This window comes from Halichoerus grypus, chromosome 4 (assembly GCF_964656455.1).
Source record: "Halichoerus grypus chromosome 4, mHalGry1.hap1.1, whole genome shotgun sequence".
Classification (NCBI taxonomy): domain Eukaryota; kingdom Metazoa; phylum Chordata; class Mammalia; order Carnivora; family Phocidae; genus Halichoerus; species Halichoerus grypus.
Genome location: NC_135715.1, coordinates 186,089,203 through 186,664,523, shown reverse-complemented (window position 1 = coordinate 186,664,523; position 575,321 = coordinate 186,089,203). Strand labels below are relative to the sequence as shown.

The 575,321-nt window shown below is 47.0% G+C and overlaps 9 protein-coding genes, 1 long non-coding RNA gene and 2 other non-coding genes across 22 annotated transcripts; 4 read left to right on the top strand and 8 right to left on the bottom strand.

Annotated features, from left to right (window-relative positions):
• Positions 1 to 40,356: 40,356 nt before the first annotated feature.
• On the bottom strand, positions 40,357 to 71,962 carry EIF4E2 (eukaryotic translation initiation factor 4E family member 2). Of its 5 annotated transcripts, none has more exons than XM_036069262.2 (8): positions 71,846 to 71,962; positions 65,158 to 65,272; positions 63,556 to 63,690; positions 57,403 to 57,507; positions 56,029 to 56,181; positions 55,795 to 55,931; positions 48,986 to 49,063; positions 40,357 to 42,984 (listed from the first exon to the last, which is right to left on the bottom strand). In XM_036069262.2, exons 1-7 carry the CDS (start codon positions 71,863 to 71,865, stop codon positions 49,018 to 49,020), a joined length of 711 nt encoding a protein of 236 aa, XP_035925155.1. In that variant the 5' UTR covers positions 71,866 to 71,962; the 3' UTR covers positions 40,357 to 42,984; positions 48,986 to 49,017. The 5 variants fall into 5 exon arrangements, with proteins under 5 accessions (XP_035925155.1, XP_035925153.1, XP_035925154.1 ...); XM_036069260.2 differs by lacking the exon at positions 71,846 to 71,962 and adding an exon at positions 66,943 to 67,085; XM_036069261.2 differs by lacking the exons at positions 48,986 to 49,063; positions 71,846 to 71,962 and adding an exon at positions 66,943 to 67,085.
• A 2,109-nt stretch (positions 71,963 to 74,071) lies between these two features.
• Positions 74,072 to 79,430, bottom strand: CHRNG (cholinergic receptor nicotinic gamma subunit). The gene is made up of 12 exons (XM_036069253.2): positions 79,382 to 79,430; positions 79,048 to 79,187; positions 78,742 to 78,786; positions 78,451 to 78,560; positions 77,789 to 77,944; positions 76,928 to 77,025; positions 76,436 to 76,636; positions 76,123 to 76,237; positions 75,796 to 75,910; positions 74,875 to 75,091; positions 74,521 to 74,654; positions 74,072 to 74,245 (listed from the first exon to the last, which is right to left on the bottom strand). Exons 1-12 carry the CDS (start codon positions 79,428 to 79,430, stop codon positions 74,072 to 74,074), a joined length of 1,554 nt encoding a protein of 517 aa, XP_035925146.1.
• A 5,985-nt stretch (positions 79,431 to 85,415) lies between these two features.
• Positions 85,416 to 91,757, bottom strand: CHRND (cholinergic receptor nicotinic delta subunit). Of its 2 annotated transcripts, XM_036069247.2 has the most exons (10): positions 91,695 to 91,757; positions 91,078 to 91,187; positions 90,812 to 90,967; positions 90,481 to 90,590; positions 89,172 to 89,372; positions 87,835 to 87,946; positions 87,616 to 87,730; positions 86,603 to 86,807; positions 86,393 to 86,511; positions 85,416 to 85,673 (listed from the first exon to the last, which is right to left on the bottom strand). In XM_036069247.2, exons 2-10 carry the CDS (start codon positions 91,110 to 91,112, stop codon positions 85,491 to 85,493), a joined length of 1,236 nt encoding a protein of 411 aa, XP_035925140.2. In that variant the 5' UTR covers positions 91,113 to 91,187; positions 91,695 to 91,757; the 3' UTR covers positions 85,416 to 85,490. The 2 variants fall into 2 exon arrangements, with proteins under 2 accessions (XP_035925140.2, XP_035925142.2); XM_036069249.2 differs by lacking the exon at positions 91,695 to 91,757 and having other exon boundaries at positions 91,092 to 91,159.
• A 1,383-nt stretch (positions 91,758 to 93,140) lies between these two features.
• Positions 93,141 to 98,494, bottom strand: PRSS56 (serine protease 56). The gene is made up of 13 exons (XM_078070009.1): positions 98,395 to 98,494; positions 97,683 to 97,790; positions 97,230 to 97,283; positions 96,923 to 97,112; positions 96,442 to 96,541; positions 96,190 to 96,349; positions 95,808 to 95,950; positions 95,137 to 95,299; positions 94,779 to 94,949; positions 94,530 to 94,694; positions 94,380 to 94,442; positions 93,922 to 94,028; positions 93,141 to 93,602 (listed from the first exon to the last, which is right to left on the bottom strand). The coding sequence occupies exons 1-13, from the start codon at positions 98,492 to 98,494 to the stop codon at positions 93,318 to 93,320; spliced, it is 1,809 nt and encodes a 602-aa protein (XP_077926135.1). The 3' UTR covers positions 93,141 to 93,317.
• Positions 98,495 to 130,729: 32,235 nt separating this feature from the next.
• On the top strand, positions 130,730 to 138,009 carry ECEL1 (endothelin converting enzyme like 1). Of its 2 annotated transcripts, none has more exons than XM_078070008.1 (17): positions 130,730 to 131,515; positions 132,117 to 132,185; positions 132,292 to 132,402; positions 132,483 to 132,575; positions 132,751 to 132,875; positions 133,552 to 133,774; positions 134,256 to 134,354; positions 134,591 to 134,665; positions 134,865 to 134,962; positions 135,228 to 135,286; positions 135,360 to 135,411; positions 136,156 to 136,223; positions 136,405 to 136,529; positions 136,823 to 136,888; positions 137,251 to 137,346; positions 137,571 to 137,647; positions 137,781 to 138,009. In XM_078070008.1, the coding sequence occupies exons 1-17, from the start codon at positions 130,730 to 130,732 to the stop codon at positions 137,878 to 137,880; spliced, it is 2,322 nt and encodes a 773-aa protein (XP_077926134.1). In that variant the 3' UTR covers positions 137,881 to 138,009. The 2 variants fall into 2 exon arrangements, with proteins under 2 accessions (XP_077926134.1, XP_035925160.1); XM_036069267.2 differs by having other exon boundaries at positions 134,865 to 134,968.
• A 10,039-nt stretch (positions 138,010 to 148,048) lies between these two features.
• ALPI (alkaline phosphatase, intestinal) lies at positions 148,049 to 151,040 on the bottom strand. The gene is made up of 11 exons (XM_036069265.1): positions 150,971 to 151,040; positions 150,772 to 150,888; positions 150,541 to 150,656; positions 150,169 to 150,343; positions 149,918 to 150,090; positions 149,527 to 149,661; positions 149,369 to 149,441; positions 149,101 to 149,235; positions 148,823 to 149,014; positions 148,480 to 148,602; positions 148,049 to 148,350 (listed from the first exon to the last, which is right to left on the bottom strand). Exons 1-11 carry the CDS (start codon positions 151,038 to 151,040, stop codon positions 148,049 to 148,051), a joined length of 1,611 nt encoding a protein of 536 aa, XP_035925158.1.
• Positions 151,041 to 158,719: 7,679 nt separating this feature from the next.
• On the bottom strand, positions 158,720 to 510,297 carry DIS3L2 (DIS3 like 3'-5' exoribonuclease 2). Of its 3 annotated transcripts, XM_078071457.1 has the most exons (23): positions 510,162 to 510,225; positions 493,982 to 494,079; positions 456,309 to 456,458; positions 455,621 to 455,778; positions 455,285 to 455,350; positions 446,177 to 446,230; positions 437,370 to 437,471; positions 389,645 to 389,879; positions 358,280 to 358,380; positions 352,967 to 353,214; positions 332,063 to 332,236; positions 294,451 to 294,530; positions 265,880 to 265,992; positions 253,306 to 253,413; positions 235,245 to 235,478; positions 202,321 to 202,400; positions 169,715 to 169,898; positions 169,025 to 169,111; positions 165,953 to 166,100; positions 165,402 to 165,532; positions 165,127 to 165,231; positions 163,743 to 163,844; positions 158,720 to 163,039 (listed from the first exon to the last, which is right to left on the bottom strand). In XM_078071457.1, exons 3-23 carry the CDS (start codon positions 456,358 to 456,360, stop codon positions 162,890 to 162,892), a joined length of 2,712 nt encoding a protein of 903 aa, XP_077927583.1. In that variant the 5' UTR covers positions 456,361 to 456,458; positions 493,982 to 494,079; positions 510,162 to 510,225; the 3' UTR covers positions 158,720 to 162,889. The 3 variants fall into 3 exon arrangements, with proteins under 3 accessions (XP_077927583.1, XP_077927582.1, XP_035925134.1); XM_078071456.1 differs by lacking the exon at positions 493,982 to 494,079 and having other exon boundaries at positions 510,162 to 510,297; XM_036069241.2 differs by lacking the exons at positions 455,285 to 455,350; positions 493,982 to 494,079 and having other exon boundaries at positions 510,162 to 510,297.
• LOC118520975 (small nucleolar RNA U3) lies at positions 419,053 to 419,265 on the bottom strand. The gene has a single exon (XR_004909904.1). It is a non-coding gene; the product is annotated as a small nucleolar RNA U3 (small nucleolar RNA).
• On the bottom strand, positions 449,161 to 449,421 carry LOC144381532 (small integral membrane protein 30-like). The gene has a single exon (XM_078070007.1). It carries the CDS (start codon positions 449,419 to 449,421, stop codon positions 449,242 to 449,244), a length of 180 nt encoding a protein of 59 aa, XP_077926133.1. The 3' UTR covers positions 449,161 to 449,241.
• On the top strand, positions 510,296 to 525,200 carry LOC118520963 (uncharacterized). 2 transcript variants are annotated; one of them, XR_004909898.2, is made up of 4 exons: positions 510,296 to 510,790; positions 512,012 to 512,114; positions 517,175 to 517,307; positions 525,185 to 525,200. It is a non-coding gene; the product is annotated as an uncharacterized LOC118520963 (long non-coding RNA). The 2 variants fall into 2 exon arrangements; XR_004909900.2 differs by lacking the exon at positions 525,185 to 525,200 and having other exon boundaries at positions 517,175 to 517,867.
• Positions 514,739 to 514,845, top strand: LOC118520976 (U6 spliceosomal RNA). The gene has a single exon (XR_004909905.1). It is a non-coding gene; the product is annotated as a U6 spliceosomal RNA (small nuclear RNA).
• A 16,796-nt stretch (positions 525,201 to 541,996) lies between the features above and the next one.
• On the top strand, positions 541,997 to 546,725 carry NPPC (natriuretic peptide C). 2 transcript variants are annotated; one of them, XM_036069238.2, is made up of 3 exons: positions 541,997 to 542,228; positions 542,688 to 542,998; positions 546,242 to 546,725. In XM_036069238.2, the coding sequence occupies exons 1-2, from the start codon at positions 542,139 to 542,141 to the stop codon at positions 542,976 to 542,978; spliced, it is 381 nt and encodes a 126-aa protein (XP_035925131.1). In that variant the 5' UTR covers positions 541,997 to 542,138; the 3' UTR covers positions 542,979 to 542,998; positions 546,242 to 546,725. The 2 variants fall into 2 exon arrangements, with proteins under 2 accessions (XP_035925131.1, XP_035925132.1); XM_036069239.2 differs by lacking the exon at positions 546,242 to 546,725 and adding an exon at positions 544,590 to 546,235.
• The last annotated feature ends 28,596 nt before the right edge of the window (positions 546,726 to 575,321 follow it).

The following is a 575,321-nucleotide window of genomic DNA, read 5'->3' as shown; positions in this document are numbered from 1 at the left end:
TCTGTGAAACACACAAGAAAAAAAAAAGGAAGCTCAAGAATAAATAAATAAATCAGCATTTTTAACAAGCGGGTAAAACAAGTATAGTCGTCATTCTCCCCAAGGAAGGCTGATGCAGATGGCTATTACATCAGCCAAGCGTTGTAAACACCGGTCTGCCCCAGCCTGGACTCTCTCTGCTCTGGCCACCTGGTGGGCTGCTGACCCCAGCTTGTGTGTGACCCCAGCTGAGCTGCGGCCTGCGTGGGGGGCGGGGGGCATCTATAGAAGCCTCATGAGAAGAAAAAAGTTATTTAGGGGCACCTGGCTGGCTCAGTGGGAAGAGCCTCCACTCTTGATCTTGGGGTTGTGAGTTCCAACCCCATGTTGGGTGTAGAGATTACTTAAAATAAAATCTTAAAAAAAAAAAAAACCTAATAGCTTTGCCTTTTCTTTCACTTGTGAATAGAACATAATATTGATTGAAGATTCTCATGTTACTGAGAGTGGATTTTGTTTTTTTTATTTTTAAAAGATTTTATTTATTTATTTGACAGGGAGAGACACAGTGAGAGAGGGAACACAAGCAGGGGGAGTGGGAGAGGGAGAAGCAGGCTTCCCGCCAAGCAGGGAGCCTGATGCGGGGCTCCATATGGGGCTCCATGTGGGGCTCGATATGGCGCTCGATCCCAGGACCCCGGGATCATAACCTGAGCTGAAGGCAGACGCTTAACAACTGAGCCACCCAGGCACCCCTGAGAGTGGATTTTGAATGCAATTCAACCTTGTCATTTAAGTGTTTCTAAAGGAGGAAGCACTCTTTTTTACAGCTTTATTTCATGTTTGGACATGGGCAAATACCTGTGATACCATCACTGTGATCGAGGTCATAAACATATCCATCACCTCCAAAAGTTTCCTTGTGTCCCTTTGGTTTTTGTTTTGGGGGGGGTTTGGTAAGAACACTGAATATGAGATTTACCCTCTGAGATTTTAAAGGCCATTTGTTACTACATGCTCTATGTTGGACAGTGGATCTCTAAGGAAGTACTTTTTGCTTGGTGTGCATATGCAATATGAGCTGTCATCTGGGTGCCATTTAAAAGGCTTATCACCTGCAAGGGACAGAGTTTGGTGGCTGTGCCCACCAGGCATCCCCCAAGCTTCCTTGCCACTGAGGTAGTAGAGGAGGATGGAACACCTCCTAGGCCATGCCCACCCCTGGCAGCAAAGCCACAGTTACCCATGATGCTCCCCAGGAAACACCTAGCCACCCCTAAGAATGAAGTCTCAATATCTCACTAGTGACCCAAGGTGAGTCACCGTCACTGCCATGGCTTGGAAAAGCCCTACTCCCCATCTCCCCTTTTCCAGTGTCCAGCTGGGTACCTGACACACTCAAAACATGATTGCTGAATGATGGGTTAACATCAGTATTTACTGTGCAAATATGACCTACGTTTTGTAAAATAAATTTTTTTAAGATTTTATTTATTTATTTGACACACTCAGAGAGAGAGAGAGAGCACAAGCAGGGGGACCTGAGGCAGAGGGAGAGGGAGAAGCAGACTCCCCACTGAGCAGAGAGCCCGTTGTGGGGCTCGATCCCAGGACCCTGAGATCATGACCTGAGCTGAAGGCAGACACTTAACTGACTGAGCCACCCAGACAGACACCCCTGTAAAATAAATTTCTATATAAAAAAGAGTAAAGGGAAAGGGACCAAATTGTGAACATTGTAAATGCTGGAAGTCAGATCATTTCCATTCTCTTTTTTAATTCTCATTTTTCTGAATTTTTTATAGTGAGTGTATAAACTGTTATAATCAGAAAACAAATGTTATTGTTTAAAATGACAAGGTGCCGGGTGCCTGGGTGGCTCAGTTGGTTAAGCGACTGCCTTCGGCTCAGGTCATGATCCTGGAGTTCCTGGATCGGTCCCGCATCGGGCTCCCTGCTCGGCAGGGAGTCTGCTTCTCCCTCTGACCCTCCCCCCTCTCATCTGCTCTCTCTCATTCTCTCTCTCTCAAATAAATAAATAAAATCTTTAAAAATAAATAAATAAATAAAATAAAATGACAAGGTGCCAGAGGGTGGATATTTGCTATAGAGCAGCTGGAAAGTGCCTTACCCTATGTCATCCCATGAGCTTGTTAACCTTCCTCCCGGGAGGCCAAAGGATGATCTGCATTTCATAGGGAGACCAAATGTGTTTTAACTCTTTTGCACAGACTTCTTTTTCAATGATTGCTGTGTAACAAACCATCCCTAAACCTGGTGGCTCTAAACATTTACTTTGCTCACAAATCTGCAATTTGGGCAGAGCTTCATGGGAAAAATGTCTTTTCTGATCCATTTGACGTAAGGAAGAGCAGCTCCAAGGCAGGGGGCAGGAATGAATCTGAAGACTCATTCCCGGGGCGCCAGGGTGGCTCAGTCGTTAAGTGTCTGCCTTAGGCTCGGGTCATGATCCCAGGGTTCTGGGATCGAGCCCCGCATCGGGCTCCCTGCTCAGCGGGAGGCCTGCTTCTCCCTCTCCCACTCTCCCTGCTTGTGTTCCTTCTCTCGCTGTGTCTCTCTCTGTCAAATAAATAAATAAAATATTAAAAAAAAAAAAGACTCATTCCCTCACAGATACAGAATTGATGGGGGCTAATGCTTGGTTCTTCCTTAGGGCTGTTGCCTGGAGCACCTACACATGGCCTCTTCATATGGCCTAGGCCTCCTTATAACATGTTGGCTGGGTTCCCAGGGCAGGCTTGTAAAGAGGGAATTGTCTTTTCTCTTTTTTAAAGATTTTATTCATTTATGGGGGGAGAGGGGATGAGGATCCGAGGGAGAGGGACAAGCAGACTCCTTGCTAAGCACGGAGGCCGAAGCAGGGTTCAATCCCAGGACCCTGAAATCGTGACCTGAGCCGAAATCAAGAGTCAGATGCTTAACCAACTGAGCCACCCAGGAGCCCCAAGGGAGTTGCCTTTTATGATGTAGGCTCAGGAATCACACCGCTGAACTCTGTTGGTCAAGGCAGTCACAAGGAGAGGGAATATAAATCTCCACCTCTCAGTGGACAAGTGACAACATCACATCTAAGAATAGCCAGTGAGATGGAATACATACTATTGCGGCCATCTTTAGAAAATACAATTTGCCTGTTCTTGCTCTGCAGATCCCTGCGGGATTGAGTCCTATCCCAGTTCTGTGGCATCTGGACAAGAACAGATATGTTTTTCAGGCCGGATGGGTTGGCACAGGTCTCCAGGCCCTCTGGGAAGGGCTGCCCTGCGAGTCACAAAGAAGATGGAATGAACTGACTTCCAGAAAGGGAAAAACCTTTCCAAGAGAGCAGAAAGCTGGGGACACTTCCATCCCTGGAGGCATTCTGCCTCCTGCTTGTGCTTGCATTACCAACTTCTTTAACAAGTCAAAATCTCAGGGCTCTGATTTGTTTTAGAGGAAAATGTTTGGGGGTACCTGGGTGGCTCAATCAGGTAAGCATCTGACTTTTGATCTCAGCTCAGGGCTTGATCTCAGGGTCATTAGATCGAGCCCTGCATTGGGCTCCACGTGGGGCTGAGCCTACTTAAAAAAAAAAATGTTTATCTTTTAAAAATTAAATCATTGTTGGGACGCCTGGGTTGCTCAGTTGGTTAAGCCTCTGTCTTCAGCTCAGGTCATGATCCCAGGGTCCTGGGATCGAGTCCCACATCGGGCTCCTTGCTCATCAGGGAGCCTGCTTGTCCCTCTGCCTGCTGTCCCCCCTGCTTGTGCTCACTCTCTCAGGCAAATAAATAAATAAAATATTAAAAAAAAAAGAAGAAGTTAAAAAAAATTTAAGTCATGGGCGCCTGGGTGGCTCAGTTGGTTAAGCGACTGCCTTCGGCTCAGGTCATGATCCTGGAGTCCCGGGATCGAGTCCCGCATCGGGCTCCCTGCTCGGTGGGAAGTCTGCTTCTCCCTCTGACCCTCCCCCTCTCACGCTCTCTCTCTCTCATTCTCTCTCTCTCAAATAAATAAATAAAATCTTTAAAAAAAAAAATTTAAGTCATTGTTGATGCCATGTCCTCTTTCCAAGTTTCTTCATGCCCTCCCTCATGTGGGCTTGTGGGGTGTCGTCTTCCAGGCATTTCCATTGCTATCAGGGCTTTCTGGCCTGGCCCTTAGAATGTTCCAGTCATTGTCAAAGCCTCAAGAAAGTGTGATGAGAAATAACTGTTGGGGTCCATCGTTGAGCAAGCGGGGCTCACTGACAATGGGGAAAAGACAGTCTACAGCAAGTGGTGTTGGGAAAACTGGACAGCTACATGTAAAATAATGAAACTGGACCACTTTCTTACACCATACGCAAAAATAAGCTCAAAATGGATTAAAGACCTAAATGTGAGACCTGAAACCACACAATCCCTAAAAGAACACATAGGCAGTAATTTCTTTGACAGCAGTCATAAAAACATTTTTCTAGGGGCGCCTGGTCGGCTCAGTCGGTTAAGCATCCGACTCTTGGTTCCAGCTCAGACCATGATCTCAGGGTCCTGAGATTAAGGCCCCGAACAGCTCTAGGTTCATCAGAGTCTGCTTGAAATTCTTTCCTTCTTCCTCTCCCTCCCCTTTTGCCCCTCCCCTCAGCTCACATGCACTACTCTCTCTCTAAAATAAATAAATAGAATCTTAAAAAAAGAAACGTTTTTCTAGATGTGTCTCCTCAGACAAGGGAAACATAAGCAAAATTAAACTATTGGAACTACACCAAAATAAAAACCTTCTACACAGGGAAGGAAACCATCAGCAAAACAAAAAGGCAACCTACTGAATGGGAGAAGACATTTGGAAATGATATATCTGAAAAGGGGTTAGTATCTAAAATATATAAAGAATTTATACAACTCAACACTAAAAAAACCCCCAAATAATCCAATTAAAAATGGGCAAAGGACATAAATAGACATTTCTCCAAAGAAGACATACAGAAGGTCAACAGACACATGAAAAGATGCTCCATATTTATCAGCAGGGAAATGGAAATCAAAACCACGATGACATATCACCTTACACCTGTCAGAATAAAAAACATAAGAAATAACAAATGTTGGGGCGCCTGGGTGGCTCAGTCGTTAGGCGTCTGCCTTCGGCTCAGGTCATGATCCCAGCGTCCTGGGATCGAGCCCCGCATCGGGCTCCCTGTTCTGCGGGAAGCCTGCTTCTCCCTCTCCCACTCCCCCTGCTTGTGTTCCTTCTCTCGCTGTGTCTCTCTCTGTCAAATAAATAAATAAAATCTTTAAAAAAAAAAAAAAGAAATAACAAATGTTAACAAGGTAGTGGAGGAAAAGGAACCCTTGTGCACTGTTGGTGGGGGGTAAATTGGTGCAGACACTATGGAAAACAATATGGAGGTTCCTCAAAAAATTAAAAATGCCTGGCTCAGTTGGTAGAACATGCGACTCTTGATCTCAGGGTTATAGGTTTGAGCCCCACATTGGGGTAGAGACTACTTAAAGAATAAAAAATTTTTAAAAAATATTTTTTTTATTTATTTAGTTAGTTGACAGAGAGAGAGCTCAAGCAGGGGGAGCGCCATCCAGGCGCCCCTAAAAAATAGAATCTTAAAAAAAATTAAAAATAGATGGGGCGCCTGGGTGCTCAGATGGTTAAGCGTCTGCCTTCGGCTCAAGTCATGATCCCAGGGTCCTGGGATCGAGCGCCACATCAGGCCCCTGGCTCAACGGGGAGCCTGCTTCTCCCTCTCCCTCTGCCTTTCTCCCTGCTCATGCTCTCTTTCCCTCTCTCTATCTCTGTGTCTCAAGTGAATAAATAAAATCTTTAAAAAAAAAAAATTAAAAATAGAAATACCATATGGTTCAGTAATTTCACTACTGAGTATTTACCCAAAGAAAATGAAAACACTAATTCAAAAAGATATAAGCACCCCTATGTTTTTTGTTTGGTTGATTTTGTTTTTGTTGTAAAGATTTTATTTTTTTAAAAAAGATTTTATTTATTTATTTGACAGAGAGAGAGAGCGAGCAAGAGCAGGAACACAAACAGGGGGAATGGGAGAGGGAGAAGCAGGCTTCTTGCCGAGCAGGGAGCCCGATGTGGGACTCGATCCCAGGACCCTGGGATCATGACCTGAGCCGAAGGCAGACACTTAACGACTGAGCCACCCAGGCGCCCAAGATTTTATTTTTAAATAATTTCTACACTCCACCTGGGGCTTGAACTCACAACCCCAAGATCAAGAGTTGCATGCTCCACTGACTGAGCCAGCCAGGTGCCCCTGCACCCCTATGTTTATTGCAGCATCGTATGCAATAGCCAAAATATGGAAGCAATCCAAGTGTCCATCAATAGATGAATGGATAAATAAATGTGGTGTGTACACACACACACACACACACACTGGAATATTACTCAGCTATAAAAAAGAATGAAAATTTGCCATTTGCAATAACACGGATGGATCTAGAAGGTACAATGCTAAGTGAAATAAGGTAGCCAGAAGAAAGTGATTTCACTCATATGTGGAATTTAAGAAACAAAAGGGCAAACAAGGAAAAAAAAGAGACAAAAAATCGGGCTCTTAACTACAGAGAAAAACTGGTGGTTGCCAGAGAAGAGGTGGGTGGAGGGGATGGGTGAAACAGATAAAGCAGATTAAGACTACACTTATCTTACAGCCATTTTAAAAAATTAATTAATTGGGGTGCCTGGGTGACTCATTCAGTTGAGTGGCCGCTGTCGGCTCAGGTCAAGATCCTGGGGTCCTGGGAACAAGCCCCAGGTCCCTGCTCAGCAGGGAGGTCTGCTTCTCCCTCTCCCTCTTCTCCCCCCGCCCCCTGCTCATGCACGCTCTTGCATGCTCATGCTCTCTCTAAAATAAATAAAATCTGTTTAAAAAATTTAAGTAATCTCTACATCCAATATGGGGCTTGAACGCACGACCCTGAGATCAAGAGTCTCATGTTCCCCTGACTGAACCAGCCAGGAACCCCAAGAATACACTTACCTTGATGAGTACCGAGAAATGTATACAACTGTTTTGGGTTTTTTTGTTTTTTTTTTAATATTTTATTTATTTATTTAATTGACAGAGAGAGAGAGAGACAGCGTGAGGGGGAACACAAGCAGGGGGAGTGGGAGAGGGAGAAGCAGGCTTCCGGCCGAGCAGGGAGCCCGATGCGGGGCTCGATCCCAGGACCCCAGGATCATGACCTGAGCTGAATGCAGACGCTTAACATCTGAGCCACCCAGGCGCCCGAGAAATGTATACAACTGTTGAATCATTATATTGTACACCTAAAACTAACACTGTATGCTAATTCTACTTCCATTAAAAAAAAAGAGAGAGACATGTACTGAAGGATCAGAATCTAATTAAGATTAAAAATTCTCTTTCGTCAAAAACAGTGTCATGTGGAAAGTGAGGCTGACATGCAGGGGTGCAGGAGGGCCTGGCTCCGGGGGTCCCAAGCAGACCAGTTCTGACCACTCACCACTGACAAAATCCAAAGGCAGAGGGTCAGGGCGTGGTGAAGCAAGAAAGGAATTATTTCAGTGAGACCCTTTGCCCGCAGGGTCTTTTGCCTGAGTTACGAGAGAAGCTGGAAAGAAGGATTCTCAATTAGAAAGTTTGAGGTCAAAATGGAGGTAGTTCAAATCCTCTTTGAAAACGACATTAACAAAACAAAAGAACGGAAAACAAAACTAGAAGCAGGAGTGCCTGAAGGTGAAGAATCCGAGGATTCTCGGTAGGGTTTAGTGCCACTGCTTTGATGTAGGCTAAGGGGACATCAGCTTTACCCAAACCTGCTTTTACGCCATTGGTGCAAATGTCAACACGCTGGAAAAGGTAAATAATGTCTTAGTATCACAAAATAGTTCTCGGAGGTCTGTGGACCACATTTTAAGAGGTATGAATCTACCTTATTTCTTTTAATGGCGGCCAAGTTTTCTATTGTGTGTGTGTAAGCCGAAAGCATCCAACTCATCCCGTCAGTGGGCGCTGGGGCTGATTCTGCCCTCTGCTGTCCACACAGAACCTCAGTGAGTGGAGCGTGGACACCCCTCCTTTGCAGCATTTGGGTTAAAAATCAAAACACCTCATTCATTCAACTAATCTGAACTCAGGGCCAGGTCCCGTTCTAGGTGTTTTGGGCTGTTCTCCATGCTGAAGGATAGTTGGGAGAAAGGCAGGCAGGGACAAGGGCCCCCGCCCTAGAAGGAAACCACCCTTAAAAGGATTTTACACCATCCTGGAAGGAGCCCTCCACCCTTTCCCATGTGATAGGTAGATGACAAAAACCTGATTGGGTGGCAGGTACACGGAGGGTTAATCAGATTAAAACAGCCCACCAACAAGCCCATAAAAACCCCTAGACTTAGGGCGCCTGGGTGGCTCAGTTGGTTAAGCGACTGCCTTCGGCTGAGGTCGTGATCCTGGAGTCCCGGGATCGAGTCCCGCATCAGGCTCCCTGCTCGGCAGGGAGTCTGCTTCTCCCTCTGACCCTCCTTCCTCTCATGCTCTCTGTCTCTCATTCTCTCTCTCTCTCAAATAAATAAATAAAATCTTAAAAAAAAACCCTAGACTTAGAAACTCCAGGTGCAACCCACTCTTGGGTCCCCTCCTTCTTCAGTTGCTTTGTTCTATCACTCAGTAAACCTTACTAAACTCTCAATAAACCTTGCTTTGCTGCCCACCACTCTTCATCTGGTCTACCTCTTCATTCTTCCAAGAGGCGTGACCAAGAACCGGGGGCACTAAAGGAAAAGAAATCCTGTAACACCCGAAACATAACAAGGTCCCTGCTCTCAGGGCCTACGTTGTAGGTCAGGCGGTGGGGGCGGGGGGGAGGGGGGAGGACAGTCAACAAAAATAAATGAAAACAAATGGTATATTAGGTGATGATAAGGACCGAGGCAGAAATAAAGCAGAGCCAAGTATAAGATGTGGGTGGAAAATAGGTTGCAACTTTAGGTAAAGTTGAAAGAGGACTTGAACTACCTCCATTTTGACCTCAAACTTTCTTAATTGAGAATCCTTCTTTCCAGCTTCTCTCTGGACTCAGGCAAAAGACCCTGCGGGCAAAGAGTCCCCTGATGGGCACCAAAACTACCCCCTCAGGCCATAAGGACTGCCCTGAGCCAGGAAGACCCTGCAGGACTGACCCCAAGACGATGATGGATTTGCCCTTCACTGCCCGCCTGCACGTACCCACCGACCTCTGGCCCACATTTTCCTCATATAAACCTGGAAGTATTTTCAGCACTTCGGAGACAGTCTTTGAGCCGCTAGCCTGCTGTCTTGCTGGTGCTGGTCTCACTGAAATAATTCCTTTCTTGCTTCACCACCGCCTGTCCCCCTGTCTTTGGATTTTGTCAGAGGCAAGTAGCCGAACCTGGTCTGCTTGGGACCCCCGGAGCCAGGGGCTCTTGCACCCCTGCGCTCAGCTACAAAATGGCCAGGAGGAGTCTCCTCTAGGAGGTACATTGAAATAGTGTGAGCAGAGTGCTCAGAATGTCAACAACCCAGGCTGGAGGAATTCCTCCCTGGACGTCAGCATCCCATCTACTTTCTTCTAACTCTTCCCTTAGAGAGGTTTCCCAAAGACTCTCAATTACTTCTGCCTTTTCTCCAGGGATGTCACCCCAAGAGCAAGTTTTGGGTCTTTGTTTTTGTTTGGGAAACCCTGAAAGTGACTCCTATCTGTCCCCAGGCTGGCTGCATAGTCCCCAGTGGCAGAAGAAATTCCTAGCAGAGAACTAGGGAGCAAAAGCTCGGGAGCTTTTTAAATCTGACTCCAAGCCCCAGGTCAGACCCAGAGGCTCCAACCCCACATGATGCCTGGTCCCCAGGCCCCTTAGGCTCTAGGCATCCACGTCTGTGGCCTTGGGGACTCATCAGGGAGACCCCCCCAGGGGGCAATGAGCTCAGACTCGGGTTCCCTGGGTGGCCTCAGCATTCTGTTCAGAGGACAAAGAGACTCCAGATGGTGAAAGCTGCTAACAGAGAAAATATTCGCCTCCCTATTTCTCACCTGATAGAAGCGACAAAGAACTGGGAGTGGGTGAAAATGAATCCTACAAGGTTGGACCCTCCCACTGGCCTAGGGATTCCTGGCAGGGGCTGTCGGAAGATAGTCCCCCCCTGCCCCATCTTCTCCCCACCCAAGCCCTTCAGAGTTGGTGCCACCCTGGGGAGTCTTTTCCTCCCAAAGCTCCCCCAGTCAACTGTTGGTCCCCCCCCCCCGAGACCTCACAATTCTCTTCCCTCCCCCCCCCACCTCAGGCCAACCCAGGGCAGCCCAGGGCAATAGGTGGCAGGGCCTCCCCTTATGGGGCCTTGCCCAGGCCAGAGGGATTGGTCCAAATCAGTGCTGCCCAAGAGAAACAGTACATACTTTTTATTTTAGAATGTGTGTTTTGTATTTTAAATTTTCTAGTAACAGCATTTTAAACACAGTCTAAGAAAACAGGTGAAATTAATTTTCACAATGTTTTATTTAACCCAATACATGCCACATATTATCTTCTTAACGTGTAGTCAATATAAAAAATATTAATGAGACATTTTACGTTCTTTTATTTTGTAGCATGGCTTCAGAATTTGGGGTGTATTTTATAATCCGTCCAGCCACGTTTCCAACACTCAGTAACCTCTGTGGCTGCTGGCTACCATCTGGGGTAACTCCGGACTAAGAGACAGGTCAGAGCCGCCTGCTCCCTGGCTCTGACCCTCAACTGGGGAAATGTTCTGCTGCTGAGACATTTCTCTCTGGCCTTGTCTCTGGCCTCCAAGCCCTCTGGTCTGAACCCCTGCCATTTGACTGTTCCCCAAAACACAAGGTACCCGGATCCACCCAAATCTGACCCAGTGCTCCATGGATGCTGGACCTTCTCTGGGATAAGATCCGAAAATAAAGACCAAAGTGTGCCACCAGTCCCAGTTCCCCGGGTGTCCTTACTGGTCTCAGTCTGGGGCCCCAGCAGCGACTGCAGGAAGCTCGTGCTCCCCTATGAAGAGGAGACACTCCTGAGCTTCAAAGGTTTGCCTCGTTGCCAGGAACCTGCTGATGGGGCCATTTCTTAAGAAGTTTGAAGATATTGGGGCACCTGGGTGGCTCAGTTGGTTGGGCATCTGACTCTTCGTTTCAGTTCAGGTCATGATTTCAGGGTCATGGGATCGAGCCCCATGACGGGTTCCATGCTTGGCTTGGAGTCTGCTGGAGATTCTCTCCCTCTCCCTCTGCCCCCCCCCCACATGCTTGCTCTCTCTCTCTAAAAATAAATAAATAAATCTTAAAAAAAAATGATTCTCTCTCCCTCTCCCTATGACCCTCCCCCTCCCCAAATAAATAAATAAATCTTAAGAAGTTTGAGGACATTATACTTCATTAATACCCCGATATACTTCATTAATCCCCCAAGTTCTCGGACATTCTTTACATGTAGCACAGGATAAGATGGCCTAAACTATTTTTGGTTCTTCCCTTTAGACACAGAACCAGGAGCCCTCAGTCATGGGGACAGAGGTGGGAGGAGGAGGGCAGTGGTGTAAACCCTGGCTCTGTCACTCAGAGGCTGTGTGACTTTGAGTAAGTTACTTAACCTCTCTGAGATTCTGTTTTCTCATACACAGCAGAGGTAATACTACCCACCAGACATACGAGGATGTTGTGACGACTGATTGCATGTAAAGCACTTAGCAGGTAATGAATTAATGTCACCCTGCCGATAGAGGTTGTTGCTAAGTCAAGCTTTGGTTATTGATCACGATACGGGTAACAGAAAGACTTGTATTAGCCGCATCTGGACAGAGACCCTTTCGATATCATATTGGCTGCTACCTCTGAACTGTGTGGTTTTTTAAAAATTAAGGCAAAATTTAGGAACACCTTGTACCCACTCCCCATACCCTCCTCCTCCCAGCCCCTGGTAACCACTAATCTGCTTTCTGTCTCCATGGATTTGCCTATTCTGAATATTTCACATAAAAACAAGCATACACTATTAAGACCCTTTGTGTCCGGCTTCTTTCACTTTTCGTCATGTTTTCCAGGCTCATCCAATTTGTAACACGTGTCAGCGCTTCATTCCATTTTATGGCCGAGTAATATTCCTTTGTGTGGATGGACCACTGTTTGCATCTCTGTCCATTTATTGCTGGACATTTGAGTTGTTTCCCTTTCCTAGTTATCATGGCTAATGCTACTGTGAACACACACGTACACGCCCCTCAGGATTGGAACTGCTGGGCCATATGATAATACTGTGTAAAGTTTTTGAGGAGCTGCTTGAGTATTTTCCATAGTGGTGGAAACCTTCCTCCCAGCAACGTAGGGGGGTTCCAATTGCTTCACATCCTTGCACTGAGCATTCTTTTTTTAATATATTTTATTTTTTTTTAAGATTTTATTTATTTTTTTATGTTTTTTTATTATGTTATGTTAATCACCATACATTACATCATTAGTTTTTGACGTAGTGTTCCATGATTCATTGTTTGCGTATAACACCCAGTGCTCCATTCAGTACGTGCCCTATTTAATACCCATCACCAGGAAGATTTTATTTATTTATTTGACAGAAAGAGACAAAGCGAGAGCAGGAACACAAGCAGGGGGGTGGGGGAAGGGAGAAGCAGGCTTCCCGCTGAGCAGGGAGCCCGATGCGGGGCTCGATCCCAGGGCCCTGAGATCATGACTTGAGCCAAGGGCAGACGCTTAACGACTGAGACACCCAGGGGCCCCGCACCGAGCCCTCATAATACCGAGTAAAGGAGGCCTTCAGGAACTGGCACGCACATAGCATTCCATCTCCTGGGCTAACATTTGTTAACGTACAGTACAGACATTGGGATGAACAGGCAGTTCACCGAAGAGGCAGCCTGAATGGTCAATAAACGGGGACCGATGCTCTGCCTCACTGCTAATCGGGGAAACGAGATGCAAACTCCAACCACAATGCAGGAACATTTCCTGCTCATTGGATTAGTAAACATTAAAAGATCAGATGAGGGGCGTCTGGGTGGCTCAGGCGGTGGAGCATGAGACTCTTGATCTCAGAGTCGTGAGTTCAAGCCTCATGTTGGGTATGGAGCCTACTTTAACAACAAAAAAAGATCGGCCAAAACTTAGCTTGGCTGGATGTGGACAATAAGTACCCTCATACACCACTGGCCGAGAGTGTAAATTCACACAACCATTTGAAGATTTGCACAGTTTACTACTAGTAGGTATATATCTTAGAGGAATTCACACAAATTCAGAGATAAGAATCCAAGGAGACATGTTTAAAATATTTATAGCTATTGGGGCGCCTGGGTGGCTCAGTCGGTTAAGTATCCGACTCTTGATTTCTGCTCAGGTCATAGTCTCAGGATCATGAGATTGAGCCCCACATCTGCTCCGCGCTCAGCAGGGAGTCTTCTTCTCTCCCTCCCACCGCCTCCCCAGCTCGTGCTCTCTCTCTCTCTCTCTTTAAAGTAAATAAATAAATCTTTAAAATTATTTATAGCTATTGGGGCACCTGGGTGGCTCAGTCATTAAACGTCTGCCTTCGGCTCGGGTCATGATCCCACGGTCCTGGGATCGAGCCCCACATCAGTGTCCCTGCTCAGCGGGAGGTCTGCTTCTCCCTCTCCCACTCCCCCTGCTTGTGTTGCCTCTCTTGCTGTGTCTCTCTCTCGTCAAATAAATAAATAAAATCTTAAAAAAAAAAAAAAAAAGAAACACTACCCCAAAATATGGCAACTGGGCATATTGAATATGTTTTAAAGATTTATTCTTTTTTTATTTGAAAGAGAGAGAACGCGTGGGGAGGGGAGACGCAAAGGGAGAGGGAGAGAGGCTCTCAAGCAGACTCCCCACTGAGTGCAGAACCCTGTGTGGGACTCGATCTCACAACCCCAAGACCATGACCTGAGCCGAAATCAAGAGTCGGTCGCTTAACAGACTGAGCCAACCAGGGACCCCTTGAATATTTTAAACTGAAGGAATTCAAGCGGGGAAAGGTGCAGGAGGAACTTTTTGACCTTCCCCTGAAGCAAGTCATAGACCCCAGGTAAGAGTCGCCCTCCCGATACCCAGAGGAAGGAGTGTCCTTACCGCCAGGACACCAAGAAGAATCTGAACAAACCAGCCTTGTTTTCCCCAATTCACTACCCTGAATTCACACCCCTTAGTCTTATCCCGTTTTTCCATGATTTTTCACTCTTCATCATCATCAGATCCAGCATCAAAACGTTCAAGTGTAGCTTTGGGTCTTCATTGTCTTGTGAAGGCTCTCATGTCACATGGGTTAGCCCGGTGATGGGTATTAAGGAGGGCACGTTCTGCATGGAGCACTGGGTGTTATACACAAACAATGAATCATGGAACACTACATCAAAAACTAATGATGTAGGGGCGCCTGGGTGGCTCAGTCGGTTAAGCGTCTGCCTTCGGCTCAGGTCATAATCCCAGGGTCCTGGGATCGAGCCCTGCATCAGGCTCCCTGCTCCGCGGGAAGCCTGCTTCTCCCTCCCCCACTCCCCTGCTTGTGTTCCCTCTCTCGCTGTCTCTCTCTCTGTCAAATAAATAAATAAAATCTTTAAAAAAAAAAACAAAACTAATGATGTAATGTATGGTGACTAACATACATAATAAAAAAAAAAACTTACAGTATATACATGCATATGCTTTTCTTCTGTTAATCTGTCTTTTGTTACAGAAACCCAGCCAAGAACCTAGAAGATATTTTCTCCCCTACACCACATTGTGGTAGGAGGCGAAAAATAGAAACAACCTAATGAATAAACCACAGGTATATCCATCAGTTTGAATGACTCACAAAAATATGTTGCATAAAAAAGTTGCTAAAGATGAGATATATTCTTATGGATATACCAAAGAGAAATGCACACGTGTGCACTGAAAGACACATATCATAATGTTCACGGCAGTTTTTTAAAAATATTTTATTTTTTAAATTAAATTTTCTAATTTTTTAAAAAGATTCTATTTCTAAGTAATATCTACACCCAACGTGGGGCTTGAACTCACAACCCCGAGATCAAGAGTCACATGCTCTATGGACGGAGCCAGCCAGGCACCCAATGGCAGCTTTATTAATAAAAGTCCCAAACTGCAAACAACCCAAACGTCCATTCATGGTAAAATGGATAAATAAATTGTAGCAAATTCATGCAATACAATTCTATACACCAGTGAAAACGAACTGCTTGAACACATAACACAGGGGACTCTCATAAACATAAGGTCAGGAGAAAGAAGCTGACATAGGAATATATCCTGAACATTTATATAAAGTTTGAATTAAGCAAAAGTAACATTTACTGTTAGAAGTCAGGGATGAGGGTTGGGGGAGCAACTGGGAGGGGGCACAAGAGGGTGCCTGGGTTCCTGGTAGTGTTCTGTTTCTTGATCTGCTTGGTCACTAGAAGTGGTTTGCTCTGCAAAATATCATCAAGCAGTATGTTCATGATCCGTGTACTTTATTTTTTTAGAGATTTTATTTATTTATTTGTCAGAGAGAGCAAGAGAGAGCGAGGAAGCGGGGGTGGGGATGGAAAGAAGCAGAGGGACAAACAGACTCCCCGCTGAGCAGGGAGCCCGATGCGATGCGGGACTTGGTCCCAGGACCCTGGGATCGTGACCTGAGCCGAAGGCAGACGCTTCACCGAATGAGCCACCCAGGCGTCCCTCTGTGTACTTTTTTGTATTTATGTTTGTGGTGGTTTTAAAACAGGACCACAAATGACTGGACATTCCTCCCATTGAGAGGTGGTCCAGGTCCCCACCCCTTGAACTTGGGTGTGCTCTTCTGATGGGTGGATCTAAAGAAGATGATGGAAGTAATGTGACATCACTTCTGAGAGGAGGTCATGAAAGGCCAAGCTGCTCCCTCCTTGCCTGCTGGGAACACTCCTTCTTGCCACCCCGAGTCACCCTGCAAGACAGCTGGCTACTCTGAGCTGCCGGACTAGAGGTGCCACCCACAGGGCTGTAGTTGCCGGGCCCAGCGGAGGCCGTCCAGCCCAGGAGCCACACGAGTCAAGAAATCCTGTCAGATGGGTACTCTCTGGCCAACCCCCGCTCTTCCAGCCCCTGCCAGTGAGGTGGCCCCAGCTCAGGTCCCAGACATTCTGGAGCAGAGAAGAGCCACCTTCCCTGAGCCCAAACTCCTGACCGGAGAGCCCACGAACATAATAAAATGGTGGCAGCTGTTTTACATCACCAAGCTTTATTAAAATTGTGGTAAAAAACACATAACATAAAATTTATCATCTTAATCGTTGTTAAATGTACGTCCCAGTTGTGTTAATTAAGTATATTCACATAGGGAGCACCTGGGTGGCTCAGTCAGTTAAGTGTCTGCCTTCAGCTCAGGTCATGATCCCAGGGTCCTGGGATTGAGTCCCCGCTCAGCAGGGAGCCTGCTTCTCCCTCTGCCCCTCCCCCTGCTCATGCTCTCTCTCTCTCTGAAATAAATAAATAACATCTTTGAAAAAAAGTATATTCACATAGTTATGCAACAGATTCCAAAACTTTCTCACCTTGAAAAACGGAAACGTTATACCTATCAAGAACAATGCCCCTTTTCCCCTTCCTGCTACCCGAGGCAGCCCCCGTACTTTCTGTGTCTATGAATCTGACTGCTCTAGGAACCTCATGTAAGAAGGATCATACATATTTGTCCTTTCTTTGCGACTGGCTTACTTCCCTTAGCATCCTGTCCTCAAGTTTTATCCCGGCGGTAGCGTGTGCCAGATTTCTCTTCCTTACCAAGACTGGATAATACTCTGTTACACACATATACCACGTTCTGTTGATCCATTCTTCCCGCTGATGGACACTTGGGTTGCCCCCACCTTTTGGCTGTTGAGAAAAAGGCTGCTGTGAACAGAACACCTCACTAGTTTCCAGGTGGTTCCTTACATCACAGCGAACACCTGCAACAACGTTGCAAAAAAAAAAAGGGACTACACTTTAAAAAAAGAGTGTTAACCCAGCAAAGCATTCCTACAAAGATCAGGCAAAAGACAGACGCTCAGGGAATGCAGCACCATGATCTCTTCTTGAAAAAACAAGCCTTTTCTGTGCCAGACGGCACCAGCCAGGGATAAATCCAAATAAACAAGACCGGGTGCAGAGAAGCTATAGCAGAAGGCCTGGGGGGCGAGTACCAGATCTACTTAAATACAAAGATTAAAGAAAAGAGGGAATCACGGTGCCTTGGGTGGGTATATATGATATAAACTTTGACCTTGTAAGAAACAGATGTGAAAATATATACCATCACTGGGTGTAACCTCAGATGTAGGACTATATGTAGCCATCCACCTAACTCTACCTTTATGAGGATGATGGGGCGAAGTCGGGTGGATTGTGACAGAGTAATGTCTTCTTCTAAATATCAGAAAAGCAGGGACACCTATGTGGCTCAGTCAGTTAAGCATCTGCCTTCGGCTCAGGTCATGATCCCGGGGTCCTGCGCTCGAGTCCTGCATTGGGCTCCTTGCTCAGCAGGGAGCCTGCTTCTCCCTCTCCCTGCCTCTCCCCTTGCTTATGCTTGCTTGCTCTCTCTCTCTGACAAATAAATAAAGAAAAATCTTAAAAGAAAGAAAAGCAATCAACTGTATCTACTATCGAACTTTGCAGGGGGTTTTGTTTGTTTGATTGTGAATAATTGCAAAAACAGCAACAAAGAATGAGTGATTGGTTCCTCTGCCCTGACCCTTGGAAAGGGCTCAGCGCTGTCCTTCATGCTCTTCCTCAAACCCCCCGCCGCCCTGAGGTCTGTGAGGTATTTGCTCCCTTCACCGAGGTTCACAGAAGGCAAGTGCCTGACCCAGAGGCACCCAGCTGGTAGTGGGGGGAGGGGGAGGCTAACCTAGAGTGTCTGCCGTCTGATCCTGACCCCAGCCCTGAGCCCATCCCTGCAGGCCTGCTCACCCCCCACCCTCCCCCAGCCTCGAAAAGCCCTCCTCTCCGGTAAAGAGAGTGTCCAGGACCAGGTGCTAGGGGGCCAAGTCAGCTGCTAATTTGGGTGAACTTGGGAAAATGGTCTACTCTCAGTTTCCACATCTCTAGAACGGATCTTCTGTTTTTCATTCACTCATTCAATAACAACATCTGAGGGACCCTTCGTGTCAGGCCCTGGGGTCACAATGGGGCAGAGTGCTGTGATGCAGGGAGCCCTGGGAACCTCTGGACAGCGAGGGGTCAGGGAAAGCCCCTGGAGGGAGGAAGGACACTGGAGCTGGCAGCTTGGCCAGGCCAGGAGGATGTGCCCACCAAGGGGAGCGGGCACAAGGCAGAGAAGGGAGCCCTCATGGGGGGTGGGAGGGTACCCCAGACCCCTGGTAATCTGGATCTTTTTTCTGCTACTTTCCATTCATTTTGCCTATTCTAGAATTTGATATAAACGGAGGCATATAGTATATGCTTTTTTTAAGTCTGGCTTTTGCCATTCAAAATGATTTTGAGATTCATTCATGTTATTATGTGCATCAGTCTGGCAGTCTCGGTTCGTCTTTACGGCTGAATAGTTGTCCATTGTGTGGATACACCCATTTATCTACTCATCATTCATGAGGGGTGCTCTCGGCCAAATGCTTTTGTCCCCCCCAAATTCACACGTGAAGGCATTCGGAGGTGATTAGGTCATGAAGATAAAGCCCTCCTGAATGGGCTTAATGCCTTCTAAAAGAGACCCCAGAGAGATCTCCTCCCACCTCTGCCAAGTGAGGACACAGCAAAGAGATGTCCATCCATGAACCAGGAAGCAGGCTCTCACCAGACATCAAGCCTGCCAGCACCTTGACCATGGACCTCCCAGCCTCCAGGACTGTGAGTTCTAAAACTGTTGTTTATAAGTCTCCCAGTCTCTGGCATTTTGTTACAGCAACCCAAATGGAATAAAACAATGAGTATTGGGGTTGTTTTCAATCTGTGGCTATTACTGGTAAAGCTGCTGTGGAAATTGGCATATGAGTCTTCGTGTGGACATATGCTCTCATTTCTTCTAATTACCTAGGAATGGGATGGCATAAGTTAAATGTTGTGTTTCAATATTTAAGAAACTGCCAATCTGTTTTCCAAAATGGTGTAGTATTTATATTCCTAGAGAGAGTTGTATGAGAGTTTCGTTTGCTCCATATACTCGATACTTGGCACGATTGGTCTTTCAAATGGTAGCCATTCTAATGGGTGAGTAATGGTGTCTCATTGTGGTTTCAAGTAGTATTTCCCTAGTGACTAATGATAGTGGCCAGTTTTTCTTGTCTTTATTGGCCATCCCTGTATCTTTTTTGGTGACGTGTTCAAACCTTTTGCCCATTTCTTTTGGGTTGTTTGTCTTATTATGGAGTTGTAAAAGCTCTTTATATTTTCTGGTTACATGTGCTTAGCCAGATACACATATTGTGAATATTTTTCTCCCATTCTGTGGCTTAACCTTTTAATTTTCTTACTGGTGTGTTTTGAAGTTCATGCTTGTTTTGGTGTCAATAAAATATCCAAAAGAGGGAGCAATTCAGTGCAGGGGTGACGCTCCAAGCCCAGCGGATTGGGCGTCGCTCAGAGATGAGGATGAAGTGAAGCTCTGACATCATGACTCCCGTCTGGTGCTCAGGTTTCCACACTTTGGGTCCGGCCGGTAAAGGGCCAGGCCGGCCGGGTCCATGCCGGACACTGCCCCCTGCTGGCCGCCTGCTCCTTTGCCCCCCCGGGCGCTGGCTGGCCTGAAGACGCCTCCACCGAGCTGGGAGAGCGTGGCCCCCGGAGGTCTCAGGAGGCTGCCCCCTGCTGGAAGTCACCGGGAGCCACCTGGCGGGTGGGTCTCCCAGTCAGCTGGCCCCAGGGAGGTTGCTGGGACCCCCAGGGCGTGGGGGCCTCCTACCTGCCCTCTCCCCGGGATGTGGGAAAGGCTTCCTGTTGGCAGCACATCGCCGGGACAGTTCTTGCCTCGGGGGTTCCAGATTTAGTTCTTGGGCTCCCTGACGCGTGGGAGGACAGGCCGCCCTGCTCTGCCCACGGGAGGGAGGCCGGACGCCGCCGCGGCCCCCCCGCCGGTGCGCAGCTGGGAGCAGCGCTGGACCGCCTGCGTTCTCCGCCCTTAGCCCGACCCCCTGCCGCACAGCGCCCAGTCCTGGGCTGGGCCTCCTCAAGGCTTTCCTCATTCCCAGGCGGCTGGAGCCCTTGAGCTCTGGAAGGTCTTATCCCAAAGGTAGTGTGTGGGGCTTTGGGGGGGGACAGCCCCCTCCCAGGACACCACTGTGGACAAGGGTGCAGAGCTGGCGTCCTCTCTCGGGTTTGGGGCTTTGGACGGGCTCACCAAGGCTGACATCTTCTCAGGAAGGATCCCCCTCCCAGCGTGCTTGTGGGGTCAAGGGACCCTGGAGACCCAGTGGGCAAGGGTGGGAGCCCCGGGGGGGGCAGGTCATCGTTCTAGTTCTCTCACCCCTACAGATGGGGTCTGGAGCCTCCTCCCTCTGGGTCTGACTGAGACTTGTCAGCTGGGTCCTGTAAGCTGCAGGTGGATTCTCAGGGACATAGAAACAACAAAAGAAGATGGAAATTGGGGGCACTTGATCTTCCTCTTGCCCTGACCCTGCTGGCATGTTCACCTATGGACTCTTCTAGAATATTTTTGTTATTATTATTTTTTAAAGTAGGCTCTGCGCCCAATGTGGGGCTCAAACTCACGACCCTGAGATCAAGACCTGAGCCGAGACCAAGAGTTGTCTTAGAAGTCCCCCGGCAGGGCACAGACCTCAGGGTCCATGGATCAAGGCAGGCCAGATTGACAAGAGGCCAGCTTCCCTCACTTCCTGCCTTCCCATAAACAGTACCCCATGTGAGCAGAGTCCAAAACAGATGACCTTCCCCAATGTCAGTGAAGGCGCCCTCCTCCCTGACCTATCTACCCTCATCCTGTGGATCCAGAGACCCCTGGTCCTCCTTCTGCTGATCTCCTCAGGGCAGCCTCAGAGGCCTTCGGATTTTGGCTGCATCCATTTGCAGCACCCTGCGTTTCTAGGTCCAGCTCTTCGGGTGAGGTAGGGCATCCTCCTCCTGCTAGCAGCCCCCTCCCCCCCCAGACGCACACTTCTGCACTTACCCACCACCCAGAGCTGATGGGCTGCAGGCAGCCTCCCCTGGAGCCTCAGTCCTGTGGCCATAAATGAGCAGTGGCAGACAGAAGCAAGCTTCTGTCTGAATTGCCCCCATTTCCCTGACCCAGGGCCTTTGGAGAAGTATTCCACAGGACGGAATATCCCCTCTTGACATGTGATGGGGCCACTCTGCCCTGAGCCCTTGCCCCCCACCTTCAGGGATGTAAGGGTCTGGAGAGGTAAGTCATCTTGGGCCCTTCCCCTCAGCATTCTAGAGGGAGTTGAGTGGATGACAACCTTGGTGTTTATTCTCTTCTCAGATAAAGTGGACCCGGAGAGCCCTCGCCCACCCCTCACCTGGCCAGGTACCTGTAGACACTTCTTCGGTGCTCACCTGGAGAATCTTTGTGTTGTTTGCTTTCTAGCTAAAGGGAAATAGCAAAAAAGGAAAAGATTTGTCGTGTGTTACACTCAGCCGCTGTCAGAAATGGCCAGGGGCTGGGGCCCACAGCCACAGGTAGAGATAGATTGTTTCCATCTCAGGAGGGACAGGTGAATCTCACATCAAGGGAGGTGAAGGAGCAGGAGGCCCCAGGGGACATGGGAGAGGCTGGGCATGACCCAAATGAGGAGCACTGAGCCTCCCTCCTCAGCTGCCCACAGGTTTAACACCCATCCAGGTGGATGTAACCCCTGTGGTAATGATTACATCTGGGGGGTCTTGGGGGGCCTTAGTCAATTCATCTCTGGATCCCTGGTCCCCAAAACAGTGCCCGAGACACTTGGCATTAAAAAAAATAATAGTGATGATGAAGGAAAGAAGGAATTAATGAATAATTGGACTGGAGTTTTATATGTCACTCAACCTTGCCTTCCTTAATCAGAATATGTTTAACTATGATACATTTAACTTCGTTTCATTTTAAGAGACTCTATGCTTCTCATGCTTTAAAAAAAAATCTTTGGGGCGCCTGGGTGGCTCAGTCGGTTAAGCGTCTCCCTTTGGCTCAGGTCATGATCCCAGGGTCCTGGGATCAAGCCCCACATCAGGCTCCCTGCTCAGCAGGGAGTCAGCTTCTCCCTCTCCCACTCCCCCTGCTTGTGCTTACTCTGTCAAATAAATAAATAAAATCCTTAAAAAAAAATCTTTGTCTGTAACAGAGGTTAAACCTATCCAAATGCATTATGATAATGAATATATTTGAAGTTACTTTGTCATTGTACTTTATGTTTTTTCCCCCGGTCTTTCCTTTCCTCTCTTCCTCTCTTTTGTTATGAAACTCAAGTGGTGTGTACATACAATGTATTTAACAATCGTTGGTCTTTATCTCAAATGTTGAATGGTTAATATACCTCCAGATATATTAACAACTACCATATTGTTTTTTGAAATCATCCTTTATCAAAAAGTAATGAAATGTTACGCCTGACAGCTGCTAAACCAGTCAGCTGAATTACCATATTCCTTCATTTGGAGCATGCCTGAATAAACATTTTACTATTTCTTAAAAAAAAAAGTCAAGTTTTTTGTTGTTTTTTCTTTTTCCCTAGCAACTGCAATGTTATTCCATTGGTGGTTGCCTTAAAAATTTTTTTTGCCTTAAATTTTTAAAAAGAAAGAAAAAATATCTGAATATATATGTATATACATATATATATACACGCACACATATATATATATATGACACGCTCTACGGACTGAGCCAGCCAGGCGCCCTTGAACTTGTATCTTGATTGACAACGTGCAGAATAAAACACATTCCTTGCCTGCCCACCTGGATAACTGAGATCTGGCACGCTGCGGTTCTCTGCATATTTGCTCGAAGAACTTGCGGGCTCCCCCGCCGTGGACTGGCTGGCTGCGCTGCGCAGACACAGTCCCAGGCGCTTGGACCGCCAGCTGCCACCGGGAACGTAATGAAAGCTCCCATTCAGTGAACCCCCAGTGGGCGCTGCACGCGGTGCGGGGAGCTTTACACGGACGGCCTGGCTTCAGTTCCCCAGACTCCCGCGGGCGAGGATCCGTCTTATTTCGTCTTCCCGGTAACCTCACTCTAGCTGGAATCGGAATCTCGGTTTTAGAAATAAACCGTTCCGGGGCGTCCCCAGCCTGCGGGGGACCGCGGAGGTGGGCCCCGTGCACTCCCCGAGGGGGCAGTGCGGTGCGGCACCTGCCCAGAGATAAGGAGCGGGGGCAGCGAGGTGCCCCCTCCCACCGCTTTTCCAGGTGAGAACGACTGTGGACTTCGACACTCCGGCCCCCGACTGCAGAAGGCTGCGGGGTCTGACAGCCTTCAGTTAGCGACTCTCTCTTCTACCAGGATAAACCCCAGCGCGGGTTTAAACCGGAGATTTCAAACCTCACGCCCCGCCGGGAATTTAAAACTGGCAGTGCCACCTAGTGGCATCTCTGAGGAATGACCGCGTCCAGGCACCCAGCCAGACCAGAAATCGGATGGTTAAATACTGTAATTGAAATTCGCTGAGAATAGAACTTAAATGTTCTCACACACAAAGTAAGTAATGCTTATGTGAGGTGATGGATGTGTTAATTAACTAGATGGGGGAGTTCTTTCACAATGTATATGTACATCAAATCATCATGATGTACCCTTGAAATATTTTCCAATGTTAAAGATTTTATTTATTTTATTTTACTTTATGTCTTTTGACATTAAAAAAAAGATTAAAAAGATTTAAAAAGATTAAGAGATTTTATTTATTTATTTGAAAGAGAGAAAGAGAGAGCACAAGTGGGGGTAGGGGCAGAGGGAGAGGGAGAGGGAGAAGCAGATTCCCTGCTCACCGTGGAGCCAGCCTGGGGCTCCATCCCAGGACTCTGAGATCATGACCTGATCCAAAATCAGGAGTCTGACGTTTAACCGACCGAGCCCCCTGGACACCCCTATTTATCTATTTGAGAGAGAGAGAGAGAGCAGCAGTGTGAGCCAGTGGAAGGGCAGAGGTGGAAGGAGAGAATCCCAAGCCAACTCTGTGCTGAGCAAGGAGCCCAATGTGGGACTCGATCCCAGGCCTGGGATCATGACCTGAGCCGAAGGCAGATGCCTAGCCGACTGAGCCACCCAGGCGTCCCTTGAAATGGGCTTTAAAGAGCACCTATGGTAACCCTCCCATCTTACGTCTGGGGACAGTCTCTCCCACCTATAAGGATGATGCTCTCAGTATTACAGGTCATGACTTGAAGAGATTACGTAGTGACACTTTAGAGAAATGCCTCTGTTAAGAACAAATCATGAAAAGGGGCACCTGGGTGGCTCAGTTGGTTGAGCCTCTGACTCTTGATTTTTGGCTCAGGTCATGATCTCAGGGTCTTGGGATCGAGCCCCATGTCTGGCTCCAGGCTTAGCATGGAGTCGGCTTGTCCCTCTCCCTCTGCTCCTCCCCCGGCTCCTGCTCTCTCTCTCTCAAACACATAAGTAAAATCTTTTTTAAAAAAAGAATAAATCATGAAAAGGGAGAAAGACAGGAGCCTGAATATTTACCTGCACCTAGTATGGCTTCTGAAAGCACACCTGGACTTGAACCCGGCCAGTCCCAAAGAGCATGTTGAGGTGTGGTCTGTCTGGGATCTCTACTGAACATCCTATGCATTAATGCAGTCTCCTACCTACTTTGGTGGGTAGGAGCTCAAACAATTCCTAGTTCTTACCAGTTTGGGGGGATTGTTCAGCTTATGACTCTACAGTAACTGTTCTTTTCCTGGAAGGCATTTTTAAAAAAGATTTTATTTATTTATTTGACAGAGAGAGAGAGAAGCAAGAGAGGGAACACAAGCAGGGGGAGTGGGAGAGGGAGAAGCAGGCTTCCCGTGGAGCAGGGAGCCCGACATGGGACTCCCTCCCAGGACCCTGGGATCATGACCTGAGCCGAAGGCAGACGCTTAACAACTGAGCCACCCCGGCGCCCCTCCTGGAAGGCATTTTTGTCAGGCCCTGTGGAGTTTCTCCATGTGCAGGTACAAATTGGTATTCGGCCAAAGACTCAAGAGACCCTATGCAGAGTTCCAGAGCTCTGTATCTGCTTCTGTCTCTTCCTCCCAGCTCAGACCTGCCCATTCTTGGCCTCTCCAAACTTCAGTCTGTGTCTCTTCAACTCAGCGAGATTGCGTTTCCCTTTTGTGCTTAGTCTGGATTTTACTTGCAGGTGGAAAGCCTGGGAGGTGGTACTTCTTTGGTCTTGACTCTCATTCTACGGTTTCCCTGGAGTGGGCTTTAATGTAGCAAAGCGGAATGACCGCCAGATGGCGCTGCCGCGCCCATTACATTCCGCCCAAAGGCTCCCAAACGCGCAAACATCAACTCCCTTGGTACCGAGTATTGGTAATCAGGCGCTTCATTGATCCCCACCACGTGCCAGGTACTGCGCCGGGTTCTTCGGGACTTTAGTTCACTTGATCCCAATAGAGCTTCAAGGGGTGGAGTAGCATTACGTTCCCAGATGAGGAGCTGAAGTTCAGAGCGGTCCAGTGTGACCTGCCTGAGGCCACGTAGCTAGCAAGCCCGGAAAGCCGGCTGACCCCAAAGCCTGTCGGCTCCACCTGCCCTGCACCGCTCCCCCCAGCCCCCCAGGGATTGCACTTCCGTGTTGAAATTGTTTTTCTAGATAATGGGGAGTCACGGAGAAGTCATGGGGAAGGGAGGCTGAGACTTCGGGGGCCATATTTTGATGACTTGGTCCTTAATTTGCTAACAACCCTCCAAGATTGGGGGGCTGTGGCTTAGTGTTTGGGGGTCTGACTTCATCACCAGCTGAGGAGACAGACGGGACACTGAGACATCCAGGGAGCTGGGACAGACCCTGGAGGGGGGGGTCTGCTGAGGAAGGGGAGCCTGGGGCATCCCCACCTCTTCCTAGGCTCCACAATTACTGGATGCCCAATCTGCTAAATTGTTTCCTTTCTTGGAGCCTCAGCTTCCTTATCTGTAAAATGGGATCACAATTATCTGGCTCTCAGGTTTTGGAAGGACAGAATGAGAGTATGTATCAAAGACACAACTCCAAAGTGGTGTCAGTGCTCGTAAGAGAGCGTTCCATGCACGAACCCGAAAGGGCAGCTAGGAGAAGCATGCCCAAGAACACCAAGAGGACTTGCAGGAGCGACAGAGGGGTGCCAAGGTTTCCAGTCCAAGCCACATGGGGTGAGAGGGACTCTTGCAGACCTGCAGAATCTGGGGTGACAGTGACATGTTGTGCTGAGTGGGCAGGCGGGGAGAGGAAGCGAGAGCTGGGCACTAATCTGAGATCCTCTTGGTGGTGGGAGAAGCCGGGAGAAAGAGGAGCAGGAAGGGGAGGATTTGACTTCTGGCCCTGGGAGGAACGGAGACACCGGGGCAGGGAGCAGGGGGCAGAGAGGCCCACCCAGAAAGCCGAGTGAGATGAGCCACCCGAGGCCCGGGAGAATGCAGAGGGTGCAGGGGTGGGTTCTGGGGTCCAGGAGAGAGTGGGTGCCTGCTGGCTCAGAGCATTCATTTCAAAGGCTGGGAAGGGAGGAGAAGAGAGACAAAGGGTGGGGTCATGGGAAGTTGTTGTTTTTAGCTGGGAAGAGAGAGACCAGCACAGAAGAAGCTAAATTAATGCTGAAGATGAGGGAAAACGCTCATAGCAGTCCTGCCACGGGTGCAAAAAGTGTGTAGATGTTCCTAAATCAAATGCTACATTGTACACACACACACACACACACACGCACACATGCACGCACACATCCTACAAAGCCAAAAAACAGAATAAGCTGGTTTGCAGTAAAATGTGGTTATAAGAAAAATATACAAACACAATATCTATTCTCTCTACCACAATTCCATTAAAATATAATGAAAAAATATATTTGCAATAACAACAAAAATATGAAGTACCTTGGAATGAATTTAACAAAAATGTTGTAGGACCTAGATTTAAAAAAAATTTTTTTAAAGATTTATTTATTTATTTGAGAAAGAGAGAACGAGCAGGAGGGGCAGAGGGAGAGGGAGAGAGAATCTGAAGCAGACTCCCCACTGAGCACAGAGCCCAATGTGGGGCTCGATCCTGAGACCCAGGAGATCATGACCTGAGCCGAAATCAAGGACATGGATTTTAAAATGAACAAAGTTAGGGGCGCCTGCGTGGCTCAGTCGGTTAAGCATCTGACTTCGGCTCAGGTCATGATCTCGGGGTCCTCAGCGAGGAGTCTGTTTCCTCTCCCTCTGCCCCTCTGCTTCTCCCCCCACTCGTGCTCTCTCTCTCTCAAATAAATAAATAAATAAAATCATAAAAAAAAAAAAAGTGATTCCAGCCAACACCAGGAGGAGGGTGTGGAAGTGAGGCAGGGAAGGGAAGTGTTTCCACTGGGGGCAACTGGAGCTCCATCCCACCAGGGAACTCCGGGATACCGCGTAACACAGGCTCCCAAGGTATCCCATCAAGAGGCCAAGAAGCAGGGACTTACAGGGCCGCTCCCTATCCACCACTAGGTGGAGGCTGCCTCCAGGCGCATTTACCAGCTGGGGCTTCCAGTTTGCCCGCGTGCTGGCCAATGTGCTTGCACAGCCAGGAGAAAAAAGTCCTGAGGCAGAGACTCCTGCTCACAGCGGGCAAGAGCAGCCTGCTGTCTGGGGAATGAGTGCCTAGGGGCTCCAGGCAGGGCACCAACGCGGCTGCCACAGCGGCGTAGGCTGGTCATGGTGCTGTCTGAAGCAGACACAAGGTGCACATCCTCCGACCCTGCACTTCTGATGGCAGCTTATCCCAAGGAAGCAGCGGATGGTGTTTCTCAGCGCAGAGTGCCTCTGTGGGGAAAAGAGCCCAGGGTGTGGGGCCACCCCGGGGCAAGTATTTCCTGTCTCTGTGCTCCACGGGGCTCCTCTGTCAAGGGGGCGTCAATCAGTGCCTGCCTCGAGGGCTGGTTGGGAATATATGCAAAGGGCTTCTACCAGGGATGCCCAGGTAAAAACACTTAGATGTTAATTGTTATTGAAAGTAATGCCCTTGGTAACAAAAAGTTAGAAATTAACATCCGTCCATAAAGACTATTGAGTATATTACAGCCGTTCACAGGGTAAATTCTAACATGGCCATCGAAAAGCCCACAGCACTACGGACTATAACCACGGGTCTAGATGTTCATGATACATTGTTAAATAAACCAAGCCCTTTATAAGACAGAATGTACACTTGTGCCCCGGTCGGTCCCCCGGTCGGCCGGCTCCCTGGCTTTGATACTGTACTCTGATTGGGTGGACTGTTACCAGGGGTAGAAGCTGGTGGGGGGACACAGAACCTCTGGGGACACTTCTGCAGCTCCTGGTGAGTTGATGATTATTTCAACATAAAACACGAAAACAGGGGCGCCTGGGTGGCTCAGTCGGTGAAGTGTCTGCCTTTGACTCAGGTCATGATCCCAGGGTCCTGGGATGGAGCCCCGCATCGGGCTCCCTGCTCAGCGGGGAGGCTGCTTCTCCCTCTGCCTGTCGCTCCCTGTTCTTGGGATCTCTCTCTCTCTGAAAAATAAATAAAATCTTAAAAAAATTAAAAAATAAAACACGAAAACGAGAAAAACCTAAAGAATAATCCCATCTATGAGAGATCTCTAGTGTGTATGTGCTACAAGTTTACACACTTTGGTAGTAAAAATATTGTTTCTGGGGGCGCCTGGCTGGGTCAGTCAGCAGAGCATGTGACTCTTGATCTCGGGGTCATGAGTTTGAGCCCAACTTTGGTTGTAGAGTTTACTTAAAAATAAAATCTTAAAAAAAAAAAGAAGGTGGTTCGAGAGCCTTTTTTTTTTCCCTATCTCTACTTTCTGTAATGGACCAGTTTTAGGTGTGCAGGAAAAATTGAGCAAAAAGGCTCAATTGGCTCTCCCCAATTTCTCCTATTTTTAACATTTTAACATTCTATTTAGTGTGGTTATATTTGTTGCAATTGACAAGCCAATATTGATACATTACTATTAACTAACATCCATAGTTCACACTAGGGTTCACACTTGTACTGTGCATTCCATGGGCTGTGATAACTGTCTAGCGGATGACCAGCAGGAAAAGGGCATGCAGAGAGGCACCTAACAATGGTGCTGTCCTCGGGTGAGGAGGGAAGCTGAGCCCAGCAGGGCACTCCAAGGGGAGAGGCATTGGGTTGCCTGAAGGGGAGAGGGCTGTGGAAGGGAGGGCACCAGCAGGAGGTACTTAGTGAGCCCTGGGCCTCTGGGTCTTGGGAGAGAAGACAGAGGCATGACAGGTGCAGGAACGGTTGATATCTTATGTCATGTTGACCTGTGTCTTGAGGAATTTCCTGTGTAGCTCGTGGTGGGTTTCAAAGCACCCCTGTCTACCCCTTCCTGGCAGCTGCATTCTGGAAAAAGTTACCACCAAGCCATCATTTTATAAATAAGCTATGAGCGTGTCCCAGGAGGCCAGGGCCTCAGGGCCTGGACATTTAGCACCTCTGAGGCCAAACTGGCAGGCTGACTGTTACCACTGGTGCCAGGGCATAACTCACCAGCCAGCAACAGCCTGTCTGACCCACTGCTAGGGCAGCTACAGGGGGCAGCAGATTCCACCCCCTCCTCCCCCCACCTCACCCCTTCAGTTCTTTTTTTTTTTTTAAATATTTTATTTATTTATTTGACAGAGAGAGCCACAGCGAGAGAGGGAACACAAGCAGGGGGAGTGGGGGAGGGAGAAGCAGGCTTCCCGCGGAGCAGGGAGCCTGATGCAGGGCTCGATCCCAGGACCCCGGGGATCATGACCTGAGCCGAAGGCAGACGCTTAATGACTGGGCCACCCAGGCGCCCATCGCCCCTCCAGTTCTGACTCCCAGATTCTAGGACTGAGCGGGGCCTAAACAGCCATCTGGTCTACCCTTGGGATGACCCATTTGTTCTTCTCTTAATTTCACACCAATTGCCCCCTCTGTTCCTTATATGCTCTGATCATCAATTAAAAGGCTTTTATATTGCCTGTGGTGGTTTTTGCAAGCCTCAGCTCATTTTGGACTTATATCTTACCAATAGTTGTTTCAGAGATCCAGCTTAGTCTTGGTATGGTGCCCTTTCCCTGACTTTCTACCATGATTTTTGTTGATCTGTGATCACCTTAGCATGTCTTAACCTGGGAGGGGACAGTCCGACCACTGGCCCATCAGTGGCCCACAGCTGGTGGTAGTGCCTCCTACATTTTAGACTCCAGCCCCCTGACTTGTGCAGCCGACCCAGAGCGCACCCAGGGTGGGGAATCAGGAGGGGCTCCTTGATGGGCAAAGTGGGCTATGCTTCCTATTCTTGGAGCTGCCCACCCTGTCCCCTTTCTGCTGGTCCTTCAAGAGCCACACCTCCTCTCTGGGGCTCTTTACCACCTGCCACTTGGGGTCCCAGCACTTTTCCTCCTGCTGTGGTCAGGGTGGGATGGGGAGGGGCCATTTGACCTCATAGCATGGTCTTTATTGACCTGAGCTCACAAAAATGTTTCCCTTGTACCAACTGGGGCTCACATTCATTTCTTGTCAGGCTTAGGAACTTGCTCTGGAGAGTAGGAACCCAGGCCCCGCATTGGAACAAGATCCAAGAATTTATTTATTTATTTATTTTATTATTATTATTTTTTAAAGATTTTATTTATTTATTTGAGAGAGAGAGAATGAGAGACAGAGAGCACGAGAGGGAAGAGGGTCAGAGGGAGAAGCAGACCCCCCGTTGAGCAGGGAGCCCGATGTGGGACTCGATCCCGGGACTCCAGGATCATGACCTGAGCCAAAGGCAGTCGCTTAACCAACTGAGCCACCCAGGCGCCCAAGATCCAGGAATTTAAATCAAGCATCACCCCTCATGCAAAGCTTTGGAATTTTATTTTCAAATTATTTTGTTTTATTTTTAAAGATTTTATTTATTTATTTGAGAGAGAGAGAGAAAGTGGGGCAAGGACCAGAGGGAGAGGGACAAGCAGACTCTGAGCTGAACCCAGAGCCCCATGCAGGGCTTGATCCTATGACCTTGAGATCATGACCCAAGGTGAAATCAAGAGCCAGAAGGTTAATGACTGAGCCACCCAGGTGCCCCTGAAATAATTTTAGATTTGTACGATAGTTGCAAAGATAGTACACAAAGTTCCTCTATACCTTGCACCTAGTTTCTCCTAATATTACTATCTTCCCTAACCACAGCACACTGATCAAAACCAAGAAATTAGCATTGCTACACTACCACTAGCTAAACTTCAGACTTCACTCAGATTCCCCAGGTTTTCCACTGACGTCCTTTTTCTGGTCCAGGATCCCACATTACATTCAGTCATCATGTCTCCTTAGTTTCTCCTAATCTATTACAGTTTCTAGGTCTTTCCTGGTCTTTCATGATGCTGACACTTTTTTTTTTTTTTTTAAGATTTTATTATTTGTTTATTTGACAGAGAGAGACACAGCGAGAGGGAACACAAGCAGGGGGAGGGGGAGAGGGAGAAGCAGGCTTCCCACCAAGCAGGGAGCCCGATGCGGGGCTCGATCCCAGGACCCTGGGATCACGACCTGAGCCGAAGGCAGACGCTTAACGACTGAGCCACCCAGGCGCCCCAGATGCTGACACTTTTGAATAGTCCTGGTCAGGTATATTGGTATTTTGTAGAATATCCCTCATTGTGGGCTTTTCTGATCTTTTCTCATGAGTAGACAGACAGGTTATGGATTTGGGTGAAGAAGACGTCAGAAGAGAAGTGTTCTCATCACATCCTATCAGGGTACATGGTACCAATAAGACCCACCGATGCTGCATATGCACGTATCTATATTTACGGTGGTATCTCTCTCTCTGTATAGGTATGTGTGTGTATTAAAGTAAACATATGGGGCGCCTGGGTGGCTCAGTCAGTTGAGCATCTGACTCTTGATTTCGGCTCAGGTCATGATCTTGGAGTCGTGGGATCGAGCCCCGCATCAGGCTCCTCACTCAGCAGGGAGTCTGCTTCTCCCTATGCCCCTCTTCCCCCTTGTACTCTCCCTATCTCTCAAATAAATAAAATCTTTAAATAATAAATAAAAATAAAGTAAATGTAATCTCATATCGATGTCTTCTCCTCTAACCTGGCACTACAGGGCTCATTCCAGCATCTCATATCATTTTTTTTTAAGGTTCTATTTATTTATTTGAGAGAGAGAGAGAGAGAGCATGAACGGGGGGGGGGAGCAGAGGCAGAGGGACAAGCAGACTCCCTTCTGAGCAGGGAGCCCGATACGGGGCTTGATCCCAGGACCCCGAGATCCTGACCTGAGTCGAAGTCAGATGCTTCCCCGACTGAGCCCCGTAGGCGCCCCTCATAGGATTTTCACGGGCTCTTTGACGGCAGTAATGGATGCTGCAAGCTGGAGGAAGGCTATAGCGAACTGCAGTTCTTCCTGGAGACCTTGGCATTCATCTACACATGCCCTTTACCTGGCGGACACTTTGCTAGCAGACATTGGACTCATCCACGTGAGTTGGCACGTTGCCGATGACACTTCTGAGCCCAGGCTTGGGCCTAGGTCCACCCTGAGGCTGCAAGCGGTCTAAGTTGATAACTGTCCTGGGGCCACTAGCTGAGGCTCCAGGCAAAGGTTGGGAGGTCTGTGAGTGTAGGCTCAGATGAACCACACGGGCTCTCGGTCTTCTCGGTCTTAATTCATGCCCCTGCCTCCCCATTCAGGGTAGAGTAAATGAACAGGGACTTCAGCTAGGACAATGATTTGTTAGGATCCCTGATGCCTGGGCCCAGACACTGGTGAGTATCATGCAGGGCTGAGGTGGGTCCAGGGAAGGGATGGTGTGGTCCAGCTTTACCCTGACTTTGGTGTCCCTTTGAGCTTCCACTGTGTCGGCGGCCGGGAACACATCACTGCCCACACACCTCTCCCCTCCTTCCTGGTTCCCCGGCCTCCCCTCTGCTGCCCGCCTCTCCCTGCCCACTCCGAGCCCACCCTCTGGTCTTCGCCATCTCCTGGAGCCACTTTTCCTGGATCCTGTGCCTGTGGCCCTTTCCTTCTAGTCTTCTGAGACTCCTCCTCTGTCTGCTGTTTGGCCTCCTTTGCCCCCCACCCCCACCCCGTTCTCCGCCATGAGCCCTTCTTCCTGCCTGCTGTGTGTCTCTCGGCCAGTCATGAAGTCCCCAGTTGCCATCACCCTTCTCCGGTCTGTGCTCTTCATTTTCAACCTCACCGGCTCGGCTGGTTCCTGAGCTTGGAGACCCTGACGGGACCCGCTCCTTCCTGGTTTGGAGCAGCGAGCCGGGCCCTCCTTGAACACCCTTCCATGCTGGTGCAGTTGGTTTCCATCTCCCCACCAAGGCTCTGTGACGCTTCCATCCTTTGCCTTTCTCTGTGAGTAGATCCAGAGAAGTCCTTTCAGGTATGATTCCAACTCCAGAAGTCATACAAGGGAAGGCCGGCCAGTCCGAAGAGATAGCAGCAAGACTCTGGGTGTGGCAACGTCGGGCACCGACAGCCTCTGCTGGTCGGTGATTTTACGGGGAGCAGAGGGAAGCACTCAGCGGCCCAGCAGATCAGAGCAGAGCACTGGCCAGAGGACACAGTGATTCCTGGACGGAGAAAGGAACTGAACATGTCAACAAATCGTGGCCAGAATCCTTGCTCACACGGTCCAGAGGGACGGGAGACCGTGGAGCTGGACCTTCCATCAGCCACGGCAAGCAGGACACGTGGTAGCTCCTCCCACTGGGAGAGGGAAAAAGTGTTCACATTGCCCTCATGGCATCTTGTCTTCTTAAACCCTAGAGATTCCATAAGAAGTTATAGAGGCAGCCACTTAGAGCCAAACTTACCTGCATACAACAGATTTGCTGGTTAAGAAGATACAGCTCATCCTGGACTCTCTTGCCCATCCTTGGCCACCAACAGAATAGTAGCTTCATCCCACCACATCGGTTAAGCCACCCTGGCCTCCTTGCTATCTTGTGTTGCTTCTTGCACTGGTCAAGCTCATGTCCAAAGGGATAGTCTCCTTCGTACACAAAGAACTCCTAGAAGTCATTAAGAAAAGGACTATCAGGGGCGCCTGGGAAAAAAAAAAAAAAAAAAAAGGACTATCAAGTCAATAGAAAAAATGGTCAATATGTGATCAGAAGAGCAAATACAAATTGTTCTTAAATATACGAAAGAAACTCAACCTCACTTATAAGAACGACACTGAGATATTTTTTTTACCTATCAGAATTAGCATAAATCAAAAAGTTTTATAAGATACACTTTTGGTAGGTATTTGCTTTCTTCTCCCAATTCCAGTGCGCGCGTGTGTGTGTGGGGGGGGCGCCCCACACCAGCAAGCAATGCTCAGACACCAGCTGGGCATCCTATAATTCAGCTCAGTTCTCACACTGTCTACCTGGGGATGGAATCAGGTCCCACAGGTAAAGGGTTCAGTCCTGAAGACCGCCCTCCACTTCAAACACCAATTGTCAGCCCAGCATATCACCTGTGCTTCTGAGCGGCTGGCTGTTAATCAGAGGTCCCTACCTAACCCTTCCTTGAGTTCTATGGATTTGCTAGAATGGCTTGCAGAACTCAGAAAACCTATTAACTCACTACATTATCAGTATATAACAAGGGAATTAAAGGAGATGAAGAGATACAGTCCCTACCAAAGGAGCTTCTGTCCTTGGGGAGTCTGGGGCCCGACATAGTGGCACTTGGAAGCATGCTGGTTTCCAAACCCCCTCCTTTTTGAGTGTTTATGGAGGCTTCACTACACAGGTATTCATTGAATCATTAGTCATTGGTGCTCAACCTCCAGCCTCTTTCCCTCCCTGGAAATCATCTATTCACCGCTGGTTTCCCTGGCGACCACCCCAGCCTTAGGTGCTTTACAAAAGCCACTCATTAACATAACCCAGAGGTGGCTGAAAAGGGATTATTGTGAATAACAAGACACCCATTCACCTTTGTGGTTCTGAATAGATTTCAGGAACTGAGGACAGGAGACCAAATATTATAATAAAAGATGCCCCCCCCCAACTCCCGACCCCCCCCCCCCCCCGCGCGCTCCTGTTGCTCAGCAAATTCCAAGGGTTTGGGGAGCTGTGAGCGAAGAACAAAAACTATCAAATATATATGCAAAATATATTTTGGTTAGCTGAATGACCAAATACATATATTTCTTTCTTTCTTTCTTTCTTTCTTTGTTTTTAGAGAGACAGAGAGTGCTAGCCAGGCGCAGGGGGAGAGGGAGAGAGAGAATCTCAAGCACGCTCCATGCCCACAGGGAGCCCAATCCTGAGATCAGGATCTGAGCCAAAACCAAGAGTTGGACGCTTACCGCTTACCAACTGAGCCACCCAGGCGCCACTCTATTTTTCTTACAAGTCACAATATCACGGTGGGGCCATGAGGAAGCAGGCATGGCTGGGGAGTGTGTAAGCTGGTGAGAAATTTGGCCCTAATTATCAAATCCATTTACTCTGGGACCTAGCCTAGAGATTCCATTTCTAGGAATTCATCCTACAGAAATGCTTATACGTGTGCAAAATAATGGGGATCTATACAAGTTAGTTATTGCAGGTTTCTTCCAATTAGCAAAAGATTGGAAGTAATCCAAATGTGCATTATATTAAGGGGACTGGCTAAAAAAAATCGTACATCCATACACCCTGCCCTACAACATTTATGCCTTTCCTTGTCTTCTTTAACAGGGTTAATATATCTTGGCTCCAAATTCGGCACGGCGTTTAATGGAGACCATTAGAAGCATTCCCACTAAGTCAGGAGCAAGAGTGATGGCTCACTATTAGCAGCATGATTTAAGAATGTACTAGAAGTGCCAACCAATGCAAGCTGGGAAGACAAGCCAGAGGTATACAAATCTGAAAGGAGAAAGTAACACTTTCACTATTAGAATATAAGATTATCCACATACCTGGAAAATCCAAGCGAATCATTGGAAACAACCACTACAAACAGCAAGAATCTGTGAATTCCCAGTGAACAAAATTCAAACACAGAAATCAACAGTCTCACATCGCTTGCTGTTCCGGGATGAGGGGCCACCGGTAAGACCAGGGAACCCTGCGAGCCCGAGCCCAGAGCGGCACTTCATTTGCTGTAAAATGAGGTCTTTGAGCAGAAGCCGTGCTGTGCAGAACACCACGGTGATGACTTTGGCATTTTGTAAGTCAGCTTTTGGCAGAGGTGTTCTGGGCAGCTGGTGTCTGTGGGTGCCCGCTCCAATCCAGCCCTGTTCAGAGACAAGGGAGTGGCCCCGTCATCATGAACACAGCCCCATCAGGAGGAACAGACAAGGGCACCCGCATGCGCCCAGTGCTATCTGGGCCTGCCCGTAATTCAGGCAGGAGGGGACCAGGAGGGCTCCCTGGAGGAAGCAATTATCTGAAGGGTGATAGAGGTAGGCAAAGGGTGGAGAGGGCATTTCGCACAGCAGGAGATGAGCTGTGTGGAAGCAGGAAGGAAAAGGGTGGATCTGGGGCACCCCAGGAATTCAGTCTGGCTAAAATATGACCTGGGAGGGCATTCACTGAAGAAATACAGGCAGTCCTTCAGTTACGAGGGCCAGGCTCAGTCCAGTTGATGTGAAATGTTGGGGTTTGTGAGTCAACAGTTGAAAGAATTTTTGAGATGTTTTCAGTGCAAGAAAGGTGGTTTTATTAAAGCACAGGGAGAGGACCCGTGGGTTGAAAGAGCTGCATAGGGTCGTGAGGAGTGACTGATTATATACTTTCAAGTTGGGAGGGGTTAGGGACAGCGTGAGTCTCTAAGGAATTTGGAAGCGAGGTTCCAGGACCTTGAGGGGCTGGCTGCTGTAAGGGTAAGTTCATTCAGTACCATCTGGTAAAACCTTAGTCAGGAGACCATTCAGATGGACATCAGGGGGCCCATAAGCTTGGAGGATGATTGCTAACATATATCTTGGGGGGGTGGGGGCGGTAGAGATAAAGGACGTTCGTTTCCGGACGAGATTTTTACATGTTAAAGAAGACTTACAGGATCCTGGAGGTCAGGTTAATGTCAAGCTAGGTTGTCTTTTGCCTCCAGCCAAGTATTCACTTTGAGGCCGTTGAGTTCCTGGCGGAAGGTCACTCTGCTTTTCTCAAGTGTTGTCAATGGGCTGTGAAGGAAATTTAATTATGTTTTCTTCTACATTTCTTTTACCTTTTGTTCTCCATATCCAGGGTGAGTTACTACCTGGGGTGGGGCTGTGGAGGCTGTGGTAGGGGGAGGTGGGAACACTTGGATTACAGGAGGGGAAGTTGCTGGGGGGTGCAGGGAGACGTCAGGTTGTCCTTACGGGACATGTGACTTTCTGCAAGGTGCTAACCTGTTTCTTCATCTGTTAAAAGGGGACCATAATAATGTACATACAGGGCATGCTGAGTGAAGCGTGCATGGGAAATGATCACAGTGCCTAGCACAACGGACTGCTGGGAACTGGTACCATTTACCGCCAGCCTCACCCACAGGGACACCTCCAGCACGGAGCCCAGGTCTGTACTTGCAGAGTCCGAGTGAGTGAAGGTTACCCGTCCACTGGCCTGAGCCCCCACTGATTACATTTGAACCTCCAGTCCTCCAGGAGGTCTTGCTTCCTCCCCGGCCTTCCTGGGATGCTACAGCCCCCCCCCCCCCCCGAGCGCTCCCGCTACCCTCTGCACACCTGCCTTCACACCTCCCTTGCTGTGTCCTGGCCCTTGCCCCCTTCAGACTGTGAGTTCTGGGAGGGCACCGCCTTGGGCTTCCCGCTCACCTCTACAAGGCAGGGGGCCAGTGTTGGACGAACATTCTGAGCACTGCAGAAACCAGCTGTGGACTCTGTTCTTTTGCAGCTGACACATTGGAGAGCTGTACTTTTATGAGCTGTTGGGATGGAGATGGATTATTTGTCCAGGACATTTGAGCTTGAGTCAGAACGATCTTAGAGGGGAGTTCAGTGTCCAGGGTCATGTGGAACTAGGCCTGGGTAAGTGTCAGGGCTGACACTTTCAACTGGCACCAAATAGGACTGTAGCCAAGGGAAAGCAGACCCAAGGCCCAGGGGCAGGAACAAGGGAAAATGAGAAACACCAGAACACAGACTACCCAGGTCTCTGCCAGGGGACAGAGCTCAAAGAAGAGAAAAAGGGCTGGACTAGTCCCATTGCCCTCTGGCAAACTGTGTGAGTAGATGTGTCTTCTGGATGTGGACTTGCACTCCCTGTCCATAATGCTTTTCCCAGCACAACCATCCGTGGCCTGATGGAATGCCCTATTTACCAGCATGGCATTCTACATAGAACTTGTACTTAAAAAAACTCCTTTCACAGCAAATGCAGTGAAGCCATGGACTTGTGATCACGTACCTCACAGGTTTTGCCACATCTCTCACCACGCAGAAGCAGCTGGATAGAGTGAAATGGCCTCTGGAAGACTCAGCCGTGATGCTGCGGGGAGACAGTATCCTGCAAGGGCCGAGTTCTGCCTTAAAGGCTTCGGTATATGCTAGGCGTGAATCTACTCTGCTGTAACCAGAATCAAGGGAGAGGAGTGGGAGTGGTTCCTCTCACCACTCAAAGTGGCTCTGCTGGCTTGGAGGTCTTGGTTTTCCAAGGAGGAATGCTTCCACCAGGGAACACAGCCATGGCTCCGCTGGGTTACACTGAGGCTCACCTGGCTATTTGGGGCTCATCAGGACACTGAACCAACAAGCTAGTCAGGGGATTATTCTACTGGCTGGGGAATATTCTTGAGGGGAAACGTGTGCTGCTACATGACAGGGGTGGGGAGGACTGTGGCTGGAGCCCACAGTCCTCCCCTCTAGGTCCCTCTTAGAAATTACAACGATGAATGAAAAACTAAACAAATAAAGGCAGGACAATTAATTCAGACCCTTTAGGAATAAAAGTTTGATCAACCATGCCAAAAAAGAACCCAGCTGAGATCCTGGCTGAGGGCAAAGGAGATGTAGACCAGGTAGTGGAAAAGGCAGTTATAAATATCAACTCCAGAAGCGTGCGCGCGCACGCACACACACACACACACACACACACACACACACCACACACACACACACACGACTTCCTTCTCAGTATCTCATGCAATTTCTGTTGGAAGCTAACTTTACCGTTTAGTGTTTAGGTAGCATTCTGTGATTCTATATTCTATTCAGACGAGACTGTGACTAGATGGGAGCAATCAGCATGGCCCAGAGATCCACACAATTGCTGGGCTTTACGTTTCCTCAGTTTGGGAGAGAGTAAGTCCATCTTCTTACAATGAGTTGCATCTTGGACAGAAACGGAGTAGCTTTTGTGATAATATTAAAGTTCAAATACATGTAGAAGGCTGTGTATAGATGCTGTGCAGCTAAGGGGCAGGGCTGTACCAACTACAAGACTTTGTCTCTCAGCTTCACACCCAGCATTTTTAACTCTTTTTGTGCAACTGGCCACAGCACTCTGCAAACATTTCTGCTTTGCTCGCCGGTATCCTGTGGGATTTCTCCAGCAGGATGCCCGGGAGAGAAGCCTCAGTGCTGGAGGAGGAAAAGGGACTCCGATCCTTCCCGTTCCTACAGCATGACCCCTTTGCAGCTGCGGCAAGCGTGTCCCCGTAGCTGCAGCTCGATCCAGGGGCTCTCCATCTTCAACACACTCAGAAGCAGCTCCGTCATGCCCATCATGCCCGTCATGCCCGCAGACACCCCAGCACCAGGGGAGTGGCCTCCATCCTGAGGCATCTGGTCCTGGGGCTGCTGTCTTCTTGATTCTTCCTTTCTTTTTGCCTTTTTACTTACTGTGTCAAAAATTCTAAACTATTGTTAACATGACTTTCATGTGTTGTGTCTTCTATTTGGACCATGACTGACAGACACAGGAAGTTTCTACATATTGAAATGGGAAAGAATGGTGTCAAGTCTGCATTGTTTTAAATCCTTCATCAGCTGAGGCTCTGCAATGTTTCTCTCTCCCTTGGTATTTCACACGGGCACTTGGTGATTTCTTCAAATTCTAATCCTTCGAATTTCCTTCCGGTCCAATAGTCCTCAGCCCATGTTGAGAATAGAAATGAACAGTATTTTGATATTAAAACTTTATATCAAAAACACTTCAATGGAGTTTTGGCAATGATTAATAACCAATGAGAGAGTATCTTTAGAACACATTTATGTCAATGACCCCGCACTGTCTGAACTATCCCACAGGTTTTGTTCTGGAATGGATTTAAAAGCCCTGCGCACTGGAGGGCAGACTGAGCAGCCACAACTACCAGCTTCCCCACTTCCCCGGATGAAAGAGTCCACAGCCTGGTTGTTGCGGATATTTTCCATTTATTACCGCAGTAGACAACTGCTCTGAAAGTGCAACACCAAATCACTTTGTCACAGCGTCTGCCCCTCCACTGGCAAATTCTGGGAAGTTCATTCTTGGAGCATCGTGGACCACAAGCTTCTCTCGAGGTGGAAAATTATTGCCACTGCCAACGTCACAGGAAAAAACCCCACACACATGAAAAGAAGGACAAAATGAGAAGAGCACTGGAGAGGAGGAGGGGCCAATTTCAAATGGAAAACCCAGCAGAGGGGTCATGGGGAGACAGCCCGCCTGTGCAAAGTGGAAGGTGACTCCCCGTCTCCTGGAAGCAACCTACATGTCTGTGAGGTTGGCCCGGGTGCACCTCTTACCCCTCTGTCCCCAGAACAGGTGAGACCATCACCACTGCCACGCCACAGCTCGGTGTAGCAGAGGCCCATGGAGTCAAAAAGAAATGAAAGGACCTCTCAAGCTAGTTTGGAAAATGGGTGGTTTGGCTAAACTGACTCTTCGACCTCCCACTTAAAGCTGCTGGGCGGAATATCTGGGAGAGCTCTGGGGGGGAAGACACTGCCTAAGAGAAATAACTCTTGTTCTAACCAGCACAAGGGTCAGCATCTTTTGATGGTAAAAAATAACTTTCAAATACTGCAATGACAAGGAGGAAGGGAAACATGAGCAGCTATAGAAAACACAAGAGATTAAAAAATCTGAATGAGACCAAAAAAAGCACAAAAATATGAATACGGACAATACACCGAAGCACTCAGCCTGACAGAACCCTCCCTCATGAACACATTATACACATACACACCCGCTCGCACACACATAATAGTCAGGCAGATGCCCCAAGGAGGGCAAATCCAAACGTCTGCTCTCTTTGGGATTCTCATGGCAAATCTGAGTGTAGGCAAAAGTGAAGCCCTTCCTGGGGTCTAGACAAATACTCAGGAAGCAGCCTTTGCTCCCCATTTTAGCCAATGTTGCTCCTATATTTGCCTGAGCCCTTCACAACTGTCTGGGCACTACAATTCATTCTTCATACTCCTGGAGTTTAAATCACTGCTAGATCTTCTTCTCCGTAGATCTAACTTCACCTATAATGGAAGCACCTCCCTTTTGGCTCCTGTACTCCCGTTCTTTTGGGGGAAAAAGCATCCCAAGACAGTGGTAATTAGAAGGTGTTCGGGAGTTGGAAAGTAGGAAGAGAGTAATATAAATACAATAAGGAAATGCCTGTTACTCTCATATGATTTCTCTGAGACCAGGTGGCTAAGGGCCTGGCCTTCAAGGATAGGTTTTAGGAGAGGCCTTAATTTAAGGTACTGCGATCTCTGCTCACAAGAGCCAAGTAAGACAGTGCTCCTTGGAGGTTGCTGTAGGAATTGTACTCAGTACTTATTTCAATCCTAGGTGCTCTTCTGACCTCTCTGACTTCAGTCCTTCTGGAGTGAGGTCACCTGGCTTCTCTGATGCATGACCGGTCATTTTTAAAGCATGTTTGGCAGTGGCCTACGAGAGGTTTCTGTCTGGGTATCGTGGATCAGCACACACTGACTAGCGTATCTACCAGGTGATATGGACGGAAAGCAGGTTTCCTCAACCACTGCAGACAGGCACAGCCATGCAAAGAAAGCCACCCATCACGGTCACCTTTTCGTCAGATGCCCCAGTTTCAGGATCATAGAATTTACCACATGAAGTGTTAATACTGGGTGACAACCAAGCTTTTGCTTCCCTTCCTCAATGAGGGTCACGCAAGAACCCACAGGAACAGGCTGGACACACAGGCCCTGCTCATCTGGTTTCAGACATTGCCCTCAGCTCCAAATCCTGCACTTGGAACCGCTATTATAACTTAGCTCCTAATCACACTGGATTCTGCTCCAGTTTAATTTACCAAGGCATACCTTCTGAGCCGCCTCAGTGAAACCAGTGTGGCCCACTGGCTTAAAATTCTAAGTGCAGCAGTGCCTAAGAAGAAAGAGTCCCACAGGAGGGAGGACTGGAGGGCATAAGGCAGGAGACTATACACAATCAGTAACACATTTTCAGAAAATGGTGGGCTTGGGGGAAGAGGGGAGAGAAATAAACAAAATGTCCCAATAATTTAATGGCAGAGCTAGAAGAGAGCATTTATAGCTATTCCGGGACTCTCCAACAAAAAGCTTTTCCTGGATGCACAGACATTCATAATACTGATAACTCTCAGTCGACAGCTCTGGCTTGTACACGTGGTCACGATGCCCTTTGTACAGCAGCGAAGAGCATTAACAGGACGCCCGACAGGCATCTGGACAGCACACAGCAAAACGAAAGGCTGAACTCCCCCCACCCCGACAGAATCCCATTTAAAAAAAAGTTTGTCTATTACAAAGTCACGTTTTCTGTTTTTCCGCTTTATAAAGTCAGCGATGCTGGAGGGTGTCTAGCGGAATCCGTCCTCCAGGAATGAGTGCAAAAGGGGAGCGCACGGCTCAGGGACGTCCCTTCAGTGAGCAGATGGAAGGACCAGCTGGAGACCTCCCATCCATTTTGGACAAACACACACATACAGAAAAGGATTATTGCCAGCTTGAGTACTTTCACAATGTGATTTTTGTATTTCGAAAGCTTGAATTGTCCCTGAAAGAAAAAAATGGGAGAAAACAGAGCATTCAATACACAGATCTTCTACAGGCAACAACACACATACGGGGCAGGGGCAGGGGCGGAGACCTGAACTCAGCAGCTCCAGGGCCCTCATGACACACCCCAGAAATTTCCTGCCTTGCTAATCTAATGCCAACATAGCAAACCACCTCCCAAGTCCCTTCGAACACTTCAACTCGACTATTTTCAAGAACCAAAGATTAGAAACAACCCACATACTTAGCAAAAAAGGGCACTGGTTGAATATGACTATTATGGCACATTCATTCACTGGGACACTTGTGCAGCTTAAAAAAAACAAGCCAAGGAAGCTCACTACTAATATGGAAAACTCTCCAAGAGAAACTGAGAAGGTATGGAATAGTGTATGTACATAGTACACCACCTTTTGTGTAAGTGGGGGTGGGGGAAATAAGGTCATAGTTCATATCGCTTGTAGGGACATAAAGTCTATAAGGCCACACAAGAAACCAACAACAATGGTTACATGGGGCAGTGGAGGAGGGAAAGGGGGGCACAGCAGAAACTGAGCAGATGCAGTTAGAGTGGGGAGGAAACCCCCTTTTTTCTCACACACACCCATATGCACACATACTTAAAAAAAAAAAAATCAAACGATGTGATTATATCATGTATTCAAAAAAATCAACCTACCAATCAACCAAAAAACTCTCTGTTCAAAACGTATAGCTACTTATAAAAGGATATTCCACGAGGTGAAATACTCATAGCCTTTAGACACTTAGCTATAATTCTTAAAAGAGAAGCATGTGTGTATGTAACACATGGTAAGTCATGTCCTCTTAGTCGCCTTCTCCTGGATGTAGATAGGCTTGGCCACCCACCAGAAACCTTTCCTGTTCCACACTAGAAATCCAACATCTCAGCATTTCACATTGCCATTTGAATCCCACAATCTTAGGGCTGGAAAGGGCTTTAAAGGTCACCTCATCTGCTGCTATAGCTCAGAGCTTCAGACTTTAAAGTATCTGAAATTCTAGAACAGAAATTTGATTTTTGAGTCATTACTTCCCTTTAGTTTTAGTGGGATATTCTAGAAGCCTTAGCTTTAACTGACCCATCTTAAAATTGCTACAACTTATTGGGCGTATGGCTATTGGTGCAGAGTACATATGAAAGAATACGCTCAGCCCAGACAAAGAGCAGTCTCCAGTTAGCAATAACAGATTCTCCCCATGATGGCAGCAGGCTGACAGGAAAGAACAGCCCTCAATACACGAGGAGAATGACTGTGGACAAGTACACTGAGAGAGGAAACCAGAGCTGGTGTAGGTGAACTCTGGCTGGGAAGAAACTGATGTTATCTCAACAGACCACTAGTATTTTTATAACTGACATGCATGACCATGTAGCTCATTTATCCATGGCTACTGAGCATTTTGAAGATTTCCACCTAAGGAGGTAAAGACTGAACACAAAGAAAAACGTAATGGGGTGATCATCTTTCTAAAAGGCCTTTCAAAAGGACAGACCCCACTGAGGTGCCACAAGCAGCTGGCAAAGGATGAATAAGGTTGTATCTGATTATAAAACAGACAAGCAGGCGTAACTGATGTGTGCGTGTGACTTCTGAGTCCCCTTGGGGATGATGTACTACTGAGACCGTGTCAGAGAAGCCCTCTACTAACAAAAGAAGTGATCAGGAAGGAATGGTTTGCTCTGTTCCCTTTCTTCCCTTTTGATGCCCCCTCTATCCCCACAGAGCAACTGGATCACAAAAGTCAATCAGCAGGGAGAAATAAAATGAGTAAATAGAAAGGCGGGGTGTGGGACGGCAGCATCACAGGATTTTCTGACTGGGAAAATGATTTATCTTGGAGTAAGAGAGATGGCAGGCAAGCGTCTCGACCCGCCTTTCATCTGTTTAGTGACGAAGAGGAAAGAACTTTCTGGACAAGTCATCACTGTAAGCAGGTCACCTTTATCTTTTGGAAGAGTCCCTGTACTGTGCTGGGCTTGGGCCACAGACAAATTTTCTCTCTGTGGCAGGTAAACTGAAGAGCTCTATAATACTTTCCTATCCAGATATTTACTATTTATTCTAAGTACTTCTATTATCACAGATCTCTTCAGGGTCAGAAAATCTAAGAAATCACAATTATTCTAAGGTTTATTTGTAATGTGGAAAAGGGGAGAAGAGTAAGGAGCCAGAAAAATCTAGCTGAGCTTGTCCCTTTGATATAAAGGAAAACAAAGAGCAATGAGAACGGGTGACAGGCTCCTGACAATGACAGGCTGGTGGCAGCTGGTGGCTCTGGTCCAGCTTTTCTAAAAAAAAAAAATGGGCTGAGAACAGCTGCCAGATTTAGTCTGAGGAATGCGTTCACCTCAGACCAGCTGAGAACTAATCCACCGTTCCATCCCTCACCCCGGGGCTGCAGTGCCAGAGAGATTAGGAGACACAGAAAGGAAGGAGGAAGACAGGAAGTGGCAGAGGTCACAGGCAACTTTTAATTTTTTTTAAAAAGATGGGCTTCTGTTCTTTTAAAAGAAAACTATAATTTAGAAAATCCAGAGTGAGCTCCTAAAAGCTAGCCCCTCTAGCCACCCAACAATGTTGTGATGGTGCATGGGTGACCAGGAAGGGTTTTCTGTTGTTTTTGTACAACAGATCTTTTAGAAGGAAATAAGAACATTTTTATTTTTACATCCTCATCTGTGAATTTATGTAAAATAGGCAACTGGGACTGGGCCTAGTGTACTGATTTAAAGGGGCTTTTCAGATATCAGTTTTTCCACTGTATCTTAATTTATTCCCAAGGATTTTTACACATCAGGGCACAGAAGCCAAAAGACCCACAAGGCTAGAGAAGTCAGAAAGATGTGCTCTACCGGATGACTCTTTGTCCTGATAGTGGGGCCTCAGAAATACCAGAGCCCTAACCAAATTGGCTTCCAACTTCACGTTCCCAGGCATCTTAGGCAAATCTATTGCCCAAATACTCTGAAATAGCTTTCTAATCTGCTTTGCCTCCCCATAATCACCTTTTTCATCCTTCTAGAGAAAAGGACAAGTTCCAACTCTGGGAAGAGTAAGCTGAGGTAGAGGCTGGCTCGTGAGGGTGGACAACAGAGAAGTACGGTGGCTGGTTCCTGACAGGAACGCCTCTGTTCTTGTAGGAAGCTATCGCTGAGCTCGTGCCCAGCAGGGGCAGCACAGTTGTTCTGGGGCCTCAAGGGAACACTGAGGAGGAGCCCTACCTGACTGCTCCGGAGGGGGATCTGAGAGTACACTCACAATTCAGCCTACACATGGTCTTCCGAGGAACATTCTCTGTCAGCTGTCCACCCCGGGCTAGCTCTGGCTTCCTCCCCCTCCCTCACTGGATATTAAATAAAATTGCAAACCCTTCCTAGGTTCAGTGGGGCAAGTTTCAGCCTCTAATCTCCCACTGAGTGCCAACTTCATTCCCCAACAACACAGATCACTGCTCTGCGCTTGCCAGGCCAGACACATAAGTAACCCTCAATCCTCCCCAGCAGCTAACCGGGACTGCTATTGAAGCCATGGTTAAAAGTGCAATCCTGATTTGTAATGCAGATCAAATGAAACCGTTCTAGAATATTAGCAGCTATATGTAATAGCATAAAATATCAGGTAAACTGAGGAGAAGTATTTGTGGTTCAAGAAGAATTACTTAAAAAAAAAAAAAAGAATTACTTAAAAAAGCAGTTTTTATTTCTCCCCAGATCATGGTCTACTTGGAAGGGGGGAGAAGAAAAGGTGGAGAGGATGAGGAGCTATGAGCTGGAGGTACCCAGCCTCTTAGAGCACCTTGTCCAGGGGTAAGGCGATAGGAATGAAATTGGAGTCCTTTTCAAGTCTTTAGGACAATGAAGTGAGGTGATTTTTTTCGTTTAGATGCTAATACTCCTCTCAGACTTCCAAGGCCATGTGTTTCAGGAACACCTAGGGGGCACCTAACTGGCTCAGTCGATGAAGCATCCGACCCAATCTCAGGGTGGTGAGTTCAAGCCCCATGTTGGGCGTGGAGCCTACTTAAAAAAAAGGTGTGGGGGGGGGACACCTAAATTATGTAGTGCTCATGAAGTGCTTTCTTCATCTGCCAGATAAAAAAGATACAAGGGCAACAAAAAGAACAGAGACTGCAAAATGGTAATGATTTAAACCTGTGATTTTGAGGCAATTCAGGTATCTTTCCCGAGGGATTCAGTGTTAGCGAAGGGGGAGGGAATAGTTTTAAGTTTTCTCCCGTTCTGACTCTTCCAATTTCATTTTAAAGCCTTTCCTCCCCCTTCACGGAACATAAGATGCTACTGATTTTTAAAGATCCCATTGTTTTATGTACTCTAAGTAAATACTGCCAATTAAACTATGTCAAAATTTTTCTTATCATATTCACTGTAAGCAACCTGATTTTAGGGATATTAAAAAAAAAGGAACCCTACAAATAATCAAATATGGTAATGTTATTAAAACAATTCCAGGGCGCCTGGGTGGCTCAGTCATTAAGCTTCTGCCTTCGGCTCAGGTCATGGTCCCAGGGTCCTGGGATCAAGCCCCACATCGGGCTCCTGACTCAGCGGGGAACCTGCTTCTCCCTCTCCCTCTGCCTCTCCCCCTGCTCATGCTTGCTCTCTCTCTCTCTCCTCTGTATCTCTGTGTCTCAAATGAATAAATAAAATCTTTAAAAAAAACCCCAATTCCACTATAGTGCCAGGGCTCTGGAAATCTGACTTATTTTTCATCCTGCAAATCAGTGTAGCCAACATGACAGCCCTTGCATGTTTTTCATCCCTCCTGGTATATACTAGCAGCCACCTCAGAATTCTGTTGACTATATTTTACAGAGAAACCTTTTAAATAAATGGCAATTTTTAAAATCTAGCATCATCTAAAAATTGAATTTATAATAAAGGAATTAAACTATTAAAAAAGAGACGAGTGGCATTATCCATGCGTGCAGTAATTCTGGGACTGTTTATCTACAGATCATCCCAGCTCCACAGAGTCCTCAGACCCCGGGCCACCTGCTTCCGTCCCTCAGTGTCATCCTCTCTTCATGCCCAGCCGAGGGATGCTGATCTCCTTCTCTTGAAACTGCCTCATTTCCTTCCTGGGACGGGGGAGTTCTGAAGCAGCTACTATAGCTGACATGTTCTGCTCCAATTTTAGCACTTCTCTCTCTCACAGGGATGGGGGTGGTGGTGGTGGGGGGGGTAGTTAATGTCCAGGAATATGCTCTCAGGGCAGGCACATGCGGATACTGTCCTTTCATCCAGAATCAACTGACCCAGTTCCCTCTGCTAAAGAGACAGACATGGACTTGGCACTCTCTTAACTGAAATACAAATGTTCTTAAAGTGAATGTGTCAGTCGACCTGCCTTCGATTTCCCAGGGCCTCTCCCTGCCAGTAAGCGTGTGACGGTCTAGTGAGAGCACAGCCTGCGTCTACCCCAGCTCACTCTCATTGTGAAACCCTCAGGTTCTATCACTGTTTGCTCACAACTGACAAACACCACCAGCAAACAAGAGCCATACCTCTCACCTAACTCACACCGGAGCCTATGGAATTGGCCTGTTAGTCACAGGACACTGCCAGATGGCTTAAAAATGGCCACGTCTGGGCAAAAGACAAAGGATCTGTGGCACATTTATAAACATGAAATGTTGGCATCGGAAGAGATCCGAGACATTCTAGTCCGTGGAACCTCACTTTTCCAAATGAGAAAATAGGGGTACAGTAAGTTAAACAATCTTCCCAGAGGTTCACCAGGAGACAGGTGACCCCACAAGGATGGTTCCGTGGCTTTGGACTCAGGACTTTTCTGAGACTGTGACGATCAGTCAGAGAGGAGAGGCGGGAGCAGGCCCCACGCTGGCAGAGGCACGGCTGCTAGTACGTGGGGAGAGCGCATGCCCTTGGGAAGAGGGGGCCTGGGGCTGAGAGGTATGTCACAAGGTTACAGAGAAGATAGACAAGGCCCTACCCTGAGTGTGAGAGACAGAGGGGAGCGTCCGATCAGCGGCCGCTGCTGTTCACCAGGCCATGAAACTCCTCCCAGGCCCTGGCAAACCAGAGACAAAAAACACAATAGCACATTCAGGTCAACAGCTTTTTAACAAAGAGAGCACAGACACGATAACCCCACATCCCACTCCCAATACCTCCAGGTCGAGTGGCGCCCACCAGCACCTGGAAGCCCAGCGATAAGGCTTCCCATCTGGACTTCCCACTCACAGCAGCAGTGGTGGCCAGCCCCCCTCAGGGGCAGTTGGCACTGCTCCCGGCTTGCTCCACTGGTGAAGTCTGACCCTCACTACTCCCTCAAGCATTTGCCACAGTCCTCCTTCTACCTGCTGCTTGCAAGTCTACCGGGGGGGGGGGGGGGGCACTGAGGTCAGAGCTAAGCTCGACCATCCCGAGAGATCCCTCTCAGCACTGGGGTGAAGGGCAGCGGTGCTTTCGGCCTTGGGGGCATGAGGACGGGTGGCAGGAACTCCTTTTCTTCATCAGGCCCCCCCCGGGGGTAAGGGCAGGTACCAACGGCATCATGAGGTCTGAAGATGCAATGAGGCAACTATAGCACTTTCTCTGCTTCCACATTTCCAACCTTCTGACCCCTCTCAACTCACACCCCCAAATTTGTATCAGGTTCCATCTGTTTCTGGAAATACCCACGTAACTATTAACTTAAACTGTGTAGGCCACAGTTCAACATTTCTCGGGATCAGTGCTCCTTATAACTTTCATGCCAATTAACTCGATTTAGTAATTGCGGTTAGGAAGGGCTAAGAACTGTGATCGATGGGTACACGGTCTGTCCAGGTGCTGCTCCACGAAGAGCAAGCCCTTGGGGACTGCTGGCCAAAAAGCAGGAGAAAACCAGATTCCCCCATGCATCCTGAAGCCCTAAACCACCTCGAGTTTCCTCGGAGGAGCTGATGTCCTACCTTTTTGCCCTACTTTTCAGCCCCATTGGGGACAAAGTGCCTGGTACGTTCCCTGGGAAATTATATATATATATATATATGTATATATATATAAAATGGGTAATCTGGTACTTCTAAATAGAAAATTCCTTATTGGCAATTATTCCATTCTTGGTTTAAAGGGATGACAATACCCAGGGTGACAACTCACTACAGGTTTAATATTATGGCCAAAGAATATACTTCATTACTAGGCCTTCTATGGGTAGCTTTTCTTTTTTTTTTTTTTAAATAGGGAGGGATTAAATACAGTGACCTGGTATGACAAATTCCTTCTTTTGGGTAATATTTGTACGTTTCATTAGTTTTTCCCTCTTTTGAACAGCGGCAGCAATTATAAGTTAATGATCTACCTCAAGAGGTAGATCTGTGATTGATGGTTTCTTCAGAGAGTATTACCAAAGCTACTCATACATGCTAACTGAATTGAAGAAAAATGTAAGACCGCCAAACAAGCGTGCCAGTCTTTGTCAATTCACAAACTCAATGTCCACAGCAAGACATCTGTTCCATTCCACAGCCCTTTCTGGAGAGGCAGTGATGCGGTGAATTTCCTGAGTCCGTGAGTGACATCAGAAGGCTATTTCATTCTCCACTCCAAACGAAGATAAGGGCAAAGCAAGTCCGATGCTTGGGCAGCGGCCTAGGAAACCCCTCTCTCCTTCTAACAGTGAGATTTCAATTCTATTTTAAGCAATTTAGGTGTCAACAAGGAATGACATGGCTGTGTTGAAGCTTCATCTCATTTATCCTTTTGTTTCCAGAAAGGCCTACGCTAGTCCAAACAGAGCAGTTCTGTGCCAAGAACCTGCAGAAATACGTATTTCAGAGTTCCCCTCTAATCCATTCCAGAATCAAACTGCCCTCCCATTTTCTTCAGAAGGATCTTCTTCAGATGCTAAACCTCAACATGAAGAATCTGGGTACAGAAATTTCCTCACATGGATTCAGTGGAAATCAAACGGTTGGTCACAGTCATTGAACAATCATTCTTACTCTCGTAGGCCAATGCTTGGTTAAGAGGCAAGTCAACCACCTAGAGCTAGGTACGAATTTTCTAGCTATTCTCCATCTGGCATCCCAGGTATTTTAGGTAATATTAAAACTTGCTTCTTTTAAAGGTGAAGAAAGAAGTTAAATGTTAGAAGTGTCACATGAATGGAGTTAAAAAAAAAAAAAATTGCCCTGAGATTAACAGAGCCTACAGGGAATTCTGAACAGATTCAAATGACAGAGTGACAAGAGTCCTTTAGAGACCACTCTTGTCCCAGCTCACTTACCAGAAAACAAATTCTGACAGCAGAGATCTCATTTCTGGGTAACTGTATTTGCCCCCACCCTGCCTAAAGCCTGCTTCACAGCCTTGCGCTCATCTGGCACTTGATACACTCACGGACGAGCTCAGCCTCCTGCCAGTCTGGGCTTTCTTTGCTTTGAACATCAGTATGGGGAGCATTTCATAAATGCAAAGCCAGGCCAGCAATTATGCTGGTGTGACTCAGTGCCACCAGGCTAGGATTCTAATTTAGCTAAGATAGGAGAAGGGATGGGTGGTTCTTGCCTACAAAGTTCAATGTTTAAATACAACGAAATCTAGATGTGGTAAAGCGAAGTCCCCATGTTTGACCCAGCTCTCCTCTAGAATAAAGTAATAAAGAGAAATCACCTACCCTCAACTTCCTGTGCAGTGGGGTCTGGTCAGACTCCCCAGTACTGTGGCCCGCTGAGTGAAGCTGGCCCTGTCTTCCCCTTTTCCATTCCAGCCCAGATGCACAAAGGAACTCAATGGGACTATTCCAAAGAGGAATTTCCTCACAAAAGATACTGCTGCTTTATGTGGCCCTGTGCCAAGTTTTATCCCTGCTGGCTGCAAGTCTGGCTGCCTTAGGAGATCTCTCCTCAGACAGGATACAGTTACTTACTTGACGCTTGCAAGGACCCAAACCTATGAAACCTCAACTATGATCGGTCTCATTAAGAGGAGCCATGCACCTGAGCTAACACTCAATTTAACAGGTTTCCCATTTGTCCACGGGACCTGCTCACCCTTCACGGGTGGAACTATTGGCAATGAACAACGGTAGGAGGCAGCAGCAGGCGTCCCCTGGGCAGCAAAGCAGCTCACCACGCCCGGTATGCAGCAGCGCCGGCCTCAGCTCACCTAGGAGTGCAGCAGGAAGAGGCCACAAGCAGCGTGACTAGGGAAAGGCTGGAAAAACCAAACAGTTGAAAAAGGACATTGAAAACTGGACTGAAACACAGCAAGGTGGAGAAACGTGACTGAGAAATCGAAGCCACTCCTAGAAAAATGCCCCTATTTCCAGCAGCCCTACTCTCCAGAGAACTTGGGGGAGAACAAAGGTTCCGTTCCTTCTTCCTTCACTTCCCCTGAGTTCTCAAGTTCTTGCTGCTGCTCCTGGGCTTAACCAAAGCCACACCTGTGGGACAGCCACAAGGACTAGAACAAAGCATAACAGCTCTGACTTCTGTTCACATTTGGCAAGGATCACAGGGGCCTCCGCGTGGGTTTGGTGCTTTCTGATCAACTCTTACTCTGGATGGTGACATCAAGCTCATCTCCTGGACCAGTTATAGAACCGAAATTAAGGTCAATACGTGTAACATAATATATTGGAAGGCAAGAGGGAAAAGGCCATAGAAGGTAATTCCTTGACAATACTAAAAACATAGAGAACAGGCATTTCCATATGCCAACAAACCTCCCATTTTCCAGGTACTTCAACCAATTTTGGATATGCAATAAGCAGAGAACCAATCACACAGACGCCTCCAGAATGTTAAAGGCTAGTTCCACTGTGTGTTCTGTGAGATCCCGGGCCACGTGCAGCCTGGTGGTCAATCAGAATGGTAGAAGCACAGGGTGTTGCTGCCAAAATGGAAGAGCCGCTTTGGAAAACTCCATAGTACACCCACAGCCACCTTCAAGATGCTATCAGGCAATCTAACCTAAAGTTCTGCAAAAATTGTTTCTTTTTGGTTTGGGTAGGAGCTCCTAAGAAAACTTAAAAGTAATATGTGGCCTGCTGAAACCCCACATGCAGGTCAGGGGCCTAAAGGCCGTGCTGTAGCACGTCCAAGCCAAGCCACAAAGCATCTGAGGGGCTGGTATGCGCTACAGTCAGATATCCTAAGGAGCAAACTCTTACAGGATGAAGACATTTCCCCACCCCAGATCCCGATGCACAACAACCCTGGGGACCGGGAGAAAGGGAAGGGCTAGAACCCTGAAAACTTACGAGCAGGACTACCTCGAAGAGGAAGAGGATTTGGCTCTAAATGGAAAACAGAAGGGAGAAGGCCGGCAGAGAGCTCGCGGCTTGGGCAGCTCTGGCAGCGAGAAAACCCTGCTAACACAAAGCGAGGCAACTGCAAACACACAGCCACACGCAGACGGAAGCAGGGCTTTCCCTTCAAGCAAGAGAGTTCTCTGAAGTAAAGGCAAACAAAGTCAGCGAAGCAAAGGCCAAGGATCCCCCTTTCCAACCTTAACAGACTTTCAAGCTGAATTCTAATCAGAAATCGCTCTGGTCATCAGCGTGACCAGACGGGAACTATAAATTCAAGTACCAGAAAACGGGGTGTCATTTTGAGAGCGAGATGTCACCTCATTATGTCAGACCTCAGCAGAACTGGAACAAAATACCATGTGACACTACAATGGGCTTATGGAAATGAGGCTGCATTCCCCCGATGGCCCTCCATGGAGAAGTCTGTGCCATTCCTTAATATGGTGACAGTCAGTCTGAAAGGCCACTTCTTTGATGCACCATAAAGAGCGAGAGCATGAGACAAGCTAGTTTAGCACCATTTATTAAGTGATCTCAGCTGTTGTTGTAGCTGCTGCGTGTCAGCCTGTTCTTAAAACATAAAATGCTCTTCCAATTCCTCTTGTCCAGGACAGAAGGATCTTCCAGGTAGCACGCCAACAGAACAAGAGACTCCGATGATGCCAGCTTCAATGATGGTGCCATCCAGAGAGGGAGAGGGTCATGGCACATTCAACCGCGGCTTCCAGAGGTTTTGAAAAAGGAGCCTTTGGGGGCCCAGCCTGCCTGGCATTCTAGTGGAAGTGCAAAAGGTGGGCACATTGGGAGAGGAAAGAGAGGGAGACGCGAGGGAAAGTAGCATCTGGGACTCAAGGAGGGTTTCTGGTCCCTGTAGCTGCAGGGCTGGAGTGCTAGGCAGATCTCTTGATAAAGCAGCGAGCAGCAGACTAAGGCAAAAAGCCCACGGGCTCTCCTAGACTCTGTAAGGACTTGTTCATATTTCTACAAAAGTCAGGAAGAACCGCCTCAGGGTATTAGAGAGGGAGAACAGTGGAGAGGGGAGAGTTGAAAAATACCTCTTTCCCTTTCCTAGCCAGGTGAAAGCTTGCTTTTGAGGGGTAGGGGGGGTGGAGGGCATTTGGGAACCTTGAACATAAGACTCCTAGAAAAAGTAGGTGTGGATCTCTCCAGCCTGGGCTGTGTCTGGCTGGAGGGCAGAAACTATTCTCTCCCAGAACGAAGAATGGGGAAATCTACCTAGAGAAAAACAATGCTAACTCAGGACTGCTAAGGCAAGCAATTGGGGCCATGGCTGGCTAATAACTGTTGGTGGCTATGGATGAGTCACAGCCAGCCATCTGATTATGGACCAACTCTTGTGGCAGTGTTCCCAGTAAAAAACTGGCACTTAGCTGGTTTAAGCCAACTCCACCCACAACATTCTCTGTGAATGCATGGGAAAAAGATTCCCAAATAGTTTGCCTGCTGAACACCAACACTGGGCTCATTACTAGTCTTTAATAAGAATAACATGATGATGATATTATTACTAATGATGACGATGATAGCAATAATAATACTTCACCCTATAAGAGCATTCTCCACCTGAGGACCTTCAATTACAAAGATTAAATCAGCCTCACAACAACCCTGTTAGGTAAAGTATTATTATCCCCCATTTTACAGATGGGGAGACTGAAGCAGAGTGGCAGAGACTTGCCAAAGGCACATATTGATACTGGAGTCAAAGGAGAGAGTTAAACCTAAAAGTCCCGACTCCTAGTTGGCTAAGCTCTCCCTCCAGTTTTGAGAAAACCTGACAGCCACTCCCCACAACTTCTTCATAATATGACTTTGATCACTGAAGGAGCAACCCTAACCAGTGATTCTCATTTGTGGACATCCAACTCTAGGTATCCCGAGTACTAGGCAGATCACAAAGCTTACTTCCCCTTTGGCATTCATGCTTCCCCCTTAGATTCTACTCTCACAAACACACTATTCTGCTTCCTCTACGATTTCAGCTCTACACACAAGGAAATGGAGTTGTCATTCCCGGTAAGAAGTCAATTTCCCAGGACAAAGAAAACAGACTGACGCTAACAGGTTAAAAAGACATGCAAAAGTGGGGTGAGGGGTGGAGAGGGAGGAGGACTGGACTGTTCAGTGAAATTATCTTAAAAAACAGCAAGAAAATGAAGAGCACTCTGTCTTTCATTTTAAGATAGTGGTTAGTGAATGAGGGACAAGACAGCCTGTGTAAATAAAGCAAGCCCAGGCAGTGCAACTGGGATTCTGCAGAAGGGCTCTCTCTGACACAAAGTGCCCCACAGTGTCGGTGGGCAGGGAGCCTCGCCAGCAAAGGACTGCTACAAGTGGCCAGAAGCCCTAGAGGGGAAGACTGGTCTGTCCCTTCTCCGTAAGGCAGGCTCCTGTACGACCACATTCCTCCGGGCCCAGCTAAGGACCTCCTTCTCCTAAGCTTAGGGACGTGCCCCCCCAGCACCCCCAACACGTACTTGATGCTGTCGGTGTGGGTTTTGTACTCCATAATGGTGTTGGGAGGTAGGTTAAGCACTCGCCGAAGCGTATCCCGGATTCGGGCTGTGGTTGCTTGGTCACTGGCAGTCTTATTCCATATTGAAATAATGTCCTCCTATAGGAGGAACAGAAGGAATCGTCAAAGCAAACCAGAGGCAGTGAGGAGAGCAAAGGCAACACAAGAAACCAGACCTGCCTATGGGGTGGCTTACCTGAAACCGGACAGAGACCACAGCCCCACAGATCTCCTCCCCAACCATGAACTGTTCCCCCAACATGGCCAGGATAAGATTCTCCCAGCAACGGGATGCCAAGCCCTTCCGCAGCCGAATAATCCACTTGCCACCATTTTTATTTGCATCATCCTGTACAAGAGAGAAAGCATTAAAGTTAAAATGTGGTTTTGCAGGTCTTTTACTTTTGTATGAAGGCAGGAAAAAAGCCAGGGATCCCTTGAACACTTAAGATGTCTTGTCACTTTCCAGTTATTCAACTTTATAGGAAAAATGGTGGGGTAGGACTAGGGAGACAAGAAATGGGAAGAAAAGAACAACAAGGTGGGAATCCTTGGTACAAGCCATAACAATGAATGGCTAAGCTGACCCTTTAAAAATAATACTCTTTTTCTCGAACTACTTTAGGAACCAAAATAAAGTGATGTCAGACTTCAAACAGAGATCATTCCTCACTTCACTGAAAATTTACCAAGTGTCACTATGTCTCAAGCACACACACGTGAAGCCACAGTCTCTACCAGATCCAGTCTGGTATTGTTGATACAAGAAAGTGGAGGAGACAGCCAAGAAAACTAATCACAGCAGTAGAGTCTGACAAGTGTTGCTGTAACAGAGATACACTAAGTTAAAGAAGAACAAGACAGAAACACTCAAGAAGAGGAAACATTAAGCTGGGTCTTGAGGGACACAGAGTTAGGCAGGTAAAGCAGGTGAAGGGTCTGTAGGCATCGAGAAAAACATGGCCTTGTACAAAGTGGGACTGTGTGTCAGGGAGATATGCAAAGAGGAAGGCTGGCTGCACCGAAGGGAAGGCCTAGGCATGCTGGGAGATGAGGCCTGGAGGGTGAGTGAGTGCAAGATCATGTGAGCAATGCAGAGCTGCACAGGACCTATAGTTGGGTGTGTGTGTGTGTTCACATTTGTCTTCTAAAAAAATGCCCTGGCATCAGAACAGACGATGGATTACAGCAAAGAGATCACAGAGCTCAGCTCTGGGTCTCCAGCTACTGCCTGTCAGTAAGTTTACCTTTTACCCACTTCAATCACACATACACTACAGTAGTATATCACACACACACACACACACAAACAACCAGTTTGATGGGAATAAGGGTAATTAAAAAAAAAAAGTCCTTTAATGTTGTTATAATACCATTTTAGTGATAAAAAAAATCTTTGTAAACACACTGACAAGCAATGACGTCAGTGCCTTTTCCCAGAGGTCCTGGCTCCAAGGATGTACCAGTGATGCAGCTCTGAGAGAAGACTTCAAATACTTTTAACCTTAGCAAGGCTAAAAAAAAAAAACCCAAACATTCAGAACAACGGTCTGAGGTCCTCCAGGCTTACCTCCCACATGGGTTTAATTCCTTCTTTGAAGAGATGGAAGTCACTGTGGCCTGTCAGGTCCCCGGGACGTACCATGTGGCTATAAAACCTCCAGAACTGCTCCACCTGTAGAGAGAAGGCCCCAGAGCACAAAAGATGTGTCTTTCCTTTTTCTTTAAATGAGTATGAGATTTAAGCGAAGAACATAAACATGGAAGACACTCTGCTACACACTCTACTTTTTGGAGGACACATTCTCATTTGGGGAAGTATGTGGGAAGGCAGGCAGGTTGTATGGGAAGTATAAAGATATAATATTGTTGATACAAGAAAAAACTCTTTAGGTGGAAAATGCCTCAGCCAGGAGCCCTAGTTGTGGAAGCCCCAGGATAAGCATCGCATGCTGTAAGAGGACCCTGTTTTACACAGTGGAACCCTTTCAATTTCTTTCTTTTTCTTAAGTAGGCTCTAAGCTCAATGTGGGGCTTGAACTCACGACCCTGAGATTAAGAGTCTCACACTCGGGGCGCCTGGGTGGCTCAGTCGGTTAAGCATCTGCCTTCGGCTCGGGTCGTGATCCCAGGGTCCTGGGATTGAGCCCCACATCAGGCTCCCTGCTCAGCCGGGGGCCTGCTTCTCCCTCTCCCTCTGCTGCTCCCCCTACTTCTGCTCTGTCAAGTGAGCAAATAAAATCTTACAGTGTCACACTCTACCAGCTGAGCCAGCCAGGTGTCCCAACACAGTGGAATCCTTTTAGTCTTGAGGTATATGAAGTGCCACATAACCTTAGCCTGAATGTATTTTTTTTAGAACCAAATCACTTTTTATTTTTTTTATTTTTATTTTTTTTAAAGATTTCATTTATTTATTTGAGAGAGAATGAGAGAGAGCACATGAGAGGGGGGAGGGTCAGAGGGAGAAGCAGACTCCCTGCCGAGCAGGGAGCCCGATGCGGGACTCGATCCAGGGACTCCAGGATCATGACCTGAGCCGAAGGCAGTCGCTTAACCAACTGAGCCACCCAGGCGCCCCCAAATCACTTTTTAAAAAATACATTTTTTTTTTTTTTAAAGATTTTATTTATTTATTTGACAGAGAGAGAGATAGCGAGAGCAGGAACACAAGCAGGGGGAGTGGGAGAGGGAGAAGCAGGCTTCCTGCGGAGTAGGGAGCCCGATGCGGGGCTCGATCCCAGGACCTGGAATCATGACCTGAGCCGAAGGCAGACGCTTAATGACTGAGCCACCCAGGTGCCCCAAAATACATTAACTATAGTCATCATACTGTACATCACATCCCCATGAAGTTTGATCACTTCTCAAAGACTGGTTTATTGGCAGATACAGCATTAACTACAATGAATACATTTTACTTCTGTTTGGTTATTGAGCATAAGTGATGGGATCAACCACATGCACTACTCTAAACCATGGTGCCCTTGCTAAGGCCAGGATAGCCAAAACCAACAGAACTCAGCCTCTCGTATTTGGGCTTTAAGTCCCTCTTCTTAGCTAGAAAATTTATGTTTCTCCTTGTCCCTCCTTCATAATCCTTGCCCCCCTTCATAATCCTGTTAGAAAACGACATTATTTCTCTATTAGATACATGCTTATTTCTACTCATCGAGCTGTTCCCGTTTCTCTCAGTAGTGCCATGATAAGGAGACCTTACTTCCCTAGTCCTTTGTAACTCACAGGGGACACCCACAAAGTACTGGCTAGTGAAGAGGCACACTTTAGGAAGAAAGAAAAAAACGTGGAATAGCGTGAAGTCAGTTGGTATTTGCCAATACACCAATGAGGAGGCTCTCAACAAACACCCAGCAAGACATCATAATGTGTAGCTGAAAATGGGTATTGAGTAGACAGAGATTCAGGTCATACTTCTAGATGTGGAGAGCAACTAAGGAGAAAGAGACCTTCCACTCTATGAAGTGGCTGTTCCGCCAGTTCCTCTAGAGAACAGGAACACGGGAACTGGCTCATGTTACAAAGAAGTCAGGAACAAATGCCATTCATAGGATTTTGAAGCAGTGTCTCATCTCAACAACCACTATGTTTAACTGTATACAGCAATTGGGGGCAGTAAGAGGCCATATGTATTAAATGAGCAATCATCTTTTTCCACTCTGACACAGCGGGAAGAAACAAAATACACCCACTAGAACCTGTGGCTCACTGTGAATTAGGAATTGGGGGTGGGGGTGGTTAGGGAGAAAGTATACCAGCCACCCCCAATTCCCCGATCAAGCATTGCTTTATTAGCAGTTTGGTCTCTTCCAATTTTATAGCCAGACTATAGAATCTCATAATCACAATCTTATATCCAAATCACAAGAGAGATGAAGTAAACAACTTGAGAAATACTATTAGGCTTTAAAAGATTTATTCTTCCTTCTCTTTAGGCAATTTTGGTTTCTGAAACTCCTCACTGAAACAAAAAAATAAATGTTCAGACTCAGAATGTGAGCTGCACAAAAAAAGACTTCAGAAATAATCTTGGGGCACCGGGGTGGCTCAGGTGGTTGAGCATCTGACTCTTGGTTTTGGCTCGGGTCATGGTCTTGGGGTCCTGGAGCCCCACATCGAGCTCTATGTTGGGCTCTGTGCTCAGAGGGGAGTATGCTTCTTCCCTCCCTCTCCATCTGCCCCTCCCCTCACTAGCACACACACACTCTCTCCAAAAAATCTTTGAAAAAAGAAATAATCTCAACTACCTTCCTCATTTTATAGTTGAGAAAATGGTTTCAGAACTGGCCTTGCCCTGAGTCCAGCACCAGAGCAGATGAGCCATGTGATCCCCAAGTCCACTGCTCTGCCATTTTAAGACACTGCCTTCTTAGTCACCCTGACTTCAAGAACTTTTAAATATGGTCAAATATTAGGATTAAGGAGCATTAAGAAATACTGCTTTAGATTTGATAAAAGGTTCCACAATGTGATTATTTCTCTGTGAGGAACCTAATATTGTGAGACACTTCCTAATGCCTTGACTTACATGATAGCCAACTTTAAACACCGTGGTCACACAGCCATTGAGTCTGGAAGAATGACACCCCAGATGATGCTGATGATGTTGCTCTAGTCAACTCAACATTTATGCCAAAAGAAAAGAGAGGTGCTGGGGTGGCTCAGTCTGTTAAGTGTCCACCTTTGGCTTGGGTTGTGATCTTGGGGTCCTGGGATTGAGCCCTACATATGGAGCCCCATGTTGGGCTCCCTGCTCAGTAGGGAATCTGCCTCTCCCTCTACCCCTCTCCCCCCAACTTGTGTGTGCGCTAATAAAATAAAATCTTTAAAAAAGAGAAGAAAACCCTTTGTGCACAAGCTGAGTAAATTTATATATGCCTTTCTTAAAAGGAAAAAAAAATGCCAGAAATATTCACAATTACCCCCAAATAACTGAACAGAATCCTGAATGAAAACTTCCTCCCATCCCCACCCTAAGTCCAATCTTCTCTGACCCTCCAGGTGCTCATCCAGTTGTTCAGAACACAATGGGCTGCCACCTTCCCTGTAATGTCTAACTTTCCCACATGGCAGGTCATCAACATTTTTGTGATAGATTCAGGAATGTTAGGAACGCACTGATATTTTCAAAAGTTTATTTCTATTATTCCCTTTACCAACAATTCCGTTCTTTTCATCTCTCCTGTTCAAATTTTTAAGTTCAATTATATATATATGTTTATTATATATATTATATTATACATATATATATTTTTTTTTTTTTAAAGATTTTATTTATTTATTTATTTGACAGAGAGAAATAGCGAGAGAGGGAACACAAACAGGGGGAGTGGGAGAGGGAGAAGCAGGCTTCCTGCAGAGCAGGGAACCCGATGCGGGGCTCGATCCCAGGACTCTGGGATCATGACCTGAGCCGAAGGCAGATGCTTAACAACTGAGCCACCCAGGCGCCCCTATACATATATATGTTTAAATTTATTTATTTTTTTTAGTTATCTCTACACCCAGTGTGGGGCTTGAACTCACAACCAGGACATCAAGAGTCACATGTTCTTCTGAATGAGCCAGCTAGGACTCCTTAAGTTTAATTTTAAGCCCATCTCCTCCAAAGAGGCTTTCCCCAAGTTGGAATTAATTCCTTCTTTCCTCTGAACTTCAAGAGCACTTTAGCCATGCCTTCCCTATAGCACTTCTCACTATCTCCCTGTATTAAAATCCCTGGGAATGACTTACTTCTTTAAGGGCAAGGTCTTAATTCATTTTAGAACTGTTAGTGAATTCATTCCACAAACATTTCTTGAACCAAATATGCACCCAGTGCACAAGCTATTTTTAGTATTACAAAAAAGCCTCCATCTACCAGTAACAAGGGAGCACAGGCAGGCACCTGGCTGGCTCAGCTGGTGGAGCATGCAGCTCTTAATCTCAGGGTCATGAGTTTGAGCCCCCAGCATGGAGCCTACTTAAAAAAAGAAAGAAAGAAAGAAAGAAGCACAGGCTAACTAAAATCCTTGCTTTGGGCTGAAATTATATCAACTCAGCAGAGTAATCAGATAATCTGCTTACCAGATATGTATATATACACACAAATATATAACTGATTAGTAATAAATGGATAGTCTGTCTAGAAATAACATTAAAAATATTAGAGACACCCGACTTGCACTTTGGTGTAATGGAAGAGTAAATGAAAGAGTATGTATGTATGGGCTCTGGAATGTAGCTTTTACAGCCTACCCAACCTGAGTTTCAATCCTGGCTCCTCCACTTCAAGTAGATTATGACTGACTTGACACTTTGATCAGATACTTAACCTAAGTTTCACTTTCCTTGTTTGTAAAATACGGATAATATCACTGATCTCATAGGGTTATTTTTTTTTTTTTTTTTTTTTTTTTTTTTTTTTAGATTTTATTTATTTTCTTGACAGAGAGAGACATAGCGAGAGCAGGAACACAAGCAGGGGGAGTGGGAGAGGGAGAAGCAGGCTTCCCGCAGAGCGGGGAGCCCGATGTGGGACTCGATCCCAGGACCCTGGGATCATGACCTGAGCCGAAGGCAGACGCTTAACGACTGAGCCACCCAGGCGCCCTCATAGGGTTATTATAATGATCAAAGAAAATTACATCAAGTGCCTATTACTGGGTCTTTCTTCTTTACCAATTTATTGTAATGTTTACTGTCTGTTACAGTTTCCTTTTCCAGTGTCTGCATTTTAAATGGGAAAAAACCTCCACAATTTCAAGAAAATAACAAATCCTGCATTTGATTCTGCCCAGAAATCAAATGTACAGCACGTAGGAAGTACATAAAAATTTTTGTTGAACAAGACTGGTGTTAGTTGCAGACAGCTTTCAGGGTACATAAACCTAGCCACCTGTGACGGAGACAGACAGAGCTGGGGCTATTTCTGACCCTGACAGTACCTACAAAAACAATTATTAGGATTTCATTTTCTTTCTGAACACAGGAAGAAGATGCTACTTTATGCACAGTTACTAACATATCCAAAACCCTAATGGGAGGTTCTTTTTTCTTTTCTTTTTTTTTTAAAGATTTTATTTATTTATTTGACAGAGAGAGACACAGCGAGAGAGGGGACACAAGCAGGGGGAGTGGGAGAGGGAGAAGCAGGCTTCCCGCAGAGCAGGGAACCCGATGTGGGGCTTGATCCCAGGACCCTGGGGTCATGACCTGAGCCGAAGGCAGACACTTAACTACGCCCCTTTTTTCTTTTTTTAAGTAAGCTCTATGCCCCCAAGATTAAGAGTCCCATGCTCTACCAGCCAGGTGCCCCGTTAATAGGAGGTTCTTAACACAAGAGAAACTTTTGAATTTTACTCTTGACTTTACTGTCAAGCTTCATAAAAATAGATACAACGTATTATAAAATTTTTTATCCTCCATGACACTTTGCACGCAATAAGGACTCAATACATATCTACTTAAACAAACCTGTATTTTTGTATTGTCCCCTTACGGTCAATTTGTCAATTCACATACTTCGTGATACCTATGTATGTTACTTATGGATGTCCAATGAGAAATCTAAGAATGAGCAAACCTGACCTCAGGGACTCAGGTCAGTCAGATAAAGAAACCAGAATCCTAAACAGGTCACCAGGAAAATAAATAAACACCATGAGGTAAGTATAGGCATGAATGTGCTACCAAGGCTCACTACATTAAACCAGTAAGTACTCACAGAGGCAAAGGTGCCAATCTGTTTGATATTCTGTTCATAGCTCTGTGAGCTGGTGGGACGGCCGGGGGTCCTTCTGGAGTACCAGAAAGTATAGTTGTACTGCAGGGGATGCTCTGCTGGTCCAGGGACAACAGCCTGTGAATTAAACAAGGTGTGTTAATCCGGGGCATTTTTCACATGATCTGAGACACAGAAAACATTTTACAGTGTCACCCATTACCACCTCCACAAAAAGGACACATCTTCAATTACCTGCAATATGCCCAAGATTCCACTTAGTGGTTAACTAACTCTTTAGTGGTTAACTGACTCTAAGTTCCTGTAACATTTTATCTGTGTTCTTATGGTGTTTGTAACTTTCTGTTTTCTATCTTAGGTATTTATGTTTATATCTTATCTCAGCCAAGTACTCCCAGGCCAAGTACTGCCTCCTCTATGACACTTTATCACTTACTGGCTAGTAACCTGGGCAAGCTGCCTCACCAGTTTGTGCCTCTGTTGCTTATCTGCAAAATGAAGAAAATAATAACAACCATATCATAGGGTTGCTGAGAGGATCAAATAAATTAATAAATGAAAAGTGCTTAGCACAGTGCCCGGAACATAGTAAGTGTTTGGCGTCAGCTACCATTATCACTGCTACTATTAAATGTAAGCCCCTTGATCCATAGTCTCACTCACTTTTGTGTTCTCTTAGCACCTACAATGCTTGTATCTGGATAGTCCTCAACCTCATGAGAGAAACAATTGTTTTGATATTTCAAAAAAGAAATCGATCCGGGACACCCGGGTGGCTCAGTCGGTTAAGCATCTGCCTTCGGCTCAAGTCATGATCCCAGGGTCCTGGGACTGAGTCCCACATCAGGCTCCTTGCTCAGTGGGGAGCCTGCTTCTCCCTCTGCCTGCCATTCCCCCTGCTTGCGCGCACTCTCTCTCCCTGACAAATAAATAAAACCTTAAAAAAAGAAAGAAAGAAATTGATCCATCAATCTCTCATTCTCTAAACTTTCTCCTTTCCAAGTAACTTTCAGCTTAGATTAATACTGACTAAAGAGTCTAAAATTTCAAGGGATGTGTAGGATTAAATACTCAGCAGCAGCTTATGAAGCAACAAATAGCCCTGTTAAACTCCAGGGTTCATCTCTTGTGCTGGGAGAATGCTGGAAAGCAAGGCAACATCTCAAGATCCCGTGGCAAGGGAAAATTTCTAACTCCCAACATGAACGCCAGTGATTCAACAATCTTTTTTTGAGAACAAAAGCAGATATTCCAGGGGCACCTGGGTGGCTCAGTCAGTTACGCATCTGACTCGATTTCGGCTCAGGTCATGATCCCAGGGTCCTGGGATCGAGTCCCACATTGGGCTCCATGCTCAGCGTGGAGCCTGTTCCTTCTCCCTCTGCTCCTCCCCCTGCTTCAGCACATGTGCATATGCATTCTCTCTCTTTCTAATAAATAAGTAAACCCTTAAAAAAAAAAAAAAGCAGATATTCCAAAATAGGGTGCCATCAAGTTAATCCGGTATCTTTAACATAACAGAATCCACAAGATAACCAAGTCCCAAGTCCAAAGACAATTCTATCTATACAGCACAAAACTCACCTTCCTCTTACTGCTGCCCTGACTTTTGTCTCGTTCTGTTTTTTCCTTCTCACCATCTTTCTGTGTGCTGTTTTCTTCATTCTGATCATGGTCCCCACTGTCATCGTCTTTCAATCTGAATGGGAAGGCAAAACAATGTTAGGCCATGACCGAGCTGATTCTTGCTTACCTAACAAAGCCACCAGGTCAAATGAACTACCATATAACCAACCCTACTCAAAATACAGGCAAAGAGATGTACAAGAGATGAGGGAAGAGCAAGGGAGTGTAGAAACGCAGTTAGGAGGAATTCCAAAAAAAACACTGTCTTCCAGTTTTTTGACAGGCAAAGAAGCAAGAGGCAAACAGTTTAAGGGATTGTGTTTCTTTTTGCCAAAAATAATGCATCAGTAATAAGAGTTTCTGGATTATATAAATGCTTTAGCATTTCAAATGAAGTTTAAAAACTTACTTATCTTTCTCGACACTTCTTCTAACCATCTCTCCTATCCTTCCCCACTGCCACTGCTTTAGCTCAGGCCCACTTCTCTGTCATCTCAGTTATCACAATAAATTCCTAAATGGTCTGATACAAATCATCTCCACTCTCTATCCATCCTCCACATAGCCACCAGCATCTTTCTAAATGAAAATCTGAGGGGCGGCTGGGTTGCACAGTCAGTTAAGCATCGGACTCTTGGTTTCAGCTCAGGCAGTGATCTCAGGCTCCTGATCTCAGGGTCATGAGGTTGAACCCTGTGTTGAGCCCCACGTCCAGCTTCACGCTTAGTGCAGCGTCTGCTTGAGACTGTCTCTCCCTCTGCCCCTCCCCTTGGCACTCGTGTGTGTGCGTGCGCTCGCTCTTTCTCTCTAAAATAAATCTTAAAAAAATAAACACAAACCTGATCATTTAACTTCCATTCTTAAAACCACCAACTGCCCCTTGCCTTTTGATACCCACCCTGCAGGATAAAGTACAATGAAATTTAAGATCCTCTAGAATCTGGTTCCTGCCTACTGATACCCTCTTTCCCTCCCCATCTCCTAAAGCAAACTATAGTTCTGCAGCTGTGCTATGTGCAAACACTACCCCTTAGCCTAAGGTGCCATTCTTCCCGTGTCTGCTTTTCCCTATTAAGTGGAGGGAATCTCTTAGAACAGTCTTATTAATCTTTGTATCTCCAGCACCGAGGACAAGAAGATGTTGCCCTAACATGTTGCACAAGATGATGAATCAGTGTTAAATGAAAAGAAAAGAAATGACTGAAAGAAGGAATGAATGTCTTCTTGCCTGGTAAGACTGGTCAAATGTACAGTAGGTACTATCCTTCTAGAAGCAGTGAAACTACCCTAAGGCTTTCAGGTACATCTAAAGCTCACTGGATTCATACAAAAAGATAAACAGAAGGTGAATTCACAAAGATAATAAGAATGTCATTTAATTTAGAGCTGGACCATTAGCTTATCATAGATCTTCTCCAAAATCACCTTTGGCTCTAATGACTATCTAGTCAAATGGAATTAGGTAATCCTCAAGAAAGGTACTAGAAATGCTCAAATGATAACACAGATATTACCTTACATACCTACAGAAACATGTTGCAAAGCATTTTGCATTTTCTTTTGCCCGTGAATTTTCAGTGCCTAGCACATAAAAAGCACTCAATAAATATTAGAATGCACTAGCCATGTGTTTAGGTGCTTCTTCTGCTCATTTCACAGCCCTAGCTGTAGGATATATTCAGGTGTACCATGCCATAAATGAACCCATCCCCACTCTGGTCAAGGCATGACTATGAAGGGTACCTGAACAAAGGGCATTCCAGCCTGGCCAATAACTGATGCCCCATGGTCTTGCTCAAAATTATGAGTAGATTCCTTCCTTGGCTTTTTATCCAGGAGATGAAAGATCACACAGATTGAGGAGCTGGGGCAATCATATGGGTCCCCTATGAGAAAAGCCATGAGGGAAAGACAATGAACAAGAGCAAAGAAAGCCAGTAGGGAGAAAGGGAACGGAGCAGAGAAAGTAGATAGAAAAGTGGTTTTGTTTGTGATGCTGCCATCTCACTGACTTAGTTTGACCTCCCCAGACTTCTGGGAGAACATATCTGTGCTTAGGATATCCTTCCCCTTTATTAAACTTGAGTTGGTTTACTTTTCTAAAGGAGCCTGTAGAGCACCAAGTCCCACATTTACCAAGCCACCTACTGTGTGTATCAGATGCTAGAGTGCCTGTCCCCAAGGACCTGATTGAGGGGATGAGGTACACATACTCAGGCCTCAGTTTGGTACAAAGGTCCTGCTCTGTATGTGCCAGTATCACCTCCTGCTTGGTCCCAACAAACTCCTTCCACTCTCGTGTTATCAACCTACTTGCAGTTTCCCTGATCTCACCCCTCTGTTATGCTCATCCTGTGGTCTCTTCTTGGAGAGCCCCTCCTCCCCTACTTAACTTGTCCTTTAGGACTCGGGCTGAGGGCCACTTTCTCTTAGAAATATTTCCTGGGGCGCCTGGGTGGCTCAGTCGTTAAGCGTCTGCCTTCGGCTCAGGTCATGATCCCAGGGTCCTGGGATCGAGCCCCGCATCGGGCTCCCTGCTCCGCGGGAAGCCTGCTTCTCCCTCTCCCACTCCCCCTGCTTGTGTTCCCTCTCTCTCTGTCAAATAAATAAAATCTTAAAAAAAAAAAAAGATTTTATTTATTTATATGACAGAGACACAGCGAGAGAGGGAACACAAGCAGGGGGAGTGGGAGAGGGAGAAGCAGGCTTCCCGCGGAGCAGGGAGCCCGATGCGGGGCTCGATCCCAGGACCCTGGGATCATGACCTGAGCCGAAGGCAGACGCTTAACGACTGAGCCACCCAGGCGCCCCTAAATAAATAAAATCTTTTTTTTTTTTAATAAAATCTTAAAAAAAAAATTTTCCTAATCTCTCCCTAGGCTGGATCAGCTCCCCTCTTCTGAACCTCACCATATAAATGTTTGTACTTGTCTCAGCTGTAATGTCATGGCAATTTTCTGGCTCCTAATCAAAAATATCTCATGGTTTTTTATACTGAATAGGCTCAAGACAGCTCCTAATTCTCGTCTTAAGGGCACACCTCAGGACTCAAACCATTTCCCTTTTTTCTTACCTCCCAGCCTCCACTATATCCTCTGGGGTCCCTTCCCTTTAAATCTTGAAGAGGGGTAGTCACCCCACATCTCTCATTTTACCAGCCCCAAGAAAAACATAAGTTCCTTTCTTTGCTGCTAATCACGACTAGGAAACAGAAAAAGAATAGCAAAAGTAATTATATCTGAGAAGAAACAGTGCTACTGAGATCCCTGGACCACACTTCCCGATTCCCCTCAGAGATGGTAAAAGGAAATCCTAATGGACCTTCATCTTGTGTTATTTCTTGAGAGTGGAGCTAGCCAACTACCCTGCCCTCTAAGCCTATACTTAAGGCAAATCACTTGCATCCTATCATCCAGAGGCTACTCTTCTCAGCTTGAAGCTCGATTTGAGTCAGGATACAATCAGGACTAAAAATCAGAGCTCCATAGACTCAGGAGGGCAATTAGCATCTCTAGCGCTATCCAGACTGAGTGGCCCTAAGTCAGCTCATCAAACTTCTGCCCAGGTTTGTCCTCGTACTAACTAGACCAATTCCTTGTGGATAGGAACTTGGTCTAATTCATCTTTACATGTCCAGCATCAGACGGAGGCAGACAATAAACATGTTTAATGAATGTGCTTCTAAAATCAAAGCAATAGGGGTGCCTGGGTGGCTCAGTCGGTTAAGTGTCTGCCTTCAGCTCAGGTCATGATCTCAGGGTCCTGGGATCTAGCCCCACACTGGGCTCCCTGCTCAGAGAGGAGTTTGCTTCTTCCTCTCCCCTCTGCCCCTCCCCCCTGCTTGTGTGCACTTTCTCTCTCTCAAATAAATAAAAACTTAAAAATCAAATCAAATCAAAGCCATACAAGGCAGAATAGGACGAGTGCCAAACAGGTGGCTCAGACAATACTTTAAGAAAGGGCCAAAAGCTAGCAAAGAGAGAAGAATGACAAAATCAAGTATGGCATCTAAATCTGGAAACTAATCAGTCTGGGACTGCAGAACAGTGAAAGCATCTTAGGGTTTTACATATCAACAGGATCAATGACAGTGGTAGCTAACTGAATTGACAGATGTGGGGGGTGGGGTGCAATTATAGTCCTAGGTTACACTCACAGAAGTTGAGCCCACACACTAGAGGAGGTTAGAGTTCTTCTTTAACCTGAGCTTATCAGATTAGACTACAGTACCTAGCTCCAGGCACTGGACTTTTAGGATGCTGGCAAACTGGCACCAGTCCTTAGGAACGATGTGAAGAAACTGGAAGCCAACACATAACAACGGTCTAAAAACTGCAGATTTTTGGGGCGCCGGGCTGGCTCAGTCAGAGGAGCTCTTGGTCTCGGGGTTGTGGGTTCGAGTCCCATCTGGGTGTAGAGATCACTTAAACAAATAAACTTCAAAACCAGGGGCAGGAGTGTGGTCTCTAATTGCTAATTTCAAATAAAGGAAAGCTTTGGTTTTTTTCCTGCATTGCTAGGAGATGGTAAAAAATTCTGACTCAGGGGCGCCTGGGTGGCTCAGTTGTTAAGTGTCTGCCTTCGGCTCAGGTCATGTGGGATCGAGTCCCATGTCGAGCTCCCTGCTCAGCAGGAAGCCTGCTTCTCCCTCTCCCACTCCCCCTGCTTGTGTTCCCTCTCTCACTGTATCTCTGTCAAATAAATTAAAAAAACTTAAAAAATTGACTCAGTATAACGAATAATTAATAATTAGAACTAACTAAAAATGATCCAGGTTAGGGGCGCCTGGGTGGCTCAGTCGTTAAGCATCTGCCTTCGGCTCAGGTCATGGTCCCAGGGTCCTGGGATCGAGCCCCACATCAGGCTCCCTGCTCCGCGGGAAGCCTGCTTCTCCCTCTCCCACTCCCCCTGCTTATGTTCCCTCTCTCACTGTGTCTCTGTCAAATAAAAAAAATCTTTAAAAAAAAAATGATCCAGGTTAATTTTTGTCAAGAGGTACTTGAACCAAGGTTAAACAAACCTGGATTTGAATTCCGCCACATGGGCCTTCCTGTTTTTGTAGGCAAGTTACTTAACCTCAGAGGGCCTCATTTTCCTATCTGTGGAAGGAGGTGACATAATCCCCTTTGCAGTGTTGTTAGGAGTAGAAATAATATGTGAAAAGTATCAAGCCAAGATACCTACAGAAACCATTACTACCATTCTTAAATTAGCTTCCTGCAGATCCCCAAATGATTTTGGCAGGACTGGGCTAGATAAACCATAAAGTGTCTTCCTAAGATGAAATTTTGATCTGTTCAATTTAGTGGAGGAAGGGGTATAGGGTTTGCAGAAAGCTCCACTGAGGGAGGACTTAGATCTGGAATTTGGTGCTGCAGAGATTTAAGATGAGGAGTACAAACGGGCCGGGGAGGGAGGGAGTGTGGCTGTTTGTACTGAGATGGGCTCAGCTCAGCAGCAGGCTGTTACCCAAGTCCCAGAGACTTCTGAGCAACCAGGAAACGTTCCCGAGGAGCTGCCTAGAGTGCTGGAATCCAGGACTCCTCAATTCGCCAATCAGCACTCACTGTATTGGAAAAACCCCAATTTCCCATCAGCAGTGGGTCACAACCTAAATAAACAGTGATGCCACTTTACATTTATTCCTCATTATGAGCAATTTACAAAGTACCTTTAAGCACTGTTGCACGTGATTTGATCCTTATCACAACACACCCGTGCAGCAGCAGGGCACTAACCACTAACGTGGTTTAGATAACAATGGCTGGGCAACTCTTCTGTCAAATAACTGGCAAACCGGTGGGTCTGGGCCTGGAAATCTAGCTCTCTGGAGATCAGACAGATTTACTAGACTATTAGAAGAGAGAGAACATAATCTACCTCAAAATACAATCGCTAGAGGGAAACATGCAAACATACTCTGCATTTCTTTTCTGCATTTCCAACTCATGCTGGAACTAGGAACCAGATAGTGTAGACGCGAAGTGGACACGGGGGCAACGTCAAGTGTGCGCGCTGGGCAAGAAAACAGAGCAGCTCCCGGCGAGTGTGTTGGAAGGGAAAAGAGGGAGAAGGAAGGAAGGAGGAAGAAGCCTGAGGAAGACGAGGAGCATTCCGTAACTGAGCAGCCCCCAGGCCCAAGAGCCACATTACCTCACTGCATCTTCCCACCTCTCCGACCCGGGCTGCTCCCATCCCCACTCTGCAGAAGAGAACACTGACTCAGAGAGGCGAGGCGCCCTGCCCAGGCTAGAGAGTGCGTGTGGAAAGCCGGATTCAGAGGCAGGGCAGCCAGGCTGCGGAAACACCCAAACCGCCGCGGTCTCCGCCCCTCCACGCCGCTGGCCACCCGCACCCACCGGGGCGGGGCGTCCAAAAATCTCCTTCCGGGCGTCACGGCCGCCTCCTCCCCGGGACCCCGCGCTTCGCCCGCGGTCCGTACGTCCCCGGCGTCTCCGAGACCCCTGCATCACGCCTCCCCAGCCCCCTCTTCTTCCCCGCCGGCCGCCTGGGCCCGCGAGGCCCGCAGCCCAAGCCCGGGAGGGAGGACGGCGCCGGGGAGTTTCGCCGCCGCCAGCCCCGCTGGGGGCGGGCGCGGGGAACGGTTGGGGGAAGGGGCCCCGTGGGGCGGCCACGCGCCACTCACGCGTCGAACTTGTTGTTCATCCTCTCACCGCCGCCGTCGCCACTGCCTCACGGAGTGACTTCCGCTCCGCCGGGTCTCCCCCCAGCTTAGGGCCCGGCTACTTCCGGCTGCGCATGGCGCAGCGGAACTTCTGCGCCCTACCCCCGTGTCGGGCGGGTATCCCGGGACGCCCGCTCCGGGCGGCTGCGCGGAGGCGCGGGGCTCGGCGGACGTGCGGGTCGCCGTCTTCGCGCCGCCCGGGTTCCTGTCCCGTGTCGGAGGGGGCGCCCCGACCCCCTCCCGCGGCGGTTCGGAGAAAGAGGCCGAGCCGCGTCGCTGACCGTGGGGGCCCTGGACACTGCTCGGTACCAGTCCCGACTCCACCCCCAGAGGGGCTGCAAGATCCTGGACTCTGTTTTAACCTCCCCGAGGCTGTTTGCTCTTGGGTACTGGCCATACTGTATATGACCGTACCTGCCTCCTCGGGTTGCGGTGTGGATCGAACGGGATCATCAGTGTCAGGCGCTAGACAGTCGCCCGAAATTAGTATTGTAAATTTTTGCTTACTTGCGCCCGGAGCTAAAGAGCTCATCTCGGCCCTTTGAGGCAGTCAGAGAAGTTGAGAGACTCACCGCGGGTGACAAAGCTAGTGGGAAGCTTTCAGGAACCGCAGATGGGCCCACAATCATCAAAGTGCCTCACGGATCTACGTGTCTTGCTCCAAATACACGGGGCAGCGCGCACATAAACTGGAGTTAATGAAGTGAACCTGCTGGTGATTGAGCCTCAAAGTCAGCAACCCTGTACTTGGGGGAGGGGGTTATTTCCGGGGTCCTCTCCCCTCCCCCAACAACGTCCTATTGTCGGGTCTTATGTGGCACTTTCACACTTTTGAATCACTTTCACCTGCACCTTTGATCCTTTGATGAGGGTAGATAGGAACTGAAATCTGTACCCCTATTTACGATGAAGAAACAGAGGCTGGAAGCCGGGGGGGGGGGGGGTTGTTGCACAAATGACTTGCTCAAGTTGTCTTGTCACCAACAGAACTCAGGCCCCAGCTGGACTCTCAAAGCAGGGCCTTGCCTCTCTCCCAGGAAGACCTCAGCTGGCCATCTTGTTTCCTAAGTGGGGCCAAAGGAGGCTGGTCAGGGTCTCCTCTCAGAAGGCAAAGCCCAGCGGTTCCCAGTTACCTCCCAGCCTCTCTGCCTAGCTCTTCCTTGTCTTAAGCATCCTTTGCGACCAGCGCAAATGCCCTGGCCTTTGAGAAGAGAAGGAAGAGGGGTCTGTTTTCCAGGCCATAGAACCTTTCTTAGAGTGTCTAAAATTGGGTTGGGAATTCTGGACTCCAAACTTTATTTAGCCACCAGTGTTCTGGGAAGCCCTTCTTAATCTGGGCCCCAATTTGCCCATCTGAAACATGGGGGAATAGTGACTCTTGCTTGTCCATGATGACGTGAGGAGCTCTTAACTCATGGAATCTTTTGTGATCAATGACAAAAAATGCATATGAATGCAAAGGTCACTGGTGCCCGTGAGTGTTGGGTGCCTATAGCGCCCAGAAGGCGGGGGAGGGAGATACCAGCTGGGGTGGGCTGCTGCCATTCTTTCGAGAGAACAGTGCCTGCTACATTCCACGTCTCTCTTGACCTCCCTCCTTTAGGAGCCTGTGGGGATCTTGTAAAAAAGAAAGGAGGCCCAGGCCTGGAGGGATGGGACCTTGCCTAGTTGGGGACATCATACAAGACAGAGTCCTTAGGGCTTCAGAAATGAGGGGAGTAAGGGGTGCCTGGGTGGCTCAGTTAAGCATCTATCTGCCTTTGGCTCAGGTCATGATCTCCGCTGGGTCCTGGGATTGAGCCCTGAGTCGGGCTCCCTGCTCTGCTTCTCCCTCTTCCTTTCCCCTTCGCTCGTGCTCTATCTCTCTATGTCTCTCAAATGAATAAATAAAATCTTAAAAAAAAAGAAATGATGGGAGTTGCTAATGCTTTGCTGAAGTGAGGGGATTGCCGGGACTAGCTAGCCAGTGCCACGTGGATGTTGACCCCAAGAGCACACCCTGCCCACAGCCATTCTCAACCACTCCGGGACTCCAGCTCCGTCTCTTTATTTCCCATGCTTTTCTCCGGGCCATTGGCTCATATGGCCCTGAGGGGCACTTCCCAAAGAGCACATCATGACCTCAGCCACTGAAGAACACAGCCGATAAGACTCCACGTGTCTAGCAGCAGTTGGTGGTCGGTTGGCTCAGTCAGGTGGGGGCAGGTAGGAGCGGGGGTCTCCGGAGAATGGCAGGGCAGGCACCTGGTTGTAGTGGGCCATGAGGAAGATGCCAGCAGTGCCGCAGACAAAAAGCGAGAGCATGGCCAAGAAGCAGACACGGTCCAGCACGCGGCCCACCAAGAACCACTCCTCACTCCCCTGGGGGTGGGAGGCAGGGTGTGGGATGACCAGCAGTGACACCAAGGCTGCCCTGGATCACTGTGCCATCCGTGGCCATCCAGCAGGCCTCTATCCTCCATGGCCTTGGGCCCTTCACACCTACTTCCAGGCCTTAGCCTGGCTTCTGCCGTAGTCCCCTGGCCCCGATGTCCCAGTTCCACTTTTTTCCATCCCATCGCCCTACCGTGGCCACCCTGCCCATCTTGCCCCCGTCTCGGGTCCAAGTCCCTCCCTGGGCACTCAGTCCCCCTTACACTCTCAAAGTGATTCTGCTGGTGCCGGGCGAGGGCAATCAGGTTGCAGGCTTCCACACAGGCCTGGATGGCCGGGGCGGCCTGCTTTAGGCTGCCGCACACCTCCTGGCTCTGCCCTGGCTCCGGGCCTTTCTCTGGGGAGACAGGGTAAGGTTTGGGAATAGAGTGGAGAAGAAATAGTCTGAGAAGGTCATCTCTCCTGAGCCACCCTAGCTTCTCTCTCCCTACCCCAGACACTTACCAACACTCATCTGCTGTGCCTGGTGCTCTGGCTGACAGGTAGCCCTCCCCGTCTGGAGTCCCTGGGGAGGAGTATCCCCAGTGTCATCCCCCACCCCCACCCCCCGGCCTCACCTAGCTTCTCCAGCGCTGCCCTCACCAGCCCATTGTGCTGCCGCTGCCGGAAGAGAAGTTCACTGCGAGGCAGGCCGAGAACAACCTCCTCCCCAGCTGTGAGCGACCATCCTGTGGGGGAGCCATTCTGCAGTGGGTGCTGGGTGTCTTGCACAGCTACTGGGGCCAGTGGGCGAATGTGCATCCGCAACAGCTGGGGCAAGAGCCGTAGGAACACCTGGAGAGAGGATTTTCTGGTGGGCTTCGCTTAGTAGCCAGCAGACCTGGGCATGTGGGCGGCCAGGCTGGGCTTCAGAGCAAAAGGTGAAGGTTGGCACGGAGGGCTTAAGCCCCTGGGAGCCCAGAGGCAGCACACGAGGGTCAGTGGCTTGACCCCGGAATAGCTCGGCTGTTCTGTACCAGACACTGAGCGTAGGTCCTCCAACTTGTGTGCATGTCAGCATCACCAGGACACTTGCTACCCAGGTTCCTGGGCCCCACCCCCCTTGTTCTGGCCCAGGATGCCTGAGGTGGGCCTGAGGATCTGCATTTGCAACAAGGGTCCTAGCTGCCTGCTGCGGGTGGGCTGCAGATCACACAGACTCCCCAGCCAGACTGCCTGGGCAGAATCTTGCTTCTGCTTCCTCACCAGGCTACCTTGGGTAAGCTAATGAATCTCTCTGTGCCTCAGCGTCCTCACTTGCAAAATGGAGATGGGACTAATACCCACCTCCTAGGAGTTCTATGATGATCAAATGCGTTCGGATGCATAATACACCTGCCACATAGTAAGCACTCAGCATTATATTAATTCATTGGGCACATGCTTCAAGATACACACAGGGTAGGTTTGCCGCTGAATGTGGCAGGTGAGTAGGGAAGGGGAAGGGGGTGGAGAGGACTGGACAGGAGGATGCTGGAGTGGACAGGGAGGGGCCTTGCCTTTCGGACCCTGCGAGCCATGGAGTGTGTGTGGGGGGACCGCAAAGACACGTTGAGCACGACCACGGCATTCACGACAATGAGGATGGTCACCACCAGGAGAAAGGTGAGGTACCTGTTGGGGTTGGGTGGGCAGGAGGCGGGGCTGGCCCTTTGGCACTTCATCTCCAGATGCACCCCCACCCTTAGCAGCCGATTCCCCCAGATTCCTCAGGGTGAGGAGTTGGCCTTGAGGGTGGTGGGGGTGGGAGCGGCAGGAGGGTAGTGCCCCGAGTTCCGGGGAAGGGCGGGGAGGAGCTGGGCGGTAGGCATGAGGGCCAGCCTTACTTGCTGATTAGTGGCACTGCCTGGGACGTCTCGGGCACCTTCTTGGCCACGAGGAAGAGGAAGACAGTCTGGGCCAGGAGCACGTTGATGGCGACGGTACACTTTTGGCCCCCCGCTGCCCATAACCAAGAGGCCTTCAGAGCAGATCTCAACTTTCCTACCGTGGGGCACCTCCCTCACCGCACAAGGAGCCCAGTGGCCCTGGTCCCCGGGACAGGTGGTCCTGTGTGTGGCGCCTCAACCCTGTGCCCTCCCAGCTAGTCCCTGTGCTGCCGCCTGGGGCCGGGGCTCCCCTCCCACAGGCTCCAGGTACCCTTGGCCGGAAGGAAGTAGATGAGGATGGCGACCGAGGAGATGAGGACACAGGGCGCGATGATGTTGATGACATAGAAGAGGGGCTTGCGCTGGATGAGCAGGTAGAAGACAACCTTCTGGTGGCCCGCCTCCTCAGCGGGTGCCTCCACATCCAGCAGCGTCTTGGCCGGCCGGTGCCGGATGGCCCACTCCCCATTCTCTGTGGGCAGCAGGCCAGGGTGGGTGCAGGGAGGGCAGCCCCGGTCACCTAACTGCAGGGCGGCTGGCGTGGGCCCAAAGGAGCACCATCCAGGGAGCCTGGATACCTGGTCCCCGCCCCCCCCAAACTGGAGCTATTAGCATGGGGAAAAGAGAACCGTGCCGGGCTTTTAAAGATATATGTTTTATGGTTTACTGTGGTTTTCATCTTGAGTTACATGGGAGGGGGTCTGAGCTTGCTCTGGCCCTGCCCTGGAGGCCACGTCCAGCAGGGGTCCTGGGAGGAGGTTACCTGTGAAGGCCTCGGGGTCGATGAAAATCCATTCGATAGTCTGACCATCTTCCTGGCTGAGCTGCAGATTGATCTCATTGGTGCTGTAGGTCTGGGACCTGGGAGATGGGGAGGGAAGGGGGAGACATTTGAGTGTGTGTAGACCCACGTCTGAGGTCACGCAGACGATCCTCTGAGGGCAACTGTGGGCAGTATTGCCTCAAAAAAGTGCAGCCAGGAATTTGCGAGTTCTCCACAGAACCCTGGCCACGAGATGGGGGGTGGGAAGGGGACTTGGGCTCCATGGGGGTCAGGGAAGTTTTGGGGAAGGGCCACGAAGCTGCAGCTCAGTGCCCTCACCAGATGTTAAGAGCCCAGGGCCACTCCGTTCCTCCCTTCCACTGCCTCCAGAGCAGGAGGGGCCAATGGTTAGAACACAGAAACGGCCGTCTGTCCCTGTCTGGTCTGTTTGTTAAGGAGGGTCTCTTTGTAAAAAGACCGCTCTTCTAAATTATGGGAAAACCCTCACACAGACTTCCTTTCCCCCATTTCCAGATGAGGAGACTGAGACAGCCTCCACCTCTCCAGGGGGTGTGGGGAGACACTCATGCATGCCTTCTTGCCCACCCACCCCGATCATTAATTCCTCCCTTGGGGCACAGGCAGGGAAACTGAGGCAGGGAAGGAGGATGAGTGGGGGGACTGCGGCTTAGCAGGGAGGGACGTGGGCATCTCTGGGTGTCTGGGCCTGAGACGGGCACAGAGGGCCCCCGAGAGCCGGGGTCGGACCCCTGGCGAGAAGCCTCGCGTCCCCCACCCAGCCAGGCTCCTCTTAGGGCAGCTCTCTATATCTCCCCGGGCCCCCCCAGTAAATGGCCTCACTGGAAGACGAGGGAGCAGTTCTGCCAGTCAAAGGGGAAGTAGGTGACAGAGACCGGGCAGGAGGAGCGGAAGATGGCGGGTGGCAGCCAGTAGACGCATCCATCAGGAGACACCAGCACGTTGCAGTAGAGGGCCACCTCGAACACGCCGTCCACGCTGCACACAGGCCAGGCCCTGAGGCTGGGGCTTCCCGTCCCCGGCAGCCCCGGCTCGCCCGAGTCCCGCACCCCAGGCCAGCCCTCGCCCTGCATGGATGAGGCCTGGGGACAGCAGCCCTTCGTGGGGTCCACTACCTCCCCGCCGGAGGGCTTCCTCTGCCCCATCCCCTCCTCCCCAGGGCCTGGTCACAGTGGTACTAACAACCCTTCAGCTCTTTCAAAGTGCTGGAGGCGCCCCCGAGGGCAGCGCTTCATGCCTATTGACACCTGAGAGCTTCGAGGGAGGGCAGTAGCCCACCAGACGACCCAGCCCAGAGGAGATGGAGCGGGCCGAGAATCAGGCCTGCCGGCCCGGCCCTCCCCTCAGCAGCACCTGCTCCGGCCAGTATTCCCTGGTCTGCAACTTCCGTTCGCCTGTCCCTTTCCCCAGAGCCCCCTCATTGTACCGGGCCCTACCCTTATGTCCTTTTATTCCCCCCCCCCGCCGCCTGCACCCCTCCTCACTTGTTCTCCAGCACGACATCCGGCCGCCACACCATGGTGGACGGCACTCTCAGCACCCACAGGCCTTCGTAGTCTTGTGGGTCCCAGCGCAGGCGATAATCACACCACTGCTGCGGGGGGGGGGGGGGGTTGCCAGGCCGAGTCACCCCCTCCCCACCCCCAGGAATAGGAGCCTAGCCCAGGTGGGTCAGAGGAGGCAGGGAGGGGGCGGGGGAAGGCAGGCAGCTCTAAGGGCCTTGGGACCCGAGGGTGGGGGCCCCGATAGAAAAGGACTGCAGGGTGGCCTCTTACCATCTCTATCCAGACATTGGTGGTGAGGGCCTCCTCTCGCTCATTCTAAGGGTGCAGAACAGAAGGCTGAACCCCCATCACTTGCCCTCTCCAGATGTTAGTCCCTATAGGCCCCCGTTGGGTGCTATAGGACGGCAGCCTCTTGGGCAGCCCTCGTGGGAGATTTCCAGCTCCCCAGCCTCCCACCTGTGGAGTCCTTCCCCCGCCTGGCTGCTAGAGCCAACCCCTGCCTCTCCCCAGCAGGTCCCAGGGGCCGGGTACACTGGGCCTCTGTCTCCCCCACTGTCCTATAGGCCTGTGGCTCACCAGGGAGATGAGGTTGGTGAGGGTGAGCTTCAGGCTGACGTTGACCACGTCCGAATCACGCTCAGCGGGCCTCAGGTGGGGGTTGTAGTTGTGCATCAGGTCCCCGAGCAGACGCTCCTCCTGGTTCCGGCCCTCGGCTCCTGCAACAGACAACACTGAGCCTGGGTATAGGGGCTTTGGGGCAGAGAGAGGGGAGGCCACAAGAAGGTGTGATGTGGAGAAGTAGGGCGCTGGGCGTGGGGACAGGCTTCAATAACCCTCCGGACCCTCTGTCCCCTGAGGCCTTGGATCTCTGCTCCAGGCCTCCCCAGGCCCGGATCCCCTGTGTCCACACCCAAGCAGACAGCCAGCAGGAGGAGCGGCAGCCCCGGGCCCTTGAGCATGGTGCCGCAGCTCTCTACAGTGACGGGTGGGACAACAGCTCCCCAGCTCAGGGTAGAGAGATGTAGACTCTGGGTCTCATGTAACAGCCCATGCTCCCAGCCCAGCCAGGCCAGCCCAGCCCCACCAGCTGTCTGAGCACAGCACTGTCAGCTGTTCCAAGATGGACAAAATGCCAGGCTCAGGTTACCTGGGCTGGGGAGGGGACAGAGGGGCCCCATCTGCCCCAACAGAGAGAGCCCGACCTCCATCCCCATTCTCTGATACTGCTGTCCCAGCCCCTGTTCCTTCTGTCGCGGGAGCTGAAGGCACAGCCAGGGACAGAAGATGTGGGAGGGAGGCAGAGTGTGAGGGAGGCCCTGAATTGGGCTCTCTCCTTCTCCTTCCTCCAGGGGGTCAGGATTTGGGGAGGTATGGAGGCATGTTCTATACCTGAGTTTCTCTGTGACATGGTTGAGGACCACAAACCTGTCCCACCAGCTTAACATCTTCATGGGTTACTCCACTGGGCCAAGACACTGGAGGCAAAGCCTATGAGAGATGCACTATGTTCCACAGGCTTTGATACCTTAATGCAAATTAGGGTGCCAGTTCAGGGTCCTCCTAGGCTCTGAGGCATGGGGCATGGGCCTGGTAAGCTTTGAAGGAAGGAGGGCTGAAGAAAAAGAAAAAAAAAAAAAGAAGAAGATCTGGAATTTGGGGCTCTTGGGAATAGAAGGACCTCTGAAAAGGGGCTCCTCAGTGTGGCCTCTTTATTTCTTAAATTATCTACAAACTTGAGTGCCTGGGTGGCTCAATTGGTTAAGTGTCTGCCTTTGGCTCAGGTCATGATCTCAGGGTCCGGGATCGAATCCCGCATCGGGCTCCCTGCTCAGCGGGGAGTCTGCTTCTCCCTCTGCCCCTCCCCCCCACAACTTGCGCGCACTCTCTCTCTCTCTTTTGCAAAAATAAGTAAATACAATCTTATTTTTTTTTAAGATTTTATTTATTTGTCAGAGAGAGAGCACAAGAGCACAAGCAGGGGGAGAAGCAGGCAGAGGGAGAAACAGGCTCCCCACTGAGCAGGGAACCTGATGTGGGACTCGATCCCAGGACCCTGGGATCGTGACTTGAGCCCAAGGCAGACGCTTAACCGACTGAGCCACCCAGGTGTCCCAGTAAATGAAATCTTAAAAAAAAAATTATCCACAAACTTAGGGAGTCCCCAGCATGTGGCAGGCCCCAGGCCAGGCGGGCAGCGGGTGATTGCCAGGGAAGCAGGGGTAAGCCTGAGTGGCTCACAGTAAGTCACTGTTCAGTAGGACAGGCAGATAAGGTCAAGGTTGTGGCCCCCAGAAAGTCAGATGAGGGGACCCAGAAGGGCCAGAAAACACACTCCATCCACTCTGTAGTTTGAGGTCAGGGGAAGGGTGGGGCTGAGAGCCTGTTGCCAGCTGGGGCCATGGGCTCGGGCTACCTGTCTTTTGACCATTTATTCCAAGCAGACAGGTCAGGATGTCCCAGTAAGTTTGCAAGACAAAAAAATGCAGGTTCCCATAAGTGCTTACCCACCCTTGGGCATCCTGGGGGACAGGGTAGTGGAGGCATCCATCTGAGGGCTGGAGGAAAAGCGCCATTTGAGGACGTGTCCCCCTCCCCCCAAACAAATGATGTTTGCAGCATTTCAGTGTGTTTCAGTAAGCTGGAAGTCAGCCTGCTCCCTGTCCTTGGAGATCCGTGTGAGGTTGGCTCAGACCCCAGCCCTCCACAGCCCCAAGTCCCTCCTGTCTTCACCAGGACTTTGGGGTCAGGGGGACAGCAGTGGTGGCACCTGCCTTCCCCGGTCATCTACTTCTGTCATTGCGTTCAATCCTGCTCCAGGCCCCACTCCCAAGCATAGCTCTTCCCACCGAGCATCTAGGTGTGTAGCCCCCTTTCTCAAAGTTTACAAAGCCAGCTCCCCAGTTTGCCCTTTTGGTGCTCTCCAGAGCAGTACCTCTCCCCCTCTCTAGTCCCCTCCAAGACCACACTTTGGCAAGCCCATTAATGGCTCCTGCTAAATAATGGACCGCCTATTCACCCCCAACTCCACCGCCCCAGGCAATGGTGGTCTGGCCGATGCTCCGCATTTCTGACTTTCCCTTTCCGCTTCTCTACAAGTGTCTGGGTGGGAAAAGGAAGGTTGTGGAGCGTGACTTCCCTCTGGTATGAATTACGGCACCTCCCCATGTATGAAGAGATTTCAACTCCTGTTTTTCCCCCTTCGCTCCTGCTGTGGGAGAGAGGCGACGTCTCCTTGGTGTTCTCAGGAGGGTGGGTCACCCGAGGAGGGGTGGGGCTGCCCTGGAGGGGCTAAAGGGGGCGGTGTGGAGCCATTAAGAGAAAATCTCCAGACTTCATTTGTGTTTAACGGCTACTCTTCTGGAGGCTGGAAAAGTGGAACATTCATTTCCCAGGCTTCCTTGCAGATAAGGCTGCCCATGTGATAACATCTTGACCTGTGGGATGTCTACAGAAGTCAGCTGAAGGGCTTCAAGAGAGAGCCTTTGCTTCCTGATGAGAGGGCTAGAATGACTGGCTCCTTTCTTGCCTTAAACACAGATGTGAAGTGCGGATCTATGGCAGTCAGCTTGCGCCCTGGGGCAGCAAGCATGAGGACAGAGCCAACATGCTAAGGAGGGAGGGCTGGGCAGAGAGCCCAGAGCCTGGGTCTCTAATAGCTTTGTGGGACAGCTGAGCCAATGTGGCGACCGCTGCCTCTCGGTCTTATTACGCAACAAAGAGGAAGCCTTACTGGTTTGCAGTCAAATGCTCTACCCCTGAGCTATACCCCCAACCTTACTGGTTTGAACCACGGTTCTTTGGGGTTTTGTTCCTTGCAGCCCAGTGCATCCCTCACAGATTCATCACTTTTTTTTTTTTTTAAAGATTTTATTTATTTATTTGACAGAGAGAGAGATAGAGAGAGCAGGAACACAAGCAGGGGGAGTGGGAGAGGGAGAAGCAGGCTTCCCGCGGAGCAGGGAGCCCGATGAGGGGCTCAATCCCAGGACCCTGGGATCATGACCTGAGCCGAAGGCAGATGCTTACCGACGGAGCCACCCAGGCGCCCCAATTCATCACTTTTTGAAGGAGGGTGAGTAGCCCTGATGGCCTGGGGAGAGTGCGTAGGGACACCCTGTAGCTTCACAGGAAGCTGGCCCCTTGTGGGTGTGACTTCCCGGGGAGAGTTCCAGGTCACCCAGAGTGGGGACCAGCGCTGACAGCACCCTGGGGCTGCAGTGCTGGAGGAATGTGTGCTGTTGGGGGTCCTGCTGGGACCCTGGGAAACTGTGCACGGGGCACTCTTGGTCGGGTGTGGCATTTTGGGGTTGTCTTCTTGGGGAAAGTTCACGGCCACCTGAGCAGGGCCTGACACCAGAGGATTCAGCTGGAGGTTGCCAACAGTGCCATCATGTGGCAGAGAGAAGCAAGGACAGCGGCTGAGGGATCTGATTCAGGGCCTCTCTTGGTGCTGGAGATGGGGACCCTCTCATAGAGGATGATTGCAGGGAGGTCCTGGACTTCCTGCTCATCCCATGGGTGTAAGTCCAAGCTCCTTTCCTTATTCAGAGGGAAAAAAATTTAAAGATCTGTACCTCGAATCTGTGCACGGTTCATATTGGAAGTCAGAAGTTAACTAGGGGGTCAGTTTTGCCCTTAAGAGGTTTGTCTTTTTCTGGGCACTGGGTTCCCCGGTGGCAGTGGGCCCAACTTCTAGTACAAATGAATAAAAGTTTCTATAGTCAAGTAAAAAGAAAAGAGGTTTGTCTTTTGTTCATTTCCATTGAAAGACTAAAAATCTCACCTTTTGTATACCTGAGCTAATGAGGTCACCAATTCCCTCTGAGGGAAATGGGTTGAGCTGTGAAAACCTTAAGTGTGTACGTCAAGGGGGAGAATAATTGGGTCCTCTGTGTTTGCTCCCATGTGCCCTCAGACCCCCTGCCAGCCTCGGACGCAGGAGACCACAGGCCCACGACCGAGGAATGAGTTAAATAACCACCCTTAAGTTTGCAGGACATGAACCGTAAGAGACTCTTAATCATAGGAAACAAACTGAAGGTTGCTGGAGGGAAGGGGGGTGGAGGGATGGGGTAACTGGGTGATGGACACTGGGGAGGGCATGTGTTGTAATGAGCACTGGGTATTATATAAGACTGATGAATCACAGACCTGTACCCCTGAAACAAATAACATATTATATGTTAATTAATTGAATTTAAATAAATTTAAAAAATTGCAGGATATGTGTAAAGACCTTTATGCCAACTAGCACATTCGATTTTCACAACACCTCACAAACGGGACTTACACATTTGGTTGATGAGAAAACAGGACCTAAGAGATGACAGTGGTTTGCCCCAGGTCACCCTCTGGTGTAACAAAGCACCCCAAAACTTTGTCTCTTAAAGCAACAAACATATGCTATCCCACGCAGTTTCTGAGGGTCAGGAATCCAGGAGCAGCTTAGCTGGGTGGCTCTGGCTCAAGAACTCATGGGGCTGCACCCAAGATGTTGACCAGGGTCATGATCTCATCTGAAGGCCCCACCGGGGCTGGAGGATCTGCTTCCAAGCTCACTCATGGGGCTGCAGGCAGAGGGCTTCCGGTCCTTGCCAGGTGGACCTCTCCACAGGACTGCTCCCCATGCCAGCTGGCTTCCCCAAAGTGAGAGATCCAGTTGAAAGCAAGAGCGATGGAGCGGGATCCAGGGAGGTGCTGCAATGTCTTATAGAGCCTAATCTCAAAAGTGACACACTGTCACTTTCGCCTCATTCAAAAATTGTCGGTCACACAGACCAAACCTGGTGCGGTGTGGGAGTGGGCTACACAGGGTGTGAATACCAGGAGGTGGGGATTGCTGGGGCCATCTTGGAGGTAGGCCACCATGTCTCCCAACATCTGCGGCCTCGGCCTTTGGCCCTTCAGATAGAATTGTTGGGGGCTCCCTTTGGGGTACAGTTGTCAAATTTAGCAAATAAAAATACAAGATGCTGGGGTACCTGGGTGGCTCAGTCAGTTGAGCATCTTCATTTCAGCTCAGGTCATGATCTCAGGGTTGTGAGATTGAGCCCCCATTGGGCTCTGTGCTGGGTGTGGAGACTGCTTAAGATTTTTCTCTGCCCCGCCCCCCCCAAAACAAAACAAAACAGGATGCCCAGTTAAGTTTGAATTTCAGATAAACAATGAATAATTTGTTAGTAAAAGTATGTCCCAAATATTGTATGGGAACCCTACTTTGGGGAGGAGAATAGTTGCCCAAGAGGGGACACTCCTTGGGGGACGGCTGAGTTCTGGGGCTCTAGGATTGCTCACGTGACCTGAGATTGAGAAACTCACCTTTGGTCTTTGTGGGTGTTGAGCCTGGCCCTTCCACCCCAGGAAGGTCATGGCTTCCCCGAGGGATCCAGACAGAGTCACCAAGGCAGAAAGTGCTGGGGAAGGCCATTTTGCAACCCTGGTGCTCCCACCCCTGCTGAAAGCCTCTTTCCTTAAGAGGGAGGTTTCCCCACTCAGAAGCCCAAGGCTGAGGGGTTGTTGAGAGGAGGGTGGCTGGAGGAACAGGAAAGTGGGGGCACAGGATCCCACCTGCTCTACCCCCACCTAGGGGAGAGGAGGCTGGAAGAGGCCTCTGCCTTTCTGACTCCTCACAAAGGGGTCCCAGCCTGAGTGGCATCCTTCCTGGCCCCTGAGCCAGCCCCCTTTCCTCCCCAAATTGTCCTGCTCTGCAACCCCAGCCGATGTCCACTCTCAGACCTCCTTGGTGGCTCCTGTTTTTAGCTGCAGAGGACCTGCGGGTGAGGAGTGGGGCTTCCCCCTTCCTTAATCACAGGAATCCTGCCCCAGCCTTGCAGGACCAGCTGGACTCAAGCCTCAGGGCCAGAAGTTGGTCTCCCCAGGAGGGGCTTGTCCTCTCTCAGACATCCCTGTCCACGCTGCCCCGCCCCCCCCCCCCCCCCCCCCCCGGCTCATCCCTGTAAGGCCAAAGGCTCCACCCATGCTGCCTGGGAGCTGGGCCAGCAGGACAGGGCAGGCCTGTTCTAGATGAAGCGCTTGTCCTGCTCGTGGTAGGAGAAGGGGTCCCCGGGGAAGGGCTGAGGTGGAGGCTGGTTGTAGGCGCCCTGCAGGAAGATCCAGGCCGTGCCCACAACCATGATGGGTGTCACCACAAACAGGCAGAGTCGGTCCACTGTGCGGGCCACTCGGTTCCAGCAGTCCTTCTCCTGGGGGCGGGGGGGCAGAGACAGTGGGGTGAGGAAGGCTCACAAACCACGGGCCCACACCCCAGGCTGGGGGCCCAATGACAGAGACATGGCTTTGGTGTATCTGTGCGGGTTACCCCAGGCTTGCAGCAGATGGGACATGCCAGTGTGTCCCCCCTGAAGCCGGGGTCTCTGTCCAGGAGACCAAGAGTGGAGTCACAGCCTCGCTCCTCACCCTGCTGCAGGGCTCCAGGGTGCGAAGAACCGCTGAGGTGCCAGGAGTCTCCCTCAGGGGGCTGAGGAAGGTTACATCGTCCCCTCTCCTTCCTCTTCACCCCTCCCAGCCTCTCAACGCCGTGCTGGCCCATATGTGAACGGAAAATGGGACCCCTTTCTCAAGAGAGAAGTTTTTAAAGTAAAAGTCGTATAATATTGAACAACCACCTAAGGCTGCCTTTTAAATGTGCGCTTATGTCTGGAGTATCAGACTTGGAGTGGAGCAGGGACAGAAGATGATTGGGCGTGGCGACAAAGAAGGGACCCTAGGGAGCTACGCCCGAGTGTATGCTGTGGGCGGTGAGCTGCCAGGGGGTTCTAAGTAGGGGCTCTGCCTCCCAGAAGGCCTGGGGGTCTTCACCCACCGTGAACCCCTTCATCTCAGTGGGTACGTGTCTCTGAGGGAAACGGAGCCCCTGAAGACAGGATGCACCCTAAGCGTAGGCTACGCTGTGGCTACTCACCTCATTGTAACTGTTCTGGTCCCTCATGTGGCCGACGATGAAGTTGGCCCCATCCACGGCTGGCTTCAGCTCACTGAACAGCTCCTGCTGGGCTTGCTCAGAGCCTGCTGGGGGCGGGCCTGTGGAGACCAGGCCCGAGGTGGGCATGAGGCCTGCCCCACAGCCCGCCTCCCACGGATGGGCCGCACTCCCAAGCCCCCGGGGACCCACGTGCAGTGGTGAGGCGCCGGGCCAGCCCATGCCGCTCAGACTGCTTCTCAAACATGAGGTCACTTCGGGACTTGAGCAAGAAGTACTCCTCGGCCTTAGAAATGTAGCCCAGGGAGCTGCTCCTCCGGACGAGAGCCCCTGGGCTGGGCCCATCCTCGGCTGGCCGGGACATGTGTAGGAGTTCGGGCAGGGTCTCCAGGAAGAGCTGCAGCAGGTCAGGGGCACACAGGAAGGCTATTTTAGAGACATCGGTCACCTTCACACATCGGAACATCCTGGCTGCCACAAAGTACTCCGGAGTCTCATGCTGCCACCGATTCCCCCGATCCCCTACTGATGGACGCTTGGCTTGCTTCCAACTCTCCCTCATCACTCACCGCACAAAGCAGAACTCATTTGCTCAAAATGAATTATCTATGAAAAACAAAAAAGTAAGAACAAGGCCCCAAATGCTGAGCGCTCTTCTTCAAATGCTAAAGACCAAACAGGTTGCTAAAACACCCTCAGTCGTCCCAGAACAGCAAGGACACCCCCTCCTGGGCACGCAGTCCCCACATTCTTCGCCTTCCTTTTAATGGGGGTAGAGCAAACATAGAGTAGGATGAGCAGCCCTGGAGTGTAGAGCTAGATGAGTTCCTACAGGTGCATTCAACTTGTAAACACCCCCCAGAGGAGATCTCCAACACAGTCCCAAAGGGTCCCTTGTGCCTCCTCCCATCACTTCCTACCCACCCCCAGGGGGAACCACCATCCTGATTTCTATCGCTAAAGGCTTGTTTTCCCTGTCCTTGAACTTCATGAAGAGGAGACTGTGCAGCTTGTGGTCTTTTGTGTCTGGCTCCTTTCGCGTAACAGCGCACAGGGAGAGTCGTTCGCGCGGCGTGGGTAACAGCACGTGGCGCTTCGGCCACGCACGGTGGCAGTTCCCCTCGCAAGCATGCCGTGGGGTCTTTCCCTGCCCTCCTGTAGAGGGACAGCCCGACCGTCTCCAGCTGTTGGCCAAGAGCCCTCACCTTCTTGACCCCCTCGGACAGCACGTGGGTGCTGGGTGTGCGAAAGTGGATGTTGAGCACGATGACACAGATCACCACGACCATGGTCACCAGCACCATGCCGAAGAGCAGGAACCTGTAGGCACACGCTCAGCCTGGAGCCCTCGGGGCAGGGCAGGCTGGGGCGGGGCGGGGCGGGGCGGGGCGGGGGAGGCGTGGCGTGGCATAAGCATCACTCACTTGCCGATGAGGGGGATGGCCATGGACGTGGCGGGCAGCCGCTTGGAGATGAGCAGCAGGAAGACAGACTGAGCCAGGAGCACTGAGATGGCCATTGACGTCTTCTCGCCACCTGGGGGAACCCCGGACTTAGCTGCTACCTCTGGCCTTGGGCCCAGGCGGTCCCACTGCGGCCCCTGCACCACTGTTCACAAAGCCACGGTGGTACCCTGATTAACATCGTGGGCTACGGAGCTAGAGCACGTGGGTTCAAATCCCGGCTCTGCCACTTACTGGCTGGGTGACCTTAGGCAAGTAGCCTAACCTCTCTGTGCCTCGGTTTTCACAACTGCGAAAGGTTGTGAGGTCCAAGCGAGAGAGTGAGTTAACGTTAAACGCTCATCACGCTGCCTGGCACCGGGCAAGTGCTCAGTGGTCACCAGCTATCACCCACTCAAACCTCCAAAAATCACAGGTCTGCATGCGTCCCCAGGGCATCCTCAGAGCACCCATATTTCCCCAACTCCTAGTCCTCCACTCAGAGACCCCAGCCTGGCACCGCCCAGCTCCTCCCACCCGAGCCCCTGAGCATGCTGTGGTGGCCGCTGCGGTCACAGGCCCACAGCCCCCCACCCCCGCCCCAGGGCCCCTTCTCTACCTGGAAGCTGCCTCCCGACCCATCTCTGGCTCAAGCACGGCCTCTTCCAGGAAAGCTTCCCCCCTTTTACTACCCCTCGGGCCATGCTCCCAGCCCTGCGGATTCCACAGTCTCGGCCAGCAGCAGAGGCTGGATCGCATTTGTCCCTGGGACTCACTGTGCCTTGCTTCTAGTAAATACTCTGAAACTATTGTGAAACCAAGTGAGCACAGATTACACGTGCGCTTCTAGAACCAGCATCAACTGCATGCCTCCATGCCTGGCTTCCTAGAGATCCCATTATCCACCCACTGGTTCACAGTGGATGGCCTGTGTGTGAGGCCCATGGTCACACATGGTGACCAGGACAGACCTGATCTCTGCTCTGACAGAGGGACAGTCTCATGGTTCTCCCTCTCTAGGGAACTTCCTTGGGAAGCCCCACTGTGGAAAGCAGAAGCAGGGTCCAAGAGGGATGGACCCCCCCCCAGGGGCCCTGTCCATTTGGAGATGTCGGACAGGGTCACGAAAACTTCCCCTTGGCTGGCTACATGCCCGTCATGCCTGGACCCTGGGCAGGGAGCCCCGGGAATGGTGACCCCCTTGTGTCTCCCAGGAGGAAGTGAGGGGAGGGCTGGGGAGGCCGATGCTCAGACGCCCTCAGGGACAGGGAGAGACTGCCCCAGGTGGCCGGGGAGCTGGGCCAGGCTCTGAGGCTCACAGTCAGCCGGCAGGTAGAAGACCAGATTGATCATGAAGGAGATGAGCACGCAGGGCACCAGGATATTGATGACGTAGAAGAGCGGCTTGCGGCGGATGATGAGGTAGAAGGTGACGTCCTGGTGGCCAGGAGTGTCCAGTGGGACGCTGGGGTCCACGTTGATCCTGGCTGGCCGGTGCACTATCTCCCATTCCCCGTTCTCTGAGGGTGGCAGAAGGGCACCCTGGTGTCAGGTCAGACAAAGGGGTTGGGGGGCAGAACTGGGGGCTGGGGGGAGTGAGCCAGCCTGAGGGGGCATGCACAGGAGGGTTAGGGTTCTGTTTGTGGGTATCTTTCCCTGGGGGGTTGGGATGGAGGTTTCAATCTGCAAGGGGGAAATTCTCCTCTGGGAGTGTTTTTTGTTTGTTTGTTTGTTTATTTGTTTTTGTTCTTGGAAAATACTGAAGCTGAGGCCACATATGGTTCAAATAAGAAGTCTTAGAGATAGTGACAGCGGGGGGATAAGATCAACCCCCCCCTTGGGGTGCCTGGGTGGCTCAGTTGATAAGCATCTGCCTTCGGCTCAGGTCATGGTCCCAGGGTCCTGGGATCGAGCCCCGCATCGGGCTCCCTCCTCAGTGGGAAGCCTGCTTCTCCCTCTCCCACTCCCCCTGCTTGTGTTCCTGCTCTCACTCTCTTTCTGTCAAATAAATAAAATCTTAAATAAAAAAAAAAGATCAACCCCTCCCCCTCCACGCCCCAGCGATGTAGCAGCCTTGGGACCAGTGTGATGTAGGTCTTCTCTGATGGACAGGGGCATGTGGTGGCGGCCCCATAGCAGATCTGAGCCCGGTCATAGATAGGGGTGGGGGGTGTTGGTAGGGGGCGACACACACAACATTAGGATGCCCGCTAAAGCCGCAACCACACCCCTGCGCTTACTGGGAACAGAAGACTAACTACCCCTCTCATCTGTCAGCCACATCCATCCCCAGGGACCCTGTCCAGACCCAGGAGGGTCTTCTGGCCTGGGCAGTGGAAGGAGTGGGACACTGGGCCTGTCTGTCTCTGCCTTTGGGACACAATCCCCTCCGGCTGGACTTCTTCTCCTTTCAATGTGCTAGAACTGTGCCGCTAATATGTCTGTGTGTGTTTCTCTGTGGGTCAGCGTGTGTCTGTCCGTCGGTGTCTCTGTGTCAGTCCGTGTGCCTGTAGGTCCACGTTCCAGGTGTGTGTGTGCACACGTGCGTCTCTGGGAGGGGTGTCGCTGTGACCGTGTCCATGGGTGTGTGTCTGGGGGCTGCCCACCCACAGCCGCTATTCCCAGCACCTGTGAAGCCCTCAGGGTCGATGATGATCCATTCCACGGGATAGAAGCGGCCCTCTTCTTCCTCCTGCTTCAGACTCAGGGTGATCTCCTTGGCTGTGTACTTGAGGGAACTGGGGAGGGCAGTGGGTAGAGGGTGGTCCTCAGACATTGGCTGCGGCCACTGACGGCGGGGGGTGGGGGAAGGGTAGTGGAGAAGGTTTGTGGTCAGAGGGGCTGTTGTGGGTGTGGGGAGCTCTGATCGGGACAGAGCAGGGGCCTCTGCCTGAGAGTGCTTCATGCACCTCCCTCAGTCCTTGGCAGGGGTGAGGAGTGGCTGGAGAAGTGGGTGCACCTGAACTTGAGGGAGCAGTTCTGCCAGTCGAAGGGGAAGTAGGTGACGGAGATGGGGCAGGAAGAGCGGAAGATGGCGGGCGGCAGCCAGTACACATAGCCCGAGGGGTAGATGAGCACGTTGCAGGAGTAGGAAATCTGGAAGGAGCCGTCATTGCTGAGGGACAAGGACAAGGGGCCAACGTGAATGCCAGCCAGCTTGGAACTGGCAGGGTTGAGGGGTGGGGCAGAGCGGGGAGGGGATGCCAGGGAGGGCTACGGCTCAACTTGTTCTCCAGCACAATCTCTGGGAGCCACAGCATGTCAGAGGGCAGGCGCAGGACGCTGATATTTCCAAATTCTTCAGCATCCCACTGCAGCCGGCTGTCTGTCCAGCCCTGGAAGCCCAAAAGAGGTGTCAGCAGTAGGTTCGGCTGTTGCCCAGGCCCCCCGCTCTCCTCACTTCCCTGGGGGAAGACTGGACAGGGTCTGGGAGCTGTGACAAAAGAGGTTTGGGGGAGTGGTACAGAGTTAGGGCTCAGGTCTGTCATGTACAGCTGTGTAGAATGTACACTGCACAACCAAGGGAGCATATTTCCATTGTGGACATAGAAACTGTATGTCTGTATTATGAACTTCTGACAGGTGGCAGAAGAGTGTCTTCTAATAAAATCAGGACATTGTGACAATTTTCCCATACATGAAGAATCCCGATCTACCGGAAGTCTCTCACTGAGCTAGTACAAGGTGGTGGGAAGGGCAGCTGGGCCTGTGGATAGAAACCAGTTCCTCCTGGAGGACAGGAGGATCCCCTCCTGGAGATGCCCAAGCAAAAGGGAGCACAGGGGAGCCTGGGCCGTGCACCCTCACCCCCCTCCCTCCAGCTCTGAGTGGGGTATTCTTACATGCTCAATCCACACGTTAGTGGTGAGGGTCTCCTCAACTTCTTTCTGTAATCACACAAGACCGCTGTCCCCCAGGCCCTTCATGGTTCTTTCACCTACGCGCATTCACCAGGCACCCCGGGGAAACCATGGCAATTGGCCTAACCCCTGTCACAAGCACTCACAGTCAGGAGGTGGTGGGCAGACCAAGGAGCAGGGACGGGCGTGGCCTCTGAAATGGGTCAGGGGTCTGATATGGGCCACACCCCAGAGCTGAAGCTGGAGGGGAGGGGGCATCGGCCTGAGGCCTGTGGGCAGCATTGAGCATGGAGAATGCTGGAGCCTGCTTCCCTGGGAGGAAAGGAGCTACCATAGTCCCGCCTGGGGCCTTGGGCTTCCTCCCTGGCCATCCCAGTCTGGGAGACAGCCAGCCCGTAGGAAGCTGTCCCTGCCCTCCCGTCCCCAGCCCGACCACAGAGGGGCCTCTCACCAGGGAGATGAGGTTGGAGAGCGTGAGGGCCAGCGTCACGTCCACACTCTCCCTTTGGTGTGCCACAGGCCGGAGCTCCTTGTTGTAGCCTTTCTCTTCAAACAGGTACCGAATAAGCCGCTCCTCCTCATTCAGGCCCCAGCTGGCTGGGGAGGGATAGGGACAGGGATGGGGTGCAGGGAGGGGGGGGCGGGAAGGGAGCTGCCCTGAAATCCTGCTGGGCCATGGGGCTGGGCTCAGCTGGGGGATCTAACCACTCCGGCCCCTCCAGGGAGAAACGGCAGTGGGGGTGGGGGTTTGGGCCTGATGCTAAGAGAGGGAGCACCGGGTAGGAGGGGTCAGAGGGAACCATGCGGTAGGGGCCCTGGGTGCGAGTCCTGAGGGACCTTCGGGGCAGGGTGATGTCCACTCTTACCACACACAAGCAGTACAATTAGCATCCCCAGCGTTAACACGGGCCCCTCCATCCTGTCCCTCTGACTGGGTCTTGTGGTTGCCCCTCCAGTCTACAGGGCTAGGGAATGTGGGTGGGTAGGAGAGGGGACAGGTGCGGGGGGGGGGGGGGAGTGCAAAGGGAAGCGGCAGCCGGAAACGCAATCTGACACCTCTGGGCATGGCTGCGGGTAGAAAACCCAAGGCAGGTGACGAGGGGGTGGGGATGGGGACTGGCCGCCAGGCAGGAGCCCAAGGACACGGGGCAAAGATCCCAGGCTGGGACTCCCCACAACTAGCAGTAGGGGTGGGGGCTGGGTAGAGGCACTGGACGCTGGTCAGCCACGGGTAGGGGAGTGGTGACAGGTCAGCTGTTGCTATTTCTCGGGGGGACAGACAAGTATGGGGAAATGGGGGCTTAGCAGCCTCTCTCCAGTGTCTTTGTGACCTGTGCCAACAGCTTCTGGAGCCTGGGCCCTGTCTGGCCTGTCTAATATCCACCCACCCAGTTCTCATCCCAAGAAAGCTCCAGAATTATCTCTGTAGATCATAAATAACGTTTATTAAAGCAGCTGTGATTTTCTGATGACGCATCTGGGAAGACACATGGACCCAGGCCCCCCACCCCACACACCCAATCAACTGTGGCCATGACAGTTTGTCATCATAGGAGCCTCTTGGAGCGGTAGGTCCTGACCAGGGGTTGGCGGCCCAGACGTGGTTCATGGCGCCCTGGCTGGAGAAATCTGAGGACTGAGTGGGGGGTGCCCCTTCCTCCCCAGCCCCTGGCTCTGCCTTGCACCCGTCTGGGGTCCCTCTGCCTCTGCTAGGGCGGCCAAGCGGAAGGCCTGCAGGGCCTGCACCAGCAAGCGGGGGAGGCTGCGAGCCATTGTGGCCGGCTCTAGGCCTACCAGGCCGCCGAAGACCACGTGCTGGCCCCCCAAGCCTGCCCGCACCCAGGCTCGGAAGAGGCCGGTCAGCGTCTTGGAGCCCAGATCTGCCAGGACCTGCAGAAGGAGGAGGGAGCTCAGGGCCCCACAACCTGGCTCTTGGTCCCCCTCCTCCTGGCCCCCAGAAACTCTCACCCAGATCCACTTTCCCCCATAACCACCAATCCTGCACACTTCCTGCTCACTTGGACACCCCCACATGCCCCTCCACTCACACTCCCCCCCACACCTTCACATCTACCCAGCACCCCAGCTTACATACAGCTGCCCTCCCTGCCCCTTTCCCCCAAGACACCCCCACCCCTACCCATCAGGGCTGACCCAGGTCAGCCTTTTGAGGCCACTGTGAGTGAATGTGGGAAGCCTGAGGACGTACCTCATGGAAGTCCATGGCCAAGTGCTCTGATGGGACCTGCAGGATCCAGGCATGGGTGCCCTGAAGGGTGGTCAACTTCTGTTGCAGGCTCTCCAGCCCAGGGCAGCCTGCAGGAAGGAGAGAGGTCCTGGGAATAGCAGAAAACTGGCACCAGCAAGGAGCTGGGAGTGGGATTCCCACCAGGACCTCAGGATGGCCTCCCAGTGGGCAGATTTCTCCTCATGTCACAGATGGGAAACTGAGGATCAGAGAAGTGAAGTGATAACACAAAGCAGATAGTCTCTGTTGACAATGAGGGGGGCCCAAAGCCACAAGTCCCCCCAAAGAGTCATCCTCCCTACTGCGGGGGGTCAGGTGGGGAGAGCGAGTGTGCAGGTTGCCCCAAGAATCCCCTCAGGGCCTCGCCAGACCCTTGGCCTGCTGCTCTCCCGGCAAAGGCCGGCAGGGGGCGGCATTACCGTTCACGTCCTCGCCCTGCTCTGGCCTCCGCTTCGGGAACCGAGCGCCCGCAGCCCGCGATCCTGGGGAGACGCCGCGTTAGGGGGTCGCCTCCGCCGCGCAATAGGTGGTGGGGGGTGCTGGGGCTGGAGTGTGAGGGCGCGAGGTACCTGGGTGCAGCCGCTGCTCGCGGGCGGGGCGTCTGGGAAGCTCCAGGAGCGACAGCGCGGGGCGAGCCGGGGCCGGGGCCCGGCGCCGCATCCCTGGGCTCGGGCCGAGCAGCTCCTGGGCGCCCCGCAGCAGGCCCAGCAGGGTGTGCGCCAGCGAGCGCAGCTCTGCGGACGGGACAAGGGTCCGAGCGGCGGTCAGACGTGCGCCAGGCCCCCGGTCCCCGGCCCGGCCCCGGGAACTGGACTGACCGCATCGCCTCCGGCGCTGCACGCACTGCTGGTGCGCCAGCCGCGCACAGGCGGCCGCGGGCCCGGGGCACAGGCGGGCGTAGAAGGCGCAGGGCGGGGCGGCCAGCGGCTCCCCGGGCGGGTCCCAGGCCAGCAGCTCCCTGCAGCTGGGCTCTCGGCTGGAGGGGGTGGCTGCGGGCGGCAGCGGCGGCCAGCTCAGCCCCGGCTTTGGGCCCGAGCCCCCGCAGCCTTCCCCCGAAGGGAGGCAGGCTTCCCCGACGCAGTAAGGGGTTGGGGGCGGGCGGGGTGAAGACAGGCTCGTCCCAAGGACTGTGAGCAGGACACTCCGGGGAGAGGTGAATAGGAACAGGGCGCTCACCGCTCATCTGCTCCTGGAGCCAGTCTTTGAACACGGCCACACGAGTGTAGACCCCGGGCTTCCCTGGCTCTCCGCATCCGTCCCCCCAGGAGGTGACTCCGTACAGGACCTCCCTGGGGTGGGGGCCAGGCTCAGAACAGGTCAGGGGGCCTCCAGAGTCACCCTGCGGGACCCGAGCCAAAAGAGAGGGTACTACATTGACCTGCCCTCTCATTTGCCAGCCTGGCACTTGGCAGGGTAAGGCAGCTCTGAGTTCTCCTGGGGGTGCCACTTTTTTTTTTTTTTTTTTAAGATTTTATTTATTTGACAGAGAGAGACAGCGAGAGCAGGAACACAAGCAGGGGGAGTGGGAGAGGGAGAAGCAGGCTTCCCGCCGAGCAGGGAGCCAGATGCGGGGCTCGATCCCAGGACTCTGGGATCATGACCTGAGCTGAAGGCAGACGCTTAAGGACTGAGCCACCCAGGCACCCTGGGGTACCACTCTTGTACCCATTTTAGCAATGGGGACACAGAAGCTCAGACAAGTTGAGTGACAGCCGGACTGTGGAAGGAAGGAAGGAAGGAAGGAAGGAAGGAAGGAAGGAAGGAAGGAAGGAAGGAAGGAAGGAAGGAAGTTGTCCTGTCCCTGGGGAGCAGCCCACCCAGGACCCTAAATCAATGAGGGCTCATACCTGGCAGGAGTCGATGCCCCCGGCCAGGTAGCCGGCACAGAGCATGCTGCTGGGGTGTAGCTCGGGCCCCAGGGCCCTTTTGCACGTGTCAGCGCTGAGCAGGGGCACTCGGGCCTCTCTCACCGCCTCAGCCTCAGGCCCGTCTGCAGGGAAGCGGTGGAGGGAGGCTCAGGCCTGGAGGGCAGGGGCCTCGCTAACAGGGTCCCCCCCTCCCACGGCCCTCCTTGATTCCTCCCCCTTTTCAAGATCACACAGCATTTTGCGAAGGCGTTGGGGCGCAGCTCAGATTCCCTATACCCGGCCCTCCCCAACTCCATCACCCTAGCCCCCCATTCTTCCCACTCACACCCGCGGCTCACCCAGGCCCCGGCCTGCCCCATACCTTCGAAGAGGGCCCCCCAGCCCGCGATGGCGCAAGCGGTGCCGGCTGGGGGCTCCCGGGGCCCCTGGGGCAGACACACAGGGCGCACCGCCCCTGCCCAGCTCACCGGCGTCCACAGCTGCACCAGGGCCAGGTCGTTGTGGAAGGTCCGCGGGTCAAACTGCGGAGGGGGTGGCGGCGCAAAATCGATGAAGCGTGGGGTGGGGGTGCTGTTCCCAACGCCGAGAGCCTGGGGGCTGCCCTCTCTCTCACCTTGGGGTGGGGCAAGATGCGGTTCACCGGCACCTCCTCCGCTTGCTCCCCCCGGGGCCCCTCGGCCAGCATCACCGTCCACAGAAGCTCGTTCGGGGCGCTGCGGGGCGAGCGGCGGGTGAGGCTCAGGACCAGGGGGCAACGAGTCCCCCGGAGACCCTGCCCTCCGCGCACGGGCACCACCCAGCACGTCCGCACGCCGGCCTCGCTCTTTCTCCGCTCCTTCTCGCGGGGCAGGGAGCGTGGGCCGGGGAGAGGCGGTGGCCCCCAGGAGGCCCACCAGCCGGGCCGGGCGTCCCCCGATGTCCGAGCCCAGGCTGGGCGGCGCGGGCGCCTTGAGGCCGGGAGCTGGGGAGGGCGGCGGCCGCCGCCAGGGGGCAGCAGAGACCGGCCCTCGCGCGTGTCGCCCGCCCGACGACCCCGGAAGAGTCGGACCACGCACTGGGGATGTGGGCTGCTCAGGGGCCTGGGCCCAACGTACCCCGCGAAGCAGTGCGCCGCGGTGAGCACCCAGGACGCCGCCACCAGGACGCCGCCGCACAGAGGCTGCCCTCCGAGTTGCAGCCGGACCAGCCAGGGCCAGGCCCCCGGCGGTGCGGCGCTACCCCCAACGATGCGGCCGTGGGCCCGCGTCACGTTGACAGCGCTCGGGCGCCTCTCCCCACACGGCCCTAGAAAGGTGGCATCGGCGTCACAAGGGACAAGTCCTGGCCGCCCTCCCCCTCGAGGCCCCGCCGGGGTTCACCCTGCCCTCCTCGGCCCTGCCCCTCGAGCCCTTTCAGCCTCACCTGGCTCGGCTGGATCCTGGAGGAGGGGGTCCTGAGGCCTGGGACGCCCGGGGCCTGCTGAGACACGCACCTCTGAGCCTCACGGCTAGCCCCCCACCCTTCCTGCACCCCAAGCAGAACCTGGGCCCTCTCTCTGCCCTACCGCTCCCCTCTGTTACTCCACCCTCCCCCCCAGCAGTCAGGGTCGATTTCAGCAGCCATGAACCTCTCACTGTTCACCCAATGAGCCCAGACTCTTCCTGCCTCCTGCCTTTGCACGGCTGTGCCCCCTGCCTGGCGTGCCCTTTCCACTTGGCGAGACCTTCATCAGCATTGTCTCGGTGGCAGCCCCACTTAGTTTCTGTCCCCAAGAGGGAGTCAAGTGTGAAGGGAAGGGACGGGGTGGACAGGAGACGGGGCCCAGGGTAGCCAGTGCAAGCTCACCGGGGCATGGGCTGGTGTGATTGGCACAACCTCTGCACTCATGCAGCCTGTGCTGGATCTCCATCGCCACTCGACTAACTGCCCACTGGGCGCTCCTCTGGGCAGCCTGCAATGCTTTCGTGCCCTGGGCGGACAGAGCTGCTGGGACATGGGGCACAAGTCATGCGCGGCTGGGAAGAAGCTCAGGCTCCAGCCCTGAGCCTGCCTTGGGAGCCAGGGGGAAGCAGGTGGGGCTCCAGGAGCGTCAGGGCAGAATGGGGACGAGAGAGAGCCCCAGGGCCCGAGGGCCCAGCACTCAAAGCAGATGGCCCCAGATTCTCAACCCAAGAGCTCTCTGTAATTCAACGGAGCCGGGCTGGAATCTTTGAAAGGGGACTTTCCTTAAAAACCTTGAAGGAAAAACAGCACCCCAAAGGTAGAGACATCACAAAACTCGGGCTTCTTGACAAAATAACGGTGGTCAAGCCAAGGAGATGCCACCCTGGACCCCTTCCTCCTGCTAAACCCGGAACCTTCCCCCAAGCACACCCTCTGGCGATGCCTGCCAGGTCCCCTTCCCTCTGCACCCTTGTCCTCCCCCTTCCTCGCCCACCTGTGCCTCAGTTCCTGGCCCCCCTCACCCGACGGGGGGGCCAAAGTTCTCAATGAGTGCAGGTGGCAAGGTCATGCTCCCCTGCCCTGTGACCCACTTCCTCTGTGCTCCTCCCACCCCGGCCGCCCCCTCAGACGAGCCCGGGCTCACCTTGCAGGGTGCTGGGGGGCAGGCGCGCGTACGGCGGGTGCCCATGGACAGACCACGGGTCTGGGAGGGGCAGTAACAGCAGCATGACGGGCAGCAGCATGATGGCCAGGAGCTGGGCCCCCCAACCCTGTCCTCTTTCCCTCTCAGGGTCCACCCTCCAGGTGCTTATCCTTCAGTGTCCGCCTCCCACTGCCTTCTGCCTCTGGGCACTGAATTCTTGTCCCCCAAATCACCTGACTGCTCTCCTACATCAAAATCACCCGCTTCCCTCAGGCGGCCCCTCACCTGGCCCTTAACTCCCGGGAGCCCACAAGGGAACAGGGCTTGGGGGGCTATATAGAGGACAGACTGGGGGGGTACTCGGGAGGGGGGCCAGGGTTGGGGGAGGGATCGGGGTAGTGGGCTCGACCCTCACCTTTGAAGTTTCACGGTCCCGGCTCTGAGGCCCCCCTTCTGTCAAAGGAGCCCTTGTTCCTGCGGCTCCATCAAAGGGGGCTGGACAGGCCAGAAGAGCTGACGGTTGGGCTGGGGGCCAGGCAGAGGGGGGCCGGTGGGTAGGGGCCGGCCCCATCTCCAGGGTTCGGATGGGGGGGGGTTCCCATCCGCCTCTACTCCCTGAGGAGTTTATGGCCATGCTGGGGACAGATCCTCCTGGAGGGAGGAGGGCAGGGGGTGTCTGAGGGTCCTCGGCAGCCCCACCCCCTGAGGAGGTGCCCGAGCTCCCAGCCCCTCTGCCCCTAATTGCTTGGCAGTGTCTCTCCCCCATGTAGCCATTTCTAAAGATGATCAAAGCGCCCTAATTAGCGCGTAATTGCTGCACTGGGGGTAGTGGGGTGGGAAGAGGCAAAGGCAGCCCCCGAGAGGCAGGCGGACATGAAAGGCCCCCCCAGTGGCCCAGTTTGGGTCGGCCAGGCCCCAGCAGCTTCTGACGCTCTCCCAGACCCCCTGCCCCTACGCAGTGCTCGCTCGGCCTGTCCAGCATTGTTCTCAGTTGTTATGACCCTGATCTGGCAGGAGGGAATCTTCTGGAGTCTCACGGGAAGGGCCACAAATGAGCAGCTCTCCTGGGACCAAGCTCCCACCTGGGGCACAGAGGAGGTGCCCTTCTGCCCCACAGAATGTCCTGGGGCCAAAAAAGATAAAAAGAGAATCTTCGTACCCCAATTCATGCTGGTGATCCAGGGTGGCTTTGGCAGGCCTGCTGCCTTCCCAGACTGGATTCTGTCATGATGTCGCCCCCATAACATATTGTCCTTTCTTCTCCAGCCCTTTCTCTTTCTGCGCAGGTGGACGAGCCTCTGATGGGAACCTGCCCCCCTTCATAAGACAGAGCCCCAGGCCTGCAGAGATAGCCTTGAGCCAGGGGTCCTAGGGGTGATGGGTGAGTTGTGGGGAGCGGGGGGTGGGGGGCAGCCAAACCCAGCAGCTTCTCCAGCCTCTTCCTTCTATGCCACTGGGCAGCAGGCAGTGTGCGTGACCTCTTTTTCCTGCCTGAAACTCTCTTCCCCCTTGATCACAGATGTCCCATCATTTTGGTTCTTCCCCACCTCTCTGGGCACTGGCCACAGAGAGATTTCTGGAACTCCTGGAACTCCACTGGAGGTTGCCCCCCACCCAGTGGTGTGCTGGAGTCAGATCATCCTGGCTCCTGAGAGCTGAAGATTGGCATCTCTTCCCAAGTCTGCACCGGGTGACATCACATTGGTAGCTTGAAAACAGCCACAATGGGAGTATTTACAACACGGAAATCACCATACGCTATAAATCGGAGCCCCTCTGCCTTTCGCCCCCCAAAACCCAGCTCAGCACCCCCCCCCAGCACACCACTGTATATGCCTCCTTTCCCCTCCCTGGTTACCACCGCCCCTCATGAAGATCATACCTCTGGTTCAGGAATACCACGAAATAGCGTCTGAGGAAGGGTCAGTGTGAGTGACTGTTGTGAAGCTGGAAATCACTTGGATTCATCAGAATATCTATCCCTCTAGATAGGATGCATATCTAGATAGGGTAAATCTATCTTTTTATGCATGATCTCGGATTCTCGGCAGAGGGGGTGTTCACTCCACACGGCCTGTGCCTGAAGCATAAACAGAGGTTTGAGAAAATGTCCAAAGGAAATTATTCGTGGTTCCAAGAAAGAGCCAGCAGGGTAGGGGACCCAGAAAGCAGAGAAGGTGGGTGGAAAGCCTCACAGGCCTCTGGGTGGAGAGGCCAACACTGCAGGCCGTCCTTGGAGCAGGCGTCCAAGCTGAAGGGATTAAGGCCTGGAGCAGCCCCCCGTGGCCGCTTCCCCGGGGGGCATTCCTCAAGGAGGAGGGCACTTCCTGCACGTTGAGCACCTCAGTCCCTCGGCTGCTTGGATCCTGCCAGAGCCAGGCGGGCCAGGTCGGAGCCTCTGAGCCGCCTTCCCCCGCCTGCGGCCTCCGCGGGTCTTCAAGGCGTGCGGTGGAAGGAGTAAAAAGATCCGGAGCTGCTGGTCTTTCTCCTGCCCCTTCTGCCCCAGCTCACCTCAGGGTGAGAACCCCACCACCGCCAAGGAAAATCAGGGGCCTTACGGCAGATTGTGAGTCATTCAACCCCTACCCCCCCTTTCCTGCCGTGACCAGGGCCAGCCGGGGCTTCTCCTCCCCTGCACACACCCCCCACCCGAGTCCGGTCAGCTTCATCCACTTCCTCAGGTCACCTCTTAAGAACCAGGTGTAAATCCACGTTTCGTGCAGCTCTTTTATTTATTATTGGTGATGGGTAGTCTTGCTCTGTGTTGGCCTCTTCCCGTCCCAGCAGCTCCTCTTCCTCTCGGCCACATCCGCTCTGGCACCTTCTTCAGCCCAGTCGTTTCTCTGTTACGGGCTGTCTGGTGGGGTCTTGATGGTTCCAAGGGGCTCAGGCTCCCACAGGCTGGTTGAGTGGCAGCCCCCCCAGACCTCCTTCCCACCACAGGGCTCAGTGCCGGGCCCACATCCTCTCCACAGGCCCTCCCCCACGTGGAGAGGCGGAAAGGCTGGGCTGGGGGTGGGGGTGAGAAGCTGGGGGGGGGCCCATGCAGAGTTGTTGGGGAGAGCATCTTCCCTCATTTCTGTAGCAGAGCTAGAAAGAGAGGCAGGGTCCCCGGAGGGATGAAGGAATCCCTTGCCCAGGAATCAAGGGAGCCGGCAGGAGGGAGAGGATAGCTTTCTGTGTCCCACTGGGGCTCAGCTTAGCCAGAGGACTCACTGACCTGCCGGGGACTCCCGAAGGGACGGCGGGGTGGGGGCTGCTGAGGGAGGGGAGGCTCATACCCCCACCCTGAGGTTCCTGGTCCCTCGGAATTTACCGAGGGCAATCTCACGTGTGCCCACAGGCTGGAGAGTTGGCCCCGAGTGCGCATGAGTCTGTGGCTTCAGGCTTTTGGGGACTGTTGCAGCACTGGGGGCAAAGTGGGGTGCGACATGATGCTGTCAGCTGCACGCTGCTATAACATGCATGTTGGGCGGGCAGGACCGACTATGGAATTTGCAGGGGTCCCGGTGCAAAATGAAAATGCAGGGCGCCGTGTTCAACGGTTATTAAGAATCTCCAGACCAAGGCAGGAGCACATTAAGGCAAGTGTGGGTCCTTGCTGAGTACGGGGCCCTGTGCCCAGAGGGGTGCCCCAAGTGAACGATCCGTTGGTGGGCAAGTCAGACCCCTGGTGCTGTTCATCGAAAAGGCACTGTGGTTTGGGGGCTCCCTGGCCCACTCGCGTCAGGAGCAGGTGCCCCTTTCCCTCTCCCTACCCAACAGTGGAGAAGTGAGGGTGAGGGGAGCCCTCCGCCCACCCTCCCACCCCCACAGAGCTTCTGAAGCTCCACCTGAGCTCAGGGAGGTGAGAAGAGTTTTGCATCAAGCGAGAAACCAAGAAACCGGGGTTTCGCGGGACACTGCCCAGAATGAGAATGTTCGAGCCTGGCAGGTGCAGAAGGCTCCGAATCTGGCCAGATGTTGGGCAGGGAGCTGCCCCTTGCTGTGGGGAGAGCAGCCTCCACCCAGCACAGCCAAGGTGGTGCCTGGAGAAATGAAATCATTTCAAACTATTTCCCGATGAATCCAGATTCCCCAGTAATCTGGTTTGAGCCATCTGCAGTTGTGAGCCTGGTTACTTGTCGTCTGTCTGCTGCCGGGGAGCAGGGCTTTGTGCCTCGTCCCTGTGGTGTCCCCAGCACCTAGAACAGAGCCTGGCACACTATATTTGCTCAACAACTGAAGAAATGAATGATCAGTACCGGCCCCTCTTCCAGCTCCAGAGCTGAATTCCCTGCCTCCTGTGCATCAACCTCAATCTGTCCGAAGCAGTCCTGGGCTCCCCTGCTCCTCTGTTGGCTCCTCCCGTGCAGGGCCTGGGGCCCAGTCTGCTGCCCCTTCTTGCTCACACCCATCCTGGCTGTGCAGTGCTGTTCCTCCCCCGGAGCGTGGGTGTGCGAGAGAAGTGACCTCTTCTGGGTGGCTGGTACGTACCAGCACTTCTCATGGTTGGTGATCTTGGGACCCAGCAGAGCTGGGGTCTTCTCTTTTCTGCTTTTCCTGTGACATTTCCTCCTCGCTGCCCTGTTTTTGGGGGTGGCAGGGGCAGGATGACTGTCCAGGGCGAAGGAGGGATGCCAAAGGGACTGGAGGGATTTTTAGTGGCGTCCACAGCCCCTGGTTCCTTTGTCCCACCCCCCCACCCCCCGTGGTCACAGCTGCCCCACCTTGACCCCTCCCACAGGTGCGGGCAAGGCCACAGCCCCAACCTCCCACTTCAAGAAAAGGGAGGGAGGGGTGCCTGGGTGGCTCAGTCGTTTAGCCTCTGCCTTTGGCTCAGGTCATGGTCCCAGGGTCCTGGGATCGAGCCCCGCATTAGGGTCCTGGGATCAAGCCCTGCATCAGGGTCCTGGGATCAAGCCCCGCATCGAGCTCCCTGCTCAGCGGGAAGCCTGCTTCTCCCTCTCACACTCTCCCTGCTTGTGTTCCCTCTCTCGCTGTCTCTCTCTGTCAAATAAATAAATAAAATCTTAAAAAAAAAAAAAAAAAAAGAAGAGGGAGGGAAAGAACCTTGGGCCTTTTTGTTGATATCTCTGGAAAACTCCAGCAGGTTCATGTCTGGAGGCTCCAGCCCTGCAGCCTCCCCCCTGGCACAGAGCCTTCTTTTGTGTTCTGAGGAGGATGATGGGGGGATCCTGGGCCTCTGGAAATGGGAAGGAGAGACCTGGGCACTTGCTGCCCTAGGTCTGTACACTTGTCTTCTGGGGAGGACCTTCGTCTTCCTCCTCCTTCAGGACCCTCCTGCCACGACGTGCTCAGCCCTCCCTCCATCCCAAACCACGCTGACCTCCTGAGCCCTGCCAGGGGAGTGGGTAGGAGGACAGTGGGAGGGAGACTCAGCCAACAGCTGAGCAGGCCACCTTCGGGGGCAGTGCCGCTGGACAGGCTAGTGGCACCCACAACTCTGCCAGCTCTGGGGAACAAAAGTGGCCTGCGAGGGACAAAAGTGGCCACGAGCCAGATTCCCATGCACTGAGGAGCGAGGGGAGGCCGCAGTCCGGGTCTTCTCAGGATGAGAGGCCGCCCAGGCTATGATTCAGAGCTCAGGCCTGGGGTTCTGACTGCTTGTTCGGTGACCTGGGGTGAGTCACTTCCTGTCATGGGTTGAATTGTGTCCCCCCCCAAAAGATGTGCTGATGTCCTAATCCCCAGTACCTCAGAATGTGATCCTATTTGGAAAAAGAGTTGTTGCAGATGCAATTCAAGGTGAGGTCACACTGGAGTACTGTCCCCACAGAAGAGCAGGGACACCTGGGGAGAGTGCCGGGTGACAGTGGGAGCACAGACTGGGATCACGCAGCTTCGAGCCGGGGACTGCTGGCAACACCAGAAGAATGGGAAAGCCACGGAACAATTCTCCCACAGACTTTGAGAGAGCGTGATTCTGCCAACACCTTGGTTTTGGATGTCTAGCCTCTAGAACTGGGAGCGAACAAATTTCTGTTGTTTTAAGCCAGTCTGTGGTAATCTGTGATGAGAGCCCCAGGAAACGAACACCCTTCGTCCTCTCTCAACCTCAGGCTCTCAATCTGTGAAATGGGACGCCAACAGCCACGTGGCGGGAGAATTAAAGCACACCTGTCAGGCCTCCTGCGAAGGGCTGGCAGGGGTTGTCACACCATTGCTCTCGATCAGCTCTGGGCGACCGTCCGGGAATGGATAAGATGCTATTTCCCTGCATGGATATGGTGACGGCAGCAAAGGCCTGATCCCGCGGGGCAGCAAGGGAGATGTGGGAGCCCAGGGAACAAGGGAGAAGGGGATACAGGGCAGCAGTGGGGGTGGGGCTCCCCAGGCCGTGTGTGGCCTGACGCTCAGAGGGTGTCTGCGTAGGGGGCTCCTTCCTCTTCAATTGCTGTGTCCTTCAGCTTGTCAGCTTTGCTTCCTGCTGTGACCTTTCCCTTCCTCTGGGCTGATCGTGACTTTAAGAGGGAGAGGGTGCTGAGGCAGGGGCTGCCCCCTACAGGTTGAATGGGTCTCTGAGAATGGGGGGAGTCCTGGAACCTGCATCTAGGGCTCTCAGAGGTTGGCGAGAACCCTGGCCTCCTGGCTCACTTTTCTTTTTTTTTTAAAGATTTTATTTATTTATTTGAGAGAGAGAGAGAGAGAGAGCACATGAGAGGGGGGAGGGTCAGAGGGAGAAGCAGACTCCCCGCCGAGCAGGGAGCCCGATGCGGGACTCGATCCCGGGACTCCAGGATCATGACCTGAGCCGAAGGCAGTCGCTTAACCAACTGAGCCACCCAGGCGCCCCTGGCTCACTTTTCACCCAATATTCTGGGCAGGAGCACAGAGCATGGATGCATCCAGTCTCCACCTCTGCCCCCCACTTTCAGAACACATCCCACAGTCTCCCTGGGCTCCATCCCTTCCCACCACACTTTCCTGTCAGCCTCTTCTGAAGTGCTTGGGAGGGGAAGGGGGTCATCCCCACCACTCTCCCCTCCTCCAGGCCAGACAACCTTCTCCAGTGTGGCCACTCCCCCTACCTTGGCCGCTGGGATCCTTTGTGGGGGGGGGCTCTGCTTTTCTGTTTTAATCAGAGACCCCCAACTTCTTTTCTTTTCATTTAATGAGAAAAGTTGGAGAGTTCAAAGGAATTTTGCTAGAATTTCCAGGAAAACAGAAAGAGAAAATACAAAAACGCAGGTACACCTGAGTTTATAGAGCGTGCTGCAGTGTTCATTATAACACTCCAGGGTGGGCACCCCTGCGGGCGGCTGGGGGCTGAGCGGCTCACCCCTCAGGCTGAACCGGATGAACTCGCCATTCTGTCCATCGAAAGGGTCAGGTACATTCAGAAAAGACCTGTTAACAGTTTTATTTAAAAATGTCGATATTAGGGGCGCCCGGGTAGCTCAGTGGGTTAAGCCTCTGCCTTTGGCTCAGGTCATGATCTCAGGGGCCTGGGATCAGGCTCCCTGCTCAGCGGAGAGTCTGCTTCTCCCTCTGCCTCTCCATCCCCCTGTTTCTACTCCCTCTCTCTCAAATAAATAAATAAAATCTTTTAAAAAATAATAAAAACGTCGATATTTACAACATGCTAGAAATCATGTCTTTTTTTTTTTTTTTTTTTTTTTTTTTTACCATTTAAACATGATGGAAACCTTTAGAGAAGGAGGGTGTTGAGGCAAAATTCTTCTAAGTTGAAAAGATGCAAAATTTTGCATCCCACTGCTCAACCTCTTGATGGAAAGGATGCAAACGCTTTCGCAGGTCTGCCTGTCCCCCCTCCCTTTCCGTGCCTATTGTCTTTCCTGTGGTCTCTCTCCTAGGCTTCCCTTCCCTTTTCTCAGTCATGCTATCTTTTGTGTTTCTTTGAAACTCGCTAATTGAACACCCTCAGTTTCGACTGTAATATTCACATTTCTCCTCCTCTTACATGATAGATCCTCCCTGATCAATAACTTTTATTCTTATTACTTCCAAATCTTTTTGTTACCACGAGATGATCGTTTTAGAAAACACTATCTCTCTGACGAAGAGACATTTACTGAAGAGTCATGTGGTTCCCTTCAGTGTTCCTTCTGTTTATTTTCTTTTGTTACGATAAACCAAAATTAGATTTAATAAATTATATTTAAAATATTCAATCAGATCCCTTTATAGCAATCCTTCTATCAGTTTATCTCTCTAAACCTCTTATCCGCATCAACACAAAAAGAGGTTTCTGGAAATGGTGGTTATTCATTAATTACAGCTATTTCTGATAGGGAGATTTATTCTTATTTTGTTGTGCTTTTTCCTTTTTCCTTTGTGCTTCCCTGCCTCGCTTGAATTCTCTAAAACCAGCAGGTAGTCTTTATACAAATGCAAAACATGAAGAGCATAAAAGAAAAGTAGGGACACCAGGAAGAAAATTATCAATGATACAAAGTCTGTGGCTGTAGTATTTCACCCAATAAATTTTAAAGTCAAAAGTTGGTTGGATATAGGTAATTTCATGTGGTTCAATGTATTACAATGACTTTTATCATGTTTGAGGCAAGTGTTAACAGACCCATTTTACAGGGAAGGCCACTGAGGCTCAGAGAAGTTGAGTGGCATGCCCAAGACCCCACTAGAAACTAGAGGAGCAGAGATGAAAGACAGTCCTGCTGGCTATGGAGGCCCACGCCCTTGACCGCAGCCCAGCCTTGCCTCCCGAGTCCACCGGTGCCTCCCGAATATGCTGACCTGCCAGGGTTTGCCCAGCGTTCAACACAAAGGAGGAAGGCTCTTCTTGAAGGGGTGGAGGGTTTGCCTCCCCCTACAGGAAGGGACGCCTGGCTGTGCCGGGGAGGGGCAGGAGCAGCTGAGATGACACCTCGGGGTGGGGGGGGTCTGGGAATGGCAGACAAAGCAGCCGGCAGAGACCAGGGGCCAGGAAGACTTGGAGCGTGGAGGAAGAGGAGAACTCAAGGCCGAGGATGCCTGCCACCAAGGTCCTTCCAGCAGCCATCTTGCAACCCCAGGGCCCCTGAGGTCTGGAAGGCCCTGTCAGGGGGACCTTAGCCACTCTCCCCTTTCTGAGTCTAGCTGCCAGGTGAGGGCTCGGAGGGGAGCGCGCAAACACCAGGGACCCTCCACACCCAGGTCCCCTTGCGCGGAGCCCCAGGCCCCATCCCTGGGGTTCAGCAGAAGCTGCCAGCCAGGGACCAGAGGCTGGGGAGGGGGGAAGGGGCCTGTGGAGGGGGGGAGCCAATAAATCTCCTGAGGAAATTATGGAGGTAAGGCGTAAACAAGGCGCTTTGCATGCTGCAGCCACCCCCTCTCCTGCACACACACACACACACGCACGCGCGCGCGCGCACACACACACACACACACGCACGCACGCGCGCGCGCGCGCGCGCGCGCGCGCACACACACACACACACACACACACACATGCTAAAGCGCGGCCCATCTGCAGGGTAATGGCTTTGTGACAGCAGGAATTAGCAGCATTAGCGACAGCCAGGCCGGTGGGGTGGGCCAGGCAGGGGCCAGGGTGGGCCTCAGGGACACCAAAGGGAGGAAGCAGGTGCCCAGCCGCAGGGGTGGGAGGCAGGGGTGGGGACTGCAAAGGGCTTGGTGAAGGCCAGGGCCAGGTGGACGGCCCCTACCTCTGCTGCCCACGGTCCTTTCCTTTCTGCTTCCAAGGCCGGGAAGTGGCCAGACAAGCAGGGGCACTAACTCAGCACCTGAAATCACAACCAAGCAGCCCCCTGCCCCTGTTCCGGCCTCGGCCTCGGGGCCACTCAGCCCCAGACTCCTGCCTCCTGCTGACAACCTACAGAAAGAGGCCAAGAGAGACCAAAGGGAACCCCAGGAAGGAGGATGCGTGTTATAGGAGTGGCGACAGGGGCGGCAGGCTTGGTGTTAGCTGGTTGGTTCCCTCTGTGATTGTCGTAGGAACTCGAGCTAGGTTGCCCAGCAGTGCCAGGGAGGAGGGGGTTTCAGGAGGGAGGACCAGTCCCTTCCCCAGATCAGGAACCTGAAAAGAGCTACCACCTGGGTTCTAAGAAAAGGCCTCCGAATGCCTGTTTCAGGGTGAGGATACTGGGGGCTAATCTCCTGTCCCCCTTTAGCCAGCTGGCCTTGGTGGGGGCAGCAAAGCCCCAGAAAAGAAAGTGGGGCAAGCTGAATCTTCCAGGCTGCTTGGGACCCTGAGGTATAGCGATGTGGGGGGGTGGGCTGGCCCTCGGGGTCCCTCATGTCCCACCCCAGGGCTCAGCCCAGCCTGCGGTCTGACGTGGGGGTGTTGGTGAATCATGCCTGCCAGCCCGACAATAAAGCCAGGGCTCCATGACTCTGGTGGCAGCAGAGCATCCTGCCCACCTGCGGGCACACCCAGATTGCATTTGCTGAAATAAATTGCTGGAGAAAATAAATCCTGCACACATGATTAATGGGAGGCAGGGAGGCAGGCAGCCGCCGCCAAGAGCCGCTGGGGAACAGAGTGACAGGCAGGCACAAAGCCAGCGCTGCCGTGGGGCCTCAGAGCAGGGGCTCTGGTGACTGCACAGTCCCGGGGGTCATCGTAGCCCCGGCATTGCCCCCGAACAGGGGGTCTGAGCCTGCAGGAGGACGAGGCCCCCAGGGGCTCAGGCCAGGCCCCGGCATGGCTCTCTGTCATTGCAGGTGGTGTGGAGGGGGCTGATCCTGAGCTTGGAGCTACCCTGACCTCGGTCTGACTGCTCCTGGCCATTGGGGGTCCCCAGGGACCAGAGTAGGGGACAAGCAAAGCTAGGGTCTCCGGAGGAGGGACAAGGGCTGAGGAGAAGGGACTTCCCTACCGGCCAGTTGGGAGTTCTGGAGCAAATCGCTTCCCGTCTGGGCCTCAGTCTCCTGGCCTGCTCAATGGACCTAGTACCTGTGCTCAGGGGGCCGTCCCAGCCAACAGAGGGGTATGCAGCATCTCTGATGGGCCCACATTGCGCTGGGGGCTGGGGTACAGTCTCTGCCTGCAGGGAGCTTAGAGACAAACATTGAAAATCATCATCATCATAATGACAGAATATGGAAGTCATTTCTTTTTTTAAGATTTTTTATTTATTTGAAAGAGAGAGAATGAGAGAGAGCACATGAGAGGGAGGAGGGTCAGAGGGAGAAGCAGACTCCCCGCTGAGCAGGGAGCCCGACGCGGGACCCGATCCCGGGACTCCAGGATCATGACCTGAGCAGAAGGCAGTCGCTTAACCAACTGAGCCACCCAGGTGCCCAATATGGAAGTCATTTCAAACGCACAAGGTGCTGTGAAGGAGAAAGTCTGAGTACTGGGAGGGGGGGGGCGGATAGGGTTACAGTCTGGAGGTCGAGGTAGGCTTCCTGGGAGCACTGAACACAAGAGACCTTGTGGCACAAATGCAAAAGTTTGACAGTATGCGCTGTTGGCGAAGCTGCTGGGAAACAGTCTTGTCCCTGCCTGGGGAGAGCCCGATGGCAGAAGCTCCAGGTAGGGCAGCAGGAAGTACCTGCTCAAACCCCTACCTGAATTACAAACGCTCTTATTCCATAACTCGCTCTTCGCCGAGGGCATTTTATCCCACAGATATGTGCAAAAGCACATTTATGGAATGATGGATGTACACAGATGTTCACTGCATGGTTGTTAGTGAGAGCAAAAAAGTAACAACCCAGGGCGCCTGGGTGGCTCAGTCGGTTAAGCATCTGCCTTCAGCTCAGGTCATGATCTCTGAGTCCTGGGATGGAGTCCTACGCGGGGGGTCCCTGCTCACCGGGGAGCCCGCTTCTTCCTCTGCCCCTCCCCCTGCTTGTGCGTGCTCTCTCTCTCTGACAAATACATAAATAAATCTTAAAAAAATAGTAACAACCCAGGTACTCATTGGAAAAGTGGCGCCACACAGTGGAATATTATGCAGCTATAAAAAGGGACAAGGAATCTATCGTTAGGGAAAGAATGTCAAGATAGATTTAGTGAGAACGATACCCAGAACAGTGTACACAGTATGCTTCCTTTTGTATAAGAAAGGAGGAAAATGAGAACATAGATTTTTATTTTCCTCAGAAGACCACACAAGAAATTGTAAAAGTAGCCACCGGGGTTATGTGGGAGGAGACCAGGTGCATGGGGACAGCGTGGCAGGGAGGCTTTTTACTTCGTATTGCTTCGATTTTTGAAGCTACTGGATGTATTATCTACTGCAAAAAATGTTTAAAATAGTATTTTAGGGACTTTGTTTCTTCCTGGAGGGCGTCGCAGTATCTCGAGACGCCGGAGGAGGGAGCTAGTTGGTTTTCCTGGTTCGGGCCCGCCCTCAAGCTGGGACGGCCCGCGACGGAGTCGGTATGCGAGCGCTGGCCTGTTCTGAACGAACCGGGTTTGGCAACAGTTAGTTCGCACAACCAGCCTTCAGGGGATCTGAGGCTCAGCACGTGGGGCCCCACAGGCCGGGACTCTCGGCCCGGTGCTCGCAGGACGGCCCGGGACTCCGCGGGCGGGGCCTGGAGGAGTGACCCGAGCAGGGGACCGCGGACGGAGCGGGGGCAGCACCGGGAAGTGTCTGGCGGGACACCCGGCCCCCCTATGGGGGTTCAGGAGACAGGGCGCACGGCTTTGCGAGGACCCGCGGGCTCCGGCGCGGCCCGGCCGGCTCTAAGCGGCGCGCTCCCCCCACCCCTGCCCGGGAGGAAGCCCCTCCTCCGGGCGGGATCGGGCCGGGCGCCCCCGGCTCAGGAGGGCCGAGCAGGTGCGGGGCGCCTCCTGGTGGCGCTCCGTGAGAAACGCAGGCCTCGAAGGACAGAGAAGCCCGGGACCAGGTTCCAGCACCCCAGGGAGGCGTGGGGGGCTAAGGAAAACCAAGGGGTCGCACAGCTGGGACAAGAGATTCGAACCCAGGCTTCAGGGAGAGATCTTGGGGCAACCGAAGGAAGATCTCCGTGACTGCGGCTGTCCCCAGTAGAAGCCCAGCCGATGGGCCGATGGGCTGTGGGAGCTGGTTTTGGAAGCACTGACCCGTAGCCACGCCCTCCCCCCCGCCGTCCCCCTCCCCCGGTGCGCCCTCTCTCAGGCCTACCCATCAGAGGGGCACAGCTGCTCTGCCTGGCATTCTTCTGGGGAGCAGGGAGGCGAACCTCCTGCGTCTTCTGCCCTTCCGTGATCTCTCTGCCTTGCCCCCCCCTTTTCCCAAGGCAGCACCTCGCTGTTTCTTGAATCACCCTCCCTGCTTAAGCCACAGCCCTGGGCAGCTCTACCCATCTGTGTAAATGGAGGATGCGCTGCATAATTTGCTGGGCCCCTTGTTTAACAATTATTAAGAATTTCAAAATGGTGATGGCAGAGCACTGAACCAATGGGGCGTCTGAGTGCAGCCTCTGTGAAGCTGAGTGGGACCGGAAGCCAGGGCTGCTGGTGAAGGTGGTGTTGTAAGGGCGGGGTGCAGAAGGGCTTCCTACCTCTAATCCCTGGCACACGAGCTCCTAGGCCTGGGCTTGGTGGCTCCTCCTCACCTCATCCTTGTGTCTAAGCATCTCCTTTGAACCTCATTGTGTCTGAACATCTCCCAGATCTTCGCCGCTCCCCACTCATGTGCACACACATACATGCTTGTGTGCATGTGCACACTGGGTCAGGGAGGTCCTCAGAGCAGAGGGCTGACCCATCTGAACCAGGCTGCTGCGGGCTTTATTAAGTGCTTACGCGCACTAGGCCCACTAAGCCCAAAGGTATACCCATTTTGCAGATGAACAAACTGAGGCATAGAGAGGTTGATGGCTTACAAAGTCGAGTCAGAATCCCCAGGTCTGGTCATGGAGCACTGGGGAGACCCCTCTGAGGAATTAAATGGGGTGTAGGGACTTGCTCTAGGTATCATCTTGCTTACACAGTCCTGGCTTGGGGGAAATAAAACAACAGTCATCTGTGAAGTTTGATGAACCATTAGCATGTGCCAGGCTCTGTTCTAGACATCCTACAGGTCCTGACTCAGGGATCCCTCACAGAGCTTCCCGCAGAGGGGGCCATAATCACCCCACTTTACAGAGATTTGAACCCAGGCTTCAGGGAGAGATCTTGGGGCAACCGAAGGAAGATCTCCGTGACTGCGGCTGTCCCCAGTAGACCCCCAGCCGATGGGGCGATGGGCTGTGGGAGCTGGTTTTGGAAGCACTAACCCGTAGCCACGCCACAGTCGGGTCACACACCCTGTTGGGAGTCACACAACAGAAAGGGTAGAGGCAGGATTTGAATCCAGGCGGGCAAGGTCTCCTGTCTGGGCCGGTACATGGCACACCTCTGAGGGTGCCAGGTGAGGCTGAACATGGTGACAGAGGGACAGGCTGCCCCATGGTCTCTCTGAGGTCCATCTCTGCCCCATTGTGCTCTCTCTCGGTCCCTCAGCTCTGAGTTCGGCTCTGGACCTGGCTCCATCTTCTCCTCCAGGGGTCCCCGAAATCTCAAGCCCTGCGTCATTGGACCCACGCTGTGGGGAATGTGGGGTTTGACGAGGGAGGGTCTCCTCAAGCAGTGCTGGGGCTTGGAGCTGGAACCCTGGGGTCTGGTCCCCTCTCCCCCAAGAAGCAGGTTGCCCGGGGATGGGCTGCTGTCCATGTGGCCAGAGCCCCTGCCCCTCAGCCTGAGCCAGTTCCGACAGGGCCTCTATCCGCCCCCCATCTCCCACCAGTGCCTTCCCAGCCCAGGAAGCTCAGGATCAAGTAGAAGGACCTTAAAGACTTGAAGCCATATGGCACCCTTGCCCCGTATGAGTCAGACATTTCACCTCTCTGTCCCCCCTCCCCAAGTCCTTGTCTGTCTCTCTCTCCCTGCCCCCCTCTGTCCCTCACTGAGTCTGGGTCTCTAGCACAGTCTCTAACACCCCAACCCCTGTCTCTCTGACTCCCTCCTCCTCCCCCGCCTCTTCTGTCTCCGCTGTATCTGTGTCTCTCGTTCTTTCTCTGTGTGCCCCCACCCCCACTTCCCAAATCCTCTCTGGAACCACCCCCAGCAGCCCCCAGGCTTCCCAGGGCTCCGTTCTCAGGAAGCCTCCTCCTCTCACCAAGCTCTCTTCCCAACGGCATTGGGGGGGGGCGGGTTAGGAGCACATTCCTGCTCGTCCAGGCCTAATATCTTAATGCAAGGCCATTACTCACCCGGAGTCCATGCAGGGCAGGCCTCTCCCCTCCTCGTTTGTCATCCAGAGTGAAGCCTCTGCGTTGTTCCTTGGGGATCAGATTAAGGCACTGACAGTCAGGATGAACAAATTTAGCTGCCCTGCCGCCTCCTCACTCCCTCCCACCCCAGCCTCCCAGGCAGGTCCCTGAACTTTGAGTAGGGGAGGCCTGGGGCCGACAGAGAGTCCTGTTTCTCGCTTCTGCTCCTCCTCAAAGTGCCTGGCAAGGGATAAGAGGGTAGTAGGAGCTTTTCTCCTGAGAAAAGAAGAGAAAAAAAAGGCTTTTACCTGGATTCACTCCTGTAATCCTTACAACAACCCTGTGTGAAGTAGGTACAATTATTATCCCCATTTTACAGAGACTCAGAGACGCTAAGTGACCTGCCCAAAGCCACACAGCCAGTGAAGTCTGTCATCATGGTGCTTTATATTTTTGCTAATGTTCTCAACACAGTGTCTGTGGGAGAGGGACTAATGTCATCCCCCTGTGACAGATGAGAAAACTGAGGTGATTGTCCAGGTCTAGAGCACGTGGGCACAGCTCTGTTCCCCACCATGGTCCTGCGCTCCCTCCCTCTGGTCTCCCAGGGACAGGCTCAGCTCCGCACTGCTGTCTGCAGAGCAGGTCTGACGGTAGCCATTTGGGGGAAGGAAGAGTGGGAGGCTTCCTGGCCTGGCCTGTCTGCCCCTCAGTTCCATCTCTGGGACCCGATCCTCCACCAGGGCTCTGGGTTTGCAGGGGCAGCGTTGAGGAGAGAGTCACCCGTTGTCATCACACGTCTCTCTCTCAGGCCTCGTCATGAGCACCTTGCTGCCTGGAAGCCAGACCCCAGAGCTGAAAGCCAAGAGCTGTCTTCATGGGAGGGGCAGGGAAGGGGCTGTGGAGCCCACCTGGAACCTTCCCACTGCTGCCTGGACACCAACTCTTTCCACTTTCCACATCAGCCAAGTTCCCATAGTAACCACTGGCTTGTTGTCTCCTAGCAACTGAGTGGTCCTCAGAGGGGGAGGCAGAGCAGTGGAGAGTGGCTGACATTTGAGGCCAGAGAACTCAGGTTCACATTTGGGCTATGTGATGTCAGAGCTATGAGGTCTTTGGCAAGTCGCTTAACCTCTCTGAGCCTTTGCTTTCCCTTCTGTGAAACGGAGGTGATACTGCTCAAGGATGAAGCATTAGGGACAAAGCTGACAATCGGCGAAAACTGAAGGGTTATGCAAAGGTGTGGAATTAATGAGAGAGGGCCAGTGGGGCACTGTTGGGCCTGGGTGCGAGCGAGGGAGGTGAAGCCTGGGTCCTGGTGGGCCTGCGCCTCCGCATCATGAACCCCAGCCTTGCCCGGCTGGCACCCGCACCCAGACTCCTCGGCCCTAGAGATCACCACGGGCCTCGGAGTGGTGTCCCCAGGGACTCTTTGGGAGCAACCACACCCTGGTGATAGTTCAGCCTCGTCCCCTTATCAAACTACAAGGCGCTGGCTACCAGAATCTGGTATGTTCTATGCCCTTGACGCCTACAGCTTCATTTTACCCCACGGGCTAGGTTCGTTTGTTATTGTGGGGTTTCAGCTGTGGAACCCGGGGCTCAGAGGGGTTACGTTCTCTGCTCACCTTGGGCTCACGAGAGGCAGGGCTGGGGCTGGAGCCCCGACTCTGAGAGCCGGATTCTTGACACCTCTTCCTTTGTGTCTCGCGTGTCCAGGAAGGAACTAGCGTGAGAGGGAGGGGTGACTAAGGAGGGAGGTGCGCGGAGAGGGAGGGAGGGAGACCCCGGGACAGGCCCGGGGCACCTGAGGTCGGGGACACGGGGCCAGCGGACAGGATGGAAATCCCCCGGGCGCTTCACCGGCGCGGACAAATTGCCCGGCGTCCGTCGTCCCGAGCCGCCCCCGAATGCTCTCGGGAGGGCGCGGTGAGGGGGGCCGCCGCGCGGGGCTCGGGAATCAGCCGGGTTTCTCGGCACCCGCGGGCGGAGGCGAGGGTCGAAGGGAGGGGTCGAGCCCGAGAGGCGGGTGCGAGGAGAAGGGGAGCCCGCGGCCCGAGTGCCCTGGGCCGGGGGCGGCCTGCGGGAGGGAGAGACCCCTCTGCCCTGTGCCCAGAGGCCCGGGCCCCACCCAGCCTGTCAGCTCCGCCGGCTGGCGCCAGGCCCTCGGGCCCTGTCCTCGCCGGGTGGGGGCAGAGGCTGAGCCGGACCTTGACCAGTAGTCCCGACGGAGCTCCAGATCCCCGCCGCAGGCTAGGTAGGCCCCCTCCCCCACGCCGCCCTCCAGGCTGAACCTTCCCCGCCGCCCCGCCCCCCTCCCCAGCTCAGCCCCCATCTGGGCCAGGGCCGAGGTCGCCGCGGCACCTCGGGCCGCTTGATTCAATTAACTAATTCCCGACAAGACAGATGTGCAATTCCCCGCCGCCTGCCGTTGGGCGGAGATGGAGCTCCCCGCGGGCGGGGGCGGGGCGATGACGTCACGGCCCGCAGCTGACGTCATCGGCGCCCAGCCGGGAGTCCCGCAGCGACCTGGCCCTCCGCCGGCCTCTGCAGTGAGTGCTTGCTTGCGCGTGTGGTGCGCACACCTGGATCTCCATGCGCCACCCCTCTGGGGGACGCCCCGGGCCTCAGAGGTCTCCACGGGGTCCATGGTTTGGTCCAACTAGGCTGACTCCTAAGGGTGCGACGCCCTCCCACCCCGCCCTTCTCCTCTTTGCCCTCTGAATTTGCCACCCTCCCCTGGCCCTGTCCCCATGTCTCTTACCTTGGTGGAGCTTTCTGGTGAGTGCGTGCACAGTGAGGTCCACGCGTGTGCAAGCACACCCAGGCACGCACACCCGAGTGCACACCGAGCCTACCTGGACACACAGAGCATGCTTCCAGGCAGGCACACAGTCGTACCCAAGTGCACACGCAGGGACACGGGGAGCCACACGTACCCACACATGGGCCCACACATCCACGCCCTGCAGGCCCCCCAGTCCCTTAGCCCCTGGCCTCTGCCCCCACTTAGGCTCTTGGGCCTCCTGCGGGGCTTGAGGAAGGGGCAGCAGAGGGGGAAGGGAGGTCTTGTCAAGGACACCAGCAAGGAAAGGGGGAAAAAAAATGAAGTGGAAGAAATAAAATCAAAAGGCTTTTAAGGCTGCTCTCCCCAAGTAGTTGATGTCTTGGCTGCGGTTGCCAGCAATGAAATATTGTGCTCTATGATCGCTTAATGCACAGAGCCCGGCAGCCCTCCCCCTGCTCAGAGGCAGTCCCCTCCCCTGCCCCTCCACTCCCCTCCGGTCCTGATCCTCCCTGGCAGATCTGCCTCCTTGTTCCCAAAGGGCCCAGAGCGTGTGGTGGAGGGGACAGCTGCTGCTCGCTTCCAGCCTGGCATTGACCCCAGGAGGGGCTCCAGAAGCCACAGCTGGTATGGGGACCCGAGCCCACCGCCTGGGCAGGAGGGGGAGCTCAGCTCTGGGCTGGGACCTCTGCCCATGCCTGGCGGTTGTGGTGCTCAGGGCTCTCCCTGCTGAGAGGCTGGGTCTGGGGGCCTTGGAGCTGAGGCACCCTCAGCCAGGAGGGGAAGGTCTTCGGATCCATGTGTGTCTCACGGGGATCTTTAGCAGCCTGGAGAGGCTGAGACTCTTGGAGACTCTGTTTGTGTGTGTGTGTGTGTGTGTGTGTGTGTGTTGGGGTGGGTGGATGGGGGGTGGAAAGGTGTCCTGGCCTAAATCTCAGCATTTAGCTAAAAACTGATCTCAGTCATGGTTAAAAGGCCTGGCTTTCAGCCTCAGCTCACATTCAGCTCCATCACTTCCTGGCTCGGTGACCTTGGGGAAGCTCTGAGCCTGAGTTCCACACCGGGAAGGATGGAGGGAATCATAGAGCTGGCCTCATAGGGTTATTGGAGGATTAAAAGAAAATATATGCGAAGTGCTTAGCATGGGGCCTGCGCAGGGGCGGGAGGGGAGGAGGGCCATAGCGGGGCTAATTACATAACTGCCCACTGGCTCCACCCCACTGGCCCAGGACTTGGAGGGGCCCGGCTGGGAGCAGCCCCAGCGATCCCTTCCCCTGCCCAAGCTCTCTCCTCCCCGACCCTCGCTTCCACACCCCACCCCGCCCCCAGGCAACTGTTCACTCTCAGCGCCTTTCTGTCAGGGCTGCCAAATTGGCCAAATCTCCGTAATGCTAAAAAATTGGCCCATTAGCCGGCAGGGAACATTGACAGGAGGGGGAGCAGTGTGCATTGCTGCCACAGATACGCCCAGGGGCCGGAGGGAGGGGTCTGCAGGGCTCCCCAGGCAAACCAGCAGCAATACCCAGGGAGCGGTCCATTGCCAGGTGTGTGTGTGTGTGTGTGTGTGTGTGTGTGCGTGTGTGTGCGTCTGGGGCCCCACTCTATGCCAGACATACTGCGGGGGGCTTGCACGCCATCGCTTCATATAAACACCCCACAACGGCACTGAGAGCTGGGCCCTGTCATTATTCCCAGGTGACAGATGAGGAAGATGAGGCTCAGAGACAAAAGGGCTGGAGCAAGGTTGCTCAGGAGAGGACTTAGCCCCGGTCTGAAATTCCACTGGCCTCCATGCAGACCCTTTCCCAGGTGTCCCAGTAACCCCCAAATACCCCAGGGGCCTTGCTCCTGAAGTGTCTGCCCTCTGTCCCACCTCCTGGTTCTGCCCCCTGGGGGTGTCCCACTGCGCTGAGCTAGCTGGCCAGGAAGCTGATCTTGTCGGGGATCAGCTATGCCCAGCTGCTCCATGGTGGAGAGAAATGAGGTGTGTGGAGGAGGTCACCAGGCGCCTGGAGGAGGATGGGGGAGGGAGGCTCAGGGCTTCTGGCTGGCCCCTACCCTCCCTGCTGGGGGTGCTTAGACAGGGGCTGCCCACCTGAGTCAATGACCAGGCTCTTCCCTGACCTCCTTGTTCAGGATCTCAGATAGCCTCGTTGTTCCCATTCTCGGGTAAGAAAACTGAGGCTTGAGGAGGCCCAGTGACCCGTTCACAGCTGGGAAATGGTGGCTCTGGTTTTTAATCCAGATCAGTCTGACACGAGAGCCTGAGGTTTTAATCCTATTGCTCTAGTGATGGGGAGTGACCTCACTAGTGTCGTGTCCTATTAGGGGACAGTTTTAATCCTGAAAATGTTTTCATTCATTCTTTCATCCCTTAAATGTTAAGCACCTCCTAATGCCCGCACTGTGCACTGAGGACACAAGATAAGTAAGACCCATCCCTAGCCAGGCCCTGGTTGCTCCACGCAGTAGAGATCAGCCCTGCCTCACTCCGCAGACCCCTAACCTGGGCCTCTGCCTACCCTCCCCCCCCGCATCTACTGGCATATAGATATATCACTGCGCTGAGCTAGCCGCTGCTGCTGGCCCATTTCCCCAGCCCTCTCAGGGGAAGGCAGAGGCCTTGCTCCTTTCCAGCCAGGGTCTGGCCATGGCCCCTTGGCCCTGTCAGCACCTGGTGCATGTGCACAGGTCCCAACAGACAGGGTGACCCCAAGCTCTCCTGGCCCAGGAGACCAGTCAGCAGGGGACACCGGGGTCCAGAGCGGCAGGCATGGTACTGGTGCATGGGCTGTGGGCAAGGGTCCCAAGGCTGTGGCCCTTCCCTCAGGGCTCTGAGGAGGGCGGAGGCAGAGCGTGGAACAAGGCAGGCTCTGCAGGAAGGGACGGGTATGTGGGCTGGCCTGGGCAGGCTGACACAGTGTTTCTGAGTTTGGGGTCAGACTCCTTCAAATCCAGGTCCACCGCGGACAGGCTGGGGGGCTCCCTGTTTCTTGATCTTTCGGAGTCTCAGCTTCATCACTGTCCCGACACATGGATGATAATGCTATCTACTTGGTCGTCGTGATTTTTGCAACAATTCTGCAAGTTGGAGGCTCAGCAAAATGCCTGGCATGGAGGAGGCACTCTGGAGACGTCGCTGACTTCACGCTTCCGGCCTTTGCTGGCTCCTGCGGGCCGCGCAGATCCTGGCCAGCAGCAGCCCCCAGGTGCTCACGGCTGGGCAAGGGGCTGGGCTGGGGACTCCCGCCACTGGGCCTCTTGGCAGGCAGGCTGGGCTGGCAGGCTGGGCTCCGATGGCCCACCTCCCTGTCCCCTCCCTGTGCGAGGCGGCCCAGCCCTCCACTGCCCCCACCTCCTGGCCTCCCCCTGCGCCCTCTCCACGGGCTGGTGAGGGCTCTGACGTGTGAAATAAAAAGGGATTTTAATTACCTCTCAGCAAAACAGCAATTAGAGAGAATCACAGCCCAACAGCAGTCCCCTCCTCCACTGCCCCCGCCAGATCTTTCTCCCCTTTTTCTCCAGCCCCCACCCCGGCTCTGAGGCTGGATGGAATGGGATGTCCTCTGATTCAGCTCAGGACCCCTGTGCCCCAGGTCTGGGGATGGGGAGCCAAAGGACATGAGTTGGTCTGTGCTAGGGACAGGGCGGGGGGGGGCAAAGGGCTGTACAGGGAAGCCCCCCAATGGCTGGGGGCTGGTCACTAGGGTGGGGCCTCCCTGTGCATCTGTACCTGGGAGACAGCCAGTACCCATATCTTTGGGGTCCGCATGCAGCCCGGTACATGCCCATCACTGCACGCGTGCATGCGTGCGTGTGTGTGTGTGTGTGTGGCCTGGGCGTGTGACCGCTCGTGTGTGCACGCAAGCGTGTCAGCACTCCGGGGCAGTGCAGCCCACAGGATGAGCCCTCTGCGCTGGGGAAGCAGGCACAGTTTTCAACAGGCTTTTAAAATAATTGCCTGCGACCCTGGGCTGCAGCTCTCTGTCCACGGGCCACCCCTGGCCCAGGCCCCCGCTGCCTGGGGTCACTTCTTGGTCCATCTGCATGGCTTGCAGCACCTGGGCTGCATTTGGGGAGGGGACCGGGGAGCGCGGGGGGAGGTGTGCCCACAGGTGGCCTGAGGCTGGGGGCGGCGATGGTGGGTGGCTGATTGAAGAGGTAATTGCAGACAGCAGGCCCTAGCTAATGCATGTTATGATTAAGCCCCATTACGGAGGGAAGCCGCTCAAGCATGGGGGCGGGGGCGGGGGGGGGCAGGGAGGCTGATTCTGGGGGGGGCCTGCGCTGAGACTGACTGATAGCCTTTCTCATGGGGTGGGGGGAGCAGGCTGCCACTGCGGCCTCTGCGGTCCCTGCGGTCCCCTCCCCCTCCAGAGCTGTCGCCAACGGGAGCCTGCCCAGCCGAGGGGAGAGCCAGAGTTTAGAGGCGGGAGAGGCGCTCCCCCAGGACACACACTCAGCCCCGGGCAAAGGTCTGAAAGCCCCCATTCTGTGCTCTAAGGGACCCAACCTGCTCGGGTGAGCAGCAATTTCCTGGCCATTAATCTCGGGGTTCCTGTGGCTGTCAGGGGCCCCCTGGCAGCCATAAGTCTCAGTGCCAAGGGATATGTCATTGGGTCACAGAAGCCAGAACGGCTGTAATTAGGTGGCTGACATCAGAGACCCCAGCCCCACCCCATTTCATTGGGTGCCATAGGTGCCAATCAGACGCCGCTCCTGCCCATTGGCTGAGGATGGGCCAGGCCAGAGCCCCCGATTCCAGCGCAATGTGGGCCCTGGAAGTGGGCTTACCTGTCCGTGGGCCTCAGAACCTTCCATTTCACAGAAACCCAGAGAAGTTATACACTTTCCCAAGAACGCACAGTAAGGGCTGGATCAGACCCTGAATTACCCTAGTAACCTAGCTTGGCCACTTACCAGCTGTGTGACTTTGTGAGAGTCATTAACTTCTCAGGGCCTCAGTTTTTGCCTCTGAAAAATGGGGGTAATAGTAGCATCTACTCCTAGAATTGTTGTGAGGATTTAAATGAGGCAAATTAGCACTTGAAGCCCAAGATCTTTTCCAGAAGTCAGCTACTAGTATTTTTTAGCATGGCCTTTGCTCTTTGACCTGTTTCCTTTGTGGTAGGCAGAATTCTAAGAGGTCCCCCAAGATTTCTGGCCCCTGGTGTACACACACACACTCTCTCCAATTTTGTGCAATCAAACACAAATCTGGGATGCCGTTATGAAGGGATTTTGTAGTTGTAATTAAGATTCTGAATTAGTTGAACTTAAGATAGGAAGCTTTATTAGACCTAATTACTTGGGCCCTTTAAAGGCAGTTTCTCTGGCTGGTCGATGAGAGGAAGATAGATTCAAAGCATGACACGGATTCAGTGTCAAGGAGATTGTCCACTGACGACTCTGGAGCTGGAAGGGCCACCAGGCAAGGGGTGCAGGTGACTTCCAGTTGCTGAGAGCAGCCCCTGCTTGACAGCCAGCCAAGAACGGACACCTTGATTCTGCACTGAAGGAATTGGATTCCGGCCCAACCAGTGAGCTTGGGAGAGAAGCCTGAGCCCCAGGGAGAGAGCCCAGCCCCCACCCACCCTGACTTCAGCCCCGTGAGGTCCTCAGCAGAGACCCCAGCCCTGTGCAGCCTGGACTTCTGACCCACAGAAGCTGAGATCATAAATGTGCTGTTTTAAGTTCCTGCATGTGTGGAAATTTGTTACACGGCAGTAGAAAACTAATAACCCTCTTTGGTAGTTCTGAGGGAAGGTGGGGGGACATCCTGCCTGGAGGGGAGCTCGGCGCTGGGCTGAGGGCAGCCCCAGGTGAGGCCAGCACTCTCAGACGTGTGGATGGACACGGCTGCTGGCACCTCTGGGCAGGGGGGAGGAAGGCAGAGATTGGCAGCCAGGCTTCCTGCTCAGGGGGCCAGTGCGGGGCTGGGGCCCCTGGTATTCTGCTGGCTGTCCTCAAATCTGACCTGTCATCTGCAGGATGTCTGTGGGGGCCCCTCGCCATCTGCCGCCTCAGCCCACACCCCTGGGTGGCTGGCCGTAGGTGAGGTGGACATGGATGATCCCGGTGACACACAGGTGTTCAATGGAAACTCTGATTCTGGCACTCTTGTCCTCTATGGCACGGCCCCTCTTCAGGGAGTCTCTGACAGTGCCCCCCCCAAAACACACAGTCTAGAGGGAGGTCCCCCCCAGGGCCAGGGCCCTATGCCTGGCCCCCTGAGGCCCTCTGTCTCCTCCCTGCCACAGCCCTGCTCTCCTATAAGGGACAATTAGTGGCCTCGGCTTTAATTAGCTAACGATCCCCTTCAGCTCCAATCACTTGAAATGATGATGGAGTGCAGGAGGGAGGGGACCTTGGGCCCAGTGACCCTGTGAGGCAAGGAAGAGGCCCTTCAGGTCCCGCTGGTTTCTCTGGGCTCTGCCCATCCCAAGCCCGCCCCCCTTCTTGCAGTCCCAGGCAACGGGCCCTAGGGATCCTGACAGGAACTGCCCCAGGCTCTGGGGTCCACCTTCCTATATCCCCACAAACACCCCTGGCTTTATTTGCATCTTATAGTAGGAGCTGAGCTCCCCGTCATGGCCGGTCCATCAGACAGTAAACCCAAGGGGCCTGGTTGTCAGAACTGGAGACCTACAGCCCTCAGCCTCTCTACTGCCTCCCTGCCCCCCGCCACTACCCTGTTTTGACTGCCAATCTGGCCTCCACCCCCAACTGCACTGTGGTCAAGGCCTTGACACTCAGGCTGGGCAAGGGCAGGGTGATGGGAAAATCTGGGGCCCCCACAGAGCTAAGGAAGAGAGACCAGGAGAATGCCAAGTCACCAGATAATGTCAGGTGGGGACAAATGCTGTACAAGATGTACCCAGGGCAACAGACAGAAAACAACTGGATGCTTCAGACAAGGAGATCCAGAAAGAGCCCTTGGAGGTGGGGACATCGGGAAGGGAGGCCAAGGCCTGGCTGCAGGCCCTGAGATTCCTCCTGAGGTCTCTGCCAAAGCCACCTTGGCACGTGCCCGGTCCCGTGGGATCAGCACCTCCCCCCCGACACAGTTCCTGGGCTGAGATCACAGCTGGGCCCCTGGCTGTCTCGCCCTCACCTGGGTTCCGTGTGCCCTGCCTGTCCCCTACAGAGCTGTCCCTTCATCCCTGGGCCCGTAGTGTACATGCCCCCAAGACGCTGAAGGCAGCAGACAGGTTTAAAGCTCAGCTTCGGGGCTCAGGAGCTGGGTGAATGGGGGCAGCTTGCCTTCCTTCTCTGGGCTTCTCTTGCCTGCTGTAAATTGGGGCCAATGCCAGGGGCCCCTCCTGGGGTTTCTAAGACTCAGTGTGGTGCAGCAGGGAGAAGGCCGGCACAGAGCATGGCACTTAGGACGTGCTCCGCACGTTTTATTATGGGGTTCCACACGTTTTATTATGGGGTTCCACCCACAGCTGTGGGAAGCCCATCCAGACGGGGGCAGGGGCCTGCTCTCTTTAGCTCCGTCCATGCACCGGGTTCCAGGCTGGGCACAGAGGGGTACAAATCTCTCCTGCAAGGGGAGGCCCTCAGGCAGACTCCCTCAGGTAGGGACCTGCCCAGCCAGGGGGACTATTAGGACACCGCGGAAGCTGAGAGGGAACAAGAGGAGGACTGGAGGGCTGGGGATGAGGCTCTCGGGCTGAGAGGATGGCTAGAACAAAGGCACAGAGACAGGGGTCCTGTCCCCTTGAAGAGGAGGGACGTTTAGGGGAGCATGATCCAGGAGGCTGGAAGGGGGTCTGAGGCCGGACTGAGGAGGCCCCGGGAAGCCACGACGAGGGGTCACAGAGGGCGTGGGGCGGGAATGGGCAGGATGCCCACAGAGAAGAGTCTGTGCACAGTGGGGTGGAAGCACCCGGGTGAGCAAGCAGAAGGAAGACACCACCTTCCTCCAGCAAGGAAGGGGGAACTAAGGGCCAGAACGGAGACAGGATGGATGGGAAGGAGATGAGGAAGTAAGAGACGCCGGACTGGGCCCTGATGCAGACAATGAGCAAGAGGTGGGAAGGTAGAGGTGAGCTGGGTGTGCAGCGCAGTGAGCCTCTGGGGCCGGCAGGGGCGGTCCGAGGGCCTGGGAGCCACCAGCCAGGCACAGCCTCCAGGGGATGGAGAGCATCTGGAACCAGGGAGGGCTGGGCAGGGTGGGCCGGGAGGGAGGGGGGAGAGGCAGGGAGGACGTCTGTGCGGGAAATGCTGCTGTGGGCCCATGGGTACAGGGCACTAAGCCACACATCTTGGGGCACCTGGGTGGCTCAGTTCGTTAAGCATCTGTCTTCGGCTCAGGTCATCATCTCAGGGTCCTGGGATCGAGCCCTGCATCAGGCTCCTTGCTCAGCGGGGAGTCTGCTTCTCCCTCTCCCCCTCCCCCCTGCTCGTTCTCTCTCTCTCTCTCTCTCTCTCTCAAATAAAGGGATAAAATGTTAAAAAAAAATAAACCACACATCTTGTGATGTCCCATTGATTTTAAAAAATTGAGTGATGTCCGCCTGGGCCTGGAGGCTCCCGCTGAAGTGCTCATAGAGCTTATCTTTCCCATGGGGAGGCCTGGGAGGGGAACACGTGTGAAGGAGGGCTTCACATTTGCCTTCCACCTACTTGTGTAGTCGCAGTCTCCTAAAACAAGAATGTTTATGTATTTCTTGTATGAAATAAAGAACTGAGGGGCGCCTGGGTGGCTCAGTCATTAAGCGTCTGCCTTCGGCTCAGGTCATGGTCCCAGGGTCCTGGGATCGAGCCCCGCGTCGGGCTACCCTGCTCAGTGGGAAGCTTGCTTCTCCCTCTCCCACTCCCCCTGCTTGGTTCCCTCTCTCACTGTGTCTCTCTCTGTCAAATAAATAAATAAAATATTGAAATAAAAAACTGAGCCGGAGGTTGGTAGGTGACCCGAGAGAAGAGTCTGTGCACAGTGGGGTGGAAGCCTACCACACGGTAGGAGAATAGAAGTGAGGGGACCATAGCAGGGGAGGAACGGCCCCCTCTGGTCATCTGATGGGTCCCGGGGCCAAGGAGAAGTGTGTGTAGGATCTGAGAGCCTGGGCAGGTTTGGGGGCGGGGGGCGCTGTGCCTGTTGTGAGGCTTGGTGGGGGGAGGAGGGATCCTGTGAGCTGACCGCAGCTGTGTGAGATCTTTCCATTCCTACCAGCTGTGCCATCTGTGCTGGGCTCTGGGCTCCACAGCAGAGTAAGACGCAGGCAGTATGGTCGGGGCTCGGGGGGGCAGGCCCCCCGCCCATCAGGGCACCTGACCAGACAAGAGAGGCCGACATCCCAAGGAGGATGAGTGGCAATTGGCCAGTCTAAGAGGTGATGGGAGAAGGATGCTTCAGCAGCAGCAGAACAGCAAGTGCTAAGGCCCTGAGGTGCATGAGAGGCAGCTAAGTTCTGGGAAATGAAACTAGATCAGAGTGACCAGAAGAAGAGAGAGGTAGGAGGTGGGGAGACAGAGCGGGAAGGGCAGAGAAGGGTGGGAAGAGGTCGCTGCCTCATGGGCACACTGGGTGTGGGGGTTCTATCACGAGAGGTGAGGAGGGGTGCCAGGAGCCCGGGGCCAGTGGGGAGGCTGGGGCGGCGGTCCAGGTTGGAGCGAGCACACCATGGTGTCGGGAGCTAGCAGAGGAGCTCAGAGAGGGGTCTGCCCAGGGGAGGTTCTTGAGTCCAGCTCAGTGAGGGCCAGGCAGTTTGGGGAGGAGATGCACCACCCTCGAGGAGGCCCAAATATCTGAAGTAAGTGGGGTGCAGGGTCCAGCCCTCCCTACCCCCCTGCCTGGTCAGGTGGATAGGCCACTGGGAGCTCAGGCAGGAAAGATGGGCAGCTCCTCATACCACCTAGTCGTACCACCTAGTCATGGCAACAGGGCAGGATGAAGGCATGGGCTGGGTGCTGGGGTATGTGGGCCTTTGGGGCCCCCCAGGCCTGCCGGGGGCACCCGGTTTTCCCACAAAAGTCTGCATCAGCACCGCGGTGGCTGCTAGAGGCTCCCGCCTTCCCCCGCCCTCTCCCCACCACCGGGGCCACTTGGGAGAGTCATTTCATTTCTCAAATTAAAAATCCATTTTGTGCGGTGAATAATAGATGGGATGAGCACTGGGAGGCTGGGCAGAGGACAGGAAGCTGGTTGGGGGGTGTTTTCCAGGGCACAGAAAAGACTGCAGAACGGACTGTGGTGCGGAGTGGGAGCTGGCTGGGTAGGATGGAGCCTGGGGGGCATCCCAGCCTCCATCCCAGAGCAGAGGCGGGATGAGGACCCCCTTCAGCCGCTGTGGGGCTCCTAGGCCTGCCTGCTGGGGTGGCAGGCAAACGGGGGCCCAGCCTGTCCCCACTTATGTGCAGGCCAGAGGGGTGCAGAAACGGTTCTCACCCTCAGATGCCTGGCTTCAGGTAGGCAGTCCCCCGCTTTGGAGGGAAGCATTTAGCACTTCCCTTGGTTAAAGCTCAATGGACACGTCATCGGTGTGAGAACTGTTGTCCCAGCGAGTGGGGCTGCTCTTTGCCCCTCCCCTGAACCCAGACCTGGTGACGCCTCACAGGGGACGGGTAGGCTGGGATCTGGCCCGGGGTCAGGGAGGAGGCTGAGTTGAGGGTTTCGGCAGCCAACCCGCACCCCTCACCTCTGCTCCTGGCACCCCCTCAGGGCTTCTCTCTCCAAGGCAGCTCTGACGGATGCTCCCCCAACTCCTGCTTCCCCGGCCCTGGAGCTGGGCTTCCAGTTGCCTGGCTCAGGGCTTGGCTGGGTGCTGCTGAGTCCTGTCATTCTCTTGTTCTTCGGTTAGAGGGTCACCTTGACAATTGGGGGCGGGGTGGAGGAGCACTGGAACTGGATGCTTCAAAGAGAACGCAGGGGCTGGAGGCCAGCCCCCTGGCATCCTCCCCTACCTGTGCTCAGCTTCTCTTTCTGAGAAGGAAGGAGCAAAGGACCTGGTCACTCTTTTTTTTTTTTTTTTTTTTTAAAGGTTTTATTTATTTATTTGACAGAGAGATAGAGCCAGAGAGCACAAGTGGAGAGAATGGCAGAGGGAGAGGGAGAAGCAGGCTCTCCACTTGAGCAGGGAGCCCGATGCGGGGCTCGATCCCAGGACTCTGGGATCATGACCCGAGCCGAAGGCAGACGCTTAACCATCTGAGCCACCCAGGCGCCCCCCTGGTCACTCTTTATTGGCAGACTCTCTAGGGGGTCTGGGACTGAGTGCTCGTGGGCCCAATCCCCAGGCCCCTCTGGTCACTGTGCTCAGGACTGGGGTTGTCCTGGGAGCCTCTGGGGCTGGCTGTGGGGGGTGAGGTGCTGTATAGAGCAGGCAAGATGGAGTGAGGCAGGCAGGTAGGGCGGCCTGGCTGAGAGTGGGGAGGCAGAAGACCCGATCGATGACAGCTGGGAGCATGGGAGAGGGATGGCCAGGAGGGGGTCCGCGGCTGACCTGGGAGGGAGGAGGGGCTGAGGGCTTGGGTCCCCCACCCCCTAGTGGCTGGGACAGCAGAGTCCCCAGGGAAGCATGTTTGCCTTTGTGCCTTTCTGTCGGAAGAGAGTCGGCTCCCTGAGACAATATCCATTTTTATATTTCTTGGAAATTTCATGGCATTCATTTCAGGGAAAATAAAAGCTGTCATTGCTGGAGAAATGATACCAATCAGGGCCTGAAAAGGCTGGAAAATTATCCTCCTGGAGACAGAACGTTGAGGGAAAAAATGCAGATTAAAAGCACAAAGAGCCACTTTGCCACCGCCCTGCCCTCCCCTCCTCCCTTATGGAATCACCACATTTTACATAATTCCCCTTCTCCTCAGTGGAATTAATTGGACCCACGAAGAACGCGTGGGGCAGAGGAGGACCCTGAAATGGCTGGAGGTGGAGGCAGAGAGGATCCAGTGTGGTGGCGAACAGACCGGCAGGTGGATAGACACTGGAGAGGCAGAATGGGGGCAGAGGTGGCCCCTAGGGGGCCAGGGGCCCAGTAGCCAGGCTGCCGAAAAGCCCCAGGGAGGGGACAGGGTGATGGGGCCTTTGAGCCCTTGCCTTGTGGTTTCTGTGAGCTGGGGCTCCATGGCAGTCTTGGGCTGTCTTATTGTCCAGGCCAGTCCGGCATGCTGGAACGGGCAGGCCTGGGAGCACTGGTGCCCTGTGGGGTCCCCTGCTGGGGACATGGGAAGCAGAGAGGGTGGGGAGGGCAAGACCAAGAGAGCAGAGACTCCAGAAACAGTAGCATTGGTCCCAGAAGCCCCAAGTTCCCTGTGGGGGTACAGCGGTGAGCCAAGCAGAAGTGGGTCCTGCCTAAGGGGCTGGGGATGTGGGAGGGAGGTCCCCCATTCAAAGAGCAAGTTGTATGGGAAGAAGGTGGTGGGTGAATACATTCAGAGACACCCATCCCCGCGCCCACCCCCTACCTAGCGGGTCCCCTCCACCAGTCCATATAGCAGGGGCCTGAGGCCTGCACTCCGTCTGAGGACTAGGGCGGCAGGGCAGGGCCGGCAGGCACCCTCCCTCCCTCCCTCCTGGTCCCCAGCGGGGAGGGGCTCTTGCATTACTCCTTAGTCCTTTTCTCTCTTCCTGGCCAGGGGCTTCCGGAGCAGTGGGAGCTGAGGCCAGCCGAGGTTTGGGGGAGGGGTGCAGTCTCGGCCCGAGGCCCCCTTCCTGCAGTAGCCTCCGAAGCTCTTCCTCCACCAGGGTGAAGGCTGCCTGGCCAACCAAAACCCCAGACGCCCTCGCGGGAGGGCTGGGTAAGGGCAGGGGCTAATGGGGGGGGCAGGAAGCCCATTTACTGAAGGTTGCTCTGTGCCAGGCGCTGGGCAGGAGCGCACAGGCGCTTTCTCAGCACACCCCATGGCCTTGCTGGGAGCCAGCCCTGGGCGGTGCTCCAGTCCTGTGGGCTCGCCTGGGACAATCCACGCGCCTCCTCAGCTCCCGCTTGAGCCCTTTTCGGGCGGTTCTGGTAGGCGGCCCCGAGTGGGGGCATCGGATCAGAGGGGAACCCCTTCCCGGGAGTAGCAGGCGCCCTCATTCTGCCCGGGACGCAGTTGTACCTGGAATCCCCGAGCCCCGAGCCCGTGCAAGCCCCTCGGGAGCGAGTCCCGCAGCCGCCGTCCCCGCCCCCGAGCTGCCACCGAGCTGCCAGGTAGCCGGGATGAAGGGGGGAAGAAGGAGGGGGCGCGGGGGGCGGGCGGAGGAGGGTGGAGCCGCCGGCGCGCCCCCTCCCTCGGGGCCGGCGGGCGGCGCGGCGCGGCGGCAGAGAGGGCGGCGGGCGCACGGAGAGAGCTCCCGCCTGCCCGGCTCCGCTCCCGCTCTGGCTCCGGCCCGGGCTCGACCCGCTCAGTTCGCTCGGCCCGGGCGCGCACCTGCCGGGTAAGTGGCATCCGAGTCCGCTGCGGCCGCGGCCACCATCGCAGCCACGTCCGCCGCCGCCGCCGCCGCCGCCGCTGCGCCGAGCCTCCGGGCTTTGTCTGCGTCCTCGCAGCTCCGGCTCCGGCTGCGGCTGCGACTCCCGGGCTCAGCTCTCGGGCTCCGCGTACTGCGCGGCGAGACGCGGGAAGCTCGGCGCCCGGAGCAAGGGGCGCACGGGGCCAGCTCGCTCCGCGCCGGGGGTGAAACTTCGCTCAAGTTTGGGTTCCGGGGAAAACCTGTTGAAGCCGGGAGCGGCCCACGGCGGGGACGGAGGGGCGGGGGACGGAACCGGTTCCAGGTTCTTAGGGCCGTCGGGGGTTTCTCCCTGATTCCGGGCCGGTTGGAGCGCGCCGCTTGGGAAAGGGGCTGGTGGGCATTCTGGCCACTGAATAGAAGACGGGGCAGGGAGTGGCTCTACGGACATCCTTGAGGACAAAGTTTGGTTCTTTAGCCGCTTTCCTGAGCGTCTAATTCCAATGCGGCTTCTGGGTCGGCGTGGACTCGCCCTTGACCGCACCTCCTTTCTCCAGCCTCTGTCCTCCCCTCCCCCACCTGGCCGTGGCTGTAGCAGGTCGCAGATGAGAAAGGCAATGGGAGGAGAAGCAGTCTTTCACTGAGGGCCTACTATGTGCCAGGCCCCGTGCACGGTGCTCCCCTCCTTTATATCAGGGCCCTCCCAAGTCTGCGGCAGGCATCTGTGTGCAGGGAGAGAGGAGGCCACTGTGCGTGCGGGAGCTGGCGGCCACTCTGAGCCTTCCCCTGGCCTCATTCTCAGAGTGGCTGAGGGAGGCCAGGCCCTGGGCCCGCTCGCTGCTGGAGTCACGGGGTGGCCTCCAGCCTCTGGACCTAGGCCTGCGCCCCTCCTCGTCGTGCTGGTGGGCCCCATCGGGCCCCTGTGCCTCTCTGAACCTGCGTCTCCCCTTCCCGCAGCTGCGGCCCGGGAGCCATGCGGAAGCCCGCCAGGAGGCCGGCGGCCCCGCGCCTCCAGTAGCTGAGATCGCCGAGGGCCGCGCGGCGGTGCCCGTGGCACCATGGAGACCCCGTATTCGATGACGGCGCACTACGACGAGTTCCAGGAGGTCAAATACGTGAGCCGGTGCGGCACGGGAGGTGCGCGCGGGGCCTCGCTGCCCCCCGGCTTCCCGCTGGGCGCGGGGCGCAGCGCCACCGGGGCCCGGGCGGGGCTGCCGCGCTGGAACCGGCGCGAGGTGTGCCTGCTGTCGGGGCTGGTGTTCGCCGCCGGCCTCTGCGCCATCCTGGCCGCCATGCTGGCGCTCAAGTACTTGGGCCCCGGCGCCGCGGGCGGTGGCGCCTGCTCCGAGGGCTGCCCGGAGCGCAAGGCCTTCGCGCGCGCCGCCCGCTTCCTGGCCGCCAACCTGGACGCCAGCATAGACCCGTGCCAGGACTTCTACTCCTTCGCGTGCGGCGGCTGGCTGCGGCGCCACGCCATCCCCGACGACAAGCTCACCTACGGCACCATCGCGGCCATCGGCGAGCAGAACGAGGAGCGGCTGCGGCGGCTGCTGGCGCGGCCCGGGGGGGGGCCGGGCGGTGCGGCCCAGCGCAAGGTGCGCGCCTTCTTCCGCTCGTGCCTCGACATGCGCGAGATCGAGCGGCTCGGCCCGCGGCCCATGCTCGAAGTCATCGAGGACTGCGGGGGCTGGGACCTGGGCGGCGCCGCCGAGCGCCCCGCGGCCGCGGCGCTCTGGGACCTCAACCGGCTGCTGTACAAGGCCCAGGGCGTGTACAGCGCCGCCGCGCTCTTCTCGCTCACCGTCAGCCTGGACGACAGGAACTCCTCGCGCTACGTCATCCGCGTGAGTGCGTCCCCCTCCCCAGTTACCCCGCCGGGGGCCCGGGGTGGGGGTGGGGCGTCACGGCCCGCACGCGCGGTCCCCGCGCACGGCGACCGGTGCAGAAGGGGAGGGGAAGGGAGGGGAGGGGAGCGCGCACTAGCATAGCGCGGGCGGAGGGCGCAAGTAATTTCCCTCCAGTAATTGCGGTGTTTAGTGGAGCCGCGGGAGCCGCAATTTCCCAGTCCTGTGGCAGGCTGTGAGCGCACGGAACGAGGGGTGTGCCAGTGGGCTGGGGCGGGCCAGAATGCCAGGGCCCCAAACTCTCGGGGTGGGCCCCAACTCTCTGGGTGGGCCCCGCGAGTGCCCTTTATAGGTGGGGAAGGTGAAGGCTTATAGGAGGAAAGATGGGGGCATGGGCTCCCGCCTCCCCCCGGATCGCCAGGCTAGGCTGGTGAGGGGTGGGGGTTTCTACCAGCTTCTCTGGAGGGAGGGAGGGGTAGGGTCTTCGTGCTTCTGGGGCTTGTGACAGTGGATATCTGGCCCGTCCTCTGGTCAGTCTGTTTGCAGGAACCTGGCACGCTGACCTCTAATCGCTGACCTCTGACCCCATCCCTCTCCCCAGATTGACCAGGATGGGCTCACCCTGCCGGAGAGGACCCTGTACTTAGCTCAGGATGAGGAGAGTGAGAAGGTGCGGGGTCGTAGGGTGGGATAACGGGGAAGGCCTGCGGCTCCTGGAGGGATGGCCTAGGGCCTGACACTGACCCCCACCCTGGAAATGTCCCCTCTCGGTGCAGATCCTGGCAGCATACCGGGTGTTCATGGAGCGTCTGCTCAGCCTGTTGGGAGCCGATGCTGTGGAGCAGAAGGCGCAAGAGATCCTGCAGCTCGAGCAGCGGCTGGCCAACGTGAGCAGGGGGACGGCCGCGGACTGAGGGGAGGGGACCGCCAGGCAGGGCTGGTCCTCCTCACTCACCTCTACCTCCAGATCACAGTGTCGGAGTACGATGACCTCCGGCGAGATGTCAGCTCCATGTACAACAAGGTGACGCTGGGGCAGCTGCAGAAGATCACCCCCCATGTGAGTGCAGCCCACCGTGACCGCGGCAGGGGGCACCGATCCTGGGGCTCCAGGGCCATCCCTTCCCCAGGGCCATAGATGGGTTCCTGTGTCCTCCTGTGCCCCTCCCAGACTCCTTCCCTGTCCTCTGTGGTCCCTGCCACGCCCAGCCATACTGTCCCCCTCCGCATGACAGCTGCAGTGGAAGTGGCTGCTGGACCAGATCTTCCAGGAGGACTTCTCGGAGGATGAGGAGGTGGTGCTGTTGGCCCCAGACTACATGCAGCAGGTGGCCCAGCTCATCCGCTCCACTCCCCGCAGGTACGCGCCAGCCACCCAGCCCCGCCCACCTGCCCCCCGGGCCCCTCCCCCGCACCCCACACCCCCTGCTTGGTGAGCTTTGAATCCCCATTTTCACTCCTGTCCTGTAGCCACCCTGGGGAGGCAGGTGAAGAGCACTGGAACAGGAGTCCAGATCCCCAGACTCAGACGTGGCTCTCGCCTACTCCCTGGGACCCTGGGCAGGGCTTGTGAGCTGCCTGAGCTGCAGCTTGCTCATCCGGGGATAGTGAGGCTGAGTGAGTCCAGACTTCAGAAAGGGAAGGTGTGGTTGTAGCTCTGCTGCCCCATGGTCGCCGAGGGGAGAGCCTCCCTGGTCTCTGGCCTCCTCGGGGAGGAGCAGAGGCCTCTCAAGGCCAGGCCTGAGGCACACAGTCTCCTGGAGCGCCCCACAGCAAGTTAGCATGTGGCCCTCGGCGGGGGGCGGGGGAGGGAGGCGGGAGGAGGTGTGTCCCGCTGTGTGGGGGCCCAGCCCTTTCCCTGCTGGGGTTCCGGCCACTCCAGGTTCCGCCCCCACGGATCCGGGATGACCCTCAGTCCCGTGTGGGTGTGGGTCTAACCCCAGGCTGGGGGGTCTGGAGGGGGATGGGGTGGTACCCTTGGCTGGCCCTGGCACGGGAGCCCGTCTGGACACGCAGCTGTCTCACCTGGTGCTCAGGATCCTGCACAACTACCTGGTGTGGCGTGTGGTGGTGGTCCTGAGTGAGCACCTGTCACCACCATTCCGAGAGGCGCTGCACGAGCTGGCCCGTGAGATGGAGGGCAGTGACAAGCCACAGGAGCTGGCCCGTGTCTGCTTGGGCCAGGCCAACCGCCACTTTGGCATGGCGCTTGGAGCCCTCTTTGTACATGAGCACTTCTCCGCTGCCAGCAAGGCCAAGGTCAGGCTGCCCTGGGCTTGGGGGTTGGGTGCGGGTGCTGGGCTGGGCATCGAGTCCTCCCATGGCCTCTGTCTGAGAATGGGGAGCCCCACACATCCCCTTGCAGACAGGGGCTTAGCCCTCTCTGGGGCTCCAGACTACTTCTCACCAGGCCACCTCCCCCAGAAAGCCTACCTGGTCTACCAGCCACAGGAGGGTTTCCCCCCAGGCTCCTGCCCATCTTTCTCTGCCATGCTCAGTAGGCGTGGCCTTGGGAATACGTGATCGTTGCGGGGGTGGTTTGCTTCCAGATTGTGAGCTTTTTGTTGGGGGTGCAGGACCTGGATCCCCACCTCCGAGGTCTCCCCTCGGTGCTCAGCACCAAATCTTAGGCCGAGGAACTGGTACTGAATTAGTGGTACCCCTCATGCGAGGTGCCGGGGGGGGCACAGAGCCAAGGCCTCCGGGGTTGACCCCTGACCCCCGACCCCTGGCCCTGCAGGTAGAGCAGCTCGTGGAAGACATCAGGTACATCTTGGGCCGGCGCCTGGAGGAGTTGGACTGGATGGATGCCGAGACCAAGGCAGCTGCTCGGGCCAAGGTGAAGTGGACCCTGTCCCCATTCGTAGGTTCCACAAACACTTATTGAGTGCCAACTGTGTCCCAGGCTGGGGTAACAGAAGAGGCAAGATGCCCCTTGTGGGGCTCACATCACCTGGTCTGGCCTCCCCTGTCCTTGAGCCCCACCTCTGGGCTGGCCCTAGAGCTTTCTCCCTTGGGGGGTGGGGGGTTCTTTCCCGAGGCCCTGGCCCACTCTGGCCACTGTCTCGCCCGCAGCTCCAGTACATGATGGTGATGGTGGGCTACCCGGACTTCCTGCTCAAACCCGAGGCTGTGGACAAGGAGTACGAGGTGGGTCATCCCCTGGCCCTGCCCTGCCTGACCGGCTGGGCTTCGGTCCCTTGGTCAAGACCCCCAGGGAGGCCCACCCTCACCGAAGAGGAGGAGCCACGGCCCTCAGCTGTTGGCCCCTGGGAGGACATGGGCCTGCACAACACCGGTCTGGCCAGACCCCTCGCCTGCCGTTGAGCGCTGCCCATCCCCCGTGCAGTTTGAGGTCCATGAGAAGACCTATTTCAAGAACATCTTGAACAGCATCCGCTTCAGCATCCAGCTCTCAGTCAAGAAGATCCGGCAGGAGGTGGACAAGTCCACGTGGGTGCCTGGCCCAGAGCTGGGGGAGTCGGGGAGGGAGGTGCTGTGGGGAGAGGCTCCTTACCAAGGCCAGGAGGCTGCTGGGGCAGACCACCTCCCAGCCATGCTGGTGCAGGTGGGGGGGGGGCACTGCGGGGGGGGGGCGGGTACTCAGCCTGGGGGAGGCGCAGGACATGGCTACAGGCTGGGCCACTCCTTAAGGAGGAGCCGGCTGGGAGGTGGGGGGGCCTCCCTAGCTGACCCCCACCTCCCTCCACAGGTGGCTGCTCCCACCACAGGCCCTGAATGCCTACTATCTACCCAACAAGAACCAGATGGGTAAGGGGGCGTGTCCCGCAAGGGGCGGGGTGGAGCTGGGGCGGGTCTCCTGCTGACCCCGCCCTCTTTGTAGTGTTCCCTGCAGGTATTCTGCAGCCCACGCTCTATGACCCTGACTTTCCACAGTGAGTACCCAGCCTGGCATGAGCCAGAGCCAGCTCTGCAGTCTTGTCTGCCGGGTGCATGACAGCAGCTCAGAGTGTCCTGACCCGGGCTGGGCGCAGCAGTCATGGCAGCTACAGTTCCTGGGCCCCCATCGTCTTCAGCCTTGGTTATTTAGAAAAATGCGTAGGTTTGGTTTATCTTTCTTTCTTTTTTCTTTTTTTCTTTCTTTCTTTCTTTCTTTTTTTTTTTCTTTCTTTCTTTCTTTCTTTCTTCTTTCTTTCTTTCTCTTTCTTTCTTTCTTTCTTTCTTTCTTTCTTTCTTTCTTTCTTTCTTACTTTCTCTTTCTTTCTTTCTTTTATTATGTTTTCTTTTCTTTTCTTTCTTTCTTATGTCCTGAATTCCCCCTTACCTGGTTTGAGGCTCCTTTAGGTGTTTCAAAAGTGGAGTGACCCTAGTGATGAGGAAACAGGCCAAATCCCACATGGGGTGCCTCAGTTTCCCTCATGTCTTCCTCCAACCCGCTCTCTTCCCTCATCCCGGTGCTGTTAGATGTGATTTCCTAAAAAGCAGCTGCAAAGGTATCACTGGTTCCTTTTACATATTGGAGGACCCTGAGGCATGAGTGCCCCAAGACCGTGAGGACTCCAGTATGGCCTCCCCGGGCCACTTTGGCCTGACAGGGGCCTTCCCGGGGCCTGGGCAGCAGCGTGCAGCTCCCAGAGGGCGGGTGAGGCTGGGGCCTGACGCTGCTGCCGTGGGCCCAGGTCTCTGAACTACGGGGGCATCGGCACCATCATTGGACATGAGCTGACCCACGGCTATGACGACTGGGGTGAGGCCCGCGGGTGGCCGCAGGGAGTGTTGGGGGAGGGGAAGGACAGGCGGTAGGGGGCAGGGTGGTGATGGGCTGATGAGACCCCACAGCCCTTCTGTCCCCGTGGGCCAGTGGGCGGGTGGCAGAGGGGGCCTTGGGGCTGAGAGTCGGTCCCAGCCTCTCTGCCCACGGCCCGCAGGGGGCCAGTATGACCGCTCGGGAAACCTGCTGCATTGGTGGACAGAGGCCTCGTACAGCCGTTTCTTGCGCAAGGCGGAGTGCATCGTCCACCTGTACGACAATTTCACGGTCTACAACCAGCGGGTAAGACCCCCTGCTGCCCCTGAGGCCTGGCTGGGCGCAGACGAGCGTGCACACCCACGTGCACACACATGTGCCCCGGTCCCTGTGCACAAGCCCGGGGTCTGCATGCACACTCACTTGGACGCATGAACAAGTTCACACGGACTCATGGGACATGGGGCGCAAAGGGGTCAGAGCCCCATCTAAACCCTCTGGGAAAGGGAAAGGGAAGGGGGGGTCGGGGCCCAGGGCGGCAAGGCCGGAGGAAGGCCAGTGGGCCGCAGACAGACCCTGGCCTCTTCCCTTCTCGGCAGGTGAACGGGAAGCACACGCTTGGTGAGAACATCGCGGACATGGGTGGCCTCAAGCTGGCCTATTATGTGAGCTGCCCCTGCCTGGCCCTCCCTTCCTGTGGGGGGGAGGGTAGGGGCTGGTGAGGACTCAGCCAGGGACATAGGCACCCCTGCCTCCCCACCACATGGAGCTGTGGCCTGTGACTGGCACCGCGTCCACTGGAAAAGGAGGGACTCCCAGGCTGCCTTCAGGGAGAGCACAGAGGGCTGCCTGGAGGGGGCGAGGGCTGTCTGGGGTCAGCCCTCCCAGGAAGGAGCACGGCTCGGGGAAGGTGGAAGGCCGGCACGGTGGGCGCTATGCAGAACAGGGGCCAGCGAGGGGCTGACTGGGTGGAGGGTGAGTCAATCTCCACAATGGGGGCACCGCAGCTCCGCACTGTCACCCCCAGGCCTATCAGAAGTGGGTGCGGGAGCACGGCCCAGAGCACCCGCTGCACCGGCTCAAGTACACGCACAACCAGCTCTTCTTCATTGCCTTTGCCCAGGTGGGCCAGGTGGGGGCCAGGTGGGGGCCAGGTGGGAGGTGGGCAGGGGCGGGGACGTAGCTTTCAGCCTGTCTCTCACCAGCCAGCCCTCAGAGGCGATGGCCCGGTGGGTTTGGAGAAGGGATTAAGGCCTAGTGTGCTGGGGGGAAGGTTGGCAGGGTTTGCTCAGTGGACTCCTTGGCTTCATCTTCCCCTCTCCTCCCCTCCCCCACCGCGGGGCCCAGAACTGGTGCATCAAGCGGCGGTCACAGTCCATCTACCTGCAGGTGCTGACCGACAAGCACGCGCCTGAGCACTACAGGTGTGTCTGCCGCCGGCCCCGTGCCTCATCCCCTCCCTGGGTCCGGGGTGGGAGCAGGCGGGAAGGGGGAGGGGCAGCTGGGGGGTCGCGGCCACCGGGACCCCCTCTAGGTGGGTCTCTCCTCCTGCCCCAGGGTGCTGGGCAGTGTGTCCCAGTTCGAGGAGTTCGGCCGGGCCTTCCATTGCCCCAAGGACTCGCCCATGAACCCTGCCCACAAGTGCTCCGTGTGGTGAGCCTGGCCGTCCGCCCGCATGAATTGTCTCCCTGCCGGCTGCCGGGGCACGCATGCACCCGGCGCGGGTCTGCTCGGGGCGCCACCCGCCTTCTCAGCCCCTGCGGGACCTGGCCTTCCTGCCGTCCCTCACTTCAGGAGGGGCCCGGAGCAGGCATGAGGTTGGGCTCCAGGAGGGCCTGGGGCAGAGACGCCGGGGTCCCCAGCTTTGGCTCTAGGGAACCAGACCCCCCCCCCCCGGCCAGGCCGGATCGTACAGGCCCCGCCTGCACTGTGTTCTTGCTGCTGAGTCTGGTCAATAAAGTGCTGTATTATCGCTTTGGTTTCTTCAGGGTCCCCAGAGCAGGTGGGGCTGGACGGGCCCCTTTGTGGGGAGGCTCGGGCCCTTCACACAACGGGGACCCTGGACAAGACCTTGTCCCTTCCTGTCCCACCTCCCTGGCTCTTCTGTCTTTCCCCCCCAACCTCCCGTTCCTCCCTCCCCCCGCAGTCCTGCCTAGGCTCCTGTCTAGTTCTGGGGGTACCCCCAGACCAGGCTCGTGGGTGCCAGGACACCGAGCCAGTGGTCTGTACTCCCGCGCGATCCTGGGACTCACTTCCCCCGTGGGAGCTTCTGCACTATCCCTTAGCCTGTCACGAGCCCGGGCCTTGGGCTCAGCATGTCCGAGAGAGGGGAGCCGGGAGTTGGGGGGCCAGTCCATGCAACACTGAGTCATCCTCCAGTCTGAAGAGGAGGCTCCAGGGATGAGAGAGAAAGGAGCGTCGGGCGGGTGGTGAGGCTCCAGGCGGCCCGTGGCAGGCGGGAAGAGGAAGGGCTGCCCCATCGTGAACAGGAGGGTGGGGGTGCGGGGAGGACATCTGTGGAGCAGCCCCACTGGGTTATCCGAGGTGTCCACAGAGAGGGAGGAACCAGTGGGCCTCCGGCCTTTCCTCCTCGGGTCTGTTTCTCTTACTTCAGGGACAGCCTACAGTCCCCCCGCCCCGCCTGGTGTGGCCTGTCCCCGTCTCCCACTGCAGTGGCGCATCTCTTGCCAGCCCAGCTCCTGTCAGGCTCAGGGAACGTCTGTCCCCATCTCAGCCTGGAGTGACATTTAAAAAGCTCCTGTATCTGAGCCTCGGGCACGCCAACCTTGGGCAGTGAGAGACAGAAAGCACACGCACGCCGCCGCGGATGGGGCCAGAGTAGAGGCAGGGAATCTTGTGGCCCTGGGGTGGGGGCTCTACAGAGAAGAGGCAGGACCCTAGAAGGACCCCACGGGAACAGGCGAGTTCCCCAAGGGCCAGGGGCTCTTCTTCAGGAGACGGGAGGCCGCACTAATCAGGGCAGAGCTGCCCCGCAAGGGCGGAGGTGGGGCCCACAGGGACTGGGAGCCTGGTAGAGGTGCTGTGTTTACGGACTACCTTGGTTTCCCCTCAAAGCCCCTTTCCCTCTGTGCTGGGCACGTGTGTACCGGATCCGCCAGCCGCTGCCGTCCTACAACGTGCCCCTGGCAGCTGGAGCAGGAGGACAGTTCTCTCCTTGCCGCCCACCCGGGTGGGGCCTGATGTCTGGGACCCTCCACACCCCACGCCACACCCCAGCCATCCGATGGGGGATCCTGGCGGGAATCGGAATCCCCGGGCCCAGCCCTTTCGCCGCCAGTGCCCCAGGGGCTCTCCCAGTTTCCCAGCTGCACCCAAGACCCATCCCTCCTGTCTCCGGTCCGGCTCAGGGGAGGCCTGGGGTGGGCGGGGCCTGGGGATGCGCCACCAGCAGGCCCACCAGGGTCACTTCCGCTCTACTTCAGGAAGGGGTGTGGGAGCCCCGCGCTCCTGGGGGTGGGTCCCTCCTCCTTCCCTCTGTGCCCAGCTGAGGGGGCCAGAGGGGCTTGGGCTTGGCGGGGATGGGCCCCTGGGAGAGGATGAGTCTCCTGGCCTGGAGGCTGGTTCAGGGGAAGCCAGAGAGCCCGTGGGACTTGGCCACTGGCCGGCAGCCTGCTGCCCACGGTGCGTTCCAGCCGGGGGGCCCCCAGCACGCCGGCAGGATGGTGGTCTGGCAGCCTGTGAAGCCCCCGGACTCCTCAGCCCCACAGCCCCTCACCAGGCTACGGCGGAGATGTCGCTGCGACCCGGGGCTTCCAGGCTTCTCACACTTCTTTAGGGAAAACGGAGGGAGATCATCCGGTCAGAGGGACCTCAAGCCAGGGGCACCCCGAGCACAGAGTCCTGGACAGGGCCCACGAAGTTCAGACACAGCCATATCACCCGGAGCCACGGTGTGGCCCAGCAGGGCACACTTGTGACATCGTGTGTCACCCACTGGTTCCCAAACTGCTTTTCCAGACAGACCCTGGGAGCGTCCCTGCAACCCAGCGAGGTGGACAGAGTGGCGGAACAGCCCCTTCAACAGACAGGGAAACTGAGGGGAGTCACATGCCCTGACTAGGGTCACACTGCTGTGTTAGGTGACGGGCAGCTCCTGAGCCCCCGGTGGCCATCCTGCACTCAGCGTCAGCCCTCTCCGTGTCCTGTTCGGAAGCCACACGTCTGGGGCAGGTGCGGGCCGTTCGCGGTGTTGCCGGCCCCGTGCTAGCGGCCGCGCTGAGGCTTAGCGGACTGATTCTGCGGGAGTGCGGGAGCCCAGCCGGGTCCGCACGGCTGCCCGCTCGGCCTCAGTTTCCCTTGTGTTAAGCGAAGGCCACGAGTGCAGAGAAGGCGCTTCGGGTGGCAATGGGGCAGGTTGTATGGGGCTGGCCCCACCCATCCCCCGGGGGGGGGGAGGGCTTCCTCTGCGCACGGCCCCCTAAGCGGTTAATAGGGAAAGAAAGGAGGACAGTTCGCAGCTGCGTTGAAGCTTCCAGGTGTCTCCCCCGGGGGCCCATGCGCAGAGTGCCCCCTGGTTCCTGCCGTGGCCCCGGTTCTGCCATCCGTGGCTTTGAGACCTTGAGCCCAGGGGTCACTGCTGGGTGACCTGGGCAAGTGACTCCCCCTCTCTGGGTCCCAGGAGCATCATGGCCATGAGGGGTGGGCCTGCCTGCACATGGATGGGTTGCTGTGAGCCGACCCTGCCCCCCCAGCCCCCCCAGGCCTGCACGGCTGCTGCCTCAGTAGTGTCAGCCAGACTCCAAGGCCTCGGGGCCAAGGAGGCCGGGAGCACCCTCGGTCTGGGGCACCCACTCTGTACAGATCTGGGAAGGACTGGAAGCCAGCTGGAGAGGTGTGCCCAAGCTTCCCTGCCTAGGGTCTCAGAGGGAGTGTGGCAGCCCTGGGGTTTCTGTGGCACCCAGGAAGGGGCATGGGGTGCCTGGTGCCACTGAGCAGCCATAAGCCCCAGGCCTTTCTAACCAGCTCGGTGGAGCCAGATTCAAGTTTCTGCCGTCCCTGTGGCTGCTTCTGTGCTGACCCAGATGCCCAAGGCTCTGGGGAGCCCTGGGGGCCCCCGCTTGTGAGGTGCCCTAGATGCAATATTATTAAATGGCTTGAGCCCCCATTCTAAACATGTTGCGAAGCCCAGGGTCCTCCATATGCAGATACCTCTGGGGTGGGTTCTCAGGGGGCTCAGGTTCCTCCTCATGCCTCCTTTCCCACCGCTAGGTCCCCTCTGCTCCCCGTTCCTTCCCCCCAAGGAGACCCACACGAGACTGGGTGGAGTCACAGACTTTACTGAAGGTTTGGGTGCCCGAGGGGCCCTTTCTGTGCCTCCTCTCCTTGCTCCCCTTCTGGATGCCTCCCCCTCTCCTAAGTGGGCCTGAGAAACCCACTTCCTCTGGTTTTGTTAAAAAGAGCAATTTCCCCTCCCCCCTGCAGGCTCCAGGCTGGCCAGAGGTGTCCCCTCAGGCCACCCAGCAGCAGGACAGGGCAGGCGGCAGGGTGTGCCAGCCTAGCCGCCCCCCGCCCACCCCACAGCTTCTGTGGGAGCCTGGACTACTGGAATTTGCACTGCTGGTCACTGAGCCCAGCCTGTCTGAGGACAGCGCCTCCCCAGCAGCAGCCGCCGGGTCACCGGCCTTGTCTGCAAACTGCCGGGGATGGGGACTCCCAGGTCCCAAGGCCCCCCTCCCTTTGGGGGGGTCCCTGCCCTGTGACTGCCCCGACCACAGGGGGCTCCCCGTTCCGCCCTCCCGGCCAGCCCGCGCAGGCCTGGCGGCGCCCAGAGGCTACGTGGGCCCAGCGTCCGCCCCTGAGGCCCAGGCCCGTCTGAGCGGCCCCGGCGGCAGCTCATCAGGTCGCAGGCGAAGGAGGCGGCGCCCGCCGGGCCCGGGCAGTGGCTCAGGCTGATTCACCGGGCGGCAGGCAGCTCGGTCCCCGAACCACTGCCACAGGGTGCCGTTAAGCCGCAGCTCGCCTTGTCTAGAGTTTGCATAAATAATAATAAAAAACCCCCTCCCGCCTTCCTGCGGGACCAGAACGTCGCAGGGACCGCTGACGGGATCTGCAGGGAGGGCCCTGCACGCGGCCATTCCTCTCTCACCTGAGGAGCCCCGGGCAGGGAGGGAGGGGAGCGCCACACTGGCTGCTAAGGGGACTTGCAAGGCTGCTGAGCAAAGGAAGGGCAAGGACAGGGCGCCCCGCGGGGCCTGGGTGGTCCCGGGTGAGGGTGGACGGTGGGTGGCCTCACCCTTTGGGCCTGGGGCAGGGGTGGGGCGGGGGGAGCAGCCGTTTCCTCCCTGAGGGGCGGCGAGGGGGCCTCACAGTTGGTCCCTGGGCCCTGCGCCCGGCACGTTGGCACAGCCTGGCTTCCCCAGCGACAAGGGTGCGCCAAGGGGACCCCCGGCTGCCTGCTGTGGGCAGCGCAGCAGATGCTGAAGCTCTGTTGGGCTGGGGTAAGCAGACCCTGGGCCCCTTTAGATCGGAGGGTGCCATTGAAAATACCGCGCAGCTTCCTGGAGGCCTGGGGCTTGGCGGTGGCAGCCTCACAGGGACAAGAGCCTGGCATGCAGGTGCTCACCAGGGGGGGAGACCTGTTTCTGGAAAGGAGAGGTGGGCGGCTCACAGCATCAGATGGGAATGTCAGCCTCAAGGTCAGGACAAGGGCACATCTGGCATCCTGTCTGGGGCCTCCTCAGAGACGGCGTGCCTGTTTGTCCCCAGCGTGACACATCCTGGAGCAGCCGCCTGAGCCGCGTTGGGCTGGGTGCGGGGCACTCCAGGAGCGGGGGCCGTGGACCGAGGGGGCTGGACCTGTGGCCTCCTCCGGGCCCCTGTCTGAGCCCTGCCAGTGGAGATGTACCCCCAGCCAATGGGAGCTGTTTAGCCCGAGTCCTGTCCGGGGTCCCCCATCTGCTTAAAGGGACACTGGGCCTTCCTGAGCGCCTGTCGTGTGCTGGGCGCTGCCATCCTGAATCCATCTGCGGCCTTGCCACGACCCTGAGCAGGACCACCCTAACGCGGGAATCAGTATGTTCATATTTAACATCGAGCTCCCTGCTGGTCCCTGTACCCTGTCATCTGGGCACCCACCCCCGCCTTGGTTGCGGGTGTCCTAGGGGACGAGAATGAGGGTGTTCAGGGAGGGACACCCCCTCCATGAGGGGCATCCCCTCCCCGTTTGCTCACTGCCCGTTGTTCGTGATGTGTTAGAGTTTAATGTGTCTGCCTAAACGGATTTATGGATAATGTGGTCTAGTTTTAAACAAACGAATCCTCCAAAAACAATCAAGCAGCTTCCAAAAGAGTCCTGTAAAGAAATTGCAAATAATGCAGATAATCCCCACGGAGTAAGCAAGCCCAGAAGTGGCAGCAACGACACGTCCTCCCTCCTGACACAGGCTTGTCGTCATTACCCATGGTGCAGACCTGATGAGAAATTAGCCCCCAATACACAAAATAAACGAAACCGAGCCAGGCTGCTGGGGCCTTGAGATGCTAGTCAACAGCAGCACGAAGAAATCCTCGTGGACAGCGAGGCATTTAAAAACTAAGCTTTCAGAACGTGGGGACAAACCCCCGCAATTCTTTCCCAGCGATGTTTAAAGTTAGGTGCTTTTCAACTCAGTACTTTTTTGATATTTCCCTAAGCAATGATAAATATTTGGAAAGCTCTTTTGAAGTTTCTTGCATAATAGCATGAGACAAAAACACCTACCACCAGGCAAACAGGTTTTTTTTTTCTGCCGCAGTAAAAATGGCAGAAACAATGAACAGAAAATGATGTGTCGACAAACCGAAAGGCATTTCTTTGTCAGCAAATACTGTTGAAAGATGTAGAGAAAACACTACCACAGATTGGAAGGAAGTGTTAGCGCAAATTACCCAGTGTGGGAGGTTTGCTGCACAGTTTCCACACATCTCCGCTTAAGGTATCTGCTGGGTTCTGGTCCAATAACGAAATACACAAACCATGTTTGTGTGTGTGTGTGTGTGTGTGTGTGTGTGAATCAGGAAAGGAAAGATATAGCAGAGAAGATATGTGCCCAACGGTGAATGCCTTGTTTAATAAGAACAATTGCAAACGGGGGGAAAACAGTGTCAGGGTACACCCCCCCCGCCCCGATGGAACAGCTACCGGGGAAGGATTTTTTAAAGGTTTCTGGGTGAGGGAAAGGTATAGAGATAGCAGCACCTCCAAAACTCATGCACTGGCCCATCCTGTCAAACCACTGAAGGAAAGAACCAGAAGCCAGAGGTTAAATGAAAGGCTACAGGAGCCCTCAGTGGTGTTAACTTTATAAAGTCAAAGTTGTTCTAGCAGAGTAGAATCTTTATGATACTTGGCAATAAGATTGGCTGTGACCAGGAAAACTTCCAGACCACACAGAACGAGTCATCTTTTTTTTTTTTTTTAAGATTTTATTTATTTATTAGAGAGAGAGAGCACGCGCACACAAGCAGGGGGAGTGGGAGAGGGAAAGGCAGGCTCCCCACTGAGCAGGGAGCTCGATGCGGGACCTGATCCCAGGACCCTGGGATTATGACTTGAGCTGAAGGCAGACGCTTAACCAGCTGAGCCACCCAGGTGTCCCAGAACGAGTCATCTTTATGGCAAAGAATTGAAAAGGGCTGTCATGAATCCCCCTCCCTCTCTTTCCTCTGAGCTTGCCCTCCTTTTGAAGGCCAAGGTGCTGGCATTTCTTGAGGAGACAAGAGCTAACAGTTTTAGGCACCCAGGAAAATTATTGGAAAAATAGATTCACCTTCGCTGTATCTGCCCCTCCCAGGTAAAGATGTTGAAACAAATGTTTGAAAATGTTTCCATGGATACACAATTTTGTGGCTAACAATGTGTTTGACTCACAAAACCTACACATTTAAAAAAAAAACTTGGAAGCAGAAACTATTTTTAAAAAATTTAGTTGTAATTTCCATGCCGTAAAATTCACTCATTTAAAGTGTACAATTCAGTGGTTTTTAGGATATTAAAAGTGGTGCAACCATTATCACTAACCCCAGAATAATCTGTTTTTTAAACCTGTAGAGTTTTACATTTTAAAAATTTCATTTGTTTTTTTAAGTAAACCCTACCCCCAACGTGGGTCTTGAACTTACATACTTACGACCCCCAAATCAAGAGTCGCATGCTCTACCCACTGAGTCAGCCAGGTGCCCCTAAACCTGTAGAGTTTTATTTTTTTTTTTTAAAGATTTCATTTATTTATTTGAGAGAGAGAGAGCACACATGAGAAGGGTGGAGAGGCAGAGGGAGAAGGAGAAGCAGATTCCCTGCAACTCGGGGCTCCATCCCAGGACCCCGGGATCATGACCTGAGCTGAAGGCAGATGCTTAATGACTGAGCCACCCAGGCGCCCCAACCTGTGGAGTTTTAAAATGTAGTTTCCTTGGGCTTTGAACCCATTTATGAAACATAAACATGCAACACCTTCCCATTGGCTTGTAAGACCAAGTAATTGACAACAGGGAAGACAGAATTATAGCAGCTGGATTTTATTGAGTCCTTGCATGACTGGTGGATGGAGTTTAAAAATGAGTATGATGCATGAGAGACCATGGACTCTGAGAAACAAACTGAGGGTTTTAGAGGGGAGGGGAGTGGGGGGATGGGTTAGCCTGGTGATGGGTATTAAAGAGGGCACGTACTGAATGGAGCACTGGGTGTTACACGCAAACAATGAATCATGGAACACTACATCAAAAACTAATGATGTAATGTATGGTGATTAACATAACATAATAAAATAAAATAAAAATTAAAATGAGTATGATGGCTTAGCGAGCCTAGCTAATGATGCCCTTTTCCCATTCAGCTCCAATATTTTTATGACAGCTACTAAGGTCCAGAATTGAAATAAACTGCCCCAAGGGCCATGCCTTCAAATCAATGTTTTACAGTGCAAAATCAAGATTTTAGTAAATAAGAATTGTAACGACTCAGTATGGTGCCAGATGGCAGTAACTGGACTTACTGTGGTGGCCATTTCTTATTGTACATATATATCGAATCACTGTGTTGGACACCTGAAACTAATACAATATTGTATGTCAATTATTCTTCAATTTTTAAAAAGATTTTAGTAAAGAAGCATAATCATATTAATATTTCTAGTGAGAGCAAAATGCTTTTTTTGCACCTTTGCAAATGTACAAATAAATTTGTAATTTTATAAAATTTCTTTAAAAATATAGCTGATTTAACTTTCATAAATTCTTTTCAATGTTCCCCCAGGGTGGGTTAGATACTCAACAAATGCAACTATATTGGAGTGGGTGCTCCAGAATATTTTTGGATGGAGGTCAGAAATGTTTGGAGTCTGCACCTCCCCTCTGGTTTCCCAGCTTCCACCCTATACCCCCTTCCCGAAAACAAAACAAAACAAAACTCTTATCCATAAAATAATCAGTGATATTTTCCAAGATTCAGGTCATGTTATGCCCCTGCTCAAAGCTTTCCAATCACACACCACACACTCTGGATAAAGTTCAAACTCCTCATCCACCTGCTCCCATCCTTATGTCTCAGGTTTTACCCCCTACCCTACCCCACCCCAACTCTCTGATCCAGCTATAGGCCTGGAATAGCACTTACTGATTGCTGCCTCAGGGCCTTTGCATGGCTGTTCCTCCTGCATTACTCAAGCCCTCACTTCCTTGTCTCTGCTCCACTGTCTTCTCCTCAGTCAGCCCCTCCCTGACCTCCTGATCTGAATTATCCACCCCATCCCCTCACTCACCGACATCCTTCTGTGCTCCCATATACTAATGATTTTTCTTTCTAGAACATATCACTACTGTCTTTACACTGCATAACAGTTTATTTGATTATTGCTTTGTCTCTCTCAGTAGAATAGAGGGAGGAGAGGGACTCTCCTCTCTTCACAGATCTGTGCCCAGCACCCCGATGGTCTCCCGGAGGGGGCAAGGCTAGCTCTAGGGCTGCCTGCTCTGCATGCTCCTTGGGTCTCCCAGCCTGGAATGGGCGCTGGGGGGTGAACACCAGTAGCTAAGTGACTTGGGACAAGTCTCTCCATTCCGTGTCAGCATCTCCTCTCTGTGTAATAGTACCGCTGGGCCCCAGGAGGTGCCCATGGCGGATGGTACAGCACCCCGGCCCCAGCAGCCTCCTCAGCCAGCAAGGTGGCTACAGGGCCGGTTGCGGAGGTGACAGGAAGCTACCCTTTTCCGGGCATCCTGACATGCCCGAGTCCTCGGGTCCCCAAGGTGCTGTGAAGACTGAGGCCAAGAGACGGGTGTGCTGCAGGGTCTGGGCGAGTCGTGGCCCTGTGGGGGACGCCTCTGGCATGGTGCCCGCCTGGTCCTCGGGCAGAGCCTGGTGGTCGGAGCCCCCCGTCCTTACCCTGGCGCTGAGGTTGGGGGTGGGGAGTCGAGAACAGCCCATGGGGGGCCGTGGGTGCCCCGGAAAGCCGCCACCGCGGCCCGCGGGGCGCCCGGGGCAGCCCGCGCCATCGGGGTGAAGGTCTGGGGAGGGGCCCGCGCTGGGGTCCGGGGGCGGGGCCTAGGACTGGAGGCGGGGCGGGGCGGGGCCTGGGGCTGGAGGTGGGAGGGGAGGGGGCGGAGGGGGCGGGGCCTGGGGCTGGAGGTGGGAGGTGGAGGGGGCGGAGGGGGCGGGGCCTGGGGCTGGAGGTGGGAGGTGGAGGGGGCGGAGGGGGCGGGGGCGGGGCCTGGGGCTGGAGGTGGGAGGCGGAGGGCGCGGGGGCGGCGGAGGGGGCGGGGCCTGGGGCTGGAGGTGGGAGGCGGAGGGCGCGGGGGCGGCGGAGCCCGGGCGCCGAGCCGGGCGGTCAGGGCGCGGCGCCCGCCAGCAGCCCCAGCAGCAGCGCCCCGGCCAGCAGCGGCAGCGACGGCGGCGCAGCGGCCGGGCCGGGGAGCGCGGCGTCGGTGGGGGAGGCCGAGGGCGGCAGGCCGCAGTCGGTGTAGGGCTCGAGGCAGGCGGCGAAGGCCATGACGTGGGCCACGAAGGTCTGCTCCTGCACGCCGTGCACCAGGTGCGCCTGCGGGCCGCGCGCGAACACGGCCACGTCCTCGCCGCCGTGGGTCTCGGAGGGCAGGGGCGCCACGGCCTGCTGCTTGTAGGCGGGGTCCGCTGGCAGGAGGGGGGGGCTTCAGGGCCGGCGGGGCGGGCGGCCTCCCCCTCCCGCGAGGCCCCCCCCGCGCCCCCCAACCCCTCGGCCCCCCCAGCCCCCCGACCGCCCCGCTGGCCCCCGGCGCTCACTGCTCTGGCTGTGGCTGACGTTGGGCCGGGAGTTCCCGGTGAGCGCGAAGCTGGCGCCGGGGCCGTTGCCGTAGAGGATGGAGGTGTAGGGCTTGTTGTCTAGGGCTATGGTGGGGGCCAGCCCTGCGGGGAGGAGGGCCCTGCTGAGCACACCGACCACAGCGAGGGGGCCCCCTGCGTGCCCAGCCCAGGTTGCCTACGCGCTGGCCAAATCCTCACAAGCACCCGACGAGGCAGTGGCTACTACCCCATTTGACAGGCGAGGAAACTGAGACCCAGAGCCCTTTCTGCCATATAATTTGGGAAACAGCACCTGCTACCGCAGATGGAGCTCCCTGCCTACCGAAAATGGAGGCCCCTCGCAGTGTGTAGCCACCAAAAGAGAAGACGTGAGAGTGGTCAGCGGTGACAAGGGTCAGGGTGTCCTTCTCGCTTGTGATCTGGCTGGCCTTGTCGATGGCAGAATCGAACATGACGGCCTCGGTCAGTGCCAGATAAGCCGTGCCGTCGTGATGACCGTGGTCGATGCGGCCTCCTGCAAGCAGGACGCGTGGAAAGTGGACAATGCCCAAACGCCCTGACCATTCCCACTCCTCTGCTGGGCGAGGGGCTGCCACTCACCCTCCACGAAGAGGTAGAAGCCACGGGGGTTCCTGCTCAGCACGCGCACGGCCACCTCTGTCATCTCCATCAGGGACGGGTCCTGGGTCCGGTTTCGGTGGAACTCGTATTTGGTGTCTCCTGGCTCAAAGAGGCCTGGGGGAAAGGGGGCCGGTGGTGACTGGCTGGGGAGTGGGGAGGATCCGTGGCCTGAACATCTGTGTATCTGCTTGGCTTTCTGAGGACCGGGGAGGCCAGGGCAGGAAAGAGGGGGGTCTGGGCTCATTACCCATGAGGTGTGTTACAGAGGGGTCCTGGGATGCTTCCATCAGCTCCCTGCGATTCCACACATACCGGGCACCCTGGGAGGGGTGGAACCGAGCCTCAGTCCGTAGCCCTCTCATCCTTGTCCCTGCTGTACCCCTTGCACCTGCCAGCCCCCATCACCTGGTACTTGGCCTGCCACTCGAGCACCAAGTTCCGCCCATCCAACCTGACTCCGTTCTGTTTGGCGTCAGTTGGATACTCAGGGTCTGGAGTCCCCTTGGGGAACATGTACTTTCGGCCTCCGCCCAGGATCACCTGTAGCCAAAGGATTAGGCAGGTGGGCTCGGGGCGCGGCTGGCCCTTTGCTCCCTTCTCAGACAGCCCCCAGCTCCCCTGCCAGGTCTGTGGGTATGGTCTGGCCCCAGCTGTGCCTTCTCCACCACCACCCCCCTTCCCCAGGCTCCTGGAGACCCTGCCAGCCCCCAGAGCTCAGGCTGTCAGCTGCCCGGGACTGTGGCCCGGGACTGTGGCCCGGGCCGGCACCCCACCCCCCCTGCCCTTCATGTCCCACATCAATGTCCATGTTGGAGATGAGCTGCTGGGCGATGTCCTGGCATCCCTCCTCCCGCGCCTTGGCAGGCATGTCGGCGTCCGAGTACCAGTTGCGGTTCACTACGTGTGCGTAGGAGCCTGCTGGCGAGGCATGCTGCACTCTCGTCGTGGTCACCACCCCCACCGACTTCCCTGCGGGTGGTAGAGGTCAGGGTGAGCCCCCGAGGTCTCTCATCCTGCCTCTGCCCGCAAAGCTGGCCCCAAGCCCACCTGCTTTCTTGGCCCGGTTCATCACGGAAGTGACCTCATTGCCACGTGTCGTGTTACACTGGTTCAAGCGGGCGGCTGCGCTCACGCCGATGGTCTGGTAGTTGGCCTTGACCCCGCACAGGTAGGCCGTGGCTGTGCCTGCGCTGTCTGGCACCTGTCTGTCCACGTTGTATGTCTGGGGACAGAGACACTCTCAGCTCCCCCCGTGACACCGTCAGGCGCCCAAGATCCCGACCCGGGGCCCACCCTCACTGCCCTGGTGCCCCTGACTCAGGCTCCAACCCTCCTGGGGTCGCCCCTCCTGCCGCCCTCCCGAGCCCCACCCCACCCCACGCCTCTGGTGGGGAGCACCCTGAGCCACCCAGCCCTTACCTTGGACAGAGCCAGGTACGGAAAGTGGTCCATGGCCAGGGGTGTCTCAGGTCCCAGTTGGTCATTAATTTGCCCCTTTAGGATCCGAGTGGCTGTCACTGTGGGCACCCCCATCCCTGAAGGAGCACACCTTGTCAGGCCTGAGTCCGCAAGGTCGGTCTGTGTCCACTGGCAGCCTTGGGTGCCAGGGCTGGGGGAGCCACAGGGCACGGCCAGGCCTTGCACACTCACCGTCCCCCAAAAAGAGAATGAGGTTCTTAGCAGCCGTCTGGATGGGCTGCAGCTTCTTCGCAGTGTCCAGGGCCTGGGCCGCCTGGCGGTTCCAGAAGGCTGGGTCCTCCTCCTCAACTGGCCGAGCGGAGAGGGGAGGCCAGGTCAGTCTCGGGGGAGTGCCCCGTGTGTGGGGGGCAGCTGGGAGGTGCCTTGTTACCTGGGATGACGCCAAGGGCCAGCCACGGCCTCAGGCCCAGCAGCAGCAGCAGCATGCAGGGCCCCTGCATGCCTGTCGGAGGGCGGGGGGGCGGCAAGGCCAGGACTCTGGGCAGGCTGGGGCCCCGAGGGCACCAGAACGTGGGCACCAGCTGCCGTACGAGCCGCCGGGGCTTTGGTCCAGGCAGGACTTTGGCTCGGGCTGTAAAAGGCTCGGGGTCCCTCCCTTTGCCCCAGGTGGCCACCCGGGCCCCGCCCCACCCTGTGACTTGAAGTCCTGTGGGCAGAAGGGAAGTGGCAGGGTGTGGCCGAGCAAGCCCCAGGGCAGGGGGCCTGGAGAGGGCAGGTCTGTCCAGCACAGGATAATCCCAGCTGTCACCCCAAGGGAGCGCGGGGAATCGGGGACACGTCCCCTTTGGGGAAGGAGCATTTGCCGTGTCCCCGTAGGGGCCAGTCCCAACCCTTTGCTCACAGTCTGGTGGGAGAACCGTTACTCCTACGTTCAGCTCGTTTGTTCAGTGCTGAAAGCCAGCTTTGGGCAGGCTCCGTCTGGGTGGGACGCACGCAGCCTGGGCCAGGGGCCTGGGTCTGGCTTCCTGATGCTCTGAGGCCCCGAGACGGGGGAAAGGAGGCATGTGGTGCCTGGTCCTTCTGACCGGGCTTGGTGTGGGCAGGTGGGGAAGGGGTTGGGCTCAGAGCGCGCCCAGGAGCCTGGACCCAGACTTCTTGTGCTGTGGAAAAGGGTGGGACTGGTGGTGACAGAGCGGAACCTCGTCCGTGTGTTTGAATACTGAGAGCCGGGCCGGCCTCGTGGGGTACGTGTGCGCGTGCGTGCGCGTGCGTGCGTGCATGGGGGGCAGGCAGGGGTAGGACCCAGTGTGCATGAGCTTGATCTCTGCTCCCTTGGACACGCAGATAGAACCCAGGGTGTCTTTTCCCTCCAGGGGCCACGCATACCCGCAGGTGCAACGTCTGTTGGGGGGCTAAGAAGTTTCAGTAGCCAGGCTGGTTCATAAGCCTTCCTCCAATCCAGCCATCGCACTTTCTGGGTGTCTATCCAAAAGAATTCAAAGCAAGTTCTAGAAGAGATATTTGCACCCTCATGTTGATAGCAGCATTGTTCACAGTAGCCAAAAGGGCCAAGCAACTCAAGTGTCCATCACCAGGTGAATGTATAAACAAGATGCCGTCCATCCACGTAATGGAATATTATTCAGCCTTAAAAAGGGAGAGCATCCTGTCACACGGTACACCACGGATGAACCCCGAGGACATGATGCTAAGTGGCAGAAGCACAAACGCTGGGTGACTTTACTTAGACTAGGCATCTGAAGTTATCAAATGCACAGAACTGGTTGCCAGGGGCCAGGAAGAGGGGGCCCTGGGGGGGGGTGTTTGGTGAAACAGAGTTTCAGTTTGAAGATGGAAACGTTCTGGAGAGCTGCTGTGCAATGGTGTGAATACACTTACCTCTACGGAACCAGACAAATGGTTATGATGGTAACTTTTATGTGGTGCTTTTCACCACGATTTTTAAAATATTCAAAGAAGAAAAACCTTCCTCCCGGCTCCGCCCACCCCAGCGGACCATGTAGCTCCATTCTGCGCTCTGGCCTCCTCACCACCTGAGCCGTGCGTTTGGTCCCCAAAACCAGGGCGACCGTCCTGGCCACCAGTGTCTCCCTGCCCAGCCCCCCTCTGCTCAAGCAGCTCGCCAAGCACACTGACCTGGCTGTCCTCTAAATCTGGGGAGAGGTATCGCCTTGGGAGGCATCCTTCCTGGCCCCTGAATTGTCCCCCATAGCTCCTTCTGTCCCCTGTATCGTCTTGCTGTGTTAGGGAAATTCTTGGCTAAAGGTCGGGGGAGACTAACTTCTGGGCACGTCCTTAATTAATTAATTGGTTTTATCAGGCTGTAGGTGAAAGGTTTGTTACTCCAAGATTAGTCTTCCTTCCAGTAAATTCCCCGTACCCTTTCTCAGTTGGATTATTTTTTTTTTTAGAGATGGAGGGAGAGAGAGCAAGCAAGAGAGCTTCTTGTGCAAGTGGAGGGGGAGGGGCAGAGGGAGAGAGAGAATCTTAAGCAGGCTCCACCCCCAGTGCAGAGCCCAGCGGAGGGCTCCATCTCAGACTCTGAGATCATGACTTGAGCCAAAACTAAGAGTCAGACGCTTACCCGGCTGAGCCACCTGGGTGCTCCCCACCATACCCTTTTTCAATTGGAATTTTTGACAGTTGAAGAAATAATACAGAGATCCCCTGTATGCTGCCCAATTTCCCCCAATGGTGCAATCCACAGATTTTCAGATTTCGATTCGGATTCCTCCCCCCATTCACATGTACTTCATTTGCGTGGGTGTGGAAGTTCTACACTATCTTGTCACGTGTGTGGGTTCATAAACACCACTGTGGTTGAGATACGGAACAGCTCCAATCCCACGGACAGGAACAGATGGCTTTATAACCGCCTCACCTCCCCCCCACACCCCTGCTCAGTCCCTAGCCCCTCTCCTGCGTTTCTAAAATGTTGTCATTTCAAATAAGTTACATAAATGGAATCCTGCAATCTTTTGGGGTTGGTTTTTTTTCACTCAGCATAATTCCCTGGAGATTCATCCAAACATGGATCAATCGTTGACTCCTTTGTATTACTGAGTGTCTTCTGTGGGATGGTAGACCACAGTGTTTGACTAGTCCCATGTCCAAGTGCAGACATCTAGGCTGATTCCAGTTGGGGCGATTATGAATAAGGCTGCCGTGAATATTCATTCCGGTTTTTTGCGGGGGGGGGGCATGCATTTTCATTTCTCTGTAATAAATGCCAGGAGTGCAGCTGCTAGTGCTTCTTACGGTGACATGTAGTCATCAGTTGTGATCGGCCTTGGTTTCTTGTGAATTTTGTCGTGTGCCTGAGCGGGACTGGAGATCGAACATACACGACTTGTCACTGGCGGTAAACAAAGTCTGTTTGTCCACATTCGCAGCCTGCAGCCCTGACGCGGCTGCACGGGGCCACGGGGGCACTGTGCCCTGAGTCAGGCAGGCACCTTTGGGCCTGAGTCACCTGTGATGTATCCGGTTATAGTCCTTCCTCTGGGGCCCGGGATTCCAAGGCAGCTGGCAGCAAGCTCTTCCTGGTGCGGAGTAAGAGGTCATGCCTCTGGGGTTACTGTAGCCCAGGCCAGGGGCTGCCTGGCTCTGTGCAGCCTGCAGTCTGCCTGTCCTGGTCTGCCTGCTCCCTGGGAAGGAAGGGCTTGTCCTGTAGGGCCCCATCAGGAGCCCCAGCACCCTCCACCGGTGTCCTCGTTTACCCCCGGAGGCTGTCCGGGCCGGGTCCCAGCCCCCAGCACAGGGTGCGTGTCGGCCTGGCCAGGGGCAGGGTGATGCGGGGCCCACCCCTGAAGCAGCTGCCGCCCACCGACCCACGGAGGGATGGCCCCTTGCGCCTCCTGCCCTCCTGATCTCACTCCCCGCCCCCCCTTGGGAAACGTAGTGACAGCCCTGCTGGGGGGGCAGGGGGAGGATGGCAGGAGCTGGGAACAACCCTGAGATCAGACGTGAGCCCAAAACAAGAGTCGGATGCTCAACCAGTTACACCCCCCGGCGCCCCCCTCCCTGCACTTCTGATGATATGTGTCCCCTCTCCAGCCAGGCAGTTCTGGGGCCAGGACAGGAGGCCCCCCACCTGCCTCTCCTCCTGGCCCAAGCAGGGGGCCATCAAGAAAGTCCCGGGGACTGCGCTCCTCAGCTCCTCACGGAAGTTAGCTGCATCGTGGCCTGGGGACCGGATGGAGCCCTCAGCGGAGAGCAACAGGCAAGGCCAGGGTCACGGGCTCAATGACAGAGATCTTAGAGGTCACCGGAAAAGCACTGGCTGCAGGGGAGGGAGGAGCCCCTTGCCTCTATTTGCAGCTATGGTTTGGGCATGTCCGTGTCCGTGGTCCCCGTCGCAGGCCCAGAGACTGAGGCTCTGCCCTTCCCCCGGAGCCCATGGGCACTGACTGGAGAACAGCCCCAGGGAGGGGGGGGCCTTTGGAAGGAACCAGAGACAGCACAGACCTCGGGGGCATCCACGGGGCCGTGGAGGGGAAAAGTTTGCCGAGATACATTTTGGGGCCCAGCGGAGGTGAGCGCATCTAAGGCCAGAGCTCAAGTGCGTACTGGGGTACACCCGGGAACCCCAGGGGTTACACTGTACCAAGTCACTTGGGAATTCCCTCACGCTGGGAATTTGGACCTGCACAAGGGTCAGCACCAGCTGTTTGGGGTCAGAGAGAGGTTGTAAAGCCCAAAGGAAGGCCCCAGAAGGCAATCTAATAGCGGAAGCCCATTACACCAGCCTTGGAAACTGAGGTTTGGGAGGAGGTACGGAGGCCTCCGATGCTCACAGGGCCCTTGCAGCTGCCCTCACCGAGCTGACCCTCAGCGAGGGTCCTGGAGGCAAAAACCAGAAGCTGGGCAGCTACTAGTTGGTTAGAGGAGACGATTTGATTCAGTGAAAATCTCTTGAGCACCGACCATATGTAAATCATCCTGGAGGCCTAGCAGAGTCAAATCAGACCCAGTGGGCGAGGGGCTTCCTGTCTAGAAACGGGGGTGGGGTACGTAAACCGAATCATGTTCCTGGACATTGTCCCAGGGGAAGAATTGAGGTGACCAGAGTCAGACCCCCTTGGAGAGGGGCAGGAAATAATGCCGGGGCGGGCAGGACAGAAGCCTGGATGTAAGGCCCACCGACAGCTCGCAAGACTGGGGCCGGGCTGTGCTTCGGGGGGCTGGAGGGGGGCACGAAGGGGAGGTGCTGGTGGAGGGGGTGGTGCTGGGGGAGCGGGGAGCACAGGCAGGGGCAGGTGAGGAGTCACTGGCAGAGGAAAGATGGCGAACACGGTGGAGGAGGGACTCTGGGACATTGTGTGACTTTCTGTACTTTGGCCCGAGGGATCCGCCCTCTCCTTGGTGCCCGGCCTCCCTGCTGGCTCCCTCCCTGCAATGCCCCTCACAACAGCCACACCCCAAATCCCTCTTCTGTGGCTGCCACTTGTCTGCCAGCCACTCTCCAGTCTGCCTCCCCTGGCCCTGGCTTCTCCTCCTACTGGACAGTTTCTTCACAGAGGATGATAACAAAAAGGTGTTCAACGGATGCAGAATTAACCACATGACAGACCCCCAGGTTGACAAAGACCAAAAAGCCCACCCATAGCGTGTTGGGGCCTGGGCTCAGTCTCCACCACTTATAATGGGTGTCCTTCGGTACTTAAACCTCTCCCAAGCCTTGATTTCCTCATCTGTGAAATGGGAAGAACAGTACCGATGTCACAGGGCTGTGAGCGCAGGGCCGTGGGACAGACGCAGTTCTGGAGGGGGAGGGGGAAAGGCGAAACCCTAACTTCTGAAAAAAGGCAGGTCTTGAACATAATTAAAGCTAGCTGAAAAAAATAATAATAAAAAAATAAAAGCTGAGTGTTTGAAAGCCAATCGGCCAAATGTTAGACAAAGTGGTTTATTCCTAGAAAGCAAGTATTTGTAATTAAGGTCTGTGTGGGCCAGGCTTCCTCCTGGGCCATTCCACCCACCCGTGTGGGAGGGACATCCGGGCACTGCCCTTCCACAGGGGCACCTGGGTCACATATCTTCGGGGAGTGCAGAAAAGGGACCGTCCCCCAGCAGGGCAGGAAACACCACCATACCCCCTTCCTCATACAGTTCCCGGGGGGCTCAGCCTGCCCCAGGCTGGGGGTGCAGCCGCAGCCGTGGCTCAAGGTCGTTCTCCTTAGGGTGACGCAAGCATGACCCCTCCACGGCCGATAGGGCGTTTGGCCGTGGATGTAGAAGGCGAGGGAACGAAAGCTTGCTCCTGGAACTGCATTCAGTACCTTAACTCTGATTTTTCTATCCCAAGAACCAGGAGGGCAGTCTTATTCCAACAGCAGCTTGGTTTGAAAATCTACGAAGGTGAAATCTCCTCAAGGAGACATTTTGCTTCATGTCTGTCTTGCGCTTCCCTATCTGTTGCTTCTTCGGTATTTGGCTCAACGCTTTCCAGAACTGAGCAATGAACAATTTATGAACATTAAAGAACACAACACAATTCACGAAAGTGTTTGAGTAAAACAACTTTAAGTAAAATAAATTATTAAAATGGGACTCCACCCCCCAAAATTGCTTTCTATATATTAAAAAAAAACAAACCACCAAACCATAAAGACTCATAAAAAGAGAAGGTTCAAAGAGATGATCTTGCAGAAGGCTTTAAGTATGTAACCTGACTCAGTTATGTGCAAATTCAAACTCATCATTCTAAGTACTTCATGTACCCTCCCCCCATCTCCAGAATCTTCTTTACTGTTGTGGAAGGCATCTTTCTCCTTCCATTCACCAGGACTCACATCTTTCATCTACTTCAATACCCCTCTCACCTTCAACTGACCCTGAAATCTGTGATTGGGCCCATGAACTGGGCCTCTGTTGTCAGAGTCCAGCTGGGGCCTGAAGTTCAGCCCTCCTGCAGACTTGCATCACATTGGGGAGGCCCACAGCCTCACCTGTGGTTCTGCCCAACACCATCGCCCCGCGCCCCCCCCAGCTTCCTGGCTGGTTAGCTGCCCAGGGCCTAGTCCCTTGCCCTGGACTCCCTACCTTGGCTCAGACAGGGAGCCACCACAGCCCCCAGGGGCGTCCCCGCCCAGACTGCCACCTGAGTCTTTAAGTAGAAGGCCTTAGGCAGCATTTGAACTCACTGGGAATATCAGGCCACCTGTCAGCAGGAATTTTATCTTACTTACTGGAATGATGGACTGTTTAATATCCCTGTTGCTGAATGTACAAAAAGCCTTTTAAAAGAACAGTAGATCCATTCCTGCTAAGAAAAAAATATTTTTTTTGGGGGGGGGTTGTTTGGGTTTTTATTCTTATCCAAGTTATACATGAATATAGTTTAAATTACCAAATAGCTCTGTGAGGTTTGTTCCGACAGAACAAAAACAGCAGTTCCCTGTCTCCCTCCCTGCCGAATTTTCCCATCTCTGAGGCAACCACTTTCCTCTCTTTTGGCTTTCTTAAAGATTTTTTTTTTTTAATTTATTTGACAGAGAGATAGAGAGCACAAGTAGGCAGAGAGGCAGGCAGAGGGAGAGGGAGAAGCAGGCTCCCTGCCGAGCAGGGAGCCTGATGCAGGGCTCGATCCCAGGACCCTGGGATCATGACCTGAGCCGAAGGCAGCCGCCTAACCAGCTGAGCCACCCAGGTGCCCCTCTTTTGGCTTTCTATGTTGATATTTACCACTGTTTCTAAATCACTTCTTCATTTTTCAATCGTAAGCTCTATCTATTGACACATTCTACTGATCTTCTCTTCTTGGTATCTATAATGGTTTGTATAACAAACCAGCCCCAAACCACCTCACACATTTCTTGGATCACAAATCTGCAATCTGGGCAGGGCCTGGAGGGGACAGTGTGTGTCTGATCTATGGGGCTTCGGCGGGGGTGGCTGGATGGGACCTGGGGGGTCCGCTTCCAAGATGGCTCCGTCACGTGGCTGAGGAACTGGCTCCCTTCCGCGAGGGCTTCTCCACAGAGTTGCTTGAGCATCCTCACAACATGGCAGCTGGATTCCAAGAGACAGGGAGTAGAAGCTGCCCGTTCCTTAAGGCCGGGGCCTCGAAACTGGCCCCAAGTCACTTCTGCCACATTTCTGCATATTAGCAGCCATCGAGCCTGTCCAGATTTAAGGGGGAGGCACACAGACTCCGTTTGTCTTTATTTGTTTATTTAGCAGCTTCACTGAGGTATAATTGACAAATAGGAATTGTATATATCCAAGATGTACAACTAGATGTTTTGATATATGGATACATTGTGCAACGATCACCACCAGCAAGCTACTTAACATATCTATCGCCTGAGAGCGATCATTTGCTTTCTGTGGTGAGCACACTGCAGATGCACCCGCTTAGCGGCTTTCAAGTCCACAACACAGAATTGTTAACTACACCACCATGCTGTACATGAGATCCCGCGAACTCGTTTATCTTACAACTGAAACTTTGTCCCCAGCATCTCCCCATTCTTCCTCCCTGCCCTGGCCCTGGAAAGCAGCATTCTCCTCTGCTTTTATGTGTTTGATTCTTTTAGACTCCACACATAAGTGAGAGCATGCGGCGTCTGGGCTGCAGTGGGCATCTGGTGCTGTGTCTCCCCGGTGGCCTAGCCTCTTCCTGGCACCTGCTCCCCGGCTTCTTGCCCATCCCTCCCAGCTGCCAGGGACCCCAGGAGCTACCATTCTGTACCATGACAGCTCTCTGATGGGCCAGGGCTGGGCAGCCGCCCCATTCTTTCCTGGGGTCTTCTCTAACTAGAGCTGGGAGAGGGTGTCAGTCTCTCTCCAGGAGGGTGGGCTGCAAGATACAGAAGGCAGACGCTTCCAGAAGGTCACCACGGAGGAAGTGATCTACACCAGGAGGAAATGAAGCAGAAACAGAGAAGGGGCACAGGCTCCCCCCCCCGCCCCCCGCCAGGTGACCTGGAGGCGTGGTGCCTCCCTGCCTCCTCCAAGGTGGGCTTTCCCGCCCTCCTCTGGTAGTTCTGTCCAGCCTTCCTATCAGTTCCCTTCCTCCCAGAGCCACTTCGCACTGGGTTTCTGTCCTATGTAATCAAAAGACAGGAGTCCTCCTGAAGCCTCAGGACCCCTCTCTCTCTGGCTCCTCCTTCCCAGGCTCCTTGTACCAGCTCCTTCTCATCTTCCTGAGCCCATCTTCAGTCCTGAGCCTTCCCAGGCTTTTAATCCGGGCTGTGTGCTGAGGACACCTCGCCCGAGCACCACTCTCCCCTGCACCTCAGGGCCCAGCCTGGCATCCCCCATCCCCCAACTGCCTACCACCCCCTGCTGCTGCGCCCCACACCCTCCACTCCTGGTCCCTGCCTCTGTACCAAGCCCCCGGGTCTGTTCTCAGCGCGAAGCCTCGGGATGCTGGCTTGCACCCCTTATCTGTCCCCCCACCCCAACGGCGAGGAAAGCCCTCGCCGCCCCAGCTCGCTGGCCCTCCTGGCCCACCCGCACCCGTGCTCTGGCCTCCCGCCCCCTCCACTGCCCAGACAGCGCTGGGCCTCAGGGCCCGGGCCTGCAAACGGCCACCAGGCTGCTCCCTGAGGCTCTGCCCCCATGGGACCCCCCACCGTCCGGCTTCCCCTTCACGCCATCACCGCCGCCTGCCGTGCTAGTGACCCCACTCCCCTGCTGGACAGCAGCCCCGAGAACACGGGGCATCGCCGCCCTCCTGCTGAGTAGAGTGGTGAAGGCACGGGGGCCGTATCACGGCCCAGCCCTGCACGGCCCTCGCATAGAGGGCAAACTCTCAGGCCAGCTCAGAGGGTCCATGCGATCTCCCTTTCCAGCATCTTATTGCGCGTCCTCTCAGCTCTCTCTGATCCTAGCGACCTTGACCCTCACAGCTCGGTGTTAGACAAGTACCTTCGAGCCTCAGTTCCTTCACCCCCGTGGGGCCCACGCATCATCTTCTGGCCCCTGTCCCTTCGGAGCTGGGAATACCCTCCCCAGCCTCGGAACTTTGCTAGAGCCTCGTCTCGTAGTGACGTTATTTGCATCTCCGGCTCCCTCCGCCATGGTGATCCGAGGGGGCCCCTTGAGGAAGACAGAGCCCCGCTCTGGGTCCTGGGCTTCTGCTGGTACTTGTGTGCCGATGCTCCGGAGCAGCCGCAGGGATGAGTCTTCCTTTTTGATGAGGTTTTGTGTCTCGTCATCCTTTTGTCAATAGTTCCATCACACGGGGACACAGAAGGGGCTGGCTCCCTCAGTGGACCTCCGCCAGAGCCCCGCGTGCTGGGAGGGGACGAAGACGGACCCGGCTACCTTGGGGGAGAGTGCTGGGCCGCCTCCTTTGGGCAGTGGGGTGCAGTGGAGGGCAGGTGCCTGAGCCCGGTCCTGGCTGGGCAGTCTTGCTGTGTCACCTTGGCCAGAGGCCTGGCTCCTTTCTGGGTGCAGTTTCCACTTCTGTCAGATGAAGCGGGGGTGGGCTGGGGTGGCCACGGCCCCCGTGGTTCTAGGGTGCATCAGGGCGAGACCCACCTCTGCCCAAGCAAGTCCTGGCGGCAAAGATGTTCCTTGCTGACCGAGCTACGCCTCACGGGCTCAGGGGGCACCGGGGCAGTAAGGACTGGGGTCCGGTCCGAGTTCATGCTGCTCAAGAGAGGGCCCAGGGGCTCCGACCCACTGCCTCTGATGGGTGTCACGCCACGGGGGCTCAGCTCCCGGGCTCTGTGGGCGGCCAGCAGGGGACAGCCCTGGGGAAGAACGGGGCTCCTCCTCAGAGGGTGGGGCAGTCCAGGGGCTGGGGACAGGGTTGAGATCGTCCTGCCCTTGGGCTCTGTTGGGCTGCCTAGGACAGGAAACACCCAGAAATCTTCTCCTCATCCAAATACCAAACCACCAGCCCCTCGCACCTATCTTCCCTTCAGATCCTTGGGTGCAGGAGAAGGCTCTGGGGACAGGGACAGACGGTGGGGGTGGTGGCCTCAGGGACATCTTGGGGGTGGCGAGATGGACACCTGGAAGGCCGGTTGAGGTGCTGGAGCAGGAGAAAGGAAGGCAGGACGGTGGCGTGTCCCCCATTCCTCTCCGACACCCGGCCCAGGGCTGGGCGGATGATGAGCCACGGCCTGCCCGTGGGGGACAAAGGCAGCCACGCCATCGGTCCTCTGGTCCTCGCAAGGCCCTCCTACAAGGTACTGCACTGAATTTTTCTTTGAAGAGAATTCACTGCAACCAGATCAAATGGGCTCGTTAATACCGACACCCAAGGAAAAGCACGGTGGAACCAGGGCAGGGGTCACTATGGTTTTCACCCTCATTTCTGGCAGCCTTTGGGGAAGCCAACTTGTGGTCCCTAGTCGGGCGGGGAGGGAGTGCAGGCTGTGGTCAGGCCAGCTGGGGAGAGAGCACGGCCCAGTGGCCCTCCATCTCCGTCCCTGGGTCCCCAGGGATGGTGCAATTGGTGGGTGCTCAGGACGATGCCGGGAAGGTGACGAGGCCAGGTTAGGGCCACCAGGCACCCCTTTTCCCCTCCCTGGTCATCTCCAGCAGGCGCAGGTCCCCTCTGTCCCCCTGCTCCCTCAGCGCCACCAGGGTACAGGATTGGCACCGGGGGGCTGAGGTACCGGCTTGTCCCGAGGGGTGTGGACAGGGCTACTCAGAGCTCTGGCCTAGAACCTCAGGGAGGGAGGGCCACAGGACTCGTGCCGTCCCTCCTGAGGCCAGCAGGCAGAGAGGAGGTGGTGGGGGTGGGGAGGGACAGTCACTTGGTGCAGGGTGATGGGTAAGCCTGCTGTCTTGCATACTAATTACATTTCTAATCAGCCAGAATGAGGCACGGGCATCAATCTGACATGTGGCCAGCTCTGTGAATCATCCTGGAACTGACAGGAAGGTTCTGGAGGGTGGCGACCCCAGCTCAGCTGAGAGGGGTGGAGCCTGAGCCAGGTCCCATGTCCTGGGTCCAAGGGGCACCCTGCTGCCCGGGCCTCCCAGCGGTGCGTCACACACCAGACAGCAATTCACACTTGATTTTATTCCATGACACTGATTTGCTGAAAGTCCCCGGTTTCCTGGGCAGGGGAAGGCAGTGGGTGGCCTGGCAGAAGGGGGGCTGGCCTTCCCAGGAGGACCGGGTCCCATTCCGCTCCGGTGAAGCACCAGCCAGGCCTCAGCCTTCCGTCCAGCCCCGCCCTCTCCTCTCCAGTTTGTTTAAAAACTGAGCTGCAAAAATAAAATAGAATGAGGAAATAAAAACAAAACCCTGAGTTGTTAAAAACCAAATTAAAAATCCCCTTTGGTGTCGAAAGGTCCTATTCCTAAAAGCCGGTGGGTGGGGCAGGGGTGTGGGCGGGGTGCGGCTGCGCAGGAGGCCTCAGGCCTGGGGGCCACCGGCGTCTCGCTCCTCCTTGTCCTGCAGGCCCAGGAGGCCGTCGGTGCCCGGCCGCTTGAGGATGGCGCTGTACTTGAGGGCGGTGGTCTCGGCCTGCAGGACCACCTCCACCAGGCTGAAGATGGTGACAACCTGCAGCAGAGCAGAGCCCAGCTTGGTGACACGAGTGGGTCGTGGGGGGCCGGTCTGGGGGGCGGGAGGGGCAAGAGCTTGCGGGCGGGGCCCAGCCCTGCCACTGTCCACCTAGCTGGGCCCCAGGACCACTGACCCTCCCCTGCAGGCCTCTGTAAGCTGAGCCTGCTCGGATACTGAGGCCCCAGGGCCCCGGTGAGAAGTCAGGGAGCCGGACACGGCCGTGTGCGTTGCCTGGTGCACAGTGAGCGCCCAGGGTTGGGGGAGAAAGGAACTGGGGCCTGGGGCTGGCCTTCAGAGCGCGCTGTAGGTGAAACCCATTATATGCAAGTTCCTGGGTAGGAGATCCATAGTTTGCATGAGATTCCCCAAAAGACCCCAACGGTTAAAACCCTGCTTTAGAGAGACAGGCAGAGCCCCCCGCCTCTCCCCACTGGGGGTGGGGGGCAGGGCAGGGCAGGGCAGGACGGGAAAGCTCTGGCCCAAAGGAGGGCATATGCGGGAGCTGCGCGGGGCCTCTGCATATAGAGTCGGAAATCCCACGGGGGAGCCTAAGTGCCGGGGCGCGGGGAGGGGCAGCAGGGCCAGCAGGGGAGGCCTGGCAAGTGTGCCCCAGGAGGCAGGAGAGGGCTCATGAAGAGCAAGGGGGCGGACGGGCACACAGTGGTATTCTGGAGAAGCTGCCCCACTCCCGGGGTCTGACCTGCTGCACTTGCTCCTGTCCTGCGTCCTCAGGCTCCCAGACAAGCGTGAGCTCAGGCTTCTTGCCCACCTTCTGGAAGTGGTGGGACCGCAGGGGCAGAGCCTGGGGGCACACACATCTACGTCTCAGGTTGTAAGCTCCTAACCTTTGACCCTGCAAACCGCACCCCCCCCACCCCGGAGGCAGCTCCCTACCTTTGCCCGCCTCTGACTGGCCTTGAAAGAGCTCCCTGACCCCGTGCCCAGCAGCAGGCTGTCGACCTCTGATTAGGGACCACCCCACCCTTGCCTCTGGCCTCTGGCCAGCTTCCGTTGAGGCCGTATCTGAGGGTGACCGAGTGCTGAGCGGCAGGGGCTCATCAGGGACTGTCTACTTGAGGCCCGAGGTGGACCGGGCGCCTAAGGCTAGAGGGGTGCCGACCCCTGCAGGCACAGGCTGAGGGCTGGCTTGTCTGCAGACCTAGACCTGTCTGATGACCGACACCTGAACTTTTGTCCTGCTCAGTGAACTTCAGGACCGGAGCCCTGACGAACCCGAGCAGGACTCCATTCTGTCTCTTCTGCTTTACTTATGCTTATTCCACTCTGTGTGCGGGGCTCTGCATTCCCCCAAGGGTTCTGGATGTCAGGAAATTCAAAGCCAGGGTCAGGGGCCAGGGGGTGACCTGCTAACCGCAAGGTCAGCTGAAATAGGTCCCTCAGATGACATAAGCACAGGCACCAAATACCCTCGGAAAGAACCTTGAATAAATAGCCACACAGGGCAGGACCCAAGGCAAGGACTGGTCTCTTCCTTCTCTTCAGGGGACACAGCTTCCAGAGTGGCCACGGACCACTCTCTGCTCTTTCCGTCCTTCACATTCCCATGAAGAAATCCCCCAAGGCTTGCAAGCTCTGCCATCCTGCACTGGTGAGGGAGGGGCCCGTTCTCTTGAGCCTGACTCTTGGCCTGGATCCCTCACCCCAGGCAGGTGCAGCAGGGTGTCCCGGCATGGCCCATCAGGTGGGCTTGGTGCTGGGTGGCAGAGGGAAGCCAGGTCAGGGACGGCACGCCCTCTGCCACCACATGGCCAATGTCACCACCACGGCTTGTATTCTCCCGGGCAGGTAAGGACAGCAACCCCAGCCTGTGCTCCCATCCTCCATGCTTGTGTGTCTATCAAGGGCTGTCCCTGGGCCAGGCCCCTCCCTCGATGCCAGGCAAATATGGAGGGGGCCCCGGCAGAGGCTGGGGGGGACACGCAGGTGAAAACAGACAGTGCGGTGGACACGGCCTGGTGTGTCTGTGGGTGGGGGAGGGCTCTGGACAGAAGCCACGAGGTCCCGGCACTCACGTCATAGCAGATGCCCTCGGCAACCTGGCCGCGGCGGCCCGTGGTACTCACATTACAGTAGACACGCTTCTGCACCCCGTAGCGCAGGACCAGCACGTCGAAGGCTTGGTTCAGGACGCCCAGCACCATGGCTTCCGACTCCAGGGGGCCGCTTTCCTGCAGGGCAGGGCTCTAGCTGAGGCCTGGCCACGGGACGTGGCATCACCCCCAGGGCCCACCCCAGCTGCTGGGGGCCCCTGAGCTCCCTGAGAGCTCCCTGTAAGCCGGTGCCCAGGAGGGGAAGTGGGGTGGAGGAGGGGGAGAGGGGGCACTGGGGGTGGCCTCACCTTAACCAGGATGGCAAAGAAGAGGCCGGTGCTGAGCTCCTGGACGCGCTTGGAGGCCATGCGGCGGTCATTGCAGTGGTCGGCCTGCTTTTGCAGGGCCTCGGACTCCAGGTCGGGCAGCTCCCCGTAGCCTGGGGAGAGGGTGGGTGCGGGGCTGCTGGCGGGGTGCTGTGCGTATGCCGGCCACGGCTGGGGACAGGCGGCACGGTGCTCCCTGCCCAGGCAACGTGGGGCCCAGGCGGCCCATGCTGAGCTGAGGTCTCTCTGCTGCCCAGCTCCGAGGGTTGGGGGGGGCAGCCACGTTTAGGGCCCTTGGCTTTTGTATAGGACTTCTAATGAGCTCTACTGCAGCCGACCCCTAGCATGCGCACGGCGGGGTGGGGGTGGGGTGGGGAGGGTCTCTGGGCCCAGGCTCCCCTGCTGCTCGGCTGGCCACCCCTCAGGGCCTCTACAGCCATGCAGTGGCCTCTGGCTGCTAGGTACCCACTCTGGGCCTGGGCAGCCCTTAGGTGGGCGCAGGCCTGCACGAGCCCCCGGGCTGTGCTTCTTACCAAGCGCGGCAGCCAGGAGGCGGTGCACCAGGACGTCGGCGAAGCGGCGGATGGGAGAGGTGAAGTGGGTGTAGAGCGGCACGTTGAGGGCGTAGTGCCGGAACTGCGTCTGATCCTGCAGCACCCCCGAGCAGAAGTACAGGGCCATCTGGGGGGGTGGGGGCGGGGTCTTAGAGCCAGGCCGGGCCAGGCCACGGCTGGGTTTGCCCTGCCAGGCTGTGACACTCGGAGGCTCGGGATGGGCTGCTCTGGAGTGGACTGACCCACCAGGTCGCAGGCGGCTGACCGCGGGCCTGAGGAGGCCAGGGGCCATTCTCTGTAAGGGGACCCAGGGGCTGCCATGGGGCTGCGCCCAGCCACGGCGCATCCATGCCCCTCTCCCGCTGAAGACAAATGTGGGCCTTGCCCCGGGTTGTGCAGACCCCTCGTGGCGGCAGCACCGAGAACAGGCCAGAGAGCACCGCAAGGGGCCCACCCCGCCTCTGTGGGCACAGGGGGTGCGGGGAAACCTCCAGCTGCCGGAGGGCCCCCTCCCTCAGAGCCCTGTGGGGCCGGCCCCGGAGCCCTCGGGGAGGGCGGACCACGGGCTGAAGTCTGAGGGCAGCTGGGGAGGAGCTCGGCCTGCTGCTGTCGTTTTAGGGGCGGTTACTGCCAGCGACAAGCAGGGAGCGGCTCTGGTCTGCTCCACGGGATGGGAGGAGGGGAGGCGGCCTGTGGCCGGCCGGACAGGGCCTGCGGACACGCTGTGGAGGCACAGCGGAAGCCGGGGCGGCCACAGGGCTCTGTGAGGACGCGGAGTCCGCCGCCGCCGCCACCCGGCCAGAACGGCCCGTAGAAGAGAAGGTGCGGGACGCCTGGTACCCGCCTCCAGGGACGTGGGCAGTGGGCGCCTGGCTCCCTCCTCTGTGGCCCAGGCCTAGTCTTTGGTGGTGACTGACCTCATGCCCTCCAGCCCTGATCCCGGTCCCGTGGAAGGCCATGCTGGCACCCTGGCACCTCCGGGCCCCCCTCCCGGCAACCCCACGCCAGCCAAGGGAGGGAGAGGCTCACCAGCCGCCAGCCTCAGCCCTCGTCCCTGACAAGCCGTCCTGGCACCAAGACTCAGAGGTCTGAGTTCAAGAGGCCCCTCTGCAGGGGAGGAGTGAGGACCGGGGTACACGAAGAGAGGCCGAGTTTCTCCAGGCCTCGGTGGTTCTGCTGTGTGGGTGGTTTGGCCACAGTCCCTGCAGCTGCCTGCCCTGTGGCCCCCGAGCTCTCGGGGCTGGGACTCAAGCACGCGGCGAGGAGCAAGTGAACAGGTTCCTCACTGAGGGCCAAAGTCACACCCTTGGGTGTTCACTTGCTCGCTCCCCTCGCTGCCTGTGTGCTCGGCCAAGTGGACAGCTGGCTCTGGTTACCGTGTGTGTCGGGCCAGGAGTCAGGGCGCAGCTGGTGATGACCTGCTCAGCTCCCCGAGGCCGCCTCCCAGCTCCTGCTGCAGCCTGGGTTATGTCCGGGGCAAGTCACCGGGGGACGGCGGGGGCAGCCTCCACGCCGAGCCACGTTTGGGCGTTGTTCTCAGTGGTGGTGGCCTGGTTCCCCACATGAGCTGGGGTGAGGAGCACAGAGGCCCTGGTCCCCTTCCTGGCTGGGAAGGTGCCTCTGGGTGGGGTGGGATGGGTGGGGACTGTGGCTTTTCTGGGACAGCAAAGTCCCAGGTGTCCTGTTTCAGCTGCTTCCTTAGGACGTTTGTGCTCATTATTGCCGCCGCTGCCTGGTCCCCTGTCCCTGTCCTAGCTCTCAGGGGCACCACAGAAACTCCATAACCCCCTGCCATCCGCTCCCCATACAAAGGTCAGCCCTGAAGGTCACTCACTGGCAGGCAAGGCCAGAAGTCCACTCTTTTTCAGGCTCTGGGGGACTCAGGAGAGGAGAGCTCCTTTCCACAGAGCTCCAGGGCTAGTTTGACCTTGGAGATGGACAGTTCCAGACACTTCCAGAGGCGGGGGGCAGGGAACGGGAGCCCAACTGGCCCTGCCTGGCACAGTCAACAGGCAGTTGCTGAGACCCAGGGGTGACCGTGTCTCAGAGCAACTAGAGGGCAGAGTGACATCGAGTCCCTTGGCCACAGGCACCCCTGCCCCTCTGTGTGGCGTGCTTTAAAGGTGCTTGGTGGGGGCAGACGCTTGTGACCAGGGACCGGGTAAAGACAGCCAGACCCAAAAGGGCCCCGATGGCTCCATTCCTGGCAGAAAATACGAGTGTCAGGAAATAAATTGGCTGTGGCTAGCTGAGGTGACCCGGTTCTTGTGAACAGACTGAATCTGCAGAGTGACTGAGCCCCTGAAAAATGGTCTGTCACTGCCCCCTGGCCAGAATGGGGCCCAGAGCTGGCCCCATTAGTATCTGCAGACCCTGCTGACCTGACAGGCCGGTGGGGTGGCTCCTTCCCAAGACGCTGGGGCCTGCAGGGGCTGAAGCTCAGCCTCAGAGGGCTGAGACGTGCTGCTAGGAGCAAGTTCATTGTCTACCTCCCAGGCTGCCCGCCCGTCACACTGCCTGCGATAGGCCCACCGCCTAACTCCTCTCCTACCAGCTAGCAAGAGGGAAACTTCTCTGCCTGGGGTCCACAAGGCATGGTGGGGGCTGATGACTTCTCCTCTGGGCAGGCTGCTATGGGAGACAGATAATCTCCTCCCTCCAGGGTGCCCATCCAACTGAGTTGCTAACTAGCCCCCATTCCTTCCCCGAGCTGGTCTGGTCTGCGGGGACTGGGCACCGAAGGCTTGGTGTGTGCCTGGGATGACTCCCGGCCTTCAGCTAGGAAACAGAGCCCCAGAGGCCATGCAGGGGGCAGCGGGGCTCAAACTGGGCTCTTTAACGGCCCCACAGAAACCATCCTTGAGCAGGTAAGGCAGGCAAGTCTGTGTAGGACTATGTAGGACGCAGATCGGGCTCAGGAGCTCAGGGCTCACTTGTCCTAGGTAATGCCTGGGGCTGTCCTCCCGACCCCTCCCCTTAGGTCCTCTGCGTGTGGAGGTCAGGGATGCTCCTGGGAGAAGGGGGAGGTTGGGGGACCAGGCCCCTCCTTACCTGCATGGGCCGGGAGCACATGTTGGTGAGCACTTCCTTCCGGGCCAGTGAGTACTTGTCATCTCCAAATGTTTCGGTCAGACTTTTCTAGAAGCAAACCGTGTGATAGGCAGTCAAGCTGGGGCAGGCTCTGGGGCCCCTGTCACCCTCTGACCATCTGAGACCTGGCTCTGGGGAGGAAGGGTATGCTGCGGGGCTCGACCCTGCTCAGAAAGCCATGGTGGAGTGCGGAGGCCAGCAGCCCCCAGCCGGTGTCTCACACTGGGCCGTGGCTCTGACGTCAGCCCTTCCATGTCTTGTTGGCTGGACAGAGAGACTGGTTTCCAGTTGTCTGACCTAAGGCATCTCTCTGCCTACCCCAGGCTTAAAAGCCCAGATGGAACAGCCTCCCTTCCGGGGGATCAGAGCTCAGGCCTGCGCCCCACAAGGCTTAGTTCCAGGAAGGGAGCACTTGACACCACTTACCATTAAAACATTCTCGGGCTTCCAATCATCTCAGCCCCCTACTGAAAGTTTCTGGGCCCAGCCCAGCCCAGCCCTGGCCGCAGGATCCCTGCCCATGGAGGACTGTAGAGTGGCTTTCCCTCGGCCTGGTCCTGGTGGGGAGCATGGCCCATGGCCAGGGCCTCTGTGACTAGGAGGCCTCCTCTCCCCAGGGCCTCCCCCTTCCTCTGCACTCCCAGCACTCACATTGAGGGCCCCGGCAGAGCTGAAGTCCATGGGCAGCCCCATCTGTTCGCAGAATTCCACGAGGTCATTGAGCATCTTGGTCTGGGGCGGCGGGTGCCGGCGCAGCAGGGCACGCTCAGGGAAGGTGCGGTGCGTCTTGTGGGCCACTGCCATGTTGGCCAGGAGCATAAACTCCTCCACGAGCCTGCAGTGGGGGTGGGGGGGATCCAGCAGGGGTCAGGGCTGCCGCTGCCTGTTCTTTCCCAGGCTACCTGCAGGCTGGCTCTCTCGTGCCCTTTGGTCTCAGCCCAGAGACGCCCTCCTGCCACCCAATCTCATCCGCCTTGCTCATGCCCCTCTTTGCGCTAACTCCTCAGTAGCTTGTGCACCACCTCCCCATTGTCCTGGGGGGGGATGGCATCTGTCTTCTTCTCTGCTGTGGCCCCTGTGCTTGGCACCCCAGCACCCTGCCTGACAAAGAGAAGGTGCTCAATAAAGCTGTCTGCTGAATGACTCGCCTCCCAGGACACCAAGGGGCGTCCCCAGCTGTAAGAAAACAAGATGCCCAGGCCTGCCAAGAGCACTTCCTGGGGGTGCGTAGAAGGTGGTCAGCAGACCCAGGGCTCCCTTCTCTTCCAGAGGAGAGGAGGGTTTCTGAGGATGAGCAGGAGGGTCACAGACAGCAAGAGGAATCACACATCCTGGGGCGAGGTAAATGTGCTGTCGAGGTGTTCAAATCTCAGTTAACCTCTTAGGATTGAACACTTGAGTTGCTGCCCTCGCGTGCAATTAGAATCAACAAGTATGGATAGATACGGCTTCGAGTGGAGAGACAAAATTACCCCCAGGACCCAGGGAGAGGGGAGAGGAGCGGGGCCTGATGGGGGAGGAAAGAAACGTGCCAAGACTGAGGAGTCAGGCAAAGTGGGAAGCTGGATCGCACAGCCCTGAGGTCGGCACCCCCACCCCCCAAATCTGGGGCAGGAGGCCATGTGCTGCTTCCCCCACCCAGGGCTCCGGTGGGAGGATGAGCAGATCACACACAAGCATGAGAGCAGAAGCCCCTGGAAAGGGGGCTTGGGCACGCTGCTGCCATCATGGCCAGGGTGCCCTGTATGGGGACAGCCTTGCCCAGTTCAGGGACCACTCTCCCTGCCTTTATTCTGGACCCCAAGCTGCACGTCAAGTCTGTGCTTCTTGCAACGGAGCCAGAAGGGGTCAGGGAGTGAGCTCCCATAGCCCTGCCAGCAAGCAGCCGGAGGCCCGAGATGAACTGCCTCTCCCTGGAGGTACGGGTGGTGCTTTAGGGTTAGCCTCGTCACCACGCCAAGCTCTTGGAAGGAAAAGCAGCCCGTGATGGGGGTGGGGGGGACGGACAAGCACGAGCTGACAGAGCCCCTCCTCCCCCCAGACTGGGCCTGCCATGGCAGAAGTGTGGCTCTGGTCTGCCAAGCTGTTCCAAGAACACATCTGTCTCTCCCAGAAGCCCTCTCTACGAGGAGGAAGGGCTGCAGGAATGGCCCTCTGGTGGCGGCACCATCGGAGGGACCGGGGCCAGGTCTGGGCCTTGGGAGAAGTAGCCCCTCCTCTGTGGGCCTGACTTCGGGCTGGCCTGCTGTGGGGCGTAGGACCCCAGCGTCAGGCCTCCGCTGGGCCCTGTACCACGCAGGAAACCCTAGGTGTGGAAGGAGGAGTTTCTTTGTCCCCTACTGTGTGCTCATAGCCATTGCAGTGACCGTTCTGCCTTCCTCTGCCCCCCAATCTGTCCTCGTGCACAACCCTTCCTGCTGAGAAACCTCGGAGTTCAGGCACTGGAACCCGGCCACCGTCTCCTAAGTGGAGGTCTGAATCCCGGCTCCGTGTTCTTGCTGTAGGAACAGGCACGACTCCGGGACCTCTTGTGACCCCCCCCTTTCTCTCAAATGTAGAGTAGGGGTAGCAGCACCTGCTCCACAGGGCGGTCGTGGAGACCAATGCGAATATCACAGGTTATAAGGGCATCCTGGAGGATGCCCACCATCCAGGCCCTGTTGAGTTTCATCCCTGCCATTGGCCCCCCCTTACCTGCCTTTCCCTCGCCTTCCCTGAAGGCCCAGGCTGAAGGCTGTCTCCATCACCTCCTGGGTCCTTAACTGCCAATGAGCTACCTGGCAGCAAGAGCCAGGCTGTTCTGCGGTCACCTGTGTTGCAGTTTAGCACTGTTGCACTCTTCATACTTGGTTTTCCTCTTTCGATCTTGTCAACCCAAGAGGAGTCTCAGTCCCTGCTCAATAAATGTCTGATTCGCTTTGCTGGCTATTCTCGGTCAGATACCAGATGCGTCATCACCTGAACGCTCCAGATGCACACCGTCGTTCATCTGTCTGTTCGCTCCATGAACATTACTGTGTGCCGGGCGGTTCTAGACCTGTCTGCCCACGCAGTCTGAGAATCCTTGTGGGCAGGGCGCCCATGGTCTGTTACTGGGAGCCCCGCAGTCTCCAGCCCAGCTGCAAGCTTGGGCGACTAATTAACACCTATATAGCTTGGGGACTGACCCTGGGCTGTGTTTTGCTAGTGTGGCCAGCAGGGGGCAGCATGACCCCATAGCAGGGTTGCGGTCAGGCTGCCGGCGAGGGAGTGCTGGGCCGGCTAGAGCAGCCGGCGGGGCTGTGGCATTCTAGCCTGTCCCCACGGGTCAAAGGAACTGAATGCATGGGGTACCTCCCCGGCTGGAGCCGCACTCCTGCTCCCAGTTCCTGCAGGGGCTCTCCCACCACATCTCTCAGGTTCTCAAGTAAGGACGGAATAGGAAGAAAGGGATGGGGAGAGTGGGGCTGATGCCCAGAGCCCCAGGCAGTGATAACGGACCACGGTCAAGCTGCTTCTCCATTACTTGGACCCCCCTGGGCCCCCGGGACACTCCCACGAGCGCCCGAAGCTGGTGGGAGAACAGCCAATGTGCTCCTATAACCTAGAGAAGTCCAGCGAAGCTTGAGATGCAGAGGCTGACCTTGGACAGGTCCCTCGTGCCTCCCCAGGGGCTCCATTTCTCCCAGAGTGTCTCAGCTCCTCCCTCAGGACGGGGGGGGGGGGGGGGGGGGGGCAGGACGTGAGAGGGGAGCCTGCTGCATTCTCTCCAGGAGAGTTTGCTGATATCAAGCATTCATCCCAGAAAACTGTCAATGTCACCAAACTGGGAGGTGGAGGAGCAATAAGGCCGACTCCCTGGGTGTTGCCACGGCTCATTAGTGTTCTAGGATAGCTGCGGGGACCGTTTCCCCACAACCTGTCCTTAAAATCCTTCTTATACCAGCGGGGGGGGGGGGCGGGGGGAGAGGGAGGGGTAGAGAGAACACACAAGCTGTGAGCGGGAGGAAGCAGGAGCGGGGCCTGGAGCACTGTGGCACTTCAGTCCTGGGGTGGCTGGGAGGGGGCACGGCGCAGTTGGAGGAGGGTCCCCAGTCAAGTGTGGGAACAGGAAGGCCAAGGAAATGCCAAGTGGCCAGCAGCCAGATTCCCCTGAGTTCAGGATTCACCGTCAAAAGCAGGGGCAGGCACCACGGAGGGAGAATTGGGGGGGGCGGCAGTGGGGGTGGGGCAGGCGGATGTCTCCGCTCTCCTCTGAGGCCAGCGAAGGCCCCCCTTCCCTGGCTCAACAGGTTCCCCCCTCCAGGGGTCAGTTCCACTGAAAGGCCAGCAGGGGGCCCCCCAGCATCTTTCTTCCACAGGACCTGGGACGTGGCAGGGGCAGCTTAGAACCCAGGAACTTCTGGGCAGGAAAGAGCCTTAGTTTAGAAACTGCAGTCCTGTGGCCCAAGGTCCAGGGGGCTCTGGGCTCCCATTCAGTGTTCTTCTCCTCAGCCAAAGGGGCTGAAGGCTTGCCGTCTGTGGGAAGGCAGGGCGATCAGAAGAGGAGCCTCAACAGTTGGCTTATTCACCTTCACCCTGATCTTCCCCTGTTGGGGGCCGGGCAGCCAGACCTCAGGTGATGCCCCAAGCTGTTCTGGGTGGCCAGGATGCACCCCTGAGAGCAAACGCCACACACCAGAGCCCGGGCCGTGGGGATGGAGGACGCTGCTCCCGGATCCAAGTACCTGCCCCGGTCGTAACCCATCTCCTCCTCCTGCTACAGCATGGCACGGGCATGAGGTCACTCGGCCCCACTCGGAGGGCGGAGGGGAGGCTGCAAGTCAGCAACTGCCTGACAACTGCTCTAAATGGGGGCTCAAGGAATGGCCACCAGCCAGGATCACCTTCCAGAACAGCAAGCCAAGCCCTTGGAGGTGGGGCCTCGGTCCCAGTCCTGACATCTGCTGAGCATGTGGAGCCCGGTGCCACTAGGGGCCCACAACTCTGGAGGTCTTGGGGGCAGGGGGGGGGGGGTGCCTGTGACAGCCAGCTGGGGGCCGTGCCAGGATGCAAGCTCGTCAGCACTCATCCTCAGCATCCCACCTACCCGTGCTCTGGGCTTCCAGGTGCTGGGGGTGGGGGGGCAGGGGCGGGGGGGGGGGCAGGTGAGGGGCTTCTCATCCCAGGAGGAGCTGAGCAAGCCTAGAGCTGTCAGAGTCCCTCACCAGCTAGGGCAGGCGGCAGGTAAAGGCCACAACCAACCTACTCACAAGTACACACAAGCTCACACGGCAAAGGCGACTCTGGTCCAGAACGGTGTTTCCCAAAGTGTGTTAATGTTACTTAGAGAAAAAAGTATGAATATATATGAAATGCTAAGGGGGGACGATGTTATTTGATGTTTTTATAACAGGACATTCCTTTGCCTTTAGGAGGCTAACATGCACCAGGACTATAAGAAGCTACGGGATGTGGCATTTACTGTTCGCTGACGACTGGACTTGGGTCATAGCTGCAAGGACGAGGTCTGGGAGAAGACGCTCTACCTGGCAGGGGTCAGACGGTGGCCACATGAGCAATGGGCTAAAATCGCTGCCCTTTCAGAGGAAGGCTGCCCATTCTTGACCATTGGAGGAACTGGACTGAATGCTCCTCCGCTGGTCTGGGAGGCTGTGGCTCTGTTTTGTTAACGAGGGGCCTGGGGGTGTCTGTGGCCAAGAAGCCCCTCGGGTGGGGCTGGGGGAGGGTGGCGTCCCAGGGTCAGGCTCCTGCTTCTCGCCTCTCCTCCTGCCTCCCACCACCGGTCCTGCTTCCCTCCGTGCTCCACGCCCACGGGCCAGGCGACGGGGAGAGGAGAGGCTAGTGGTCAGCAGCTCAGCAGCGGGCCTGCGAATTCCAGCTCTGCCACTCACTCACCAGCTGTGTGATTTCAGAAAAAATTTTCAACCTCTCTGAATCTCAACTGATTTACCTGAAAAATGGAGGTGCAATATACAAGTGCTTGGCCTTCACGAATGACACTATTGTTACGCCTATTGCGAACTCTTATTGCGCCTACTAACCCAACCCCAGGATTTGGGTGGAACACACAGAGAGATTCCCGGAGGCTCCCGCTGCCCTCCCGCTCCAATGCCACCACCTCGGTCAGGCCTCCAGCTCTGACCAGCTGGCCTCCCTACTTCTAGTCTCCCCCTGCTGTTTACACCCAAAGCGGGGCATTCTTTCTCGAGGGCAAACCTGGTCACATCTCTCTCCTGCCTGAAGCCCTTCCGCGACTACCACCGTCCTTGGGACAGTCCGCCTCCTTGGTAAACTGAGGTTTGCCAGGCTTTCTGGCATGTGCCCGGGACCACCTCTCCCTTCTCCCCATCCCCGACTCCTCACCATCTAGCCAGGCTGACTTCTTGCGGCTCTCCCCTGCTCTGTCTCCTTGTACTACTGCTCTCTTGGCCCATCTGCTGGCCCCCCTCCTCTCTTCTTCCTCTGGGAAGGCAGCGTAGGACCCTACGTGCTTTCTGGGCATCCCCTCCCAGCATTTCACTCACGCTGCCGTGATTACCCCTGATCATCACTGTATCTCCCCTCTCCATCCCAGTGCTGTCTGCTCTGGTCCCATACGAGGCTCGTGGATGCCCCAAGCTGGCACGGTGCAGACACCCCATAAATTTGTACAGATTCCCAGGATGGGCACATTCCGGAGTTGGGAGGGCTGGGTCCCTGCCACTGTGCCCTGTTCTTAGGCACCCAGCCCTCACGCATCTACGTCTGAGCCCTAACACTCGCTGCCAGGAGTTGTTGACAGCTTCAAGCTCTGCCTAAGAAAAGAGCTTGGCTGGGTCCATTCCCAAACAAGGTGACGGAGAAGCAAAAGCCCTTCCGGCTTTCCCCACCCCTGGTCTGAGGAGCAGCATGCTCCATGTACGAGACCGTGGCGTGGTTATTTACTGACAACCCAGAGTGGTAAGCTTCCCCAGCTAGAGCCATTCGTTGGTCTCTCTGTTCTCTTACTCATGCTCACATCTTTTTGGAGCTTCTGCTGCGGCCGAATTCTGCTCTGTGTGCAGCGAGAGAGGGAGGGACACTCACGAAGCGCCAGGTGACAGACGTCACGCTAGGAGCGGTCTGGACGGGAGGCCCCTGAAAGTCTCCTGCAGCCCTGGGAGGGCTTTCTATCCCTTTCTGTGCGAGGGGAGCTTACAGGGCAAAAAGGAAAGGGGTTTGGCTCCGAATCCCGCAGCCGATTGGCAAACAGTCCTGGGTGACCTCGAGGCCCCACTGCCCCCAGCAAGCCTTGTGGGCAGATCGATTCTAGGAGGTGGCGAGGAGGAGGGCAATACTTCACACAAAAGGGGTGAACGAGTAAAGGTGTGGAGGCAAAACAAATCGAGAAAACCAGGAACCAAGGGCCGAGGGAGGAGGGCTGCACCGCGGGGGACGCAGGCAGGGCTGGGGTGCCAGCCTCCAGCGCCGGCACTTCTCTGGGGAGCTGAGAAGGCTGCCAGCCTGGGGAGGAGCATGAAGAACATAGTGAAGGGGCACACAGGGCCGAGGCTGGGTGCAGCTTGGATGAAAGCTGGGGAGACCGATGGCTTGTGAGCCTCAGCCTGAGGCAGCCAGAAAGGGAAGGTCATGCCAGAGTCTGAGATACACGCGAGGTGAGGCTCTGTGAGTGGGCAAGACTGTCCCTGGGCCCAGGGGGGCAAGAGGGAAGGAGCATGGCGGCTGGCGGGGTGGCGTGCGAGGGGGGAATGAGGTCCAGGGAGCAGTTGCCCGGGGTACGACCGCTGTGGAGAAGACGGAGGAGGCTGCAGAGGGCCCTGGGTTTGGCAAGCAGGAGCACGGTGCCATAGCTGTGGGGCTGGGGAGGTGGATTCGGGAAACCAAAGATTAAGATTAAAGAGGGAGGCCGTCAAATGCAGACGACTCTCAGTACAGTTATTAGTGGAAGAGGCAAGAGTTCATTGGAAGGGAGGGTGAGGAGGTAATGCCTTCTGATGGCTGTTTTTAAGTATCCGAAGGATTGCTCTGCACGAGTTTTTGGGGTGAAGGAGCTAACGGCGAGGCAGCCCCTGAGGGTGAGGATGTGACCAGCCTGCATTCGAGGAGGGTGGGGGCTGTCCAGGGAAGAAGTCTGATGTCCCCTCTGAGCTGTGAGCTCCCAGGAGGGGACACCGGGCCATGTGGTTTGAGTGGAGAGGAGGCGGCTTGTCCTAGCTGCCCTCCCCTGGGAAGGCCCCCTGCGCAGTGTCGGTCCCTGCAGGAAGGGATGGGCTGCTTCCTTACAGTGGCCCCGGAGAGGAAGGGCCTTGCCCAGGGCCATAGCCAGGCAGGGGAGGAGGGGGGCGGGACCCCACATTCCCCAGCCCCTTGTCCCAAGCTGTCCTGAACGCTCAGGGAGGACATCTGGTCACCAGCAGCCCAGAACACAACAGGCCCCTGTGTGAAGAGCAGCTGGGTGGCCTCGGAGCACTGGCACGAGGACACTGTCTCTGAAACTGTCTTTTCAAGCCCACTGGGCAAAGGAGAGAAGAGAAAGGCCCATCCGCATCGGGTCAACAAAGACGGTGGCCACCTCCACAAGGCCCACGGACAGGGCAGCCTGGGGAGACTGGGGGGTGCTGGTCTCTGCGCCCTAGCAGAAGCAGGCACGGTCTAGACCCAAGGTCAGCGCTGGGCTGACCACAGCTCAGTGGACTGCCCTCCCTCCCTCAGAAGTCGGCGGATCTCGACGAGTGGAGGAGCCTGGCACTGGCAGCGGGGTCTCTCCTGAGCCGAGGCTCCGTGCAGACGGGCAGGCCGAACTCCTGACCCTGCAGGCTCGGGGCCCTCGCCCTTGGGCTCTTGGCCCCTCTGCACTTACCCTCTCAACCCTGCCTGGCCAGAGCAGCGGGGCCGCTGAGGATGTTCCATTTCCAGATTCATTTTACCAGCTAAGCCAGATGAGACACTCACCCCACCCCTTCCATACTCAGAACACTCAGAAAGTGGCTTTGGAAAGGACGGGGGAGCCGGGCAGCCAGGGCAGAGCGGCATGGCCGTTACCCAAACCTGAAAATGCATCAGTTTTCAAAGACCAAAAGCAAGTGAGAGACCAGAACAGCCTCTTCTGCCCTCAGCCACCAGGGTACTTGTCACAACTCTGTGGGAATCTCATGCAGATGGAACCAGGCCGCTCACGGAGACCATTCAATTAGCACTTCGTGAAAACTGCTAACTTGGAAATTTGATAAGAACTGCTCCCAGCCAGTTCCAAATAATTTCTTCTGAGGACCCGATTCTCCCCACTTGGGCACATCCTCACTGCAGGCCTGGGAGCCCTGGGGCTCTGTTGTGGCCAGGAAGGGGGCGGCCGGGAGAGCGGTGCGCCCGAGCGTGGCCCCTTCTCTAAGGCCGAGCAGCCCGCGGGCCGGGGGTCGGGGGGGAGGCGGCCACCCTCGCGGAGGACCTGCTGCTCTCCCAGTGGCCCCAGATTGAGGGTAGTGTGGTGGAAAACTGCAAAGGCCCCGGGAGTCGGGGCGGATTGGGAATGATGGTTGGATGGGCGCTGAGGAGAAGCTGCCGGGGATGGGAAACTTGATGAGATCTTTGTTGCGGTTCTCTCCTAGGCCAGGCCGGGGTGGGGCTGGTGGCCTGGGCGCTGGAAAGTGGAGGCTTAGAGAGAGAGCTGCAGGCAGAGCCGGCCGGGGTGGGTGGGGGGCGGCAGGCGGACTGAGGGGCGCCCACCCACAGCCAGCCGGACACCCCACTGTGAGCAGCCTAGAGGAGGGTGCTGTGGCCGTGGGGCCGACCACACGTCACGGCCCGGGCCTCTCGCTGACCCCTCTCCTCCTGGGCTTGCTGCAACCTGCTGAGTGTTTTGGACATTCCCATGAAACCACAGGGAAATGAATGGGGCCTAGTTCACAGGCATGGAAAAGCCCAGAGGAGAAGGCCTCTGGAGCCAGACATAACAGGCCCTGCGGGTGAGGCCGGAGCCAGGTTTCCTCTTCTGTGAGGCTGAATCCACTCCAGGGCCTTTCTATAGGTTCAGCGGGTGGGGCCCAGCTGCAGCGAGGCACGTTTCAGCCGCTTGTTTTTCTAGCTCGAAAGGAAGTCTCCAGAGGCTAGGCGTCCGGAGCATGGGCCCTCGGGCCCTGCCAAAGGGAGGCCCGGTGGCTGCGGTAGGGAGGGGATGGGGGTTTGCTGGGGAGCTGGGTTGACAGGCAGAAAGCCCTTTGTCAGCGTAAAGCTAGCTGAGAAGTCTAGCTCCCTTCCCAAGGTTCAGGACTCTGCTCGAGGAGCCATAAGGCCGGTGCTCATGGCAGAAAACTCCCCCTAAGCAGAACCAGGTGGCACTGTGTGCTTGTGGCCTTGCAGAGCTGGGTAATTAGGGCTTGCTGGCTACACTGTGTGGTTGACACACATGCCTTTCTCCACTTCTAGCTGCTGTCCAACTGGAATTAGAACCGCTGACCAGAGGAGGTGTGGCCAGGATGCACAGAGGCCTGGCCACCTTCGGGAGCCACCGCGCTGCCCTGTTCAGACTCCTGGGCCTGAGGGTCCCTTTCATGCCCCAGCCCAACTGTGGGGCCTGGCTCTGTAGCCTTGGACAAGGGACAGAGCTTGGATAAGCCCAGTGGGGGCCAGCTTGGTCGTCACTGACATTGGGAGGGATCAATTTTGATTTTAAAGTTAGGCTTTGGGCACAAAGCTATTTGGGAGAGAGGAGTATTCCAGAATGCAATTCCAGGTGTCCACCCCCCCTGCCCCCCACCGGCAACAGACAACTAGGTAAGAGAGGATGAGACACATGTTCCTGGCAACTCAAGCTACTTTGCTTTTGCAAGTTACAACAGGCTTTCCTCACCTCCCCCAAGACACTCTTGGCCTCACGGCAGCTGGGGAGCAGCTCTCCTTGAGCAGGGCCACCAGCCCAGCCACACAGCCACTGAAGGCTGGAAGGAAGTAAGAACATCTGCTGGTCTCAGGCTGGGCTTTCCACGCACCAGAATGTGGCGGGGCTGTGATCTGGAGACTGTGGTCTTTTTGACTCCAAAGTCTGTTCTCTGCTCCCAACCAAGTGGAGGAAAGGGTTTTCTGGAACGAGCAAAACGGGAATCTGAATCTTTAGGTAAGTGCTGGTTCCTCAGCCATGAAGAGGGAATCTGTGTTCCAATGTCCCCACGCACCCTGGCCATCAAGGCCTGCAGACACTGGGGGACTACCTGGGTGGGCTGCCCAGGGCTGCAAGGCTTGCGGAGGCGCGACCCTGGGGGGAGGCCTCGTGGTGGGTGCGGTGAGCTGCCCACGGGCTGCCCCTCCACCCAGATGCGGCAATCAGCCCCCATCCTGAGCCCTGGTCATGCCGACCTCCTGTGTGTGCCCGGTCCAAGGCCATGGGGAAGAGAGGGATGGGTGGAAAGCACTGGCACGGGGACGTGGTCAGGGCTATCCAGGCTGGGGAACCGCCTAGGACACTGCGGGGACACACCAGGAGAGCGTTTCAGTCTCTGGAGAGGCACCTGGCAGTGGGTTCCTCGTCACCTGAACATGCTATTTATGCCTTTGTGAAAAAGGCACATGTGGGTGCCATCAGTTCCTCAAAGACAATACATCTTGTAAAGGCCTTTGGACCCAAGGGTCTAGACCTCAGCGTCATCCTGGAGCCAACTCTTTGAGCCTTGAACGCTCGAGGCGGCTGGGGATGGTGCAGGGCAACTGCTCCGAGGGTCCTCTGCCCAGTCCAGCCCCGAACGGGGCCAAGGATTGGTGGTGCCTCTTAGCTCCGAGCTGGCACAGACCCTACGTGCTCACACGGCGGCCTTCTGCGGGCTTCTGCACATCCCACCCCCAACTCCTCACAGGCCACTCCGGCCCGTCCAACCCCGACCTCTCTCCGGCTGCCTCACACAGCTGTTTACCTTCATCCCAGGGCCCAGGACAGTATCTTACATACAGTAGGCACTCTCCAAATAGATGTTTTTATCTGCGATTGTCTGCTTTGTCTATGCAAGACCAGTACCTCTATTTCTCCAGCACTTTATGCTGTTTTCACAAGTCTTAGACCCCTCATTGTTTGTAGGAGCAAAGGGAGGCTCAGAGGCTGAGTGACTCCTCCAAGCTCACAGACCAAGGACGCAGATGCCCCGTCCACTGCTTTTTCTTCAGGTCACCTTGTATCACCTGCCCAAAGCTCCCTGCGGATTGGGGAGCAGGGTTTCCCTAGCGGTGCCTGACCGAGGGCTCTGCTGACAGGGGGGGCTCAATACAGAGCCGGCCCCGAGGCCACACTGGTCCCCGGTGACAGGCACCCGTGGCGGTCTGCCACATCACTGCAGTCCTTCCTCCTGTCAGTCAGGGGTACCCTCTTCCCTTCAGCAAGGGTTGCAGCAGCCACAGAGCCCAGTCACTCATCTCGGCCTGGCACTCCACCTCCCCAGCAACCTCAGAGGCATGGAGATGTTCCCCGGGGCTGCTCCCTGCCCCTGCGTCTGGAGCTGGCCACATCGGGCAGGCAAACACGGGGTGGGGGGGCCACCTGCAGGCCTGGCTGGGCCGGGACATTTCTGTGATCTTGGAAGTCTTATTTGCAGCCCTGGCTTGACCTCTGCCTCTTTCCTGCTCAGGGGGACAAAGAGGCAGGAATAAAAATTACCTGTACCTCACCACTTCCCCCAGGAAATGCTTCCTCCCGTCTGTGTCGGGGCGCAGGCCCCCTCTCGTGTCTCAGTGTCGCCACTGGATGAGCACAGGTGCTCAGCACGTTTGTTTTCACTGCTCTAGTCCATCCCCCCCCACCCCCCGCCCCGGTCACTAGCTAAGGCTCCAAGGTTCTGCCTATTTCCTCTGCGACCTCGTTTTTGGCTAACACTACCGCTCTACGTGTGGAAGCGCACTGGCCCACCGGCTCAGAAGGGAGGGCAGGGCTTTGGGCAGAGCCAAGGCCATCCTGGCCCTCAGACGCCTTGGTCTGAAAGCCTGCCGTGGGAGCTGCCGCACGGCAAGCCTCAGACAAGCCTTTCTAGTCTGTCCCGAGAGGGTATTTCCATACTGAACTCTGAGTTGGGCAAAGAATTTGGGCCTTTTTTATGCTTAACCTGGTGAGTTCCATACTGTCAGAAAAATCTCAACAGTCTTGTTTGGTCAGTCCCTTGGCCAGCCCGACTGTGGTCAGGGCCCTGGGAGGGGCTGAGCCCTGAGACAGATCTGGCTTCCTGCCTCAAAGGGTGCCACTCCCTTGGCTCCTGCACACTTGCTGGCTGGCTCCTGGCTTCAGCCTAGCTCCCCCACCAAGTCAGGAGGAAATGGGCACCCCTGCTCCCGGGGCGCTCTTTGGGCCTCCTCTTGGGCACTGGGCACCCAGACTCTCCAGGACGGCTCCTGGGCCCCCGCGCTGCGCCCCCTGCCGGCCACGCCTCCTGCGCTCAGGCGCACTGAGTTTTCAAGGCTCAGTTCAGGCTCAGAGCTCATCACAGATGGCAAGTGTCTCTGCTCGGGCTGGTTTTCCTGTCTGGGGACCAGGCCTCCCCCATCTCTGTATCCCATGGCCAAGGGCAAGTGTAGGTCACAGCCAAGGGCATGTGTAGGTGGTAATAAAATGCTTGGGGAAAAAATGAGGCATTTCAGAGACATACGCTTGGTGCTCCAGAGAAAATGCAGAGGGGAAAATGAGGCCTGTCTTTGGAGGTGGAAGTGGAGACCGCAGGAGGGCCTAGGAGAGTGCGGTCACGGCTCCTGCAGCTTCCCTTCAGCTTATCCCCGCCGGAAGGCAGCGGGTGGACTTGGCACACAGAACCTAAGATGGCTTCTGCCGGCCGAATGGGACATGTTGAGTCTGCTCTAATGAAATTCCTACTCGCCTGCAGGTGGTTATTGCTTAGACCAGACACAGGGTGAGGGTGTAGCCAGGACTCATTGGTTGGTCACCTGACAAATGAATACTCTTGTCCAAAGGCAGTCCGCCTCACTCTCTCTAAATATGAAACCCAGCAGATTACAAAAAAAAAAAAAAAAAAAAAAATCTCTCCTCTGGGCTGTTTCCGCTGAACTAACACTTGTCTTATCACCCACTGGGATGTGGTATGTTGAGTCTGGCAGAGGTCTTCATTAGCTCAGTGACTTGTAAAATATTGACCTACCGTTTTATGAACTAGGCTCAGAGTGGTTTAAATGGATATGTTCCTGTCCAGAGCCTCTGGGCTTCCCCAACATTATAAGGTCTCTGCCCGGGAAACCTCCAGGACACTGAGGCACCGGCTCTCCCTCTGAAGGGTGGGTGGGGGCCAGCAAGGGGACTGCTGGTTTTCATCCCCCTCTACCCTCTGTCTCTGGGCCAACGAAAGCTCTCAGATACAGGCTGCGGGAAGACTTCAGCCCTTTCTGGGTGTTACCCTCAACTTGACCTTAGACCCAAGGCCAGAACGATCTGGATTAGGCCCTTTATCCCTCCAGGTGAGCTGGGTCAGTGGTAAGTCAGACAGTGAGGCCAGCAGATGTCAAAGCCTCACTGGATCCAATGGTTTTACTTTCCTGAGCTGCCACTCCAAGTTCGTCTTGGGGAGCCCTGTTTATCCAGGACTTCGAGAGGCTCTGAGAAGGTTAGGTACCCAGGATGCTGACCAGATTTCTGTGTCAGCATGGCCTTCTGGGAGCTTCCTCACAGGTAGCTTAGGCCAGGCCTGGGCAGCCAATTCATGATTGGGGGGACCAGTCCGTTCCTCTCTCAGGGGAGAGGCCACAGCACCCGGGGCTCTCTGGCCTCAGCCGGACTGTCCCCATCTGGGAGGAGGCCCTGCCCAATGCCCTACAGGGTCCATGTAGTTCCCTGGCTGCAGCCGTCCTCCCATGCCCAGGCCTCTCGTCGCTCCACGCAGCTACTCCAGGGGAGAGGGACGGTGCTTCCTGGCCAATGGCGTCATGCCAGTCCGCTCACCGGCAAATCTCTGTGAGGCTCAAACCAGGTCCTCCCATGTCACAGTTGTGTATTGGCGGTATTACTGCGAAACAGTCATTTGCAACCACAGAAAAGACGGGGCACTAGTTTCACCCGGACGTCCTTGCAGGCCGTGTGCAGATCGGGGGGTTCCAGTGCCAACCTCACAGAGAAAGCGGCGCTGTTGCCCGCTCTGAGGCCGTCTGCCCAGGAACGGCGACACTCAGCCCGCTGAGTGTGGAGGCAGTTCTGAGGAAGCAGCAGCCTGGTCGCTGTGAACGGAGGAAAGCAACCCTGTGCTAGATCCCCTGGAAGTATAGGGAGAGGCGTTTGGGGTGGGGGGGCACAACCGTTCTCCTTCTGTCCATAATTCTCTCACCCCAACAGAGGCTGACAAGACAGAACACAGAGCCCTGATGAGCTCCTCTCCTAGCTCCTGTCCCCCACCTCAGCCTGCTACCTGCGACAGAGAAGCTGCCTCCCCGGGGTGGGCTGGGACTCACCAGACCCAGCAGGGCCTCCCACACTGACAGCCCAGCATCACAGGCACCGAGCAGCATGGGCTGACCCACGTGGGATGGGCACGTCACTGGGAGCCCGCTCTCTGCACACTCCGCACACCCCCGCCATGGCCTTTGTCAATGCTCGAGAATGTGGTTTCAGATGCCCGTCTTCCCCACCGGGCTGTGAGCTTCAGGGAGGAGGGGCTTTCTCCTTGCCTGTGCTTGGGATGGCAGCGGGTACTAGCACGGGTCCAGTGAAGTTTGCCGGATGGTGTCATGTCTGGGCTGAAGACGCCTGGTAACCGGTTCTCTAGGCCACAAAGCATGTGGGCAGGCCTCCAGGGCCCCTGCTCACATGCTAGGGAATCTCCTCGGGGTCACTTTCTAGGTTTGGCAGTGGGAAATGACCATCTGGTACGTAACACAATTCTGAATATAGGGGTTTCCTGACGATTCCTGTGGTTCCCCTGGTCTAGCCCATCTTTTCCAGGGTTCTGACCAGTGCTGGCCTCAGGCCTCCACAGAGGCTGGTGTGGATTGGAAGGAGGTGCAAGGAGGACAAGGGCTCTCCCTTGTGGACGGGCGGCTTCGCTTTCTAACCGAGCACGGCAGCAGTGGGTCAGAGGTCTGACGAAGGAGGTTTGACCCGCACTCCCACCCTCTACCCACAAAAACTTTTCCATCCCATTGCAAGGAGTTCATGGGTCAGGAAGCCAAAGGCAGGAACCTGCCTCGTGGGGCCCACAACTAAGTACTGGCTCTGAGGAGACAAATGGGTCCATAAACAACATAAGAGTTAAGTTTGATGACACTAGGAGCTGGAAAACACGCTAGGAAGAAGGCCCAAAGAGTGAAGAATTCCTTCAGCTTCAGGAACGGAACACTGAGGAATCTGATGGTTTCTTAGAATGTTTATGACTCAGAGGCTGGTGGCCAGCTAAATGGTCTTTCATCTGCACTGAAGAAGAACGTGAAGAAGCAGATTTAGATTAAATTGGAGGCGGTTAGCAGTAAGGAAGAGCCTCGCAACATGACAAATGCCCCAAATGATTCAGTTCACAGTCGATTTTAAAAGTGCAACCTTTTCGTGCTTACCTGGAACTCAACCACACGCAATCTAGAATATTCAAAACGCAGGGCAGAACCAGGAAACAAACAACAAACAAAGCCTGTGAGCGGCCAACATAGGCGTAGGAGTCCAGGTGTCCAACATGACTCACGGGTAGTCCTCCTCTGCTCCTCATCTGGGGCCCTTCCTCCTCCTGAATGACAATTCTAACCGCCTGACGCAGCTCTCTGATTCCACACCCCCACAGGGCCTCATGCTTCTGGACGGCGGTGGAGAAGTGACAACCGGTGCTGACTGTAATGGGAGACACACGGCAGAGGGGGCAGGGGCTCAGCAGGTCGAGTGACAACACGTGACACCACAGGGCATTTAGTGTGGAGGGAAAGGGCACTATGCGGCGTGCTGGACCTCGAGGGAAACATTTCTATATCACAATATAAACCTTACGAACAATCCCAAATTATTAGAAAGGGCTGTATTTACGTCCAGTTAACACTATTCAAGCAAACAGTAGGTGAACAAACTTTTGGTGCTTGGAAGAACGAATCTCTTTCCAGGTGAAAATAATGTTCTAAAGAATAGATCCGAAGGTTCCAGATTGCTCAGACATTACGGTATTTACCTAAAGATCACAGCTGGCCTACCTCTGTTTGACCAACGAGAAGATACCCAAGAAATGCAGTATGAAGAAGCCAGGCGAGAGTCAGGGCTCCCGGGACACACTGAGCGGCGCCCCGGCATTCAGAGAGGGAGAAGGGGACAGGTGGGTGTGGGGCCACTGCCTCTGTGGGCCTCGCTTGAGAGTGCTCCCCACAGCCCTTCAGTTACAGGGTGATGTGGGCAGGTCCACAGCCCCAAGAAATGCACCATGTCCTCAGCCATCTCAGGCCACCCTCACGGTTGGTACTCATGCTCTGCTGACTGTCTTGGAATTCGGGGGCAGACACTGTGTCTCCCTCATCTTCCACCTTGGAGTCTGGCTCGTTGGGCCTGGCACGTCCTTGGGGCAGACGTGGGGCAGCTCCAGGTCAGCAGAGCGGTGCATTCTGGGTCTCAGGGAGGCCTTGCTGTGCTGGGTTCTCTGAGCAGCTGCATAAGTTGACCACCTCCTGCCACTTGACTCAATGGCCAGGAGCTGGGAGCTTGATCTCAGTCGCTCTGTGAGACCTTTCCTCACCTGAGTGCCCGCCATTGAAGCAGCGTGCTCAGAAGACAGAGTAAATGGTGTTCAATTTCTCTTCAATAAATGACACAGCCTCTAAGTGATTTATATCAATTGATGGCCTTTGTCATCAAGCACAGCAATTCCTTCAGGCTCTGGAGGCTTCCTGCCCAACCACCAAGAAAAAGCCACAATGCCTCAGAGAGCTGGGGAGTGGCAGTGAAGCCAGATCAGGAACACTTCCCCACAGAGAGCACAGCCAAAAGCTTGGAGAGCCAAGCACGTTCTGGTTATCTGCCAGGCAGCTGTAGGAGGTGACAGCCACGGGCACCTTTCTTTAGGCTCGGAGCCAACACGCAATCCTGTGGCTTGTTTTTTGTGTGGGCTAACCTCCCTGAGAGTATGTCAGGCCTCTGCGGCCTGGGCCCGGCCTCTGGACTTCCACGTACCCAAGAGAGGGTGTTTATGCAGAGGCACTTGCTACTCTGAGCATCCGAACATGCCCTAAAGTTTGGCACAGCACACCAGGATAGAGGGAGCTGGAAGTCACGCCCCACATGCCAGGAACTGAGTGGGCCTATTCATCAAACAGGGGACAGCCTGAACATCACCAGCCTCTTCTAGAAGCCCCTGAAGTCTTGGAAAGGGACAGGGCTCCTTGGGTTTAAAAACTGCGCAGCTGAGCTATCCGCTCATAACAGGGGGCCAAAGAGCAGTCTTCCTTCCAGGGATGCAGAGAAAGAGACATGAGTTGTGCCAGAAAATTCTGAAAAAGGTATGGATATGGCAGGTAGAGATATCGAGAAAACAAATATGCTAATTCTCTCTCCCTGGTCAAAGCATGTCACCACATGCTAAGAAGCATCTGGAAAAAAACAAATGAAGGGCTCCAAGTCAGGCTGGATTGCTGTAGCCCCGGGACACACAGAGCGGCGCCCCGGCTCCCCAGAATGTGGAGACTATGGTCCGTTGCAGAAGATGCGTAAAGGGAAAGGCAAAGTTGTAAAAAGGACATTGAACTCCAGAAGGAGAAAAAGTTGTTTGCTTAATGTAACCCTGTGTTAAATCAACCAAAGAAACATTTACTCTCTTTTATAAGGTCTTTGAGAGTTTCAAAGTATTTAGTTTTGAGAATTCTTGGTGTCCTAGAATTTTCTGTCTTGCAGGGAAATCTCCCGGGTCATCCTTGGGTAGTTATTTGGGCTGCAAAAGGAGGGGTGTGAGAATAATGGGGACATTCTCGCTGAGCCTTGGGTCCAGGGAGCCCCTGCTAGCCCCAGGGCCTATTTTGGTTTGGGTCTCTACCCTCCCTGCACTCTGCCTTCCCCTCTCCACATCTCAGCAGAGAAAGATTCTGTGTATCTGCATAATCCTCAAATTGGGACAACTGATACCACAAAGGGCTTAAGAATACACAGTTCTACCCCACAACGCAAGCCTCCTGACTGGGAGGAAAGCCCTCAGTCCCCACCTCCCACCCCCTGGCATCAGATAAGAGCTCAAGTAGCAGAAGCTGGGGGAGGCCCTGGCCTGGTGGGTGGCTCAACCAGGTGGCTGAGGAGAGCTGCAGGTGCAGCCTTTCAGGGTCTCAGGCAAGCAGGGAGGGCGCCTCTCAGCGTGAGACTCACAGCTGCCTGAGTTTGCACCCATGGCAACGGAAATCAGAGAAAGGTGGGATGGGGCAGATGACGGTGATATGAGGGGATTTGGAGGTGGAGAAAGAGAAGATGTTAAATATACCTGTGAGGTAGTTTAATAATGCTTCTCCTGGAAATCTGTGACAAAAGTGATAGTTTTGTGACCTTGGGGGTTTCACATTCAATATTCTAGCAGGCAATCTGGGAGGGTTGAGAACAGTCTGGGCTTTGGGTCTGACACATCTGTTTGAACCCCCGGTCAGCTAGAGGTCCTTCTGTAATTGGACAAGGCGAAACCTTCCTCACAAAGTTAAAATGAGACACAGTCTTGGGATAAACATCAGTTTCTATTCTCTTAAAACATTGATTCCCTTCACCTCGCTCCCAGCCTACAAACCACCACTGCCACATTTCAGACCTACAAGTATTTCCACACTGAAAGCTCATCTTGGGGGAAAAGTAAAATCAAGTGTATATAAAGGGTAAGATTTCATAACCTTATGTGAGTTTGTGGTAAAAACTCCTCTCTCTGAGATCAGGAACAAGACATGGATGCCTGCTGTCATCACTTCCATTAAACACTATATAGCGCGATAGTGCAAGAAAAAGAAATACATGGTGTGAGCATCAGGAAGAAAAAAGTAAAACTCTTACTACTTGTAGATGACATGACTGGGTATATAAAAAATCAAAAAGGATCTATAAACAAGTTATTTGGGTTTAATAAATAAATTTAGCAAGATCACTGGATACATGATCAATAAAAATAAGTTGTACTTCCATATATCAGCAACAAGGAAAAAAGGAAATTTATAAATACCATTTAAAATAGTATGACAAATATCAAATGCCTAGGAGGAATCTAACACAAGATGAGTAAGACTTTTACATAGAAAATTGTAAGATGGTATTGAGAATTAAAGAAGACATAAATAAAGAGCAGGATATACCATGTTTGTGGAGTAGGAGACTCAGTATCATAAAAGTATCATAAAATCCCAAAATGGTTTGTGGATGCAAAGCAATCTCAGTGTAAATCCCAGCAAGGTTGTGTGCATGTGTGTGGCGACTGACGATTTGACTCTAACATTAATATGGGAATGGAAAGGGCCAAGAACAGCCTAGATGCCCTTCGCGGAAGAGGAACAAGGTGGGATGTCTAGCTCTCCTGGAGTTCAAGACTTTTAACAAAGGTACAATAATCGGGACGGTGTGGCGTCGGCATAAGAGCAGACATACAGATCCACGAAGTGGAACAGAGTGCGGAAAGAGACCTTTGACAAAGGTGGCACGGTGTGGCAGTGGGAAGGTCTCTTCAACAAATGATCCTGGGTCAATTAAACACATGGGAAGAATGAAACTTGCTGTTCCATATTAAAAAATCAATTCTGGGTACATTATATAAAATGGAGAAGATAATACAACAGAGCTTCTAGAAGATACTGTACGAACATTTGGATGGTGAATTTTGTGTCAGCTTGCCTGGCCAGGGAATGCCCAGATTAAACATTATTTCTAGCGTGTCTATGAGGATGTTTCTGGCAAGTTTATAAGCATCTGAGTCAGTGGAGTCAGTAATATAGACTGCCCTCCCAAATGTGGGTGGGGATCATCCCATCTGCTGGAGGCCTGAATAGAGCAAAAGTCACAGGAAGGAGGAGTTCATCCCTTTTTCCCTGTCTCACTGCTTGAGCGGTGGGACATCTTATCTCCTCTTCTCCTGCCCTCAGATTGAAATTTATGCCATCGACTTTCCTGGTTCTCAGACCTTCAGACTGAGACCTTCCACTAAATTACCACCAGTTTTCCTGGTTCTCCAGCTAACAGATGGCAGATCATGGGACTTCTCAGCCTCCATAATCGCATGAGCAGATTCCTCATAATAAATCTCATTTTATATCAGTATAAATATATTGATATAAATATAAATATAATATACTGCTTCTGGTTCCCTGGAGAACGCTAATGCAAACAAGTCTTTAGGATTTTGATATAGATTTCCTAAATGGGATATAAAAGAATTAACAATAAAGAAGAAGATTGATACACTGAACTATATTGAAATGAGGAAACTCGGTTCATTAAAACTCCACTAAAGAGAGTAAAAAAGCAAGCTACTGAGTAGAAGATATTTGCAACATGTATAACCAACAAAGGACTCATGCGCAGAATAGAAAGAATAGATCAACAAGAAAACCAGAAAACTCAGGAGAAAAATTTGAAAAGGCATCCTACTGAACGGACAATAAACATGAAGCCTCATACACTGCTGGTGTGTTAAACTGGTACAACCACTTGGGAAAAGTGTTGGGCAGCGTCCACAAAGCGGATATTTTTTCTATGATTCGGCAACTTCATTCCTAAGTATATACTCAGTGATTTATAATAACCCCAAATTGGAAACAAACCGCTGTTGACTGAATCCTGCAGACTGGACAACGCGTGATGGATTCATACAAAGTAAAGCCTTCCAGCAATGAGAACGAACGGACATGGCTAGATGCAGCAACAAAGAGGAATTCTCACAAACATAATGCTGAAAGAAAAAAATCAGACACGGAAGAGAGTATATGGAATGATTCCATTCATATGAACTTCAAGGCTAGGCAAAACGAATCTCTAGTGTTAGAAGTTACGATGGTGGATTCCTTTTGGGAGGAGAGGGGGGCATGAGGGAGGCCCCCAGGTGCTGAAATGTTAATTTCTTGATTTGGGTAATACTTCTGTCAGTGTGTTCATTTCTACTATTCCTTTGAACTAGATGCGTAGGATTTGTGCACTTTTCTCTACACATGGCATTGTTCAAAAATAAGTTTTACAGGTGAGTTTATTGTGAAAATCTGTTTTCCAGCATGTGCATTATGGAAGAAAAGAGTGGAATGGAGTCCCCTCCACGCTGAGACACGGATGAGTGTGCCTGTGCGTGCACAGTCTCCCCACTGTTGCTGGCTCCCACACTTTCTCACTCTGATCCCTTCTGGCCTCAGAAAGCCAGCAGGAGGGGCGCCTGGGTGGCTCAGTGGGCTAAGCGCCTGACTCTTGGTTTCGGCTCAGGTCATGATCTCAGGTCTTAGGATACAGCCCCGCGTCCAGCTCTGTGCTCAGGGCGGAATCTGCTTGAGACTCCCTTGCTCCCAGTTCATCTGCTCTCTCTCTCTCTCAAACAAACAAACAAATAAATAAATAAAATCTTAAAAAAAAAAAAAAAAGAAAAAGCAAGCAAGCCAGCAGGAGCAGCGGAGCTTGTGATTTCTGTGCTGAGCACCCCGGCCCAGCAGCATGGGAAACCTCTGCTCGGGCAGTTCAGTGCTCCGAAACCCAACTTCAGGCCCCTCCGTCCCCCATTCTCTCAGTAGGCGGAGAAAGGGTGCTGACTCCCCCCGGGTGATTATGGGTTTCTCCCTGCCCTGGCCACCTGTGGCTTGCACTGCATCTGTGGGAGACTGGGTGACGGTAACCCAAAGGTAACGTAAGCAACCCAGGAGGCAGGCACGCTGACCCAGGCCTTGCTGCCCTCCCTGCCCCCAGCACCCCATGTAGCTGAGCCAGGCCCTGCCTCCGCCATGTAGCATGTGGCCGAGAGCGTATCCCAGGGAGAAGGCTGCTGGCTCCACCTCCTGTGTTGAGCTTGACCTTGGGCAGGGCACCGCTCAGGGAACGGGTTTCCCTCTCTATAAAATGTTCATCCTGCCTTCCCATTCTGTAGGGAAAGCTGAAGTCAAACGCGCCCTGCATTTTTGGCATCCAAGGTCTGGAGGCTGTGTGGCGGGAGGTGGCGCGGGGGGCCCAGCGAGCCACCCACCACTCTCTGCGTGGTGTGGAAGGGGGAGGAGCGTACCCCCCACCGATCACCATCTCGACTGCAGCAGCTTGAGCAGGAGGGGCGCCCATGCCGCGCCAGTGGCCCACACCGAGGGCCGTCATGGGAGCCGGGAGCTCACACCTGCGCCGCGCGGCCCGCTCCCATGAGGTCACTCCTGGCACCTCTCTCTGGTTGCAATGCCTCCACCTTCCCTCCTCTCCCTGGATTTCCAGCTCCCCTTTCTCCCAACCAAGGGCTGCACCAGGAACAAGAAAGGCTTTCTTCAGTCGGACCGGCAGGGTCCGTGGGAGGTCTGGGGGCTCTCAGGTAACGTCACCGCTTCGCCTGAGGACCTGGCATCAGGGCCGAGGTGCGGACACAAAGTGTCACTTCCAAAGCACTGGGAAGTGTTGGTGTTGGTTTGAAGTTGTCAGGGCTGCTGGGAAATACGTCCTCTGCTTATTTTAGGTGAAGGAAGAGACCAAGAGCCAAGCAGAGGGGAAACGAGTTATCGGCGCTTTATCCAGGAGCCCCTTTTCTCTCGCCTGCTCCAGTGTGGCAGCCGGGCCTCTCGGACCTCCTGCCCCAGGAGCATAAATTGCCTTCCAGCTGGGCTGCAGCCTCTCCAACCCACCACTGCGTGGGGGCTGAGCCGCACTTCCAGTGGGCTGCTCCCAGCTAGTGAGTGAGACTCCCCCAACAGGTGACTAGCTCGATGAGTAGGCCTGACTGCAGCCTGAGACTCTCCGGAGGCAGTCCTTCTCCTCTCCCCTCCTCCGCAGAGGCCGGACTGTCTCTCCTGCCCTCTTCTCTTTCAGGCTGGCCCGGCATCTGCCCTGTCCGCAGACCTGAACTGACACCAGGAGTGCTGCGGTGGGTATGAGAGTTTGGGGCTTGCTCGCTCATTACCTGGCAGGCAAGGGAGCTGCGCTTCTGAGTGCTATGTGGGGCATGGAGAGTCCCTGGCACAAAGGGGCGGCCCGACTGCTCACAGATTCGCTGACGGCGACCTGGGAAAAAGCTTTGGCTTGACTTGGTGTTGATTTGAGCACGTGAAAGCCTGGGAGGTGTGGTGTCCACCAGGACTGTGAGGCTGGCTGGTTACTGTGAGGTGTGCTGATGCTCAGCAGAGGGACAGTAACAGATGGAGTGCCCCCCACGACCAGTTAAAGGTGAAGTGGGACAGCCACAGGGGCCTCCTTGGCAGCTTGCAAAAAGGTGGCCCCCTCTTCCCTCAGGAGGCTAGCAATGCTCCTGTGCTGGAAGACATGCACAGGTCCCTCCCCTGTCCCCAGGAGTGTCCCCTACCTCCTTTCCGGGCTGCCAGGCCCCTGACTAGGGCTAAGTGCCAGTATGGTAGTCCTGCTGGGGGTGTGCTGGGCCTGATAAGGGAGGACAGAGATTATATAAGAAGTGTGAGACTTAGCCAGCAGGATTTGAGAGGTGTAATCAAAGGGGCCAGGAGATAAGAAAAGATGAGCAAGAATTCATGGACTTGGGATATTTCACAGGATGTGCAATTTAGCGCCCTGGCAAAGACCCGAGAGGGCAGGGCACACTTGCTCCTGGGTGGTCCTTAGAGGCCCAGAGACAGTGGTAGCTGAGGCTGAGGGAAGTAGAAAGACATGAGCTGCCCTGGCAGATAGCAGAGGAAGGAATAAAGAGGCCGAGGGAAGGGGCCATGCTGGAATGGATTACTGAGTTTGGAAGACCCAGCAGAGGCCTATGTCCTGTGGGAGCGCCTGTGGGACACTCCTTCACCGGGGTCATCAGCCATGCACGAGTGAGAGGGATACCAAACCATTAAGGAGTCTGTTGGTACCATTCCCCTGTGGGCTAGAGAGGCAGTCACAGAGTTGGGTTCACTAACACTCACGGGGATGATGGTGCCTGGGGTCCTAGAGGCCGGGGTAACGTGAACGACCTGCACCAGCTACTGCCAGGATTCTTCAGACTCCAAGTGCACAGGGCCCAGCAGACAAGAGAAGCAGTCACCATGGGGGGCACCACGGGGGGGAAGGGAGGGACAATCCACCCGGATCAGAGGACGGGCAGGCAGGGAGGTGTGTGGAACTCAGGGGAACTTCCTGGTGCTCCCCTGCCCCACTGTGAACAGACATACAGACATGTGCCAACCCTGGCTTGAGAGGGATACGACAGCCAAGGGCTCAGAAACCTCACGATGCAGGTTTGGGTCACACCACCAGCTAAGCTGCCAAGACCTGCTGAGGCGCTGGCTGAGAAGAATTTGGGAGGGACAGTGGGGGAGAGGGAGGGGAGGACCAGCAGCGACCCCAAGTTCTACTCAGGTGGTGGAGGCAGGAGCCTGTCCCAGTAATTTCTCCTTTCGAAGCTCCTCCTTGGGAAGAGAGGCCCACTGGAGCCACAGAGGAGCTGTTCCCCGCAGTGGAGTGCAGAGGCAGATCTGGGCGGTGCAAGGGGTGGGCTGGGGCTGCACGAGAGGGCCCGGGTCACACTGAGCACAGCAGGGCTCTCGAGGCAGGACGGCTCCCATGGGGTGCGAGACTCCTCCAATAAGCAAGGCTGGTTCGGACAGGCCACTCTCCTGGCCTGGCCTAAGCTTTCCTGGAACCACGCTGCAGGCCGAGCCTCTGCTCTGGCCCTCCTTTCCTCGCCCCCTCCTTCGCAGGGGCAGGCTGCTGCCATGGTCTGCAGCCTGTGCCTGCTCCTGTGTTCGCCCTTCATCCCCCTGCATGTCTCTCGCATCTAATCCTGTCTGGGAGGCTACTTGTCAGGCGACCTGAGCTCACCTGGCACGTCCTCCATGATGAAAACAAGAGAACAGAAAGAACGCCGATGTGACGCTAAGCTCTTCCCCCTGGGTCTGTTCTGACTGTGCCGAGAGGGTCCTGAGACCAAACCAAGGATGCTGAGCAGGCCAGTCCCCCTGGCAGGCCAGCATGTTGGGAAGCCCCCAGGTCCAGAAAGCGCTATGTGCTCAGGGGCTGGGGGAGAGAATCCAGGTTGGGTTGGCAGGGTCCCGGGGCCCGGCCTCAGTCCTGACTGTTTCCAGAAAGGCCAGTGACCTGAGTGATGAGGTGCCCATGGGCTGTGGAGAGCAGAGGACGTGAGGACCAGCCCTGCCCTCTCCTCTGGAAGGCTGCAGTGTTGCTGTCCTTCCACACGGGTTTATGAAGGTGGGAAGGCACTTCAGTGGAGGAAAATCAATCCCACAGAAAAGCTTTCTCAGACACCTCTAGATGTTGGCTATTTGATATGGGTTTCAAGGTGCCAACATGAGTCAGCTAGCCAGTCAGGAAAGACTGATTTGGTTTCATGAGTTCAGCAAACTAACCTGTCCCAGGAGTGAGATGCAGGTAGGGGGCTGGCTGTGGCGTCCAGGTGGTCTCCGGACCAGGGCGAGGCACAGCTGCCCCCAGGACAGGGCCCTGCAGAGTTACAGCCTGGGTCTGCCAGGGCCCGGGGCACAAGCCACCCAGGCGGGTACAAGGGTGAGCACCGTGCCCAGTAACTGTTCACTCACACAGCCACATCACACATCACTTCATGCCATTCTCCCCCGAGCCGGAGATGTACGGTCATCTTCATATTCCTAACAGAGAGGCTGCATCCCAGAGAGGACAATGACCAGCCCCGGAGCGGACTGGCCAAACTCAGATTTGTGATGACAGGTCAGGAGCCCATCCTATCACACCAGCTGTCTGCTCCCCCAGGGGTCCGCAAGGATTGGAAATCCCAGAATTTCCCACACAGAGAGCTTCTAGGGCAGATCTGCCAAGGAGAGGCTAGAACCAGAACCAACCTCCTCAAGATTTAAGTTGCGGAGAGAAAGGCAGGTGGTGTGAAGGCACAGCACGGGCTTTGGAATCGGCTCGCACTGGGGTACAATCCAGGCTCTGCTCTTGACCATGGTGTGACCTTGGGCAGGTTAACCACTCTCTTTTAAAAAAAAAAATCTGTAGAATTATGAATATAAGATCTGTCTTGAGCGGTTGTGGAGCTAGAAATAACCCAGGTAAGCCCATAGCCCCATGTTGGTGATTTGTGGGCATTCGGGAGCTGGTAGCTCCTATCACCATTACGCTGCATGGATCAGAAACTTGAGAGGTCACGAACAAAGTGCCTGGCATATTTAATGCTCGTCATAATTGTTACTGTGCCTCACCATCAGGCAAAAAACAGTAAGCAGTTGATGTAAATAACTATAATCACTATTATATTTACAGAGTTAAATCAAATTTTTACAGTTTTTCTTCTACATGTTAGTTCTTCAGAATTCATAAACTATCCAAGGAGACCATTTTCCCTGATGTCAGGAGCAATTAATCCTCATCATAATCCTACAACGAATAAAAAGTAAAGGCTGGAAAGAGATCTGACTCCCAGGAGCCAGGTTCCCTCTCTAAAGTTACGTCCCCCACCCACTCCCTTCCTCAAGTATTGTGTGCCAGGTCCTGGGCTAGGCACCAGGGACACTGAAGTGAACAAACAAGGTCCTGACCTTCCAAGGGCCCAGCCCATTCGGGTAGCAGCAGGTGAACCAATGTCTGAACTTCAGCTGAACGCTGAAGAACCAGACAGGTGAGGCGCAGGACCACGGAGAAGGGACACCGGCTTCAGCCTTTAGTGACGGTTGTGAGGGGCTGGGATGGCTTCCTGGAAGAAGTTTGTTAGGGGCTGGAATGGTTTCCTGGAAGAAATAATACTTAGCTAAGAGTGGAAGGACAGATAGGGGCTACCCAGATGGGTGGGGAAAGGGCCGTGGGAAAAGAGCGGGGTTCTAGAAACAAGGAACAGCCTGGTCACACAGAGACACATCGCACATGAGAGGCTCGAGGTGGTCCGGGAGGGGTGGGATATAGGGGATGCTGCAGCAGGTGGGGGCCCAGCCCCTTCCACTAGCCCAGGGCCTCGGAGGGCCACCTGACTGTTCTTTCAGCTCTGCAGCCTCGGTGCTCAGCACTATGCTGGTCCCTAGCAGAAACTCTCAGAACGCTTGATGAATGAGTGAGTACTCAGATTCGCATTTTAAAAAGTTCATCCGGGGCGCCTGGGTGGCTCAGATGGTTAAGCATCTGCCTTCGGCTCAGGTCATGGTCCCAGGGTCCTAGGATCAAGCCCCGCATCGGGCTCCCTGCTCGGCGGGGAGTCTGCTTCTCCCCCTCCCTCTGCTTCTCCCCCTACTCATGCTCTCTCTGTATCGCTGTGTCTCGAATGAATAAATAAAAAAAATCTTAAAAAAAAGTTCATCCAGACTTCTGGTTCTGACAAGATGGTAGACTGAACTGATGTGGACCTCTTTCCCAAACAGAAACACTGAGAAATGATGGATAAAATATATGAGAAGAACCATTTCAATATAACACTGAGCATGACAGAATAATAGGAAAATTCCCAGTTACCTGAAATAAAGAGGAAACTAAGTCGAAGCCAGAATCTTTATCATGGCAAGTGGAGCTGGGATTATCAAACTCTGACACAGTTACAGGTGCTGGGATTTTAATGCCCACAGGAGGAAGACCTGGCCAGGGAAATGGATCCGAGAGTCAGGAATCCAGGAAGGGCTGTTGGTCTTTAAACAGGGACTGAAAGACCTTTCTCACAGCCCAGAGGAGAGTCTGTATGTGGTGTGGGGCACAAGTTTCTCTTCTGCAGAAAGGGGATCCCAAGCCCACACGGCATGGGGGGGTATAGGGGCTTAATATGCGCTACCCGGCTTCTGGGAATCCTGAGCCAAGAGGTTCACACCAAACTAGCCAGGCCTCTGGAACTCCTGGGGTCCTGGCAGAGCAAATGCCAAAGTGACGAACACACACATCCTCAACCCACAGCTTCCACGGTGAAAACAATCCCAACTTAAGATGGCCTCCTGACAAAAAAAGAACGAACCACATGAGAAAGTGAACCACCATGACGGCAAGGCAACGGACCCAACACATGGGAGAGCTGGTACCCTTAAAACTAGGAATAATTGAACACTTCGAAAGATGCTACACATGTAATCAAACTAAATGAAGCCATAAAAGGAATAGAAATCATAATAAAAACAAGGACACTAAAAACCAAAAACTAAAAATTAACAGGCTGATTTTAAAAAGCTCCAAACAGAACTTTTAAAACTTAAAAATAAAACCCAAACCCTCACATTCGGAAGGAGTATTAAACAGCCGATTATGAACAGCTACAAGAAGATTAGTAAACTCACAGATGTTTTTGAGGAAGTGCTGGAATACATCACTGGCAGAAAAGGACATGGAGAAAAAGTAAAGAAAGACAGAATAACATGGCAGGTTTCTAACAGGAGTTCTAGGAAAGATTGGAGAGAATCAGAGACAGCAGAGAAGAATTTCCAAATGGAAGAACGACACTGAGTCCCCAGCAACATAATAAAGATGAACCTACTCTTAGACTGACTGCAGTAAAATTGCAGAATGCCAAAGTCAAAAATCAGGTCTCAAAAGCAACCAGAGTGAAAAGCCATGCAAAGCTCCCTCAGGCGGCAGAGGGGACAGGCTGGAGGTCAAAGAGCCAGAGGCAGGGAGAAGCGTTCCAAGTAACTCCCTGTCCCGGGTAGTGGGAAGAGGGTTGTGGGGATGGAGACAAGGGAACAATCTGGACAAAGTTCTCCATCCGTGAGGGGTACAACGGTCCACACAGTTGCTCTGAAGTCAGAAGCAGCTACTTTCCTCATCCTCGTTCCCACAGCCCTCGACTCTCCCCACTGAGAAGTGTGAGTCCCCCAGGGGGGCTGCGGTGAGGTCTGCTCTTTACACAAACTCCTCGAGGCCCTGGAGCAGGTGTAAGTCATCTTTTGTGCCCCAGTGCCTAGCACAACACGTGGTATGGGGCGGGGGCCTACTGAATGCGTAACTGACTCCTCATGAACCACTTATTCACTCTTTGTGGCCTATTCCTTGCCCTGTGAAGAGATCTCCAAACCCCAGTTTGAGAAATGACTCTCAGTCAGCCCCGGATTCACCGGATTGCATATTAAAGGCAGTTGCAACAGAAAAAAAGAAGGTCCATGGTGGAGACTGGTAGCACCTGTCAGCGCTGGGGGAGAGGCCTCCCATCTCTTAGGTGCAGACGTGACCAGCTTTTGGGAGGCTGAAGGCATAACTTGAGTGGAGAGCTTTACTAATTTAGCTTGAGACACAAGACACAAGAAGAGGGCAGCTTCTTTCTTCTAATGACCTTGGAGCTTTAAGAATGTTTACCTGAGAACTGTACCCTGCAGGCTAGAAGAGGCAGGGTCTAAGTCTGGCCAGATATCAGATATGGGCAAGTCCCAGGGCCTGTCCTCCCTGGAGCCCAGGGGCAAGTATGAGCCCCTTTATGCAGATGGAGAACAGGATGACACGGAGCCAAAAATCGAGGTTATCAGGATGTTTCCAGGGAAGGAAGCTGAGAAGAGAGTCCAGGGAAAATAAAAGCAGAGTGCCTATTTTCAGGGCCACTCCATTTGAAGGGAAAGACCACTGGGGAGAACTGTCCCAACAGTGTCAGTACTTATTCACAACACTTTCTTCACCGACAGACTGAATTTGGCAGAGCTAAATATTAAAATGACTATGAATTATACTGTGGGAAATACCCAGGTAAAAGTAGTAGTTTCAATAATCAATTGTATCAAACTAATCTTTGGATATCAAGCTAATTTCTTTCATATGGGGAACCTTCTCGCTCTGGTGCTCTTGCATTCATGTTACTTGGCTGAGGCAACATAGACTCCTTAGGGCCTGGGGCGAAACAGCCGCATTTCCCGAACACCACTCTTACACCAATACTGGGGAAATGACCCTGAAAGTGAACAGAGGAACACACACAGGGCAGAGCCCAGGGGAGAGCAGAAAGTCACAGTCAAGGTCATGGGATTCTCCACGCTTCACTTCGCAATTCACACGTGGGCAGAGGAGGCTGCCTTTAGACAGAGGGCATCTCGCACAGCCGAGGGCTGCCGAAGGCATGTGCACCAGCCTCTTCCCTACTCGTGCTCCATTAGGTGCAGCCACAGCTCATGGATGCAGCCTTGCCGGCACTGGGAAAACAGGATGGAAGTCATGAGGTAATTTTTCTGTTTGGGAAGGAGAGGCAATGCATACTTACTGTGGGCACTTTATGTGCTAGGCTGTGATCATGTCTTTTAACGTGTCATTCCAATCCCCAGGACCATCACGCCCCCAGTTATGGCAGAAGGTCTCATTAGTCCCACTGTTCTTAACAGATGAAGAAACCTGAGGCTCAGAGGTTAAGGAATTTGTCCACAAATTGATAATGAACCCCAACACTGCCTCTCGCAGGACAAGCAGAGAGGGGTCACTGACACGTTTGATTGCCAGAGTTTCCCAGATCGTGGCTCCTATTCAGTTTCCTATACAAATGCTTTTATTTGCATGTCTCTGGGGGCCAAAGCTTATCCATATTCACAACCCCTAACTTCTCCTCTTACATTGCTTATTCTGATAACATGCTAGGAGTTGGGGATCAGGCCAAGAAACAGAGTTAGGCTATTTTCTCCTCTCCGCTCCAAAGATTACCTAAGTTGTTGTCACTGCACCTCTGAACTGCTAAGACGTGAACCCAAAGGAAGGCAGGCCAGTGTCGTCCTCCCACCGAAGGAGAAGGCTGCCAACCTCTTTCCCAAAGAGCAGGGAGTCGGGCCAGAACTGGAGTCTGTCAACACCCCTGGGCTGCAGGCTCTGCTTCTGCGGCCACAGTCTGCGTGCGCGGGGCTGCCATCCACTGCCAGCCACCAGGCACCGACCCAGGGAGCACAGGGTGGCACGCACAGGCGGCTTACGGCTGACGTTTCTCTGACTCCCTAGCGATGCGTGCACCTGCCCCCAAGGGACTCACTCAGTGGCCCCACCAGTCCCCGGACCCGAGAAGTGCAGCCCTACTTCTCTGCTGAATTTGGCATCATGAGACGCCGAGATGGTGTCTCTGACACAACAGCCTAGAAACCCTGCAACTTCTAGAAACAGTGCCGTCCAAGAGGACAAACGGTGGTGTTAAGGGCGCTTGGTCAATCTTTCCTAAATGATTACTTCGGTAGAACTGCGGGTACATGACAGCTTACTACGGCATCCTCTAAAGATAAATGACAAACAAGAGTAAGGCCTTGAAAGTGATATGAATGGAGATTTTGGTCAGGAAGGCACCCAGTAACCCATCTCCCCCACCCCCCCCACCCCCCCAGAGGGAGTTCTTCAGGAAGACCCAAGTTTCTCTTCTGGAATGTCCAAGACAGTCCCACTGGCATGTGCTTATTGGATTCCCTCCAGTGGGTACCATTAAATAGCTTGCATATTTAAACAATTAGTCCTCAAGTCCAGGTTGGAACTGTCCCTGTCACTGACTGGGGTTTCCGAAATAGCGACGCGGGACCACAACTGTCGTTCATCTACTCTCTTCTCAGAGCGAATGTGATCATGGTGACAAGAGTCACTCCTCGCGCGGCTGTGGCCAGTGACCTGGAGCAAGTTCCGTCCACTCCCTAGACTTCAGCTTCTACAAATACACGCATGGTAACAACGGAGAAGACTCTTCAGGGTGCTATGCGGATGACACAGGACAACAAGGGTAACGTCCCCAGGGGTGTGCAGATGCCCAGTGGGGGCGCACTGGTAGCTGCCAGCATCATCACTGTCACTGTCATCAGCGGGCACGCGCTGTGTCACAGAACCACACAGGGGGGCAGTCTGTGGTGAAGGCAAAAGCTGCTGTAACAGCCTGCCAGGTGCCGCCTTCCTAATAATAAGGTCACCAACCTGAATCCCTGTAAGTACCCAGAAGTCCCCCGATTATAAAATTCACAAGGTAGACTAACACAACAAAACCCATTCACAGAAGGGCAGTCAGACAGGACAGCACGAGCCAGAGTCACACACAGTGAACCAAATTAGCAAGTGTGGTATTGGAGACGGGCGGCGGCGGCGGTGGGGGCGGGGGGGGCTCCCCTAGAGGAAAACCGAAGTCTGAAAAGGAAGGTTTGCCTCTGAACAGACGTCTAATACCTCCCATACAAGCACTTCAAGTCCTATATTTAGGAGCCAAAGAGATTTTACAGGAGAAACAGTTTTGTGTCAGCTATTTCCCAGTGGAGCCCCCCAAAGTGTGATTCCCTTCCTGACAAGCCTTTGTCAGTGAAGCCCACTGTGAGAGAGCCCACAGGTGCGCCCCCCGCCGCGGGACGGGCGAGGGGACGCTCTTTCCCACCGAGTGGCTTACTTGTTGCTGTCGCGGTGCTCGTAGATGTGACATCCTTGAGGCCGTCCAGTCTCGTGATCCAGAGTGAAAGCAAGTTTTAGCTGCAGAAAGAGAGAAGAGAGAAAGAATGAAGTCTAGGCAGCATGTGCTATTCATCCTGGCCGCTGAAATGAGGAAAAAGTCAAGCAAAATGCCATTCCCTCCAGCTGACATGTTGCGGAGAGCCCAGGCTTGCCACCTCGGGGAAGAGCCACGTCTTACAGGGACTCTGTCATCAGTGGGGATCACTAGGGGGACTCTACTTACTCATTCAGCATGTAACCAATGATTAGGCACTTACTTTGTGCCAGACACTGGGCTAGCTGGTGGGGAAAGAACAGCGTAGAGAAGCAGAGAGGGGCCTTCTTCATGGATCTTACCGTCTGGTCGAAAAGACAGGTATCAGTCATGTACCCACATGGATGAGTGAATGAATGAATATCAAACCTCCAATTAAAATAGGTTCTCTGAAGCAGGAAAAAGACTCCTGCGTTTCTACAGCAGTAAATAACCTGATCCAGACTGGCAATGAGGGAAGGAGGAGGGGAGGACGGGGAGAGGAGAAGGTTCTCCTTGGCAGAGAGCACAGCACGTACAGAGCCCCTGAGGCAGGAGTCTGGGAACTGAAGGATGGCTGGTAAGCTGGCACCCAGCAGCTACAGGGGACATGGCGGGCAGTGATGCTGGAGAGGGAGGCCGGGGCAGAACACGCAGAACCTGGCTGGCCACGTTAGAATTTCTGACCTTTACCTTCACAGCAAAGGAAAGCCTTTGCTAAGGAAAGGGTGGGTGACATGATGAAAGTTATGTTTTAGCAAGACCCCGCTGGCTACTGTGTAGAGAACAGGCTATAGGGGTGACAGCAGAAGCAGGAGTCATGCAGGAGGCTACCTAGCAGCATAGGTGAGTGGGGCTGGGGGCTGGGGGGGGGGAGGGGCGTGCAGGGTGGCGAGAGGGAGAGAAATGGATACTTTTAAGACCTACCTTAGAAATACCGTATGATCTCACTCAGATGTGGAATTTAAGAAACAAAGCAGATGAACATAGGGGGGGAATAAAAGAGAGAGGCAAACTATAAAACAGACCCTTAACTATAGAGAACAAAGTAAGCATTGCCAGAGGGGAGGTGGATGGGGGATGGGCTAAGTGGGTGATGAGGATTAAAGAGGGCACTTGTGATGAGTACTGGGTGTTATATGTAAGTGATGGATCACAAATTCTACTCCTGAAACTAATATTACACTATCTGTTAACTAGAATTTTATTTTTTTTAAAGATTTTTTATTTATTTGAGAGAGAGAGTGAGAGAGAGAGAGTGCTGGGGGGGGAGGGGCAGAGGGAGAGGGAGAGAGAGTCCCAAGAGGACTCCACACTGAGCATGGAGCTCGATCTCACGACCCTGAGATCACGACCTGAGCCGAAAACAAGAGTTGGACACCCAACTGACGGTGCCACCCAGGCGCCCCTAACTAACTAGAATTTTAAATAAAAACTTGAAAAAAAAAAAAAGTTTTAGAAGCAAAGTTGACAGGATAGGCTGATGTTAGGGAGTGGTGAGATTGGAAAAGAAGAAATCCAAGACGGTTCAAGTTTTTGATCTGAACAATCGGGTAGGTTCCATTGCTGAGCGGGAAGACTGAATCTGGGGGTAGCCAGAAAGCCAAAAGTTTGGACATGTTAACTTTGAGGCACTCAGTAGCTTTCTCTGATTAGGGATGATCAGGAACAAGAATCTGGTAATGAGGTCTTGGTTTCCTTCTGGATTCCAGAGGGGAGAGCTCAGGTGGGTGCAGAACTCCTTCTGTGTCGCCGAGAAGCCAGAACTCAGGGAAGTCGTGCGTGTCCTGCTAGACCTGAGGTGGTTATGGCAGCTTTAACATTTCTAAACCTAGAGCCAATTATTAGATTTACAAATTCACCAGGTTTTTAAATGGCCAGGGAAATTTTAACTAAAATTAACTGCACATTAGGAGGATACATTATTGTAACTTTTTTTTTTTTTTTTAACTTCAAGGCTGTTAACACAGATCTGCATCATTAGAGGCTGGACTATTTTTCTCTTCCTGAGAGGGAAAAGAGCTCGTAGGAATGGCTTGTCCTCTTACTGACCCAGATGAAAATACAAAAACAGAAACAAGCCCTTCTTCACCATCATGAAGCCAGGAACTTCAAGTCAAAGGCATGTTTTCCCTACAGAACCCTGCTTGGACCTTCCCAGCCCTCTTCAGCAAAACAGAAAATAATTGTTTTAAGAATCTCTTAACTATACCATTTTCTCTTTACCTCTCTCTTTGTGGCTGAGGCCAGGCCTATATTCATTTCAAAGACTGCTCTGCTTAGAAATTTTCAAATCCTTTGGCTCAGTGATTTATGAATTTATGGCTTAGAAAAATTGTCATAAATGTAAGAGGAAAAATTTTTTTGTGAAACTGTTCACTTCAGTATCGTTGATTGGAAAGACTCTAAAAGACCAGCAATAGCAGAGTGGTTAGGTAAACTATACCACAGTCACATGCAGAACAGCAGCCATTAAACTGTTCATGAAGGATTTTGATTAATCTGGGAAAATACCTGGGTTAGCTGGAAAAAAGCTGGATGCATACCTGATTATAGCCCAAGAAAACTATGTAAAACAGAACAGAACAAAGACTGCATAGAAGAAAGACTGGAAGGAACGATGGCAACAGTGTTCCTTTCCTTTCTTTGCGTTTTCCAAATCCTTTATGATAAATACGAGGAGCTACAAACCACAGTCCTTAGTCATGAAGGAATTAGGGGAAATTTCATTCTTGAGGTCAAGAAACCGTGTAAATACCAATTCGACACTTAGGTGAGTGAGTAGAAGCAGTGATGGGGGTGGGGGGAGGGAATGGGACAGAAGAGCACTCATATTTACTGAATGGAAAACTCATATTTATGGAATGCCTACCAAGTAAAGGCTCTCCTTTACCCTGACCACAACCATTTGAATTAGGTATTATGATTTCCTTTTTACAGGGGAGGAACTTGAGGCTAAGAAAGGTTAAGTAATTTGTCCAAACCACAATTAGAATTTCAGCTAAAACCCATACTCTTTCCACCTCACCAGAATTAGAGGACTCGGTGATGGTCTGGATGTGAAGCCCGCCAGGGAGGGAGGTGTCAAAAATAATGTTTAAGGTGCTCTGTCTTGGGCAGCAGGGCAGATGGTGCTGCTACTCATTGCGACAAGGAGGAACAGCGGGTTTGGAAGGAGAGCTTGAGTTTAGTTTGGGAGTGCTCATTTTAAGGTATCTGAGAGGCACCTTAGTGGAGATGAAGAGTAGGCAGCTTGTATAGACAATTCTGAATTTTATAGGCAAGATTGTTATCTGGAGGTGCAAAATTTGGAAGCCTCTGGATGGTAAGTAAGATGGTGACTAAAGCCACTGGTGTGGATGAGAACGCCCCCAAGAGAGTATGTAGAGTAAAAATGAGGTCTTTGATAGCACAGCTGGATTTCGGAGCAGTGCAACGGAGGTTAAGGGCAACGGAGTTTTGAGTTACGACATTACAGGAGCCAAGAGGAGAACATATCTCAAGGAGGGAGCAGTCAGCAACATTAAATCCTTCTAAGAGGTCAAGTAAGAGAGGAACAAGCATTCAAAACAGAGTCCATTGGATTTAGCAACAAGGACTCTCAGGAGGGTGGTGGGAGCAGAGACCAGGGTGTGATGGGTGAAAAATGAGTAGAAGGTAAGGAAGTGGGGATCATGAGTAATTTTAGCAAATTAGACGGTGGTGGGGGAAGAGTCAAGATGAATGGATTGGAACAGGACCAGACAGGAGGATGTCGGCTGAAAGGAAAGCGTATCCTAAGACAACAGGCCGTTTAAATGCGGATATAAAAGAAGCACTACAGAGGGTGGGCTCAAAGACAAAGGAGAGATGGAGGTAACTAAAGAGTCAAGGTGGCCGAGATGACCAGAGGGATGGGAAACCAACACACAAGTGGATGACCCTTCCTGCACTGGAGCAGTAGGGAAGGCTGGGCAGGGATGCGGATATATCTGTGGATCTGGCGGATGTTGGGGGGTGGGGGGACAAGATGGGTGATGGTGGTGGTTTGGAATGTTCCAGTCTGATTTTTGTTCTTTTCTGAGAATTAGGAGGTCAAATAATCCACAAGGAATGGAGGGTTTGGTGAGGGAAGGAAAAGAGTTTGGAGGAAAGTGATGAAGGCTTGAAATTGTTTCTTTGCAGAACAGGAAAAACCGTTGACCAGGGAAGAGCATGAGCGTTGCCAGGGAGCATTAACGGTCCAGCTGAGGCCACAGGAACTGAAGTTACTGCAGCAACCATCTGCCCAGATGTTGATTTTTTTTTTTCTAGCAACTTAGACATTGGCATGAAGAAAGGTAGGTTGGTCCAAAGCTGAGCATTTGCCAGGAAGGTCTGAGGGAAGAATAATGGAGCAAGGGAGTAGAGATATCATATTGGCAACAGATGGGCCAGGGACTCTAAGGGGGAACAGGCAAGAAATAAAAATGAAAGGGGCTGATTGGAAGGAAAAAGAAAGATCTGGGTGACAGATGTCTTGTTTGGAGCTAATATTTATTGAGCATGTTTATCAGTCCTCAATCCTCTATTTAAAGAGCCCCGTGAGGTTGGTTCCTATCCATCTGTTACACAGGAGTTTTAAGTATTTTTAGCCCAAATTAGCAAATCAGTCACAGAACTAAGTGTGAGCCACGTTGCTAACCACTGGACAACACTGGCCTCCTGAGTGTCCATGAGGTCATGGAGAGGAACTGTGAGAGTCACTGCGTGAGGGAGGGGGAGGCACTGGAGACTGTGGTCGGAGAGTAAGTCCTGTCTGACCTTGGACATGGGGCAGTCAGTCTCAAGATATGAGCAGAAGTCAAGGAATGGAGAATTGGGAGGTTGGGCTGCAAAGGTCCTCCATGAGAGGTCTGAAATTCACCCAGGATGATAATACAATGTTTCCCAGACAAACTAATCCACAAAGTGTGTCACTACAGGGGTTCAGGGGTGTTGGTAGGTACCCACTATGTGCAAAGTTCAAGACACGAAGGAAGAAGTCCAAGCAGCCCATGCAGCAGACCTAGATGCATATCCAGTGGTCCTTTTCTCCTTCCCAATGACACCCTACATTTATTCAGCTAGTTACCCTCCCACACAGGCCACGGAATCCAGGGGGAAGCAGATCCAGTTTCCGGGGCTGGGCCTGACAGTTCTAAGGCAACCTTGTACACCTCTCAGTAACTGATCAGGAACCCAAGCCAATCAGCGCCTGGCATTTCCTGGCCCCAGGAACTGGTTCAGGAAAGGACATGTGACCTAACCGAAGCCAATGGGATATGAGGGGATGTTTGCTGAGTGCTTCTGGGCATGAGGGGCCAGAGCTGTTGCAACAGCTTGCTCTCAGCCTGAGAAGGAAGCCAACTCACAGAAGCAGCAGCCTTTAGAGAGCCGCAGAAGAGCAGAGCCAGGGCCTTGGTCGAGCCATACCTGGTCTCTGCCGGCCTTCTAGACCTCTACTGTTCTTCTATAACTGCGCATCATTTCTCCCAAGGACACAGACACATAATAGGTCTACCCACTTCTTGGTGCCACTCTCCACAATGCAGCTGAGTTATCTTTCTAAAACACAAGCCCGATGAAACTTCCTTCTTTAAGTATCTTCGATGGCTTCCTGCTGTCTATTTGCCACAGGTATGAGAATGAGTCAAATAGCCTGGGATCTCTGGGGGTTGGCTGCTCACATGAACAAAAATGGACTGTAACGGAGGGATGGTGAGGGGGGCGTGCACTGAGGAGAGGGTACCAACCAGGGAGGACCTCAGAGCAGGTGGCAGGAGTCTTTTTCTTTTTTTTTTTTTTAAAGATTTTATTTTATTTATTTGACAGAAAGAGAGAACTTGAGAGAGGGAACACAAGCAGGGAGAGTGGGAGAGGGAGAAGCAGGCTTCCTGCCGAGCAGGCAGACCGATGCAGGGCTCGATCCTGGGACCCTGGGATCATGACCTGAGCCGAAGGGAGATGCTTAACGGCTGAGCCACCCAGGCGCCCCGACAGGAATGTTAAGGGAGAAACACAAGCCTGCCTGACAGGGAAGGGTGTCCCCACACCCCCTCTGCTCCTGCTGCAAAATCCATGCACTTAACCCACACTGCAGAGCTCACTATGTGAGCTTGGATCATGCCATGTACTTTCATACCTCTGGCCCTTCCTTATGCCGTGACTGCTTCTAGGAGGGCCCTTCCTGTCTACCCCAGCAAGACCTCACACATTCTTTGAGCTTCTCTCTGTGAAAGTCAGCCTTTCACTATTCCATCCTTTGGTAACTGGAGGCAGGGCCTCTCTCCCCAGTGAGTCCAAAGGCTCAGGGTAGATAACCTTGGCACGCAGTGCCCTCAGCACTGTCCACAACAGATGCTCAGTGCATGTCGCTGAGCTGACCTGCCGACTAGAAAGTTGGAGCGTTTTATCTATCAACAACTGTCCACTCATCTATTACACAGGCAGAGTCTCCCCCCTGCAGGTTTCTGCGCTCCTCAGCACGCTCCAATTCTGGCTGGACACATCTGTAGTCACCCAATCTCATCCCTGAGTTTGTTTTGCTTCCTCTCACTTCAGGGAAGAAATTCCGCCTCACCCCCGTGCCCCTCAGTAACTGCCACCAGATGAGAAGCGATGGCTCAAATCCCCTTGGTGCCCAGGTGCTTCCATTTTGCCAGCGCCTTGGAAGATACCCACAGTCTTTCACTCAAGAATAGTTCCTGACTGTGTCCTGCGAGCCTGGCACAGCAAGGAAGCAGCCAGGCCTACCGGCTACATCAGACCGCAGGGACCGACCCATGGAGTCGCTCGGTTTGGAAAAAACATCACTATGACACTTAACGAGGTCCATCTTTCCCTTTTCCAGAGGCAGCTCCACTAGTCAATCTTTGCCCAGGGAGGACAGTTTCCAACTGCCCCCCATTCCTGGAATCGGGTGAGGAGAGAAGGAAGCCCAAGAGGCAGTAAGGAGGTCACTCTGTCAGCCTCTAGCAGTGTGGGCGACAAGGACCTGGGCTGGGTGCAAGAGGCCCTTCTTCAGTCCCTCGGGGCTCTGGGGGAGGGGGATGGCCAGGGAGCAGCAGGGCCGTGTTTCTTGCAGGTGGCAAGGAAGCCACAAGAGTGACCGGTTCCGGACGGCATGAGCCTCCTCAGGTGGACCTAGGGGGAAGAGGGAGTGCCCCAGGCTAAGCAGCAGAAGGGTCCATGGAGTCACTGAAGGTAACTATTCAAGGAAATGTGACCTTATTTTGTATGCCAATCCAGCGAAGCCAATAGGCCAGACTACATTCATGAGAATAACCGAAAAAGAGTAATGGAACAGGACAGGAAATGGGGGCTAAAGGTGGTGTGCCAGATGTTCCCCTTGGCCAGTGAGCAAATCAGGCCTCAATCGGCTCAGGTGTACAGTTCCACACAGCCGTGTTCCTGGAGAACATCACACACAGGCCACTTGGCATTAAACCCCATCAGCTGAGGAAGACACCAGCTCAGAGCTTCTGGAGCTTTTGAGAAAACCTGGCATGACCTTCGGAAGGCAAGAAATATATGAAGACGTTTAGGAGTTGCCTATTTCATCCACGAGAGCTTCGAAATGACCTCCGGTGGGCAACAAGGCGTCTCTGACCATGGCCCAGACAGCCCTTGCAGGCTGGTTCGTGACCGAGGTGGGGACCTGGGCGCCAGGTTCTGAGTCCCTCTCGTGGTGGGTGTCAGGAGAGAGGTGGCTGGTCAAAGCAGAGCCTGGTTCTGTAGCCAGGATCGCTCTAGTTCAAGCCAACATGGGTTCTCCAGGAGGCCTGTGAGCCTCTTTCAATCTGCTAGCTATTAGGACCGAGGTTCAAACGCAGGTCAAGGAGCAGCCTGGGAAGCCTGCAGCTGCCGCACGGTCGGCTCTTGCCTTCCCAGTCCACTGGTCTTGCGGGGTGTCCAACTCTTCCTTCAGCCCAAAGTGGCAAATCCCCTCACACTTCCCCCATCTCAGGCATGGCACCTCCAACGCACAGAAGTTACTTCTACCGGAGCCTTGGTTCTGTAATTGAAAAATCTTATTAGAAGGAAATCTTCACGTTCTCCGAGGTGATCTTTAGTTTTTCTTCTTCAGTTTTTCTTGTTTGGTTTGGATCTCCCAAGCATTATTTCTTTTTTTCCATCTCCTCTTTGCTTTCTTTTATAAGACAAAGATGCTGTGGACTTGGCTTCCTCTTGGTTCACAACGATTCTATGGCAATGTATTAAGTTTCTTTCTCCTAAGTCCACTGAAGTCTTTTTGGACTTGGAGAGAGCTTTTTAAGAAAGAACTTGCTCATTCAGCAGGATTTTCCTCCCCACCCCAAGCTCTGGTTCTGACCTGGAAAAAATAAGAGTGAGAAAGAGCAAGAGGATCTTGCAGTCCTCCTGACGCTCAACTTCCCAAACCACAAAAAAGAACCTTGCTCCAGTAACGTAATCATGGAGATTTCTGGCACCTTGGTCTTTCAAGAAAAATACATCCATCTGCTGGCACAGGGACCCATCGAACTAAATCCTGTTCAGCATGGAGTTCCCGATTCATTAGTGTTGGAAAGTCTATGGCCAGGCTGGCCGCCCCACTGGATGACGCCTCCCTGCAGGGGCGTCTGTAAACCCCACAGCTGTGTTTTCACTTAAGGCCACATCTCCTGACTCCACTGCACCTTGTTACAGAGGCTCATTCTATTCTCATTAAGGTTAAGTATGACAGGACAAGGATTCTTCAATGCTGAGGTTTTACTCGCTCAGAAGAAAAACTGTCAGTCTCTAGAGCTATGGTCGACCCATAGGGAAGGTTGCTCTTGAGCAAGGAACCCATGCCTGTCGCTTCATGCTAGGTTTGCTTCAGTGAACACGCATTTCCCAGGAGAGGAAAGCCCTGGCTTCTCCTGCCTGCCTGTCATGCTGCCTCCTCTCCTGGGGCTTATGTCATGGCTCACCAGCGAGGCCGGGGAGTACAGCTCTGCCGGCCACTGCCCCACACCCCCTCTGCCTTTACTACAGGGTGAGACCAGCATCTCCCTTAGCAGAACGGGATTCCCCTGTTCTCCTGATCAGGGCTTACCTGGTCACTGGGCCACATTTGTGCTCCTTAGATTTCTGAGCAATATGACAACAATGAGACTGCAAAGCATGGTGAGCAAGGGTGCACGTGTCCCGTGCAGCCCATCTGCTCATCCCACTCACAGCTGGAGCATTCTAGATGATTCTCATGGCCCTATCTCTCCCCCAAAGCAGGACTGCTGCTTTTCTGATACTGAAATCAGAAAATATGATGCCCTGTCACAGGAACTATGCTCACTCTGACAGATGTCATTTTACTTCTGCCTCCTTTCTGTGGTTCTGGTTTTCTGTCTTTCTTTCTATTGAATCCATTTCACTGTTTATTTCCTTTGTTGTAAGTCTTCTCAGATCCTTTTGGGAAACAGAAGAGGGTATGTATAACTAAAATAAGGGTCGTCAAAATATAAGCCAAACATACACAAAAATATGAGATCTGGGCAGGTTCAAATACAACCTGATTAAACAATGATCATGACGGCAGGCATTCAGTTCATGGAAGAAAGAAAACGGGACATTCTCATACAATCCTCAGAGCCAGTGATCAAGCTGGCTCTCTTCTTGAAAAAACAGGAGAGAACAGAATGATCTTCCAGGGAATTGGCCTCAGTTTCCAGGGACTTGAGGAGTCGGGGAGTTATATAACTCTAAGCTGGCAGCCAGGAGCTCTGGCCTCGTCTCTGTTCTCTCCCAGACTCTGGGGTGGTGGTGGGGTTCTACTGGCCTTAACTTTTCCACCTGTTAAATGGAGCTGAGTTCCTCTATGGTCATCCTTGTGGTTTGTTTTATGGATGAATGTGAGATACTTTCTCGGTGCGCTGGAATAAAGGACCCGTAATAATCCCCGCTCTATCTGGGAGAAGAGAAGCTCTGAAGATTTCGGAAGGACCAGTGCTCACATCTTTGGACGGTTTAATGAGAGACAAGTGGCAGCGAAGAATTCTCCTGCCTATGGTTGTCTTAGGTAGCCAAGAGCAACTGTCAAAGTTCATGACTCGATTCCATATTAATTCTGCTTCCTTCCTCCCAAAGCCAAAAGTCTGGACACCATATTCTAGGGCAATATTCTAAGGTTGTTTCTGGTCCTGGGGCAGCCAATGTGCCATTCTCCCTGGCTTTGCCTGCAGCAGAGGGCTTAGCAGCAGCCCCTGGCAGAAGAATCATGGCCCACCACCACCTAGTCACAAAATGCCTGTTGGCTTGACAACGCTTACTGGATTGTTCAGAACAATCTGGAAGGGATACCTAGGAGGCCCATACCTGCGGGCACCTGAGGTTCCTATTCTCATCCAAGATAATCACTAGTCTCTTAGCCCTTTTATTTATAAACAACACATCTAATAGATACCATTCTAACTATGGTAAAAACCAAACACCTGGGTGTTGTGAAGTTTGAAGAAAAGTACAGAAAGAAGTTTGCCCCTGAGACGAAATGCAAAGACCAAAACTACGGACAGAGGTCGGTGGAGGGTGCTAGCAAGGGCCAGGATCCAGTCAGAAGGAAAATGGACAGACCTTCTGTTTGCCTTGCTAACTGAAAAGTCAGCTTTGGTAACAGAGAATCCTTGGATAATCTCACATAGTTGAAAATCATTTAAGAAACGACACATGATGTTAAATGTTACAAAAATAAGTTTCACAAGAATCTTAGGGGAACGTTTTCATTAAGGAGACAGTTGTGTTCCCTCAGCCCTCGTATACTCTTGCTAGGGGCTGTGGGCTGGAGCTCGGCGGGGGTTGGGGGGCATCAGAGGCTCTCACAGTCTGCATGGACCTTAGGGGTCCTCTGCTGCTCTAACTTTCTGCCCATTAGACTGGACGAGTTCTCTTTCTAGCGCATCTAAGAGTTCATGCTTTTGCTGTGACCCTCCGGCCCAGGGTACGGGCTTTACTAGATCAGGAAGGAGGTCATTCCACTTGTGAAAAGGTGGACCTACAAACCCCCCCCCCCCCAACACACACACTGGGCAGGAGGCCGCTGGCCTCCTTCTCAGGCTGTCTGGTTTTGAATCCTGACTTTTTTTTTTTTTCCCTATTAGCTATATTCCCTCACGGAATTACTTGACCTGTTTCTGTCTCGGTTTCCTCCTCTGGAAAATGGGAATAATACTAGTACCAATTTCACAGGCTTTTGTGAAAATTAAATGAGGAAAACCACCTGAGAACAGCACCCGTCTATGGCAAACAGCCAATAAATGTTCCTGTTGCCACAAGACCTGGGGTTATTTCTCGGCATGAACAGAGATCAAAATGGAGACAACAGCCCGCTGGCACAAGCTGACTGGGACTGGATGGTTCCAAATGTGATCCCTCTTCAACCTGCGGCATTTCTACAGTTGTAGGGTTCACTTCCCTCCCCTGAGCAGTATCTGGGGAGCCAGTCCTCGGCGTGTGGGACTCCCCCAGGGGCTCAGCAGGAGGACGTGATGCTTCGAAGCTTCACGGTGCTCCAGCAGCCCTGGTGCTCTCGGAGGCATGCGGACCCAGGGTCTGCCATCACAGGGCAGCCCTGACGGATCTTCTCCGGTGACCAGGCTCCCTGGGCTGCTCTCCGTGGAGACGGCAGGCCTGGGAGACTGTGATGCCCCGCCCTGGCCCTGCCAGGTTGGCAGACAGGCCTCTCGGCAGAGGCGGCCCAGCACTTCCGCACCAGCAACGACTTGTCTGCTAGTCTCTGCTTGGGAGAGGAAGAGGCCACAACGACCTGCTAGCGCATGGCAGAGGGCTGGCTTCTGACAGTCCGGATACGAGAAAATTGCTTCTACCATGGTCTGATTCTTCTCATTTCTTCTCGAGTTGGAACATGTCTGTGGTTGTATATTTAACTATCATGCCATCCCCACTAGCTTGGAAGCTCCAGTAGAGAAATCCCAACTGATGACTCTTTGTGGTCTCCCGCAAGCCTTTGTTAATTAACTAAAGGATTTCTAGGCGAGAGGGGGCCCTGCAGTTAGCAGGAGGAATTCAGTTTCCATATGCAACCAGACAGGGTCCAAGAGCTTCGTGTGTGCAGGCACTCCTATTTTGAAGGTGAAGAAAGGGAAGCTCAGGGGTGTTAGGGAACCTGCTTCCCCGAAGTCAGCAAAATATAAATCAGCATGTGGCACCCCCGGAAATGGAACCCAAACCTACCTAACTCCAGAGTGCATTTCGCACTGGGCCACACTAGCTATTTCTTCTCTCACCAACAGGGCACTGTGTTGGAGGCCAGATGCTGCAACATTTGACTTCCCTCCTCTAGATTCTAAAAGACGCAGGACAGTAAATGGTGCTCTGAGTGCCGGTCCTCCAAGGCTCGTTGGCAAAGGCATCACCAAAGAACAAGGTGGGGGCCTCCTCTGTTCGGCAGAATTGAAGGCAAGAAGCTGGACTGAGAGGGCCGAGCAGATGGAGCTGCCCAGTTTCAGGTGGAGAAGCTGGGCTGAAGGAAGAAGACGCCTGGGTGGGCCCTCCAGAGGCAGCGGGCTGCGCGGACCCTGGACGTGGCAGGTAAGGTCACTCAAGGGAGAGCAAGCGAGGAAGAGAGAGAGACGGGCTGGCTCTGCTTTTCCAGTCCAATGACCCTGTCCTCTGGTTGACAGGCTCAGTCACTTATAGCCAGTAGTAAGACCGGAAGTAGAGCCAAGGGCTTCTCACACCAGTCGGCTAGGCAAAATACTGGACAGTAGGAATAAAGAGAGAAAAACAAGGCAACAACAACAACAAAATAAGATTAATATAGGGCCTATTATTATGCTGTTGAAAAGATGGGTTGGGGACTCACATAGCCAATTTCTATTATTTAGGTCATGGGCCCCTCTGCACGACTTCCTCTGTAAGATGAAAGCCGCCGAGGAGATACTCTCTTTGGTTCCTTCTGGCCATCCACTTCACAATTCCGTGAGCAAAAGCACCTGTGGAGCACAGCCCCTGTGTTGCTCGGTACTGTACCAGGCACCCCGAGGCCCAGGGGAAAAAGCACGGTCTCGGCTGAGCTCAGAGAAGGATCTGGTAGAGCGGCCTGCATGGAGTGGACGAGGCCAGAGGTGAGTCCGGCAGGACAGACAGGATTTGCAAAACACCGACGAGAAGTTCCAGGTAACGGGAGAACACAGGACCTTTACCCTCCTGGGGCACAGAACACATGCGTCCTGTCCACCACTGTACCCCAGTAGCCACCAGCCTTTGGCACAGTAGGTACTCACCAAATAACCGCAGAGGAGTAAGTGAGCACGACCAGCAAAGAATCAACACGCACGGTTCTGTGAATACGAATGGGACTGGTCTGACTACGAAGTGGAGGGTACAACTTGGGAATGGATAAAATAATACTGATGATAGTAATAAAAATGGTCAGGATTTACTGAGCTTACTCAGTAAGTCCTGTGCTAAGCACATTACTATGTTCTCTCACTGGGTTCTCTTAACGGCCTCAGTAACAGGCGGGTGCTGTGGCCGTTCCTACTTGACAGCTGGGACACGGAGGCTGCCGGGCACTGGGCAGCTTGTCCCAGGTCCTACAGCTGCAGCCGTGAGACAGGAGCCCAGGGGCCCTGACTCTCAGTTCAGCACCTTCCCATAAGACTTCTGACAGGGGCTCACACCCGGACCCTCTTCCCGCCCGTGTCCCCTCCTAGGCCACCGGCAGCTTTCTGGCACTCACTGCTTTCTGACAGCAGGTGGCCCCTGAGCTGAGACCTGGCCCTTCCCAGGTCCCATGACAGTGCGCCACCCAGGTGAATGAAAAACTCATTTTTTGTTTTGAGATCATTACAGATGTACAGAAACTGCAAAGCTAGTACAGAGAGGTCCTGTGTCCTCTTCACCCAATTTCCGCCAAAGGTTACAGCTTACATAACTAGAACACGATTCAGGCCCAGGAGGTGGACACCGGCGCCTAGTTCTAGTTCTGTGTCATTTGGTCACACTGTAGATCTGTGGAAATGCCACTACAATCTGGATAGAGAACTGTCCCCTCACCACACCACCTTCCTCTCCCCCATCATCTCAACCTCCTGGCAACACTGCTCTGTTCTCCAGCTCTGTAATTTTGTCATCTCGAGGACGTTGTAGAAATGGAATTGGTATTTTAAGACAGCTCTTCAAAGTTATCCTAAGAGTATGACTTGATCCATTTGTTTGATTTGTAAAAGAACATAAAACAACGACAACAAGAGAAATGAAAGAACGAAGCAGAATAAGGAGAGTTTCTGTTCTCGCTCTGCCGCTTCTAGTATGTGACTTTTGACAAATTACCCACCCCAAATCTCAGTCTCCTTGTCTGTAAAAATGGGTAGAAGATTTAAGGATTAAATGAAGTAACACGTGAAAGCACTTGGCAAGCGGCAGACAATAAATTCTAGCTGTTTGTTATTATTAATAATAAGCCAAGGAAGCCTCTGTGCCTCTTTATAGAAAATCAGGCTCTTAACGGTCATAGACGATTAAGGAAGTGACCACGCCAGCCCTTAAATGACCCCAGGTCATGCTTCCCTTTGCTTCCCAAGACTCCACCGTGGAAACAACTGGGGACTTTTAAAAGGCGCTTCCAACAGGCATCTTCAGGGCGCACACCCTCATGAGAATAAGCAGCCACTCCCCATGCCAGATTCACCAGGGGGCCGAGAATTCTGAAAGCGGGACAAATGGCCAAGAGCTCTCTGTTTAGTGCAGAATGCCTCCAGAGGACAGCCAGGGTTTGTGCTGAGGCCCCCGGCAGCACACTGAGCGCAGAGAAGGGGATATTGCCAAAGAGAGGCAGGGGTCAGATGTGTGATTGAATTAGGTGCTGCATGGATACCCCACAAAGCTCGGCATCACTCAAAGGCTGGATGGGAGATGGACGACAATGGCCCACACTACCCACAAGGTCACCCTTACTATGACTAGCTATGGAAGTCTGAAAAAAAATCTCCCCCAAAAATCACATATGCAAAGACTCCATTATATAGTCCAGAGAGCACTTGACTTTGAGCCTTTGAGTAGCTGGGAACCCAGCACAAATGGCTGGCTATATCTTAAGCAATATGCCCAAGGCCCATTGAAAATGGACAAAAACGGGTATTCAGGATCCTTCATGATTTACTGAAAGTGGCATTGTCTGTGCCTTTGCATGGCACCAGCAGGGGTGGGATCAAGGGCGCTCCTCCTGATGGCGGGGTCACCCCATGTGTCTCCTGTTCCCTTGGACTTTTCAACTCCCCTGGCCTGCATTCACTCACTCACTTTTTCTCCTTTGAAGTTAAAGAATACTGCCTCATCTATCACTGACATGTTGGGTTTCAAAGGGACTGGGAGTGAATTCACTTTTTTTTTTTTTTAAATAAATGAGAAGGGCTCAGCTGGGGAGAGAGGAGGTAAGGAGGGAGGGAGGGACGACAAGAGCTAAGGATGGCTGCTTTCTTCCTGCTCCATGCTGAGGGGAAGCCCTCATGTGGCATCTAGGCTCTGGGTGGGGGGACAGAAGCTTTCGGCAGTGTGCTGCACCTCAGTGCCCGTATGTGCTCACCCAGCCTCGCTCACTAGACGTCATATTGTGTTTCCAGGCCCGCTTACTGTACTCTGGAAGGCACACATGTTTCTGTTGCTTCCACGAACACTTACTTACCTTGAACAGGGGAAGTAAAGGCACGCCAGACTTGCTTGGCTGGCTGCTCTGTGGGAGTCTTGAACCGGATGGCCCAAAGCACTCACGCTCAGGGGGTCCCCGACTGATGCCCGCTCTTCCTCCCAGGGTGGTGGGGGTTCTCCGGGGTGGCATCCCAACCGCCTGGCTGCTCAGTCAGAAACCCAGAGGTATCTAGATGCACCCTCTCCCTTTTTGGGGTCTGATTCTACCTCCTCAGTATCCTCCTCATCTGTGCCCTCCGTCAGCTGTGTGACCCCAGGTTAGGGCCCCAGAGGGTCTCATGTGGATTCCTGCTGCAGCCATCTAACTGGCTTGATAGAGGTTCACCTTGGCCCCTTCCAATTCATTCTCTACAGAACTGCCAGAGAGATCCTTCTAAAAAGGAAGTCCATCCCATCATTCCCATATGTGAAATGCTTCAACGATACTATGATGAATTCAAGAAAGCACTCATATTTCAGGGCAGAGGAAAAAAGGTCCTCCAAGATTGGCCCTCGTCATATCTCCAACAGTATCTCCCACTGCCACCGTGAGCTCTTCCTATGACCAGCCATGCCAATGGTCTGCACCTCCCAGAACATATCAAACCCCTGTGCTGCTCTGCCTGGAACATCCTTGAAGAAGCCATCCCCAACCAACTCTCAACTGCTCTCTTTTACTAGAACAGGAATCTTCTCCCAGATTCTATAACCCAGTACAAAGCACGCTCTGAACCATGTGTTTCTTAGAGACAGGGCCATGTCTTACCTGTCTTGTGGTGACTGATACAAAGTTGATAATCAGTGTTGTTTTCTGAATACTTTTGCTGCAGTGTATTTTCCCATGGATGAAAGATGGCAGGACTCTACTTAGCTTGGCCGAGGTTGGTCATTTCACAGACTTCTATCAAATGTTAGCTGCACATCCTTCCCAGGCAAGCAATCCTTGGCCTCTCACCCATATCAGGCTTTCTTCCCACCAAATTACACTCCAGCTGTTCTAAGGAAAACCCAATTCCAATGGCAGTCATAACTAGCAAGCTGCCTTGTTGACTGTAATTTTTAAAAGCCTCTTGGTTATGAGATTAAAGCATGATTATGTGACTCACTGACATGGGTGTTTGCATGTAATCGACAAAGTCCTGTGCTTGGCACCATTTACCAACCCGACTTTGTGCAGCAGTCAGAAGGATTTATCTAGAAAGTTTAGAGGTTTTTCTCTTATCATCTGCACCCTCCTTTAAGAAGATACAATCTTCAATTTTATGCCAAATCTTAAGCCAGAGAAGCCTCATATCTGTTTAAAAGCCGCTCCTGAGGTGATGCCCGCACCTCCCTTCCACATGGTTCCTGGTGGGCACCGTGCCTGGTAAGGCCCTCAGGATGACCCCATCCCAACTGTGCTCAGTTACATGTCTGTCTCAGTTATTGGAACTATGTTCAAAAAAACTGGGCCCAGGAAATAAGTGTTTTAAAAAGAAAGAAGAACCGAAATGTGAATCCTAAAACTATAAAATTTCCAGAAAAAAAACAGGGAAAAACCTTCATGACCTTGGGTTAGACATTTCTTAGGATACCAAAAGCAAAATCTGTGACAGAAAAATTCGATACACTGGACTTCATCAACATTTACAGCTTCTGCTCTTCACAGAGAGAGTGAAGAAATAAGAGAATGCAAAGACAAGCCAAAGACTTGGATAAAATATTTGTAAATCACATACCTGATAGAGGGTTTATATCCAGAATATAAGAAGAACTCTCAAAACTTAGTAATAGGAAACTAAACCACTCAATTAAAAAATGGGTAAAAGATATGAACAGGCACTTCATTAAAAAAGACATGCAGACAGCAAATATGCACATGAAAACATGTTTAACGTCATTAGTAGGGAAATGCAAGTTAAAACCACCAATGAAATACTTCTACACACCTATTAACATGGCTAAAAAACAAAACAAAACAATTCGACAAAAACCTGACGATACGTAGTGCTGGTAAGCATGTAAAGAAACTGAAACTCTCATACATTGTTGGTGAGTGGTATACTACCGCCTAGAAAACAGTTTGGTAGTTTTGGGGTTTTTTTTTTTTGAGAGGGAGGGAGGTGGGGAGGAGGAGAGGGAGAGGGAGAGAGAAAAGATTAAGCAGGCTCCATGCCCAGCGCAGAGCCTGATCATGACCTGAGCCGAAATCAAGAGTTGGATGCTCAACTGACTGAGCCACCCAGGCACCTCTTGTTTGGTCGTTTTAAAATAAAGTTAGACACTTGCCATATGATCTACCAATTCCCCCTTCTAGGTATTTACCCAGTGAAATGAAAACTTAACCATCACACTAAAGCCTGCAGGTGTTTATGGCACCATTATTCTACAACTGCCCCAAGCTGGAAACAACCCAGATATCCTTCAACTGGTAAATGGATAAACTGTGGGCCACCTACAGTATCATGGAACACTACGCTACAACAAAAGGGAATGACCACTGATACACATAACCACATGGTAAACCTCACATGCATGACGCTAAGTGAAAGAAGTGAGACTCAAAAGCTACCAACTCTGATTCCGTCTGTATGACATTCTGGAAAAGGCAGATCAATAGGGACAGAAAACAGATCAGTAGCTACCAGGGGCTGAGGGTAGGGGAGAGAGCATGAGTACAAAGGGGAAAGTAGAAATTTTCTGGGGTGACAGAACTAAAAAAAAAAAAAAAGAAGAAAAGTAAGAAAGGGAATTTTACTGTATGTAAATTATACTTTACTAGGGAAAAAAGTAATTCTGACTAAAAATGTGGCTGGTGGGTATAGGGCTGAAGGTGTTAGGAGTTCCTAGTGATTATATATAAAGCCTGCCCTTTTATAGAAATGGCAAAGAGCGGACTCGGGAGTTGATCAAGCCCACAAGCAGTAAAACAAATGCAAGTCAAAACAATAATAAAACACCATTTTCAACCTATCATAATAACGAAGATTAAATAAAACCCACAAACTCTCCATTTGGTGAGAGGCAATGACAATGTGCTATTGTTCCTGCTGGGGAAAGCCTAAATTAGCTTAACCTTTCTAGAAAATTATCTGGCAGTTTGTATCAAAAGCTTTAAAAATGCACACTCTTTAGGATACACAGAGAAATGTTATGACTAGGTCATGGGTGACCGATGCCCATACCAGCCTTACTTGTTAATCTCTAAATCTGTATAAGACAAACAAGTATTACTTTTCTAAGAAAATAATAAGGTAATCAAAAAGAGAAAAGTATCACAGAAAAAAAGTGAATTCCCTTCAATCCAGTCATTCCAAGAATGTATTCCTAAGGAAATAATCCAAAATGATTTTTTAATTTTATGCAGAATATTAATTGCAGTGCTATTTATAAGAGCAAAAGCTAAAAGCAGCCTAACTGTAACAACATTGGGGAAGGGTTACATAAACTGTGAAATTTTCTGCCTCTCTTCCTCGAGCGACTTGGAGTAGGATGGGCACTCCATCTCCTTCCCTTCTGGGCTCACAAACCCTGCAAGTTGCCCTCCGTTTGGGAGTCCAGTACCAACTCCCGAGTGCCTGAGCACTTCGCTCCAGGAGCTGTAGGAGAGGACCCATCCTCACCCCTGCACCTCCATTTCAAACCCTTCCCCTCTGTCCAGACCCAACTGCAGGATCACAAATGAGGGGAAGTCTTTCAGGCCACGGCTGCTGGCGACCCCCACGGCCCCACGGTAGCCCTACAGAGGTGGCTCTTCCGTGAGGACAGAAATGGGGTCTTTCTCAGCATCTGGCCACAGAGCTAACAGCCATTTGCTGTTCTGTGTCAGGCGCTTCTCTAAGCATTTTATGGGTACAAGTCACTAACCTCACAATACCCCGATGGCATAGGTATTATGATTATCTCCATTTTACCGATGGTTGTCTCAGGAACATCATCTCCACTTCTTTTTTTTTTTAAGATTCTATTTTTAAGTAATCTCTATACCCAACACGGGGCTCGAACTTACAACCCGGAGATCAGGAGTCACACACTCTACCGACTGAGCCAGCCAGGTGCCCACATTATCTCCATTTTATGATTATCTCGGGAATATGTTAGCTCATTTTACTTATTATTATTTTAGGAAACTGAGGCACAGAAAACTTAAAAGTCACACAGGTAAGTGCAAGGGTCAGGGTCAGAATCCAGGCGGACCGGTGCAGGGTCCGCTCTGTAAGTCCTCACTGACTTGCAGCTGGTGGCAAGGAGAGAACGGAATCTGGGCCTGGGCCAGTCTGGAGCAGAAGCATGTACCAAAGAGAAGTTCAAAGCTAGGCCTCTGGGCAACCAGGACAGATCTCCACAGGAACCGAGAAGTCCTCGGCAACAAGGAGTCAGGAATCCAGGCCAGGAAGCTGTATGGCCAGGTAGGCAGAGGAGAGGAAGAAGCTCAGGACTCTGCTCCCGCTCTGCTTGAGCTCAGGAGTGTGTCCCCGCAGTCCAGCCAGGGAGGCAGGCGAGACTTCGAGCTTGGTCCCAGTACTTGGCTGGGGTGGAGGGCAGGAGAACGGAAGGGGAGGGCTCCCTTGTTATTTACAGAAGGAAACTGATTGTAGCAAATCAGTTTCAAACTGCCCCCTGGCCAAGCCTGCATTCTCAGAGCTCAGTAATGGCTCCCGGTTCAAATGTACTTCAAACCCAGTGGGCTGTTATTCATTAGCAAATTTTCTTATTTAGGAGCTTGCCAATTTAATGCTGACAAGCAGATAAGAAACCTGCTGGGATTCCCTCCCTGGGTGTTGCCCTTCGGGGTCTGGGCTCATTTCTTTCTACTCTGGCAGATTTCCTTTACCCCAGGGGGTCACAATTCAAGGGGCAATTAAAGAATTTCTAATTTATTTTCAACATTTCCGCGTTTTTCTTATAGCAAATTGCTAATTTCTATTTTGTACAGGAGAAAACTTTTAAAAACAGATTGACCTTGTCTCTAACTGACTTTTTAAAGTGGCCCCTTCAAACCACAGCTAAGTGTTCTCATATAAAACACCTAGGCAGCCACCTCCACACAAACACAATGCGGCCTATTATCCGGGCTTTTCCCTCGCACCCCCCTCTTCTATTTGTGTCCCCATCTCCTCCATGAGACATTAAGCTACTCTGAGGGCTGGGACATGGAAAGCTGGGACCCGGTTCTCTTCTCTTTGTCCCTAATACCTGGCACAGTACTTGTACCTGGTAGATATTAAAAAAAAAATGTGTGGGAAATTAAAAAGATAAGTCAAAAGGGATCAAGTTACAAAATACTTTTAAAGCTCTTAAAATTCTTTAAAAACATCTGCCACATGCCATTTAAAATGGGAATGGAAGGAGTGCTACAAAACAGTGTTACAATGATTCTTGGGAATTCTTGAGGAATAGCGGGACCATCTCTTCAAGTTTGGGACTTGACGTAAAACGGACACCGGGTGCTGGAGCCCCCACTGACCGCAGGTGACATTCAGGGTGCTGCGAGCTCCTAGCAGTGTGGCATCTGCCTTCTCCACGGCTGACAGGCAAGAATGCAGGCAAGGAGGGAGACAAAGGTAATGAAGAAATAAAATTATAACATGAAATGAATGAAAACCCATGAAGGACCGCATCTGGACCCATGTGAAGCAGGCTTCTGGAAGAAGTGAGGCATGTGGGACAGGGGCGAGTGGGTGGAGGCCCAGGCTCTGTGAAGGCAGGGAAGGATGAGGAAGGTAGGTGGGCTGGTGAGACACAGGGATCATCAAACACAGGCCACATCACAGAGGACCTCCAAAGCCAGGAGGCGCTTGGATCTGACGGAGCAATCCAGTCCTTCTCTAAGGCTGGTCTGTGATGCACAAAATGAGAAAGAGGTTTCCCACAAAGCTCAACCAAGTCAATGGGAAAGACTGCTTCATACTGTAAAATATGTCTTTCCTTCATTTTGGTGCTAAAATGTTTTCATTTGTGGAATCATGACGGCAGTAGATGGTCACTAGCTTTTTAAGACAATGTCCTTGTTTGGCAAAACTAAAACCTAGCAATCCTATATCTTGTCCTGGAGTATCTAGAGAAACCTTACCGGTCCCTGAAATTTGCTTCAGGAGACTGCAGGTCCTTGAGTGACAGGTGAAAGCAGTGTTTGGGGGAACTCAATCCAGCAGCAGAATTTTAGGGCAGATAGTGAACAGGAGCAGAGCCCCCCTGGCTCCCTGGACCATGGAAACCGAAATCAATTGGGCCAGCCCTGAGAAGCAGTCATGGTAAAATCTAAGGGTCAGCTGCAAGGGTTCCCTTTCCCCAATGCAGGTTTTACTAACGTCAAAGGATTCCACATCTCTTATGTAGCTGTTTGGCTCACATTCGAGTGACGTGGGGTATGACATGGGGGCAGGCTGAGGACGTCCAGAGTGTCCTGTGAATGGAAAGGGGAGAGGCCGAGCACTTCCTAATCATGAGTACAATTACCCAAAAGACAGAGCCCCTGGAAGGGCCAAATCTCATCTGTCTGTTGAGGCCGCTAACCTGAAAGTCTTGCATCTCAGAGAGGAACAAGGGATGCTGGCCACTGCCCTGCTCGACTCACAGAAGTTTCTTATATATCATCTAGTCAGCGTGAGGGCTCTTGGCCTCCCTTCTTTGCCCCCTGGAAATGCTAGGGACTTAAGTCTGAGTCATCTGGGCACACTCTCAACTCCAACTGCGATGTGAGTTATCTACTCTCCTCAGACAGCCCAGCAGCAACTAACACAGAACCGCTGTCTTGTGCAAATCATTTGCATGAGAAGCAAAACCAGGCTCCGATCAGAATTCACGGAGGGAGCAGAGACTGGGGATCCCATCGCAGTATACAGATCACTTCCATTTTGTCATGTGGGTGGGGGACAGCAGCTGACATCAGCTCGCCCCGGAGGGAATCTCTGTGGAAGGCAGGTGGGGGGGGGGGGTGGAATCTGGTGCCCTGCCCACCTTTCCACGCTGGTGAGCCAGGTCTCCGACAAGCCTGAACATCTCTGTTCCCAGGGTGGCACACTGGGGGTCTCTGCCTTCCCCTGGAGGGCCTCTTCTGCCAGGCTCCCCTCAGGGACACAGAGGTGAACACAGAAGCGCTCGGGACGCCTCAGAAGCACTGCCAGCCCCCTGGGGGGCTGAAGCTTCCTGCCTCTGCACACCTGTCCAGGCAAATCCACCTTGAGAAAGTCCTCATTACATCCTGTTCTAAACCCTGGATGCCTTGGCAAGGAATCAAACACCCAACCCTTCTATTCAAAGAGGGGAGGAAACCTCTGATTTATAATGTGCATTTAATTCTCTTACGTAAGCGCCCCTCTCTTCGAGGGCTACAGTCGCTTGCCCAGATCACAACTACCTTCCTCTTTTTAAAAAAGACCAGTATGCACAGAGATGCTCAGAGACCCTGAAACACCTGGTTAGAAACCAGCACCGTGCAGGGGTTTGGAGATACAGAGATGAACAAGACGCTGTCCTTACCCTTCAGGAAGTCACAGTCTCAGAGAAGGAGACAGGGAAGAAAACGGGAAATGACAAAGCAGTGTGACAATGTGATCAAGACAGGTGACAGGTATAAATGAAGTGCTAGGGGAGCTCTAAGTGGGAGGGAGGGGGGATGCAAACCTCTCTGCAGCAGAATTGCAGGTGCAATCTTCAGGTTTTTGGAAACTAAGACAGGTTTATGGGGGAGGGGGTGCTTTTCCCTTCTTTAAGAAATGAGCCTGGGTATAGGCAAGCAGAAAGCAGCAGCAGACAAGTGAGAAGCTTCCAGAAGCGGGGTAGGAGCCAAGTCCACTCTGTAAAGTTAAACAAGAAGCAGTCTTCAGAGTTTTGCTGAGGATCTGTACTGGCCATTGCAAGCAAGAGCAGAAGCATCAGCCCTTGGTCCTCCTCAGTGGCCACTGCACGGGAGAACTCCTAAGGGCCCTGGGGGCACTGAGTGGTGAAGGGCACACTAGGACCACCTCTGGGGTACCCGGCTGGGGAGGGGGCACACTTCTGTCTGTCTCTGGCTACCTTCTGCTCCCTCTAGTCACTCCAACCAGAGTTTCTTTTTAGAACATTAACTTCTGGGTTGTTCCAAATGCTTAACTTGCTCAAGCTGCCTTCTCTGATCCAAACTTTATCAGTAATAGAATATTTTGCTCTCAGGCTGACTTGAGGGTCTCAGTAGGTTCGGAACTCAAGAGGAGAGAGTGGTGTGATGGGCTATATGCCACGTTGTCTCCATAGGGTGGGCATTCCCTGCCCTTCAGCTCCTGCTCACCAGTCGTGTCCTTCCCTGGCCCCACCGTGCGAGTTGGGGCTTCCCTCCCCAAGCCAGCCCTCTTTTACGAATCCCATCCCACCTAATAACCTATTCCTTCAGCCCCAAGTCAACGGACTATGCCCTTGCTTTTATTTTACTGGAGTTTCCTGTAAGTACGCAGAGATCTTCTCAAGTTCACTGTGCAACTTGAAGGTAGAAAGTTCATCTTCCACTGCCTAAGGTTCCTTTATAGAACTATGGGCAGTACTTGTAACACAACACGAAGTTAAATATCTGTCCAGTGAGGGTCGGAGATCATGTCTGAGTCTGTATTTTTAACAACTTCCAGAATAATACTACCTGTATTCCTTCTAATTTTTGAAAATTATGAGTAAATGACTATGTGACATGCCTAAAGGAAGATGAGCACATGAAGAGTTTGGGGTTTTAATAACAAGCTGCTCGGCACAGTTACTCTGACACTTAATGATATAGGTTTGTTTTTATGCTCATGTTAACAAGTCACAAATAGTGCTCAGCTCCCACAGTGGCTGTAATTAGTGTTACTTAGACACAACTAGGTCAAGTTTTCAGGCCTGCCTCTTGTTCATGCCTTGGGATGCGTAAGTATGAACTGTTTTCCCTGATTCCATATGAAATTAGGAATGCCATCCGATCCGTCTCCTTCTCTCAGAGGAATGATCAGGGCTCCCTGTGCTCCCAGGTTCTCCCCGAAGCCTGAGGCTGCACCCCCTTCTGCCCAGCTGCTCCCCTCTCCCCCACAGAGGCCTTGCTAGATGGCCGGGCAGCTGACTGGCTCACAGGAGCACAGCTTCTTGGCTGAAGATCGATTTATAAATGAGCTAGATACACTTACATGAAAACTTTGCTAATATAATTAGTATGAAACTGGCAACTGGGAAAAATTTACAGGCTGATATTCTTTCAACCTCACTAATTCTAGAACTCTCTCCATGCCTGAAATAATGCGCACCTGTCAATACCGAAAGCGAAGCCCTGAACTTCTAGGGGACACCTTCCTGGACTATTTACTATTACCCTAAAGAGAAGCCTAGCGATTCTTATGGTAGAGCCACTCTGTGCTCTTTAGTCTTAATTCAACTGGATTTCTTTATAATTATTCACATCAGGCCAACCCAAGGCTATTATAACAGGAGGTAAGAGTCACACAAAAAGGCTACTGAATTTCCAATGTTCTCTGAGGGTCTGAAAATGCAATAATAATTCTCAGCACCATTTCAAAAAGGATGGGTTTCTTTATGGATCCTAATGAGAGGAAAGAAGGACCTCGCTTTGGTGCAGTAGGTTGCTCTCCAGCCTCGGCTTCAGCAGGGGGTTAGCAAGATGCTTTCGACCACCTCTCTCAGCCATTTTAAGTTTTTGGACTCTTGGGGCATCTGGGTGGCTGAGTCAGTTAAGCGTCTGACTCTTGACTTCGGCTCAGGTCATGATCTCAGGGTCTTGAGACTGAGGCCCATGTTGGGCACGGCGCTGAGCATGGTACTTACTTGAGATTCTCTCTCTCCCTCTACACCTCCTCCCACTCCCTCGCTCTTTCTCTCAAAAAAAAAAAAAAGGCTTAATTTTAGGCTCTTAGGAGTATTTTTTATAATGGCTAATGCTAATAGGAAGAGTCCGTTGGTGTGACACTGCTCTTTGTAGGCAAGACCTCATGAAAATAAAATAAAATAGGAAAGATGAAGGAATAATCCAAGACCACAGCCACCGGGACACTGCAGGAGACTTAGACATGACTGTGAGAGATAGAGAGAGGGAAAGAGAGGCAGGGACAGACACACCCCATATAGACACAGAACTTCTGACAGGTATTTCCATGCTTGGTGCCCTTATTCACAGGCTACTGGAAGGAGGAAGTTCGCACAACCTTTGTGCAAGGGAATGTGGCCGTGTTTGAAGATTCTTAAATATGTCTGTACCTCTGACCCTATCGGCATTGTTCTAGGACTGTCCTAAGGAAATCATCAGAATTAGAGTAAAGACTGAGGAACACAAGGTGGCTATGGCACTATTATTTATAGTATTAAAAAATCATAATCTAAATATCCACAATTGGGTCATGGTTAAATATTCCAGAGCATATTAACATGAGGAAATATTACAGAGGCATTATAATAGTTTAGAAGAATTTTGAATGACATGAGAAAAAACTGATTCTATAATATTAAAAAGCTGAATATGAAAATTATATGTATGTTATGCTAACCACACCTTCCTCCTGCCATGAAGTGTTAAGGAGGATATTCATAAGGAACGATAATATACCCAAATATTAGCAGTGGCTATTTCTGGATGATGGGGTTACAGGTGGTTTTGATTTCTGCTTTACACTGTGGTATTTTCTAAATTTTAGAACATTAGAACATGCTTAAATACCTTTTCATAGATAAAGGCATTTACTTATGCTTTTCTAATCTGATATAAAGCTTCCTTTTTAAGGAAAAGAGGGGATCAAAAGGGCCTACCTAAGAACTGGAGCACAAGGAAGTGTCTCTCACCCTCCTGCCTATCTAGTGCCACATGGCTGCTCCTTCTGGAGTCTTCCCCACTAGAGCTCGTTCTCCTCATCTCCAGCACCTAGCGCACACACAAGGTGCCCAATAAATGCTTTCGGAAGACATGCCGAATGAAGGACTCTATGACTGAGACAATAGAGACCAATTCTACAAATATGTCTGACCATCTGATCAGAGGCTTACTCTTGTGCTTCAGTGGTGATGTAAATTATAAGACCAAGGAGGAGTCAGATAGGATGAACAGCCCGTTCTTTCCACCTTGCACCACATATCACACTGTACAAAAATTCAACAGTAGAGAGCTAGAATGTTCATTTCTTGCAAACAACTGTATTGGAGGGGAGGAACAGAAACATTAAACATATGAGTCAACAAAACATATTGCTATGTACGGCAACAGGGGTGGGGTGGGGCGAGAAACGCCACACGGCCTCCTGAGAGCCGGCTTCGGCCGTGAGCAGGCCCACCCTACGAGATGGAGAGATGGCGGAGCCAGCATCTCTGTAGGTGGGCTGGGGATGAGACCCAACTGTGACGAGGCCGCAAGCTCACAGAGGTGGGAAATGAGAGCTACTGCTCTTTTTGCTTCTGGCTAATTAAAGCTACCTGACTGTAACTAGGGTAAGGGAACTGGTGCTAAACTGATTCACTCCCCTACTTCTGGCCTCCAATTGGACCTGCTAAGCGTGGTACTAATCAAAGGAGTAATTTACTTAATTGCATGAAACCACCCCCAGAGCTAACTCAGCACCACCGTTCTCCATTACCTCGCCCGATTCCCCAGAGCAGGGATGATGAGCCGCGAAGAGTGGCCTGGGTCACAGGGCTGAATTTCAGGTGAGCGGGGGTCAGCAAAGTACGGACCCCAGGCCAGATCCGGCCTTCTACTTGCTCTTTTTTTTTTTTTAAGATTTTATTTATTTATTTGACAGAGAGAGACACAGGCAGAGAGGGAACACAAGCAGGGGGAGTGGGAGAGGGAGAAGCAGGCTTCCCATGGAGCAGGGAGCCCAATGCGGGGCTCGATCCCAGGACCCTGGGATCATGACGTGAGCCAAAGGCAGACGCTTAACAACTGAGCCACCCAGGCGCCCCCTTCTACTTGCTCTTGTACAGCTAAAAATGGTTTTTACATTTTTAAATGATCGAAAAATCATCAAAGGAAGAATACTATTTTGTGAAATGAAAATGACGTCAAATTCAAATTCCAGCGTCCTTAAAGTTTTGTTGGCACACGGTCTGCTCACCGGTTCGTCTGTGGCTACTCTCATATTGCAACAGCAGAGTTGGGGGGTCGAGACAGAGGCTATATGGCCCACAGAGCCCCACATACTTACTATCTGGCCCTTTATAGCAAGTCTGCCGACCCCTGACCTCAGGGCTGGGCTAGCCCAAGGACATGTAGAACAGCACTCCACAGCAGCTTGGGTCCCAAGGTATCTAAAAATTATTTCGCTAACAAGTTTATCTTTACAATCGAGTCCACTCCAAGAAACTGCCCGATGTCTGGGCTTCAAAATCGTGCCAGGAGGGCGTGATCGAAGATGTAGCTGAGAATTTGGTAAAGGCTCCTTTAGTTTGGAGGAATTGCCTAAGATAGAAATAAAAACTCTTCTTCCCTACAGCTTTCTCTAAATTCAGAAAGTCAAAGGCTCAGTAGGAGCCATTCACGTCCCTGACCACCTGCCGGGGGACCCCAGAAGGGGCCCAGTTTCTTGCAGGCCATCATGCAGGTTTCTCACAGAAGTCTGCACACAGAGTGGGGGCTCTCTCTAAGTGCTATCTCCTGACTGAGGAACGTGGGGCGGGAGAGAAAGCCCCCGAAAGCTGTAGGTGTAGCTTCCTGAAGATAATCAATGTTCCCTGAGATGCTTTTGTTTGAGGGTTCTATTTACTATGCGGCTACCCTCCCTTGCTATCCTTTCTTTAAGGCAACCGCTAAGGCACAGAACTCTCAAAGGGGCCTGAGGCCTTGTCAGACCACAGGTAGTATTATCTTCCTCTCCAGAGAGGAGGCTGCCTGGGGGCAGGCTGTGTGTCGGGCACAAACAGAAGTGCCAGGGAGCTTGGACTCTCAAGGCCTACTGACAGGCCTGAGTCACAGAGCAAGAACCGAAATGGAGTGAAGAGGGGGTGCTTCTCACAGTTTCCCTTCCCCCAAACTCAAGATTTGCATGTGATTATAAACCATTATGGTTCCTTTTACTACAAACACAAAAACATCTGGGCCCCCTTTAGGGGCATCTCCTTTCAAGAAACAGGAGTGACATACATGATAATAAAGAAAATGAGACTAGACTCTGTGGAGAGTCTAGAATTAACATGGCAGCAGGAAACGTGAAGATGGGAAGAAACCACCAGGAAGGGATACTATTCAACTCATCCGGCCAAAAAGCTCAAAGAATGCAGTGGGCATCTGCGATTTGCTTTTTGGGCAGTGAAACAAAGGAGTGTCATTTCACTGAGCTAGCACCTCTGGAGAACGAGGTTCGAGCTCTAGGTAAAAGAGACATGTGACGTGAAGCCGGCGATCTGACCTCTAAGGCAGTGCTTCCCAATCGGTCCCACACCACACTACATACACAACTTGCTCATATTTGATAGCACACTAGGGTGAGCAGACAAGACTTCAGCAGGTGGTCCCCTGGGGACTGGAGCTAGCCCAGGCGGCCCTGAGGGCTGAGGGTGCACCCTCTCCGTGGGGCTGAGGCAGCTCTGGCCTAAGCTGTTGACTGCAATCACCCGGTGGTCAAGTAGCTCTGTATTTCTGTGCTTGTTACAACCTCCAAACCGGTCCGACCCTGACTCAACAAACAGGCGCTACCCTAGTATCCCCCACCTCCCTCATTCTGAAGGTCCTTACGGTAAACTGATTTCTTGGAAAGGGAAAACTTCTGGATTAGCAGATTTATTGTGCATCCAAGGGCCTACTCTGTGACACAGACGGTGTCCTCTCTCACAGAGCCTCTCTAATTGAGGCGAGTGTGGAAGGGCATATTTTTTAAGGACCGCCACCAAAAATGTGGACATGGTGAAATGAGGCCAACAAAGCCTCAGAGAGAAACTCCACACAGCAGGCTATGCCAGAAGCACCAGGGAAAAATGGATTTTTGCGAGGGCAAGTGCAGGCAGCAGGCCCAGGGGAACAAACACGGTAGCTCCTGAATGGGGCCACTGAGCTGATTTATAAAGGATCTCGCCAGTGTCCCTTGCTGCGGGAGACTGATGTGCTCCTCCTTCTAAAGCTTGGTCCACACAACTTGTTTTCTGGGGAACCAAGGAATCAACTCCAAGGATGTACATCCATTATTTTCAAACCTTAATTAACTGGAACCTAATTAGGACTTTTGAGGGCTTCCCCCCCCCTCCCTGGCCCACTTTGAAGGAAAACTTTTCTCTCTTAAGTCAGCATGGTGTAAGTGGAGAAAAATGGAACAAAGAGTCAGCTATCTGGATTTCTTGCATATAAGCAACTCACTTAACCTTTGGGGGGGCATCAGCTTGCCAACGTATAAATTGTGAGAGCCAATGAGATATAGATATCTAAGGTTGTTTTCAGCAATTAAATTGATTCTAAGATAAGCCAACAGACCAGTAGCAATCAATAATCTGCGATCATTCTTCTACCTTGACTACCATACCCCTCCTACTGTGAGTTGAGATCACCTAATAGTGATCTTTTACAGTTTTATAGTTATAGAGCATTTCTTATACTTAATCCAATCAAACATTCTAACAGTCTGATAGGGTAAGATCTCTAAGATGTTATAACAGAAGCCCTCTAATTTGATGTGCCTGAAGGAGTGGTGAGTGAGTTATTGTAGGAGCTGACTCAAGGGGAGAATCAGGGCGCCTGGGCGGCTCAGTCGGTTAAGCGTCTGATTTTCAGTTTGGGCTCAGGTCATGATCTCAGGGTTCTGGGACAGAGTCCCATGTCGGGCTCCCTGCTCAGCGGGGAGTCTGCGTGAGATTCTCTCTCTCCCTCTGCCCCTCCCCCTGGCTTATACTTGTGCATGCACTCTCTAAATAAGTAAATAAAATCTTTAAAAAAATAAAGAGGGGAATCATACATAAAAGATATATTTATAACTAATCATTTAACTTAATTTATATAAATGTACATTCATTCATTTTTAAAAATATAAAGCTTTTTAAAAGAGGATAATTGGATTCCTACATTTTTTCTGATAAATTACGCTAATTCAGTGTCTATAATTTATAATTTTTCTTTTTTTACATATTTGGGTTTTTTTTTTTTTTGAGAGAGAGAGTGAGAGAGCATGAGTGAGAATGAACAGCAGAAGGGGCTCCATTTCACAACCCTGAGATCATGACCTGAGCCAAAATCAAGAGTCGGACCCTTAACCGCCCGAGCTACTCAGGTGCCCCTACAGTTTTTGTTTCTTTAAAAGACAGGGAGAACGTAGACATCTGTAAAGCCATCTGAGTACAGAATTCTTCATGAATTTTATGATTTTCCCCCTATTTTTTTATAGTTGCACAAGCAAACAGCAGAATTTTTACAGATTCATCCTTACTGAATCTTTTCAAACAATTTCAGTTTTCACAGAAACAACTTTCTTCTTTATGCTCTTATTTGATCAGTATGTCTTATTTGATTCAGGTAAATTGCATGGATATTTGATGCACACAGTTGCCCTGGTGGGAGCAGAGGCAGGAGGGAACGTGAGGCAGGCTGCACAGCGTGCCGTGGGCACCGATCACTGCGTCGTGCACAAGGAAGGACGAGCACCGGCTGGCATCCGGGTGAAGAGTTCAAGAAGGCAGGGGGAGAGGCTTGTCAAGAGCTTGGGAAGGAGGGCAGGGCTGGAGAGACAGATTTTGGCATCATCAGCATCCAGTTAGTAGTGACAATCGTAATAGCAGAGGAGTTCATTCAGGGAGTGTGGATAGAGACAAAAAAGAGGGTGGGGGAGACTCCAAGGAACGAGAACCCTCTAGGGGACAGCAGAGGAAGAGGCTTCTGCAAAGGGACCAGCAGGACATTACTGGAGATGTCTGAAGAGAAGCAGAGAACCAGGAGATGAGCTTCAAAGGGCCAAATGCAGAACAAAGTCCAGGAAGCAAGAACTGAAAAGCGTCCTTGGATTTGACAGCCAGGTAGCCCCTGGTGAGTATGACCTGGGGTGTGTTCGTGCCCCCACAAAGCATCTCACTGAAGGAAGGCAAGGAGATACTCTGTCATCTCCTGTACTTTTGGGCCCCCTTCTACTGGCTCGGCTGTCTTTGTCAGCGGCCACTCTACCTCCTGCCTGCCCATCAGCATTCGTGAGCAGACAGGCTGCCTGAGCCCAGGCCAGGGAAGGAGGAGCATGAGAGCTCCAGAAGATGCCCTGACTCCCTCAAGCCCAGGCAGAACAGCGTGTCCACTTGCCCCAGTTGCTGCTAACTTATTCCTAGGCCCAAGGCCGCAACTATTTGCAATGCCTGCTGAGAAGTTTATCACAAAAGCTAGGATGAAATGAAACCTTCAGTTAGAAAGTTTTAAAACAAAGCTTTGGAGAGCCCTCCACGCTGGAAGCCTCAGACAAAGGCATCTCTGTGAGGTTGCCCCCTTGCCGGCGGTCTCCATCAGCCAATCCTGCTGCTCAACTCATTTTTCAAATGCCCAGAGACTTCCCCCAGCATAGAGTGACCAGGCAGGGAGAGCAGGTTCTCGGGGGTTTGAGTAAGAAATACAAATGGGAAAAAACCCTGCACAATCCAGAACATAGGCTCTACTCTGTAACGTACTGACAACTAAAGAGGAAAAGGATTCCTAAGTCGTGGGAGTTGCCATGGAATGTGGCACGGAAATGTGATCAAGTTTGAGCGACAGCTTCCTAAGTCCCATAGGGCATGGCAGTGATACTCAAGAGCAATCAGTACCATTCCAGGCCACCATGTTCCTCAACGGTCAACGTTCTCCAGTCTCTTCAGTTCTCCGCCTCTTTAAATATGAATCCAGAATTTATAAACATATGACTCTCTTTGGAAAATAAGGGATAAAAAGAAATACGTTTTTTTTAAAGCCTCATGATCAGATACTGGTCAACTACCCTGTAAACTTCCATGTTCCTGTTCCCACCTCCATTCAGAGGGATGTGAGGTAGAAACTGAGGGAAGGCTCAAATACTGGGTTACAGCCTGGCTAGCAAAGACCAGCTGGGAGTTCTGGTCACAGGGCCACACACACAGACACCACCCTTTTGCCTCGGCTCATGTCAGTGTGTGTCGTGTGCCTGTGAAGTTCGGAGGGTGGGTGAGACTTAGTCCTTGCCCACCTCAGAGAACGCTGTTTTAGTGCTGTGACTGGGGAAAGAAAAAGGGAAGATCCCAAGGCTGCCATGTTGAATCTCATGCATGCTAGGTTCAAGCATAAGTCAAATCTGTTGGTTGCACAAAAAAAAGAAGTGACTGACTTGATCCAGACGCAGTGCGCCGTCCACAAACCGTTGTTTTCGCAACTCCTTTGCGATTCCGTGGAGATTCAAGACAGCCTGGTGTATCTCCTCACTGGTGTGCTCCGGGGAGATGGGCGGCAGCTCCTTCTCGGGGATTTTCTCGGTCGGGCTTTCAATCATGCTCTGTGCATGCTCGTAGCTCAGTTTGGTACAGGAGCGGATGATGGTCCGACCAAACCATTCACTAAGGATCTGCAAAGACAGATTGTGAAGGAATCATGAGGAGAACTTTTCCCAGGCTTTTCTTTCATGCAACCATTCATCCATACACATTCTACAGAGATTTACCAAGCACTGACTCTGTGCTCAGAATGGTGTTAGGGTCCAGCCAGGCATGAAGACCGATCAGATGTGGAAGCGCTACCCTCAGGGAGCTCAGACTCTGAGGGATGGATTTAACAGGCAGTGGAGGTCTAAGCACATGGGTGGCATAAGCAAGGGCCAGCAGGAGGGAGACTCAAGGTGAAGGGCCTGCTGGAGCGCCTTTTCATTATTTTGAGTGAGTGGTCGGTCATCAATACCAAAACTGGAAGAAAGAGAAGGGGTAGAGGGTAGAAGCCAAAGATGTGACACATGGGGACTCTGTGGACTTGGTAATGGATCAGATGTGGGGTGAGGGAGAAAGTGGAGTCACTGACAGAACACAGGTGAGAGAAGCAGGATGGAGGCAGAAAGAGAAAAGGAATTCCAACTTGTTCTATTTGGGCCATTTATGTAAAGACAAAGGTCGAGAACAGGGTTTCTCAACCTCAGCACTATTGAGTGGACTAATTTTTTGTTGTGGGGGCGAGCCTGTGCCTTGTAAAATGTTTGGTGATATTCCTGGACTCACCAGACATCGCCAAACATCCTCAGGGGGGAACCTCGGCCTAGGCTGAGGCCCACTGGGCTCGAAAGATCCACCCAAGTGTAGTAGTAGTGCTCGCTGTGGTGGGATTACTGCTGATCTGTATTTTATCCTTTAAATTTGCTTGTATTTTCTATAAGGAGAAATTATTGCTTTTAAAACAGAAACAAAACAAATGTTAAAATATTTTGGGGACTCCTGAGTCTGAGGTGCAGGGAGGAGATCCAGATGGTGGGCTATGTAGCAGGCAGCTGGGGTGTGGGCCTGGGGCGATGACTAATCTGCAGGTGGGAAGCTGGCAGCCTCGCAGGAAGGTCTGAGAAAGAAAGAAAGGGCAAGGGAGAGTCAAGGCGGCATTCTCTACCACCTTCTCCATTTTAGGGGGCAAAAAGAGAATCTGGAGAGTGAAAACAAAAAACAAGAGAGCTCAAAGGGATAGGAGAAAGATCGGGAGTGTCCAACATTAGGGGAGAGGGGCTTTAAGAAAGGAGTACTCAAAAGCCACAACAGACAAATCCAGAGCACTTACGAGGAGACAAGACGCTTCCCACAGAGCAGCCATTTCAGGCAGCGACCCTATGAGGTAGGTTTTATTATCCTCATCCTGCACAGGCGGGAACTGAGGCACGGACACAGTAAGTGACGTGTCTGAGGTCACAGGCTGGGGAAAGGCACAGCCAGGAACTGAGCCTCAGCAGTGCCACCTGAGTCTGAGCTCTTGGCCACTGGGGAGAGTCACATGCCACTTGGATGCCAAAGAAGATAAGAACAAAGAAAAATCTTTGCATGTAGCATTTGCTTATTGGTGATCTTTGGGAAGGCTTTTTAGGGGGAAAAGCATGGGGTGGGGTGGGGCGGCAGAGTCAAATGGCAGAGATTTGGGAAAGGCTGCCACAGCGGGCCCGTCCACCCTTGGGGCAGCCAGATCCGCCTGCCCTCGTGCCAGGCAAACAGCAACATCTCCTCCGTGCGTCACAATGTGAAGAAGTCTGGGAAGTCCTGGGTTAAGGACAGGTGCATGGTTGGTGGAGGCAAGGCAATGAGCGTGGATGACCACTTCCGGGGGGGCTGGCAGGACAGAGGATTATGCTGGATTTGTGGGGTGAGGGGAAGAAGCCAGCACAAAAGGAACGGATCCTGGGCCAAGTGGAGGCACCCATCCATGAGACAGGAAGAGTGGCCTGGAGAGGAGGCAAGAAGGAAAGGGGAGGTGAGGGAGGCAAGTTTGGGGGCAAGAAGTGGGGAGGTGAGAGCACTCACATCAGCTAGCCCCATTCTATGGGGCAGAAGACAAAGGATGAGGGGGGCTAGGTGGGGCTCAAAGGCGTGAAGAAGTGGAAAAGCTCTGAGATAAATATTGTGGGGAATGGATTCATGAGCAAGGAAAAGCCAGATGTACTGAGAGGCAGAGGGGGCTCGGGAGGAGGGAGAGAGGTCTAATCAGTTGCGGAACCTCTCCGCCTGGGCTTGCAAACATCCCCTCTGCCTTCCTTTTCACAGGTCAAACCATTCTGTTCACAACCTCCGAAATATGCTTCCTGAAAAAAAGTCATCTGAAGGATCCATGGGTGTTTCCAGGGGGAAAGGAGAGCGCCCAGCCCAGAGGAGCTGTCCATGCCACACAACCTCTACAGCACACGGCTGGTTACTACCCTGGAAGGCAAGAGAGACCCCTCTGATACCCTAACCTGCCCCTGAAGGAACAATGAATACTCTTTAAAATGGCAACCAAGAAGCACAGGAAGACAATGGTAGAAACTACTCTCGTTTTCCTTTGATTCAGTGCAAAGGGCCTCATTACAGAGTCTTGGATCTGTAATATCAGACTTTAATTTTCTTTAAAAAAAAAAAAAAAACAAAACCCAACCCTTAAACTACACTTTCTGGATTATTCCAAGAACCACTCCTACCCAAAAATATAAGTGATTCAAATACTGTGCTCATGACTCTTCTGCTGCAGCAAGTAGGTCCTGAACTTGGCTCTCAGGAGGTGTCTGTGTGTGTGCTGAATGCAAGAGAAATTAGACAGCCAGTTTGAGGTATCGTCCAACAGTCCCGGTGGGGAAGTAGTGCGTGCAGGTCTCCAGAAGAGCCCCTTTCAAGGTCAGCCCATGCTTGTCCTTCTATTACATCCACATTTCCTGAAAACTCCCCACTAATGGAGTTGCTCCAAGCTCCTCTAGAATGACAGGGCCACGACTTATTCATTCTTGTGGTCACAAAGATTTCCCCTGGAGATTTAGCTTATTTCCTTTTCTCCGTTTCACTCCAAACCCAGTCAACCCTCCTCCTATGTGTCCACATTTTGTTTGCCAGTCTGTCTTTAGCATGCTTGGGGAAACTTCCCTTTCCATTCGATTCCACACACCTTACAAGCAGTTCCACAGATTCCCTCAGGTATCCAAGGCATAGGATATCTGGCCTCCTGGGGTCTGTGTCCCATTTTTCCTGGAGGACCCAGGAAACCACAGCATGCTTATACAGGTAACCGCCACACATAGGTCAGGCAGACTCCCACCACCCTGACTGGGCATCTATTTTCACGTAAACTAGTGGGTCAAGAACTGCTTTAAAAACCTAATGAAAGCCCCAGGTCCTCTCCTTTGAGATATTTATGCACCAAATTTTGCAGTAAGTTCCACAAGGTTCCTAGACACTCTGCCAACCCCAAGCCCATATGTCCTCGATCTAAACAGAGCTTTGTTTCTCCCTCTGATTATAGCACTGAGTGCTGACCAGAGGCCACTTTTCATCCTCAGGAGTTCGTAAAATTTATTACCTGTAACTTGGCAAAATCAGAAGTCTACCACTCCTTACCAAAGCTTGAGAACAACACACATTGGCTGCACTATCTCAGTTAGTATGAGCTAATTTTTCCCTAATGGGCACCTCTACTCCTCTAGCTTGTTTCCTTATCAGTCAATGATGGGCAGCCCTCTTACCAGCACACATGAACAACACCAAGTCAGATCATGGTATGGATGAGAAGTTTCCTAGAGTGCTCTCACCTTACTTGAGCATCCCCTCCCCTTCATGCCTGCATCCTAGAAAATCTGCACCAACCTTCTTTCTGAATATACGGGGGCTGAAGTGGAAGCTCTGAAGAGCCATCAAGAGCTTTCTGGCCCAGTGACTATGGCCTCAGGCAGCAGAACCCATCCTGCTTTAACACAATCCAGTGATTGTGGGAATCATCCCTGATAGATTTAAAAAAATTCTTAGGCTGGGGGCGCCTGGGTGGCACAGTCGGTTGAGCGTCCAACTCTTGGCTTCAGCTCAGATCATGATCTCAGGATGGAGACTGAACCCTGGGTCGGGCTCCGTGCTCAGCGCCAAGTCTGTTTGAGATTCTCTCCCTCTCCCTCCCCCTACCCCTCCCCTGCGCACGCGCATGCTCTCTCTCAATAAATAAATAAAATTAAGAAGAAAAAGTCCTAGGCCAGGAAAACGTGGCGAGGCAGCAGGGGAGCAAGGACGCCCATGACTGCAGACAGGGCAGCGGGAAAGCAAAGACCCAAATGGGGGTGGGGGCGGGGTTCCCAGGGGCAGCGTGCCTTATGGTACGGGAGGAAGGTTTCTCTCTGGATGGAACACCTCATTAATCTCCAATTTGGAAACTGTCTTCACATCAACACCCTGTCCATAACCAGGGCCAGTGGCAGAAGACAAAAGGACAAAGAGTTTTTCATGGAAAAAGTAAAAAAGCCACAAGGAGCTTCATAAACAAAACCCTTCAGAAAGAAGATCATGTCCTTCTTTCCTTTGCTTAATCACGGGATTTGGGTCACTCCCTTTCTGCAGGCGGCAAGTTTCCCGCATATGCTCTAGGACATGACTGTTTAAACATCGGAAGAAATGCCGTGCCAACACCCTCTGAAGGCATACGGCTGAAAGCGACCCGGTTAGAAAGGAGCGAACAGTGCGTACCTCGAGACCTCCTCCCTGGTACCAGGTAAGCCAGGAAATGGCACAACACTTGAGAGCACCTGGCCCTGTCGGGGTGCAGAGCGCTTTCACACCTACTACCTTTTAGAATCTCTTCCACACATCTGGCGGGAGTGCACCGATCAGCCCATTTTACAGTTGAGAAAATAGGCTGGCGGTCTGTGAAAGGTCACACAAGCTCCTAAGTGGCAGCCAAGACTGGATCCGTGTCTAAATACGTAAGATTCAAAATTCAGTGTCATGTGTGTTATACCTCAGCTGAATATACTGTATTTCAGCTGAGATAGACAGTGAGGTAAAGGAAACAAAGTATGCCTCAAATACGTATCAGCTTTCTCTAACTTACAGATACAAAATTGTGAGGAAACATATCCTTTGGAAATTGTCCATTTCCACCCAACTGTATTTTAAAATTTATTTTGAAAAAAAAGGTCAGTGCCTCCCTTGTAAGAAAGAAATCTCTGATTCAAAAAACTGCGACTGAGGTTAATTTGTACTTTTAAGGGATTCGATGCAAAATCACTCCTGTCGCAGCTCTGGGCTTCTGCATGTAAAATATTTGGTTCAAAAAACTTGTCAGGAAGAAACATTTTCCTGACCGGAACAAAAGCAGGCTGTCCGGGGTGGCCATGGTGGGGGTGGGACAGACTTCTGCTTCTCGCACCTGTGAACACCAGGCAGTCATGGGGTGCGAGCACAGCACGCACGAGGCGAGAGAAGTCAAAGGTGCCAAGGACACTTCTGAAGAGGAACTGGGCAGAAAGAGGAGGGCCTCCAAGACAGCTGGGAGGGGCAGACAGCGGCCTGTCCCGTAGAAGGTGCTAGAGTGACTGCATGGGCACAGGCAGCAGGGTGGGTGGTAGCTAGCTGAGGGGCAAGCACGGGTCTCCTCTGCTAGGCCCACTGTGACTGGGTGAAGCCCAGGTCACTTCTTAAAGAATGAAGAAGGCCAAGGTAGGATTAAAGAGTAAATAAGAAATGGAAGCCAGGTCTTTTCCTACTGTGTGGGCCCACCAGCGACCTTTGCCAACGGTGGGGAGGAGGGAGCTTGGGCAGCAGAGGGCTGTGAGTTTGCCAGCCTGTTTTAGTTTAGAAGGCAGACTGATTATGGGTTAGGTCTTTCTGGAAGATTTATTTTATAGAAAACAAGCCTGAGTAAACTGTGCCCTCGTGTCCTATCTCAAGCCACCTGCTATCAGCCTAGTCTGCTGACCCCAGACTATAATTGGGCCCCTTCCCATCCTGATCGGGAGGCAGCCGTCTAGACTTCTAAGCCTAAGAGGAGGGAGACAAGGAAACTTCCTCAAGTGTTTGACTCGCAAACCTAGGCAATGGCAGGAACGTGAGAAGAACTTGAAGACCCGGATGTGGTTAGGAGATAAGAATTCCATTCCTATGACAGAGGTGGACGGCACCACACCTGAGCAGTCCTTGAAAAGGGTTCTCTTTACCTCAGACAGTTCCAAGAGGCTGGGAGGCCTAAGGGCGGTGTGGAAGGAAGCTGGAGGTGGAGGGAGAGGGAAGAAAGTGTAGGAGAGCAAGGGAGGGAGGCTTCTGAGGACTGGGTTCAGACAGACCCAGGAAATACAAAATAACAAACTTCTGACTTTCATTCACTCAGCTCCAGCCTTTCAACAAGACCAACCTGGCCCAGCTCTCAAAAACAGAGGTCCTTTAAAGACACCTACCACAGTGACCCGTTGTATTGTTTACTAACCCTTGGGCCCAAATCTTTAAAATTTTTTTTAATAGATTTATTTTTTTAAAAATTTTTAAAAGATTTTATTTATTTATTTTACAGAGAGAGAGAGAGAGTACAAGCAGGGGAGCAGCAGACAGAGGGAGAGGGAGAAGCAGGCTCCCCGCCGAGCAAGGAGCCCGATGTGGGGCTCCATCCCAGCACCCTGGGATCATGACCTGAGCCGAAGGCAGACGCTTGACCGACTGAGCCACCCAGGCACCCCCTAAATCTTTAGATTTAAATCAAATACACTATTAATAACATCAAAATGCATGAGACAAGCTGATTAAAAATAATTTTTAGCTCTTTGCATGGCAGCCTTATAAATGATAAATGTCTTTTTTGGTTTTGTTTTTTATTTCTTGAAAATATTTTGTTTTGTATTCTTACTTTAGTCCCAAGGATTCACAGCAAAGCCTGTGCTCACAATTTAGTCTGCTGTTACCCTGAAGTGACCTTAGGTAAGCTTCTAATTGCCCGATGCCTTCATTAGCAAACTGGGACACGAGAGGCCCCGAGAACACAGCAGAGTTTTTCCAAAGGCTCCTTTGGTCTTGGGTTGTTCCTACAGGCCTGACATAAAACAGTTCTGCCCCTGCCTCCACTAAGGACTAAAGATGGATATTCGGGGAACTTTTCTTTTATTCTCAGAATCAGCCTTGGAAGCTTTTGTCTCTCACTGGGAGCTACTGGGGCAAGATTTCCACTGCAGGGTCTAAGGATGAAACACAAAACCCAACAATGTGTGTCTTTACCGGTAACCGAAGCCCCAGGTGACACGACACTGTGCATGAACCCCAGCTCTGCGGGCTTGCTGCACACACCATGATGGCCCAGGACGCGCACGCCATTTTCTGTTTCTAGTTTCACAGGATTCCCGCAGGTGGCAGCTGGGGCAGCAGGGGCAGGGTGAGCGTGGGGAGCGGTGGGGGCGAGAGCCTGTGGAGGGGTCCGCGTGGGGAAGCGGGCGGCGCGGCTTTGCCAACGACATGAATCATGTGAAGCCCTCCTCAGCTCCCAGGACACCGCTCAGGAGTGCTAGGAAGGCTGCTGCAGATGAAAATGTCTCACCCAGGGGAACATCAGTCCAATTAAGCAGACTAAATAAACAAAGGACTGTGAAAACAGGTATGCAATTCACTTTATGAAATCATTTTTGAGCATACGTGGCACTGTGCTGTGTGGGGAGGAGATTACCAAATTAGGAGTGGGCTCTGTTTACAAGGATGTTTAAGATCTAGAAGGACAACAGATCTGTGCACAAATGGCTCGCAAGTGCAGGGGACAGGCGCTGCAGGGGTGGAAAGATGGGAGAACGGATTCTGAGGGAAGGTGGGGGTTCTCCCATCTGAGCACCTTCCCAGACTTTCCAGGGGTCCCCACTCTTCACTCCCTCTGGGCTGGGAGTGCTAGGGGTCCTCTCCTCCTACTGAGGGCTAATCCCTGACCTGAGGTTGGGTCCTGAGCCTCCCAGTCCTTTGTGACCTGGCTCCAAAAATCTGTTCCTTCTTTCCTCATTTTCAACATCTCCTTTTCTATTCGCCTTCCCCTATAGCCTACAAACATATTCCAGTATCTCTTATCTGGTTATTAAAAGAAAACAGGAGAAAAAAATCTCAAAGTTATTCTCACTCTTCTCTCACTACAGTGGTAATATGCATTAATCATAGAAAACTTAAAAAAAAAAATACAGGTGGGAAGTGGAGAAGAAAAAGAAATCTCCTATAAATGCACCATCAGGAGATAACTACTGTTTCTATTTTGGTGCATATTTAATTCCTGTATCTTCAATACCTTGTGTCATATCCAAACAGAGCAAATATTCAGTGAGTCTTTACCAAATGAATGAATGAAGGACTAATAATGGTTTCGTGGAAGAAGTGGCATTTTAGATGGATCTCAGAGGTAAGTAGGATTGGTACTGGTAGAGGTGAGGGGAAGGACATGCTAGGAAGAGGGGAAAGCATATGCAAGATCTCAGGAGTGTGGCAATTTTTAGGCCAAACGAACCCTTCAGTGGCAAGAGTAGAGGCAAAGGGAGGATGGGCAGCACACGGTCACAAAATGGGGGAAGAGTTGGTGGAGGTCTATGCACATCATGCTCTGGAGACTGGACTTCTGGGAGTAATCCTAGCCCACCACCATGCTGTGAGAGCATGCTGAGCAACAGAGTGATGGGACCAGATTCACCTTCTGGAAGGTCATCTAACAGCACTGGGGAAATGGAATGGAGAGCCATGAAGAGAGTCTCCCAACATCCTAAGGGAGGAAGGCAAGGACTTGAGCGGGGCGGCGACTGTGGGAACAGAAGAGAGAGGACCGATTAGAGACAGCTGGCGAAGGGAGAGCCGTGAGCACTCAGAATGGATGTGGCTGGTGTGAAGCAAGCTGGAGATTGAGAGACCGAGTGGCTCAGAGGATGCCAACTCCATTAAAGGATCTAGACAACACAAGCCTTAAACCCAGGTTGGAATGGGCGCATGTTTTACTGCATGAAGAGAAGGGAAAAGATGAGGGAAGGCGGAGAGGGACTGTCACTCTCTGAAGGGGCTTCAGCAGATCCAGTAGCTGGTCCCTCTGGTTCCCAGGGAGAATTGAAAGTCACCTGAGGAAATGGTGGATCTTGAGGGAAGAGGAGTGCAAGGCACAGTGGAAGGTTAGGGCCACAAATAAATGCAGCGATGTAAGTAGTAAATAAAAGGATTCCCAAGTAGCAGCCTAACTGGTAGACACCACGGTGCTCCCACAATGTCCAACGTTCCAAATGGGTGCATCAGGCAGGGCCTGGACAGATTTTTCTAGAACTACCGGGAATGGGCAGAGACCTGATGCCTGCTCTCACATGGCAGTTTGGGAAGTGTGATTCTCTCAACTGCAGTCAGGTCATGGAAGCTGGGGTGGGGAGCGGCTACCTAGCGGAGAGGTCAGTTTTATAATAAAAGCCAGCTTTTCCCATGTGAGCAAAGATGCTCCAGGAAATGAGAAGAGACTCTAGTCCCAAGATGACTTTGTAGTCCATGCATTTCTAGCAGAGAAGACAGGGAGAGAGTAACAGGAAAAAAAATCCCATTGTAAAGACTTTTTTAGATTTTATTCTGAATGAGAGACTGCAGAGTTTCTGAAAAGGAGAGACACGACCTAATGTCTGACTCAGAAGAATCGCTCTGACTGCTGTGTAGAGGAGATGAAGTGGGGCAGCTGAGGCGAGGAGGACAGTTAGGAGGCCACTGCGGTCCAGGTGGGGGATGGCAGCTTGGCCCCAGGTGACAGGGCTTGCAGCGGTAAGGAAGGGGGGCAGATTCTGGAGGCAGTTAGAAGGCAAAGCTGAGGTGATTTATTGGTAGACTAGATGTGAGGGGTGAGAGAAAGACCAAAGTCAATAATGACCTTCTGGGTTTTGGCCAACATAAATGGCTGAAATGAGGTTGCCCTTGATTGAAGTTGAAATAAGCAACTTCTGGCGCATACTCCCACAGTCCGGCTGAGCCAGATGGCACATGGCAGGGACGCTGTGGGAGATGCAAGCTGTGGATCGCTACTGTCATTGTGAGACCCTTCCTTTCTTATTCTGACCTTTGACCCTGAGGTTTCATGGTTCTAAGGTCTAAGGACTCAGTAATCAAGCCTAATTATTGCTTATGACATCTTTAAAGCACAACACTGGTGTTTTTACAAAGGTGACTTCAAATGAAGCTGTCGTCTGATGAGTGGGGCACACAGGACATGGTGTCTGTTTGCAGGGTCTTAGTGCCGAGTGACATAGAAGTGCTGGAAGCGTTCGGGAGAGCACGAGGTCACTGGTCTCACATGGTTAAAGTGGTTTTGTGGTACGAGTTGGAGCTTACAAAGCACAAGATGTCACTGGGTTTGTTTTCTCTCACGACAATATAAATGTCGAAATCAGAGAACAATGCTCTCACCACCAATATGTGAGAAATGTGCCAAAAAAAAGACCCTTCAGAGTTTATTGACCTCAATATCTGGGCTTTGGCTTAATGAAAGCATAGATGACCAAGATTTTTCTAGTGGCTCTTTTAAAAAAATCTAGTGGGTGTTCGAAGAAAGTTGGAATGGCCTTTCTATAGCTGGTCATGCCTGCTCCAGAAAGTAAGACATTCTAGTAGACTAAGGAAAAATGCAAGACCTTCTCCACTCCAACTCCAGGTGAGGCTGGTGGCCATGTAGAAGCAGCAGCATGCTGCTGGTGGCCCTACTCTGGCTCCTTCTAAGGCCATTACCCTCGAGCGGCCACCACCACATACAGATCCAGCCTCAGGCTCTGGCCACTCTCCTCATTTACTCGGGTTCTTGATGTGGGGCCACCTCCCTCCTCAATGGCCTCCTCCGGCTCCCTGACCCTCCCGCCTGCTCCCTGCACCCGCCGCCCCCCTCCCCACTTAATTCAGGCTTTCCTTGCCAGGGTCTTGAACAGGCCCCACCCCCTGGACATGAGTCTGGCGTCTGACATCTCATTTCATGCACCTTGACTGTAAGAGGTACTCATGCGACACTACATCTCCGGACAACCAACCAACCAGGCCCCCCCACCACGTGGTCTCTTGGTCTGTGCAGGGTGTGGCCAGTGGGTCTTGCTCCATGTTGGTCCCTAGCCCAAATCCTTGAACTTCCTCCTTGACTTGGTTTGGTGGAGGCTTGATCTGGTGCCCTCCTGGACCCCATGCCCACGTCACACCTGCTCTCCAGCCCCTCACAGGCCAGAAGGCTTGCTCACTAGACACTGCCTCCAACAGAAACCTTGAGACCAGTGGAGTTCTCAGCGTTCGCCTCTCTTGAGTGCTTCTTTTATGACCCTCACATTTAGTGGCTCATTAGATCAGGCGGCTTTTTATTTCTTGGGTTTGATGCTAGCAGGCGTAATTCAGATTCAAAGTTTTTTTCTGTTGACTCAAGTCAGTTTTCTTCTATGGGCTTTTATTTTCTATTTCAACTTTTGCAAAAATAAGCATTTATAAAAATATAAAACTAATACATGTTTTCAAAAAACATCAGAAAATACAAAAAAAGTAGAAAAAATTACTCAGACTCTTACTACCCAAATACAAGCACTATTGGCATTCTATTTTATTTCCTTCTGATCTTTTTCCATTCATTTCTTTTTCCCATGTTCCCACCCCCACCAAAATATGATTGTTGGCCTACTGTCTTCACAATTCCCTGTGTATCTCAGATCATATTTGCTTCTTGACTCAAAAAGGAACTTATTATCAGATATTTAGGAGTGGTAAAAACCAAACGTAACGTGTGTAACTTGTTTTGCTTCCAGTTCCGACAAATCAGTTGGAGACAATTGGGGGAATGTAATTATGGATTGGGTTGTGGACGAACCAAGGCATCAGTATTAATTGTTAGGTGTGCTAACAGCATTGTTGTTATGTAAGAATATGTCCAAATTTTTTTTTTTTTTTTTTTAAAGATTTTATTGAGAGAGAGAACAAGCGTATGGGAGAGGCAGAGCAAGACGGAGAAGCAGGATCCCCGCTGAGCAGGGAGCTCGATGCGGGGCTCGATCCCAGGATCCTGGGATCATGACCTGAGCCGAAGGCAGACGCTTAACGACTGAGCCACCCAGGTGCCCCGAATATGTCCAAATTTTTAAGTCACATATCAAAATATGAGTGAAATGACATGATGTCTCTGGTTTGTTTTAAAATACTTTAGAGAGAGAGAGAGAGAAAAGGTTGCCAGTAGTGAATCTGGGAGATAGGGATGGTGGGTTTATTGTGCTATTTTCTTTACCTTCATGCATATCTGAAATTTTTCAAAGTAAAAATTGAAAAGTTAAAGTATCCATAGTTCAAGCAGACAAATAGTGTTCAAGGCTTGTTATGAAAACCAGCAGCCCTCTGTCTCTTTCCTCTCCAAGGGTACTTCTTTCACCTCTTCCAGCAGGTTATGTTGCTGTTTACTTCCATCTTTCTAGACAGCCTGCTTGATGACTACCTCTGGTTTTTCAATTTTAGGCATTATTCAAAACTTTTCACTATAGCAGAAGAGAATTTATTTTTCTTTCCACATGCACTCCCTTCCCCCCAACAAACACACATAACCATTCCAGGCCCTCATCCTCCCAATGGTTACATTATCACTATCAGAATTAACTATTATGGTTACATACATACTAAGTGTGACTGTTCTTTCCTACACTTTTCTATTTTCACTAGAATTAATAACTATCTTGTCTTCATTTGCTTAGTTTTTCTGTATTCTATGTACATGAATCCACCCCAAACTTTCCACCGACTGTCTAAAACAGTGGTTCTTAAAGTACAGTCCGTGGCCTCCTGGCGGTTCCTGAGACCCTTTCAGGGACCTATGAGGTCAGTGCTATTTTCATAATAATACTAAGGCATTCTTTGTCCTTTTCCACGTGCTGACATTTACCCTCGCAGAACAGAAGCACTGGTGGGGCAAAGTGCAACTGCTTTGGCATGAATCAGGCAACAGCAAAACAACATCAGGGGCCGGGGTACTCTCTACCACCTCGCTCACAGCAACAAAAAAGCTAGCTCGCTTCAGAATATTCTTGATGACGCAGTAAAAGTTTTTAGTTTTACTATGTCTCAATCCTTGAGTCCTTGTCTTCTTCACTTACGCTGCTTGCTGAAGTATGATGGTCGTCTTGAAGAAAAACATTCATGTAACTTTGAGCTGTAAGCTAAACTGACTGCTTTTTTTTACAGAACACTATTTTTACTTTGGCACTTCGAGGAAAACAACTGACATTATTTATTGCCCATGATACAATTTGAGCTTTCACAAAAATTAGAATTTTGGAAACTTTGTATCTGACACATGATATGTGTTTCCTTATACTTAAAGACTTGTCTAAGATCAGCAGTGATATTTACCAATGTGATTTTTTGATATCATATAATGAAAAATGTTTATATTTAGAAGATCAGCATAATGAGCCAATATTTTCTAAATGATGTAAACTTTCTAAGTGCATGATAAAAAAAAAAATCATTGCATGGGTAAAAGATCCATTTAAAGTAGAAGACAGATTTTACTGTAACCCAGTGAAAAAAAGTTCAGTTGATATTGTCTTAGTCTACTAGGGCTGCCTTAACAACATACCCCAGTCAGGGGGGCTGAAACAACAGACACTGATTTCTCACAGTTCTAAAGGCTGGGAAGGCCAGTTTGGTTCCTGGTGAGAGAGGCTCTCTTCCTGGCTTTCAGGAAGATCACCTTCCCACTGTGTCCTCACATGGCAGGGAGAGAGAGCAAGCTCTCTGGTCTCTTCTTATAAAGACATTAATTCTATCAGATCAAGGCCCCATCCTTATGAACTCATTTAACCTTAAGTACCTCCCTATAGGCTCTACCTCCAAATACACATTGAGGGCGTTAGAGCTTTAACAAATGAATTTTGGAGGTACAGAAATTAGTCTGTAGTAGATACAGTCTCAGATTCTAGATTGGAACTAATTTTTAAGAAACTGCCAAATCCTGGTGTAGTACAAGGACAAATATCCACAATTATCTGAAAAAGCGATTAAAATACACCTTTCTCTCCCAACGATGTATCTGTCTGAAGCTGGATTTTCTTCACATACATAATTCAACCAAAATAACTTATCCTAACAGATTGAATATAGAAGCATAGGGGCGCCTGGGTGGCTCAGGCGTTAAGTGTCTGCCTTCGGCTCAGGTCATGATCCCAGGGTCCTGGGATGGAGCCCCGCATCGGGCTCCCTGCTCAGCGGGAAGCCTGCTTCTCCCTCTCCTTCTGCCCCTGCTTGTGTTCCCTCTTTTGTTGTGTCTCTCTCTGTCAAATAAATAATTAAAATCTTAAAAAAAAAAAAAGCATGTATGATAACCTGGTTTAATGTCTTTAGTACAGACATGAAGAAGATTTACGAAAATATAAAACAAGCTTCTCTCCTAAATTTTAGAAAATGTAATTATTTTTCATAAAGTGTTATTTATGTTAACATAATGGACTGGGCTTATTATTATTACTTTAATTTAAATAAGTAAATGCTTAAAGTTTTTATTAGTTTTAATTTGTAATAGGATAAACAGTAAATTCACATGAACAAAAGCACTTTGAGGTCATCAAAGATTTTTTTAGTGTCACAAGTCCTGGGACTAGAAAGTTCTGTAACTGCTGGTCTAAATCATTTCTCAAGAAATTCAGACACATAGATGTTTTAACCACTTCATTTTCTTAAAGACATCTCTCCTAGAGCCTTCTGGCCTGCTGCAATCTGGATCGACTATTTTCTATACGTTCGTAGGACTGGTGCCCTGGGGGCTTTCTTCACCATCATCTACAGGTGTCAGCCAATTATGGCCCATGGGTCAAATCCAGCCTGCAACCTATTTCACTTTTTAATTTAAATTCAATTTAATGAACATATAGTGTATTATTAGTTTCAGAGGTAGAGTTTAGTGATTCATCAGTTGCATATAACACCCAGTGCTCATTCCATCACGTGCCCTCCTTAATGCCCATCACCCAGTGACAGCCACCTATTTTTTAAGTAAAGTTTTACTAGACCACAGCCATGCTCTTTCATTTATGTATTGTCTGCTTTTGCACCACAACAGCAGAGTTGAGTAGTTGTGACAGGGACTGAATGGCCTAAAAGCTAAAAAAAAAAAAAGTGCTATTCTTTACAGAAAAAGTTTCCCAATCTGTGATCGAGGTGATTCTTTCACTGCTTTCCTTGGTTTATTAGCTCCCTGAATCTTAGGTCTTCCTCCTTCCTGATTTACTCTTTCATTTTGGTGAAGCACATCTTCTGGTAGCTTCCTCAGAAAGGGTATAGGAGAGGTACTTTTTTTTTTTTTTTGAGGCCTTGCATGTCTGAAAATGTCCTTTCCTACTCACACATTTTATTGAGAGCTTAGCGGGGTACAGATTTTTTGCACAGAAATCAGTTTTTTGGAAACCAGGAAGCTTTGTTTCATTGCCATCTAGCTTCTAGGGTTATAATAGAAAAATAGTCTGAAGGTATTCTCAGTCCTGATATACTGTATGATTTTTTTTTTTTCCTTCTTAGAAGCCAGGAGGATCTTTCCTTTGTCCTTGGTGCTCTCAAATTTTATGACATCGTGGCCTGGAGACGATGCATAGCCACCACGGTGCTAGGGCACTGGGTTCTTTCACTCTGGAAAGTCACATCCTCCGGTAAAGGGACTTTCCTTGAATTATTTTGTTGATCATTTCTTCCCCCTCTATTTTGACTCTTCTCTATTTCTGGAACGTTCACTGAACAGATATTGGATATCCTGGACTAGTTCTCTTATTTTCTTATCTGTTCTATATCTTTCTGGGACAATTCCTCAACTCTTATCTTGAGTCTTCATTTCTTCTATCATGTTTTAAATTTTCATGAGCTCTTCCTTCCTGCCCCCCAGCCCTGTTTCTTTTGTATCTAGATCTTATGATATAATTTCTTAAAAAAAAATTCTCATGGGATATAAATGACAGTTTCTTTTCCCTGTAGAGTCTGTTTTGCCTTAGTTGCTTTTTCCTGTTTGTTTGGTTTTTCTATTTCTTGGCAGAGGCTTTGGTCTTGTTTGTCTCTCCCTTTTTTTAAATTTTATTTATTTATTTGAGAGAGAGAGCACGAGTGACGGGGAGGGGCAGAGGGAGAGCAGACTCCCCACTGAGCAAGGAGCCTGATGCGGGGCTCGATCCCAAGACCCTGGGATCATGACCTGAGCCGAAGGCAGACACTTCATCGACTGAGCCACCCAGATGCCCCCCCCCTTTTTTAAGTAATCTCTTCACCCAATGTGGGGCTTGAACTTATGACCCCAAGATCAAGAATCGCACGTTCCACCGACTGAGCCAGCCAGGTGACCCTCAGTTGGCTCTTTATACATGGAAGTGAAATACTAAAATGCTGATTTTTAGTGAAATCCCTCAAAGCTCTGATTTTGTTGGTGGAGCTTCCTGCCTCTAGGCTTTCCTGCGGGAGACGCAGCTGGGCTATTGGTGAGGAAGCCCCCAAGGTTCTGATCTTTAAATCTCCTTCACACTCAGATTCCTCAAAAAAAGAGTTTCTCATCTCCTGACTTGAGGGTGTAAGGCTTGGCAACCAGAATTCTGGGCTTGGTTGGAAAAGAAAGCTGGGATTTTCAACATTCAGGATGCCGGCACTCACTCAACCTCTCCCAAGGGACCACGACCATCAAGTGTGTTCGGTGTCCTCTATCAGACATTTTTCACTTGATATCCAGTCCATGGAATAAATTTCTGGTGTTCTTCCAACTTATGGGAGAGGCGATCTTTCTAAACAAATTTTCGACCAATACAATCAGTTTCCTCTTCACCCACCTCTCCCCCACTTTGTGGAGTTACCTGGTGCCATTGATTTCTGAATTTCTTTAGGGTTTTGCTATGTAAAATCGGATTGTTTCTTGGCTTTCTCCATCGCTGGCTCAGGATTCAGCTTTCTCAGTACTGCTAAGTCAGTTACCACTCATCCATTTGCTTCCAGCTTCCAAAATTTTGTTGCTGTTGTCTGCTCTCCCATTCTCTTTGTCCTTGTGGGTTTATGTCTTTAAAAAAAATCTCTTTGCTGTTGTTTTAGTGAGGTTTTGGGAGGGAATGAAAGTAAATGTGGGTATTTGATCCTCCATCTTTATTTGGAACCTCTTTATAATTCAATATCTTCTTTTTACTTCCATTTAATATCACAGCATAAACATTTCCTATGTTCTCACATGGTCTCTGTCACAGCTTTAGTAATTGCATCACATTCCACTGAATGCCGCATCTTATTTCATTGTTGCCTTATTTTTGCATGTTTAGGGTTGTTTCTGCTTGTGGGGAGGAGACTAGTTTTTCCTGGAGTTATGTTCTATTTATCTGTCTTATTTAGGCCCTATCTTTAGGGAATGCCTGCTGACATTCTTCTCCTTTCTGTTCTTAATCCAGTGGGTCTTGATTATGGCATTATCTTGTGCCAATTTAATTCATCTTCAAACCACCAGGTCACCTGCACAACGCTGGGGCACTAATCTTCCTAAAATGTCACCTTTCTCACGACACTGCAGAGGAACGCTAACACCCAGAATTCATTTGTGACTGGCATTTGAGGCTGCTTCCAGTTTGATTCCACCCCGCCTACCCAAACTCACAACCCTTTCCCCAGATGTCCTCTCAGGATGTTCCTCCTGCCCCTGCCAAGCCACATTCGTCTTCATGTCCATCTTATCTCCTGCACTAAGCCTCCCCACTTGACTTTGCTTACACAATTTCTTCCTTCACCTGATAAAAGATAAGAAACAAATAACTTGTTTCTAATTGCTTAGGGTCAGTCTGGCCTTCTAAATGGACTGACAGCTCTTCAGAGGCAGGGGGCTCTTTTCTGTTCTTCCCTGCGGGAGCTGCCCCTACAATGGCCCTCATCCTCCCACCACGGGACTCCAGCTTGGCCCCAGGCACACAGTGAGTGATTAACGGGGACTCACTGAATGAAATGGTCATGGGTGTAAGTTGTTACCTTGCCCTCCGGGGTTAGCGTCCAGATCACAGAGAAGGTCAGCTTGTCGGTCATGGGATGGAGGCTGCAGAGCTCCTCGCACAGCAGCCTGGGAAGCATGGGGACGACCTGCAAACAGAGAAGTGGCCCGTGAGCACCTTCCTACAATCTGCAGGAGTCTACCACAGGCTTGGGAGCAGCCCAGAGGGCAGAGTTTTGGTGAACAGCTTGAGCTTCCGGAGCAAGCTGAAGATGGAGGCAGCTTTTTTCCCCAAAGACTGCAGAAAGACCAGGCTATCTGGTACTTTTTCCAAGAGCTTCTAGAGAAATGGGAATGTGAACTGGAAAGGTGAGAAGAATTGGTAACAGGGAAAAAATACATCACAGCAATGAAAAATGACTTTTTACTCTATACTAAGACCAAAGCTCTAGAGTCAAGAATGACTTGTACTTTTGGGTATAACTATTCCGGTTGAACTATATACTTAAGAACCCAACGTCTTATACTTAAGTCTTTAATTCAAGCTAATTTGTGTGTGTGGTGTAAGACAGGGGTCCAGTTTCATTCTTTGCATGTGGCTGTCAGTTTTCCCAACACCATTTATTGGAGAGACCGTCCTTTCCCTAGGGACCGTCAAAGATTAGTTGGCCATATACACACGGGGTTATTTCGAGCTGTCTATTCTGTTCTATTGGTTTGTGTGTCTGTTTTTATGTTGGTACCATACTGCTTTGATTATTATAGCTTTGTAACATAGTTTGAAATCAAAAGTGTGGTGCCTCCAGTTTTGTCTTCTATCTCAAGATAGCTTTAGCTGGTCAGGGCTAGCTTTTGTGGTTCCATATATGAATTTTAGGATAGATTTTTCTGTTTTTGTGAAAAATGCTATTGGAATTTTGATAGAGATTACACTGACTCTGTAGATAACTTGGGGTAGCACGGGCATTTTAACAATATTAATTCTTGCAATCCAAGAACACAGGGTGTCTATCTTTACACTTATTTGTGCCTTTGTCAATTTCTTTCATCGATGTCTTATAGTTTTCAGTGTATAGGTCTTTCACCCCTTGATTAAATGTATTCCTAAGTATTTTATTGTTTTTGGTGCTAGTATAACTGGGATTGCTTTCTTAGTTTCTAAATCATCTCAGATCTGTTAGAATGGTTATTACCAAAAAGACAAGAAATAAAAAATGTTGGTGAGGATGTGGAGAAGAGAGAACACTTGTACAATGTTGCGGGGACTGTAAATTGGTGTAGCCATAATGGAAAATAGTATAGAGGTCCCTCAAAAAATTAAAAATGGAATTACCATTTCATCCAGCAATCCCACTTCTGGGTATATATCCCAAGGAAAGGGAATCAGTACTTTGAAGGGATATCTGTGCTCTCATGTTCACTGCAGCATTACTCATCATAGCAAGACATGGAAACAACATACACATCTGTTGACAGATGAATGGATAAAGAAAATGTGTATATACACATATACTATGGAATATTATTATCCATAAAGAAGAAGGACATCCTGCCATTTGTGACAACACGGATGAACCTGGGAGAGCATCCTACAAAGGGAAATAAGCCAAACAGAGGAACTCAAATACTGTATAGTATCACTTACATGGCAGTGGCCAGGGGGGAGGAAAAATGGGGAGATGTAGGTCAAATGGCACATACTTTCAGTTATAAGATGAATCAGTCCTGAGGATCTAAGGTACAGCATGGTGACTACAGTTAATAATAGGGTGTTGTACACCTGAAATTTGCTGACAGTAAATCTTAAGCATTTCACCACACACACACAAGAGAGCTAACTGTGTGAGGTGATGGAAGTGTTCACTACCTTCATGTTGGCAATCATTTCACAATGTACACGTGTCTCAAATCATCACATTGTACACCTGCAATACATACAACTATATTTGTCAATGATTTGCCAATAAAGTTGGGATAGATAAAAGAACCCCACTGCTGAGTGTAAACTCATGATGGGGTTTTATTACAGTAAAATTGCAGAATCAACACTTTAGTGATTGAAAATATCACAACTGACCAAATTGCTTGTTGGAACATTAACAGGATACTCCAATAAAATATCACATGTTTCCTAGAGGAACACTGTGGCCAGCTAGTCACTCATACTGCAGTTCTTTAAACCTAAATTATTTCTTCCCTTTATTGATCTTTCTAGTCTATAATAAACTGATCCACTGGTTTACCTTCTTTCACTAAAAAAAAAAAACTTCTCTTCAACTTACTTTCAAATGATGACTTCAAAGCTATCCCAGAATGCTACCTGTTTTCTCTAAAGTTCCCAAGATGAAGCCCGTATCTCTACCTGGGTGTCCTGAAGATACCTCAGACTCACTCCTCCCTTTAAATCTATTCCTTCTTCTGCACTTTTCTTGATTAACAGCATTATCATTCACTCTGCTCCCAAACTAAAAACAGCCACAGTAATAGCCCTTTATTCAACACACTGGCTGTGGACTCCTCGATTCACAGTATCAAGTACAGGTAACTCAGCTAACACTTAACCCTGCCTTAAGTAACTGAGAGGTAGTAGGCAAGAGAGGTAACTCTGTACTAGCTGAGGTAAAGTTATCCAGTTAAGTTTATTTATCAGCAAAAGCAAAATAAGTCCTAGTGGTTTCTTACTCTGTGTGAAGGTACCTGTACTCTGTTTCAATACATTTCAATACAGTAAATAACATTTCATATGGAAAAGTAAATTCTAGAACTCACAGCCCACACCAGTAACAAATAATTTATAACTGTATGGCATTACTTGGCATTATTCTGAAGGATGCGAGATTTCTTTTTAACACCTATGTAAAATTCAATGACCACCTGAAAACTTTTGCTAACAGCTTTTATAACACAATCACTTTTGAAATTTTTTTCTTACCATTGCTTTTGCACCATCTGTTCAGATGACACTACATTTTCTTCAACTTATTTAATGAGTGTTAAAATATGATCTCTATATTTAACACTGTCTTGCAAGTATCAAGTGTCTTACCAAATAATACATCGTCACTTGTGTAAACGTATGGTGCAAAATGGAGGAAGTCTCCATACCATACTGTCTCGTGACTGAATTGTAAATATTTCCTATCATTTCAGCTTTTGGACTGTGCTACGGATTGAATTGTCTCCCCCCCCAAATTCCTTTGGGGGACCCCTAACCCTCAATGTCACTGCATTGGAGGTAGGGTCTTTAGGAGGTAATTGAGGCTAAATGAAGTCCTAAGGGTGGGGTGCTGATCCGACAGAGAGAGTAACTCCCCTCTCCCTGCCCTGCACAGACAAAGAAAAAAGGCCATGTGAGGACTCGGCCATCTACCAGCCAGGAAGAGAGTCCTCACTGGGAACTAAACTGGCTGGGACCTTCATCTAGGACCTCTACCTTCTAGAACTGTGAAAAAAGAAATGTCTGTTGTTTAAGCTGCCCAGTCTCTAGCATACTGTACGACAGCCCAAGCTAAGAGACTAAATCAAATTTGTGGGGCGTGCATTCTTGGCTTCTTCTCTGGGCTGCATTATCTGGTAATTATACCAATTGTATTTTGGTAGTAGGCTACTCACCCTGCATGCTTGTAGTCCAGGACTTCATACCTCTTTACATATAGCTAGAGTTTCTTCAAAGTGTTCAAGGAACTATCTCATTGTGAATCACAAAGCTGAGTGTAGGAGAATGTAATGCAATTCCTGGCTTCCTGTTTTAGTGTTTGGCAAAAGAAAGTCATTGCAACTGAATGCAATGTGCTATCCTGGACTGGACCCTGAAAGAAGACATTAGTGGAAAAGCAGGTGAAATCCAAATAAGGTATGGATTGTAGTTAAGAGTAATGTTCTAATATCAGCTTCTTGGTTAGGACAAATGTCCTAGGGTACTGTAAGATGTTAACACTGAGGGAACTGGGTGTAGGGTATGTGGGACCTCTTTGTACTGTCTTTGCAACTTTTCTGTTAAGTTTAAAATGATTCCAAAAAGAAAGAGCTTATTAAAAAGAAAACCACTGCTTTCATGAATTGATCTCGTAAGTTACGCATTTTAAATACGAAAGAAATTTAAGCTAATGAAATATAACCTGATCTGTTCTTATATATTAGAGTCTGGGCTTAAGATTTTATTTGCCAAAAGGCCTTTACCATTAAAAAAAGGTCTAAAGACCAGCAACCAATAGAGTGAAGTCCATACTCATCAGCAGCATGATGCAAGAAAAAGAGCAAAGGATCTGAAGCCAGATGGACTTGAGGTCTAATCCTGGGCCTATCACTTCCTGTACAATTTGGGCAAGCTAGTGTAATTCTGAGCCTAGTTTTCTTACTGGCAAAACAACACTGAAGATGCTCAATACAAGTCAGCTTGCTGGCCGTCCCCAGGTCTCCCAGGTCCTTGGGTCACCTGGCTTGGCCTTCCCCTTCAGCCGGGCTGCTCATGGCACACCCTTCGCCTGCCAGGCCTGTAACTGCTCTAGCTCTTGCCAAGATAGTTCTCTCTCTCTCTGGGACATCTTTCTGGATGTTTTGCATCTGGCCAACTTCTGCACATCCTTGAAGATTCGGCTCTTCATCATCCCTCAAAGGCTTCTCCAGATTCCCCCAGGGGAGGATGTACTGTGTTCTGAATACTTTCCCCACCCACCTTTGTTCTTTCAAAAAGGATTTGAGGCAGTCCTAAACAGTCATTTACTCCATCCTCCCAGCTCTTTCCTGACACTTCTATGGCTCTTAACACCCCCGAATCACTTCTTTATGTGCCTCTCCCCTCCACTACACCATAGAATCCTCAGGAACGAGGACAAGCTCTTGTTCCTGTCTCTCCACCTAGCACCTGATACAGGGCAGGCACTCTGTCTGCAAATGACTGACTTCTGCCCAGGGAATGAATCACTTTCTCTTTCTGTGTTTGTTATTTATTGCATCACATAAAACATTTTATGAAATACATGGTGGGCTTGCTTCTATTTAAACATCTGTACATAAGAATTCACAAGCAGCTAGTATTTTAAGTATAAGATAAACTGTTTTGACTATTCTCTCCTAAGAACTACGGGCGCACTCAGTGGCTGCCCAGGTTATAAACACTGCTTGGTACCTTGTATCATATGAGGATATTTTAATATCCAGATGTCCAAGACCCTAAGTGCTCATGAAGAAGCTAAACATTAAGACATTTTCAAGTAGTATAATTATCTTTAATTTTTAAAGGGTATTCCTTTGAATAAACTTTCACCAGATCTTGGGGCAGAAGTCAGATGGTATTCAGAGAAAACAGTCTTTATGTCCATACAGTTTTATCAATAGACGGCTATTTCTCTTTCAAAGGTGAAGGAACGAAGATGTTACCATCACATCTATGGTGTGGCACGTCACCGCTCTCATCAGTCGGGCCTGCTTTCTGCCGGGCTCCCTGGGAAAGTGCTCCGTGTCCCTCCGTGTCCCGTAGCACGTGTGTCAAGTCTGCAGCATGGCAGGGATCCCCACGGGAGGAGGGCTGTGACTTCCAGGGGAGCCCCACCTGGACACAGATTGAGGCTCACACATGCTCGGCAGCTACGGGACGTCTGCCCCAGCACCCCGGGGAGACTTGGAGGCAGGGGTGATGAGCGCGGAACACAACCAACAAGTGGGAAAGAGAAGACAGGTCTGTCCGGGGCTGAGAAACTGCTGGCTGTCATTAGCGTCGTGTGACCACTTATGCATCCCCTGACCCCTGGATGGTTGCCCTCATTAGCTTCACCCCAAGGTATAGAGTCCGTGGATAAGTCCCTCAAAGTTCTCGAAGTCCCCTACTTTCACTGTCCCAACTCTAGAGCCCCATGGTCCGTCTCACGATGTGCCTTTCCTGCGTTTGTAATTTGCAGCTGAGCAGTGACAGCCGGTCACCGGATCAGGTCACTAAGCCAGGCTCAGCTCCTACGTCAGTGGAGGCTGGCAGTCCTTCCCCTTGTCTGGGGCTGGTTCTTTCCTCCAGGCCCTTCGACTCCATTCCAAGACTCTCTCTCTCTTTTTTTTTTTTTTTTTTTTAAAGATTTTATTTATTTACCTGACAGAGAGAGACACAGCGAGAGAGGGAACACAAGCAGGGGGAAGTGGGAGAGGGAGAAGCAGGCTTCCCGCAGAGCAGGGAGCCCGATGCGGGGCTCGATCCCAGGACCCCGGGGATCATGACCTGAGCCGAAGGCAGATGCTTAACGACTGAGCCACCCAGGCGCCCCCCAAGACTCTCTTAACTCTCCTCAAACCTCCTACCCAGCTGCCTTCCCCCAGCTCTCAGCAGATAACCTCAACTCATCTTCACAGAGAAAACAGAGACCATCGGACTCAACCCCTCCCAAGCATTGTTCCAGCCCCTTCCTCAAGCCCCTTTCTCCCAACACCCCACCTCAGTCCCCCTGAGAGCTCAAGTGTCCTCCCTGTGCAAAGCCTGGCCTCCTGTCTGAGCTTTGATCCATCCCCTCCCTGCCAAAGCTCTTCTAGAGTAGCTGCATGTTCTTCTGCACTGTCTTTCCCGGAGACCATAGGGTCAGTCTCCCATTCTTAGGAACCAGAAACAACACTCCCCTCTCCCACTCTGGGGGTCCCCCTTCACGTCACTAAGGTTCTCAAAATAGTTCATGCTTCCTATTTTCATTCACACTTTCCTTTCACTTCTCAATTCAATATGACATTTTAATTTTTATTAATTTATTTTTTAAAGATATCTCTACATCCAACATGGGGCTCAAACTTATGACCCTGAGATCAAGAGTTGCACGCTCTACCAACTGAGCCAGCTGGGTGCCCCTCAATATGACCTTTTTAAATTACAAAAATTACATGTTTGTGGTAGAAATTTTAGGTGATAACAAACCAAAACATGAGAATGTAAAAATTGTGAGGCCCCATGCCTTAGAAGAAACAATGTTAACATGTCGGTACAGAACCTTTGTCTTGTTTCTGTGCGCTCATAAATGACCATACGTCAGGTAAAACATTACATGTTATGGGTACACATATTTTTTGAAACACAGATGGACACTCTCAGACTCCCACTGCATTGGTCCTTACTGGACCCTTTCCTCGGCTGGCTCCTTAAACGTTAGTGCTCTCACCCTCTGCCGCCTGCTCCCCTTTCTTCTCCCTGCACATGCTCCCTGGGGCCTCCGTCACTCCTGGGGTTGCACTCCCACTGATCCACGAGTCCCATCCACACTCATTTCCAGCTCTGCCTCTCCTTGTAACTCCAGATCCCTTTATTACTCTGCCCTCCGGACATCTTGATTTGGATGTCCCACGCATACTTCCAACTTTGCATGAAGAACACAAAGTTCAGCATTTTTTTTCCTGCACCTGTTGCTATGACATATTTCTTATCTCTGTTAAGAGCAGCACCCTGTTACCAGTTCAACAAGCAAGCAAACAACAACAAACCACACACACATACACACACCCCTCCCACAGAACACAACTGGGTGTTATTTTGTGATTTCTCCACTCTCCTCCCTCTGCTATATCCAATCAGTTCCCAGGTTCTGTAGGTTTTACAACTAAATCTCTCTCAAATGAGTCTTCTCTCGTCTCCATCTTCATCTCTCTTGGGTTATATTCTAATAGTCTCCTAAACCAGCAGCGGAGTTCTGGAGTAGAAATTTTTCTGGGTCAGATTTCCTTATTATTCTCCAGCCTTCTGCATCTTCTTACTCTTTTCCACCCAATGATAATTTGCAATCCCATTTACAGTAGGACACATGGCCTTTATCTTTCCAATAGCCGATGAACTGAATTCCCAAGGTGATTTCTTTGCTTGTCCTGCTAATGTGGGAGGGTCCAAACACCTTCAATGGAGTGGAGAGGTCTCCAGTAAAGTCTGGACCCTCCATGATCTATGGCCAAAGGTCAACAGTGGCCAAGAGCTCTCAATGAGAAGCTGGCAGAGGGCCTCCAGACCCTATCTCCAAGGAGAAAGCAAAGACAACAGGGGGAAGCCAACTTGCCCTATTTGCCTAGTCGGACTCTTTGTTGTGTGATATGCATTGCTAGACAGGGAGGGGATGCAGCTGGGGGCTTCTTGCTCAGAATGTCCATTTTAGCACCAGGCTGAAGACATCAATGGCGCTAGTTCTCCTGGGGTCCAGCTGGACACCAGCATGTTGATAAACTCTCCTAAAATTCTGTGAGAAAAAATCCCTGTGTATTTTGGGGTGGTTATTCAAAGCCTCAAGGGGCCAGGGTTGAGGGAAAGGGCCCTGGTACTGATAACAATTTTCCTCCCTCTGGCCTCACTCTTCTTCAACCACATGACTGCTAAGGTGATTTTCTACTTGAGACAAAGGAGACCATGTCCCTTCCCTACTTATCCTGAAGATGAAGTCCACGCTCCTTAGCTTGCCACTCTAGGCCTCTCTTTGTAACTTCATCTTTTGGCTCCTCCTGCACTTTATACCCCAGCCATTCCAAACTATAAACCGTTCCTTGAATGTTCCATGCTTTTTTGAGCCACTGCCTGGAATGCCCTCTCCACTCACGTGTCTACCTAGAAATGTTCGACTCAAAATTTGAAACACTGCTCAAAAATCCATTGCTTTGTGAAGCCATCTTGGCTCTTGTGGAAGCTCCTCTCTTACCGCCAACCCAGGCAGCTACAACTTGTCTCTCCTCCTGAACACTCCCTCACCTTGGGAGTACTTCTATAACTGCAGGTGGCCCCGTGTACTGTGTTTGTTACGTGCCCACCTCCTCTGACTTCCCGGGGCAAGATCAGCATCTCTCTCATCTTCACGCACCTGCCACCTGGTACACAGCTGGTCCTCAGCAAATAGGAACTGGATGAAGACGGACAGCCCTTCAGGCAGCAGGAGAGGAAAGGAAAGGGGCTTAAAGGGAGCTTCATCTCCTAAAGCATGTTTCGGGCCAGCATCAAAGTTGGGTCAGGGCACGGCTTAAAAGCTGGTCATGGAAAAAAGGGACATGGTGACAGGACACCGACTTTCTAAGCATTCTGGACTAGAGCTTGGGAGAGTTGAGAGAAACAGATCATTTAGGTAAATACGCCACTGCCCAAGGCAGCTGGGTGGGGGTACCAACAGGACTATAAAATCTTATATTAGCCTCAGAGAGCAGAAACATCTGCTAAAGCCACAGCGCGCAGGCTGGCCAAGTTCAGCAACGGGTTAGCCAGGACAGCCCTGTGACCAACGGAAAGGGCCACAGAGGGGAAGAATCAATCATCCGTGCAAAGAGGATCAGGAGGGACTAGCAGCGACGGGGGGTGGGGGGTGGGGGTTTCCAAAGCTCAGGGGAGCCAGATGTCAGCGACCCAGCCCGGAGCTGCAGCAGGGGCCTCCTCTGCCCCTTTCAGCCCAGGCCTTCACTGGCTCACAGACTCCCTCACACCCTCAGAGCTCATTGGCTGTCAGAGCCTGAGAACTTAGGGAGTTTTTCTCCTTTTCTCTGAGGACTTCAAGGTTTTAACAGTAAGGTACAGCTAGCCCTCCACTCGCACACTGAAACCACTTAAAAGGAAACAGATAATTCATTTGCCAGCCAATATCTCTGTTTAAAGAGTTTTCTTTTTCATATCAACACTTCCATGAATTCCGAATTTGATCAACTCCTTGCTACACGGTCAGACATTAACAAAACATCAACACTCTTGACAACCTGCTGGGGTCAGAAAGGAACATCTTAAAACTCTTTGGACTCCACGTTAAGACAGGCTTCCAATCCCAATCTTTGATCTCTATTATAAAGCAGTACCAATAAAATATCGTAGAGATTTATGGGCGAACTTTCATTTGAGCTGTTTCACACCTAAAATAACACGGGTGCTGGGGCCAACAGGCAAACAATTTAGCTTTAGATTTCAACTGTTTAGGGTTTCTTTTACTTTTAAAACTTAATTCACTTATTTTTTAAAAATTACCTTACATTTTACAATTTCATCGTATTTCCCTCTCAGGGAAGACAGGAGACATTTACTGGGTAGATGTCACATCCCTCTGAGAAGGACAGGCCTAAACTCAGGTAGACACTTGTCCCCTTAACAAACAGATATGCCTAGGTGCACCTGGGTGCCTCAGTCAGTTAAATGAACAGATGCCTAATTTTTGTCAAAAAGAAAAAGTGTGTCCTTTTCATGGGACTTAAATGGACAATATTTCAATTTATCTTTCCTCCTGAGTATACTCTATTGTTAATGAGAATAACCAAATACTTACTACTGTGAGTAAAATCCCAACAAAAAGAATTTCATTTTAAAGACAGTAAAACGGAATTTGACCCAACATCGGGTCCAAATTTGTATATTATTGTATAGTCCTGATCTATAGGATAATTCCCCAAATCAAGCTTTGACTGTAATTCTGGTATCAGCTACGTATAAGCCAGTAGCACTGAATGAAAAGAAATCGGTGCCACAGTCCCTCTAGGTGGGAAACCACCCGGCCCCCCACCCCCAACGCACACACGCCTTCCCCCATCTGATAAAGTTGGGAGAAATGATTCTGCCAAATGAGAAAGCAGAGAATCTGGAGGAAGAGGTAAGCAGCTCATCCAGCTTTTAAGAAGACCTTTATAGGCAAAGTAAAGTGAAAACAGCAAAGTTCCTGGCCACAGTCCTTTAAGAAACAAAAATGAGTAGCAAGAAAGGTCAGAGCCGTGGTTCAAAGGAACCAGAATGCACAGCTGCTGCTGTCCAAGGTTGTGGGCTGGCGTCACTCGCTCCAGCCAAGCTGGGGGCCGAGGCGGGCAGAAGGGGCCCACAGCCACTCGGGGGCACATGGGCCCCTCCTCCATCCAGCTCCCGCACTTTTCAGAGCTCAGGAGCAGAACCCCAACTCTGCAGTCCTGAGGAGAAATTCTAGAACTGCGACAATCACGAAAACAAAGAGAAGAGAAGAGGAAAGGAAATGTGCTTCGTTTTTTAACCCGATTTTATTTTTCCATTTTCTGATTTTGAAATGTAATTCCTGGTTATAAAAGGAGAATGCAACAGCTAGATAAGAGAAAACCACCTGCTTAGAAGAACCTCTAATTGTGTCTAGAATTCTTAAATATTTGAATCTGAAGAACAGAGTTAAACTTTTCTACACGGGGAGAACAATTCACATGTATTCACTTTCTGTGGTCTTGAAAGTCTAAGAGATTGTCACTTCTGTTTCTCTTTTCCTCATAACATCACAGTTTTGTAGATATAAGGGATTTTGGAGTCTGATCTCCCTTCCCTCAGAGGCCTTGGGCCAGGCAAAGGCCAGAGCTGGCCAACTCCATTTTTGGGGCAGGAGGTATGGACGGGGTATCTTTAACCTGAGGTTATGTTAAGTGTAAACGATGTACAAATCTCAGAGCCCTGTTCTCAGGAGCTCAGCTGTGAGTGAGGGGCTGGCTTTTGAGCTGTTCCTTTCCTGCGAAGGCCGGGTACCTACACGAAAAGGAGCCAGAGCGGAGCGAAAGTCATCGCCCAAAAAGCTTCAAAATGAAAACATTTTTTTTTTTTTAAAGATTTTATTTATTTGACAGAGAGAGACACAGCGAGAGAGGGAACACAAGCAGGGGGAGCAGGAGAGGGAGAAGCAGGCTTCCCGCCGAGCAGGGAGCCCGATGCGGGGCTCGATCCCAGGACCCCGGGATCATGACCTGAGCCGAAGGCAGTTGCTTAACCACTGAGCCACCCAGGCGCCCGAAAACAGTTTTATTTAAGTATAATACACACACACACAAGTGCACAAGTCATAAAGGGAAAGTCTGTACCTTTTCACTAAGTGAAAGCTCATGTAATCAGGACCCAGATGAAGAATCACGGGCAGTCCCCCCCACCACCTGGGCTCTCTAGTCCTACGGTGTGAACCCACGCGACTTACTTGTTCGAGCTGCAGTTGATGGGTACCCAAGAGTTCCCTGTTTTTTTGGGTAGGACACGCTGTTATTTTAATTTACATTTCCCTGATAACGTATGATGTGGAGCATCTTTTCACATGTGTATTTGTCATCTATAGATCTTCTCTGGTGAAATCCTTTTCCATCTCTGAGATTCCAGGTTATCTTGTAGAGGGCAAGGCAGGAGCAGATTCGAACAGGGGTCGAAACTTTTTCTCAAAAGCATTTCATTCCATTCTGTCATACTGTGACAATGCCATAGACATTAAAATGCCACATTACAGCACGTGGCTGTGTTGCAAAAACACTTTATAAAAACTGTGGCTGGTGTGGGCCGAGTTTGCTGAGCCCTGCTTTGGAACAACAGCTTGAAAGCAGTTACTTTCCCTCATTTCCTTCTGAACATGAGCACCTGTCTGAGTTACTCAGGTGGCAGGGCCAGTCTGAAACCTGAGACGGGTCCCTGTGTCTTGCCAGGGTATGGTTCCTCTTGAATATATAAGGAAAACATGCAACCACCGAGGGGAAACACTTGCTGGAGCTTACATTGTAGGGAGACAAAACCATTTTTTTAAAGATCTCATTGGATGTGAGAAAAGATGTTCAGACAAGATTGTTGTTCCTCATGACTTTTTTTTTTCTTTTTTTGGTAAAAAAAGAGACAAACAAAGGAAGGAGACCAAATAGGATGTCCTTCAATCCAAGAAACTGGAGACTGATACTTACCTTCTGAACTAAGTAGACGCTTGTAGCTCTCTCAGCAGCCACTTTATCCAGGGGGGATCCCTCGGGAACAAAATAGCTGACATCCGCAATGTGAACCCCCACTTCAAAGTTGCCTGTAATTGCAGAAGGAGGCTGATCAGTGTGGTGCAGAAGGCAAGGCCATCCCTCCCAGGAATCCCTCCCGAGACTGCATGGCACTCTCGGAGGCCCCGGGACTTGAGGTGCGGGTCACCGTTTCCAGTCTTGCTGGGGATTCCATCTGCCCCCGGCGATTTGCGTGGTTACTTTCCTCACTATATACTAGCAGATGGTGAGATTTTTATCCTCAAGAAACAACATTAACCATCTTTGCAAGATGTTTCCTGTTTCTAAAGGCCTCTTGTGTTTGTAAACATCAGCAGACTTGCCAAAGCAGTCTCATTTTGGATGGTGAATGAGCCCTTTCAGGGCACTAGAAATGAGGAAGTCCCCGAATCCTGTGGACTCTGCCTCTGAAGTCTCTGCTATTCCTGTCCATTCCGAGCACAGCCTTCATGTCGAGCCCTATACCTGGCCGCCTTCCTACCTTGATTCTGCCTTCTTACTTAGCCCTGCACACTGTGGCCTGGAATTTTCTCAGCCATGGACCTGGTGATGCCACTCCTTAGCCTGTAAGCCACGTCCTCGCTTGGTCCCACCCCAACTTGCCTTGCCAGCCTTCCAGCTCCCCCCTCCACATGTCTGCATGCAGCCGTCATGGGAAACCTCTTTCCACTCTCAGAACATACCTTACCTCATCCCACTGACATGTTTGCTTGGCTCATGGTTTTTTCTTATGTTTGGGATCATCTCAACAGGACCTGCCTATCAAAATCCTTCTTACCTTATAAGGATCAATTCAAAGAGAATCTGGGAACAAGAGGAGATTCTCTGCCCTCTGTTTCTTCTACCTGCACTGTCAAAGCACCTAATCCATAAATGAAGATGATTACCATGGTCTTTTCTTCAGAGCACTCATCTCTGCCAGAGATCACAGTGTATTTTTATTGGCTTACATATTTACTATCTGCCTCTCTCCCTACAATGTAAGCTCCAGGAAGGCAGAACCTTTGTGTAAAGTTCACCGGTCTAGGCCCAGTACCTAGAAGAATGCCAGACAAATAGTAGGCACTCAACAAATACCTGTTGAGTGAATGAATTATTGGTTTGTTTGCCTACTGTCTTTTCCTTTCTGGTAAAAGACCTACTTTTTTCCCCTTACAGAATTGCCCTGTCCCTTTCTGGTGGAGTGGGCCCTGCCTACCAGTTCTGCCAAAGAGATGGGCACATGACGTAGGCTGGTGGAACTACACTTAAAGTGGGGTTGAGGGGGTGGTTAGGTTATAAATTTAAGATTTACTCTTGAACATCCCATAAACCAGCTCTCAAATACAGCATATATGATTATACACAAACACACATACACACTTACATACGTATATGAGAATGGACAGAGTGGACGGAATACAAAAAAGAGTACATATGTAAAGTAGGGGTACAGTATGACGAGCGCATCACGGGCAGACAGAGGTACACTGATGATATCAACATAAAGGTGAATTTGCTCAAATTTAAATATATGCTTGGGGTGCCTGGATAGCTCAGTCGATTGAGCATCCAACTCTTGGTTTCAGCTTGGGTCATGATCTCGTTGTGAGATGCAGCCCCACGTCGGGCTCCACTCTGAGCGTGGAGAATGCTTTAGATCCTCTCTCCCTCTCCCTCTGCCTCCCCCACCCTCTACTCCTACCCCCACTCGCACGCACGCCTCTCTTTAAAATAAATAAATAAAATCTTTAAATATATGCTTGATGTAATTCCACTATACCCCATCCTTATTCATAGTAACTTCAGGAAAGAGGATCTCTCTGCTGGGACCCTGGACAGTGAGGACCGGCATAAGTCAGGAGCTGCCAAGGAAACATCTTTGCCAAACAATCATGCCAATATAGAGATTAATAGGTCTAGGAAATAAAGGGAGAATCGTGATGGCCTTGTTTGAACTCCAGGATCCAGATGAACTTGAAACTAGTCTACCTATGGACTTGGCAGTTCATGAATCAATCAGTTCCTTTTCAGTTATGACTCACAGGAAGAGTCCTGACTGACACCCAAGTTGACTCAGAAGAGCTTCTGAGCACATCACTACTTGCTCCTGGCTGCCTACACAGTCAGTCCTAAAGTATCACACATTTTATCTGCAAATTTTGTAGCCATTTATTATCCTCCTATTCCTTCTTCTTTGGGGGACCCTTCTTCCCTCAGTTTTTTTTTAAATGGAAAATTCTTTAAGCATGGGGTGGTTAAAATAAGGGGTTCAGGGACAGAACAGAATTTAAGATTCCCCATTCCTCATCCACAGGGACTACCCTCCTACGGGGCATTCAGTGGGTTTTTCTGCCTAGTCCTGTAACATTAATACATTGGGGAAAACCGAAGTCTGTCTAAGAGATCTTGGAGGCTGTGGGATAATATAATAGACCCACTTCCCACAGAGGAGAGGGGCCTTCTGGAAAGCAGAGAGAAACCAGTGTGGCTCAGAGTTCACAGTTGTTGGGTCACTGGGAGCAGGGACACCTGCCCTGCGATGATCGAGGAACTCAACCCTAAGACGATGCGGCCAAGAGTCTCAGACGGCTCAACTTCCAATTTTGATATTACAAGTATCTAAAACCAACACTTGGGGAAGGTAAAATAAAGTGTCTTCTTTTGAAGTTAAAATTATAATATATTAGCCTAACAGGTAAATATTGACTAAAGGAAAAGAGAGGATTATTACATCATGATATAAACCATAATTTTAAATTCGGTCTGTGTGTTATTACTACACATGAACTTTCTGTCCTTAGTCAAAATTGACAAACTGACAAAGAGTTCATTACAGGAGATAAAACATGAAGGAGGCCAATCAAAACATATTTCAGAGGCTTAAATTTCACTCAGAATTCCCAGCAGAGCCTCTAAGACCAGCAAAGAGAAGCTCTCTTATTCTCTCCTTTGGACCTTCTTTTGTGGAAACCCTAAGTAAATATTTTATTCCATGTATTTACATAATATGAACTTGCAGAACTCTTGAGGTAGTGGCACTGAAGGTTTTATTCTATGAGAGAGAAAATAAAAATCCAAATGTTCTGTAGTATCTGCTGCCAAGACATTTAGGACCAATGTGATATTTTAAAAAAAATACTGTCTTCCATAAAAAAGGGTTCTTAAAAAAAAATTTTTTTTACATGAAAAAGTTTTCATCAACTGGGGCTAAGGTAAGCCCTGAAAGTTCTGAAGAGCTGGCGGGGCAGAGGGAGGCAGAGTCCCCAAGGCCGGCCATGTCTGGCTTGCCTTTGCTCAGTGCCCATGAACTTAAATGAATACAAATGCTCCTTGGAATGAACCTGAGAGGACATCAGGCTGCTTCATCCAATTAAAACACAAATAGAACCAAAAGCAGCGGCTTAAAAACCACCTTGTGTAAGCCAGCCTCCCAGCCAGTTCAGCCACTTTCCAACAGTGTCCCTGCCAGGTGGCCCCTGACACATCCTCGAGGGTGGGGAGCTCACGACCTGAAGCCACTTCTGAAGAGCTCTTGTCACTTCAGTGAGAACATGTGAAAGTGCCCTGTAATGAGTAACAGCGACACGAACACAATGCTGGCCACGGTGGTCATAAACATGATAAGGAGGACAGCAGTAGTGGCTGTTTATTCCATGTCTTCTTGTGCCAGGGCTCCACATACATTCGTCTAATGTTGACACAGGCACATAAACTGAATTTCACAGATGAATCATCTGAGGCTCAGAGAGGTTCCGAGTCACTTGTCCAAGGTTACCTGTCTAGTAAGGAAGTAATCGCCCCTGGATTCAAAACCAGGTCAGATTCAGAGTCTTTGCTCCTTTGATTACCCCCCCCCCCCCACCGCACACACACACACTCCAAGACAAGATGATACAACCCAATTCTTCATCTCAGTGGGTCACAGCTCAAAATCGCTCCCCATCTCTAGGGAGACGCAACAGAAGCCATTCGTGGCCGGGGATTCAGAAATCCTGCTGGTGACTTTCCCAGCCTTGTCCGCAGCCACATCCCTGTCCCTGCTGTCTCTCACGGTTCCCACGAAGGCCACTCCCCTTTGCACTCACAGCCTGGCTTACGGCAACTGGTCGACTTAACTGTGAGTCCTGAGGATCCAACTACTGCTGTCTAAGTTTCTAGCTTCCTTCCTCAGCTGTCAGTCCTCCTCAGCTAGCGACAGAGTAACTGTCCTCAGCAGCTGAAAGGGCTGTGCCATTAGTGTGGGCGGGGACATCCCAGGCTACCCCTCCGAGGAGTGAGCAGTGTGACCAGGGCCTTCCAGACTCGGGTGACTTGAATTCACTTTTACCCACTGCTAAGACCAGACAGCGGTGACGGACTCTTCTTGACCCAGAAGGGCACTGCTTTTAATCCAGAATGTCAGGGAACAATGTGGCCAAATGTACCTCACCAGCAAAAAATAGCTGCTTTTGTCTGGGTCACTAATGGCCTTCGTGTTGCTAAATCCCAAACTTTTCAGGCCTGACTTGATCTGACCTTACAGGGCACCCAAGGCCTACTGATCTCTCCCTCCTTGACACACGCTTCCCTCAGCTTGAGCATGTGTGACAGTGGGACTGCTCCTTCTCAGGCTCCTCTTCCTCTCCTGTCCCTTACACGTTGGCGTGCCTCCAAGCTCTGCCCTAAGCTGCCTTCTCTGGCAATCCTACTCTCTCCCTGGACTGTCTCATCCACTCCTAGGAGCTCAAGCAGCATCTCTGTGCTTTGGTCTCCTTATTCTGGGCCACCAGCCTAGACTTCTCTGAGCTCCAGACTGACATGCCCCTTAACTGTCCCACAGGTACCTTACACGCACACCTCTGAAAGTCCCTACCCCCAGCAAAACCATGTCTCTTCCCGTGCTCTCCATCCCAGGAAGTGGGATCACCTCCACTAAAGCAAAAGAGGCACCATCAGTGCCTGAACCTAAAAGAAACTAGGCCTGTCTCAGCCTGTGTCGACCCATCACCCAAATCTGCCGGTCTCTCCTCTTCCCACCATCCCCACTGTGGCCAGGGCCACCACTGTTTCTTTGAAGGAAGATCTAACAACCTCTGTGTTGTTCTCCCTGACATTTCTCAAGCCCATTTTCCACACTGAAGATAATGCTCTTTCCAAAATACAAACCTCCCTGTCACCCTGTTTCTCTTCCTGACGCCTCCTACTGGCCCCACAGACCACTGCATAAAGCCCACTCCCTCTGGCAGGCTTTCCCTGATGACCTAGACCATCCTCTGTGTCTTCCCACAGCATCTTACACTTCCCCTGCACCACCACCCGCCCTGCCCCCCTCACCAGGGCTCAACACCTACTTACTGAGAGCAGGTCACGAGGTATCTATCTCCCACCCTCCGTCATCTGCACAAAGGGCAGGGAAAGGGCCAAGCACATAGTCAGTGTCTGATGTTTCCTGAACGAATAAGAAAATAACCAATATACAGGGTAGACTCGTTGCCACTCTGGGCTGAAAGGGCGTGTAAACGCTGCCTGGTCTAATGGTGCAGAGTCCTCCCCACACCAGGTCTTCCCAGAGTGAGATCGATCTATGCTTGCACACCTCAGGTGACTTAGAAATCACTACTTCTCAGCATAGTCCAGTTCATCCTCAGATAGCCAAAATACATCTTCCTATGGCTTCTGCTTTTTGGCCCAGTTCCACCCCATGGGGCTGCCCAGAACAAGCCCAACTCTTCAGAGGACAGCAACATGGCTAAGAGAAATGAGTGCAGTGGCAGATCTCTTCCAGCAGGGCTGGGCTCTGCTTTTGGGTTGGCATCAGCTTTGAAATATTTTGAAAGCATGTGCCCCCCTGGATCTTCTCTCCTTCAGGCTAAATGGCTTTGAGTCACCTCATAATCCTCCAACACCCTCCCCCAAACATGTTCCTGATAACCACCTTCATTCATTCAATTAGCCATTCAACAAACACTTATTATGCTCCTACTACATGGCAGGTACTTTTCTAGGCTACTGGGGACAAGTAAACAAGATTGACATGATCCCTTCTCTTGCGGGGCGTACGTTCTAGTGGGAAGAGAAAGACAACGAGCAAACAAATAAATGGTAAGATTACTCAAGACAGTAAAAAGGACTCTGAAGGAAATAAAACTGGCTGAGGTGATGAGAATGCCTGGGGTCCACCTCAGATTTAGTTAAGAAAGGTCTCTCTGAGGAAATAAACAGAGACCTGTACATCTAAAAAGGACCACCTCACATGATGGCACGGGGGGAGTACATCACAGGCAGAACAATCAGAGCAAAGGCTCAAAGGTGGGAGCAAGTTGCCTGCATCGAAGGTATAGAGAGAAGGGGAGACCTGGAACCTAGGAGGCCAGTGAGGTAGATGGCGCCCCAATGAGAGATGCCCTCCTGGGCCAGGATGAAGCATTTAGATTTTACTTCAAGTGCAGCGGGAAACCTCTAGAGAATTGCAAGCAGAGAAGCAAATATACCACCTCCACTTTCTCACTTTATCACCTCTTCATTCTGCACATCGTGCTTCTGTGAATGTGGTCTCAGGTCATACTGAACTGAAAAGAAGGAGTGAAGAAGAACACAATCTCTTAGGAATGGTACTGCCGGGCAAACAAATTCAAGCAACCCTTCAGGGAAGTAATATGTTCCACTTGGCAAACAAATGTAGATGATGAAAAGAAGCATAACCTACGAGACACAGTGACAGATGCCATAGACACTGGATTTCCCATCTCGCAGACTGGCCTCCATCCAGCCTAAGTGACGAGAAAATGATGCTCTTGCTTGGGTCACCCTCTTGACCCTGTGACCAGTCTTCCCAACAACATGAGCCTTAAGAGAGATAGAAAACTGCGTCCTGAAAGCTCAAGAAGGGGAATCCAACTGAGAGAATGGAGAAAAAGGGACTTTCTGCTGTCTGGACTTCCCCAGCAGTGAAGGACGGGTGTCCTTCAGGGTAGCACATCTAGCCAGGGTGCGGCCCGGCCGTAGTTTGGCCCCCGGCATTTCAGAGACAGATTCACAGCTGAGGAACAATTGGGCTTGGATCACCTTGTAGCCACACAATAAACTCAATCTTTTAGTTGGGGTAAGCAAATTCCCTCTCGCTTTGATGGAAACACTGATTGGGTAAGAGAGACAACTCAAACTCTGACGTCTTCCAGTTCTGTGTGGTATTTGGTTATGTAATCAAACACAAAAGCTGACCACTGGTACGGCAAGCCATGGCAGTACTCCATGGCCATGACGTGGCAATGGTTTGAAGATATTTCATAAACTTGAGAGGAGTCAAAGGGAAAAAATTCTGGGACAAGGAAATCTGAATGCAATGCAAGGTACCCATGCATGAGGCAGGGGTCTTACAAGAGGACTTCTCAGACCCTCCTGAAGGCCAGGATTTGAAGAGTCTGTACATTGTCTCTTTTAATTTTCCTTTTGCCATCTAGCAAACGGTTAATGAGGACCTTTAGCTGCAAACTCCTTAACTGGTGAGCTCACCTTCTGGAGCTAGAGCAGCTTCGAGAACCTTTTTCCTTCATTATTACAGAGGGCTCTATCAATCTGCAACTACTCAACTAAACTGCCCACACAGCAATTTTCGTCATGTTCAATCTAATGCTCAGGAATCTAAGTTTAAATTTATATGAACAGCATGGAAGAGGAACACCCAGGTAGTAAATTCCACTTTTCCCCTTCCAAATGATTTGAGCAATGGCCTCCTTCATTAACAGGAAAGAGAATGAGGAGCTGGACATGTGAGGCTGGCACACCCAACGTCTGGGAATTTCCAGGCGTTTCAGAAGTGAGTGGGGAAAGCCCAGGTCAGCCGGTCAGGCCTGGGATGGAGCGTGAAGCCCGGGCTCGTGCAAAGCTCTGAGTGAAGGAGGGCAGGCATTTGGTCTTTTCCTCAACGCCAAAGGACAGTGAAGTCAGAGGGGCCAAGAAGGACCCTTGAAGGTAGTTTCAAAGTTAGTAGGTCTGAATAATTAAGGGTGGAAGTGGGGGTGGGGTGGATGGGGGGTGGATAGGGGGTGGATGGGGTGAACTGGTCATGGTTTCAAGGTTGCCAGGGTTGGGTGATGGGAACAAGGAGTTTCACTATACTATTCTGTCTACTTCTGTGCATGTTCAAAATTCTCTATCCAAAAAAAAAAAAAAAAGTTTGCAGGGGCTGAAGCCAAGGAAAGAAAGAAGTTTAAAAGGGAAAAATCCAGTTAAGTAAAACTAGCTACAAGTTTTCAAAGAAGGACAAGCCAATAGAGGCAGGAGAGGGTTACTGCCTGGGCAGAATTAAGATGTCCCTAGTGATGATTTCTGGAGGCTGAGGATATGGGGACTGTTCCTTTCTACATTATACACATTTGCAATGTTTCCAGCTTTCAAAGGCTGGAAAAGCAATAAAGATAAAAAGCATAAAATAAAAAATGCAAACCCGGCTTAAAAATGGCTGGAAAGAAATACCTCAAGATGGTTAACAATGGTTTTCTCTGAATGGTAGGATTATGAGTAAATTCTAATATTTCTATCATAAATGGATTGTTTAACAGCCTTTCTTTCTTTCTTTCTTTTTCCTTCCTTCCTTCCTCTCTCTCTCTCTCTTTCAGTCAAATAAAAACACACCTACAACACGCTCTGTCCTTGCTCCGCCACCTCCCGATCCCTGATTCCCCACCACACAGCAAGAGAAAGCACCACTGGCTGGCCTGGGCAGGGGGCAGTGAGCAGTGGCAGCTCACCTGACAGGTCTCCTGGCGGGTAAGGGTGAAGAAAGCACTTCACAGGCCACTTTGATTAAAGGTGAGCTAGGTAAATGAAGCCGCACGAGCAGGCATGTTCCTTCTACATAAGAAACAACTATTTTCCCACCAGAAATGTGACTCCAGTTTACAGCAGCCTGTGGCTTTTGTCATTATATTCCAGGTCCAGCGTGTGCGGCTAGCCCGGGGAACCTACCCTTTCTCCTGCCTGTGGTGTGCGGGGAATGCGTGCACGATCCCAGCAGACCGTTTCCCACAGACATAGGTTTGAAAAGCAGACTTCAGCATGTTTTCACACCCATTTGTGGCTTTTTCTATTTTAAAAAAGCCTCTCTACAAAATATAGTTAATAGTCTCTAATACACAAGTTTAAAAGAGGTGTGCCATTTTCAATAAGTTTTAAAGACATCTAAGCATCTCTGTGTATTTAAATGCCTGTTCACTAAATGCAACTGCTCCCAACCACTGCTTAACCTGATCCCAGCCTTTCTTTCAGCTGAAATCAAAGCAGCTTTCATATTAACCTTGAATTTGGAGAAGCAATCGTTTTCAAAAGCTTTATGACCTGTGACAAAACCCTTTAATGGTTTTTCTTGCATTCCGGAGAAGCTCTTTTAGTTTCTTGTTATTTTTTTGCCATACCAAACTCGCTCTTTTTTGGATCTAATTACTCAGTTTTGCTAATTAATCTCTTTTGCACAAAGAAGGAACCATTTTCTGATCCCCCAAGTTAACAAGAAATTATATCTGTCATTTATGCATGCTTATGAGCTTATGATAGGAATTCACCTTCCTGGTTGTCCCCAAACAATAGCACACTAACTGCTTCCTTTGTTTATATTAACTCGTCTAATCCTCACAATGCTGTGAGACAGATCTCTTCCTACAGATGAGGAAACAGGCCCAGGGAGGTCAGACACCTTGCATCAAGGTCTGGCTCCCACGCCTCAGCCCTTGATTACTACTTTATGGGATTTGCGTCTTAGTATCAGGTACCCAACTAATTTGTAATTGCTTCTTTCTTAACCCCTATAATGCTACAAGTACTCTCACTGTACCAGTTTTTAAAGGATCATACATTTACTCTGCAGAACACACACTTTAAGACAAATACGTAGAAGACAGTGTGATTTTCAACATAGTCAAAAGTGACTCCTTTATGGTGACAGTAAATATTCACTGAAATAAAAAACCTGCAACCAATAGTCACTTTCTACTTATGAATATACATATATCAATTACAGTTTTAATTTAGTTTTCATATAAAGCATTTTGAATTGCTAAATTTTCTAGGTACCTGAATGCCAATGCTTTAATTATCAACCCTTAATAGTTTTAACACTTCTGGATGGAAATCCTCTAAAAATGTATATTTCCTTTTTTTTTTTTTTTAAAGATTTTATTTATTTATTTGACAGAGAGAGACACAGCGAGAGAGGGAACACTGGCAGGGGGAGGGGGAGAGGGAGAAGCAGGCTTCCCGCGGAGCAGGGAGCCCGATGCGGGGCTCGATCCCAGGACCCTGGGATCGTGACCTGAGCCGAAGGCAGACGCTTAACGACTGAGCCACCCAGGCGCCCCTATTTCCTTTTTTTTAATAGCAGGATATAATTCATTATTAATAACTTAGGGTCCTTAATACAAATATTTCTTTTGTATTTTGCAATAGATGCTGATGTGGTAGAGTAGGGCAAAAGAGTCCAGTCCCCAGGATGTACTCTCAAATTTACTCGTCACTTGGTCACCAAAATGGAGTTAACACTGTTCAGATGCAAAACCTCCTGGTTAATTATAACCACAGTTATCACTGACTGGACCTGGCACATAAAATATTCCATTATTTCTCGATTAAAGGAATCTACTGCACAGAAGTTCTATGGGGTAGGTACTATGGATTTTCAGGTTTTATAGGTGAAGATATTCAGGCTCAGAGAGGTTAGGGGACTCGCCCAATGTCACACAGTGAACAGTGGAGCCTGCATTAGAACACTGTTGGACTCTACTGTCAATGTTCGTAACTATCGTACCACAGAGCCATGAGGTCTGGCCGTTTCCTGAAGGGTTTTAATCATCCCACGATGATCAGTCCCCTTGACTTCTTGTTTCTTAGCAGCTCTATGGAGATCGAATTCACGTACTATACCATTCACTCATTCAAAGTGTACAGTTTTAGGATATGCACAGTTGAGCCACCATCAGCACCATCAATTTTAGAACATTTCATCCTCCCCAAAAGAAACTGCACATCTGTTTTCAGCCACTTCCTATTTCTCCCCAACCTTCCCAGCCCTAGGCCACCACTAATCTACTCTGTCTCTACAGATGTGCCTATTCTGGACATCTCTTATAAATGGAATGAGATAGTATGTGGTCTTTTGTGATTGTTTTCTTTTATCTAACGATGTTTTCCAGGTCTTTCCATGTTGTAGCATGTGTCAGTCCTTCATTTCTTTTTATGACTGAATAATGTTCCACTGTATGGAAATACCACATTTATTTAACTATTCATGAGTTGACAGACATTTGGGTGGTTTCTACTTTTTGTGTGTCTCTTCACTTCCTAAACTTTTTTAAAAAAGTAATCTCTACACCCAACATGAGGCTTGAACTCGTAACTCCAAGATCAAGAGTTGCATGCTCTACTGACTGAGCCAGCCAGATGCCCCTAAAATAAACTTTTTATTGAGGCATAAAATACATGAAGTATATAAACCACAAGTGTACAGCTCAATGAATTTTTACAAAGTGAATACACTTAGGTAATCACTCCCCAGGTCAAGAAATAGAACATAACCAGAATTCCAGGAGTTCCTTTTGTGCCTTCCACTCAGTCTTTATACCCACCAAAGATAACTGCTTTTCTGACCTCTGCAATCTATAATCATAGATCAGTTATGCCTGATTTGCATTTATACAAATGGATTCCTTCAGTACGTATATAGTGTGTGGGGGGGTGTGTATCCACCTTCTTTTGCTCAACATGTTTGAGACTCATCCATGCTGTGTTTTGAACTTGCTCCGTACCACCACTGCTCCATACTCCCTTGTAAGAGTAAATCACATTTTATCCATTTTACTGTTGATAGATCCTTGGGTTGCTTTCAACGTTTTGCTATCATGAATAATGCTTCCATGAATACTCCTGTCCATATGTACTCGTTTCTGTTGCATATATATCTAAGAATGAAACTGGGTCATAAGTGTAGATCTATTCAGTTCCATTACATGCTGTACAACTATTTTCCAAAGTGGTCGCACCAAATTACATGCCTACTCCGTGTATGAGAGTTCCAATTGCTTCACACCCCCACTAACAATTGGTTTGTCAGCTTTAAAAAATGTTTAGCTATTCTGGTAGGAACACAGTAGTAACTCACTGTGGTTTTGATTTCCATTTTCCCTGTGGACTAATGATATTAAGCACTTTTCCTGTGCTTTTTTTTTTATTATTATATATACATCTGGATATGCATTCGATATTTTTATCAGATAAATGATATTCTAAATCCTCTTTAATTTTCATCTTTTCTTCTCAGTATAAAAGTAATATATGCCCATTTTTATAATTTCTACATTTACATTTTACAAAAATACAAAGTTTTAGAGATAACAGAAAATAAATTTTTTTTAATTAAAATTGCCTATAACCCCCCCAACACACCCATTGTTAACATTTTGGTATATTCCTTTTTTGTTCATGTTCTATACATAAACAAATGTTTATTACAAAATTAGCACCATGCTGTACAATTTAGAATCCTGCTTGTCTCACTGCTTGAATATTTATAAGTTGAGTATTTTTTACTGTCACTAATTTTTTTTAGAAAGTACCTGTTGAACTCTTCACATATTCTCAGTAGGAGTCCTTTGTTGGCTACAGATTATTATAAATGCCTTCTCCTCTGTGGCTTGCTTTTTCATTATTTTAATGGTGTCTTTCGATAAACGTAAGTTCTTAAATTTAATGAAAGCTAACTTATCACCTTTTTCCTTTAAGGTTAATGCTTTCTGTGTCCCACCAAAGTAATCTTTGCCTATCTCAGGGTCATGAGGTTATTATTCTATATTATCTTCTAGAAATGTACATTTTACCTTTCACACTTAGATCTATGAACCACGTGGAATTGACTTTTAAAGAAGGTGTGATGTAGGAATCAAATTTCATTTTTTTCCCATATGGATACCCAATTGATCCAGCATCCTTTTTTCCACTACACTGCAGTGACACCTTTGTTGAAAACCAGGTGACTCTATATGTATGGGTCTGTTTCTGGATTCTCAATTCTATTTCCACCTTGAGTTCTGAATAGCAACTGAATATTTATTATTTCAGCATCACCTTGCTAAAATTCCATCTCAATTTTAATCTTTCCATTTTATATTAATAATAATTTTCACTGAACACTTACTTTTTGTCTGGCACAGTTCTAAATGCCAGGGACTTATTTAATCTTCCCAGCAATTTTAAATTAGGCATTATTATCCCCATCTCATAGACTGGGAAATGTGAGGCATGGAGAAGTTAATTCTTTCCTCTGGAATATGGGCTGTATCTCTTCCCATTTTGTTGTCATTCCATCTACTTTTGTGGAGAAGCATCAGTAGCTCAAGCAACTTTAGGCAGTTACTGCTAATATCTTTAAAACGATGTTGTGTTTTTGCAACAACAGGCATAAGAGGAGCTTTGTTCCTTTAGCTTTTCATATACTCAGAATTTTGGAACTAGAAGACACCTGAAAAACTGTCTAGTCCAAACACCCATATAGCTGAGGAAGGAGAATTTCAGAGAAACCAGAGACATGCCCAAACTTACATGATGCAAAGATGAGACAAGAACCCAGCTCTCCTGCTCCTATTCCAGTGCTCTCTCTGGTATACCAAAACTGCCTCTCATCATGCAATGAATGTGTTGGATCGCTGAGACTCCTGAACCGGCTTCCAAGTTTACCTTGGTGCCAGATACTTGAGGATGCCTGACTGGTGGGTGCCAGATTATCTTGGCTTTAATGAGCAAGAAAACTGGAACCAATCAGCAGAGCTGGAAGCAGATGAACAGGCCACGGTCCAAATTTGGTTTAACAAGGTGCACTGAGACATCCATGAAAAAAAGAGAATTTCCGAAGCCCAGACCCCACAGAAATCAGGCTAGCTAGATTTGAATGGAACATAGGAATAAGACTTAGAGGGGTGGAGCTGTCTCTCCACTTAATCTTTCCACTGAGATTCTGTGTCCTCAAAACAGGAACTCGTTGGCAAGCATCCCAGAAGCCCACTTCTATGCCAGAGGCCTCGCATGACTATTTAGTTACTTGGATTTTTTGAGTCAAGGTATGATTTGGTAAAAAATGACCATATAACAAGGAGAGTTAAAACTGTTCACTCATCAATGCCCCCAGATGAATGGAGAAGACATGCACTTCCTTATGAGTCAACGGTTCTACAGAATTTTCCATTTTTCTCCCCAAGTTCACTATCAGGGGTCATACTATGAAAATAAGGTTTGTCTGAGATCAAGTACTTAGATTACCTGGAATCTGCCTGAGGTCAAAATGCCCTCTGACATAAGAGATTGCAAGAGGGAAAAAAATCAGTGTTTCAAAACCGAGATTAGAAATGACTTCACATAGAAGAGGAGTGTAGGAATAACAGCATTGGAAATACCAGGCATCATGAAGATGTCAGAAACAAACCCAGAAATGTATCCAAGTAGAAAGGTGCCCTGAAGTGGACCTTTTCTTTTCCAAAATCTATGGAAGAGTTATCAGGGGTTCCCTTCTAGAACACAAGGAACAGATTTTAAACATAGAGTTGTTTTTTGTTTTGTTTTGGCCAAATTAAATGTTGCATATAGATCTTATTTTTAAGCTACATGTGTCATACGTTTTCAGCTGATAGATTAAACTTTCCTAATGAAATCTGAGTTGCCTCTTCCAGTATAGTGTTCAATGTTCAGGAAGGCCACCCCTTGGAAACATGGCACTTCTGAGTCCAGCTCACTGAAGTGGACGAACCAGGTAGAAGAATAACCAATGCGCTAAGAGAATGGGGGTGCGGAGGGGCAGGCCTGACTCCAGGGGCTTAAACGAAGGTATTCTGTCTGAGATGAAGTCAAATTCCAAAAGGCTAGGGAAGGCTAAAACAGGAAAACAATTGCAAGAGCAGCACCTAGAAGGCTGAGAAAGACAGTTCAAGGTGAGGGGAATGGCTGGAAGGAGTGGTCCAGTACTGAGAGAGCAGACCCGTGCCAGGCCGCCTCCTGAAGGCCTCAGGGGAATATACAGGATTGATGTCCACGTGCATAGATTTGTCTGCTTGGGCGCTCTTGTGAGACAGGACAGGGACAGAGCTTCAGCAGGTTAGTGATGGAGCTTTAGCAGGTACACATAGCAAAAGGCTGCAGTGTTCTCTGCACAGTGCTTGAAGAAAGACTCTGATGTAAAGCGTATTTCTCCAACCAATAACCTAGGTGACAAGAGCCTAAGACCCTTGCAATGGTGTGTGTGTGTGTGCATGTGTTATAAGGGCACGGGCTATAAGGTGGGGTCCAGCCAGGGCCACAGAGCGAGGCAGGGTAAAGTATCTTGTGCAAGGTTAGGAGTAGTGCAGAGCACAATGTGATGTAATGCTTTACGTCATCTCAGGGTTGGGTGCTGTGTACGCAGCAGGACAAACAGCAGATCAGGTCTCCCACCAGATGTCCAACTTCAGCTTCTGTAGGAATGCAGCAATTATACTGTCCCTGCAGTGCACTGATAAAATAGTTCTCATGTTGGGGCTGGTAGAGCAAGGCATGGCCATATTCTTCCTTAAAGGGAGTGAACGTCCTCAATGAGACTCTTTGTGGGAAGGGGCAAGTCCCCAGATGGCAGATGTAGAATGAAAGAAGTAAGCCCACGGCCTCTTTCTAGAACCTCTTAGGTCTAGACTTTTGAAAGGCAGATGTTGAGGTGTGGGTGCCTGGATGATGCTCACAGTGTGGAGACAGGTCAGGACCTGGGTGGGCCTGGATCTGGAAGCAAGTGTAAAGCAGGCCACTTCCTGATGCTTTGTGTTACTCTCTGCCGATCTTCCTTTAGCTGTCCTCTAACCTTCAGGAAACTCCTGTCGAAAAGTTATGGTCTAGTTTCAGCTGTGCCTGAGGTTCTAAGCAAAGAATTATGGGGACCATACTTGGACCAAAGTGTTAACAAGTCCCGTCAGCCCTTAAGTTGGTGAGCAGAGGGAATGGTGATTAGGAAGAAGGAAGTGAATGGGTGAATATCCCTGTGGTCCAGCTGTCTTCCCATCTGGGAATCCTTCTCCTCTGCTAACCTTTGGAACTCTGAGCTTCTTTGACTAGAGAAGGCAGTTTCCTTTTTGCCGGTCCCTTGGTAGTAAAGGCTTTCAAGCAATTCCTGGCTCTCTGGTGGGTAGCCTGTAGGTCAGTATGGATATATTTTAAAGAGTTTGGGAGCTCCTGGAGGGTGTGAGGAAAGTAGTCAGGGTCAAAATCCTTAACTGCTATATAAGGGAGCATTTTGTATTCGGTGTGGAAGGCAAGTAAACTCAGCCATGAGGAGGTAGGTAACTCACTCATCCTTCAAGCATTAATAGGAAGCATGACATCAGGTATATTCCAATTTATCCCATTCATCTGGCCCATGGATCTGAGAAGGTATTGAACGTTTCTGCACTTACATTCTTATTTAATTGCACTGTGATCCAAGAAATGATGTATATGATACCAACAACTTTTAAAAACATGCTTTTTTTTTTTTTTTTAATGTTTTCCGTGTGCTTGAGAACAAAGTGTAATCTTCATTTGTGGGTACAGTATTCTACATATGGTTATGAGAGCTAGCCTGTTAGCTGGGCTATTCACATTTTCTACAGTTTTAACAAATTTCTGCTCTGTTTGAACCAACATTTCCTGGGAAAAGTGTGTTAAAGTAACCCACTATGAAGATGAATTTATCAATTTCTTCTTGTTTTTTGGTCAACTGTTATTATATATATTTTGAAGCTATATTATTTAGTAATATATATTCAGACATATTTTCCCAATGAAGTGACCATTCTAAGCATCATTTAGTGACTCTCTTTATATTTAGTAATGTATTCTATCTTAAAATCGATTTACCAAACATTAACAAAAAATATACTAGCTCTCTTTTGCTTAGTACATGACTGGTATAGCTTTTCTCACCTTTTCACATTTAATCTTTGTGTCTTCGTGTTTATTTCTCTAGTCTAACAGTCTTTGCTTTTTAACTATAGAGTGAAATTTGATGTGCTTATTAATTTGGCACCTTCATATGTGCTTGTTTTTTATTTATTTATTTATAAAGATTTTACTTATTTACTTGAGAGAGAGCAAGTGAGAGAAAAAGCACAAATGGCATGGGCAGGGGGAGAGGGAGAAGCAGACTCCCCGCTGAGCAGGGAGTCCAAGGTGGGACTCCATCCCAGGACCCTGGGATTATGACCTGAGCCAAAGGCAGACCGCTTAACTGACTGAGCCACCCAGGCGCCCCTCGTGTGTGCTTTTTATTTGTCCTACTTCTTTTTATTTTTTTCTCTTGTCATGTCTTCTTTTAGATTGAAGTGTTTTTGCTTTTCTCAGTCCATTTGCCTCTCTCTACTAGTTTGGAAGTTATTTACTGTATTTTCCCTATTATTTAAAAGATATTTGAAATGTTTATGGAACATGAACACTATAAATACAGTAAATATTATATAAAATATAAAATAATGCAGAAACTGAATATTAAAAAGCATATGTTTATATGTTTTAAATTCTGTTCCAAAGTTAAATCCTAATATGACAAAATTTTTTCAAATATTAATGGTTTTTAGAAAAAGACCCTTGGCTTGACAATTAATAGCACTCTAATACTAGAAAATGAAAATAAGATCTAATAGCCATGTTTGATATTTTGTGTCTATTTTTTAAGATTTCCACTGTGGCAGGGCCAAAAGTAGAAATAGGAACTCTTCCTATTCAAGCAAATGAATTCTGTTTATCACTATGACATGCATGAAAGGCAGAGTAGAGTCTGGTTATTGTTTTATGCATTTCTTAGAGGAGCAGAGGGGGCTTCTATTGTTAGAATTATAACAGGTAATTCTCATTTTTCGTTCAGTACCTGTAACCACAGAGTATGATTACCTAGTAAGTCATCTTATACCTTCCCCTTATCTCCAAACATTTGTGAAGTTAATATCTTTATAGGCTCTCCTTTTTTTTTCTTAAGATTTATTATTTGAGAGAGAGAGAGAATGCATGCAGGGGGTTGAGAGGGGGAGAGGGAGAGGGAGAATCTCAAGCAGACTCCCCATTGAGCGTGGAGCCCGACTCGGGGCTCAATCTCATGATCCTGAGATCATGACCTGAGCTGAAATCAAGATTCGGATGCTTAACCAACTGAGCCACCCAGGCACCCCCTACGCTCTCCTTTTCTTTTTTCTTTTTTCTTTTTTTTTTTAAAGACTTTATTTATTTATTTGAGAGAGAGAGAGAGAGAAACAGCATGAGAGGGGAGAGGGTCAGAGGGAGAAGCAGGCTCCCCGCTGAGCTGGGAGCCTGATGTGGGACTCGATCCCAGGACTCCAGGATCATGATCTGAGCCGAAGGCAGTTGCTTAACCAACTGAGCCACCCAGGCGCCCCTCCTTTTCTAATACAAGCACTTAAAGCCATAAATTTTCCTCCAAGTACTGCTATAGCTGCACTCTTGCATGTTTCTTGACTTTTTTTTACGCTTACGTTTACTAGAACTTTATCTTTGGCAATCCTAAAGGTTTTGGTTTAGGGTTAATTCCTCCAGAAAGCATATGCTTATGATTCTGCCTGGTTTCCGGAAACATTGTTCACAAGGTGCCACTTTAAACTAAGCACCTGGCTTAGAATTTTATGGACCATGTAGATAGTGTTAATTCAGGTGGTGAGATAACTGTCTGGGTCACTAGGCATCAGAAGATACCATTAGGCTAGCTACTTTAGCACATACATCTTTCTTTGATCATCTGCTCTTGTTTTACTCCTGGCTTCTAGGGACTTGTCATACACTCTGGCCAGCTTAGCCATATATTTTAAAAAGATGCATCATTTTAAAGAGTTTTGGTGAAGAAGAGTTTTTCAGGCTATCCATTCTACAATATTACTAAAAATGTGATAAGCAAATATTGTATATATACCTGTGTATACATTTTTCTGAGAAGAGAGTCTATTGCTATCATGAGGTGCTCAAAGGCACCCGTGATCCTAAAGAGATTAAAATCACTGCCATATGTTCTGTTTCAGCCTTACACAAATTAAGACAGCAGATTTTATCTGATGTATCACAGGTCTCCAGGTCAAAGGGAATTCTGCATTAAAATTCTAAATTTTAATTCTAAATTAAAATCATTTAAAGTTGATTTTCATTCTCAAAATGTCACCTGATTCCTACGTTCTGGTATTACCTTAGTGTTATCTCCATATACCAATGGAACCTTCAAACATTCCCAAGACAGTGGAATTAAAAAACAAACTTACTTCCAATGTCTTAACATACCATTAAGACCTGACGCCAGCTTTCTAGTTCTCCAAACTGATGGATGAGCATATTGTCACTGTAGATGCACCTGCTTGTTAAAAGGCCTTTTCTTAACTAGCAAGCCTGTTTGCCAATAGAATTAAAGAAAAAAAAAAATCTGGCTTTTTGTATCACAAAATTTTTCTGTTTGTTTGCTTGTTTACTATCATGTTAAGGTTCATTCAGGAAGTTAATTTTAGCAGGAAATTAGCACTCTTTGAATTTGGAAATGGCAAGGATGCAGACAGGAGAGAGATGGAGAAAAAGGACAAAATAACACCAGGAAACAGATTGCTGTGGAAGCCTGTAGGTTTGAAATGAGAGAGCAGTGTGAGCCATGCAAGAGACTCACGCCAGAGAAAATGGGGAAGTGAGCCTCAGATAAGCCACCTCACAGAGCTGGAGGAACGAATGTCATGAACATAAGATGTTAAGTCTGATCTCACAGTCTCACTGAGACATGAGGAGATGGACTGAAAGACCTGATTGTGATGGGGGAAAGGTATACCTAATTCCAAACAAACAGACTTGTTTTAGGAGAGCACGTGGAGTTGGCTTATACGTCAGCATATCAGCCTCTAGGCAACCCACAAACTTGGGGTAGATGCACGCTGAAAATAAAAAGTGCAAGGCAAAAAACAGAAAAAGAAACATGGAAAGTATACAACAGGTTGCCTGGTTAGATCGACTAGACCAAATACAGGGAACCATGCATGATACTCTGGATATGGAGATATCCAAGGAATGCCCTGCCCTTAGGAAGCAAGCAGAAAAGGGGAATTAAATCCGGAAACACTGATATTTATGGCTGCATTAAAGACGTGAAGAAAATGTGCTAATAGGATAGGAATAATTCATTTTGCCAGGAAGAAAGAAAAGCTCCGCAGAGGTTTTATCTTGCTCTTGAAGTCTGACACAGAAGTAGGCAGGGAGGCCGGGCATTCTAAGTAGAGGGCAAAGGGCAGGCTCAGAGGCAGGGTAGAGTGCAGTGGTTATCCAGAGCCTGGAGTGGCCAGCCACCACCAAAGATGTGTGCGTGCGTGCGTGTGTGTGTGCGCGCGCATGCGCACGCGCATGTGTGTTGGGAGGTGGGGAAGGTGGGAAAGGAGGCACTGGGGATTAATCTTGAAGAACTTTGATAACAAAGCTCTACCAAAAACAGTAAGGACCATATCCATAGGTACAAAGAGATTTTCCAGCAGAAAAGCACTCTAATCTGGCTGTGTGTGTACATAATAGAAAAGATAACTGGGTAGCAAAGTGGAGGGTAGATAGGGAGGAGGGAAGGAAATTATTGGAAAGGCTATGACAACACTGCTGAGAAGAAGAGGAATCAGATGTGGTTCCAGGATTCCTTAAAAAAAGAAACTTTGGTTGACTATGTGGCAGGTGATGCCTTTATAAAAGGAAGGGTCAGAGAAGGAACAGGTTTGGGGGGGAAGCAAGGTCCCAGCAGCCTTGTCCTGGTGCCTGTCATGCTCTTCCTCCCAGCAAACCCCCAAATTTGGATCACTGCAACTTCTCCCACACCCTGGAGGCTGAGGATTACTGAAGAAAGCCACCCGGACTTGGCAGTATTCCAACTCAGCATACCTGAAGAGTGTTCCATAACACTCTGTGTGATGGGATTCTGGTCAGCTCCCTCCCGTTCCCTCTGCTTTGGTTCCCCCCCACCCCCCACATCCCTTCCCTGCCCCCCTGGCCCTCAGCAGGGGTTCCACTTCCTCTCCCAGTTAGAAGGGATCTTATCAGGTGTGAACACTCAGCCGCAGCACCTGGTCTGTCCTCTCGGTCTCAAAGGAAGAGGCGTTCACCCTCCATGTCTTGGCCTCACTTAGCACTTACACTCTGAATCACTCCCACCTTCTTCTTTTAAGGCCTTGGGAAATACTCAACTCCTCTCTTTCCTATATTTTCAATTTCTCCTTCTCCGAAGTCTCTTATCTCCCAATAGAGAAACATGTTAAAATCCTTCCATCTTAAAAACAAAGAAAAAGCCTGCTCTGCCACTGCCCTCCTGCCTCTGGTACCTTTCACAGCCAAGCTTCCCGAAGAAAGCAATCTCCGGCTGCAGGTGAGGGACAAGGAGGGCTGTGTGGCTGGAGGGGAGTAAGAGAGAGAGGGACGTGGGGAGCAGTGTTAGGGAGGTAGAGTTAGCAGTGGGTCACAGTAAGAACCTGGATTTTTATCCTCGGCATGACATGAGAACCTTGGAGGAAGTGAAGCAGGGGAATGGCCTGAGGGGGATGGGCATTCTGTAAGGACTGCCTTGACCTCAATATGTGGGAAGAAAAGGGCAGATGCAGGAGACCAGTTAAGAGGCTCCCGCAGCTGCCCAGACACCAAGTCCTGCCCCGATTTCCTTTCCTGGCTAATGCCTCCCTCCAGTTCTGGCTCCTCAGCCTCTGTTGTGGTTGGGCACTTGCCACCTCTTACCTAGACCAATGCCACTGCTCTAATCCAGCCTCCTCACTGCTGCCAGAGTGATCTCTCCAACCTGCAAGTTGGATCCTGACTCTCTCCTGCTTAGGACTCTTTGCTTACCACTGCACTCAGGATATAACTCCTTAGCAGAGCATGCAAGCCCCTTTCCCGACAACCTCACAGGTTCCTCCCATCCCAAGTTTCGGCCACACTATATTTTTGGTTCCTTTCAGGACCAAAGTCTTTGTACCTCAGGGTCTCCCCACACTCCATTTCCTTAGCCTGAAATGTTCTTCCTCCCCATTCTTCATTTGGCTCACCCCTGTTTCTTCTCAAGTCTAGGTTAAAATGTTATTGTCCATCTTAAATGTCGGACCCACCCCAGTCCCACATTTAAACCATGGGTCATTCCCACATTTACTTATTCGATTTTACTTGATATTAACCTGGAGAGGACAGGAAGTGCAAGTGTTTCCCGCTATTGTACATCTAGCATAGAGCATAGAGAGTGGTCCTCGATCATATTTCTTGAATGAACAGATGCTCTTGTTCTCCAAGTCGAAATGCTGCCTTCTCCATAAAATCTCAACTTCCCAGTGGGGCCTACCAAGGAATTCATGGTCTCCTCCTGGCTTTATCTACATACAACTACCACCCCACTTGAACCTCATGCTCCCAGTATTCCAAGCTCTGTGTAGTTCCCTCTAAAACACCATGCTTCTGTCACCCTAGGGCTTTGTACACACTCTTCCCTCTTCCTAGAAAACCCTTCGCCTCATGAGTGCCTGTAAACACCAGCAAAGAGTCACTGAGCACCTACTCTGGGCCTGGGCATCTGTGGCAGTGAATGGCAGGAAGTCAGATAGAAACAAGATTAGTAAATCAACCAACAGTGGGTGATGAGTGGTGAGGAAAGAGGTCAAGCAGGGAAGGAGGAGAGAAGGTGGGGGTGGGGGGGATGACAGGCAGAAAGGGGAGGGAGGGCCTTACTGAGGAAACAACCAGTCAAATCTTGAGTCAGCCATGGGGCTCTCCTGGGAAACAGTGCTGCAGGCAAAGGGAATGCGGGGGTAAAGGCTGAAGAGCATGTGATGAGGGGGACTGGCGTGAAAGCTCTGCAGGTTCCCACGAAGAGAGAGACAGAGAAAGAAGGGTTAAAGAAAGCACCTGGAGGAAAGAAGTCCAAAAATTAGAACCAAGAGCAAGTAGGGCCCTCCAAGTCCAAGGAAGAAAGAGTTTCAAGAAGGAAGAGCAAAGAGCCAAATGCTGCACAGATGTTGGGTGAACTGAGGTCAGGGACAACCTGTTTGTTGAACTCCCTGAAGCTATGTTGCAAAGGGAATAAGGAACAAGTGGGAAGTGAGAAAGGAGCGGTAGAGGCTCAGGCCACTCTTGCAAGGTATCCTCATGGACACAGGAAGGTGGAAGTTCCTGAGGTGGAGCAGGGCTGAGCAAAGGTTTTGTAGGATGAAGGAGACTGAAGTTTGCACATACAGAGGAGGAAGCCAGACCAGAGGGAAACGTCAAGGGCTGGGGAGCGTGACTTGTCGGGGGAGATATACCAAGAGGGGAGAACAGAACCCAGGAGTGGGTTCTGGCCTGGTTGCTGGGGTTTGCCCGAACATTCACTCACAAGCTCCAGGACTTCCATGCTCTCTTTCCCTTCCCAGAGGCGGATCCAGAGACATCCTGTCAGCAGTTTGTTCTCGAAAACTACTACCACGCATTCTATTGGGCAGGTTCTCTGGTCTAAGCCTGGAACACAGGGACACAGTCTCTCCACATCCTACTTTGGCACCGCCTCCAAAGGCATTAGTCATGACAAGAAACTCTTAGCAGGTGACAAATATAGCCACGTGGGGAAGTTACAGAGTTTAGGAATTCTATGAAATTCTTACAGGCTTTGCTCCTAGTCTCTCATTCCTATTCCCTTACTGGGACAGAGCTCCCTAGTCCCTCCTCCTTGGGGAAGGGAAAGCCATGCAACCAGGAAGGCAACAGAGGCAAATCAGACAGGAAGACTGGCGCCCCCTACAGCAAAGCAGGTAACCTGCATCCCCGAGGTCCCTCAGACTGGATGATGTCTGTTTATCTGAGCGTTTTCTTACAACCGGACAGTAGGATGGCTCCTACTTTCTTTGAGTCAGATGGCCCCACTCTGTGGGGACAGGAAATATGAGCAGGTGGCTGAATAGAGGGGTGTGCTCCTTGGGTGGGAATTTCAGGGTTCAGAGATGAAAGCAGCAAGGAGAGAGACAGGCAAGACGCATATGACTATGGGTATCCAGCCCAGGCATTCCCTACGGACTTCTGCTGCGTTGTGGTTAAGGTGTAAAGTCCCCAGAAATCCTCAAGGAGGGATGGGTTTGTTTGTTTACTTATTCCTATTCATTCATTCACTCATTTTCCCAGTGGTTTCTGGTATATTCACAGCGTTGTGCAACTATCAACTATTGAATTCCAGAACATTTTCAACACCCCAAAAAGAACTCCCAAACCCATTAGCAGTCATTACCCATTCCCTCTTCTCCCCAGCGCCCAAATCCTTCATTTCAAAGCCCTGACTAGGATAATGCTGCCACATTCAAAGGCAGAACACTCATTAGAGAATAAAACAATAGAGAAACTAGCCGTGAGAGAGGTGGTGAACATCAATTTCCTGTAGGATCTGGTGGGGGCCTGGATCGGCTAAGCTGAGGAACGGTCCTGTCTAACAATTTCCCCTCGAGACTGAAGCAAAGCAGTAAGCCTTGTCTAATTGAAGAGAATGGGTTCCTATTATTACTCTGGACTTGGGTCAGCCCAGTAAGGAGGCCCTGACGGCCACGGAGAAGTCTGGACACAGGCTGCCATGTACCTCAGACCTCATGAGGGCAGAAGTGACTCCGTGACGTGTGGCAACGGGCTACAGCACATGGAAGAACATAAAGGGTGCTCAGCGGAGGGGTGGTGATGCAGGGGTGCATGCCAGCTCTTACTCAGTACCTCGGGCATGCCCACATGAGAGACAAGACTTGTTCTGGAAGCCCCAACAGGGACGCATGGGACCAATGGAAGGAAACACAGCAAGACAGCGGTATTTCAGACCACGACAGGGAAGGATTTCCTAACAGTCATGCAATCTTCAGGCTGAACGGGCTGCCTATAAGGTAGAGAGTTAAAATGCAATCTGGATATCCAATAAGTGGATGCTGTGGAGGTAATCTGAAAACCAGAGGGTGATGGGACAACCGTGGCACTCCACACTGGAGCGGTGAGGTCAACTGTGAGGTGTGTTGCAAGTGATCTGTTATAGCAATAAGACACAGGAGGTGTGTGATTTACCACCTTTAGATTCTGGGTTATCTTTATAACGCCGCTCTTGTTCACTTGCATCATTCAGTATTTTCTTGAGTGGATTGCTCCATGTTGAAGTTAGCGGGCCGGGTAATGCTCAGGGGAACGTTTCGCTCAAGTGTATTTTTAAGCTCCAGGAGGCAGGGAATCAGCAGGACTGGTAGAATCCCTTCCAGAGCTGAGATTCCTTGAGGGGAGGGGGCACCCCCTCCTCAGCCTGCTGACATAATCCTGACCTCCCAGAAAACAGGCGTCACTGCCTTTCTGCAGAACTGATCTGAGGCTGTCAGGTCTAAGTCTCACACCTATAGGAGATACTAGTCACCAGTCCCAAGGGTACATGTGAACGCCAAAGAATGGGACAGTGAGGACTAGATAAAGTTAACATCTGCCTGAGTGTCTTATTTGCACAGAACAGTCATTCAGATGATTTCAGCAGGTCCAAAGGAAAGTCTGACCTCTATATTTTCTTTAAATAAAAATGGTTATAGTTGATGTAAATATGCCCAGAAAACATTATTTGCTTCTTGAAACATTAAACATTTTTTCCTCTAAGCAAAAATTGACATGAACTGGTAACTAACGGAACCCAAACTCAGCCAACCTCGCCCCAATCCAAACTGGAATTGACTTTCGCTTTTCATCCCCCTGGATAAATAGCCTTGGCAGAAACCCTTGTCCCAAAGGCCAACTGTAGAAGTGCCACCATAAAACCACTTGACTGACCAACTCCAGCCTTTTCGGATTCTTCCCTAACTACTTTTCCATGTCCTTTTTCTGCTGCTCTGCCAAATGACCAGATGTTAATGACTCCTCTGGAATGCAGGAATAACTAAGCAGATGGAAGGTATCTGATCACCTGGTGCAGTGCGCTACTGGGCAGCCTGTGATTTCTGGCACCTCATAATTTTTTTTTATTACAAAACTTTTTTTCATTACAAAACTATTATTACCACATTATAAAAATGTGGAAACTAGAGAAAAGAGAAAAATCACTTATGATCCCATCATCCTAATAAAATTGCTGCTTGCATTTTGGTGAGTTGTCTACTTTCCTCCAGGGCTCTCTGTGTATGTAGTTCTATGGACTACATACATTTAGCTTATTTGTCCCCACCTCCTCTGAAAAGCATGTCTGGTGGCTTAGATAAATGTGTATCATCTGACAGTCAACTGCATGTAGACACAGTCTCTCCCAAACCAGCTTGTCCTCTCGCCGCCCTGGCTTCTAACTTGTAAATTCCATCTCTGCATCATCCAGGTTGAAACTTTTCCTCCACCTTGGGTAGTGCAAAGACTCCTCTCCCTCAACCCCAACATCCATTTCCAGTGATTCTTCAGTCATTACCCCTTTGTCACATCTGCCCTCCCCGCCCTCCTTAGTATTGCCACCACCCCTGGTCCCATTTATGACCCATTTCCATAAGTAATTACGAAGCTTTTCTGCCTCTACTTTGCCTCCTTCTCCTTCATCTTGTACTGCTAAATTATTTTCCTTACTTTGACTGCTCTCCTTGAACAAGAGATTGAAAACAACTAGTTTTCAATTGTCTGGCACAGAACATTCTTTGGTTGGTAATTTACAAACGTGTACCATTTGTGCCCAATCTACTTTTCCTGCCCTATCTTTTACCACTTCCCTGTATATAAGGGTGGATACCCATCACCCTCTGGTTTTCAGATTACCTGGTACTCTGCTACCCTAGACAGCAGACGTAGTGTGTAGTGTATAGAGCGAGTGGGGCAGGACATGTGCCTGCTCTCTGGGGTCCCTGCAAGAATACCATCCAGGCCAGCTGAGATGCGGTAACAGCTGCTAGACCTTGCCTTCTGCCACTGACAGCTATAAAAGTGGACAAGATAAATGCAACAACTTTTTTCAAGCATTAGACTCCAAACAGAGCAGGGCTGTGAACCCAGAGAGAAGGGAAATACAGGAAGTGAGGTTCATTGTTACCAGGCTTCTTGCCTGGGAGCACTTTTCATGCTGGAGCTCACATAGAGTGACATGCTCAAGCCTTTGCACTTAGCAAATGTTGTTCAGAAGACGAGAACCCAGGGGCGCCTGGGTGGCTCAGTTGGTTAAGCGACTGCCTTCGGCTCAGGTCATGATCTCAGGGTCCTGGGATCGAGCCCCGCATTGGGCTCCCTGCTCCGCGGGAAGCCTGCTTCTCCCTCTCCCACTCCCCCTGTTTGTGTTCCCTCTCTCGCTGTCTCGCTCTCTGTCAAATAAATAAATAAAATCTTAAAAAAAAAAAAAAAAAGAAGACGAGAACCCAACCCAGTATTTGCTTTTTTAAGTAGGCTGCTCACATTCTGGATTTTAAAAATCTGTAATTATTCCAAAATTTCTAGGGGAACTTTTCTCTCTTTATGTTTTATGCTTCTTTCAATTTTTTTTAGTTGAAATTACTGAGCAACCTTGCCTACAGTTTCAAGGAGGACTCCCACTAAAAGAAGGTAAAAGCATTTTTAGGCAATGACATTTTCTGTCTCTCAGCCTCCAGCTACTAATCTTCACTGCCTACTACAGTAGAGAAGAGATCACACACGGAACCTATGTGGAGTTTTACGTCAATGAGATACAGACACCTTGGCAATATTTTAAAAGACTTTGTCGCAGACTGAAACCTCAAGGGTGGATACCCATCATCAGCAAGCCGTCAAAGCCCACGACAGTGCTGAAGCCGTATCCAAGAATGACTAAAGCCAAGGCAGTCACCTAGACGCCAGCCTAGAGAGGGGCAAGAAGTAGCTAGACTAGAAGCAGCACATGGGAGGGGCATTAGAACGGGGATTGATAGGGTTTGCTCTTCTCACACCCCACACACTTTCCTTCCCCCTCGCCCCACCGTAGTTTTCAAATCCCATACTCTCTCCTGCTTAGTTCCATCCCAAAAGAATGTTTAAAGAGCCCCTACCAGCTGCCTTTCGTAATCTGCTGGACAGATGAAGACCTCCTGGGAGTAGGGCAGGCTTCTCCAGTGCAGGTCTGGGGGGCATTCGGTAGGGAAGGTGCTCCTACTACCCACTGCTGAGTATGCCTTTGGAGAGTACCTCCAAATCATCCCAATCTGTTGGTAACTGCAGGTGAAGAACCCAATGCTTCTCCTAAGCAGAGCTTAAGGGCTTTCTTCTTGAACACACTGCATCCAAACTGCAACTTCCTGAGGAGCCAAGGCCTGGAAATAGTCCTTCTGCCCTCCCTGCTGCATCCGCGGAGGCCCGGAAGAGTCCCGGGGAGAGGACCTTTCTTATTTTCACCCTTGTCAAAGTCACCACAGGAACACAATCTTTAAGTCCCATACTGTGAAGTCTTAGGAACAAAGCAAACCCAACCCTGCACATTATATCGCCTGGGGAATACACGGCAGCCAGGCTGACCAGAAAGGCACGCAGACGGCCTGCTACCCAGAAAAGTATAGAAATTTCCATCCTACCATCAGCAAGTGGCTTGCAGGAGAGGGCATCATCGAGGTCGCGGGCAGTTGATGGGTCAATGGTGAAGATACAGTCTTTCCTAGGAAAGATTGAAGATATGATTAGCGATGCCACAAATACTAGAGCCTTTACCCCACTGTACTAGAGTTTTAAAGAACGGTTACTTTGCAAACGTGCAAATGGTAGGCAAAGGGAAGAGTGACTTCTGTCATGGCTCTCTGAGAAGGGGATCTTTAGTCAACAGTGAGATGGGAGAGACAAATGTGGGAAGCTACCAAGACTCCACAGTATCTCTGAGGGTCTTCCTCTTTCTGTGACCTGGCACCTACTTCTCCTTGAGCCTGAGCAAGAAGTGTGAGTGGGTAGAGTGAGGTGGCTTCCATGGACGAGGCTTCCCAGAAAGTTTTCTGACATGAGGAGCAAGTGCCTTTGGTAAGTTACTCTCCGAAGGTAAGTTCTTGCTTTTGCCTCCCTCTTCCTCAGTGGCTAATGGGAACCTGTCCTTCAAGGATGTACGTGAGGATGACTTACTGCTCCTTCTCCTATCTCGCCAAAGTGGGGGTTTGCCAAAGAATAAGCCATCTGACTTGTTGTGACAAAGGGGAGAGGACCCAAGAATAAGTTTTACCAAAAAAAACTTTGGGCCATACAGTTAGCCATAATACAACTGTACTTGGAAATGTACCTAATCAGGTTGTTTCCATGGAATAATTGTATATTTCACCCAAGCTCACAGAATCAGTATGCCCTCTCTCCCCTTATCTTCACATGCTACCCCTACGCATATCTCCCTCTTAATCTGTGAAGTGTGGGGACATTCTCGTTTTGCTTTAGAGCTTCCCAAATAACATGCCCTACCCAGGCACCAATCCAGCCACATAAATACATGCGGTTTGGGCAGTCTGTCCACAGTTCTTCACACCTCCTGCATTCCCTCCCCAGTCACTGGCCTGGGGCTTGGGGTGCTTGGCAGGAGGCACCTGCCCTCCCCCACGCAGGCTCTCTAGCTGGTGCCCTCTGCTGCCTCTGGACTCGTCCCAAGTTCTCCCTCCATGTCCTCAGTACCAGCAGTAGCACCGCTTCCATGCCCCGGTCTCCTCCGGGGGCATCAGCACTCATGATGGGAAGAGTCCTGGTACCCGCCACAATTAGACTGGTTTGGTTTGTACAAACTTCTTTCCTTGGGTCGCTCCTCTGCTTAAAGTGTCCCCAAAGCCCTCAGAGGCTGCCAAGCTGGCTCTGGTGCTGGCTTGCAAAGCTCTTGGGGCCTTCCCTCCTCTATCCCCTTACTCCTAATAACCCTCAGCAGCCCACTCTGACCCCTCACGGCGATCAGCTCACCCCTGCAATAGCTCGATCCTAGGACAGTGTCCATTCTAAGATGCCCCATCAATTCAACAATAGCTTTTTAGGGAAACAAAAACCCCGACCACATTAAATATATACATTGATTTTAATGTATTTCAGGATTTGAGAAATGTCAAAATGTTAAAAAGAGAGACAGACAGACTCTTAAATGGTAAATGAATATACAGATAACCAAACTGTGGTACATCTATACAAGGGAATACTAATTAGCAACAAAAAGGAACTAATTGCTCCTACATGTTAACAACTTGAAATCTCAAAGTTTCTACGCTAAGTTAAAAACACCATTCTCATGAGCTTATGTAATGTATAATTCCATTTCTATGGCAGTCTCAAAAAGACAAAATTCTATGACAGCAGATCAGTGGTTGCCAGGGGCTGAGGGTGCTTGTGGGAGAACAGAGCTTTCCTGTATCTTGACTCTCATGGTGGTTACATGAATCTATACATGTCTTAAAATTCATATAACAGTACAAGGTCAACTTCACTGTTCATTAATTTAAAAATTAAAATTTTAAAAAAGATTTTATTTGACAGAGAGAGAGAATATGCAAGCAGGGAGAGGGACAGAGAGGCAGAGGGGTACAGGGGGAGGGAGAGGGAAAGGGAGAGAATCCCAAGCCGACTCTACACTGAGTATGGAGCCTGACATGGGGCTTGATCTCATAACCCCAAGATCATGACCTGAGCCAAAACCGGGAGTTGGACACTTAACCAACTGAGCCACTCAGGTGCTGCTAAAAATAAACAATTTTAAATATGATTTTTGAATCAAGGGAAGTAAAAGATATGCATTCATTGTTAATAGAGTTGATGAATAGGTGCTGCAATTACTAAAATTTCCCTCTATGCTTTTCCATATTATTCAAAATTTTCACTATAACTTTTACTTTCATAAGTGGAAAAAAATCAGCACTGCAGATAATCTCCCCCAAACAAAAAATAATTGTCCATCACTGTCAACGTCTAGTGCGTTGGGGTCCCTGGGTAAGGGTCGCGAAATCACCGGGACACAGGGGATGCAGAGCAAAGGCAGCACTTGCAACTGCATACTGCCGTTTATTTCTTGACATCTTTTATGCTCTTTACAATCAAAATATATTGTTACTGATTAACAATGTAAGCATTAAGATATCCCGATACTTCTTTACGCAAGAGAGGACAAAATCAAATTCGGTTGCACCGGAATAATTACATATCTTAAGTAAATCTCATTCTCTGATCAGTTCTTATGCAAAGGTACCTTATGACCCATTCCCCGAAACTACATAAAATCAAACCCTATGCAGGAATGCTGAGATCAGACAACACCCCGCATATACATTTGAAGCAGGATGTTATCTGATCATCACATCCCCGCACACGAAGCCACTCTCCTCGGTGGGCGTCACAAGGAACAATGTGCCCAAGATTACTCAAAACATCATGAGCCATTTCTCAGCTGACCGGATGCCTGAGGCATAGGCACACAACAAGGCAAGGGAGACTTTTCCCCCTCTCAGGCCTGGGCGTTCCCGACCTTACCCTGCGTGCGCCACAGCACACAAACAATTCCGGCCACAGAGGGCTCACATGCCTATGTTGGCCTCAATAAAAACAGATCATATATTATCATTTACTCAATCTAATGCACGTTCCATTTTGTCACAAGTATTGTTTACATTGAATTTCTTGAATCTTCCGCAGGGAGATATTCTCTCGAGAGCAGAAAAACAGTTCATAGAGGGAGAGACGGCTCCTCTTCCCTTGAATGAACATATATGGTTTAAGCCCGCTGCGGATGCAGAATGGCAGCCAGGAGTGTTGCTTTATAGAGGGAAAGGTTATGCTTATGTTTCCACAGAAGATGGACAAACCTGTTCCTGGCTCCCGGCAAGGTGGATCCGGTCACGAACTAATTCGGACGGCTGTCAGGCGACGCATGAAGGCCCCGAGAGTGCATGAATCGTTGTTACAAGCTGATGAATCTCTCCTGCAAGCTATGGCTCACTTACATTTGGATAGGCGTCATCATTGGCGGCCTCCGCCTCTTGCTTTACCCACTTGGGGGCATATTAAAAAGCTTGCTGGGGAGGGACAGAAAATCTTGAAGCAAACAAGGAAGCCTTGTACACCTGAGCATTTGTTCTTGGCCATGTGCGCTTTGCTTACTATGTCATCCCCTCCTATTGAGGCGACTAATGTAAGTTATTGGGCTTATATACCTAACCCACCTATGATGGAACCTGCACCTTGGGGAAGTGCAAATATTCCCATTTATACCTCCCCGATGATACTTTCGCCTCCTTGGAAGAATCTGACTTATCTTAATCAGGATGACGGTACCTTTTTTAATTTCCTGCATAGAGGGGATGGTCCATATATTTGCTTGGGTCCCTCGCCATGTGTAAATATGAATTGGCAGAATTGGATTTTACCTGGACCAATGGTTAATTCCTCTCGCACTCAATTACAGAGGCTTGAAGCATGGTCTCTTAATATGACCTGGGGAAATGTCACCTTTGATGAATTTCCCTCGTTCCCTGCTTGTCCTGATTTTACTTATATTGGAATGGCCTATAAGCCATTTAAATGGCAGGAATGTGTTGGTAGGTTTGCAAAATATTATAAGGATCTGCTTATGTGGGGACCATATGGTCAATTTTTACAAAATTGTTCAGAGTGGGATGTCTTGCGCTGTAATTTATCCTTGTCTTATAGGATGCCCCCACGGAACCGATGGAATGAATCTGTAGTAAATCATCGATTGATGGCTTGGGGAGATGGCGGCATCGCAGACCTTCGCATATCACATCAAAAATTTCCAGATCATATTCAAACACACTTATGGAAAGTTGCAGCTGCGCTTAAGACTGTCAGACTTTATAATGGAACCTTTTCCGGCACAGCAAAGACTGCGTCGGCTTATAATTTCACCATTTTTAAAGAAATTAATGTAACCGCATGTGTACCTTTACCATATCTAATTTTGATAGGAAATTTTAGTTTTAATGATGGAATTAGCTGTATTAAATGTCGATTGTATTCTTGTATTAATAGTTCTATAGAATTTAAACCAGGATATTCTCTTATGATTTTGCAACAACGCTCTCATATTTGGCTTCCGGTAAATTTAGAACGTCTATGGGCTCAAAATCCAGTGGATGCTCTGGTATTGGAATTTTTCAGGAAAGTTTTAAAACGAACTAAACGATTGATTGGTATTGTTGTAGCGGTCATTCTAAGTTTAATTACGGTAACCACATTAGCCACTGTTTCTGGAATTGCGTTACATACATCTTTGCAAACTAAACATTTTGTAGAAAATTGGCACCGTGATTCACGGGATCTTTGGCTTTCCCAAACTATGATTGATACTCGTTTGCAAACGCAGATAGATGTTCTTAGACAAACTGTTAGTTGGTTAGGGAAGAAGGTTTTAACAATTGAAAGACAAATTTGGTTGCGTTGTGATTGGAATTCCACATCCTTTTGTATTACTAATTTAAGATATAATGAATCTCAACATGATTGGAGTATTATCCAGAAATATTTAGAGGGCAATTCATCGGTGACAGATATGATTAATAATTTGCATACTAATATTCAGGAGATATTTGGAAAACCCTTTGAGAATGAGGATGCTGCTACATTGGCTCAGTCGTTTTTGAAGCAATTTGAAGGACTAGACCCGAAGGGAATTATTCAGAGCTTAGGGCATACCGCTGGAGGAATCGGAATTTCATTAATTTTTGTTATATGCTGTTTTCTGTGCATGTATGTATGTTTTGTTCGACCTTCCCGGAAGTCTATTGCCACCCTTTGGTGGGCGTTTCTTTCTAAACAAAAGAAAAAAGAAGGAATTGAGGCCAACATAGGCATGTGAGCCCTCTGTGGCCGGAATTGTTTGTGTGCTGTGGCGCACGCAGGGTAAGGTCGGGAACGCCCAGGCCTGAGAGGGGGAAAAGTCTCCCTCGCCTTGTTGTGTGCCTATGCCTCAGGCATCCGGTCAGCTGAGAAATGGCTCATGATGTTTTGAGTAATCTTGGGCACATTGTTCCTTGTGACGCCCACCGAGGAGAGTGGCTTCGTGTGCGGGGATGTGATGATCAGATAACATCCTGCTTCAAATGTATATGCGGGGTGTTGTCTGATCATCACATCCCCGCACACGAAGCCACTCTCCTCGGTGGGCGTCACAAGGAACAATGTGCCCAAGATTACTCAAAACATCATGAGCCATTTCTCAGCTGACCGGATGCCTGAGGCATAGGCACACAACAAGGCGAGGGAGACTTTTCCCCCTCTCAGGCCTGGGCGTTCCCGACCTTACCCTGCGTGCGCCACAGCACACAAACAATTCCGGCCACAGAGGGCTCACATGCCTATGTTGGCCTCACATCACATACATAATATTGCTTATAAAGACGTTTGGCAACTTTGTAGACTCGTACTGCAGAATACAGTGAATGGCTTTAAAATGATGAGTCATGTAAAACTATAAACTCACTGGTGTACGAAGAGAAGAGGGCGAGGAAAGTTGGGCGCGACTCAGGTGGAAGACACAAGAACATTTAGAGTGCAGTCCTAGGAAGAGTGGCTTCTCAGGCCATCCAGTCTTCTCACTAAACAATGGAAGAAGAGGTGCTGACAGTGGGGGGAACATAAATGTGGAGGTCTCGGGATATAAAGAAATAATTTCTGTTCCACCATCTAAAAGAAGACGTAAATATGGCACAGTGCCAGATGAAAAGAGAAACACCACATGTTCCCTGGAAAGTAAGCTCCCCGAAGGCTGTGTTGCAGTGTTATGATGAACAGAGGCTGCAACTCCCAAGTGTTTGCTGAATGAATGCACACACGCTGACAGCAAGAGACAGGGAAGTGAAATTAATCCTGACACCAAAGTAATGGGCTCTGAATTGGTGAGGACCTTGAACTTGATTCACAAGGCAAGGAAGGAACTGACTGCTTGTTTCTTTTTGTAGCCTCCATAAAAGCTGGCAAAATGCTTTATATATTCACTGAGTGCTCAATAAATACTTGTTGAACTGAAAATAAAATGTCAGACTTGGAGGCGGGAATGTTTTGATCCTCCTTCCTCAGTGACATCATAAGAAGCTGAAAGAATGTCCCTTTAGTCAAAAATCAAAAAGAATACTGTTAGCTTGGTAGGGGCCACAGTTGACTGGTTTACTTAGATTGCTGAAAAGGAAGTTATGTTTTCTTAACATTAAATGTCTCTGGGTGCTTTGGCTTTTATTTCAATGAATGAATGACGCCCACTAAAGCATTACAGTGTCCAATTAGTGCAGACATACATGACAGACTAAAACTTCAGGGCTTCAGTTTTAAGTTGTAAATTTCTTTAAGAGGACCCACTGTTTCTGAGAAAAATCTTAGACTAGTCTGAACACTCAACCCAACTCTCTACTTTTTTTTTTTTTTTTAATCTGCTCTGAAACCAGAAACATAAAAGTCTAAATTAAAACAACTCTGAGGAACAGTAATCAGGAAGGCTTGCTGGAAAGATATACCATCCAAACATTATCCTTGATCATGGGACAGCAAACTATAGCCACAGACCAAAAAGGGCCTGCCACCTATTTTTGAATGACCTGTGGGATAAGAATGGCTTTTGCATTTCTAAATGGTTGGGAAAAAACCAAAAGAAGAATATTATTTCATGACATGGGAAAATTATATGAAATCCAAATCTCAGTGTCCATAAATGAACATAGCCATGCTTTCTGGCTACAATGGCAGAGCTGAGTAGTCATGACACAGACTGTCTACTTGATATTATCTGTCTGGCCCTTAACAGAAAGTTTGCTGACCCCGTTTTAGATCAATGATCCCCAGTGCACCAAGTTTTTTTTTTTTTTTTTTTAAAGGTCTGATGATTAAATCAGTTTGGGAAATGCTGGGCCATAAGGGACTTCTAAGAGCCTTCAATGAGCTGTTGCTTTGCAATTCTTGCCATACCTATTTGATCTGGGCTTTTTTTTTTTTTTTTTTTTGTGGCAGAGCATCTCCCAGATGCAACAGGTTCCTCAGGAGACTACCCTTTGAGAAGTGATGAACTGGACCCTGCACAGGCCTCCAGTGGAGTTCTTATCCCAGATGGAGTCTTGCCACGAAGCCTACCTCAAGGATCATGGCAAGAAGTCAACAGAATGGCTATGCTGTCCACTGCAGGGAAGCTGATGAGGGCTCTGTTCCAACCACTCACTCGGGGCCCCTTTGATGAGTGCTTCTGGGGGGACGTTTATAAAGGGCAAGGACCCACTCCTCCCCTCTTGAGTTAATGGTTTGTTTGTATCTTTTACGCTTCCCTCTTTGCTTTGGCTCCTAGGAACTCAGTAAACTATTGAGACTTGCCTCAAAAGGATCTTATTTGTCATTTGAACTCTGTGAACTCACCTTTATCCTGGCTGTGACTAATTATCCCACTTATTTTTCCTTTTCCCTTATATCCTAATTTTAAAAAATTAACTGCATTATATGTATACCTGCTAGGTACCTTAAATACTTTTTTTTTTAAAGCAGGGTGTAAGTATGTACATGCATAGATTAAGGGGTTACAACATTTCAGAATCACATCGAAGGGGATGCTGGAAGAAAAGAAGACCTTCAGTATGGGCTACTAAACGAACTAACTTCTAGACAGAGTAAAGCTTGGAGAACTCCCAACAAGTATCTGTACTGTAGCAGTGCCCTCCAAACTCGCTCGCTCACTATGGAAAATTGGGAGAAGCAAGGGAACAGTGAGGGACCCTGACAAACCCCAGGCCTCAGCGCTGAGAGCCAGTGATTTAATCTGTTGTCATCACCACAATTATGAACCGGCCACGATGTGGTGCATGAGGGCTCCTTCTGGGCGTGGGCCACAGCGGCCGGGAGCTGCCGGCCTCAGCTCTCGGGAGCCCAGCCCCACGGGGGTGGGGCTCTGTGCAGCTGTTACACTCTGTTAACATGCTGGGGATTTTACTGGCTCCTTTTCTGGAAGGCTCTGGTCTCACAACCTGCAGGGAGCAGCCTGGCCTGCCAGCTTTTAGAACCTGTGAGACCAAATATTTAAAGAGTTCCGCAACAATGGTTAGAAAGAAGCTAACCCTGACCCACAGGAAATCAAGTGCCAGGTGGGGGAGGGAAAGAATGAGACTCCAGTTCATGAGGCTGCAGAATTCCAATTCAGTGCAACGTTATGTAACCAAAATTTCTGAAGGCACGTGACTGAAGGGCTTAGTAGAACTTTTTAAAGTGACAGAAAACTTCTAAGATTGTCCTCCTCAAAGCCACTGGAAAAGAAGACAGGAAAGTAACTCAAAGCTTTCTCTAATCCCTTGAGACCTTGCCAAGAATCGCAGGGAATAAAACCATAGAAAGAATTTCTGTTCCTCTGTCCCTCTTCCTCTGACCCTGCGTCCTCTCCTTCCTCAAGGCACCAGCACCTCCGCCTCCCTGCAGCTGGAGGCAGCTGGGTAGTCTCCATGGCAACACTGCCTCCCCACTTTGTCAGTACAGTCACCTCCCTGGAGTTTGGTCACGGCCCCTGCCCCTCACCGAAACTGCTCTCCCTGTGGGGCGCCTGGGGGGCTCAGTCGGTTACACTTCCGACTCCTGATCTTAGCCCAGGTCTTCATCTCTGGGTCCAGAGGTCAAGCCGTGCGCTGGGCTCCATGCTGGGCGTGGAGCCTACTTAAAAAAAGAGAAAAAAGAAATTGCTCTCCCTAAGGTCACAGGTGCTGCCAGATTAATCTGGTCAAAAACCTTTATCCACTCCTTACTGAGTAAAATAGAAGTGCAGCTTAGAATTCAAAGCCTTTCATGATACGGCCCCAACCTGGATTTTTCCAGCTAGTCTGCTCAGTCCCAACGTGTACCTTTTGTGCCAAACTTTCCTCTGTACCCTCTGGTCTCTGAAACATTGTGCTGTTCCTGACATGTGGACGTTCACTCAGCCAATCTCCAATGTCTAAGACCGACCTAGCTTTTAAAAGACTGGCTACATGAAGCCATCTTTTTTCCAGGAACCTTCTGTGGTTCCACTGAGTGGAGAACGCTTCTCGTCCACTGTCCCGCCCATGCCTGCACCCTGCCCCTCTCCGGTGGTGCTGGTCATTTTCACCAGCATGCTGGCGGGGATTTAAGGATATGTGTTCTCACTGTGACAGGGCTGGGTGCTCCTCAAGGTCTGGCTCTGTGTCTCCTCCAGCACGTGGAAGGCACACACGGAAGGAACAGCTGATGGATAAGTGAATGAGCAAACGACCAAAGGGCTCTCATTAGCACTTTTCCATTCAACTTTGCCGCTGCGTCTTGGGAAATACATTTAGGATTAGAACTCATGACCTCCTGGCGTGCAAGCCTGTGGTCACACCACAGTGTTATTGTTTCCAAGGGCATCCTTTTCTGTCTTCATCCCATCTTCTTTTCTCATAAAACAGTGTTTTACAAACTGTGATTGAGGGACCATCTCCAGACTAACAAAATTTATAGAGGCGCTCCTCTCCTCTGTCCATGACTCTCAGTTTGTCTCCTTGATAGCAAGCAATTCTGCTGCGAAGGATCTAGGTCAGTGATGGTGAATGGGTGAAAAGGAACAGAAACAATTTAAGAACTAACCTTAAGAGGTTAAAGAATACAATTTTCACACAAACACTTTCTTTGATGAGATGGTATTGGAGTTTATACAGAAACCAGAAAATGGGGGCGCCTGGGTGGCTCAGTTGGTTAAGCATCTGCCTTCGGCTCAGGTCATGATCCCGGGGTCCTGGGATCGAGCCCCGTATCAGGCTACCTGTTCAGCGGGAAGCCTGCTTCTCCCTCTCCCGCTCCCCCTGCTTGTGTTTCCTCTCTCGCTGTGTCTCTTTCTGTCAAATAAATAAATACAATCTTAAAAAAAAAAAAAAAAAAAAAGAAACCAGAAAATGTTAGGTAAACTACAGCAGGAAAATCAACTAAATAGCTGGGGCGCTCATCCACGGGCTACCATGTAGAGAGCCCAGCCAGATGGGTGCTGGACAGTCCAGTCGAGTCAGATGCTGAATTCGTCTGAGCTTCCATTTCTATTTGACTTTTCTCAGGCAAAGGGAGCTGGGAGCATTGTCCAAACTGAGGGCCGCCCCCCGTGGTGTAGCAGAGCTGGACCTTTTATTTTTTTCTGATGGCAGCTGTGGAAATGTTAATACTCTTTCACTCAGCCCTCCTGCCACAACAGATGCTACAAGGTCTGACACAAATCCCAGATTTTTCAGAACAGAAAAAGACTAAGGTCTATTTAAAGCAGAAGGAGACCTTGGTCCATCTGTCCCTCTCTCCCCCACGAGTGATGAAGTGACACATCGGAGGCCACAGAGTGAGCTGAAGAAACAGAGCACTGGCCTGGGCAGGCTCTTTTTTTACATGACCCTGGGTTTGTAATATAGGGCCCACAGAAGTTCAACCTCAAGCATCAGCAAAATTCTAGACCAAGTGAACGTAGTTGTTGGGTTACTTTCTAAAGGACACAGATAGGATGAGACTGAATTAGAACCAACTGAAATGGTCTTCCCTGTTACATTCACTCACTCACTGAACCTCCCATCAATCTTTGCCACTTTTTGTACTTCAACAAACAACACTCGGGAGTGGAGGCAGTGGGACAAGGCTGGCCAGAACTGTGGGAGCCAGGGCCTACGGCATCGGCCAGGAAAGCCATGGTTTCAACTCAAAGAATGTGCTACAATTAACTTTCTTCCCCTCAATTTTCATTTTGAAAAACGTTAAACTTTTAGGAAAGTTGGAAGAACATTGTAGAACATTTAGGATGAACATCCATATACTTCTCATCAAGATTCATCAAATGTCAACACTTTGCCCATATTCGCTTTATCTCTCTCCTCTCTCTAACCCTCCCCTTTCATATATCTAGATCTTTTTTTTTTTTTTTTTTACATCTGAACTGTTTAAACTTACGTTGCAGAGATGATACTTCACCCCTCCATACTTTAGCATGCATTTTCTAAGAATAAGGCCATTCTTCTACAGAACCACAGTACTGTTACCATAGACAAGGAGACTAACAATTCCCTACATCCGACTTACAGATCATATTTAAATGTCTTCAACTGTCCCTCAGAAGTTTCTTTAGCTCTTTGTTTTCCTCCTGATCTAGGATCTAATCAAGGTTTACACATAGTATTTGGTAGTTATGTCTCTTTAGTCTGTTTAATGTAAAACAATCCATCCTTTTTTCTTTTAAACATAACATTGCTTTTTGAAGAGTCCAGGCCAGATGCCTTGTAGTATGTTTTATGTTCTGGATTTATCAGCTTGTTTCCTCATGGAAGGTAGAAGAAAGGAAGGGACAGAAGGAAATCAAATGTGGCAAAATTAATCTTCTCTGAATTTCCCAAATGGAAAGTTAGGTTTTAAGTCTCGAGTAGATTCAGAGTGAACATTCTAGGTTGAATACTTCACAGGTGATAGTGTGTACTCACATTGCATTCCTTCAGAAGGCACAAACTGTCAGGCTATGGGATTTGATTACCTGGTTAAGATGCTAATAGCCAGTTTTTCTATCTTAAGGTTACCTTTTACTCTCTGTATTTAACGAATAATCTGTGGAATAAGACTTTTAGATAATGTGAATATCTTGTTCTCAAAGAAACCTTCAAGCAATGATTTTAGCATCCACTGGTGATTTTTGCCTGAATTGATATAACTCTGCAAGTTATAAAATGGTGCTTTTCAGATCCTATAATAAATACATTTACTAGTGGGCTCTCTTCTGTCAAGAGCTTTTCCTGTTTGTTTTAAATTGTTTGTTTTAAAATGTTTGTTTTATTTTGAATATCATTACAGATTCACTAATTTTTTTTTTTTTTTTTAAAGAGGGAGAGAGCTGGGCGGGGGGTGGGGAGAGCAAAAGGAGAGGGAGAGAGAGAATCTTAAGCAGGCTCCATGCCCAGCACGGGGCCCGACGCCTGGCTCGATCTCACAACCCTGAGATCATGATCTGAACCAAAACGAAGAGTCGCACGCTTAACCAAATGAGCCACCCAGGCGCCCCCAGATTCACTGATTTTTTTTTTTAATTCAATGTATTATAATCTATTAAAATTACTGTTCTTTCTGATACTCAAATTGTACCAAATTAGGCTGTGGGAGCTCTTTCAAGTGATCTCCTGTGTCCTTGTGGTGTGTCTTCCTTAATAAATCTTTGAGCACTTCTATGCCTTTTGGCATAGGAAATGTTTCAGGCTCACCTTATACATTACCTGCCCCAGACTAATAATCACCCACTTCCCTAAGGAGCCCTGATTCCCTCTGGCAGGGAATGAATGATATTTAAAAACCAATATAGGGCACTAGATTGCTGTGCTCATTATTACTGGGGTATCATGGCTTCTAGTCCCTTTTAGTGAGCAGAATTAGAAAATACTGAGTTAAATCATTGAAACTGTTGATATTTGACTACTTGTGGTCTAAAAATTGGCAATTTCATGTAGTTCAACCTAAAATACTGCTTAAAAATCATGAGTTCATACTGACACTCCGAATGACCAACTGATACGTTATATTACAGAGTTCTTCTCATCTTCTCCTATTCCATATTTGTATCTTCATTCTCCCAGTGAGAACCTTGGCACTCAATGGCCTCAATATTCTGAACAGTTTCAGAATTATAATCCCAATACCACTAGCAACAAAGAACCTATTAAGATTTCTTTGGAGTTTTATCCTTAGAATATGGTCACTAAGAGTATACAGTTAGAGTGCTCAAAAGTACAGTGCTGAAATTATTTGAATTAATTCTTTTTTCTGTATGTGGTGATGCTATGCATTTGATAAACATTGGGACCACCTGTTTTTGTTTTATGTCAGTTTTAGAGATTTTGCTTTTACCTCCTTTTAGATTTGATTTCATTTTATCGTTGAACATTTAAAACATTTAAAAATGGTTCAAAGTTCAAGTGTACTCACAGAAGTCTTACTCTCAGCTCTACCTTCCTGCCTTGTTCCTGCCTATCCCCTAGAGATAACTATTTTCTTTTTTTTTTTTTAAAGATTTTATTTATTTATTTGATAGAGAGAGACACAGCGAGAGAGGGAACACAAGCAGGGGGGAGTGGGAGAGGGAGAAGCAGACTCCCTGCCGAGTGGGGAGCCCGACGCGGGGCTCGATCCCAGAACCCTGGGATCATAACCGGAGCCGAAGGCAGATGCTTAAGGACTGAGCCACCCAGGTGCCCCGAGATTAACTAGTTTCATCATATTCTGGTTTATCCTGTGTTTCAGCTTTTCTTTTTGATATTCTTTTTTCTTTTTTTAATTGAAGATTTTTATTTATATATTTGAGAGAGAGCATGAGAGAGGGCACAAGCAGGGGGGAGGGGCAGAGGGAGAGGGAGAAGCCGACTCCCATCCAAGGACCCCAGGATCATGACCTGAGCAGAAGGCAGATGCTTAACCAACTGAGCCACCCAGGTGCCCCTGATATTCTTTTTTCTTTTCTTCTTTCTTATACAAACAGTCAAATACTACAAACTCTTTTGCAACTTGCTTTTTTCACTTAACAATAAATCTTGGAAATTATTTCATATCAGTTCAGAGACTAGAATCATAGAATCATCACAATTGGAAGTTCTTTAGAAGCCACCCCAGTCCATATTTTATCCCCCAAATGATTCCAGACTGAAGTCAATCAGACAGATCAACTCACATCTTGAATACTGGGAATAGGGGCGGGTAGTAAAGTTCATTGCCTCCTTAGGCCAGCCATTCAATTTACAGAGCTCTATCAGAAAGTAACTTCGTATGCTGAATTGACAACTGATTCTGAAAAACTTCATAATTTAGCTATTTACAGCCCCAAAGAATTAAAGCTGGCTCCCTCTTTCATCACGTAGCCCTTCAAACGTGACTTTTCTCAAGAAAAAGGCCCACATCTTTCTTGTTCCAAATGATTTATAATTGTGTATAACTGTAGTTTTTTTCATAATAATTTTCACTTATTTTGTGTCAAGAACAAATCTAAGTTGTAAGAACCAGTGGAACATCAATATAAAAAAGGTATCAGCGGTCAAGAGAAAGAAGGCCAAAATTCCTTCACTCAATATTTACTGGGCATCTACTGTTCTAGGTGTTTGAGACGCATTTGAGAACAAAGATGCCTACCCACTGATATTCTAGTGGTGGAGGAGACAGAGCATAAACAGTATTGTAATTAAGTGCTGTGGAGTTAAGAAAAAAAAAAGAAAGAAAAATTAGAACAGAGCTTGTGGCGGTGGGGGCGGGGGGGGGGCAGGTTGTAAGTGCTGATTACAATTAGGATAGCCAGGGTAGTCACAAATGAGATGATGACATTTAAAGATGACCTGAAGAGTAAGGGAAGCAAGGCGTGGGTTACACCAGGGAAGAAAGACTAGGACAAAAGGAAGAGCTTGTGCAAGGGCCCAGAATTCATCAAATTAGTTTACCTGAAGGCAATGAACAATTGGGCACAACTCAACCGAGAGAGTTTGTAGGTAGAGCAAAGATGGCTTGGCCTCTGCGTTCTTTTACTTTCTGTCCAAGAAGTCTTAAATCTAGGCCTGCAGGGGTTCAGAATGCAGCTCTGCATGCCTAAGGGAGCAACGAGAGCAGCAGAGTCCACTGGGCCCAGAAAGTCTCTATATCCAAAGCTCTCTCTCTGAACAGCTCTCTTTCTTCTTTTACCTTTGCGAGTACAGTTTCCTATAATTGAGATTTAAAATATCAGAGTGGGGTTAAAACAGGGAATACTGATTGATACATATTAAGTTTCAAAATTAGACAAAATGAAGTAGCAATAAACTTCCAGGAAATGCTCCCACATAGGAATCAAATATCGAAGGCCCTAAATATAGAGTGTTAAAAATTTAAGCATAAAAGTTCTATGCAATGTACAAAATCTTCAGAGTGTATAAACATATTAGAGCTCTTCAATATATGGGAAATCTGGCTCTCACTGAAAACACTTTTATTCTCTACCTCCTAGAAATCACCTCTTAAGAGAACAGAATTATAATAATGGTGGGTATTATTTTTGCTCTCCTTTTGTGCATGGGGAAACTGAGGCTCAGAGAGATTAACTTATATAAGGTCATGGAGCTGCAGAGCTTTGATTTAATGGGACAGGAATTCAAAAGAGACAGTGTTAAAAGAAGTGAAGTAGACTGAGAAGTTTCATTTCAATGGAAATTGACATCTTTTCTAGTTACCCTTAGTTCCATACCTTAAGATTTAAACTCCCCAGAAGTATTTTGGCTGAAGTAATAAATACCCCAAATTTCTTTCAGGAAAAGTTTCTCTATGTTGACTAAGTTGACAATGACTTCATTTTTAGGTACCAAATCCAAATCTGACTATTTTTCACCCTTAACCTGAAAATTCACATATGGAGTTCTGATATCAAGTTTATTCAAAGTAGATTATCCTTGGGGTGTCTGCCTTGGCTCAGGAGCTCAGGTTGTGATCCTGGGGTCCTGGGATTGAGCCCCCAGGCGGGCTCCCTGCTCAGTGAGGAGTCTGCCTCTTCCTCTCCCTCTGTCCCTCCCCCTGCTGTGCTCTTTCTCTCTCAAATAAAAAAATCTTAAAAAAAAAAAAAAAAAGTAGATTATCCTTAGTATGTTAGAAAAAGCCATGTCCCAAGTACTTTCTTTTGGAAAGGGCATACAAAAATAGGAAGAAATAGCCAAAGAAAGAATATGCATAGATATATTTTTACTCAAATAGACTACACTTTTAAATTTGCTTTACAATTTCCAGAAGAGACATAATATGTAAAAATAAAACAGAAATTGTAACCAAATTTTCATATGACTTTATCAGAGACTTAAACACAATGGAGTAAAGGCCAGTGTTTAATGGATTTAAATTCTAGTGGACAGAATTAAGAATAGTCACAAAGTCAAGGAATTAACTATGTCTAGACATCTCTCCTAGATTTCTATTTGAGGAACAGTATTTTTTTTCTCATCCTTTGAATTCCCAAGCTAGGAATTCAGAACCTGCTGTTGAAAGGATCATCATCCTTAATTCTCAATCCATTTATCAGGCTAAAATGCAAATGTAAGTGGTGAATACATTTCAACAGCCCTGGAGCTCCAAAGAGCCTTCTCAGGGAACATGCTGAGCTAACTGGGGAAGGGTTAAGCCACCCCTATTTTTCAGATCTGAAAACAGTTGTTCTGATATGAGAAGAATCATTACAATGGTGCCAGCTCCCTTCTATAAAAGCGATACACATTTTTTGCACAACTGTATGATTGTTATGGCAACCATAAACATGGAACTATCATTCTTCAAATTACACACTACCCATACCAGATTACCTACGTAGGTCTGTTCTTCTACATTAGCCAGAATTTCTTTTCAAAAAATGCTATGTCTGTCCTATAGATGTTTAGGAGCAAGATAAAGTGGCCTCTTTCAAAGGGAGATTCCACAACAATGAATCTTTCAAAGGCCTAGCTCTTCAAGGATTCTAGGGCCTTCCCTGTCAAGTCTTTGAATCCAATGGTCCCTGGGAGGCCTCAAAATATTTTCCCTGGGAGGCAGGAGAGCTGCCTGGAAAATGTATTCCCCAAATGATTGTTTTTTTATTAAGAGGAAGATTAAAGCACCATGAATGGGCCTTAATAGACCTTGCACAGTTCGGTAAAATACTGAGAACATTTACTAGAGTCTCGGGTTAGTGAGGTGAGAGACTTATTTAAGAGATACATACGAGCATTTCTGAAAATACAACATGAATATATCAGACAAAAATGCCAAAATAAATTTCAGCTCTATTTTAGGATGATCAGGGATTCTCTTACTACTTTAGCTAACACCAGTAGAACTTTGTAACTTTTAACAGCAAAAAAGTGTGAATTCTTTCTTCTCATTAACGGGGGAAGTCAAGACTGGTCTTGTATGTCTTTTAAATATTCATTTTGGGCCAAAATTCTGTTTCATTGTTCACAGAGCTGATGCTACAGTTAAAAAAAAAAAAAAAAAAAAAAAAAGCAGGCTAGTAATAACTTCCTGGCTGATTTTAATATTAAATACTTAGATTCTGAAGCAAAAACCTGTTCATAATTACTGTGTGCTCCAGTTTCCAAATAAGACCCTGAAATTCATTTAGTTTTCCTTTCTCAAAAGTCGAACAAAATTAATTAAATTAAAATTTAAAAATTAAGAAACCCAAAAATCACACAGGGTTTTGAGGGGGGCAGGGCAAGTCAAGCTCTAAAGGCAGCACTTCCAGTTCCCGAAAGTGCTCCTTGCCAGCAGAATGGAATGAAGGGCACGGTGCTACTTCTCAATTCCCATCCCATCTACAGGACAGGAAGGCCCCCCCCCCCATCCAGTCTGTACCTCTTTCTTCACTTCCGGGGATCAGGTCTCCAGCACACTCCCTCCGTCTCAGCCCAATCCCCACCACCCAGTCCCTACCATGCCTGGGACTGGTCCTGAATTCATAATCCCAACCTCTTTTCCTACTGAAGCAGCTCTCCCTAACTGGACTCCAGTCTCCTCTCTCCTCTTCTGCCTTTCGGATTCTTTAGCATTTGGCTGCCAGGATGAAGTTCCTAATACTTAGCATTAGATTATGCTCCTTTCTCAAAAACCTTCACTGGCTTCCAGCCGTGCTGACACTACACTCCTCAACTTGGCATTCAATATCCTCCATGATCTGGCTTAAAACTACTTTTCCATTCTCACTTAAGATGACTTAACTTCATCAACATGGGGCCTTAGTAAACCAGTTCTGCTAAACACCCCTCATTCGTGATCTGTGTAGACTCGTCATCTCTTCTTCCAGACTATTCTCTTTGAAGGAAAGGACTGTTTCGATTACATATTTTTCAAATCCAACAGTATCTATTTCAGGGTCTTGCAAAGAGTAGCAATAGTAAATACTGACTGCATTGAATCTTCAATTGCGCCCCTTCAACTCCAACCCCTGAAAAGCTGGCTACAGCTGTTGAAGCACCATGAATGGTTTTCACCCACTTGTCCCTTTACCAGAAGCACCAACATACCTGTGAGACTAGAATACACTTCAGGTAATGCCTTGGGACCTCCACCCATGGCCTAGGCATATGGCCCTAGAGAATTTTCTAGGTTTAGAACCAAAGTCCTTTGGATAATGAATATGTTGATAGGCAAGGGTAGATGAGAAGAGGACAGTAAAATTGGGTAAGGAAGAACAGAATTTAAGAGCAGAAGGTAGTGTGAAATTTTAAACATCTTTTTGGTAAGGCCATGTGCCGTAATCCTCATCAGAAAGGAAGAAGAGGCACTATTTTATAAAGCATAAAGTAGGCTAGAGCCTGTGCTAAGTATTAAACATGTTATTACACCTGATCTCTGCCACAACCTCATGAGAAAGTTAGTACCTGTACATTCCTTTTAACTTGTAAAGGAAAGTAAGGCTCAGAGGAGTTAGGTAGTTCATCCAAAAATACATACCTAGTAGGTGTCAGAGTGAAATGATGTTTCAAGCCAAATTTGTCTCTAAAACCTATGTTCTTGTATTTCACCCCTGTGATATCAGGGACATTTAAAATTTTTAAACTCGGGGATAGAAGAATGAGGGACACCATGCATAAATGTGGGAGGGAACACAGCTGTGGTAGACTGTTATCTGTCCTGCTCTCCCTCTCCCAAACCAGCATGTAACCCAAACCAGGACAAACTGACCCCACCCTAGAATCTGGAATCGGGACAGAGAAAGGGAGAAGGAGAGAAGGAGGAAGGTGTGTGAGGAGAGAAGGGGGAGAGAGAAATCAGGCTCCTGGGTGACTGGTGACTGGGAGGTAGCAGCCATCCGCTGAGGAGCAGGAAGCAAAAGAGGCTAGTCTGAGGGAGGGGAAGCAGGAAGCGGATGTGTAGAAGCAGCAGAGGCGAAGATGAAGAGAGAAGCCTTTCTGGGTTTCCTGCCTTACTTCATTCAATCCCTGGTTCCCTGCCCTTGGATTCTGGGAGTCACCACAAGATCCTTAAAACAAATTCCCCTTTCTGCTTAAGCAAGCTCCAGTGGTTTCTGTTATTTGGGACCAAAAAAGTCTTAATTAACGCAACAGCTGTGGAAAGTTTCCTAGAATGGCTAACTTGTCACGGCTTTCTCTAATGCTTTCTCACTAACAAGCCATGACAGGCTGTTACAGTTGGTGCTTCCATACCACTCACTCCTGGGGGGCGCTGCGAACATCCACAGGTGTGGGGAGGCAGAGAGGGCATGGCAGAACATGGATATCAAGTTTCTATTTCAAAAACAAATCAGGGGCACCTGGGTGGCTCAATTGTTAAGCTTCTGCCTTCGGCTCAGGTCATGATCCCAGCGTGCTGGGATCGAGCCCCACACTGGGCTCCATCCCAGGGTCCTGGGATCGAGCCCCGCACTGGGCTCCATCCCAGGGTGCTGGGATCGAGCCCCGCACTGGGCTCCATCCCAGGGTGCTGGGATCGAGCCCCGCACTGGGCTCCATCCCAGGGTGCTGGGATCGAGCCCCGCACTGGGCTCCCTGCTCCGCGGGAGGCCTGCTTCTCCCTCTCCCACTCCCCCTGCTTGTGTTCCCTCTCTTGCTGTGTCTTTCTCTGTCAAATAAATAAATAAAATCTTAAACAAAAAACAAAAAACATATCAATTTAAATGTATAATGCTATCACATTTTTTGGCTGGTAGGGATTTGAAGAAGGCTCTGACTTCTTTTTTCTCAATATAGGGAAGGAAAAGGGTGCAGTGTTCTTGATTGATGTGGTGTTTTGGGTTGACTTTTTTGTTTAGTGTTTATCAAGAGTGTAGACCTATGAGGATGGTGGGTAAGAGCTTCCTAGACTGGGGACCTGAATTCAAGTCCCAGCTCAGCCCCTCTCAGCCATGTGACCTTGAGCGAGTGACTACACTTGCCTGAGCCCCAGTTTCTTCATCTGTAAAACAGGGATAATTACTTCAATAATTAAACAAGGTAATCTACAAAAGCACAAAATAATTAAATGATAATACATATTAAAAGGAATAAAAGAAACATTCAATAAGTTATGTGTATTGGTATATGTATACTTGCCACATTAAACAATAAAGCAAAATGAAAACTTCAAACTTTTACTTGTGTTCATTTTCCTTATCCTGGATATTTTGGGCTGAACATTAATGAAGATGATCTACTACTAGGAAAACTGATCTTTCTTTTGGTGTGTCCTCTGGTGTGTATCAAGCCCCATGACAGAGAAGACAGGGGAGGGACGCTCAGTGAGTGCCCGCCATGTGCCCGGCATGGTCTCAGGTCTGCCTGACCGTCGAGATTGTGCTAGTGATTTAATATTTTCAAAGTAACTCTATTTCAAAAAGAGACGATTAAATATGACTATAGAAAAGGGTAATTGAACACACATTTAAAGCATTATTATGCTTGTGGGAACACTCCTATCCTAGGAATTCTAATTCCATCTGTAAGACCACAGAAGTACTGTTTAAACAATCACAATGTGAAACTCTCGATTCTCCCATATACAAACGTTGGTGTAATTCCACTAAGTCACCTCTCGGGCACAAAGACTGTAGGGAAATTTGACCTTCGCACCCTGACAGTAAATACAATGTAGCAAGACCAATTTCTTCACACACATAACAGGACTTCCATGCACATCAGTGTCCTGTCAAAGTTACAAAGGGATGCCGTACACTTACTCACATCATGCTGCAACTGCTGAAAAGGGTTTTGGAATTCTTTAACCACTTTCTAAGCCAATTCATGAGCTTCACAAGAAAATCAGTTTCACTACTTTATAATTATACTTAATTTTTTTTTTGAAGTTGCGTTATCCAGCTTGATCACCCCCCTGATTTACTACTCTTGGCTCTAAACTGCCTTGGCTGTTTCCAAAAATCAAATCCACTCTCAAAAGATGAAGATCTGCCATTGTTGAAAATGTGCCTCAGGCTCTGAAGGCAATTTCCGAAGAGGAGTCCAAAAATGTGTATGTCCTCCCCTGGCTTCTGCCCCCACCGCCTGCCAGCAAGCTCAAATCCTCCTCCACCATCTTAAAGACGTCTTCGGGACCCTGCTTCGGTCAAGCTCCCTCTCACCTCTTCTATGCCACGAACTCCTTGAAACAGATGTTTATACTTCGTGTCCCCACTTTTTCACCTCCCTTCCTGTCCTCAGCCGGCCACAGTCTACTCGGGCTCATCACTCACTGCAACAACGTATAAGATTCGCAGGAGACAAAGAGAAGAACCTGATGGCTAAATGTGGTGATTTCTGTCCCAGCTTTGCCCTGGCCGACCGCACCGCAGCAGAGCACTGGGCAGCTCACCCTTGCTTGGAACTTGTCATCAACCCGGTCTTTGCCTTTTCTTTAACTCTTCGAATATCCTCCTGCACCTCCAACCCCACCTTTTCCTAAGAAGCTTCCATCCTTTAAACACCGGAGCTCTTCTCAGTCCATCACTGGTCCCCTTTCTTGTTCAGGCGCATGCTCCTAGCAGGCATATCCACTCCCTTGGGGGGCTCTATTACTTTTATGCGCTGAAATAGGTATCTGCAGCGCAGACCTCTTTCCCGAGTGCCAGCCCTCTTTTTCTTTCTGCCCCTTGGACATCGCTTTTTGGAATCCTAGGCACTTAATATCCAAATTTTACTCATCTTTCCCCATCCAAGCATTCTGTTCTTGCCCCCTATTTCACAGTGTCAGATTTTCCTGACTTTCACTTTGGCTTAAAGGATGGATACTGACACAGTTCAAAGGTCATACAGGCATATCCTCCTACTGAGAGGTCTTCCCGAGAATGTCAGAAGCCGTGTTAGTTGCTTCTTCTTCTTTTTCAGTAATAATAAGACAAACGCCTACGGAAATCCTATTCATCCTTCAAGGCCAAGTTAAAAGATTACCTGGCTTTAAAGCTTCTTCATGCAAAATTACTTACTTTTTCAGGTGTGTTCACCTGGTGCCTATTTTTTTTATTTGAACCTTTTATTTTGAGATAATTGTCGATGAACATACAGTGGTAAGAAATAACAGAGAGATGCTATTACCTTTTACCCAATTTCCAGCGGCAAAATCTTACAAAATTATAATACAATATCAAAACCAGGATTTTGATGTTGATACAATGCACTGATCTTCTTTAGATTTCCCATTCTCACTGTGCTCATTAAGTTCCACACAATTTCATTACCTGTGTAGGTTCATGTAAGCACCACCTCAAACAAGAGGCTGAACGCTACCATCTTCTTAAGGTGCCCTCAAGTTGTCTTTTAATAATAATCATCCTCAATTTCCCCCCTGCCCTGCCTCCCTCAATCGCTGCAACTACAAATCTATTCTCCGGTTCCAAAATGTGTCTTTTCTAAAATGTTACATAACATAATCATACAGATGTAACCTTTCAGGTTGGCTTTTTTTCACTCAGCATAATTTCCTGAAGACTCATGCAAGCTGTTGCATGTATCACTAGTTCATTCCTTTTTATTGCTGAGTACCAGTCCATGATATGGATGTACCCATGGTTTGTCTGACCATGTACCTGTGGAAGGATATCTGGGTTGTTTCCAGTTTGGGGCTGTTATGAATAAAGCTGCTATGAAAATGTGTGTGCAAGTTTTTGTGTGAACCATAAGTTTTTATTTCTCTGGGAAAAATGCCCAGGAATGCAATTACCAGGTTGCATGGTGGTTGTGTTTAGTTTTTTAAAGAAACTGTCAAAGTGTTTGCAGAGTAGCCGTGCCATTTTACATTTCCACCGGCAGCGTGAGAAGGATCTGCTTTCCCTGTGTCCTCACCAGCATTTGGTACTGCTTGAGCTTTTCACCAACTTTGCTTTTTCCTTTTATTTTAGTCATTCTGACAGGCGTGTGCTGGGATTTCACTGTGGACTTAACCTGCATTTTCTAATGGCTAATCATGTTAAACATCTTTTTATCTGTTTATTTGCCATCTGTATATCCTCTTCGAGAACATGTCATGTGTCCATTTTCTAACTGTACTGCTTTTACATTATTGAGCTTTAAGGGTTCTTTACGTATTACAGATACCAGTCCTTTGTGGGATATGTGGTTTGCAAATATTTTCTCCCAGGTGAGCTTGTCTTTTTATCCTCTTAACAGGGTCTTTCACGGACAAAAGGTTTTAAGGTGAATTTATCCATCTTTCCTTACATGGGCTGTGCTTTTTGAACTTTTACCTAGCCTATATCACGTAAGTATTTTATGTTCTTTTATTTTATTTATTTATTTATTTATTTATTTAATTTGAGAGAGAACAGAACTAGCGGTGGGGAGGGGCAGAGGGAAAGAGAGAGAAACAGACTCCCCACTGAGCAGGGAGACCCATGTGGGGCTCAATCCCAGGACCCTGGGATCATGACCTGAGCCAAAGGCAGATGCTTAACCAACGGAGCCACCCAGGTGCCCCTTTTATGCTCTTTTCTATATAAGTTTTACAGTTCTACATTTTATATTTAAGTTCATGATCCATTTTGAGTTAATTTTTGCACGGGCATGAGGTTTAGATCAAGGTTCATTTATTTGCCCATGTACCCCCAATTCCTCCAACACCATTTGTTGAAAAGGCTATTCTTCCTCCACTGAATTACTTTTGCTCCTTGTCAAATATTAATTTGGCATATTTGTGTGGCTCTAATTCTGGGTTTTCTATTGTTTCATTAATCTATGTGCCTATCCCTTCTAGTTTTTTGTAGATACTCTTTATCAAGTTGATATTCTTCTCTTTTCCTAGCCTGCTGAAGAGTTTTTAGTATATATGTGTGTTGGACTTTTTCCAGATGCCTCTTCTGTAATAAATGATAGGATATGATCTCTTATTTTTTATTCTGTTGATATGACAGATTACATGTATTGATTTTTCTAACAGTTTTATTGAGATATAATTCACATACTATAAAATCTACCCTTTTAAAATGTACAACTCAATCTCTGTGCAGTTGGCAGTACAAACGAGGTTTATCCAAAGTGTAATTACTGCTAGCTGAAAAATAAATAATTTTTTTGAATGTATGAATCAGAGGTTTTCAGTATCTGTAAAGAGTTGTGTAATCTTTTCCATGACCTAATTCTATCTTCATCACCCAAAACAGAAACTCCATACCCATTAAGAGTCATTCCATGTTCCCCCTTCCCTGTAGCCCCTAGCAAACACTAACTGACTTTCTTATCATATACTACATGGCCTTTTACGTCTGGCTTCTTTCATCTGGCATAACGTTTCCAAGGTTCATCCATGCTGTGGCATGTATCATTACTTTATTCCCTTTTATGGCTAAATAATATTCCACTGTATGGATATACCACATATTGTTTATCTGTATCAGTTGATGGACATTTGGATTGTTCCCATTTTTTGGCTATTATAAATAATGTAGCTATAAACTTTTGTGTACAAATTTTTGTGTGGATATGTTTTCAATTCTCTAGGAGTCAAATTACTGGGTCATATACTCTGCATTTAACGCTTTAAGAAAACTTCCAAAATGTTTTCCAAAGTGGCTTTGTTGTGTGGTGCACACACATTTAAGATCACTATGTCTTCTTGGTGGAATGATCCTTTTAACATTATGTCCCTCTTTCTCTCTAGTAATTTTCTTTGCCCTGAAGTCTATTTTATCTGATAATAATATCATCACTGTTGCTTATTTTTTATTTTTTAAAGATTTTATTTATTTATTTGACAGAGAGAAACACAGCGAGAGAGGGAACACAAGCAGGGGGAGCTGGAGGAGAAACAGGCTTTCCGCAGAGCAGGGAGCCCGATGCGGGGCTTGATCCCAGGACCCTGGAATCATGACCTGAGCCGAAGGCAGACGCTTAACAACTGAGCCACCCAGGCGCCCCTGTTGCTTTTTTTAAAATTATATTTATGGGGGCGCCTGGGTGGCTCAGTTGGTTAAGCGACTGCCTTCGGCTCAGGTCATGATCCTGGAGTCCCTGGATCGAGTCCCGCATCGGGCTCACTGCTTGGCAGGGAGTCTGCTTCGTCCTCTGACCCTATCCCCTCTCATGTGCTCTCTCTCTCATTCTCTCTCTCAAATAAATAAATAAAATCTTTAAAAAAAAAAAATAAAAAAAAAAAAAAAAAAAAAAAAAAAAAATAAAATTATATTTGTGTAGCCTATCGTTTTCCATCCTCTTGCTTTAAACCCACCTGTGTCACCATATTCAAAATGAGTTTGTTTTAAAATCTAATTACTGGATCATGCTTTTTATCTATCCCCCAATCTCTGCCTTTAAATTGGTGTATTTAGGCAATTTACATTAAGGGCAATTATTAATATATTAGTTAGGGGTTAAGCTGCCATTTTTACACTTTGTTTTCTGTTTGTTTCCTTTCTTTCTCATTACAATGTTTCTTGTAGGTTGAATGAACATTTATTTTTTTGATTCTATCTTGACTGTTTATAAAGTTACCACTTTGTGTAGTTTTCTTAGTGGTTGCTCTAGGTACCACCCTATACGTAATTTATACAGTCTACTATCAACTCTTTACTACTTCAAGTGAGGTATAGAAACCTCAATTCCACTTAGGTTCCTTTACCCTCTCTACATTCTCAGTATTTTTCCACATACACTGATCACCACATTGTTATAACTTTGGTTTCAACCACCAAATATGATTTAAGAAACTCACAAGTATAGTTCATGATACTTGCTCCCAGTTGTACCCATTCTCATATTCTTCTTTCCATTCTGAAATTCCATGCCATCTTATGTTATCATTTCTTTTCTGTTTAGAGAACTTTCTTTAGTCATGCTTTCAGGGTATGTTGGCTAGAAGCAAATTCTCTTAGCTTTCCTTTGTCTGAGAATGTTATTTCCTCTTCATTTCCAAAGGATATGTTTGCTGGAAACAGAATTAATGGTTGACATTACTTTTCTTTCAGTACTTGAAAAATCTGCCACTTTCTCCTGGCCTCCATGGTTTCAAGTGAGAAACGATTATCATTTGAGTTGGTGTTTTCCTAAAAGTAACGCATCATTTCACTCTGCTTCAAAGATTTCTTTCTTTGCATTCAGTTTTTAGGAGTTTAAATGTGTCTTGGCATCGGTTCCTTTGGGTTTGTGCTGTTTGGGGTTGTGATACTGTGATTTTATATATAAAATAATTTACATATAGAAATTTATAAGTAATTTATAATTTATAATAAGAAATACGTATTTGGCCTTCATCCCTGTTTCTGATATAATGCTCCTAAAACTCTTGGAATTTCCTAAATGATTAAGAGCAATACGGTGTTTTTTGATATTCATGACAAATCCCTTTCAATCACACCTGAGTCTATGCTAATGAGATAACTTTTAGAAAGCATTTAAGTATGGGGGCTGGTTGTCAGAGGAATCAACCACGGGATCAAAGGGCTGGAACTTTCAGCCCCACTCCCCAACCTCAGAGAAGAGGAGAGAGAAGCTAGAGACTGGGTTCATTCACCAATGGCCAATGATTTAATCAATCATGACTATGTATGAAGCCTCCATAAAAACCCAAAAAGATAGGGTTAGAGAGTTTCCAGGTTGGTGTACTTGTGGAGGTCCTGGGAAGGTGGCACGTCCGGAGAGAGCCTGGAAGCTCCATGCCACATTTCCACATACCTTGCCCCATGTATCTCTTTCATCTAGATGTGCCTGAGTTCTACTCTTTTACAAGAAACCATAATCTAGTAAATAAGCTGTTTTCCTGAGTTCTGTGAACTACACTTTTCAAATTAATCAAACCTGAGGAGGGCGGACTAGGAATACTCAATTTATAGCCTGTTGGCTAGAGCACAAGTAACGACCTGGACTTGTGACTGGCATCTGAAGTTGGAGGGGACAGTCTTGTGGGACTGAGACCTTAACCTATGGGATCTGACACTACCTCTAGGTTGATAGTGTCAGAACTGAGTTCCACTGTAGGACACCCAGCTGATGTTCAGAACTGCTTAGGGTGTTGAAAACCCACACATCTGGTATCAGAAGTGAAGTAGTTCTTTACAGGAGTCTGCTCAGCTTACTGAAGGGCTGATCCTGAGCCAAATTTAGGAAGTTATCAGCCATTACTTCTTTGAATACATTTCCAGTCCCATTCGCTCTCTCTTCTCTTTCTGGAACTCCAATGATACAAATGTTGGCTCTTTTGTTATTATCGCATAAATCCTTCTTGCTCAAACTAGGTAAATTCTATTGATCTGTCTTCAAGTTCACTAATTCTAATTCTATCCTACAATCTCTAATCTACTATTGAGCTCTGGATAGTTTTTGTTTTATTTTGTTTTTGGTGATAGTATTTTTTTTTAATTTAATTTTATATTATTGTGTTATGTTAGTCACCATACATCATTAGTTTTTTGATGTAGTGATCCATGATTCATTGTTTTCGTATAATTTCTTACTTTGATATTTTCCATGTGGTTTTTTTTTTAATTTCTTTGTTGAGATTTTCTATTTTTTTCATTTGTTTCAAGAGAATTCATTTTTATTTATTTTCTTTTTTTTTTTTCATTTTTATTTATTTTCACAAAGGTTGCTTTAAAATCCTTATCAGATAATTACAACATCTGATTCATTTTGGTATTGATATCAGGTATATTTTTTCTCCTTCAAATTGTGGTTTTCCTGGTTCTTGGATGACGAGTACATTTCAGCTGTACTGTAGACATTTTGGGTACTATATTAGGAGACTCTGGATCCTATATAGTTTTTTGTGGGTTTTTGTTTTTGTTTTGTAAGCAGTATCCTACTGAGGTGTAGCTCAAGGGCCAGATGAACGTGCATGTTCAGCTTCCTACTGAATCCCACTGCTACCAACCCAGCAAAAATGATACACAGACTCACAACGCCTCCCTTCAGGCCTCCCTTCAGCCTTGTTGACATCTTCCTGGTGAAAAGGGGGCACCAATTCAGCCTGTCTCACTGATTCCAAGTGTGGGTGTAAACTAAGCTTCAGGCTAAGCCCCACTGCCACCAGGAAAGGGAAAAGCTACAATCTGGTATGTCTTGTCATTATAGTTTGGGGGTAGAAGCTCAACTCCCTGTTGACACTAGGAGTGGGGAGTAGGTGAGTGCCAACAACCCCTGGCTCCCAACCCCCTTGGTTTATGGTGGCAGGAGGTACAGGTTCAGTTCCCACTTGTTTCCAGTGACACCATCAGGGCTGTGGTAACTGGCCCTGACCCGTCACATCTCTTTGCTGCCAGGTAGGAATGAAGGCTCCTCTTATCTCTGGGACTTGCTGGCACTACTCTCATGGGACAACTGGAACACTGCCTACTTTTGCTGGATGGGGGACAGAAGCTCAGCTCCACTCTCAGCTCTGCCAATACTACCCCAGGAGGGGAATCAGAACCAATCTGCTTCCACTGGATGAGGAACAGAGTCTGCTCCCCACTTGGCCCCACAGACACTATCCCCAAAGGGAAACTGGCACGTGCCTCCTTCCACTGAGAGGGGGAAGGAAGAACCACTCCTTACTTGGTTCCACTGACAATACCCTAGCAAGGGAATGAGAGCACCACCAGCACTTTCTGCTGGGCAGGGGATGGAAGACTAGCCCTGCTCAGATCTCACACCTCCCAAAGTGGAGTCAGAGTATCACCTGCACGTGGCAGACAAGATGGAAAAATCTCTTGGAGATCTTTTTTCCTGTGCCTTGTGGTCATTCCAGGGTGGTGCCTTCTACAGCACCCTGTCTGGGCTATATGGGTGGCAATGAGGAAAACCAGGGGAATCACTGGCATGTTCCTCAAGTCCTGAGACCCCTGTGCAGTCCGCCTTCTCTTTTCCACCTTTCTGAATCTTCCTTATGCTTGTTTGTTGTGTTATGTCCACGTTTTTAGTAAGAAGGAGGGCCCAGGAAGAATGGGCCCACTCTATCTTTGTCAGAAATAGAAGTTGTGCCTCATTTTATTAGAGCGATTTTAACATTTTATTCTTTAAGATGTTTTCCTACCCAATTTTCACATTACACAGCAACCTCTTTGAAGGCACTGGACTGTGTTTTGTCAATATTCACTTTCCCAGAAATCCCAAAAAGAAACAGGAATGAATCCCAGCACTTGCTTAGAAACACGTTATAGTCAACCAATATTCTGCAAACTCCTAACTCTGCAAACGTATTCTGCAAACCCCTAAACAAAACTTTAACTTTTTCCTTTTTCTCCCTCCTTTTATCCTATACGCATGTATTTACATATACAATTTATTAAATACCAAGTACTGAGTTAGATTTGAGAAATAGAAAGACAAGACCTAACCCTTGTTCTTGAGGGCTTTGCCATCTGTCAGGAGAGAGTCATGCACAGGGAGGTTAGAGGACAGCATGGCAAGTGCTACGAAATAGGTGTGAACAAACAGCGAAGGGAAAGGAGAGTGGGCATGACTCATTCTTCCGAAGTGAGATGGCAAAGGCAGTTAGGATGGGCCTTGGAAAATAGATGAAGGGCAGGGCATGGGCAAGACGCAGAGCTATGAGAGAATAAAATGGTCTGGGGAAAGATGAAGGGCTGAATCAGGACAGGATACCACGTAGAAGCTAAGAAACTTATTTCCCTCTTTTTCTATTGTCAATAAAGTTGGTAATTTCATTTTTTCACTTGCACTGATATGAGTATCAAGCTACCCAGCATTTCCTAGTCTTAAGAATGATTTGCCCAGGGGCACCTGGGTGGCTCAGTTAGGTAAGCAACTGCCTTTGGCTCAGGTCATGATCCCAGGGTCCTGGGATTGAGCCCGCATCAGGCTCCCTGCTCAGCTGGGAGTCTGCTTCTCCCTCTCCCGCTGCCTCTCTCCCTGCGTGTTCTCTCTCTCTCTCTCTGACAAATAAATAAATAAATAAAACCTTTAAAAAAAAAAAAAAAAGAATGATTTGCCCATACCATTATTTACTTCTCATGGATCTCATTTTCAAATCCTGTCTTCCTTGCCCACTCTCTGTTATCTTCAATGGGAGGTTGTTTCTTTCCCAAAACTTTCTGCTGGAAGTTGTCTTCTTTTATTTCCAGCCCAGGCATTAAAAAGTTAAGGGATGTGAGAGATCAGCAGGACTGACTAAGAGTATAGACCTCTGAAAAGCCACTACTCCATATAAGCATTAGGACCCATTAATGTTTATTATTGTCTATGAGTTTCCTGTAATTTCATAAACAGTGAATTGGGATTTACATGAAGGGAATAATATTGCCAGTCGTTTCAAATGACAATGACAGCTTCCTTTTTTAAGGCAGAACAATTTAACCTTGCTCCATTCCAGGTAAGGAAAGAAGGGATTCCCTTGGCAATGAAGAGGTGAGATTCAAAGCACAATCCTTGGATTTTCTGTGTGGCCCACAGGGAGGCACGGTCAATATATCTGTCAGATGAATGTGGCAGACAGTCACCAATGGAATACCATCTCTTTCAAATGCAAGGACAAGATGACTCTGAATAACTCTAAGAGAACATCTCAAACAGAGTCACACTCCATCAGAACTAGTACGTTTTGAAATATTTAGTTGAACAATTTCAACGTGTAGTCTAAGGAGCACTAGGTCCATGAGATGATCCAAGAGAAAAAGTTCTAAGAAATATTAACCCACTGTTTTCTAAAAATATTTGGCCATAGAACCCTTTTATTCCATGACACTCTGTTAAAATCTCAAAGGATGCATGACCTACCAACACCTTTTGGAAAATCCTAACCTGATCAAATAATCCATTTTACAAAGGATGAAAGTGCTCTCTCTCTCTCTCTGTCTCCCCAAATTTGATTTGCCCAAGGCCACCCCACTAGTTCCCAGGAAAGCTAGGACTAACTTCTAGTACTCCTTCTATGCTGCCACACTCCCTTACCAGAGGAACCTTTTCTAAATGGCAATTTAATCATACTGGACTTCCTGATAAACAGCAAGATCATTAGTCATTTAATGTTAGTTATGTTTGAAAGCTTGCCCATGAAAGGGTTGACCTGAAAGAGGTTAGTATTATATGTCTCTCCTCTCAAGCAGCTATTTCAAGGTTGGTTTTACCTGGAGTAAAAGTAAATTTCTGTCTGTTTGGAACAGTTCCATCTTGAAGATATTTCAATATTTCTTGCCACAGCACCCTTTCTGTGCTCGGTATTTTTAGCTCACTGTTTTCTATTTTGGCAGCCGAGAAGCTGCAGTTTGTAATTTTACCTCCAGCTTCATATTTCTTCTTAAAAGTGAATACAATGTCCTGTTTATAATAATAAAATCACTAGTTGGCAGAACGACATTAAATGGAAAAAAAAAAAAAGAGAGAAAGCAATTGGAAAATTTAGAGCAAGCAATTTTAGGTGCCAAGTTTCACATTTGTAATGGTCCAGTGGAGGTCACTGGGCATCCTTTTTATTGAGGGGAGAGTGAAGAAATAGACACCCACAAGTTCTCCTGTGAAGAACTACAGACACCACCTCCACTTCAAGGAAGCTCGTATTTTACTAAAAAGTGATGTGATCCAAACTTCCACCATATTACTAACTATAGGAAAAATATAAAAATCGGTTCAGTGTGGTATTTTCCCCCTCCAATATTTAGGTTTTCATTTTCCACTTTAATTGAGCTTTTAAGCTTTGGTTTCCTATTCCAGTTTAGCAACAAAGGAAACAAAATAATAAGAATGAAATCAGAAATAATTGGAGCCAGTCTCAGAAACAACCTTGGGGTTTTTTGGGCTTCTGGTGCAACCCCCTTTAAGCAGTTTCCTTGGATACATTCTCTTCCTGATCTCCAAAGGCTTGAAGTATTGGTGTTGTTTGCTCTTTGCTTTTCTTTAACCTCAGATGCCCTGCTAAAGAGAGCTGCAGGTCTAGGCCATGCAAACAGGGATTCTCCAGAGACTGGAGGTGAAGGTCCAGAAAAATGGTGCTCGCGATCAGAAGGGCCAGATCACCCCTAGGAGCTCACACCAGCCTTCCTTCTTGAAAATTGCTAACCAACCATTTTTCTTTTCAAAATAAACACTATTTCTCTCAACTTCAGTTTGCAAAATATTACCCCAATTCCACTGGACTAAAAAACTGGAATTTTACTGACATAATTGGATTATGAGGTTTAAAGATTGATGGAACTTTTCTGTTCCAAATATAATTGTTCAAATACCAAACCTAAACGGGTATGTAGAAGTCCTTACGTAGCTAGAGCCAGAGTAATGCTGCAGGCTCCCTGGCAGGGTGGCTGAGCAGCAGGGGTCAAGAAGCTATCAAAACCATAGGAGTTGTGAGCCCTGGTATAGAAAGATCTGGGAGTCTTAGGGGAATGTGTCATCTTTTCTGCAGCCACAGCCTATCACTAAATGAAGACTGCTTTAGTCACTCCAGTTCCCTCTATGCTTGCTCATTTTTCAGATCTCGGTTCAAGCACCAATGCCCTTGGCAGTTGGTTCACACTGATATTATAGTACTTGCCATACTTTGCTGTAATTTGCCGGAGTGTAAATCTGTCTCCCTGAGAAAGAGTAAAGTCCTATAGAACAAGAACTGAGCCTTTCTTGTCTCTGTATTTCCAGTAACTAACTTAGAACTTGGCATATATTACATATACACATATAAAAATAATATATATAAGTAGACATACATAGGAAAGACAGGAAAAGGAAAAAGACATAGCTTTCACTTAGGAGTTTACAGAATATGTATTAATTTACTCATAGCACATGTTTTTTATTTTTTTTATTTTTATTTTTATTTATTTATTTATTTTAAAGATTATTTATTTATTTATTTATTTGACAGAGAGAGACACAGCGAGAGAGGGAACACAAGCAGGGAGTGGGAGAGGGAGAAGCAGGCTTCCCGCCAAGCAGGGAGCCCGATGCGGGGCTCGATCCCAGGACCCTGAGATCATGACCTGAGCTGAAGGCAGACACTTAACGACTGAGCCATCCAGGCGCCCCTATAGCACATGTTTTTTAGTGGGTGCTGGGACTCATTCCAAATTCTTGTGACATTCCTCAGAAAATTAGTATTGATAAAAACCTCTTTGAAGGCACTGCACCTCTGAGCAGGAGAAATCATAGTGCTGCAAAGGCTTGTACCAAGTAACTCTCCCCTCCGGCACAATCCCATCCAATTACTGAATCCCCACGGTCCCTGGATGGTATTCAATTAATATCTGTTGGCTGAAAAACTGAGTGAATCTATTGTAAGACCAAAGAGAAGGAAAAGGCAATCAGATCAAAAGACTTCAGCATGCCACAGACTTATCTTTATGATTATCTTTTATTGTAAAAATTAAGAAGCTAACTGATTACATACATAAATACATGAAGAATTAATCCTGGTGCCCTCCTAAGGTATGTGGGTCAGGAGATAAGTGTCCAAATGAAAGAGTCGGTGTTCCAGAACACATTGGCATTCTCAGTACTTCCTGTGCTTTCAGCCAACTGTGATCTATGGGTATCTGCTCATGCCCTGTACATGGATTCATGGAAATTACCTAGTTTCAGCTACACTAATCCTTACAAAATAGGCAAGTGGCTAAAAAAGATTATTACAAAGATCCACAGACTGAAGATAATACTAAACTAATAGTACTAATTCTACTAATACCAGGAAAATGGCAAAGTTGACATTTCTTCTTCCCCTAATATAAATTCATCACCAGCCACATGACATGTATGACTTCAAAACAATGACTGTCAATCAAATGCTACCTAGCATTTGATAATAAAAAAATAAAAACACGTAATCTGTTCCTTCAAGGTAAAGGTGACATTTTAACAATAAGAAAAAAAAGTCACTGACTTTTGAACACAATAAAACAAGAAACTCAGGCTTTGAAGACAAAACTTTTAAAAAGGACGTTTGAAGTGTTATAAATTTGGAGACCTAAAATGACCTAAGTATAAAATTGCACCTACTGCAAAACTAATCATATCTATACACTTAAACATTCTGGGAGTACTTTCTAACTCGTGTTTAAAGATGCCAACTGAAGACTAACCAAAGACTACGAACCCATTTTTTAAAAATCTAAAAATGTAGCACCTTTCAATTAGTTCACAAGAACTGACTGACATCATGAAAGATGAAAATTTATTAGCTGGATTGTATTTTCGAATATAAGCAGTGACTAGGACTAAAAAAATGAGTATTATGATTTAGTAAGTTCAATTCACTTCTTCTTAGGTATCTTTTTCGGTTATGATAACCATTAAATCTAAAACTAAGTATCAAAATACACAGAACTTATAATCAGACCTTTGTGTTTCTATATCACAGGTTGTGAAAGCAAAAATTAAAAAAAAAAAAGAATTTCAATCACACTGCTCTCACCAAAAGTAAAATTATGAATAAGAACAGTTTTCTATACCTTTCTAAAGGAAAATATCTTCAATATTTATTTTATTCTCATTTTCCACTTTTATGTATATTTATAACGTCCATAATAAATCAGCAAAGTAGTAAATATGTTTGTGATTGTAAAATAAAGACATATATGTTATTGGGAATGCATGTTCAAAAAAGTTTAGAGATGACTACTTTAGGTATCAGGACGCAGTTGAAAGATTTTAAGCTAAAGGAGTAAAAGCAATCAGATTTGAATTTTAGAGACATAATCCTAGAGATAATAGGCAAGGAGAAAGTGTTGGGAGGTTAAGGTGACTTAAAAGAAATCTCTGATACTACGCTCATAGCAGTCCACTGCAGCTCACCCTATAAGCTCCCTGTATCTGTGGATCCCTGCACAGGACACACAGGCATATTTTAACAGAGGTCTTCTGCAGAGCAAGGCCTCCTGTTCTGTGGCCTAACTCAGAGGCAACTGGGGCCAAAGAAAAAGGCAACATGGATCCACCAGAGGGGAACTGAGAACACGCTGGGCTGGCTGACTGTTGAAGTGCCTTAATATTTATCTGTAGGCTAGGAATCAGGCTAGAAAAAATTGAGCACCTCTCTTTTCTGATAGTCCCATTTATAATTTTTAAAAGACATAAAAGTTATTTTAAAAAATAATTTGAAAAATAGAGCAATTTATAAAATGAAGTAAACTACTGCCTCCCTATCTCCTACTACCCTACCAAGCCCACACATGATAATCACCGTCGACAGTGTGATGTATTTCCTTCCAGACCTTTTTCTATGCATATATATTTTTATATGTACATATATATGTATACATGGGTATATACATTTGGATACTATTTTTATATTCTTTGGCTTTATTAAAAATAGGCTCATATTCACACTGTTTTGAAACTTGTTTCTTTTACTTGGCAACATATGATAGCCGTCCCTTTAGGACAGTCCACGTGGATCTAGTTCCTGGTTGGCAGCTGCAGGGAATACAACCTATGACATGGGTTATTTAACCATCCCTTTGCTGGGGTGCCTGGGCTGAGTGTCGGATGTTTGGTGGAGGCTCAGGTCATGATCTCAGGGTCATGGGACTGAGTCCTGCATTGGGCTCTGCACTTGGCAGGGAGTCTGCTTGAGACTCTCCCTTTTCCCCTTCCACACCTGTGCGCTCTCCCCCACCAAATAAATAAATCTTAAAAAAAAAAAATAACCATTCCAGGGACGCCTGAGTGGCTCAATTGGTTAAACGCCTGCCTTCGGCTCAGGTCGTGATCCCAGGGTCCTGGGATCGAGTCCCGCATCGGGCTCCTTGCTCAGGGAGGAGCCTGCTTCTCCTTCAGCCTGCCACTCCCCCTGCTTGTGCTCACTCTCTCTGACAAATAAATAAATAAAATCTTTTAAAAAATGTAGAATGAAATCTAGGTTTGTGTTATTAAAAAAAAAATAACCATTCCTTTGTTGAGGGACGTTAGCAGTGTCACTTTTACAACAGAGAAGCAATGAACATTCTTGTACATCTATCCTTGTACATTTTGAGTAGGATGGATTCCTGGAAGTCAAGTTTTGGGGTGAAAGGGTAGGTACATTTCAAATGTTGATAATTACTGTGGAATGGCTACACTGACTTAAACTTCAAACAATGAAGTTCAGCCATTCATTCTTACTAGATTTTTTTTTTTAATAGATTCCTAGGTTTAGGGAAAGACCTTAGAAAACGAGCCCTTCAATTTGTATATGAGAAAATGACAGTTCAGAGAGAGTAAGGTTTGGGTCCAAGATCCCAAACCCCTGATGAGATCACTGACCAGTAGGAGTTCCATGAGTGGTGGTTACTGCTGAAAGCCAGGACGGTAACTTGAGTTAAGTGACTTCAAATATAAACATGTGTTCCATCAGAGCTACTAACAAGTAGGAAAGGGGACTGTCATCTCCTTTTCCTTGCCTACCCTTGGCAAGAAAAGGAAAAAAGGCAGTAAATTCCTAAAAGATACAAGAGCAATAGGGAGCAGAGAAGGAGGATTCTCAAACTTAGGTGGAGTAACGGGCAATGAGAGCGAAGGTATCGTAAGTTCAGCTGCATGAAGTGAGCGAGTGTGGTGGAAAAGATTCTGACATGGGATGACCTTAGCAGAAAACCTTCCACAGCCTCAGTGGGTTGTATGAAAACTTTCTTGGTTCTAAATATCTCCATGTGGCATCCAAAATGAATGCCAGTACTGAAACCAAATTCTGAAGAGAAATATCAGAAAAGAACTAACATCCCACAATGAAGAAACATCTTCAAAGAAGATGTTGTTATAAAAATACCACAAAAGTACTTTCCAACAAATTCCAGACCTAAAAGTAAAGCTTTAAAATGAAGCTCCAAGCACAGAAGCTTTGAATCCTTTGCTCTGTGCCTGAAGAGGCCCATTTAAAGGAAGGTACTTCTGACCAGATAACATTGTCGCTATTCGATCAGACCCACAGGGCATAACAATGAGAAAAAAAGATGGCAACTGTATCCTTTGAAATTAGAATGGTCTAGAACAGACATGAGCACGCTTTTTCTAGAGAGCCCTTTGCAGGCCATATGGTCTCTGTTGCAATTATTCAACCCTAATGTTGTAGTGCAAAAAGACAGCCATAAACAAAATATAACCAAATAAGCATGGTTGTGTTCCAATACAACTTAATGGATACTGAAATTTGAATTTCATATAAGTTTCATGAAAGATTATTTTTGTTTTGATTTTTTTTTCAATCAGTTAAAAATACAAAAACCATGTTTAGCTCATAGGCTATACATAAATAGGCAGTGGGCTAGATTTAGCTTGTGGGCCATAATTTGCCAACCTCTAGTACAGAGCACTTAATTCTCAACTGAACTGAATTTGAATGTTGGTAGAAAGATGGAAATATCTGAGCCCCGTCCCTAAGAAAGTAAAGTTAGAAGATAGAAAGGTAGAAACATGTTGTTCTTAAAGAGTTTCAGATATTTACCTTAAATCTCTTCTCTTGCTGAATTCCTCTGGTGGGATTGTCCAGGGCAGACCTTGAGGGAGACAGTCTAGAACTTCCGAAGAGAAATCAGAGAAATCCACACCATACTCTGTTAGTATTCCTTCTGTTTCAGGCTCAATTTCACCAGCCTGCCCAAGACTCTTAGCCAGCTGCCTGTGAACAGGACAGAGAGGAACAAGCATGTTAGTGAATAAATGGATCATAGGCATCCGTTTCCTCTCTAAAAGTGAGGGTAGTAGGAAAATCTTCAAAACCTCCTGCCCTTTCCCCAGCAAGAACACCATCACCAATGAATGGGGGGCCAAGTAGAAGAAACAAGGATACTCTTGCCCTGTTAAATCCCTAACTACAGTATAATTTTAACTTTCTTCAGGAATTCTGATGTGGGGAGTTGGGCCAGATGGCCTTTCTTGGGCTTCTTGCAATTGTTTTTCATGAAAAAGTCAAATTGATATTGTTAAAAGCTTTTGTCAATTCCTTCTCTTGCAAACACCTTTAGAGACAATTCTGATTAGCCCAGTTTGCTGTTAAATCATTAGTTTCACAGCGCCTATACCTTGAGTCATGCTTACTAGATTAGATCTGATACTTACATTTTTTCACAATTCTAATTATTACCTTAATATTTTATCTGAACACACTACTAATATATTTTCACTGTAAGAAGTTAGAAAATAGGGGCGCCTGGGTGGCTCAGTCCTTAAGCGTCTGCCTTCGGCTCAGGTCATGACCCCAGGGTCCTGGGATTGAGCCCCGCATCGGGCTCTCTGCTCAGCGGGAAGCCTGCTTCTCCCTCCCCCACTCCCCCTGCCTGTGTTCCCTCTCTCGTTGTGTCTCTCTGTCAAATAAATAGAATCTTTAAAAAAAAAAAAAAAAAAAAGTTAGAAAATACAGAAATGCATCAAGAAGAAAATTAAAATTATCTGCTATCTGGTCACTCAGTAAACTACCATTCACTTTTTGGGGTGTTGGTCCATTAAAAGTAAGATTGCATTTAATGGAATAGTTCTGATGCTATGAGTAGGGTTCCACCTTTTGGAAGGCAAATATTACTCTTCATCTATGGGTCATCTATAAATATACCAAAATTGATAGCGCTCAATTCTCATTTAGTACTGGCATGCCACATTCAGGCCGTAAGTCTAAGTTATGTGTTGAATACGGAGAGTCAATAGGAAATATGATACTCTTCCTGCAAGGGGTTTAGCTCTGGCATTAGGGCTTTCTCTGTTACCATTCAATTTCTTTGAAGAAGATTGTTTCCTACGTAAGGGTAGATGCCTGGCGGCCAGAGTTCTTAGGTACACAACGGTAGAGGGATACTGGGGATGTGGTTGCCTCATATGCAGAATTTTAACAAATTCCCATCTTTAACAAAGTTCCATGCTACTGGAACAAGGCAGTGATGGCAACAGGGCTGGCCCCAGCTCTCACATGCCAGCCAAGAGAAACCAGCCAATAGCTGACACATACATCTGCCTACCTGCGTAAGTTCCATAGCCTGTGGGTTGCCTGTGGGCTCCACACATACAGCATGGGCTCAGACCAGTGTCATTTCCCCTGAAAGCATATCAAAAGCCAAAAGCAGCAAAAATATGAGGGGAAAAAATACAGAAAGCTATCAGGAAGATCTGTAAATATTTGGAAATTCAACAACCAGTGGGCTAAATGAGACAAAGAGAATCAGAAAATATTTCGAACTGAATAAAACACAATATATCAATATTTATGAGAAGCAGCTAAAGCATTGCTTTGAGGGAAATTCTGCTTTAAATAAATGTAATGCTCATATTAGAAAAGAAGAAATGTCTCAAATGAGTGATCTAAAGCTTCTATCTTAAAAAATTGAAAAAAGAAAAGCAAATTAGATCCCGGGTAAGCAGAAGGAAGAAAAAAATAAATAAGAATCAAGGGACGTGTATCATATGATCTCACTGATATGAGGAATTTTTAATCTCAGGAAACAAACAGGGTTGCTGGAGTGCTGGGGGGTGGGAGGGATAGGGTGGCTGGGTGATAGACATTGGGGAGGGTATGTGCTATGGTGAGCGCTGTGAATTGTGTAAGACTGATGAATCACAGACCTGTACCTCTGAAACAAATAATACATTATATGTTAAAAAAAAAAAAAAAAGATAGTAGGAATAGAAAAATGAAGGGGGGGAAATCGGAGGGGGAGACAAACCATGAGAGGCTATGGACTCTGAGAAACAAACTGAGGGTTCGAGAGGGGAGGCGGGTGGAAGGATGGGTTAGCCTGGTGATGGGTATTAAAGAGGGCACGTATTGAATGGAGCACTGGGTGTTATATGCAAACAATGAATCATGGAACACTACATCAAAAAAATAAATAAATAAATAAATAAATAGGAAAAAAAAAAGAATCAAGGGACAGAAAATGAACAATAAAGAAAACCAATAAAATCAAAAGCTGATTCTTTGAAAAGAGAATAAAATAGAGAAGTTTCTAGTGAGGCTAATCAAGAAAAATAAGGAAAGACCCAAATTACCAATATCAGGAATGAGAGAGGAAACATCATTATAGATCCTACAAGCATTAAAAGGATAATAAGGGAATTATAAATGACTTTAATTCAACATCTTGGATGAAATGGATAAATTCCCTGAAAGACACAAACTGCCTAAGATTATTCAAGCCAAACCCAATACCTAAATATTCCTGTATCTGTTTAAAACACTGAATTCATAGTTTAAAAACCTTCCCACAAAGAAAACTCCAGGCCCAGACAGTTTCACTGGTAGATGCTACCAAGTATTTAAGAAAAGAATTAATACCAATTACATACAAACTCTTTTCAGAATATAGAAGATGGAACACTTTCCAACTAATCTTATGAAGCCAGCATTACCTTGATACCAAAATCAGACAAAGGATTCATGAGATCAATATTCCTCATGGACACATTCTTAAAATTCTTATGAAATATTAACACATAGAATTCACCCTTGAATAATATGGGGTTGAACTGTGTGGGTCCACTTATATGCAGATTTTTAAAAATACAGTACAGTAATATAAATGTATTTCCCTTCCTTATGATTTTCTTAATAACATTTTCTTTTCTCTAGCTTACTTTGTTGTAGGAATAGAGTATATAATACACATAACATACAAAAGGTCAACTGTATATAAAAAGGATAATACATCATGACCAAGTGAAGATTTAAAGATCTGTCCAACATTCAAAAACCAATCAATATAATTCATTGTATTAGCGAACGATGAGAAAAACATTCAATCATTTCGACAGATGCAGAAAACCATTGGACAAATTCAACATCCATTCATGATCAAAACTCTCAACAAATGAGTAATGAACAGGGAACCCTCAGCTTGATTAGTGGCACCCAGGAAAACCCTACAGCTAATACCAAAACTTAATGGTGAAACACCAAGTGCTTTTCTCCAGACCAGGAGGAAGACAAGGGTGTTAACTCTCACCAATTCTATTAAACATGGGATTGGTGAACGCCATAAAGCAACTAAAAAACTAACTAAGAGTTAGTTTCTTTTTTTTTTATAGGAGAAATTTATTTGAAGAAATATTATAACATAAAAACTACATAAAGTCTTAATTTCCACTCATACGGTGGTAGATTTGATATAACACATAATAAAAAACTTTTAAAATCCAGAATGCACAAAGTCATTAGTTGATAAGCAAACCTCACAGAGCAGCTTTATGTCAGCCAAGGCCACAAACACCGCGAATGACACATCTGAACTGACAGATTGACGTGTTAAAAATATAACAGCAGTGCATGTTGGGGATCCCTGGTGCCAGAAACAAGGGCGACGGGAGGGCAAAACGAGTCTTTAGTAGTTTCCTCCTCTTTGATTTTAACTGAGGCACTCTCTCGAGCTTTGGCTAACATACAGCGCTTGATCTCCAAGCCAATGGCTTTGGCCAGGGGCGGCGGCACAGCATTCCCCACCTGTCGGTGCTTATCTAGGATGTTGCCAAACAGCCGGTAGGGGCCCGGGAAGCCCTGGGAGCGGGCGCACTCCCGCACACTCACAACGGGTGCTGCTCAGGGAGCAGGACGTGGCCCTGCTTGCCCACGGGCTCAGGGCCGGTGACGGTGGTGCTGAAGAAGCCATCCCACTCCAGCTGTCTGTAGAGGCCGGCCCAGTGGTTGTGCCGGTTTCCGGTGTGGGGCAAGCACCAGGGGATGAGCGTGTTGAAGTGTCTAGCTGCAGAGTCACAGGCTTTGCCCGCTTCCACCCAGAAGCAGACCCCGCGGAGGGCCCCACTGGGCATATGAAAACAGAAGACTTCTACATTGCATGTCAGTGGGCCAAAGGACTACAACTTCCATTACAGAAGTGACTAGCCTCCTACATAATGCCAGGCGTTTACAGAACACTCCTCTCACTCTATGAAAACCAGCAGCCAGCACGCTGTACATGACTTAGACTCGCCTCAACTCATGACTCGGACCATGGAGAGAATGCTACACAAAGAGGCACTCAGGATTCATTCGTGGCAGCTAGAGTGGCTTCTAGTGATGGCAGTGGTGGCAGCAGGGTCCAGTGGCAATGCTGATCTGTAAGAGCAGTGTACAAGCCCTTGGCCTTGTGGCCAAACTAATCCTGATAAAAGATGAGGACTGGATTTCTTGTCCTTGCTTCTCCAGATCTGCCTTGGTTCTCGCCTACAACTTTTAAACATTCAAGACTCTTACTGTTTCTGGGAGCCCTTCAATATCCTTCTGATAAACTCCTTTTCTAACCAGAGTTAGTTTCTTTTATTTGCAATCAAGAAGCTATACACAGGGGGCTCCTGGCCGGCTCAGCTGGTAGGGGATGCAACTCTTGATTTCAGGGTTGTGAGTTTAAGCCCCATGTTGGGTGCAGAGCTTACTTTAAAAAAAAAAAAAAAAAAAGTCTAGACAGTTTAAAGACTCAAGTCTCATTAATTTTCAAAATGATCATTAATTTTTGAAATGACTACATTATTACCTGTGTTCACTAGGATGAAGTTTCCACTGAGGATTTAAGGAACCTGTTGTTACTGCCTCTGAAGTCTAAAGGACATTTTGGAAATAAATGGGACCTGAGTTACTTCCAACCCATCTATTATCCTCATAGCTTCCTGAGGTTCTGTTTCCTACATTCATCTCCTAATACTTATGTCTTTAACTGTCTGGGTTCTTGGTTGCAAGCACAAGAAACTAACTGGTTGGAAAAGGAATTTATTGAAAAGGTATCAAAGAGCTCACAGAAAGTGAGAGGCCTGGAGAATCCGAAAAAGGGATGGAAAAAAAAGAATTACATGCTCAGCCTCTAAATTCCTGATTCCAGGCTAAACTGAAAACTGAGGGACTTCCTATATGCATCAAACACGTATTTTGACTCTCTTGCAGCTGCCAGAATAAGCTCGGGGGGGAATAAAATTTAAAGGGCAATAAATCATCACATCATTGAATTCAGGGTCTCACTAAATCTCTTATGTGAAAAGTTGGGGTACTAATCATGAAAAATAAGACTCAGGGAACCAGACTCTCTTTCTCTACACACACACACACACACACACACACACACACACACACTATTATATAGGAGGATGCAGAAAGGTCTGAGGACCCTGGATGCCTAGTTCCAACTGACCTTTCACTGTCATGAATCATAAGTGGACTATATAGGGTTATATCCATTCTAAGGGGTGGTCTCTGAAAAGATAGTAGAGCAGAAACTTCCTCCCTGAAAGCAGAACTTCAAGCAATATATCCATGGTCTACTTCGGCTGAAGAAACATGGCCTGATGGGCAGTTGCTACAAGTTTAGCCAGATGGATAGGGACCTAAAAGAAGAAAGATTGGAGTACTGATGACAAGAACATCTGGGGAAGAGACATGTGCATGAAATGGGCCTACTGAAGTGAGCCCAGAGTATGACTATTTGTGTTCCGTGAGAATGCTCAGCAAAAGACTTCCACTGTGGAGGTAGGATGATCTGTCGGGAGAATGTCAACCAACCTCCCTCCCCAACCACTGCAGCGCTTGCTCACTGGGAATAAGAATAAAGTACAAGGTAGCAGGAAATTAGCTCCATGGCGTGAACTTCCTCTCACTAATAATGACCTGTGTACCACACCTGCAGGATGCCAGTTTGCCAGGAGTAGCAACCAGCTTTGAGCCTCTGATTCAGAACCATAGCAGGAGGACCCACCAATTACCTGATACCAGATTGAGTTTGCTGAGCTCTTCTATGATGCAGAGGGCAATTATTTCTCTCCATTAAAAGAAACATTAATTCTGGGTTTGGGTTTGTTACCTTCATTTGCTCCACCCTCCTTGCTTATAGAAACACAATCCATAGATTTAGCAAATTATCTTTTAAGCTATTATGTTATATTACTCAACACTGTAATTGAGGATTTCATCTTATAGAAGTAGCAAAACCCACTGAATTCACTGATTAGAATGGTGTAACTGTACTAATGAACTAAATTGGGAGGCAACACCTTATGAGGTTGAAGGGCTATCCTCTAGGATACAAAGTTGCTCTTAGTATCCTAAAGCCAAGCACATGGTCTGGGAACCAAGAATGCAAGGGAGGAGTTGGGCCTTTCAATATCGTATTTAAGACCCACTCACAATAATTACTCACCTCTACAACTGAGAGATTTTAATATCTCTGGAGATATAAGTCATGATTCTTCTGAATTGGAAGCTAAGACTCCAAGAATCCCAACTGATATAAATCAAGGCACAAAGTATACTACCCATTTCCTGAAAAAAACATATTTGCAATTCAAGCCAGCTGAGGGATGACTCAGAAGTAGAAGATTCAAGAATGGTAAGTAATAATATAGAGACATTAATCGTAGATTATGTTGAGACATAAAATTGCCAATATATGTGACCATTTTTTACCTGTAAAACACAATTTCATATGATTGTACCCTACAGTATTTAAAAATCACATAAAATACTTAATTATATATATAAATCAGACAGCATACATAGTTTCTGGGAGAAGTATAAACAATGATGTAGATCATATAGAGGTTTTAGAGAATGAAACCAGCATGAAAAGAAACATATTCTTCTATGTGGTGATAGCATGATACCAGTCTTTGTGAGGTAGACTTAAAACAGTGGCTACCCTATTCTTACCTGGTGACATTAGAGTGGCCAAAAATGATTCTCTTATGCCTGAAGTAGAAAAGGGCCTAAATATTTGAACAAAAGGCATTTTATAATATCCAACTTTTAAGATAGAATACTAAAATCTGGGAAGACCTCATTATTTAAACATGGGAAGGCGACATCCCAGGCATTCTATTAAACAAGAAAATACTGTATGTTAAAAGGAAGAAGGAAAAGAAATTACAGAAGGATAAAACATACTCTGTAAGTATGTGGCCACAGAAATTACTATCTTGACCAAAGATATTCATAAGAATATATCACCGCTATAAGGGAAGAACTCAAAGTAAAGATGCAGGTGCATAATAAAAAAATTAATTTCACAAAAGGAAATAAAAACTAGTGCTTCAGACCTAGGAAATAAGTAGAAAAAAATAAATCCACTACAAAAATGAAGGTCATACAGGAGGTAACTAATGAAAAACTGACTCTAAAAAAATAAGGTTCATCAAGATATAGCTTGACAGAAGTTGAGAAAAATTAAATTGAAAGGTACAAAGAATTTTTAAGAGATTATAGAGAAAACAGACAGATATGAAAGGCAGATGAAAGAGATCCAACATTAACATAACTGGTATTCCTGAAGGAAGGAACTAGATATGTGGAATAGAAAACATTTGGAAGATATTAAGACAACTTTCCTGAAATAAAAGAAATTTTACACATAGAAAGGGCATATATGCCATGTCTCAGGAAATCTAATACAGAAAAACATCACTGAAACAATAGTCTAGGGACATTACTGGATTTTGAAGATGAAGATTTCTAAGTGCAAGAACTCAAGGAATATAGTTTTCATAAACCTTTCTCTGAAAAACTACTAGATGAAGAACTATGGCCTACCGGAGATGGAGAAATTTCTCCAAAAAAGACGACTAGTGCTGAGTACTGATTCCACCTCTGTGGGGGAGGGAAGGCAAAAAGGAAGGATGACAAAAGTAAGCACTTGAAGATGGATCTAATATTAATTGTCTGAACAAGTCATACCAGCATTGGACCTTTACTGAAATTTAACGAAAAAATTTCTTTTATTTTATTGGTGCTTTTTGTTCTGGCAAAAATTTTCACTAGGCTATATTCTGAATCCAAAGAATCTTGATTTGTTTACTAAAATTACAATATGGCTCATAAAGACAAAATTATATTTTGGTTATGACTTCCAATGTCATCAATGACTCCAAGTTTCTATTAGTAGTAATTAACATTTATTTTACTAAGTTCCAGAGAACATTTCTCAAGTACCTTATTTAAATAAATTTATTATAGGTTTTCATTGGAGATATAATTGAGAGCAGCAGAGCCCGGACAGCCTGCAGGAGACAAAAATCTAACAGGTCAGCATGCTGAAAGAGCTCATGCATTTTGGGCTTTAGATGTCCCAGAAAGACTCTTATGCTATTTACTCGTAAATTCTGCCATTACCTTAAAAACCAGAATACCCTGGGATCTAAACAAAAGCACAACCTACTAGGGGACAGACTCATACACTGTCTGTTTGTCTTACACAAGGGTTTGCTTTCATTTTTTAATTTTGGTGTAAGTTTTACTTAAAATGAATACTGAAAGTAACTTCCTCTTTCGTACATTATAGTTCTAATATTATAGCTTTCTAAGTTTCTGTCTTCTCGCCATTGTCTTAAAAGATGGTAACAGCTGCTTTTGGACAACTATGATTCAATGTTGCATCAAAATGTCTGGCTGATTCTCTTAAAAACCACACTTCAGCCTACTCTGCATTAAAATATGTCCTTCAAAAATAACTTTGAAGCTCATAACCAAGACATCCTAAAGAGACATGACAACAACTAAATGTATAGGTATCCTGGAACAGAAAAAGGACATTCGATTTTTAAAAATAAAGGATTTCTGAATAAAAGTATGGACCTCAGTTAATAATGTTTAAAATTCATTAAACATTAAAGTTAATAACATTAAAGTTCATTAATTGTAACAAATGTACCATACTAATATGTTAATGATAGGGGAAACTAGGTCCAGGGGTATATAAGAAATCTCTGTACTATCTTAATAATTTTCCTATAAATCTAACACTGTTCTAAAAATAAAGTTTATTTTTAAAAAACTGAATCAAAGAAGTGAAAGAAGTAAGCTAGATTTCAATAGCAGGTAAATGATAAACTAAATTGTGGCATTTTTGTTCAATTGTTTATTATGCACTTTAGAAAAATAATTTTGAAAATGTAGCAACATAAAAATGACATAAAACAAAAAAATGAAATGTTCAAAGGTATAATTTAACTATGTAAAAACATTTATGAAAAGATTGAAGGGGAACAGCTAAAAAATGGTGTTAATTATTATGAGTGATTTTTTTCTCATTTTCTAAACTTCCTTTAATATTGTAATATTTTTTAATTTAAAAATATAGAAACATTTACTATAATCTAATAAAAACCTGTGATGCCCTGTACTGGTTGCCCACCCTACATTTATTCCCCCTCTTCATCCTTTCTAACAGAAGCCTAATCTTTTTCATATGGGGGACTCATTTCATTTTCAACTCCAGAGGCAGATCTTCATTATTCTAATAAAATCAGGGAATGGTTCCCCTGGACACTGTGATCAGTATCATGGCTGGTAGACAGGCTTTTCCCCTTCCTTGCTTGATGTGATCAAGAAGGCATGTAGTCTGACCATACTGGCAGCCGTCTTCACTACCATAGAGAATCTACTACTAGATCACTGAAGACAGCAAAGGGCCAACGTCCTCAAGTCACTGAGCCCTGTAGCCTGCACAACCTCTGGATTCCCACTTATGTAAAATAGTATGTTCCCTTACTATTTAAATCACTTTGGGTCAGGGTTTTCCATCACTTGGTGCTAAAAGCATCCTAACTAATATAAAGTACTTTAAAATATCTTCCATGAGAAGCAAACTTCTCTTTCCTGTCCTTCACTCTGCAATAAAAAATGTAACACTCTTATTATCAAAACTAAAATCTCGGGCACCTGGGTGGCTCAGTCGTTAAGCGTCTGCCTTCGGCTCAGGTCATGATCCCAGGGTCCTGGGATCGAGCCCCGCATCGGGCTCCCTGCTCCGCGGGAAGCCTGCTTCTCCCTCTCCCATTCCCCCTGCTTGTATTCCCTCTCTCGCTGTGTCTCTCTCTGTCAAATAAATAAAATAAAATCTTTAAAAAAAAAAAAAAAACTAAAATCTCAGGACTGCTCACATCATGTATCTTGTAGGTATTCACTACATATTGACAAGGTACTATTGGTTCTAGAGCATAAAAATATTATAAGTAGGTCCTTCCCTAAGCAATATATTTCTATCTTAAAGGTACTCCCTTTATGGCTTCCATATTGAAGTAGGCCCACAAAACATATACCACGTTCATTTCACCTTCATGGACTATAGTAGCAAGGCCAGGAAGCTACCCTGTCCTCCAGAGTAGATCTCTCTCCTCAGTGCTATCACTTTCTGGCCCATGCCACTTTCTAGCTGTGTCATAGTGCGTTAGGTACATCTCTTCTTCTCTACCAACAGATGAAGAGGATCATCCTAAAGAGAATAAACATAATTTTGTATCTTACACTGACACTTGTTCATCTTAGGTGCCCAAAACATAATGGTTTAGTGAATAAATGAATAAATGAATTGATGCTTTTGAGCCTGGAAAAAGGACATACAATTCCTCCTTGAAACTCCAAAGGAAAACTAAGAAAATTGGAAGATAGTAAAAACAAACAAATAAAACCCAAAGACGTGTATTTAGGTATCTAGAGTCTTTTAAAAACTAGCTGCCGCATTAGCAAAATTATTAGTATTAGCATTTCAAAAATATCAGGGGGAAAAAAAGGCCTCCTACTATTGCTTTCATTCAAAATTGAACTTTCATCACTTATTAGTGTGGAAAATATCTTCTCTTCAATTGTGAGTTGCCAGTTTAGGAAGATAAGAAAAAGAAATAAAAGTTATAGGGATTAGAATGGAAGAAACAAACTTGTCATTACTTACCAATGATATGACTACCCACATGGAAAATTCAAAGGAAACTATGTCCAAAGTATTAAAATTAATAAGGGGATTTAGCAAGATGGCTGGATACAGGATTAATATACAAAAGTTAATTGTAATTCTATACGCAGGTATCAAAAAGTTAGAAAATGCAACTTAAAATGCCTATTCTTTAGAAGTTAACATTAATAACATGAAAAAACAAGTCATAAACTGCAAAGAAGATATTTTCCCTACCAGTAACTGCTAAAACGATTACTTCCTAGAACACTGTTTTAACTCCAAAAAATCAAGTAACAGCCCAATAAAAAAATGAATGCTAAAATGAGGGGGTGAAAGTTTAAGTAGAAACAGAATAATTGGATAACCTCAAAAAAACCTTCCCCCAAATCTAATAATTACAAGGGGAAAACAGTTAAGTTAGGAATTCTGGCAGGTACTTCCTTAGCCAAGTGGTCAAAGTTAACATCACTAGTAATGCACAGTGACATCATGTACTCCCTGATATGACGCACATTGCCTCTGTGGTATCCTTCCCAATGATGCCTAATCTCAGTCTAATCATGAGAAAATGTTAGACAAACCCAAGCTGAGAAACATTCTACAAAATCACTGACCAGTACTCCTCGAAAGTGTCAAGGTCATGAAAGACAAGGCTGACAAATTGTCACAAACTGGAACAGCTGCAGCAACGAGACAGCTAACTGCAGTGTAGGACTCTGGACCAGTTTCTCAAATAGAAAAAGGATGTTAGTGGAAAAACTTGTAAGATTTGAATAAGTTCTATACTTTTATTTAATAGTATCATACCAAGATTAATTTCTTGGTTTTCATAAATATTCTATGGTAATGTAAGATGTTAACATAAGGAGAAGCTGGCTAAAGGTATATAGGAACTCTCTGTATCGTTTTGCAATTTCTGAAAATTTATCTAAACAAAAACTTAACCGTGAAAAAAATGTAAAAGATACGAAGACATTTTCCAGAAAACATAATGACCATAAATATATGAAAAGATGCAATCTCATTAGTAATTGGGAAAATATAAATTAACATCACAAGATACCATTTTACACCCACTTGAATGGCAAAAATGCAAGAGTCTAACTATATCCAGTGTTGATAAGAATGTGAAGCAACAGACACTCCTACATACTACTGGGAGAACTAAAAACAGGCACGGCCACTTTGCAAAATGGTTTGGCTATAAAGTTGTAAAGTTTAACATGCACATATGTGTGATGCATTAATTTTACTCTTAAGTAGAGTCTAGAGAAACTTTAGTTAGTAAGCACTGGAATGATCATAGGAGCATTAATTCTAATAGCAAAACTTTAGTTCAACCCAAATATCCATTGATAGATAAATAAATTGTGGTGTATTTCAAGAGATGGAAATGTTATGAATTAAAATGAATGAAATATATTTATTAACGTTAAATGAAAAAAGCAAGTCACAGAAGAATATATGTAGCATGGTATTTTTTGTAAGGTTGAGAAACAAGCAAAACTAATACTTTTAGGGATAATAAATATGGGTAAAGTATAAAGAAAAGCATATTTTGATTAGCATGTTTGAGAAAGTGGTTACTTCTTGGGGAAAAAACTAGCGGTTAGGACAGAGAGGACCACAGGGTGCTTCAACAATACTGTGGTATATTTCTTTTTTTTTTTTTTTTTTTTTTTAATACTGTGGTATATTTCTTAATCTGGGTGGTGAGTTCATGGGTTGGTTTTAATATCAGTATTCAAAAATTACATAAGTGTTACATATATACTTTTATCTGTGAAACGTATTTGCAATGAATGTTAACAAATATTTAAAAACCAGTATTTTAGACAAATATACACCAAACCCTTAATAGTGATTATTTCTGGGGGTGAAATTTTAGAAGTTTTTTACTTTCAGTGGTACATGTTTTAAATAATTTTAATGGTAAATATATAATATGTACGTATTTCAAAAAATTAAAAATTTTTCCAAATTTTGATAATAGTTTTGAGATAGAGAGCTTTCTTCATTAGAGTAATTTATAATGATTACCTCCTCAATATTTCTCACTCACCAGAATTCCTCCACAAATACGGTTCCCATTCACAATCAATGACATTACAACTGGGTCCTACTGTAGAATCAATGGGGACAATGCCGAAACAACATTCCTAACTTCCTGTAGTTAATAGGTAGGGTGTGTTTGTGTGTGTGTGTAAATATTTTATATAAATAAGCATTAGGTCCGGGTCACTTATTGAGGGGAAGGGACCAGCTACAGATACAAGAAATTAAGCAAAAGAGTCCCTCAAATTGGCCTCTTTGCCTCAGAGAAAATAGGAACACTTAACAGTCAAAATTAGTGTTTGAAACCATCCATCCTCCTGTCTCCACCACATATTGTTATAAAGTTTTAGCCTTAAAACTAGGCCATCCACAGGAGGACAGACATACATTCTTGTAGTGATTATCACTCAAACAAATGCTCTCATGCATATTGGTTCATGCTGGAAACTGCATGCAAACAGGTACAATGGTATCAGATCCTTGAGAACCTGCAAGTGGAGGACAATCCATCATCAACTGCACCCAAAGCTCAAGGGAAAGAACAGTTTGATAACCAAACCAAACAGTTTGATAACCAAACTGTATTTTTAAGTATCCTGGACAAGAGTCTCGTACCAAATAGGAAAAGTACTAAATATGTTGTGATGTATAACAATCAGCAGTGATCCCTAAAAGCCAGCAAGGGTTCACTGAGAACAGCTTACCTTTAGGTTTTTGTTAGTATTACAGGACTAAGATTCATGCAAATGTGGCAGATACGACGTACGACGAAGGAGCCCAGAAGTTGTGTTAACAACACACAGTAAAGAAGAAGTGTGGCAAATACAACATGCCTTTGGCTGTATGTGTTATATATTATTTTCTATAATGAGGAGGGGAGAACACATTATTTTCCCTTTTTCTGCCTCATTATCATGACAAAGCAGGAAGCAGCATGTAAGGAATGGGGATGTTAGGAAAAGTGGGCAGATCAATGAAAACAGCAGAATGTGGAAAAGAAAAAAGGCTCAACAATACTGCATGATTTTAGGGAAGGCCTTGAAGATTGAGACAGAAGAACCAAATGTTGATGTGAAGGGGGAAAGAGGAGGACGAAAGCGTTTAAGGAGTATAAGAGAAGGCTGATGGTAGCTCGGGTCTTTCATACTTTGAAATAGCATTTTCAAGAAGATGCACGAGAAATTGTGGATGAAGCTGACAACCACGGAGGAAGTGTTCATGATTGCCCAAAGCTCAAGGGAAAGAACAGTTTGATAACCAAAGCCTGGCTGAGGACCATTCTCCTCCATCCCTTTTACTTTTGCTCTGCTTTGACCAGAATGCTCTCAGTGTTGAAGACCTAGCTTTTCCCAAAGCTGATCCTTAGAGGCCACCAGGTGGAGCCCAACAGTCACACAAAAAAAGAGCCCCCTCCTCAGCCTGATTTGCTTTTTGTCAATCAGCCAGCTAAAGCCATACTCTCTGAAAAGGACTTATAAAGTCTAAGTTTCAAGTTCAGAGGATTATATAACTCAGCCTCTTCTTCAGAAGAGTCTTCAGATAAGGAACACACTCTTGATAAAGTGAAGTATTCCTTCTGCACAGAGGGAAAGATTGGATAGAGCTATTTTTCAATTTACTAATCTTGTAGGCTATGCCTCAATAAAACTAATTCCTCCTGTCTGTTTTTTTTTACCATCCTAGTTACCATCTCATTCTCCTACCAGATACAAGTTAATATAATTTAATGACCACCTCCCCAATTCGTAACTACCTCCTAAGAAATTCAGTATCTATCAAAACTGAATGGAATAGTAAAAGTATCATATTTGCTCCCAACAGTCAATAAATATTTCTAATTGTCTCATAACTGGCACCTGACGGGTCAAAGCTGGGACATGAAGGTACCAGAACGGACAACGCCCTCCCCCCCCCCCCCCCACCGACCAACCACTTCCCTCCTTCACCACAATCCCTTCATCTCACCCAGTCACCTTTCTCCAGTGGAAGCTGCTGTCCTTTGCTCTCATTAAAATGAGCAGTACTGTGACCCCTTCTCTATTCCTCATTTCAACAGCCTCCCATTAAGCCTAGACAACCCCATGTTCAACCCAAAATTTCTCAATCCTGCTATACCTGCACTGACCTATTTATTTTTCCTCCTCCCCATCCCTTAAAGCTACCAAAGTTTGCTAGAGCAAATAATATAAATATGTCTATTTGCTCTAGGTCAGATCACGTTATATATCTTCAGTTAGTCTAAAGTGTTGCCAAGACACACTATCATGGTCATTACAAGAGTCCCTATAAAACTTTTCCATTCTCTTCAAGATTTATCCTTCCATATTCAAGAAGAAACCATGACAAATCCAGGAGAAAGTGACCACGATATCTCCATGTTCATGACCGCCTGGAAGGGAAGGCTGTGACTATAAACTCTGGACTTTAGGATAGCAGATTTCACAAAGGTCTGAGAAAATATAGGCATGAATTTCACCGTAAGAGTTTCTAAAGGGAAAGATGATTTAAGAGGATTGGGAAGCTCTTAAAACTGTAAATCTGATTACATAATTACAAATCATTCCAGCGAGGAAACCAATGTGGCTTTTTAAGTATCCTGGACAAGAGTCTCGTACCAAATAGGAAAAGTACTAAATATGTTGTGATGTATAACAATCAGCAGTGATCCCTAAAAGCCAGCAAGGGTTCACTGAGAACAGCTTACCTTTAGGTTTTTGTTAGTATTACAGGACTAAGATTCATGCAAATGTGGCAGATACGACGTACAGAGGTAACCAGGGCTGAATTGAGATCTTTCATGACAGCTCGAAGAACAAGATGAAAAATAACTTTCTAACACCCAAAGGTCTCCAGTACTGTAACAGTCTTTGGTCTCCCCTTAGGGGGAAGCACCAAAGTTCCACTAGGGCTGCCAGAGAAGCAATGCTTACATGGAAGGGGACACTGAGTATCCTTGTCCTAAAGGAACTCATGGCCAAGTAGATGACTTGCACACGCAATTACAATACAAAGAGGCCAGAGCTACGATGATGGTAGTATTACAAACTATGGGAGCACCCAGGAGGGAGGACTCAGGGAACATTTTTCAAGTGGACAAAGGAGTTAAGTTTAAAAGTTGAGTATTTCACTAAACAAACAGCAGGGAGAAGAGAAATCCACTGCTGGGAAAGCAAGTGTAGTGTGCAAACGTCTGGAACTACGAACACACACAGTCAGCTTGGGAAACGGCAAGCGATGAGAGAAGGGAAAGGTAGGAGCTGAGGCTGCTCGCAGTGCATCGGGATGAAATGCCACTGTCGTCTCCCCAACACTCAAGTCAGAGACCTGGTTCCTGAGGTTCTATCCTTCTCGTTCATGCCCCATTTCTAATTGGTCATCACCTCTGGGAGAATTCACCTTCTTCAGCCTCTCTGAATCTTTTCATTCCTTTTGCTTCCTTCACTGCAATTCATTTACTTCGGGTTCTCCAGATCTCCTCTGTGCTAATACAATAGCCTGTTACGACTGCTTGCTTTCAGTCCTGTCCCCTCCCGTTCACTCTGCACTCCGTCTGAGTGATCTTTCAGCAAAGAGGCTTCCGTTTTCCCAGAAACAATCCTAGATTTCTCCCTTCACCCATGTCCGGTAAACTTCCACAAAACTACTTTATTCCTATGGAAGAACTTACAACATTCTGCTTCATACTACAGCTAGAGCTAAAGAGACAGGCCATTCGGTCTGTCTGCTTTATCCACACTCGTTCCCAGAGACTCAAGTCCCACAGTCCCTGCTGACTGGGCAGTGGGCACAGGACCTTGGACCATCACCTCTGGTTAAAACTACTCATCAGGGCAAATAACTGTCTCAAGCTAGACCAATAAGATTTTCTACCCTAGAAATTCTGTATCGTGATCTAGACTTCAGTATGTGACCTGCAGAGGACAGGCAGTGCCATTTGGGGGCCACGTACACTTTTGAGCAGGCAGGTGGCTACTGTGTAGAGTGATGCAGAATAATACAGCTCATGTGCAGAAAAGATACCAGGTAGGTGGCTGGACTTGTCAGGATTGTCAAGAGAGAAGCTGTGATTCTTTTGCCACCTTGTTAGTTTTGAGATCCTCATGAGGCCTGCCTCCATTTCCTGTCCTCGGGTTTAGGAGAACCACCAGTTTCTTACATTAATTTCCACTTTTATTTAAATTAGCTCAAACAGGATTCCATTTCTTAGAATCAAATTAATCCTGTGACATTTAAGTACAAGTCCTTCTGTGTTAGGCTATAATTTCTTTGAATAAAGAAACCATACCTTGTTTACCTTTGTATTTCTCACATAATATAGCAGAGTGACTTAAACATAGCTGATCAATGCCTGTCTCATGAACTGTATTTATCTGCAGAAGAAGTAAATGACCTTGGGCTTGAATAATTAGTAGCAATGACAAAGACAGAAGAAGTTCAAAACTTTTTAAGAGCAGAGTGCAGGGGCAGGGAAAAAAATTCAGAAGGAAGTCACTTTTGGGTTACCAACCTCAGCTTTTGGGCAGAGTTTCTGGGGAAGTTGACCACAAACACCCACAGCAAGCACCACCTTTACACTCCTGGTCCAAACCTGGCAAGATGAGAGAGGAAGCCCAGGCAGTCTTAGCACAGCATGTTCTGACTGGGAAACAGTGACCTCAGTGCCTAAAGCTCAGTAACTGATAGCAGAACAAAACGGCAAGGCGACCCCCAACAGGCTCAGCAGCTGCAGCCTGCACCCCTCAGGAGAGAGACGCCATCCGAGAACTTCATCAGGAGAGCCTGCCATATTTTCTTTCTTTCTTCAGATAAATTTTCTCTTCTTCACTAAGATCTTAAAAGGCATATTTCCATAAATGACAACTTTTGCTGTCTCTATACTAAGAAGGTAGAGAAAAACTTAGTTGTGTTTCCATGCAAGTATAAGAATCTTCAAATACTTTTATTTTGAGAAGGACATGATTAATATATGGCCATTATTTTAAAATGTTCTCTCTTACAAATGTCCTTGCTACTTCAAAGGCTTGACTCCTTTTTCAACTATTGTTGTAATTTACCCACAAGGAAAAGAGTTCTTGATGAAGTAATGGCTCAGCTGTGAAAAAGGAACCTTTAAGACCATTCCAGCAATAAGAGAAACTCACATCACGAAGATTTCTTGACTACACCCTTACAACTTGACGACTAAGGAAGTAGTCCAATCAAGTATACACAATGGGATAAGACAGAAAGGCAGATAAAAGACAAGGCTGGATTTCCTGCTTTGATGTGAAAGTCTTCCCTTTTCACTGCCAAGCAGAGTGTGGCAGGCACAATCAACAGGGGCCAGGTGGCACAGCCATTATCAGGCCTTTGGAGCTGATGGTGAGAAACTGGCAAGCCTCAGAGAAGGACTATGTAGGACTCAAGGGGTTGACGTCACTTTTGGATAACGAGTTAGGCTTAAAAATGATGATATTGCAATCACTTCACTTGAGAGCAAAAAAGAAAGTAGAATTGTTCCTGAGCGGCTCTGAGATCATATAAATCACACTGATCTTCACATCACTGAAAAAGTGCCACGGGACAGCGTTTCTTAAATGGCATGAGGTTTAACACACAGATTTGATTTAGCTTACTTTGTTAGGGCATAAGAGGCTAAGTATAGAACAAATCCGATAAAAGCAATACATAGTGGCCATCCATTCAGTGTTGGTACTCATAACCACAGGACATTCCCATAAGGGCCCATCCTGTACATGTCAGATGACCAGCAAGCAAGTCACCAAACTGGCTTAAAAGCGTCAGAATAAACTTTTCTAGCTTGTATACCTTTATTTTCATTTTGTGTGATGCATAAACCAGACACCATCTTAAAGGGCTAAAAATACAGCTAAAACTTACTATTGCCTTTCTTTCAAAATGAATACAACTGTAAGAAGAAAACAGATACAGCTTTTGATCCAACAGCTGGGTCCAGCAGTTTCTTCAGATCAAAATGAATTGGCTATCCATGATGCTCTGTGACTACATAACCTATATTTAAGTTAAACTGGTTTCTGACACCTTCCATAAAAATATGGTACCCTTTCCTACTTATAGTCAGGTAATTTAATTTTTAACGTCATAAGTAAAACCTATGAAAGATCAATACCAAAAAAGCACATCATTAAAATATACTTTCATATTTATTTTTTTTGCAAAATAATAAATTTATTACATATGATTGGCAGATAGTTGTTGCTGATATATTATTCTCTCAATGTTCACGGAAAATTTCAAAATAAAAAATTTTATACATCATACAATACACCATGCAATCACAGGGGTCTTTGAAGATCTCCAAACATTTTTTGAGCTGACCGACTTTCACCTGCGAGACCTGGTCCCAGCCTTGAAGCTGCGGGAGGGTAAGTTTGCCACCCAAGGTGGCTGGAATTTTCCCAGCCATAAGGAAGAGATTTTACTTGAGATGAGAGGCCTTCTCTAAAGGGACTGATAAAGCCCCTGAAAGCAGAAAGGAGAGGAGACAGGGCAAAGGGGACTGGGGCTGAATCAGAGGGTCTCCGGGGGGAGGACAAAGAGCCCTCTCTAACACCAGCATTCCTCTGTGCTCACCATCAGGGGAAGGACTGCCCATAGCAGTGTGTAGCTCTGAAGAAAGAACTCTCTTCTAGTAATTTCCAGAACCTGAAGAGGGGGCCCAGCACGACCCTCGAATGGATCCTGGAGCACCCAGGATGCCAGGGAGGTACTTGCCCTTGGGTTAATGAGAAGTCCTGGCTAATGGTCCCTGGACCTGGAAGGCACCGGTCAGGTTGTTTTGCAGGGACAGCCCTTGACTAAGACAGCTGTGCCCGCACAACCACACTGGAATTGGTCACACGAGCTCCACAGTGACCAGCCCAGAACTGTATGTCCTGGCCCCAGTGTTTGAAAGACACAAAGTGGACACCCATCTTGATGTTGGAGAACACGTGGGTGACCTGAAAGCAGACATTGTTGTTCCACTGCTGGATGGGAACGGGCATAGCAGAGAATTTATCCAGGACAGTCTGACTGGCATCAGTCAGACACAAATCTCAATCCTGCCACTATCCAGCAGCTCTGGCCACAAATCCTCCTCCTCCAGGTCCAAGACCTGCTTTTTGTCTTTTTGCGACAACAGCTGAAGGAAGACACGAAACAGGTCTGCGAGGGGGCCCCAGGACCACTGACCTGTTTATCTCCACCACCCAGCCATCCCCACCGTGCGGCTTCATATTTATATTTTAAAGCATGAGAGACTGGAGTCCCCTGAAATGCCTGGAATTTTGCATATTTTAACACCAGCATCTGAAAGGAGGAGTCTGATTGTTTGATACAATAAATCCTTCGCAGTTCACAAGTACAAACAGGGGTTAGGACATAATGGGAAATAAGGAGAGATTCACAATGTGCTTATGTTTTAGGCCCCAAACTAAAAACAAACAAAAAAGGTGATTTTTTTTTTTTCTGGCAATTCAAGGAATTCTACAGGTGACCAGTCAAAGTGGTAGTTAAGAACAATTTCTGAAAACCAGGACCCAAATATGCCAAGTACCCATGTTTTAATAAAGAAATGATGATTAAAATACACAAAAGAGTTTACCAAAAGGCCACCTAAAATAAGTTCTGTCTGGACTCTGTGGTTTTTCCTGCCAAAGATCACCTACCCCAGAGCAAAATTGCTGTCCTCCTTCCAGTCCACGATGCGGCAGATGAACAGTGTGTTGGTATAATCTTTAGGCCGGGTCACAAAGTCCTGGGGACAGTCCTTGAGAGGCACATATATTCTAGGCACTCGGTGGTCCGAGGGAGAAAACAAGGCATATTTCCTAAACAGTTCACTGTTCTTATCAGCCAAGAGTTTGAGAAGGCCAGTTGCTGCCCGGGAATGTTTTTTCTCCAAGATGTAAACCACCTGAAAACACCAAAGATATAGTCAAATGTTATTTACCTATAGGACTGGATAACAGGAGAAGTCAACAAGATACTATTAGGTCAACTATCTGGGCCCAGCAGTTTTTCTAGGTCCAGATGAAGTGCCTCTCAGTGATGCTCTATGACTAAGTAATGCATTTTGTTTTTTTTTTAAAGATTTTATTTATTTATTTGAGAGAGAGTGACACAGCAAGAGAGGGAACACAAGCAGAGGGAGTGGGAGAGGGAGAAGCAGGCTTCCCGCAGAGCAGGCAGCCCGATGCGGGGCTCGATCCCAGGACCCTGGGATCATGACCTGAGCTGAAGGCAGACGCTTAACGACTGAGCCACCCAGGCGCCCCTAATGTGTATATATTTTTTAAAGATTTTATTTATTTATTTGACAGAGAGAGAGAGAGCACAAGCAGGGTAGTGGCAGGCAGAGGGAGAGGGAGAAGCATGCTCCCCACCGAGCAGAGAGCCCAATGCCGGGCGCGATGTGGGGCTCGATCCCCGCAGCCTGGGATCATGACCTGAGCCAAAGGCAGATGCTCAACCGACTGAGCCACCCACGTGCCCCCCCTAAGTAATGCAAATTTAAGTTGCAACAACTTAGTATCCAGTGAGCATATCTATCCAAGGAAAACCATGCAATACATGGATCAACTAGATGAAAGTGCTTTTATAACCAAGATCTATGTCTTAAGGACATATGTAAGACTCCGGCAGGGAAGTATGGTTCCAAGTATTTGCTCTGCATTACATTTTTCTCACATGAACAACACAACAGTTGCTTTTTAAAAAATGTTATTAAATATAAATAAGGAATTGGTCTTTATTATGTCTTTAAAAGCTGGAAACCGGGGTGCCTGGGTGACTCTGTTGGCTGGGGATCCGACTCTTGATTTCAGCTCAGGTCACGATCTCGGGGTTGAGACTGAGCCCCATGTGGGGCTCTACACTGAGTGCGGAGCCTGCCTAAGATTCTCTCCTTCCCTCCTCCCACCCCTCCACTGCCACTCACTCTCTTTCTCTCCCTCTCTAAAAAAAAAACAAAAACAAAAACAAGAAGGCTGGAAACCTTTTCACCTTCCTTCTTTCCAACATTAAATCCACTCTCTCATTTCACCAGGCAAAGACTCAGGCCACCACACCACTACAAGGATGTACTATTTCCACCAAGAGAGAAGCATTCTTGAAGAAAGTGAATCCCCTCACCCACCCTGGGAAGTTCTCCTTCCTGAACTGTTTCCCTTTCCCACTGCGGACAGTCTGCACTTTGACACCTTCACTGGAATTACTTGTCAGCATTGCACGTTGATCCCTGAGCAAAGGTTCAGACTGCTGGTGAGCTGGCTGCCGCTCCTGTTCGTGTCTCTGACTCCATGTGGGGCTTCAGCCTGTCTACTGAGAACCTCCAACCAGTCAGCGTGCCTCTCCTCTGCCCCAGGGACACCTGTCCTCTCAGCAAATCTCAGACCCATGATAGGCTCTACGTTCTTCTGATCCCTCCTTCCTCCTTGGAAAACACCATTCTGTTTTGAACAAGCTGCTGTGCCCTCTGTCAGGAATCCTTGACCCCGTCCTCACATGTGCTTGTCTGTCCCAGGCCCTTTGGACAGAGGCTGCTCCTTCTCCACACACAGCCCCTGAAGGAGGCATCTGTGTTTTCCTGTGCTGTCACATCCAGACCATTTACTCTTCCAGCCTTGTGCAGATGTCTGCAACCTTCTATGGTTCAGGCTGTCCCCTTCTTGTCACTGTCATCCATGGACCTCCTAGTTTACTGCAGAGTAACTAGTAACTAGTAACTGGCTTACATTTCCAAGTGAATGACTCAGCCACTATCTTGCCCTTACAGTCCCTGTACCTCTTCGACGCCGGTAGCATTCCATTCCGTTTTGGCAACTCATCCTCATGGCCACCACCAGCATCCTCAGGTCCAATCCTGATCATCTCAGACTGACCCGTCATCCAGCTCCCTTACTCTCCTGTGCCCCGCTCCATGGCTTCTTCACCACATCAAGACTACTAGCGCCTTGATCCCAGCCTGCTCTCTGTGTCTGTTTGCTACTTCTTAGGCCTGAATCCTTTCCTACTTCAGAGGGACATCATGTTCCATCACTTCTAGTCCTCTCGTCTCTGTCATCAAATGCTTCACCTCTCTTGCCCTTCCACTGCACCCACCCTAAAAAATCCTCAGTTCTGGGACAGTTCATCCACTGCTATTTTCCAACCTTAAACACAAGCTATGGAGTCCATCAGAAGAGAATTACAATGATGCAGATGGAAGATGGACACCATTACACATTTGTGTTATATAATCATTGCTCCGACCTCAAAATCTCTAAGGTATTTTTAACCTGTTCCCAATCAGCACACTCTATAAGCCCCACTCTCTTGATGATCCTCTCCTTCTAGGACTCCAATTATCTGAATGCTGAATCTATTTTATTGCCCCACACTTCCTGAAGTTCTGTTCACTTTTTCTAGTCTATTTTCTCTCTGTTCAGATTGGGCAAATTCTACTGATCTGTTCTCAAGTTAACTAATTCTATGCTGAGTCACCTCTACTACTGAGACCCTCCGGCAAGTATTTTATTTCTGTTATCGTATTTTTTTAGTTCTATAATTTCCACTTGGTTCTTTTTTTATAACTTCTATTTCTTTGCTGAGATTTTCTGTTTTCTCATTTGTTTTGAGAGAATTTTTAATTGCTTGTTGAAGCATATTTATGATGGCTGATTTAAAATCACTGTCAGATAACTGCAACATCTTGGTGTTGGCATCAGTTAGTTGTCTCTCCTCACTCAAGTGATGATGTCCTGGTTCTTGGTAAAACGAATGATTTTCTATTGTATCCTGGACCTTTTGTCTATTATGTTAGAGATTCAAGGTCTTACTAAAATCTTTTCTTTTAGTAGGCAGGTCACCCTATCTTGTTTTAGCACAGAGGTCCTGAACTACTTTTGTGGGCTCTAGTTCCAGTGACAATTTCACTTGGAGAGACTGTGCAGTAGTATTTTGATATTTGGTTGACACGGAACCACTGGGGCTCCAGCTGGTCTCTGCCGGTACTGCCTGAGGGGGTGAAAGGAACTTTCTCAAGGCTGGCCACCTGGTCTCTCTAGTATGGATTAGAAACAGATCCATGTCCATACAGGGACAAAGAAACTTCCCATTTAAGGTTTTTAGTTGTGGTAGGACCCTGGTGCTACCTGACTGCCCAGTGTCTCTGGGTGGGAAAGCAGTGTCTCAGACCCATGAGGAAAAAGGTTTCCTGGACCACATACCTGCTGTGGCAGGATCCTCCTTACTGGCATTTCCCAGCCATCTACTACCTCTGGGGGAATAGAGAGGAGTCCCTAACTAACTTGCCTTCCTCTCTTCACCCTTCAGAATTCTATTATGGTTGCTTCCTGTTATTTTCCAGGGTTTATAGTTGTACTAATAGGAAAGAGCAAGGAGAAATGAGTCTATGCCATCTTGTCTGAACTAGAAGTCCTTGCTTCTTGCTTTAATATCTGACAGCACGAGAAGTGTATGAAGCAGCTTGACATTACCTATGATTCATACATTAGTTGTAGTAGAAATGACTTGACGACAGCGTAAGTTTTGCATACAAGTGCTGTTTTGCCTTGTGCTTTTAGATTGAATTCACTAAGAAACTATCCAAAAAAACCCAAACAAACCCAGCAAGTGAGAGGGTACCATTGGGGGGGCAGTAGCAAATTGCAGAACACAAGTTCCATCTACAGAGGGTTGCCTGTACTCAGCTCTGACTGAAGTCATTTAAGAATGTGGCCCAGTGTTGGGCGCCTGGGTGGCTCAGTTGGTTAAGCGACTGCCTTCGGCTCAGGTCATGATCCTGGAGTCCCTGGATCGAGTCCCGCATCGGGCTCCCTGCTCGGCAGGGAGCCTGCTTCACCCTCTGACCCTCCCCCCTCTCATGTGCTCTCTCTCTCTCTCTCTCTCTCTCATTCTCTCTGTCTTAAATAAATAAATAAAATCTTTAAAAAAAAAAAAAAAAAGAATGTGGCCCAGTGTTGCCAGATGTTTTGTTTAGTCAAGAGAAGCCAGAAGTCTCTCTTTTTTTTTAATAGGCTACTTAGTCAAAACTTTTAAATGCTGCACAGGTCACACAAAACACAAGTTTGTAAGCCAGATCTAGCCCACAGGTTCTCCATTCATTACAATCTCCTAGCATGCTGCCTGGTATATGGGCATATGGTTAGTATTCAAAATGCTTATTAAAATAACTGGATAGGCAGTTGAGGGTAACATATATGTAATATAATTTAGAAATCCCTCGTGTCAATATGCAAGAGGTACTGTCTTAACCCACTTGCTAGACTGAGGTGACAACTCTACCACTGCACGCTGAACATGCTGAAGGATGCCTCTGGTAGAGAAAGCTTCATGCCTATTACCACCTATTGAACCACTTCTACCATGAGCTATCTGCATAGCTAGGGTCTGCCATGTTTGATCCCATATCTGAATAAGCCACTAGTATATATAATTGAAAAATAAAATTGAACTATGCAAACTAACAGGATGCAAAAGCAATTTTTTGTGTCTACAATAACTAAATTAAATACTTGGGGAAAACTAAAAAAGACATTAAAAACTTACTTTTGAATTAGATATGGACATGACAACAATAAAAAAAATTGAAGCAAAAAACTAAGAATCTAGAAGGAGTCTACATTCGTATTGCTTCACGTGGTGCCTAAATTCTCACTCCACTTTACATAACCCAAACTGGAAATCAAAGACGTCACATTACAAGTGTGGTTTAAGCAGAAAAAGATAATGCAGAACTTCAATAAACATACCCACACACAAAGAAAAGGCTGTGGACCTTCATCCAAACACAGGCAAATCAACATATATGTATGTCTTTAAACTTATACAAAGTATTAGCTTTTTATGACTCCTTGCTTCCACTGACTTTTCTGATTAACTGATCAACTACAGTCCTAACTGAACTGCATGAGATACCCCTGACAGGTGGCTCAGGTGACAGTCATTTGGACATGTGCAGAAAATCTGTGGGCAATGACCTTTGCTGATCTTTGCAGCGATTTCTCTGGTAAAGCTCTTGGGTCCTGTGACATGGAGGTGCTCTCATCTTTTGTAACTGGAGCGTCAGCATCCTCTTTTCCTAAAATAAGAAGAGAAGAAAAAGAGAAGAGGAATCAGTTAGGTGCATATCTATTAGGCATATAGACTTATAGGATTTTTTTTTTTTAAGATTTATTTAATTTTTTTAGAAAGAGTAGGGGGAGGGGCAGAGGGAAAGAATCTTCAAGCAGACTCCCCGCTGAGCAGGAAGCCAACATGGGTCTCCATCTCGCGACCCAAGAGATCCTAACCTGAGCCGAAACCAAGAGTCAGACTGAGCCACCCAGGCACCCGGTGGGATTTTTAAATTCAGAGCACCATTTACCCTAAACTACACACTTTACAGAAAAGGAAACCCAGGCCCACAGTAGTTAAGAGACTTAGCTAAGGTCAATCACATCACCAACTTGCATTAATGCTCATGCTCAGCAGGCCACATTTGATCTATTTAATGTTACTCAAATGCTAAGCGTCATACAAGTGGAGAGCATCAAACTGCTGAACTGAGCTCAACGGGCTAGGTGTCAAAATGCCAAACATACTAGATGTGAAATATTGCCCCAGCCCACAGTGAAGAATAGAGATAGGTTAATTTATTATGCACATCTGCTGAAATCAAAATAAATGTTAACTTTTAAAAGTACTTTGGTACCAGCCATAACAAACAAAATGGTGGAAAATAGATTATATTTATTAAATAAATAAATAAAAAAGCCAACCCTGATTTTCCTGGCTTTTCTCTGTGACATTATATAAAGAGTATTTAAAGTCTTTAAATGTTTAATTTCCTTTCTTAAGAAACTTATAAAATGGACATTCACCCAAGAAACTGAAACCACATCTCCCCAATAAAGAGGGAGTTAGGCTCTGTACCAGAAGTATTAAAACCACTCATGAACAAATGCAGCAAATTATACACTTTTGAACATTTAATATTTTGTATTTTCATGTGTTACTTTAGAGTTCTCCCACAGAATCTTATCCAACTATACTGGAGTTTCTGGATTCTAGGGGTCACAACAAATTCATGTGGGCCCCACTCCAGATAGCTAAGAGAGACTTGTACTTATCATCATTTAGACATTACCCAGGCCAAAATAAATAAATAAATCCTTTTCAGGACCTTTTCAGCCTCTTAGCAAAGGCTCAGCTTAAGGCCAAGTTTTACCATTCTGGGCGTACTCTGGAAACACTGACATGATCTGACCTACTGGGGCTTAAGAATGATCAACTGTTTGCTTTTCCATCTAGGCTGAAATATGCCTACCATAGTGCCCACTGAAAGCAGAATTCTCACTGTTTTCCAAAAACAAAAAAACAAACGAAAACTTTCCCATTGTTGATCACCCTGTCCCTCAGTAAAAGAGGATATCCATCTTTTATTTTAGACCATAGTTCAGGATTCCAAGATCATTAGATGCTTCCAGAACATCTTTTATACTCTGGGGGAGAAAAAAAAACACACAAGTTGTTGATCTGCTCCATAACATATCTTGCCAATGTGTTCTGCAGAACAAGTTCATTCAGAAAAGATTAGGAGGCTCGAAATACCACGAACCAGTACACTCTACCTAGATATCTGCTAGCTGAACTTTCAGTCTCAAGAGTTGGCAATCAAGGGGGTTTTCTACGGCAGCCCAAATCCTGGGCATGTAACCTTCTTTCACAGTCACTGATGGTTCCAACTTAAAAGAACTATTGCTTTAGATGCCATCCCAACAACAAGCAAGTCTTCTGTTCCGAAGGTTCTGCCAGGTTGCATCAGTTGCACCAAAGAAAGAAGGCTAGCCATGGAAGCGAACCCAATTGTGATTTTCAGATATCACACCCGCACATGACCTTTTCAAGTTCTGTGTTCACAAGGATATCCTGACAGAAACAAAGCTTTGTTCAAAGATGCATTCCAATAAATTAAACTGAAGCTTTTAGCCCTGCAGGTGAGCGTCATAGATACGTTCAATGAATGTGAAGAAATGCAATGCCAGGTTAGAAAGGTGAATCACCTTCACAGGTTTCCAACAACTACGTCTTGCTACACTAATAGCAAAGTTGTCAGTTTAATGAGAGATCTACCACACTGTTTAATCATGAGATTCTTCATTTATTCCATGTGTATTTATTGAGCCATGGGAACTAAGGATTCAGTGAATAAAAGAAATATGGTTCCATCCCTTACACAACATACACTTTAATGTGCGAGTGATATTCAATAAACAACCACTCAATAAATATAAAGTTATAGGGGGCGCCTGGGTGGCTCAGTTGGTTAAGCGACTGCCTTCGGCTCAGGTCATGATCCTGGAGTCCCGGGATCGAGTCCCACATCGGGCTCCCTGCTCAGCAGGGGGTCTGCTTCTCCCTCTGCCCTCTTCCCTCTCGTGCTCTCTGTCTCTCATTCTCTCTCTCTCAAATAAATAAATAAAATCTTTAAAAAAAAAAAAAAAAAAATAAATATAAAGTTATAAATTGTGATGAAGGCTAAGAAGGAAAGAACAGTTCTAAGGAGGAAGAGTTCTCTCAATATACAATTTAGATTAAGAGGTCAGGAAAAGAGGCCCTGCAGGGAAGTGACATTTAAGCTGACACCCGAGGATGGTGTGTTCAGGAGTGAAGACAGGGACAGAAGACCCCAGGTGGGAAATGGCACTTGGGAAGGGGTGGAGGTGAGAGGTTCTTGGCACAAACATGGAACAGAAAGAAAACCATGTAGCCAGAGCATAGTGAGCATAAGAACAGGCACGGCAAGGGATGAGGATGAGAGGTAAGAGGAGTCAAGTCAGCTGGGGTCTTCTAGGATTTACGCATCCTAAACTGAAACCTAAATATAAGGGGAAGCTGGCTAAGGATTTTGTGCACGGAAGTGACACTGGCCGAGGAGAGGTTCAAACAGGTGGAGAGCGGAGGGAGGGAGGCCAGCGAGGAGCTACCGCAGTCCAGGCATGCGAGGACTGTGCTAGGATGCAGGCACTGCAGGTGGGATGAAAAGGATTAACCTAAGACACATTGGGGAGCTGAGCTCATAGATTTTGGTGGTGATCAGACAGGAGAGCTTACGAAGCATTAGCTATGAGAAGTGCAGGGTGATTTCCAGCTTTCTGACATCTGCAGCTAGGTCGATAGAGGCATCTTTACTGGCCCAAAAAAGGCTAGAGGAGGAGGTGAAAACCACGAGTTCTACTTCACAGGTGTTTCTATTTGATGCTCTTGAGTAAGCAGTTCAATAGAAAGGTCTGGAACTCAAAAAGAGAGGTCTGGGCTGTGGCTTTAAACACAGTCTATACGCTGAGTCCTTCCATATTTATACTTTCCAGGCCAAGCTGGGGAGAAGAGATTCAAACCCAAGTGTGTTCCACTACTAAGTCCAGAAAGCTCTTCCACTGCTATGTGGCTCCAGGAATTAGTGTTATGTTGTCACTGTTAAGAAGATAAGAAAACTGCACTGAGGGAGTGACCTGGGCTTGAAGGACGTATAGACGTGAGAGAGATGAGAAAGGGAAAGGGCACTGCAGGTAAAAGCCCAGAGTTGTGAAAGGGCCTGATGTGGTAAAGGACTACTAAGAGATTTACTGTAGCCACTAACAGGCTGAAGATAAAGGGCTGGGTGAGAATGCTCTGGGGTGGGGAGAGGAACAAGGCTGGTGGAAAGGTCCTGCGACAGACATTCTAGTGACTGCCCAAGATCTAGTCTCTTTTTTCCTGGCAACAAGGACTCCAATTCTTAGCTGGGTAAACTATTTAAAAGACTACATTTTTCAGCTTTCTTGCAACTAAGGATAGCCTATATGTCTAAGTTTTAGCCAATAAAATGCAGGTTAAAGTATTGTAAGTGACTTCCAGGAAGTGTCCTTAAAAGATGGAGGCCCAGCCTTCCCTCTTTCTTCCTTCTTGCTGGTTGGAATGTTGATGTGACAGCTGGACCTCAAGCACTCATCTTGGTCCCAGAGGCCACAGGACAAGGGTGTTTTCTACGCTGCAGAGCAGCACAACAGAATGAGCTTAAGACTATGGAACTACCCTCTGAGCCCTGGCCTGCCTTACTCTGGTCTTCTTTTATATAAGATAGAAATAGATTTCTTTCTTATTTAAGCCACTGATATTTTAGGATTTAACTCCATTCTCTCTTTTTTTTTTTTTAAGAAATAAGGAACATTTTTTATTTTATTTATTTATTTGACAGAGAGAGACAGCCAGAGAGGGAACACAAGCAGGGGGAGTGGGAGAGAGAGAGACAGAAAGAGAAGCAAGCCTCCCGCTGAGCAGGGAACCCAATGCAGGGCTTGATCCCAGGACCCCAGGATCGCAACTCAAGCCAAAGGCAGATGCTTAACGACTGAGCCACCCATGCGCCCAGGATTTAACTCCATTCTCAACAGAACATACTTTCTAACATATGGTCCAGACCATGAAACTGACAAACCTGGACACCATCCTATAAAGCATTTTAATGGTAAGGAACACATACCTCTCAGGACTATGAATTTGGAAGAAACATTGAATGGAAAGATCTTAGAAAGTTGGGAGCTGGGATTGCAGTCTAGATGAGACACAATCAGAATCTGAATTAGATAGTGGCAGTGAGAGCAAAGAGAGGCAAAATTGGAGAGATGTGTCTGAGAAGGATGATGCTAAGTGTATTTCCATCACTATGGATGTCTTGGTATATGAAAAATGCGCTTAAAGGAGCTTTTGATTGAATATCAGGAAAAATGGCTTGACAGAGCAAATAAAACTCCATGGTGAAATTACTAGAACAGGGCAGGCTGGGAGTCCTCACAAGGATAGAGGGTATGCGTCCCCACGGCCTTTGGTTTTGCCATACTGAAGGCAGAGGTGGCCCGTGCACTCTGTGGTCCCTTCTAGTTCAAAAGATTCTAGAAACTGGTGACTACCAAAGTTCTTCATCTAAAAGAGAGAATTTTCTAAGAAACAGATACACTACTAATATAAGCAACTATTCATTATAACCCCCAGTACATACCCTAGGAAGAAAAGTCGAGTGAAATCCTAATCTCTTTTTACAGATTGTCTAAACACTTAAAAAATAAAATGCCATGGTTTGGTAGGGTTGGTATGGCCACTTACAACTATCAAGTGCAAACCCAACACCTGATTTTGGTAAGAAAAGTGATTCTGGGGGTGCTTGGATGGCTCAGTCGGTGAAGCGTCTGACTTCAGCTCAGGTTATGATCTCAGGGTCCTGGGATTGAGCCCCGTGTGGAGCTCCTCGCTCAGCAGGGAGTCTGCTTGTCTCTGTCTCCTCTCCCTCTGCCCCTCTCCCCACTCATGCTGTGTCTCTCTCTCTCTCAAATAAATAAATAAAATCTTAAAAAAAAAAAAAAAAGAAAAATGATCTTGATTTGGTCCTCTCATATATAAACAATAGACTGACAAGTTTGATGATTCTTAACGCTTCACACATCAAAAGGTTTTCAGATGACTGGACTGCGACGCCAAGTGGGGGCAATGTGAAGAAAAACACAAGGAATTGGGCAAAGGAGTATCAATCCATCCAATTATACAAGTGACATTCCAGAAAGGGAGAGGAACATGTACAAAGGCACACACTTGAGAATAAATGGGAGGAGGAAGGTTCTACGTGTCTAATCAAGTTGAAGGCCTTATACGACATGCTGAAGAGTATGTATTTTATATTTTAGAAATAGAAAGCTATTGCAAATTTCGAGAATAACATGATCAGAATTATATTTGGTGAATGGTCGGTCTGTTGCTCCTATGAAGAGAATCTTTTTCTCTAGCTGCTTTTATGATTTTCTCTTAGCTTTTGATTTTCTGTAGTTACATCTTGATGTACCTAAGTTAGGATTTTTTTTTTTTTAATTCTACTTGCAATCATTGGTCATCTTAAATCTGTGGTTTGGTATCTCAGCTGTTATGGAAAATTTCAGCCATTACCCTTAAATTTCATTTTGCTTATTTTCTCACTCATCTCCTTCTAGGACTTTAACTTATTTAGACCCTCCTCCTCTGTGTTTTCTATTTGTCTATCCATGCTATACTCTGGATAATTTTTTCTTACTGTCTTCCAGTTTATTAATTTTTTCTTCAGCTTTATCCAATCTTCTGTTAAATTCATCCACTGAGGCATGTTTCTTTAAACTATGTCATCAAGTATACTACATTTTTCCTCAACCACTGAGTTAATTTCATTAAAGTTACGTTCATTTCTAGAATTTTTATTTGGTTCCTTTTTCAATTTGCTTTGTCACATGTCATAGTTTCCTACTCTTTGCAGATATGTTCAAGCTTATCTTTTATTTCTTTAAATATAGTAGTTTTTTGTTGTTGTTTTTTACAGATTCCATTATCTGATGATATTTATGAAGGGCTGTTTCTATTGTTTGTGGTTGTTGATGGTTCTTGCCATTGCAGTATGGTTTCCTTGGGTGCCTGGCTATATTTTGTGCTGGTCAATAATTTGAGGCCTGGGTTGAAGAATTTCCACTTCGTTTTGCCAGGTACCTGGAGGCATACCAGCCCTTAGGCCAATTTAAGAACTGAGATTCCTTGGTCAACCCAGTCAGCTTGAACCTGGGCTGTAATTCCATGTGAGCTCTGATACATTTCAGGTCTATCTTACCCACATGGTGTAGCCCTTTGGCGTCCTAGCTTCTTGTGAGACACCAGCTGCTTTATTTCTGTCCCCCACTACTGCTGGTCAAATGTGCAATATTGCCTGGATTCTCCATTCCAGTTTTAACCTGGTAATGCTTGTCAACTCTTTAATGCTTGAAGTTCTGGGTCTTTTTTTTTTTTTTTTTTTTTTACTTTATGCAAATATTTTTAGTTGTTTCAGTGGGCAGGAGTGTGTCTGAATAATAGCCCACCATTACTATTAACAGAAAGTCCCTGGGATTTATATTTTACAAATATTTTTCAGGTGGCACTATACAGCATACTTAGGGAGAGTGACAGGGTGAGAACAGGGGAGGGGACAGTGGCGATCTGTGCAGGAAACACAACAGGGAGATGGTAAGGAAGCCACCGTGATGGTGCCCAATGTTACATAAGGCAAAAGCACGAGGGATAGAAAGAAGAGGCAGGTACTCTCACAGTTATTTTTCTCAGCAACCCCATGAAGGAAGTATTACTATTTTGATTTTTAGAGAAGAGCAATCAGCCATTCAAAGAGGTAAAGTAACTTATCCCAGGGTTCATCCAAGGAGATGGTTAGTAGAGGGGGCATCAGGACCCAGCATGACTCCAAGTCCAAACACAACAGTATGATGAGATCTGGAAGAAAGATAGGTACGTGTGGGTGGGTTCCAATGAGGAGGAGGGTTGCCAAAAAGTTTGTTTTTGTTTTTGTTTTAAGATTTTATTTATTTATTTGACAGAGAGAGAGAGCACACGTAGGTAGGGCAGCAGGCAGAGGGAGAGGAAGAAGCAGGTTCCTTGCTGAGCAGAGAGCCTGACGCGGGGCTCGATCCCAGGACCCTGGGATCATGACCTGAGCCGAAGGCAGACGCTTAACTGACTGAGCCACCAGGTGCCCCGCCAAAAATTTTGTAATTCAATTACAGACATTGAAAATTTTTAAATTTTACAAGATGCCAGGTAATAAACAGCTCTCGAGGGGCGCCTGGGTGGCTCAGTCGTTAAGTGTCTGCCTTCGGCTCAGGTCATGATCTCAGGGTCCTGGGATCAAGCCCCGCATCGGGCTCCCTGCTCGGCGGGAAGCCTGCTTCTCCCTCTCCCACTCCCCCTGCTTGTGTTCCCTCTCTCGCTGTGTCTCTCTCTGTCAAATAAATAAATAAAATCTTTAAAAAAAAAAAAAAAAAAAAAAAAACAGCTCTCGATATAATTTCACTGCTTCCACCCATAGGCATGATAGAGTAATTAAAAGCATGAACTTTGAAGTCACAAGACCTAAATTCAAACCTCAGTCCTGTGACCCTGAACCATGTGGCTTTGAACAAGTTACTCCTTCTCTGTGAACTTCCTCCCTAGTAAATCTGGAATAGTCTACATGATTTATATTTACAGGTAGTACCCTGGCACAAAACACAATAACAAAAACTGTCAGATACTATTAATATTGTTGTTGTTGATATCATTATCATTAATATTATTATTATTTAATTAGCTCTTGCAGTGAATTCTGAGGGAATACAACCCCGTCATCCTGGGCACAACTGACTGGACATGATTGGTGTACGGGACGATGGCAACATTATAAAATGGATCACATTTCCTCCTCTGTAAAATTTAACCAATCTTATAGGGTTAACGGGAAAGTTAAAATTAATGTGCGTAAAAGTGCTACAGTGGCTAGAACACAGTGAGCACTCAAGGACTGCTAGATAATGTATATTTAAACTACTCATTACTTTTCTGTATGCTTGGTGCCTTCTGTGTAAAGGAGAAACAAGAGCTGCTGCTATATAGGTAGGCAGAGGCCAGGTCAACATTAGGAAGTTTGGATTTATCCCAAAAGCAATGAAGAGCTATAGAAGAAAGTAGGCAGGAGACTAACATAACTTATGTTTTAAGAAGCTCACACTGGTTGCTGTGTTGGGAGTAGATTAGGAGAAGTGAGACGAGAGACAGAAAAGCCAGTAAGAGGGGCAGCTGGGTGGCTCAGTCAGTTAAGCATCTGCCTTCGGCTCAGGTCATGATCCCAGGGTCCTGGGATGGAGCCCCACGTCGGGCTCCCTGCTCTGCAGGGAGTCTGCTCCTCCCTCTCCTTCTGCCCCTCTCCCCTGCTCATTCTCTCTCTCAAATAAATAAAATCTTTTAAAAAGAACAAAAGAAAGAAAAGCCAGTTAACAGGTTACTGCAATAAATCAGACTAGAGAGGTACTTAAAAGGCAAGACTGACAAGATTATTTGGATGCTAATGGAAGGGAAAAGAGGGAGATCATCTGGGTAGAGTAAAGAATAGGGAAAACCGCTTCAATTCCTTAAACATAAGTTCTCAAAGTAGAGCTCCCTGACCAGCAGCAACAGCATCACCTGGGAACTCTCGGAAGTGCAAGTTCTCAGGCCCCACCCCAGATCTAGGGACTCAGGACCTCTGGGGTTAGGGCCCACAGTCTATTGGAACAAGCTCCCCAGGGGGTTCTGATTCTCACACTAAAGTGTGAGAGCCCCACTACAGACAAATGGGCAGTGAGCCACCACAGGAAGAGCATCTTCAGGCAACCAGGAGGCGATATAAGTTCTGTTAGGACTTAGTGAATTTGAGGTGATCTGATGCTTAAGAGAGATCTGGGCTGGCGACGGAAATGAGGGTGTCACCTGTGTACAGAGGGCAAATGGATGAGTGGACTGGCCTCCTCATAGATGGTTTCGAATTAGAAGAGTCAAAGCAGGGAGAAACACCAATATTTAAGAAAGCAGAAGCAGAAAAGCCTACAAGGAAACTGAGGTACAGTCAGGGAGGCAGGAGAAAAATCAGGCTAACATGGGGTGAGAAAAGCAAAAAAACAAAAACAAACACAAACAAACAAACCAAAAAAACCACAAAAACCCAAACAAAACAAAAAACAAGAATTTCGACATGGTCAGCAGAGTGGCCTTAGTAATAACAAGGTTATAGGCAACCCTAGTGAGACTCATTTGAAAGAAGGAAACACAGTGAGGTCAGAATGATGTGTGTGGGGAACGGGGATGAAAGGTAAACGAGGAGACGAGGGTGTGGACTAGGCTCCGGAAGTCTGACTGTGCAGGACTGGAATAATACAGGGTGGTAGCTGTAGGGGTACAGAGAAATCAGGACATGGTTGTTGTTATTTTATTTTTTTAAGATAAGGGAGCCTTGGTCATGGTTCATTGCTGATGGGAAAGAACCACTACAGAAGGCGTGGTTGAAGAGGACACAATGAGGACTGGGAGGGGGCCCTGGGCAGGAAGGGATGGGATCAGAATCCAGGGGTAAAGATTAGCCTCAGGCAGAAGGACAAAGATGCCACCTTCTCTGTATGAAAATAAATGGAGGAGGGGATGAGTCTAGACACAAGTCATTTGTGAGTGTGGTGGCTGAAAGCTGAGGGGGACCCTATGGGGTGTGGAAGAGCAGCTTTTCTCTGAAACATACAAGCCAAACTCATCTGTTGAGAAGTGCTAGAGGAGGATACCCACTACATTCCAAGCTAGGAACCACAATTCCAGGGGAGGATCAAATGCGAATGGCATCTCCAAACAGCGGCCCTGAACATGCCAGGTTCTGTGCTCTGTGCATTCAAGATAAAACTAGTAACTAGCTATTGAACACCTACTGCACACGTCTGGCACTGTGTTAGGTGATTTACATATACTACCACATTTAGTATTCTCCAATAATCTAATGAGGTAGGCAGGTATTATCATTCCAATTATCCAATAATAGAGATAGGAGAAATGAGGCTCACAAAGATCAAATAACAGGCTTGCCCATGGGTACCAGTCTCATAAATGCTGGCAGCTCCTGCTCTTCCCATGATGCCACACAACCTTCAGGATCCTAACAGGCTTGATGGAAGTGAGAATGGAAAAGAAAACATGATTTCTGAGAGATCTGCCTGAGTGATAAGATAATGAGAGAAGTCAATCAACTCTGTTTGGGGCAAATTCTGAGTTTGGGATGACAATGGAATACAAGTATGATAATGTCCTCTACCGAACCTCTACATCTCGGGGTAGAGGTTTGGAACATCAATTAGATAACAATGTGAGAATAGACAGATGGGTAGAGACTGGGGAAAGAAGGACTTGACATATTAAGAGAACAAGATGAATAGATGAATGAAAAGAGTTAATACTCAAGCATTCAGAGGAAAAATCCCTATGCTACCAATTTTTCTATATTGTTCTAATCTGCATACTCATTGTGGCAGGGTCTGGTCATCCTCCTCACCAGGCTGACCATGACCATGCAGAGATGCCTTCAGGTTCCTGAGTTGGAGCCGAAACCTAGATGGTGTGGCTTTCAGGCCCAAACTTGAGTTTCTCCCAGAGTCATCTTCTCAGATGGGGCTCTGCACTGATTCCCATTCCCAGCTGTTAACTGTATTAATTACATCATCAACATTCTCCTGCTTTTCTCCGAGCACTCTCTGCTCCAAATCTTTCTCTTGCCCAGGAGAAACCACTTTTAAAGTTCTCTCTAATAAAGCTTTAATTGGCTTTTAGCTTCATGGCTCCCCAAAGACCCAAAATGTAGGCACACAATGTGGCTGGCTTTAACTTACTAATTCTGCATCTTTCCCAGCAAATGGATGATTCCTCCAAGATTAAGTTGACTTTCATCTGAGTTTTTCTTAAAGAGGCCAACCTTTACATCTTATTATGATGTGATTATTTCAACACCAGAACACAGTGTTTACTAAAATCAAACCAGTGTTTCTTTACCAGACTTCTCAGGACTAGCTATCCATCAAAACTTCAAAAAATGAAAAAGGTGCTAAGCTATCCTGGAGGGTTAAGTGGAGACTGGCCTCAAAGCATGGGAAGCTAGACTACATGAGTTTTGCTGTGTTCTGAGTCTTCAATTCCACATATATCAAACATATATTATATCTCTCTCTTATGTACCAAGCCTCTTAAAGCACATAAGATATTTCATCCTACTGAACACCTCCAACGGGAATGATAAGATCCAGCCCACTGTTGGGCAAAAGGGACAGAATTAAAATGCTGCTTCTCCAAGAGCCAATCTTCTCTATCAATTCACTTGCTGTGACCTAAAAACGCAGGACCACAAAGTGATCATTAACAGGCAAAACAGACAGTTTGAAGAAGTTGATTTTTACAGACTGCATCATTATCTGAGATCCATCAGGCCCCCTGAAACAGAACAATGCACCACTCAAAAACAGCTAATGTGTGAAGCATCTCTGATGGAAAATTGTTTCTCCTTAATAAGGTAACAAGCTCTAACTCTAAATGCAAATCAGACTAATGTGGATCGCCCCAGCCAGGTTATATAGACATGAATGAGTCATTGCTTTTGATGCCAAACTGGCGAATCTGAAGGTTTTATAATGGCTCTTATGTGGCTGCTGTGGGCAGAAAGGACTCTGGTGTTAAGCAGGAGAGCAACCCTGGTCCTTCTTCAGTTTCAAAGAAGGAGAAAAAGGGGACTCTTTTGCAGAACTTTTGCTGGATACAAGACTCTGTTCTCAGAGGTGCAAGTGGATGAAAGATGAGCAAAAACAGTTATATGAGGGAAGAAAAGAAAATACTCAATCATAATAAGATCAGTGATGGAATATAAACTGAAAAAAAAAGTAGCTATGAAGAAGAGTCACAGAAGAGAAAGATCAGACATTTAGCTGGAAAAAAGAAGTAAAGGAGGAAACATCTTGCAGTAAGCAGTCTCTGAGATGGCCCCCACTGATCCTCACACCCCCTGGGCTACACACCCTTGTATAATCCCCTCCCTATGAGTGTGGGAAGGACCTGTGTCTTGCTTCTAACACTAGAATATGGCAAAGATGATGGACTATCACTTCCATGATTAGATTACATAAGACTGTATCTTCCACCTTGTTAGCAGACTCTCTGCCTTACTGGATCCAGTGAAGACAGCTGCCATATAGAGAGGCCCATGAGCAAGGAGCTGAGGGCAGCCTCTGGCCAGCAGCCAGCAAGGAACTGAGATCCTCAGCCCAAGAGCCCACAAGGAACTGAATACAGCCAACAACCACATACGCTTAGCCTTCAGATGAGTGACACCTTGATTATAGCCTTGTGAGAAACTCTGAAGCAGAGGACAGATCCGAGCCATGTCCAGATTCCTGACTAAAGGAGAGCCTTGTTTATACTCACAACACCTTGGACACCAAATGCATGGGTTTTCCACACCAAGCAATTCCCTAATTCTCTGGGTGTCCTATAATTTAATTCAATTCTGACACTACCTATCTAGGCTTAGCACAGACCTCACAGGTTAAGGGGTCAGTCCCACGAGACCGCCCCCAACTTCAGACACCAAATGTACATAGTGGGTTTCCAGGTTACCCACACTTCTGAGTTGGCTACATACTGGGGAGAGGAGTTCCCATGACCCCCTCCTCAGGTTCAATAATTTGCTATAATAATGGCTTACAGAACTTACGGCAACACTGAATGTACATTTACTGGCTTAGTACAAAAAAACATAATAAAGGATACAGAAGAACAGCCAGGATGAAGAGCCATATAAGGTGAGGTCCAAAAGGATCCCAAACGCAAGATTCCTGTGGAGTGGGGTGCACCACCCTCCCAACATGTATATGCATTCACCAACCCAAACCTTGTTGTTCAGAAATTTTTATGAGGGCTTCATCACATAGGCATGATCAATTGTTACTCAATCTTCAGCCCTTCTCCCCTCCTTGGAGGATGGTGGTTGGGGCTGAAAATTTCAAGTTTCTAATCATGGCTTGGTCTTCTAGGTAACCAGCCCCCATGCTTTTGCTATCCAGGGATCCACAATGAGGTGCTTCATAGAACAATAGATGCTCCTATCACTCAGGAAATTCCAAGGGATTTAGGAGCTTTGTGTAAGACATTCCCATCACCCCCACCATTCAGGAAATTACAAGGGTTTTAGGAGCTCTGTGTCAGGAACCAGGGTCAAAGACCAAATATTAGAACAAAAGATGCTCCTAGCACCTCTATCACTAAGGAAATTCCCAGGGTTTTAGGAGCTCCGAGTCAGGAACCGGGGGCAGAGGCCAAATATATATTTCTTATTATGCTACAATGACCCACAAAAACTGCAAGTGTTACTTTAAGCCACTAAGTTTGTGGCCATTTGTTACATAGCAATAGATAATTAATATACATGTAAAATGACAGTTGACATTTGAAGATCAGAGGGATGATTTTCACAGGAGATGGGTAATTAGGCAGCATTCATGGCAGAAAAGAGGAGGCTCAGACCCTCGAAGGCAGAAAAGCACAAGGAGTATTTAGGAACGACATAAAGTCCAGCTTGGCTAGATCTAAGGCCTGATGGGCAGGTGCAAGAACGTAAGCTGGAGAGGCAGGCTGGAGACCCCTGGTGGGCAAGAACAGCCAAAGAGAGCCATTAGAGCTCATCACGGATATGCAGTCTTAGAACCTCTACAGGAAGATTCATTGGACAAGTATTGTTTCAAGAGGCAACAGGTTTCAAAAAAAAAAAAAAGATTTGGAAATGCCTATAAAGGGATGCTATGCTTTCTCCTTTTTGAGATACTTTCCCTTCCATTACCTCATTTGATTTATGAAAGAATCTATGAAGAAGTCAAGACAGGTATTTATTATGAAGGGTTTGTGTTATATGTATGGGGGTGTGTGTACGTGTGTGTGTTTACAAAAAAGGAAAATGAAGCACTAAGAGGCAAGAATGACTAGCAAAAGCTCTTGTTCAGTACTATTTTTTTTCCTACTGTGAGTGTTGCCACATTTTGTTGGATACCCCCTTCCCTGGTAGAGATGCAAACGGGCCTCACTAGACAGGTTTGGATCCTGGCCCCAATGTACCAGAGAAAGCCCACAGAGTATTTTTACCTGGAATAGTAGGTGCAATGAGACCTGGGTGAACTGCAGAGTCAAGAGGGTAACAGTCTAAACTGCAGAACCTGCTATCAAAGGGGCTTTGAAATAGGGGGGTCAAAAAGAGCATCAAAGCCCAGGCTAAGCTTATCAAGTTCATATGTTATTGCTGCTTCTGGCTCAAGCAAATGAGTCAGAGTTGAGGGGACTGGCCAAACGGGGGTCAGCTAACTGGGAGCAGAGATGAGAGACTTTACTGTGTAGCTGAGCTTTCACTCCAGGGGCTAGTGAAAGGATATGCAGGGGTGGAAGGCTGGTTCTACTTACAGCAATAGGGATGACTCATTCATTTTTTACATTTTTTTTTTTTTTTAAGCAGTATCTGAAAACCAGGGACAATTTTCTCCTATAAAATGTTAAATAAGATCTGTCCTTAATGGTGGACATTCTATACCCAGAGGAGGACAACTGTCAGTTCTCTCTCCCCATCCAGAGCCACATGACCCAGTTTTGTTTTGTTTTGTTTGTTTCCAATAGGCTTAGTTAGAATCTTCAACAGCTTTTTGTAAATCTCAACAGGTTACAGTCACCACTACTCTATTAAGCAAAGATAACCCCTGACATGTTGCTGCATGACTTGGAAAAACCGAGTTGGTAGTTCTCAGGGGAGAAAGGGCATGATTTAGAATGACCCGAAGGGGGAATCAGTGCGAGGAAGATGGACCTGTAGGCACATAATCCTCTGTAGTGGCAATGAAAGGGTCTCTACCGAAAGGAAAAAAATATCAGAAACCTTAGGTAGCAGGTTAAATACTATGCTGGCCAAAGGGATAACTCGGGAAGAGCTACTTGACCGGGCCTTCCCTTCTTAAGAGTCTAAAGACCAGAAAACTTGAGACAATAGTGTCCAGAATCCCAGGTAGACGGAAGTGGAGATGAAAATCATCCCCATCTATAGCTGATTCTCAGTTTCCCAGTTCAATAAATACCAAATTGAACTTTTCTCTTTCAATTCATTCTAATGCAAAAGAGAGGGCCTCCTTGAATAAAGGTTGATTTTAAATAATTGTGAAAATTAGTCTTTTTAAATGAAAATCATCTTAATCATTTGATACCCACTAAGGAAAGAGAGGTATACCTTCATTTCTTGAAAATACTCATCACTCCCTCTTAGTTCCATACACTTTTCTATTAGGTCTTGTACAAAACTCTCAAAATCTTTATCAGTTACTTCCCAACCCCCAATCTTGCCCTTGAGTTTTTCGTATTTACCAGCTTGTGCCTTGGTTTTATAGGACAATGACTACTTCGGGTAAATTCCAACTGTGGGCCATCCACTTAATAATCTCATCAATTTCCCACAGTTCCAATTGATGACACTGTTCAGATCTGTAATTCTCACCATCCCTCCTCTGGGTCTACACTTCTATTTCCAGATGCCTACTGGATGTCATGAACTGAATGACCCTCCCATAACCCAAATTCAACATGTGATCAGAAACTGAATTCATAGTCCCTCTCACCACTGGTCTTGTTTTTCTCATTTAAGAATGTAAGTACTCATGTAGTTACTAAACTAGATATCGAGTTAATCACGTTCTTGGATGCTCCTCTGCCTCAAGTCCCATATCTGATCTGCCCTCCAACTCTGCCAATTCTAGTTCTGAAATATCTTGGTAACCTATCCCTTCTTCTGCATTTCAGCTGCCATTGCTCAGTCAAGTCTTCAAGTATCTCTAGTCTTAACTAGTCCCATGCCATGCCCTAATTTCTCCCCTCTTCCTAACTGTCTCCTTTCCTTAACAACTATCTCAGTCTCTTAGCAGCCACAGATAACTGGGCAAAACCCCACCAGAGACTATTTTTTCAGCCTCTTCTCTAGACTTACCACCAGGAAGTGCTCTATTCGCACTGTAGATATTATTCTACCTATCATCCACTTCTGTGCCCCTGTTCGTAACAAGCATATTTTTTTACCCTTCTTCACCTGGCAAACCAGACTCATCCTTCAAGGCCCAGAGAATAAACTTTTTTTTCTCTTCCTCTTCCTCCCTCTTCCTTTCACCTTCTGCCCTTCCCTCTCTGAATGGACCCTTCCCTCTCTCTGCAAATCTGTTCCTCTTCTCTATGTGCACTGTCTTTGGTTACTAGCAGCCTCTGTTTCCAAGTGTCTCCAGCCATCATTCTATGTCACATTTTAGCTCCAGAGTCCTTAAGCTGTGGAGGAAAAAAAATCTAACTGGTCCCTGGTCAATGTGTTGAAGATTTTTGGATCAGGAGTCCACTCATGGTCTAACCAAGGCCCTGAGGACAGGGGCAGACTATATTTCCTACTTTAAGAAAGGAAATTCCCATTGAAGGGGATTAAGGCAGGCAAGACCCAGAACATGTATCTGTTACTGTAACTCCTCTTACAGACTAATTTCACCTGAAGGACAAGCATCAAGATTTTACTCTTTGACCATCTTTCTTTTCCAGCAAGTAGCATAACACCTGGCATGTAATGCCCTCTGTATTTGCTTGGATATTCTTGGTTGAAATGACAAAACATTCAACACAAACCAGCTTATATATATCAAAAGTGACTCAGTGGCTCATGCACCTGGAAGTCCAGAGGTAAGGCAGGCAGGCTTCAGGGTCAGTCGATCTAGGGCCCACTAATGGCAGTTAGGGGCCCAGATTTTTTTTTGTTCTCCATTCTTCTATTCACAACGCTAATAGCAAGTCATAGAATAGCTGCCAGGAGCAATTAGGGATAAATGTTTCCTGCTGATATCCATCAGGAAACTACTTACATCCCAGAACCCCACGCAGGAGTCACCCCAATTAGACTGCTTAGGTCATGTGCCTATGGGAAGAGGAAATGGTATGAAGCTACAATGTCTAATAGCGTAGCCATGAACCATACACAGCTATTTAAAGTAAAATTAATTGAAATTAAATACAATTAAAAATTCAGTTTCTAGGTCACAGTAGCCACATGTCAAATGCTCAACAACCACAAGTGGCTAGTGGTTGCAGGATTGGACAGCAGAGATTAGAACATTTCCAATTCTGCAGAAAGTTCAATTGGCATAAGGTAAACAAGCATACCAAGCAACTGGTATAAGGCAACCAAGACTCAGCTTGGCAGCTGGGGTCAACTTCACCCAAAGTACAAGGATCTGGGGAAGGAACAGATGAAAATCTAGGCACATATGGGAAAGGGAAATAGACATTAGGTGGGCAATAAACAATGCCTAACATATTCTTACAGAAAGAAATTCAACTGATCTGGTACAATCTGCTCTTTAAATAATATGATCCATATGTAGAAACTGTCTGTTGTTACTGTAAATACAAGGTATTTTTCTTTTATGAACTCACTAACTTCCTGTGGGACACTGGGCAAGCCAAGTAACTTCTCTGAGCCTCAGTTTCCTCGTCTGTAAAACAAAAGGAATAAACTAGATCAGTTGTTTCTAACCTTTTAATCACAACAGATTTTTTTATAGCACATTTTTAAAAACTAATTTTTGCCTAGGATCTCACACTCGGAAGTATTTTTAGTAACTTAACTGCATTGAAAATTAATTTGCTATTCTGTTGTTGTTTTTTTTTTCATTAAAAACATATAACTGTTAATTAGAGCTTCTGATCAGTGAGAAAAGTCACTGTTACCACAGTGGCCTGGTATTATTTGTAACAAAAGTGAAGTTGACCTCACAGTCCTACTGAAAGCAAATTTACTATTTTCATTCAGTGCTATGAAATATTTATAATTAATGTGAAGTGCTCCACTGAAAGACCCTGGGGTAGACTATCACATGTCAAGAAGAGCACACGATCTTGTAGGCCCCATGCAGGTCCAGAACTCTACGACTTCAGTGGCAATGTGACTGTAAACAGATCCGACACTTGTCACTAGCATGGACTGGCCTGACCTGGAAAGTACCAGAGAAGGGGATGAGTGGATGGACTGGGAAGAGAGATTCCAAGGTAACTGAAATCTAGTGAGCAAGGGACAAGAAATAAGGAGAAAATCACACCATTGCAAAAAGCTGTTGATCTTCCCTTTTCACTACCAGTAAGCCCAAGGAAAGTGGATTATTAAATAATACGGGGAGCCAGGTATAAAGTTAGAAGTGGATAGCAAGCAAGAGAATCAGGAGCACCACACTGAAAAGGACGCTAGAAGAGCCATGGGGAAGGTGACTCCAGAGATCTTCAAGTCTTCACTCACCTCCACTGAGAAAGGCACAATGACAGACATGCTGGAGTCGTGAAAACTCCTATTTTCAGGTAAAAGCATGAACAAAGTTTATTATAGATTATTTCCTTTTATTTAAATTTTTATTGCAATAATTTTGTGTTAAAAGGCAAGAAAGCTGATAGGCATGTCTATTTGAGATGCTGTAAGGGATAGACTGGGGCACAGTATAGACTATAAAATAAATTACTTGAAATGTTCTGAAACCCAAGCCCCCTAGGCCTGCTGAGATGTCAAAGAGAAACCACGCACGTAGGTAGGAGTGATTCCATGATACTAAATGGGAAGAGGAAGTAAAATGGACAAGCTGGTGAAAGAACTGGGCAAGCTCCAGTTATATTTCAATAAAGAACAGATGTAATTATTATTACTTCAAGATTTCCTATAATTCATCATGATTTTCTATTTTTATTAACCCTTCTAGTAACCATGCATTTCATAACAAAAAAATCCTTTCAAAAACCCCACATTCCTCAAACAGCTACACAAGAGAATTACCACATGACCTAGCAATTCTACTCCTAGGTATATGTCCAAATGAATTGGAAACAGGGACACAGATACTTATGCACCAATGTTCATTTCAGCATTAGTCACTATTCAATAGCCAAAAGGTGGAAACAATTCAAGTGTCCTTGGATGAACAAAATGTGGTACACACAATAAAATATTATTCAATCATAAAAAGGATTGACATGCTGATAAACATGCTAAATGAAATAAGACACAAAGGAGAAATACTGTATGATTCCATTTTTATGAAGCATCTAGAATAGACAAGTTTATAAAGAGGAAGTAGATTAGTGGTTATCAGGGGCTGAGGTAGGTGAAATGAAGAGTCATAGCTCAACAGTTCCAGAGTTCTATTTAGGGTGATGAAAAGTTTTGGGATGAATAGTAGTAATGGTTGCACAAAATCATGAATGTAATTAATACAACTGAATTGTATTATAATACACTTAAAAATGGTTAAAATGGCAAGTTTTATGCTATGTACTTTAACACACACACAACTTTTTTTAACCCACAAGAGTTTCTGTTGATTACAGAGACTCTAGGGCAGGGGACAGTTTGATAAACAATATTTATTGGCTTTCAAAAAGGGGAACCCAAGGTTAGAAGAGAATGGGAAGGTCCCTCTCTGTGACAGTCCCTTTAAAAAAGTCTTAGAATAGAGAGAAACTAACTAGGTACCAATGACCCTCTAAATTACATTTCCAGCCCAAACTTCTGTCATGCAAGTCTTCAACTTGCATTCCAACTACACACGGTCACCTCAGATTTAACAAGTCTAAAGAAAGTTCTTAGCAATAAAGGATAAAAGTAGAAATTACTTACAATAAATAAAAACATTAAAAAATAAATTTCTATTAAAAATCAAACAGGGCGCCTGGGTGGCTCAGTCGGTTAAGCGTCTGCCTTCAGCTCAAGTCAAATCCCAGGTCCTGGGATGGAGTCCCACATTGGGCTCCCTGCTCAGCAGGGAGTCTGCTTCTCCCTCTAACCCTTCCCCCTGCTCCTGATCTCTCGCTCTCACTCACTCTCTCTCTCAAATAAATAAAATCTTAAAAAAAAAAAAAAAATTAGGGGCGCCTGGGTGGCTCAGTCGTTGGGCGTCTGCCTTCGGCTTGGGTCATGGTCCCGGGGTCCTGGGTTCGAGCCCCGCATCGGGCTCCCTGCTCTGCGGGAAGCCTGCTTCTCCCTCTTCTACTCCCCGTGCTTGTGTTCCCTCTCTCACTGTGTTTCTCTCTGTCAGATAAATAAATAAAATCTTTAAAAACAAAAAATAAAAATAAAAATAAATTAGACAGGGCACTAGCTAGTGAAATTTCAAAATGAGGGGAAAATTGAAAGAGGTTATGATAATAGATGTAGATAAAATTAAACAACTGAAAAGATTTTGTACAACTCTATCCCAGTATATCAGAATATGTGGTTAAAATATATGATTTTCCTGGAAAACACGAATTATCAAAATCAATGCAAGAAAAGGAAAAAAATTCCTACAGAAACCAATGTTCATTAGAGCTAGAGAAAGTTGCCAGCTAAAGAAACCCTAGCCCATGTTTCAAGTATGAGTTCTTTAAATTCTTCAATCATTGAGAAAATTTGATCATTCTCAATGCTGCTTTAACTGCTCCAAAGCACCAAGAAAAAGGCTCCCCAATTCTTCCTACCAAGTTAATAGAGTCTAATACCAAAACAACAAAAAGAGCACAATAAAAAGAAACCACACACCAATCTCACATTTTGCACAAAAACCCCAAAATCATAAATAAATTATTACCAAACAGAATTGAGTCACATGTGAAAACATGTTATATATCATGACCAAATAAGGGGCAGGGTCATATGAGGGATGCAAGAATTATTCAGTGTTTTATGATACCATGTAAATAAGCCAAAGGGAAAAACAGCATCTTGAAAGAAGCTCAAAAGGCACTTGAAAAAGAAAAAGTCAATATCCATTTGCAACGATGTGGATGGAATTGGAGGGTATTATGCTGAGCGAAATAAGTCAGAGAAAGACACGTATCATGTGATCTCACTGATATGAGGAATTCTCAATCTCAGGAAACAAACTGAGGGTTGCTGGAGTGCTGGGAGGTGGGAGGGATGGGGTGGCTGGGTGATAGACATTGGGGAGGGTATGTGCTATGGTGAGTGCTGTGAATTGTGTAAGACTGATGAATCACAGACCTGTACTTCTGAAACAAATAATACATTGTATGTTAAAAAAAAGAAGATAGTAGGAAGGGAAAAATGAAGGGGGGGAAACTGGAGGGGGAGTTGAACCATGAGAGACTATGGACTCTGAGAAACAAACTGAGGGTTCTAGAGGGGAGGGGGGGTGGGAGGATGGGTTAGCCTGGTGATGGGTATTAAAGAGGGCACATACTGAATGGAGCACTGGGTGTTATATGCAAACAATGAATCATGGAACACTACATCAAAAACTAATGATGTAATGTATGGTGATTAACATAACAAAAAATGTAAAAAAAAAAAAGTCAATATCCATTTCTAATAGAAACTTTTAGTAAAAAAGAGAGAGGACACTTGGTTAACTTGGTCTCAAGCCAACAACCAGCACTGTACTTGAGGGTTTATTACTGAAAGCATTTCCATTAAAGTCCATAAGAAGGCAATCACCACTATTATGTAATACAGTTCTTAAAGCAATAGCCAGTGAAATGAGGTAATAAGTAAAATGCACAAAATTAGAAAGGAAAGTGCAAATTATTATTTGCAGATAATACTACTTTATACTTACAAAATCAAAACAACCAACTAAAAGATTATTAGAAATAATAAGAGCACTCATTAAGGTTTCCAGTTAAAAAAATACACTAAAACAACCCCAACACGTTTTTTTATATATCAATAATTACCTGGAGGAAAATGCTAGAAAAAATTTCCTTTCAAATAAATACCAAAAAACACAAAATCTTTAAGATTTTCTTTACTGACACTCTGAGCGATTACTGGTATTTTTAATGGAAAATAAAATTGTAATTCTTTGAATAAAATTAATTACTAGGAAAAATACCCAACTGAAAATAGCAGATCTAACTATGTTAGTTTTTAACAATAAGCGGTAATGACTTCATGCTCTAGAATACTTTAGAGCCAAGGCCTGGGGAAGATCAATGCGAGCTCTTCAACTACACACTTAAGCTGTAGAACATGACAATTCTTCTCTCTCAGTAATCCATGGGTATTTTTTGCCCATTTTTTTTTAAAGATTTTTAAATCTACTTAGAAGTTGAAAGAGTGATATTACAAATACCCATTAAGTCACTAAGTGTTAACATTTTGCTGTATCTGCTCTCTCTTACTCTATCTGCTTGGTCCCCCATGCGATGCACACATGTGCACACACACGGTTTTCTTTTGTTTTGTTTTTCTAACCCATATAAGAGTTAAGTTAAAGACATCAAGAGGGCGCCTGGGTGGCTCAGTCGTTAAGCGTCTGCCTTCGGCTCAGGTCATGATCCCGGAGTCCCGGGATCGAGTCCCACATTGGGCTCCCTGCTCGGCGGGAAGCCTGCTTCTCCCTCTCCCATTCCCCCTGCTTGTGTTCCTGCTCTCGCTATCTCTCTCTCTGTCAAATAAATAAAATCTTTAAAAAAAAAAAATTAAAAAAAAAAAAAAAAAAAGACATCAAGATACTGCACCCCAAGCACTTTAGCCAGTAATTCCCTCTTATAAGAATAAGGATATTCTCTTATATATCTTCAATATCATTATTATACATAAGAAAATTTACAGTAATTCCAAAATGTCATCTAATATATAGCCTAAATTTAAATTTCCCCAATTGTTGGGGCACCTGGGTAGAGTAGTCAGTTAAGCATCCAACTCTTGGTTTCAGCTCAGGTCATGATCTGAGAGTTGTGAGATTGAGCCCCACATCCAGATCCATGCTCAGTGTGGAGTCTGCCTGAGATTGTCTCTCCCTCGCCCTCTACCCCTCCCGTTCATTCTCTCTCTCTCTCCAAAATAAATAAATAAATATTTTAAATAAATAAATAAATTCCCCCCAATTGTTGTTACCATATTATTTCCCTAATACAGGATCTATCAAGGTTCACACATTATTTTTGGTTATGTCTCTTTTGGTCCCCCTTCTTTTAGAAGAGTTCCCCTTGTTTTTTTGCTTTTCTGTTTTGTTTTTTTTTTAAAGATTTTATTTATTTATTTGACAGAAAGAGAGAGACAGCGAGAGAGGGAACACAAGCAGGGGGAGTGGGAGAGGAAGAAGCAGGCCACCCACCGAGTAGGGAGCCTGATGCAGGGCTCGACTCCAGGACCCTGAGCTCATGACCTGAGCTGAAGGCAGCTGCCTAACCAACTGAGCTACCCAGGCGCCCCACCCCTTGTTTTTATATTCTTCACAACACTGACTTTTTTTTGAAGGGTACAGGCTGGTTATCTTACAGATTGTCCCACATACTGAATTTATCTTATTATTTCTCCCATGGTGTCATTTAACTTGTTCCAGTATCCCCTGTATTTCCAATATACTAGAAGTCAGAGCCAGAAGCTTGATTCATTCAGGTGGAAACATTTTTGGCATGACTATTTCACAGATGATATTGTATAACAATACATCCCATCAGAAGGCACAAAATATCAGGTCATCACACTACTGGTGATGTTAAGCTTGACCACCTGTTAAAGTGGTGACACCAAATCTGTCTACTATAAAAGGACGTTTTGCCCAGTGTAATTAAGTAGTAAGTCAACTGTGGCAAGATACCTTGAGTCTATGTAAATATCCTAGTCTCCAACAACCTTTCACTCAATGGTTTTAATACCTACTGATGATCCTTGACCAAATCAAATTATTACACTGAGGGTTGAACCACCATGAAATGTTTAACCTCTGCTATGTGTGTTGGTAGCTATGAGGAGAAATATATAGCATAATGGTTAAGAAGACAAGTCTAGAACTACTCAATTCTGGCTACATAGTAGAATCCTTCGGTCTCTGGAGAACTTTTTAAAAATACCAGATCAACTAGAATCAGAATGTCTGGGGTGGTATCCAAGCACAGATATTTTTTAAAAAGCTACTAAGGAATTCTTTTAAAGTGTACTTACCAGCTGTGTATCGTTCCTGTGCTTTGGAAATAAAAAGCTACAAGTATCTCTGAGATAAATACTACTAAATATTCCTGAAACAGATACTAGACATGTTCTAAGAATTAAATAATTAAACATAATGAGGATTAATTATAAAATATAGTTGACCCTTGAACATGAGTTTGAACTGCTTAGGTCCACTTATATGTGGATTTTTTCAATAAATACACTACAGTAAGGTAAATGTATTTCCTCTTCTTTATGATTTTCTCAATAACATTTTCTTTTCTCTAGCTTACTTTATTGTAAGAATAGAGTGTATAGTACCTATAACATACAAAATATGTATTAATCAATTGCTTATGTTATCAGTAAATCTTCCAGTCAACAGTAGGCTATTAGTAATAATTGTGGGGTTTTTTTTTAAATTCATTTATTTATTTTAGGGACAGAGAGAGTGAGAGCACAAGTGGGAGGAGCAGAGGTAGAGGGAGAGAGAATTTCCAGCAGATGCCTTGTGGAGCATAGAGCCTGATGCAGGGTTCGATCCTACGACCCTGAGATCATGATCTGAGCCAAAACCAAGAGTTGGACGCTTAACGGACCGCACCACCAGGCACCTCAACAATATGCTATTAGTTGTTGAGTTTTGGGGGAGTCAAAAGTTGTATGTAGATTTTCGACTACATAGGAGCTCAGTGCCCCCAATCCCCATTGTTGTTCAAGGGTTAACTGTACTTAGGCCCTAGCACATAGTAAATGCTCAGCAAGTATCAGTGATTCTTATGTGTAAATACAATATGGGTATGCATGTATATAAAAATATAGCTAGGTATATCCTAATATACCCATATGCACCTAACAATACAACTTCAAAATACATCAAGCCACAATTAAGTTACAGAAGAAATCATAAAGGAAATTAAATACTTAGAACTAATAATAAAAATATTATACATCAAAATCTAGGGACTATAGCTAAAGAAGTAATTGGGGGGGAATATATAGCTTTGAAAATATTTCAAAAGAAACAAGAAAGGCTAAAAGTAATAAGCTAAGTATTCAACTCAAGAAGTTAGGAAAATCAAACCCCCAAAATAAAGAATTAAATAACAAAAATAAGGGCAAATATCAGTGGTATACAGAACAACATCATCAACAATAAACAGAGAAAAAAAACACAACCAAAATGCATGTTCCCTGAAGAGATTACTAAGATAGATCTTTGACAAGCAAGAGTTATCAAGAAAAAAGGAGAGAAGATTCAAAGAATCAAAATACAGAACGAAAATGGAGGCAAAAGTACAGGCACAAGAAGATTTCTTAAATTATTAAGAAATATTAAAGAGTATCAGGATTATCTATAGGCTAATAAATTCAAATGGATAAATTCCCAGCAAATTATGCCAAACTTGGCACAAAAAAACTTGAACAGACCAGTCAGTATAAAAGAGATGAAAAGAGGGGGTGCCTGGGTGGCTCAGTTGGTTAAGCGACTGCCTTCGGCTCAGGTCATGAACCTGGAGTCCCAGGATCGAGTCCCATATCAGGCTCCCTGCTCTGTGGGGAGTCTGCTTCTCCCTCTGACCCTCCCCCCTCTCATGCTCTCTCTCTCTCTCTCTCTCTCGTTCTCTCTAATAAATAAAATAAAATATTTAAAAAAAAAAGAGATGAAAAGAGTAAAGATCTTTCCCTCTGAAAAAACAGCAGCACAAATAATTTTACAATGAGTTCCACCAAATTTTAAGGAATTCCTGTCCTATACAAGCTATTCTGGAAAAAATAGGAAACAGTCAAAAACTGACATGAAACTAATATAATCTTGATTCTAAAAATCAGATGATGACAAGAAAATGATAGGTCCATTAAACATACACAAAAATCCTGCCCTAAAGATTACCTAAATATAATAATGTATTAAAAATAATAATGCATTGGGATTAATAGAATTTATCCTAAGAATTCAAGGCTATCTCAAGAATTCAGGGATTGGGGGGGTGCCTGGGTGGCTCAGTCAGCTGACAGTCTGCTTTCGGCTCAGGTCATGATCCCAGGGTCCTGAGGTTGAGCCCCACATAGGGCTCCCTGCTCTGCAGGGAGACTGCTTCTCCTTCTCCCTCTGCCTGCCACTCCCCCTGCCTGTGCTCTCTCTCTGTCAAATGAATAAATAAAATCTTAAAAAAAAAAAAAAAAGAATTCAAGGATAGAGACGCCTGGATGGCTCAGTCGGTTGAGCGTCTTACTCTTGGTTTCGGCCCAGGTCATAATCCCAGGTTTGTGGTATCAAGCCCCACGCTGGGCTCCATGTGAGTGCAGCGCCAGCTTGAGATTCTCTCTCTTCTCTCCCTCTGTCCCTCCTCCCACTGTGCACTCTCTTGCTCTCCCTAAAATAAATAAATCTTAAAAAAAAAAAAAAAAAGGTATCCTTGAGATTTATCCTAGGATAAATATCCTAGGATAAGTCCTTAAGATTTATCCTAAAAATTCAAGGCTATCTTGAATTTTTAGGATGGTTCAATATCAGAAACAGATTTAGAGAAAAACCAGATAATAATCTCAATCAATAAAGAATACGCATTATAAAGTTAAGCAAAAGGCAAAACTGTAGCATTAACAAAAGATTACATGGGAGAATACCCATTTGAATGAAGAAGAGGGAAAAACTTAAAAACCCATAAAGTATATGACTAATTTTATCATATTAAAATTAAGAGCCTTTGTTCAATAAAAGACACCACAGACAACGTTAGTGTTAAAACGACGGCCAGGATGGGAGAAGATACTTATAAGGCCTAAAATGGAAAAGGGATTACTACAGAGAATAGATAAGAAATTCCTGCAAATCAATAAGAGAACAGTAACCCTGACAGAACAATGGGCAAATGCCATGAAAAGGCAACTTACAGAACTTAATCTAGACTACAAAAAGAGAAAGCTGGATAATTCTAGCTGTTGGCAAGAATGAGAAGATGTAAGAAGCCTCAGGCTTGTTAGTGGAAGCTAGACTGGCGTCATCATTCTGGCTTTTGGGTCAAAGCCTCAGTTAATAAAGAACTGCTCCTCTGCCTTGCTTTGTCCTTTGTGCATGTATTTCTTTTGGGGACTTCACAGGGAGAAATGGCCAGTCTAGCACAGGCTTTGGGCCTTAGACACTGTAGGTCCTGACCAAATACCTCTACCTGAATCACATCTGATATGACTGCGTTGGCCACTTGGTCTAAAAAGACAGGGAAAACCAAAATTCCACTGCACCCTTCTCACACAGGTCTGGACATGGCTTTACCTTTTTTTTTTTTAGGGAACAAATGTATTTCAATTTTTCTGAAAATATCAGGAACTATGAAAAACAAGCTATTAGCTGTAAAGCACTGTGTTCTGTTGGAATCTGAATTCATTCGTTGATGTGTTTTCAGGTTTCCCAAATTTCCTGTCGCTGACATTTGAGCATGTTGTTTTATAAATGATGAGATTCCAGGGTGGGAACTGAGTGGCTTTACCTTTTTTTAAATGAGATTTCAAAACATTTCTGAAAGGAAATTACTATATATTTAATGTTTAATATAATTTCTGAAGCAAACATAACTGTCTTCTAGTTGTACGAATCATCATTTAAGGAAGATCTGATCCCAGAATCTGGAAACAGAAGAAATTTAGCTCCAAGAAAGCATGGTCAGGAGAAAGCGTTCTTGGGATTTAAATAACCTAGAAGTATCACAAGAGAATAATCATATGGGTCTGCTTTTCTTAGCCAAAGGGAAATACAGTCACTTTTCATTCAAGGGAAGAGAACCTAAACACAGGCACTGAGCAGGCCTGTCACGGAAGGAGATGAACCTTAAGTGAGAAAAAAAGTCTCATCCTGATCCTGAAGCTGACTTGGGCAGGCCCCAAAAGAAGTAGTTAGATTTCATGCAGATTCTTCCTTCAGAAAAGAGCCAGAGGTGGCCAGGAGACAGAAGGGAGAAGGGAAAGGGTCACCAACTCCACAGTCATCAGGGGACTAGTAGAGGCTTGTCTCCAGACCAGAAAACTGAACAAGATCTCTGGCAGACCCAGCTAGGACAGAGAACAGGAAACGTACATCACAACCTGAGGAGGTCATGATCCCCAAGATTCAGAGGCCAAAACTGCTCTTAAAATTCCTGATGATGCAAGAGGCAGAGCTACATACAATACCACTTCGCCATCATGATTTTTAGCCTTTGGAGTTTGCTAACAGGCAACCAGTACCCAAATATCTGATACCAAAGAAAATTCACTTGGGTTGTCCCCAGTCTCTACCCAGATGGCAGATTTCTGTGCTGATGACAACATTGCTCCCTGGACTGTGGTAAAAGCTCAGCCTCAGGAACCTGTGGGGCTGGACCTACAAAAGGGGCCCAGGTCTTTGGCCCGCTCTCTCTCAGGGGCTGAGGAGGATGCAGACCCATGCTGTCTTCCTAGAAGAAACGACTGGCTAGGTCTGAGGTGCCCAGAGAAACTTTTCTCTTCATGCAACAATAGGCACTGCTTGCAGACCCTGGGGTTATCTGCTCACTTACCAGAGAAATGTAGTTATGGTAAAAACAGGAATGTTTCCTGGGCAAACAGGGATATATAATGCGTACACATGCAATAGGTAATGTTTGCTTTAGGTAAAACATGATATTAAAACAAAAATAAACAAATAAAAAACACTCTTTGGAACACCAGTATGAAATCCTAGTGGACCACCACTAGGATTAATAACCATTTGCAATTATGACACAAAGCAACGAACCTTTCTAGAAGTCTTAGGAAAAGTTTATGATGTTCTTAAGGTTATGGTTTGTTTCAATAACAAATTTCAAAACCTTAAATGGTGCAAAAAGTACCAACATCCTAACTGTAACCAGATTTTATATCACCCAGAGACGAGAAGCAGGTTGAAATATCCTAAAAACACTGATTTTTTAAAAGAGCAAATTGCAGTTTTCCTAAATATCAAGAGGGCAAGAAATGAGAAACAGCCATGTGGTTTCACAAACTCTCTATTTAGAGGCTAGCTGGAAAGAGAAATTTGTACCACATACTGAGGGAAGGACTAATAAGGCTGTTCCTTAGGCCTAGTAAGGAAGGAATATAAACAACAATTTGTACCACATATTGAGGGAAGGACTAAGGCTGTTCCTCAGGCCTAGTAAGGAAGGAATATAAACAACAGTAAGATAGGAAGACCATAAAAAGAGTAAGGAAAAAAACATGCATACAGTGGACATGTAAGGACTCAATGATATTTACTTGTAAGAGAGAAGGAGGGGAATTACAACAGAGGACAAATCAAGAGCAGGTCTGCCAACAGAATTTCCCAAAGAGCAAAGTAGATTATCAGTATCCACTCCGGCATCAATTCTGTCATCACTCCCATCCATCAATATTTCCTTGCCCTTGTATTGGTACCAATCACTAACAAGAAATCAGGGCATCTTATCCCTTTGGAAGGGATATCCCACTTGGAAGCCCAGGGGAACAGTGGCTCCTGAGGTCTGCCAAGTCCAAACACCAGAGCTAGGCTTCCATGAAGTAGTTTTGGGCCAAATAATAAGTAAGTTTTAAAGTGCTCCTTTGCCTAGCTTTGTCCCGCAAGTATCTCCCTGGTGATCTTGTTGATGGAGGATTTGGCTACACAGGGTCCTGGTTCTTTCCCTCTCTTTTCACAGAGAAGACATGACTCACAATACTGACGCCATGATAATATAAATGCACTCTCAGAAGAGGGTCACCGTATCCAACTGTTTTTAAAGGAAGAAAGAGAAAACATCAGAAGAATGAAGTTTCAAGGAATAACATCCAACTGATATTGGCTGGGTCTGGAACAGTGAAATCACTAGTTAACTAAGCAGGCCACAAAACAAAAGGAACCTGGGTACCTCAGGTCAGTGTACCTGGTGGGCCACTGACGAAGCAGTAGTCTCTTCATTCAAAAAGAATTTCACAGTTGGAAATTCCTTCTGAATGAGTAGTACCTGGCACCAAAAAGTGACACATGTTTACAGAAAATGCTCACCACCCCAGGTCACTACCTCATCAGCAGTGAAGAGACAAGGTGATCCGTTTGCAGTCACTTCCTGAAATCACCTCCAGCTTACTTCAGGATGTCAGTAAGGCATGCTCACCAGACCCTAGCACAGTGTGTCCACAGAACATCCTCTTTTAGTCATCTTCTGGCATTTCTTCTAGTCTTTCAAGGGGACAGTACCAGAAACTTCTTCCTGATTAAAAAAAGCCCATAACCTAGTCGGCCTAGCTAGGTCAACTGTTTCCATGTCAGAGTATAGATAAAACTCAATTTGGCTGGAAAATATACCCCCTGCACTTAAAACTTCTTAGCAATCTATACATTAAAATATTCCAATTTTCACTGCTACTTTCCCTTTGGTTTCCCTGCGTGTGGTCAGCTAGGGCCCTTGGCAGTAGCTTCTTGCCCATGTGTTTGGACCTGCTTTCTTCTGCATCCAGAGGACACATGGCTTAGATTTTGATCACAGACAGTAAGACTGGCCTTTTTCCCCGCAAGGTTTGAATCGAAACACTTTGTAAAGACAATCTACTTATCAAATTTAAGGTGATCCATTCCCACCACCAATGATGAAAAATACTTTTAAAATGTACTGAGTTAAAGCAAAATCCAGCGTAAAGTGAAGTGTTTTTGTGGATTTGAAAGATCGGTTTAATTCTGTTCCTATCAGCTACAGGGGTGGACTGGACTCATCATAGGAAACTTCAAGGTTAGCTATCAACACAACTCAAGACCTATTAGAGAAGGACAAGAGCATCCACTGGCCACAGCAGCATCTCCCGCCCCTCCTCACAGCCAGCAGCCAGAAGTGGTCAAAGATCCCCCCTTCCTAAGAGCCGCCACTGGTGAGAAATTGGGCAGGTCCCAACTGCACTGTGCGATTAAGTCTGTAGCACAGAGAGAATCCCAATTCTTAAACCAATCAGGTTAGTAAAATAAAATGTCAAACAGCAATCCAGCACTCACCTTTGTCATGAACACAAACTGAGAGTTTCTTGACACCATCAACCAGAATATTCTGTGTGTTGCCATGTCCATCTTCTGAGTCGCTGTCATCAAACTGAGCCTCTATAATGACATCAGGACTGTCATTATAGCCTTTCACGGACTGCTGTGGGAGATGGCTTCCACAGAGCTCCTCGGGGAGATCTAATTCATAGGCACCTTCTGTTTCTTTGTCATTGCTCTCTGGTTTAATTACCTGAAGAAAATAGAAAAGTTCTGCTAAATCACTGGAGGGAAGACTGGGAAATAACAGATTTTTCTTTTCTCATTTTTCTTTCCTAAAGGAAAAATGCACATTCAGAAGCTCACAGCAATGGCCACTCACCATGTAGCTTGAAAAAAGTATTTATTTTCCAGCTGCACAGACTACCTTATGGAGACGATCAATCCAGCAGTGCCAGGGTGGCCCTCAGCTCTTCAAGATGCCCAAGATGAATGCCATATCTACTCCCCATTTTTCTGATGTACCTGTTCATCCGCTCTCCCCCAGAGGCCCTGAATACCACAGGTACTAAGCTGCTTCATTAAGGGTACATCACATGGATCAGTGAGTACGTTCAGAGGGCATAAAAGAACTCAGCATAGTATGTTACTGCATTCCATATGAAGCCACAGGAAATGATGAGACAGAAAAAACAAAATTAAATGTAAATAAAAGTTTATAAATGTTCTCATAAAAAATTAAAGCCCTTAATTCTCCATTTTGAGGCTTGAAATCAGTATAGAAAGCACACAACTGATGGATATTTACACTAGTACTAAGAATGGAGCATTATATAATATGACAAATATTTTCAATTAAAAAAAGAGTAAAGCAAACAAGAGAAGAGTATAGATACTAATCCACTTAATGAGTTTGTCACATAACAGTCATATGTCAGTAGCCTGATTTCTATGGCATTTGATTTCTATGGATTTCTGTAGCAGTTTCTCTATGTGCTTAATCTTGAGAGGTCTAACATTTTTCTGAGTTTAACCTTAAGTTTCAAAATAGATGTTCGCCTTCAACAAGCCAGATTACCATTTGAATTAGACCACACAAAGATCCTTTAATAAGGGATCTTTATCTTACACAAGGCAGAAAAAAATTACTGAAAGAAATCTTTCCCCAAACATTTTCACGGCACAGATTCCAATTAACATAACCATCCCCAGACAATGAATATTATATTCACCCAGAAAATCAAAGTAAAATATTACAAAGGTATTCTAAAGATTCTAAGAATATATTCCCAAGTTTTTAAAAAAATGAATTCATGAAAATGTGGAAACAAAAATTTGTAAACAGTAGTTAATTTTTCAGAGTAAAATTGTGCCTTTTAATAATATTTTTTGAAAACTTGATTCCCAATTTCTATATATATATAATGAAATTTTCTTTCAACTCTTGCCATGTTTTGACTCATCACATTCATTCATTCATTTGTTCATTCTTTCATTATGAGAAGTTTGAAGGTTCCTTTTCTTTGATAGTAAAAGAAAAAAAATTCAACTGGCTAGGCCAGAAATCTCCAAAAAAGATTCCCTCAGGGAAGAGGGAAGCCACAGTCAGTCTTTAAATTAATATACAATCATAAAACCCAGCTCTCCTCTGTGCATTTCTGCCCTGTCACGTAAGTCTGGTTTGTTTTCATGCCTGACCCAAAGGAGATCACTCAAAAAATAGAGAATTCACTGACAAGTTAGAGAAGAAAAAGAATTTGACATCACTCAAATCAGCAAACCTAGTCATAATGTTCTTAAACGTGCCTGGCAAATTCAGTAGCATTTAGGAAGATCTGCCCCGACCGTCCTCGAAAAGTGAACACACCTTGTGTGTTGTCAGAATAGCCCAAAGCATGGGGCACCTGGGTGGTTCAGTCGGTTAAGTGTCTGACTTTGGCGCAGGTCTTGATCTCAGGGCCCTGGCATCAAGCCCAGCATCGGGCACCTCATTCAGTGGAGAGTCTGCTCGCCCCTTTCCCTCTGTCCCTCCCCCAGCTTGTGCTCTCTCTCAAATAAATAAATAAAATCTTTGAAAAAATAGCCCAAAGCACAGGCAGGAGGTATATGTGCACCCTCTGTGTCTAAAGCATGGTGGTTATGACAGGATCACTGCTCTGTTGTTTTTTTCTACATCATTCCCACACACAATTTCTCTCAGAGAGAAGAGGGACTAGGGCTGAAGGAGAACGCCTGGTGTGTTAGAGTTAGACTTGCAGGTAACATACAGTCTTCTGGAAAGATGTTAAGCAAAGGGTCCATGCTGTCGGTTTCCATTATGTATTTATTTCTGCCACTAATGGTTTCACAAAGGATTTGGTTCCCACAGGCCATGGGGAAAATCTTACAAGGGGAATCAGAATTCTGACATTATCAAATTTGAATGCTTAACTACCCTACAGTGAAAAGTAGTCTTTCTCCATATGCATGTATATGTGTGTGTAAAATATAACAAGAATTCTGTAATCACCATGATTCTGCTACTTATTAAGAATTATGCTATGGCTCCCAAATAAAAAGTTCATCAAGATAAAAAGCTTCTGCACAGCAAAGGAAACAGTCAACAAAACAAAGAGGCAACCCACAGAATGGGAGAAGATATTTGCAAATGACACTACAGATAAAGGGCTGGTATCCAAGATCTATAAAGAACTTCTCAAACTCAACACCCCAAAAACAAATAATCAAGTCCAAAAATGGGCAGAAGATATGAAAAGACACTTCTCTGAAGAAGACATACAAATGGCTAACAGACACATGAAAAAATGTTCATCATCATTAGCCATCAGGGAAATCCAAATCAAAACCACATTGAGATACCACCTTACACCAGTTAGAATGGCAAAAATGGACAGGGAAAGAAACAACAAATGTTGGAGAGGTTGTGGAGAAAGGGGAACCCTCTTACACTGTTGGTGGGAATGCAAGTTGGTACAGCCACTTTGGAAAACAGTGTGGAGGTTCCTCAAAAATTTAAAAATAGAGCTACCCTATGACCCAGCAATTGCACTACTGGGTATTTACCCCAAAGACATAGATGTAGTGAAAAGAAGGGCCATATGCACCCCAATGTTCATAGCAGCAATGTCTGCAATAGCCAAACTGTGAAAAGAGCCGAGATGCCCTTCAACAGATGAATGGATAAAGAAGATGTGGTCCATATATACAATGGACTATTAATCAGCCATCAGAAAGGATGAATACCCAACTTTTACATCAACATGGATGGGACTGGAGGAGATTATGCTAAGTGAAATAAGTCAAGCAGAGAAAGTCAATTATCATATGGTTTCACTTATTTGTGGAACATAAGGAATAGCATGGAGGACATTAGGAGAAGGAAGGGAAAAAGGGGGGGGGGGCGGATTGGAGGGAGAGATGAACCAGGAGAGACTATGGACTCTGAGAAACAAACAGGGTTTTAGAGGGGAGGGGGGAGGGGGGATTGGTTAGCCTGGTGATGGGTATTAAGGAGGGCACGTACTGCATGGAGCATTGGGTGTTATACGAAAACAATGGATCGTGGATCACATCAAAAACTGATGATGTACTGTATGGTGACTAACATAACATAATAAAATTAAAAACAAAAAACAAAAAAAAACAAGGTATCAGGGCACTTGGGTGGCTCAGTCGTTAAGCGTCTGCCTTCGGCTCAGGTCATGATCCCAGGGTTCTGGGATCGAGCCCCGCATCAGGCTCCCTGCTCAGCGGGAAGCCTGCTTCTCCCTCTCCCACTCCCCCTGCTTGTGTTCCTTCTCTCGCTGTGTCTCTCTCTGTCAAATAAATAAATAAAATCTTAAAAAAAAAAAAAATACAAAAAACAAAAACAAGGTATCAAATACTGTAAATCATTTTTTAGCCAATTTTCAGCTAAAACATAACTCTACAAAATGACATTTTTCTTCCAGATAAATAAAAGTTTAACATGTATCAAACTATTAAAAAAAAAAAAGTTCAAATAAAAGTCAATGGGAAGAGGAGAGCAGGGGAGAGCAATAACCAGAGTATGCCAAGCCTGATTGTATAGCACATTTTAAAATCAGCCCAGTTCTGACTTTATGATAATCTCCATGGTTTAGATTAGTTATATTCAAGAAGTAGTATTTTGGGCACTAAATTCACTTTTGAGTTACTAAATTAAAAAATGTTGTAAGGAAGCAGGACTTAATGAATAAATCAAGTCATTCAAAACTGTGTAATTCAAATATAAATTGGAGCGCCTGGGTGGCTCAGTCGGTTGAGCATCTGACTCCTGATGTCAGCTCAGATCATGAGATCAAGCCCTGCATCGGGCTCCATGATTCTAAGGTCCTATCTCTCCCTTTCTTTCTGCCCTTCCCGCTACCCTCTCCAAAATAAAAAAATATATAAATTAAAATATTGCATTTTAAAAGTATGTTCATTCTATTTTGTTATACCAGTACACACAAGAACAGGAATATATTCTGAGAAAAAAAGATCACCATAAGACCACAGGATACAAAAAACATTCTAAAACTACTCCATATCACACACTGGTTAAGAGTAAGGGTTGCAGGACCCTCAGAGAAATGGCTAATTCAAGTCTGGAGCAGGAAATAGATAAGATGAACCTGGAACATCCTGTCATACCAGGAAAACAAGGAAGCTATCAAAGGCTTCTAGGGTCTTATTTAAAAAACTCAGGAATCACCATGAAAAAGCTCTCTCTGGTCAATCTTAGAAAACTCCAAGCATTTATCTTACCTTTCCTGTACAAACTGTACCTCAGGTTAACCAAAGAGTTGATGACGTAAAGATCTTTTTACTGAAGAGTTTCAGCTAATTGAGAAGGAAGGAAAGACTTCCCGTAACACCATTTTGCCATCCCTATTGAAATAATGGATTCAGGAAATGATCAACAATGGTTGCTAACACCAACTAATTCATAACCTGATAGGGATGGAGTTTTATAATAAATGGACCAGAGTGGTAATACTTAAGAAGAGAAAGAACCACAGTGCTTCCTGATGGACTATAATAGTAAGTCCATAACACTATCCATGAAGTATTTTTCCCCCAAATTGAACTTGAATCTGATCTGAAACAAGATCACAGGAGCATGTTAAACACTAGGGGGAGGATCCATTTACACTCACTTGCCAGGTGACTTCATCCCGTCTCAGGGCTTTAAATCTCTCTATATCCTATTAACTCCAAAAATTAAATGTCTAGCATCAACCATTCCCCTGAATGCCAGACTCATATCCAACTGCCTACTTTACATCTTCCTTTGGATGTCAGTTGGCACCTCGAACAAGAGAACCCTTGCTCCCCGCCCAGAACCCACTCCTCTCCCAGCATCTGCTTTCTCAGCAGATGGCACCACACTATGCCATCTTCCTCTCAGGCCCCACATCCAATCCATCGGAAGAGCCCACTGGCCCTTCCTTTAAATATTTCTTTTTGCCATTGGCACTATTACTGCACAAGCAACCTTTATCTCCTTGCTGAGATAACCGGTCTCCTGATTTCCATTTGGACCAAAGCAGCTAGAGTGATCTTTTTTTTTTTTTTAAAGATTTTATTGGGCGCCTGGGTGGCTCAGTTGGTTAAGCAACTGCCTTCGGCTCAGGTCATGATCCTGGAGTCCCGGGATCGAGTCCCGCATTGGGCTCCCTGCTCGGCAGGGAGTCTGCTTCTCCCTCTGACCCTCCTCCCTCTCATGCTCTCTCTCATTCTCTCTCTCTCAAATAAATAAATAAAATCTTTAAAAATAAATAAATAAATAAATAAAGATTTTATTTATTTATTCATGAGAGACAGAGAAAGAGAGAGAGGCAGAGGGAGAAGCAGGCTCCCCAAGGGGCAGGGAGCCCAATGCGGGACTCAATCCCAGGACCCTGGATCATGACCTGAGCTGAAGGCAGACCCAGGCACCCTAGAGTGATCTTTTAAACATAAATCAGATCCTGTCATTCTCCCAGTGGCTTCCCAACATTGTTCTATCGCCATGCCACAAGGCCTTGTCAAACCAGGCCCATATTATTGTTCCGTTCTCATTTTCTATAACTTTTTCCTTTACAAATTACACTCCAATCTAGAGATCTTGTTGTTATTCCTAGAATACTAAAACCTTCCATCCTGAAGTTCTTGCATTGCTATTCCCTCAATCTGGAAAACTCGATCTCTTTATTTTGTTCAGGTCTCACCCCAAATGTCCTTCTCTCAGAGAGGCCTTTCCTGATCACATTAACTGAAACAGCCCCACCTGGCTGTCATTGATCTATCCTCTTACTCTGCTTCATTTTTCATCACTGTACTTATCTCTACCTGACAGTAGATTACACACTTATGTACTTTCTGTCTCCCAACTAGAATGTACGTTTCATGAGCACAGTGGCTATTTTATTGGTGTTACGGTGTAATGGTGTTATATTCACTGTTATATTCCAAGAGTACATTTAGTAGCCACTCAAATATATATTAAATGAATACAGCAATTAATTAGGAAATAACTTGTTCAGAGTCTATCTTCTCTGATAAACTGTAAACTCGAGGAAGTGAGCAAGCCCAGGCCTGACACAGCGTACACTCTATCTCATTTGAGTGAACAAAGAACCAGAGGTGACACACTGCATCCAACATCTCCACATGTCTAAAACCCATCTCTCAAGACTTTGTCCAATTGGCTTGGATTTTCTGTAACTCAGAGTCCACTGCACAGTCTCCCCAGTTCCTCCCCAACCTCCACTACCTGCCCCAGGCAAGAGTAATTTCTCCCTTTTCTGAAGTCCCAAAGCAATTCTTATGTACCCCTTCTCTGGCACTTCACAATTTCATCACTGTATTAGTGTTATCTACATACAGGATTTACCTCATCTGTTAACACTATATGCTCGCCAGTTGTAGCTTATATATCTTTGTATATTCTATAGCAACTTGTATAATCAATCTAGGTGCTCCATATTTGATAAGTAAACAGGTAGATAAATGGGCTAAAAAAATGAAAAAATGAATATAAAAGACAATCGGAATGCAAAAGAACGTTCAGAACAGTTTCCAGACACAAGAGTATGTGGGTTGGAAACCAGTAGCTCAATTTTCCTTACATCTGTAAAATAAGAGGCCTTCTTCTGTGGAATTGACCTTGAAAATGTTGAAAAGTCCAGTTCAGTGGTTCTCAACTCTGAAGTTTAGCAGATGCCTCTGAGAATCAGACGAAAGCTGTAAACCCTTCCTCCACAGAAAAATGCACATCTACAAATAGAAAGAAAACATTCCACAAGCAAGCACAAGAGAGGAGAGTCAAGGGTCTGGTGTCGAAGGCCACCAGTTCAGGTCGGTCAATATTTTGGAGCTCTGGGCTCAGAGAGAAAGGAAGTGGGCCTGAGGAAAATGGATTTATTACTGACCTGTTAACTGAGGACTTTAAAAATTCCTCTGGGTTCCTCCACAGACCTGAGAGTGAGGCAGCTGACTGCACTTATTATTCCGAGTGCATGCTGCACCTGGGATTATTCTCCCTTGGAGGTTTAGTCTAGTCTCTGGAGGACAGGACAGAAACGGATTAGTGAGGGAAGCAAATCACTGGGTCACACAGAACTTTGTCACTCTCAGTCTTATTCCATGAACAGGGTAGGATGAGCATCACATAAACCCTGCTAATAAAAATAAACAAGGAAAATATACGCAGATATCAACTGGGGCATAGAAATATGAAATAAGTATCACTTGAAGCTACGAAAAATGCTCAAGAAATAATAGCACTCTACAATACTTAATAATTTTGATTTCCTTAAACCCTCCCTCCCAAACACAAATGCACATACACATACACACAGAAATGTCTGTCAGATATACCCTTCAGTTAGTTTTACCAAGGATAAGTCTGTCCTCTACCTATTGTCTCCTTTTAGAAAGTAAAACTGGGGACAGAGTGGTGTGGCTGTGCGAGGAGAGAAAAAGATGGATGATCCCATTTCTCCATCAGGCTATAACCCTTATGCTCTGTGGGATGGAGAGCAGTAATCTGGCCTTTTCAGTAGTACCAAGGAGGAACCCTGACAACCATTAGGATGAAATTAAGGGGAGGCCATGAGAAGTTTACCATTGAAAGGAATAGGAAAGAGGCCTAAGCCCAGAATCTTGAGTTCAGAGCACATGAGAGAAAGAGACACACCTTTTGGAAAAGGAGGGTGGGTGTAGCATGACTTTTGTACTTTAAGAGAGATATAACCCCTGTGTTAGCAAAGAAATGACAAAATGCTTTGTAGAATCCCCCTACTTCGAAGACGAGAATGTTTGTTGAATCAGAGACCCTATGAAACTGTGTAAGTGGAAAATGGCTAAGGAAGACACTACTCTAAAAGCCTGGCAGAATTTTAGGAAATAATATATGAGAAAATATAAGAAAACACGTATTAAACATAAAAAGCAATGCCACAAAAAATAATAAGTTCGGGGCGCCTGGGTGGCTCAGTTGGTTAAGCGACTGCCTTCGGCTCAGGTCATGATCCTGGAGTCCCGGGATCGAGTCCCGCATCGGGCTCCCTGCTTGGCAGGGAGTCTGCTTCTCCCTCTGACCCTCCTTCTCATGCTGTCTCTCATTCTCTCTCTCTCTCAAATAAATAAATAAAATCTTTAAAAAAAAAAAATAAAAAAAATAAAAAAAATAAAAAAAATAAAAAAAAATAATAAGTTCAACTCCAGTAAAATAATTTTTTTCCTAAGATAATATATTATCCTAAGATGATATAAAAGAAATTTTATTTTTTTAAGATTTCATTTATTTATTTGAGAGAGCAGAGGGGGGAGGGCAGAGGAAGAAAGAGACTCCCTGCTGAGCAGGGAGCCCGACGTGGGGCTCCATCCCAGGACCCTGGAATCATGACCTGAGCCAAAGGCAGATGCTTAGCTGACTAAGCCACCCAGGCACTCCTAAAAGAAATTTTAAAGATAAGCCATAGATGTGCTCATATCCAGAATACATAAAAAAACTCCCATAGCTCAATGAAAGATAGACAATCCAACAGAGAAATGGGGAAAAGGCTTAAAGGCACTTTACAAAATAGCCTAATAGCCAATAAAGATGGAAAAGTGCTCAGCCTCATGAGTCATCAGAGAAATGCAAATTAAAACTATAATGAGATATCACTATAAACCTACAGATAGGCAAAAACTAAAAATCCAGACAATACCAAATGTTAGCAAGAATGTACAACAATACACTGCTGGTCTGCTTGTAAACTGTCCAGTGAAGTAGAAAACAGAACCACTGGATTCCTGCGCAGGCTTACACCAATACGCTGTCCTGCCTCCATCCAGATTCTGACAGGTGAACACATGAAAAAAGAGAAGACAGGGATGCCTGGGTGGCTCAGTCGGTTAAGCGTCTGCCTTTGGCTCAGGTCATGATCCCGCAGTCCTGGGATCGAGCCCCACATCGTGTTCTCTGCTCAGCAGGGAGCCTGCTTCTCCCTCTGCCCCTCACCCTGCTTGGGCTCTCTCTCTCTCAAATAAACAAATAAAATCTTTTAAGATTTTATTTGTTTATTTGATAGAAAGAGAGAGACACAGCAAGAGAGGGAACACAAGCAGGGGGAGTGGGAGAGGGAGAATCAGGCTTCCCGCTGAGCAGGGAGCCCGATGTGGGGCTCGATCCCAAGAACCTGGGATCATGTCCTGAGCTAAAGACAGACCCTTAACAACTGAGCCACCCAGGCATCCCATAAACAAATAAAATCTTTAAAAAAAAGAGAGAGAGAGAGAAGACAAAATTGGGAAAGGACATTTGTGCCAAGGGAAGGAGATAAAATGCAAATTTGCCTTTAGTAAAGGCAAGTAACGGTGACAAAGTACAGTAAGAGTGAGAAAGAAGGATGAAGAAGCAGATGCAAAGAGACCCGAATGCCAATTTAATGAGTCTGGTCTTTAGCATAAAGTTAATGAAGTGGGGAAGTAGGAAAAAGTGGTAAAAATCAGGAACTCTAGTCAACACAACTGGGCTTGCATCACGGCTCTGCCACTTACTAGCGATAGCACTTTGGGAAAGTTATTTAATCTCTTTGAATCTGTTTTATTATCTTTAAAATGAGGACAAGAGTATCCAATATTATAAGGTCATTGTGGAACTGGCAATTTATGAAAAATCTCTTTGCACAGGTGTCTGGAGTTTAATATTTGTTTAAGGGAAAACAAATCTAGTCCTTAAACCCAAAAAGTTGAAGGTGGTGAGGAACATCCAGGTGGTAGCTGGAAATATAGGTCTGGAGATGGGAAGAGTGTACTGGAAGGCAGAAACTGAAAGATTAGGGAGCTAAACACAGTGCGATGACAATTAAGCAAATGTGTCCGAGGGCCACGTAACAACTGAAAAGAGAAGCTGAGAATAGAGCCCTGAGAAGAGACTCATTTTTTTTTTAAAGATTGTTTTAAATTTATTTATTTTTGAGAGAGAGAGACGGAGCCAGCATAAGTGGGGGAGAGGGTCAGAGGGAGAAGCAGACTCCCTGCTGAGCAGGGAGCCCAATGCAAGACTCGATCCCAGGACCCTGGGATCATGACCTGAGCTGAAGGCAGATGCTTAACCAACTGAGCCACCCAGGTGCCCCAAAAAAGACTCATTTAGAGAGGGTTCAACAAGGAACATGAGTTAGTGAAGCAGAGAGAATTTAAATATAATTATGAATATGTTAAACACTAAGGCTTTTATTGTGACTCTTCATGCTCTTTTTTTTTTTTTTTTTTTTTTTTTAAGAAGGCTCCAAGCCCAGCATGGAGCCCAACGCCAGGCTTGAACTCACAACCCTGGGCTGAGATCAGAGTCAGATGCTTAAACAACGACGAGCCACCCAGGCACCCCACCACTCCTCATACTCTTCATGCACAATCTTCCCTGTGCATTTCACATATTAACTGATTTGATCCCACAAAGACCCTGATTGATACATGGAAGAGTAATTATGTCCATCTCAAAGAGGAAAAAATAGCTCTTAAATGGCAGAGCTGTGACATGCACACAGATCTAGGATTCTACATCCAGTGCCCTTAGTCCTGGACACTCCTATGGGAGATTTCCCGCCAAGAGAGTGAGCTTTGCACATACAGCTCCCACCACGAACATCCATTGCATGAAATGCCTCTACGTCTTTTGCCAGCCGGAAAATACTCAAAATTCAAGATCCAGCTCTTGGGTGAATGCTCCTCTGAGTAACCTCCCTCTCTTAAGAAAAACGTTCTATTTCTTTCCTTTGTTCCGCTGCTATTCCTTAATTATTCTTTCATTATAAGATTTCTTGATCAGGCTATATTCCATTTATTTGTTTGTATATTTCTCTCTTCCATCAGACAGCAAACCACATCACATTCATTTTTTATATTCCCCTGAGGATTCTAAGATGCTTGGCATTTAAAACATGCTCAATAAATATTTGTTTCCTTTTCTTCCAAAGAAAATGAGAAAGACTTGAATCAATTATAAAAGAAGCATTCTTTAAAAAATTACAAGAAATGAGTAAAATAACTACCAAGCAGCAAGAGCCAGCTAAATTCAGATGCCTGTCTACTTGATAACTGCAATATTCTGCACTGCCCTCCGTGGACGCACTGTCTGCAAACCAGGACAAAGTCATCAGTTACTTTATCACAGGTGAAACTTATCACCATAAGAAGCAAATATAAATACAAAAGCAGGGAGCCCAATGCAAGACTCGATCCCAGGACCCTGGGATCATGACCTGAGCTGAAGGCAGATGCTTAACCAACTGAGCCACCCAGGCTGAGTGAATGAGTATGAGTAAATCTGGAAGACATTTAAATAAATGCACTTTTCTAAAATAATTCTAGGCCTTCATACCTAAATTACAACTCCGGTTTCAATATAACCATAAACTTCATTCCCCAATTTGAAAACAATAGTTTTAGCAAGAAAAATCGCAAATGCCTCCAGGGGTATTTCCAGATTGCCGCAGAGTTGTGAAGTACCAATCCATCCCTCAGAAAGGTACATTTACATCACCTGCAAAGCACAAGTGAAACTAACCAGAATCAAGCAACTAGTCACTTTGATATTGATTAGATGTCTCTTTCCCTTCCTTTTATAATTAATATAACGTATTTCAAAACTGAGGAGCAACAGAAAGAATTCCTGTAATGAAACAAGTCCAATGGAATCCTAAATAAAACTGCCAAGTAACATTTTCATCATGCTGGCTTACCGAAATTCCAAGCATGAAACATTTCATAGTTTTCCCGTTTACTGATAAAGGAAAACCCTTCCTTAAACATAAAAGTCATCTTTGAAAAGTGCTATGTTACCTCTTATAAAAAAAAAGAGCAAGTCCATATTAGCACTGGAAACTTCTGTTCCAAGCAAATAAATTCTATTACATTCCCCGGGGGCAGGGGGTTACTACCCACTTGGTATAACGGAGCTTTTCCAAAAGATTTACATATACCTATGTCTCCAGGCGCGTTCTGCTCTAAGGGCTGTTTACGACAGTGTCGGCTGGAGGCTATGTGGAAGGACATAATGCCCTGCCTTCCCCACTACCTGAGCCTCTGATTCAGAGCTAATGCATGTCGGGCGCCTGGGTGGCTCAGTTGGTTAAGCCACTGCCTTCGGCTCAGGTCATGATCCTGGACTCCCGGGATCGAGTCCCGCATCGGACTCCCTGCTCGGCGGGGAGTCTGCTTCTCCCTCTGACCCTCCCCCTTCTCATGCTCTCTCTCTATCTCATTCTCTCTCTCAAATAAATAAATAAAATCTTAAAAAAAAAAAAAAAAAGAGCTAATGCATGTCATGAAGTCCACCTAGGAGCTGCTTTTCATTTTTTGGCTCCTCTGGCTGGGCTTAAATGACAGCACTCACTTGCCACACATGTTTTAACAAACTTTCAAATCCCTTAATGGTACACTTGGGACACAGTATAATACACTGTTCAGGAAATACTTTGGAGCCAAGAAAAGCAATTGATATTTCCACAGGGAGTTCTTGACAAGGCTTGCCAATAAGCTTCTTTCATTATAAAGTATGACCATGGACATATCATTTTAAAGACATATTACATTCTTAAAGGCATATGTGTTATTGGGAACTTTGTTTGCCTAAGGTAGTTCATTCAAAAGTACCTTTTTATTTAGTTTACAGGAACAGAACAAACTATTTCCATTCTACTGGTTACTCAGGCAAAAAATTCTTTACCTTTTTTAATCAATCAACTCCTTCCTCCCTTCTCTCTCTCTCTCTCTCTCACACACACACACACACACACACACACACACACACATATATACACCCACACCCCACCATCACATCTGTTAGCTCATCCTATCAACTCTATCTCCATGGCTACCATGACCACCACCCTAGTTCAGGCCCCATCATCTGTCACCTGAATATAGGTAAAAGCCTCGTAAGGGGTCTCCCTGCTTCTACTCTCTCACCCTTTCCGTCTGTTCCCAACACAGCAGAGTGAGCCTATGAAATGTAAGCCCTATCATGTCAAATTCTTTGCTCTAAATCCTCCAAGGCTTTCCACCTCCATTAGAGCTAAAACTCAAATACTGACTGATACACAGGCCCTCCCTGACCCATACTCCTACCCCATGAGCCCTCTGACCTCATCACCAGCTACTCTTCTGCTTCAGCTCTTTGCTATTCCTTGAACATGGCAGGTACATATTTGCTGTTCCCCAAGATCTCCACAAGGATAGCTCCCTCACTTCTTTCCATTCTTACTCAAAGTCACCTTCTCAAGGAGGCCCTCTTTGGTTGCCCTATTTAAAATTTCAACCCCAGGGGTGCCTGGGTGGCGCAGCTGGTTAAGCATCCGACTCTGGGTTTTGGCTCAGGTCGTATTCTCATGGTCATGAGATCGAGCCTCACATCCAGCCCTGCACTCAGTGTGGAGTCTGCTTGAGGTTCTCTCTCCCTCTCCGTCTGCCCCTCCCACATGCCCTCTCTTTCTCTAAAATAAATAATCTTTAAAAAATAAAATAAATAAAATCTCAACCCCATCCCCAAAACACGTATCTCTCTTATTTATTTTCCCCTTTAGTACTAATCACTATTGAGCATGCTACACATAGTATTTTATTTACACCATTATATCTTTCCCAGTGAAACGCAAACTCCACAAAGGCAAGGACTTGGCCTGTTTGCTCACTATTATATTCCCAGCACTTAATATGGTACCTAACATAGTGCCTCCTATATGATCCCATCTTAAAGTGTTACTATCACCTTAAACTCAAAACATCAAAAACCACTCTGGTCTTCCCCTCAAAGCACTCCCCTTTCCTGTTCTTTCTCTTTCCAACACCATTACCACTTTCTTCCCGGCCTTGCAAACTCAAAACCTCACAACCACATTGACTCTTCCCAATTGCTGAACATACTGCTTCCCCAAATCCTTCACTTGTCTTTTTACAAGTGCTCTTATATCTCTACAAATTCCCTGGTATTCTCATGCTCCATCTTACCAAAAAAAGAAAAAAAGAAAGAAAGAAAAGAAAAATCTGATTAAATTACCTTCTTATTCAAAAATTTTCCATGGGTTTCCCTTCCCTAGAGAAACTAATTTTCTGTTTTGGGGCTTACCATTCAAAGATCTTTTGAATGTCCACTGACCTTTTTAGACCATTTGAATCTTACCTGCCAATCCCTTCTACTATATACCATTCACAGGCCACTGCAACTTCTTCCCTCGCTTAGATCACAACTCAAAAACAGGCTTCTATCAACTTAGAACAGCAGGATCTGTCTCCCTCTATTTATCTGTGACTGCAGTAAGGAAAACTAATACAACTCCCTTTAAAAATGGTTCAATTTTGTTTTAAATATTTTTTAAAGATTTTATTTATTTGACAGAAAAAGACACAGCGAGAGAGGGAACACAAGCAGGGGGAGTGGGAGAAGGAGAAGCAGGCTTCCCGCTGAGCAGGGAGCCCGATGTGGGGCTCGATCCCAGGACCCTGGGGACTATGACCTGAGCCGAAGGCAGACGCTTAATGACTGAGCCACCCAGGCGCCCCTGTTTTAAATATTTTAAGAAAAAAAGGTAAAAGGGCTCTTGCAGAAATGATCTGTATCTGTCAAGGAGCAGATCAAGCTGCGCAGGCTTGGTTTGTAGGAGAGGAAGAGCGCAAAAGTCTGACTAGTCAGGGTTTAGGGTCTCTGGACACTGTTCCTAAGAGATCATGGTACTTGAAACAGAATTATGGGTGTCCTGTGTCATGTACCCTCACTCCTCTTCTGCACGGCCACTGCAAGCAACTAACCAACCACAACCTAACTCCGGTACAACCAAGCCTCTTGACCTAGTCACCAAGGAGAGAAAGAAGCAGATATGCTTCACCTTAGAGGAGACATAGTTCACAAAACACAGTAGAATCCAACTAGAGTAATTTTGGTAGCAAGGTATTAAATATTTTGATGCCAGAAATGAGCAGAGAGATAGGGAATAGAATTTGGCAGAATGTCTCACCAAGTTCTGAAGCTCAGACACAAATACAGAAAAGTCAAACAAGAAGCTGGATAGAAGCAAATCTGGGAAAGCAGACCCTAGGGAAGAGTTCCCAAGAAAGAACCGGATGAAAGACCTTCCAAGAACAGAGTCTATGGAAGGAATAATCATTGAGATTTAGTGAAAGAATGTATACAGGCACATGTAACTCTGTACATAGTGACTGCTTTCTTTTGAATCTGAATCTTTACTGTATTTTTGACCTAAGTCTCTAAAACATACTCAATGTATTAATAATGACTAATTTAGCAACAAGAAATGAAAAAACAACTTGAATTGGCTCTTTTTAAGTAACTTATTAGCTTATATAATTGAATCTACCTATCAGATTGTGAGGCTCACCTGGTATTTGTGAGAGAGAGAGAGAGGTGTGTGTGTGTGTGTGTGTGTGTGTGTGTGTGTGTGTGTGAATTCAGATGCCCTCAATATTAGCTCCATTACCAGGGCAGCCTCCTCCTGATAGTGTAAAGAAGGATTCCAGTAGCTTCAGAATTATATCCTATCTTCTTAGAGACCCGGTGTGGGGGGGAGGGGGGGAAGGGAGCAATTCTTACACAGATGCTCCGCAAATAAGTCCCAGGAGTACCCTGCTTGGGTTGATTGGGGTCGCATGCCCATTCATGAATCAATCACTAGGACAAGGAGGTGGACTAGACTGATACATCCCCGTATCTGAGAAATGTGGCCAATTTTTCAATCCTAGTAAAAAAATAAAGCTAAAGTCTCCTTAGAAATGCTCAAAGTATGGGGGCACCTGGGTGGCTCAGTCGGTTAAGCATCTGACTCTTGATCTCAGCTCAGGTCTTATCTCAGGGTCATGAGTTTAAGCACCGTGTTGTGCTCCACGCTGGGCATGGAGCCTACAAAAGAAAGAAAGAAAGAGAAAAAGAGAGAGAGAGAGAGAGAGAGAAAGAGAAAGAAAGAAAGAAAGAAAGAAAAGAAAGAAAGAAAGAAAGAAAGAAAGAAAGAAAGAAAGAAAGAAAGAAAGAAAGAAAGAAAGAAAAAGAAAGAAAGAAAGAAAGAAAGAAATGTTCAAAGTAGGGCTCTTTTTTAAAAAAACAATTATCTGTATTTCTTCACAGAAGCCTACTGATATAATTTCCAACTGTTTCCCTGAATCAAGGATCATTCCCCTTTCAGAATCATAACAATTTTTGATATGAAATCAAAGCAGGGATGTAACATCATGCAGGAAAGAAAATACCCAAAAAGTTTAAACAACATGGTCATGAATGTAGAGCAAATGTCAAATGAAGATTATTTGTATTTAAAATTTTTACATGTATAGACAGAGCTGCAGTATCTGACCTCAGATTCCTTCACATCACACCAATCTCCAGCAAAATGGATTTCACATCCTTGACATACTTCAATATCCTGGACCTCACTGAAAAATAAGCTCAATTTGCAGACCATTTCAGAAAACCACACAGTATACAATGAAAATTTTTCAGAACAAGAGAGATTCAGAACATTAATATAAGGGGTACAACCCAAGAGCCTAATGATGTTCCATACAGACAGTTTACTATTAGCAGATTAACCACAATCATCTAAAAAGTCAGCCAACATCTGAACTACCACCTTCATATACTGATAATAAAAACTGAAACCACATTTCTCTGATTAGTGGTTGCTGGCATACTGTAAACTCTGTACGTACTGCTAGATTTTAAAATGATTTAAAGTACAGCCAATTCTAAAAATCTACTTGTGTCTGCAATTATCCTTTCCTTCTTCTCGCCTGAAGCCACAGACAGAGCGATCTAGCTTTGAATACTGTTTCTTGCCTTGAGGGCTTTGCTTACTGGGTAATACCTCCCCCCCAACACTATTTCATTTCTCCCTCCCTCTCTATGATAAACCTTTCCAATATCCACATGGCGATGTTCTCTATCATTTCCATTCTTTGAAAACATTCTCATAAAACAGGAGTAGTTATATTAATATCAGAGTCAAATTTTTTTAAAAAAGGTATTACAGGGGTCAAGGAAGAATATTTTGTGTTAATGAAAGAGCCAATGCATTAGTAAAATATAATGTTTGTAAATGTATATGCACCTAATAAAAATGCCTCAAACTGGATGAAGCAAAAACTGACAAAAGTAGAGGGAGAAATAAACAAATCCCCAATCATAGATATTTAACCAAATAAAAATAAAACAATATACATATATATAAAAACAACATTTACACATGTCAAAGGACTTTATTTTTTCAAAGGACTTTCATTCATATTCTATAGAGTCTTAAGTCATTAATACAAGGACAAACCAATTTAATAATTGGGTAAAAGACTGGCCCAGACGTTTCAGAAAAGACTATATATAAATGGCCAATGAATACACACCAAAAAACTGTTCAAGCATCATTCTGTCATCAGGGAAATGCAAAACAAAAGATAACAAACAACTACAACAACAAAAATCAATACTCCTTTGGGCCCACCGAAATGGTTTAAAACTATACTACTATGTCCTGCTGAGGATGTGGAAAAACTGATTCTCTCATACATTTTTAATAGGAGTAAAAAATGGTACAACTACCCTGGGAAACAGCTTCATGGTTTCTTATAAAGACAAACACGCTTACTGTATGATCCAGCGATTCTACTTCTGGCTATTTAACCAAGAGAAATAAAAACATATGTCTATACAAAGACATGTCCAGCAGTAGTCACAGAAGTTTTATTCTTAAAGGTCAAAAAAATGAAAATAATCCAAGTGTCCTTCAACTGGTGGATGGGTAAACAAACTCTGGGACATCTATACAGTGGAATAGTATTCAACAATATGGATGGATCTCAAATGCATTATGCTAAGAGAAAAAGGCCAGACTCAAAATAATTCCATTTATATGACATTTCTACAAAAGGCAAACCCATAGGGACATAAAACAGATTAGTGATTGGCAAGGGCTGTGGGGTAAGAGGAAGTGCAGACTAAAAAGGGATGCAAGGGAATCTGGGGTATGATGGGACTGTTTTCTATCTTGACTATGGTAGAGGTTACACAAATCTATACGGCTTTTAAAATTCATAGAACTGAATGCTAAAAAGGGAGAATTTTACTGTATGTAAATATGTGAACCAAATAAATCTCCTTTGTACCCAAGCCAAACAAGCTTAGCATCTATTAGCACGGGGGAACAAAAACTCAATTAAAACATGGAAAGCATGAGCCAAGGTAATCAACTGATGATATCAAATATTTTTCGTTCTGCCAAAATCTGAAATCCAATAAACATTTATCAAAACCTTATAATGCTGAAAGGCATCTACTAGGCATTAAATAACCCCTCCTTACAGTGAGGTGACACTTAATAGTTAACAAAATACTCAAAAATATCATCACTAGTACCAGGCTACTAATACCTGGAAATAAGTAGGACCCACAGGGCACATCCCCAAATATCTGTAAAAAGTATACATCATTCAAATGGCATAAACTCTGGGCAGTGAAAGGAATGACTGCTTCCTGCTGAGATGACCAAGGAAGGGCACATAAAAGATGGTGAGAACAGCACGGGCAGGCTTTCTTCTACCTCCAGCACACCCAGAGCTAGAGGCCCCCAAACAAGTAGACAAGACGACTCTAAGAATCTAAAGCAAATTTCCCAAGACCTTTGAATAAACACTGACTTGATATATTTGTCTAAGGAAGTTGTTTTCTTTAAGAGTAAAAACTAAAGTGTTGTTGTTCTTTTTACTTTATTTGGCCCTAAATATGGTATACAGTACAGCATCATCATTACTTTATAATGATGGGGGGGGCTATCTTTCACTAATGAAGTAGTTCCTTACCTACCATGAAGACTGTACTTCTGAACAACTCCAATACAATTTTCAATTTCCAATTTATATTTCACATCAAGTCATGTTTCATTTCAAATCTGACAAGACCTCAAATGCCCCCTGTGGGTTCTACACACACAAACTACACTTCTGTGGTTCGGAAGCTGACACGACAGAGGAGGCTATTGTGAACCCTGAGACTGGTCTGGCTGCCACATATAAAATTATCGCTGGAGGTAATCTGCTTATGAGATTTAACTTTGAACAAGTGGAAAAGAATAAAAAGAGAAACCTGGCCACAAGCTGTAAAGTGCAGAACTGTATGTGCATGTGTGTTCACAATAGTATAAAAGCAAGGAGCTTATCTACATTATGGTGAATCTTTTCAAGCTAAGACTTGCCCAAAGCTTTAGGAACAAAGTTACATTAAGAAGAAGCTCTCTAGCTTCACTGGGCTGGTCTCCAATCATGCAAGAAACTTGTCTTTGCTTTTCCATTAGCACTTTCTTCCTTGCTTTGCAGATAGCTAAGCCCAGGTAACAAACAACTATATTTCAATAAGAGGGGCCCAAAAGAATCTCTTTGGGGTTACAAAATGAGCAGCCCCAGATATGGCTTTCAAAATCAGCTGCTAAAATCTGGTCTTAAAAGAGTTATCCTGAAGTCATTTAAATTTTGGGCTTATGCTGATTTTGGTGGTACTATTATTTTTGATATTTAAGCCAGTGGTGAGTCTTCTGATGGTAGAGTAACATTTTTTTAACCAACAATTTTCTAAGAGCATAAGGCTGGAAATACAATTTTCATATTGTTTTATTTGAATCGTTTTAAAAGCTGTCATCTTTCCCCTACCTTGATAGAAGCATAAAAAATGAGTTCAGTGTAAGCTAGTTCGGCTATATAACCTCACAGTTTATGCCACTAAAAAATTCTTCTGAAAATTATCCTGGGCAGAAATTTTTGTATACAAAGTATCAGCCAAGAACAAATTTTTACAGCTGACTTTTAAACCCTTTAAAATTGTATTTTATAATGGAAATACTGACAGATGCTTTACCCTAGAAGCACTATTTAATATTTCTAGCTTTTCCAAAATACAATACTATGAACTCAGAATCAGAGATATAAAAAAGAAAAAGTCTTTAAGTTAAAAAGCTATTTTAAAAAAACAGGCATGAATAAAAATGTTCTATGGATCAAACATGTTTACATGCATTTAACTGTCATAACCTACCATATTTAATTTTGCAAATGCTTTCTTGAACCACTTAGTATTTCGATCTGTGGATACTTTACCCCAAAGATTATTTGTGATCAGTGATTGATTTCAACCTGGCTTTATACCCATTCACCCATATACAGATGGAGTCCAGGTCCTGTTTCCACATGCAGGAAAAGTAACAAGATTATCTAACTTCGTATCAATTCAAGCAGGAGGAAGGCTGTAAACCACAGTGAGCCTTAGAAAACTTGGAACAGTAGGAAGCCATTTCCAGGAAGTGGATACCCAAATCAAAGAAAATCTGTGACAAGGACATCCCAATGCACCACATAAAGACAGGTGCAGTACACATTTGTAATTAATTTTTCTACCACACCTCCTACTACCTCAATATCATCCTATAGCTCTAATTAGAACCAGAGAAAGTCACCCACTCTCAATACCCTCCATCCCAACCCAAACTGCATCCACAACATAACAACTAAACGACATGCACTTATATCCTCTGGACTCCAAAAGGTTGGTGATATGAGGAAATAGACACAGAACTAGAGCCCGCTAGAACTGAGGTAATGGCTTTGATTTTCAACACTTGAAGCATGTCATATTACTTTTAACTTGAAACATGCTCAAGTTTCATCATCTTTAAAATAAGATTTAAGAGGCACCTGGGTGGCTCAGTTGGTTAAGCGACCAACTCTTCGTTTCAGCTCAAGTCGTGGTCTCAGGGTCATGAGATCAAGCCCTGCATTGGGCCTTGTGCTTAGCGTGGAGTCTGCTTGGGACCCTCTGCCCCTCCTCTGGCACTCGCTCTCTCTCTCTCTCTCAAATAAATAAATATTTTTAAAAAATATAAATAAAATAAATAAAATAAGATTTAAGTTATACACAACACTAACAAAATGAAGGATAAAAATCACACAATCTTTTCAATAGACACAGAAAAAGTATTTGATAAAATTCATTATCCATTTATGATAAAAACTCCCAGCAAAGTATAGAGAAAACATGCCACAACATAATAAAGACCATACAGGACAAGCCCACCGATAGTATCATACTCAATGGTGAAAAGTTTAATGCTTTTCCTCCAAGATCAGGAACAAGACAAGAGTGCCCACCCTTGTCACTTTTATTCAATAGAGTATTGGAAATCCTAGCCAGAAAATTAGGCAAGGCAAAGAATTAATTAAAAAAGCACCCAAACTGGAAAGGAAGAAGTAAAGCTGTCTCTATTTGCAGATGACATATTTTATATATGAAACCCTAAAGACTCCACCAAAAAACTATTAGAATAAATGAATTCAATGAAGTTGCAGGATACAAGATCAATATATAAAAATTTGGTTTGTTTCTATTCTTTTTAAATTTTTTAATTTTTAAAGATTTTATTTATTTGAGAGAGAGAGAGAGCATGAGCAGGGGGAGGGGCAGAGGGAAAGGGAGAAGCAGACCCCCCTGCTGAGCAGGGAGCCCATCATGGGGCTCAATCCCAGGACCCTGGGATCATGACCTGAGCCAAAGGCAGACACTTAACCGACTGAGCCACGCAGGTGCCCCGGTTTGTTTCTATTCCTTAATAATGAACTATCAGAAAGAGAAATTAAGAAAACAATCACATTTATAATTACATCAAAAAGAACAAAATATCAGGGCAAGTGGGTGGCTCAGTAGGTTAAGCATCTGACTCGATTTTGGCTCTCTCTCTCAAATAAATAAACCTTTTTTAAAAAATACACAAAACATGGGGGGCGCCTGGGTGGCTCAGTTGGTTAAGCGACTGCCTTCGGCTCGGGTCATGATCCTGGAGTCCCGGGATCGAGTCCCACATCGGGCTCCCTGCTCAGCGGGGAGTCTGCTTCTCCCTCTGACCCTCCTCCCTCTCGTGCTCTCTGTCTCTCATTCTCTCTCTTGCAAATAAAATCTTAAAAAAAAAAAAAAAAAAAAAAAAATACACAAAACATGAACACACATTTCTCCAAAGAAGACATATAAATGGCCAACAGACACATGAAAAGATACTCAACATCACTCATCATCAGGGAAATGCAAATTAAAACTATAATGTCACCTCATACCTGTCAGAATGGCTAAAATCAAAAACACAAGAAACAACAAGTGTTGGTGAGAATGTAAAGAAAAAGGAACCCTTGTGCACTGTTGGTGGGAATGCAAACTAGTGCAGCCTCTGTGGAAAACAATATGGAGGTTCCTCAAAAAACTACAAATAGAATTACCTTGTGATCCAGTAATTCCGCAACTGGGTATTTATCCAAAAAATATGAAAACACTAATTCAAAAAGATACATGCACCCCTATGTTTATTGCAGCATTATTTACAATAGTCAAATTATGGAAGCAGCCCAAATGTCTATCGACTGATGAATAGATAAAGAAGGTGTGGGACATATGCACAATGGAACATTGCTCAGCCATAAAAAAGAATGAAATCTTGCCATTTGCAACAACATGGATGGATCTAGAGAGTATAATGCTAAGTGAAATAAGTCAGAGAAATAAATATCATATGATTTCACTCATATGTGGAATTTAAGAAACAAACAAATAAAAAATGAGACAAACCAAAAAACAGATTCTTAAATAAATGGGTGAAATAAGTGAAGGGGATCAAGAAGACACTTATGATGAGCATTGAGTAATGTACAGAATTGTTGAATCACTATACTGTACACCTGAAACTAATATAATACTGTATGTTAACTACACTGGAATTAAAGTTTAAAAAAATTCCAATGGCATTTTTCACAGAAATAAAACAAACAATCCTAAAATTTATATGGAACTAGAAAAACCCTAAACAGCCAAAGCAATCTTGAGATAGAATAAAGCTGGAGGCATCATGCTCCCTGATTTTGAAGCTCCAGCCATCAAAGCAGTAGGTATTCACATAAAAACAGACACGTAAGTGAAGTCTTGCCATTCACAACAACATGGATGGAGCTAACAACACGGATGCTGAGTGAGATAAGTCAGTCAGAGGAAGACAAATACCATATCACTTCACTTATATGTGAAATCTAAAAAACAAAACAAATGAACAAACAACAACAAAAAGAGAAAAAGACTCATAAATATAGAGAGCAAACTAGTGGTTGCCAGAGGGGAGGTGAGCAGGGGTATAGGGAAAATGAGTGAAGGGGATTTAGGAGGTACAAACTTCAGTTATAAAATAATTAAGTCACAGGGATGAAAAGTACAGCATAGGGAGTATAGTCAATAATATTGTAATGACTTTGAGTGGTGACAGATGATAACTATACTTATTGTGGTGACCACTTCATAATGTATATAACTGTCAAATCACTATATTGTCCATCTGAAACTAATATATATGTCAACTGTACTTCAATTAAAACACACACACACACACACACACACACAGATCAATGGAACAGAACAGAGAGCCCAGAAATAAACTCACACATATATGGTCAATTAATTTATGACAAAGGAGCCAAGAATATACAATGGGGAAAGACAGTTTCTTCAATAAATGGTGCTGGGAAAACTGAACAGGCACATGCAAAAGAATGAAACTAGACTACTATCTTATATCACACACAAAAAATAACTCAAAATGGATTAAAGTCTTGAATGTAAGACCTAAAACTATAAAACTCCTAGAAGAAAACATAAGTGGTAAGCGCCTTGACAGAAGTCTTGGTGACTATTTTCTGGATATGACTCCAAAACCTATAATAACAGAAGCAAAAATGAGTGGGATTACATCAAATTAAAAAGCTTCTGCATAGGAGAGGAAATTATCAACAAAATGAAAAGGTAACTGACTGCATGGGAGAAATATTTGCAAATCATACACCTGATAAGGGATTAATATCCAAAATATATAAATAATTCATGCAGCTCAATAGCAAAAAGACAAAAAGCAAAATCCCAAACAATCCGATTAAAAAATAGGCGGAGGATCAGGGAGCCTGGGTGGCTCAGTTGATTAGGCGTCTGCCTTCAGCTCAGGTCATGGTCCCAGGGTCCTGGGATCGAGCCCTGCACTGCGCTCCCTGCTCAGCAGGGAGGAGTCCGCCTCTCCCCCAGCTCATGCTCTCTCTCACTCTCTCTCACTCTCTCTCAAATAAATAAAATCTTTAAAAAAAAATAGGCAGAGGATCTAAATAGACATTTTTCCAAAGAAGACATATAGATAGGCAACTGGTACATAAAAAGATGTTCAACATCACTCATCATCAGGGAAAGGTCAAATCAAAACCATAATGAGATATCACCTCAAACCTGTTACAATGGTTGTTAAGATAAATAAACAAACAAAAAAGGGACTCCTGGGTGGCTCAGTTGGTTAAGCGTCCACCTTCAGCTCAGGTCATGATCCCAAGGTCCTGGGATCTAGCCCAGCATCAGGCTCCCTGCTCCGCGAGGAGCCTGCTTCTCCCTCTCCCTCTGCCTGCCACTCCCCCTGCTTGTGCGCACATGGTCTCTCTCTCTCTCTCTCTCTGATAAATAAATAAATAAAATCTTTAAAAAAAAAAAAAAGTAACAAGTGTTGGTGAGGATGCAGAGAAAAGGGAACCCTTGTGCACTGTTGGTGCAGCCGCTATGGAAAACAGTATAGAGGTTCCTCAAAAAATTAAAAATAGAACTACCATATGATCCAACAATTCCACTTCTGGGTATTTATTCAAAGAAAACAAAAACATAGGGCACGTGGGTGGCTCAGTCAGTTAAGCGTCTGCCTTTGGCTCAAGTCACAATCCCAGGATCCTGGGATTGAGTCCCACATCAGGTTCCCTGCTCAGTGGGGAGCCTGCTTTTCCCTCTCCCCTTGCTCTTCCCCCCACTCATGCTCTCTCTCTCTGTCAAATAAATTTTTTTAAAAACCCATAAATTTGATAAGCTCTATGCACCCTCATGTTCACTGCAGCATTACTTACAACAGCCAAGGTCGTGGAACATTTAAGTAAACATAGGTGAATGAATGGATAAAGAAGATCACATACATACAATGGAATACTATTCAACCATAAAAAAGAATGAAATCTTGCAATCTGTAACAATACAGATGGACCCTGAGAGGATTATGCTAAGTGAAAAAAGTCAGAGAAAGACAAATACCGTATGATCTCACTCATACGTGGAATTTAAACACACACACACACACACACACGCCGAGCTCGTAGATACAGAGACCACACTGGTGGTTGTCAGAGGTGAAGGCTGGGGGCGGGCAAAATGGGGAAGAGGTCAAAGGTACAAACCTCCAGTTATAAAAGTCATAGAAATATCATGTACAGCATGGTGACTACAGTTAATAATACTGTGTTGCATATTCGAAAGTTGCTAGGAATAAATTTTAAGTCCTCATTACATGAAAAAAAATGTTGTGTGTGATTATGTAAGATGACAGATGTTAGCTAGACTTACCCCAACGATGATTTCACAATATATATAAATCAAACCATGTTGTACACCTGACACTAATATGTCAATTATACCTCAAATTTTTAAAAATGGGAAAAAAATTAGGAAATTAGACTGGGAAATCATTACATCTCCAGCTTCAAGAGTCTGACACTTGGGTTGGAATTTGGGAAAATGTCTATTCATCAGAGTGAAATATCTGAGGAAAAAATGAAAAATGTAAGTGACATGGCAATAAGAGAGAAAGGACAGAAAGTGAGTTCACCAATAGGAATATTTTAGTTAATTTCATGACTAAATCTGCTTGTGTTCAACAGGACCAGTACAATTATAACATAATTACTTGATTATATTTGTGTACTAGTCAAAGGTAATACAGAGAATGCTATTAATTTTTTTCTTGTTTTAAAATGAACACTTTTATTGAATATAATCCATTTTTACTTACATAAAGTACACAAATAAAAAATGTATAATATAAAATTGTACAAGGTAAACACACACAGCTATGTAAGTAGTACCAAGATGAAGAAAGTGTTCCCAGTGTATTTGTTTTCTATGTTGCCTAAAAACTTACCACAAATTTAACAGCTTAAAAAAAGATACAGATTTCTGTGGGTCACCTATCTAGAGATGCTGCCTACTTAGGTCCTGTGCTAAGGATCTCACAAGGCTGCCATCAAGGTGTTGCCTGGGGCTGCTGCCTCATCTCTGGTTTAAGGCTCAAACCCCTCTCATAATCTTGAGCCATTGATGGCAAAATTCATTTACTTGCAACTATAGAACTCATAGCAGCTTGCTTCTTTAAGGCCAGCAAAAAGTATCTCCAACCTCTAGACCTTTTAAATGGCTCACCTGACGAGGTCAGGCCTATAAGGATAATTTCCCTTTTGGTTAACTCGGTCAAGTGATTAGGGACTTCAATTAGCATCAGCAAAAATCTCTTTACCTTTGCCAAATAAAGTAACGTACTCATTGGAGTGATAACCCATCACATTCACAGATCTCACTCACGCTCAAGGGGAGAGGATCATATGTGGTATGTGTATCAGAGGAGGGCTCTTGAGACCACCTGAGAATTCTGCCTATGGGAACCAACACCCCAGAAACTGCCCTCCTGCCCCTTTCATTCATTGCCCCTTCAAGGGTAAACATCCTGACAAAACCATAACACAGTTTTATATGTTTATAAGAAGAATAATACCATAAATCTTTTGTGTTAAGCTTCTTTGGGTCCAAGTTTGTGAGATGCATCCTTAATTGTTGCACATAACTGTAGCCCATCCCTTCTTACAGCTCTACAGTCTACTGTACACATATACCACAATGTATTCAACATGCTACTCCTGATCAAGATTGGGGTGGTTTCTAGCTGGGGCTATTTTACATCATGTTGCTCTGAAGATTCTGGAACATGTTTTTTGGTGCACAAATGTACCCATTTCTGTTGAGCACATATCTAGGAATGGAACTTCTGGGTCTGCAGCTTTAGTTACACCGACCGACATTCCCACTAGCAGAGTATGCGTGTTCCAGTTCTTCCAGCCCTCACCAATTCTCAGCATTGGCAGTCCTTTGCAAATTAGTTGGGTAGTGTAAGAACTCCACCTTTGTTCTTTAAAATTACCTTGGTTGTTTTGGCCTTTACATTGACATCTATACTTAGAACCAGTTGCCACACATGAAAATGCTTGCTGGGACTGTGTTGTATTGAATCTATAAATCAATTTGGAAAGAATTAACATCTTTGCCATACCGAGTCTTACAGGCCATGAACATTTAGTTAGGGCATCTTTCAAACTGAAATTCAAATGTCATCTATTTTAAGAAATTTTCATCAGTTCCCTTAGGCAGAGCTGTCTTTGCCTCTCCTCTGAGCTCTGGCATCTGTCTTCAAATCCCTGTAAGGAATCTATCAGGTATCACCATGGCTGCTCTGCTTACACATCTAATCTTGGGCAAATTGTGTTCATCTTTGCTCCCCTGGGACCCAGGCCAGTGCCAGGCACAAAGTAACCAATGAAAATAGATAGGAAATAAGGGGCGCCTGGGTGGCTCAGTGGGTTAAGCATCTGCCTTCGGCTCAGGTCATGATCCCAGGGTCCTGGGATCAAGCCCCACATTGGGCTCCCTGCTCCGCAGGAAGCCTGCTTCTCCCTCTCCTTGCTGCTCCCCCTACTTGTACTCTCTCTGTCAAATAAATATCTTTAAAAAAAAAACAAAAGCCTTTAAGAAAATGGATAGGAAATCAGTGATGACCATGAAAACAACTTTAGTAGAATGGTGGGTTAGAAGCCAAACTGCAGAATCTAGACCACTGTCTCTAGAGAGAGACAGTGGGTCCAAAAAATCTGGCTATAAAGAAAGAGGAAAAGGGGGCACCTGTGTGGCTCAGTCGTTAAGCGTCTGCCTTTGGCTCAGGTCATGATCCCAGCGTCCTGGAATCAAGCCCCGCATCGGGCTCTCTGCTTGGCGGGAGGCCTGCTGCTCCCTCTCCCACTCTCCCTGTTTGTGTTCCCTCTCCCACTCTCTCTCTCTCTGTTAAATAAATTTTTAAAAAAAAAGAAAGAGGAAACGAAACAGAAGCACAAAAGAAAAGTGTGCACAAAATAAGGATCTGTACACTTAGAGAAATACACCCCATCCCTGACTTCAAAGTACAGATTCAGCCTTATGCCTCTGTATCCACCAGAAAACTGAAATCAGGTCCAACTCAAAGTGCCAAACACAGGAAGAACACACTTAGGAGAAATAGCTAACAATGAAGATGATTAAACCAATGTTCGAAGTACCAACGAGGTCAAAGGATGGATGGAAAACAAAAGGCAAAAATTAAATAAATGCAAACTCTTTTATTAAGTGTGGTTTTAATTACTTAACTAAAGGATGGGTATGACCTGGCAGTACACAGATACCATTTGAAAAGTTTTCTCATCTTTTGACCCAGTAAACTGCACTCAGAGAATTTAACTTAAGGAAATAATCCTAAAAACTAAAATTTATGTATTTAAAGGTGTTCTCCACAATATTATTTAAATAACCAAAAAATTATAAATAACTAAAATATCCCATAACATAGGGAAGTTATTAAGAATAAAAAACATTGACTCAGTTAATATTTTGCAGTACTTAAAAGTGACGATTTATTTAAACACTTTCTGAGTGTATTAATTTGGGTCTAAAAATCTTAGTAATAAACTAAGACAATGTTTATAGTAAATAAAAGCTCACAATACTAAACCACATACACATAATATGAATATTGTATACTCATTGTATAGAGGCATTTTGAAAAGCAGGTAACAATGACACAAAATGCTAAGAGGACAACAATACTTGTGTCAGGTAATGAAGGGAATGTACTTCCCACACTGCATTCAGTAATATACTATCTCAAAACAACAATAACAGTAATAAACACCCTTCTTCGACAACGGCAACAACAACAACCCCACAACATTTTTTCTTTTTTCCTACTCAGACGGCATCCCCTCCCTCTTACTCTCCCAAAGAAAGAGAAGAACGATCATCAGTGCCAAAGGTAGCTACAAATGCAACTCCCAGAGCTGGCTTCACACTCAGGAGAGGAAGCTGTACCTAATCCTCATGGTTTCAGATACTCTACACGGTCAGAGAAACTTCTCTAGTAACGAACTATAGAAATGATCCCTGAAAGCACAGTCTTCCACACACAACATTTTTTAAAAGGGAGCTTTTGATGCTCCAGAAGTAACTCACAAAACAATAAAGGAAAGAGTCATCAATTCACAGGCTAGATGACAGAGGGGTACCATTTTGAAATGCCCAGAATAATGACCTGCGTGTGAAAAGGAATGGGAGCAACACGATTCATACACTGCTCATATAATGGACTAAATATCAAAGAACACAGGTCATCTCAGGACCAAAATTGTGTATATATTCACAAGACTAACTCCTTTTAAGTCAGAAAAGTTTAGGGACAGTATATTTTAGTGATCTACATTATAAAAATCAATTTTTACTAAACATGGAGTCTCCATATGACCCAATAATTCTACTCTTAGTATAATCAAAAGAACGGAAAACATGGGTTCACACAAAAACTTGTTCATGAATGTTCATGGCAGCATTATTCATAATAGCCAAAAAGTGTAAGCAACCCAAATGTCTGTCAACTGAAGATAAAATGTGGTACATTTGTACAGGGGTATATTACTTAGTTATAAAAAAGGAATGAAGAATTGATAAATGCTATAATATGGATGAATCTTGAAAATATGGTAAGAACCCAAACACAAAAGGAGAAATATTGTATGATTCCATTTATATGAACTGTCCAGAATAATCTATAGAGAGAGAAAGAAGACTGGTGGTTGCCAGAGTCTGGGAGGGAAGGGGAATAGGGAGCAAATGTTTAATGAAGACAAGGTTTCTTTAGGGGATGATGAATCTGGAATTAGATAGTGGTGATGGTTATATAACCTTGTGAATATATTAAAATCACTGGATTGCATTCTTAAAAATGATTTTAAAAATAATTAAAATGTGAATTTTATCTCAATAAAACCTTTAATTTAATCATTTATGGCATAATCTAACCTCCTCTTACCAAAGTAAATGTCAGAATGAAAAGATAATTCCAATTAAATGATAAATAATAAATCATTTTTATAATGTGGATACCCTATTTATTAAAGAACAATATCTTTTTTTTTTTAAGATTTTATTTATTTATTTGACAGAGAGAGAGACAGCGAGAGAGGGAACACAAGCAGGGGGAGTGGGAGAGGGAGAAGCAGACTTCCCGCGGAGCAGGGAGCCCGATGCAGCGCTCGGTCCCAGGACCCTGGGATCATGACCTGAGCCGAAGGCAGACACTTAACGACTGAGCCACCCAGAACAATATCCTTTTGATAAACCCCAAATACAGACATTTAAACAGTTTCAGACTGCTTTGTTTAGATTTGCTTCTTCTAGTTCTTTACCCTTACAGCTATGTTCTTTTTAAGATCTTATCTGATGCAGGGCACCTGGGTGGCTCAGTCAATTAAGCATCTGCCTTCGACTCAGATCATGATCTCAGGGCCCTGGGATCAAGCCCCGCATTGCATTGGGCTTCCTGCTCAGCAGCAAGTCTGCTTCTCCCTCTGCCCCCCTCCCCACCTCTCGCGCTCTCTAATAAATAAATAAAATCTTTAAAAAAATAAATATCTGGGTGTTATATGAAAACAATGGATCGTGGATCACTACATCAAAAACTAATGATGTATGGTGACTAACATAACATAATAAAATTAAATTAAATTTAAAAAATAAATAAAATCTCAACTGATGCATCAACATAGGACACTACAACAGCACAAGGGAAAAGGGAAAATAATAATGCTCCCATTATTAGAAGCTTTTTCATACTGTGGATTGTTTCAAGATAAAATTCTGAACACTGAAATAACTTTTCAACATCCTGTAAGTTTACTTTTCAAAAAGATTATAACATGTTGCAAACTACTAAAAGCAGGCCTCAAACAGTGGTTTAGGAAAAAAGAAACAGAAAGCCTACCTCACAACAAACATGCATTAAACACAATGTAAGAGGTAATTCTTCAGGGAAAAAAAATCAATGAACCTGGAGACTAATAGAAATGACATGATTATTTGGACTTAACATAAAATGATCTAAAAAAGATGATCTCCAAAAATTGGGAGAAGAGGTTACATGACACTTATTGGAATAAAAACAAATAATGATATGGATTGAAATCTTTTTTCAATAAACTAATTAGTAAGTTTTTTCCAACTATACCTATAAGAATAACCTCTCAGTCCTTCATTTTGCTATAACTAAATGGAGAAGGGGGTGGGGGGTGGGGAGTGTGTGTGTGCGCTGGGGGCGGGGGGGGGGGGGGGGTTGGGGGAGGAAGGTGACCAGAGTCTAATTCTGCTAAAATAAGGAAATCATCACTTCAGATCTCTGAAGACGCAACAAGTTACACTGTACTCACGACTCTCCCCCAGGACTAGCTATAATAATGTCATATACATGTTCCTTTTTCTATAGTGCTGAAGTAGTTTTTATTTTAAAAGAAAGAAGAGTTAATTGTTTAATTAGCCACCATCAGTGCTTCTCAAAATTTAACATTCATGGAAATCACTTGGGGATCTTGTGGAAAAAAAAACAGACTCTTCACACCAGTGGTTGCAGAGGAAAGGTGGGTAAGAGGATGGATGAAACAGATAAAGAGGATTAAGAGTACGGTTATCTGGATGAGCACTGAGAAATGTATGGAATTTCTGAATCATTATATTGCATACCTGAAACTAATACAACACTGTACGTTAATTATACTTGAATTTAAAAAAGAAAGAACGGGAAAAAAAGCAGATTGTTATTCAGTGGGTGTTGGGGTACAGCCTGAGATTCTGCAGTGCTGCTGGTACACAGAACACACTCTGAGTTGCAAGGATCCAGAGGGAATACCACAGTAACACCAAGAATGTACTGGAGAGGACAGGCAGAAGGCCCAAAGGCAATATACCCAGGCTGCAAGGCTCAAGCTCCTCACTGTCAAAAGCCACCTAGATCTTATCCCCAAGGATCAGAGACTATGGTATTTACAGACTGCAGATATTCCATCCTAGGGCATCATAAACAATGAGACCTCACTCCGCTGAGGGTTCCAGAAAAAGAAATGACAGTGCACCAAGGATTCCAACAGTTCCCAGGTTCATCCCAGCTTCATCCATCATCCAGCAAGAGCTGGGTCTTCAACTCTACAACTGGTCTCACCAGCACCAAATGAGCAGGAGGAGCCTCTGACGAGGTTAACAAAGACTTATCTCCAGCCATGCCCCTTCCCCTCACAGCCTCCACTCCCACTCTAATAAACAACTTTTCGGATTCAGAGCAGGCCAGGCTCTCCTTTCCATCAATACTTCTAGCTCAAACTCACTTTACATTCAGACTTCATTTCCTGAAGAAATGTATTTCCAAAAAGCATGCTGTGACCCTCGGCTGGCAGGGTGTCCCTCCTGTGCACTTGTCTGGCACTCCAGGACTTGCCCACTGCACTCACCATTCTGCACTGCTCCGCTCGGCTGACCATTTCAGCCTGGGTTCCTCAAGAAAATCAAGCCCTTACACATTAAGGCACCCATTATACATAATGAATAAACTTTTCTACTTTGCATCTAGAATGGCACTATGTAAGTACCACCTTTGGGAGAACTGACAAAATTGTCACTCAAGTCATTTTCTACGTTCTGTGGTTTAGAACCAGATCCTGCCTATCTTATTTCAGACCATGTTCCTAAGGTTCGTAGCAAGCACTCAACAACACCTTGACGGAGGAGTTGCATGAGTGAAGGAGCCTGCCCTTGCTGTAAGACCATATTCTAAACCATTTACCTCAATCATTCGTTCTGTGTTCCAACCTGTTAGGAATCTCCTTGGTTCCTGACCATCAACTCACTTCCTGCTTAGAGCTTTACCCTCATCCCTTTGAACTGATCTTTGTCACTTGCCTTAAGCACTGACCTTTACCTGACCTACTACTGCCCTCCTCTACTACATCCTATACCCCAGACAATTTTTCCAGTGACACAAATGGGCCTGGTTTGACTCTAAAAAGTACTGAGTGGAGAACCACTTATCTTTTCTCTGATCACTGCAAATGCCAACTCCATGCTACCCACTGCTCAAGTAAATGGCAACAAAGGCCTGAAGCATAAGGGTAGAGCCTGAGATACTGGATGAGAAAAATGAATAAAGCAGCAGTAAGGAGTGAGAGCCACGTCAGCAAGTTAAGGTGGACAGTGTGCTCTCCATTCAATTTCCCCTGCTTCCAAGAATATTACTTAGACCTTAATCTGCAAGATCTATTTCTAACTTGATCCAAAAGGAACTGTAACGGGGCGCCTGGGTGGCTCAGTCATTAAGCTTCTGCCTTCAGCTCAGGTCATGATCCCAGGGTCCTGGGATCGAGCCCCGCATCGGGCTCCCTGCTCCGCGGGAAGCCTGCTTCTCCCTCTCCCACTCCCCCTGCTTGTGTTCCCTCTCTCGCTGTGTCTCTCTCTGTCAAATAAATAAATAAAATCTTTAAAAAAAAGGAACTGTAACTATGGCAAACACATAGAACTCTTAATAGCAAACAGCATTCACACATATTATTAAAGATAACTCTTAAAAAAAACAAAACAAAAAAACAAGAAACACAGAATCCAGTCAAATAACTTCCAAGAACCCACAGAGATAGACACTCTAGAATTTTCTGATTCAAAAACAAAAGACTCAAGGGGTGCCTGGGTGGCTCAGTCGTTAAGCATCTGCCTTCGGCTCAGGTCAGGATCCCAGGGTCCTGGGATCGAGTTCTGCATCGGGCTCCCTGCTCGGCGGGAAGCCTGCTTCTCCCTCTCCCACTCCCCCTGCTTGTGTCCCTGCTCTCTCTGTGTCTCTCTCTGTCAAATAAATAAATAAAATCTTTAAAAAACAAAAGACTCGAGAACTAAAAGCTTGAATTACTGAGATGGAATCAAAATAGGAAGACCCAGTCGTCGTGCTGTTAGGATGAGAGTGAGGGGCCTGCGCCAAGGCGCCCAGAGTGCTTGCTAGGGCAGGGGTAGCAACGGCCTTCACGACGTCTAACCGCGCCTCTAGAACAGGGGTCCACGATCTACTGCTCACGGGCCAAACCCAGCCATTTTTGTAAATGAAGTTTCACTGGTACATAGCTGTTCTTATGCTACGGAGGCAGAGTTGAGAAGTTGCAACAGAAACATATGGTCGGCAAAGCCTAAAACATTTACTCTCTGGCTTTTACAGAAGTTTGCAGACTCCAGCTCTAGGACATGCTACCAGAAAGAGTCACCATCAGGACATCGCCCTTCTCCCCAGTGCACTGTGCTCCTAAAACCTGATATGGTTTTCTACAGAGCAGGTCCCTGTTTGCACCCTCAGTTCTGTGTGCTGCATTATCACTTCACCCTTTTACCAGCCAGACCCACCTTCTTCCAGCATTCAGTCTAGTTCATTCTCAGTAAAGTGTTCTCAAATGCTAACTTTTGATCCATGTTGTGATTCTACTAATTAAAATTTTAAGTAATTTGATGTATTTCAGAAATCTCTCACAAAGATACTGTGTAAGCAAGAAACTCCACCAGAGGCCCCACCTCTGGGAAATCCAACCTAAGATACTATATTTAAGTCAAGTTTCTCTCACATCAAAACAACTGTAACGGTCATCTCTGGGTCTTTTCTTTTGTTTTTTCTAAGTAGGCTCCACACCCAATGCAGGGCTTGAACTCATGACCCCTGAGATCAAGACCTGAGATCAACAGCCAGACGCTCAACCGACTGAGCCACCCAGGCACCCCTGGGTCTTTTATTCTTGAATCACTACCCATTCTTAACGTCCTTCAAGCTCCCCAATGCCTGTATGATAATAGCTGAACTCCTTTACTAGCATGAAGACATTTCAGGACATGAGCCCCCCACCCATCCCCCCACCTTCTACCAGCCTGGCCTGGTCTCCTGCCACATCAAATCCTGCCTTACATTTTAAGCTCCAAAACACTAATATATCTATAGTTTTCCAAATCTACCATGTCCCTCTCCCTAGTTGCCTAAATTTACAATATAGTTTTATATATATATGTATATCTATATGTCCTGAATCATTACTAGTTTCTATAAAACATGGGATAAGGGGCGCCTGGGTGGCTCAGTTGGTTAAGCGACTGCTTTCGGCTCAGGTCATGATCCTGGAGTCCCTGGATCGAGTCCCACATCGGGCTCCCTGCTCAGCAGAGAGTCTGCTTCTCCCTCTTACCCTCCCCCCTCTCATGTGCTTTCTCTCTCTCTCAAATAAATAAATAAAATCTTTAAAAAAAAATAAAAAATAAAACATGGGATAAGATATACGTATTGAAATTTTTAAAATAAAAACTGAAAAATTTAACAATAGCAGTAGCAAGCAATAATATCATACTACTACTAGTAATGATAATTTATAAATATTACCAAATGCCAGTACATTTCCCTAAAACCTAACTTCCTTGCCTTTCATATACACTGTACCATTAACTTAATTCAAAGATCAACAAATTTACTTTGCATCGCATATTGTAGTTTTAAGCAAGAATTATATAACTAAAGGTGATCTTAAAGACTATCTGGATCTTCCAGGTATTTCTGAATTCTTTTTTCATTAGTGGGGATAAATTTGAAGTAAATGACAGAGAAGCTGCAGCCTGATGTCCCTAATGGCCAGTGGCATATACTTGTCAGAAGGCTAGTCAAGAATGCAGTGTATGATTAATCTAATTAATGAAGTGGGATCGTCGGTAGGGCAATTCACCAGATATATCCTGCTATCCCTACTTGCACACACTTGGTAGGATGACACTTCTTGGCCCTCTTGTAGTTGAGGAGGGCCAGGTGAATCATTCTGGCCAATGAGTTTTAAGTAGAACTGATGGAGCCATTTCTGGGCAAAGACATTTTAAATGTCCGCGGCTCTGTTTCCTTCTGCCACAGAAAAGGGGAACACTCCTGATGGCAGCTATTCCATTCAGCCTGGGCTCTGGGGTGAAGATAATACAAAGTGAGGTCCTAGGCGATCTTGATGGGCAAAGAGCATAAGTAAAAAATATACAATGTTGTTCCACAGTGTAACCTTAGCTACCATACAACTTTCCAGCAATTTAGATACCTCAAAGGAACACATAGTGACACACCAACATTTTACATCAACATTTTATGTCTACTGTAAATAAATGTTATCAGTGATAAATTCAAGAGCTGGGAATAGTAAATTTGAGTTATTACGTGCTCTTAGCTAAACTAAAGGATGAATAATAGTAATATCTGACATTTCTTAAGCACTTACAATGTGCCAGCATTGCTGTAAGTACTTTGTCTACATTAATTCATTCTGTACAATGAATGTGAATTTCACGAAACCATCTCCATAGAGTTACAGAGGACTGAATTAGTTTTCTAGCAAATAATCCTGAAATATTAATTGGGAGTTTCCCAGCACAAATAAGCTACTCTATCCTTAAATGATACATTCCTTATTTCAGACATTTCAATTTGAATTATGGAGATCTGAAGGCATGTTTAGAGCAGGCAAGAACCTGAAATATTTGATCCCAGAGCTGGCAATAATGAAGAAGAAAAGATGATTGTTAAAAATAGGCTTGTGTATATAACAATTTGGGGAAAATCTGATCGTGGTAGTAGATACACCTTACCTACCATACTGCTGTGGGTGGAGGCTCCAAAGACCTTGCCTTCCATCATTAAGTACCTTCCAAGTCTTTCTCAGGCTTGCCATACAGGCCAAGAAACCAAACAGTTCTAAGAAATCCTAGTTCCACTGGAATTGAGAACAATCCAAAATGATAGTGGTTATATAAGAGATTGGATTAAATATAATCTAGTATGATGGGTGCATATTTAAAGAAGAACTTGGAAGACAAAACTTTAAAACAATCACTTGAAGGAAAAGCTAGTTGTCAAAGGAAACAATTTACTGTATGAGACCAATTTCATGTGACCATAAGAAAGTTTGGAACAGCCACTGAAAATTGGGGATTAAATGTGCACTTTGATTTTTTTGTTTGTTTAATTTAGAACAAGAGTAGTAACTCCTATCAACACTTCCTTTATTCTTGCAAACTCGTTATTTCTTTCTGTGCCAATCTCTTCTAAAATACCCATCCATACTTCTATTATTCTTCTGCTGAAGTATAAGTTTAGATAAAAATAAGTTTTCTTAGTGACTGCATAATAGATGTTAGGAAATATAGAATAATTATCCCCACTTCTCCACCCTCCTTAATTCATGTATAGACTTTGCTCTTTTGTAAATTAAGCGAAATAATCCTGTCCCAAGAGGAAATTAGACTTCACTAACAAAGTGCTTAATTGATTTATTCCGATTGTATCTTCTCAGTCTGATGGAAGTGCTCAACAAATACCTGGGGGGTGAATGAATAGCAGTATAGGTTTCCAGCAGGTATCAATACATCAAATCAACTCCAGCCTTTCTTACCATAGTTTTAAGTATTCAGACAAAAAAAATATAGAAGCTAATTTTCAACAAGTAGGAATTTCACTTGAAATCCACCCCTGACTCTTCAGCTAGTCAGATTCTGTTTCACGCTGTGGAACAGTCTAATTGAGTCTCATTTTATTTATTTATTTATTTTTAATTTTTTTTTTTTAATTTTATTTATTTATTTGACAGAGAGAGAGAGAGACACAGCAAGAGAGGGAACACAAGCAGGGGGAGAGTGAGAGGGAGAAGCAGGCTTCCCGAGGAGCAGGGAGCCTGATGTGGGGCTTGATCCCAGGACCCTGGGATCCTGACCTGAGCCGAAGGCAGACGCTTAAGGACTAAGCCACCCAGGTGCCCCTAATTGAGTCTCATTTTAATATGTTCTTGTCCTCCTCCCTTACTCTGATTTCCTCTGGGTCACTCACTATGGCTACATCAACTAAGCTGCTCACCCTAGCTCCCAATCAAGCAAGGTAGGCAATATTTAAACAGCTCTGGCTCCTCCTATAGGAGGCCTTAGCTTTTAACCCACCTCCTAGATCCAAGATACCACAACTTAATTCTGGGCTCCCAAATCTCCCTTGGTACAACCAAAAAAAGGCCCAGAATTCTGGCTCTCAGGGTTGGTCTTCTGCTTTGGTTCTTGCTCCCAGTACTGCTCTAGCCCATTCTCTTAGCCCGGCAATCAAATGTTATCCCTGACTCCCAGCCCAGTGGCTGCCTCTATCAGTCTGTTTATAGTAAGAGAGTCCCATATCTCTGAAATCAGACCCCTGTCCCAAAGCCCCAGAAGGACCCACCTCTTACATGACAACTGCCTACTTGCCTTCTGAATACCTGTGCCACATGCCCCATGAATGTGTGACCTACTGCCGGGTCAGGATGACAGCTGGGTCTGTAACCCCTTGTTCGGCAGGCTGTAGCTCTTGATTTAACTTTATATTTGGGTCAGCTCTTTCAGTATCTGATGCACCATCTAGAGTTACCAGATGTCTGGTAAGATTACAACACATTCCCAACACCTGCCTTCATAATGCCCTGAGAAGCTATCATACCTGTCTAGTCTTAAGATGAAACCACTAGAATTCTAATTAATTTTTCTTAAATTGTCTATTTTCTAAGAATTAATACTAGGCCTTTGGTCATTTCAATTGATACAATCATCCTTTTTACCTATGATGGCAATTCAAGACTACCTAATGCTAAGGCATATATTACAATTTCCTGGATTTATGCTGATTTCTATGATACTTGACAATATTTATCTATAGATCTAATAACTCTCTTCTTTAGATCTCTGAAATAACAAATAGCAATGAGATCATGAAATAAGAAGATGTGACTCTGAATCCCAACTCTGCCATTCCCTAGTTATATATTCCCTAAATAAGTAAAATGCATAAGCTAAGACTTGGGTTTCTCATTTACAAAACTGGGATAGAGACAACAGCAGACTACATGGTGTGGGGCACTAAATACAGTTCCTGGTATACAGTAAGCACTAAAAAGTTAGCAATTGTCCAGCATCCACAGGGTTTATATATGCTTATTTGTGATGCGCTATACTGGAGTATTAAAAGAGGAAAGTAATAGGAGAAACTCATTATAGTTAATAGAAAAAGATGCAGGACAAGGTTGTTTAATGATTATGGATGAACTTGATGGGACAAAGGAAAGAAAAGGAAAAGGAAAGAGAATGCAAGAGGCAGGGCAAATATCAGATAAATCGCAAAGGGAGGAGCATTTACAGAGAAGAGCAGTATCTATGGGCTTCTGCAAAAGGGGCCAAGGCTGTTGGTCTCCCTGGAGGGCAGGAGCTTGAGAACTGCTTTTCTTTACCAAGGTCCAGGAGAGCTATGAGAAGGGTCACAGCCCTCAGCCAACGGCACAGCAGGGACAGCCTTACTCCACATACTCCTCCCTCGAAGTGGAAATGTTCATAATCCTCTCTTGCTCAGTTGTTCTCAACTCAAGGCATTCTCATCCTAAAACAAAACCAAACCTCTCTTCTCCATTCCCATCCTTCAAACCTCACTGCAAACGTAACCTCCTCTATGAAACCTTCCCCAGTTCTCTCACAGAGTGTGGTGTTCCCATAACAACACGTATTTCTCTTGCTATTTTGCAAACCATACTACAACTGTTCCCATCCCCATCCCAGCCAGCCAACGAGCTCCTTAACAGCAAAGCCTGTGACCTTTTCCAGACAGTACCTCCAGCTTCAAGCACAGAATAGGGTGGGAGGAGGATGAGAAGCCACTAGGTACAGCACAGTTCTAGGCAGAATCATCAGGATCCATGAAACAGCTCCTAACCATTCGGAGGACATGTCTCCCCCACTTTGAAAACCTGAGGAAAACCACAGACCCTCCCCCTAGAAAAATGTGCACGCGCACGTGCGCACGCACACACACACACACACACACACACACACACACACACACACACAGACAAGAAAAAAAAAACAAACCCACAAGAGCCGTAAGCTAAAAGTCATGAGATCTGGATTCCACTCCCTGGTCCTGCCAAAAGCTCCAAGCTCTCAAACAAGTCACTTAATGTCCCAACTGGCAAAGTGAAGAAACTATCTTTTGCCCCTCAACTATCCTTCATTAGACGTCTATAATAAAAATTACATACATATACTACAAATGTGGAAGAATTCTAAAATTAAAATTGTTATATAAGAGCAAATTATTGTTTATGATTGCCTCACAGCTTGACTCTTTAACAGCTATCTATTTTGCCAAAAAAACATGCTGTGAAAGAAATTGACTATTTACTACTACAGCTAAAAGAATTGTTGTTTTTTTCTAAAACCCCAAAGGTCCTGTAGTTTACATACCCAAGAGGGGTGAGCACAACAAGCATAAAGAAGCAAAGATGAATAATCCAATTAATTCACATTTGCTCACACCATTGACTACAGATTCCTCTGATAACAATATGCTTTTGTACTAACAAACCTGTAATACAATTGGCCAGTATGCTTTGAGATGTTTATATTCTACGTGTCAGGGATGCTTGAGGACAGTCTGAATATTCTCTTCGCTCTAGTTTGACCCTGTCACCAACAACTGTCACAGGTGGGCTACAGCCAACAAGTCTCCCCCGCTTCAGAACGGGAAGCTGTAAATACTTACTCTAACTAATGAGGCCTAAGAGACATACCTAGTGGGGTTGCTAATATGAAAAGCAATTGTCAGGCAGCCACTGTGAAAACCCTTCAGAGCGCCACAGAAAAAGAATAAGCAAGGAACCCTGGGCCATCCTCTTCATTCCAAATCTTCTGAAAGCTGAAGAGGGCTTCATTTCCCTTCATCTACTACCAGCAACTCAAAGGGTCCTCCTTGCCAATCTAAGCCTCTCTCTGTGTCCGTACCAATCCCTGCTCAAGAGGATGTTATCAATAAAGAGGGGTCAGGATCCAGTAGATCAAAAAATGCCTTCCTAGATTTGAGCAGATCACATGGATTATGAAAGCCTGAGTTTGCTGACACCCATTTCACTGGACCTCTGCCCCTCTACACCCTCAGAATGCATCAGCTTTTTCTCTAAACCAGGCACAGTTGAAATTTTTGTTTTGTTTTACAAAAGTTACCTTTTTAACGTTTGCAATATGTGATATCCCCTATTTCATTCCTGATACTGGTGACTTGTGCCTTTTTAAATTTTTGTCAGTTGTACTAGAGGTTTACTGATTTATTGACTTTATCCTAGAACCAACATTTGCTTTTCTGTTTTCAATTTCATTGATTTCTGCTTTAGACACAGATGAAATTTAACCACCATGGTTCATATCCCCTGATGCAGGGGCATGGGTCTCTCCACGGTCTCCTCAGCTGACCTCTAAATGCTGGCTCACCCAAGAACTCAATACTCAGCCTTTTTTCCTTCAGCTACACTCTCTAGATGATCTCATCCACTAGCACAACTTTAACACCACACATATGCTGATGACTCCCAAATTTACATCTCTAGCGTCAATCTTTCCTTGGAGCTGCAGGTTCATTTGTTCAAACATCTTGTTTTGTTTGTTTCTTCATTTTCAATCATTTAAATACATTAAAATGCACAAACTGATTGGTCTTGACTTACATACACAATTATGAAACTATTCCACATCAAGATAATGAACATGCCCATCACCCTCAAAGCTGCCTTGGGGCCCCTTGGTAATAATCCATCTCTCCTACTGCTGCCCCAGGCAACCAATGATCTGCCTTGTCCATACAAATCAGTGTGCATTTTCTAGAGTTTTATATAAATGGACTTATATAGAGTGTATTCTTTTTTGCTTAGCTTCTCTCATCCATCATAATTTATTCTGAGATTCATCCATGTTGTTGCATGTATCAACAGTCCATTGATTTTTCTTTTTTAACTGCTGAGTTGTATTCATTGAATAGGTATAGCAAAATTGGTTTTTTCATGCTGATGGACATTTGGGCTATTTCCAGTCTGGGGCTATTAAAAAAAAAAGTGGCTATGAATGCATATACAAATCTTTATGCAAACAAATGCCTTCATTTCCCTAAGGTAAATATCCAGGAATGGAATGGCTGGATCATGGTAAGGTATATGCTTAACTTTTTAAGGAACTGCCAAACTGTGTTCCAAAGTGACTATACCATTTTATATTCCCACCAGCAGTGTATGAGGGCTCCAGATGCTCCATATCCTTCTCAACACTGGTTTTGGTCAATCTTTTTAATGTTTGCCATCCCAGCAGTTTTACAGTTCTATCTTGTGCTTTTAATTTGTATTTTCTTAATGACTGATTACGTCAAGCATCTTTTCCTACGGTTATTAGCTATCCATATATCTTATTTAGTAAAGTATCTCTTCAAATCTTTAGTACAGTTTTTAAATAGTTGTCTGTTACTGACTTAAAAGAGTTCTTTACAGTCTAGATAAAAGTCTTCGGTCAGATACATGTTTTGCAGATATTTTCTCCTAGTCTGTAACTTGCCTTTTTGTAACAGTGTTTACTGAAGAGCAAAAGTTTACAATTTTGATCAAGTCAAATTTATTGATTTTTTTTTATGTTTCATATTTAAGAAATATTTGTCAAATCTAAGATCACTAAAATTTTCCCCTTATAGAAAGTTCATACTTTTTACACAAACATATTTATCTACAATCCATTTCAAGTTAATTTCTGCATATGGTACAAGGTAAGGGTCAAAGTTCATTATTTTTCATATGGCTATACAATTGTAATAGCACATTTGTTGAAAAGAGATCCTTTCCCCACTGAATTACCTTGGTACCTTTGTAGAAAATCAATTAATCATATATGTATGGGTCTAGTTCAGGACTCTCTACTCTGTTCCATTGATCTATATGTCTATCTTGACATTACCACACAGTCTTGATTACCAGAGCTGTATAGTAAGTCTTGAAATCAGGCAACATGCAACCTCCAGTTTTGTTCTTCTTTGTTTTGGCTATCCTGGGCCCTTTGCACAACTATATAAATCTTTTTTTTTTTTTTTTTTAAAGATTTTATTTATTTATTTGACAGAGAGAGACACAGCGAGAGAGGGAACACAAGCAGGGGGAGTGGGAGAGGGAGAAGCAGGCTTCCCGCGGAGCAGGGAGCCCGATGCGGGGCTCGATCCCAGGACCCTGGGATCATGACCTGAGCCGAAGGCAGACGCTTAACGACTGAGCCACCCAGGCGCCCCCACAACTATATAAATCTTAAAATCAGTTTGTTGATTTCTATAAAGATGCCTGCTGCGATTTTCTTTGGGATTGTGCTTAATCTATATATCAATCTGAATAGAATTGGCATCTTAACAATACTGAATCTTTTAATTCATGAGCATGGTATTTCTCACCGTTTACTGAAGTCTTACATAATTTTTCCCAGTGATGTTTATAGTTTTAGTGTACATGTCTTGTAATTGGTCAAAATTTGGTTAAATTTTGCCCTAAATATATCATAATTTTGATCCTATTAAAAAGATACTTTAATAAATTTTTTTAATTTCCAATTTTTCATTGCTAATATGTAGAAGTACAATTTATTTTTTTATATCAAACTTCTGTCCTCCAACCTTGCTAATCTCACTTATTAGTTCTAGCAGCTTCTTGTATATTCCTTAGGATTTTATAGGTAGAAAATCATATGATCTGAGAATAAAGAGAGTTTTACTTCTTCCTTTCCAATCTGAATGCTTTTTTTTCTATTGCTTTACTGTACTGGCTCTAATATCCAGTACAGTGTTGAATAAAGGGGATGAGAAGGGACATTCTTACCTCATTCCCAATAATGGAGGAAAAGCAGTCTTTCACCTTACTAAGAATGATAACATCTCCTAGATGTTCTTTGCCAGATTGAGGAAATAATCTTTTATTTCTAGTTTGCTGTGAGTTTTTATTATGAATCGTTGTGGACTTTTGTCAAGTGTATTTTCTGCATCTATTAAAATGATGGCATTGACTGAAATACGGTGTTTAGTCTGTTAATACGGTGAATTACATCAAATGGCTTTTCAAATATTAAACCAACTTTGCATGCCTGAAATAAATCCCATTTGCTCATGTTGTATTACCCTTTTAATATAATATATTGCTGGATTCTATTTGCTAATATTTTGTTGAGGACTTTTTCAACTATGTTTGTGAGGAGTACTGGTCTGTAGTTTTCTTCTCTTATAACGTCTTTTCCTTGTTTTGATATTAAGGCAATGCTGCCTTCATAGGATGAGTTGAAAAAGATTTCCTCCTCTTGCATTTTCTGAAAGCATTTGTGTAGACTCAGGATTATTTCTTCCTTAAATGTTTAGTAGAATTTATGAGTAATGAACCATCTAGGCCTCCATATATTTTCAACATCTCTATTAACATGTCTGAAAAGAAATTAAAACTTAACATGGCCAAGCAGAACTCATAATTTTTGCACCCAAACATGCTCTTCCCTACTGTCCCTCACTTTAATTAATGACATCATACTCACCCATTTTGCTTAAACCAGAATCTTAATCCTTGATTCCCCCCTTTCTCTCATCCTACTCCTCAAATCCATCTTCAAGTCCCATAAGCTCTACTTTCAAAATGTATCCCTACTTCTCTCCATCTTTACTGTCATGACTCAAGTCTATGTCTCCTAACTGGCCATGCCAACACATATTGCCCCAGCTAATTCCATTCTCCAAATAGCAGCCAGAGTAATTTTTGGCTAAATAAGACCTTGTCACTCCCTGGCTTAAAACTCCCATCTGGCCCTTAATCTCTTCTGCCTTTAGATATTAACTGTAAAATAGAAAAACAACAAGCTGTGTCAATATAGCCTGAATATACTGACTGTGGGAACGCTGTAAGAATTTCAGTAAATTCTTATCTGCTTAACTAGCTCCAGTGACCTAGGAATTACAAAATCACAAATGTAGGCCTCTTGGGAAAAAACACAACTTTGCTGTGTTGAGTCTCAACGGAGGTATAGGTTTTTGTCTAGAAGCAAAGGCACCAAGGCAGAAATAAGAATGCCAAAGTCCTAAGCTGTCCTTCTACAACTTTTGATAACAATAAACACCCTCACCTCCAACCTACTCTCATCTTCTTAGGCTTCCTGTCCAAAGCAAGAGTGCATCTGACAATACCAGGAAAGGCTGTGCTTGCTGGTCTTAAATACAAATGGGGTGAAGAACAAGGAAAATAATGCAACTGATTTATTTATTCATATGTTTGTTTTTTTAGCCATCCCCTGCCACAGCTAAGGTAGGAAGGATATCAGGCAACTTGGCCTCGCTCTTTTTTTTTCCCCAAAGATTTTATCTATCCATTTGAGAGAGTGTGCAAGAGCAGGGGGAGAGGGGGAGAGGGAGAAGCAGATTCTCTACTGAGCATGCAACGCAGGGCTTGATCCCAGGACCCCGAGTTCATGACCTGAGCCGGAGTCACACACTTAACCGACTGAACCACCCAAGCGCCCCGGCCTTGCTCTTTTTGAATCAACCTCATCCACCTCTGCAGAGCTCAACAGGTGCTCTAACTATATGCTCTCCATTCCTATTATTCTTCAGCCAGTCAACACCTTACACCTGCTCTGGTCAGCTCTGGACTCACCCAATTTGCTAATTACTCTTCTATTTCTTTCTATTCTACCCATTCTCACTCCTTAAGTTAAAGGAAACCACCATCTTTCTTGTTCCTTCGCTGAGTCATCTAATTATGCCTCTTTACTCCCTCAAATGATCTCTAGGTATACCTCCTTTAGTTTGAGCAGGCCCTAATGCACTCCTCTTACCTTCTTAGATCTCATCAACACTGTGCTAGATGATGCTTTCCAGAAAAGAGGAAGTGGCCTAAATCAATCTACGTTCCTAGGACCTGGATCCAACCCTTAGCTGTGCTTTTGGGGAATCAAGGGAGGATATAACCACAGCTGGCAGCAATTGAGGATGGGCTGGGGGATGGGGACTAGGATAACTGACTCTTATAAAACACTCTGCACTTAACTTCACAGCACTAATCATAATTATCCTTACATCTGTGTGTGATTAGTATCTGTCTCTTCCTACATGCACTCCCCATCAGACTAAAAGCTCCATGAAGGCAAGAGCTATGTCTCTTGATCATTATTAACATACCTACACCCTACAAATGCCCATTCTAACTCAGTTACTCTAACCCTATCAGATAAAAACAAATTTACGTCTTGACAAAGCTTTGAAATAAAGTAGTATTTCTTCCATTTCTGTAAAAGCTAATAATAAAAACTGACATTGCTTGAACTGCTACATGGGTCAGGCACCATTCTAAGATTTTTACATGAATTCTCATTTAATCTTCATGACAAACCTATGAAGTAGGTACTATGATTATTCCCATTTTACAGATGAGGCCTTTGAGGCACAGAAAGGTTATATAATTCACCCAAGGTTATATAGATGAGTGGCAGAAATGGGATTCAAGCCCAAGAAGCCTAGCCTAAAAGCCCACTCTATTAATCCCTACAGTACCTCTCACTGAAGAGGACACCATATTCCTCAATACCAGTGAATTGAGCCAAATAAAATAAAAGATATGAAGAAATGCTATAAAGAAAAACCCAGACTTAGACACACAAGTTGCCAGTTCTACAAGACAATTCAAAGAAACTGCTACTATGAATCATTTATTTAAAACAAATTGGTTTTATTTAAAACAATCGTCAAAAACCACATTTTTCTTTTCAATTGACATATACAGAGACTAAAACCCAGGATATTCTCATGTTAAAAACATTTTCTTCTGACACCAGATCCCTGTTTTATAAAAAGACAGAGTCTATTTTTTGTCTGCCAAGGAAAGCCCAATTACCAAACTGGAACCTACAGAACTAGGTATGTGTTACCTGGGTTTTCCCGTAGAGGCAGCAAGAACGTGTAAAGACTGCCACCATGCCCATGGCTTTGTCTTTCCAGTTCTCCCACCATTAAATGTGGGAAAATAATACATATCAGAAGTTTGAATGTATCCTGCAAGCTTTTCTTCTATACTAAAAATTACCAGAAATCAATGCAAGGCATATGACAGGGAAGACAGATCACAGGGAGGGAGCAAGGAGAACAACTCAAATCATTAAATGTCTGCCCACCATATGCTTCTAAGTTCAAAGCACTGCATGGCCGGCTTCTGAGGCAACTACAGGACCTTAGGAGTCCGTGACTACTCCAGTTTATGATGTTTCACAGATGCACCATGGAATAAAAAGGTCCTGAGTAGTGTATTATTAGAAAAGGAAAATTTAACTCACCTTCCATTGCTCCTCTGGAAGCAGCTTCACGACCACCAGATCCCCATTCAAGGCTCTATTACGAGCAACAACCCCATCGATAAAAATGTCTCGATCACCATCCTAGGTTGGAGAGAGAACATAGTCAGCTTACCAAGACCTGGAACCAAAAATTACTTCCTTGGTTTAAAAGCTGTAGACTCTACAATCTGTCCACTGACTTAACAAGAACACTAAGAGGGAAATCAGTCTCTTTGGGACTAAACAGAAATGGGGATGAACACACAAAAGCAGGTTAACAGAATGTTAAAGAAATTTCAAAAACGTAAGAGAAGATCTCCTACAGGCAGACCAAAAACAAACAAAAATACATAAAGCAAAAAACTGAGACTACATGCTTTCATAACTGAAATGAGAAAGAAGTTATCCTTTCTTGTTTTAAATAAAATAAAGCATGATGATACCTTTTCTATGCTAATTTTTTTCTAAGTATCAGAGAACTGTAAAACATAGAAGGTTTGCAAAAAACAGAAGAACAACAAATATAATTCCCTAAGAAAACCAACTGAGGACAGGAGCAACAACCAGCTCCAGGATGTGAGTTCTCTAAAGAAGAAACCAGCAAAATCATAATCCTCCCACTGAGAAAATGACAGAGAAAGCAAAGCTTTTATGGAGACCTAGATAGAAGGCAAAGAAGAAAAGGAAAGGGACATGTGATTCATGAAGCATTCTCACACTCCTTCACTCTCTGACTGAGGAGCAGGGTGAACTCCCTACCGTGAACACAAGGCATGGACATCTTCGTCCTCAATCACATGCTTACAAATAACCCACGTTAGGGACAGTGTGGTCTCAGGATCCTTGGGGTCACAGGAAGACCGGGAGTGCCTGAATGCAGCAGAGTTCCCAGGCATTGTAGTGGGGAAGCCGGCTGTAATCAGTGAGCCCAGGAGTGGGCTCTCAGCTCAGAGTTGCCATAAACCGCAAACCACAGCACAGTTGGGCGACCCCTCCCAGAGCATGGGCCCAGCAAGCAGCAGAATCCCCAGAAGACGCCCCCAGGAGGGGCGGCATGTTTGTGAGCTGCAGGAGTCTGCAGGGTTTGGAGACTCTAAACGGGGTCGTGTGCCTGAGATAGAAACGCTCAGTCACAGGCTGGGTAAGCATGGAGTACCGACAGAGACCAGGGAGTGACTGACTTCTTTTCCCTACGGGCACCCTGAGGAGTGGGGCCCAAGGGCTGGAGATTGGCAGGCTGCCATTTTCATTCCAGATTACTTAGCCTGGCCCCCTGGCAAGGGCGGTGCAATTCTGCCCTGGGCAAAGACACCTGAGAAACAGCGCAACAGGCCCCTCCCCCAGAAGATCAGCAAGAACACAGGCTAAGACCAGGTTTACCAACCATGGAGAACGGCAAGACTCCAATGCTAGAGGAAAATAGTATATAGAATTCATGTTTTTTCCCCCATGATTCTTTACTCTTTCAATTTTAACTTTTTTCTCTTTCCTTTTTCTTTTCCTTTTTTTTTTTTTAAAGATTTTATTTATTTATTTGACAGAGAGAGAGAGAGCACAAGCAGGGGGAGCGGCAGGCAGAGGGAGAGGGAGAAGCAGACTCACCGCTGAGCAGGGAGCCCAATGCAGGACTCAATCCCAGGGCCCTGGGATCATGACCTGAACCGAAGGCAGACACCCCACCAACTGAGCCACCCAGGTATCCCTCTCTTTCCTTTTTCAATGAATTTCTTATTTTATCAACTCCTTTTTCAAAATCTTTCTTAATTTTCATTTTTACATTTATATTCTATCCTTTTATTTATTTTTGTATATATGTAAGTTTTTCGTTCTTTACAACTTTGGGGTACAGTTTCTTCTAACAAACAGACCAAAATACACCCAGAATCTAGTGTATGGCTCTGTTCTCTTCACCTGTCTGATCATATTCTTTCTTTTTTCTTTTTGTTAACATCTTTAATTTTCATCTTTATAGTTACATTCTATCCTTTCACTGTATTTATTTATTTTTGTATGTATATAAGTTTTTCTTTCTTTACAATTTTGAGATGTAGTTTCTTCTAACAAACCAACCAGAATACACTCAGGATATAGTGTATTGCTCTGTTCTGTTCACCTGTTTATATATTTTTTTTTTTTTGGTCTTTTAATTTTCATTTTTACAATTACATTCTATCCTTTCATTGTATTTAATTTTATTTTGTACATATATAAGTTTTTCTTTCTTTAAAATTTTGGGATCTAGTTTTCTAACAAACAGACCAAAATACACACAGGATCCAGTGTATTGCTCTGTTTTTTTCCACCTGTCTGATTATATGCTTTTTTTTTTTTTTTTAATTTTTTTTCAGTTTCAGGTCCCTTCTGATTTGTTTAGTGTATACTTCTCTGGGGTCGTTGTTTCCATTTTAGTATTTTGTTCTCTTATTCATCTATTCTTCTCTGAACAGAATGACAAAACAGGAAAAACCATGTTGGAACTAGAGTTCAGAATAACGATTATAAAAATACTAACTGGGCTTGAAAAAAGCATAGAAGACACTCGAGAATCCCTTTCTGGAGGAATAAAAGAACTAAAATCTAATCAAGTCAAAATAAAAAAGGTATTAATGAGATGCAATAAAAAATGGAGGCTCTAACTGCTAGGATAAATGAGGCAGAAGAGAGAACTAGTGATATAGAAGACCAAATGATGGAGAATAAGGAAGCTGAGAAAAAGAGAGATAAACAACTACTGGATCACGAGGGGAGAATTCAAGAGATAAGTGATACCATAAAGTGGAACAATATGAGAATAACTGGGGTCCCAGAAGAAGAGGAAAGAGAGAGAGGGGCAGAAGGTATATTGAAGCAAATTACAGCACAGAACTTCCCTAATCTGGGGAAGGAAATAGGCATCAAAATCCAAGAGGCACAGAGAACCCCCCTCAAAATCAATAAAAATAGGTGAACACCCCGATATATAATAGTGAAACTTACAAATCTCAGAGACACAGAGATAATCCTGAAAGCAGCTCGGGACAAGAGGTCTGTAACCTACAAGGGTAGAAACATTAGACTGGCAGCAGACCTATCCATGGAGACCTGGCAGGCCAGAAAGGACTGGCATGATATATTCAGGGTGCTAAACAAGAAAAATATGCAGCCAACAATACTTTATCCAGCTAGGATGTCATTCAAAATATAAAGAGTGATAAAAAGCTTTCAGGACAAACAGAAACTAAAAGAATTTGCAAACACCAAACGAGCCCTACAAGAAATATCAAAAGGGGTCCTCTAAGCAAAGAGAGAGCCCCAAAGTAGTAACACAGACCAGAAAGGAACAGAGACAACATACAGTAACAGTCACCTTATAGGCAATACAATGGTACTAAATTCATATCTTTCAATAGTTACCCTGAACATAAATGGACTAAATGTCCCAATCAAAAGACACAGGGTATCAGATTGGATAAAAAAGCAAGATCCATCGATATGCTGTCTGCAAGAGACTCATTTTAGATCCAAAGATGCCTCCAGATTTAAAGTGATGGGGTGGAAAACCATTTATCATGCTAATGGACATCAAAAGAAAGCTGGGGTGGCAATCCTTATATCAGACAAATTAGATTTTAAACCAAAGACTGTAAAAAGAGATGAGGAAGGACACTATATCATAATTAAAGGATAATCATAATCATAATCTTCTTCCAACAAGAAGATCTAATAATTGTACATTTTTATGCCCCTAACATGGGAGCAGCCAATTATATAAGCCAATTAATAACAAAATCAAAGAAACACATTGATAATAGTACAAAAATAGTAGAGGACTTTAACACCCCCTTCACTGCAATGGACAGATCATTGAGGCAGAAGATCTGCAAGGAAATAAGAGCTTTGAATGACACCCTGGACCAGATGGACTTCACAGATATATCCAGAACATTCCATCTCAAAGCAACAGAATACATATTCTTCTCAAATGCATAGGGAAAGTGTTCATTTTTCTTAAAAGAAGTAATAGCAGGGCGCCTGGGTGGCTCAGTCGTTAAGCGTCTGCCTTCGGCTCAGGTCATGATCCCAGGGTCCTGGGATCGAGTCCCACATTGGGCTCCCTGCTCGGCGGGAGGCCTGCTTCTCCCTCTCCCACTCCCCCTGCTTGTGTTCCTGCTCTCACTACCTCTCTCTCTGTCAAATAAATAAATAAAATCTTAAAAAAAAAAAAAAAAAAAAAAAAAAAAAGAAGTAATAGCAAACAGGCTTAGAAAACCACCACTCAAAATTTTCTAGGTAGAGACACTTGGTATAGATAAGACTTAACACTCAAAAGATTAAAGGTGATTACTGTAACAATTCAGTTAAAATTAAAATTAGCATTCCAAATTCACCAAACCTGCCCCGCCAGCACCAAAAATGGGACATTAGACACTCAGCATTTTTTATTGTTTCCAATTACAAACCATGAGAGATCTTTCAGAACAGTTCTTCTGTTCAATTTCCAACCTAACCATGGGCTGACAGCTGTGGCCGGCACACACTGCCAAACCTGACCCGCCCTAGTCCCGGAGGTACCACTACCGTGTTAGCCACAAAGACAGAATCACTGCAGTTGACCTCATGCTGAGCTTCTCAGAGAAATAAGGAAGAGGCAACCACTAAACAGAACGTGAACAACTACAGGGTGGCACATGGTCATCAGTCGCTGCCTTCTGCAATTTATGTAGCAATAGAGTCTCTCCAACTTCCCCAGAATGAAGAGAGCTATTTGGAAGTCATCCCAACCCATGATCACTGGTCAAAACACATGGAATAAAATATCTCTCTCATAAGCAGGTACACCACCCCCAGACAGCTCAGAGATTTTAAGACGGTAAGATATTGCTATTGTCACATTCCCATCCAAAGAAATCAAGAAGGGCAGGGCCGAGTTGAACCTCAGACAATACACAAATCTCCAGGTATTGCGTCACTGCTCAGCTCTTACTGGATTCATTCAGAAGCCCGTACCTATTGCAGAATCTCTTATTTTAAAGACCATAAACTTGGGAACAACTCAATATTAAAAGTTCAAGTCATCCCATTTAACTACTTTTAAAGGCTAAAGAGTTCAGCTCTTTATTTGAATGTCAAAGACTAGCTCTACCCGCCAAAAAGAATAGAAAAAAAGGAAAATGGATAATGAACCACCCTGGAGGAAATAAAATGGGATCTGGGGGTAATCTAACTAAATACTTAGGAGACTTTCAAGCAGGGAGGACAACCCAAGAGCATTCTCTATCAATGGAATAGCTCCCTTTGGACAAAATAAATTCCACAGATGTTCAAAGGGTACCTCCCATGACAAGATGCACAAAAAAGTTATAAAACTTCTTGCACCAACATAATTCAGAATGGAGCCTGTACTTATTGTAAAAAGCCAAGTTTCTATAGCCAGTCCATTTCTCCTCTTTATCCTATCCCCAAACAGGAGAAAAAGGCATCTCAATAATATCAATTTATCTTGGTTTGCTTGAAACTCACATGGTTTTATTCTAACCCTATCTTACTTTTACTGAGAACCTCAGGAGACCAGCAGGTACATATATAAGTGACTTCTCCCATGTATTTTGGCTTTGTCAAAAGAAAATGAAAATCAACTTTCTATCAGCTGAAATTATAATGAACCTAAGTCAGCATTCCCCAAAACAAAGTACTTTTTTAATAACAAAGAAAGTGAGGATGAATTCACTGTTCTTAGCCTACTGACGTAAATAGTATTTTAACATAGCAAATGCCGTTGTATAAATTCACAACTGTTTTTAGAGTCAGTAAGAACCCAAATAATCATATCTAGTCTATTTTTGTCTCCCCAAAAACTTTATAATTTTTTATAATTCAGAATTTTAAAATTGTAAGGAACGTTAGACAATCTAATCCATCGCTAGTTTTACAAATAAGTAAACTTTTCAATTTCCTATTGTCAGAGGAAAGGCTACATCTTCTTTTCTAACAATTCCTGTTTTTACTCTCCCTGCTAAAGCAGGGGACAGGTAACATTCAGGCCCTGGTTCTGATATTCTACTCCTAGTCCACCAGTGAGCATTTTTCCAGTTCATACCAGTTCACACTTGACATGGACATTAGCTACGTATACTCATAAATCCAGACCAGTGGTGGTTGTGGAATTTATCTACATATAACTTACTGCCTCTACTATCTCCTTCCTCAAGGCTTTCTAGAACGCCTCTAAACACTGAAACTCACCAAAAAACCCACAAAACTAGAATGTAGGATTGTTCCAGTATCTACAACCAAAATTTACAACTGGGCCTTGATGGAGCTTTTATAGTCAGTTCTTAGTTACTTAGAGGTGAATCCTTTAGCATTTTTTCTCCCTCTGAGACAATATTACTACTCCATTAGTGGCCAAATAGAATAAGGGGCATAAAAATAAGCCAGTCCTAATATCACAACTGTCTAAAAGATTCTTAATAGGACAAGCCAGGAATATAATTTCAAGTAGGAGAACAACTTGGGCTTTTGAAACATCGGTAACTTTTGCTTCTTAACTTCCTTTAACAAGCAGAATTAAACTGTGGCAACACATCATTTGCACCTATAAATAAGATGAATTTAACTTATAGGAACCTAACTAGGCCTAGAGGACCTTTGCTCTGGCCCTTCTCCAGTCACACTCCTCCCCATAGGTAAAGAGTTCTCGGGACCAAATGGATGTGCATCCCTGGGGTAATCAGCCCCAAGCCCCTTCCAAGCCATACACAGGCATCTTCCCCAGGTCTGTCTGCCTGGAGGCAGACCACAGTCACTGGTGGCACCCACTGGACTTGACAGGTGGCTAAAGGGCAGGTTATTTCTAAGGCACGTGGACAGAACTTGGACATGTGGGGTAAGATGCTCACATAGGTACATGCAAGGGCCCTCACTGAGTTGGGGGGGGGCATGGTGGAGACAGCAAAGAGGGGACAGGGAACCAGGACTGACAAGGGAAGAGGGGCAGGCCAGAGGCAGACCCTCTCCATGTGGCCACACTTCAGGATGGAGCTCCAAGGAGTCTACATTTGAACCTAGGTACACAGAGGTATATTTAAACAAGAAATATATTTTATTTGTCATGAACATATTTTATCTAACAGTTTGTTAGTTTGATTTATAACTTCTAAATATTTAATATAAAGTACGTGTGCCTCCATTTGTACTCTTGTCTTAGGCCCCACACTTGTCAGGAACCAGCCTACCAGGGATCCAACTTAGGGAAATTCAATACTGTGTACTCAGGGGAGAAAACAAGCAAGCAGTCCAATTTTCAAAATGCTCTATTAGTTCCCTTAACATTCCAGTCAATGACAGCAAACTTCAGTGTACACAGGAGATGGGAGGTTTGTAATGCGCTCAGCTCCCAGGTGTCTTTCAGGATGAACTCCTTACTCCACTGGCTATAATTTTCATGCTTAAAAACCCATGTTTTTCATACACCGGGTCTCTATTATAATTGAGCTCCCTCAACTGGTATGCCAATGAAGAAACAGTTATTCTTTCTAAAGTAGAGAAAATGCTAGTTATGCTGGACTTCCTGAGAGATTATCTGTCTCTAATGTGGCATATTACTAAGAGATTTCCCTGGGTAATTTTTACGATCACTGAATGTGATTTTTGCCTTATGAGCAAAGTCGGGAATCGAACACCATGTAAACTGTGCTTCCACAGAATGATGAACCTGCTCCTGCAGCTAAGTCACTGCCTCAAAGCTGACCCTCAGTTGTACAAAGTACCAGGGTCAGAATATATAGCATGGTCCGTCAATGGAGCAGAACAGGATTCAGAAAGAACAAGGTGACACATCAGTGATACTTTTTATCTAATTCACTAGGTAAGATGCAACTTGAGATACAAATGTGAATCCTTGACTTCTGTAGGGCAAGGGGAAAAAAAGAACTAAACTGAGCTTGAGACTAGGCCTTAAGGTTACTGGAACACCACTACCACCTGGGAAGCACATGACTGAACTTGTATTCTCACTAAACTTGCCATTTAACATCATGAAATATGTTAACTGAAATATATATATGTATTCCATTTCCTCATCAATAAGCTCAAGTTTATTCCTATACTCTCTTCCACTGTTAAATCACCTATAATTCTACAGCTATCCTATTTACAGCAGTCTGGAAAAGTCACGTCAGGAATTTGAGAATATTGCTCTCCTAGCTTTGCACAATCGAGCCTTATCCAGAGACCTCCTGCTAACTAGATGTCAGAGCGAACTTCCCTGAACAGCAGAGAGCCTGGTAAAATGACATGCACAGAAGAAAGGATATAAAGACCCAACGGTGAAGAGCCCTGTACCAAGTCCTATCACCTGCAGAAAAGTGAGAAAGTGAGAAACTCTGACCAAAAGAAAAAAGCATTACACTTTTTTCTTTTGGACAAATTTGCAGATTAGCTCATGCAGTAGATCGAAAGTAGATAGCATATTTGTTTGGGAAAGATTAACTTAAATCAGTGGAAAAACCCATAAATCCCTTTCAGCTATAAACCAAGGGCGTCCAGCTCCAAGAACTGGTGGGTGTCTGTGTGGGCTCAGCTGCTGGCCACAGCCCTAGTAACAACTAGTAACAAATACCATCCCCTCCACTTGCAGTGAGAGTGTAAGACTGACAGAAGGGGCTGTTAGCCAAAGGCAAATTTTGCTTATTTAAATTTGAAACAAATCCTTGCCCATCCTCGATTTTACTACTCTGCTTTTTAGTTAGAATATATGATTTCACTTTCAGAGCACATCTAAAAAATTAAATGTGACATTAAGTTTATTATAAAGTTATTGAACTTACCGGGGAAGGAATGAAGGCTTCATGAAACTTCTTTGGATTAATTCTCAATACACCCTTTAAAATAAAAAAATAAAATCTGTGAAAATTTAACTAGTTATCTACCTAGAAGCTTTCCATACATACGTTATTCTCCAATAAAAAGTGTTTGAATTAATTAACAGCTCAATCTAGAAAACAATTTAGGCCTAGGAGAACTACTCATTAAATGCATGAAACATGATTTCTACTGATGTCTGCAACACAGGGTTCCATCAAAAACTGAAAGCCCACACTGGCACCTGGCTGTGAACAGGCAGAGGTGAGAAGGAAAAGAGCTTGGCATGGAGTGGGAAAGCAGCAGCTACTGGGATTTTATGTGCCCCCGTATGCTAGGCTTCATACTGAAACCTTTAAGACAAGATTATATGGGGATTACGTCTCACTACATAATGGCCTTTTTTATTCACTGAGACCTTGCTACGCCTGCTTGTTTCTGTGACAATTTTCAAAGTGATACAGGTTGATTTCCAACCTGCATACTTAACCTTGAGAGACCAGATGCATATTTTTTTACTCTGGCCCTTCTGCAGAGCTGAATGAGTCAATAATTCAAAATGGTCCAGAACCAGCTCTTAATGTAAATGGGAATCCTGGCTCCGACAGCCAGGCCACCCAGTCTGCCTTCAACTTCATGTTATTCCAGCACCAAATCAGGGTCTGCTTCTATTTACGCACAGGGGTGCAGGTGGGGGCCGTCTTCAACAACAGTTCAGTATTTTAGGCTCTTGCAGGAAGCTGTAACCCTCCCAAGGTTCCAGCTGCATTTGAAGGCCACTGGAACACATGGAGAGAGGCAGTTATTTTCCTAAGAGCCAGACTCAAAGGGTGGCTTGAGAAAGTGTTTTAAATAACATTTTCCCCCTAAAATGTTGAAAGACTCAAAGATACATTAATTAATAAAATAGGTGAGGGCATAAAATAAAAGAGAAAATAGTTCTCCCCTTCACTGGTGCACCATGTATGCTTAAATTACAAATGTCCACGCAACAGCTTATACTACTGTTAACATCCCAAGTAGACTTAATTCAAAATATATTGAATACTATATTCAAGACCCTGAGACAATGTGGAGAGAGATGATGACCAAGCTCAGCCCTTGTTTATGAAGTAAAATATGAAGGATGCTGTAAGTGAGGATACAGCTGACTTTCAAATGGGGGCACTAGGAAAGGCTCCACAGACCGCGTCTGACCTGGTCCTTGATGGAGGAGACAAACTTACCGATAAATCAGAAGGGAAATACAGGCAAAGAACACCATGTAAACAAGAGTGCTTAAGAGGGCAAATACTCTCCTCCCATCATGCTGTAACTCTGCTTAGGGTAAGAGATAGAGGGGGCGGGAGACAAGGCTGGCAAAGCTCTCCGAGGCCAGACCCTTTTCATGAATGTCACTGTAATTTCACTTCTAGAACAGCTGTTTTTCTGTTGGGGGGAGGGAGACAAAAGGCTTATTACATTTATCCTAAACTTTCACCCACTCATTCAACAAAATTTCTTGAAGACTCACATGGCAGGCACTATGCTAAGTGATGGGGACACAATGGCAAGTAATAATAGTCTGCCCTCACAGAGCATAGTGTCTAGTGAAGGGAAGACACTCCAAATAAATCAAGTCCATTCACTCAAGTTAAATTTTTTAAAAATTCATTTTCTCATTCCAGGCATTGCTTTCTGACCTAAGGTTTGTTTTGTTTTTCCCCCTCAGTTGCTATTCTTCTATCATGCCTTCCAGTTCAGTGAATGATTACAACCGCTATACCACAGTATAGAGGTAAGAATGCCTTCTGCTCTCAAAGGACCTTTAAGTACAGAGCATGTAGAGAGTCTAACGCTGGGCTCAAAGGAAAGAGCTTGCTCAGGGCTCTGTCTAAGCTCTATTTAAAAGAATAGATATTAAAGATTCTACTCTTGATCCTCTATCCCAAACATCCTGATATATAAAAGCATACAGGGAAAGACAGAAGCCTTGTTCAAGAAAAACATTTGCAGTTTGAGTGGAGCATACTCTTAAGAAATGGACCTCAGGAATAGACTCCCTTGGGAATGCAAATCGTACTGAGGAAAAAGAAACTCTAACAGAATTCCACAGAAGACCAGAGTCCACCCCACAGCCTGATGAAAGAAGCTGTCAGTAAAGCATGTCAAGAAATGGTCTTTTTTTTTTTTTTTAACACAACATAACAGGTTTATATTTAATTTTTAGTACTTCTCATCATGGAGATATTACTAAGTTAATACAAAGGTTTGTTTTTTTTTTAACATTAAATCTCTTCTCCATTTCAATGTCAATATATTTTTTTACATTAAATTACATATTGTATCCATCTTAACATTAGATATTTTTCTTACCCCCCCCAAGAAATAAAAATTTTATTTCTGACTGACTGTATTTGATATCTAAGTACAATTTTTTTTTTTTTTTAAAGATTTTATTTATTTATTTGACAGAGAGAGAGAGCACATGAGAGGGGGGAGGGTCAGAGGGAGAAGCAGACTCCCTGCTGAGCAGGGAGCCCGATGCGGGACTCGATCCCGGGACTCCAGGATCATGACCTGAGCCGAAGGCAGTCGCCTAACCAACTGAGCCACCCAGGCGCCCTATCTAAGTACAATATTAAGTTGGGAGTTAACAAACAAAAATCTAATAAAAATATGGAGAAAAGACTCCTCAGTGATGGAGGAACTGGCAGTTTCCTAGGATTCTGGGCAAGGGTTTTCTTCTTCCTATTTCATGCGCTTTGAGAATTCCGAGAAACTATGAAATAATATGTAAATTTCAGTCATCTGACTTCTCTTTCCTCTAACTAGCATATATGAATTATAGACTGCTTTTTCATTGCATTATTTGTTGTGAAGAAAACTTTTTTTTTCCTATTTAACAAATATTAATTTGTTCCCATTTACAGGGAGACAAGAATGGAAAATACCCTATTTCTTGGGAACCTTTAGACATTAAAGCTCAGTTTTTAACCTCAATAACACAAAGGTCTTCCAGGCAAGGTTTGATACCGAAGGCCCATCACAGTCACAACTGTCCATTCCTCTTTCGTGCATATACCCCCAAACAAGCGCAAATGCCTGTAATGCTGAGAGCCACACCTAACAAGAGAGCGACTGCATCTCCAGCTTCTACTGCTTCACCAACAGGCAGCACCAAAAGCAGTGAGATGAGGACCAAGAGCAACTGTGTTGAAACTGAGGTCATGATGTTGGGATCTTCAGGTATCTTGATCTTGAAGGCTGAAGGTTTCAAAAAAAGGATTTATGTATAATTCTACCTGATTTGAAATAGCCACTTCCTGGAGTTCCGGATAGCTGAGGCTAAGAGGTTCCATGTGACAGAGCCTTCCTGGAAGCAGCCAGTAGAGGAATGGCAAAGAGGGGGGTTCTCCAAACTACCAAGAAATGGTCTTTTAATTAAAAGAGACTTCCAGCAAGATTTTGTCTTACTCACCTGCAAAATCCAGGACTTCCATTTCCACATTTTTATGACAATCACCTAATCTACTCCAATCCCTCATCGCTCATCTTCCTCCTCAACCCTTTCCTAGGCCTGGAACTTGATCAGTAAGGCTCCTACATGCTCCACCCTCTTTCTGAACGCTCCTGTGCTCCTTGACTTAACTGAAACCTGGTGGTCCCCTTGATATGATCACTTCCCTTGAAGTGCTCTCAAAGGGAGTCTATTTTATCTCCCCTATCCCATGTGTCTCAAGGACCAGAAGAAGAAGGTTCCCCCAAGCTTCCCCATTGTAACTTTAAAATATTTTTTTTCCTCCATTCTTGATCAAAATCTAGATCCTCTGAAGATCATGTCATTAGCTCCTGCTATACCTCCTCAGTGCTTTCACTTCAAACCTTTCCACTAATGTTTTGACTCGTGGCTCAGTGTCTTCCTCTGCATCGCCATTCCTATAAACACTCATGGAGCTTTGCATCCACGTGGTTGACCAGACAACCCTAGCCGGCCACTCCGGCCACCTTTTCCTCCACCCACCCTAACCACTCTCCCCCATGTTCACTGCTGTCTCTTGGCACCATTGCTAATGATACCAACTCCAAACATGAAAACTCAAATATCACACTTTCTGATCACAATCTTCTATCCTTCCATCTCACTTTAGGTAAAAACCCCACTTCAACAATTCTTTGTCTTCACTAAGACTTCCAACCCATGGACCTCACCACATTTTGTCCCCACACTATGTTTAGTCACTTCCTTGGCCACTTAGTTGCCATGGCCTGTCATTACCTCCTGCCCTTGCAAACCCTGAGTCTTGGGCCACTCTCCCTCTTCTATTCAACTAGCAAGCCCTCACTCTCAGTTAACCCCAACTATCTGCCTTCTCCACGCTCACACCCAAGGAGCTGAATGTTACTGTAGAAAAATACCACACAACGGGGCTAATAAGCCTAACTTGGCAATCACAAACATGTTTTATTTGGCTTACAGGATGTTTGAGAATACTTAAAGCAAAGGAATTTCACACATAAATATGTATTTCCACATTTTCTTTAAAAACCAGCTAACCCTCCATGGCAGCAACCACCTGAGTTGAATAACAAACGCTTCTCTTATAGCAATAAAAAAAAAATCTCAACACTTATATAAGTATACTACATGTTACACGCTGTTTTAAGAGCTTTATATCCATCAACTAATTTAACCCTCAAATCAATCCTATGAGGTAGGTACTACTGTTCTCCCTTTTACCAATGAGAACACCGAGGTGCTGCGAGGTGCCCACCTGTGCACCACATTCAAGCCCAGCAGTCTGGTTCCAGAGTCCTCACTCGTAACTGCCTCGACTGCCTCTGCTTGCCACGGTCATCACCAGGGCCTCTTTGCTCATTTATGCCATCTGCTCCCTTCCCCCAGCACCCCAGCACCACCTTCCAGGCCTCTGTCTTCCCTGTCTCGGTTAATGGCAACATCATCCATCTAGTGGCTTGACTCAAAACTTAGGAGTCCTGCTTTATTCCTCCCTTTGCCTCACCTTCACATTTAAGCCATCAGCTTCCTGCCAGTTCCGGCTCCATTGCCGTCCGTTCCCCACCATCTTCCCTGCCACCACCCTTCTCTCCTTGCCCCGTTTACTCTAATGGCCTTCCACATTCTCACCCAGCTTCCACTTGAGTCTATTCACCTCACAACTGCCAGAGAGATGTTTTTAAAGCACAAAATACATCATGCCCTCTCCCTACTGAAACTTTTCAGTTTTAATAAAATCCAACTCTCCAACACAGCCTCGCTGTGGCGGCTGCCTGACTCTCCGGCTTATTCCCGTATCGTCCAACAGCTCCCTTCATGTTCCTCAAAAACACCAAGCCTTTTTTCTGCCTGCCATTCTTCCACTAGCTGGTCTCTCTGCCTATGATGTTCTTTGCCTAATTCTCCTGAGAGCTGGCTCATTTTCACCCTTCAGATCTCAGCTCAGAAATCACCTGCTCAGAGCAGCTAACCACCCCATGTAAAGTGGCTCTCTCTAATTCTTCATTTTTCGTCTTTCTTACTTCCCTAGCAGCGCTCAGCACATGCTGTAATTCCCTCTTTATGTCTTTGGTTGTGTTTGCTCATCTCCCCCAGTGAATCACCTATCTCACTCACTGGTATATCCTGGCACTTAGTAGACAGTCAAGAAACATGAGCTAATTAACGAATGCTACAGAGCTGAAGCTCTCCCACCAGCCCTGCCAGTAATTTTATGAAGATCATCTGTGCCTTCCGAATGGCTGGGCAGTCCACTGTAATGTCACCTCTATTTTTCTCTTTAATTCATACCCAAATGTTCTCCAGCTGATTTCAGTCTTAACAAATGGTGACGGTCCTAGAAACTAACCCATCCTATCCTATCTTCCTGGACTAGGAATTCTTATAACGTCCGATAAGAACTTTACACCAATATTCTATTTTAGGGGGAACTCTGATATCATGCCTCAGGTGCTCTGGGGCATCAACCTGAGCCACCTTCAGCCAAAGCATCACCTGAGATCAGGAAACCAGCCAATTCTACCATCATACCCATGTTACTGTGGTCATCACCCCAAACCTGAGTCCCCTCCAGGCCTATCCCATACTTTCATTTCTCCCAACACCTCCTATAACAACCTCCTATACTGCATCTATGGAGAAAGGATGTATGTATGATGTGAGAACTTGTCTACAAAAAAAAATTTTTTTTTCAAAATTACATGTACATGATCATGTGTTACTGCTGGTCAGTTCAAACACAGGAAAGAGATTCCTTTGGTCACTATGGATTCCTCATTCCCACATAGGGCAAAACACCAATGAAATGTCAAATTATTGTTCAAAGTATTGAAAACAAAATAAAAGTATTATTCTACTCTTATTTTTAAAATATCTCCTTAATATCTCTCAATAAAAGTTTCTTCTCTGGATGGGGAGAAAAAAAGGGATGTCACAATATACTTAAATTTGAATATAAAAGTTAACAAATACTTACAAGTGTATCTAATAAGTTTACTTTTCTCCAACAACATCTAAATAGCTTTTCTTGTCTAGCTTTTTATCTTACCCATCAAAGCCTGAACACATAAAGTTCATATCAGAAAGCAGATGGACTCTGTTTCCCTGCCTATGAAAATCTTATTTACAGTGTTGTATATTTCACACGGTGACCTCATATCTGGAACCCATTCCTCTCCCCATCTGCAAAGAACAACTGTTCTCATCTGTGGGGGGAGGCTCTGGCTGCAGAGTCTCATGATGTCACAAGCCAGGAGGAATCACTTACAAACTCCTGGGAAAGAGAGTTGTTATATTGATCAACTTTTTGTTTTGTTTTAATACCAGCAAAGAGTTGCTTCAAAAGTAGAAATTAATAGGAAGGAGCAAAAACTGTATCATTCCAGAATATTTTCCTCATCCTATCTCTATAAATTCTATAACCAAAATTATAAGCAATTTTTCTTCCAAGTTACAACAGAGTTTCCCTCACCCTTCTTCAAAAGACAGTACCCTGATCCTTTATTCACTCAGTAAATAAATATTTATTCAATATAAACTTATTACATATCAATCAAATGTCACAAACTGGGCTAATTTGTGGGAATAAGATACAACCCTCCCCACAAGAAAGTGAATGGTCTATTTGAGGAAACATAAATACCAAGAAATGGTAATAAGTTTAGAATAAAGGATAAACAACGAAGTCAGATTCAAGAAAATAGTCATGGCCAATTATGATTGGAGAATTAAAATAAGGCTTCTCAAAGGGGTAACATTTAGGTAGGGACTTAAAGTTCAAGCACAATTACATCAAGATAATGGGAGAAAACATTCCAAGCACTAGGAACAGTGTGTACAGAGTCATGAAAAAGCAAAGAGCAGAGTTTTTACAGGAAAGGTCTTAAAGATCAGGGTGACTAGAGCAGCATGTACCTGAAGGAGAGTGGCAGGAAATGAAAATGGGAAAAGCACAAAGGGTCCTCATACATGAAACAAGATGAAGGCCAAGAAACTTGTACATAAAATGGAGCTCAGTAAGTGGATTGAAGGATAAAGAGCAAATGAACGGATTAATGAAGGGACAAATGTCCAAATGCAGCTTCAACTGTCCTAAGAGAGGCCTCGTCAAAGAAATCCAAGAGAAGTTAAAAAAAAAAAGGGGGGGGGGCTAATGGTACCTCTAAAATCAGAAAGATCAACTCGTTTCTTAAAAAGTTTTCCATTCAAGAGTCAATAAAAACACTAATGCAAAAAGACATGAGCACCCCATGTTCACTGCATCATTATTTATAATAGACAAGTTATGAAAACAACCTAAATGTCCACTGAAGGAGGAATGGATAAAGAAATTGTGGTATACATACACATACACATACACACACACACACACAAAATGGAATATTACTCAGCAAAAAAAAAAAAAAAAGGATGATATCTTGCCATTTGTGACCACATGGATGGACCTCAAAGACATTATGCTATGTGAAACAGGTCAAACAGAGAAAGACAAATACTGTTGGGTCTCTTATATGTGGAATCTTAGAAAACAAAATAAAAAAACCCTCAGAGATAGACTGGTGGTTGCCAGAGGAGGCGGGGATACAGGGCAAAGGCAGAGGGTAAATGAAGGGGGTCAAAAGGTTACAATCAAACAAAAAAAAGAATCTACATTAACCATATGTGCACCTGACCACAGGTAAATACAAAAAGGTGATTAAAAAGGAAAAGAAGATGACAGTATCTGTTCACTGGCTGGATCTTAAGCCAAAACAAATACAGAAGCTGGGCTCTCAGAATGAGAGAAATGAGAGAATGTGTTCAGAACGGAACACAACCAACATTTTCAAGTGAGCCAGGTAACACATGGCAATGCCTCTAAATCCAATCCAATAATTATAAAATACACTTAATTCAAAGAATATGTGCCCCTATCTCACTCTCCATCTCATCATCACCTACTTCCTGCCTCATATTTCATGCCTAAGGAGACCAAAGCTGCCTTACTCCACAGTTTCACAAGTCACGTTTTCATCGGTGCTACAACTCTCTACCTCCTTCTCACACACATATCACTCATGTAATAGGGCCCAACTAGTCGTCCTTCAATATCCACCAAGAAGTCACCTCCTCCGGGCTCCCAGTTCCCCCCACCACCCTCCCATACAGCCTGCTAACACTTTTATTTGAGCACTTACTGTTTATCCCCAAATCATCCATTCACATGACTGCCTGCCCGCACTGGGCTGGGAGCTCAAAGAACAGAAAACTGGTCCCATCTGCCTTCGTCTCGAGAGCATCCAGGCACCACACTCCCAACCATGAACTGTTCCCGGCTCACAGTAGATGCTCAACAAACTTTTGCTGAGCCAAACCACTGACCTAGCTTGTAAAAGTATTCTGTAAACTATAAAGCATTCAACAAATATTGTCTGGTGCTGTTTAGTGGTTCCTTTTCAAGCCTAGTCTCCATCATTTAGCGTCCACGTGCTCCAGGCAAACTGAACTCTCAATGCTCCTTACAGCCAAACCCTATTGCCCACTTCTGTCTTAGTAGCGCACACTGGTCTCTCTCCGTCTGTAAAGCTCTTTCTCTTACCTTCACTTGTTCCAACTGTGCCAATTCATGGCCTGGTCCAAATATATCCCTTCCAATAAAACATTCCTAGACAAAAAAAAAAAACAAAAAACTCCTAGACAACCCTAACTTTAAGTAATGGCTCCTTCCTCTCAAATCTCAGAGCACTTGGTCTGTCTGTCTTGTGCCGCTTACCACCCCGAACTGCACTGTAGGTGTAGAAGTGGGAAGCCCTGTGCCTGCTCTCACACCATGTCCCTCAAGCACACAATATAGAACAATAAACAGTTTAATGAGCAATAGATTACTTCTGATTCCACATAGTCAAGGAATAGCCACCTCTTATGTTTTAAGCACCTGGATAAGTGTTCCTCTCTTCAAGCCGTCTGAGACATCCTCCTTGGACATGTAGGTTTCAAATATGCTCTTTTTCTTCCCTCGTATGGACTTGTTCTTTGACTTTTTGTCACCTGGCGAAGCACCAACACCATGTGGGCCAACCACAGAGGACACACCTAGAAACATGAGGCAGCAATCAACTCTTTCCTCAACCAAACATCTCTGTATTTTTAAACTGGAGACATTTTACCTCTTTTTTTTAATGTAGAAAGACTAATAAAAGAATGAAATGCTCGGATAATGATTTCAAATAGTCACAAAAAGGAAAGAATGAGTAAGGAAACATGAATAAAATGTACAGAGATGAGACTTAAGTTTTAAATCAGCACCACAACATGCACAGAACATAATCTGAATAATGGGTTCAATATGCTTTGCTGCTTATAGACACAAACTTTTTAAAATAGGAATTACTAAAAGATTGTCTCTTTTCTGGAGGAAACCAAACAGCTGTACTCAATATAACAATACATTAAGACAACAAGAAACCACACTTAATTCTAGAATAAATAACATGGAAGAATAACAGGTCACCAAAAGAACTATAGTGCCCCTCAGCCCTAAGATCCGCCCTGCGCCTCCATTCCACCATGACTTCATTTCAGGTCTCCAGTTGCTAGAATAGACTCCATTTTCCTTTTGCTACCTCTGGGGGTCCCCAGGGGCCGGAGGTTCAGCCTGCAGTCAGGATGGCTCATTACTGGTTCCAAGGTCGCCTCTTCTCTCCAGATCCAGAGGGGGCCTCCACTGCTCAGCTCAGAGTTCCTCCTGCCTTGTGTAGCTCAGTCGTCACTAGCTGGAACCAAAGAGAGACAAGTGACTGACGAGCAGTTAACCTGTAACCTCCTCTGTGCTCTCAGAAATGTAGGACGCGCGTGATAAAAACATCAGAGGGGCGGGGGGGGCCTCCTGGGTCCCAGGGTCACTTTCTCCTAGGCAGTTAGACAAGCACACCATCTGTCCTCAGTTTCTTTTCAAGGTATCGCTAGCCTGTTTGTCTGGGCCACTTCAACTAAAAACCTCCACAAACAGGGCAATGAGGCGGGGATGAAAGAGTTCTGCAGTTCCATTTGGCTTCGAAATGGATAAGAGCGGGAGGGAATAGAATTTTGAAAAAAGGTATAAAGATCTGGAATCTCAAGCTATAATGAAATAGGTACTAAAGTAGGACTCAAAAGATGCAGCACTTACTAAGTTTCATGTCAGACAAATGACGTTCATCTATGAAACCAAGTAAATTAATTCCTTTGCAATCCATCAACAAAACCTAATTCACTGCCACAACCGGATATCCAAAACTATGCAGGGAACCCCAGGTGGTTCACTAGCTTTCAAAAAATGGCAACACTGCAGTTAGACATCTATTTCCCTACTCTTACCTGACATCACTTCAAACCAATCATCTGTCCGCAAGCTCAAGGCAGCTGCTTCTAAGGAATATACGGCAGCTGCCTGGATCAGTAGACTGGAATCCAGGGCCCTGGAGCTGGCCCCCGGCCTTCCACCTGGATACTGAACACATCAACACAACTTCTACTTTCTACTCTCAGCTGGCCACCAGCCCAGGGATTCAAGCCTATACTTGCAAATTTCCAAAATCCTGGTGGGCAGGCTTCTTTCCCATAAAATGGATCAAGATGTCATTCTCAACACTAGCTTCCATTTCCTTCAAATTTCCCACACACATCCTTCACTGCAATGACATCATTTTTCTTTAAAGTGAAATTAATACTAACTCAGGAAAAGAGAAGCTACAAAGACAAAGGGTAATAGGCCACTTAGCAATACACAAAGAGATTCAGGGATAAAGTAAAAAAAAAAAAAAAAAATGCAAGAAGGAAGAGAAACAGATGGTCTTAGATAAACAACAAGGTAATGGGAAGGGCACACAGAGGAGGAGGCCAGACTCTCTGATCGTTTAATTCAGAAGGCATTCATCCACTTATTAATTCAACAAATACTTGGACAATGTACTATACTAGGCACAATGAAGAACACAAAAGCTAATTAGAGTTATAAAAATCATGTTGAAATAACAATACAAGTTGGGAAGTGATAGCACTCGATTTTTTTAAGTATGGGTAAATGTACTTATGATGGAAGAAAGTATCTCTGGGTCAGGAAATCTGAGAGAACTTCAGGAAAGATGTGAAGGAAGAATTGAGAATGTGAGAAAAGAATGCTGCTGGCAAAGGAAACAAAAGTAGAGACACAAACAGAAAAACACAGGCAGGTTCTTACAACATTAATTCCATTTGGAGAGAGTCCAGTATGAAGGGAGGCAGTGGCAAGGAAAATGAAACAAGTTGGAAGGTCTAGAAAACCAGCCCGTTTTTCAAAGGCAGTAGGGAATTTCTGAAGCATGAATGAGCAGAAGAGAAGAACAACAGATCAGAATTGTGTTTCAGGAAAAATGAACCTGGCACAGGATTCAGAGTCATCTGGAATTGAGAAAGCGGCAGCTGCACCTTAGGAAAGAACCAGAACAGACAGGGAGAAAGGAAGGAAGGCCTAAACTAGAGCTGAACAAGCACACACTGAAAAGAAGAAACCCATGACATGGTATTATTACACAGGACAAACTGGCCCCAACTTGGCAGCCAGGCAGATCTGGAATCTCGAGAGCAAGAAGGTGGGAAATGTTCGAGATTTCAAGCAAGGAGACTGGGAGATTATGACATCACTGAGTTAAAGATAATGAATTCCACTTAGGGTGTTCCCTGTCTTTACGTGAACATACACCTCTACATACACCTGTACACATGGAAATGTGCCTCTGTGTGTACCTCTAACCCAAATACTTGGAAACTAGAGCATAACTTAGATAAATTAGCCATCCATTTGCATAAAAATGGTAACCCAGAATTTTCTAGAATGGACAAGACTGCCAAGAAAGGCTAAACTGATACAGAAGGGGCCCAGGACAAAATCTGGGTTAGGGCAACTTTTAGGAAATGCAAAGAAGAAGTAGAAAATATAACAAAGAAGCTAACAAAGATGTAGGAAAAGAACCAACACAGTCAAATGTTAAGAAAACAAGGGAGAAAATAACTTCCAAAGGAGAACGAGTTAATGATCATGCTTGACAACCACTACTGAGTAAGACTGTATTGTAATTTGTATTCATGGCAGCCTTGGGTAAGGCGAAGGGTTGGGGGCAAGCTGCAGCAGGAAAAAGACGATACAAAAACAAAAGCCAGAATTGAAAATGGGTGCTTTGTATCAAGTCCTGATGCAGGCAAGAGCTCAAAACTGCCTGCCAGTTAAGTGAAACGAAGACCAGGATCTCAACTCAAATGTCTCAAGATCAGCTGCATCTCTAACTTTCCTTCACAGCAAATACCCCCCAGTTGATGTGATTCATACCTAACTTGTCTCTCTAGCTCAGGAGGACAAGGAACATTTGGTTGGGTTCATTGTTATAACCCCAGTGACTCCCATAGTACCTGGGGTGGAATATGTGTTCATTATTCACTCCTTAAATGAGTAGATGAGTTTATTTTCATGAATAAGCAGTGAGAACACCTAAGCAGAGCAGGGTCATTCAGAGAAATTACGCTAAAAACAAGTCAGCAAAGAACAGGAAAAGAACACAGGACCCAGGAAACAAAGTTGGCAAGAGTCAGCCAAATAGCTAGGCAGAGAATCAGCTTGCCTTTGGGTATCAAAGTACTGGAAGGAGATGGAAAGATTCCAAACAGAGAAGATACAAAGCAGAAGATGAATGAACAAGCAACCTTCCCAGCAACATGGGTCTAAAGGCCCATTAACCCAAGAGAAATCCTGGGCCCCCCTACCTTAACACACTGAAAGGACAAGTCAATTTCTAATCCCCATCAGCTTTCAGAATGAGGGACACTGATGTACTGGTTCCTTGAGAGGGTGTCTTATCATGGAAATAGCTGTATATTTTGAAGAGTTGGGCTGGGGTTAGGATGAACAGGCAGTAATGATTAACAGTGTCCCATGGTACAAAAAGGCAGGAATGAAGCAGAATGGGGGGAAAGGCACTAGACTTGAGAAGGAGTAAATCTGAAGAAATAATCTAGGTGAAAGAAGCGGTGTCTTGAGACCCTTTATATTCCCCAAACCTAGCACAATGCATAGCGCAGAGCAGTTGCTCAAAATTTGAACAAAGGAAGCCTATTTGGAACAGAAATAGCAACAGCTTACAACGAATATCCACTATGAGAAATTTAAGCAGGGCCAGGACTAGTGTGAGGCGAGCCAGGCACCTAGGATGCAAAATTCTTAAAAGCAGAACCATGCAAGTACCAACCCTGCACCCTGCACTTGCAGGACTTTGAGAGAGACTCCTGAAATGTTTATGCCCTAGGCATCTCACTTGCCTTACCCTATATCTCAGCCCTGACAAGAAGCAAGAGCAGATGAAATTTATGAACCTGGGCAGTAAAGAAAACCCAAGGAGATAAAATCAAAAGAAAAGTTTAAAAAGAGAAAAGGTTGAGCCTATTCAGAAGCTAAGATGGAGCCAATCGAAAGCAAGACATGGTAAAAACAAATGAAAGAACACACTATTGATGGAATAAATTTTAAAAAAGTTTAAAATAAACCTCACTGAAATTAAAGAAATAAACAATTTATACTACAAATAATTGAGAAACACATGAAATAGTCAACAAGTTGTATTAAGACACTACTTAACCAAACGGCCAATACAGTGTACTTTATAACACGTTCTAAAATAAAATTCAGTTTGAGTAAAATTTAAATGTTTAAAAATGAGGGAGACAGGGGCGCCCGGGTGGCTCAGTCGGTTAGGCGTCTGCCTTCAGCTCAGGTCATGTTCCTGGGGTCCCTGCTCAGTGGGGAATCTGCTTCTCCCTCTCCCTCTGCTGCTCCCCCTGCTTGTGCTTTCTCTCGCTCTCTCTTTCCCACTCTCTGTCAAATAAATAAATTAAATCTTTAAAAAAAAAACGAGGGAGGCAGAGGGGTGCCTGGGTGGCTCAGTCGGTTAAGCGCCTGACTCTTGATTTTGGCTCAAGTCTCGATCTCAGGGTGGTGAGATCAAGCCCCAAGTCGGGTTCTGCACTGGCCATGGAGTCTGCTTAAGATTCTCTCTCTTCCTCTCCCCCTCCCCCACCACCCACCGCACATACTCACACACACACACATGCTCTCTAAAAAAAGAAAAAATGTGTGTGTGTATGTATGAGAAAGACAGAGAAAGAGATAGAGGAAGAGAGAAGACGGGAAATGATGCCCAGAATGGCTGAATAAGGAATATGATAAATATTATCCCCTAGAACAAAAATAACAATAAAACTGGTTAAAATTATCAAAACCAACTATTTAAGAATCAGGATATTGACCAAAGACATACAAAAAATTGAGAAGTGTTTACTCAAGAAAATCTACTGAATCTTGTTAAGAACAAAGGAAGTGTGTGGTGGCTTAACCTGGAGTTCCCACCATCCCACACACGCTCCCAATCCCTTGGTATGAAAGTCCCACCAGGGCAGAGCAAGCTGTGAAGACTGGCAGCTCCACTTACCAGAAGGAGCTAAATTTCTTTGGAACAGAGCAAGAAGAATTCCATGCCCAGGGGCATTTTCAAAAACAATAATGATTCCAGGCACAAAAAAAATTAGAAGGCCAATATCACAACTAGCCTGAATCTGCAATACTAGTTAGGGCAAGCTACAAATCAGGAAATCAACCAGAAATTTAACAGGGAGAATTAGAAATGAGACAACCAAAGTGGGCCTTGACAAGAATCTACTTTTTCCTGCTATGTGCATGCACAGGACTTTAAACATGCAGGAAAGAAATGAGAAGGCCCTAAAGAGCTACTCATCCCTGGATAAATGTGAGCCTTGCAAATGCAGAAAGCAAAAGCCTGGGCTGACGTGTAAATTGTCTGAACTTGAATGCATTCCCCCAAGTCTCATGAGAACCACTGACAGAGGATGGGGGCCTCACTGTTTCAGAGTTTAAACACAGCCTCTGAGAATCATAGGCTGACCATTAAGATACGCTGACCCAAGGGCAACTACAAGAAAGTTAGACTTAAAAATAAAAACAAGAAAGGAAGAACTAGCAGAGACATCAGCATCCACACACTGTGGGAGAAACAGACTCCAAAGAATAAGTCCAGACAAGTCACTACACAAACAAAAAGAACAACCAGCTCCAGGGGAAAAGGAATCAGAATGCCAAATATATTATCAAAAATGTCCAGGTTTCAACAAACGTGCACCCTGTCCCTCAAATAAATAAATGATTTTTTACAAAATAATAAAAAGAAAATTTAAAAAAGAAAAGAGAATATCAATAGACAGAAATTATTGTTTTAAGAAAGTACATTCCAGGGCGCCTGGGTGGCTCAGTCATTAAGCATCTGCCTTCGGCTCAGATCATGATCTCAGGGTCCTGGGATCAAGCCCCGCATAGGGCTCCCTGCTCGGCGGGGGAGAGTCTGCTTCTCCCTCTCCCACTCCCCTGCTTGTGTTCCCTCTCTCGCTGTGTCTCTCTCTGTCAAATAAATAAACAAAATCTTTAAAAAAAAAAAAAAGTACATTCCAAGTTGAAAGACAGAACTATAATGAAAAATTCACTAGAAGAGTTCAATAGCAGATCTGAGTTGGCATAAAAAGAATCAATAAACCTGAAAACAAAAATGATCAATAAGATGATCCAATATAAAAAAAGGAAGAAAAGAAATATGAAGTAAAATTATTTTTTAAAAATCCAATTTAAAAACTTGTGATAAAGAGCCTGGCTCCATTTTTCAATGTTTGACTACCAACCTATTTTAAGCCTTACCTCCCTTTTCCCCTTTGATCCATCTGTACAGCTTGATAAGACAGTCCATATGCCCCCCAACCTTTGGCCCCAGTGGGAAATTCGAATTTCACAAATCCCCAGTCTGCACATAGGAACTTCTCTCCAGTCCCCTAGCCATTATAAAGAACTAACCTACTCCTTCTGCCTCACTCAAGCCAGGCCAGACATGCCTGTACCCACCTTACTCTGCCAAGGAGTCTCTTAGGTGATTAATAAGTTCTCTCTCAAATTCTCCTGTTATATAGGGTGCAATCAATATACATCCTACTAATTGGGAAGGGGTCCATTCTACCTCCAGAAGGTGACCACAGAACAGGAGTGAAAGAGGGCACCTCTTTCCTAACCTTACAGAAAAGAATTATAAGGGAATACAATAAACAACTTTTAGGCCAACGAGATAACTGAGATGAAATGGACAAATTCCTAGAAAGACACAAATTACTGAAGCTGACTTAAGAAAAAATAGAAAATTTAAATAGATACATAACAAGAAAATTATATTAGTAATTTTAAATCTTCTAATAAAGAAAGCTAAGGTAAATTCTACCAAACATTGAAAGAAAAAATAATAATAATCCCTCAAAAACTCTTCCAGAAAACAGAGAAAATATTTCCCAACTCATTCCACAAGGATAGTATTTCCCAATACCAAAGGCAGAAAAAGACATCATAAGAAAAAAAAATGTTTTAACATATAAAATAATTTGGATTTTTAAATTTCTTGTTTTAGTAATTTGCATCTAGAAAGAAATTTATCAATTTCATCTAAAGTTTCCCTTTTTGAGGCAGAATGTTGCTCAAAATACCCTTGTGATTTTCTTAGTACATATAGTAGTGTTGTCCTTTCTGAAATTATGGAAATTTCCGACATCTGCGCTGTCCTGTATGGTAGCCACAAGCCACATGTGTCTTTTGAGCATTTTAAAGAGTTCCTGTCAAGACTGAAACATTTGAATTTCATCTTTATTCTCATAGGAAATTTTTACAGGTTTTAGAATTCTAGATTGTCAGTTATTTTCTCTCAGTAATTTGAAGATACTCCATTGTCTTCTGGCCTTCAATGTTTCTGTTGAAAAGTCAGTCGTTAATCTAATTTTTTATTCTTTGTAAGTGTACTGTTCCCTTTCCCCATCTACAGCAGCTTTTGAAATTTTTCTCTTCATCCTTGGTTTTCTACCAATTTACTACAATATACCAAGGTATGGATTTTTTTTAATCCTGCTTGGTGTAAGCAATAATACTATTATTTGATAGCTTTCATCAGTTATGAAAAGTCTTCAGCCAATCTTGTCCCATAACCCTTCTGCCCCATTCTCTCTAAACACTTTGTATGGAACTTTAATTACACACTTTTGACCTTTCAGTGTCTCTATGTCTTCCTCAATCTCTTCAGTGATTCTTCCACTTCACTAATTATCAGCTCTAATCTTCCATCAAACTCACCCATTAAGTCCCTAATTTCAGTTATTATGCTTTCAAGTCTAGATTTTCCATTTTTTTCTTTTAAAAGTTTCCAGTTCTCTGCTAAAAATGGTAAATCTTGTCCTTTGTCTCTATGAACAAGGTAAGCATAGCTATATTAAAGTTGCTCCTGAAAACTCCAATAACAGAGGCCCAGATGGATCTAATACTATCTTCTGTTGCTTCTATTTGATTTTGTTCATGTTGTTTGATCATTTGTGCCTGATTTTTTTATTATGAACTAGAGTTTATATTTCCAAGATTTCTATAGTGATAATTTGAGGCTTAGCATAATGTTACCATGTTCCAAACAGGACTTTCATTTGCTTCTGCCAAGCACCTGAGACAAACATAATAAATTACTTCAATCTGCTTTCAGTGTTTAAATGCATTCAAAGTAGAGATACAGTTTCTGTGAGGGCCTATCTACATCCACTTCAACCTTACTTGTAGATTGTAGCCCTTCAGGATCCCAATCCCAAATAACAGTGGTTCATCAGGACCACACACTCCCCACATTAGCAGGACCTAAATTCCAATCTCTCTCTCTCTAGCCCTAAGATAATATCAGGTACACTGCTCACTTTTTCAGCTTCTCAGTCTTTCAGCTGATCCCTCTAAAAACTAGTAAGCATCCATAGGAGACAACCCTAAATACTAGCCTTATTTCCTTAAACCTTTATTCTTCCTAGATACTCACTCTCTTATTACCTCTCAAATACCTTCAACAGATTTTTTTTGGTGATGGGTATAAGCCAGCTTTTCTAACTGTTGTCAGAAGAAAGACTGGTTTCCAACTATCTTCTATGCCATAATTGGAAGTGCCAACCTCACTCTTAACTCTCTCATTTTCAGTCAAAACCTTAAATTCCCAACTCCCTCCTATATGACTCAGTCTTCTCTCAGAAAAAAATTCCCCATAATTTCATTTATCCTCTCCTCCTTTCCTGTAATATGCTGGCTAATTGAATTTAAATTAAAAATAATTTTTAAAAAAAAGAAAGTTAGAAAGGTCCCTACAGGGGTGCCTGGGTGGCTCGGTCGGTTAAGCATGTGACTCTTGGTTTCAGCTCAGGTCATGACCTCAGAGTCGTGGGAGCAAGCCCTGCGTCAGGCTCCTTGCTCAGCACAGAGTATGCTTGAGATTCTCTCTCTTGCCCTCTCCTTCTGCCCCTCCCCCTGCTCACACACTCACTCTCTCTAAAATAAATAAATAAATCTTAAAAAAAAAAGGTCCCTACATATTTACCACCTAACCTCTCAATTTGTGTTCTTCACCCTTATTTTTATCTATCTACTCTAGAACTTTACCACACCCATTAGTCTCTCCATAGTTGCCTCCCCAAAAGCATACAACCTAGCTAATGACCCCCTGCTCTCCTCCTGTTCAATTCAAGCTACCAGCTACCATTCCATTTCTGTCACTCCCATCTCTGCCAAAGTTTAAAAATGTGGTCTAGACTCATAACTCTATTTCCCCATGACATAGTCTTCAATCCTCCTTGGAATATAACTTTTGTCCTCATCTCTACAATGAAATAGGGCTTTCCGTATTCCTAAAGAGGAAAATCTTCATTACTAAAACAATAGCATACTCTCAGTTAATTTTTCCTAGACCCTCTAGAACAGGATGCCACTGACCATATCCTTGGACTACAAAGTCCCTTGACCCTTCAGAACACCACAGTCTCCTGGCTCCTCCAACTCTCTCTGCAATTCTCAAATTTTCTTGCTGACTCCTCCTCTTTCACTTACCTCTTAAGTTTCTGCCATTTGCAAGATCCTATTCTTTTCTTTTTTTTTTTAAGATTTATTTATTTATATATTTGAGAGAGAGAGAATGAGCGGGAGGGAGAGGGAAAAAGAAATGAAGCAGACTCCATGCTGAGAACAGAGCCTGACGCAGGGCTCGATCCCACGACTGTGAGATCATGACCTGAGCTGAAGCCAAGAGTCAGATGCTTAACCAACTGAGCCACCCAGCCTCTCCAAGATCCTATTCTTAAGCCTCATGTCACTTCTCTGTGTATACCTCCAGCCCTGCTCTCTGAAGCTCTTCTTTAACTTTCCAACTTCCTGCTCATTAATATTGGCAAGCACTTTGAATGTAACATGTTTCTAATTCAAGTTATTATTCTCCTCAAACTAGATTTTCCAGCCACATACTTACTGCATCTGGATTAATGACATCATTATCATCCCTAGGCAGCAAACAGTAGTCATCTAATATTGTTCCCTCCATTAATAAGACTCTATACCAAATTCCATTGCTTCTATCTTCAAAATGTGTCCTAAATAGATTCTCTCCTTTCCAACTTGATCAGCACTGTCTGAAATCAGGCTGTTGCAACAGAATAGCCTAAAGATTACAACAATTTCTTAACAGGTCTCTCAACCACTAATTTTTTTCTTCAATCCATATTTCACACAGGAGGTATCTTATCAAGGGCTTTTTCAAAACCTTTCAGGGTTCCTCACTGCAACTCTGTAATCTAACCTACTGTAATGGTTAATTTTATGTCAACATGACTGGATCACAGAGTCTCCAGATATTTAGCTAAACGTTATTTCAGGGTATGTTTGTGTCTGTGAGGTTTCTGGATGAAATTAGCATTAGAATTGGTGGACTCAATAGACCAGTCCACTCTCCTCAATGTGGGTATGTACCATCCAATCTGTTGAGGGCCTGAATAAAACAAAAAGGACAAGGAAAGAAGAATTTGACCCCTCCCGTCTGATCACTTGAGCTGGGACATGGATCTTCTCCTGTTCTCAGCACTCTCAGTTCTCAGACCCTCAGACTGGACTGAAAGCTACATCATTGGTTCCCCTGATTCTTAGATCTTCAGACTCAGAATGAATTACATTACTACCTTTCCAGGGTCTTCAGCTTGCAGACAGCAGATTGTGGAACTTCTCAGCTTCCCTGATTGCATGAACCAATCCCTATAATAAATATCTTCCTATATCTATATCCTATTTGTTCTGTTTCTCTAGAGAACTCTTAACATACCTATTTTTCAGGTCTCATCTCTTACTAAAGGTTTTCAGTATCACACTAGGTGAATTCCTAATGAAAATGATAAGATGGGAAAGCCCAAGCTTGGCATCAAAGCCTGAAAAATGACTTAAAAACAAACTGAGTTAACAACTACAAACTCGGGGGATGGGGGGTAAGAGAAAGAAAGAAAAGAAAAGAACAGTACAGAACAGAACTACGTGAAGACTCTGAAGAGTAAACAAAAGAAACAGATTGGGAGGAGGAGAAATCTAGAGACACAACTGGCACAGAAGTGAGTTTCGTGTGTCTGGTTTTTGGTTTTCTGGTTTGGGGGTTTTGGAGGGGGGCACAGCTTTGCCCTAAGGACAGGCCATAGTCAAAGGAGTGGGCAGTACAGGCAGCTGAAACTTCAAGAGAAATCCTACAGACTGGCCAGAAGGAGGGCAAAACAGCTGGCTGCCAAGGGCAATCTAGAATAGGAGAGCTGAAGAAGGGATTCCCCTAATTCTTATCAACACTGTACAAGTCTCGGGCTGACCCCTTAACACCGTAGATATGTAGGAAAGACCCAACAGAACATCATAAAGCCTTAAAAAATTGAACTGAAATGTGAACCTATGGGAGACAAGACTTACAGTCTGAGCCTAATGTGGCTTGAGGCTAATTGCCAATGAAATTTTTAAAAAATCAACATTCTTCAGTGGAATTTAACAGAATTCAGATTAACTATATCCAAGGTGCAACCCAAAATTATTTGACATACGAAGAACCCGGAAAATTTGACCCATTCTAAAGTGAAAAAAATTAATAGATATCAACCTTAAAATGACTCAGAAGTTAAAATTATCAGATAAGGACTTTAAACTTTAAACCAGTTATGATAACTATGCTCATTGAAGGAAAGGAAAAGACACTTGAATGACTGAAGAGAGAGAAAATCTCAACAGAGAAATAAAAATTTCCTTTAAAAATGGAAATCTTGAAAACTTCCAAATTCATTTATGAGGCATTACCTCATAGGAGAATTTCAGACCAATATCCCTGATGAACATGGATGCAAAAATTTTCACCAAAATACTAGCCAATAGGATCCAACAGTACATTAAAAGGATTATTCACCACAACCAAGTGGGATTTATTCCTGGGATGCAAGGCTGGTTCAACATCCACAAATCAATCAATGTGATACAATACATTAATAAAAAAAAGAACAAGAACCATATGATCCTCTCAATAAATGCAGAAAAAGCATTTGACAAAGTACAGCATCCTTTCTTGATTAAAACTCTTCACAGTGTGGGGATAGAGGGTACATACCTCAATATCATAAAAGCCATCTATGAAAAACCCACAGCAAATATCATTCTCAATGGGGAAAAATTGAGAGCTTTTCCCCTAAGGTCAGGAACACAGCAGGGATGTCCACTATCACCACTGCTGTTCAACATAGTATAGAAGTCCTAGCCTCAGCAATTAGACAACAAAAAGAAATAAAAGGCATCAGCATCGGCAAAGAAGAAGTCAAATTCTCACTCCTTGCAGATGATATGATACTTTATGTGGAAAACCCAAAAGACTCCACCCCAAAACTGCTAGAACTCATACAGGAATTCAGTAAAGTAGCAGGATATAAAATCAATGCACAGAAATCAGTGGCATTTCTATACAACAACAACAAGACAGAAGAAAGAGAAATTAAGGAGTCGATCCCATTTACAACTGCTCCCAAAACCATAAGATACCTAGGAATAAATCTAACCAAAGAGGCAAAAAATCTGTACTCAGAAAACTATAGAATACTCATGAAAGAAATTGAGGAAGACACAAAGAAATGAAAAAATGTTCCATGCTCATGGATTGGAAGAACAAATACTGTGAAAATGTCTATGCCACCTAGAGCAATCTACACATTTAATGCAATCCCTATCAAAATACCATCAACTTGACTCTGAAAAACAAACTGAGGGTTCTAGAGGGGAGGGGGGTGGGAGGATGGGTTAGCCTGGTGATGGGTATTAAAGAGGGCACGTTCTGCATGGAGCACTGGGTGTTATGCACAAACAATGAATCATGGAACACTACATAAAAAACTAATGATGTAATGTATGGTCATTAACATAACAATAAAATTTTTTTAAAATACCATCAACTTTTTTCAAAGAAATGGAACAAATAATCCTAAAATTTGTATGGAACCAGAAAGACCCCAAATAGCCAGAGGAACGTTGAAAAAGAAAAGCAAAACTTGTGGCATCACAATTCCGGACTTCAGGCTCTATTACAAAGCTGTAATCATCAAGACAGTATGGTACTGGCACAAAAACAGACACATAGATCCATGGAACAGAATAGAGAGCCCAGTAATGGACCCTCAACTCTATGGTCAACTAATCTTCGACAAAGCAGGAAAGAATGTCCAATGGAAAAAAGACAGTCTCTTCAACAAATGGTGGTGGGAAAATTGGACAGCCACATGCAGAAGAATGAAACTGGATCATTTCCTTACACCACACACAAAAATAGACTCAAAACGGAAGAAAGACCTAAATGTGAGACAGGAATCCAACAAAATCCTTGAGGAGAACAGAGGCAGCAACTTCTTCGACCTCAGCTGCAGCAACTTCTTCCTAGACACATCACCAAAGACAAGGGAAGCAAGGGCAAAAATGAACTATTGGGACTTCATCAAGATAAAAAGCTTTTACACAGCAAAGGAAACAGCAAAAGCAAAAGACAACTGACAGAATGGGAGAAGATATTTGCAAATGACATATCAGATAAAGGGCTAGTATCCAAAATCTATAAAGAACTTATCAAACTCAACACCCAAAGAACAAATAATCCAATCAAGAAATGGGCAGAAGACATGAACAGACATTTCTCCAAAGACGACATCCAAATGGCCAACAGACATGAAAAAGTGCTCAACATCACTTGACATCAGGGAAATACAAATCAAAACCACAATGAGATACCACCTCACACCAGTCAGAATGGCTAAAATTAACAAGTCAGGAAACGACAGATGTTGGCAAGGATACAGAGAAAGGGGAACCTCCTACATTGTTGGTGGGAATGCAAGCTGGTGCAGCCACTCTGGGAAACAGTATGGAGGTTCCTCAAAAAGTTGAAAATAGGGTGCCTGGGTGGCTCAGTTGGTTGGGCGACTGCCTTTAGCTCAGGTCATGATCCTGGAATCCTGGGATCGAGTCCTGCATCGGGCTCCCTGCTTAACAGGGAGTCTGCTTCTCCCTCTGACCCTCCTCCCCTCTCATGCTCTCTCTCTCATTCTCTTTCAAATAAATAAATAAAATCTTTAAAAACAAAAAAAGTTGAAAATAGAGCTACCCTATGACCCAGCAATTGCACTACTGGGTATTTACCCCAAAGATACAAATGTAGTGATCCGAAGGGGCACGTGCATCCCAATGTTTATAGCAGCAATGTCCACAATAGCCAAACTACGGAAAGAGCCTAGATGTCCATCAACAGATGAACGGATAAAGATGTGGTATATATACACCATGGAATATTATGCAGCCATCAAAAAAATGAAATCTTGCCATTTGCAACAACGTGGATGGAACTAGAGGGTATTATGCTAAGCAAAATAAGTTAATCAGAGAAAGACAATTATCATATGATCTGATATGTGGAATTTGAGAAACAAGGCAGAGGATCATAGGGGAAGAGAGGAAAAAATGAAACAAGACAAAACCAGAAAGGGAGACAAACCATAAGAGACTCTTAATCTCAGGAAACAAACTGAAGGTTGCTGGACTGGAGGGGGGTGAGAGGGATGGGGTGGCTGGGTGATGGACATTGGGCAGTGTATGTGCTATGGTGAGTGCTGTGAATTGTGTAAGACTGATGAATCACAGACCTGTACCCCTGAAACAAATATTACACTATATGTTAATAAAACTAAATTATAAAAAATAAATAAAATAAAATTGGAAATCTTAAAATAGAAAAATATATCTGAAATAAAAAATTCTGTGGATGAGCTTAATAGCAAATAGAGATATAAGAATAGTCAGTGAGCTTAAATTTTATCAATACAAATAACATACTCTGAAAAAGAGGAAAAAAAGATTGAAAAAAAAGGTGAACAGAGCCTTATGGACTTAAGGTTTATTTTGTCAAAAAAAAATCAAACATATGAATAATTGGAATCCCAGAAAAGAAAGAATGAGCCAAAGAAGTAAAATAAATATTGACCAAAACATCCTAGACTTGAAGAAAGACAAATATATAAATTCAAGAAGCTCAATGAACCCCAAAGAGGAAAAATTCAAAGAAAACTAGATCCAGACTCATAATCAAACTGCTGAAAACCAAAGAAAAGAAAAAATCTAAAGCAGCCAGAGGAAAATGCTATACTACATAGAGGAGAACAATTTCAACGGCATTAGATTTCTTATCATTTCCTATCATCCTCTTTCAAGGCATCCAGAAGACAGTGGAACATCTTTAAAGGGTTGAAAAGAAAAACTATCAACCCAGAATTCTATATCCAGTAAAAATATCCGTCAGGAATGAAAGCAAAATAAAGACATTTTTCAGATTAAAGGAGAACCAAGAAAATCCATTACCAGCAGAACATCACTACAAGTAACACAAAAGGAAGTTCTTTGGGATAAAAGGAAACGATAGCAGAACAAAACCTGGAACTTCAATGAATGTTAAGCATGAGAAATATTTCATTTAAATAAATTATACCTCAATAAAGAAGCAAAAACAATTTAAGGAAAATTACTTCTAACCGGAAATTCTATATGCAAACTAGTAATCAAGTAGAGTAGTAGAATAAAGACATTTTCAGAATTGTAGATCTAAAAAAATTTCATGTATTCTTTCTTATGAAGGTACTAAAGTATATGCTTGACTAAAATGACATAGTAAAACAAGAAAGAGGATATAATGAGGAGGAAACATAATACATAAGTAATTTCCAAGACAATCAAAAGAAAAAGAAGACCCCAGGAGGGTAATTGTGCATCAGGCATAGAGGACATGGAGAACAACAATCTAAGTTGGAGCAGTATCAAGAGACAGAATGATATCACCAAGATCTCTTTTACCAAAGTATTTATTGTCTTTTTAACCCAATGCAGATTGCCTGATTGAGCCTAGTTTCTTGTTCTTGGCTCAGCTTCACCATAACCTGATAAAAGTTCCTTCTTGCAAGCCAGAAAGTTGATTCAGCTGAGGCCACTCACTTCACCACACAGAAGCGTTCTACTTTGATCAACTCCAGAGCTTGTGAATTAATTACGGGACAGATTATCCATGTAGCATGCTTCCTTTTATGTAACAAAGAAAAAAATAAGAATCACACACACACCCATATGCTCATTTGTGTGAAAAGACATGCAGAACAGTAACTTAGAACTAGTGAGAATGGTTACCTACGGTGGGGGGGGGGGGGGGCGGTGGTAGGTGGGAGCAGGATGAAAAGGAAGCAGGTGAAAACTGGGCAAAAGAAATGAATGTGGAGTAACACTTTACTGCATATACCTTTTTGTATGTTCTGACTTTTGAAACCACATTCATGTTCCACATACTGAAAAAAATCAACACAAAATAAGAATGGGAGATATAGCCCAAAATACAATGTAAACAAGAAGAAATGATCCTAACTATATTTAAAATGAGAAACACAACATACCAAAGGAATGAGGGGAGAACTAACCCAAGTAACTCTTGGGTAACAGTATTTAACTAAACCCTTAGGTTAAAGACAAATAAGAAGTATAAACAAAAATTAAACTCTAATTAGGGCACCTGGCTGACTCAGTCCGTGGAACATGGGAATCTTGATCTCGGGGATGGGAGTTCAAGCCACGTGTTGGGTGTAGAGATTGCTTAAAAAAATAAAATAGAGCGCCTGGGTGGCTCAGTTGGTTAAGCAACTGCCTTCAGCTTGGGTCATGATCCTGGAGTCCCGGGATCGAGTCCCGCATCGGGCTCCCTGCTCAGCGGGGAGTCTGCTTCTCCCTCTGGCCCTCCCCCCTCATGTGCTCTCTCTCTCACATAAATAAATAAAATCTTTAAAAAAAATAAAATAAAATCTTAAAAAATTTTTTTAAATTAAAGAAAATTAAGGGCATCTGGGTGCCTCAGTCGGTTGAGCTTCTGCCTTTGGCTCAGGTCATGATCTCAGGGTCCTGGGATCGAGCCCCACATCAGGCTCTCTGTTTAGCAGCAAGTCTGCTTCTCCCTTTCCCTCTCCCTCTGTGATCTCTCTCGCTTTTGCTCTCTCTCAAATAAACAAAAATCTTTAAAATTTTTTTTCAAATTAATTTCTAATTAATAAGTTAGTTTTTCACAGAGGTATGGGTTAACAACTCTAAAACTACTTTCTGTATATTCTAGGATTCGACAAGTAAATAAATATACTGTGGATAAAAGGAGTCAGGTTTGTCAATGTTGGAGAAAAATATTACAAATATAGAAAGTAGAAAGGTGGGGCGCCTGGGTGGCTCAGTCGTTAAGTGTCTGCCTTTGGCTCGGGTCATGATCCCAGGGTCCTGGGATCGAGCCCCACGTAGGGTTCCTCTCCCACTCCCCCTGCTTGTGTTCCCTCTCTCGCTGTGTCTCTCTGTCAAATAAATAAATAAAATCTTTAAAAAAGAAAGAAAGAAAGTAGAAAGGTTAGAAGAAACCCTTTGGTATTGAAATGGAATTGGAAGTATCACTATAACCAATGGTTTATAATATATAGAGATAAACACAGAAATACACACAAATGTATACAAGTATATACATGTATATATTCTTTTTTAAAAATATTTTATTTATGGGATGCCTGGGTGGCTCAGTTGTTAAGCGTCCGCCTTCGGTTCAGGTCATGATCCCAGGGTCCCGGGATCAAGCCCCGTGCTCCGCGGGAGGCCTGCTTCTCCCTCTCCCACTCCCTCTGCTTGTGTTCCCTCTCTCGCTGTGTCTCTCTCTGTCAAATAAATGAATAAAATCTTTAAAAAATAAAATAAAATATTTTATTTGTCAGAGAGAGAGAGAGCAGGGGGAGCGGCAGGGGGAGCGGCAGGCAGCAGGAGAAGCAGGCTCCCTGCGGAGCAAGGAGCCCAATGTGGGACTCGATCCCAGAATGCTGGGATCATGACCTGAGCTGAAGGCAGATGCTTAACTGACTGAGCCACCCAGGCGCCCCACATGTATATATTCTTAAGTTATCTAGCTCTGTCTTCTAAGAGGGCCTAAAATGAATAGTATCCCAGGAGCAATGACCCCAGCTCTCAGTTTCTCAATACCATTCACTGCTAAAAGGAATCACAGCTCCTTAGAAAAATGGCCAATTCTGAGACTGGAGTGGGGGTAGGTACAGTAAGAGCCTAGAAGAGGGGTTGGCAAACTACAGCCCAAAGGCCAAATTCAGTCAGGCACCTGTCTTTGTAAATAAAGTTTTATCAGAACATAGCCATGCTCATTCATTTACAAATTGTCTATGGCTGCTTTCCTGCTGTGAGGGTGGGCTTAACTAGTTGCGGGAGACTGTATAGCCCTCAAAGCCAAAAATATTTACTATCTGGCCACTTACAGAAAAAGTTTGCCAAGCCCTGGCCTAGATAGGATATCTTCTTGTTCCAGAAAGTAAGGACACACCCAAAACTAATGGGGTCATGTCAAGAGTTCACAGGAGCCAGCTGAAAAGGCTCCTACTGGCCAAATATATGACAATGTAACTATCAAAAAGTTTACATAATGGCTTATAACCCATTAAATAAAATAAAAATCCATGAGTTCATGCTGATAAAAACAAATAAATAAAAGGGGAAGCTCTTCTTATATCAGAATCCCAACATTACAATAAATGCAGAAAAAATGATGGAATTAAAAAATTACCACTGGCAATCATCATCATCCTAATTCATTCAGATTCATCAATGGATGCTAAACCAGTGGGTGAAAGTTTGAGGAGTAAAAGAATATTAAATCACCTCAAACTATCTTCAAAGATAGTTATTAAATATAAAGAGGAAAAGCGTATCTTGACAGTGGAGATATCTAGACAACCAACTTAACCAGCTGATCAAAGTAATAAACACCGGTAATGGGACAAATCAGTATCATATGCCTCCTGATGAGATACATTAAGAAAAACATGTCAAGGGGCGCCTGGGTGGCTCAGTTGGTTAAGCAACTGCCTTCGGCTCAGGTCATGATCCTGGAGTCCCGGGATCGAGTTCCGCATTGGGCTCCCTGCTCAGCAGGGAGTCTGCTTCTCCCTCTGACCCTCTCATGCTTTATCTCATTCTCTCTCTCAAATAAATAAAATTTAAAAAAAAAAAGAAAGAAAAACATGTCACATCTGAAACACCAGTAAAACCCAAATTGAGGGACTTCTACAAATAACTGGCCTATAATCTTCAAAAATATTATTCATGGGGGCGCCTGGGTGGCTCAGTCATTAAGCGTCTGCCTTCGGCTCAGGTCATGATCCCAGGGTCCTGGGATCGAGCCCCGCGTCGGGCTGCCTGTTCAGCGGGAAGCCTGCTTCTAGCTCTCCCCCTCCCTCTGCTTGTGTTCCCTCTCTCACTGTGTCCCTCTCTGTCAAATAAATAAAATCTTTAAAAAAAAAAAAAAAAAAAAAAAAAAAAAAAAATATTATTCATGAAAGGAAAGACTCTTCCAGATTAAAGGATACCAAAGACACATGACAACTCCATGCACTTGTGATCAGGATTTTTGTCTCCTCTATAAAGGACATGATTAGGAAACTTGAAGATATTTGAATAAGATCTATAGATTAGCTAATGGCATTGTATCAATGATAATTTCCTTATTTGATCCCTGCACAATGGTCATAAAAGAGAATGGCTGTGTCTGCAACTCACTCTCAGCTCAAAAAGAAAAAAGGGAAGTGGGAAAGGATATTAAAGTAAATGTGGTAAAATGTTAATGCTGAAGAATCTGGTGAAGAGGACAGAGTAATTCTTTGTACCATTCTTGCATCTCTTCTAGAGGTCCGAAATTACGTGTTTTCAAAAAGAATCCAAGTCTTTAATTATAAGATCATATCTGTTTATTGAATTATACTTTTTTCTCATGCTAAAGAACATTCACAACAATTGATAATATAACAACTAAAAAACACCCCCTAACATGTTATACGAATTATGTACTAAATAACAGAAACTCAAATAATCAGTTAAAGGGTATGTGGGCTACAAGATCATTCCATCCTGTTTCATATGGGCCAAAACAGATTTATTAGCTGCAAGCTCAAATAAAGTGATCTCAAATGAGAGTTATGTCAGTAAAAATACTGCCTCTCAACAGGTCAGCAGTGACTTTACTCACTTATATTTTACAAAATATTTTGAGGATTTAAAAGATTAAATGTCCTGAAAGGGACAACAACCCAGCACTTTTTTGCAAACACAGCTGTTGGTTAAAGCTCTTGAGAAAAGTCTGGAACGAGAATCAGTTGTAGGAAGAGATAATGGTTATAAAAATATTAAGAAAATTTTGGAATCTTTTCCTATTATTCCAATAGCTGACTTGTCTCTGAACATGTGCTTCATTACTACATGTAGCATTATATGCTCTTCAGCTCTGGGCACAACATGACCAACAAGGTCCCTACTTTCATGGTACTTACAATCTAGGGGGCCGAGAAGACAAACAAGTAAACAGACAACAAGGCAGTAAAACAGAGTGATGAGATAGTGACAAACAGGATGAGGAAAAGAGGACACTACTTTAGTTGTGGTGATCAGGAAAAGCCTCGATTGAGGAGATAATACTGGAGCTAAAATCCAAATGATGAGAAGTCCACAGGTGAAAGTCTCAGAGTAGAGCCTTCTTGGCAGAGGGTATGACAAGTGCAATGACAACAAAGGAGAAATAATCTCAGCATGTTCAAAGAAGTTATTTTAAAAAGGCCTCACTACTACTCTCAGTATAGTAGACAATACCAAAGAACTGTCAGTTTTGTATTAGGTATGATCATGTCATTGTGACAATTTTCATCCCTGCATAGTGTACAGTAAATGATGTCAGGGACTTCTTTAAAATATTTCAGCAAGACAAAGAGAAATAAAAAAGGGAGGAATGAGGCAAATGTGCAAAAAATACTTGATTTGGGGAAATGGGTAAATTGGGGTTGATAAACTACGCTTTCTAGTTTTTGTACATTTGAAATTGTTCATAATTTTTAAAAACTCCACATAACAGAAACTTCACATAAAAAGTGGCAATACCTCATATCTTCTTTCTCTTGCTTTACTACACCAGCTCAACTCTTACCTTTTCAATTGTGTGTTCTGACTACCTCATTTAAGGAGATATAAAAGAAAGCTTTAAGGATACGCCCATACACTAGACAAGTCCTACACTATGGCTAAGTCCAGTTTCTGTGAGACTTAATGTACCTAAGGCAGGGTTGGAACTCATAAAGAATTAAAATGAAAGAAAATAAAATAAACAGCCACATACTGATAAACAGCAAGTCATTCTTTCTGAGAAAAAAAATGGAAATTGCCTAGACCAAGGACCATCCTCCCAGAGATTAAAAAACACAATAGGCTTCTTCCCCCTCCATTCCCTGGAGACTGCTCTGGCAAACATTTCGGGATTGTGAAATCCTACTCTCAATGTTCAGTCTTGATCTTACTTGACCTTGCTGTAGCACTTGACAGAGCTGAACATTCCCCCTGTTCTTGAGCCTCTCTACTTCCTTGGCAGACATGACAGGAGGGCTAAGCGTGCTCGTACTCCTTCCTTTTAAGAACAAGGGTCACATCCACAGCCCCTCCTGAGAGACAAGCAAGCAATTTCTGCCCCAGGTGACCAGTTCTGAAAGAACCAGGAGTGGGTCCCTAACCCAATAATCTATGATCTAGTGGTGTGTCTAATCTAATGATGTGTCAGAAACTTCTATTTCTGGTAATACAGTGGAGTCATTTTTCTGAAAAACCTTCTGATAGCAAATTACTACAACTGCTAAATAAAATATTACCAACTTCTGGAGAGCATAGTTGAGCTCTCAAGAGAGAAAAGAAAATCCCCAGGAGCTAAAATTCGAGTGAGAGCTAGAAACCAGAATACATGGAAGCTGAGGCTACAGAGAGCCTGGGAGCACATCCTGGATTCTGTGCCAAGAGGCTTGTAGTTTAAAGCTGCAGGGGGTAGAAATGCCTGGGTGGCTCAGTCGGTTAAGCGTCTGCCTTCTGCTCAGGTCATGATCTTGGGGTCTTAGGATCGAGCCCCGCATCGGGCTCTCTGCTCAGCAGAGTCTGCTTCTCCCTCTGCCCTTCCTCACCGCTTGTGAGTTCTCTCTCTCTCTCTCAAATAAATACTTTTTTTAAAAAAGAATTAAAAAAATAAAGCTGCAGGGGGGCCAGGAGATAAGGCTTTGATCATATGAAATGTAGAGTAGAGACGCAGAAGTTAGCCTTCTGCAAAAAAAAATCAAGACCCTTAAAGGGCCATCAACTCAGTGAAAAGGTAGGCTAGAAAAAAAAATGCACATACAGTGAAGAAAAACATCAAGCAATGTGTGTGTGTGATGGGGCGCCTGGGTGGCTCAGTCGGTTAAGCGTCTGCCTTTGGCTTAGGTCATGATCCCAGGGTCCTGGGATCGAGTTCCGCATCGGGCTCCCTACTCAGTGCGGAGCATGCTTCTCCCTCCGCCTCCCTCTCCCTCTGCCTGTTGCTCCCCCTGCTTGTTCTCTCTGTCAAATAAATAAAATATTGAGGGAGGGAGGGAGGGAGGGAGGGAGGGAAGGAAGGAAGGAAGGAAGGAAGGAAGGAAGGAAGGAAGGAAGGAAGGAAGGAAGGAAGGAAGGAAGGAAGGAAGAGTGTGTGTGTGTTGATGTGGGCTCCAGCTGGGAACACAGGTGAGTTTCCCCCAGAGATCCATAAACATGGGCTTGCCAGAGTGCAGTGTAGTTGCGCTAACCCCAAGCACACACCCTAACTTAAAGTGAGCCTAGGTTGGTAGTATCCCAAGGCACTGGCTGAACCAAAAAATCCTCTCAGAACTATCCACTTCAGAATATTCCCACACTCAAACAGCCTGATAAATGCTTACAAGACACATGAGGAAGAGAGCCATCATGTTTGAGAGTCAGAAAAAAAATAGCAAAATGTGGTGCAAAATAATTTTAGGTCATAAAAATGACAAATATATAACATTTTAAAACTATAATGTGTATAAAGAAATACAAGATAAAATAAACACAAGTAATAGCTTACTAAAAGACAAATTTTAAAAGAATTAAATAGAACTTTCAGAAGTAAAAAGTAACTAATGTTGGCAGGTAACTTCATAGGTAAATGCACTAGACTTTCTCCCTGATTACATTAGATGGTTAAAAGCAAAAGTATAATAGTGTCTGGTACGGTTCTCAATGTATGTAAAGGAGATATTTAACACAACTAATTATAAAGTAGGGAGGATAAAGGGGCCTAAATGGTGGTAAAATTCCTACATTTCACCTAAAGTGGCAAGATATCAATACTAAGTAGACTATGACCCAAATTTACCTTGAAATTCAACACAACTCCTATCAGATTCCAAGGTTTCTTGTAGATGAAGACAAGCTTATCTTAAAATTTACATGGAAATGAAAAGAACTGTAATAACTAAGAGGTCCCTGGGTGGCTCAGTTGGTTGGTTGGGCATCCAACTCTTGATTTCAGCTCGGGTCATGATTTTGGGGTTGTGAGATCAGGCCCCAGGTCAGGCTCCCTGCTCAGGGGGCAGTTTGCTTCTCTCCCTCTTCCTCTGCCCCTCCCCACACTCGCACGTACACCCTCCCTCTAAAATAAATAAATCTAAAAAAAAAAAAAGAACTAGAATAACTAAAATAATGAATAACTAAAATTAATGAATTAACCTAAAATAAAAATTGGAGGAAGCCTACTACCCAATTTTAAGCTATGCAGCAAACAAAATCAAGACAGTGTCATGTTTTCAAAGGTACAGACACACAGACCGACGGTGTCATGTTTCCAAAGGGACAGACACACAGACCAATGGAACAACACAGAGAACCCAGTAACAGACCCATACAAATATGCCCAACTGAATTTTGACAGAGGTGCAAAAGCAATTCAAGGGAGGAAAGGCAGCCTTTCCAACAAATGGTGCTGCAACAATTGGACATCAATAGACAAAAAATAAACCCTGACTGAAACTGCACATCTTATACAAAAATTAATTTCAAATGGACCTAACATAAAACTATAAAACTTTTAGAAGAGAACATAAGAGGAAAATTTTATGACCTAAGATCAGGTAAAGAGGAGTGCCTGGCTGGATCACTCAGTAGAGCATGCAACTCTTGATCTCAGGGTCATGAGTTCAAGTCCCACAACGGGAACAGAGCTTACTTAAAATTTTTTTTTAATTTTTTAAAATATTATTTAAAAAAAAAGATTGCAGGAAGAGCTCTTAGACATGACACCAAAAGCATAATCCATCAAGAAATAAAAAGGATAGGCATGTCTGGGTGGCTCAGTAGGTTAAGAGTCTGCCTTCAGCTCAGGTCATGATCCCAGAGTCCTGGAATTATCAAGGCTCCCTGCTCAGTGGGGAGTCTGCTTCTCCTTTTCCCTCTACCCCTTCCCCCTGCTCATGCTCTCTCTCTCTCTCTCTCTCTCTCTTTCTCAAATAAATAAAATCTTAAAAAAAAAAAAAAAGAAAAAGGATAACCTTTTTTTCACTTCTAGGACCTGTTCATTGACACAGCTGAATTACGAGTTAAGAAATTTTTACTCAATATGTTGAACATTAGAGCTCTTCTCAGAAGACCAAAAGGAATAGTTAGAATCTTAGTTCTCTGTTTTATCCTTTAGTATAGTGGACAGGTAAAAGGGACTTATGTATATATAATTATTTCATTTTAATGAAAAACACTGGCTGGACACCGTTTACCTACAACCTATCATTTTAGGATCATTGTGAAAATCTCCAGGGAATTAAACTTGAAGAATTTCAGACCCTCAGGAATAATTCTGGGGCTGCTGGCAACAATCAAGGGTTACTAATAAAGAAAAAAGACCATCTCATGTTGTAGAACATCTTGAACTGCTTCTTTAACTTATAAAGTATTATAACTCGTAGTGGAATTAAAGGTTTATAGTTTTAGTCTAAGTTTAAAAACCATTATACTAGAAAGCGTAATTAAGAGACTTAGATTATGAAATAATTTGTTCACTTCTGCAACCCCAAAGCCTAGCAAAGTGCCTGCTAAATAATAGCTCAGTAAAGTTTAGAAGAATTGTACCACTTCCAAAGGAAAAATGAAATGCTAAATTGAAGGGACTGAAATCATGAAACTCACTGAAAGTCTGTCACCAAAAGCCATCTACCACAATCCATCAGACCCCATTACTTTCACTCTACACTCTCAAACATGTAACAGCCCCTCTGTCATTGTTCTAGTACTGGTCCATACTGCCTCTCTCCTAAACTGACAGCTAATTGCCCCTCCTGCTTCGTATCCTGAATCCCAAGGCCAGTTTACCCTTCCTAATGTATGGTCTGATCATGGCATCACCCTACATAATTCTCATGCCACTGAAGGTTCTTCAGCATCTGCTAATATTACTTGCTACTTTTGTGTTACTTCACACATCCTCTCATGATTTATGCTGTTGAATGAAACATCCACTTGTTCATTCAGTCACTCATTTAACAAAAATGTGTTGAGCTCCTACACTAGGCCAGGTACTAACTATGCTTGACCCTACGGAATACAATGGAAAAGAAAAAGAGACTCAATTCTTCCTTTCATGAAGCTTAGTTTAGGGTGAAAGAAAAGATGTTAATCAAACAATTATACAAATTGATGTGTAATTTCAAACTGAAATGTATACCCTGGAGTGGGAGTGTATATAACACACCCAAGGAATGTGGCTATAGCTCTGAGAAAAGGGGAAAGTGGAGTAAGGTCAGGCTGGAAGGAAAGCAGGAAACCCTACTAGAACTTGCAGGATATATGAAGAACTTTGGTTTTTTTCTAACAAACAAGGGGGAAGTACTCAACTGTTTCAAACAGGAAGGTGAATGATCAGATTTACATTCTAATATGATCACTCTAGCTTCAGGGTAGAAAATGGGTTGGAGATGAGACGACAAGAATGAATGGGGTCCCCAGTTTGGTGGGTATTTGATCAGTCCATGTAAAAAATGATGGTACTGAGATCAAGAAATTTTAATCAAGAAATATTTAGGAGCCCAGAACAACAAAACGTGATGGACTAGGCATGGAGGGTGAGGGAAAGAGGATGATCAAGGACAACTTCATGTTTTCTGGCCTATACAGTTGAATGGACGATGGGGACATTCACTGGGACAAGGTTACGGGATTGGGTAGACAAGCAGGGATCGTGAGCCTAGTACTGGACAAGCTGAGTGTGAGGTGACTCTGCAACACCAACAGATGACATCAAACAGGCAGCTGGATATCCAAGTCAGGAGCTCTGACAATATCTGGGCTGAAGTCAAATCTGACAGTCACCAGAGAACAAACAGTAATTGAAGTCATGAACACAAATGAGATCAGCCAAGGGAGAGGGTAGGAAGAAAAAAGAGAAGGAGCCTCAGATTGAGACTTGAGGAGCCTCAAAGTTCAACAGGCATGGAGAAGATTATCGCAAGGCAGAGAAGGAATGGCCTCCTCTGAAGGAGGTATAAGAGAAAACCCAGGACAGTGTGATGTTAAGAATCAGGATTTCAAGAAGGTAGTGGACAATAAAGTCATATATGGCTAGGAGAAGTGAAATAAGAACTGAGCGTTCATCAGATGTAGCAGCACGGATGTCCCGGGAGCTTGGTGAGAGCTGTTTTAGTAAAGTACAGAAAAAACGACCAAAGAGAAATAAGCTGAGGAATTAATGGGCAGGGAGGACATGGAACTAATGAGTCCAGGAGACTCTTCTGTGAAGTCTGGTTGTGAAGAGGAAGAGATGAAATTTAAAAAATAGGGTTTCCATTTGTTGTTGCTATCATTTTCATTAAAGGGGAAACCTGAATGTGTTAAAATATTGATAGAAAAGAGCTGAGAAGGTGAGGCCAAAGATAAATGATAGCTTCTGTGAGGGGAGAAGGGGGACATAAGGAAGGGTACATTTTGACTAACACTCCCCCAACACATCTTGTGTTCCTCAAGCTTACACAATTCACTCACCGTCCACTCCAACCTCACTCTTAAAATTTTACCCTTAAAGAACAGCTCAAATTCCATATCCTCTCCCTTCTATGAACCTCACCTAATTTCTCTAGCTTTGGGGATCCCTTCTCTGTACTCCTATGGTGTGCTAGGTTTTCCACATTTTTCACTACAAAATCATGTACAGCAGGTTCCAGAGAATACGCAGGGAGGAAATGACCATTCTACTTGCTGTCCAGCTCATGTCCTACCTCCTCAATATAGCCTTTCCTAACCATACCAGAGCAAAGTAGTACCTCCCTTATAAAGTCCTAAACAATTACATCGTTCAGCATGTCAGCATGTCAGAATGTAAAGCTCCAAAACTGTGGGGCCTTGTCTGTCTGGTTTACCACTATATCCCCGGTGCCTAGTAGGGCTGGCACACAGGGTACCCAGGAAATGGTTACTGAATGAATTAATTAAAAGAGATGCCCTGTTACTCTTCAACAACTATAAATTATTTAAGAGCAGGAACTATGGGGCGCCGGGGTGGCTCAGTCAGTTAAGCGCCCAACTCCTGATTTCAGCTCGGGTCATGATCTCATGGTGGTGAGACAGAGCCCCGAGTCTCTGAGCATGGAGCCTGCTTAAGATTCTCTCTCTCCCTCTGCCCCTCCCCACTTCCCTGCCCCTGCCGCTGTGCATGTGTGTGCGCGCGCACGCACACACACACTCTCTCTCTAAAAAAAAAAAAAAGAGCAAGGACCATGTCTTATGCCTATTTCTACACAGTGCCCTACAAAGTAGAATGCATGTTCTTGATTAACACGATGATAATTTATTATGGCCTAATGTCATAACGGGAATTGAAAAGACAGTTTGGCAATATACCTTGACACTGATGAAAAAGAATGAAAGTCTATGTCATGTTTCTCAACTCTAATTTTAAAAGATAATAGTTGTCGGGCGCCTGGGTGGCTCAGTTGGTTAAGCGACTGCCTTTGGCTCAGGTCATGATCCTGGAGTCCCGGGATTGAGTCCCACATCGGGCTCCCTGCTCGGCAGGGAGTCTGCTTCTCCCTCTGACCCTCCCCCTCTCATGCTCTCTCTCTCTCTCTCTCTCTCATTCTCTCTCTCAAATAAATAAATAAAATCTTAAAAAAATAAAAAAATTAAAAATAAATAAATAAAAAAATAAAAGATAATAGTTGTCTTCAAAAAACTACAACATTTCCCCATATTCCAGAATTTAAGAGAACCCTTAAAGATAATTGAACTAACTTTCCCCTGCTTATGAAGTGCTTTTATAAATTCATGTAACATAAAAATTTCGGTGCCTATTATAACATTTAAGTGAATTCTGGAGTTTAGTGTTTTCACATCTTGATAATACACAGGAGTACATCAGTAAAGGCAAGAAGTACATTAAGGATATTGCTAGAATGCATCTAAGTATCATCTCCCTGCCTAATAAAGACAGAATCATCTTAATGTCATTGAAGTACCAGAGTTCTGGTCATAAATGACACAACAACAAATATAAGATATGCAATCAGGCAGCATACAAAATCAAAATCAAAAGAGATCAACCCAGGCTCTTCTCAAATAAAAGCTTTGCTACCAAATAAGCTTGACCCCAAAATACTATGAGGTGGAAACTGCTTCATTTTTCAGTAAACAGCTTCATTGGTCATGTGTACTTTGTACAGGATTATGTTATAAATTCAATCTCATGTTTCTCTCCCATATTTTATTACTATGATTAAGTCATCTACAGAATTACCAAATTGGAACAAATAAGATTACAAGTAAGATTATGCTTTAAAGACTTTCATACCAAATGTCACTTTCAACCCCCTGAAATTTACTCTATTCTCTCTTTGGGGATAAATGTGCAAACTTTGGAGACAAATTTTAGAAAAAGTAGCTGAAGGCTCGGGTCAAACACAAGTACCTTTAGAAATAAGAAGAAATCTCTTTTTATCCAGTGAGGAAGGAACAGAGAAACTTGTGGAATCTAGAATAGGGACCAAATAAAGACTTCATTTTTTTTTTTAACAGAAATCAGAATCTCTTTAGGCAGAGGAAGGTACCCATTGGTGTCAGAATTCATACTCAGCACCAAATAGCAAAAGAAAGCATCTCAAAAACATACAGGGTTTTATTTTCATAATGTGTGAGCAGTCAGTCACACTGGAAAATCTCTGCCGTGATCAGTAAACTTGGGCAAACACAGAATAAAATAATATTCTCTCTCCTGACATAATTCAGGGCAATATTTCAGCAGCACTGAAAAAGCCACTCTAGAAGGTATTAGAAATCGTGACATGTATTGCATGAACTCCTAGTCCAGTCCATGCTATCAAATAAAGTCTGTCTGCAATCTTTTCACTTTTCTTCATTACTTTTTGGAGAGGTTCTTTTATCTTTTCATTTTGGAAATGTAAATACACATACAAAATAGAAAGAATGAAGTAATAAATACATGCTCATCACTCAAATTCAACAACTACCAATAAATAGCCAATGTTTTTCATCTACTCCTACACACACACACACACACACACACACACACACAAAGGCTTCATATCCCCCATATACACATATACATACTAAATTATACTGAAGCACATGGGAAGACTTTTAAATTCCCTTTTAAGAACTCCAAATTACAGGGCATAAATGGCAAAATATTCTATTCAGCAAACAATTCAGTGATAGCTACTGTTATCCCTTAAGGCCTTTACTTACATAAAGCATAAATTTTATGGAACAAGGTTATCATACAGGTGTAATCCAAATTTCAGGCTATGATACAGAACAGCTACTTAATAATAAAGCTGAGAACATAATTCATCCACCAGCTATATGCATAATTTAAATGGTAATCAAAGCCATTATCTACCCACAAACACTAATCTCAAAATTAATAAGACAAAGGAAAGAGCTGCAAAGCTTACCCACATGGCCAATTTTACCATGGCAACTTAGAAAAATGTCTAACTTTTAGAATCTATAATCAGATGAACAGAATGACTAAAATATACAAGAAGTGAAAGTAATTTTCCCTAGGTTCCTATTATATCAAATGTCGGTTTTCATGAAAAAAAAATTTTTTTTTGTATTTTACACAAGAGATTATTACCAACCTGGCTTCTGTGTTAGCTCTTTATTTTTAAAACTCTGTCCGTTATATCATTACTTTCTTCTCGGGAAAATGTGGCTACACCAATGCCTACTCTCAGGGCTGCAGCCACAGACATCTGGAATTTACTCTCTACGGGAAGCCCTCGCTGAGGACCATGCTCCTGCCTACAACACAAGGTGCTTGTCATGCACTGTAGACACTCCCGGGGGAAGACAAGCCAAGTCACAAGCAGTTGTACTGTCCCCTCAAAAATGACAATGAAGATTTCTAGCATTATTCAAGGCATCTGGAGGAATGCAGGACACCAAATTCCAAATGGCAAAAAGATGAAGACTGAATCCAGAAAAATGGAAAAATGGAAAAATGGGGAAAGTTGAATGACCCCTAAGCCAACTTGTCAATTTTGAATCTGTCTGTCAGCTGAGCGCCCTGGACTAAGGGACCTTGAGAGAGGCCTCCCAAGACAAACTGATGCTAGCCCTCCTTTCTGTAGAAAAACTATGGTTCACATTCACACCATTCAACAGAAGTGAGTTTGAAAGATGGTGACTCTAGGGTTTGTGGCTTTTCAAAATTCTACACTTCCCAGATAGAAACCTCTACCACCCACAAGGGCATTACCGCGGATGTAACAGTTAATCACTTCAGGTAGAGAGCAGAAAAATAGGACAATCCAAGGAAGCAAAGAACCAAAAGAATTCCAAGAACACTGAAAGGCAACTAAGACCTGCAGCATTTCTTCTCCTTGCTGCTTCAAAAGCAGACCTCAAAACAGCAGCACCGGAATCCCTGCTTCTCAGGGAGACAGACAAACCTGAGGTCTAGAGGCCCCGGGGAAACAAGCTGGTCCTCTACTTCCACTCCAGACCTCCAGTTTCCCAGTGTGGATGCAAGCCTTCTGAGCAGAGAAGCAGAGTATGGGACACTGACTCCACAGCCAAGTTCAGAATCTTCTGATTATTTTAAAACGTCAGACAGCCAATGTTCAATTTGTCATTTATCGGGAAGCTACGTCACTAAGATCTTGCTATCTCTAGATGCACATAAAATATAAGGCTTATATTCATACACGGGCTTTGTGCAAATTTCACTAATCCAGATGTGAGGAAATCCAAAGTTATGATTCCCACAGCAACTGTAATCTTGGCAAACCCAGACTCATGTATTCTGTACTACTTCAGACGGTAGTGACCTTAAAAGAAACTCAGAATAAAGCACATTTTAATCTCCACATCTAATTACAAAGAAAAACTCTCAGATCAGAAATTAGAAAACCGCTTTCCTTCAGGGATAGTGGAGCTATTTCTTTGAGACAATTAACAAAGACTGGACCAAGCACTGAAGAATGTGCTGGAAGAAACAATTCTTACCTGGCCTGAATGACAGGGGCCAGGCAACTAACCTAATAAGGTTTCGTTTAAGCTCTCATTTCTGATTTGCTAAAACAACCAACTGGTGGCATTTAAACTTCATTTCAAACATTTAACACTTTCAAAAAGTACCCTAAATGCTAATCGGATGCAGAATAGGCTCAATTTTAGCCCCCACTTGAGGTAACAGATGAAACATTTGAAGCCACCACAAAATGGATTATCTACTAGAAAAGAAGTCAAAAAATACTTGCTCATGTCCACTAACATAGAAAATGGTTTCACTGGTCCTTAGTTCAAGGTTAAAATGCCAGTTTCTGGAAAGCTAGGTGCCACCGAATAAGCTATAAGATTAATGGAAGACAGCAGAGCTTAGTGGTTAAGAGGCTTCTGCAGCCAAAATGCCCAAGTTTGAATCTTAGTTCTGCCACTTAAAAGCTGTGGCTCTGGGCATGTTACTTCACATCTCTGTGCCTCAGTTTTACCATCTAAAATGGGCCGACAAAAAAACCCATCTCGCAGAGCTGTCGGGAGTACTAAATAAGGTAATATAAGTAAAGCTCTCACAAGAGTGCCTGGCAGATAGTAAGCACTCAAAAAGCATTTGCTATTATTAAAGTAAGGTCATTTATTTTATCTTTGCAGCAATCTTTTTTTTTATTTTTGAGAGAGAGCATGGGGGGGCGGGGGGGAGGGAGAGGAGAGAGAGAATCCCAAGCAGGCTCCATGTTCAGCTCAGCGCAGAGCCCGACATGGGGCTCAATCCCACAACCGTGAGACCATACCCTGAGCCGAAACCAAGCGTCAGACGCTCAACCAACTGAGCCACCCAGGCGCCCTAGCAGCAATCTTCATTTATTTGAAAAACCAGCACTCACACTTTTTAAAAAAGACCAAAAAATCTAAAAATACCATGATGGTAGTACTTTAATCAGTCTCTATAGCACAACAATAATAAATGACCTTGCCTCCTCTTGCCTCCTTCCTCTACCCATCTTGCTAACTAAAGACAGAGTCCAAACATTTCAGCTGCTTCATAATCTGTTGGCCCATACAGGCTTATTGTCTTCCCTACTCCTATTATAACCTTCTGCTTCAATCAAATTAGTTTTCTCACAAACCTCTAACTACAGCTTGTACTCATTCGACAAACATCTAAGAATCTATGGAGCCAAGCACATTACTAACATGACATGCAAAGCTTTTGCCCTTAAAAAGCTCACAGGATACAGCAGAAAAAGACATGTAAAAAATAGTTTCAATAGAAGAGAACTACAGTCACAAAAGAGCAAAAGTAAGGTAGCTGCAAGGAGAGGAACTAGGAAACTCTGTTGGTGAAGAGGTCCCCTCTGGGAGGGCTTCACAGAGGAAGGCTTGTGAGAAACACTCAAAGATGAAGAAGCTGAGGAGAGGGTCAGAGGACAAACAGCAACAAGCATGAGCAAAGAAATTCTAGGTAATGAGGTGCAGCTGGACTGCTGGGGCGCTGATGGAAGCTAGAAGCTGGAAAACAGGGATAAGCAAAAGGAGTCTTGTACCCAAGTCAGAAGCACTGGGGAAAAGCTCTGCCCTGGAATCACCAAAGAATGTTCAGGGGCCTAACATGATCAGATCTGCATGTTACCATGATCACTGCAGCTGCAATTCAGAGGCTGATTTGGAAGGAGACACTGGGGACTGAAAAACCTATTAAGACAACTGGAAGGATCCAGGTAGCAGTGGGGATGGGAAAAAGGGAGATGGGTTCAAAATACAAATTAAGAACAGAATTGGTAAGACTTGGTATGAGCATAAGAAGAGGGGAAACCTAGGAGGACTCAGAGTTAGCTCTAGCAACTGAAGAAATAAAAGAATGGTGATAACACGTAGGCAGGATCAAGAGTACATGACCCCAAATGCACAGCCTGGGTCTTTATTCTAAGAGTAATGGAAAGTAGGACAGGGACAGAACTTTAAAAAAAGGTAAAAACCTAAATAGATCTTTAATCAGAGAAGAAACCAGAAAACACTGCCAAAGATCCACACACTCCTCCCAAATTGCACCAGGCCAAGATGATTTGAGAGACAGGTAAATTCAATGTTATGGAAGCTTTTCAATTTATTCTACGAAGCTAAACAACCCCGATACCAAATCTGACAAAGAAAGAACACACACACTCTCTTTTACATACAGAACTACAGAGAAATTTTTATTATAAACAAAAACGCAAAACCCAATATAAAAAATAAATTATTAAGTCCAACATTAAGTTTTAAAAATTATAAAACATGAACCCATGGTAGAGACCTGTTAACATATTCATTAGGTTAGTAAATTAATGGAATGGAACCAAATCATCATGAAGATAGAAGCCAAAAGGCATATGTTTTATTTTGTTGTTTTTTCACTTGTTGCAAGGATTACTATCAAAGTGCATGCACTTGAGCCAGAGACCCTGGTCGCTTGTGTAGCATACCTACACTGCTTCTGAGTCCACCAGCCAGCCAGTGGCCTAGACTCCAAGCTCTAACAATGTGCACCCTACACCCATTCTGAATTAAGACTTCTCAGTAAACTAGGACTAAAAAGAATGTTTTTCTAATGCAATAAGATGAATTTATCAAGGAAACAACACCTCTTCTGTAGTATTCAGGCCAAGAATAATACATAACTTGAATTTAATCATGAGGATCAAACAAACCAAATGAGGAACATCCTTTAAAAAAAAAAAAAAAGAGGACTCTATTCTTCAAAAATATCAATGTCACAAAAGACAAAGGCTAAAAGAATATTTCCAGATTAAAGAAGACAAAGGAAACAGGACAACTAAATGTTATGTGTGACCCTGGACTAGATCCTGCACTAGAGGGGGAAAGATGCTAAAAGATGCATGACTGATCAACTGATAAAACTTTATTTGTAATAGCCAAAAACTGAAAACAACCCAGATGTGCCCTTCAGCAGATAAATGGTGAAACAAGCTGTGGTACATTCATGCCATGAAATACTACTCACAATAAACAGGAACGAACTATTGATATATACAATAATCTGGATGAACTGCAAGGGAATTACGTGGAGTGAAGCAATCTCAAAGGTTATGTACTGTATGGTTCCATTTATAGTATTCTTGAAATGACAAATTAGAGAGATAGAGGAGAGTGTCATGGTTGCCAAGGGTTAAGAAGGCAGAGAGGGAGGGAGATGGCTGTAGCTATGAAAGGGTAGCCCAGGAGATTCTTGTGCAGGACCTATTTTGTATCTTGACTGCACTGGTGGTCACACAGATCCACAGATGTGACAGAATACACACACACACACACACACACACCAGTACAACTAAAACTAATGAAATCAAAATAACATGGGTGGATTGTATTGACATCAATTTCCTAGTTGTGATATTATAGTTACACATGAGGAAACTGGGTGAAATATCCACAGGATCTCTCTGTATTTCTTCTTACAACTGCATGTGAATCTACAAGTATCTCAAAGTAAAAAGCTTAATTTAAAAATAAAGTTTAAAAAGGAAAAAACTAGGGGCACCCGGGTGGCTCAGTCGTTAAGCGTCTGCCTTCGGCTCGGGTCATGGTCCCAGGGTCCTGGGATCGAGCCCCGCATCGGGCTCCCTGCTCGCAGGAAGCCTGCTTCTCCCTCTCCCACTCCCCCTGCTTGTGTTCCCTCTCTCGCTGTGTCTCTCTCTGTCAAATAAATAAATAAAATCTTTAAAAAAAAAATAAAAAAAAATAAAAAAATAAAAAGGAAAAAACTTAAAACAAAAAATAACTTACAACTGTGAAGCACTAGAAGCATTCCTATTAAGAATAGGAAAAGGATGCCAGCTATTATAGTGTTATTTAATATCATTCTAAAGGCACTACTCATTGCTATAACCAAGACCATATAAACATTAGAAAAGAGGCAAAAGATCAATGATAAATGAAATCCTTGCTACTTAGAAAATCCAGCACAATCAAAAGTATTAGAATGAGTTCAGATACTACTAAATTAATAGCCTTTTTATTATATCCCACTAATACTAAATTAGAAAACTGGGCAATAAAGAACTTGATTCTATTTTTAATTCTTTACCTAAGTCATATATAACTATGTTTTAAATATTTAAAAAACTGTCCCAGGAATATAATGACTATGTGTCTCTAATAAGCTTCTCCAAACATATTCTCCAATTCTCCCCACTGAGTCCCGTATTTGTTCTCTGATTTGCTGCATCTCAGTCTCTAGTCCAACCTTCACTTCAGAAGCCAAAAGCTAAAAAGTAGATTCAAAAATGTTTTCCAGTTCCCCAAGGCCTCAAATACTTTGCACAAGTCTAAGTCAGTTGTAAGGGATGAGGATCTAAGGTTCCTTCCAGCTCAGAATCTCCATCTTGCTAGGAGCCAGAATCCCTTTAATCAGTTCCAAGAGACTCAGTGTGAGTTCTTGTGCAGCCCTCAGGACCATCTCTCCACTTCATGAGGCTTCCCTCTCCCAGGAATTCCAAGTTCTTAGTCAGTGACACTCACTCAGCTAGCTCAGAGAAGACCCACATTAATCCACCCATTTTTAGTCCAGGCCTCTCACAGTAGCCACCATTTCAAACTCCAGCCATTTCTAAACCACTATCAGCTAATCGATGTCCTCCAGTGGATCCCCTGTGCCATAAATCCTCTGTGAAAGCCAAGACCGTTTTTTTTCACTCTAAAGACAGAAGTGCTTAGCTCCAGGTCTTCAATATACAAGAAATATCCTCAGTTAAGAAGCAAGATAAGGGGTGCCTGGGTGGCTCAGTTGGTTAAGCGTCTGCCTTCAGCTCAGGTCATGATCCCAGGGTACTGGGATCGAGCCCCGCATTGGGCTCCCTGCTCTGCGGGGAGCCTGCTTCTCCTTCTCCCTCTCCCTGCTTGTGCTTGCTCTCTCTCTCTCTGTCAAATAAATAAATAAAATCTTAAAAAAAAAAAGGAAGGGGGCACCCGGGTGGCTCAGTTGGTTAAGCGACTGCCTTCGGCTCAGGTCATGATCTCAGGGTCCTGGGATCGAGCCCCGCATTGGGCTCCCTGCTCAGCGGGAAGCCTGCTTCTCCCTTTCCCACTCCCCCTGCTTGTGTTCCCTCTCTTGCTGTCTCTCTCTCTCTGTCAAATAAATAAATAAAATTAAAAAAAAAAAAAGCAGCAGCAAAGATAAATAAATAATAAAGCTAAGAAACACATCTAAATTTGTAAATAATGTATGAGTAAGGTGTCAATTCAGATCAGTGGAATAAAGATAAATTTCTCACTAAATGGTGGTGGAACAATGGTCAACTACATAGGGGAAGGAAATGGATTGCCCTACACCAAATCTGATGGATTAAAGAAGTGACCACAAAATATGAAATGATAAAAAGATTAATAGATTCAATTGCAAAAAATTAAAATATATAAGTATTGAACACACACCATATCATAAACAAATATAAAAGCAAATATCTTGCTTCCCATGTTAGGTAAATTACTCCAAAGTACAGAAAGAGATGAGGGGTGCCTGGGTGGCTCAGTTGGTTAAGCATCTGTCTTCAGCTCAGGTCATGATCCCAGGGTCCTGGGATCAAGCCCCCTGTCAGGCTCTCTGCTCAGTGGGAGCCTGCCTCTCCCTCTGCCCCTCCCTCCCCCCATGCTTACATGCTCTCTCTCAAATAAATAAAATCTTAAAAAAAAAAAAAGAAAAAGATGAAAAACTCCCTAACATGCTGAATATTAACTGTATTCTAGATTTCAAACCCAAACAAGGAAAGCACATAAGCAATAATAATATGAACACAGATGCAAAAATACTAAATAAGATATTAACAAACTGAATCCCAACAGCATATGGAAGATCACGCTCAAGATATATTCTGAGAGAATCTATGTATTAATATGATTTACTACATAGTAACAGGGGGAGGTGGACAGCTTAATAAATGCCCAACAAAAAACATTATACAGTTTATCACCAATTAGTATTAAACAGCATTAAAAAAAAAAACCTTAGCAAATAAATAAATAGTGCGAAAAAAGTTAGGGTACCTGGGTGGCTCAGCCGGTTAAGCATCTGCCTTTGACTAGGATCGAGCCCCTCATCGGGTTCCCTGCTCAGCGGGGAGTCTGCTTCTCCCTCTCTCTGCCCTCCCCCCCACTTGTGCCCTCTCTCTCTCTCTCTCTCAAATAAATAAATTAATTAAATATTTTTAAAAAATAAGTCAGAAACAGTAAACACTGTACTTAGTGGTGTAATGTTAAAGTTCAGAAAGGATATCACCAACAACTCAACACTGTACCAGAGAGGTCCTCGTCGATGTAATCAAAAAAGTTGGTAAAAAGAAGAAATATTGGAAAAGAGACTAGGTTTTCAATATTTACAGATAATATGACTATCTAGAAAATCTCAAAGGATATACTCACAATTTATTAAGACTCATGATTTCAGCAAGAATGCAGAAAGGGTAGATCCAAAATCAACAAATAAGTTATCACTAACGTTCCTATATGCCCACAATAATCTAAAAACAAGACAGAGAGAAAGATTAATTCTAAGTAGTAACCAAAATCACAAAATGCCTGAGGATAAAATTAATAAGACTGATATAAGATCTAAATTAAATTTTTAAATTAGTTTTTAAAACACAGAAGACCTAAACAAAGAAACAAACCCTGCTCTTGACCAGAAAGACACAATATTATAAAGATGTCAGCTGTAAATTGATTAAAAAATTACAATGTAACCACAATTAAATTCAAATCATGACTTTTTTATAGAAATTGACAATCTCATCTTAACAATCAAATGGAAGAAAAAAGGCAAAGGATGCAAATGGACATTACTCCAAAGAAGATATATTCAAGGCCAAAAAACTCATGAAAACATGTTCAACATCATTAGCCATCAAGAAAATGTAAATCAAAACCTCAATGAGGTCCCCTTCACACTCACTCAGAAGGCTATAACAAAACAAAACACAAACCAGAAAATAACAAATATTGGCAAGGATGTGGAGAAAGTGGAACTTTCATAAATTCCTGGTAGATATGTAAAATGGTTCAGCCACTATGGAAAACAGACTGGACGTTCCTCAAAAAGTTAAACATGGGATTACCATAGGACCCAGCAACTCCAGTTCTAGGCATATACCCAAAAGAGTTGAAAATAATTATCCAAACAAATACTTATACACACATGTTCATAGCAGAACTATTCATAATAGCCAAAAGGTGGAAACAACCCAAATGTCCCTCAATGGATAAATAGTGGCATATACATAAAATGGAATCTTTTTTAGCCATAAATAATGAGTGTATCTAAAGGAATGAACCCATGCTACAACATGGATGAATCTTAAAAACATTATACTAAGTGAAAAAAGCCAGACAGACACGAGGTCACATATGATTCCATGTATATGAAATATCCAGAATAGGTAAATGCACAGAGACATAACAGAGATTGGTGGTTGCCAGAGGACAGGGAGAGGGAAGGAGCCCTGGGTCAGGCTCTCTGCTCTGCGGGGAGTCTGCTTCTCCCTCTCCCTCTGTGCTCCTGCTCTTGCTCTCTGTCCCTCTCAAATAAATAAATCTTTAAAAAAAAATCCAAGGATTTATATACAGAGTATGTCAAGATGTCAAGACCTACAAATCAATATGAAAGAAGCAACCCAATTAAAACAAAGTTAAACAAACAAAAAAGAACAGACAAAAGATAGGAACAGTCAAAAAAAGAAATATTGAAATTTAATTGGCCAGTCTTTGCATAGGCATGGTATTACTCTTATGTGCAGTCAGGATAAAGAACCCCAAAACCATACCTATTTGAGGAATGGGGAGTGTCCAGGCTGCCCAAGGTACAGAAGAAGGGGAAATACAGGAAAAATGAGCCACCTTCAAGGACTTCTACCCACTCACTAAGGTATGGCCCTCAGAGATGGGTTCTGGAGCGCATGGAGATGGAAGGCCTTAAAGGAAACTGGCTTATTTGTATCCAGTCAGAAAGCATTATCTTTTTTTTATTTCTAAAAGGCAGAAACATATGAATCTTATTCTTTATGAGACTGTGAGGAAACTTATTAAGAAATAAATTTATGCTCCTAAGTACAAGCAGGCCAGGATTCATTATTGGCACAATGTGACCAAAGCAGACACACATAATGTTCTAGGGAGAAGCAAATCACTGAAAAATATCTGTATTGTGATTCCATTTTACAAATTTCAAAAACATGCAAAAATTAAAAAACAGTTTAAGGATACAAAAGATGTCGGGCGCCTGGGTGGCTCAGTTGGTTAAGCGACTGCCTTTAGCTCAGGTCATGATCCCAGGGTCCTGGGATCGAGTCCCACATCGGGCTCCTGGCTCAGCGGGGAGCCTGCTTCTCCCTCTGACCCTCTCCCCTCTCATACTGTTTCTCTCCCACTCACTCCCTAATAAATAAATAAATAAATAAAATCTTTAAAAAAAAAAAAAGGATACAAAGGATGTGGTTCAAGTATAAAGAAAATACAAAACTCAGGTTACCTCTAAATGGGAAAAGAAGGGGTAGGATTACAAACAAGAACATAGATCTTCAACAGCAATGACATTTTTTCCTACACTGGGTGGTTGTTATATGGATACTCATTGTCCTATTATTCTGCATACCTTACATATATGTTTCATACATTATTTTATAACTTCTCAGTGTTTAATAAAAGACCATAATTTAAAAACAAAAAAACAATGTGGGATTAAAAAGGCACAGCATAATAAGTCAATCAGAGAAAGACATGTATCATATGATCTCACTGATATGAGGAATTCTTAGTCTCAGGAAACAAACTGAGGGTTGCTGGAGTGGTGGGGGGTGGGAGGGATGGGGTGGCTGGGTGATAGACACTGGGGAGGGTATGTGCTATGGTGAACGCTGTGAATTGTGTAAGACTGATGAATCACAGACCTGTACCTCTGAAACAAATAATACATTATACGTTAAAAAAAAAAAAGAAGAAGAAGAAGATAGAAGGAAGGGAAAAATGAAGAGGGGGGGAATCGGAGGGGGAGATGAACCATGAGAGACTAAGGACTCTGAGAAACAAACTGAGGGTTCTAGAGGGGAGGGGGCTCGGGGGATGGGTTAGCCCGGTGATGGGTGTTAGAGGACACGTATTGAAAAAAAAAATGAGGGCGCCTGGGTGGCTCAGTCGTTAAAGCGTCTGCCTTCGGCTCAGGTCATGATCCCAGGGTCCTGGGATCGAGTCCCACATCGGGCTCCCTGCTCGGCGGGAAGCCTGCTTCTCCCTCTCCCACTCCCCCTGCTTGTGTTCCTGCTCTCGCTACCTCTCTCTCTGTCAAATAAATAAAATCTTTAAAAAAAAAAAAAAATGAAAAAAAAAATGAAAAAGAAATTCAGATATAGAGATATAACATTATATTTTTGTACATCAAATATAAGGTTATATTTTGCAAAAAAAAAAACTAATGATGTAATGTATGGTGACTAGCATAACATAATAAAATAAAATTAAAAAAAAAAGGCACAGCATATAGCCAATGATCTTGTAACAGCTTCGTTACGGTGACAGATGGTAGCTACACTCGTGGTGAGCACAGCACAATGTATAAAGAAATTGGATCATTATGTTGTACACTTGAAACTAATGTCACGTTGTGTGCCAACTATACTCAAATAAAAAAAGTAAAACAAAAAAACACTGTACAGATTGCATGTAAAGACATATATATACAGTCTCTTAATTCTAGATTCAATGCTTGCCACTGAAAATCTGCTTGGTTCTGTCATCTCCTTCTAAGTAGACAACTTTCAGGAGTTAGCAAAATCCTTGATTTTCACCTTTTCTTCTGAAGCTGCATTAGCAAGGAGATTCATGGGTGTAGGGAGAGTTTACAACGAAGGGCAATGCACTCTTTGATCAAACTCACTGAGAACCACTAGCAGTCACTTCAGGGAGGTCCAGCAAAGAGGGCACCTGCCAGAACTCCAGGGTAAAAAGGTTTGCATAAGAAAATTAAAACCATTGCAGGAAGAATGATGCAATTTGAACAGTAAGACATTTTTCCATTAATTAGTTTTTAATTGACTGAAATTCAATGAAACCGTGGTTGAAACTTCAGCTCCCGATTTAGATACTGTACAAAGATGAGAGTGAGTCCAGTTGAGCACTTGTGGTGTCAGAGCCAACTCTGCATGTAGTGGGCGCTTGTGAGTTCAAGGACAGCATCGCATGTACTCCTCCCTACCAGCCAGAAGTAAAGAAGTCCCAGGGAACCAGGCCTGGGCTCTGCCCACAACACTATCATCTGAGCATTCCTTTCATTAGAACAGTACAAGATTACACAATGACCCTTAAGTTGAAGCAGGATTCTGGATGCCTGAGGAAGTGGGATACTCTGCGTATGGTAAGCTGACTGCTGAGACAATCGATAAATGAATTTGCACAAAGTATGCTGACTTCTTTGGAAGGAATTTTATGAATACAAGATTTAAGACTTCTTATACAATAAACAATGCAATCACAAGTAATAATAAAGTAGAACCAAGGGTACTAGAGTAAGATAATGTTATTAATCAATCAATAAACCTGTGAATTATATACAAGACTGTACTAAGTAATGAAAAGAAATTTTAAAAGACACCATCCCTGTGTCAGAGGCATGCAGTAGCTGGAGACAAGATATATTAAAAAGTGGTGTTAAAGCCAGACATCAAAAATACTCAACAATTCAGTCCAACCTCCCTAGTCATCTGCTTTCCATATTCAAACCCAATTCAGCTAAACACACGCCCCAATCTTCCAAACCCACACATTGCAATACACTCCTCTCCTCCTGAAATGCTTCACCCTCATTAGAACAACCTGCAAAATCTCAGGGTGTCTGGGTGGCTCAGTCGGTTAAGCGTCTGCCTTTGGCTCAGGTCATGATCCCAAGTCCTGGGATGGAGCCCGCATCGAGCCCAGCGCGCATTGAGCTCCTTGCTCAGCAGGGAACCTGCTTCTCTCTCTCTCCCTCTGCTGCTGCTCCCCCTGCTTGTGCGCTCTCTCTCTCTCTCTCTGTGTCAAATAAATAAATAAATAAAATTAAAAAAAAAAAGAACCTGCAAAATCTTACCTGTCCTTCAGGTTTCATCCCAAAAGCTTCCTGCATCCTTAGAAGTCTTTTTAATCTACATACTCCCTTATGATTTTGCATAATTCTTCTCTATTATGGTGCCTTCCCTACTATTTTTTAGTTCTATATTTGTCTTATTCCTCCTATTGAGGCAGGAGTAACAGAAAGAGCAGAAGTTGTGAAAAACCTAGATTTAAATCTGAACATTGTCTAACCCTGACCAAACCAAACTACCTTTCATAAGCCTGTTTCCAAACACACAAAATAAAGAAATTATTAAATATCTTGCATTACTTTATTTTTTTAAGATTTTATTTATTTTAGAGACAGAGAGAGAGCAGGGGGAGGAGCAGAGAGACAGGGACAAGCAGACTCTGCACTGAGTGCAGAATCTGACGCGGGGCTTGATCCCACAACCTTGAGATCGTGACCTAAGCCGAAATCAAGAGTTGGATGCTCAACCAACTGAGCCACCCAGGCGCTCCGCCTTACTTCCTTTAATAAATAGGGTGTGTGAGGGGTGCCTGGGTGGCTCAGTTGGTTAAGCGACTGCCTTCGGCTCAGGTCACGATCCTGGAGTCCCAGGATCAAGTACCCCATCGGGCTCCCTGCTCAGCAGGGAGTCTGCTTCTCCCTCTGACCCTCCTCCCTCTCATGCTGTCTCTCGCAAATAAATAAAATCTTAAAAAAAATAAAAAATAAAAAACAAAAAATAAAAATAGGGTGTGTGAGACAGAAAAAGAGAAAAACAATGTAGAAATGTATGGAAATAACAAAAAAGGACAGTAAAGTAGTAGTTATTAGAACCGTATTCCATATGTTCAAAAAGAGGAAAGACTGAGGGCGCCTGGGTGGCTCAGTTGGTTAAGCGACTGCCTTCGGCTCAGGTCTTGATCCTGGAGTCCCTGGATCGAGTCCCGCATCGGGCTCCCTGCTCGGCAGGGAGCCTGCTTCTCCCTCTGACCCTCCCCCCTCTCATGTGCTCTCTCTCTCTCTCTCATTCTCTCTGTCTCAAATAAATAAATAAAATCTTTAAAAAAAAAAAAAAAAAGAGGAAAGACTGAAAGGGTTAAGAGACATCAAAGATATTGGGGCACCCGGGTCTTGCAGTCAATTAAGCATCCAACTCTTGGTTTTGGCTCAGAGAGTGATCTCAGGTCTAGAGATAAAAACTATGATGCGTAAGATGAAAAATACACTGGATGAGACTAACACCAGATTAGACACTACTAAAGAAAAAATTAACAAACTTGAAGATAAAGCAATAGGAACTATCCAAAATGAAAAGCAAAGAAAAAAGACAGAAAATTTTAAGAGCGCATCAGTGAGCTAGGAGACAACTTCAAGCAACCTAATATATGTGTAATTAAAAATCTGTAAAGTGGGGGGCGCCTGGGTGGCTCAGTTGGTTAAGCGACTGCCTTTGGCTCAGGTCATGATCCTGGAGTCCCAGGATCGAGTCCCGCATCGGGCTCCCTGCTCAGCAGGGGGTCTGCTTCTCCCTCTGACCCTCCCCCCTTTCATGTGCTCTCTCTCTCTCTCATTCTCTCTCTCAAATAAATAAAATCTTAAAAAAAAAAAAAAAAAAAATCTGTAAAGTGGGGAGGGGAAGTGGAGAAAGAAAAAATATTTGAAAAAAATAACAGCCAAAAGTTTTCCACATTTGATAAAAACTATAGAACCATAAATCTAAGATTTCCAATGACACAAATCACACACACAAAAAAGAAAACTATACTAAGACACATGATAGTTAAATTGCTTCAAAGTAGTTGAAACGGAAAATTGTAAAAGCAGCAAAGAAAAAAGACACATTAAGTATAGAGAAACAGAGATAAGGATATCAGATCTCTTGTCAGACACAAGCAAGGTAGAAGACCAAAATCCTTATAACAGGGGTGCCTGGGTGGCTCAGTCAGTTAAGTGTCTGCCTTCGACTCAGGTCATGATCCCAGAGTTCTGGGATCGAGCCCTGCATCAGGTTCCATGCTCAGCGGGGAGTCTGCTACTCCCTCTCCCTTTGCCTGGAGACAAGGCTTGCTTGTGCTTGCTCTCTCTTCTCTGTCAAATCAATAAATAAAATCTTTAAAAATAAAATTTTGGGGGCGCCTGGGTGGCTCAGTTGTTAAGCGTCTGCCTTCTGCTCAGGTCATGGTCCCAAGGTCCTGGAATCGAGCCCCACATTGGGCTCCCTGCTCTGTGGGGAGCCTGCTTCTCCCTCTCCCACTCCCCCTGCTTGTGTTCCCTCTCTTGCTCTGTCTCTCTCTGTCAAATAAATAAATAAAATCTTTAAAAAACATTTTTTTAACAAAATTTTACAATTCCCACAATATTTAAAAAAAAGAATAATACATCAGGACTAAGTAGGGTTTATTTCAAGAATGCAATGTTAGTTCTAATATCTGAAAATCAACGTAATTCACCATATTAAACTAAAAATGAAAAACCATATGATCATCTCAGTAGACTCAGAAAAAGCATTTGTGAAAATCCAACTTCATTTCTGAAAAAAACTCTCAGCAAACTAGGAATAGAAGGAAACTTCCTCACTGACAAAGGGCATATATAAAAAGTCTACAGCTATCATCATACTTAATGGTGAAAGACTGAGAGCTTTCTTCCTAAGATCAGAACAACACAAATATGTCTGCTCTCACCACTTCTATTTAACACCATACTGGGAATTATATCCAGTGCAATAAGAAAAAAAAATAAAAGATTAGAAAGGAAGAAGTAAAACTGTATTCACAGGTGACATAATCTTTATATAAAAAATCCAATGGAATCTATTTTTAAAAAGCCAATGGAATGAGTGAGCATATCCTAGTTGACAGAGAAGATCAATGTACAAAAAATCAATCATATTTCTATATGGTGGCAACATCAAAGATAAAAATTTGAAAAACCACCATTTCAAGAGCATCAAAAAATATGAACTACGTTATGCTGTACACCTGAAACTCATGTAACATTGTATGTCAACTATACTTCAATTAAAAAAAAAAATTAGAAAATAATATATGAAATACATAGGGATAACAATGACAAAAGATGTACAGGATTTGCCCAGTGAAAACTACAAAATATTGCTGAGAGAAATAAAAGAAAATCTAACTAAATGGAGACTATAGCATATACATAGATTGGAAGACACAACATCAAGATGGTAATTCTCCTCGGGGCACCTGGGTGGCTCAGTCAGTTAAGCGTCTGACTCTTAGTTCTGGCTCAGGTCCTGATCTCATGGGTCGTGGGATCCAGCCCCGCATCCGACCCCACGCTCAGGGGGGAGTCTGCTTGGATATTCTTTCCCTCAGCCCCTTCCCTACTTGCATGAGCAAGCACACATGTTCTCTCTCTCTCCTTCTCAAATAAATAAATAAATCTTAAAAAAAAAAAAAAAAAGATGGTAGTTCTCCTCAAACTGATCTATAGATACAATACAATCTCAAATTCTCAAGCAGACTTTTTGGAAAAGCTGACAAGCTGACTCTAAAATTAATATAGGAATGAAAAAGACCTCAAAGAGCCAAAATCTGGAAATAGAACAGCAAAGCTGAAGGACTTACCCCATCTGACTTCAAGTCTTATTATAAAACTATAGTCATCAAATCAATGTAGTATTGGCATCAAGCCAAATAGATCAATGGAACAGAAAAGAATCCAGAAATAGAACACATATATAAGATTTCCAACCTACTTAGAAGGCAATTTATTGAAGGAATAGTCTTTTCAACAAATGATTCTAGAACAATTGGATTCTATATGTGAAAAAATGAACTTTAATCCATACTTTTTACTATACATAAAAATAACTCAAAGTGGATCATAGATCTAAATCTAAAACCTAAAACAAAAACTCCTAGAAGATAGGAGAATATTTCAGTGGTATTAACTAGGAAAAGATTTCTTAAAGCAACAAAAACATCAAAAGAAAAAAATTATAATTTGGACTTTATCAAAATTAAGAGCTTTTGCTCTTCAAAAGACACTAACAAAAGAATAAAGAGACTAGGAAAAATATCTACAAATCCTATGGCTGAAAAAGAATTAACATCCAGAATTTATAAAGAACTTCTAAAACTCAGTAATAAGAAAACACAGAACCCAATTAAAAATGGACAAAAGAGGGATGCCTGGGTGGCTCAGTCAGTTAAGTGTCTGCCTTCGGCTCAGGTCATGATCCCAGGGTCCTGGAATCGAGTCCCGCATTGGGCTCCTTGCTCAGTGGGGAGCCTGCTTCTCCCTCTGCCTCTGCCTGCCACTCCCCCTGCTTGTGCTCGCTCTCTTGCTCTCTCTGGCAATAAATAAAATATTTTTTAAAAATGGACTAAAGATTTAGACACTTCACCAGAGAAGCTATATGGATAACAAATAAGTTCATGAAAAGATACTGAGCATCACTAATCATTAGAGAAAGACAAATCAACACCACCAGAGATACCACTACACATCTATTAGAATGTCTGAAGTTAAAAAGACTGACCATACCAAGTGCTGACAAGGATGTGGAAGAACTGGACCTCTTATACATTGCTGGTGGGAATGCTAAATAGTACTTGGAAAACTCTGACAGTTTCTTTCAAAGTTAACCACACCATATAAAGAGAAATAAAAGTATACGTCCACACGAAGATTTATACACAAATTTTCATAGCAGCCTTCTTTGTTACCAGTTAAGAACTGGAAACAACCAATATGTCCATCAATACGTGAATGATTTAGTAAACTGTGTGATACACTCATACAAAGGAGTATTAACTAGCATTAAAGAAGAACCAACTACTGATGCACTAAAACACAAATGAATCTCAAAATAATTATGCTGAGTCAAAGAAGCCTAACTACATGCTGTATGATTCCATTTATATAAAATTCTAGGAAATTCTAGGAAGTGAAAATTAATATAGTGACAGAAAGATCAGTGGTTATCTGGGATGGGGGCCAAGGAGCCAGGGATATGAGGAAAGCTTTAGGGGTGATGGATATATTCACAATCTTATTTGTGATGATGACTACATACACATGTGAAAACTTAACAAATTGGGGGCACCTGGCTGGCTGTCAGTGGAATGTGCAACTCCTGATCTCAGGGTTATGAGTTCAAGCCCCAAGGTGGGTGTAGAGAATACTTAAAAAGCTTTAGAAAAAAAAAAATTTTTAACTTAACAAACCTTAAATACATACAGCTTATAATATGTCAACTATTCCTCAGTACATCAGCTTTTAAAAAATATAGTCTTAACCAGTAATTAATAATCCTTCAAATACAAATTGGGCCCTAAATAATTAATGTAAAATTATTCCCTATTAATACCATGCATTTTAGTCATAAAATTCAGAGGGCATCCTTACTTCCAAACTATTAATAAAGACTGATTTAAACTGGCAAAATTCAGTAAATCATAAAGAAAACAAATGTCTTAATGGAGCAAAAGAGCTCTGAACAACTCAAATTTATTTTTTCATTTAAAAAACTTAAAATAGGGGCGCCTGGGTGGCTCAGTCGTTAAGCATCTGCCTTCGGCTCAGGTCATAGTCCCAGGGTCCTGGGATCGAGCCCCAGATCGGGCTCCCTGCTCCGTGGGAAGCCTGCTTCTCCCTCTCCCACTCCCCCTGCTTGTGTTCCCTCTCTCGCTGTCTCTCTGTCAAATAAATAAACAAAATCTTTAAAAAAAACAAAAAAACAAAACAAAAAAGACTTAAAATAACTAAAAAGAATAACAAACCATGTCAAATGTTGCTTTTATTTTAAGTAGGATTAAATAAAAATAACAATGTGCTATTATCTCCTCCCTGGTATCGTAACTGCTACTATAGTTTCATATTCAATCCCTTAAAACAGATTAAAGCAGACCATGGCAAAGAGAAAGAAGCAACTGTTTCCCATGTGGAGAAATGCTCTCCAAATGAGAAGTTAAAGAGAAATGTCTGGGGCCTTTCTCTGAATCCCTCCTAGCACCTAGACAATCACTACAAACCTCTCTCCCTCATCAAAGCCTAATGGGACTTAGAAACAACCAATTTCATCAAAGGAAACCTGCCGAGGAACCTAAAGAGCAGAGTTCCTCAGTTAGCATCATATGATTTTTCTGCCTCCTCCTGGTTTGGGTACCCAAGCTCTCCATTCTACCAGATACTCCAACAGTATTTTCCTTCATTTTAAAGATTTTTTTAAACTTCCTACTGTATCAGCCTACTTCATTACTTGCCCTTTTCTATATAGTCCCTGTAGTATTTATGTTGATATGCTCATGCCCAGCATTGATGCTGAAATCAGAACCTGATTCAGAGAAGTAGCATGATGCAGTGCTGTGGAAGGAATATGGGCTTTGGAATCAGACAGACGTGGGTGCATACTTTGGTCCTCCCACATATTGCCTTGACTTAAAGTAAACTCCCCGAGCCTAGTTTTCTTATCAGTACAAGAGTCAAACCATCTTTCTCACTGGACAATTGGTATTAAATGGCATACGGCATGTGAATTATTTGACACACAGGAGGGGAGAGGGCTCCAGAAATAATAGCCTCCATCCTCTTGTTTATTTTCTAATTAGAAGGCATTTTCTGAGGCAAGTTACCTCCATCAGCCCTTATCAGCCCGAGGTGTCATCAGTGACATTTTCACTGTACTTTGTGCCCATTAAAGGCCTTCCCTGCCAGTATGAACACTCTCTCTTGTCTGCCGACATTAGTGGGTCCCAGAGGCAGCTGTATTAGAATGTAAGAAAGGAATTAAAAGTATTTGGATGTTGGGGCGCCTGGGTGGCTCAGCCGGTTAAACATCTGCCTTCGGCTCAGGTCATGATCCCAGGGTCCTGGGATGGAGCCCCACATTGGGCTCCCTGCTCTGCGGGGAATCTGTTTCTCCCTCTCCCTCTGCCTGCCACTTCCCCACTTGTTCTCTCTCTCTCTGCCAGATAATAAATAAAATCTTAAAAAAAATAAATAAATAAAGTAGTTGGGTGGTACTCCCATGTTCATAGCAGCATCACTCACAATGGCTAAAACATGGAAGCAGCCCAAGCGTTCATCAACAGATCAATGGATAGGCAAAATGTGGTATATACATATAATGGAATATTATTCAGCCTTTAAAAAGGAGGAAGTTCTGACATATGCTACGATATGGATGAACCTTAAGAATATTATGCTAAATGAAATACGCCAGTCACAAAAAGATAAATACTGTATAACTCTACTTCTGAGGTACTCAGAGTACTCAAAATTATAGAGACAGAAGGTAGAATAGTGGTTGCCAGAAGCTGGGGAGAGGGAATACAAAGTTGTTTAACGGACATAGAATTTCAGTTTTACAAGATGAAAAATAGTTATGGGGCGCCTGGGTGGCTCAGTCGGTTAAGCATCTGCCTTGGCTCAGGTCATGATCTCAGGGTCCTGGGATCGAGCCGTGCATCGGGCTCCCTGCTCAGCAGGGAGCCTGCTTCTCCCTGTCCCTGTGCAGCTCCCCCAGCTTGTGCTCTCTTGCTCTCTGTCAAATAAATAAAATCTTTAAAAAAAAAAAAAAAAAGAAAAATAGTTATGGAGATGGATCGTGGTGATGTTTACACATTATGAAAGTAATTAATACCACTGAACCATACACTTAAAAATGGTTAAGATGGTAAATTTTACCACAATAAAAAAGAAACTAGAAAAATAAGTTCTTTGGACTAACAGTTGACTAAACCTGACCACTTCCAGCCTCAATGTGAGGGTTAATCGTATAATTGCAACTCGGGGCATCAAGTTCTTGCTATGGTTCCAAATAAAATGCTATCTGAAAAGTCCTTGTCAGATCCTTCTATGTCCCATAATGTGACACAAAGGAGCATCTCGTGCAGCTCCACCACCCTCCATTTAATAAAGACAACAAGAATGCTGGCTGTCTCCCTGACATCACCAGTATGGCACAGATGGCTGGACCTCAGAGGGATCTATGGAACCATTCCAGGCCCACTCACAGTCTGACTTGTGCATGTGCTCAGTAGTATTTGCATGAAAATGAACTTCACTTCCCACAGCAATTCCCCATATAAAACAAAAAAATTTTCTGAAGATTCAAAGGACATTCTAAAAACTGGATTCTATAAGGCTAGTTCTACAACACTGCAGGAATCCAAAGTCTAGGACAAATTGGGAAACTGCAGATAAAAATTTACAAATCTCCCCCACCCAAGAAAATGCTTTGTTATACTTTTTTGTACTTAAAATATTGAGCCATCTCAAAATCATTTTCAGTCCAATACCCAAAATCAACTGGTCCGAAGGCATTCTGAGATGAGTACTATAAGATGTGGTACAAATAATGATTCTTAAAAAACATTTACAGCAGGGGCGCCTGGGTGGCTCAGCCAGTTAAGCGTCTGCCTTCGGCTCCGGTCATGATCCCAGGGTCCTGGGATCGAGCCCTGCGTCAGGCTCCCTGCTCAGCGGAGAGCCTGCTTCTCCCTCTCCCTCTGCCTGCCGCTCTGCCTATCTGTGTTCTCTCTCTGTCAAATAAATAAAATCTTAAAAAAAAAAAAAAAAAACAGCATTTACAGCAATAAAACTCAAATGCACCAGAAGCTGGGGAGGGGGGTGGTAGAAGTAGAGAGTTGTTCAATGGGTACAGAGTTTTAGTTTTGCAAGATAAAAAAGTCCTAGTGTAAATATAGTTAACATCACTGAACATACACTTAAAAATGGTTAAGAGGGTAAGTTTTATATTATGTGTTTTTATCACTACAATTAAAAAGAAACAGTCACAGGGGGACCTTGGTGGCGCAGTTGGTTAAGCTTCCAACTCTTGGTTAAGCATCCAACTCTTGGTTTCAGCTCAGGTTGTGATCTCTGGGTCCTGAGATCGAGCCCCACCTCCAGCTCCAAACTCGGCAGGGTCTGCTTAAGACTCTCTCCCTCTTCCTCTAACCCTCCCTCCCACCATGTGCTCTCACGCGCACGCTCTCTCTCTCTCAAGTAAATAAATAAATCTTAAAAAAAAAGTCACAGAAGTTAGTGCCCTAGCAGTCATACTGATGCAAAAATATTTCAGATCAACTAACTTCTACTGTCCAATACTAACCCCTAAAATTCCTTTTGTCCCAACTAAAAAAATAAATAAAGTGGACACATCTCGCTGGTAGGACATGGAAGCTTCTCTAACTACAATAAAGCTGAGGGAGCACGTTAAGGAAATAAGGAAGAAGACAATACAAATACTAAGCAATGGTAGAAATACAAAGCAGACTATTTAAAACCAATCTGTGTCATCCCCATCTGCAATCCAGCCTAAGTCTCTAAGTAAAACTGTAGAGAGACTTCTCCTTGTTCCAAAAATAAAGAAAAACTCCTCAACCTGCTTACAAGGCCCACCACACCTCTCCAACCCCCTCTCCCACCAGATTCAACACTCTTCCTGTTCTCTACATAGAGCTGTACCCTAAATCCCCAGTCCTCCCCATGAACCCCACCATCTTTGCCCTTGCTGTTTGCTCTGACTGGAACACTCTTCCTTTCCTGTGCATCCTTCAGATCTTAGTTCAAATGTCTTTCCAGTGACTTCCCTAAATCAAATAGTGTCACTGTTGCAGTTTTACATTCATGTGATTATTTGGTATCATCTGCTAAAGACAGGGGCCAGAGATGCATTCACTCTCCCCCCCCCAATTTCCAAGGCCAAACACAGTGTACCCAATAAGCAGTCAAATATTTGTTGAACAAGTGAATATAGGGCACTAAACCTATAAGAAAGCAATGAAACATCCTAAGAGGTTTCCTTAATGAATCTTTGGAGGATGTCCAAATCAATTAAGCCTAAAATCCCTATTCAACTCTTAAGAAAAAAAAGAAAAAACATTTCTCTGGCCCTTCTATGTCCCTAGGCAAATGCTGAGCATCAAAGGCTGATAAGTAAAACACACAAATACACACACACATCGTAGATAAAGCAGAATTACTACTTGCTGAGCAAACTGTTTTTGGCATTTCTTGATACAATGCCTGCTACATAGGGGGCACTCTGGAATACCTGTCAAATGAATAAAGAGCAACATTTCACAAGACTCGTAAGTATATATGAACTAGTAACTAACTCTACTGAAAACTGTGGTGACTCATATAAAAGTAAGACCGTCACAGAAGCAAAGGAATGAATCTCTTAAGTGGGAAAGCCCCCTACTATAAGCCGTATTTATTTAGATCTCAAACAAGAAAAATGCCAGATTTGTACTAAAAGTGAAAGAAATAGATACTGCAATCAAGTAATCGTAGAGCTTTAAATAAAAACTACAAAATGTCACTTGGAACTATTTCCCAAAACCCTTAAAAACATAAGAAACTATTTAGGATTCCCTGTCCCCTCCAACACAAATACAAACTATCTATAGAGATATAATCCATAAACATAATACAGAAAACTCCAGACCACACTGATCTCTCCTCCCTCTGATTTTGCATTTAAACAAATGCTGCTTTATAGTTTTCCCAATAATAATAACAATCTATACACTCTTATTTTATATCCTTTCACATAATATAACACTGTGGGTGCTTATTAAATACTTACTGAACTGATATGAAATTATACTGCGTTAAATAATGGATTTTGGTACAGAAATTCCTGCAAATGTCATTCCTGAAGATTTTTCATATGCCTCAGTTTTAGCTTCATCATTAGATTAACTATAAAGTCGTTATCCAACAATGTTCAAACAAGGTTTAGAGTTTTCTTAGTACCACATCTACAAACTCAATTAAGGGAGGTTTTCAGTGTCATGGTATCTTTTCAAATGTAAGTCAAAGATATTAACAACACCTGTCCCTACTTTCTTCAATGTAGCAAATTTCTCTTGAAATTTTTCCCAAACTTAATCAGTCCCAGGGAGAGTTCCTCCTGTAGAAAATTGGAAGACACAAAATCTAAGCTACAAGATACTAACCGCACATCGCTAAAAACAGAAAACCTAATCCCCGGAAAAGGATCAGTTCAAAATGTTCAATTACATGAGTCTCCACGATCAACAAAGCAGATAAAATACACCACTTTGGAAAGCGCAAAGCAGCAGGCAAACAGCAAGTATTCTAGTTAAGTGGCTGCCGTTCAAAGCTGCTCAAACGCTCCATCCCTGCCAGTCCCAAGCATCTGTATCAGGACCCATGAGAACGCGTCCACAGGGGACCCGAGCCTCGGGAAGCGTCCTCTCTACAGCAACAGGCTGTTTAATTCGGGTTTTCCTATCCGCGCCCCTAAGGGGGCTACAAGGGAGGGCCGGCGGGGCCGGGCGCGAGGAGCCGAGCCTGGCAGGCCGGGTCGGCGGAGAGCTGGGGGCTTGCGGTGGGCAGGGGCGACGGCGGAGCCGGGCAGCGGTGCCAGAAGTGGAGGGCGCTCGCCCGGGGCCGCTGCCGCAGGTGCCCCGCTAAGAGCTGCGGAGACCCGGCAGGCCAGACCCGGGGCCGGTCCAGGAAAGGGGTCGAGGGGAGGCGCGCGGGCCGGGGGCGGGGAGGCCTCACCGTTGCTCCCGAGAGGCTGGCGCCGCGGCGGTCCCGCAGTTGCTAAGGAGAATGCTCTTCCGGGTCAGGGGCGCGGCGGTGTAGGGAGCAACGGTGGCCGGAAGGGGCCAAGAGCGACGCGCGCAGGAAGAGCGCGGCGGAGGCGGTGGTCGGCGGTCGTGCGGCTGCAGGGGGGTGGGGCGGCTGGCAGGGGCTGGCGAAGGGCCAACGCGACTTCTCGGGCCTCGCCTCGCGGGGGCGATGGGCTGTAGCCGGTGGCTCTAGCGAGGCCACCTCTTAGAAGCCTTCCCGCCTCAGTCCCCTGCTCCGGAACCGGCCCAGCTCGGGTTCTAGGCCCCCGGTGTAGCCACGCCGGCCCCGTCCTGGGACGGGGTTTTACTCATTTTTTCATTTAGTAGACACTGGGTTGTTGGACACCTGCCAGCAGGGCTGGCACTGGAGATGCAGAGAGGGGCGATCCAGGCGTGGTCCCTACCCTCAGAATGCACAGACTGATGGGAGGGCAGGCGGAGGGGTGCTGCTCACCTGGGTGGGCTAAGTGAAGGCAGTGGGGCCTCCCCAGACACGGGTGGGGAAAAGCCGATGGTGGAGACTTCAAGCAAGTAAAAGAGTAGGGAGGAGTGTTTCAGGTAAGAAAGAAAGTAGGCTCGGTTGAGAAACCCACTGAAAGGTCAGTGTGCCCTGCCCAGGGAAGTGGGTAGAGAAGGATGGAACCTAAGAAAACATCAACATTGTAGGTGTGAACAAAGGAAAAGGAACCCCCAAAGAGCAGTCAGAATGTTCGGTTGAAGGGCTGCTGAGAAGACAGCAGGAGAGGAAAGAATTCCAGTAAGGTCGTGGTCACCAGTGTCATGATGTGGCCATCAAGTGCCTAGTGGTGACCATAAAAAGTCAAAATTCAGGAATATGGTGTCAATATCGACAGTGGCTTGAATCTGTGTAGTGAAGGAGTCCACCACCATATGCTCCATATTCAAACAAGGAAAAGAGATACGTTAAATTGTTCCTGAATGCCTTAATGTTTTTGAAAGTATTTGTAAATTTCAGAATTCCTCTACTAATACCTCTACTAATTCTTTTTTTTTTTTTTTTTTTTTTAAGATTTCTTTATTTTAGGGACACCTGGGTGGGTGGCTCAGTCCATTAAGCATCTGCCTTCAGCTCAGGTCATGATCCCAGGGTTCTGGGATCGAGTCCCACCCACATCAGGCTCCTCTACCTGCTGCTCCCATGCTTGTGCTTTCTCTCTCTCTCTAACAAATAAATAAAATCTTTAAAAAATAATAAAATGAAGGTTTCTTTATTTGAGAGAGAGAGAGAGTACGTGTGCAGGAGGGGGGACAGAAGGAGAGGAAGAGAATCTCAAGCAGACTCCCTGCTAAGCCTGGAGCCCAGCACTGGGCTCAATCCCATGACCCTGAGACCATGACCTGAGCTTGAAATCAAGAGTCAAACGCTTAACGACTGACCCACCCAGGCACCCCTCTACTAATTCTTGAATGTGGAAAATAATTTATTTTATCTTGCATCTACGGTGCTTGCCTCACACAAAGACCTCAGTCGATGTTTGTTTAAAGAATAAATGAACCCATGAGCCTTTTTTTTTTTTTTAAGATTTATGTATTTGAGAGAGTGAGAGAGAACGTGAGTGGAGGGGGTGGAGGGGGTTAGAGGGAGAATGAGAGAGAATCCTCAAGCAGACCCGCACGCCACCCACTGAGCGTGGAGCCTGACCCAGGGCTTGTTCCCAGGACCCTGAGATCATGACCTCAGCCAAAATCAAGAGTTGGAAGCTTAACCAACTGAACCACCCAGGCGCCCTGAGCCTTTGGTTTTTAATGTTCACACAGGTCAGAATCCTCCGCGAAACTGTGATGTAGGCAAAATTGTCTATTCAAACTGTAGATGAGATGGAAGAAGCCCAGCAGGGGCAGGACGCAGAAGATGGCAAAGGTACAGTGATCCAATGGGTGGGAGAGGGCCCAATGGGGCCAGGGTTGGGAAGACCCAGAAAAGGAAAAGAACAAAGGATTAATAACATAAAAACTGGGGTTTCAGAGCCAGAAATGGAAGATGAAGCCAAGAAAATTATTAATGCAGCCTACTTTCTATTAATTTTATTAATATAAAAATATTAGAAGCAGGAATAGATGAGCAAGGACAAGAGCAAAGGAAAGACAATCATTGTACATAAGTTCAATAGGAAAATCCCATTTGGGGACGGCTGACAGAAAGTTTGGTGTCAGCCAGTGTGAAGGCTTCAGGGCTGGGTGGACGTGTTCCCATATCATCTAAGTAGAGTGAGCTCTGGGCTTCCTCATGTGGGCCAAAGGAAAACCACAACTGTAGAGTCACACTGTAGAGTGACTTGGGGTGAGAGGCTTGCCCCACAAGCATACCTCCAGTCCAGAACCAGTACATTCCCATTATATCCAGTTATTACAACAAGCTCATCCAGAAGAGGCATAGTCTTCTCTAAGACACTGTAAATCTATCGACAATGGATGTAACCAGCCATCTGTGGGAGTAAACCAAGAAATTTGAAATGTGTGGCTGAAAAGTTTAAAACACCCTAAATATCAGCCAAGGGAGCCTAGGTATAACATAAGCAAGGCAGGACCAGAAAATGGTTACAATTTGATAAAAGGAAGCTAAATCAATTGTTCTGTGAACAGAAGGGACAAAGTCAACTTGTGATATAGACAAAAAGAAGCCCCAAATCCTTAAAGTACAATAGATAAAGTCTACCCTGCATGTTCCTGGCAGCCTTGAATAGAGCATCAATTCTAATGAACCGTGTTCTGTTGAAGGGCCAAGGTGATTCATTAGGCTCCACTTGGCTGGGGTTCCAGGAGATTTCAGTGGTACCTCAAGAGATGGAAACTTATCATTGCTGTGAAGAGCATATTTTTAGACAACTGCAGGGAGTTGTGGGTGAACTCTGTACTTCCAGGATGGTGTGGGCATGAAAGGTTCCAGATGATGTGCTTTGTCTGACTTTGGTCTCTTTGGATAATGGATAGCCAATTAATGATGCAAAATGCTTTGAGGAATGCCCAGAATATAAACAGAGGACCAGGGTTACCATGCCCTGCTGGTATAAACAGTGAGCCATCTGCTACCTCCAGAAGAATTCCATTTTGGCATTGGGAGGGAGTGTGTCTATTATGAAATTCAAGCCTTCCTGGGAATTTAAGGATTAGAGACAGCTATAGTGCCCCAGAGTTTTCCAGGTCCAGCCTGACCCTGATTCCTAACCACCACCACCCCTAACTCGGTGTTCTCCTATACTAACATCACCTGGTCACAGAGGCAGAAACCCAGACACGTAGGAGACATCCGTGACTCCTGCACTCCCCACCCCTCCACCACACCCTCACCCTTACAGCCCGGTCCAAGAACAAGTCCTGTAGATCGTCTCATCCCCCCCCACCCAATCCCACTACTACTAATTACACTGAAAGGAGCAAATAACCAAGCAAATCAGGATCAGTAGGAAGTGTTAGAACATCAGAATTGAAGCTGGGTGATAAAGATGGTGTGTGTGAGAGAGAGAAAACAAACAGCATAGTAACCAAACGCCACAAGAACTTCAAGGAAATACAATGGAACAAATCCATTCAACAACAACATGTTTGATTGCCTTTCACATGTGAATTTCATCTTGAAGGAAGTAAAAGATAACAAAAGGACTATTAAATATGTTGAAGAAAAACTAAGGTAGAATTGAACATATTCCAAGAACCAAAGTGAAGGAGTGTTTGCTGGCCTAGGGGTATGACTTTGGAAGGACCCAGTCAGCTGTGGGATGGAGTCAAGTGCCATGAGCCTCATCCTTCCGTGTGCAGGCGGATAGTGCTGCCAGCTGAGTGTTACGGGTGAGCAGAAAATATGTCTCATCATCGCCGTATCAATTGATCTTGGCCTCCTCAATTGCAGCAATTAGCCCCACCCAGACCACTGTTTCCCACTTGGAATTCTTGTCTGATTAGAGTCTGTTTTTGTTCTTGTCTCACTTTAAACTTAGTTTTTTTTAAACTTAGTTTTTCTTTTCCCTCTATCTTTATGAGTATTATTTTTCTCTTAGCTGTTTAAATATAAATCCTTCTAGATCCTTCACAACTTTTGCCTCATAGATCTTAGCCCTTATCTTAATTTCTCTTTTACCTTCTAGCTCCTATTTAAAATCTCGTCTTTTTGAATACTTCTAACTGCTCATTTTATCAGGATCTATCAACATGTTATTCTTAATTTTTTAGATTTTTTTTTTAATTTTCTGGTTCTTTGCTCTTTTGTTTCTTTTATTTTCTATTTAACATATGCTACTTCAAGTATGAATTTTAGAAACTTGTCATTTACAATGTTATTCTTTCTAAGTTTTTATTCCCACATCTTTGGCTTTAAATTTACCTTAATTTTTATTTTTTAACTTTATCTCTCATCCTCCCGTTTTGGTCTTCTCTTCCTCTGATCTTCCATCTTTTTTCTAATTTTGAGCTCTCTCTTTTAATCACAGATATATCTCAGCAGCTGTAAATGACATCTAATAATTACTACATTTTAAAAAAGAAAGAATGGTCCTCGCTTAGGCAGCACATATACTAAAATTAGAACAATACAGAGAAGATTAGCATGGCCCCTGCACAAGGATGACACGCAAATTTGTGAAGGGTTCCATATTTTTCTAAGACTGATGAATCACAGACCTGTACCCCTGAAACAAATAATACATTATATGTTAATAAGAAAGAAAGAAAGAAAGACAAGAAAGGAAAGAAAGAAAAAGAAAGAAAAGAAAGAAAGAAAGAAAGAAAAGAAAGAAAGAAAGAAAAAGAAAGAAAAGAAAAGAAAGAAAGAAAGAGAAAAGAGAAAGAAGGAAGGAAGGAAGGAAAGAAAGGAAGGAAGAATCACAGGGTACGTGGGTGGCTCCATCGAGTAAGCCTCTGACTCTTGATTTTGGCTCAGGTCCTGATCTCAGGGTCCTCAGATCCAGCCCCGCATCAGCCTGGGCAGTCAGTGGAGAGTCTGCTTCTCTCCTCCCTCTCCCCCTGCCCTCCCCCTGTGCTTGCTTTCTCTCTCAAATAAGTAAATAAATAAATCTTTAAAAAAAAAAAAAAAACATAAAAGAGAAAGAATGACATTTAAACTCATTAAACTCAGAATGTTGATGCCTTTGTTTTGTTGGAGAACTCACTGCAGAGGAAGGTCTTTATAGGACAAGGGTTTACATTTCTCCTGTCCCTTGCCCCCTGCCAGATATCAGCCTCACATGAAGCTGGCAATTCCAATACAACAGCAATGCGTCATAGCACTTAAGGGGAATCAAACTGCTGGGTTCAAATCCAACTCCTTCAGTTACTCACTGTGTGCCCTTAGGCAAATTACTCAACCTCTCCATTGAGGTTTCCTTACCTATAGCATGTGAATAATGATGGTACCACCTCAAAAGGCTGATGTGAAATTTAAATGAGTCAATACATGTAAAGCACTTAAAACAGTGCCTGGCACAGAGCAAATACATGTTCGTTATTATTGTCATCTGATAAGAAGTTATCCTAAACAGTAGTCAGTCTTAGGAGTGTAAAACAGCTAAGTCTCTTGTAGATGATGGTCCTGACAGAGACAGCTTTCTTTCTTCCTTCTGTAACACACGCTGCAGACTACCAAACTTCTCTTTTGGCATGCTAAGAGAACCCCCAAATTTTGTTTTTCCAGATAGCAACTCTCCTCCAAGGAGTCATGTGCTGGAGGGGAGGGATGGGTTTGCTCTGTGTGTGTGTGTGAGGTGGGTGGGGGACAATTTCAATGAAAGATGAGTCTTTTTCTCCCGGTCCAGGGCCCAATGCTGAACAAGGCGCTTCGTTTTCGAAGTCTAGAGAGAAAACAGCTGATTGGCTAAGGTCAGCCTGAACTGGGTGAGGGGTCCATGGGAGCCAGTCAGCCGACCCCGGGAAACAGACTCACTCAGTACAATTATGGCCATTCAGGCCTATACCTTCCTTAGGATCTCTGTGTGTGTGTGTGCACTCATGGACCCTCAGGAAAGGGGGGCGAATTTCAGTGAAGGTATATAGACAGGGAGAAATAATATTATGCAGTGGATAGCTCATCTGCACAGATAGACATACCCTAGTCTGAAAAGCAAGAGTATAAAGTATAATTTTTATAAAATGTGATCATCATATTTTAAAATATTTAACTGGAGATAAAACTTCTCAGAATGCCAAAATGAAACCAAGAGGATTTGACTAAAGAGGAGTTAGAGAAGGTGAGTGAATGACCAAAAAAAAAAAAAAAAAATCTGAATCTATTCATAAGAAAGAAAAAGTTTTGTTTTTTTTTTTTAAGAAAAGTAGTTTTTAATTAGAACAAATATAAAGAAATGAGCACAGTCTGTTTTTTGTTGGGTAAGGGAAAACATAGTAGAACACTAGGAAATTGGGTTGTTCAGAAAATTGTGAGAACATCTCATCTCACTTAAATGAATGAAAAAACATGGCCTCCAATAGAAATCCTAAATTAAGCTAAAGAGAAAACAAAGAATTTTATTTACTGAGAAAAATACAGAATAACACAATTACAACAATTAAAAGATTACATGTAAATGGACTAAATTCTCCTATTTAAAAAACAGCATCATAGACTGGATTAAAAAGACAAAATCCACACCTATGAATCTTTTTAAAAAAAATACATTTAGGGGCTCCTGGGTGGCTCAGTCGTTAAGCATCTGCCTTCGGCTCAGGTCATGATCCCAGGGTCCTGGGATCGAGTCCCACATCGGGCTCCCTGCTCCGCGGGAAGCCTGCTTCTCCCTTTCCCACTCCCCCTGCTTGTGTTCCCTCTCTTGCTGTGTCTCTCTCTGTCAAATAAATAAATAAAATCTTTAAAAAAAAAAAAATACATTTAAAGAAAGGGGAGATAGAATAATTTAAGAGCCTGGCTCAGGTAAATCATGCTTGCATGAAAGCAAGTATAGCGGGTCCCAGCTTGACTGATTATGTTCATCCCAGGATTCTGGCATACCTGGGCATGCCCAGAACACCCGTGGCAGGACCCACTGGAGGTCTGTTTTCATGAGAAGGCAGCATCCTAGGAAAGAATCCCTTCTTCAGGCAAGGCCAAAGAGAAGCCCAAGGATAACAGGTCAGTATGATGCAGTGTAAGCTGCAGGGGAGGGTGTGCATACAACAAAGCTGTCTGGCCTAAGGCAGCCCTGCTCTGTAGCTTTTCAACAGAACGGGGCACCAGCAGGGGAAGGGTGCTGTTGGAGCATGTTGGCGTTAACTCTCCACAATGCTCCATTCATTGGCCCCAAACACAGGCTCTGCCCCAGCCCCACTGAGAGATCATGGGCAAGTCCCTGCACCTCGGGGGCCTCCATTTCTTCCACAGAAGGAGGAGATTGGAGGAACTGATCCAAAGAGGAAAAATTGGGAAATAGGGAGCTTTCTCAAGTGCACATTAAGCCTTCACAAACAATTAATTGCAATTTTTAAGATAAAGATATTCACAATAGGTAGACAAAGATTTTACACATGCTTTCTCGGACTTCCATAAAATAAAGTTGAAGAGAAAGCCAATATTCTACCTATATGCACACGACCATGCAAGAATGGAAGAAAGACTCTGTGATGGAATAATTGAGTTAAAAAGGCAACACCAAATATGGGGACATTACTTTAAAGACAAAGAAAAACAGATACCATTTACACAGTTAAAGCTGTCAGTGAACTTTTGTATCTCTCCTGCCTATGCTAATAAGAAGGAAAAAGAAAAAAATAATTAAATCTATCCTTAATTTTTTTAAAGATTTAGGTAACAAATTTAAAAGGGAAAATCAAAAAATTTGAAACAAATAAATTAGAAAATAAGAGGGTATCTGCTTAATATGCAAAACTGAGAAGAAATTAACTAATAAAATATTTGCAGACTGTTAGGATAGCCAACTAAATACCCAAGAGAATATAAGAGAAACAAAATGCAAAAACTATAAACACAAAAAAAGTTTCAATTATTAGGAAATATTATTCAAAGTTAAACTCTAATAAGTTTTAAATATTAAAGGGAGCTAACAATTTTGAATACAACTTACACAAGAAGAAAAGAGAACTCAGGTAAAAGGAAAAGATTAGCTAAAGGAAAAGTTCAAGGAAGAAACATAGAAAATTTATTGTAGAATGAATCAGTGAATTCTTTTTAAAAAGGCACCTAGAGTTGATAGTGTTGTCATTAACACTTTCAATATCAAATAAAAACCAAATTCATTTCGTGAGGCAAATATGGTTATTTCCCTCCTACTTGTAAAGATAAAAATCATAATACTGAAAAAAGTTTCAAAAAAATTCATACATAATTTTACTACTTGTGCACAATTATTTTTATTTTGTTCTATTTTTCAGGACTAGTGCTAGATACTCCCGCATAGTTGCAGAATGTGTAACTATCTTACATCCCTTCTTTTATAAATTGTAACTTAGTATGGTCCATGTTTATTGTAGAGTTTTCTTTTATCTTATGCTATTACATAAATTATAAATGTTAATTGGAAATAACTTAGATGATACATTTGATTATGAAGAAGCAACTAAAAATGTATGCCTGATTCCACCACCCAGAAATAGACAGATAGACCTATAGATAGACATTTGGGTTTGGCTTGGAATATACTTTTCTGAAATTTTTAAGATGAGATATACAGTTGACCCTTGAACAATGCAGGGGTTGGGGCACTAATCCCCCAGACAGTTGAAAATCTGCATATAACTTTTGACTCCCCCAAATGTTCCTGCTAATAGCCTACTGTTAACTGGAAGCCTTACCAATAACATAAACACTCAATTAACACATATTTTATATGTTGTATGCATTATATACTGTATTCTTACAATAAAGTAAGCTAGAGGAAAAAAGTTACTGAGAAAATGATAAAATACATTTACAATACATACAGCGCTACATTTATAGAAAAAAAGCTGCATATAAGTGGACCCACACAGTTCAAACCCATGTGGTTCAAGTGTCAACTATATAATTCAAAGAACATCTAATTCACCATTTTAAAGTGTACAGTTCAGTGATTTATAGTATATTCACAGTGTTTTCCAATCATCACCACAATCAATTTAGAACATTTCATCACACCAAAAAGAAAGCCCATACCCATTAGCTGTCATTTCCCTCCCATCCTCCCAGACCTAGGCAACTACCAATTTTCTGTCTCTATGGATTTCCCTATCCTGGACATTTCATATAAGAGGAATGTGGCTTGGTCCTTGTGACTGGCTTCTCTCACTTAGCATGTTTTCAAGGTTCGTCCATATTGTAGCATGAATCAGTACTTCATTCCTTTTTATGGATAACTAATATTCCACTGTATGTATATCCACATTCTGTTTATCTCTTCATCAGTTGATAAACATTTGGGGTGTTTACACTTTTTGGCCATTATGAATAATGCTGCTATGAACATTCAAGTACAAGTTTTTGCATAAATATACGTTTTCAATTCTTTCGGGTATACACATAGACATGGAATTGCTGGGTCATATGGGCCAGGTTATGTGGTAACTACACCATTTTAAATTCCCACCAGCAATGGACGAGGGTTCAGATTTCTGCACAACCTTGATGTCATTTGTTATTTCCCATTTTTTTTATTACAGCCATTTTAGTAGAGTGATATCTAGTAAAGTGGTATCTCCTTGAAATTTTAATTTGCATTTCCCTAATAGCTAGTGATGGTGAGCATCTTTTCATGTACTTATTGACCTTTTTTGTATCTTTTTGGAGAAATGTCTGTTCAAGTCTGTCACCCTTTTTTTTAATTGGCTTGTCTTTTTATTGTTGAATTATAAGAATTCTTTATGTTTTCTGGATGCGAGGCCCTTATCAAGTATGTGATTTGCAAGTATTTTCTCCCATGTTGTGGGTTGTATTTTTACTATCTTAATAATATCCTCCAGTGCAATAAAAAAGTTTTAATTTTGATGAAGTCCAAATTATCTATTTTTCTTTGGTTGCTTGTGCTGTAGGTGTCCTATCTATGAAACTTCTGCCTAGTCCAAGGGCACAAAGATTTATGCCTATGTTTTTTCCTGTTTTAGCTCTTACATTTAAATCTTTTATATATTTTGGGATAATTTTTGTATATGGTATGAGGTCCCGGTCTCACTTCACTCTTTTGCCTGTGGTTATCCTGTTGTCCCAGCAGCATTTGTTAAAAAGACTATTCTTTTTGGGGCACCTGGGTGGCTCAGTCATTAAGAGTCTGCCTTCGGCTCAGGTCATGATCCCGGGGTCCTGGGATCGAGCCCCACATCGGGCTCCCTGCTCGGCGGGGGGCCTGCTTCTCCCTCTCCCACTCCCCCTCCTTGTGTTCCCTCTCTCGCTGTGTCTCTCTCTGTCAAATAAATAAAAAAATATTAAAAAAAAAAAAAAGACTATTCTTTTCCCACTGAATGATCTTGGCACCCTTGTCGAAACCAGTTGACCGCAGGCATATGGATTTATTCTGGGCTCTCAGTTTTATCCTATTGATCTGTAAGTCTAATTTCATGCCAGTGCCATACTGTCATGATTACTGTAGCTTTTTAGTAAGTTTTGAAATTGAAAAGTCTGAAAAGTTTTGAAATCGAAATGGAATATACTTTGCCATTGTTTTGTAACTTTTTCGCTTCAAAAACTTGAAATTATGTATCAGCGTGTGGACAAATATAATTCTATATTGTTATTAATTTAAATAAACATTATGAATTTTCCATTAGTTATTTGACCAAAATTACATCATACTGTTAGATACATAATTTCCAATCTTTTATCATAAACAGTGTTAAATAAACATCCATGCAACTAAATCTCTGCACATGCATGAAATTGTTTGCTTTGAAAAAATTATTTTTATTTATTAATTTAAAAGACTGTATAATATTCCATTAAGTTTGTGCACAATAATTGTATTCAGTGTTTAAGCATTATAAAGAATGGTTTGATACCATTTTTGTATATTTGGTTAAGCTCCTTTTGGATAATTTCCTTAGACAAGATATACTAACTTGAGATTCCTCAATCAAGCAGTATAAACATTTTTATGACAATTGATATATATCCAATACATACTCCAAATATATGTAATTTTCAAGTTAATGCTGCCCTAAAGCAATTTCACTATAACTTTGTCAGAATTGGGTATTATACTTAAAAAAAACTATTTTAGTGATTGAAAATAGTGCTTTATGGGGCGCCTGGGTGGCTCAGTTGGTTAAGCGACTGCCTTCGGCTCAGGTCATGATCCTGGAGTCCTGGGATCGAGTCCCGCATCGGGCTCCCTGCTCAGCGGGGAGTCTGCTTCTCCCTCTGACCCTCCCCCCTCTCATGCTCTCTCTATCTCATTCTCTCTCTCAAATAAATAAATAAATTCTTAAAAAAAAAAAAAAAAGAAAATAGTGCTTTATGTTTGAACTTCATCTGTATGATTTCTGGTGATGTTTTGACTTCTTTTATATGCTATAAATGTATTTTCTTCTGAATATATTGTTTTTTCATGACTTTAACCAATCCTCTATCAAAGCCTTCAATCCAACTAATTTGTAAAGAGTCTTATTAAAGTGTAATAATCACTGTTTTCTGTAATTCTTGCTATAAACAATTTCCTGCCCATTTTGCCTCATTTATTTTTAGTGTACAAGGATGGAACAGCAACCAGGGCATCATGCTGGGCTTAGAATATTTATTTATTTAGAATATTTATTTTGAAAAAAAAAGGAAAACTGAAGCTAAGCTGATTTTTGATCCTTCAAAAGTGGCCTCTTATTCTGCGTGGGAGATAGTACAACTTGTTATTTGAGGTATTTATTCTGAAAAGTAATATACTCATTTAGTGCAAAGGGTAGCCAGTGAAAAAGTGCCCCCCATCCCTGTCCAGCAGCACCCAGTCCCACTCTTGTTACCAGCTTCCTCTATCCCGACACCCATCATTCACGCAATCAACATTTTCATGGTCCCTGCTCTGTGTGACGGCAGTCAGAGACAATGGCTCAGAGAGGCTTGAACCCATCTCTCCCACAGACCGTCCGTGGCCTTGGGCTCGCCACTGGGTCAAGCGGTTTCCTTATCTCGTGCATCATCGAGAGGAAATAAACATAAGGGACTTGGCAGAGGCCTGGGTCCTATGAACACCACTGAACAAGCCAAATGTCGCCTCTCCACAAGAGCTCTGCTCAGTCATCCCTCTCAGGTCAGCTTCATGGTTCTCCTCGCTTCCAATCGGGCCATTTCTCTTTGCTGCCAACCTTGAATCCTCCACCATCTCCTCCCACAGCCAGGAGGCCCATACACAGGCCCAAAATTGCAGTTAGCCAGGAGGTAGAAGTCTGGGGCTTCCCACTGCCTCAGATGGTCCCCGAGAATTCTTTTTTTTTTTTAAGATTTTATTTATTTATTTGTCAGAGAGAGAGATGGAGAGAGCATAAGCAGGGGGAGTGGCAGACAGAGGGAGAAGCAGGCTCCCCACTAAACAAGGAGCCAGATGCGGGGCCTGATCCCAGGACGCTGGGATCATGACCTGAGCCAAAGGCAGACACCTAACGACTGAGCTACCCAGGTGCCCCGTCCCCGAGAATTCTTAACCAAATCCTCATACTTCATGTTCACCAGAATTATCTTGTCAGTTGCAGTAAAAACAGTTACATTTTGCTTCTATGTTATGGATGGCAAGTGTTTCACCATGGGGATGAAGGTTAAGATAAACAATGAACTCATTCACCTTACTCAGGGGTCAATATTTTTGTTCCTCTTGAAGAATAGTCCCTGAACTCTGAAAATATTGGCCAACATCTCTATCAGCAATGCCATCTGTCTGCAGAGGAGAGCAAGTTTTCAGTCGGGTAATACCTATATCCAAACACATATTTCTTTTTCTCTTTTGTTTTTAAATTGTTTTATTTTCATTCCAGTATAGTTAACATACAGTGTTATATTCGTTTCAAATGTACAATATAGTGATTCAACAGTTCTATACATGGCTCAGTGCTCATTAAGATAAGTGTACTCTTAATCCCCTTCACTTGTTTCATCCGTCCCCCCACCCCCACCTTCCCTCTGGTAACCATCAGTTTGTGCTCTATAGTTAAGAGTCTGGTTTTTTTGTTTGTTTGTTTGTTTGTTTGTCTCTTTTCTTCTTTGTTCATTTGTTTCTTAAATTCCACATATGAGCGAGATGATATGGTACGTGTCTTTCTCTGAATTATTTCACTTAGCATTATACTCTCTTGCTCCATCCATGTCATTGCAAATGGCAAGATTTCAGTCTTTCTTATGGCTAAATAATATCCCATTGTGTATATATATACATACCACATCTTCTTTATCCATTCATCTATGGATGGACACTTGGGCTGCTTCGATAGTTTAGCTATTGTAAATAATGCTGTTACAAACATAGGGGTGCATGTATCCCTTTGAATTAGTGTTTTCATATTCTTTACTAGTGTGATTACTAGATCACAGGGTAGTTCTACTTTTAATTTTTGAGGGCCCTCCATACTGTTTCCCACAAGGTCTGCATCAGTGTGCATTCCCACCAACAGTGCACAAGGGTTCCTTTTTCTCCGTGTCCTTGCTAACGCTTGTTTTTTATGTTGTTGATTTTAGCCATTCTGACAGGTGTGAGGTGATATCTCACTGTAGTTTTGATTTGCATTTCCCTGGTGATGAGTGATGTTGAGCATCTCTTCACTGTCTGTTTAAAAAAAAAAAAAAGGAATCCAATATCATTCATGAGATTGTTTAGCTCTCACCATAATTGTTATTGTTTAAAGACCTCTTCTTCACACCCACTAGAATGGCTGTAATCAAAAAGACAGATAAGGGGCGCCTGGGTGGCTCAGTCGGTTGGGCAGCTGCCTTTGGCTCAGGTCATGATCCCAGGGTCCTGGGATCGAGCCCCGCGTCGGGCTCCCTGCTCGGCGGGGAGTCTGCTTCTCCCTCTGCCTGCCGCTCCCCCTGCTTGTGTTCCCTCTCTCTCTCTCTCTGTCAAATAAATAAATAAAATCTTAAAAAAAAAACAGATAAAACAAGTGTTGATAATGATGTGGAACAATCAGAACCTTCACACACTGTTGATGGGAATGTACGCTGCAGCCAGTTTGAAAAACGGTTTGACAGCTCCTCAAAAAGTTAAACATGGGGTTACCATATGACCCACTAATTCCACTCTAGGTATATACTCAAGAGAATGAAAACATATGTTGACCCCAAAATTTGTGCATATATATTCATAGCAGCATTATACATAATAGCCAAAAATGGAAGCAATGCAAATGTCCATCAACTGATGAATGGATAAACAAAATGTGGTGGATGCATACCGTGGAATATTATGTAACCATAAAAAACAAAGTACTGATATATGCCACAATATGACTGAATCTTTCTTTTTAAAGATTTTATTTATTTATTTGAGAGAGAGAGAGTATGTGAGAGCACAAGCTGGGGAGAGAGGCAAGGAGATTCCCCGCAGAGCAGGGAGCCCGATGCGGGGCTCGATCCCAGGACCCTGGATCATGACCTGAGCCAAAGGCAGACACTTAACTGACTGAGCCACCCAGGTGCCCCAATATCACTGAATCTTTAAAATGTTATTTTAAGAAAGCAGACATATAAGGCCACATATTGTCTGATTCCATTTATATGAAATGCCCAGAATAGGCAAATCTATAGACACAGAAAATAGATTGGTGGTTGCCTAGGTTTGTGGGGCATGGAGGGTTTGAGGATTGATGGTTTGGGGGTGGGGGGTGGTTCAGGGTGAGGGAATGTTTTAAAATGGATTATGGTGATGGTACCACAACTCTGAATATACTAAAAGCCATTGAATTCTACATTTTAAATGGGTGAATTGGTTAATGTACACATTATATCTCAAAAAGCTGTTTTAAAACTCTGTTTCCTACAGGTGAAAATTGCCTGTGTGTATTTAAGCTTACTTATTTTTTTAAAAGATTTTATTTATTTATTTGACACAGAGAGAGAGAACACAAGTAGGCAGACAGGCAGGCAGGCAGAGGGAGAAGCAGGCTCCCCACTGAGCAGGGAGCCCAATGCGGGGCTCGATCCCAGGACCCCGGGATCATGACCTGAGCCAAAGGCAGACGCTCAACCAACTGAGCCACCCAGGTGCCCCTAAGCTTATTTGTTACAACACTCAGTCCATTGTATTTACTGATCCTTTGATCAGATCCTTAGAATTAATAATCACGACATTAAATTTATTTTCATGCTCACATTTCTTTAAAGAAAAAGAGAGTGCACACATGCACACACACACACACGAGCAAGCGGAGAGAGCAATAAAGGGGGAGGGAGAGGGAAAGAATCTCAAGCAGACTCCACATTGAGAGCAGAACTTGACGTGGGGCTCGGGCTTGATCCCACAACCCTGAGATCATGACCCCAGGCCAAACCAAGAGTCCTAAGCTTAACCAGCTGAGCCATCCAGGCGCCTCTCTTGCTCACCTTTAATACGGGATTTGAAAGAAAGTATTAAACCAATTTCAGCAGACTCAGAGGAGTTGGTTCTTTGTTGAATAAATATTGCCCCCTTTCAAGTGAATTTATCCTTTCCAGGAATGTAAACTCTTCTAGACATTGACTGATAATAAAAATGTGGATGGAAGCTCTCTTTTCCATAGGAACAATATCATAAGGAAGGCTCTCGTGATTAGCTAACCTCACAGTTCTCAGAGACATAAGGTGAATTTTCAAGAGGCTATCACTTCCCCAGGTTTTGTTTCATTTCAGTGGAGGTAAGCTTGTGGATTTCATGAATCCATTCCTAGCTCTTTCCCTGAGACACATTTAATTATTTTTCACAATATCAAAACCAGTGTAATGGGAGAGTCCATAAGCTTCACCTGCTTGGTGGACAAGTAAGATCACATTTACATTTATGTCCAAGTTACCCCAACTCTGGGACCTCCCTGCCTTGTCAGCAGGAAGGCTGGTCAGTTTGGGGGTGTAGCCTACCCTAATATATGAAGTTTTCCTGCCGTGCTTGGATATGTCCCCAAATTTGTCCGCAGTATGTTCCCTCCGGCTGCCTGCTAGGGAAGCAGGAATGCAGACAGTCCTTCAGGGACACAGGCCTCCACCATTGCAGGAGTCCACCCCACCCACACCCGACCCGGGGGCCTCTCGCTGGCTGCTGTTGCTGCCTCCAGCCCCGTGGCTCTGATGTCCGAGGTGGCCCCGGCTCACTGGCTCTGCTCGCCAGGGTGCAGGTGTAGGTCAGGCCACAGCGAAACTCTAGGAGAGCCTCAGAACCACAGTTCCGATGCTGCTCGTGCCTGGTCCACCACCTCTACCACCCCGGGGAGACCGGCCCCACCTCTGGGTCCCTTAGTTGAGTGGGGAAGGGAGAGGCTGTTGCCCATGTTACCGGTGTCCAGGGAAAGCACCGGCACCCCAAGGCAGCGCAGCTTTTCCAACCCACACACAGCCGAGCCCCCAGGCCCGCCCATGGTGCCAGTGGGCTGGCGTGATCACGACATAGGTGTGAGCTCCTGCCCGGGAGGGCTCGAGTCCCCAGACTAGAGTTAAGAAATACCAGGGTGGGGCGCCTCAGTGTGGAGTGGCTCAGTCAGTTAAACATCCAACTCTTGATTTCGGCTCAGGTCATGATCTCAGGGTTGTGAGGTCGAGCCCCGCATCAGGCTCCGTGCTGAGGGTGGGGCCTGCTTAAGAGTCTCTCTCTTCCTCTCCCCCTCCCCCCACTCTCCCGCTCTTAAAAAAAAAAAGAAACACCAGTGAGACCACTGGCTGGGGGGTTCCTTTCAGGACTCCCATAAGGCCCCATGCTGGTTATTCTCCATTTACCTCCTCACCCCCCAAATCCATTCTGCTTATTCTCTGCCCTGCTTGGCCACGTTCTGCCAGTGGCTGCTTTCAGCAGTTAAAAGTACTATTGAAAGGCCCATCTTTCATGCTCCCAGCTCTCAATCTCCCCTTAGTCCCCTTATCTCGTGGGTAGTTGTAGAGAGCAAAATGGAGTCACTCATGTCAGCGGCGGCTGGCGTCGGGCGGTGATGCAAGCAGACGTGGGGGTTGGAGCTAAGACCAGATATCGCAGAAACTAGCCCAGGCTGAGGGCGCCCAGAACTGATAACCGGCAGAACCAGAGAAGGTCTGCCAAGGCCCAAGACCGATTAAACTCCTTTAAAATGGGAGGATTTTCGCAGCAAACTGTCCAACTTTCTAGATGCTGACCCTTTCACGTCTGACCCCATCAGGCTCTGCCTGATTGATCTCTGAACAGAACAGAGATCCTCCACTGCTTGAATGTAATAAACAGCACGTGCCAAGAGCCGACCCAGATGGGACAGGGGCCCCATCTCAACTGCACGCTCACCTGACTTAGCGTTTGGTTTGTTCACTTCCTCCCCCTTGTTGTATCTTGGCGGTTGTGCGACTCTGTGCTGTGCTTTGCAGTGTGTGACGTGTGAGAAGCCACATTAAACGCACGGTGAAATGTCATTGAGCCCAGAATCCTGAACCTGCTCTACTGCCATGTTTACGTTGCTTTATGATTGAACAAAGCTGACGTGGTGGAAAGACACAATCATATGTGCGCCATCACCGTGTCCTCACGGAAGTAGTCTTCTCTAAATTCTCCCAGTTAAACCTTCTGAGTTGCCACGAGCCTGACTCCCACTGCCCCCCAGGACTCTTGAGGAATCCTCGGCAGAGAGGTGGCTCCCCAAAATCATGAAATTGACCATCCTGTCAATAAGGCAGCTGAAGACTGAGCCACGTTTAATCTGACTTCGAAAAATAGAAAAATGTAGCCTTTCCTGCACCTTAGCATCGCAGAGCAAATCCACACCCTGTTACCCAAGTTTGGACCTTTGTGAGCCACTGGGCTCTCTCACTTGGCCACCCAGAGCTCGCCTGTATTCTCCAACACTCTGTGAAGAGACGTTAGGTGCATAAGACTGTTTGTTGCCCTCTCCGTGACCCTGGGCTCCAGGGGCAGAATCAGTGAGGGTCTGAGCCCCATGTGCTCAGGGAGAAGCCCGGTTCCTGACACAGATCTGGGGTTGATTCCTTAACCCTACAAGTTCCTGATCCGGGCTGTTCCATTTAGAAAGGGAGTCACTGATCAGAGATAAGATCAGGTAGGATAAAGCCATTGGATTCTGCCCTCCCTTCTCATTAAGTTGCATTTTAATAACTTGATATCATTTTCTGGATAGGCTGGTTACTCATGTCTCCCAACAGCAACCCACAGAATGCTTTAATGATTGTGGTGATTGGTAACACCTGCTTTAAATTTTTTCATGTTAAAAAAATAAAGCTGGCTCTCTACCTCACACCTTAGTAAATTCCAGCTATAAAAATGTACACATATACCAACACATACAAAACTCCATAAAAGTACTGGGGAAGAAAATAGGCGATGTTTATTTCATCTTGGGAAGTGAAGGGGCAGGCCTTTCTAAAAATGACACCAAAGCAAAAAACCATTAAAAAATATGATGGGTTATGGGGTGCCTTGGTGGCTCAGTTGATCTCAGCTCAGGTCTTGATCTCAGGGCTGTGAGTTCAAGCCCCACATTGGGCTCTACACTGGACATGGAGCCTGCTTAAAAGACAATAAAATTTAAAGATGATGGGTTTGACTATATAAAAATTTGAAATTTCTATATGCTACTATCCACGTGGATTTAAAAGTCAAAGCAGAAACTGAGAAGCAACATTTTGACACATGAGAAGCAAAGGGATAATGTTCCCAGTGCATGAATAACTCTCACGAACTAATTAGGAGTAAAAGAATACTCCAGTGGAAAATATGCAATGGATATGATGACGTGGTATTTGACTGACATTTGCAAGTGGCCAATGACCTCATGAGAGGACGTTCAACCTCACTGGTAATCAAGGGAAGATTAAAAAAGAAGAAGAAAAGAAAAGTAGGAGGAAAAAGAAAACCACACACATAGCACCATCACCACAGAACCCATGGGGTGTCTTTCCTCACCTCCTAAAAGAACAAAGGTGAAAAAGACTGTAACACCCAGTGGGGGTGAGGGTTCTCACGCTACTTCTCACATACTGGTGGGAAGAGTGTAAATACTACAAACTTTTTGGAGAGAAGTCTGTCAATAAGTATCAGAAGCCTTAACAGATGGATACCTTTTGACTTAGCAATGCTCCTGTTACCCCTGATCTGGCCTTGAAAGGAGGGATACCATCTCTCTTGGCTACTCCATCCAGAACATGGGACCAGTTCCTCCTCTTAATTCCCCCAGCAGAGCAAAGGCCAGGCTCTCTGAAGAGATCATGTAATAATTCACTTTTTCTAATGATTCAGGAAATGGACAAGAAAAAAGATTTCAAGGCTTTTCTGGTCAACCTTATCTTAACATGAAAAATCTTGACACATTAACTTGGTAATGAAGTGCAGGTCATATAGTACTCAGGAAAAAAAAAAAACTGTTTTCATATTTTTAAAGGTAGAATAAAATAAAAACTTTCATATTTTTAAAAAAGTATTACAATGCTCGGGGCCTGCTTAGGGGAATGGGCCCCAGGGAAGTCGATCCTCCACCAGCCTCTGAGCTGGAGGGTACCAATTGCTTTCTGTGGAAAAGTCGACTCCCCACAGGTACTTCCCTGGGTTTAACTGGCTTCAGCGACAGAACCCAGAGACAATGCCCAAGAGCAGCTCTAGGCTGGCCACCTTACGTACAACAGGAAAGACATCTCTTTCCTGTCAGTTCCAGGTAGGAAAAAAAAAATCCCTGGGCTTGGCTTGGGTCACATGCCGATCCTTGAATCAATCGTAGGGCCAGGGGGATGCAACCTGTTCCAGACAATTATTGCTCTTCAATTCCCAGAACCGCTTTCTCTTCTCCCTTTGGTAACAGTTATTAAATTTCCTTTGGAGACCCATTCTGTCCTTGTTCCCCGGGGTTCTCTGAGGCTGCCAATCTCTATACCCTGCCTCTAGGTCCCAGACAGGAGCACTTGAACTAACACTGGCCAACCCATGAAAAACCATCTTCCTGGCCACCACAACTGGGGACTCAAATGAAACAGAACCAGTTGGTCCTTCTGTAAGATCCTGTCTAGACATTGGAGGGAGAAATCTGAGGGCGTCTCCCTCCTCACCTCCATTCCCTGACACGTGGAGAGAGATCCCCTGCAGTAGGAGAGAATACAGTCACTACACAGAGGCAGAGAGGAGTTATGGGAGAGAGGTGCTCGCTCTCATTTGAATCACTATACCTGGTTGTGATTAGCTAATAGCATCCCCCTCCCTGGACTTCCCAGTTATGCAAATGGTAAAGTGTCTGATAGCTTGAGTTGGGTTTCTGGCACTGACAGATTCAGGGGCCTGGGCCTGGTGAGATCTGAACCACGTGCCCATGTCTATGATCAAAGAAATAGGTCATTGAGATTGGCATACCCCAGTGAAACCACAGGGCTGGAGTGGAGGAGAATTCCCCAGAGAAGGGGCTACCGCGCGGGACAAAGCAAACAATAATGGCAAATGAGGTCTGAAACATCATTGATCGAATAAAGAGGGGGGGCTACATATTATACTCTGTACCTTACAAAGAATAGACTTATTTTTAAGTTCCCATGAAATATTTATAAAAATAATATATATTCAGGGGCACCTGGGTAGTTCACTCAGTTAAGCATCTGGCTCTTGATCTCAGCTAGGTCTTGATCTCAGGGTTGTGAGTTCAAGCCCTGCATTGGGCTCCAAGCCCAGGGTGGAACCTACTTAAAATATATATATATATATATGTTATATACATATACACACACATATGTAATATGCATATATAATATATATATTCAAGTACAATGAAAATCCCAGTAAAATCCAAATCCCAGAAATATAAGTTCTATTCTCGGACCACAATGCAATCAAATTAAAAATTCGAATCTTTAAAAAAAAAAAAGGGGGGGGCGCCTGGGTGGCTCAGTCGTTAAGCGGCTGCCTTCGGCCCAGGTCATGATCCCAGAGTCCTGGGATCAAGTCCCACATCGGGCTCCCTGCTCAGCGGGAAGCCTGCTTCTCCCTCTCCCACTCCCACTGCTTGTGTTCCTGCTCTCGCTGTCTCTGTCAAATAAATAAATAAAATCTTTAAAAAAAAAAAATTCGTAAGAAATTCTACACCTGAAACCAATTTTACCATATATGTTAACTAGAATTTAAATAAAAACTTGAAATAAAAAATAAAATAAAAATCCATAAGAAAAGAGCAAATCAAAGTAAAATGCAACCAATTAAACTTGAAATTAATCTTATAGAAGTTTAGAAAGTAATAATAACATTTATATGGGAAAAAAACCGTTGAAGAATTTTTTTTTTTAATTTTAGGGCAAAACCAGGAGAATACCTACCAGTCTATAGAACATACATAGCAGTTGGCAAAACTTTATGGTGGAACAGATATGAACAAATATATATATGGGCTATATAGAACAAATGTATTTTAATGTAATATGTAACAAATCAAGTGAAAACTTTAAAATGATGAAAGAAATACTTATCTCTATATTCATATGGGAAATGGATAATAAGGTCACATAAATAACAAATCCTTATTCATACCATTTACCACAGAACATTCCAGACAGGTTAAAGTTAAATTTTCACATGAATACACACACATAGCCATTAAAAAAAAAAAAAAAAACCCACAACAGAATAGAAAAACATAGCTCACTCAATCTACTGACACATGGGTGTCAGGACAAAGTGTTTCAGAGCAGACAGACCTCTGGGTTTCAGTCCCACCCGAGGTGCTTACTCAAATACTTAACTCTCTAAGCTCAGTTTCTTATCTGTTTTCCTGCCTGATGTAGGTAAAAAAAACCCAATCCACAAGAATCGAAGCCACTTCATGGTACACACTTTTAGCCTCTGCAGTGGATTTTTCCAGGCTGGGTGCTAGGGATGCAGTGGGGGATCTCTGGAACAGATGGCCCCGGGGAGAAAGCTCTGAGTGAAGGAACTGTCCAAGCATGTAATTAAAGAAAAGTATGGGAGGCTATGAGACTAGAATACAGTTTTTAAATTTGTAAGCATCTGTATATAAACATAAAGAAAAGCAATGGAGTGGAGAACACTTCATGGTATCTATGAAACATAATAATATCAAGATATTTAACAAGCTGATAAAAGTATTTTTGAAAGCCCTTAGATATTAGAGGAAGACGACTTAAAGCCACTCGGGGGCTCTTGGGCAAATACAAAGCTGCAGGATTAGCAGAGGAGTGAGAAGAGAAGTCACTCAGTCAATATGTACCACTGGCCCAGAGCTACCAAACCACAGAGAGCTCCCATCATCAAATCCTCCAACTGGCAATTCCTCTGATTGAAGAAAGAAAAGAAAGAAAGAGAGAAAGAGAGGCAGGGAGAGAGAGAAGGGAGGGTAGAGGCAGAAGGAAAGAAGGAAGGAAGGGAGGGAGGAAGGAAAGGAAAGGAAGGAAGGAAGGAAGGAAGGGAGGGAGGGAGGGAGGGAGGGAGGGAGGAAAGGAAAGGAAAGGAAGGAAGGAAGGAAGGAAGGAAGGAAGGAAGGAAGGAAGGAAGGAAGGAAGGAAGGAAAGAAGGGAGAGAGGGAGGGACGGAGGGAGGGAGGGAGGAAGAAGAATTCTATTTGCATGGAGATGCTTTTTCCTGTGTAATTTGTATATATACACAGTACTTAAACAGCCCAAATCCTGACTGTGATTATGTTACAGACTATGCAGATCCATGGGAAAAGTTATACAAAATTACGTTACATTAAAAAAGTCGATCACAAGACACTGTGTACTCTTAGATTCCACCTAGGCACAAATTTTGGGTGATCTGAAAACTTAGAAAAGTAATAGGCAGATCGTGTTATATTGGTGGAGGCATTTAAACATTTTGATGTTGGTTTGACATTTCTGTTGGCCTTGCACTGTAACACTGGGTAAATATTCTATACACCACTCACGCACAAAGTTGATTACAAAAAAAGAACGTTCGTCACTCCGCCCACATTAAGCTCGACACTGCCTGGGCCATCTTGAGGCTAGCTTCCTAGCCCCAGCCCGAGGTTTCCAAGCAAGTGAGAGCATGAGTGCGGAGGGCAGAGGTTGGCAGGGCCCCCAGCAGGAGCCCCTCCTGTGGGACACAGCTGCCCGCAGGGTCCTGGCCCGGCGAGGCCCGGGGAGCGTCTGATCGCATGAGCTCATGTGAAAGCCCCACGCCTCCAGGTCTCCAGAGAACATTTGCCATTCCTTTCCTGTCACCACCCAGCTCTGCGCTTGTGCCCATGAGCTCATAGTGCTGGGCAAGACCGCCTGGGGTCAGATAACTGCCAGGGGCAGCTCTTTTCCCAGCCTCCTGCCTCTGCCCTGTGCCTCCAAGAGACACCGAGCCGCCCCAACTCCCGCTCTGCGGTGCCACACGGAACAGAGAATCGTGTGAGCTCAGCACAAGTCTGGGGGGCTTGATGGGGCTCTCCCCACCCCAGCCCTGCCCCTGTGCCCGCCTCGCCTTGCTCTGGGAACTGCTCAGCCATGGGGCACCGCGCAGATCCCGCCTGGACTCCAGGCCCCGCCCCTGTCTGAGCCACTGTCTGGTTTCTGTCTCGGTTCCAGACTCAGCAGCACCCCTGAGCCCCTCGCTGCCTCCCAGGTTGGGGGGGCAGCCCGAGGAGATGCTGGGGGAGGGGAGGATCCCCACCCGGACGCAGAAATGGAGGCTCTGTCTGCCCAGCGGGTGTGAGGGACCGTTTCTCAGGTGCGTGACAGCTGGTTCCCGCACTCAGTCTCATCCACGAGGGACCCCTGCGTGCCAGGCCTCCTGCTGCTAGGAATCCAAGGTGAGTCCCCGTGGCCTTTGTCTCGGGGACGACAGAGAAGAGGACAAGCACCCCTTTCCTTGTGTGTGTCACCCCTGGCACTATCGAACCCCATCCCGCCATCTCCGGCTGGGACTGCCTAACTCAGGCTGGCCACCCGAGAGGGCTGGTTTCCTGACACTGAGCTTTCCGTCTCCCAGCCCTATGACCACAGTGCTCCCAACCCATCTGGCCCGATCCTTTCCAGACCTCCCAGAAATTAAAGAAGAAAAGAATGGGAAGGGGGGACGGTGTGGTCCCAGAGAAATGGCGCTGACAGATGTGACAAAGGCCCCAGAACTCTGAGCAGCCCCCCCCCCCGAGAAAATGGCCACGAGGGGCAGACGAGCTGCGTCTGTTTCTCTGCCCGACAGCACACCACGCTCCCACGGGAGGCCGCTCAGCCTCGGGTGGAGACAGCTGTTCGCTCAGCAGATGTTCTCGCGGGGAGCAGGGGCGCCGAGCCCGAGCCCCGTGACTCGCTGGAGCTCGGCCAGCTCACCCTGGAGGCCTGAGCGGCCTGTTGAGCCCGGTGTGCGGCTGGGGGCAGATCGGATAGCCCGTCCGCAGAACAGGGCTGCTGGTGGCTTTGCCAGCGTCTTTGCCACCGTGAGGGCAGAGGCTAGCTCTGTCCCTGCTGTCCCCCCTCCCCCAAGGCCTAGCACAGTGCTGGCCTTAAATCCCTGTGCATTTATTAAGCACCTACTGAGGGGCAGGCAGTGTGCAAGAAGCGGGAATGACTCGGGTGGACGTAGGCATTCCTCAAGAAGCAGACAGATGGTGGCATCAAGGCTGTGACAGTGACATGCTGAGGGGCTGTGGGACTCAGAGGCTGGGCGGGCCCCCGCTGACTGTGTGGAGCCAGAGGAGAAGTCTGTGGGGACCAACAGGCCCAGGGAGAGCCCCGGCACTCAGCAGAGTCATCACACCGGAAGATTCCCCGGGCCATCCCACATCGTTCCCGAGCCTGCCAGGCTCTTCTGCCGGAAACAAGCCTGGTTGGAGGCTCTCCTGCCTCCGCAGGGCTCAGAAACCAGTCCCGACAGTCACACATCCTTCTCCATGAGGCTAACTTCCAGAAGGTTCTCGGTGAGCAGTAGCAACCACACCACCCTAGTCTGACCACCATGCTACTGCCCTGCAGTCCGCGCAAGATGAAAGCTCAAGGGACAAGCAGGAAGTGGCATGGCCAGGACCCAGGCAGGGTCCCACACCTGGAGCTATGGGGCCGGGATGTTCAGAGTATGATGCTCAATCCCTCTGAGTTCAGATTCCCTCCAAGGGTAGAGGGAAGGGGCCGGACCCCACTGCCTGGGTTGCTCGATCTGGGCACGCTTCTCTGAAACCAGGCGCCCTGTCTCCCAGGCCTTCTACCCTCCACTCCTGGCCCACTTACCGCCCGCTTTCCGGATTTGCTCATAACACATCACTCACCACACTGTGTTTCTCTTAGCTCCGTGAAAACCTATTCTGCCTGAGAAACACATTTGGATTTAATGGGGTAAGAAGGTGCTGAAGTTAGAAATATTTGCTTCATTTAGTAATACGTATGAGCATATGTCATATTCGTTTTACTGAAGGGAACTCTCCCCCACCAGGCTGTGAACTAGGATCCAGAACTGTCTAATTCTATAGAGTCAGGGTGATATTTTTAATCATCCCACAGAATAATTTACAGCATGATTTTTCAAGACAATGTGGCCAGCACAGTCAGCCCGGACCCAACCTTCTAACATTGTCCTGATGACTTGCTCTGCTATTTCCATAGAGGAACTACTCAAGTCCCTCCTAATTGTGCTTCTCTACATGTTGTCCCCTTCTTCTATCCATCTCTGAAGGTGCATGACAAAGGCCAGATGCCCCCAGATGTCCTCACCCTTACATCCGCACTAGGTGTGGAGCCTGCTTAAGATTCTCCCTCTCCCTCTGCCCCTCCTCTCTCCGTCTCTCTCTCCTTCTTTAAACAAACAACAAAAACTAGGGAGTCCTGGGTCGCCTGGGTGGCTCAGTCGGTTAAGCATCTGTCTTTGGCTCAGATCATGATCCCAGGGTCCTGGGACCAAGTCCCGCATCCTCCCTCTGCCTAGTGTTCCCCCTGCTTGTCTCTCTCTCTCTCTGATAAATAAATATAATCTTAAAAAAAAAACTAGGGAGTCCAGGTCACACACCCATGCGCAGTCTGCAGGGCTGGTCAGGCAAACGTTTGGCATTTCAGCTTCTCTGGGGGGCTGAGAAGCCAGGCAGCACAAAACCACTGATACCTGTCCGTTGCACATAGAGACTGCCTCCCCTCCTTACCACCTCCTTGGAGCCCAAGATCCTGCATCAGCTGTTTGAGTGGAAGCTCTGAACCCTACTCTATGCTAGAGCCTCCCCTCTTAAATTATTTCACCCATGAAGCAAAGCAGCCCTCATTTGGGGGTGGGGGGAGGAACCTTCTCCTTGTTCAGCCTGCATTGAGACAAAGGGACCCTACTGGGCGATCCAGGAGAAAAGGTTTGTTGCGTGATTTTGCACATTGGGCCTAGAAACAATTCACACAGGCAAAAGGGTGGGTTCCAACCAATTTGTGGGGGGCGCCTGGGTGGTTCAGCTGGTTAGGTCTAACTCTTGATTTCAGCTCAGGTCATAATCTCAGGGCTGTGGGATTGAGCCCCGAGTTGGGCTCTATGCTCAGGAGAGAGTCTGCTTGAGATTCTCTCTGCCCCTACCCCTCCTCAAATAAATAAATAAAATCTTAGAAAAAAAATTTATGGATTTTGGCTTTTTCAGGGTGGTGGGGATTGGGCTTAAAAGTGTTTTCCAATCCCTGGGGAGCCCAGAGTGCGAGAAGTATGTTCCTCCAATCCTCGTTAGCATCTGGCTCGGTCGTGTCTGTCTCTTGCTAGTGTTTTCCGGTCATTCACACTGACTGCTCCCCAGAAAGTAATTGATGATCACACACTCCTGGGGCAGAAATCTGCAGAGGACTCTCAGGCTTGGGAAACCCAGAGATGGGGTTCCCTGAGCTGACTGGTGGCCCTGGATCCTGACAAACCGATCCCATAATCCCTTCTGTGAAGATGCCAAGTTCAGAGGCTTCTGTAAGACACTTGGGGACCCTCCTACCCACACGGAGAAGCCTCCTTCCTTGAAGACTATAGACTCCAACAAATCTGAAACATGATCTCCAAGACCAGAGAGTAGACAGCCTGCCCCAGGTACACATCAAGAAGGTGGTCTCACTGTAGGGACCCCCCAGGACAGCAAGGAGTGGCTCCCTATTTGGAAAAGCTCCGTGTGATCAACATTTTACCAGAGCCTAAGCAAGGCAAGCCCCGCCTCCAGGACCTCTGCAAACATCTGGTGCACACTCCACGCCGAAGGTCAGGATGCTGGACCATCTTCGGCTCAGAAAGGCCCTGCCATTACCTCCCTGCTCACTTTCTCAGGAATTAGGCCTTGACTTCTGCTCCCTCACCTGCCTGTTAAAAGCCACACGGGGAACAGTTGTCCCCCCACGGAACTGAGCCTATCTATTGGGGCTCTCTGTCAACCCTATCTGTCTTTTATTTTTGAAAGGAAAAAAAAAAGGAGGGATAAACTCTGACATCATGGGCTTGCGTAGGACAGCGGGGTTGGAGGCCATCTGGAGCAGGTCCTGGCAGAGCCCCTGGGAAAGAAGAAAGAGGGCAGCTGGCTCATCAGGTGGGGGTGTCCTGGGGTCAGACAAAGACCTCATGGCACCATTAGGTTAAGCTTTCCTGGAATTTCTGGCCCAGGACGGATGGATGACGCTTCCTTGGCCTCCAGCTCCTGTCTTAAAGCCAGGCCCTGTAGGTGCAGGACTCCTGGAGGAGCCCCCAAGCTCAGGAAGACCTGGCCAAGCTTTGGTCTCTGTGTCCACCGTGGGTCTCCACCACCAAACAGTCCTGGGGAGACTTAGGGGCCCAGGGTCCTCCCCCTTTCCCCGGGAGTGTGAGTGTTTGCGCCATGACATTCAGATTCCTCTTCTGCCCCAGCTGCTCGTCCTGCCTTTGTCTAGGGGTTGGAAGCCTCTTGTCAGGCCTCCTGATTCACTCTGCCCCCGTCCAGGAGGCAAGTACAGTTTTTTCGCAATTACAGGTGGTGAAACTGAAGGCCCAGAACAGTGATAGGACTTGGCCAGGGTCCCGCTGAAATTTCCCTGCCCGGCCTGCATAGGATCTGCTCACCGCCTGTTCAGTGTCCTCTCTGGGAAGTTATGCAGCTGGAAGGAGGCCCCTGGGATGAAATAATTGCAGAGAAAACAGATGGACTGCTGAGGATTCCTCCCTTCCTCTGTGAGCCTGAGAATCCTCCTGCTTTGCCCCAGTGCCAGGAGGGGGCGCTGTTTCACAGAGAGCTGGTTCCCCCTCCTGCGGTGGGGAACTGGACATTCTGTCTTAACCACCCCTTCCCCAGCTTCTGAGAAGCCCTTCTGCACACCTTTCTCACTGGAGGAATACTAATCAAGGCCCCCTTCATGTCCCATAGGGTCTGGGTAGCCGAGTGGACACCAACTGTCCCAAGGAAGGGCCACATCCCTAGTAGGTGCAACACTCTCACCTTGCCTTCATGGAGGAGGAAAAGGGAAAAGGGACCCACAGGAATGGAGTCTTCTCTCTCCATGTCTCCACCTTTCAGAGGTCCAGGAAGGAGAAGAGGGTCCCAGCCGTGTGACTCTCAGATGCTTGGGGTTTGGCACACTTTAGCCCGGCTCTGACTTTTCCCAGTTCCTGTTCCCTCTCTGTGCCTCCCCCCAACTGGACACTCTCCCTCTGCCTCATCTTTCATGCCCGCCTCCACCCCAAACTTGCTCTTTCCTCCCCACCCTCCAGAGCACAATAGGCTCTCACCCTTGCCGGACAAGCCCTTCCCCCTCTTTATCACAAATGCCTCCAGAACCTACCTCTGCTGACTTGCCTCCCTCCCAAGCCTGCCTCCTCTGGATCTGAAGCCCCCACTTTCCTGAGCATGCAGGGCTCTGCAACGTCTAGGGGCTGCCCTCCTGCTTCCCTCCGTTTCAAGGACTTGCCCTTTGGCGAGGCCGCTCATTGTTTTTCTTTTACTGCAACCCTCTAAGCCTGGGTGCACTCCACGGTTAGCCCACAGGGCGTCACTGCTTTCTCCTCCTGCCTGCCAGGTCCCTTCCCTGCTCAGCGCAGACTTTTCCTCTCCAGGAAGCCCGCCCTGCTAGCCCAAGCTGGGGGAGCTGCCCTCCCTCCCCACCATTGTCCTTTTCTGCCTATAAAGCTAGTGGCTCTTTCCAGGGGTCCTTCCCTGCAGGGATGGGACTCCGCAGGCTGCCTGGGTGCTCGGTGGATACTTAGGGTATCGGTGGGTGGATAAGTGACACATGACAGGAGTCCCTACAGAACTGCCAGACTCCTGAGTGGCCTTTTCTCTCTCTTTTGCCATTGGGAGGAGTTTTCACACTGAGCGTTCAATAAAGTGCTGCCAACAGTTCCCGTTCAGCTGCTCAGTGGGTCCAACTTTCCCAGGCCTGGCCCCTGGGGCCAGAGCAGAAAAAGCAGACCTCATGAGGGAAAAGCAGGAACGAGGAACCTGAGTCCCCCTTCTAGACCCAAGAGGGAGAGAGCTTCCTCTGCACCTCACTGTGGGAGGAACCCAAGGCACTGACGTGCTGACTACCTCCTTTCCGGAAGGTTCCTCCAGCCTACTCCTGGAACTGCTCTCCACCCCACCTTCCGGCAGTTAAGCCTGAGCTGCTCCCTGGCCTGCCCCAGGGAAGCCTCGCTCCACAGGTGACTGTTCCTGGATCCGGTCTGTTGCAAATGACCACAGCCCAGTGGCCAGCAGTGGGGGCTCACCAGAAGATTCCACTTCCAAAGAGGGAAAGTAGAGTCTGAGACTCTACCCACACTGGGGTGGGGTTGGGTGGGGTTGGTTTATTCACTTTAGTCTCAAAGCTCAAAGAGAGGGGAGACTTAGATAGTTAGCCAGCTGTCACCAAGTACGTCCAAGGGACACAAAAGACAGGAAGAACCAGCCTGCAGACATTCAGACAGGAGGAGGTAACCACTGTGCACCAGAAGCTTCCAACCTGTCCTTAATGAGAGGTTTCAGAGGAGGTAGCTATTGTCCCCTGGAAACGAGCCCCATGCCTGGCCCTAGTCAATCTGCCCAGCTCCTTAAACAGGTGTAAATAAAGCGAGTCTCAGGGAAGTTCCAGATCGGTAACATTCTCCTTTGATCAGTAGGCAAAGACGAGAGAAGACCTCCATAACCCACTCAGAAATCCCTCCCTCTTCCCCCTTCTTGCTCCTCTGCCTTACTCCTCAAATGAAAGAGTGGTGCCACTCTACGGGTGTTACCAGGGAGCAGCAATCGTGGGGGGCTGCATGGAAGTGGTGAATCAACTCACCAGAACTCCCAAAGGGTGCCCTGTCAATGTCTGAATCCTCTTCCGGGCTCAGAAATTCTGCTACCCCAAACTCAGACCTCGGGTGCGGGTTATTTCCTAAACAAAGGGACCTTGGGCTCGGTGGGTGTGCAGTCCCAGGTGGGAAGGAGACAGCCTGAGGGGACGGTGTGCCATCGCTGCCTGCCGTCTAGGCCCAGCTGTGGGAACTACCCACGGGGCACCCGATTCCCCCTGCTCTTCTTGACTGTCACAGCCCTGTGCCTCGGGCACAGCTTCCGTTCCCTGAAACAACTCCTCCAGGCACCTGCATCTGGCTGTGGTCTTCGTGCCTAGGGACCGCCCCCATGCCCCTGTTGTGTGCTCTCCAGCAGAGCTCCTGCTGGGTGGCATGGGATCATACACTTCGGCACCTGGCTCAATTCTTGAGGTGCCCATCCCCAAGGGACACCTCAGAACGCAAGGCACCAAGACACCCTGCCCCAGGAGAGGGAGTTGTGAGCAGCAGGTATAAGTGACTTTTGTCCCGGCAGCTTCAGCACAGATCTATCTGAGGCTGAAAACAACGAAGGCAACCGCCTGTCACAGTTCACGGAAGCCACACTGGGCTCGAAGCTGGGTAAAGCTCCCTCCCCAGCGCGTGCAGGTGCATAGGACACCGCAGCGAACATCCTCACGCTGCGGTTCTTCGGTTCCTCGCGTGGGTGCAGACAGGCTCGGGCGCGCACCCGTGAGCGCACACGGAAGCCATCCGCCGGGTCAGGGCGGTTCTGTGCGGCGGACCCAGGCTGAGCGCGAACTTAGAGCCACGGTGACGGGTACAGGATGCTCATACGCGCCGGCACCACTATCTCGGGCCTGCCATCTTAGCGCATCTGTTCGCGATTCACTCTCAAACACACCCGCAGGCGAAAAGCTTGCCCTCTCCCGTGCAGGACTTGCGCTCCCCCCTGCGGCCCCCGGGCAAACCTCGCTCTCCCCGCGCCTCCCGCCCAGACCTCCGCCCCATCCTCTGCCTCCCTAACTTGAAGACGTTGGTGCGATCTGAACTCCTGAGTAGGTGAAAGGTGGAGCCGCAGTACCAGGCCTGCACCTGTCTGGTGCCCAGGGAAGAGTTTGGCAACAAGACAGATCTGCGTAGATTTCGGGCTGGTCCAACTTTACCGCTGTGCGGCTTTGGGCAAGTGACTTAGTTCCTCTGAGCCTGTCTTTGCACCTGCACAGAGGGAAACTGATCCCTTCTAGGGAGAGCGCGTGTGTTGAGGTCCAAGCGTGTGTGCAGGGCACCGGGAGCACCAACGCTTGGCATGCCTGGCACGCGCTCGCTGCAAATGGAGTTCCCTGTGCGCGCCGCTTTGCAGCCGCGAGTGCAGCGGGAGAGAGCTGGCGGAGCCGCGGGATCCCTCCGGGGCTGGGATGGAGGTGGGGGCAGTGGGGGAGCCCCCGCGGCCCCCTCCGGGCCCTCGGCGCGCGTGCCATTGGCCCGGGCGGCCGGGTGGGCGGGAGGATGACATCAGCGGCAGGTTGGATTATAAAGGCGCGAGCGGAGCCGCGGGCTCAGAGCGCACCCAGCCGGCGCCGCGCAGCACTGGGACTCGCGCCCACACCGCAGCCCGGCCAGCCTGCTCCGCGCTCGCCTGCCTGTCCGCCCGCCGGCCCGTGCGCCCTCGCTGCCGCGGGTCTGCGCCCCTCGACCCCACCGGCACCATGCACCTCTCCCAGCTGCTGGCCTGCGCCCTGCTGCTCACGCTACTCTCGCTCCGGCCCTCCGAAGCCAAGCCCGGGGCGCCGCCGAAGGTGGGTGCTGTTGCATGGACAGCGGGACTGTGAGGGGCCATGGGAGGGCTGGGCGCCTAGAAGGATGCGGCGCGCAAGAGGGAGCAGAGGGCGGGAAGGCGGCCCTCTTCTCCGAGCTGTGCACGGGTGAGAGCCGGGGAGCCCTCGAAACCAACTCGGGGGTCTAGGTCCCCAGCCTCGGGAGAACGTCGACAGATGCGCAGCCCCTGCCCCAGTGTGGCCAGCCCGGCAGGGGGCAAAGGAGGGGAGGGCAAGGGGCTCCCGAAGGAGCGGACAGCGGCGGCTGCGTGGCAGGTGGCTGCCGGGCCAAGCTGTCCGGCATCTGTGGGGGCGCGCTCAGGGCTCGGAAGGGACAAATCGCGCTGGCGGGCGCGTCGGGCTGGAGCATCAGGGGTCCCGCAAAGTACCTCGCGCTGCCGCCGGGCGTCCCTTCACCTGCCCGCCCTTTCCCTCGGACAGGTCCCGCGAACTCCGCCGGGAGAGGAGCTGGCCGAGCCCCAGGCTGCGGGCGGCGGTCAGAAGAAGGGCGACAAAACTCCCGGGGGCGGCGGCGCCAACCTCAAGGGCGACCGGTCGCGACTGCTCCGCGACCTGCGCGTGGACACCAAGTCGCGGGCGGCGTGGGCCCGCCTTCTGCATGAGCACCCCAACGCGCGCAAATACAAAGGAGGCAACAAGAAGGGCTTGTCCAAGGGCTGCTTCGGCCTCAAGCTGGACCGGATCGGCTCCATGAGCGGCTTGGGATGTTAGTGCGGCGACCCCTGGCGGCGGTGAGTACCACCAACCCTGGCGGCCCGGAGCTTGTGCGCACCTAGCTCCCCCGCGGCGCCCGTCAGAACCAAGCCTGAATCCCCCACCCCACCCCACCCCACCCCACCCCACCCGCGCCGCCCGCAGGCGGGTCCCTCTCTGATCCCCTGGCGCTGGGATCGTTCCGCCTCCCAGCCGACCTTTGGAGGCGAGCCAGGCGATCGCAGCACGAGAACCAGTGTGTGTGCGAGGCATTTGCCCCCAACCCCATTGATCGTCCCATTTTACAGAAGAAAAAAGTGAGGGATAAAGCGGTCAGGGAACTGTGGCCAGGTCAGAAATGGCTCAACACGGATGAACCCACCTCACTTCCTTTAGAGAAGCAGAGACAACTTGGTGGGGTCCTGCCCACTCCCCGACGACCATAAGCCAACCAGCAGAACTGGTCCCAATCGGCCATTTGAGGGTATTGAGGGGAGATGGCGGGTTCGTGGGAGCAGAGAAGGAAGGGCAAACACACAAGCGGAGGGTAAGTTTATCTACCAGCCACTGGTATTGTGGTGCCCAGGCATTAGGCAGCCCAGAGGTCAGGGCTGCTTCCCGGGACTGATTTGGACATGCTTGGGGAAATACCTGCCCCTTCGCAATAGAGAGAACAGCCCTCTGTCGGCATCACCAGGACGCCCTTCTGCACCAGAGCTTTCTGATTCTTACTCCTTCTCTAAACCGTGGCTGTGAGCAGACTGGTCTGTCCAGGGTCCTGATGCTGCTTGCTGCCTGCAAGACTTCAGGATGGAAACTCAGTGTTCGTGGCATTATTTCAGGGCAGGGAAAAAGACTAAAATAAATCTTTTTTTTTTTTGCCCCAACCTGGGCCTCAGCATGTCCCAAACGGCTCCTCACCATCTCCCCACCTCCATCATGCCTGGGACCTCTGTTTCTGGTGTGGCCTCCACACCCTCTACTAGGGCTAGAAACCCCTGTGCTCCCTTCAGCCCCTGCCGGGTGCTGCATCCTGGCAGTGTGGCAAAGACCCTCCCCACCTCCCCCCTCCTGTCCGTCCCTGCTGCCCATCAGTTCTCACGGAGAAACAGAGCCCACCTCTGAAAGTGACATTCAAGTGCTTTAGGATCTGACTCTTTTTGGTGTCCAACATTTCCCGGCAGCCTGGCGGCTGCCATTCTGGATCACACAGCCTGTCTGTCCCACTCCGAGACCACGGGGAAGCGGCTCTCTTACCCTGGAAGCCTTGTCAGCGTCCGCGCTGTCTGCCCCCAGAGGGCAACGAGAGCGCCCCTCTTTGAAGCTCTCCAGCACATTGCCTAAGCCTTTTTGACAGCACAGAACCCTTTTTCAACAGAGCCATAGTTGCTTGGGAACCTATTTAGCTCCTCCAGATGAACTCATGAGCAGCTTGAGGGCCAAGCGCTAGCCAAAGGTGATCTGGAACCCACGGCAGCCCAAAGAGGCTTTTAAAAATACTTGTCAATGACCAGAGAAACATGCCCCCCACCCAGCTTAGGGGCATTGCTCTCCCACCCGCCTGGGCTTGAGCAGGGTCTCTCCTCTGTGCAGCCAGACCTGACCGTGTGTCCCCCCCCATTTCTGCAGGGGCTTCGTTTGTCTGAGATCTTGACTCGCCCCTGCCCAGGAAGAGGTGATTCTGGCCTTTCGTAGCTTCCATTGCCCTGGCTTTGCTCTCTTCCATCCTGTCTGAACAATGAAGAGATGGGGCTACGGGCCTCACATTTTTCGTTCACGTTGATTTAAGCACCGACCTCAAACTTTAGAATCTAAACAAATGTTATTCAATGGGTTAGCAGGGGACAAGATGAGGAAGGGGGCCTGGGAAGTGTCTGGCGTGCACGTCCCCCTAGGCTCCTTGTTCTTGGGTGCGGCTGGCTGGGGAGCTGCTGGGCAGGAGGCCAGATTGCTAGGACTCTCAGCCCCTTTGACGAGGGAAATTTGTCGACCTCCCAGAAGTTCTGTCCTTCAGCTGAACAGCCACCTCCAACACCTTAACCTTCTCAGCCCCACCCTCACGCCACAGCCATCAGGATAAGACAGAGCATCCTTCCTGTTGCCAGCAGCCTCCTAGCGAGGACGACCGGGCAGTTCTCTGTCTCAGCTTCAAAGACAAAGACAGCTTAGATTTTTCACATTAATGAAAACTCATCCCAGGCTGTGGCCATTTCTTCACTCAGGAGTTGACTTTGGCTCTAAGCAACCACCATAATGACTGTCGCTGACGGTTATAGTCTTGATTATAAAATTCTAATGACAGAGACGGGGTGTGGCCGATGCCTGAATGAACACCTTGCCCAGGAGCCCCAGGGACATCCCAGACATCTGTCACCTGTTTAAACACATGGGGCAGCCAGAGACGGGAGTTGAGGGACAGTTCATCAAGGCCCAGGGTCCCTGTGCGTGTGCTGGCCTCTGGGAGGGCACCACACCGTCTCAGGGGGACTCCTTCCTCGGGCCCAGAGCACCCACACGCCCATTAGCAGAGAGCTGGTAGAGGCCTCAGCAGAGGACTCTTTTAACTCTCAACCCAGCGAACCCAGTATGACCATTCCTTGCCCCGGGGCTGGCGGGAGACCCCGCTTCCTCTGCGTCTGAAGGGGACCCTTTCTGCGGCGCAGCGAGCTGCAGACGGAAGGGCTATTTAATGAGGGGCAGCTTGACCCAGACACTCTGCCAATGTCCATCGTGTGGCCCCCTGTTGAATCTTAAAGCCGGCCCCGGGGAGGTGGCTATTATCCCATTTTATGGGTGAGGAAAGCGATACTCAAAGCTATCCAGGGCCATCCAGGAAGTTAATGTCAGAGTTGGGATTCGAGCCCAGAACTCCCAACTCCTCAGATGGGTGCCTTCTCCTTCCCTCAGCTGTCACGCAGACACAGAAAGCTGAGGCAAGCACCTCGCGGAGGGTTTGTGTCATTAGCAAAAAAAGGGAGGAGGGCATTTGCACTCTCCTCTCTCCTCCCCGCGCCTCACCGGGTGCCAAGGGCCAGGCCTGCAGGGAGCCTGAGGGGGAGGAAAGCTGGCAGACATCCTGGTTCCACCTGCACTGGGGCAGGAAGTGCCAGGAACACAGCAGATGAGGTGAGGGCCAGAGAGGGGCCCCTTCCCCGCTCCAGGACGGCCTGGTCAGGGCTAGTCGGCCCAGGTGGGACTCGGCTTCACATTGCTCGGGAAAAGGGCCTGTCCTGCAGGCTGGGCTTCTCAGCTGAGTGTCCCATGTCCCCTCTGTGTTTCAGGATTGGGAACTTGCTCCGTTTTGCTGAGGTCATTCTTGGTCATCAGCCTCACAGCATCTGGAAGCACCTCCAACGCAATGTGGCTTTTACATTTCCTTTTTTTTTTTTCCTGGTACTAGGAATACACAACACCAGCTGTTTTATTATTATTTGGGAAGGGGGGTATGATTTTATTGTTTGGGGTTTTTTTTAATGAAAAATAAAAAGTTATATATTATATATATTATATACATGCAACACACACACCTACACGAACGTGATGACAAGGGACAGTTTTTAAGAGACTGACAAAACCAGCTGTAAAACATTGCTGTTTGTAAATTCATGTCATGCATAAATGTATTTATGTTGTAAAGCTATTTATATTGTTTATAAAGAGATATTTATAAAAATTTTATTTATGTAACTAAATGAAAGAAGTCAATCATTGTAATGTTTTTGTCTTAACTAGTGGAAAAATGTAAAAAAAAAGTCATTCCATGAACATCTTGAAAACTGTCTTTATTTACTTACTGCATTTATTGTTTAGATATTAGTCTGAGGAAGAGGGGAAATGTGAAGACAAGGCTTTTGCCTTTCTTCCCTCCAGCTGTAGGTTCAACCAGTTTCCCGATTCTGGATTTGTTTGTATCAGAATCCCCTGGGGATCCTGGGGCGCATGGGTGGCTCAGTCGGTTAAGCGTCTGCTTTCAGCTCGGGTCATGATCCCGGGGTCCTGGGATCTAGCCCCACGTCGGGTTCCCTGATCAGTGGGGAGCCTGCTTCTCCCTCTGCCTCTGCCCCCCGGCTCATGCTTTCTCTCCCTCTCTCTCCCCTCCCTCTCTCTCAAATAAATAAATAAAATCTCAAAAAAAAAAAAAAAAAAAAAAAACGAGAAAAGATCTTGGGGATCTTGCTAAAAGTAAAGACTCCTGCCCCCACCAACCCCCTGATTGACTGAATCTGAGCCCCCCCAGGCAGGATAAGACTCGCCATGTGCATTTTGTCTCCGGTGGTTCTAACCAGTTCGGCCCGGTCAGGAGGCCCTGCTCAGAGCCCTTCACAGCTGGGAAGTCAGATGCTGTGAATTAAATTAACATGGAATTTAGCTGACTGAGAGTCCTCTAATTCTACTCCATCTTTTCTCTGTTATTAGAGGAGGGAAAGAACTGGAAACTCTTCTTCTGTTTGGAGAGATTTAGGTTTCTGTGTAGGTTGCAGAATTGGTCAGGTTACCCTGTGAATCTTAGCGCACAAACGCATACGGTGGGTCGTTTTATCTGAAGAGTGAATGTCCTGGTCAACAGGGACCGAGGCCGAGGACCTCAGAGAGAACAGGAGCTATTAGCTTCCGTGTTTGCACAGTGTGCTGTGCTTTGCCAGGGGCTGTGGTGTTTCTCTTCACTTGAAGCTGCTAACAATTATGATTCCTATGCCCCGTGGAGCCTGAATGTGACATTATGAATATTTAGAATCTCTTTGCCTGAAACCTGCAAGAAAATCAAGTAACTCCGAGATAATCTCACCACATCCTTGGCGTGGTGACCCCTTGCATCTGTCTCCTGTCCCCTGTTGGGTGAAAGCAGGGACAAAAAGAGCCTTTCGGGCTGGTTATATCAGCTGGGAGGGAATTGGACAGCGTGGCCCCAAGGTCACGGGTCGGCAGGCCTGGCTGAGTGGTTTCCCAGGAAAACCGGCACGTGGGGCAGGTGGCCAGGACACCCAGCCTTTCTGCTGACATCGGAGCTCATGGCCTTTCTTCCCTGCAGCTGCAGGTTCTCGGGACAACCCAGTGACCTCGCCCAGGTGAGAAAACTGCTTCTAAGACAGGTTCCAGCTGGGGAAGGTTAGGGCCCTTCCCACCCCCACGCTCAACTTCCGCCACTGCCCCAGGGAACAGCTCGTCCAGGGTGTGGCTCTCTTCCTCGGTCTCACCCCACCTCTGTGGCTCAGAACTCGGGTGCCTACGTCAATGAGGGGGAGGGCTTGCGGCACTCAGCCCTCACCAGTGCCTCAGTTCACTGTGCGTCTGCAGACCCCATGCCAGGGGATGCAGAGGGGGGCTGCAGAAGCAGGGGGAACAAGAAGGCAAGGGGTACACTGTGGGCTTTGCTGGTGGTGAGGTAGGCACATCTCCCCTAACCCCAAAGACACAAGGGGGGAGAATTCTGGGATTCAGGGAGTCACTAAAGGTTTTAGTGGACAGGATCTGGGGTGCCAGTAACCCCCCAGGACAGGATCTGGGGTGCCAGTAACCCCCCAGGCCAAGTATACATGCTATCCTACCAAGTAGCTCTCACCCCATGAATTAGTCCACAAATAGCTTCAGTCCCCACGGGGTGGAAGCCAGTCCCTTGTTCTGTTGGCTTAAGATGTTGCTAGACAGCCAGTCCTCCTTTGCTATCCAAACCTGAAATCTTATGGCTGCTTCCTCAGCAGTGACAAGGACATGTCATCCCGGCAGGAATTTCTGCTGAAAAGCCAGGAAGGATAGACAAATATTCCATAAATAACAGGACAAGTTTTGAAACCTTCAGAGATTTCCCCAGGTGGTATTACCCAAGAAATTCCAATCCTCTGGTCTGGGTCTTGGTCTCCCCTGTCTCCCCAAGCACCTTGCCTCCAAAGCTGCCTGGGGAACCCACAGCTTCTGTCTCGTGTGGGGTGACCACGATAGCCAGGACCACCTGGAAGGTATGGCTCCAGAGAGGTACCATCCCTGCGCCTACCATGGAGGTGATGGGAGCACTAAGGAGACAGAGTCTCCAGATCCTCGGCCAGGCACGTGCGTGGTTCCAGGAGTCTACCTCTGCCCCTCCACACACCCAAGACGTGGGAGGTCCTCCGATGATAGCCATGACCCCGAAGGGGTGGTCCGAAATGGACTGCACAGGAGCAGGGAGCCTCTGGGGGTGATCGGAGAGATGACAATGTCTGAACAGGCTCAGAGCCTGGAAAGGGACAGACCGAGGAGCCCCCTCTCTTAGGGACCATGTAAGTGGGGAGGGTCCCATCAGAAATGGAATTTGACTCAGACGGTTCACATGAAGGGGCTTTACTGAAGGTACTACTCACAGAGGTGTGGGCAGGTGCCACTGAGGAGCCAGGGGCTGGCCACTTCCTCCCCTGGGAGGAAAGGAGGAAGCTGTCCCTGAGTTGGAGCTGGGTGGAGGGGGTGTCCCATGGGAGCTGGGCCATGGTGCAGGACATGTCCCCAAAACAGGGAGAAATACCCCAACCTCTCTCTCCCCTCCTTGCTCCCTCTCTTGCTGGTGTCTCACAGGCTGTAGGCTGAGGCTGGGAGGCGTTTCTCTCTCTGGTACCTTAGTAAGGTCCATCCTTCCTGGTTCGTCCTGATTCTGACATCACATTGTCTGTCAGTCAGTTTGGAGTGCTGTGAGTTTGGGTCCTCATCTATACCTTCCTGTATGTGTGGCCCTCTCCAGAAACAGTTTTGGAGCCAGGAACTGTTTGCCAACAAAGTACATTTCAGATTTGCGAGGGGCAGAAGTTTATCTACTTCATGAATGTTTTTCCCTTTTTCATGGTACCAGGACACAGGCTCTTAATTAATTCCACTATTTTGCTATTTTCTGATCTGTATATTTTTGCTCATATATTTTTTTACTTAGTAATGTTATCTATATTGATTTTCTTAACAACCTCCCTCTACCTTTTCTCAATTTGTAATTGAACATTGATCTCTGAGTACAGCTAAGTGTCACTGTCATTTAAGGACTTCCTACATCACATGCCCCGTATTTCCTAGTAAAGTCTTTTTTATCTGATATGAACATTATCAGTCCAACTTATTTTTATTTGTGCTTGATATCTTTGTGCAAACTTGGATTCTTCCCCTTGCTGTGTATTTTTTTTTTATTTAGGTGTGTTTATCAAGTTTTAGATTAAAATATATGTAATTTGAGACATTTTGGAATGTAATAAGGAAACTAGATTGTTCACATTTGCCGTCATTATTGCTTATTCTTGGGCCAACTTCTTCGTCTGCATTTTAACTCTGTTTTTAAGGTTCTTTAATTTTTTTTTTTGTCCTTTACATTTAATTTTTTTTTCTGTAGACTGTTTTGCTTGCTTTTATCTTCTGCAATGATTTGGAAAGTAGACATCCTGTTTTTAATTCTGTTAGTGGTTCCATTTATTTTTTCATGAAAATTATTAAACCCACATTTATATTATTATCAAAATCAAAATCACAAACAATAACTGCAGGCTCCTTCACAAGAGAGACAAAGAATCTAGCCCATTTGCTTTTTCCCTGGTCTCTGTCCTTTCTGGATCTCAATTAACATAATCTGAGGGCACTCTCCTCAACTGGACCATTAAAACCACCAAAACATCCTCTCTCCAAAATTCCTTCAGCTTTCTGTTTGTTGCCCCATTGCAATCAGATATTTAGACCTTCGACCCTAACCCTCTTCCCCAGATGGGGTCCCATTGCACACTATCCCTTTCCCTGGACTGGCTTCTCTACCCACTGCCTGTCTGTCTCCACGGTCTTTGGGGGGTGGGGCGCTCCAGCAGGTCTGGGGTTTCCATTTCAGCCCCAGGGTATGGTATGGGGTGTGTGTGTGTGTGTGTGGTATGTGTGGTGTATGTGTGTAGGGATGTGTGTGTATGTATGTTGGGGGCATATGGTGTGGTGTTTATGTTGTGTGGGGAGTGGTGTGTGTATGTTGTGTGGTGTGTGTGTATGATGTATGTGTAGGGTGTGTGTGTGTGTGTTGTGGGGGCTCTGCTGTGTGCGGTGTGCATTGTGCACGCGTGTCGTGCAGTGTGCATGCGTGCGTGTGTGTACGATGTATGTGTGGGTGTGGGTGTGTGTTGTGGGGGCTGGTGGTGTGTGTGCGGTGTGCATTGTGCATGCGTGTCGTGCGGTGTGCATGCGTGCGTGTGTGTATGATGTATGTGTACGGTGTGTGTGTGTGTGTTTGGGGGCTGGTGGTGTGTGTGTGGTGTGCATTGCGCACACGTGTCGTGCGGTGTGCATGCGTGCGTGTGTGTATGATGTATGTGTACGGTGTGTGTGTGTTTGGGGGCTGATGGTGTGTGTGCGGTGTGCATTGTGCACGCGTGTCGTGCAGTGTGCATGCGTGCGTGTGTGTATGATGTATGTGTACGGTGTGTGTGTGTGTTTGGGGGCTGGTGGTGTGTGTGCGGTGTGCATTGCGCACGCGTGTCTGTGCGGTGTGCGTGCGTGTGCAGGGGCGGTGTGCGGGCCGCGCCTCCCCCCGGGGAAGTGCGGGGTGCGCTTCCTGCCCGGCGCCCGCCGCCCCCTTCCCTTCCCGCGCGCTGCCTCCCCGAGCGGAGCACGCAGCGGCTGCGCATCGCTCCTCTGGCCGCAGAGCTGCAGACCCGGAGCTGGACAGACTTGTCACCCCCCGGGCTGGCCGGCTCTCCAAGGCCTCTCTCGGAGGCCTTCACCCCCTTTGTTTAATCTGCTGGGGAGCCCCGTGAGGCCAAAGCGAGGTTCCAGGTGTTGAGCTGGGTCAGAGAAGGCGCCCCACACCTGGATGGACACCAGGGGGCGCCACAGCTCTGGACCGATCAAGGGCTCCCAGGGGACAAAGGCAGACAGGGCTGAGTGCGGGCCAGAGAGGCAGGGCGTCGAGCGAGCAAGGTGCCCTGTGGCGCACGTGCGAACTGGGGCATGGACCCCAGGCGTGGGTGCTCAGGGTGAGATGGGGGACGCGGGCTGCGCCTTGAGCCCTGAGCCCTGGGAAGCGCTACACGACTCCCTCTCCTGGCTTGGGGCTCAGGTCCGTTGGTCTGTGGGCTCGGTTCACACATCCTTCCAGGGCCAATGAAGGCCCAGGCCTGGTGTGAATTCTGAGTGTGAGCAGAGCGCAGGGCCGGCAGACTGCCGCAGCAGCCTCCTGGGGGCACGCTGCCCAAAACAGGTTGGGCCCCAGGAGGGCTGCCGGAGCTGCTCAGGATCTGCCTCCTTTCCATGCCGTGAAGTACCTCCAGTTTGTGAGCTCACGCACCCCATCAGTAAGATCTTGGGTGTCTTATTTATTTGTACATGAAATGCAAGCACTTCTGTGTTAATGAAATTGTAAGATTGTGTATATATATACTTTCTTCCCAGGCCCCGGGATAGGCCCGCACTCCCGTATGAAGTGCGCCAGCCCAAAGAGCCCTCAGCACCTTTGCACGGAAGGCCTGGTGGGGGGCATGGGATGGGATGGAGGGAATGGTGTCAGCTCCTACATGATCCATGAGCCGTGGAATGGGGAGACTAGGCCTAAACTCAAGGAGAAGGTTGAGATCATTCTTTGAGGCTGGAGATGGGGTGACATCTGACAGGATCTTTACCAAATGGTGACAGCTGTTATCCCTAGATGAGGGATTTCAGGTGGCTCTTTTTATTCTCTGTACTTCTGGTTGGACTTGCACTGTATGCAATGAAGAGGTGGAAGGTATATGTATGTATGTAGATATAAGTGTGTATATATGTGTGCATGTGTGTAGATGTGTGTATGTGCACACACACACATGTTCGTGGCAGCATTATTCATAACAACCAAAAAAGTAGAAACAACCCAGATGTCCATCAGCGGGTGAATGCATTTGTAAAAATGGTATATCCATACAGTAGGAAATTATTCATCTGTAAAGGAAGTACTACACATGCTTACAACACCAATGAAATTTAAAAACATGAGGCCATAAGTAAAAGAAGCCAGACATAAAAGGTCACGTATCGTATGGTTCCATCTACGTGAAAAGTTCCAGAATAGGCACATCAATAGGGACAGAAAGTACATTCTGAGTGGTTGTCTAGGGTCGCAGTGGGAGTGTGAGGAGATATAGGGAGGGACTGTTAACGGGTATCCGATTTCTTTTTGGGGTTAGGAAAACAGTCTCAAACTGATTGTGATGATGGTTCACAAGCCTGAATAGACTGAAAACCACGGACTTGCTCTTCCTCCCCCTCTTCTCCATGGACGAGCCCACGTGACCACTCCCCGCCCCAGGACTTTGCCCTTGCCGCTCTCTCGGTCTGGACCAGCGGTGTCCCCCTCTATTCTCGTGGTGCATTCACTTACTCAGATCTCAGCTCAAATGCCAACTCCTCAGCCAGGCCCTCCCTGACCATCTTCTCTGGGATACCTTCCCACTTGACTGCCCCACGCACTGGTTACCCTCTTACCCTGCTTTGTTTTTCTTCCGACATTTATATTATGTGCTTCTTTGTTTAGTGCCTGCCTTCTCCACTAGAATGTAAATTCCATAGGGGCAGGATTTTGTCTTGTTTACACTGCAAGTCCAGCGTCTAGACTCTAAAACACGATAAGTGCTCAATAAATATTTGTCAGGTGAATAAATCATCATGTTTACAGCCAAATCCTGGGTAACTGCTCAGTAACAAGCAAGTTTAAAAAACATGTAAGTTAATGGAAGTGACTTTTAGCCAGTTCGGAAAATGCAGTCTGTCTTTTAAAATGTACTTCCTATACAAACTACAATGAAATATCACCTCACACCTGTCAGAATGGAGAGAATCAACAACACAAGAAACAACAGGTGTTGGCGAGGATGTGGAGAAAAAGACACCCTCGTGCACCGTTGGGGGGAATGCAGACTGGTGCAGCCACTGTGGAAAACAGTGTGGAGGGTCCTCCAAAAATTAAAACTAGAACTACCCTATGATCCAGTAATCACACGACTGGGTATTTACTCCCAAAATACAAAAACGCTAATTCAAAGGGATACACACACCCCTATGTTTATTGCAGCATTATTTACAATAGCCAAATTATGGAAGCAAGTGTCCATCGATTGGAGAACAGATAAAGAAGATGTGGCATGTATTTACAATGGAATATTACTCAGCCATAAGAAAGAATGAAGTCTTGCCATTTGCAACAACATAGATGGAGCTAGAGTGTATCGTGCTGAGCGAAATAAGTCAGTCAGAGAAAGACAAACACCATATGATTTCACTCATATGTGGAATTTAAGAAACAAAAAAAAAGGAAAGGGAAAAATAAGAGAGAGAGAGAAATCAAGAAATGGACTTTTTTTCTTAAGATTTATTTATTTATTATTTGAGAGAGAGAGAGTGCAAGCGAGCAAGCGGGGCAGGGGCAGAGAGAGAGGGAGAGAGAGAATCTCAAGCAGTCTCCACGTTCAGCACAGAGCCCAACACGGGGCTCGATCTCATAACCCAAGATCATGACCTAAGCCAAAATCAAGAGTCCGACACTTAACTGACTGAGCCACCCGGGCAGCCCTGGACCCTGTGCTTCTATGGGAAGCTCTAAAGAAGGCCCTCAGGGCACCACCAAGAGAACCTTCCCTGCCTGAAGTGGGCTGTTCTGATGGCAAACTCAAAGGCCCTTTCGTGCTAAAGCCAAAGCCAAACACTGTGTTTTGGGGGGTGGGGGGGGCGAGGGAGGGCGGGGAGGGAGAAGCAAATAAATGGATCTGTTATGTTTCATTTTTTAAAAAAATCAATGGGATGGTGGCTACATTTGTCAAAATTCATCGAGCTATCGAACACTTCCACGTATGAGTACACATACGTAAAAGGCACCTCGCGCAATTGATTGGAAAAATAACCAAAAAAGAGGAAACCAGAGGGCGGGGAGAGAAGCGTCACTGGTGATAGCCAGGCTCTCAGCCCAGGGGACCTGCCCCTGAGGCAGGAAGTAGGGGCCTGCAGGAGAAGCAGAAGGAGGGGACGGGCCACAGCGAAGCTGTATCCTGCTTTTTATAGAATAGAAGCTTTTACTAGGAGGTAATCTTTGCTGCTGACCCCAGTGCTTTCGCATTTCTGTGCATTCCAAAGAAAACAAGCACTATCAAAGGAGTCTCACCACCACAAGACACACTGGGTCCTCAGTTAAGCAAGGACAGAACGACAGTACAATTTGGTCCAAACACGGTGACATTTAAGGTTAGTCAGCAATTGCCAACATAGTGACAGTCATTCTTTATTCAAAAACAAAAAAAAGAAAGAAAAATCTGGCGAGGCCTTAATATCCTTAATATACTTGCTACTCTTTGGGAAACTAAAAGCTGCCAAGGGGGAAACCACAGCCCACTGGTGCCCCCTGGTGGGAAAGTGGCAGGACTGCATGGGCTTGCAAAAGTCAGGGAGGGATTCCCAGACTAGAGCTCAAGAGGTCAGCTAAAAGGGCGCACGCACCCGACTCCCAATTTCTAATGTGCAAAGCCGCAGGTGGGGCCTGAGAATATGCATTTCTAACCAGTTCCCATGTGCCACTGCCGTTCCTGGGGCCACACTGAGAATCACCGGTTTAGGTTGGTCTATCCCAACACCTTGCGTCTATCATACTCAACTGCATGCTAGGAAATTAATTAAACCCAGCATTTTCCTACATCTCAACAACAGTTTATGGGTGACTTTTTTGTTGGTTTTCCCCAATTTTTGCAATAAGGTTATAGCTTCTGGGTTTGTTTTTAGCAAAACGAAAAAGACCTAAAGCACGTCGGTCTTGTCGGAGAAGGGTTACCGCAATGTCCTTTCAAGAGACAGGTGCAGACACTTTTGTGAAGCTGGTCTGGGCACTTCAGAGCTTGGGCCCTTCTTTGTCATTTTAATCGCCTTCCATCAAAGGCCCCACCAGGAGGGTTGTGCCCCCAACCTGCAGTGCTGGCTTCCCCAACATAGGCTGGGTCCCTGGGGCAGCCGCTCATCCCTCCAGGCCAGGGCTCTCACCCTCTGCCTGGGGGCTCCAGACCCCACTTCTCTTGCCGCCCTAGGCCCTTGCTCTCAGCTTCTCCCCCTGCTCCTCCAAGAGCTCTGAGACCTGGGTTCACCCCTGCCCTGCTTCTCTGCTGATGGGTCAGATTTGGGGCTGCAGGTGAGGAGACTCTCAGCTCCCACCGGCTTTGCAGAGAGGAGCCCTCGGGGACTGGAGGGGAAAACGGGCTGTGGGGGCGGGGGTGAGACCTAGAATCTGCATTGCCAAGGCCACAGGGACTTTCTCTGCATCAAGTCTCTGTTTCTCTCTAAGGGTCAGCCACTTCCTCTCAGGCCTGCTACAACCATGAGCTTGGCAGTTCCCATACCTCTCACCTCCCTGCATTACCATCAGAGAGGAACTGGGGGCTGGGAGGGGGGTGCAAAATCCCAAGGATGGACCCCAGTTAGCCTAGCTGGGGTCAAGGAGCCACCTCAGACCAATTGCCTGTGGCCGGAGTTCAGGGGTCTTGTGATGGGCACCCCATCCCCACAAGGACCACTTGGACTCGGTTGGCTTGGGGCAGAATTCACCTTCCCAAAGGAAGCTGCACAAAGTGAGTGTCCCAGCTGCTGGGTGGGCTGGGGTACAACTCTCCTCGCTTCCCAGGGCTGGAGCTTGCCATGGCCAGGCTGCCTCGGTGGCTGGCTCTCCTCTGGCTGCAGCGACATAAGCCATCTGGGCTCTGCGCAAGGCGCCTGCCCCTTCCTGCAGCGGGTGGGGGCACGAGAGGAGGGGCAGTGCCCACTGGTGAGTGCTCCGCACCACGTGACCAGAGGGAAGGTGCTAGTGGAGAGCGGACTATCCCCCTGGAGGATGCAACTACTGGAGGGCCTCAAGGTGGCTGAATGACGGAACTGCCTCCAATCCCCCAGCTTCCTCCCCAGGGTACCACGGACATTCTCTCCCCTTCCACTGAGACTGGGGAGGTGAGGGAACTCCTGCTCTGGCAGATGCCCAGGAAGTGGGCCTCTTGCTGCTGAGGGCTGGGCCCTGACCAGGGCAGAGAAGACCTTTGGGCCTACAGGTGGCTAGTCCATAAAGGTGCATGCACCTGCTGGGGGCCCTGCCTCGGCTGCATCAGCCCCAGACTGACACCCTGTTCTCAATCCCGGAAGTGAGCTTTCCCTTCCAGAAGCTTGGAAGTTCCGGCCTCTTCCCCAGACTGGAGTCAGCCAGGCAGCCCCGACCATGTGGCCCAGCGACCTCAACCGGCTGAAAGCCTCCCTATGCACATGGTTCTCGCCCATAGATACCTGCAGGGGCCCAGTGACCCACCAGACAACCCCCAGAGCACTGGAGAGCACATCAAGAGGCCAGGGCTGAACTTGCCTGTGGCCCATGTGCTCTTCATAGGTCCTGGAAAACCTGCATTCTCCCCTCGGGCCAGCTTGGGCCCCCGCTAGGTCTGGCCCTGCCTGCCCCCAGGTCCCCGGATAACTCTGAGCTCTGCTCAGAAGAGCTCTGGACTTGCCTCAGTGAAATTACTCACAGGCCCTCACCAAGATCTGTGTCTCAAAAGCAACTAGCTGCTTTTGGAGATGGGTGGTGTGGTTATAGACAGTCCCAGCCTCTCCCATCATTTCCAGATTAGCTCCATGCCTGCCATGTATGGGGGCAGAATAATGACCCCCTTCAAGAAGTCCACATCCTAGGGGGCACCTGGGTGGCTCAGTCATTGGGCGTCTGCCTTTGGCTCAGGTTATGTGGCATCGAGCCCCGCATCGGGCTCCCTGCTCCGCGGGAAGCCTGCTTCTCCCTCTCCCACTCCCCCTGCTTGTGTTCCCTCTCTCACTGTCAAATACATAAATATGTAAAAAAAAAATCTAAAAAAAAAAAAGTCCACATCCTAATTCCAGAACCTATGAACATGTCCCCTTACCCGGCAAAAGGGACTTTGCAGATGTGATCACATCTCAAGGGTACAGACCTTGAGATGGGGAAATGATTCTGGATTATATGGTGGGCCCAATGTCAACATGAGGGTCCTTAAGAATGGAGGAGGGAGGCAGATGAGTCCCTCTGAGGGAGATGTGACTACAGGAGAAAGGCACAGAGGGGGGCCTGGGGGCTCAGTCGGTTAAGTGTCTGACTCTTGATCTCAGCTCAGGTCTTGATCTCAGGGTTGTGAGTCTGAGCCCTACACTGGGTTCCACGCTGGGTGTGGAGCCTACTTCAAAAAAAAAAAAAAAAAGAAGGACAAGGAGGAGGAGGAGAAAGGCACAGAAAGGCACACTGCGGGCTTTGAATGTGGAAGAAGGGGCCATGAATCAAGGAAAATGTGGGCACTTCTAGAAGCTGGAAAAGTCAGGAAACAGATTTTCCCCTGAAGTCTCCAGAAGGGAATGCTGCCCTGCCAACACTTTGATTCGAGCCCAGTGAGCCCCATGTTGGACTTCTAACCTACAGATCACTGTGATAGATGTGTGTGGTTTTAAGCCACAAAGTTTCGGTAACTCGTCACAGCGGCAATAGAAAACTAATATGCCATGACAGCCTGGCTAGTCGAGAGAGAAAATTTCAGAGCTGCCACAGGATTTTGAAATTTTTCTAACAGCTTTATTGAGTTGAGATATAATTCACCTATCATGCAATTCTCCATTTAAAGGACCCAATTTGGGGCGCCTGGGTGGCTCAGTCGTTAAGCGTCTGCCTTCGGCTCAGGTCATGGTCCCGGGGTCCTGGGATCGAGCCCCACGTCGGGCTCCCTGTTCGGCGGGAAGCCTGCTTCTCCCTCTCCCACTCCCCCTGCTGTGTTCCCTCTCTTGCTGTCTCTCTCATCAAATGAATAAACAAAATCTTTAAAAAAAATAAATAAATAAATAAAAGGACCCAATTCACCATAGAATTTTAAGGGTTTTTTACAACCTCAACCTCTGGGGGAAAAAACCACCATTAACAAACTCCAAGTACATCTCCGGAGGCTTATGTAAAATAGTTTGCCTCTTATCGGGGGTTCTTAAACAAACGACTGATATCAAGGAGCTCACCCTTGTCCAGTTGTGCTTCCTGACTCCGAGGTTCAACCTTAGGTGAAAGGAAGTGAATTTGGTCTTGGCTTAACAGTTGTCGGCGGAAGCCCTCTTGGGAGAGGGGCTGTCTTTGTGCAGAAAAACACCTCGACGTGTTGGGGGAAAGGCGAGCTCGGGGAACGTGGAAGGTGACAGGCGTCGGTCATCAGAGCTGGCTGAGTTGTTCCGTCTGAGAGGAGGAGCGGGAGGATGGGGGGGGGACAGGGAAGCTGGGGGGTACCGGCACGGTGGCTCAGGCCGGGGGTCGTCGGTGCCAACAAAGGAGGAAGAGGGGCAGTAACAAGCAGCATCCCAGGATCCATTTGAAGTCGTTTTTGCTGAGAATGTAAATCCTCCTCCTCGTGGGTGGGCTTTGGGGGGTTGGGGGGTAAGGAAAGGCCCGGGCTGCACACTTCAACCCGGCGTGCAGAGCAGGGTCCACACTCGCAGTGGCCTGGGGAAAGCAGGTCGTGTTAGACGTGCAGACGTCTAGTGCACGACTCCTCGGGGCATGGAACAGACCCCAAGCCGAGCGTTCATCAAGTCCGAGGGGCCAAGAGACATCCCCCTCCTCCGACGCGCACACGCCAAGCTCCTGCGTACTTGCACAGCGGCGCGGAACGCTTTGTCACATTCTTGCTGTGTCACCCAGCTTTTTGCCTTACTTGAGCCAGTAATTAGTGTTTAAAAAAAATAAGATGTTTTCAATCACGAAGTAACTAGCGTCCTCCTGGCTTCCTTCTGTGCCCCCAGGCTGTGGACAGATGTTGGGGTCCCCGGCCCCTAGTATAGATTCTCCTCCGTGTGATCCCCGAGACCCTCCAGTGCCAGGGTATGCTCTGGGAGCTTGGAGAGCACCGCGCCCTGCAGCAGCCTGCTGGGGACACGGAGGCCCGGCCCGCGGGAAGGCAGGAGTCCAGTCTGGAGCTCTGGCCCATGCCCCCTGGAGCTGGCAGAGCCCACCCAGGCAGGCGGCGTCCGTCTGGGGCGCACTGATGACCACACCCCCAGGGCGAGCTGGCCCAGGACCTCGGCCCCGCCACCCCGAGTTGTTCTGAGGCCGATCTCCCAGAAGCCCTACAACTAAGGTCCTCTGTTTCCCTCAGGGATTCTCCAAGGGATTGCTCAGATTTTTTTTTTCTTTTAACCTTTGAAACAAGAGGTTCTGATTATAGTCCCTTTGCCCAGACTATTGCCACGTCCCCTCGCCTGAGATCAGAGCGTTCTTATGTCGTCCCCTCTCCTAAATACAAACTCAGGCCAGGGGCACAGATGTCCTGTCCTGTGCTTCTAAGGTTATCTGCTGTCAATGAGTTCAAGGAGGCTTTCTGGCAACTTCTTAAGAATAAGAGGAACAAAATATAAACTTAACCTCTAACAAGTCACCCTGACATTTTTAAAATTCTAAGTTTAATTTTCAGGCAAAGATGGTGAACATCCTTGGGTACTCTAAACTCTAATGTGTGTTTATTAAATTATCTGCCTTTATGCTATTTGGTTCATTTAAAACATTAGCAACACAGTCATGTATTTTATCCTTAAACTAGAACAAACATTATTTTATCATACATTAAAAATAAATTTAGAATCTGAGCTCTACACAGAGAGTGATTTTTGCCTGTCATGCTCATCCCTGCATCCCCAGCATTGAGAAAAGCGCCTGTCGCCTGGTACGTACTCAATACATATTTGTCGAAGGAGTCAATTAACTAATTAACTGATCAGTTTTTACAAATTTCAAAAATACCTGACAACGTCTTTAGTGTTATAGCTCACAGTGTCCTTGCAATACTAAAGAAGAATATAATGCAGTCATTTTCACCTTCTTTTTAAGATATCGCCTCTATCAATTGTGGCTTCCCTTAAGTGGATTTAATGTTTTATTAAGAAACAAGATTGGAGATCCCTATGGCATTAAATGTCTCTTCCCTGAAATGAGAGCATAATATATTTGCACTAATAATTCTGAAACCTTTGAACTGATGGAAATTCATTAGAAAAAAAGCTAACCAGGGGCGCCTGGGTGGCTCAGTTGGTTGGGCAACTGCCTTCGGCTCGGGTCATGATCTCAGGGTCCTGGGATCAAGCCCCGCATCGAGCTCCCTGCTTGGCGAGAGGCCTGCTTCTCCCTCGCCCGCTTCCCCTGCTTGTGTTCCCTCTCTCGCTGTCTCTGTCAGATAAATAAAAAAATCTTTAAAAAAAAAAAAAAAAGAGAAAAGAAAAAAAGAAAAAAGCTAACCATATTAGCTCTAAGAAAGACATGATGTAATAAAAATTTAGGGGTGCCCAGCTGGCTCAGTGGGAAGAGCATGCACTCTTGATCTCGGGGTCATGAGTTTGAGCCCCATGTTGGATGTAGAGATTACTTACATAAATTTTTTTTTTTTTGATTCCAGAAAACCACAAGTTAACCCCTGATTTTACTACTTACTATCTCTGTGACATCAAGAAAGTTCACTGAACCTAGGACTCCTCATTTGTAAAATTAATGCTAACACCTCACTCTTCTACTTCAGAGTTGCCATGAAGATCAACACACGTGAGAGCACATTATAAAACACCACTCAAAACTAAGCCATCCTAAAAAATACTCATGTCTGATCATATACACCCAAAATGAGTATCTTAATTTTTATTTTTTTTTTAAGATTTTATTTATTTATTTGACAGAGAGAGACACAGTGAGAGAGGGAACACAAGCAGGGGGAGTGGGAGAGGGAGAAGCAGGCTTCCCGCCGAGCAGGGAGCCCGATGCGGGGCTCGATCCCAGGACCCTGGGATCATGACCTGAGCCGAAGGCCGACGCTTAACGACTGAGCCACCAGGTGCCCCAAATATCTTAATTTTTAAAAAGTCAATCAGCTAAACAGGAGTTAATCAGATAGTTAATTATCATTTGTATTTCCTTGAACCCCACTGCTTATGTTTATTGGCCATTTGGATTTCTACCTCAGTGAATGATTTTTTCTTCCTCTGCCTATTTTTCTCTTGGGAGTTTGCTTACTAACTGATTTTCAGTAACTTTTTAACTAGTTAATATATTTACTCCTTACCTGTCATGTATGTTGCAATTACTTTTTCCCAGATGATTTTATTTGCCAGATGGACATTTTACATTTTTATGTAGGTCAAGTTTATCAATTTTTTATTTTAGATATAGATAGATAGATGATAGATAGGTAGATAGAGGTGTGTGTGTATATATATATACATATAAAGGTATGTAAACATATATATGTAAGCATTGGTTTTTGATCAGTGCTTAAAGAGAGCTCTCCAACTTTACGATTATAAAATATTTTACCTATATTTTTCTTCTCTGATCCATTTTTTTTAGGGAGGAAGGGGGTGTGGGGAGGGGAGAGGGAGAGAGAATCTTAAGCAGCAGGTTCCATCTCACAACCCTGAGATCATGACTTGAGCTGAAATCAAGAGTCAGATGCTTGGGGCGCCTGGGTGGCTCAGTCGATTAAGCATCTGACTTCGGCTCAGGTTGTGATCTCGGGGTCCTGGGGCTGAGCCCCCGTGCCTGGCTCCCCACTCAGCAGGTAGTCTGCTTCTCCCTCTCCCTCTGCCCCTCCCCCTGCTGTGCTCTCTCTCTCTCTCTCTCATATAAATAAAATCTTTAAAAAAAAAAAAAGACACTTAACCCACTGAGCCACCCAGGTGCCCCGATAGATTTTTATATTTAATTATTTGATCCACCTGTCATTTATTTCAGCATAGTATAAACAGTGGGGAATCTAATCATTTTCCCCCAGTGATGAGTCAGTTGCCCCGAGGTCATTTATTGGCTAACCTGTACCCTCTAGACTGATCTTAAATGCCATTTTTTTTTTTTCAGCTACTAAACTCCCACCCAAACTTACAGTCAGATCTGGACTCTGTTCTGTTCTGCTCAGTCTACTTATGTCTATGACAGCATGACACAATTTTGATCACCATAGGTTCAATAGAAGGGCCTTTATAGGGGGTGAATCTAAGACATCATGCTGAGTGAAAGAAGCTGGGCACAGAAGAGAACATTCTGTAAGATTCCACGTCTATGAAATCCTAGAACAGGTGAAACTAATCTATCGCGACAGAAAACTAACCAGTGGTTGCCTCCATCAGGCCTAGCATGGGGGAGCCGATTTGGGAGGTCAACCCTAACGGGTCACATGGGACCTTCTGTGAAGAGGTCCTATATTTTGGTGGGGTTGGCGGTTACAAGAGTGTATACCTTTGTCAAAACATATCTAATTGTGGGGCGCCTGGGTGGCTCAGTTGGTTAAGCGACTGCCTTCAGCTCAGGTCATGATCCTGGAGTCCCAGGATCGAGTCCCGCATCGGGCTCCCTGCTGTCAGCGGGGAGTCTGCTTCTCCCTCTGACCCTCCCCCCTCATGCTCTCTCTCTCTATCTCATTCTCTCTCTCAAATAAATAAATAAAATCTTAAAAAAAAAAAAAACATATCTAATTGTAACTTAAAGTGTATTATCATATCGTATGTAAATTATACCTCATCTAAAAATATCTAACAAGGCAAGTCTCCTTCTCATTTCATCCTTGTTTCCAAAAATTGCTTTTCTGTGCCTTATATAATTATTCTTCCAGATGAATTTTAGAACACCTTTATAAAATTTTTTTTTAATTTCATCAGACTCATGATAGGAATTGTATTAAATGTATTCATTAATTTGGGGTACAACTGACATTTCTCTATAATTAAGACTTTCTATCCATAAAGAGGATGTATCTCTTCACTTACTCAAGCTTCTTTGGTAAACTGTTATCATTTTGGTAAAAGTATGCCATACACATCTTTTATGAAGTTATTTTAGGATATATTTTATATGTGGTTCTTATTGTTAAAGGGTTCCTTAAAAAATCATATTTCTCAACTCATTTCTGACATATGAAAAGGCTCTTGATTTTTGTTTATTTACTTTGTATCTGGACACATCACATATGTTTCTTATTGTTTTAATACTCTGTTAAGCTGATGTTACTTTTTAGGTGGACAATCATATTATTTGGACATTTCATGGTCTGTCTCTTATTTTTCAATTTACCCTCAACTTTCTGTTTCTTACCAAATTTAATCATCTGAAGCATCTAGAGCTTTTGAATAGTTCCTGGGTACTTCTGGGTGATTTCTGGGTATTTCTGGGTATTTCTGTTTTGTTCTTGATTTAATGAGGTTGCCTCTGTTCTTCCTTGAAGTACAATGTTTGCTGTTGGTTTCTGATAAATACTTTCAACCATGCTAAGGAATCATATGCCTGTTTTTAGAATTCTGAGCATTTTGGTCAGAAATGGATGTTGAATAATATCTAGTGTGTTTTCAGCATGTGCTTAGGTCAGTGGCTCTCAATACTGGCTTCACATTAGAATCACCTGGAGGGGTGCTTGGGTGGCTCAGTCGGTTAAGCTTCTGCCTTCGGCTCAGGTCCTGATCCCAGGGTCCTGGGATGGACCCAAGTGTCAGGTTCCCTGCTGGGCAGGGAGTCTGCTTCTCCCTCTCCACCCCCTCCCCCCTGCTCATGCTCTCTCCCTCAAATAAATAAATAAAATCTTTTTTTTTTTTTTAAGATTTCATTTATTTATCTGACAGAGAGAGACACAGCGAGAGCAGGAACACAAGCAGGGGAAGTGGGAGAGGGAGAAGCAGGCTTCCCACCAAGCAGGGAGCCCGATGCGGGGCTCGATCCCAGGACCCTGGGATCATGACCTGAGCCGAAGGCAGACGCTTAACAACTGAGCCACCCAGGCGCCCCTCAAATAAATAAAATCTTAAAAAAAAAAAAAGAATCACCTGAAATCTTTAAAAATACTCTTGCCTATGTGCCCTGTCACCTAGATTCTGATTTAATTGGTCCAGAGTGGAGCCTAGGCCTCAGCATTTTAAAAAAAGCTCTTCTGGTAATTATAACATCTACCCAGGGGTGAGAACGATTGAGCTGGAGCTTTGCTTCCCAAACTTTAATGCGCATACAAATCACCCGGCAATCTTGATAAAATGCAGATTGTGACTCAGGAGGTCTGGGGCTTGAGATTCTGCATTTCTTGTCCTAAGAGTGGGCTCCTTAAACTACCAGCATGGGCAGCATCCAAGAGCTTGTCAGAAATGCATACACTCAGCCCCAGACATACTGAATCAGAATCTGCAAGTTTACAGGAACCCCAGGTAATTCTTACATGCACTAAAAAGTTTGAGGGGCACTGAAGATAATTATGTTTAAGATTTTTTTTTCACTTTTATCCAATTAATGTAATAAATTACAAGACCAAATTTCCCAAATTTTTAACTACTCTTGCACTCTTATAATAAAACTGGCTTGATGTGCTGATGAATCAGATGTGCTAATATTTTATTTAAGATATTCAGACGAAAGATTGATCCATATTATCTTTTTGTGCTGATTTGTCAGGTTTGGGTATCAGGGGCTGTCTCAAGGGTTATTTCTCCATATTCATGCCTAATTATGTGTACTTTTTCTTTGTAAAATTTGCCAGAAGTCTTCATCATTTGTTGATCTTTTCAAGGCATGTTCTCCTAGTTTCCCCTTTAATATATGTTGACTTCCTATGGATCCAAAGGCTGTTTTTGAAACATTCTTTTTTAACCGTTTCACGCTATTTTAATTCTCGGAGCTCTGGGTAGCATTTTAGTAACTCTTACCAAGAGATTTTGGTAAATCCATTGAGCATTCTAAAACCTCCCTTTGGTCTCTAAGTTCCTCACTCCCTCCAGGAGCCTGGTAGAATGTCAGGAGATATGACATCACTTCGGAAAGGCTTCACTATGTGCCACTCAGTTGGCTGGCAGAAGCTTGCCGGGTAGGTATGTGGGCTTCCAATCTGTCAGGCCCGAAACACATTTACCTTAATAAATGTCTTTACCACATGCTGAGAAGTCCTGAAAAGGAGCCTGGGACTCTGGGACCAACCCAGCCAAGAACACTCTGTTCCATCTTCCATCTTAATAATGAAACGCTGACTGCTTGCTAAAAGATGCACAATTTATTTTAAATATATGAATAGGATGATTGTTTAAAAAGAGCTCCAGCTGGTTAAATTTAGGTCCCTGCAATAAAACTCTTCTCCGGCACATTCTCTGGCTTTGGGCCCCAGAGGGCGGCAGGTTCTCTCGACTAAATTGGAGACTGCGGTCTTGCGTGTTCAGGTTTTCCGGTGGTGGTTTTGATGTTCTGAGTCAGGGCATCAGGTACTGCTCTAGCCTCAAAAGGACTCCCTCCATGACTTGAGTGATCCACTTCTAGACCACTCTTGCCAGTTAGGAAAAGTGTCCTTTAGTAAAATATTTTCAGTGAACCATTGGCCAAAAAATTAGGTGGCTACTTTCCTTTGCTGTGATGAGGCAGGTTCTCTCTCTCCGCTCCTTTGCATGCATTGACTTCTGGATGTCCACCCACCAGGGAGAGAAGGGCCTTCCTGAGCGTTAAGCTGGGGTTCGCCAGGCCTTCTTCCGCAAGTTCTCACGCAGCTTCAGCTAACAAACTCGGCCTAGCATCCAAGTCAGTCTTGTCAAAGCCCCAGGGCTACCTGGCCTCCTCTCTTTGTCTTGGTCACCCTGTGAGGTCTTTTTCCCATGGCTTCCAACAGCCTCTCCTCCAGGGGTCACCTAGGTCCTGTTAACATGAGGATGGACCAGGGAGGATGCCCAGCGGTGGCTTGGGGGTGACACAGGGCTGCCAGGACTGCATGTGAAAGCGTCTGGGTTAGGAGCAGGTGGGGCTGTGGGGACACAATTTCTAACGCAGAGGGAGAGAAGGGGCAGGATGGGGCACCAGGGTGGGGCACCAGGATGACGGAGCATGTGTGAGAGCGAGGGAAAATCACTGAGCTCGCTGTGCTCTCTGATGATCTGTGTTCAGAGAGAGGCGGGATGAATGGCCTGGGGCCGGCTGTCTTCCTGAAGTTGAGGACTAGAGGAGTGAGGGGCAGGAATGGGCCTGTGGTACAGGTGGAATAGAAGGTTAGTAAAGGGAAGAAGAGGGAGAGGAGGTTGAAGTACTGGTTGCATTTCAGGTGAGAAGAGCTCTCACTGCAGAGCCGAGGAGAGCGGACTTCAGTATCCAGGCCCTGGCGAGCAGGAGGAACTTAAGAAGTCCATTCGGGCAGCAGCTTGCGGGACGTCTGGAGCTATGCACTCCGCTGTTCACACTGCGCTCATCCTTTGAGCTTGAGCACAGTGTATCAGGCAGGTTCCTGCTGAGTCTTGCTGGGTAACAAACCCGCTCAGCCTCGGCAGTGGCTTAGAGCAGTGATCGTCTAGAGCTGCAGGTTGTCTGAAGCAGCTCTACTTCAGGCTCTGGGTTCCATTTAGTTTTCCTCCATGTCTCTCCTTCTGGGACTGGTGGCCACCTGGAGTATGTTTTTCCCACACTGGGAAAACAGGAAAAGTGCAGCAGAAAGTGTGATGTGGGTAGCATCACACATGCTCTTTGGAACTGTCACTTCTGCTCTGATTCCATTTGTCAGAACAAGTCACTTGGCCAAGCCCAACATTCACAGAGCAGAGAAATATACTCTGCTTACTCTAGTGGGAGGCAACTCAGCATCTCAAAGCAAGAACATGGATGTAAGATTGGAAACAATGATTTGATTACCACCAACACCAACTAACTTCTCCAACAACTTTAGCTCCTGTTTCATAGGTGGCCATATGGTATAATAGAAGTGCTGAAGAAGGTTCAGGGGTCCTGGGTTCTAACTCTGCAAGGCATTTAGTCTTTAAGACCCTCAATGTCCCCCTCCTCCACAGAAAATCATTGTCCTGGTTGCTTTTCAAGATCTCCTCCAGCTCCTAATGTCCACAATAGCCAAACTGTGGAAGGAGCCAAGATGTCCATCGACAGATGAATGGATAAAGAAGATGTGGTATATATATACAATGGAATATTATGCAGCCATCAAAAGGAATGAGATCTTGCCATTCGCAACGACGTGGATGGAACTGGAGGGTATTATGCTGAGCGAAATAAGTCAAACAGAGAAAGACATGTATCATATGACCTCACTGATATGAGGAATTCTTAATCTCAGGAAACAAACGGAGGGTTGCTGGAGTGGGGGGTGGGGTGGGAGGGATGGGGTGACTGGGTGATGGACACTGGGGAGGGTAGGTGCTCTGGTAAGCGCTGTGAACTGTGCAAGACTGTTGAATCTCAGATCTGTACCTCTGAAACAAATAATGCAATATATGTTAAGAAAAAAAAAAGAAGAAGAAGAATGTAGCAGGAGGGGAAGAATGAAGGGGGGGAAATCGGAGGGGATAAGAACCATGAGAGACAATGGACTCTGAAAAACAAACTGAGGGTTCTAGAGGGGAGGGGGGTGGAAGGATGGGTTAGCCTGGTGATGGGTATTGGGGAGGGCACGTTCTGCATGGAGCACTGGGTGTTATGCACAAACAATGAATCATGGAACACTATATCTAAAACTAATGATGTAATGTACGGGGATTAACATAACAATAAAAAAATTTTAAAAAAAAAGATCTCCTCCAGCTCCAGCCATCATGAGTCTTCAGTGCTCAGATGGCTCCATCTGACAAGCATGATGGACTTGGGAGGGGTTGAGACCAGAGGCCAAAGACCCTGAGATGACATACAGGAGAGCAGGCCTGAAATGGAAAGAAGGGAGTGAGTTTGCAAAGTGCCAGGAAGGAAGAAGAAAGCTGAGTGTCAAGGAGATTCTGGTGTTGGTAAGCAAGGTTCTATATTTGATCACTGTTCCATGGGCCAGTTTTTGACACTGCCTGACAGGTCCAGTGATTCCTGACCAGGATGACGTGACATGTGGAAGGAAGGTTTTTAGAGAGAGAGAGCAGGCCTGAGAGATCACTTCGAAGCATTCTAAGCAGATGAACAAGAATCAGAATACAAACATAAGTTCAGAACCTTTTCATTATTCCACGACCTTCCATCTGGATTCCAATTTGTGGGTCAGGAGTGATTTAGAAACCAAGAGTGGCCTTCATCCCTTTAATCTGTCAGAGCTGTGAAATTGAATAGTTCCCAATAAAATTCAACAAATGAGTGTTAGATGTCTTTGGTTGCATACAAGGGAGTCTGTGAATCTAGCCAGGAGGAAGCATATAGGAAGGTTGTCAGATAACTCAGAAGGCCGAGGGGAAAGCAGAAGAAACAAGCTCAAACACAGATCAGGGGCCAGGGCGGCACTGCATCTGCGATGAGTCAACATTGACTCTTTTCTTTTCCGTCCTGTGTCTCTCTACTTGCCCCTCGTATCTCAGAGTCCCAGGAGACTCTGGTGGATGGAGCGTAGGTCCTCTGACCCAAGGAGTCATGGGCTGGGCAGTCTGAGTTCTGTGATGGGCTCTGAAGACCCCTTTGGTCTCTCCAGCAATCAGGTTGGGAACTTCCTGATCTACTGCTTCCCAAAGACAGCACCCAATGGGATAGGGGTAAATCTCCCCAAAGAGATTAAGGGCTGTTAAAAAGGGGCAATGGATATTGAATGAGCCACAAAACAAGTACCCATGACAAAGGGATAGAAGAGCACTGGAATATAGCATTGCAAGGGTAGCAGACAACAGTTCATAGAGTCACTCTCAGCCATGATGTTTGGAGGGGACTAAGACCCAGAAGGAGATGCCAGTAAGGATACCCTAAGCCCCAGACCAGGCAGTCCCATGGCATTCCTTTCTGTGCCTTTCTCTGGAATGGCCAAAATGGCTAAGATTTGTTACCAAAAAAATGTCATTTAACTCCTTTCTATCTTCTACTTTACAGTAAAATAGCTAATATTTATAAAGCAGTTACTATGTGCTGGGCACTGTTCCAATAATTAACATAAATCATCTCATGGAATCCCCACAACAATCCTTATTAGGTGGTTACTATTCTTATCCCCATTTTACAGATGAGAAAACCAAGGCATAGACACTAGCTCCCTAGGCTGGTGAAAATTAGAATCAGGATTCAAACCCAAGTAGTCTTGGTTGGAATCATGCGATCCTTCCATGAATACTCCTTCAAAGACAATGCCCCAGGTACAGAGCTCCCTGGAGGGACTTAGGAAATATACTCAGAGGTCTTAATCAGGGGAAACTGGGACTATTTTGCAGGTGCCTGGGACAGGAAGTAATCATGAGGCCCAAGGAGGAGAAAGAGACTGGGAGAAGGCGATTTCTAAAATTCATAAACTAAAACACAAGGATGGAAAGCTTTAAAACCCCTGGAGGATTTCTCTAAAGTGTTGAACTGTGGAGAGTTGAAATGGCTGCTCATATCCTCGCGTTCCTACTTCAGCTCCTACCTGGCGAGGGACTTGCATTTCCTGTGGGTCCCCGGGATGGTTTCTATTCCATTCCTAACTCGTCTGTCACGAGGACTGGCCCGTGTGTGCAGCCAGGTGTGGGGCCTGAGCACAGCTGGCTCTAATTTGAGGGGCCTTCTGCCATTTTAAGATGACCTCACCCCATTCCCTTGACTTTTTAATATGCAATTCACACCACTTTTCAAAAATTGGAGTAATGATTTGTTGGCTTCTTTTCTTGCATTATCCTGCAGTGTGAGTTTTTTTTGTTTAAGGGCTTGATAACTCCTCTTGATAGGGGGGTTGTAAATGTATCTACTAGAGGAGCGATGTCCACCATTCTGGCCATATTTTAGTCCTGGCCAAAGAATCCCTCTCCCACCTCTACCTTTGACAGGTGAATGCAGGACAAGGGGGTGATGGTTAAGTGGCTTTGGCATGAACAGACTTGGATTTGCATCTTGCCTCTGACCCTTAGCTGTGTGACTTTGGGCAAAATAGGGAACTCTACTACAAGGTCCATCCCTGCAGCAGCAGGAAATGCCCGCTCCCTCGGTCCCTACTGAGGTTGTGGGGTTCTGTACTACCCTGACCACAGCTGCTTGGCCAGGGTGGGCATCTGACCTATGAGTGGCTGGCAGGAAAGGAGAGCGGAAAGGAATTAGGCCAATCAGATTCCCTTTCAGAAACATGAACTGGGAAAAATGAGCAGCAAATCACGGCGGCTGCCGGGGGGAGGAGGGAGCAATGGGCCAGGGACCTGGCACGGGGCTGGGGGGGGCGGCAGCTGGGTCTCCGTAGGCAGTGATGGAGCCTGGCAGGGAAGCCCCAGACCATCTTTTTATCAGATGACTGAATCCTGGTCCTAGAGCTGCCTTGAATCCACAACTCATCTCCAGGGGGCGGGTACACCGTGGTTCCTGTGTTGGGAATGCTGGGGGGACACCTCTCCATCCTATTATAAAAGAAAACAGGAGGCTGCCGCCATGTTTGCCTGGGGTGGGGAGGGGATGAAGGAGGCAGCCCACGTCATATCAGTGGGGAAAAACAAAACCTTTACACAGCTCTCCTCCCCTTGTGCGGGCTTGTGGGGAAGGGAGAAAGAAAAGCAGGAAAGAAAGAGAAGGTGCTGGTAGCTCCTCAGTACTTCCAACATGTGTGCTAAACAGATAATCCGTTTAGCAGAGAATATTAATGGGTTTGGGGCTGCCCAGGGAGGCCCAGACCCCAGGGAGAGGGAAAATTAAACGGCTCGGCACAATGAGGAGGCCGAGTTTGGAGGAGGTGGAGAAAGGACCCCCAAAATGGAATCAGGGCATGTTGGGGGCACCTCTTCAAATGTCCAGGAGGCTGCAGGCTGTCAAGAGAGGTATAGAGGGAGGGGCGCCTGGGTGGCTCAGTGGGTTAAGCATCTGCCTTCAGCTCAGGTCATGATCCCGGGGTCCTGGGATTGAGCCCCACATCGGACTCCCTGCTCCACGGGAAGTCTGCTTCCCCCTCTCCCACTCCCCCTGCTTGTGTTCCCTCTCTCGCTGTCTCTCTCTCTGTCAAATAAATAAATAAAATCTTAAAAAAAGAGAGAGAGAGAGAGGTACACAGGGGAAGTTGCTGATGATGGAGACCTAGAGGATTTTTAACACTATAAAAATATTGAGTCGAAGAGCTCGCATTCCTGTGAGGTAAACCCCTTTCACCAATCAACACATGCAGTAAAATAGTACAAAAGATCTATTTAGAAAATACCCCAGAAGACAGAGCACCTGGGGGCTTCTGGATCCCTCAATGAACACCCACTGCCTGAGGAGCTGGGAGGAGCCTCTTGTTTCTAGAACCAGAAGAATCTGCCCCAGAACCTGTCCTGCAGCAGGTCGCAAGGACTGGGGAATCGTGTCCACTGAGCGCCCAGCAGGTGCCTGGCACAGAGTAGGTGCGCAGCCCACAGCATCACGTGGAAGTCAATCAGTACCAACTCCTGAGTGTCTCCTGGGTGGGACATGTAGCAAATGCAGCAACAGAGACAGGACTTCCTGTTGGGGTGAAAGCCAGAGCCTTGTTGACCCAAGGGCTGAGAGGATACACGCATTTGTCAGGAGGAAATTAAATGGCCCCGACGTGTCTTCATCAGGGGATAAATGCCTTGAAGGGACCACAGTACCACCCACAAGATGAATGCATTCTGGATTGTGTGTGGCCTGTTTTCTCAGACCCCACCAGCCCTCATCACAGTCATGGAAGTTACCTGTATGCCCACGGGGACAACCCGATTTACTCCCAAGGACCCTCTCCCTTTGCAAAGTTCCTCCAGGTATTTTCGGGGAGAGCACAGAGGTCATCACACACGAACTCCTGGACAACCCCATTCGGCACTTGCAGGCTGTGTGAGGGCCACCCAACCCGTACCCAGCTCTGACATCGCCTCTCAGCTCAGCTCTGATGCCCCGAACACCTCGAGGGACCAAAGCTGCACGAGTGTGCACATCACCGGGCAGATGACACAGGAGTGGTTGTGAAGAATCCTCAGAGCAATGGTTCATAGGTGAGCAGTGAAGAATGTATCGTGCTCTTTGACCCCAATTCTCAGCACAACAGAAATGAAAGACTGTCAAAGCAGAGCATGAGGGAACAAACTTCAGTACTGCTGGTGAGTTTGGTGCAAGAATCACAATTTTAAACTCATTTCCCTACAAGAGAAATGTACTATTCACTTACTCATTCATCCAAAACAAAACAAAACATGTTTCAAGGACTTTGACATTTTCACACTGAACTTGGCATTTCCAGTTCAACTCTCGTGAGGGGCAACCTGGGTCTCTTGTGATAATCAGTGGTCATGTCTGGGATACAGAAGATGATTTCCTCTTCTCCCAGGCATCGCTGGACTTCACTTCCCAGCCTCCTTTGCAGTTAGGTGAGACCACGTGACAGTTCCCATCAAAGGAATGTGGGCCGAAGGGACCGGTGTCTGTTCTAGGCCTGGCCCCTGAGAAGCTCCCATGTGTGATCCTTTATGCTCTTCGCCCCTCAGTCAGCTTGATGAGGACAAGCATGGTGACCCTGGAAGTGACATGTTGAAGATAGCAGGTGGCAGCGACCAGGGCCCAAGAATCAGTGCGGAGAGGGGAGCCAGCCTGCCAAGCACAACACCCGCTTTGGACCTCCGACCGCGCTCGAGCCCCACGGACCGCGCGGTTTATTTGTTAGGGTAGCTGGCATTGCCGCAAGTAAGCCAACTGGAAGATCTGTTTGACCATAGAGAAAATGTCCTGTTCTAAAACTTTGAAACTTAGATTTATTTATTTCACAGAAAGAGAGAGCGAGCAGGGGGAGGAGCAGAGGTAGGACAAGCCGACTCTGTGCTGAGTGGGGAGCCCTACGTGGGGCTCAATCACCGGACCCCGAGATCATGACCTGAGCAGAAATCAAGAGTCCAACGCTTAACCGAATGAGCCACCCAGGCGCCCCCGTTTCCCTTCTTAAAGCTGCCCAAACTAACTTGATTTTGCAAAGTACTAAAAATTAATATATAGTGTTAAGTGCATGGAGACGAACAACATGACCTGCTTAGCCTGGGTGGCTCCGTCGCTAAGCGTCTGCCTTCAGCTCAGGTCATGATCCCAGGGCCCTGGGATCGAGCCCCGCATCAGGCTCCCTGCTCCGCGGGAATCCTGCTTCTCCCTCTCCCACTCCCCCTGCTTGTGTTGCCTCTCTCTCTGTGCCTCTCTCTGTCAAATAAATAGATAAAATCTTTAAAAAAAAAAAAAAGGGGGGAGTCACATCTCTTTGAATTTCTAATTATGTGTCTACAAGCTCCTATTAGCAGGAAGTTCTGTCCTTCCATCTTGAGGCCTCCCCAACACGCACCTGCCACCAAGCAAAGAGAACCACTGCCATCTTTGCCTCGATGCTGCCACCCAGTGTCACTGCTGAGAACGGGTCCCCAAATCTGCAGAATGCTATGGACCACACTGCAGAGATGCCCCTGTTTGTCCCGGCCCTCATCTGACCTCCAAGTCCTCAGTTTCCTTAGGTCACCTTCATGAGCTTGGGATTCTGCCCAAACCTCCACACCAGCAGGGTGGCTGAACTGGGGACGCCCAGCCTCCGCCCACGCGGTGCCTGGAACAGCACAGCCCTGTCAGCCCAGCAACCTTGGCCAGAGTCCACTAGATGACCCCATGGGCCTCCCTCACTTCAGATCTCAGGGAGAAGGGGCTGGGGTCTTAGATCTTCCCTCCCCGGGGGCTCTTAGTTGGGGTGTGCCAGAACTCTGCACAGCAGGGAGGCCTGCATCTGCTAAGCCTGTTCCTCACTGACCCCCACCTGGAAAATGAGAGCCCTCTCTCCTTCCACTGCAAAACAAAGGGGCCACCCAGTGACTCTCAGCAGATCCAGATCGACTCTAAGATGTCCTCCTGTTTCGGCTTGTTCAAAAAAGCAGCTGGGAGCTTTTTCTTCTCTATTAAAAAAAAAAATTGCTGCATATTACATTGAGTTGAAGGGAATAGATGATGAGCCCCTGGGAAAATATTAATTTCTATTTTGTTACAAAAACATACAGATTGCTGAGAATCTGATCCCCTCATTTTGCTTGTAAAACATGTTTTGTATTAGTTCATTCCTATTTTCACAGTATATTAATTTGCATTCCCTCCTTTTTAGAATTTGGCTAACGGCTTATTTTTTTAAGACTGACTGTAAAGGAACTTCCCCTTCAAATAAACATAATATTAAATCCTCCAATAGCCAGTCTCCCCTCTTTGTGCCCACACTTGTCACCTGTGTGCCCCCACTTTCCCCAGCCTGTGGTATCTGATCCCCAAATGCTCTGGCCTGAGGGCAGGCAAAACCAAGATCTTGCCCTTTTCTCTATCAAGATTAAATTTAGTTTTTTGGTGTTTTGTTTTTTTTTTAATTAAAAACAGGTAAGACAGAGGGAAAGGAAGACCCTATAGGCAGGGTAAGACTAGGTGGATTGACAAAGTATGGGTGTAAACCCCACGATAGGGTACACTCGCCTCAAGCTTTGTGCTTCCCTCTCCCTGGATGCAGGATCTGCCAGGTGCTTTCC

Coding starts and splice junctions, on each gene's coding strand:
- EIF4E2 (XM_036069258.2), bottom strand. CDS start 66,986: ATGGGGCATCAGTTATTGGCCAGGCTGGAATGCCCTTTGTTCAG. Junction 63,691..65,157: donor AGGGCAGCAGTAAGAGGAAG/GTGAGTTTTGTG, acceptor TTTAATTCACAG/GCTGTTGTCCCTGGACCAGC. Junction 56,182..57,402: donor GAATTAAACCCATGTGGGAG/GTAAGCCTGGAG, acceptor TCTCTTGTACAG/GATGATGCAAATAAAAATGG.
- CHRNG (XM_036069253.2), bottom strand. CDS start 79,430: ATGCTCAAGGGCCCGGGGCTGCCGCTCCTCCTGCTGGCTGTCTGCTTG. Junction 77,026..77,788: donor AACTGCTCCCTCGTCTTCCA/GTGAGGCCATTT, acceptor CCCATCTCCCAG/GTCCCAGACCTACAGCACCA. Junction 75,911..76,122: donor GCAGTGCCACTAATCAGCAA/GTAAGGCTGGCC, acceptor CAACCCCAACAG/GTACCTCACCTTTCTCCTGG.
- CHRND (XM_036069249.2), bottom strand. CDS start 91,159: ATGCTGAAGAATTTGGAAATATCAGCGTCCTGCGCCTGCCCTCTGACA. Junction 87,947..89,171: donor CTTCTACCTGCCGGCTGACT/GTGAGCCTCAGA, acceptor GGGTTCCCCCAG/GTGGCGAGAAGACGTCAATG. Junction 87,731..87,834: donor GCCATCCCCCTCATCGGCAA/GTGAGTGATGCT, acceptor GTGTGCCTACAG/GTTCCTGCTCTTCGGCATGG.
- PRSS56 (XM_078070009.1), bottom strand. CDS start 98,494: ATGCTGCTGCCCGTCATGCTGCTGTTACTGCCCCTCCCAGACCCGTGG. Junction 95,300..95,807: donor GGGGCATCGACTCCTGCCAG/GTATGAGCCCTC, acceptor CGGGTCCCGCAG/GGTGACTCTGGAGGCCCCCT. Junction 94,443..94,529: donor CGAGCAGCGGCTGCACCCAG/GTACCTCGCGCC, acceptor GCGTCTCCCCAG/GATCGCGGGCTGCGGGCGCT.
- ECEL1 (XM_036069267.2), top strand. CDS start 130,730: ATGGAGACCCCGTATTCGATGACGGCGCACTACGACGAGTTCCAGGAG. Junction 134,666..134,864: donor CTGTGGACAAGGAGTACGAG/GTGGGTCATCCC, acceptor TCCCCCGTGCAG/TTTGAGGTCCATGAGAAGAC. Junction 137,648..137,780: donor CACGCGCCTGAGCACTACAG/GTGTGTCTGCCG, acceptor CTCCTGCCCCAG/GGTGCTGGGCAGTGTGTCCC.
- ALPI (XM_036069265.1), bottom strand. CDS start 151,040: ATGCAGGGGCCCTGCATGCTGCTGCTGCTGCTGGGCCTGAGGCCGTGG. Junction 150,889..150,970: donor GGCCCTTGGCGTCATCCCAG/GTAACAAGGCAC, acceptor CCGCTCGGCCAG/TTGAGGAGGAGGACCCAGCC. Junction 149,236..149,368: donor CTCTGTAACACACCTCATGG/GTAATGAGCCCA, acceptor CCTTTCCCCCAG/GCCTCTTTGAGCCAGGAGAC.
- LOC144381532 (XM_078070007.1), bottom strand. CDS start 449,421: ATGACCTCAGTTTCAACACAGTTGCTCTTGGTCCTCATCTCACTGCTT.
- DIS3L2 (XM_078071456.1), bottom strand. CDS start 456,360: ATGAGCCATCCTGACTGCAGGCTGAACCTCCGGCCCCTGGGGACCCCC. Junction 169,899..202,320: donor GAGCACCGCGACAGCAACAA/GTAAGCCACTCG, acceptor CCCCCACTGCAG/GCTCGTGGAGGAGTTTATGC. Junction 163,845..165,126: donor AGAAGCGTGTCTACTGTAAT/GTGAGTACCACG, acceptor GTGTGCCCCCAG/GCTCTGCCCCTGCGGTCCCA.
- NPPC (XM_036069238.2), top strand. CDS start 542,139: ATGCACCTCTCCCAGCTGCTGGCCTGCGCCCTGCTGCTCACGCTACTC. Junction 542,229..542,687: donor AGCCCGGGGCGCCGCCGAAG/GTGGGTGCTGTT, acceptor TCCCTCGGACAG/GTCCCGCGAACTCCGCCGGG.